The sequence below is a fragment of the Sarcophilus harrisii genome, chromosome 1 (genome assembly GCF_902635505.1).
Source record: "Sarcophilus harrisii chromosome 1, mSarHar1.11, whole genome shotgun sequence".
Lineage (NCBI taxonomy): Eukaryota > Metazoa > Chordata > Mammalia > Dasyuromorphia > Dasyuridae > Sarcophilus > Sarcophilus harrisii.
This window is the reverse complement of record NC_045426.1, coordinates 264,317,385-264,825,812: the sequence shown is the minus strand read 5'-3', so window position 1 is coordinate 264,825,812 and position 508,428 is coordinate 264,317,385. Positions and strand designations below refer to the sequence as shown.

Here is a 508,428-nt window from a genome sequence, read left to right as displayed (position 1 = left end):
AGGAAAATTGGAGTTTGGAATTTTCTTTCTGAAAATTGGGGTTTCTTGGGTGAAGAGGGAAAGATCTTTTTATTATTATTATTATTATTCAGCACGAAGATTACAAATTGCTACTGAATAAAAGGAGGAATTTATTGGAGGACAGAGGTTTATGTGGCAAAGGTTATATGCCAATAAAAGGCACAAAGCGTTTTGCTCTGGATGCAAATGAAATGACTGGTCTAGAGCTAGCAGGAGAGACCGGAGCAGCTCCAGGGATTAGTTCCTCTCAAAAAGCCAGAACTCCATTTGGATCCTTGAAAGCACCCAGGATGCATTTTATGCTCCTAACATGTAGCAACACGCCAATTTCCCCATAATTAAGGTGAGTCAGATGCTATAAATAGGTCTACTATGGGAAGTCAGCCCATCAGAACGATGACTATTATATCCCCAAGTTTCCCAGCAGAGTCTCCAAAGGGGGAAGGGAAGAAGTAGCTTGCAAAAACTCTGACATGGCATTAACTATGATAGATTTTGAGAAGAAAAAGGAGAGGAAACATAAAGAAGAGGTTGTGGTATCTATATTAAAATTTGGGGTACACAATTAGGGTAGAGATGAAAAAATATAACCATAAACTTATTGGATATCTGTAACATCTAGGGAGCTTGGAGCCTGGGATTTCCAGCAAGAGGCCAATTTTCTGCTTTAAAAAGCCATTTCTAGTCAGAGAGGTCAAGAAAGAGAAGATTCTGAACAATTTGTAATGACCAGATACAACATTTTTCCTTTATCTTTGGACAAGTATTTCTTAGTTCTGGACAATTAATGGGAAAGTAGCCTTTGGTTCACTTGGTAAACAGCTCCTTGAAGATCAAAAGTGCTTTCTCCAAGTGTTAATTATGCTATCATTATTGGTCTTATCAGCAATGTGGATCATGACTTTCCAGTTAGTGTCTCCCCCAGAAGTGGAGATAACTAAGTGGGGAAGTCGCCTCTGGAGCTAGAAGGGAGCAGGAATTGTTTCAGAAGGTGCAAGAGGGCAAAGGCTTTCCTTTCGAGGGGAAGACTAGGCGGCTGGGTAGGAGACGGGGAGTCAAGGAGGGCCTCCATAGTTGAGCTTCAGTTCCCACAAGCGGGAATACTTGGAGGAGGGGGTGAGAAAGGACCAACCAGAGCAGGCCATTCTCTTTAACACCCTCTGGTGAAAACAGGTTTCTCTCCCACACCCCCTTTCTCTTCCCCTGGGCAAACTTCACAATTGCTCAGGCTGGCCCCACCTTCCCCTCACCACCCTAAAATAAACCTTTACACCTAATGAAAATAAGTTCCAAATGAAAACTGGTGTTGTATTCATCTGAATATTCACCCCCACCCCTAACAACATTCTTAGTCTTTCTCTGCCCATTCCAGAGCAGAGCTCTCCAGAACATAGATAAACTGCACCAGATGACCTGGCCTGTGACCTTGTGCAAATTATTCAGACTATTTCTGCAAAAGGGAGAAAGGGCCTGTGAGAGGACTATCTTGTAGGAATATTCATTGTGTGTACTTCTCACTTCCAGGTCTTAAAATCTCTAGCTTTTACAAACTTTAGGTCAAGTGCCACTTCATATATGAAGCCTTTCTTGATTCCCCTAGTCTTCCGACTCTTCCCCCCCCCCCAAAAAAAAAAAAGTTAGTTTTTACTTACTACATATTCTGTATATACTTATGTATATCTGTTATTTGTCCACTCCAAGATTATAAATTTGAGGGCAGGAGTTGTTTTGCTTTTGGTCTTTTTTGTTTGTCCGAATTCATAATATCCATCCTGGCACTTAGTAAGAGTGATACTTGTTGAGACTTATGCTTTGCTAAACATTTAAAGAAATGCAAGGAAGCTCCAGACTTGAACACTGCTCTTAACAACCTTACAATCTATTTGGGGACCTAATGTACCCTCTATACATACAAGTAGCAGGTCTATGCTGTCTTGTTTTGTGCCACAGTGTTAAACCTTTAATTAGTACTAGAGTACTAAAGAGTACTAGAGGATTAATACTAGAGAGAAGATAATTCTAGGTAGGAAAGGATTTGTGAGGATAAAACAATGATTTTGATCAGGACTTTGCAGGTTGGATAGGACTTGCATAGCTGAATAAAGAAGGGAAGATATTGCAGATGGCAAAAATTCTAGAATGGATATGAAAAAGTCTTGAATACTTTGAGAAATGAAGATCTTCATTCAAGGTTTGTTACTTAACCTAAAGCCCCCTGACTAAGAAAAGTAACACTTAGTCATCCTGTGGTTTGGGGTCCAGGTGGTAGGAAATAGACACACCACAACAGGAATCATTATAAAAACAAGCTATCAAATGAATGATATGACTATCCCTTCTAGTTTAACAGATTTTTAATATATCTTAAAAGTAAAATAATTCCACATTGTTCAATGCCAATGTAAAACTCCAATCAAATCAAATCTAAGCATGTAATATAGAAATGGGAAGGAAAATTATTTTTATTCCTGGAGGAGAGGTGAAAAGGATAAAAAAAAGGGAGACAGTGGCACATGGCAGTTATACCAATATTCAGGATTGGGGGAAGGAATCAGGCTATCCAAGTTATGTGCTATCTTGACACTCTGTCAATAGAATCCAAAAACATTAGAATCCACAGTAATGTAACCTACCTCCTCTTTCTATTTTATAGTTGAGAAAACAGAATAAAAAAGATATATATACAGTAGAAAGAGTAATGGATTTGGAGTCACAGCACAGGATTTCAAATCTTAGCTCTTTCCCTTGCCTTCTGTGTGATCTTAGACAAGTCACTTCAGTTTTCTTATTTGTAAAATGAATGCCGGGTGATCTTAGAAGTGATCACCTCTAAACCTATGAAACAGGCTCTGTAAGTCATTACCATAAATTCATCAAAAGATTTTGTAAATCTCTAAAATTCCTCTCTAAATGAACAGTAGGAATATGGTCTTTAGGTCCACCTTGTTCTTATTTAGGAGAGGTGTACATTTCATCTTCAGATTTTCTAGTTTTGATTAGAGATTAGTTCTCTGACTACAAGGAGCAATCACTGAACTAGCAGCTTTACAAAAAGTCTTTCCTGGGCCACTGATTATCCTGCTCTATATCTGGCCACTCTATCCAGATGGCCTTGGAGGGAAAATTGAGACAGGTGACCTTGCATAGCCCTCCTTCACTTAAATCCAATTCACTTACATGTCACAGTATTACCTCCGTGATGTCAGGGTCCTCTTCAAACAACCAACAACAGCAATTGAAAAAACAAAAGTTTATTTAAGAAAAATATTCTGAGATCTAGGTGGCCCATTCCTGTAATCTCTACTGGTAAGGAAGCCAAGGCTGGCAAATCACTTGAAATCAAAAATTCTGAACTACAATAAGGCCAAAATCAATTGAATGTCTACAACAAATATGTTGAGCCTCCAGGAGAGGGTCACCAGTGGTTACCTAAGAAAGAGTGAGTTGTCCCAAGGTAGAAAAAAAAAGCATCTGGTTAAAGTATCCACACCAATCAGTACTGGGATTGGGGTATAAGGCGACTGTATTTCCAGTCTGAGTGAGCTAGGGAAAGGAAAGGAAAGGAAAGGAAAGGAAAGGAAAGGAAAGGAAAGGAAAGGAAAGGAAAGGAAAGAAAGAAAGAAAGAAAGAAAGAAAGAGAGAAAGAAAGAAAGAAAGAAAGAAAGAAAGAAAGAAAGAGAGAAAGAGAGAAAGAAAGAAAGAAAGAAAGAGAGAAAGAGAGAAAGAAAGAAAGAGAGAAAGAGAGAAAGAAAGAAAAAAGAGAGAAAGAAAGAAAAAGAAAGAAAGAAAGAAAGAGAGAAAGAAAGAAAGAAAGAAGAAAATATGCAAATATGCTGAGGTCAGATGCAAGACCAGAAGGACAAAAATTTTTTTTAAATCTATTTTAAGTCTCATCTGTAAAATGGGAAGAGGAGGTGGATTATATCTCCTTCCGACTCTAATGCTCTTTGGTTCTATGATTCATCTCTTCCTGGGACACAATGATAATTTGAGAAGGACAGATGTGTTAAGGAAAGATACAGCCATCCTACTTTTTTTTTTTCCTGGTTGGTAAGGGAACTGTCCATTCTACCTTCTCCATGACATATGGGTATTTCCTAGTTCTTGTTTCCAGAAGCCAAGTGGGGTCTCCTGGCCTGAAAGTTGATGTAAGGAAATTACATTCCTCTTAAATAAGCACTTTGGCCCAAAATATAACCTGTTCCCAGCCTGGGTTTGAAGCCAGCATGTTTATGGTGATGGATTGCTGCTTCCTTAATGGGTTTGTAATCAGCAGTTGTTGCCCAGTAGCCTTCCACAGGATGGGGGAAAAAAGTTTGAGATCCACACAAATTCATTGCAGAGAGAGACAGAGACAGAAACAGGGAAAGAAAGAGCCAAACAATACCAGATTAAATCAGGATGATAAATTATGTCTTCTCAAACACACCTGATCAGTGAAAACTCTGGAAATGAGTGCCATTATTAAACTGATTAGAGTATTGAGATCAAACATTTATTGAATATCTACAAAGTATAAGATTTAAAGTTAGGGAATTTGGGAGATAGGGGATATGGTTAGTCATGGTTACCACCCTGCTATAGCATGAAATCTAGCTGGACAGTGCTGGATAGCAAAGGTGGCACATATGTGGTACTAAGACTGTCAAACAAAGTGTAAAAAGTGCCAGAGTAATACCAATCTTAAGAACTCTGTGAGTTCGGCTGAAAGAGAGATTAGATGGAGTGATCAGGAGGGACTTCCTCCCCCACCTCTCAATAAGTTGTAGTTTCCTAGGGGAATCCAGGGAATTACAATGTCCAAACTCCCCTCAATTTAGAGAAAACAGATATAGTGAGTAACTTATCTAGCCTCACATAGGAAGTTTTTGAAAGAAACCTATGTCTTCTGATTCCAAATTTTCCTACTATTAATACACTGCTCCTTCAAAACTATGAAAGGAACTGAGATGTGGTGCATATGGAATGTACACTTGACTCTGCTCATAATCTCTCTATGGAGAGGCTTGGAGAGACTTACATGAACTGATGCTAAGTGAAATGAGCAGAACCAGGAGATCATTATATACCTCAACAACGATACTGTATGAGGATGTATTCTGATGGAAGTGGATTTCTTCGACAACGAGAAGATCTAACTCAATTTCACTTGATCAATGATGGACAGAAGCAGCTAGAACCAAAGAAAGAACACTGGGAAATGAATGTAAACTGTTTGCATTTTTGTTTTTCTTCCCGGGTTATTTTCACCTTCTGAATCCAATTCTTCCTGTGGCACAAGAGAACTGTTGGTTCTGCACACATATATTGTATCTAGGAAATACTGTGACATATTTAACATGTATAGGAATGCTTGCCACTTGGGGGAGGGAGTAGAGGGAAGGAGGGGGAAAGTCGGAACAGAAGTGAGTGCAAGGGATAATGTTGTAAAGAAATTTTTTTTCAAAATAAAAAAAAAATGAATTTAATTAAAAATAAATAAATCCATTCTGACAGTATGGCAATCTCATGAAACATCAGAGGATATACTGCCTAATTCTTATTTTTGTTTGCCTTTGAAAATGTGAACATAGTTTTACTTTCACTTAGAATAAAAATCCTACCTTTGAAAAAAAAATAACAGCCTCTCTATGGGATCCTGTATGAATGCCATTTTTGCTGTTGCTGTTGATTGGGGTCTAGAGATATGGACTTATGAGTTCATTCATGTGGAATACTCGTGATGAGGAAAGTCTCTTCACCTCTGAAGATCTGGCAACTTTTCTGCAACCTACACAGTTCCTAGGGGCACTGAAAAGTTGTCATCACCTCAACATTATCACTTATCATCATCACTAGCATTGACATAGTACTTTAATGTTTGCCAAGCAGCCAGAGTGACCTGGATAATATGTGACAAAGGGGAAACTTGAATCCAGGGTTTCCTCATTCCAAAGTCAGCTCTGTATTCACTATACCAATGGATAAAGCTCCAGATGTGGAGTCAGGAAGACTTGAGTTCAGCTGTGGCCTCAGATACTTACTAGTTGTGGGACCCAAGCAAATCAATTTACTTCTGATTGTCTCAGTTTTCTCAGTGTAAAATGGAAATCTTAATAGTTTATTTAAGAAAAATATTCTGAGATCTAGGTGGCCCATTCCTGTAATCTCTACTGGTAAGGAAGTCAAGGCTGGCAAATCACTTGAAATCAAAAATTCTGAACTACAATAAGGCCAAAATCAATTGAATGTCTACAACAAATATGTTGAGCCTCCAGGAGAGGGTCACCAGTGGTTACCTAAGAAAGAGTGAGTTGTTGGAAGGTTGTTGGAGGTTTGTCTTGAGGTGCAAATGAAATAATATTTATCAAATACTTGGCACATATTAGGTACTATATAAGTACCTATATATACTGTATATAAGTATATAAATAAGCTTATTTCCTTAACTGTTTGGACATGTATACTTGTATTTAATTTATACTTGAACATATTTAACATGTATTGGTCAACCTGCCATCTGGAGGAGGGGATGGGAGGAAGGAGGGGAAAATTTGGAACAAAAGGTTTGGCAATTGTCAATGCTGAAAAATTACCCATGCATATATCTTGTAAATAAAAAGCTATAATTTAAAAAATGCTTATTTCTTGATATCCCTTTCTTTGGAATGTTGAATTTGGTTACATTATGCAAAATCTCATCTATTCCTTATTGTAGAATGAAGGCCAATTCTAAACTTTTCCCAATTTCTGAGGCAGTGTTATATGAAATCAAGTGTCTCTCACCCATATCTTCTTTGTACCAGACAGCTTAGTCTCAACTCTGACTCAACCTAGTCTCAATCTCCATTTTCAAGTTGAGTTAGTAAGAGTTGGCCACTTTAACAATAACAATAGGTAATATATATGTTTGAAAGCAGACATACAAATGATTTTGTTCAGACAACGAACAGAACGTTCAGAACAACCTCATGAGGCAGTTTCTAGTGTTATCCCTATTTTATGGATGAGAAAACTAATGTTCACTATGGTTATAGCACTTACCCAGGGTCATACTTCTCTTTTCTAGGCTAAATTTCAAAACAATCCTTTCTGACTCCCAAGTCCAGGTTTCTATTTGCTATGCAACATCATATAAATAGGAAAGGCAAGAAAGAATATGTCATTTAGAAAATTGCAAAAATATCCATAATATCAGACAAGGTCTCCAAAGGTTTGGAGCTATTGCTCTCTTGCTACAGAAGGAAAAAAAATGCATATTTCTTCAGCAGCCAATGAGTCACATTGTCCTCTCATTGTTTTATATTCCCACCCTTGTGTCCATTCCTTCTAAGACTCATATATAACTGTCTTATCTTTCTTTGTCTGTAAAATAGGAATAATATTTAGCTCTCTTATAAGGAATAATATCAGCTACAAGTAGGAAATAATAGACAAACTTAAAACCACAATAATAAAAAATTGGCAGGAATTTTAGACAGATAATATTTAACTATAGTGGCAGAAGGAAGAACTATGAATTTGGCCTAAAAAACAGAATTTAAACCACAACGGGACATTGCCTGGCAGCTTCTAATCCCTTTGAGATTATATCAAAAGTCAGAAAACCTGATTCTAATCCTGGCTTGACCTCCAACAGGCTATGTTACCTTGATTTCTTCTGTCTCTCTGTCTCTGGACTCTCACTTTCCTTTTCTATAAAATGATCAAGATGAATTAACCATACCTTTTCTAAGATAGCATTTCGTTCTAAGTTTATGAATGTCTTGTGTGGTCATTTTTCAGTCATTTCCGATTCATCATGATCTCATTCGGGGTTTTCTTGACAAAGATACTGGAGTGGTTTGTCATGTCCTTCTCCATCTCATTTTACAGAAGAGGAAACTGAGGCAAACAGAATGAAGTGACTTGACCAGGATCCCACAACTAGTACAAATTAGACTAGATTTGAACCCAGGAAGATGAATCTTTTTAACTGTAAACCCAGAACTCTACCCAATGTGACAAAACTAAGGGACCTGAGTTCCAATTTTGCCTCTGATGTTTATTGCTATTGTGACCTTGGCCAAATCATTTGACCTTTACAGGCCTCATTGTCTTTATCTTTGAAATGAGAGAGTTATATTAGATGGCCTGAGTTCCCATCTAGCTTGAGAGAGCTATAATCCTATCCTTCATTAGCCTTATCCTTCATTAACCAACTATATTTTGCAATCACTAATATTTCTCCAGAGATAAAGTCCCTTGAGTTTTACAAACAAATCTTTTGTCATTAATGAGAATCTATTCCATCATCCCATATAACAAATAAATTTCTCTTACAGGGAACTATGGCAAATATAACAGAAGAAGCAACCAAAATCTGAAATTTATCATGATGTTGTCAAAGCTCATGATGCCAGAGAATAGTCAATGTTAATTTAGGTCAATCAATGAATAAAGTGCCTACTATGTGTGTAATCTGACTTTGTGTCCATTTCAAAAGAAACACATTGATATCTAAATAGGGTAGTTAGGTGGCCCAGTGGATAAAAGGGTCAGATACTCCCTGTATGACCTTGGGCAAGTCACTTACTCCTGCTTGCCTCAGTTTGCCCAATTGTAAAAGGCTTTGGAGAAGGAAATGGAAAATCACTCCAGTATCTTTGCCAAGAAAATCCCAAATAGGGTCATCAAGATCAGTCAAGACTGAAAAACAATATCTAAATATAGGACAACATAAGGGATACAAAGAAGTCAATGGCATGGTCCCTGCCCTTTTGTAGCTTACATTCTGGTGGGGGAGACAGCAAATATATGGGCACATACATGTTAATGGAATTTGATTTTACCTAATACTGCTTCAGAAGCTGGATATGGCCTAGGCTTCTCCAGGTAAAAACCCTAAGATTTTATGGTCACAAAAACATAATAAATATTCCCTTCCCTTGCTTCTTTTGGGATGCTAAATTTGGTTACATTATGCAAAACTATTAAGATTTTTCACATAGGTAACTAAATTCAGTACCCAAGATGAAAAGCCACCTTTAGATACAATGGAGTTGATTCAAAGGACAATTCTGAATTGTAATTCTAGTTTTACTACCAGTACCAGACAGTGCTAGGCTCATTGCCAAATAACAAGGAAAGATAAGTCATTACGGATTAGTGTGACCAGATAAGTCTTCAAAAATGACTCCAATTTGCCCCATTTTCTCAAGTTACATAAATTAATATTTGTCCTCATGCCTATGGTTTCTTATTCTACTTTAGACGCTGATCCTCATTTATTCATTCAACAACCTTTTTCTCAAGCAACTACTATGTACAAAGAACATAATATCAAGTGAAAAAGAGAAAAATAAAATGTTCCTGTCCTTATGGAACCTACGCCTATCATAGAGCAAACAAATGTGCTAATACTCTGAAGATAATAGAAAGTGTTACATGAATGAGAAAGAGAATTTCTCTCTTAGAGTCAGTCTGGACTACTGTTTCCTCTCTGTTCATCTTCTGTATCTTCTTGCCTTTGCAATGTGATCACTGTTAGGGATGAGAGTCATCTACCCCCTTGAAATTGTTTTCAAATAGCTCTTGTCAATATGTTGCTTTTGTTGTTGTTCAGTCCCATTTTACTCTTCATGACCATTTTGTCCATGGGTTTTCTTGGCAAAGATACCGGAATGCTTTGTCATTTCCTCCTCCAGTGGATTAAGGCAAATAGCGATTAAATACTTTGCCCAGTGTTGTCACATAGATAATAAATGTTTGAGGTTTCATTTGAATGCAAGTTTCTCTAACTCCAGGCCCAACTTTATATACACTGAGCATTCTAGTCATATCCTCAATATATTGCTATTGTGCATTATATTACTTGGTTTATACTTTCTATCAGGGTTTCTTAAACTTTTTCTGCTCTCAGAAAACCCCTTTTTACCAGATAATTTTGGGTTTTGCATTTTTTTCCTTATTAGTGTTTCATTTTCCCAAACACAATAAAGATAGTTTTCAACACTCATTTTTGGTAAGGCTTTATATATTGCCATTTTTTTCTTTCTCCCTCCCTCACCTCCCCCTTCCCCAAGACCTCAAGCAATGTGATATTATTGAGGTCAGGAACCAAATGTTGAGGTGTAGACCACATGTTGAGGTCCACATTTGGGGTACCTAAATGAAATTAAGGTTTAGTTAAGGTCTAGTGGCAGGTTTGGGGTACAGGGAGTCAAACAGAGTTCCCCTGCAACCCCCTTAGATTCGGCGCAAGGATACGGCGGTATATGAGGTCTAGAAGCGGGGCGGACCCCCAATAAAAGCATTTATTGGCCCAGAGAGCTAGATTAATAAAAGAGGTTTATTATTGAGTTTAGAAGTAGGAGATAGGTGAAGGTAGAGATAAGGAGGGCACTGGACAGAAGGTCCAGTGGACAGAGGGTCCTCACATGGCGACCATGTTTGGAATCTCTGCAAAGAGGGGTTCCCAGTGTGGTCCTTTTAAGTCAGAGACTTAGCTCAAGGGGCTTTGGGGTGTAGCCCCAAAGTTGGCTCAGGTCCGGGTGGGGCTGGGACAGGTCCAGACCTTCTATTGGAATTCAAAGGGACCAGGATTTGTGAGTCAAAGGGTTATTTACATTAGCTAGGGGGGTTGGGAATCAAAGATTGGAATCTTTCCCGCATCAATATAGGTTATATGTGTACAATAATCTTAAACATATTTCCATATTAGTGATATTATGAAAGAAAAATCTGGCCCAAAGAAGAAAAAACATAAGAAAAAGCAAATAAACAAAAAAGAAAAAATATTATGCTTAAATCCAGATCCACATTCAGTCTCCATAGTTCTCTCTTTGTCAGAGAAATTTTTACATGACCTTAAGTATATAGATATATAAAACAGACATGCAAATCAAACATTTACTGAAAGTAAATCATAATTTTACAACCCCCACATTCAGTTACAAGATCCCATATGGGGCTGTGAACCACAGTTTAAGAAGCTGGATTTTATATGATTAAATAAAACATTTATTAAGTATAGCTAAACCACCAAGCTGGAAGTCAGGAAGACCTGAGTTCAAAGTCAATTTTTGACATTTATTACTTGTTTGTTGACGCTGAACAAGTCACTTCACCCTGTTTGCCTCAGTTTCCTCATCTGTAAAATGAGCTGGAGAAGAAAATTGCAAATCCAAGAAAACCCCCAAAGGGTTAGCTGACTGATATACAGAACAGCAGCAAATCATTTGTTAAATAAAGCATTTATTGAGCTTGGTTAATTAAGTTCAAAATACAGTGCTAAGCACTGGAAATATGAATTGAAAAGTAAGATAATTCCAATTCTCAAGAGGTTCTTATTCAAATGGAAACATAGAAGGTTTAGCTGTAAATCAGATGGAAATGAGGAAATGATAGAGATAAGACCTTAGGGTAGAGTGGCAAAGTAAATGCTAATACCTTTTAAAATGTCATTATATTGACCTCTCTGCATACTTGCTACCTTCTCTTTCTCCCTTTCCCTCCAGCTGTTCTTGAAATTAAGGACTATTTTGGTTTTGTATTTGTTTTTCTAGAATCGGGTATGATGCCTCACTTAATAGGTTCTTATTGGATAGAGGGTTGTTTAATTGAATTTTCACTTGGGGCTGGAGAATCAGGAAAGACTTCATTCATGGCATTTGAAATAATCACCTGATGATTGGTTCACAAGACCATAGATGTCAATAAGTCCATACCCTCCTTTTATAAATGAGGAAACTGAGGCTCCGAGAGATTGAGAGATTAAAGTGATTTGCTTAGGGTCACACAGCTGGTAGGTATATAAGGTTTCTATATAGGATCTTCTTGACTCCAAGCCCAGAACCCTATTCACAATACTATCCCATCTCTCAGAATTCAAATTGTTTATTTTAAAAATCCTCTTTAATCTCCTCTATGATATATTCAAGAGGAAGACTTTTTTTTTCTAATACAAACTCAAGTTTTGAGTTATATTTGCCAGAAACATTGGATATTGAATATTGTTGCTTTGAGGAGTAATCAGTCTAACCTCAGTTCCTTAATCCGTTATCAAGTTTTTTAACACTAGAATAAGGATTCCTTTTTTCCTCAATAGTATTTTATTTTTCCAATTACAGTAAAGATAGTTTTCATTTTCTAAAAATTTAATTAATTTATTTATTTTAACACGCATTGCTTTATGAATCATGTTGGGAGAGAAAAATCAGAGTAAAAAGGAAAAACTATGGAAGAAATATTTTTTAAAATAGAAAAAAGTGAATATAGCATATATTGATTTATATTCAGTCTCCTTAGTTCTTTTTCTGGATGCAGATGGAATTTTATGTCCAAAAATTTTTGCTTTGAATCACTGAACCACTGAGAAGAACCAAGTCTTTCATAGTTTGTCATTACACATTCTTGCTGTTATTGTGTATGTGTATTTCTGATTCTGTCTGTTTCACTCAGCATTAATTCATGTAAATTTTTCCAGGTATTTCTAAAAGAAAAATGATGTTGTTCATCATTTTTTATAGAACAATGATATTCTATTACCTTCATATACCACAACTTATTCAGCCATTCCCCAATTGATGGGCAGCTACTCACTTTCCATTTCTTTGCTACCACAAAAAGAGTTGCTACAAACATTTTTGTACATGTGGGTCTCCCTCCTTTACAATTTTCTTGGGATACAGATCCAGTAATGCCACTGCTGGGTCAAAGGGTATGCACAGTTTTATAGACCTTTGGGCATAGTTTCAGATTACTCTCCAGAATGTTGGATCATTTCACAATTCCACTAACAATGTATTAGTATCCCAGTTTTCCCATGCCCCCTCCAACATTTATAAAGATAGTTTTCAACATTCATCCCTATAAGATTTTGTGCTTCAAATTTTTTTCTTCCTCCATCCCTTACCTTCCCCCTCCCTAAGACACCAAACAATCTGATATAGGTCATTCATGTACAATCATTCTAAAGATTTTTGTAATAGTCATGTTGTAAAAGAAAAATAAGAACAAAAGAAAAAAAACACAAAAAAGAAAAAATAACTTTTTAAAGGTGAAATAGTATACTCCCACACACAGTTAGTCTCCACTATTCTCCATTTTCCATCCCAAGTCTATTGGAATTGTCTTGGATCCCTTTATTACTGACAAGAGCTAAGTCTATCTTCATTGATCATCACATGATTTTGCTATTACTGTGTACAATGCTCCCCTATTCTGTTCTGCTAACTTCACTTGACATCAATTTATTTAAGTCTCTGTGGCCTTTTCTTAAATCAGCCTGCCCAGCATTTGTTATAGAACAGTAAAATTCCACATATTCATATACCATAACTTATTCAGCCATTTCACAATTGATGGAAATCCACTTGATTTCCAATTCCTTGCCATTACAAAAAGAACTTATACAAATATTTGTGTACATGTGGCTTTTTCCCTTCTTTTGTGATGTCTTTAGGATACTGACCCAGTAGTGGCATTGCTAAATCAAGAATATTCTAAAAAATAACTCATTTATATAGTTCTATATAAGCAAAGCACTTTTTAAAAATGCCATGTTAAAACTCAATAGTGCAAGTATCTCCACTTTCTAGATATGAGAAAACAATTTTAGAAAAGCTAAAATACTTGTCCTATCCAGCCCAATCCAACAAGCATTTAAGAGTTTAATATATCCAAAGGACTGAGATGGGTTTTTCCACATTGAAAAACAAAATAAAACACAGTCACTGTTCTTAAGGACTTTATATTCTACAGTCACTCAGATAGCAAATGGCAGAGTCAAGATTTGAACTCAGGTTCCTTCCAAAACTTCCAGGTTTTTTTCACTTCAGGAACAGAAATGATAGCAATCAGAGCCAGATGATTTGGAATACATGCTGCCAATCAAGATTTGTACTAAAAGATGATTCTAAGTGTCCTTTGCAGGAGCCAGCTCTTAACCAAATTCTGTAGGCTAGCATCATCTTAGGCTGCTTCTTATCATCCCAAACAATACCCTTTTCTCTGGTGCCTCCCATCTCCTGAGGCACCTTTCCTACTCCCCAAACTTTCTCTCTTTTGGCAATCAGCTAACCCAGAGAAATGAATGATTCTCCTTTGCTCACTCCTAAGGGTATGTATATTTTAAAAGATATTCTTTTATTCTTAAAGACAGAAGACCTAACTTTCCTCTACCATTACCCCACCCTTCTTTCATCTGTAAAAGAACAAAGAAAGACTTGGCTAGCAGACTGAAAAGTTGCCAACCTCTAGTTTAGACTTTCACTGGCCTGAAGGCAGGGGACTACCCAAATGGTTTTCCCAGATTGCCTCCAGTTATACAATTCTGTAGTTCTTTGGCGTGTTACTCTTAAAGAACTTTGCAATCATAGTGTTTCAATCATATTATTACATTGTTATGAAACAAGGTCTTTGCATACCAAAATGAGCCAAACCCTAGTTCCTCTTCATACTATATGACCTTGGACAAGTCAGTCTCTGGGTTTTAAGAATCTTCTTTTCCAACCCTCTCATTTTACCCATGAGGAAGCTCAGATCTGTTCTCATCTTAACATTCTGTGGTTCTAAGGGTGTCGATTTTAGCCACAGCCATTCCAAATTTAGCACTCAGTCACTTTTTAGTGTGATACCGGGCTAATAAATCCAGCTATTGACCCCTGGCAGAGAGCTGCTCTCCATTGAAATCAATGGAAGAATCAATACCCGGATATAGTCTTCAAAGTGGAGTCTGCTTTTTATTGACGTTTGATTCCTCTAGTGTAGAACTGAGTGCTCTTCCTAAAAAGCCAGTCATCCCTGGCAGGCAACAAATTATAAATAATTCTGTGCTCAAAGCTGGGCTCTCACCCATCACTGATGGAGATATAAAAAATGTTTGTAATCCAAACCCATAGAGAGCACACCACTATTCAATCCTAGGGAGGAGAGGGAAAAAACTTTCCATTAGTAAACATTAGGTTTTAGTCCTGCTCTGGACAAATGTTCATAATTCCTTTTAACACTAGAAGGACGTGGGTAATCATAATTATAAAAATAATAATCACATTTGTACAGTACTTTGCTGTAGAGAGAAGAAGGCCTGATTCTAATATTTCAAAACAACAGTAGATCTTTGCTTTTAAACAAGGATAGTTTTGCTGTTATTTCTAGATAGAAGAGAATTCCCTCCAGTAGCTTCCAGAGAGTTCTTTGAGGGCAGGGATTGTTTTCATTTTTTGCTGGGGGTGGGATGGGGGATGGAGTGGTGAGGTTCCACTTCATTCTCAATTTACTCTCCAAGACTGCTCTACCTCCCTTTCCCTCTAAGCCCTACTTTTTAGCTCTCTTTAATGCTTTGTCTTCTATTAAAATGTCAAGGCTGGTAGGTGGTAGAGTGGATAGAGCCCCAAAGCCTGGAATTAAGAAAACTCATCCTCCTGAGTTCAACTCTGGTCTCAGATACTAACTAGCTATAAGACAAGTCACTTAACTTTGTTTGCCTCAGTTTCCTAACCTGTAAAATAAGCTGGGGAGAAAATGGCTAACTACTCAAGTATCTTTCCCAAGAAAAGCAATGAGATCATGAAGAGTGCAATAAGACTGAAAAACTATGAACTATGACAATCAAGATATAAGTTCCTTGAAAGTAGGGATCCTTTTATTCTCTTGTACTTGTGTCCCTAGCATTTAGTATAGTGCCTGATACATAATAAGTGCCTAATATATGTTATCTATTTGCCTAGACATCTATCTCTCTGCAATACCTAATATAGTTGCTGTTGGGTCACTTCAGTCATGTCCAGCTTTCCAAGACTCCTTTTGATGTTTTTTCTTGGAAGATATACTAGAATGTTTGCCACTTCCTTCTCTAGCTTGCTTTGCAGATAAGGAAACTGAGACAAACAGGGTTAAGTGACTTGTCTATGGTCACACAGCTAATAAGTGTCTGAAACCAGAATTGAACTCAGAAGAATGAATCTTCCTAACTATAGGCCTGGTGTTCTATACACTTTGACACCTAGCTGCCCTACTTAAGTAGTTTGAGACAATAAATTCTTAATATATTGAGTAGAATCAGATAGTTTTTGAACATCTTTTTTGGTAGGATCTTCGATTTCACCTTTCCATAAAAGAAATTCCCTCTGCCAACAGCACCCACTACTTATAATTTTAGAGAGTTACCTGGGCCACTGAAAAACTAATGAACATATTAGGAAATCCATCCAGGATGAATCAGATATAGACTTGATCCAAGGACTTAATGATTTTGAAGCTGGCCAGTTAGCCACTATACTACATGACTGCTCTCATCTTTGAGCCTTTTATCAGGTCACTAGTAGGCCCCTCTTCAACCCAGATTTGTAAACTTCTTTCACTTATAGACAGAGATTTGCCTGCATCTGGCTCTAAACTGTCTATGAGTACATTGCTAAATTTTCAATGTGATATATAATCCATATCCTATTCCTTGCCTTCATAAGACAAAGGTGAAAGAGACAGAGAAAATTTGAAACCCAATATTTTTTTTTAATGAGCATTAAAAAATTTTACAGGTAATTGGGAAATATTTAATGAAATAAATAAAAATATATTTAATAAATACAAAAACTTTCAATGTGAGCATTTATACTTCAGAAATAACTAATTGGTACAAATAAGGCCTTGATTTGTTGTTTTATTGTGATATAGACTTTAAAGAGGTCAATAATTAATTTAAATTGATTAATTTAATTTTATTAAATTAAACTCAAAAACTCAATAGTTAATAAAATAAAATAATACTCATTAAATAAACTCAAAAGTTTGGACATACATTTTTCCTAAAAACCTGAGTGATTGAATATTTGCCAATATGTCCCTGCTTACCTGGACCCCCAAATATGGACTTCACTTAATGATTTTATCTATCTTTTTCTATTTTTATTTTTTGCTTGTCTTTGTATCCCAGTGTTTATCATATTGTCTGACACATAGTAAGAGTTTAATAAATGCTTCATCATCCTTTCTTTTTTTTTCAAACAGGGTGAAGTGACTTGCCCTGTGTCACATAGCTGGTAAGTATCTGAGGCCAGATTTGAACTCAGTAGAAGTAAAATTTCTCCAATGTATTTGAAAACACAACAAAGTAATCCTTTAAGTCGGTAGGAAATAAGTTTTAAGTTTTTTATTTTTAAAACATATGCACAGATAATTTGATAACATTGATCCTTGCATAGCCTTGTGTTTCCGATTTTCTCCTCCTTCCCCTCACTCCTTCCCCTAGATGGCAAGCAATTCAATATATGTTAAACATGTTAAAATATATGTTAAATCCAATATGTGTAAGCATATTTATACAATTCTCTTGCTGCACACAAAAAAATCAGATTAAAAAAGAAAGTAAATGAGTAAGAAAACAAAATGCAAGTGAACAACAACAAAAAGAGTGAGAATGTTATATTGTGATCCACATTCAGTTCCCACAGTCCTCTCTCTGGGTGTAGATGGCTCTCTTCATCACAGGGTCATTGGAACTGGCCTGAATCATCTTGTGATTGGAAAGAGTCACGTTCATCAGCATTGATCATCCTATAATATTAATGGTGTCATGTACAATGATCTCCTGGTTCTGCTCATTTCACTAAGTCTCTCCAGGACTCTCTGAAATCATCCCATTGATCATTTCTTACAGAACAATAATATTCCATAACATTCATATGCCATAATTTATTCAGCCATTCTCCAGTTGATGAGCATCCACTCAGTTTCCAGTTTCTGGCCACTACGAAAAGGGTTGCCACAAACATTTTTGCACATGTGGGTCCCTTTCCCTCCTTTTTGATCTCTTTGGGATATAATCTCAGTAGAAACATTGCTGGATCAAAGGGTGTGCACAGTTTGATAACTCTTTGGGCATGGTTCCAAACTGTTTTTCAGAATGGTTGGATCAGTTCACAACTCTACCAACAATGTATCAATGTCCCAGTTTTCCCACATCCCCTGCAACATTTGTCATTATCTTTTTCTGTCATCTTAGCCAATCTGAGAGGTGTAGAGAGGTATTTCAGAGTTGTTGAAATAAGATTATTTTTTTAATTTTAAGTATTTTTAAAATTACATAGATTTTATAAACAAAGTTACTTTGTAGAGTAAGCAATAGCCACAAAAAAAAAAAAGTTCTTAAAAAACATTGTACATAGTAACAAGATTATGTGATGATCAACTGTAATGGACTAGGTTCTTAACAATGCCACAATTCAAGACAATTCCAATAGACTCAAAATGGAAAATATCATCCCCATCCAGAGAGAGAACTATGAAGACTGAATATGAATGGAATTTTTAATATTTTCACCTTTTTAATTTGCTTGCTTTTTTTCTTTCTTGTGTTTTTTTTAATCTGATTTTATGAAATATATTTAAAAGAATTGTACATATTTAACCTATATCAGATTGCTTGCTGTCTTGGGGAGGGGGAAGGTAAGGAAAGGAGGGAGAAAATTTTGGAGCACAAAGTCTTACAAAAATGAATGTTGAAAGCTATCTTTACATGTTTTTAGAAAATAAAATACTACTAAAAATTTTTTTAATGTTCTAGATAGCTGAATCAGACCATCTAATGGGTAAGTAACAGAGATGACTGTCCAAGTTGTGGTTCAATGAAAGGAGTAAATTAATTTAGCCTGAGAGGTTAGAAATGTTTGTGTTTTGTTTGTTTATTTGTTTTAAAAACATATGTAAAAGCTTGCAAAACATTTTTTCACGCTTTCCTGCACAAGTGTACAACATAAGAGAGGTAATCTAAGTAGGGGCAAATTCATGACTTGATCAAGGTCACACAGGATTTTAAACCAGATTTCTTGGCCAAAAAGCTCAGGGTTCTTTCTTCTATAATTTGCTATATCATACAAAATAAAAACAAAAAAATAAAACAGCCTTAGCGGCTTACTGTTTTAAAGATTCTTCTGAAATTCAGAACTCATCTGACCCAAAATAATGAAAAATAATATAACAGAATCAGAAGGTATCTCAGATACTGATCTTTTCATTTTCTAAACATAGTCACACTAACTGCTATAATAGATAAGAAGTATAGATCATTAGAAAAATATGGGTAGCTCTGTTTCATTTCAGATCTATTTGTTGATCTTTCTATTTCATCCATAAATATTCTTGGGATAATATGCTATTTTTTTTTCTCATACCAAATTTTCTGCAGGCTATTTTTTTCTCTACTGCTTTTCAGTATAATATTTGGCAAGGGAACTTACGTTGAAAATTGGAATGGTTCTTGCCTTCTTTGTCTTTCCATTTGGCAGACTGATAAAATGTTGGCTGATCAAGTAGATTTCTTGGAGCTCTTTGGGCCTTCTAATTATGATGCCTGATTTATGTTGGATTGGAGGTACATCTAAAGGCATACAGGGTGCTGCTTCTCTGTAATTTGTTTATCTGGGTTGCCCAGTAAAAGGGTTGACCTGTATAATTCATCATAAGGCCAGGAGGCAACCAGTCCAAGTCACCAATCAAAAGTGTCCAAATTAGAATAAAATCTGAATATCTAACCTGGAAGGTACCAAAATGTCAGTTAATCTAAACCCTTCACATTTTATAGCTTAGCTTTCTGAGGCCTAGGGAAATTAAAAGATTCAGCCAAAGTCATACAATCAGTGGCAAAACTGGCAAAAACCTGCAGGCAGCAACAAATGGTGATTACAGATGATATAAACCAAGAACCAAGTCAATGTTTTCATTTTGGAGCACTGTTGAATAAAAACTGTGGAGACACATTCATACTAAGAGATGTATTTTTAAAATGAATATGTAATACATTGATATTCTGCCTCAGGCAAGACCCAGTGGAAAGCTGACTCCTCTTCTAGTATCCCCTTCCCACCAAACCCCCTTCCCTATTCTGACCTTCCTTCTACCCTTACCCCCATCACCCAAAATACATCTTTGTCAGTTGCCACTTGTTACCCTAAACTACTCTGAAGCTTGCCCCCTTCACAGAAGATGTAGACAGGAGACATCATTCAACCCACAAGGCCCAAGCAGTCTTAATGTATATTTTGAAAATCTTCCAGAGGGCGAGTTAGAGAAAACTGACCTTGGACTTCCTCCCCCACTGGTTGCGTCCTTCCAAGACTTTTTGCATCTTATTCTATATTCATGGGACCATCCTGATTTCCTAGAATCAGCATCTATTCTGTTTAAACTGTATCTCTTATCTACATTGTTTCCAGCTTCTTGAATTCAGAGAGGAGGGGTGAATTCATTGCTGCCCATCTTTGGGTCCTTTACAAATCGATCATTTGTGGAAAAATTTTGACCTGTCCACACAATTTTTTCTTAGCAGTTAACATATTTCAGGACCCCCTTTTGCCAGTTGGTCAGTTGGCATCAGAGAATATATGCACATTTTCTTGATGTAAACTGCCTTTGTCCAGTAGTGAGAATAATTATTTTTTGACGCTGAATGTGATAGTCTGTCTCAGGGATTAAACAACCATTCCAAAACATGTTCTAAGGTTATGTCTAAGATTCTCATTTGCTGGTGATGGAGCATATTATACTGACTCATGGGATAAGGAAAGATGGGATGGGATGCCATGTTGGCTCTAGGGTAAGGAAGAGACAAAGCAGACAGCAGTGCTCAACATTAGTAAAGCAAATGCACCATTCTATTTGCTATTCCTTTAACAACATTCCATTGCCCTCTCCTTTTTTTGCCTTTGTCCTGGTTATCCCTCTTGAGTGAGGAGGAGAACCCCTCTTCAGTCATATATCTTCTATGCCCAGATTTTCTTCAGGATTCACTTCAATTCATATCTTCTTCAGGAAATGTTTCCTGATTTTGCCAGCAGTTAATGCCTTCTTCTGAAGTTTCCAACCACCTTAGATAGAAAGATACAGATATAAAAATCTCTCCCTCTCCCTGTGTCTCTGTCTCACTCTTTTTCTCTCTCTCTATCTCTCTTCCTCTCTCTGTTTCGGTCTCTCCCCATCTCTTTTTCCTTCCATCCCTCACTACCTCCCTCCTCCCCTCTTTCTTATGTATATTGGCACACGTATGTGTGTGTGTATGTGTGTGACAAGATCTATATGTATAAATCTTATATGTGTATAGATCACATATATGTACATGATGTCTTGTACACACATATATACATATATACACACAGAGGAAATATGTATGTGCACACACACATATATATACATACACACATACATTTTTATGTATGTTTCACCTATGGGAATCTATCTGTATGTATGCATATATATGTATATTCTGTATATATATATATCTTGAATGTACTTAGTTAAAGTTGTATTTTAATATATTTAACATCTACTGGTCATCCTGCCATTTAGGGGAGGGGGTGGGGGGGGGGTAAGAGGTGAAAAATTGGAACAAGAGGTTTGGCAATTGTTAATGCTGTAAAGTTACCCATGTATATATCCTGTAAATAAAAGGCTATTAAAAAAAAAAAAAAAGAATGTACTTAGTTATTTACAAATTGTCTTTCCCATTAAAATATAAAATATGAGTCCTTGAGGGTCAAGGACTGTTTCTTTCTTTGTATAGCTCCAACTTAGCACAATGCTTGACACTTAGTAAGCAATAAATAAATTCATGTTGACTGACAACATAAAATAGTGAATAATGAATAATAAAGAAATTTGAGAACGTTTATATGGATTGATGCTGAGAAAAGTAAACAGACTCACACTGTATGCAATGATTATAGTAATATAAAGAATAGGGGAAAAGAAACCCACAAAAATGTAACTAACTTTGACATTTATTGCTGTGACTGTATTCAATCCCAGAAGACAGACAATTAAGATGTCAAATGTGCTTGAGGAAGACAAATACAGTTGCTATATTATCGTCAATTTTGTTTCACTATTTTTCATTAAATGATAAATATTTATTAAGTAAGCACCTACTATGTGCCAGACCCTGTACTAGAGGGTTCATAGAAAGCAGGAAGACCTTTCTTCCATAAAAAGCAGGAATCACTTTCTGATTTAGATCCCAGTTTGGTCTCTTTCATGGTCTTCATATTTCTATTTTCTTGAATTCTTACTCTCTTAGCAGTCATTACCCATCACTTAGGACACTGAAATGAAATAAAAATGAAACTTATTATAAGTCAATGTAATCTTTCAAAAAATCAATTTCCCAATTATAGAAAAGGCATGGCTGCCAGACAGTAGATTATATGAAAATGGCCTTGTTAAGTTTTCCTTGACACAAATTCAATAGGAATAAATGGTGTCCTCTACCTGATACCTCAGCAACAACACAAAGGTAAGAGCTGCTTTAGAAATGGAAGTTCATCTTTGAGGTCATGTAGTCATATGATCACAGATGTATGATTGGATAAATGCCATCTTGTCCAAACTCTTCATTTTACAGATAAGAAAACTGAGGCCTGGAAATTTAAGTGGATCTTTCATTTATGGTCCCAATAAGGGCAAAAATCACTTAATTTCATTATCCCCTGTAATATGTTTTTCCCTTTTGGAAAAGACACATAAAAGAGTGATAGATGAAGGCAGCTTTGCAATGATTAGTGAAAACCATAGTATTTTATCAGGATCAATGCTTCCTCCATTGACAAGAATTTAAGGCCCTCCTTATGTATTGTAAGTAAAGTTTTCTAAGATATTTGTTAGAGATAGTTAGTGAATAGAGAGCTAGATCATAGATCAGGAAGAAATGAGTTCAAATTCAACCTCTTATTAGTCACTTATTAGTAAAAGTGTGACCCCCTACTAATTAAGTAATAAATGGACTCACTATCTGAGTCACTTAACCACTGTCAACTTCAGTTTGCTCACCCATGATAAATAATATGAGCATAATAAGACCTCCTACTTCCCAGGGATATAAGAGAAATTCCACTTCACACAAGTCAAGACATCATACTCGTGATGTCATTGGTCCTCTCTAAAAATCAATGTGATTCAAGCTAATTGTACAATATTTCAGAGTCTGATTCTTTTTGTACAGCAAAATAATGTTTTGATCATGTATACTTATTGTGTATCTAATTTATATTTTAATGTATTTAACATCTACTGGCCATCCTGCCATCTGGGGGAGGGGGTGAGGGGGGTAAGAGGTGAAAAATTGGAACAAGACATTTGGCAATTGTTAATGCTGTAAAGTTACCCATGCATATAACCTGTAAATAAAAGGCTATTAAATTAAAAAAAAAATAAAAATCAATGTGATTCCCATTTTACAGTTAAGGAAACTGAGGCAGAGAAATGATGGAAGAAATTTGGGTGCTGGACATAATATATAACTAAGTGACGTTTACTGAGTGAAAATCAATCTGATGTAGAACTTGTTGAAATTGTTCTTCTGCCCCCAAAAACAGTGACCTCTTTCAGTGCTATTGTACTATCTCTTATTTTACTTTATATTATATTATTATTATATTATATATTATATATAATATATATTATATATATATATATATATTATATTATATTATTATTATATATATTTATATTATATTATTATATTATATTTACTTTATATTAAGAGAATTGAATATTTGTTCTGTATTGTTCCACAGGACAGAACTTGATCAAGAGGCAGATTTAGGCACAATAACAGGCAGAAAGAGAGAGCTGTCCAATAGTGGACATCTGCTAGTCCAGGTTTGACCTTGAGATGAAATGAGGAACTAGAAAGTCCTTGAGCTATTAACAAAAGGAGGGTTACTTTGCCCTAACTCAGCAAAGATATGCTGTATGACCCCGTGCAAGTCATTTAATCCTATTTGCCTCAGTATCCTCATCTGTAAAAATAAATTAGAAAAAAAAAGGAAAATCACCCTAAGATTTCTGCCAAGAAAATTCCATTAAAAAATATTGATATTCTATGGCCCATAGGGTCAAGAAAAATTGGCTGTAACTGAATGACTGAATAATAATGGCTTTAAATGTCAAACAGAGGTGTTTGTATTTGATTCTAGAGGTAATGGGGAGCCACCAGAGTTCACTGAGCAGGGGAGAGGCATGGTCAGACATGAACTTTAAGGAAAATTCTATTAATCTAGAAAGACCTATTCAATGACCTTAATTCTTCCCATTTCAGCTCCTACAAACTGGGGGAATAGGATAAGTTTCTCAGACTATGATCTGCTAGAGAATTAATGTTGATAATGTGATGGTTGTCTATTTTTTTTTAAGTTCATTCTGGCAAGAATGAGCTATTGACTTATGGTATTTAATAAAAACCAGATGCCTTCCTGAATCCTTGCCATTCAGTCTGGGGGAGGTCTTGTTGATAATAGCCTTCATTTTTAAAGCTCTTTACATTTACAAAGTGTTTTCTACGCATTCTCACATTAGATCCCACCAGAGCCCTGCCTAGTAGGAAAAGGAATAAGCACTTACTTAATATACCTACTACAAGTTGTATAAGCACCTATTATTCACACAGGAAAAGTAGATCCAAAGTCTTTGGTCCTGCTGAAGTTCACAGACTGAGTTTGAGAACCACTGGCTTAAGAGATGCTCTATTTATGAGATGAGACCTAACTCACAGACTTCCTCTTCCTTAGTCTTCCCACCACTACTGACTCCACCCATCTTATGTCAAACTTCGGTCTTCCCCTCTGACTTGTCCCACCCAAGCTGGTGCTGTCTCATCCCCCTGGAACTCAGACTTTCAATTCCTTTTTCTTAACCAATGCTTCACTTCCTGTCCTTTAGTTTCCTTTGGGAACTCTTTTGGCAAAATCATTTGCCTGGCCCTGTTGACTGATTGTCCCTTGGGACTTGAAGGACTCTGTTCTGAGAATTAGAGAAATTTTCAAATGGGTTAAAATGAAATTCAAGGGCCATGGATTTATTCTCTGGTTTATTTATTTTTTGGATTTCTGACCAATTTGAAAATCATTTTACTAAAGGTCCTGGGAGTGTCTGAGACCTGGTAGGGGGGGCTGGTAGAAAAGAATAGAAAAATTAGAGGATTTTGGATGTGGCCTCCACATTTTGCTTTAACTCAGCCATTTACAGGTTGAGAAACTGAGGTCTAGGATAGTCAAATGACTTCTCCAAAGTCACACTGGTAGTAAACTTCAGGAGCATAATTTGAACCTAGATTCTTTGACTCCAGAGCCAGCATTTTTTTTTAAAAATTATTACATAATATCTTTCAACAAGCCAATTCCAAAATTGTCCATGGCATTTCACCTTTGCCCCTGGGTTGGAGAAATAAGAAAGGAAGAAGAGTGTTTCAAATGTTTATTATCAAAAATCTCCAGTTATCCCATTCCCAAACTTGAATACATCAAAGGATGAATGTCAGACCCAATTGGAATTAGGAAAACCTGAATTCAAATCCTATTGTCCATATATCCTCACCAAAGCACCTATGTCTATCTCAGTTTCCTCACTGTAAAATGGGGATAATAATATCACTTTCCTCCCAGGCGTGTAGTAATAAAGGAAGATAATCTATGTAAAGTGCTTTAGACATCTTAAAACACCCAATAAATATTAGTTGTTGTTCTTGTTCTTGTCTTTTCAAAGACTCTGATGATTCCTTGAAACCCCATGTTGCTGCTTTGGTAAGCAGAAGAAGAGTATATGGTAGGAGTTGAAGACAGGAAGTATGGCATTCCAGGGGAAACTGCCTGCTCAATTCATAAAATAATCTCCCTTCCTCTCTTTCCTATTGCATTCTTGCCCATGCTTTAGAGTCCATACCAAATGCTGCTTCTTCCACAAAGTCTTCTCTAATCCTTCCCCCTCCCCTCTCAGCAATGATCTTCAATCAATCAATCAATAATTGTTTATTACACACCTAAAATGTGGCAGTCACTATGCTAAGCAAAGAGGCTGCAAAAAAAGAGGCAAAAGACAGTCCCTGCCCTCGGGGAACTTACAGTCTACCAACAAAGATATACAAAGCAAGTTATATACAGAATAATTTGGAAATACTTAACAGAGGGAAGGCAGGAGAATTAGTAGAGGTTAGAGAAGGCTTCCTGTACAAGTTGGGATTTTTGTTGGGATTTAAAGAAAGTCTAGGAGGTCAGTAATCTGAATGGAGGAGGGAGAGCATTCCAAGCTTGGGGAGACAGAGAAAATGCCTGGAGCTGAGACAGAGTGTCTTGTTCATGGAACTTCCAGGAGGGTGTCATTGGATCAAAGAACGCTCATCTGAGAGTGAGTTATAAAACTGGAAAGGTAGGAAGGGGTTAGATTACAAAGGATTTTGCATGCCAAACAAGGAATTTTGTAGTTGATCCTGGAGGCAATAAGGAACCGCTAGTTTGTTGAGTGTGGTTAGGAATGTAATAGGCCAAGAGGGGAAGGAAGAAGATTCCAGGCAGGGAACAGGTGGGCTTAATCCTGAAATGTCCCTTATCTACCTTCCACCCCCACCATCCAATCCTGCTTACCAAAGCAGCCACATGAGAGTTGGCTTTGGAGGGGGACGATCAGTGCCTTGGAGTAGACATGAACAAGAATAAGAAACTGTGGCCAGAGTTGGAGATGAAAGGACTGCAGATTTTTTGGTGAGGAACAAAACATTCCTTTTCCTCTTCTCTTCCCCTTCTCTCACCCTGGTGCAATGGTGACTCAATAATCTGACTATGATTTGGATATTCTAGATCAGTGATCTCCAAATATTTTCAATCACACAATCCTTATCAAAAACATTTTGAGTATGCAGTCCCAGTTTGTTTATATTTCATTATTGATCACACACATATGCATGCAGGGGACTCCATTGGCCATACACACACACACACACATATATATATATATAATATGCATATGTGTTATATATTTATCTCATTTTAATTTTATTTTTATATAAATTGTGGAATGTACATAATTATTAGTATAGTTCAATGTTGGAAGAAGAGGTATCTGACTAATGAAATTTCAGTTCTTAGATCATGTGAAACTCCCATACACATGTATGTATATTTTTATCCTAATAATAATTACATACATTATACAATTTATGCAAAATAGAATTTTTAAATGAGACATAGATGAAATAATATTGCCAAACCTTCATATATGCATATATGTATACTACTATATGATTAACTACATACATTATACAATTTACATTGAATAGAATTTTTTTGATGAGATAAAAATGAAATAATGTTTGATTCTGGAATCAATAGTGGGCCACTAGATTTCATTGAATAGGGGAATACATTGCCAGATCTGTGCTTTGGTTGGATCAATTCACAACTCCACCAACAATGTGTTACTGTGACATAATCTTGAAGGGAAAAAAAAAAAAAGATTGGGCAATTGATTAGACTGATTAGATTATGTGAATGTGAGATGAAGGAAACTGAATAGTTAGAAAATATTTCCAAGGCTGTGAAAGCCCTGGTGACTGGAAGGTTAGTGGAATCCTAGGGAGGAAAGAAGGTTGGAAAACACATGGGTTTGGGTTGGGGGTAGTGTTAGGGAAGATAACGTAATGATATCTGCACTACAGATCACAATTGCCTCCAGCCAGCTAGTCCTGTACAATGCATTCTGTTCCATCCAAAATGAGAAGACACAGGTGAGACTTTTATTTACGGGTCACTGTATCCAAGCACAGAGCACAACTTCTGACAAGCTAGTGTTGCAGCAGCAAAGGTGGGTGACTTGGTAGAGAGAAGGGAGTATCCTAATATTTTCCCCCAATTGCTACAAGTAGCAGTTAGTTTAAGTCATAAATACCCTCAGGAATGACACTGGACTTAGAAGGAAAGAGATTGGGAGCCAGTGCGGTGGAGGGACAGACTGTTATGTTTGGAGTGCTGGAGGATGTGCAATTGTTGGATAAAAGCCTCAGGATTGGCTTTTGCTGCAACAGGGTGGGACACAACCTATCTTCCTACCCTCTGATTGGTAAACACACACACACACACACACACACACACACACACACTCATTTATAACTTATCCATCATTGATCTTTCTAGGGTTTTGTTGATGAAAATGTCATTAGCCTAAACTGTGCAGATCAAAGTTATATTTCCTTGTCCCTCTAACTTACTGTTGGTTCATTCAAGTGAATACTGAGTTCCTGATAAGTAACTAATACTTTGGAAAATACAATTCTCCCCAATTAGATTGTGAGCTTCCTGAGGTCAGAAATCAGCACCTGTGAAACAGTATTAAATAATACAGGACAGAATAAAATTAAGGACCAGAAAGTATAAAATGCTATACAAAATTTAAAATACTTTACCATACATAAAATGTTTCCCCAGAGGTCTTCCTTTACATTCAACACACATTTATTACTAGACCATGCAGAATAGATTCTTTATGAAGAGGAAGCACCAGGTATGATTTAGGAGGAAAAAAAAAAACCTTAAAATTGGTGACAAATAATGACGTGTCAACTTATCTGAGTATCACAACACTCCTCTGGGGTAGTGCAGGTATTATAAGTATTGTTACCCCTGTTTACCAGATAGGGCATTGAAAGGTTAAGAAACTTATTTAAGATCACACAGCCAGCATCAGAGACAGGATTTAAACTTAAGCTATCCTGACTATAGGTTCAACATTTTATCTACTATCTGTAACAAGGTTTCTCCCTCAAGATACCTTTTCAGAATGAAAAGCCCAGAATTCTGCTTTCCTCTGTGATCCCAACAGAAAATATGGACCCCAGATAAAATCTGTTTCCGCCCAAAGAACCTTGTTAACAATGTCCCTAGGGGGCAACCAGAAGGTTTCCTGGATGTCAGCCAAGATCACTCCCTTTCTGGGATGCTAAATCAGAGACACAAATGGAAGAGAAACCAACCCTAATGTTGGCTTTCTAGATTGCTCTAGAAAGCAGCTGGTCCATCAAGCTTCAGGTGAATTTTCTTTCATTAGATTTGGTTGTTTCTCCCCTCCCTGAGCAGCAGTCCCTTACCAGGTTATATAGTTTCCTGGGGCTGTGCAAAGTTAAGTTACTTGTCAGATCATTCTGTTAATACCTATTGAAAGTGGGACTGAAACCCTCTTCTTCTTGACTACAAGATTATCTAATCTACTATCCTATATTGTCTAATAGTAACACTAAGAATTTGAATTTCTATAGCATTTTAAAGTTTGCAAAGCATTTTTCTGGCAACAATCCTTTGAAATAAGAATTTTTAACTATATCTCCATTTTACAAATGAGTATACTGAGTCTCCAATAAGTTAAATCACTTGCCTGTGATCACACAGTATTATCTTGGGCAGATTTCAAATGTTGCTCTCTTGATGCCAGGTTCTGCATGCCTATCTACTGTGCCATAAGAACATTCATTTTTAAAATCTACATAATCTACATAAAGCAGGGATCACTAATTTCTTGTTTGTTTTGATTTGTTTTTGTTTAGGTAATTGGAGTTAATCAACTTGCTCAGGATCACATAGCTAGTAGGTAGTAAAAGTCTGAGGTTGGATTTGAACTCACATTCTCCTGACTCCATGGCTGGTGTTCTATCCACTGTATTATCAAATTGCTCCATCATTAGTTTCTTTAGATTCCTCTGGGAACTAATACTGAGAGAGGGTAGTTGGTTAACTAAATTAACCAAATTGTTAGTGGTGGAATAAAGAACTGGAACCTAAATTTCCTGCCTCTTAATCCTGAATTCCACTTCCTAGATATGTGACCATAGGCAAGTCAATTAACCCTGTTTGCCTCAGTTTCCTCATCTGTAAAATGAGTTGGAAACAGAAATGGCAAACTATTGAGTATCTTTGCCAAGAAAACCCCAAATGGGATCTCAGAGTGAGGCACAATTGAAAAACACCAACACCAAATCCTGGGCTCTTTATCTCCATCAAGCTTTACAATTTAACATGTCAGCATCTAAAAAGGAAAGGGTCATCCCTCAAACTTTTATTTCCGTTATTAAATCTTGGAGAAGGTTGTTTGTTCTATGTCCTTATATATCTGTTCCCCATTCTTTTGATGTGGTACCATCAGGATGCTAGAAGATGACTGTTTTGCTCTTTCTCTTTTAGGTCATTTATTCAGAATAAATATAGCAGAGGTCTTAGTACTGACCCTTCCTTTCCTCCCAGTAGGGCATAGTCTTGCTGCTCTCACACATCCTCCCTGTTTTCTATTTTCAAACATTCATGAGGATGGTGGAGGTGGGGGTGGGGGAGCAGTGTTTTTTCTTAATCATTCCCATGTACTGCCCTAGATCTTACCAAAGCATACCAAATGCTTTAGGCCAGTTAGAATCAAAATCAATTATGCTTTGTGCTTTCTTTTTTATTTATTTAAAATTTTTTCTCGTCTACATTTTGAATTCCAAGTTGTTTCTCTCCCTTCCAATCCTACACTAGGGAAACTAACATTTAATATAAATATATGCATGGAACTATCCAATACATTCTTCCACATATCAGTTCTTTCTCTGCAAGTTAATAGCATTTTCCTTCATAGGTCTTTGTAGTTTATTTGAATTTACATATTACTCAGAATAGCTTAGTCATTCACAGTTAATCTTCAAAAAATATTGTTATTACTGCATACAGATTATCTTGGTTCTGCTTGTTTCAGGCAAATATTTCTTTTTACAAAAAATTTAAATGGGATTCCAAATACATGCAAAGATGGTTTTCAACATTCACCTTTGCAAAGCCTGGTGTTCCAAATTTCTCTCCCTCTCTCTCTTCTTCCTCCCTTCTCAGACAGCAAACAATCCAATATAGGTTGAACATGTTCAATTCTTTGATACATATTTCCATATTCATCATGCTGAGCAAGAAAAATCAGAAAAAAGGCGGGGGGGGGGGGAAAGCAGAAGAAAGAAAAAAAAAAAAAACAAGCAAACAAACACTACCACCGCCAAAAAAGGTGAAAATACTATCCTTTGATCCACATTCACTCTTCATAGTTTTCTCTCTGGATTCAAATGGCACTTTCCATCACAACCTATTGTAATTTCAGGCAAATCTTTCCATGGCTTTCTAAAAACAACCTTTTGTTATTTCTTACAGCATTTCTTCTCAACCTCATATACCATGACTTATTCAATCATTTCCCCAATTGATGGGCAGTCCCTCAATTTCCAGTGCATTTCTTTCTTCCTCTTTTTTTTTTTTTAAATGCAGGAACGATTTATTTTACATTCTTGCAAGCATGGGTGCCTAGGTTAGTAGACACATCTTTGAAACTCCAAAAGGCAGCATTTTATTTCCTATCTGAAGGGCAAGTCCCTCCCCTAATTTCCCATTAATTAGATGCTACAGAACTTATAAAACTTGAATCTCCATTCCTTGTTCTAGAGCATTTCTTTTATTTGACTTCCCTGGAACCTCCTTCTAAGAGGCTCCTCTCTTCTCCTCCCCACCCCCCAATTCTCTTCATTTCTCCCTCCTCCCCAACTATTTTAGGACTGGAACATTAGAGGGCAGTGTGGAGGCTTTGGCCAAAGGGCAGCTGAGAACTATGCTCCTTTTTTAGAATGTGGGTGACTGCCAAGTTTCCCAAATGAGAAATCTTTCTTCCTTAGATAGTTGTTTTTATTATTATAATTAGAACAATTCTTATTATTAAGGTCTGTGAACATCAGCACAGTTCCATTTAAATTAATTCCCATTTACTTTTCCTAGGAAGAGGGGCAATGTGGTAGAGTGTAGAGTACTGAAGTTGGAAGTTAGGAAGTAGAGTTGGGAGAGGACCTGCCTTGAAGTAAAGAAGACCTGGTTTGGTGAGCTCTTCATAGCTGTATGATCGTGGTTAGGTCATAACCTCTCCATTATAATGGAGCTATATGACTCTAGGTTACATATCTCTCCATCAAGCTTTACAGTTTAATAGGGCAGCATATAAACGGGGAAGGGTCATTTTTCAAACTTTTATTTCAGTGACTAAATTTGAGAAGATTATTTTTATAATTGGTTAGGTAAATGTAGAGATAATATTAATACCTACCTCCTAAAGTTTCCGAGTGCTATTTTTTTCACTTATTTATTTCTTCATCCATTCATTTAAGAAGCTGTTAAACATCTGTTTTGAGCAATGCAATGTGTTATGCTTAATTCAGTAAGATGCTTTTGGCCATTAGAATTTGAGTCTTCTGCATTTTGTGTGTAGATCAAGATATTGACCCTAGATTACCTGTCCTTAAATCCTCCAGTATAGACCATCCAGTGTTAGAACCAAGAAGATTGAGAGACCACCTAGTCTCTTTCATTTTACAGTTGTGGTAATTCAATTTAATTCAAAACATATTTACGAGGCATCTACTATGTGTGAGTCACAGTGTTATATCTTAGATGAGGTACTCCAAACCCAAGGAAGCATAGAACCAAAACATTAATAAAATTAAAAAAAAAAAAAAAGATTGTGGCATTGTCGTGGAGACAAATGGATATTGTTCATTTTTGTATCTTGGGATACGTACACTGGAAGCACTTAATAATCCTTGATTCTTTCTCAATTCAATCAACAAAAATTTCAATAAAATCACAATCAAAACAGAGGGAGAATAACAACAGCTTATATTTTCAGTGGGTCTTAAGTCTTTCAAAGCACTGCCCTGTACCCCTCTCAACATATAATAACTTTTTGAATATGCATATGTATATAAACATATTTATTTCCAATTTTTATATGAAGATAGTGGACTTTGAGTGTTTAGTTTTGTTTTGTTTTCTGTGGGGGAGAATGGCCCCCAAATGTTTCCTTCAAGAATAATACTAATAAACAAAAAGAATAATACCTAATGATTCCTAATTCACCTGTTTGCCTGCCATCTGCTACCTGAGCCACCCTGGAGACCAATCAGAAAAAGTCTTTGGTTTCTTCACTGAATTTAGCTTACTTTGTGTTGATCTGAACTGTGCAGTTAAAAGACTAAAGGGGGAACTAAAAGATAGTCATGTTCCAGAGATGCCAATAGCTATCAGAGATAAAAACAGATTCAGGAAACAGGCTATGGAATTAAACTAGGAGTGAGTTACTCTATAAACAAAGGTGGCTTATCTTTTTTCATTATTATTGGCAAGGAAAAATAAAAAAACAATGTGGTGGGGTTAGAAGCAGCCACTTGATTGCAAGAAATGGAAGTCACAAAAAATTTTAATTAAAAAAACAAAACAGGGAATTTCATTTCAGGGAAAAGTAGAAGATCTTTGTGTTTAGAATGTAACCCTTTATTCAAATTCTGATGCTTCTACTTATAGCCTCTGGGCAAGTCATTAACTTTTCTAGATTTGTGTTTCCTTATTTATCAAATCAAAGAATTGACAAGGACAAGTTAAAACTATCCCTAAAGGGCTATAAAACTGAGAATACTTTTTGATCCAGCAATGTCACTACTATATATATATATTTTGGTGAGGCAATTGGGGTAATACTCTGTATCACAAAAAAATCATAAAACAAGGGAAGGGTCCCCCATATGCAAAAATGTTTGTCTTTTTGTGGTGGCAAAGAATTGGAAAATTAGTAGATGCCCATAAAATTAGGGAATGGCTGAACAAGTTATGGTATATCAAAGTAATGATTATTATTCTATAAAAAAATGATGATCAGGCTGGTGTTAGAAAGGCCTGGAAATATTTACATGAAATAATGCTGAGTGAAACAAGCAAAACTAGGAAAATATTGTACACAGCAATAGCAAGATTCTGTGATGATCAATTATTATAGACTTGGTTCTTCTCAGTGGTTCAGTGATCCAAGACAATCCCAATAATCTTTGAATAGAAAATACCATCCTGCATCCAGAGAGAAAACTATGGAGACTTAATGTTGTGTTCACTTTTTTTCTTTCTGTTTATTTTTTCTCATGGTTTCTAATATAGATTTTCCAGCCTAAAGTTGTCTGATATTTCAGATAATCACTAGTTAATTCTGATACTTCTAGACCACTATGATAAAGAGTTATTGATTCATCTTCTTTTAAGCCAGCAAAACCTAGAGAAAAGTAATATTTGTTATAGGGAAGGAGGGAGAGAGGTCAGTTCATAGGTGTGTGTGACTTGAACAGTTATGAAAGGACTCTTTTTTCTGGAACATTAGATTCTCCAACATACATATACACTGACATATATGTATACACTCGTACAACATGTATGAAGACTACGATCATGAGAGAATGGATTTCACCATTTGTTGGGATCTGTATCTACAGAAAGGCCCTTTTTGTCTGAATCCACAGAACAAAGCAAAATGGAAGTTTGTAATTTCCAAGGTCTTTTTGGCTACGCAACAGCCAATTCAAGTTATCTGTACCAAAATAGCCAACTTTGGGAATCTGAATTCTCATTTTCTTTTTTTTAATGTTGTCTGCAGTTATTTTGTTTTTCTATTTTTAAAATAATAAAAGCTTTTTATTTTTCAAAATACATGCAAAGATATTTTTAACATTCATATTTGCAAAACCTTGTGTTCTAAATTTTTCTCCCTTCTTCACCACTTCCCCCTCTTCTGGACAGCAAGTAATCCAATATAGGTTAACATGTGCAGTTCTTCTAAACATATTTCCACATTTATCATGATGCACAAGAAAAATCAGATCAAAAGGGGAAAAATGAGAAAAAACAAGCAAACAACAACAAGAAGCTACTAGGCTGTGATCCATATTCAGTCTCCATAGCTGTCTCTCTGGATGCAGATGGCTCTTTCCATCACAGATCTATAGGAATTGCCTTGGATCACCTCATAGATGAAAAGATCCAAGTCCATCTCAGTTGATCACCAGATAATCTTGTTGTTGCCATGTGCAATATTCTCTCAGTTTTAGTCATCTCATTTAGTATATTAGTGTATATAAGTGCAAAGATATTTGTCAGCATTCACCTTTGGAAAACTTTGGGTTCCAAATTGTTCTCCCTCTCTTCCTGCCTCTCCCCTCCCCAAGACAATAAGCAATCTGATCTGAATTCTCATTTCCAACTCAATAAAATTTCTAGCTTCATCTTTATGCAGGGTAGGCCCTGTTTCAAAATGATCTTCAAAATTTTGGAGGAGGGAAAAATGGAATCAACCAATCAATTAGAGAGCATTTATCAGATAGCTACAATATATATATCAATGTTGATGAATTACACACTAGGAATACAAAGATAAAAATGAAAGCCCCTGCCTTCAAGGTGGATGTTTTATAGAGATAGGAAGGAAACCATGTATACCTATGAATTGATGTAAAATATACAGAATAAGGGACAGTTAGATGGCATAGTAGATAGAATATGAGTCCTGAAGTCAGAAGGATGTGAGTTCAAATTCGACCTCAGACACTTAACACTTCCTAGCTGTATGACCTTAGATAAGTCACTTTATCCAAATTTCCTCAAATAAATGTATATACATATATAAAATAAATATATTACAGATATTTATAAGATAAATATAAATGATATATGTCATGTATAAATATATATTTCCTCATATCTATATACATACACATAGAGTAAATACAAGGCAATTTTGAGGTGGGAGGAATCATTAATGGATAACTAGGGGATGCAGTGGTTAGAGCAGTGGGCCTTGAGTAAAGCAAACCTGAGTTCAAATCCAGTCTCAGACACTTAGGAGTTGTATGACACTGGGCAAGTCACTGAACCTTGTTTGCCTCAGTTTCCTCACCTGTAAAATCAGCTGGAGAGAAAAATGGCAAACCTCTCCAGTATTTCTGTCGAGAAAACCCCAAATAGAGTCACTATGAGTCAGTCATTACTAAAATGACTGAACAACAACAAAGGAGTTATGACCAATTGGTAAGAATCAGGAAAGGCCTTTTGTAGATGGTGATCTGAACAAGGCTTTGAAGGAAAGGATGGCTCAAGTGCTATCTTTGACACATACTGAATGTGTAACCCTTGTCAAGTCCTATTGCTCATTTTTATTATTATTAAAGATAGCAATAATGGGAATAGGAATAGCTCATATCTATAATCACTTTGCATTTTGTTTTTCTCACAACAATGCTTTGAGACAGATAGTTAAAGAGATCATCCCATGGGAAAGTCACTTTTGGCTGACACTTCTCTTCATTGCTCATCCTATTTCAGAATCGTTAGATTCTGAAATAACTAAGAGGTAAACCCTGGGAAAAATCTGTTTTCTCAGGCAAAATCCACTCATCTTGGACTGCAGACTGAGGGCAATTCTGTCCTTTGAGGGTGGGATTTTTTAAAAACAACCAAGTCTGGTGAATAGCTTTTTCAGATTCACTAATCTCATTTGACATTCACAAGAATCCAGCAAAATAGACAGGGAAGGTATCCTTCCCACCTTCAAGATGAAAAAAATGAGTCCCAGAGAACCAAAGCAAAAATCCATAGTCACATAACTAGTTTGTGGCAGAATCATTGCTAAAAGGCAGTCTACTGACTTCCAGTCCTGTGTTCTTTCCCAGAATCAGAAGGAATCACAGAATTTGGATGGACCTACTCTAACCTGATAAAAGAATCGCCGCTATGACATACTTGACAAGTGGTCATCTGACCTCTGATTGAAGACTCTAGTAGGATCCCATATTAGTTCCCATATCCCAAAATAGTCTATTTCACTTTTGAACCATTTTTCTTTATTATTATTATTATTTTAAAACTTATTTATTAATTTTCAACATTTACTTTTCTAAGGTTTTGATTTCCATTTTCTTCTTGCCTCTCCTCATCCTTCCCCAAAAGGACAATGAATCTGATGTAGGTTATATATATCTAATCATATTAAACATATTTCCATATTAGTCATATTGTGAAAGAAGAATCAGTGCAAAAAAACACAAGAAAGAAAAAAACAAAAACAAAAAAAAAGTAAAAATAGTATGCTTTAATCTGTATTCAGCCTCCAAAGTTCTTTCTCTAGGATGTGGATATCATTTTCTGTTTGAATCTTTACAAACTGTTAAGCCATTGGAGTTGATTTGATCTCAGAAAGAGATATTTTGGGCCAGAATTTGAAACAAGGTACTAAGTGGAACTGATAGAAACAATGGTTAAATCTAGTTTAGCACTGATTTAATCCTACAACAAATAATGGTTTCCCAGTGATATAATGATGGGTGTGTACTCAGTGCATAGCATATAAGCAAGAAGCTCTCAGGACCAGAGGAGACTCTGGAAGAAAGCCTACAAGCCCTATCTTCGAGGCAAGAGAGATTCATCGTATCTTCTACCTTGGTGCTGGCTGGAGGCTGAAGAAAGCAGAGGCAGAAGCTAAGGACAAAGCTGCAAGAGCTCAAGCAGAGAGTTAGGCCTCAACTAACCGGGCTAATTTAGAAGGAGAAATAAACGTTTGAATTTTTACCAGCTGGCTGCATTTTGGAGTAATTATTTATTTCAACTGAGACTAAGGCTGCCTCCGGAAAACCTTCACAATTGTCCATGATGAGTCTTTTAGAATTATCTTGAGAAGAGCAAAGTCTATCAAAATTGATCATCTGTACAATGTTGCTGTTACTGTGTACAGTGTTCCATGAGTTCTGCTCACTTCACTCAGCATCAGCATCAGTCATCTACCAGCAAATTGGTTTTGTATTTGAATGGATAGATGTCTAGCTGGATGGATGGATGGATGGATGGATAGACCTGTGGATAACTCAATTGGAGGAAATTCCTTGTTCTTCCCTTGTGACCCAGAAAGTTCATTGGGATGTCACAGATTGAAAAAGATTAGGAAACAATGGACAAGATCATTGTCATCAGGAAGCAGGTGGAAAATTAGGTGAACAGACCCAAGCCAGGATTCCTCTGATTGGTTTTTGTTATTTTCATAATTCTTATCTGAGGCCATGAACTTCCTTGAGTTGTAAGTAAGCAGGTCCATGACCAGTGATATTTTCTTTTCTTTTCTTTTTTTAAAGGACAGTCTTTATTTCACAGAAAATCACAAATGAAGCAGAGTACTCATTGGAATCCATAGAGAAATAAAGACAACACACAAAGTGCTCATTAGGTATTAGGCAGCTGGGGAGGGAAGAGGGTACCTAGTTGACAAGAGTTCTGAACCTAGAATTGTGAAAACCTGAATTCACATCCTGGGTAAGAAATTGCCTTAGTTTTTTCAGCTATAAAATAAGGATAATTATAGTACCTACTTCCCAATCTTACAGAGTGGTGTTTTCCTCATTCATTTATTTCTTCATCCATTCATTCAAAAAGCTGTTAGTAAGCATTTACTTTGAGCAATGCAATGTGTTATGCTTACCCTATAAGCTGCTTTTTGAGAGGCTGAGAGACCACCTGGTCTCTTTTATTTGAGGAAATTCAACTTAATTCAACAACACGTGCTAGGCATCTACTATGTGCAATTCACAGTTTTAGAGTTTGGAAGAAAAAATTTATGCCAATAAATATTCATTGAATCTGAGGCACAAACTCATGAATGTGTATTTTAGTATTAGTATTTTATGAGTATTAATAATAATAATTAATATTACTATTAATTAGTATTAATATATTAGTATTTTTCCTTGATAATATTTTATTTTTCCACATACATGTAAAGATAGTTTTCAGTACTCATTTTTGTGAGATTTTGTGTTCCAAATTTTTATCCCTCCCTATATTACTTCCTCCCTCCCCAAGGCAGTAAGCATTCATATATAGATTATACATATACAATCATTTTAAACATTTTCATATTTGTCATGATGTGCAAGAAAAATCAGACCAAAAGAAAAAAAACACAAGAAAGAAAAAGCAAACAAAGAAACAAAGGTGAAAATACTATGCTTTGATCTACATTCAGTTTCCATAGTTTTCTCTCGATGAAGATAGATCCCACAAGAAATGGACTTAATGGCTTGCCCAAGATCACACAACTGTGTAACAACAAAGCTGGGAGTAGAACCCAGGACTTCAGACTTAGGATCCAGTTCTTCTTGATCTTGTCAACAATATATTTCCTTTTCTGGTGATTAGTTTTTGTTTCACTTTAAATAAATTATTTTAGGTATTTACTTATCCCTCTATACATACTGTAAGCACTTTTGAGAGTTGAGTGTTTTTTTTTTTCTCTTGATTCCTACCTAACAAAGTCCCATGCAAATCTTTTTATTATTCAGTTGTGTCCAACTCTGTGATCTCATTTGCAGTTTTCTTGGTAAAGATACTTGAATGATTTGCCATTTGTTTCTCTAGCTCATTTTAACAGATGAGGAAACTGAGGCAAACAAGTGAATTTTGAATGAATTTTTCAGGATCATGCTGATTTGAACTCAGGAAGATGAGTCTTCCTGACTAGGTCCATATCTCTATCCACTTTTTCCCAATAGTATATTATTTTTTCCAGATACATACAAAAATAGTTTTCAACATTCACCTTTGCAAAATCTTGTATTCCAAATTTTCCTCCCTCCCTCTCCCACTTCTTTCTCCCTCAAACAGCAAGCAATTCAATATAGATTAAACATGTCCATTTCTTCTAAACTTATTTCCATATTCATTAGGCTGCACAGGTAAAATCAGATCAAAAGGGAAAAAAATATGAGAAAAAAAAAAAAAAACAAAGGATCAACAACAACAAAAAGTGAAAATGTTATGCCTGGCTATTATCATTGTTATCTTTATTATTAGGGTAGTGAATAGACCGTTTTGACCAAACCATAAAATATGGGGAGTAACCTGAGTTAAGGCTGGAAAAGCAGTATACATGGCTAGATTATGGCAGATCTCAAATGTCAGGGGAAGAAATTTGAACTTTACTTGAGTTCAACAATTGCAAATCACTGAATGCACTGAACTGCACAAAAGAATAAGGAATCTTAATTTGGCAATACTGTGAATGAATGCAGGAAGGAGAGAGAGACTTGCTAAAGACTCATATTAGGCCAGACAAGTGATCAAGTGGATTTGTCCTAGATTATCTAAGGCAAATAAGAGATTCAGAGTCAGAGCAGTTGACTTGAAATGGTAAGGACTTGATAAACAATTAAATGAAAGAGGTTGAGGGAGAGAGCAGAATCAAAGTGATGTTCTTTCCATTAATAGTGATAATAGTCAAGTCAAAAGGAAGAGTAGTTATGGGGAAAAACTTACTTGACACAGTGGATGTGAATGGGGTTGCCAAGGGAGAGAACATATATAGAAAAAAGCAATATAAGTAGCAGAAATCATGCTGGACATAGAGCTGGATAGTCCTAAATTTAAATGCTGTACCAAACATTCATTAGCTGTGTGACTTCCAACAAATCATTGGAATGCTTTTTTTTTTTTTTGGTCATTGGAACACTTGAGCCTCAGTTTCCTTATTTGTAAATGATGAAATCTTCAGTACTTATCTCAAAAGGTAGTTGTTAGGATCACAAGGTTGTTAGAATGAGAGACAGTGAATGTAAAATGCTTCCCCAAACTTTAGACATTACTTAAACATTAGTTGTTATTATTGTTCAAGAGAAAGGATCTGAGAACAGAACCCAAGAGAATATGCCTTTAAATGTTAAGAAAATGACCAAAAACCCAGTGGGGCCCAAGAAAGAACAGTTAGACAGACTGGAGGAGGATCATAAGGGTGTGGTGTCTCAAAAGCCAAAGAAGGAATAGTATCCAGAAGAAAGGAACAGACAACAGTGGCCATTGGGCACTGCTGTCCAGGAAGATGCAGACTGAAAATAAAAGATCTTTAGTTTGGTGAACTGGTTATTACAGATCTTTGGAAGAGTAGTCGGAGCAGAAGCCAGATTTTAAAGGTATAGAGAGCTTTTTTGGTTGCCATTTTTGCTTTTTGTTTTCCCTAGAAGACTAGAATGAAAGGGAGAAGGAAATTGAATAGCTGAAATTTGAATGGCTATGTCTCAGAGCCACTGTTTCTGCTTTCCTGTTGAGAGCCACATAATTGATCTTTAACTTTGTTTGGCCTGCCAGTCCATTTAACAATGTTGCTTACAGAAAAAGGTTCCAAATGTCCCCTTCTCCACTCCACCCTCCTCCCATCCCCAACTGGCCCTGGTTCCCCAGACATGAAGTCATTTATGACCAGGATGAAAGTATGGGCTAAAACAATTCTCCTCACCACTCACAGCAAAAGTGGGGAAGGAGATGATATCAAAGTGAATCACCAGCTCTGTCTGATTCAGATGCCCCAGACTTTGACAGGAGATGAATACAAGACGTGGTAACCACATTAGAGGTCATGTCCCCAGCAGTCCAAGGGAATACATACCCACTAGCCAACCTGGCTGACAATGGATGGACACATAACACGGCCAAGGCAGGAAGCCCAATTTAGTAGAAAGGACATTGACTGGAGTCTAAAGAAAATACCTCATATCTGACACAACTGCGTTACTTTGGGCAAGCCATTTATGCCCCAGAGACTCAATCTTCTCATCTGTAGAATTAAGGGATTGGACTAGAATTCAGGGCTTCTTAAATTTTTTCCACTCTTGACCCCTTTTTACCCTAGAAATTTTTACATGACTTTGGGTACATAATATACAAATCAAATATTTACTGATAAGAAATCATAGTTTTATGACTCCCACATTCAGTTATGAGATCCCATATGGGGTCATGAATAACAGTTTAAGAAGCTGAGGACTAGAGACATCTTCCAGCTTTATACAACCTCTGTTTGTTGTGGTTGTTCAGTTGTGTCTTTGTGACTGTGAATGGGGTTTTTGTGACCCTATTTGGGGTTGTTTTGGCAAAGATACTGGAGTGGTTTGCCCTTTCCTTCTACACCTCATTTGCAGATAGGGAAACTGAAGCAACCAGGGTGAAGTGACTTGCCCAGGATCACAGCTAGTAAGTGTCTGAGATCGGATTTGAACTGAAGAAGATGAGTCTTTCTGACTCCAGGCTGCATCCTCTATTAATATATTATATATAGCCATAATTTATCTAATGGCCCTCTTAAAGAAAGGACGACATTTCTTCTGTAATCTGTCTCAACAACAAGACTCTGCACATCCTTAGCAATGCTCTTTGTAGTCAATACAGCTTGGTTTTTAGTAACTAGAGAGATATAATATAGCAAAATTCTTGTTCAAATGTAGGTTGGATTATATGGCCTCCAAGATCACTTCCAACTCTGAGGTCCTGGAATCTGGACTTATGGGAGTCTCCTGGAACTACCATGACTATCTTTTCAAAAAGCATACAGGAGTAATTGGAAATGGAAAATATTGTGGAGTATACAGAAATATATGGAATATATAGGGTATTTGTAAAGAGTAAATGAGATATAAGTAAAATACTTTGATAATCTTAAAGTGCCTCAAATTAAAACAATCTTTAAAAACCTATAAAATACAATATAAATGCCAGCTATTTGTACTTTGTTGTTATTTTATTATCATTTCCACCACCCCCCTTCTATCCCTATACCAGCAGTGTATGCAATTCAGAAATAAAACCAGTATGCAAAGGGCTATCAAACTGTGCATATCTTTTGATCCAGTAGTGTCACTACTAGGCCTGTATCATAAAAGAAGAAAAAGGCCCCACGTGTGCAAAAATGTTTGTGGCAGCCCTTTTTGTAGTGGCAAGGAACTGAAAACTGAGTGGGTGCCCATTAATTGGGGAATGGCTGAATAAGCTATGGTATGTGAATATTATAGAATATTATTGTTTTGTAAGAAATGACCAGCAGGATGAATACAGAGAAGCCTGGAAAGACTTAGACAAAATGATGCTAAGTGAGGTGAGTAGAACCAAGAGAACATCATACACAATAACAACAAGATTGTGTGATGATTAATTCCAATAGACTATAATAGAGAGAGCTATCTGCATCCAGAGAGAAGACTAAGAAGACTGAATGTGGATCACAGCATAGGATTTTTACCTTTTGTTGTTGTTGTTTGTTTGCTTGTATTTTCTTTCTTTCTCACTTTTCCCCTTTTGATCAGATTTTTCTTGCTTAGCATGATAAATGTGGAAATATGTTTAGAAGAATTACACATATTTAACCTATATTGGATTACGTGCTAAACAAGGGAGAGAAGAAAGGGAGAAGGAGAAAAATTTGGAACACAAGGTTTTGCAAGAGTATATGTTGAAAACTATCTTACATGTATTTTGAAAAATAAAAAGCTATTATTATTATTAAAAATAAATTTTTTAAAATCTAAAAAAATGACTGGGTTTAATTAGATCCATCTCTAAATCTACAAGCCAGTAAGGCAGGGGAAAACATCACTAGCAAAGGAAAGAGAATTGTTCTTATTATCAATTCAACACCAGCAATGAATGACAAGAACCAGTGACAAGGATTCAATGACAAGGGGAAAGAATGGAAAACAAGCCTAATCCTCAAAGAGTTTATAATCTATAAACAAATAAGTTATTATACTTATACTTAGTCATCTGATGAGGAAGAAACTATTGAGGTAGAATACTGGATTGAATGTTAGGAATTGAATCATGAAAGATATGAGTTCAAATATTACCTTAGATACTTAATTAGTTATGTAATCTTGAATACCTCATTGCATTGAACATCTGTTTCCTTATCTGTAAAAAAGCTATGAAAGTGACTTTAAAATTCATTCCAGCTCTAAAGTCATTGTCTTTTGAGAGGGCTTCAAACATTGATGGGAAAATCAAGAAAGGTTGTTCATAGAAAGGGATAATTGAAACATATATTGGGTTACTTGCTATCTAGGAGAGGAGGTCAGGGAAAAGAAGGAGAAAATTTTGGAATATAAGATTTTGCAAGGGCAAATGTTGAAAATTATCTTTGCATGTATTTTGAATATTAAAAAAACTATTTTTAAAAAAGGTGGGGAAAAGGGGATAACTGAGCTGGAAGCACATCAGATAGAATGCCAGGCCTGGAGTTAGGAAGACATCTTCCTGAGTTCAAATCTGACCTCAGATGTTACTAGCTGTGTGACCCTGGAAAAGTCACTTCACCCTGTTTGCCTCAATCTCCTCATCTGTTAAAAATGTTTTGGTGAAGGAAAAAAGCAAACCACTCTAGTATCTTTGCCAAGAAAACCCCAAATGAGATCATGAAGAGTTGGACATTACCAAACAATTACACATTGAACTAACGTTAAGGATTATAAAAAGAGGAAATAAAAGGGAAATACATTTTAGGTATGGCACATGTGCAGAAATTTGGGAGGCAAGAGATGAAATGGGGGAATAGCCCCAACTCCTCTAAGGCCTGATTTTTTATTAACCAACTCCTTTTTGCTTTCAAAGCATCATTAAAAAGCATAGTTATCCCACACACATACACATTTCTTATAGCCTTCCCTTACCACAGCAGTTTATCTCCCAGTCCTAAGATGCTTATCCTAAAGCTACATAATTTAACACTTTAATTATGTCAGTTCTGTAGAGTTGGCTGGTATCTCATTCCTTATCTCTCCAAGTAGATAGCAGACCCTAGGAGGGCAGGTAAGGTGTCATACTTTTTCAGCTCTTCTCTTAGTAGTCCAGATCTGGCCCAGACTGCCTGGAGGCAGAAGGGGCTGGGGGGGAGGGGGAGGGAAGAAGAGGGGAGTAGGAGGCTGATAAGGACTAGCTACATCCACAACCAGAGAAGGGTCTATAAGATTCCTTTTAGAGCCCAAGTAATTGGGACGAAGACTACTATAATCACAAATCTCTTACCACTTTGGGTCTAGAATCTGACCCAAATCTCTCAATATAATAGCTTTTTCAATGAGAATGGGGTGTGGAGTGGACAGTCTATGAAGAGAGTATACCAGAGAGGAGATAGGTATATGAATTTCTAGTCTTCCTCCAACTGTAGAAATAATGCATACCCAGTAACCTTATGGCACCCAACTCAAAAAATGCCACCCTTGGTCTTGAGCTCCCTCTGGTGCTATGCTTCTGAAACCACTGAGGCAGCACTGGGGGAAGAAAGCCTGGCAAAAGGAGAGGAGACTGAAGATTTTCTATCTCACCCAATGATAACAATCCCTTTCTCCTGTACAGTGTTTATATTTCCCAGAGTTCTTTCTATTCACAAAGGAGTTGACTTTCATTGAAGTTTATGATACCTCTTTCACAGAAGAGAAAACTGAGGTTCAGAGTTTGGAGTAATTTCCCCAAAGTCACTCAGCTATTGAACTCAGCTATCTAAATAGACCCAGGAACTATATGAATAAAGCCACAAAAACTTTATACACAAAATAAATCAAATATGGACAACTGGAGAAACACTAATTGTTCATGGGTAGACAGGGCCATCATAATGAAAATGACAATTTTACCAGAATTAATCTATAGATACAATGCTACCCCAATTAAAACACCAAAAATTATTTTATGGGTCTAGAAAAAATAATAACAAAATTCATCTGGAAAGGAAGGAGGTTTAGCAGTACCATACTTTAAACTATATTGAAGGCAGTAATTATCAAAATTATTTAGTACTTGCTAAGAAATAGAAAGGTAGCTCAGTAGAACAGAGTAGATATACAATTTACAGTAGTGAACAAATATAATTATCTAATATTTGACAAGTATAAAGTCTTTAGAATAAAAATACATTATTTGGTAAAAATTGTTGGGAAAGCTGGAAGTCAGTCTGGCAGAAATTGGGCATAGATCAATATCTTACACCATTTACCAAAATAAAAGTCAAAATGGATGCATGACCTAGATATAAAGGGAGATATTATAAGAAAATTTGAAGAACATGGAACATATTACCTATTAGACTTATGGAGAGGTGAACAATTTGTTTTAATAGGATTTGGGCGGGGGGGGAGGTGAAGCAATTCGAGTTAAGTGACTTGCCAAAATCATATAGCTAGTACATGTTAAGTGTCTGAGGTTGGATTTCAACTTGGGTCCTCTTAACTCTAGGGGTAGTACTCTATACACTGGATCATATAGTTGCTCCTAGGTGAACAATTTATGAACAAACAAGCATTAGAGTATTCTGAGGTGTAAAATAATTTTGATTACATTAAATTTAAAATATTTTGTACAAATAAAACCAATGTGACTAAAATCAGAGGGAAAGCAGAAAACTGTTTTGGGGGGATTTTTATAGACAGTTTCTCTATAGATAAAGATTTTATATCTCAAATATATAAAGAACTTTATTAAATCTATGAGAATGCAAATCATTATCCAATTGGTAAATGGTTAAAGGACACAGGCAGTTTTCAGATGAAATCAAAACAATTTATAGCCAGGTGAAAAAAATGCTCTAAATCATTATTGGTTTAAAAATGCCAATTAATAAAACCTTGAAATATCATTTTATACCTCTCAGATTGGCTAAAATAGTAGAAAGGGAAGAAGATAGGGAAAAATGGGGCCTTAATTCATTATTTGTGGATTTGATTCAACCATTTTGGAGAAAGATTTGGAATTATGCCCAAAGAGTTTTTAAATTGCCTATAAACTTTGATTCAGTAATACCACTACTAGGTCTGTTTCCCAAGATGATTAGGGAAAATGGAAAAGAACCTATATGTTCTTAAATATTTATAGCAGTTCTCTTTGTCTCAAAAAAGAACTGGACATTGCAAATATGCCCATCAATTGGGGAATGGCTAAACAAAAAATATGTTCATGATAGAACTTACTCTGCTATAAGAAATGATGAGTTCAATGATTTCAGAAAAGCGTGGAGAGACCTCCATGAAATAATGAAGAGTGCAATAAGCAGAATCAAGAGAACAACAGCAGCAGTATTGTTTTAAGCACAGCATTGAGAAATCAAGTCATTTTGACTATTATAAATACTCAAAATTAACTTCAGAGATCCTATGAAAAAACATGCTATTTGAATTCACTACATGCTGTAGTGTAGGAAATGATGAGCAAACTGATTTAGAAAAGCATAGAAAGACTTGGAATTATGAAGGATGCTATCTACCCTTCAGAGACATATGATAGGAGGCATAGTATGGTGTTACATCTATATGTATGTGTATGTATGTATATGTGTATATATTTTATAGATATCTGTGTGTGTGTGTGTGTGTGTGTGTGTGTGTGTGTATCATGCTAATTGTAGCCTTCTTTAAGGTGGGAATGAGGGACAGTAAAATAAAATAAAAAGTCAACAGCAGAAAACAAAAGAAAAGCAAAAAAGCAAAGAAAAATCTTGCAACTTTGAACGATGCATGCATATTATTTATTAGATAGGTTTTCTTGAAATGAAAACTTTTATATTGAATCCTGTGTTATGATCTGCTGTGTACATGGCAATTTTTTTTCTTTATATACTTTGTATTTGAGTGTAAAGTTAATTTTTTTTTTTTAATTGAGTGGCTACATGGCACAGTGGATAGAATGTTATACAGAAGTTGGAAGTTAGGAAGACCTAAGTTCAAATTCAGTCTTAGATATTTATTCACTATATGACCTTGGGCAAGTCACTAACCCTATTTGCCTCAGCTTCTTCATTTGTAAAATGAACCAGAGAAGGAAATGGTAAGCCACTCCAATATCTTTGCCAAAGAAAACCCCAAATGGAGTCACAGAAACTGAGCAACAACAACATAGGAAATTAGTATTGTGCATGGGTTTGGAGGGAAAAAAATTTTAAGAGCTTGGATGTGAATTCTGGCTTTGACACTTATCTGTGTGACCTTTGTTGCCTTTTTTGTAAAATAGGGGGGTTGGAACTAGATGACCTAAAAAAGTCATTTTCAGCTCTAAATCTTTGACTCTGTTTGAAACGAGCCAAAACTGGCTCTTAAAATCCCTCAGAATCCTTCAAGGCTCAGCTTGTGTTACCTTTTACACAAAAACTGCCCTGAATCCTTTCACTCTTATTGGTATTTACCTGCTATATATTTTGTATTTACTGATCCATATATATTTATATATCTCCATACTGAATATTATAATGGAAAAATTTATCATTATTATTCTATTTTATAATTGATTAGAATTACTATTATTTTTATAGCTAGCAGTTCTTTTTTTTTAAACTAAAAATATTTCTACATTAGTCATGTTGTCAAAGAAGAATCAGAACAAAAGGGAGCGAACACAAGGGAAAAAACAACCAAAAAGTGAAAATAGTATCCCTCAATCTACATTCAGATTCCCTTCCTAAATGTGGACAGCACCCTTCATCATGAGTCCCTTAGAACAGTCCTAGATCATTGTATTACTAAAAAGAGCAAAGTCCATTAAAGCTAATTATCTGCATAGTATGATGTTCTCCTGGTCCTGTTCACTTCACTCAGCAGCAATTCATGTAAGTTTTTCCAGGTTTTTCTGAAATCTTCCTGCTCCTCATTTTTTTTTTTTTTTTTTTTTTTTTTTTGGCGGGGGGAGAATGTTTCTTTGTTTTGTAAGGCAGTTGAGTTTAAGTGACTTGCCCACCCAATATCACACAGCTAGTAAGTGCCAAGTGTCAGTGGCCTAATTAGAGCTTGGGTCCTCCTGACTCCAAGCCCGGTGCTCTATCCACTGTGCCATCTAGCTGCCCCCGTTCATCATTCTTAAAGAACAATAGTATTCATTCATATATCCTAACTTGTACAGCCATTCCTCAATTGATGGGCATCCACTCAATTTCCAGTTTTTTACTACCACAAAGAGAGCTGAATAGCTGGCATTTTCTATAGTGCCTACTATGTGCCAGGCATTATGCTAAGCAATTTTAAAATATCATCTCATTTGATCCTCATAACCATCCTGAGAGGTAAATACTATCATTATATCCATTTTACAGATGAAGAAACAGGCAAATGGAGGTTAAATGATTCACTTAAGGTCAGATAACCAGTGACTAACCTTAGGTTTCCTGACTCCAAGCCTAGCACTCTGTGTACTATGAGCAAAACAGAATTGCACTAGCTTAAAAGAAATGTGAGATGAACAAATGCAGAGACATCTCCATCCAAATATTCATGTGGATTACTTGTGTACCCAACCTGTGGTGGAGCCTTCCAAGCTTTTATTGGTTTGCTTAGCCCCGGTCAGGCACACTGTACTTTGAGCCCAATGTAATGATGTCATTTTGGTCCTTTTCAAGAACAAAGGACAATAACCAATCCCCTGTCACCTAGCCAAGTGCTGGTGCAGATTAAACATCAAACACTTGTTGAATGTTGACTGTATGACATGGTGACACTGGTATAGGACCGCATGGCGTGCCCTCGTCAGAGAAGATGCTGTGAGTAAAGCAGAACTGAATTGGCCCAGAAGAAACACGAGATGCACAACATTAGAGAATTCTCTCCACATGTTCATAGCAACTGTTTGTGTCCGCCCTGTGGCAGAGCCTTCCAGGCTCATATTGGTCTGATCAGCCACAGCCAGGCACACTGTAACTGGAGTTTAACATAATGATATCATTTTGAATCTCTTCCAGAACAAGGACAACAACCAACTAATCAACCAATGGTAATAAGAACTAATATGGATATAGGACTTATAAAGTGCTTTGCAATTTTTATCTCATTTGATAATTACAACCACCTAGTGAGGCAGGTCTTAATCCTTAATCCTTGCTTCATTATTTTACAGATGAGGAGAATGGGGCCCAGAGAGGTTAAATAACTTGCTCAACGTGACACAATTAGGGAATTATCTGAAGCAGCATTTGAACTCATGCCTTCCTGACTCTAAGGTCTAAGGCTCTAAGACTCTAGCTGCGTAATGATGGACGGATGAATGAATGAATGAATGAATGAACCCTCTCCATTTCTCCATTCTGTAATATTTCTGAGTTGCTCCCCACTGGACAACTTCTCTCCCTCTTTTATGGTCACCTTTTTTTCTGATCCAGTTTGTCCTGTCATTCCACGGGGAAGACCCTTGTGTGGATGTCAGAGCTATTTATGTCTAGAAGGTCTTGTGTTACCAAATCCAAGGAAATGTCAAGAAAAGCCATTGTTACAAATATCAATAAGAGTTAATCTTATCATAATCCAGGGTAAACATTGATATACATTGCAGTAGTGGTTGGCTATATTTACAGGCTAAGTCACTGGATGTGGGATTCAACTGAGATTAGTTCTCTAATCTGCTTTAAAAGCAGATGAACATGAATTTTCCCAGGTTGAAACATATTATCCTCTATAATATCTCTCAATTCATTCTGAGTTGATTCCAGTGGAAACGATCCACCAGGAGTTTGTGACGTTAGCTTTTCAATCTTCTGGTCTTCAGATGCCTTTAACTTTAAGGGTGCCTTGGAAGGTACAGGGGTCCTCAAACTTTTTAAATAGGGGGCCAGTTCATTGTCCCTCAGACTGTTGGAGGGCCAGATTATAGTAAAAATAAAAACTTTGTTTTGTGGGTCTTTAAATAAACTTCATAGCCCTAGGTGAGGGGGATAATCGTCCTCAGCTGCTGCATCTGGCCTGCGACTGTAGTTTGAGGACCCCTGAATAGACTTTCTTTTTTCTAGGACCTGACAGGTCCATGCCCAAGACAAAACTGACAAAAGAGCACAAGATTATTTCTCACAGAAATACTGAATGTGACCTCTCTTTTCTCTCCCTTGGTCTTTTCCTAGAACATTACTAGGGAGGCAATGTAAGATAAATAATGCAAAGAGCAATGGTTTAGGTACAGGGTCCTCAAACTACGGCCAGTGGGCCAGATGCAGCAGCTGAGGACGTTTATCCCCCTCACCCAGGGCTATGAAGTTTCTTTATTTAAAAGCCCACAAAACAAAGTTTTTGTTTTTACTATAGTCCGGTCTTCCAACAGTCTGAGGGTCAGTGAATTGGCCCCCTATTTAAAAAGTTTGAGGACCCCTGGACGGAGTTAGGAAAGCTGGATATTAGTCCCAAGCTTGGCCAGGATTAAGCAGCATGGACCACTCTCTAGTTTGTTTAGAAACACCTGTAAAGTTTTTTGCCCTTAACCCTCCTCTGTTGCCTTCCCCCTTCTAGAATATAAAGTCCTTTGGGGCCAGGGATGGAGATTCATGTAGTATAACTTCTGTAACATCCAATTAATGGGGAATCAGAGGAGGGACTTGTGCTTCAGGATAGGAAATAAAATGCTGTCTTTGGAGTTTCAAAGGTATGTCTACTCACCTAGGTTCCCATTCATGCAAGAATGTAAAATCTTAGCTGTATTCAAAAAAAGAAGCATCTGTAAATGAGGTGGTTAAACAAGAGGACCTCTAAAACCTCTGCTACTGCTAAAAATGTTATGACTTAGACAGAAGTTGGGTTGTTATATGCAATGACTCCTCTTTCTTTGAAAGCGTTTAGGAGGAGAGAAATTAGAGTGAGAATTTAGATATACAGATTTTATTAACACACATCTGTAATTCCTACTACTGGAGACATAAAGGCTGGTTGTTTTCTTGAGCTCAAGAGTTCTAAGCTGCAGTAAGATTAAAGCCAATCCAAATTAAGTCTAGCCTTGCCCTCATTGGAGACCACCAGGCTGCCTAAGGAGGGGGGAGAGTTAGCCCAGGTCAGAAACAAAGCAGATCAAAATTTCCCTGTTGATCTATTCATACTGAGATCAGTCATTTCCAGACTAGGTGATATAAGGAGAGACAGATTCAAAAAAAAAAGAAAGAAGAGAAGAGAAGAAAGGAAACAAAAGATCAAGAAAAGAAGGAAGGAAGAAGAGAGAGATGGAGAGAAGAAAGAAGTATTGTTCATCCTCGAAGAGGACCAATGACATCAACAGAGTGATGTTGTAACTTGCAAGAGAATTGAAGTCATTCACTGTTTTGATAGCCTGGTAAAGGCAGAAGGGAGCCCTTCTCAGAAGTACATTTTTAAATGCATAAAATACATAAGATAAAAAATATGAAAATATACTTATAAAAATTTAAGTTCATAGATCTCATATTAAGAACCCTTGCCCTAAGAGGTCTGAGAGCAAGACAAACTCCGAAAAATATGAATTTTTTTTTTGTGTTAATCGTTTTCAGTCACATCTGACTATGACCCCATTTGGGGTTTTCTTGGCAAAGATACTGGAGTAATTTGCCATTGCAGATTCATTTTATAGATGAGGATACTGAGACAGAGTTAAGTGATTTGCCCAAAGTCACACAGCTAGTAAATGTCAAAGGCTTCATTAATGTTCAGAACCTCCTGACTTCAGGCAGGTTACTGTAACTACCTTGGCACTTAGTTGCCTCATAATATGAAATAAGGAGTATGAGAGAGGCCTGGATTAAATAAGGTGATTCTGATTCTGATTCACCAGGGTTGCATTTGGAAGCTACATTCCATATCAAAGCTCAACTCCAGCATTTCATAGACAAGTTTTGCTTTTGCTAAGGATATTGAAAAAAATAATGTTTTTTAATGAGGATTCTTTGTAACTAACAGGGATTTTGAGGAGGAAAATTGGGAAAGACAGGAGCCCAGGAAGGACTACAGATTTCAAAATTTATTTACTTCTTTTCTTCTTCACTTCCATCCTCCTTCTTTCTCCTTCACCCATTCAACTCAATAATATACTCATAAACTGAATATGCTACTGCTGCTATTATCCTTATAAGGGATACTTTTTTAACTTGAGAAAAAGCATAGAGAATTCATTATGCTTCTGCCCAACTAGCTTTCTACAGACAAAACCATTAGGTTTTTTTTTTTTATGAATCAATAAGCATTTATTAAACACTTACTATGTGCAAAAAAGAAAGTCCTTGCTCTCAAGGAGTTCACATTCTAATGAAGGAGACACCACATATATGTCAGCTGCAAGTTAGATAGAAAGGTCCCATGATCCTTAGGGTACAATGGCAAAACAGATGGTTATGTATCTTCTTTTAATCATTTTTTCTGATAAAATCATATTGATATGATTCATGTAAGAAGTGTTTCCTACAAATTGTCACTTAAAGTATAATGGAAAAAGTACTGTATCTGGAGTCACTTACTATATGTGTGACCTTTCATAAATATTTTAATTTCTCTGTACCTCAGTTTCCTCATTTGTTAATCTATGTTCATCTCCACAGGAATCTTTGCCCAACAGTAAGGTACCTGGTACTTTCTGATTCTGTTTTTCCCTGACAGAGCTGAAAAGGACTTGAGAAGATATTCAATATAAATCTCTCATTTAACAGAGAAAGAAATTGAGACTTAGTTAAGGTAAAGTAGTTTGCCCAAGATCACATCATCATTTCATGGCAGTCAACTATAAAACTCAGGCTTCATAATTCTTAATCCTTTGGACAGCCAAAGGGGTCACAGATTTTGCCCAAGGCTACACAGCTAGGACCAGAAATCAGCTTTTAATCCAGACCAGCCTTCTTTCTTCCACACAAGAAGAAACTTTGAAAATCTCACAGATAAATAATCTTATCCCAACTGCAAAAAAACCTAAAACAACAATCAAAAAAACAAACAAACAAACAAACCCCAAAACTATTCATCATTCCACAGACAAGAGGTTTGAGAGAAAAATAGACAGGAATCATAGGTCCCCAGAGTGGGCTTCCTTCTGGGTACAGTTGATGAGGTCCTGAATTATGAGAAGGGGTTAGTAGGGAAAGCTTGAAGTACTGATACTTACTCTTTGAGGCAAGCAAGAAAGGGCACTGAAGGGGATCTATTCAACTTTACAATCCTACCCTCTGGAGATCTTGGGTAATCCTACCTTCTGATTATCCAATTAGAAAATCAAATGATGTCAAGATTAAATTTCCTCTATAAATTTGTTCATGTCTCACACCATCTTTGTTGAATCTTTTTGGGTTAGCCCACCATGGTGTTCTGCCTCATGGATGTCTTTCTTTTCACCCCTTCCCCATTCCCTGTGGTTTCTTTCTCCTTCTTATAACTAACTAACTTTAGGGTGCTAAATTCCTCTACTGATTTAGCCTACCAGTCAATGGCATATTCCTACCTCATGGAGTATTATTTCCTTTCTTCCGGTTAATTGTGAATTCTACTAAGGAACTTGTCTTTTCCACATTAATTGTTGTATGCTTTCCCAAATCTATTTCATATTTACCATTCCTAGTGCCTATTTTACTGTTTCATTTTGTCTGTAATCTCTTCTCCTAAATAAATGTTCCTTTTGGTAAAGAAAATGGCTGTTGCGAATCCTTTATACAACTGAACCCCAACATTTGGTGCTTACATCAGTCTCATCATTTGGTGCTGAACCCCAAACACACCACAGTTATGATAACTCTCCCTGCCTTCCAGCCTCACCCCCACACATTTCTTCCATTTATCATATTCTTGAAGTACAAATCATTTTATCTCTCAATGGGAATCTATGTGCAAACAGCAGTGAACACTGAGGCTTGGCCAGCATCTGGTTGTCATCATGCCAGATTCAGAGTTTATTCTACTTTTTGTCCTGGAGCTACAATTATGCCTTTAAGAATGGGAGCACTTAATATTTTATTCAATCATCGCATTATATTTTCAGTGTGTACATCTGCTCTACTGTGGATGCCCAACTGAGGCTCACAGATTCTATGAGCAGGAAGGGAACCTTCGAGAACAACTAATCTAATCCCTTCTTTAAATGGAAGAGGAGAAGAAGGAAACAGAGACCAAGTGATTTGGCTAAGATCACCCAGGGTGTTAGTGCAGAACCAATTAAAACCTAGTTTTTCTAACTTCCAAATACTAGGAAGAAATGCATGAAATACCCAGGCTTCTTCCACTGAAAAGAGGATTTGCCCCAATCTGGGTGTGTCACAAAATCCTGGGACATCTAGGAGCTGGGAAGAAGTGGGTGAAGTACCTGGCCTTATTCCACTGAAAAAGAGGGTTTGTTCTAATCTGTGGAGCCACGCAATCCTAGACACCTGGGGGTTGGAAGAAGTGGATGAAGTACCTGGTCTTATTCTATTGAAAAAGGGGGGTTACCTATCTGGACAATTTTAGGACATTTGGGGGCTGGGGAGATGTGAGTGAAACACCTGGCCTTATTCCACCAAACAAGTGGTTGCTCCAGTCTGAGAATCCAGGCAATCCTGGAATATCTGAGGGTTTGGAAGAAATGGGTAAAGTACCTGACTGTATTCCAGTGAATAAGGGGGTTTGCCCCAGTCTGGGGAGCCATGCACCTTGGGGCACCTTGGGGCTGAGAAATGAAAGAGAAACCTTGTGATAGCCAAAGAGTCATCACTTCAGAAAAGATTACTGATGCTTTTTTAAAACAACAGCCACTTCCCAATTAATTTCCCTTCATTCCAGAACAGAACCTTCTTGTAACAAAGAAGCACAAATAAGTCAACAAATAAACTCATTGACCATGTCTGACAGAATATACTATATTCCATTTTTACCTATAGTTATCCATCTTTCTAGCAAGAGAAAGAATATGTGTTTTATCATCAATTCTCTGGTGTTCATGATCTTTATGTTTATTTCTTGTTCATTTCAGTCCACAGAAGTTCATATTAAGTATTCCCAAGTTTCTTTGAATGTTTCATATTCATTGCCCATAATTTTTTATTATGTTCATATGCCACAATCTGGTCAGCCATTTCCCAATAAATAGGGAAATTTTCTGTTTTTTGCTACCACAAAGAGTGATGCTATATGTGTGTGTATATATACCCTTCTGTCTACCATTGGTCACTTTGAGGCATATTCCTAATAGAGAAATTGCCAGGCTAAAAGGTGTAAACAGTTTAGTGATTTCTCTGATAATTCAAAGATGTTTTCTTTCTTTTAAAATATATTGATGTTATTTTTTCAGTCACTTCCACTTCTCAATGACTCTAATCCCACCTCCGTCAAAGTGCTGACCATAACAATCATCCATAGCTTATTTCCCCAATCTTACCTTACAATATCCAGAGTGCTTTCCAGAATGGCTGAACCAATTCACAGCTCCATCAACAGTGTATTATCAATAACTTTCCAAAGCCATTCATATATATATAATTGGTATTTTAATACATGAACTTTTAAACTATTGGACAATGAAAATCATCATATCAGCCATAGCAAATCAAGGAACCAATTCTCTGTGACTATTCTGCAGAGAAGACAGAAAACAGCAGTCGAGTGGACAGGCAGAGGGAAAAAGCCTTCCTAGATGAATTTTCTGTCTGGCTTTGCAAAGTGCTGGGGACCAGTACCGTGCATTGTATTTCACGGCTATGCACCATGATGTGTTAGGACCAAACAATCGTAGGACTTGTAGTCTAAAAGCAATACAAGAGTGCTTTCAAAATCATAACAATACATTTTCTGTACAAATTAAAAAAAAAACAGGGATGGGAATGGCTACTTCCCCAGAATGGTATTCAGTTTGCTTTCCTAAGGGTAGTAGCCGGAGTGTCCTCCAAAGCAGTAACAGCAGGCGTCGGGTGGCGATTTCCCGTTGCCACACCATCTCTACTCTTGCCTTTCCCAGCTGGCCTGAGAGAAAAATTCTTGCCAAAACTAGGCCAGACCATAAGTAATCCCCAAGGTAAGTTCTTTTGGGCAACATAATATATACAGGAAAGAGAACTAGGTTTGTGGTAAAGGAGACTAGGAGCTAAATTCTGATTCCAACACTTACCACCTGAGTGCTCTGGGCAAGCCTCAGTTTCTTCATCTGCAAAATTTCACTGTCCACATGCAAATTTATTGTAAAGAAGAGAGCTTTGTAATCTCAAATGTGCTGTAGAAATCTGCGCTTTTATTATCACCATCACTTATCTTGTTTTCTTTTCTTTTCTTTTTCTTAGGTTCACAGATTACTTTATTCACCAAAACATGTAAGGTAGGTATTACTATTGTCGTAGAAAAAATTGTGACATAGAGAGGTTGAGGTTCATTAAGGTCACAGTCACATAGTCAGTAGCAGATCATAAAGAGAATCATGGAGTTTAAGTAGGAAGGCAACACAGGAGTTATCCAATTTGACAACTCCCCTACCTAAAACCAAATCGATAGATGAGAAAACTGTGGCTTCAGGAGACCAAGTGAAATGCCCAAAGTCAGATGAATGACCTGAGAAGGAGAATTGGAACCTAGATTTTCTGCCTCCAGAAAAATATCTTATTTTATTTTCCTACTGCCTCAGTAAGTAAGGTTATCCTTCCATATGAAGCAAAGAATGTTTTTATTCTTGTCTTTTTGATGAGGTTTCAAAAAAATGATCTGAAAACAAGCTGTAGTCCTAATGCTCTTTAATATTTAATGTTTTGTGAACTTATTATAGGAAAAAATTCCCATCTAATTCAATGAAGGGACAAGTCCTGGGACAAGTCAGTAGCCTGCTATATCATTCCTTTATATATTCCATGAACTCTCATTGTTAGTGCTATCATTGTTAGTGCTATCATTGTTAACATCTCATGAACTAAAGGTTAAATACACAGAGAATTCTTTGGAGCATAGATTTTCTTCTTCAAAGTGTCCCTACACCAGTGGTGGAAGACAAATTTGAAAAGCTAGAGTGGGATTGAAGGGTGAAAAGCTTGAAGATGGGAAAGAGGAACTTGGTGCATCCCTTAAGAGTCTATGCTAATGGTATCTGTCTGCTGGGAGGAAGAAGAGAAAGGGGGGGCGGGGAACCTGGTTAAGGCCCCAAGTCAGGAGCCAACTTCCAACAATCTGTTTGCTTTAGGTCAGAAATATCTTACGGAGGGTTAGGTGGCACGGTGAATAGAGTACCAACTATGAAGTCAGGAGGACCTGAGTTCAAATCTGGTCTCAGACACTTAACATTTACTAGCTGTGAGACCCTGGGCTTACCCCCAACTGCCGTCACTTACCCCCAACTGCCTCAACAACAACAACAACAAAAAAGAAAGAAAGAAAAGAAAAGAAAAAAGAAATATCTTATGGAGAGAGAGAACTAAGGAGACTGAAAGTGGATGGAAGCATAGTATTTTCACCTTTGTTTGCTTGCTTTTTCCTTCTCTTTTTTCCCCTTCTGGTCTTATTTTTCTTCTTCATTTTTAATAGCATTTTATTTTTGCAACTATATGCAAATATAGTTTTCAGCATTCATTTTTATAATATTTGTGTTACGAAATTTTCTTCCACCTTCTCTTACCTCTCCCCTTTCCAAGATAGCAAGCAATCACACATAGGTTAATTGGGCTGATCTTTCTTGTACAACATGACAAATATGGAAATATGTTTTAAAGGATTGTATATATTTAACCTATATCAGATTGTTGAAAACCATCTTTAAAAAAAATATAGAAAACTATCTTTACATGTATTTGGAAAAATAAAATACTAATAAGAAAAAGAAATAAAATAAACATTAAGGCACTCAAAAAAGAAAAAAAGAAAGAAATTCTTATCTGGTCAGATGAAGACATTATTTATTCCAAGTGGAACTGCAAATATCTCTAGAAGAAGATATAAAACTAATCCCTCCTAAATTGTTAACTGAAGTGAGAAGATTGGCCCAGATGATTGCTGCTGCCCTTAGAAACTTTTCTGTCTCTAGATTCTATATATGCTGCAAGACCATTCAAGATACCCTGGACCTTAGATGAGCCTCTTAGTAGTTTTTTTTTAAAGCTCTTCTGATTGGAGGAGGGGAAGATATCATAGACCCTATCTTACATCAGACTATCTCTTCTCTAAACTTACTCCTTCTGCCTGTCATCCTTTTTCCTGAAATTGCGAATGTTCACAAACTTTCATATTCTTTACAATCTCACTCATTGTGGTGCCTCCCTGGCTATGACATCAGGGTCAGAAAACCAATGGAACAACCTGAGTAAGATCCTGTACCCTTCATGAAACATTTAGTCTACTAGCTTGGTGAATTTCTGTTCCAGTGACTGGGACATCTTTCCCCCTTTTTTTTTTTTTTTTTTTTTTTTGTATTGCCATCATCATCATCATCATCATTTTCATCAAGGAGCATTTATTAAGTGCTTACTAGATACTCAATTATGGGATGCAAAGAAAGACAAATATATGCTCCTTGACCTCAAGGAGCTCACATTCTAATAGGGACAGTGACAGTATTTGAATAACTATGTATATTAAAGAATTAATCATAGGGTAAATGGGAGGTAATCCGAGAAGGAAGATATTAATGGTTAGTAATGGAGGGGAAACAAGAAAGACCTCATATAAAATATTCAGTCGTAGTATGGCATGAAATCAACCCATTGCTCCAGTTCTGAAAGTGTGGGCCTCTAAACCCAAGACTGATATAGGAGGGTGCTGGAGGCAGTTAGGGTAGCCAGTGTGCTACTCTAGGAAAAATAAAATATCAGCTCTTTCTCATACTGATTAGGAATCATAGCTGGAGACATTAACCTAGGATCCCAGTCCAGTGAGCAGTCGTTTCATAGAATATTGTTATATTTCCCTTCTTCTTCCTTTCACAATCCTAAAATTCCTCTATCTCTTTCTCCTTCATCTCTGAGTGTTTGCTTAAGTCTCAAGCTTTTCCCTGAGCTAAAATGCACCAAATCAATATTGATTACTCTATACATTCACTGACTTTCTGGTTCTTCTTTAAAAAGTCCATTAAATATATTTGAACATGTATTTAACATGTATTGGACTACCTGCCATCTAAGGGGAAGGAGGGAAAATTTTGGAATAGAAAATTATGCAAGAGTCAATGTTGAAAAGTTACCCATGCATGTTTTGTAAATAAAAAGCTTTAATAAAAAAAGAAACAAAAAGTCCGTTAAGTCTGAAAGCAGATGCCATGGCCTGGCTAGCATCTCTTACAACCTCAACTCAAGAAAGAAACAGAATTTTTTAAAAAGACTAATTTTGTATTACAAAGACATCATAAAAGAAGGAAAAGAACTCATTTGGGCAAAAAATGTTTGTAGCATCTCTTTTTGTAGTGGCAAGGAACTGGAAATTGTTTGATGACCATGAATTGGGGAATAGCTGAATAAATTAGCTGAGTAATGAAATATTATTGTTTATAGGAAATTATGAGCAGATTGATTTCAGAAAAGCCTGAAAAGACTTATATGAATTGGTGCTAAATGGAATGAATAGAACCAAGAGAATATGTTACACAGTAACAGCAAGATTATGTGATGATCAATTGTGATGGACTTGACTCTTTTTAGCAGTGCAACGATTCAAGGCAGTTCTAATAGATTTGGAATTGAAAATGCCATCCACATCTAGACAGAGAGCTATGGAGATTGAATGTGCCTCAAATTATTTTCATCTTTTTTTTCTTTCTCATGTTTTTTTTTCCTTTTTAGTCTGATTTTTCTTGTACAACATGAAAATGTATAAATATGTTTAAAAGGATTGCATATATTTAACCTATAACAAATTGTTTTTGGGGGAGGGAAGACATAAGGGAGGGAGGGAAAAAATTTGGAACCACAAAATCTTACAAGGATGAATGTTGAAAACTATCTTCAAATATTTAAAATATATATAAAATAAAAATAAAAAAATAATACTTGTGCATTGTGTACTTTAATTTTTATTTATATTCTGAATTTAAAAACAGATTGGGTACCAGTATACACCTGTCAGACTGGCTAGAATGACAGGGAAAGATAATGAGGAATGTTGGAGGGGATGTGGAAAAACAGGGACACTGATATATTTTTGGTGGAATTGTGAATACATCCAGCCATTCTGGAGAGCAATTTGGAACTATGCTCAAAAAGTTATCAAACTGTGCATACCCTTTAACCCAGCAGTGTTACTACTGGGCTTATATCCCAAAGAGATTTTAAAAAAGGGAAAGGGACCTGTATGTGCAAGAATGTTTGTGGCAGGCCTCTTTGTGGTGGCCAGAAAATGGAAACTGAGTAGATGCCCATCAGTTGGAGACTGGCTGAATAAATTGTGGTATATGAATATTATGGAATATTATTGATCGGTAAGAAATGACCAACAGGATGATTTTCAGAAAGGTCTGGGAGAGATTTACACGAACTGATGCTAAGTGAAATGAGCAGGACCAGGAGATCATTATATACTTCAACAACAATACTATATGATGATCAATTCTGATGGACCTGGCCATCTTCAGCAATGAGATGAACCAAATTAGTTCTAATGGAGTAGTAATGAACTGAACCAGCTACACCCAGTGAAAGAACTCTGGGAGATGACTAAGAACCATTACATTGAATTCCCAATCCCTATATTTTTGTCCACCTGCATTTTTTGATTTCCTTCACAGGCTAACTGTACAATATTTCAGAGTCCAATTCTTTTTGTACAGCAAAATAACAGTTTGGACATGTATACTTATTTTGTATTTAATTTATACTTTAATATATTTAACATGTATTGGTCATCCTGTCATCTACGGGAGGGGGTGGGGGGAAAGAAGGGAAAAATTGGAACAAAAGGTTTGGCAGTTGTCAATGTTGTAAAATTACCCATGCATATAACTTGTAAATAAAAAGCTATTAAAACTTAAAAAAAAAAAAAAACAGATTGGGCATTTGCATATAAATAATAGAACAGAAAACTTGAAACTATACATCTCTATTAAGTTCAGCTTGCTTTTCTTTTAAGAATATAATGAGATAAATTTGTAGATATTAAAGCAGTCCTGTTTTTCTGCCTTTCTTTCTGATGCTCTTTCTGTTCTTGTCTCTTAATTAAGAGAACACTCTTAATGGTGTTCTTTTTCTTTCTTTCTTCTCTTTTTCCTCCTTCTTTCTTGCTTTTGTTCTCTCTCCCTCCATTTCTCTCTCCCTCCCTCCCTTCCTCCTTCCTTCCTTCCTTCTTTCCTTCCTTCCTTCCTTTCTTCCTTCCTTCCTCACTTCCTCCTTCCCTCCCTCCCTCCATCCCTTTCTTCCTTCCTTCCTTCCTTTCTTTCTCTCTCTCTTTCTCTTTCTTTCTCTCTTTCTCTCTTTCTATCCCTAGTTCATCCTTGTCCTCCCATCCACCTGCATTGGAAAAAAGAAAAAGAAAAGAGAAAAAAGCTCACATAACACATAGAAATAGGAAAGCAAAACATATTCCTGCAGTAACTATATCTGAAAATGTATGTCTCATTCTGCATCTTGAAGCTAAACTCCATGTATTCCCCATCAATATTCTGGAATCATGACTGGTCATTTTATTGATCAAAATTCTCAAGTCTTTCAAAGTTATTTTTCTTTGTGATTTCATTATTATTGTATCTATTATTCTCTTCTGCTTACTTTACTCTGATTCAGTTCTTAGCAGTCTTTTCAGAGTTCTCTAAAACCATTTATTTCATCATTTGAAAAGGTTTAACTCTTCAAAATATAGCAAGTTCAGAAGAAGGTCATGCCTAAACAAGACAGTAAAAGATTTCCAGGAAATGGTGGCAATGAAAAAAAAAGCCATGACCCAATACAAGTAGGCAGAAGTCATAGTTGAAACCTATCTGAGGCAAGAACAGGGGAACCACAGTCCTGGCAAAACTAAACTCCTCTTTTGGGGGGAAAAAAAAAAAAGCAAGTCACTTGGAGGAGGAGTGGAAGCAAAAGGCCAAGAACAAGGATAAGAACAGGTCACTTGAACTGGCCCTGGGATCTGTAATAGCAACAGCAACAACAGCAAAAGCTGTTGATAACTGATACCTCATTTCTCATGGCTATGAGCTAAACTGTGGGAGGAAGACCAGAATTTTCAGTCTGAAAAGTATCATCTATAAACTTCTCTATTTCCCATTTCCTATATATCTTGGAAGGAGGTTTCTTTTCCTTCAAATACCTTGGTTGCCCCACATGGCTACAAATGAAAGGTGTCTACTTCTAGAAGAGAGTAAAAAGCATGAACTTTAGATGTTCCCAGAAAAAAAAAAAACCTTAGAGGAGGGCACTAGCCAAAGAGCATAATTTTTGAGAAGCTTCCAAGACACAAAGTCAGGTATATATGAGTACTGAGTTGTTTAGACCATGGAATACAATTCTATATAATTATTATGCTAAGATAGTGGTTAATAATGCCTCAATGTATCAAATAGCATCTATTAAGTGACAGTCAAAAGTTAAGCCTCAAAATTGAGTCAAATTTATAAGAACACAACATTTAGTTGATAAATGGTTGAAAAATATAAACAATGTTCAGATGAAGAAATTAAAGCCATTTCTAGTCATGTGAAAAATGCTCTAACTCACTATTGATTAGGAAAATGCAAATTAAGACTACTCTGAGGTACCACTACACACTTCTCACATTGGCTAAAATGATAGGAAGAAATGCTGATAAATGTTGGAGGGGATGTGGAATAACTAGGACACTAATACATTGTTGGTGGAGTTGTGAACTGACCCAACCATTCTGGAGAACAGTTTGGAATTATGCCCAAAGGGCTATAAAAACTGTTTATATCCTTTGATCCAGGAGTATCTCTACTGAGGCTATATCCCAAAAAGATCATAAAAAAGGGAAAATGACCTACATGCAAAAAATGTTTGTAGCAACCATTTTTGTAGTGGCAAGTGTTTGGAAACTGAGTGGATGCCCATCAGTTGGAGAATGACTAAATAAGTTATGATATATGGTACCATATGGTATATGGTAATGACTAAATAAGGTATGGATGTAATGGAATATTATGGTTCTATTAAAAATGATCAGTACCAGCCCTGAAGTCAGGAGGACTTGAGTTCAAATCTGGTCTCAGTCACTTAATACTTCATAGCTGTGTGACCCTAGGCAAGTCACTTACTCCAATTGCCTCAAGGAAAAAAAAAAGATCAGCAGGATGATTTCAGAAAGGTCTGGAGAGACTTACATGAACTGATATAAAGTTCAGTAAGTAGAACTAAGATTGTACATGCATCAAGAAGATTATATAATGATGGACTTGACTCTTTTCAACAAGGTAACTCAGGATAATTCCAATAGTTTTAAAAATATGTGATGGAGACAGCCATCTGCATCCAGAGAGAGGACTATGGAGACTGAATGTGGATAACAACATAGTATTTTCACTTTTTTGTGTTTTTTGTTTGCTTTTTTTCTTTCTCATTTTTTCCTTTTTTGATCTGATTTTTCTTGCGCAATATGATAAATGGGGAAATATGTTTATGAGAATTGCACATATTTAACCTATATTGGATTACTTGCTGTCTAGTAGAGAGGGTGGAGAGAAGGGAGGGAGAAAAAAATTGGAACACAAGGTTTTGCAAGGGCAAATGCTGAAAACTATCTTTGCATGTATTTTGAAAATAAAAAGCTATTTTTTTTTTAAAAGAGTGAAGCCTCAAAAGGATAGAGAAAGGCTGCCTTCCAGTCAGTCAATCAATAAACATTTATTAAGTACCTACCAAGTGCCAGTATTAGACTAAGCTCTAGAGATACAAAGAAACTCCTTGCCTTCAAGGAGTTCATATTCTAATGGGGGAGAAAGCATGAAAATTACTATGGATCTGCAATGTATGTACAATGTCAACTGAAGGTAATATCAGAGATAAGGCATTCCAGGATGGGAAGACATTGAGCCTGGAAAAAAGCCTCTTGCAACTAAGTCTTGAAGGAGGTCAGGGAAGCCAAGAAGTAAAGATGAGAATGGTCCAGGCATGGGACTAACCAGTGAAAAGATAACAAAATGGGAATCCTAGGAATAGCAAGTAGACCTGAGCAGACAGATTGTGGAGTACATGGAGGTAAATCAAATGTAAGAATATTGGAAGGCAGGAAAGGAACAAATTGTAAAATTTTTAAATGCCAAACAAAGAATTTTGCATTTTATTCTGGAGGGAATAAGGAGTCACTCCATCCCCCATCCCAAGTTTATTGAGTAGTGAAAGGTGACAGGGTCAGATCTGTGTTTTAGAAAGACTACTTTGTTTCCTGGGTTTTTTAAAATTCAGTTTTATTTTATTTTCAGTTGCAAAATTCCCCTTCTAACCTTCTGCTTCTTTCCCTATTGAGAAAACAGGAAAAACAAAATCTATTCCAAATAAAGCAAGTGAAAGAAATTCTTACATTACCATGTTCAAATATATGCATACATGTATGTATGTAAACACATTGAAACAAACACATATATGTGTATACTTCTATTTTTATTCTTTGAATGTCAGTTCTATCCAGAAATAGATAACATTTCATCATAAGTCCTTCAGAACTATGGTTGGTTCCATTATGTTAATGAAAATTCTTAAGTCTTTAGGAGTTGTTTATCTTTATAATATTGCTCTTATTATATAAATTCTTCTCTTGGGTCTTCTCATTTCATTTTGCATTAATTAATATATCCCAAGTTTTTCTAAAACCATCCCCTTTGGATAAACTGGAACCATTCCCAATAAGATCAGGAGTGAAACAAGGCTGCCCTCTATCATCATTACTATTCAATATTGTATTAGAAATGCTAGCTTTGGCAATAAGAGCTGAGAAAGAAATTAAAGGAATTAGAGTAGGTAATGAGAAAACCAAATTATCACTCTTTGCTGATGATATGATGGTATACTTAGAGAACCCCAGAGATTCTACTAAAAAGCTATTAGAAATAATGCACACCTTTAGCAAAGTTGCAGGATACAAAATAAACCCACATAAGTCATCAGCATTCTTATATATCACTAACAAAATCCAACAGTTAGAGTTACAAAGAGAGATTCCATTTAAAGTAACTACTGACAGTATAAAATATTTAGGAATCTATCTGCCAAGGGAAAATCAGAAACTGTATGAGCAAAACTACAAAACTCTTTCCACACAAATAAAGTCAGATCTAACCAATTGGAAAAACATCAAATGCTCTTGCATAGGACAAGCAAATATAATAAAGATGACAATACTACCTAAACTAATCTATTTATTTAGCGCTATACCAATCAGACTCCCAAAAAACTATTTTAATGACCTAAAAAAAATAACAACAAAGTTCTTATGGAAAAACAAAAGGTCAAGAATTTCAAGGGAATTAATGAAAAAAAAAATCAAATCAAGGTGGCTTAGCTGTACCAGATCTAAAATTATATTATAAAGCAGCGGTTACCAAAACCATTTGGTATTGGCTAAGAAATAGACTAGTTGATCAGTGGAATAGGTTAGGTTCAAAGGACAAAAGAGCCAATAACTATATAATTTAGTGTTTGACAAACCCAAAGATCCCAGCTTTTGGGATAAGAAGTCAATGTTTGACAAAAATTGCTGGGAAAATTGGAAATTAGTATGACACAAACTAGGCATTGACCCACACTTAACACCTTACACCAAGATAAGGTCAAAATGGGTTCATGATATAAACATAAAGAATGAGATTATAAATAAATTGGAAGAGCATAGCTTAGTTTACCTCTCAGACCTGTGGAAGAGGAAGGAATTTATGACCAAAGAAGAACTAGAGATCATTATTGATCACAAAATATAAAAATTTGATTATATCAAATTGAAAAGGTTTTGTACAAACAAAACTAATATAGACAAGATTAGAGGGGAAGCAATAAACTGGGAAAACATTTTTACAGCCAAAGGTTCTGATAAAGTCCTCATTTCCAAAATATATAGAGAATTGACTCAAATTTATAAGAAATCAAGCCATTCTCCAATTGATAAATGGTCAAAAGATATGAACAGACAATTCTCAGATGAAGAAATTGAAATTATTTCTAGCCATATGAAAAGATGCTCCAAGTCATTATTAATCAGAGAAATGCAAATTAAGACAACTCTGAGATACCACTACACCCCCGTCAGATTGGTTAGAATGACAGGGAAAGATAATATGGAATGCTGGAGGGGATGTGGGAAAACTGGGACACTGATACATTGTTGGTAGAATTGTGAATACATCCAGCCATTCTAGAGAGCAATTTGGAACTGTGCTCAAAAAGCTATCAATCTGTGTATACCCTTTGACCCAGCAGTGTTACTACTGGGCTTATATCCCAAAGAGATTTTAAAGAAGGGAAAGCGACCTGTATGTGCAAGAATGTTTCTGGCAGCCCTCTTTGTAGTGGCCAGAAACTGGAAACTGTACCATCAGTTGGAGACTGGCTGAATAAATTGTGGTATATGAATATTATGGAATATTATTGTTCTGTAAGAAATGACCAGCAGGATGATTTCAGAAAGGCCTGGAGAGACTTATATGAACGAATGCTGAGTGAAATGAGCAGGACCAGAAGATCATTATATACTTCAACAACAATACTATATGATGATCAATTGTGATGAACATGGCCCTCTTCAACAATGAAGATGAACCAAATCAGTTCCAATAGAGCGGTAATGAACTGAACCAGCCACACTCAGGGAAAGAACTCTGGGAGATGACTATGAACCACTACATAGAATTCCCAATCCCCCTATTTTTGTCCACCTGCATTTTTTATTTCCTTCACAGGCTAATTGTACACTATTTCAAAGTCTGACTCTTTTTGTACAGCAAATTAACTGTTTGGATATGTATACATATATTGTATTTGACTTATACTTTAACATTTAACATGTATTGGTCAACCTGCCATCTGGAGGAAGGGATGGGGGGATGGAGGGAAAAAGTTGGAACAAAAGGATTTGCAACCATCAATGCTGAAAAATTACCTATGCATATATCTTGTAAATAAAAAGCTATAATAAAAAACTAAAAAAAAATAAATTTGAATCAGTGCAAAAAAAATTTTAAAAAAAAACAAAACCATCCTCTTCATCTTTCTTATGATCCAATAGCATTCCATCAAATACATATAACCATAACTTATTCAGACATTCTCCAATTGATGGACACTCCCTGTTTCTAATGCTTTTCTATTATGAAAACAACTGCTATAAATGTTTGTACATATAGGTCCTTTTCTTTTTTTTTTTTTTTTTTTTTTTTTTTTTTTTTTTGGTCTATAGACATAACAGTGGTAACATTGGTTTAAAATAATTTGAATGACTGTTACAATGAAAATACTTCTTATTTTAGCTAAATGAGATATTAATAGCTAAAAGTAGCTATTGTTAGCTAAAATAGTTTAATGGCTTAGGGGCCATAGTTCCAAATTATTTTTCAGAATGGTTGAACTAGTTCACACTTTAACCAACAATGTATTAATGTACATTTTCCCCAATAGCCCCTACAGCATTTGACATTTTCCTTCTTTTGCCAATCTGATGGATGTGTAGTGTGCATCAAAGTTGTTTTCATTTATATTTTTCTATTAGTGATTTAGAATATTTTTTCTTCCCCTGAAACATGTATTTCTTCCCCTGAAGATTATTTATTCATATCTTTTGATCATTTATCAACTGGGGAATGACTCTTACTTATGCTTATAAATTTGAATCGGTTCCCTATACATCTTAGAAATGAGACTTTTATCAAAAATATTTGCTGCAAAGATTTTTCCCCAATTCCCACTTGTCTTCTATTTTAAAAACTTTCTTAAAGATATTTTATTTTTCCAAATATATACAAAGATAGTGTTGAACATTCACCTTTTCAAAACCTTGTGTTCCAAATTTTTCTCCCTCTCTCTCCCCAAGATAGCAACCAATCTGATATAGGATAAACATGTGCAATTCTCTAAACATATTTCCATATCCATCATGCTGAGCAGGACAAATCATAAGAAGGGGAAAAAAATAACAATAAAGAAAAAAAACAGGCAAACAAACAACAACAAAGGTGAAAATAGGGAGTTTTGGAAGTCAGAAATTCTTTCCCTAACCATTGAGTTGACAGTAATTTCCTCCATGACTTTCTAATTTGCTTATGATGTTACTCTTTATGTCTAAATCATGTACCCATTTGAAGCTCATCTAGGTTTATGCTATGACGTGTTGGTCTATACCTAGTTTCTACCAGACTCTTCCTCTCTCTCTCAACATCTTAAGATTACTTTGACAGCAGAGTGAAAGATAGGAAGAGACCTAGAGGAGGGAGCATGACTAGAAGGCTATCGCAATTCAGGAATGAGGGGATAAGTGTATGCATTTGGGTGATGGCTGTGTCAGATGAAATAAAAGCACATTTATGAGAGATGCTATGAAAATAAAAATGAAAAGTTGTATCAACATGTTAAATATGTAGGACTAGTATGAGTGATGAGACCAAGTTTCTGAGCCTGGGTGAATGGAATAATGAAATGGAAGAATGGTAATGCCCTCAACAGAAAGAGGAAATCTGGGGACAAGGCAGGTTCAAGGGAAGAATAAGGAAGGTTTGAAGAGAGAGGGTAATGAGTTCTATTTTGGACATGTTGAGTTTGAGATTCATTTGAAATGTCCACAAGATAGTTGGAGATATAGCTCTTGAGCTCCAGAGATAGACTAGGGCTATATATGTAGATCTGGGAATCATCTGCCTAGAATTTATTCCAGTTTATCTTATAGAAACAACATACCCTGGATCTGTACTCAGAGTATCTGTGTTTGAATTATACTTTTTCTCCTTTTGTAACTTTGTACAAGTCATATCACCTCTCTGAACCCCAGTGTCCTCATCTTTAAAATGAAGTAGGGAGATTAAATGATCTCTGAGTCCCTTCCAGATGTAGGTTAATGAATCATGATTCCATAATCCAGCCTTATCTCATTTCCTCCTTTCCAAGAACACTATTCTCTGCTCTCTTTTCCCAAATATGCCCCATGCCATAATTCTCTGGCATCCATGCCTTTGCTATTGTCCATCTTTGAAATATCCTTTCCCTTTTCTTGCTCCTGAGTGGAATCCCTGAAAAGTTATTTTCTCATGTAATTGAGAAAATAAAATACTATTAAGTCTAAAAAATAAATTTTAAAAAATTGTAAAAGAGGGGAAAGAATTTGGATGCAATACCAAAAAAGGATAGTTTTCAACATTTATTTTTGTAAACTTTTACAAAACTTTCTCCCTTACTCCCTTCTTTCCCCCTCCCCAAGACAGCAAGCAATCTGATATAAATTACATATGTACAAACAGTTTAAATATATTTCCATATTAATCATATTGTGAAAGAAGAATTAGAATAAAAGGGAAGAATTATGAGAAAGGAAAAAAACCAAAAAAAGTGAAAATAATATGCTTTGATCTGCATTCAGACTCCTTAGTTTTTATTCTGGCTATGGATAACATTTTCTTTTTCTTTTTTTTTTTTTTAAATAATAATAGCTTTTTACTTTTCAAAACATAGGCAAAGATAATTTTCAACATTCACCCTTGCAAAACATTATGTTTCAAATTTTTCTCCTTCCTTTCCTCTCTTCTCTCTCCCCAGACAACAAGTAATCCAATATAGGTTAAATATGTGCAATTCTTCTAAACATATTTCCACATTTGTCATACTGCTCAAGAGAAATCAGATCAAAAGGGAAAAAATGAGAAAGAAAAAACAAACAAACAACAACAAAGGTGAAAATACCATGTTGTAGTTCACATGCAGTCCCCATAGTCCTCTCTCTGGAGGTAGATGGTTCTCTCCATCATAAAACTTTCAGAATTGCTTTGAATCATTGAAAAGCATGAAGTTCATCACAGTTGATCATCACATAATCTTGTTGTTGCTGTGTATAATGTTCTCTTGATTCTGTTCACTTTACTAAGAATAAGTTCATGTAAGTCTTTCCAGGTTTTTCTGAAATCAGTCTGCTCATTATTTCTTGAAGAACAATATTATTCCATTATATCTTATACCACAACTTATTCAGACATTCCTCATTTGATGAGCATCCTTTCAATTTCCAATTCTTTGTCAGATCCACTTTAGAAAACCTGTTTGAATTTTTATTTGGATTACATTAATATGAAATCAAGTTAAATATACTCTTCCTAGATATCAAAGGTGTTTCAAGCTATGATAAATTCTGCAAGGTGAGATGGCATGTAAAAAATTCTGTCTAGTCACTTTGCACACTTTTTCTTTAAACAAATTTATTGATATCTTTTGCTTTCACAAAAGAGTCATTTCTGCATGTATCAGCTGTACTACCACCCCGCCTTTTTTAAAGGGAGCTTTTCCATTGTAATAAAGAAAAACAGCTAAACAAAACCAAATAGTGTTATGATGGTCACATCTTGCACCTGTAAATCCCCTACTTTTTCAAGAAGAAGGGACATGCTTCTCCAGGGTGGAGATGGGTTACCACTTTTCTTTGTGGAGTTGAGGGACTTGAACATTTACTGAACAGCAAGTAGAAACTTGATCCTATAATAATAAAGAAAGAGGAAGAAACCCACAGATTTAACTTCTTTTAAAAATGACCACATTCTCATTATAGCATCATTGTTAGCTAGCTGTGTGACCTTTCTTATTTCCATGCCCCTCCACCTTCCACTTTCTTCCTCTCTAAAATAATGCCTACCATTTATATAGCACCTACTCTGGGGCAGGTACTGTGCTAAGAACATTACAAATGTTATCTTCATTTGATCCTCACAACAACTCTGAGAGGTAAGCACTATTTTATTCCCATTTACAGAAGAGAAAATCAAGGCAAACATTAAGTGACTTGCCCAGAGTCACATAGCTAAAATAGTCACATAGTCTGAAGCTGCATTTGACTTAGTATTTTCTGATTCCAAGGCCAGCGTTTTACCCATTGTGCTAACTAGTGGCCTTTATTCCCTAAAATGAGGAATTGGTGTAGATGCCCCCTTAAGAACTCTTCAAGCTCGAACATTCTCAGGATTTCTATGATCATTTTGAGTAGCTGGAATGCATCGGAATTCATGTGGCATATATAAATTGAAACCCTCCAGTGCCAAGAGAGTTTCTGGGAAGGCAAAGTTGAGTGTCTGGTGTTAGAATAACAGAACAACACAGTCTGATGACCGTGTTTCTTTGGCCAACAGGAAAACATACTTCCACATTCATTGGACAGCAGCAGTGTTTGATGATGCTGAATATATCAGCAGACTCTCCACCACTGTTGCCTGTCTCCAAACTTTTAAGTATCTTCCCATTCACTGACCTATCCATGCAAACAAGAAAAGCAGAACTGGTTCCTGATTCATTCAATCGGTCAATAAATACTAATTGCCTTTAAGGAGCTCACAGATTAATGGGGTAGAACACAAGCAAATAAATATTTACAAGCAACATATATACGAGATAAATTGGAAATAATTAACAGAAGAAAGCTTCTGGAATTAGAAGAATTTGGGAAACTTCCCTGTAAAAGATGAGATTTGGAACTTAAAAGATACCAGGGAAACCAGTAGATGAAGAGAAGGAAAAACATTCTAGGCATGGGGAACAGCCAGAGAAAATGTCCATAGCTTAGAGATGAATGTCTTGTTTGTGAAACAGCGATGCTGATTGAGAGACCATTTACCTATATCCACTGACAAAGTGGTTATGTGTATTGTAGCCTTGCTTGCTTGGGAGTGGTGGGGCATGGGGAAAGGATGTCTCTCCTTACTCCACCCTTGGAGCCATTGTGGTATGGCAGAAAGTAAATCTGGGATAGGATCCATGAGTTCTTGGTTTCTAAAATAAATTGTCACTAACTCAGGCCTGGGCTTCAGTCTTCTCATCTCTATAATGGTTCTAAAAATCTCTTTCCTAAATGCAGAGCCGTAGTTAGAGAACACAGTGGATAGAGTGTTTGGCCCGCAGTCAGGAAGACCTAACTTCAAATGCAGTCTCACACACTTAGTAGCTTGTCCTGGATAAGTCACTCAACCCTGTTTATCAGTTTCCTTATTTGAAAATTGAGCAGGAGAAGGAAATAGCAATTGCTGAAATGATTCAACAGCAACAACAAGATGTACATTCCTCCCTTCCTCACAAAAGTGGGGAAGGATAATGAGTATAAAACATTGTACAAAGCCCTTTTAGTAGTGGCAAGAAACTGGAAACTGAGTGGATGCCCATCAGTTGGAGAATGGCTGAATAAATTATGGTATATGAACGTTATGGAATATTATTGTTCTATAAGAAATGACCAGCAAGATGATTTCAGAGAGGCCTGGAGAGACTTATATGAACTGATGCTAAGTGAAATGAGCAGAACCAGGAGACCATTGTATATGACAACATTAATATTATACAACAATCAATTCTGTTGAACATGACTCCTTCCAACAATGAGATGATTCAGACCAGTTCCAATGATCTTGTGATGAAGAGAGCCATTTGCACCCAGAAAGAGGACTATGGGGACTGAATGTGGATCACAACATAACATTCTCACTTTTTGTTGTTCACTTGCATTTTGTTTTCCTACTCATTTACTTTCTTTTTTTGATCTAATTTCTCTTGTGAAGCAAGAGAATTGTATAAATATGTTTACACATATTGGATTTAACATATATTTTAACATGTTTAATATATATTGGATTGCTTGCCATCTAGAGGAAAGGGTGAGGGGAAGGAGAAGAAAATCTGAAACACAAGGCTATGCAAAGGTCAGTGTTGTCAAATTATCTGTGCATATGTTTTGCAAATAAAAAGCTTAAAAAAAAAGAATTTAAATAAATAAATATACAAAGCTATACTGGGGGAAACAAACAAATAATAAATAACATTGCACAAACTGTCAGACTCAATTGTTCCAACTTCTCACCTTTATCTTGTCTAGAATCAAGTTTCTAGGTCTTCCCAACCACCACTTCTAAATTGCTTCAAAATAATCCCCTCCCTTTCTAGCCCACTGCTCACACTATGTTTCTTCTCCTATTAATTAGAATATAAGTTCCTCCAGGGCAGGAATTGTCCTGATTGCTTATATGTGTATCTCCAGAATTTGGCATAGTCTAACATACAGTGAATGCTTAATAAATGCCTTTATCTACTTATCTAATGCTGATTAGCAGATCTTGTTTTTTATTTTTCTCCATTCTTTCTTTGTTTTACAAAGAGATGGTTCTCTAAGGAGAGGTTAGGGGAAAAAAGGATATTTTTTTAAATAGTATTTTATTTTTTCAAAATATGTGTAAAGATAATTTTCAACATTCAATCTTTAAAAAATTTTCAATAATGTTTTGTTTTCCAAATACAGGTAAAGATAGTTTTTAACATTCTTTTTGTAAGACTTTGTGTTCAGAATTCTTCTCCCTCTCTCCCTTGCCTCCCCTCTCTCCAAGACAGCAAGCAATCTGATGTAGGTAAAATTTTTTCACATGTGGGTCCCTCTCCCTCCTTTATGATTTCTTCAGGATACAAGATCAGTAGAAACACTGCTGGATCAAAGGATATGCACAATTTTGTAGCTCTTTGGGCATAGTTCCAAATAGCTCTCCAGAATGGTTGAATCAATTCACAACTCTACCAACAATGAAAATACTATGCTTTGATCAACATTCAGTCTCCATAGTTCTCTCCCTAGATACAGATGGCACTTTCCACCTCAAGTCTTTTGGAATCGCCTTGAAATACTGCCTTGCTGAAAATAAAGGCTCAATGCTTAATAGTGTGTGTGTGTGTGTGTGTATATGTGTGTGTGTGTGTGTGTGTGTGTGTGTGTGAAAAATATAGCATCCTACAAGCATTAAAGTGATAGGTTGTTGTTCGGTCATTTTTCAATCATGTATAACTCTTCCTGATCCCATTTAGGTTTTCTGGGAAAATTTACTAAATTGATTTGACATTTCCTTCTCCAGCTCATTTTACAGTTGAGGAAACTGAGGCAAACCAGGTAAAGTGACATGCCCAGGGTCACACAGCTAATGAGTATCTCAGGCTAGATTTGAATTCAGGAAGGGAAGATGAATATTCTTGACTCCAGACCTAGACCTGTATCCACTGTGCCACCTAGCTACCCCTAACATGACACATATATGACAGCTATTATTATATCATAGTTAAAGAAGCATTTTAAAAGCATAAGTTATAAAGCAAACTCCATGAAGACCTGTGTTACACCATAATTGTATAATAGGCAGACGTGGCCTTGTTCCATGCTCCTTCTCATCCTTGTAGGATGAAGGCTCCATGTGGTACTTAAATGTTTAATTGGGATTTCAACAATGATCAGTATGTGAGGTCATCTGAGGGCTAAGTAGCAGCACACTCTCCCTCCTTCTCTCCCTATCACACAAACATACACATATCCATATCCTGCTCTCCTTCCCCTCCCCCGTCCATTCTGTCTCCATCTCCCAGACTTATAAGGAAGCAGACAAATAGCCACAGGTGTTGGCTCCAGGGTGGCCTGATGGCTTGTAGACTAAGGGAAAGGGCCTGGCTCTCCTGTGCCTCTCAAGTCTGATTGAGATGTGGGAGGTGGGAATTCACATAGTAGAAGTTTAAGAAATTCTAGTTAACTAAGAAAAGAGGAACTGAGAGGTGTTACAGAGAAAGCTTGGGGAAATTACTGTGACACCAGGTTATCAGGCACATCTCTCAGGATGCCCTGTTGTAATTGTCATATTCCCAGTTGACAAGCTAATAAGGCAATGGCCTTTGGGGCCTTTTACAGGAGATGTACTCTGCCCTGTGACCAAAAATAAAAACGGCTGTTTGAAGAAGCAAAAAGAGAAGTAAGAGGAAAGAGGGAGACAGAGACAGAAAAAGGCCCAGAGAAAGGAAAGGAAATTGAGACAGAGAGATCAGAGGAAAAGAGACAAATGTACAAAGAGACAGATAAGAAGAGAAGGGAAAGAAGCTTGGGGAAGAAAGGGAGGGAAAGGATGGAGAAAGGAAGGAAGGAAGGGAAAGAAAGAATGAGAGGAAGAGGGAAATTAACAGATTGGGAAAAGAAAAGAAAAAAGATGGAGGAAAGAGGGAGATAAAAAGGAAGGAAAATAAGAGAGGAGACAGAAAGGAAGAAGGGTGGTATGGTACATACCATATGGTGTGGTACAGAGGAAGAGAGAAAGAAAAGGGGAGAGACAAAGAGAAAAGTAGGAAGGGGAAAAACAAATATGTATGTTTAAGGAATTATATCTCTTCTTAATAAGGGGTAAAAGAGGGGAGGATCAGAAATCACTTCCCTCCTTGTTCTCTGCTTATTTTACTATAGCAAAGAGTTGATCCCAACTGATAGTGAGACTACTCAGGATTCCAAAAATCTGATTTTTGTCTCCCTATACTCAACTCTCCTACCTCATGGAAAGTTCTTTAGTTCACAGGAATGTAAATATCTCCTGCTAATTGCTTTTCTTTAGCCTCTTCCTTTCTAAACTGAGGCATTCTATGGCCCAGATAAACTTGTTTTTGTTGGTGGTGGTGGTCCTTCCTTGAACATCAAGAGGGTAATGTCTTGACTCGCTAGTGAATTGGACTTAAGTAAGGGGCTCCTCCTTTCACCTCCTACAAGTCTTTCCTGTTACCCCAGCTGCTAATGCCTCCTCCCACCCAAATTACCGTATATTTCTGTTTATCTCAGTGATTTTACCTGCAAAAAGAGAAGGAAATGACAAACCACTTCAGTGTCTTTGCCAAGAAAACCCCAAAATGGAGACATGAAGAGGACAACAGAACAATAATTCTGGATAGTTTAGTTTTAGGAACACAGGTTCTGAACTAGAAAAGGATGTTAGTGGCCATTTAATCCAATTTCCCTCGTTTTGTTTTATTTTATTATATCAGTTATTTTATTTTTGTATAAAAATAGCTTTATTTTTCAAAATGCATGCAAAGATAGTTTCCACTATTGCAAAACCTTTTGTTCCAAATTTTTCTCCTTCCCTCCCTATTTTCCCCCTCCCCTAGACAGAAAGTAATCTGATATAGATTAAACATGCAATTCTAAACATATTTTTACATTTATCATGCTGCATAAGAAAAAATAGTTCATACTGGGTTTATATCCTAAAGAGATACTAAAGAAGGGAAAGGGACCTGCATGTGCAAGAATGTTTGTGGCAGCCCTTTTTGTAGTGGCTAGAAACTGGAAACTGAATGGATGCCCATCAGTTGGAGAATGGCTGAATAAATTGTGATATATGAATATTATGGAATATTACTGTTCTGTAAGAAATGACCAACAGGATGATTTCAGAAAGGCCTGGAGAGACTTACACGAACTGATGCTGAGTGAAATGAGCAGGACCAGGAGATCATTATATACTTCAACAACAATACTAGATGATGACCAGTTCTGATGGACCAGGCCATCCTCAGCAGCGAGATCAACCAAATCATTTCTAATGGAGCAGTAATGAACTGAACTAGCTATGCCCAGAAAAAGAACTCTGGGAGATGACTAGGAACCATTACATTGAATTCCCAATCCCTATATTTATGCACACCTGCATTTTTGATTTCCTTCACAAGCTAATTGTACAATATTTCAGAGTCTGATTCTTTTTGTACAGCAAAATAATGGTTTGGTCATGTATACTTATTGTGTATCTAATTTATATTTTAATATATTTAACATCTACTGGTCATCCTGCCATCTGGGGGAGGGGGTTGGGGATAAGAGGTGAAAAATTGGAACAAGAGGTTTGGCAATTGTTAATGCTGTAAAGTTACCCATGCATATAACCTGTAAATAAAAGGCTATTAAATATAAAAAAAAAAAAAAGAAAGAAAAAAAGAAAAAATAGTTCAAAAGGGGAATAAATAAGAAAGAAAAAAAAAGACAAGCAAGCAAACAGCAACAACAAAAAAGGTGAAAATACTATATTGTGATCCACATTCAGTCCCCATAGTCCTCTCTCTGGATGCAGATGACTCTCTCCATCATAAGACTATTAGAATTGCTCCGAATCATCTCATTGTTGAAAAGAGCCAAGTCCACCAAATCAGTTCCAACAGAGCAGTAACGAATTGAACCAGAGAAAGAACTCTGGGGGATGAGTATGAACTACTACATAGAATTCCCAATCCCTCTATTTTTGTTTGCCTGCATTTTTTATTTCTTTCACAGGCTAATTGTACACTATTTCAAAGTCCGACTCTTTTTATATAGCAAAATAACTGTTTGGACATGTATACATATATTGTATTTAACTTATACTTTAACATATTTAACATGTATTGGTCAACCTGCCATCTGGAAGAAGGGGTGAGGGAAGGAGAGAAAAAGTTGGAATAAAAGGAGTTGCAATTGTCAATGCTGAAAAATTACCTATGCATATATCTTATAAATAAAAAACTATAATAATAAAAAATAATTTCCTGAAAAAAAAAAGAAAAGAGCCAAGTCTATCCCAGTTGATCATCACATAATCTTGTTGTTGCTGTGTACAGTGTTCTCTTGGTTCTACTTACTTCACTTAGCATCATTTCATGTAAGGCTTTCCAAGCTTTTTTGAAATCAGCCTGCTTGTCATATTTTATAGAACAATAATAATTCATTACCTTCATATACCATAATGTATTCAGTCTCTGACTGATGGGCATCTACTCATCCACTCAGTTTCCAGTTCCCTGCCACTACAAAAAGGGATGCCACAAACATTTTTGCACAGATGGGTCCCTTTCCCTTTTTTATGACTCTTTGGGATACAGGCCCAGTAGAGACACTGCTGGATCAAAGGGTCTACACAGTTTTATATTTCTTTGGGTATAGTTCCAAATTGGTCTCCAGAATAGTTGGATCAGTTCATAACTCCACCAACAATGTATTAGTATTCCCATTTTCCTATATCCCCTTCAACATTTATCATTATCTTTTCCTGTCATCTTTGCAGATCTAAGAGACGTGAAGTGGTATCTCAGAGTTGTTTTAATTTGCATTTCTCTAATCAACAGTGATTTAAAGCATTTCTTCATATGACATCTGGAAATTTTCTGTTCATATCCTTTGACCATTTATCAACTGGAGCAATTACCTTCATTTTAGAGAGGAGTAGAGTCCAAGAAAGGTGATCTGATTTGCCTAAGCTCACAAATAATAAGTGGCAGTTTTAGGATCTGGACCCAGGATTTCTGATTCATCTGTAAAAGAGGAGTGATAAGTGTACTCCTTCACTAAGGAGATGCCTCATGGCAGAGTAATGATAACCATAAATTCTCAAGGTTTATGTTAGATAAGTGCAAGATTCATCAGGCTTCATCAGGCTAGAGAGAATTGATTATAAATTAAGGAGACCTGGCCTGGATCCTGGATTTGAATCCTGGCTCTTCCCATTATGATCAGTGCAGTCTTGGGCAGGTCACTTTCTTTTTCTTCATCTATAAAACTGGAATGTTGGACTAACCAGTCTCTAAAGTCCTTTCCAATTCTAAGTTGGAAGCAGAAACTCCCACTAAGGACTGTATATCTGTCCAAAGATCAGCCTAGTGGAAGGTGGGGAAACTCATAAGCTGAAGCTTGACTAACAAGCAATAATGTAGTTTTTTGTTTGTTCGTTTTTTGTTTTCAAATAAGCAACTCACTTTGCTACTCATCAAGGCTTTGACCTGGCATCTCCATTGACTGAGAAAGTACTGGATGAAACCTAAGATCCTTGTCACCTTGAAGGAGGAATATTTGTGCTATCTACCTCATAGGGCTCTTTTGAAGAGTTTTGCCAGTTGTGAAGTGCTAAAACAATCTATTAGTATCAGTTGATTGGTTAATAAAACATTTATTAAGTACCTACTATGTGCCAGGTATTGTGCCTATTAGCCCTGAGGATAAAAAGAAAGTTCTCTTCAGGAACTCACAGTCTAATGGGTAAACAATATACAAACAACCATGTACAAAGAATAAATTGGAGAAGAAAGGTATTAGAAATTAAGGGAGAATAGGTAAAGCTTCCTGTAGGAGGGAATATCTTAGCTGGAACTTGAAGTAAAACTAAGGAAGCCAGAAGGCAGAGATGAGGAAAAACATCCCAAGCATGGAAGATGGCCAATGAAAAAATCTAGAGTGGAGATATAGAGTGACTTGATGGATGAACAGAAAGGAGGCCATTATAACAAAGACATCATTGTCCCTAAGTTATAAAGTAAGTGGGAGGAGGGGGGAGGTGTTAAAAGACTGAAAAACTAGGCTGGGGCTGGATAAAAGGCTTTGAAAGCTAAACAGAGACTTTATAGTGGATCCTGAAGGTGGTAAAGAAGGTGATAAAGCACTGGAGTTTGTTGAGAGGGGTAGGCAAAGATGTGATATGGCTCGAGTCTATTGGTTTGGTGTAGACTAGATGGAAATTATTTTGGCACTAAAATCACGTGTGACCTTGAGGTACTAGTAATTTCAAGTGACCAGTTGAGGGAGAAACCAGAGAAAATAAGCAGGAATAGATGACCTATCCCATTTCCTAGGTAACCCTGAAGTTGATACGTCAGTGAGAAGGTGGGGAAGGTGTCAGAGCCTAGACTCCCACTACACCTCTGACTGGTGATGGGAAGCATGGAAATGGTGGTATCCCACAGCTCTTGTAGTCAAGTCAGCAAGGGCTGATTCTATTGTGAATAGGAATTGGTCCAGTGCCAAAGCGGGTTATTACATTTCACTACTACAACTTCCCATGGCTTCAGTTTTCAAGAAGATCAGCATCTTCTTTCATTCCACTGTGCTGTCCTAGGTTATTAAAATAGGTACCGACTTCTCCTCCACCTCACTTCATAACAGCTCTGATTGGTCCATTGTAGGATAAAATGATTTTTTATTGGGTTGGTTTTGGTATAGGATCTGTAATTTTATAGGTACAGTAAACTCCGAATTAAGAAATTCTTTCAATTAATGATCATGTCAATTATTGTCCAAATCTCATTGTTAAGAGTGTTGCCTAAGGCCACTAAGAAGTTAAATGACTTGTTCAGGGTCAAATAGACTATTTGAATTTTGAACCTGGGCCTGGACTCCATGGCAGGCTCTGGATCCTCTACCCAGAGTCAGCAGACTTCTGCCTCCCAGCTTATAATAGCAGGCAGAGGGCCAAATTTGTCTCTATGGCTAAAGTCTGTCAGCTCCTGCTCTTAAATCCTGCTGCATGTATGTGCTGGTTATTGTTTAACAACTGGCTCTTCAGAAAAAGAAAAAATATGACACACTTTTAAGTTTAATCTACAGTATCATCAGTTTCTTTTTTGATTAGTTGTTTTCAGTTATGCCTAATTCTTCATGACCCCATTTAGAGTTTTCTTGGCAAAGATACTGGAGTGTTTTGCCATTTTGCCATTTCCTTCTCCAGATCATTTTACAGATAAATTAACAAGCAAACAGGGTAAAGTGACTTTCCCAGGGTCATATAGTATCTGAGGCCAGATTTTACATCAGGAAGAGTCTTCTGGTTCCCAGCCCAATGTTCTGTCCACGTTGTACCCAGCTGAACCAATCACTTTCTTAAGTCTAGACAATAACACACACACACACACACACACACACACACACACGTCAAACCTTGATTTGAAGCTTTTGCTGATTTTTATATAAATAATAATAGCTTTTTATTTTGCCAAATTCATGCAAAAATGGTTTTCAACATTCACCCTTGCAAAGCCTTGGTTCCCCAATTTTTCTCCTTCCTCCTTCTCACTCCCTCCTATAGACAGCAAGCAATCCAATATAGGTTAAAAATGTGCAATTCTTCTAAAGATATTTCTACATATATCATACTGCACAAAAAAAATCATCTCAAATTGGGAGGGAGGAGGGAATATAAAGAAAAAAAAACAACAATAAAGGTGAAAATATTAGGTTGTGCTCTACATTCAGTCTCCATAATTCTCTCTCTAGATATAGATGACTCTTTCCATCACAAGTCTATTGGAATTGTCTTGAATTACCTCACTGTTGAAAAGAGCCAAGTCCATCAACTTTTGCTCATTTCTGAAGTGTAAATGCTCATCCTGAAAATTTAACAGTAGATTCCCCCAAGTGACTTTGAATGGTTCTAGCCTGCCATGTCCTTTTGATAGTTCAGTGAGATTTGATAACTCTTTTCACTCAGCATATCTTATATAAAGTTACCCCTCTCCCAACTAGAAGGGAATTCAAAAATCATCTATACTTCAACCTCTCTATTTTGCAAAGAAAGAAAAAGACATAAGGGGAAGGAATTTGCCCAAGCTCTAAGGCTGGAAACACTCTTATTCATAATGTCAGAACTTCACCCAGAAGAATTACTTGATTTATTGTGTTTGTATCTCTAGCCCCACATCTGAAAAATAGGAGGTACTTAATATTTCCTGATTTAATTTTCCACTCTTTCCCTAACCAACAAAGTTTCAAAATGGCAACATTAATACATTATGAGGAAACCACATTTAAAGCTCTGCTATGACATCATTCAGAGTCAAGCTACATTGTTTCATCCAACAGGGCTACTTTGGAACTAATTCACCATGTTAAGCAGGGCAGTCTGCAGAGACCTGAGTAAGTCATAGGTCTTACCCTGTAGGTGGGAAGTGTAACTATCATGCCTATTTTTTTTATTAAAGCTTTTTCTTTTCAAAACATATGCAGATAATTTTTCAACATTGACCCTCGCAAAATGTTCCAACTTCACCCTCCCCTAGATGGCAGGTAGTCTAACACATTAAATATGTTAAAATATATGTTAAATCCAATATATGTATACATATTTATACAATTATCTTGCTCATGCCTATATCATAAATGAAGAATGGAGGTTCAGAGAGTTGTAATCTGTCCAAGGCCACGTAGATATCTCATTGCTGGGAGTTAGAGTCAGAAAATCGAAATTCATAAGGAGAATTCTTTCTATTATTTCTGTAGCCTTTTACTTAGGGAGGAAAGAAGGAAGGAAGGAAGGAAGGAAGGAAGGAAGGAAGGAAGGAAGGAAGGAAGGAAGGAAGGAAGGAAGGAAGGAAGGAAGGAAGGGAGGGAGGGAGGAAGAGAAGAAGGGAGAGAGGAAGGGAGGGAGGAAGGGAGGAAAAAAGGAAGAAAAACTGCTAGGATTGAGCCTTCCTGAGTTCAAACACCTAATAGAAACAGAAGCTGTAGGCTGGTGCTGATCTGAGTAGTCTCTGAATAGGAGAGTAAAAGGCTCCAGGACTGGTTGCTCTCACCAGCTGTCCAGAATGGGGTTCACTTGTCCAGTTTTGTATCTTTACCTGTTAAATAAGGGCCAGGCTGGACTATCTGATCTCTGAGGACTGGGTAGCTAAGATTCTGTGCTCACATGCTACCAAAATGATCCCCCCAACAGCTGTCTGGCCCAAGAGTAATGAATCTCTTAAAAAACATCAGTGTAGCTCAAGGCTGCTTAGCTTTTTTTTTTTTTTTTTTTTAAATCATGAACCATTTTGACAGCCTGAAGAAGCCTAGGTACATCTCAAAATGATTTAATTGAAATGCATTTTAAAGACCTTGTGGCTTAACTCAGGCATGGAGGGAGGAGAAAACAGGGGCAAAAAGGAAAAGCTTATCAAAGAAGCATTCACTCCCAAACTGGGACAGCAGTTGACTCCAAAATTAGGCCCCCTCAACAAAACCACCTTCCACCTATAGGACTTCCACCCATGCATTTGCACAGATTATCCCCAATGCCTTTAAATATACACTTCACAAGCTCCTAGTCAGAATCCTTATGTTCAAGGTTCTAATAATCCTCCCAGCTTTTCCTAAGTCATCTGAAAATATTATCTCCTCTAATCTCCTTTGACTTATATCACTGCATATATTGTATTATTCTTACTTGTTTTGTTATGCCACAATTCTTTTATTGTCCTGACTCAGTTTCCCTAATTGTCCTGCCTTGGTTTCCCTAATTGTTCTGCCTCAGTTTATAATTGTTTTGCTCAATCCTGCAAAACCACCCCTCCCTCTTAATCAGAATATTTGATAAGAATAAAAGATCTTACATTTTAGAATATCAAAATGCCTCTCCCCATTCCAAGCTATCAGAATATCAGATACTGTTTTATCAAGATGCCTCTCCCCATGTCAGGGGTGCTTCCCCCCATTATGTCATCACCATTTCTGTTGGCTCGCCCCACCCTGTCAGAGTCCCATTCCCGCTCTCAGCATCCTGATTCTGCCCCTGCCTCAGTCTACCCACTGTGGCTGAGCCATGTGTATTTATGTCATTGAGAACTCACATTGTTTGTTGGATTCTTGAAGACGATAGTCTCATTCAGCCCTGGGACCAAAGCATGGATCCATTTGGTCCCAGTAAATCTCTCCCTTTCAAATAAATTATTAAATACTCTTTAATCTCTAGCTTGCCTCAGTTTCTTCAGCATTACAGTTTAGATATCATATTCTCTCTAATAGAATATAAGCTTCTTGAGGGCAAGGATTGTTTCAATTTTCTTTGTATCACCAATGCCTAACAGTGCCTTGTACATCATAGGTATTTAATATATGTAAGTTGAGCTGAATTGTTGATCAATTAGTTTCAAGGGCACTTTTCAGCACTGAGTAATGGATATCACTTTTGTATATGATGTTATTTTTAAGAACCTTTGTAACCATAATTCATATATTTTATATAATGAGAAAGGAAGAAATTGGACCTGTTAGTATTTTTTTTTAATTTTATTGATGCCTTTGATTTTTCATATCACAGTAATTTCCTGGTAGATATCTCTGCCCCCTCCATAGAATCCTCCTTATTATAACAAAGAAAAACACATAAGCAAAATCAACCAGCACAGTGAACACTTCTGACAAGTATATGCAACATTTCACATCTGTATTAATAATGGGTGACCTGGGAATGGCTGGGATAACCCAGTTATGAGACTCTCAACTTGATTCAGGGAAAGGAGATTCTGGGAGGAGAAATTCAAACTCTGGTCCCTGGGCAAAAGCTGGCCACAGTACAAATATTTCTAAAAGGATAAGATGATTTTTAAGCACCATCATTTTTGTTCATAGGGAGTTGCCAATTGTGTTTAAATTATGTCTCAACTCTTTCTCACCAGCCAATCAAATAATCACAACTATTTTGAAAAGGTAACAAAATGTTAAATAGATCAAAGAATGACCAGTTGCATATGGCACTTTTACAATTTTTTCCCCATCCCACAAGAGTTTTAAATGTAGTTTTTGCCTCTTTATGAAGAATTCATGGTAAAGGATGGTTTTAGCATTAAATTGACAAGGGAAATGAACATTTAGGATTAGGCATTTTCATTCTGTAAATGTTTCCTGCACCAAATATGTATGAATATCATCTTTAAGCCAACAGTCATCAAAATGAAATAGGAAAGAGTGATTGGGTTCTTTGAATACTAATCTGAATTATGCCAATTTTAAATTGCAATCCATCTACCAAAACCTGAATAAAAAGTGAGAGTACCACAATCACAATGAAGCAAATGAATCTATACATAACATTTATATGCAGGGTTTTTGTCTATGATAAGTTTCTGTCTTCAAATTGCAAGTTAGAGAGAATAGCTCCAGCTGTTTATATTTAATCATGCATGCAGTATTGTGAACATCATTATCAATCAACATAGCTTATTAGACCACAGACATATACATGCTGAAATCATTTGAACACCTTGAGATGACTAAGATCGTGTTTGGAGAGAATACTGAAAAGTAGATTCGAATTTTCCCTTTATTTTTATTTTTGGGGGGATGTTGTCCAATTTAAGTAGGATTTATGTGACTTTTTTTCACCTTGGTTGATGAAAAGAAAGTTCTCACTTATTCATTCATGAATGTAATTAGGTGAATTGAATTATTACATTTGTATTTTCATGTCACCCACATGGCACTTTGAAAAGTCCCCAGGAATATTTCAGAATGGTATCTATAAAACAATTTAACACCTACTCTATAGGACCAGTTTGTTGAAAAATCAAGAAATTCATATATACAAGAGTATTATTAGGTTTCAAAATTTGTGACTATAAAGTGAGGCCTTAGAGAGGAAAAAAAAAAGAAATATTTATTATTCTCAAAAGGAAGGGATTTTTTGTTTGGTTTGGTTTTTCTGGAGATTATGGTTTTGTTTAGTTCTGTGATGCAACAGTGCAGGGAGCTTCTGTAATGAAAACTCCCTTCACTGATGCTAATCAAACATTTTCAACAAATGGTGTCTTTAGGCACGGATCCCTATTTGAATTTCATTTCCCATAATCACAGATTTTAGGTGTTTCTAGAAGAATAGTACTAAAATGTTCTTTTGTTAAAAATTCCAAATGTTTGAATCTTAGTCAAGATTCTAAATATCATGATTATTTGGCTTAGAAGCACTTATCTTTCCAATCAAATGGATATGGTCGAGCCATAACATATTTTAAATTGACCTCAATTCAGTGAGATGGTAAATTAATTGTTCTCATGTGCACTAAAAGGGAGAAGGAAATTAGACTAGATGACCTCTGAAATCTTTCCCAACTCTAGCATTCTGTGATTCCATGAGATATGTTTTTTCAAGTCAAGCTAGGAAAATCCAATTATTTAATTAAATATTTGAACATTTTTTTTAGGGCAGCCAAATATTCTAAAGGTATCTTGTCACCTACAAAAGATGAACAGAGAGGTTACAATAAAGAGAGAGACCAAGTTTCCGTAGTTTTGAGCTGTTAATTTCCAGTTTCTATCTCTTCAGGGCTGAGCAATACCTGGTCCACCTTTTTGACTCTGGCCACACACAGAGACCCCCCCTGCCCTTTCTATTTTCTGCTCCTCTTACCTCACTCATTTAAACATTTACTAGTTCTAGAAAGGTCTCCATTACAATAACTATACACTACCTCAAAAAAAATCAACAATTCCTTTTAACTAACATAGATTACAGCCCCTTGGCTACAAACAAAACAAACCTTGTTCCCAGCCCTCTGATGATGAAATTCTATGAACTTAGCCAGGCAGATTCTAAGATGACAAATACAGAGCTCTATATATACTTTCCAGCTTAGTAAGACTTACTGGAGTTTTTCACCTCTGCTGATATGCTTTGTGAGCTTAGGGCTCACTTCCATGCTACAAAGAGGTAATGAAAAGGTTTAGGTGGGCATTAAATAACTCAAAATCTCTCCAATTAGAATAGGAATTCTGTAATGACAAGGACTCCTTCTTTGCCTTTCTTTATATCCCCAATGTTTTGAACATTGGCAAATACTAAGCACTTTAAACATGCTTATTGATTTCATGGAGTTTGGGGCTGTATAGCTCAAAATGCAGCTTCCAGATGATTTCCTGACTTCTATTAAGTATCTGAGTTCTTGGGATTTAAGTCCAATAGAAATGGGGGGAGGGATCAAGGAAAGAGGGAAATTTTATGTATTATTCTTTCATTTGTAATGGTTTGTCCAGACTAGATGGTAAATTCCTAGAAAGCAGGACAAAGCCTTCCCACCTATAGATTATGGCATCCAAAGAACAGCATGATAATCTAATTCAAGAATTCTATCCACTAAAACGGTTAACTCTTGATAGAGTTAAAAACAGAAAAGCTAAAGCATTTATTATTATTAGTATTTTCCATCCTTCCCTCCTCCCATCTTTTAATGTTAAGGAGGCCCACCCAGTTCAGACACCATAACCTACATAATACTGTCCACAAAACAACAAACCCATCCTTTCAAGTCTTCATTTGCAAACCAGAGTTAGAAAGCAGACTGCCTGTTTAAATAACAAACAGAATGACCTAGGGTTCAACATTGGAGAGTTCTGGAATGCTGTAGCCTTTCTCACTGCCTCCCGAGTGAAAAACCTAGGAGACAGCTTCTCTCATTATTAGGTTGGAGAAATACCTATTCTTGATCAACTTAGCTAAAAGAAAAGATTGTTCTTTCTTTGGTAGTCTGGTAGAGTGGGAAAAGCAATGAGTTAGTGAAAAACCTGGGTTCAAATCCAGACTGTCATTTCCTTGGACCAGGACAAGAGTAAATATTCTTGCTAACCTTCAGTTTCCTTGCCTGTAAAATGGGACAATAATATATGAATTTCCTATCTCATAGGATTGTTCTAAGGAATATATAAACGTTTTTTTTAGGGGGGATGCGCTTAAAACAAATGAACAAAATTCACAAGGTGAGTATTTTATTCCCAGATTTGTGAGCCACAAATCTTAGAATTCATCCAAGGTGCCAAAAAGAGAGTCTCATCCAAATCTGTTGTCTTCCCTGACACAAAACATGGTCAATTCTCTCCAGTGCATCAGACAGAAACATAAAGAGTCACCAAAAACCACATGACTTGGTAAAGCTATGAAATGGCCCAGGTCAAACCCATGAGTCACAAAGTTAACATTTAAAGGCAGGCAGATATTGGAGGGGGTTAGTAAGATGGAAGGACTCCCTTAAACGGTAAGGGAGATGAAGCTGTTGTATCTCTGAATGTTTCTCTTCAGGATTTCTGAGCAAGGACCAAGTACTCGCTCAAAACGAGGACGATCAAGTTTCACACACTTCAGAGGTCCACGGGCCACAACAGTGGCTGCCCGAGGCCGATTGAGCAGCAGTGCTATCTCTCCTGCAAAGAAGAGAAAAAAGATGATCATGGAATTTGAATTTCTTTCCTTTCAAAAGCAAGCCACAAAAGGTTTCATGTGTATACACATACATATGGGTACATGTATATACACATGTGTATGTGTATGGATACATTTGTGTATGTGTAGAAAACAAATGGATAGATAGACAGACAGACAGACAGCAATTATGGACCCAAAGGGGACTGAAGGATAGATGTCGGGCACTAAATCTGCATATTCTTATAGAGGCTTTGCATGATGAAATTATTTAAAAGGATTCTATGAGTATTTGTCTCACTTTAAGGCCATTTTTACTGATTAAAAAAAGGGAAAGGAAACATATTTAGGAGGTAGGGTGGGGGGGGGGGGGAAATGCCTTTAAATCAATAAAGAATACAAATTGCCATGCATTTGTGCTTGAAAAAGAATTTAGTAATCTCACCGAAATAATCTGACGGCCCAAGTCTTCCAACCTCCACATACTCCTCATTATCAGACCTGCGCTGAAGGACAGAAGCTGTGCCCTAGGAAATAATAAGAGGCAAAGGGGGAAAAAACAAAATAAGTTAAATGTTTCCTTTTTTATACTTTTAAAGCATAGTACCCCAGTGAACCAATTAATGCTATGTTCTTCTTCCTCTTCGGAGACACTTGGGATTGGGAGAAATAAAAGCTATTCAGGGGCATGATCCAATTGGCTGGATGTAGCTTTCTATATGCTGCTGTTTCTCTAGTCATCAAGCTTCCATTTTTGTTTCTGGGAACCCATGGACAGTGTATTGCAACTGGAAACTTACAAAGTAACACATTTGCCAGGGCCCCCGAACTTATACAGCAAGTTGGAAAATTTTCAGAAAAAAAAAAAATTTCTTTCCTTCTGAAGGGGAGTATGTATCTCTTGTCATTAAAACAGCTCTTTTTTCAGTTGACCTTGTTCTAATTCCCAAGGACTGGGAAACCTTCCAGTACCCTCTGGGTCCTCCCAGTATACAGTAGCAGTAGCATGTTTTCAGGGACATATCATCAACTGACTGATCTGACTTCCCCCCACCATGATCCTCTGAAAAGGGCGGGGGGAGTAGGGGAGATATTTTTACTGTTAAATTATTAACACTAAGACCGTGGGCTGAATTGACATGGCAGAATAACAATTAAGAAATGCCTTATAAAGCCACCACAAAATACATTACACATTAAAAGGACAACCTTTAGACCCATGCAACCTAGAAAATAGAGCTGATCAAGATATTTTTATTGCTCTCTGGCCCGTCTCTAAAATGGCGCCAACCTTATTAACACCAGCTCTGAAATAATATGTGTGGTCAGATGCAACTCCTCTAGGCTCATCACCTAGAACTTCTGGTACAGATTTATATACTCACAAGCTGGAAGAGACTTCAGTCTTTTATAGAGAAGGAAACTAGGGCTCAGAGAGAGTAATAAATTGCCCAATTTTACTGGCAGGACCAGAACTGGACCCCCCAATATAGTGCCATAGAAAATACAATGCCTTGTGAGTCTAAAAATCATACTACATTTTCTACCCAGAAATTAGGTTTTAAAAAATGACCATCTGATAGTGGGATAAATCTTTTTTGCTCAGTTCTGCATGTGCCCTATAAAGGAATGAGGGGACAATAGTATTTGGATTGCTGAAAGAGATAACTTCCAAAACTCATTCCAAATAAAAAATTTAATTTTTTTTTAGTGTGTCCTTGTGAGACACACTAAGATGTAACAGTTATCAAGGAAAAAGATAATATGCTACAAAGAAGAAAGAACAGTTGAAATAGCCAGATATTCATGGATGACAAATCTAAGGAAGGAAATGGTAATAAACTCATGACCTCAAATGTGTATGTACAGATACTCAACATTTAGGCAACAAACAAGTAGAACTTGGAATCCTAAGGGTTTGGAGATACATTTGATTTCACAGGTGTCACTGAGACATGGCAGGATGAAACTTTTGACTGGAACATGGCTCTAGATGGGCATACCTTATTCCAGTGCTTCTTAAATTTTTTTCTACTCACAATCTCATTTCTCCTGAGAATTTTTACATGACCCTGGTTATATAGGTATATAAAATATGTATACAAATCAAACATTTACTGAAAATCATAATTTTGCAACCTTCATATTTAATTATGAGATTCCATATGGGGTTACAAACCACAGTTTAAGAAGCTGGGCTTTATGCAAAAGAAACACTATGAGTTAAAGGAAGAAGTGACAGGGAAAGCACTACTCTGTATTAACAAGGTCTACTCCTGAGGGGAAATGAAAATATGGAGGGAAAAGTAAACATGATAGGGATAAATTGAATAAAGATCAATGGAGAGATAAACAGAAATTACTTTATCATTAGCGTGCAGAAGCCTGACAGAAAGAGAAATAGATGAGAATTTTAGGAAATATTACCAGACAAGCACACAAACCTAGAATGATATAGTCTGTCAATAAGCTAGCATTAATTAAGTGCCTATTATTTCCCAGTCACTATAGGAAGTGCTGAAAGCACAGAAAATGGCAAACAAACAAAAACCCCACAACAAGAACAAAACAATTCCTGTGCTTAAGGAGCTTACAATCTATAAGTAGTGATAGAGTATTTCCATTATCAATTATCCAGATGTTTGCTGGAAATCTATCTGCCAAAAGCAGTGCAACAGGTAATACCTTTTTGCTCTGCCTTAGCAATAAATTTCACCCTTCAAAAAATGGAGGAACCAACCAAAAAAACTTGTATTCTGGACCTGATTCTCACTAAGAAGGGAGAATTGGGGTGGGATCAAATCAAATAAACATTTAAGAAGTGCCTACTCTGTATCAGGAAATCCACTAAGCTCTTATAGATTAAAAGAAGAAGAAGAAGCAAAAAAGGATGTAAGTTCTAGGAGAAATTGTTTACTCCCTCATTTTCATAGATGACCATAAGATTGGAGAAAACAGATTTCAAAGGTTTCAGATTAAAAATAGGTAGGGTTTCACAGACTAAAATGTTACACAGCAAGTCCAGCTGAGAAGAGAAGGGAGATGCTTAAGAATGAAATTACGAAGACACAAAAGGAAGCAATTCCAATAGGGAAAGAAAGAAAGACTTTTCTGAAGATGCCCATATGGATGTACAGGAAACTCACCAATCTACTTAGATTTTAAAAGATGAAAGAACAACAAAAATAAAAGATGAACTTCAGGACATAATGTGGTCCTATAAAATGGAAAGAAACAAACATTTATTAAGAAAGAGTTTACTATCTGCTAATCATGTGGGATACTTTACAAGCAAAAAGACAATCCCTTTAGTACAGGAGTTTATACTCCATTATGGGTAAGACAATACACAAAAGAAAGCTTCAATTGATGAATGGGGAATGAAAATATCCAGCTTTGAATATTCAGGAAAAGGGCCAGGAGATAAATGAAGGCAAGCTTGGGCTACTGCTCCTTGGGCTCCTCCAGAGTCCTCAGGAGGAACTCACTAATGGGAAAAGGAGGCAAAAGACCTTAGAGAGGGATATTCCAGGTTGAAAAGGGCACCAAGATAGTTGAATTTTCCAAGGCAAATACTCCAGGCCCCTTCACAAATAGAAGGGCCTCAGAAGGAATTCATCAGTCAGGAATGCTAAAACTCAGAGTAAGCTGAGGATGACAAGGGAAGGTAAGAACAACAAAGGGATTGTTTTTATTTCTCTTTAGGTTCTATCTGAAAAAAAGAGGGTTGAAAGAAGAGATAGGACTCCTAAAAGAAGGGATAGGACTTCTCCTTGAAGTCTATGGAATGGTGATAATGGACAACAGAAAGAAAGCAGAAGTGCTCGATTCTATTTTCTCTTGTTTTCTTGACCAAGGAGAACATCTCTTGTACTAGAGATAGCACAACAAAATTACTAATAAGGGGTTGATACTCAAGATAAGAAAGGAAGGAAAGAAGGAAGGAATGAGAAAGGTAAGGAGGAAAGGGAGGAAAAGGGAAGAGAAGAAAGTACCCAAACTAGCAGCCACTGAGCTTTATACTTTGATTTCTGGGAAAATTCTAAAACAGATAACTGAAAATCAAGTGATGGTTGACAAATATTTGGAAAGAGTAGCAGAGATTACAAAGAACCAGAACATGTCATAGTGACAATATAAATGGAAAGAATGTCCATATACATAGATACATACATGCAAAATTATATAGAACATTCCTGGAATGAAGAGATATGAAAGTAAGCCACACCTTCATGGAAGTGGGAGAAAGACAGGCATTACACATTTTGTATATTGGATGTACTAGTTGCTTGTATTAACATTTTCCCCTTTTCTTTTTTCTTTTTGTCTTTAAAAATATTATTTGTAATATGAGGCTTTTAAGATGGGAATGAGGAGATACTGCAGAAAATTATAATGTAAAAAACAAAAGACAGGAATATAGACTTATTAAAAAAAAAACAAAGCAGGTCATGCCAGGTGAATTTCAAGTCCTTTTTTGACGAGATCATTGAACAGAGATATGATCGGGCGTTGTGGATAATGTTATCTATATTTTAATAACATTTAAAGTATCTTATACTATTTTGTGTAGAAGACGGAGTTTATGCATAGATCAGAGAATGTAATTAGATCAATTCAGGTGCTAGCCTCAGTATAGTTATTAATGGTTCTGCTCCTGAAAGATCTCATCTACAGTTCTGGGCAATGTGATTTAAGGAATACATAGATAAACTGAAGAATATCTTAGAGGAGGACAACTAGGAGAGTGATGAGACTTGAGTCCATCTTACTTTAGAAGGGGAGACTCAGTAGGAGCAGGAGAGCTGACTTCAAGCATGTGAAGGATTTGTCATGGGGAGGAAGGAATAGACTTTTTCTGCTTGACCCCAGAAAGTAGAACAAGAAGAAATATTTGGAAGTTGTAAAGAGATCAACTTAGATTCAATGTAAGGAAAAGGCCCTTTAAAATTTGTTGTTCAGTCCAACTCTTATTATCTCCATTTGGGTTTTTTTTGGCAAAGATATTGGAGTGGTTTGCCATTTTGCACCAGCTCATTTTATAGATGAGGGAAAAGAGGCAAACAGGGTAGAATGATTTGCCCAGGATCACATAATTATGAAGTGTGGATCTGAACTCATGATGATGAGTCTTCTGATTCCATGCCCAGCACCCCTTGCACTATGGTGTCACTTAGCTTCCACTTCCCTTGGAGGTCTTCAAACATCAGCTGCTGATCACTTTTTCAGTACACTATCATGCAGATTCATATTTAGATGGCTGTTGATTATCCCCTTCAACAACCAAATTTTGTGATCCAGTGATTAAAACTTTCTTGTTAATATAGTATCTAAACTCCAACACACTGCTTTAACACTTTCAAGGAATTAGACTACCATTTGTTAAACTATCTTTAAAGAAGGTTTCTGAATGACACCCAGGTGCCCTTTAAGAGCTATTTGCTGAGTACTTTACTCTCAAGGTATATTTGGCTCACTCACCCTGGCTCACCCAAGATTCAGACTTGTGAAACGCTAGGCTATTCCTGAGGTTAATTTATAATCCTAACCTCTAAACAGTCCAAAGCATACATAAGTCAGAAGACCCATCTGTTGCCAACCAGCTGAGGAATCTGCAAATTGTTGGTAAACGGTGACATTTTCTCAATCCCTATGTCCTCACTGTTTATCTGCACTTGGTCATGTTTATAAAACTAGTATGACTGATGGCTGGCACAGTTTCTTCTGGTAACTTCATATAGTATCTATCTTATCTCCAGAAATATTGTTCTTGCCTAAGGCTCTGGTGGGACTACCTAAATGGAAAGCCTAAAATGTTAACTACAACAATGGTAGAAGAGAAAGCTGAAAGGATATAGATTTGGAATCAGATCTGTTTTTAAAATCCTGGCTCTGTCCTTTATTACCTCAAAGTAGTGAATTTCTCAAGACCTCGGCTTCCACATCTATAAAAATGAGGGGCTTCTAAGGTCCCTTCTACCACCAAATCCATGATCCTATGATTTGGTCAACTCCTTCCTTTTAATAGATGAGAAAACTGGGGGTCGGGGAGTTACACAACAGAGGAGCTTGTAGTAGAATCTGTCTGTCCATGTCTCTTGCAGCACCTGGAAATATAATAATTCTTACTCTCAATAATTCTCATCACTAACAATATGCAAATTACTATGTACAAGCAAGCTATATGCCAGATAAATTAGGGAAAATCTCAGAGGTAAAGCAACAAAATTAAGGAGGACTGGGAAAGTCTTTTTGTGGAAGGTAATACGTTAGCTGAGATTTGAAGGAACCCAAGGATGCCAAGAGATGAACAAGGAGTGAATCCCAGACACGGGGGACAGCTGGTAAAATGGCTCACAATTGGAAGGTTGGGGGCTCTATGAGAGATATAGCAATTAGGCAAGTTTACTGGATCACAGAAGGAAATGAGATTCAAGAAGACTTGAAGAAGTCAAGCTTATGATTTTATGACAATAACAGGGAGGCACTAGAGTTTACTAAATAAGGCCGTGGAAGCTCATTGTTAATGAGAAGGGGACCTCAGAGAACACCTAGTCCAACTTTATCTGATTAAAAAATCCTTGCTATATCATCTCCCATCAGTGGGAACCTCTACTTGAAGATTTCCAGTGGGGATGGAATACAGCTGCCTTCCAACACAGCTCATTCTACTTTTCTAATCTTCTCATCTAATTCTTAGGAAGTCCTTCCTCAAGTCTAATTGTCTAATTCTGTACATCCCCAAATTGCTTCTGGTTCTTCAGGGCCAACTACAATCCCATTATAGAGAGTTACTCTAGTCCCCATACATTATTTATTTATTTTTTTTTACTCTCCAAATTAAACCTCTTCAATCCTTTGATTGTTTTATATAGAGTGATCTTTATATAGAATGATACCACTGTCTTTTAGATATTTTCTATTTTTACCATATCCTTCCTAAAAATGAACACAATGGCCTAGATATGATCCAGCCTGAGTTGATCACTGTGGGACTCTGGCTCTTTTAGGGAAATCTAGGATGAAAATGAGCTTTGGGGCTACCACAACACAGTGTTGACTCTGATAGGAGTCGCCACCTAGTCACAGATTCACTATCCTAAATGTGTGAAGTTGATTCTTTAAACACAAGAGTAGACTTTACTTTTATCCTTATTCAAATTTATCTTACACACTTTAGATAAGCATTCTAATTCAGTTGAAATCCTTTTGCATTAAGATTCTCATCCTGTGTGTCAACTATATCTCCTAGCTTCAAGTCATCTGATAATTTGACAAGCATGAATTCTATGACTTTATTCAAGTTATTACACACACACAGCACACAGAAAAGATTGCTGAAGCCCCCTCACCTGAGATTTTTTAGGTGCAGGGAAAGAGATTTCCTATATCTGTGAAATTATGCCATAAAGGTAGTCTTTGTGTTTAGATAACAAGTACACTCTGCATACACCTATTCCCTAGCCTAGCACTCTTTCTACAAATTTTTGTTCCTATCTTTCATTTTCACAACATCTTTTCAATCTATTTTTTCCTTCTTCTCTTATCCAGTAAACCATCCCTTTTCATAAGAAGTGAAAAGAAAAGAAGAAGGGGAAAGCAGTTTGGGAAAAGCAGTTCAGGAAAAGAAGCACATCAACCAAGACTAATGATATATAGGTAATATTCAATACCTATAGTCTCCCATATCTGCAGAGAAAAGGAGGTGCATTTTCTCCTTTGTTCAGGGATAAACTTGATAATTATAACCACAGTGTTAAAGTTTGTTGTTGTTGTTCTTTTCAATATTTGTGTTATAAGCTCTCCCCCTCCCTTTTTTTTTAGTTTATTTTAAGATATGATTTTTTTGGTCTTTAACTTCATCGACATTACTTTACCATTACCCACTATATCCCTCACCTCAACTAGAAAACCATTCCTTGTGACACAGAACAAAAAATAAAGGGAAAAACAATTCAACAAAATTAATTTATACATCAACCAAGTCTGATGGTCTATGCAATATTCTACTTCCATAGTTCTCCACCTGTACAAAGCATGATGTGGGTAAAGCACTATTTCATAAATTCATTTTCAGTTTTGACATATTTAGTCTTAAAATTCCCTTGTCAAACTCAGTCTGCAAGTAACTATTCTGCCCTAAATTTTAGCAAGATTTCAATGAAAATGAAAGCCTACTTGAAGACTTTGGAATCATCATTTAACTTAGTATACAAATTTAGAAAGCTAGGCCTGAACAAAGGCTGAGTTCTTTTTTTCCCTAATTCCAATTTTTGTCAACTTGCTCCTTGTAAGATAGAAAACAAACTGACAGGGCTTTCAAGCACCAACACAGATCCATTTTTGGTGACAGATCAGCACAAAAAGGATGCCATTTTTCAAAATCAAGGAAGACATTCAGTAATCATGCAATTTAGTCTCACAGAGGCATCTGACTTCACGTTCGATCCTGTTTGGAGAACCAGTGGATCGGAATATTGGTTCCTACTCCAGAGGGATGGGGGGAGGGATGGAAGAAAAGAAAAAATTTCTTTTGACTTTGATTCTACAATTAATCCTGACGCAGCCGATAGTACAGGGTTCCCAGGACAGAGATGTCTGAGTTTCACAATAAATGCTAAGTTTGGCAGAAGTGATTGATACTTATTCCAGATACATCTTTTTCCATTCTCGGGTTAAGCATTGTAAACTCTTCCTGCCACTGAGTAAGACCAGAACTACCATTAAGTCAACTACTTCTGACAGCCAAACTCTAGGTTTAAATACACAAGCCCTAATTTTAATCCTTATCCCAAGTGTGGCATATTTCATGAGATATTCATGGGATGCCAGCAGACAAAACTCTCAAAATATTTCTGGACCACTAGACATTGAGGAAAAAAAATCAATCAAAAATCACCTATGAGCTCCTTTATGATAAGAAAATATTACTATTAGTCCTACAAGCATTCCTTTATGAACAACTCAAACTCAAAACTAGTTATTTTATTGGTCCTTATAGATGGACACTCCATTTCCCAATTGCATGCCTTTGCATTGGCTGTCCCCTCTGCATGGAATGAGCTTCCTTCTCACCTCCACCTCTAAGAATCCTAAGTATCCTCAATGAGTATCACATTAGTACACAATAGATTAATAAATGCTTGTTGATTAACAATATAGAATAAATTATACCTGTGAAATTTTTCTATAATGTAAATTTCTGCTAAATGAATACTATTTCCCCCACTGTATTCAGTTATAAAATAAGGATAAGATCTCTTTGGAAAAAAAAAAAATGGAAGCATATCTCTTTGAAATGTCAAATGACCCACAGCATTTTTATTAAAAGGAAAAAATGTTTTGTTATATTTTGATATATTGATATATTTCATAATACTCAAAATATGAATAATAATACAAGGTCATATACAAATTTATTAAAATAATACCACTACAAGATAAAATAGAATCCAGTGCCAGTTATTTCATTCTTTCATTCAACAAACATGTATCATTTAATGGGTCCAGGTCCTGAAGAATATAGGAGTTTTGGATGAAATAGTCCCTGATTTTACCATAGGATCCTTACACAGTCTCTTTTAGTAGGATTGATCATAGGATTGTAGAACTATAGATCTGAAGTTGGAAGGGAAGGGACGGGAAGAGAAAGAACTAGAAAATGATTCTGGGAGTAGCAGACATGTAGTATATCTTTCAGTTCAATTAAAAGAACATTCAGTCTCATTCAAGGGAGCGACAGGTCCTTCACAATCTGTCAACCTACTTCACCTTCCTTATTTAACATGCCTGCCTTTTTATACATCCTATGTTCCAGTAAAACTTAATACTGAAGGTTCAACATTATCTTCTTGAATTTGTACCATCTTCCATGTCTGATTGTACCTCTTTCTCATTTTTCCCCATCAGAATCCTTATCTTCCTTCAAGCTCAGGTACCCTATCTTCAACGAAGCCATCCTTGATTCACTGTTCTCTCGCTGCATCTGTTTTTCTCTCTGCTCTGTCTCTCTGGTTGTGGGTTTCCTCCTCCCTATCCCACTCAGTTATCTACTAGGGATTAGATCTTATAATATATTGATTCTCTCCATTTTAAAAATTTCAGTTTGTCTTTCAGTTAACAAGCATTTATTTTCTTTTCCTCTCACCCACACCCAATTTAAAAGAAAAGAAAAATCTTTGTAATAAATCTGTATAGGCAAATAAACAAATTCCCACACTGTTCAAGTTATTAAAAAAAAATCTGACCAATGAAATTATTTGTTTTACTTGACTATATAAATTTGTTACAATGATTTTGTTTTCCTTTCATTTTCAATGTGGAGAAAAAAAGAAGTAAGAGAAGATTGGGAAGGGGGGCGCAATCTAGATGGTGCAGTGGATAGAGCACTAATCCTGAAGTCAGGAGGACCTAAGTTCAAGTCTGGCCTCAGACACTTAACACTTCCTAGCTGTGTAACCCTGGGCAAGTCACTTAACCCCAATTGTCTGGGGAGGGTAGAGGGAGAAGAGAGAGGGAGAAGGAAAGGGAGGGAAAGAGGGAAGGAGAGAGGGAGTGAGGGAGGGAGGGAGGAAGAGAGGATAGGTTTAGCTTATTCTGAAGTTTTAATATCAATTTTCTCTAAATCTTAGATGTCAGCCTTTTATCTTAGATCTTAGACTTAAAGATTTTTTTTCCACCTAAGTACATGTGGTATCCCAGCAATGGAAGGTAAGCTCCTTGAAAGTAGGGAAATTCCTTTTTCTTTTCAGATTTAGAGCATCAACACTCAGCATTCCTTGTATGTAGTGGGTATTTACTAAAGATATGTTGGTTACCATAAAGGTTTCAAAATGGGAGACAGGTGAAGAAAGTAACCAGTGATAGAAACAATCAAACCAAAATGAGGAACAGGTTTAGGGAAAAAGATAAGTTTAATTGCTAGTTAACAACAATGAGGCAGACATATTTTCCACATAGTTTTGGAATATAGGCTTAAGTTTGGAAGAGAGGTGAGGGCTGAAGATAAGGACCTGGGAGTTATCTCTGTACAGAAGTAGTAAATGAAGTGTGGAAAGGATTAAGATTGCCATGGAGTTACAATCTATTTGGAAGTAGAGAAGATAAAAGAAAAAAAAAACTAGAGCAATTTGAGGCTGATAAAAAAAAATACAGAAAGTGAATAAAGAACCAAGAAAAGCAACAATTAATACTATAGAAAATATTACCTGTATAAAAGGATAACTTTAAGAGCTGGGTCAGAGCATATAGTTCAGGTATATATTGGCAAATGTTTATCAGTTCCTCCCCCCCCCCAAAAAAAAATACACATAACACTTTTAAACGTAATCTTCATTATCATTTTCTCCATTATTTTCTTAAATCTGGACAGTCAACAAAATAATAAATCAAATCCAGATTTTCAGTGCTGCTGATTTAGAAAGTATAAATGTTCACATTGAAAATTTAACCATTTGCTCTCTCAAGTCAGTACAAGTTATCTCCACCTAAGCAATCCTCCTGCCAAAGTTATGCATCTTGTACTAATTTTATATGTTCTATAATAATTATTTTATTCTTTTATCCTCCCTATTCCCCATCCAATTCCCATTAACTTAGCTCCTGGTTTCTTTCCTAATATTGTTGCTCACATATATTAGTACAGTTTGCTAAAATATCCTTGGATGGGACATTAAAATTCTCAACTTTTGCTTGATTATGAGAGTTCACCCATTATGTTTGCTAAGACATGTCTTTGGAAACAAATGTTAGAAAAGAAATCACAAAATGAGGAGGATGTTCCTCTATTTATCACTCTGTTCCTAAAGACAACTTCCTTTAAAATTCAATTGTTGGTTTTGTTTTTATTTGGAGCCATCAGATTGTCAAGATATTGGTTGAATCTGGCAAAGTACTAATAATCTTTATTAGAAATTGTATCACAACATAGCATTTTGGATCACAACATAGTATTTTGGATCACAACATAGCATTTTCACTCTTTTTGTTGTGATTTATTTGAATTTTATTTTCTTTCTCATTTTTCCCCTTTTTGATCTGATTTTTCTTGTGCAGCAAGATAATTGTATAAATATGTATTCCTATATTGGATTTAACATATAGTTTTGCCATCTTTAACATATATTGTATTACACAAGGTTTTTCAAGGGTCAGTGTTGAAAAATTATTTTTGTATATGTTTTGAAAATAAACTTTAATTGAAAAAAAAAAAGAAACTACTTTGTCCAAATAGTTAATAAAATATAGAGAAGCATCAACTAGAGTATCAAGGGCAATCCATAGACTGTAATACAAAATCCTAATTTCTATAAATTGAAAGGATAATAGGACTCATTAGAATGAATCTGTAAATTAATCCATGACATCCTTTATTTTATAATTCCATTAAATGAATTTTTGTTGAATGAAGGATCACTATTCTAATAGGCAAGGAAGGAGCTGTAAATCCTATTATTCAGATAGGGAATGAGGTTATGTGATGTACATGGAATCAACTGTAATCTGGAAATAGGACCCCAGAATGCCCACTTTGTGGTATGTGGCATTATTTAGCTTCATTGACATTTACATACTCAATTCACATTCATTTGAATCTCTTTTTCAGCAAGGTGCTGTAATTTTATAATTTTAAGGTAATCCATTTGAGCTCACGAGTCATCAATAAATATGACAAACTCAAATATACTGAGTCTTCTTTATCTAGATTCCATTGCCAGGTATGGACAAACAGGTTCTAATAGAAGAATCATTAACTAAGTCTGTCCGATAGATATCTCTTAAAGGCACTAAGAGAGTTCCTTGTTAGATGCAGAAAAGCAGGTCCTTTTGCCAGAGGAAGTAAAAGAGTCAAACATTTAATCTGTAATGGACTTGGGAATTTTCTCCCACAAACCAAGGCAATGAAAGGTCTCTATCTTCTCATCACCGTTATCATTAATCTCCCCTCCCAGTAAATTTAGGTGTAACCTTACAAAAACAACAAATGCAATAGCACTAAAAGCTACCTGCCCAGGCCACCTATTCATCATTCTTACCCCACACTCTTATTTCCTTTGGAATAAGTGTTCAGACTCTACTGTGAAGATGCAACCTACATACTAATGCATACACTAGTGCATACTAGAGTAACTCTCCAGAGTTACTCTTCAATGATCTCTATCAAAGTAGAGGTTTCTTTTTGGTGGGAGGATGAGATCAGACAATGAAATGGCATCTCAATTTCCTTTTTTGGAGAATCTTAGGACCTGTAAGTGACCTTCATTCAATAAGCATTTATTAAGCACTTAAATGTGTAACAGGCTTTGGGATGAGGGGGAGACACAAAGACTAGTGAGTCTCTAACCTCAGTTATCACTATCATCTATATAATGCTTCAAGGTTTGCAAAGTGCTTTACAAATATTGTCTCATTTTATCCCCTTAACAATCCTGGGTGGTAGGTGATACTATCTCCATTTTACAGATAAGGAAACTCTTAGGCAGATAGAACTGAAGTAATTTGCCCAGCTTTTAAGTACAAGAATCTGGATTTGAACTCAGTTCTTGATTCAGGTCCAATGCTCCATCCACAGTACCATCTAAAGAAGCAAATATTCTATAATAGAGACAAGTATACATATATATAACCACATATGGAATATATGTTAAATAAATACAAAATAATTTTGTGAGGGTAGTCTTTAGGAACTGGGGAGAGCAAGAAGGGATTCACTGAAGAGGTTTTGCTTGAGCCTCAGTTTCAAAAGAAACTAGGAGAGTAGAGGAAAGAAAGGGGATTTCAGGCATGGAAAAGTCAGTATAACAATTAGGAAATGGAATGTCATGAGGAGAAAGAGTAAGAAATGTCAGTTTGGCAGAATGGCAGAATGCAGAAAAGGGATTAATACTTAAGATTAGAAATGTAGGTTGGGGTTAGTTTGTGAGGGCCTTTAAATGACAGACAAAAAAGCTTATATTTAGCTCAGGAATTTGTATTTAGTTTAGTAGATAACAATGGGCCTGGCATCAGGAAAACCTGAGTTAAAAATTCAGTCTCAGTTTCTAGTTGTGTTTCCTTGAGAATTAATTTCTGTCTACCTCAGTTTTCTAAACATAAATGGGTATAATAATAAGACCTATTTCACAGAGTTGTGAGAAACAAATGAGATAATATTTGTAAAATGCTGAGAACACTGACTGGAACATGGTAGATGCTTAATAAATGCTTGTTTCCTTTTCTCTCATTTCCATTTGATAATACCTAAAGGGCTATCATATCTATGATTTTCTAAAATTCTACTTAGGTTTTTCTTTTCTTTTTTTGTTAGATTTGTTTAAGTCTGAGAGATCTCTATTAAGGTCTCTCATTTTTATGCTTTTATTGTCTATTTCTCCCTATAACTCCCTCTAAGTATTTAAATGTAATTTCACTTGATGTATTTTCTATGGTATTTTGGTAATACATCTTTTGCCTATTGGAATTTCATATTCCAAGCTCTCTGCTTCCATAAGTCGTGGATGCTAAATCTTGTAGGAACCTTACTATACTCCTTGATATTTAAAAAATTTTTTTCTTCTTTCTTCCTCTGACATGGAGGCTCTAAATTTTGGATATAATATTCCTGGAAGTTTTCTTCTGGGAATTTTTCTCTGGAGCTGAGTAGTGGATTCTTTCTACTTTCATTTTACCTTATGGTTCCAAGAAATAGGGGCAATTTTCTTCCATGGTTTCTTGAAATGGGATATGTAGTTATTTGGTTATGGTTTTCAGTTAATCCAATAGTTCTTAAATTAGCTTTCCTAATTCAGTTTTCCAAGTCAGTTGTTTTTGCTGAGTTACCTTACACTCTCTTCAACTTTTTTTTAACTTTGTTTTAATATTTGTTATTGTCCTATGGGATCATTAACTTATATTTGACCAAATCCAACTTTCAGAGAGGTTTTTTCTTGAAAAAGGTTTTATATCACTTGTTCCAAGTTTTTAATTTTCTTTCTAAATCTTTCTTCCATAGCTCGTTTCTTTTTCCACTTTCCCCCTAGCATTTTCATTTAGTTTTAGATGATTTTTAGCACTTAAAACTTCTTGTTTCATTTTCCCCAGGATTTCTGACTGAAAACTTGTGTCCAAGCTATGTTTCTTTTGAGGTTTTGCTAGTAGATATTTTATAGTCAAATCTGAGCATCCTTGCTACCAAAATAGTACCAAAATGGAATTTGTTTTTTGTTTGCTCATTATTAGAACCTCCTTTCTGACTTTAGATTTTATATCAGGGCTAGATATAAACACTTCTAAAGGCAACATCTGGGATGAGCTTGTCTTTTCTTGGATCCTTCTGCTGCTTCCTTGGAATAATAATATAAGTATTGTTGTCTACGATTTCAATGATAGCTTAGGCAGGGAGTTTGGAGACCTATAAACTTTCAGTGGGGTGAGAGGGAGGAAAATAAGCATTCATAATGTGTGCCAGGCACAATGCTAAGCATTTATTTACACATATTACTTCATTTGATCCTCACAACAACCCTGTGAGGTAGGTGCTGTTATTATCTTCAGTTACAATTGAGAAAACTGAGGTAAACAAAGGTTAAGTAATCTGCCTGAAGTCACATAGCTAATAGTATTTGAGGACAGATTTGAACTCAGGTCTTCTTGAGTCCAAGTCTTGTGTTCTGTTCACTTTCCCACTTAGCTTTTTTTTAAAATTTATTTTATTATAGTTTTTTATTTACAAAACATATGCATGGGTAATTTTTCAACATTCACCCTTGCAAAACCTTCTGTTCCAAATTTTCCCCTCTTTCCTCCCACCTCCTACTCTAGATGGCAGGTAGTCCAATACATGTTAAATATGTTAAAATGTATGTTAAATTCAATGTATGTATACATATTTATAAAGTTATCTTGCTGCACAAGAAAAATTGGATCTAGGAAGAAAAAAAAAAAAAACCTGAGAAGGAAAACAAAAAAATGCAAGCAAACAATAACAAAAAGAGTGAAAATGCTATGTTGTCCCACTTAGCTTTCAGTGCTCAAGTGGTCTGATTCAGGGCATAGTCTAATCATTGTCTTCTTAGTCTGATTCTCCAAATTAGCAACTGGATTTAGATCTGAACAAGGTAACACTTGCTGGAGTTCTGGTAGAGTGTCCTTACATTCAGTCACTATCAACCAGTTGAAAATCTCCACAGGTTCAAAAGAGAACCACAGTTTCCCTGTTGGCATGGGATTCATGTCCTGGGGACTAGAACTTACATGTCATTCTGTTCTTAGCATTCAAATCACATAGCTGCAGTTTGCTTTTCAATTTGCTCTGGATCAATACTTGTCCTAGGGACAGTGATTGTCACTCTGCAATCTCATCCAGAGACCCAGGTACCCTTCTTAGTTCAACCTTTATGTGTGTATCAAAAATGCTGACTGACACCTTTTCCATCTCCCTCACTAAGTTAAGCCCCTTAGTATGGGTATGGGACCTCTTTTTAAACAGTACACAGCCTTAGTCATTTTTCAGCTGCTACAGTGGCTAAGCATGGATCTCAGTGTCCACAGACCTTTCTGTCTGTTTGCTCACCCAGGTTGGAAAAATGATTCACTGTGATTTTTCCTCAGAGTTCCTGATAGGATCTGGTACATTCTCTTGGTCTTAGTGGAGATATAGACATACACACATACAATACAAATTGCTTAGTCACTCTCCAAATGAAGGACACTATCTTAATTTTTAGTTATTTGCCATTATGAAAAAAAAATGCTATAAATATCCTTATACACTTTCTCTTTCTTTGATCTTTTTAAAACAATTAATTTGTTATATAAAATCAGTGGTTCTCAAACTTTTGTTTTCAGTATCTTTATCCTATTAAAAATTATTGATGATCTCTCCAAAGCGTTTTTATCTGGGTTATATTTATAGACATTTACCATATTGGAAATAAAAACTGTTTTTGAATTTGTAGACCCTCTAAAAGGGTTTCAGAGATCCCCAGGATTCTCCAGAGCATTCTTTGAGAACCACTGTATTAAATGATTGTGAATCAATCAATTAATCCATAATATGTATGAAATTATATGCATTAAGCATTATCTTGCTACATAGTAATGTGCTGTATACTATAACTGATACAAAAAGGATGGGAAGATCACTAGCTCATTTGTATATTTGGGTTTTTCCCACCTCTTAGTTTTGTTTACTTTCTCTGGACTTCAGTTCCCTTTTCTGTAAAAAAAACAAAAACAAAACAAAACAAAACAAAAAAAAAAAAACACTTTGGGATAATAATCCTTGCACTCCCTAGCTTCTTTGTCCTTTAGTATTGTTGCTTTTTGGGGTTTGAGTGTTTTTTAGTAATATTTTATTTTTCCAAGCACATGCAAAGATAGTTTTTATTCACCTTTGCAAAACCTTGTGTTCCACTCTTTTCTCCTTTTATGCCCTCCCCCAAGACAGCAAAGCACACTCTGATATAGATTACACAATGCAGTTCTTCTAAACATATTTCTATATTTGTCATGCTGCACAAGAAAAATCAGATCAAAAGAGAAAAAAACATAAGAAAAATGTATTGTTTTTTAAACACAATATAGAAATGCTATTCCTTAAAAAACAAAACAAACAAATAATACACAAAAAAACAAGGTTATTGTCTGAAGGAACATAAAGTTCATGAGAACATAAGGAGACGAAAAGTCAAGTGAAACATTTTTTCCCCACTGACTTGTATAATTTATTAACACTCATTTTTTCTTGGACTTTCAGGTTTATTTCATATTATAAACTGTAAATTAAATAATTCATTTTAATTATTTTCATTCAGTTGGACTGTCTTTCCTCTCATTATGACAAATTAGAATGTTCTATTACCTTTTTTAATATCCTTCTGATGTTATACATGGGTCATAGTCCTAGATGAATGATTTGGGGATGGCCCTTTACCCTTTCCAGTTTTTAATTTTCTTATCTTAGACATACTAGCTAGCACTTATTTAGTACTACTATGTGTTAAGTACTGGACTAAGCACTTTATAAATATTATCTCATTTGATCTTCACAATAACCCTGGGCATAAATACTATTATAATCCCCATTTTATAGTTGAGGAGACTAAAACAAACTAAATGAAGTGATTTGTCTCAAGTCACAGAGTTCCAAGATTCTGAGAGTAGATTTGAACTCAAGGGTATCTGATTCTAGGCCCACTGTTCTAGTCATTGCACAACTTAGGTGCCTATCTTAAACTTGATTTAATGTGTGAAATAGGAACACATATTAAAGGTAAAGGACATAAGAAGAACACTAAGGTGGCCTTCCTGTAACAATGGGAGTGCTCTGCTGCTTGTCCCAACAGCATTAGGCTTAGAAAGGACCATACTGTTATTGCTACAATTACACTTATATTTTGGCAATGTAACAATATTAATGTATGGTACTCTTATTGACACAATGTACTAGGGGATACTTTGTTTTTCAGTATTCCTATGGGCTTTTAACATGTATCAATGCTTAAGTGGTAAGTGCAGATGACATTGATACTCCATGAATGTCTGCTACAAGCCTATATGTGGGATCAGTGTCTACTTCCAGGACATTATATCAAGCAGTTTTGTCTAAGCTGGTTACTGGCTGCTTCGATATTCATATTTCAGATAGTCTTTCTTTCTCTCTCCTCTCTCTCTCTCTGTCTCTCTGTCTCTCTGTCTCTCTCTCTCTCTTTCTTCCTTTTTTTTTTCCTTTTGCTGAGGCAATTGGGTTTAAGGGACTTGCCTAGAGTCACAGAACTAAGAAGTGTTATTGTCTGAGACCAGATTTGAATTCAGGTTCTCCTGACCTCAGGGCGGGTGCTCTATCCACTGCGCCACTTAGCTGCCCCTCAGATAGTAGTATTTTTGAAAATATTTAACAACCAGCTCTTCAGGGGAGAAAAACATTCATTTGCATTAACATTTGCTCCATTTTTTTCTTATGTCTAGATCATCATCAAAAGAAAAGAAGAAAAAAAAAACAGTCCTAATTTGTAGCATTTGCTGATTTCTGTTATGTAAATTCAACCTCAGTTTTTGCATCTGGAAAAATGAATTACAACAATAATAGATAATAGGAATAATAGCATCTACTTCACAAGGATAAAATAATATTTGTAAAATATTTTGTAAACATCAGAGCTCTATATAAATGCTGGCTACTACTCCTACTATTATTATTAGGCTTATAAAAGAAAAAACAATGATGCATGCAGTTATTAACTAATTAAACTCAATCAATTTGCCTACTCAGTTGCTTTCTTCAACAAAACCTGATTCAGATACTAGTATTTTTGTAGTACCTTGAGGTATGAAAAATTCTTTTTACATATTATTTCAAACTCTGACATTGGTTTCAGGGATACACTAGCAAATGTTTAACAACCAGCTCTCCACAGGGAAAAAAGCATCCACTTGCATTAATATTTGCTCCATTATCCATCCCCTCATGATAAGCCCAGATTGCTTTCTATCTACTCTATTGTTGCCAGTTGTATGTGATGCTGTTGCTCTTTAGTTCACAATTCAACCTAGCTACTTCTAATATCTCTACAGCAAGTGGTGTTTGTCCTTGCTATTTTGTGGGAATTTCTAATAAAGAAAAACATACCTATACAAATCAGACATTCTTGAGTTAATTTAAATATTTGATCCTGATTGTTCTTTATTAAATATTCATTTCCAGGATCAAATAATTAAAGTTAGAAATTCCACCTGTACATTCCCTTAATTTTAGAGAATTTAGTTATCTTAACCTTATGGCTGTACTTTTAAATGCACATTAAAAACAGTTATCCATTTTATGTTTCTATATAGAAGTACAACTAAATACACATATAGATGTAGTGGTATAAAAACTAACTTAAAATAAGTAAAATAACTCAATTTACGATAGGCTTTACAACTTCTTATAATAAAAAAAAAACTTGTAATGTACAAATATGTCCTCCTTGTACTTTTAATAATTTGCTTCACACAATTTCGAATAGTGTTTCCAAGAATTTGACATATTCTTGAATTTTTCATCATACAGTCACACTTTAATCAAAACTTTAACTTAATGGATATTAAACATACCTTTATCAATTAGTTTTTTTTTTTTCCAAATTAGGACTGACATAGAGCAAATGGATTTTCAGAGTTTATATCAGACAAGTCCCCATTCACTGAAACATGTTTATCTCCATTTCTTGGAAAATTTTTCTTAACCTTTCTTTATCTATGGCATAATATGAGAGCATACTGCCATATTATATCTCTATTTTGGAATTCATACTATATCAATATATTCACTGGAGTTCATAATGCCTTCAAATGGGATCATGATTTCCAAGAGTACTGATATACAAGTTCCCCAAAACATTTCTGAGGTGGATATTGTATAGTCTGATGAAGATGCCCAGTTATTACAGATTCACCTGGACTCACATAGCAATTTGACTTATGACGTGGGCCAAACAATAGTTTTGTCATAACCTTAAATGAAAAAGTCAGTTTCATATGTAAAAATGACCTTTATTGAATCTTTAGTACTCTAGTCTCTTCATATTATATTTCATGATAAGTTTTTCTTCTTAGCAATGATTAGCAGGGTTTTTCTACTAGTTGTCTGGCTATCTTTCCAAGTTCAAGAAATCTCTATTGAACAATTCAGGAATCATTAACAACCCCTATAATTTTCAAAGTCCCACAGAGGTTCTTTTCTTGTTTTCTGAAGAATAAGATCTTGATTTTATCAAGTCAAGGTCAAAGATTCTGAGTCATCCTGGTGTCAGCAAAAACACACATAAATGACCACTAATGTTACATAATGAAACAATATCAAAAGTATTGCTCATCTCAAGTAATTCATATGTTTCTGTGTGTGCATACCCATATGTAAGAGATAGAGAGAAGAGAGACAGCAAATACCATCTACAAAGTTTTATTTCAATGCCTAATTATGATAAAGAAGTAATGCTAGGTCCGCCAACTCTGTGCCAGTTAAATACAAGCTCTAACAGATCTTATAATATTAAAAAGGATTAAGATATAGTTCTAGCAACAAACTATGTCTAGCTAAGTATGGAGAAGGCCATTACCAGGAGCTCACAATCTGATGAATTCTTTGAGTATGGAAATGTAGGAAATAAAGACAAAATATTCCTCAATCTTGTACATTCCTCATTCAGCTTCAGCAGTGATGGTGGTAGATTAGTTGGAATGGGCACTAAAATGAACACTATTTTTAGATTACCAATAAACTTTAACTTAGCTGCTGATACTCTGAAGATGTTATTTTCATTCAATTATCAATAAATTGATATATTACTACAGAAACTGACTTCTCATAACCTTGCCATTCTTACTAAAAATGAAACCAGAAGACTAAAGGAAGTTGCAGATAAAACAGAAGAATGACTGTCAAGTTTTCTTTGTGAAAATAAATATAAATGCTACCAGAGTGAGTGATTTCATATGCAAAAAGAAATATCATTTCATGGGACATCCAGTCATCTTGTATTGTAACACTTATAATAAATATTTTCAAAAAGACTGCCACAAAAAGACTTCCCACCTGGGAAAACTTATGTGAACTGATGCAAACAGAAATAAGCAGCATCAGGAAAACATTGTACACAATAACAGCAACATAGTATGGATGATCAACTTTGAAGGACAATGATCCAAGACAATTCCAAAGGATGAATGAAAGAAAATGTTATCCCACTTTCAGAGAGAAAACTGATGAACTCAAGTGCAGATTGAAGCATACTTTTTAAAAACATTTTGTTTTTCTTACTTTCCATGTTTTCTTTTACAAATAATATGGAAATATTTTGTCTTTTCAAAGAGAAGGGAGGAGTGAGAGGGAGGCAGAGAATTTGGAACTCAAATTTTTTTAAACGTTAAATTTTTTTTTTTTACATAAATTGGAAAATATTTAATGAAATAAAGTAAAGCGGGGAAGAGGAGATCATCATTTAAATAACTGCAACTTTGATTTCACAGGTATTGTTGATATAGTATTGTTTGTCTTCCCACTAGGTAGAGGGAAACCTAGGAGGCAGTTTAAAACTCAAAATTTTAAAAGAATGCTAATAAATAAACAGTGAATTTTAAAAGAAGAAATAACAACAGAAACTTATTCATCAGTATCTATTTCAAAGGATGAAAAGGAAGAAAAATTCTAAAAAACTTCAGATCTTCCAAATCAAAGCAACATGTACTTTGATATTCAGGGACTTCAGTGTAAATGTGGACAGAGGTGAAGACAGAAAAAAAAAAAGTTGGAAGACTTATTTCAGGATAATGAAAAAGGCTAAAAGATTTGTAGATTACAAAGAGATCTCATACATCATTAATATTCCATTTGAGAAAAGAATAAGAAAGCTCTGAACATGGCAAACACAAATAAATCAGGGGGGAAATGAAATTGATTTTATTTTAACTGAGAAGAAATGACTTGTTACTCATTTAAGAGACATTCCTAAATCAACTTCCTGTATATTGGCAGATGACTGCTAGTTAGAGCAAAGATAAAAATTAATATGAAACTAGGAGAATAAAAATGAGAAAAAGATGTGGTATATAATTAGCACAACTCCAAGTGGGTCTATTTAAACAAGCTGACACCAAAAAATGAGAGATGGAGAAAAGGACACTGGCATTGATTAAAATGGGTTTCATACATACATTAATGAAAATCAATTGCCACAATGAGAAGACCAAAAGAACCTAAACATTACCTTCATCAGAAAATATGCAATGATAATGGCAGTCCAGGGAAATGCCAATGTAAAATATAAACTTTAGAATATTAAAAACCTTATAGAGAAAAATAAAGAAAGATTATATAGTAAATGAGAGGAAGAAATACTGGGGGAAAGCTTAGTATGGCAAAAGATCTAAATAAAGTCATCTTGAAGGAAGTTAAAAATAAAAATGGAAGGAGTAGATAAAAGATGGAAAATGACAATAGAATTTGTATATAAGTAAATATATATTTGGGTAGACATTATAGAGATTTTAATCCATGTGAAACCTGCCCTAGGTAATAATATAATAGCCTCTAAATGAATATATGGTACATAAAGACATTCTTATATAAAGTGATTCCACATTTTGTCCACAATTATCCCTTATATGGAACATATTTCCACACACTTTATTAAACTTTTTAAAATTCAAATCTATTTTTTGCCCTTTCATGCAAATAACTTACACAAGAGCTCTGTAATTAGCTACATGTTCTAGATTAAAAAAACTTTTTTTCCATCTCCAAAACATTTGGGATAAATGTGTCTATACCAGTTATCTGTGAAAACTTTCTCTCCTCTCTCTCCCTCCTTCTCCTCTCTCTCTCCCTCTCTTTCTGCCTTTCCATCTCCCTTTCTTTCTCCCTCTCCCTCTCCCTCTTCTCCCCAGCCCTTCATCTTTCTAACATGCACCAACACATTGATACATTGCCTTTCAAATTATACACCTTGAGTTTTGAGCTGTCCTCTTAACAATATAAAAACCCGTTTCAGTAGGTGAGTTCCATAGATTGATTTCTTTGTGCCAACTTTTAATGAATCATCTTAAAGATACTTGGCCTTGGCTAAGGAACAAATCAGTAGCTTCTGTGGGAAAACAACTGAATTAACATGCATTCTGATGCCAGATTTTCAAGAAAGTCTGTGCCAAATTCTGGGGATTATTGCCAACAATGTACTGTTTTCCTCCTTCATACATATCAATGTATAAGGCAATAAAAATTACAAAGGAGAGGAAATTATTGCATTTTGAGCATTCTTTCTACAAAGCTAAGCATTATCTTAGTTCTCTCTGAAGCCAGGAAATGTCCACTGGGTCAACTTAAAAGTGACTCTTTAATGGATTAGTCATTGACTGCTCATATTTGTGATTGACCTTAACAGTTATCATGTCTCAAGACAAGATAGCATATAGAATGGGACCACCTACATTAGATAGGATATTGAATGCAAAGGATAGAAAACAAATGGGAAAAGGTGGGGCAGGAAGAAGGAACACTTTTCTGGTGAAAACCAGTTTTCGTTGTAAATGTCGTTTTCACAGCCCAATTACTCCTACCACCATCTGTTACTTTGTGAAAACATTCTGCAGATACGAAAGTAACCAGACCAAGCAAAAGTCTGAGACAGACATCGTGATTAAAGTCTCATAACTAATGCAACAATGGGAAAGGGGTAAGGCATGCATCCCAATAATGAGAGAGCCAAGTTTCTCATTAATGAACCCTCAGGTATTCCACAATGCTGTTATCAGCAAAAAGTGGGTTTTAGACCACTCATCTATTTTGTTTTTGAGAAAATGTGGGTTGACTTTTTTTTTAAATAGTATTTTAATTTATTCTTTTTAGGGTTGACTTCTCAAATACAAATAAGCTGAGTAGAGAGAAAGTGATGCTATAAGCTATAAAACAAACCCATGCAGTGAAAATGCATACCTAAAGTTGTCAATATTCAGGTAAGCTGAAGAAAACTGTTATGCTAAGCCAGAGAATGTACCAGGGTAAACAAATGTGCTTTCAGCTCAAACCCAGTAGAATTCTTAATGCTGTTGACTAAATAGTTTGACTCATGGCATGTGAGAAATAGCTTTAATCCCCTAAAGGCTTTAGATATATCCTGGGAACTTACAGAAAACCTCAGAGACTACTCAGATTTTTTGTGACACTGCACTTAAGGGGAGCTGGGTTTGCATCTGTTAAAGTCCCTGAGTAACACAGTAAACATAGAGAGACTCACATAGTGGGCATTTAAAATCTCCTTAACAGGAAAAAAAAAAAAAGCATATAGGCAAGCTAGAAATGATGGCAGGTGCAGGAATGAAATCAGTGGTAACGTCAGACTGATATCTGAGTTTCCCATACATTCCTCCCAGCATTTAAAGTAGGGGAGGCACCTGGTGGAACTAGCATGGTTGAGGGTGGGTACCACTCCCAGGATAAACCCTAATTTTCAGGGGGTTTATAAATCAGCTGTTTCAAATTACATCTGAATGAGACTTGAAAAATTATATACAAGCTGTCACTCCAGATGTGAACTATTTTACCAAGAGGAAAACGGAAATAAAGAGAAACTCTCACAATTGAAGCCACTTTGTTGTCTGTTTATGGACCACCCAGGACCCCAAAGAAATTTTAAAAGACACTTTAAAGCAAACTATTGTTTGTTGTGTTCTCCATAAAGAACAAAAGTCTTTAATTCAAGAAAGGGTTTTCCTGATAATTGGTTAAATCTTTATATGACTATTATTTGGTTAAAAAACAAAAACAAAAAAAAAGATATAAAATTACAAAAGTCTAGCATACAGTTTTTCTCTATGGTTGATAGAGTTAAATTGGGAGGCAGAAAAAGCTGGGTTCAAGTCCCATTTTGAACAATTACTAGATGAATGACCCTGAGCAAGTCACTTAATCTGGTTACCTCAGTCTCTTCATCAACAAAATGAGAGAGATAGCAACTAAGGTGGATCTAAAAGATTCTATTATTTTAATTCTGACTTCCATATTTAAAAAAAATACTTTATTGGCCTTTTATTTGAAGCTTCATTCCTTTAAAAATGCTTCTTGATGATAATAAAAAAAATAATAGCTTGCATATAGCTTTTAGGTTTGCAAAGTGCTTTAAAAATATTATCCCATTTGATCCTCACAGCAATCCTGTGATAGTAGGTCCTCATTTATCATACCCATTTTACAGAAGAGAAAACAGTCAGACAGATTGAATGACTTGTTAATTAGTGTTTGAGGTCATATTTGTTCTCAAGGTTTTCTGACTTCAGGTCCTGGATTTTATCCGCTATGCCACTTCACTACCTCATGATACAGATGAAGCTGCTGCAGCTATTAGTAATAGGTAAATAATATGGAAGGACACATTGTATACTAAGTCCTAAGCATCAGAAATCTAATTTCCCTGGTCCAATCACACAAATATTTTTTAAGCATTTATTAAATGTTAGGCACAGTGCTGGGCATTGAAAATACAAAGATGGAGAGGGGGGAAAGAAAGGGAAAGGTAGTTCCTGTATTCATAAAGTTTCTATTTTGCTGGAGGAATAACATCCAAATAAAAACAAAATAATTCCAAATGAGAATACCAATAACTGGGAGGATGGTATGGGGGGAATTAGTTAAGTTACACTGATAGGTTTCCCTCTCCTTCCCCCTAAAAGATAAAATGACTTTCAGATTTTCCTGTATCTAAATTTGTACTGTTACCAATGGTATTTGTGAAGTGGACTAGTATATCTATACTGAGAAATATTTCCACTGGATGCTTTGTGTCTGGCTGGTCTCATAAGAGTATTGACATGCTTGGACCCTAATAAGTAAGATGAGTGCATAGTTAGGGCTCCTGGTCCCCACTGAGTACACTTTCCCATCATTTGAGCATCAGATAGTGACAGAGATTTTCTTAGTTTCAGCTTAGGTTTCTTTTGGGAGTAACAGAAACCCAGACAAAAACCAAAGGAGTGCAGATCGCTGCCTTTGAAACCCAATTTCTAGACAACATTTGTCTTTCCAATTAATAATTAATCATGGGGTGGTTTTTTTTTTTTTTTTTTTTTTTTTTAAGAGATTATCCCAGGTGATAGCAGAGTATGCCTAAGGCAGGGACTTCTTTCAAACAGGCTGGAAAGGTTTACTTTGTAGTTCTTCTGCTTGGTGCAGGGAAACCAAAGGGGATTTTTTTTTCAGGTTAAAGTCAAAATGTAACCATTTGATGAAGAGAATTCAGCAGCACATTCCCACCCCACCACTCAAATGATGTTTTACAGACCATTCATCTTCAGAGGCAAGCTTTATTTGGCCTCTGGTCCAATATTCTTTATTGCAAAGCCAAAAAGAAATTAATAAAAGCAAGCAAATAGCTTCATGATAACAAGCCCAGTTTTCAATCACCCCTTCATTACTGGCCGAGATGAACATTTGGGTAATTAGTACTTCACACCCAAGGCCAAATCAAGGATTTAGACACTTTTGATACTGTTCTTTTTTCCTTTCCCATCCTGAGAAAGTTTAGTAAGAATTTATCTGTAAAGGAACCATATGCAGATGTTCTAAATATATATGTATTTTTTAAAATCAAAGCCATCAGCATAAAACATAGCAATCTCAACTAATGTGGAGAGTCAACCCGGATGCAGAGGTAAAGGAAAGTAACAAGACTGGAGGCCTAGGACCTGATTTCAAATCCCTTTAGTTTAAACTCTCTTAGCCTTATTGTTTTCATGTGTAAAAGGAGGCTGTTGATCTGAATGACCTTTGAAGTCCTTTCTAGATATATATTTATGATTCTATAACTGGGGAGTAAAGGGGGAAGGGAATTACTATTTAGAATCCAATTAATCATTTTAGAATTTCCCCCAGGACCACACACTTAAGCCCAGGGTTAAACCTCAATAAAAGAAGATGTCAATGGACAGTTTCCCGGTGGCTTGCGATTCACTCTTTAGTATCTTTATTTGGGGGTGGAGAGGAGAGGAGGAGGATGAGGTTAGGGAAGGATCAAGCAACAATGGATGGCCAGAACCTACGGAAACTCTTGGTCTAACATCCAGGGGATTTCCTCTGTCTCCAGTGCAGGGGTCATTTCTTTGATCCCAATATGGGTATAAAGCAGAAGGTTGAATTTTAAGTATTTGGAAGTCAAAAGAAAATTCCCCTTGCCTTAACACTTGCACAGACAGGTTTTTCCCCTTTGTCTTTTATCTTCTTACAATTGGTTAGGTCAAAGGGTGAGATTCTGTGGAAATCTGTCCTGGCCTTTCCAATCCATTTCCCCTTTTAAAACTAGACTACACCTGGCCCCAGAGGTTTGAGAGAGGCAGAAAACAGAGAGATGTTCCCATACATGGCTACAGTCTGGCATGACTCAAGCTGCTTTTTTTGGATCAGGTTGCTTTTTGTCTTGGGTGGGGTGTGCACTTGTGTTTGGACAATCCCTACTCATGAGAATCCAGGGCCAGAGTCCTCCTGCCATTGAGCCCCTGGGACACCTCTGAATATACCTGACATCAGAGGACATACTCACCGGCATGAATAGAGTCAGCCTAACTCCAGCAAGCCTTATATGGAGCTAGTCTTAAGTAGACACAAAGGCTCTAATATAGAGAACGGTAGTCAGGCTGGCACAGAGTTCCCTAGCATTGGGCCCTAGCAATTCCTGGCAGCTGAATCAGATAGACACCTTGTGGCCAAGACTTGGGCTCAATTTAGAATACATGAGAACAACTTCCTCTCCTACTACTATTGTTTGTGAGCTGTGTCATCACCCTGATTTGTATTAGCGGACATCCATAACAGTACTTTCCCCTTGATAGCAATAGAATAACACGATTCATGTTATTATGCTGGTGTACGGGGACTGGGGGAAGGGGAGTTTCCTTAACTTAACAAGCCACTCAAATAAGCAATCCATCAGAGAATGGGACAAAATTTTTTTTTTCTAAATTCTCCTTCATGGCTTCTAAAGTCAGATCAATCCAGGATCTTTGTTGTGGAGGCTCTTCAATGGAGAGGTTTAACACCACTGAAAATTTATTTGTTAAAAAATTGTACATCTGTTATGATTTTCCCTGGCCAAAATATCATTCTTTATGGCAACAATCATTGCATGGTGCTTAAAGCTTTTCACCTCGGTGCCAGGAATCTCATATGGGATAATCCCATGACCTTGGAATCCAGCAGATACATTCCACATCTGTCTCGTCTGGGAAAGCCTGAACTGTTGGTTAATTTTCAGACATTTCCAGATCTTGTTTCCCACTCAGCTCCTCAAACAACAACAAAACAAAACAAAGACCCTAAAATTCTTCCTTTCTTTTGGTCATATGACGTGTTTTTTTAAAAATGTGTTTTTATTTTGGAGAGTAACTCTATGAGGGGGAAAAATATCCCACTACACCAGGACTCAGGAGACCTGGGTTCAAATCCTGGCTTTGTTTTCAATTAGCTATGTGTCTTTGGGGTAAAATAAAACAAGATTTTTAAAAATTCTAAACTTGTTAATTTCTATGTGCTTATCCTATAAATTATATGTGTTTATCCTATAAACATCTGTCAAAAAATGAGAATTATCATGTTTGCCTTACCATATTCCTACTGTTTTGAGGATTAAATGAGATTGAAGATGTGAAAATTCATTGAAAAATTCTCAAGAAACTACATTTCTATATAATCATGTATAAATCCATTTAATTTTCATAATGTTTATTAGTTTTATAATGGTGAGCAAGTCATTTAGTCTCCTTAAACCTGTTTCCTCAAGGGCAATAGTAAATAGGAAAATTGTAAATGGGAAAGTATTCTTTAAGTGAATTATGATTACTAATATTATTCAGGGATACTTATTTCACTTATCTGAATTTGTTACACTTTTTTGAAGTTTTTTTTTTTTATTCTGAACTTACCACCAAATGAAAGCATCTCTTCCATAAGAATACATTAAACAGAAAAAAGATGATTGCACATGAAATTACAAATTTCTTTTAAGTATAGCTCACTTTTTAAAAAGTGTATAGTAAATTTAATATATAACTTTCAAAGACATCCTGTTTTTTCTGTAACTCTTTCTGGTCTTCCCTCTGTTCTTTTTTGTTTTTTAATTCTTCAATGACCCTTCCCCCCCCTTTTTGTTGGGGAGGGGGGCAATCCTACCTCTAAGCTCCCTCTTCATATGCCCTCCCTCATTTATATTTATTTTTATGGTAAAGATTCTCACATCTAAGATAAATTATACCAACAGTAATAATCATCAGCAATAATTTTAAAGTGTTAGAATTACAACTCAGAAAGCTATTTTAATTTAAACACCAAGAATATTGTCATTCTTCATAGGTAATAATTCATTCAATAAGCATTTTTAAGTGCTAAATGTGATAGTGATATGATAGGTATTAAAAGAGATATAACATTGAGATAAGATATGGTACCTGCCCTCATGAAACTTATTCTAGAAGGAGGATAAAGCACAAATTAAGAGAATTACAATCCCCAACATTACAGGTTAAGTACTTTATAGATTTGCAAAAGTATGTGTAATGTAAGCCACAAAGAGGACAGTCATATCTGATTAAAGGGATGTGGGAGGATCTGGAGAAACTAACATTTGAGTCAATTTTTAAAGGATACATAGGAATACAATAGATGAAGAAAGAAAAAGATGACAATTTGAATACAGTGATAATGGAGGAAGAGTTGGAAGAATATCACATGTAACAATGTCCCTAGAGAATGAAACAGTTTATATTTAAAGAATAAAGGAGAGTAATGAGATTAAACTGATTTTAAGGTTACTAATTCATTATCACTAATACTTTGATTTTTCCCCCCCAGGGAAGAGGGAGAAAATTTGGTTTTGCATTTTCTCTCAAGGATCCTACTTATGGCACACATTTTTGGTAGGTCAGGCTAGATTGTAGAAAGAGTAGAAGACAATGAACTAGTTCCATTGGTTACAACTATGTAGCTAATGAAGAAAAGGAAATGGGTTCAGTTAATGGTAGCTCCAACCAACTACTGATAATATCAAGAAACAAAAAAAGTCAAGGATTTTATTAGCCTTTATATTCACCAGATTGAATTAAAGGTTTCTTTTTCTTTAGTCCAATTAAGGACAGTGGGGTGGAGTAGATTTGGAGAGAAGGCCTGCTAGGTTGCCTGAAGGTCTAAATCAGCACAAGCTGAAAATGGAGTAGGTCAAAGCTCCCATGTTGATTAGTGAGCTACTGCACATCCTAGAGTTACCTGGGATGACTCCAAAAGACATATTAAACTATGACATCTTTATTTGAAAGACTTCCAACTAACAAGCCACATGCTGCTCCCTCTGGAAAAAGAAATCATCAATTCATAGAATTTTATAACTAGAAGACCCCTCGAAGATCATCTAGTCCAACCCCTTACTTTCCAGAGGAGGAAACTGAGGCCCTAAAAAGTCATTATAATGTACATTGGGAAACTATTAATTCTTATTTCTTTAATAATGCATTTAAAGTGCAGCTAGGTGGCAAAGTGCATAGATCCCTAGCCCTGAAGTCAGATGGACCTGAGTTCAAATCTAACCTCAGACATTTAACACTTCCTAGCTGTATGAGCCTGGGCAAGTCACTTTATGCCAATTACCTCAGCAAAAAAAGTAAATAAATAAAAATAATAATGCATTTAAAGTCTTATTAGCCAAAAAACCTGGTCAGTCTGTCCTAATTTGTTGTTGTTGGGATAGCCATGAATGTAAGCAGTTTCAACTGAAGAGAGGGAAATTATTTGAAGATGACCAAATCATCTTGATTTTGTTCGAGTTCAGGCTATAAATCCTGCTTGCCACAGGATATGTTGAATACAAAAGAAAAAAGAAAAAAAATGAGAAAGGAAAGAAAATGAAAAGTCACTCATGAAGTTTACAACTGGGAGATTTTTATACCTTTTCAATTGAGAAAGCATAGGAAGAATACTAACAATAAGTATAATTCTCAAGTGTGGTCTGAGTTTTCTCTACCTTTCCTTACCTCAGGTTTCCTACAAATACATTTGGCTTTGGAAATATTATACTTCCCCCATTATACAAAAAAAGCTCAAAAGACACATTTATCAGCAGCATTTAAAATTATAGCACCACTTACCACTAGGGAAGAGTAAAGCAAAAGTTCTGGCAAGCCAGAAAGTGCTTTGAAATGACTTGTTTTGATGTCACTTTGGAATATGGATGTTCACAAAATTAATTTGCAAGAAAAGGAGATAAATCCAATCTAGCATCACCAAGGCAACACAGTGCTTAGCCATGGTATGTGGAAGCTATCAATGTGGGAATGGATTTGAAAATTTCACTCCAGATCCATGGGAAAACGTCTCAATTTTATGGATAACCTGCTTCCAGTAATCCAGCTGCCACCAGTCCTGATCAGGACTGGAACTTTCTCATGAAGAAGGAAATTCATAGAAAAGCAGAGCTTGAATGAAAAGTTGCAGAGAGACAATATTAAGGCCAATAAAGGGATAGAATGTCTATGAATAGGAGACTTTGTTTCTGAAACTTTAGCACTAAGCAACACATTTCCTTCAGCTCAAAATTCCTCTCTACTATCTTCTACTCCAAATCCTCTATCACTTTCCTGGACAGCACAATCAGTAAAGATAGATATTCTGACAAGGTTATGTAACATCTGGACAGTGAATGTTGGTTACAGGAACTGACTCAGTGGGCTTGGCAAATTCCTCCTGTTCAGACAATAACTATATATATATATATATATATATATATATATATATATATATATACACACACACACATACACACACACACACACACATATAAAAGATAATCCACACCCTGAATTAGGTAAATAAGTTCTCTTTTTAATCAGATGTCACCTCATGCCTTTAATCTGTCTGATCAAGCCTTGGAACTTAAGTTTGCACCTGCTGCTCACTTTAAAGAACTACACTAAGATATACCAAGCGGAAAGTCAGTCAACTAGCATTCCTATGCACCTACTGTGTTTTGAATGCTGAGGATAGAGAGGGAAAAACAGAGTTTCTGCTCTCAAGATGCTCAAAAGTCTATGTAAACAACTATGTACAGGATAAATTGAGGGGAGTCTGTGAATGAAGATATTAAGATTAAGGAGGACAAGGAAGATTTTTTTGCAGAAGGTGGGACTTAGGCTGAGAATGAAGGAAGCCAGGAAGGCCAGGGAATGGAGATGAGAAAAGAGTTTCCAGTTTGGAATGAAAATTCTCAGTCAGGATATGGAGTGTTACATGGAAAAGCAGCAAGGAGGACAGTGTCATTGGGTTGCAGAACGAAGGGAAATAAGATATAAGAGGACTGGAAAGGTAGGAAGGGACTAGGTTATGAAGGAAGAACATTAGAATTGAAGTTGAAAGGCAAGAGGCCAATTCTAGGTTCTAATTAAGAAACCATGGTCAATCAAGACATTCTCCAATTGATAAATGGTCAAAGGATATGAACAGACAATTTTCAGATGAAGAAATTGAAACTATTTCTAGCCATATGAAAAGATGATCCAAATCATTATTAATCAGAGAAATGCAAATTAAGACAACTCTGTGATACCACTACACCCCCGTCAGATTGGTCAGAATGACAGGGAAAGATAATGTGGAATGTTGGAGGGGATGCGGGAAAATAGGGACACTAATACACTGTTGGTGGAATTGTTGAATACATCCAGCCATTCTGGAGAGTAATTTGGAACTATGCTCAAAAAGTTATCAAACTGTGCATACCCTTTGATCCAGCAGTGTTACCACTGGGCTTATACCCCAAAGAGATACTAAAGAAGGGAAAGGGACCTGTATGTGCCAAAATGTTTGTGGCAGCCCTGTTTGTAGTGGCCAGAAACTGGAAAATGAATGGATGCCCATCAATTGGAGAATGGTTGGGTAAATTGTGGTATATGAATGTTATGGAATATGATTGTTCTGTAAGAAATGACCAGCAGGATGAATACAGAGAGGCTTGGAGAGACTTACATGAACTGATGCTAAGTAAAATGAGCAGAACCAGGAGATCATTATATACATCAACAACGATACTGTATGAGAATGTATTCTGATGGAAGTGGATTTCTTTGACAAAGAGAAGATCTAACTCAGTTTCAATTGATCAATAATGGACAGAAGCAGCTACACCCAAAGAAAAAACACTGGGAAATGAATGCAAACTATTTGCGTTTTTGTTTTTCTTCTCGGGTTATTTTTACCTTCTGAATCCAATTCTTCCTATGCAACAAGAGAATTGTTCGGTTCTGCACACATATATTTTATCTAGGAAATACTGTGACATATTTAGCATGTATAGGACTGCTTGCCATCTGGGGAAGGGGGTGGAGGGAGGGGAAAAGTCAGAACAGAAGTGAGTGCAAGGGATAATGTTGTAAAAAATTACCCAGTCATGGGTTGTCAATAAAAAGTTAAAATTATGAAAAAAAAAAAAAAAAACTATGGTCAAATCATAGTTTTCCTGGCTATGAAATGGGCATACAACTATCTTTCACAATTGGCTGTTGCAAGAAGAGTGATTTTTTAATCTTAAAGCATAATAGAAATGGATTGTCAGGCTTAAATTTTTTTTTTCTTACCAAACAATTATAAATGCCATGGGTATTGATCTAAATGCCTTCAAAGCTTATGCGTTTTGCAAGCCAGAGGAAAAGACCTTTGACAGACACTGGCCAATTCTCTCTACATAGGTAGGGTCTTACTGGAGGTAGATACCACGCAAAGAGAAAAATACTAATTCTTGTGAGACAGCACAGCTGTTATGAACATCATTGACTTTCTAACCATGTGGTATTTCTATTCCTCTTTCTCCTTGGACTCCTAATAACAAGCATCAGGCCAGGAAAAGGGGTGCTTCTGCTCTGGCCTGCCAAGCATACTTTCCAAGACCTTTGGGGATTAGGTTTCAGAAGGATTGGCAAATCGTGAACAGTTTCAAAGACAGCTGGTGTTAACCAACAGAAAGAGGCTTACTCTACAGCTTCTTCCCCTAGAAGGGAACATGTCCTATAGGAAGGATCTCAGGTCATGGTATTGGAACCCCAAAACAGAGCATGCATCTATCTTATATCCTCTCTTCTTTGGGCTTACATTTCCTTTTAAGGTATCTCCTTTTTACTAGCCTTCCTTTCTAAATTACTCAAAAAGAAGATTTGAACATAGAAACAATAGCATAAATTCTGATTGGATATATGGCATTAATGATTTGGAAAATTTCTAAATTTCCACAACCATTATCTGTAAGGTAGAGATGCTGAGTCACTGTGATTCTTTATTCTTATTCAAGTTCTTATTTGTTCTTATTCAAGAATTAAACCAAACATGATGAAGAATAAAATCTGAAAAGCAGTAAGAATAAAAAGATATCTGGAAGGCCTTCCTCTCTAGAGTCTATAAGTATTATTTCATGGCTGAGAGACAGCCTAGAATATGGATAAAACCTGGGCCTCAGAGTTAGGAAGATGTGAGTTTGAGTTCCTTCACTGACACATATCAGCTATAAAATCCTAGGCAAGTCACTGAACCTCTTAATTTCCCCTGAACCATTCTAAAAGACTAGAAGTTGTTGGGCAATAACTGATCTGATTTAATACAGGGGTTTTCCTCATCACTTCCCTTATATTAATCAAATTACAGGTCTGAAACAAAAAGACAAATTTCATACTTACCACCCTTAATCCCTGGATTTACATGTTGGGGGTGGGGGGGAGAGAATGGAGGGAAGGATAAAATTTGAAATTCAAAACTTAAAACAAAGAATGTTTAAAAAAAACTAATGGAGAAAAATATTTTTTTTTTAAATTCTTGGATCTAGCTCAAAAGTCAATTGATCACCAGCCAGAAGAGATGAAAGATAGGATTTAAAAGGTGCAAAGGATATATACAAAAGTAATTATAGCAGCTTTTCTGTAGTGGTAAAATATTGGAAACTAACTGCGTGCCCATCAAATGGGGATTGGCCAAACATGTTATGGCACATGAATATAATAAAATGTTATGCTATGAGAAATGATGAAAGGGACAATTTCAGAGAAACATGGGGAAACACATGAACTGCTGTAGAGTGGTAGATAGAACCAAGAAAATTTATGAAATAACATCAAAGTAAAAAGAAACAACTTTGAAAACCTAAATAGATCTGATCAGTGTAATTCCTTGATTCAAAAGGATCAAAGTTAAAGAATGCTATCCTTTTCCTGACAGAGAAGTGACAGAGTTAAGATAAAGAATAGAACATATGATTTTGGACACAATCGGTGTGGGAATTTGTTTTGTTTTACTAATGCATATTCACCACAAGATTTTGTTTTTCCTTTTTTTCCCAATTGGAGGAAGTACGAGAGAAAAAATAAACTTTACTTAACTGAAAAAAAAATTAATTAAAAAAAAAGATACAAAGGAAAGAGGAGCAAAAGAACAAGAAAGAGATTAAAGAGATGACATGTTAAAAGGCTTATCTAAGTTGGCTGGACCTATAAATATTTTAGTGAAGAACCTTTTTTGTTCCCTGAAGAGTCACTAGTAGAGAAAGAAATATTTAACAAAACAATTTATTATAAAAACATATAATCATACATCAGTATAATGTATTGTATAATCATAACTAAGCAAACATATCAACTGCTCATGAAAAAAGTCATGACAAGATCTTGCCAGTGCATTAGTATTAGAAAGCCAGAAAATTAAAAGATGATGATGATGAAGTTTGTTAAGTATACTGTGCAACTACAATAAAACAAATAAAAAAGCTTTTTTAAGTATTGAAATAGCGTATTGAGATTTTTTTTTAAAGTACTGAAATAAAGCTGGACCAAACCGGTCAGATAGAAGCAGCCCTTATACATTTTGTCATTTTAAAAGGCTTGAATCCTACAAATGGAATGATTGCAATAAGATAATTTGCATGCTATTACAGGGACAATATTGTACACACCATTTCTCCAAATTCTTTGGCCATGGACATTACAAAAGTCATAGAATGATAGGATCATAGATTTAGAGCTGCAAAAGGATCTTGTAAAAGGCATCAAGTGCAATACTTTTATTTTACAGATGAGAAAACTGAAGTTGGGATAAGTAAAGGACTAAGTCACACAGCTATTAAGTGTCCAAAGCAAGAGTATAACTCAGGGCCTTCAGACCTGAAGTTCAGCATTCTAGCCATTAAGCCACCTCTTATTGCTACTACTAGAGCTATAAAGAATTCAGCTCCATATATACACTTTCCCCCAAGGAAATGGAAAAGAAAGATGCATTGGAATTTCAATGGCCTGCATTCCAATGGGTATCAGTTCTAATCATCAACAGTTATTCCAACAGCAGGATAAGCCTGCATAATCAGAAAATATTTGACTAACTGGAGTTATTTTCTACCTTAGCATAATCTATATGGATTAGTAAAATCTATTTTGGAAGTGAAATATTTTTAATTGGAAGCTAAATGACAACTTTAAAAAATCCAAATGCAGAAAGTATAAAAATTAACAGTCCAGGCTTAATACAATGTTTGTTTTTGAAGGGTTTTATTTTTTCCTCTTTCCTTATTAAAGGAAAGGCATAAAGTATATAAAGACAAAAATACCATCTTTTATTAAATTACAGATTCACAAAAAAATTGTATCTAACTTTACCAATGTCCGATAAATGACATAACTGTGTATTTTTGCATTGATGATTCCTCAGCCCTAGAACGGTCTTGCTCCTCATGATGGCACCTCTCAAAATCCCTGGCTTCCTTTAAAACTTAAAACTTAGTTCAAAATCCCGCTTCTATGTGAAGCTTTACCTCATCTTTCCTACTTTCTAGTCCCTCATTATCAATACCCTTTTTCTCATTTGAATAGCTTACATATGTATGGATATATATATATATATATATATATATATATATATATATATGTCTCTCTATATGTCTCCTGCCCTAGACTGTAAGGTTCTCAAAAGCAGAGATTATTTCATTTTTATCTTTGTATTCCCAGGGCCTAAAAGAGCCCAATAATGGTTGTTAATGAATGAATGAATAAAATCCCTAAAAAGAATAATTCATGAGTCAAACTTCTCACCTTTATTCAGTTCTGTTTTTTAGTATACACAGGCTTCCCTTAACCCTGAAAACATTGTAAGAACACCTATAGGAAACAAATCTGCTAAACTGGAGACCACAATAGAGGCAGCCACTTCGTGGCAGTCACCTGAATTGCAGGTATAGTATCTGATAGATGAGAAATGTCTCATATATAAAACCTATAAAGTCATAGAAATATCACAGTTCAAAACACCTGTTTGAAACCCAGTAATGAGGAGTTTGGAGCTATATTTGCTTTCACAGAGTCAATGATATTTTTAGTAACCACTAATAAAACAGTTTTCAAAGAAACTAATTTCTGTGAACTACAGTAGTGTGACCGTGACTTTTTAAATTTGGTTGATCATAGAATAAAGAGGGGAAATATGCATTTTCAAGGGGACTAAACTGTATTTGAAGTAAAGGTATAGCTTTTAGTTGTGCCATAAAATATATTAGGTTACATTCCAACTGTAGAAATAATGAGTGTGAACTATTTGCTTTTTCAGGGGTTACCATGTCTGTTTGCATACATACCAGTGGTGAGTAGACATTTAAGCCAAAAATTCAAAAGATTTTAGAAAAATATTGCAATCGAACTACTTTTGCTTAGAGGTCTTTTATAATAATGATAACTTTTTATTACCACCTCTATGCCTTATCTGGTCTTACTATTAACTTCAGGACAATCTCCTCTGCTGCCCTCCCAATTTCACTAGCATGGTAGAAAGACTTGGAGCTGATACTCTTTCCAGCCTGGATTTTCTGACTCTCCCTAAAACTAAACGCCTTAGGCAATGTTTTAACCTCTCTGAGCATCAGTTTCTTTATCTGTCAAATGGCAATGATACCACCACCAAGTCTACCCTCTGGGATTGTTGGGAGGAGTAGGTAATAGATATTTGTGAATCGTGCTTTGAAAACTAGAAAATGTTACACAAAATACACTGAAGTCCTGCCTCTGACACATATTAGACCAATGAAATTATAGATGTGTTTTTTTTAATTACTTTAGCATAGTAGGCCATTGGCCTAGCTGAGAGAGAGTTATTTATATTCTTTTATTGAAAATATAGAATCTCTGAGTGGTTTTATGTCATTTAATTTTAAGATTCACTCAAAGAAGCCTATGCCTTTCATTGTAATTTTCTATTCTCTGGGTAATATTTCATGAGAAGAATGATGGTTTCATTCTATGTAATTGTATTCTGAGCCTTCCAATATGATGTCTGACACATAGTAGGTGTTTAATTAATGCTTCTTAACTGATGAATTAACACCATTTATTTGCTATTTGAATGTCTTAACAAAGCATTTTGTATACATTATTTCATGTGATCTTCACAACCACTCTAAGTCACAGCTTTTTTCACTGCTGTCAGTGAGAGGCTGGGTCAAAGAATTTTGACTCTGAGTCATAGTTCAGCCAAGAAGTTCACTTCCAGCAAAGATGATGAGGGGGGAAGATGAGGAAGATGAGTCAAATGGAAATGGTACTCTGGGATTTAGTTTGTAGATGGAGGGAGAAATACTCTACAATCATTTATCAATTTACAAGGCTGTAGTCAAAGAGCCAAAGAAAATATAACATAATTGGAGGAAATTGTGGAGTAGCAGAAATTTTTAAAAGTGATTGCCTAAAGATTGCTAGGACCTGTGTGTTTTTCAAATTGGCCTTCCCCATTCAGCTTGATCAGTCTAAACTATTACTAATTCCTGATTGATATTAGAAAAGCAAATATTATTAACCTCATTTGACACATTAAAGAGAAAGGGCTCAGGAAGACTATGTTACTTGTCCAAAGTTACAAAGAAATAGATGGCAAAGTCTGCACAATAATCAGCATTGTCTTATCCTTTCTATTCTAACACATTATTGTTATTGTTTTGTCCTTCATTCTCTAAAAGGACTATGACAAGGAAGTGATGCCATAATGTGCAAGTAAATTGCACTGAAGTAAGGAAGGACTGTGCAAAAATCACCTGCCTCACTTTCTCCTCCAGAGTCATTATCAAAATACATAAAAGAGTGTAGACAATAATTAGATGACAATGATAAAATAATGAACAATGATATCTGAGTGACTAAAGTTACTTAATTCACAAATTTATTCAATAAATTCATTCCTAATATAGTGCCTTGCACTTTTTTCTTTTGGAGGAGTTAGGGGAGTGGTATAGGGAAGTTGAGGGGAGGGGAAATAGAACTGATTCCATTGGTATACATATACATATAGACACACACAATCTATGGCTATGTGAATGTATCTACCTTATATATATCTACTACCTGTCTATCTATCTCTCTGAAACTCCTAGTTAGAAATCTTTCTGCCAATGCAGGTTGTCATTTATTCTCAATTTATACAGTTAGAAAGTTGCTGAGGGCACTCACATACTTGAGAAATTGTGACTTGTGAAAGGTTACCCAGTATAAATCTATCAGAGGTGAGCCTGAATCCAGGTCTTTCTGATCCCAAGTCTGGCAATCTATGCACTATGCCATCTTACATTTAGTACTTTGGATGCAGTAGATGTTTATACTATGTATATGTTTATTATGTAAATGTAAAAGGTAATATGTTTATTAAATAAATGCTCATTGAATTGAATGGAATTTATCTAATACCTAAAAATCTGTTGGTTTTTCTGGTTTTTAATTAAGTCTGCACAATTCATCAACCTACTCTTTCTCTTTTGTTGATGAAAGTGTTAGGTGATAGAAATATCCCCCAAAGAATTATTTTGGCTGTATTCCCCAAATTTTTGATACTAAATACCTACTATATATAAGAAACAATACTGGAAGCCATAGAGGACATAAAGAATAATGTGTCAAAGTCCCTACCCTCACAGAACTTATAGTCTAATGGCAGGGGGGCAGGGGGGAAAGGGGGAAGGATAATATACACACAAAATTAATTACAGAAAAAAAAAACAGAATGAGAACATGCAAAAAGAAATATGAAGCATGTGTTCTGACATTAATTATTGTCAAATATTGTGGTAGTGTCTACACACAGCCAGGGTTCATGATTTGGCTACATGTACCATTTGAAGAAAGGAATCAATGCTATGCAGTCTGTAAAGGGCAAAGAAAATGGTTTCCTTGGGAAATGTCTTCAAATGGCTATGTAGACACACCCTTCAAGAGACTATTTCCTAGCTTTATAAAAATATTTTGTGAGATAAAAATACAAGTCCCTTAAAAATCTAGAATAAAAACTTCAGAAATATTCAAAGTTAAATCATGGCTTTCTCCCTAAGTAGCAATTACAAAAACCCTGCCTTTCCCATAGTCTCTCCACAAGATTATTATATTTTTGGAAGAAATTCAAGGCATCAGCTTTCTGAGTTAACTCATTTCATATCCTTGCTGAAAGGTGAGAAAAAACAAAACACATTTTTTTTTCTTCTCTAATTCTTACTTCACCTAGAAGAGAGGAACAAGTTTTTCATTTTTGAACATACATAATTCTAATGAGAACTGTAATATTCCTAAACTGATTTTTTTTCTTTCTTCTCCCTCTCACAGGACATATTACCCCATCAAAATAATTATAATAATAATTAAACTTATTTGTGCTAAATGAATATCCAAACCAAAGGACATATATATTTCTCAAGATTTTTCATGCTATATTTGCCCCCCCCCCCCAATTCAAGCTTCTGGTGGGCAGGAATACACAATTTTTAAAATCCTTGTAGCTCCATTACCTAGCACCATATAGGTCCTTAATGAACATTTGTGCAATATATGTGGAATCTCTCTTTTCCTTCTTTCCTTCTTTCCTTCTCCCAGAATTCATTTAATCTTTTATTTTTTAAGCAGCTATTTTTAGACGATTCTTTTAAGTTTAAATTAATGTACTCTCCATGCATCCTCACCTCCCTCTCACTTCCAGATCATTCTATTCCATATAATAGCCATTTCAAAATGTCTGCATATATCTAGTCAGGAAGTATAATCATTTGCAGCTGGCCCTAGATCATTCAGGAGCTAATGATCTAATATGGGGATTATACAAGCCATTGTCCCCTTTTTCTTCTCTTCTTTCATCCTTTTAGGTATTTCACTCCTCATTAACACCATCAATTAGAGGGGAAGTAATGGAAGAAAAAAAGAGAGAAAACTCCAATCTCCTCATGGTAGCATGCTTTAGCATCCAGGAGGAAAGGTAAAACAAAAGCAAATTTTTTTTGGATATGCACACATACATAAATGTATGTATGTATGTATACATAGATACATGTAATAATGTTTTCTAGCCAATGTTTTCAAATGAAACTCAAAAGGTTAGGTATGCTGGATTCTTCAAATATCTGTCATTTTTCTTTCTTCTCCAAGAATATTGGTGCTGAATTTGGTTTTATTAGCCAAATCTCACATTAGGGTTACTGATATTTTTGGTTTTCATGCATTTGTTTTCATCCATATTGAACCACCATTTTCAAAGTGCTTACTGTATACAAAGTACTATGCTAGATTAAGGAAACTATAAAATCTAGATAAGATAATTTTTTTTAAAAAATAGCTTTTTATTTACAAGATATATGCATGGATAATTTTTCAGCATTGATAACTGCAAAACCTTTTGTTCCAATTTTTCCTCTCTTTCCCCCCACCTCTTCCCCCAGATGGCAGGTTGACCAATACATGTAAAATATGTTAAAGTATAAGTTAAATACAATATATGTATACATGTCCATACAATTATTTTGCTGTACAAAAAGAATAGGACTTTGAAATAGTGTACACTTAATCTGTGAAGGAAATCAAAAATGCAGGTGGACAAAAATAGAAGGATTGGGAATTCTATGTAATGGTTCATAGTCATCTCCCAAAGTTCTTTCACTGGGTGTAGCTGGTTCAATTCATTACTGCTCTATTGGAACTGATTTGGTTCATCACATTGTTGAAGAGGGCCATATCCAGATAAGATAGTTCTTATTCATATGAAAATTACAGATTTTGTGCAATGTAGTAGAAACAACATAGTTACAAAACAAAACATAATGTGATATAGAACCAGCTCAGGTACCTTTCATAGCTGTGTCTTAAAGGGAGAATTTTTAATCAAAAAATTAAAGGTACTCATGCCAAAATAAATAAATAAATCCATGAAATTATAAAGTTTTTACATGAACAAAATCAATGCAACGAAGATAAATAAGAAGGGGAGCTGTTGATTAGAAAAAATCTTTGAATTAATATGTTATGAGAAGACAACCATATGAGAGGGACATTTAAATTGGTCTTTAAAGGATGACTAGGTATTCGTCAGATGAAGAAGACGTCATTAGCAGCAAAAGCAAGAAGATGAAAAAATACAAGAGTATTATTGGGGATTAAAAAGTAGTTCAGTTTGACTAAAGTATAGCACAATATAGTAGGAAAGCTAGAAATATACCAGATGTAGAAGACCTTTGAATGTCAGACTAAGGTATATGATTTTGACTCTATAGGCAGTATAAAACCCTAGAAAATTTTTGAGGGAAAAAAGTGACATGACCATATCTATGCACAAGAAAAATGCTTCTAAACTAATTAAATATTGATAACTTTATATAATATGATTTTATTTTCCATTATTGAATCTGTACTCAAGCATATTTCAATAGGAAATAAAAGAATTTTGATTGCAGGAATTGGAAAAGCTTCATACTTACACTTTCATCTGAAGGAGAAAAAATTTTTAGGATTGCTTAAGGTCAAAGGTACAATGTGAATGAACATAAGATTGTTTTTAATCTTTAAAAAACATAGGAAATAAGAACTATAGGGATATTAACATATTTTAGATACTATATGATTATGAAAATTGGCCAAATATTCAAAGTTTAAGATAGCTTATTTCTCTTCCTTTTCTCCTCAGTAATCACCTTCCCACCTCAAAGAAACTTCTGCTCATCAGTTCTATTCTCTGCCTGAATATAAGACTACTACTTAAAGAGATACCCTAGCCATATTTTGCTTCCCTCATAATTTGACTCTTGAGATGACTTTTCTTCCTCAAAACCACCTTCCCTCCCACAGTCTTCTCTTCTTCTCTTTATACACACACACACACACACACACACACACACACACACACACACATTCTCTCCTTTTCTCTTTACTCTCTCTCCTTGTATCTCTCCTCTCCCCATTTTCCTCTCCCCCCTCTCTCTCTCTCTCTCTCTCTCTCTCTCTCTCTCTTTTCTTTATTCCTCTTCTTCTTGTCCTTCTCTGTTTCTCTCCTCTCCCTCTCCCCATCTCTGTCTTTGTCTCTCTTCTCTCTTTTCTCTCTAGCTGTCTCTTGCTCTTTGTTTCTCTCTCTTTTCTCATTTCCCTTTCTCTCTTTTTGTCACTCTCTGCCTCTATCTCACTCCTTTCTCTATTCTCTCTCTCCCTATCTCTTTCCTTTTTGTTTCTTTCTCTCCATCTCTGTCTCTCTCTGTCTCTGTATCTCCCTCCATCCCTCTCCCTTTCCCACTCTCAAAGAATACATATAAACCTGAAGCATAACACTTTGGAAGAACAAGAGTTTATTCCAAATGCCTTTAATTACTCTTTCATCTATTAGATACAAAATAACTAGTTACTAAATGGTTTTCATTTTTTCCTACAGAAAGTCTCAAGCACCTCTTAAAGAGAAAAATGGGATTTTCGTATCCATCAAATCCAGTATGGAAAATTGGCAAGACATACAAACAGTTACCAAAGGTTTCTTTCCCTTCTCCTGCCCCCTTTTCAGGACAGCTGCTGAGGCTTGGACTGATGGCAAGATATGGACTTGATACATCATTCTTTTAAGAAGTCACGTACTTTGCTTTAACAACAACAACAACAACAACAACCTGTTCCTGTATCTTTGACAAGTATGAGTGTGTGGTATAGAGGACAAATATTGGATTAGAGAAAGACCTGGGTTCAAAGTTCAGTTCTTCTATTTACTAACTAACTATCTGACCATAGGCAAATCTTTTTTTCCACTTTGGATGCCAGTTTCTTCATCTGTAATGGGGCAGTTAGATGGCACCATACTGGATAGAGCGCCAGACCTGGAGTCAGGAAATCTCTCTTCCTGAGTTCAAATATGTCCTCAGACACTTAAATAGCTCAGTGACTGTGTGCAAGTAAAAGGATTAACCCTTTTTGCCTCAGTTTCTTTCATTGTAAAATGAGCTAGGAAATGGTGTTTGATTAGGTGATCATTAACATCCCTTGCATTTCTAGATCCTATAAGTTGCAAAGTTTTGCAGAGAGGGAGGATAGAGGTTCAGAGCCATGATTTCACTAGTACAGAGAACTTCCAGGGAGGAAACACTTCATCAACACAAATCACTACTGCTGTGTATCTTACAGGCTTAGAGGGATACCTTGGAATAAAAAAGAGCTTAGATGACTTGTTCAAGACCATACAATCAAAGGTAGGACTTGAATTCAGGTGTTTTTGACTTAGGACTGGCTTCTCTTATCACATTCTATCTCTATTCTTTATCTTCTTCTATACCACACTTCCTTCCCATGTTTTATTTTTTCACCTAAGATACTTAAGTTTGCCCAAGAATGAAAGAAATCTCTCTCTCTCTCTCTCTCTCTCTCTCTCTCTCTCTCTCTCTCTCTATATATATATATATATATATATATATATATATATATATAAACAAGTAAGCCTCTGGGGATGGATTTGAACTAAGATCCTCCTGACTCTAGAACTAGTGATTCTATCTACTGCACTATCTAGATGCCCCTTTATTTGGAATTGAGTCTACTAGTAATGTCCACAATTGTCCATTATTCCTTCCATACTATGTTTATGGGAGAAAGATTTGTTTCTATTGCTTGTAAGAAAACCTCCTAAATGCAACCATCAAGCAAAGGACTTACCTCAGTAATGATGAAAAAGTCATCCCCTGGTTGTCCCTGAACCACAATTTTTTCTCCATCTTCAAACTGGACAGGCTCCAATGCATCAGCCACTGTCAGTCGTTCCCACTTATCCAGTGATTCTGAAGATTTAGAGACAATAAAACTTTCATGATGGAAATATCTGATTTGCTATGGAATTCAGTCACTAGGGATAATGGCAAAATGCTTCTTTTATAACTTTCAGCAGTTGCAAAACTCAAAGGCAGACTTTTTTTTTCCGCCTTTTTTTCTCAGAACATTCTTGGAAAACATGAAGAACATTAGCTCTGCAATGATTAATCTTTACAGGGAGGAAAAAGTGAATAAAGCTCAAGGATGCAAAAAGTGAATTTTCCAATTCTTTTGTACTCTTAAGGCCTAGACATTTTTTAATTAACTTGGTTAGTTGAAGCAAAGGGTTGAAACTTAGTATTTAACAGGTAGATATGGTTTAAAAACAGGTAACTATTCTCAAGGATGAAATTAATTTTACTCACATATTAAAAATGAAGATGGAATCTGTACAACATTAAGTCAGTTCAGGAAAAAAATGCTACTTTTCTTATCTTCAAAGGAAAAGGGCAGCATAAACATTTACATGCAATGAAATTGCATCCAATTACTGTAGCTGCTGAATTTATTTGATTCCATTATTGAAGCAAATTTCTTAATTCCATTAATTTTATAATTAATTTAATTTCTGTAGTAGTGTCATATGCATTTTTTTTTTTAATCCAGACTTGTGATTTCATCAGTGTTGGAGTATTCCTTCTCAGTGTAGAAATTTCTTCCACCAATTGAGATGGACAACTCATCTATAATTTATATTCTTATAGAGTGAGGTTTAAGTGATCCACAGTTATGCAACTAATATGTACTAGAGACAGATTTTGAACCCAAATCTTCCTGAATTCAAGACTGGCTCTCTATCCACTGCTGCTCAGGCTGCCTTTCCAAATAGTAGCTATATTTTTAACCCTTTAAAGTCAAAACATTTGGCTGTACTAATTTTAATCTTCTGGCAATGCTTTTAAAAATTCAGGATTATTTCTCCACTCCCCACCCCTTCTCAACAAATTACCTCTCCTTACACTTTATACATTCCCTTTTCCTCCATCATTAAACCTACATCCCCTACAACTCTATGGAATGAATACAATCTACTGTTTTATAAGAAAAGAATAAATGCTTGATTAATTATCTAGTTTTCCTTTGAGGGCAAAGAAATTTTTATTCAACTCTGGCCTGTACTTATCTGATATCATTTATTTAGAGCAGCTGCTAAAAATAAAAGGTAAAGAAATATATTTAGAATTGGGTTAATGGGGGAATCTCTTCTTGCACTATTGAGAGCTGGTAAAGAGCTTTCAAAAACCATACCATGGTACATACAAGGAAAAAATGAACAGCTGGTTTCTATTCAAGAATCTAAACAATTTTGTAGTTGTTGTGCAAATGAGCAATGTCATTTCAATCAGGATTATTTTTTTAATGGGGGAGGGGGTAGCTACTTACCAATTTGCTTCTGTTGTGTACAAACAGTATCAGTAATTCTGAATGCTGAAGTACTCAAATCTTTCCCAAATTATGCAAGAACACCTTGAGAAAGATGTTCATTCAAAAGACATTTGAATTATTTAATTGCAAACTACCGTCTGTGTTTTTAGGGAAAGGACTTAAAAGAAAATTAACAAATCTGCTATTTTAGTGCAAAACTGTCTTATTTACCCTTAAAATTAAATAGCCATTTCTATGTTTGTAAAGATCCAAGCAGCTACACAGTTGTAATGTTTATTTTTCAGTGTCAGAATTAACAGGTCTCAATTGCATAGAAAAGTCAGATAGAAAACAAATGTGGAATCAGAGAACTTTATCACTTCCCAAATAAATCTTAGTATCAGAGATTGGTGTGATGAAATTACAAAAAAAGGAGAAGGTCTCATCAAATTTATTTAGTTGAATTTCTGAAATGTCAAATTAATCTGAGGTTATTCTTTAAACATAGAGCTGTCAGGTGGGGTCTTTTTTTTTTTTTTTTTCAACAAAAGTCAGAAAGACACTTCCAAATGTTCCAGTGTTGTAAAGATCAACAATCTGCTATATTTAGGAATCTCAGGACTAGATCATAGCCAATAATCTGAGACTAAAGAAAATTAAATTTTTAATGAACATTTAAAAAAATACATTTTCAACATTTCAGCAATGAGGTGATACATAATAAAGGTAGGTATAGCTTAGTTAAGAAAAATTCCTTGGCATAATTTAGCCTAATTGGCACTCTGTGTTTTGGAAGGCAAATTGTGCTCAAGTCTAAAGGAAGCCAAGGATGGAAGTGGGGAGGGAGGGGAAAAAGCACTTATATTTGGCTTGAAATGATGCATTAGTAAATTATTAATTTAATATGAAATTCAGCACATTCACAAGTCACATAATTGCTGATTTCCCAAAGAGGGACAGCCAGAAGTTCAATTATACTTCCAAGTTCCTTTTCTTCTCAGGGAGAGGGATTATTAATCTTTATAACAACAAAAAAGCAAATTTTCTTTTTGTGACTGTTCAATCAAAACTTTAGAAGCAAAATGTATAAAATTAAGCATTTCAGAGTAAATCTTGAGTGTATATGATCTGAAATATGATCAAAATGCCCCTCACACAGAAGAGGCTTTCTTTTTATTGTTCAACACTGTCCACTTAATGGTCGGGCTTTTGTTCTCTCAAAGGTGATTGATCAGGGAAGGATTAGGAATTTGTTGTTTTTCCTACTAAAGGTCATCAGGGACACATTCATATTTTGTGACTATCACATTAATCAGAGAAAAAACAAAATCCCAAGATGTGAAGTTGAACAGATGTTTTAAGAATGTGTGACAGGAGTATAAAAGCTAAAAGACTTTAAAAAGAAATAAAAAGGTGGGGCTTCTGCCCATTTGGGATTTGAGTATTCACTAGTTTATTGCATAAATGTATTCAGAGAGGACATAGTTGGTACAGTGGAAAGGGTTACATGTCCTGGAGTCAAGAGTGGCTGGATTCAAATCCCACTTCTTTGGGGCAGCTAGATCATACAGTGGATAGAAAACTGACATTAAAGTCAGGAGTACCTGAATTCAAATGAGGTTTCAGACACTTAATACTTACTAGTTGTTATGACCCTGGGTAAATTAATCCCAATTGCCTCACATAAATAAAACAAACCCCAACTCTTCTATTTATGTGCTGTGACCTTAAGTCATTTCACCAATTGGAGCCTCAATTTCCTCATTTGTAAAATGAAGGGGATGGAGAAGATGAGATTCCTTCTACTTCTAGATCTATGACCCTCATCGAAGAAGGCTCTCCCTTTTCACTTGTAAGAACCTAGGAAGCTGAAAACAATACTCTGTAATTGCTACATTTAACCATCTTTCTAAAAGCCTCTTATTGCAAAGCAATTTGCTGTGACAAATGCTCAGTTAATGAAGGTGGAAAATTTTTTAGTTAAAGGAAAAGCTCTCTTTTGGTCTAAGCAACCATCTCAAAAGCAGATGGAACATTAGAATAATGAGGAAATGGCTTGGTAGTGCAAAACATCTGTTTATTGCAGAAACATAGGATCAATGTGGTAGGCTGGGTTTCCACTTTGCATGAAATTTTATTTAGAATTTTAAAATCGGAAACCTCTTTGCAGATCATCTAGATCAATGGGGTCAGACTCAAAATAGAAAGGACACTGAATATTAATTTCAAAACCACAAATTAACATTTTCTATGTTATATATTTTTATTTATTTTGTTAAACATTTCCTATTTCCATTTTAATCTGGTTTCAGGTTTATCTGGCCTCTTTTAAGTTTGATACCTCTGGTTTAAATAGCAACAATGTACTCTCATTTAGAGTCTGGATTTATTCTCTCCCCCAAACTCTCACTACCAAAAATTTTTGACACCCCTGGAGTCAATAAATAGGAAACAGATACATAGGAAAGTATCAACTATATTAGATCATTAAAGCTAACATACTGAAGTATACTTCGCTAACAATGTAATTACTACATAATACTATATGAAAAGGTGTCAGGATCACAGATGTTAGGAGTCTGCGAAGTTATCTCGTCCAGTTTTATAATTAAGGAAACTGAAGTCTGGAGAACATGTGACTTTTCAAGGTCACATAGGTAAAAATAAGTGACAGAAATAAGATCTGAACCTACATTCTCTGACTCTCCATCCAATCATTTTTCACTACACCACATTAAGGGAAGGAAAAATGATAGATATGAGAGTACAAATAGATAAAAATGAAAAGAATTGAAAAACTATCATCAGAGCAAATCAGAAACCATTTGGAGGAAGAAGAATCCTCTCTCATTTGCAAGCCAAAAAGCAAATTACTTTCAAATTATGATACCTAGACTCATAATCAAATAATCCTTTGAAACTTCTTTTTGAACAGTCAAGTGAACAAAAATGGCAGCCAGATGAAGATACAAGGAATGATTTAGTCATCTAAAGATGAAACTCAGCTTCATCTCAACTCAAGTGACTACACATGACAGAGATTGAAATAAAAAAAGGCAACTGACCCAAGATGGAGACTTTGCTCAGGAATTCTTCATACATCTTCCGTTTTCTTAGAGTGCTGCCCTGTTTAAGAGAAAAGGAAACACAGAGATCTAAAGAGACAGGTCTTAGTATCCAAAATTTTGTAACTAATTAAAACAACATTTTTTGACTTTTTGCTCTTTTTTGCATAGACAGTGAAAAGCAGCCTAGGCTCAGTTCTCCCTGATCAAATTATAATCCTTTCACAATGAATTTTAAGCACCACTTAAAAGAGTATCACAAATTTTAATGCACAGAGTTTAGAATGTAAAGTTCCTTGAGGATAGGGACCATTTCATTTTTGCTTTTGAAACTCCAGCACTTACTGAATTAAGTGATTCAGTTTTGTTAGAAATTTAAAAGTATCATCATTCCCAAAAGAAAGGCAAAATATTTTCACAAACAAATCAGGAATTTGGATACTAGGCTCCATTTTACCAATGAGCATGATTTTGGACCAGTCCTTTACCATAGTTTTTTCCTTCTATACAAAAGAAAGAACTAAGGACTAGCTTCTCAAAGTCATAAAACATTGCTGATTATATGACATAGCCTTACATCAGTAGTGCTCAACTGTTTTAACATGAAGATTCTTTTGTTAACAATAACAAAAAAAATTTCACCAATCTTCCCATGATTGCAGTTCATTACAAGTATCTATTATTTGAGAAAATATCCAAGGACAAATCTGACTCTGAATTCAAGAATGCTTTTAAAGGAATTTATATTTTCCTAATCATAACAGCATCCACATACATTTTAAAACTAGTCATGTACATATATATATATATATATATATATATATATATGTGTGAGACATATTATTTGTTCAGTCTGCAGAAGGTGTGTTTCCTTATTTATTATCTGGAGTCACACTGCATATTTTGTAAGTGCTAAATAAAGATCAAAATAACAAAATGACAATGTTTAGTTTACATATGGATTTGAGGACCTTTAGCAATAACTCAGTCCATATTAGCAACAACTCAACTGCCTTATATAAATATTATTTTCTTACGTAAAAGTGCCCCTTTACTCTTTTTTGATCCACTTAACTATTAGTGCCCCATTCCTTAAATTACCTCATTTATTTTGTGTTCATTCAGTATATGATTATATGTGTACATGTTGTCTTCCCTAGTATAATAAAAGCTCTTGGAATGCAGGGATTATTTCATTTCTGTCTTTGTATCCCCAGTGCCTATCACACATTTAGTAAATGCTTATTGATTGACAATAATAAAGGAAAGAGATTTTCAAATCTACCTCTCCTATCCCAGTCTCTCTGCTGCCCTCCAACTTCATTTCAGACATCTTGAACTGGATAGCCAGTAGATATTTTAAACTTATTATGTCCAAAACAGAATTCATTTTCTTTCTCCCTCCATCTCCTACTTTTCCCTGTTACAACCTAGAATTCCTGGCTTCCTATCTCTTACCTCCTATTGCCAAGGCCTTCAATTGCACCTATGCAACATCTCTCAAATGTGTCCCTTTCTCTCTTCAGTCAAAGGCATCATCTCACTCCTTGATTACAGCAATATCCTCCCAGTGGATCTTCCTGCCTCAAGTCTTTCCTCACAAAAAAAAAAAATTGATAAATGTTGGGGAATAAGTTGGAGAACTGGGACACTGATGCATTGTTGATAGAGTTGTGAAATGATCCAACCATTCTGAAGAGCAATTTGGAACTATGCCCAATGGGCTATAAAACTGTGCATACCTTTTGATCCAGAAATGTCTCTATGTCTATGTCTCTGTATCCCTAAAGGATCATAAAAAAGGGAAAAAGACCCATATGTGCAAAAATGTTTTTAGCAGCCCTTTTTGTGGTGGCAAGGAACTGGGAATTGAGAATACACACGCATACACACATATACATATATATGATGATTGAGTATATAAAATGTAATGGAATATTATTATAAGAAATGATCAACAGGCCGATTTCAGAAAAGCCTGGAAATGCTTACATGAACTGATGCTAAGTGGAGTGAAAAGAACCAAGAAAACATTGTGCACTGGACTTAGTTCTCTTCATAAATGAGATAATTCAAGGTAATTCCAGGAGACTTGGGATGGAAAGTGCCATCTGTATGCAGAGAGAGAACTATGGAGACTGAATGGATGAAAGCATAATATTTTCACCTTCTTTTGTTGTTTGCTTGATTTTTTTTTCCTTTCTCATAGGTTTTTCCCTTTTGATCTGATTTTTCTTGCACAGCATTACAAATATGGAAATATGTTTAGAAGAATTGCACACACACAAAAAGAAGAATTGCACATGTTTAATCCGTATTAAATTGCTTGCTGTCTTGAGGAAGGGGAAATGGGAAGAGAGGGAGAAAAATTTGGAAACCAAGGTTTTTAAAGGTGAATGTTGAAAACAATCTTTGCATGTATTTGGAAAAATAAAATATTATAATAAAAAAAAAATAGAAACATACCAAGGAAAAAAAAGTCTTTCCTTCCAATCCATCATCCATTCAGCTACTAGTGATTTTCCTAAAGCAGAGGCACAACTATGTCATATCTTCTCAAGAAGCTCTAGTGGCTCCTAACTTCCTCCAGGATCAAAGACAAAATCCTGTTTGATATTCAAAGCCTTTTATAATCTTGTCTCCTTACCTTTCCAGTTTTCAAATACCTTATTCCTCACCACATTCTCTTTGATCCCGTAACACTGGCCTCTAGGCTGTCCTACAAACTAGACACTATCTCTTGACTTTGGGAATTTTCTCTGGTTGAATCCCATGCTTAGTGTATTCTTCCTTCTCCTCTCCACCTACTGATTTCCTTGGATCCCTTTGAATTCCAACAAAAATTCCATCTTCCATCCTTTTAATTCCATGGTTTTTCTCTCATTAGTTTGTTTGTACCGTTATCACTTCCACATCTCAACTTTCCCCACTGTGGTTTCAATATATTGCTGGTCAGCAAAAGAAATTAAATGAGGATTTTTTGAGAGTTTTATAGAAGAGGCAGAGTGCACCAAAAAAAATTTAGAAACTCAGAAATGCATAAAATATAGGCATACAATCATGATATCTTTAATATCATAAATATACACAATTGCTTTTTTAAATCAAAATAAATAAAAAGTTAAAGTTTCATATTTTTAAATTTATTTTTCATACAGTATTTTTTACTTAACATTGACCTGCATATAGCCTGTGACCAAATTTTTAGCCCAAATTTTACAGTCAGGTACTGTAACCATCCCATATAAGAAAAACAAACAAACAAACAAACAAAATCAAACTTCTCTGATATGAAGAGAAGATCAAAAATTTATACATGGATTTTCCAGATTGTGAGGGTATAGTGCCTCTAACCCTACAATGTGGAAAGGATCATTATACACATCTGTGTGCTTCTCGTTTCCCCTTTTGATTGTAAAATACACTGATATCTAGAGAAAGGAGAGATCTCTGGAGTAATTGGAGAAAGTTTCATGGAAGAGATGAGATCTGAAGGATGGATAGGTTTTGATAAGTAAAAAGAAAAAAAATCTTCTAGGTAAGGGGAACTTTGAACTCCCTTCAAAATGTTTTAAGAATTTTTTTTACCTTTAATTATATACACAATATATTAGGGAAAGTATCCCCCAAAAGAGACCAAGAACCAACACAAAACAATTCTAGTTTTTTTAAAGTACTTACAGAATTTTAAATTTTTATTTTTTTTTGGCAATCTTATTAATCCTAATAACTATTAACAAATATTATATATTCTGACTCTTGATTTCTCCTAGCCTTGATTGTAACTAATTCATCCTTAATATTCCTTACAGTTTCTTCTGTACCTCTTCTGAGACTTCAGGCTAATTTGATCCCCAAAATCTCTGTATTATTTCCCCTGATAGTCTTATGTTCTCTGAGAGAGGCAGAGTGTAAATGTGAATAGATTTCTGGACTCCAAGTCAGGAAGGCTTGAATTTAAAATCCTGCCTCAAACATCTACTAAACTTCTCTAAAAACCTGTTTACTCATTCTATAAAATAAGCATCATAGTAGCTAGCCTTTACATAGCTAAGTTTGCCTACATTATCTCATTTGATCCTCATTAAGACTCTGCCAACAGCATCTCTTTTGTGATGGCAAAGAACTGAAAAATAAGTGAATGCCCATCAATTAGGGAATGGCTGAATAAGTTATAGCATATGAAAACAATGGAATATTATTATTCTATAAGAAATGATGAACAGGCTGATTTTAGAAAATCCTGGAAAGATTTACATAAACTGATATCGATTGACATAAGCAAAATCAGGAAAACATTGTACACAGCAACAGCAAAATTGTGTGATGATCAACTATGATAGACTTTTCTCAGCAATTCAGTGATCCAAGACAATTCCAATCAGCTTTGAATGGGAAATGCCATCTGCATCCAAAAAGAGAACTAGGAAGAGATCAAAGCATACTATTTTCCCTTTTGCCTTTTTGTATTTTTTTCTCAAAGTTTTTCCAAAAATGAATATTCATGTATAACCTAAAAAAATTAATTAAAATTTTAAAAATGACTCTGACTGATAGGTACTATTATTATTATCCTCACTTTACAGAAAAGGAAATTGAGTCTGAAAGATATGACTTGCTCAGTTATACAGCTAATCTTTGATATGTCAGAATTCAAACAATTCTAACAGAAGTCTCCTTCATGACTTCAAGTCTTACCCTTTACCCACTACATTATCTGTCTCAAAAATAGTAACAAACACCTTAGAGAGTTTTAAGAAGAAAAAAAAAAGAAAAAAGAAAAAAAAATCTAATGCTACATTACCATCAGGTATCATTATGATTCTTTATATTATAGCCACTAAGTGATCTGGTTATCCAGTTTGCCAATTAACAAATAATTTCATTATTTCCTAGGGATGCTGCTCTGCTTTTACTTTTTTTTTTGTATTGTTCTATCTATTTTGTTGTTCTTGAGTTATTTTAGTCACGTCCAACTTTTCATGATCCTATCTAGGGTTTTCTTAGCACAAATACTATAGCAGTTTGTCATTTCCTTCACCAGCTCATTTTATAGAAGAGAAAACTAAGGCAAACAGGGTTAAATGATTTGCCTAAAGTCACATAGCTAGTAAGTGTCTAAGGCCAGATTTGAACTCATGAATCTTCCTGATTCCAAGTCAGTTCTTTATCCATGGAGTCCTCATTAGTCTATACAGTTACATATTTCAGTTTCTTTAATTGAAATATAATTCTCTGCACCTGCCTGATCACCTTTTCTCCAATCAGGAAAAAAAAAAATTCTCAAATTGTTGACTCCTTTTCATTCCATAAATGCATGCATGCGCACACACACATACACACACACACACACACACACACCCCTCTGCCCTGACTTTTTTTTTTAAGGGAAGCTTTGACAAATTTACACATTATCCAGATAAGCTATTGATTAGATTTACAACCTGTTGTTTCCATAGGAACCACTGCACCCAAGATGAGTTATAAAACATTTTTCTGAAAGATCTTGAAGTTATAAAAGCTAGTTCCTTCCACAGAATAAGATTCTACATTCCAAACTTTTTAAAATTTTCTGGCTCCTTATCCTTTTCTTAACCCTTTGTTATTGTCCAGTCTTTATAATCCCATTTGGGGTTTTCTTGATCAAGACATTTTGCCATTTTCTTCTCTAGCTTTTACAGATGAGGAAATGAGGCAAACAGAGTTAAGTGACTTACCCAGGATCACAGAGCTATTAAGTGGCTGAAGCCCAATTTGAACTCAGGCTTTTCCTGACTCTCATCCTAGCATTCCATTTACTTTTTTTTCTTTTAAAAATAATTTTTTTTTCTTTCTCCTTTTTTCCCCTTCTCTCTTCTTTTTTCTTCTTGCCTCCTTCCATTTTTCCTTTTTCTCTTTTCTTCCTTTATTTTCCTTTTTTATCTTTCTTCTTCTTTTTATTTTCTTCCCTCCCTCTCCTTTTTCTTTCTTCCTTCTTTCCTTCCTTTCTTTCCTCCCTCCTCTTTCTTCCTTATTCTTCTCTCCCTTTCTTTCTCTGCTTTTCTTTCCTTCTTTCTTTTTTCTTTCTTTCTTTCTCTCATCAATCACCATAAGCTCCTATGTTCTTAACTTTGAGGTTCTTATAGAGTCAATTACTAATTCCATCTCCTGCCGCATCTCTTGTATTTCTCTTCTTTCCTCTATCTTTACTGTTACCAACCTAGCATAAGCTCTCATTACCACTTATTTGAGCTTTAGTGCAGTAGACTCTTGATATATTTAAATATTAAATATATGTAATATACAATAATATATTTAATATACTTTAATGTTGTTTGTTACATGTTTCCTTATGTATAATATGACATTTCTATTCTCTCCTCACCTCTAACTCAACCTTCCTATCACTGCCAAAATATTCTACATTATTCATAAATCTGATTGTGCATACACTCCTCTGCTCAAAACTATTCCATGTCAAAAATTTATGATAAAAAATTCTCTCTACCTCCAGATAGAGAACTGATAAATTTTGAGTGTTGATTGAAACATTTTTCCCTTCATTTTTCTTTCTTTTTTTTGGTCTCAACATGGTTTATGTAGAAAGATGTTTTCCATAACTTCTTATATATAATGGATATATATATATATATATATATATATATATATATATTTTTTTTTTGCCTTTTCAATGGGCAGAGGATGGAGGAAGAGAAAGAATTTGGAACTGAAAATAAAATAAAAAGAAAATTCAGTTGCTACTGATTACCTACCAAATAAAATTGCCCCTTCTCTGCCTGGCATTCATGGCTTTCAGCAAGATGGCACCATCATATCTTCCCAGTCTTATCTTCCATTTCTTGATCTATGCCATCTATGTCTCTATACTTCAACTAGATTGGACAATTATCTGTTCCCTTGCCATGGAATGTATCCTCAGGCCTCTGCTGTTTCTCCTTAGGCTGAGCCCTCTAGGTGAACATGTTCTTTTTGCATCCTTTACAATACAATGAAAATATTACTTTCTCCATGAAACTTTTCTTGATTTTCAAGACAGGAACAATCGTTTTACCTTTTTTCTGCTAGCACAATAGCCTGATCTGGAGTCATTGCTTAATAAATGTTTATTAATTATTACTACTCTTGTATATGATAGCTACATGCATTGAAGTCTATCCCTGGATTAGAGTTAAGCTCCATAAAGGCAGGGATTGTGTCTAAAATCTAAACATTACCTTATCTTTAAAAAAAAAAATCTTTTATTTATTACAATTTATTTATTTAAAATTTAAATACAAAATAAGAAAAAAACAAAATAGAAAAAGAAGAAAAAAATTCCATGTTCCCAGCAGAACACCAAGGAAGTGTCAAAACATGTAACAATAAATGTCAATTTCAAGAAAGTATAAGACGTTATATTCATAACTAATTTTTCTTTATGTTCCTATAGGGTTTTTTGTTTGTTTGTTTTCTGCTATGGACATTACCTTATCTAAATATATCTCCTGTCCTCTCAACTAATATTAAATATTTCTTATTATTTGATGAGCTTTGAAATCAAGATGACCTCAGATACATAGTGGCTGTCAGCATGTCAGTTGAGCCTTTGGCCAGCTCTAAGCTGCTAACTCACAGCAAAGGTGCCAGCCTGTAGTGGTAGAGGAAGTTACCTCATCTGGGAATTCTGTATACCACTGAACTCACAGGTCTACTCCCCTATTCTCTTAAGTTTTGCTTAAATATATTTTAATGTTGTTTGTTACATGAGTTTCCTTATCTGTAACATGACAGGGTTGGGGTTGATGACTTGGTAGATCGTTTTAGGTATCCTATGATCTTGAATTTTTAAAAAATCATTATTAAATAGCCTATGAAATTATAACAGTAGTACTTTTAAAAGATGGCTAAGAAGGCCCACCTAGTCTTGCTGAGTTGTAAGAACAGACTAGCCACATGAAAGCAACATGTTGAACACTTTGAGGAATGGGAACTACAGGCTGCATCTCTCACAGTTTGACTAGCTATTTCTGGAAGGGGGGGAAGTGTGTTTGGTACAAAACTCCCTTTGTCTTGTTCTTCCCAGCAAGGGAATGCCAATGGGTGTGGAAAGGATAAAGTAAGGAAGAGAAACCAGAGGCAAAAAGGGAAAAAAGGTCTGAAAGACTAATACCACAGGCTTTTTGTGGGGGATTTTAAACGCCTGTCCCTAGAAAACTATGACAAAAATTTGAAAAGAAATAAAGTAGAGAATGGAATGACTTTGAGTACCCAGAAAGCAATAACTTACATGGGGGCAAAATGCAAGATTTTTACATAGTTATTTCCTCTGGCATTCATAGTAGTATCACTGACCTTTCTCTAGCCCTACCTTATACATAGGCAAATCAAGTACTTCCCAAATCTACCTACCATCTCTTGTTTATCTTTCTGTTTTTCAGTTCTACCCAAACTTCAGTATCAACTCTCTTTTCATACCTGCCTGTATCTTGGTTTTCTCAGGAATTTATCATCAATAGAATGGATCATTCAGATTATATTCAAATACCAGGAATTTCCAGCCTTTTTCAGAATCTTGAAAAGATCGCTGGACTGAATTCTGAAGCCTGAATTCTGATCCTAGTTCTATCACTAAGTAGTCTTATTTCCTCCATTGAGTGTTTAATTCTTTACCAGTGAAAGCAGAGAATTGAACCAAAATAATCTCCAGAGTCCTGGCTATAATTTTTGCTTCTCTTTTTAATTCCCCCTATCTTCCTGTGACTTGCTTCTCTTTTCAGTGTCAATATTTCTACCTTCTTTTGAAGAATCATTGCTCTCCTTTCTATGAAGAAGTAGGAAGGCAAAGCAAAGCAATCTTAGAATATCTGCTCCATAACTTTACACCCCCATCACCCAATCAGACTGACCTCCCAACTCAAGGGTTACCCTGTGATTGAAAAATAAAATCGTAAGTCACTTCTATTCACCCGACACATATTTTTATTCGCCTGGAGGAGTAGGCAAGTAGCTAATTGTAAGGTTAGTTTTAAGATTTCTAAATTTAAAGAGTTTGGTGTTTAACAGACTCTGCAGCTGACAAAATATAAAAACTGTGCCCATGTGATGCCAGTCACCTGGATATGTGGAAATGTTTGGAAGAGTGAGTGTATTTTTCAGTTTTCATTTGGATGTTTGGCATCAAATAGATGTTGCTTAAATGTAACTCTAACCTATCTATCTGTCTCACTTTGAAAATCTAAAGTTAAAAATGTCTGTAGGTTCCGAGTTCTTAAAGACAGGGGAAAAGGGAGTTTTCTTTGCAAAAGTTTTTTTTTTTTTTAATTTTACAGAATGTTGGCTTTAAATAGTAAGTTTCCTTTAGTACATTCTTTTTAGAAATAGAACTTCACAAGTACACAAGTATTACATAAAGTAAAACAAAATAAAGTCTTCCATTTTCCAAAATAATGGTCAGTTTTCTCTGGAATTATTAGTGAGGTACCCCAATGGAAGTTTTCTTGTCCATTCTACTGTACATACCCCTATACCAATAATACATCCAAATTTGTAACCATGGAACAGAGAGCCACTATTGAAGTTTATTTTTGTTCGAGAAATTCATATTCTTTGATCTTTTGTCTTTGAAGGAGTCATACATTTGTGTCAAGTACACAAAGAATTTAGATATCAAACTTTGATAGAAAAGTTAAATACATAAGACTTTTTTCCTAGCCCATATATTTTCTTTTAACTTTGTTAAAAGTGCTTTGGTTTTATTTCATGCAAAAGCTTTTAAATTTTATATAACTGAAATTATTTGTCTTGTTTCTTTTTATAATTTCCTTTATCGCCTACCTAGTTGTAAAATTTCCCCTTATCCATAGTTGTGAAAGATATTGCCTTCTATTTTCTAATTTTTAAAAATGTATGACTGCATATTTAGATCATTTTATTAGTTGGGATTTGTTATGGTATACAAGATTCTGGCCAAAGTCTACTTTTCTTCCCAAACTGCTTTCAAGTTTTGCATCACTTCTTGTCAAAAAAGAGTGCCTTTCCCAGTATTCTGTGTTCTTGCAGTTATTGAACATTATATCTCTCACTCTTCTTAGGAAAGAAAAAAAACTTAGGATATATTTAAAAGGTTCCTTTCTTACACTCCTGAAACTTCTTAAGAAACTGCTAACTATATCAATTGAACAATCACCATATACTATGTTAATTGCAATTAATTCTTATTTAACATTTCATTAGGAGAAACCTAAAGATCTTATTTTTAGAATAAGGCCTTTTTGTTAGCCTATCTCAAGATCTTACGGGTAACTGGAAGTAACAAAACTGGTATCTTTTTTCTTAAATTATCTATAATTCATAAATAGTTGGAAGGAACCTCACCGACCAACTAATCTATGTCTTCCTTTTCCATAAGGAAGTTAAATAATTTGGCCCAGGTCACAGAGTTAGTAAGTGACCAAGGCAGGATTCAAATCTAGGTCCTCTGATCTTTAAAGTCCAATTCATTTTCTACTGACTGATTTTTCTTCCAGATAAGGCAAATGAGCAAAATTTTATCCCCTTGATATTCAATATATACTGCATTCAACTTACAGCTGAAAATGAATGATATAGCAAGGCCATATTATTTGTACCAGTCAAGTTGGACTTCAAAGGGTATCAGACCCAATTTTTTAAAAGATGCTATAGAAAAGAGGCTTCTATGGGGAACAAGAAAACAAATTAGGTTCTTTATTCCCAACTAAGTCCTTGAGTTTAATACTGTTTTCACCCCAGAATTAAAAAATATGAGTGGTTGTAGCAAAAATTGTTCACAATGTTCATGTAGAAATCCTAAGACGCAAACGTACATTTGAAGGGTCTTTGTATTTTGTTGGTGTGGATGCTCCCATTATCATAACAGATTACAAATCTTCCACATCTTAGTAGGTGGCTTTCGTGCATTGAGGCAGCCAGTAGCTAAGTCTCTGCTGTTGAGCCTTTTCAAACTTAGCTAAACTTATCCTCTCATGAGGCAGGAAAGGAGATCTTTATTATTTCCATTTTGTAGATCAATTTCACAAGTAGTCATTAGTCTCTAACAGACCTGTTTAAAATCATATAAGTAATGGGCAAAATTGGGGCTAGAACTTCAGTTTTGTTGCCCAATGCTATTTCCATTATAACCAGCCTTCTACCACACAAGAGTCTGACACAGAAGCAAGTTTATCATGGTGACTGGAAGACTTCTTTCACATATCCTTCCTTTCAGTCACTCCATATTTCCAAATGTTACTTCTTATTTCTTTTTTACTTTCCCCCTCTTCTCTCTTCCTCAACTCCTCTTCCTCGTCTCTCTTTCTTCTTTGTTCACTTTATATAGACTTTGGGAAAAAATGGCCCCACCCCCTCTGGTTTCATGTTCAAGGCTAGATTTCTGCAGTTTAATTTACTCAAACAAATTGCAAGAGGTCTCATATTACTAATAAGAGCTAAGCTGGCAAGACCTCTTCTGCAATGGAGTTCAGATTGTTCCAGCTCACTCACTCCCTATGTAAACCCAATACCAAACCATGTTTAGAATGTACATTATCAGGTATGATTTTATTTTAAAAGTTCCAAACAAATTCCTGCCCATGAAAACATACTACTCTTTGGACTTGGGGGGGGTCCCCAATCTTTTGTTGTTTTCATTTAATGGAAACTTGAAATCATAAATGGACTGGAAACAAGTAAAAGTTCTTGAAAGTGAAGTCCAAGAACAAGGTGGAAAGAAGGGATGAGTGTTGGAAATAAAGTCCCTGGGAAGAACAGAGAGGGGAGAGAAAACTCTGCCAGCTATGCTGACCTCCCTTCTGGGAATCTTGGCAACCTGAATTCAAAAGAGAATGGTGTGTCAGAGAGAGGAGATTAGGTGAAGAGGGAGTGGGAAGTCATAGGGCAATGCAGGAGTAGTCAGCTTAGAGATCTACCTCATAAAGGTTCAAATTCTATTGGTAAGTATCAATCCACCTGCTAGAAACTCTTGTTATGCTTCCCAAATCAGTATACATTTGGCAATTCCATTTTTAAAAAAAATCCTTGAATTAGAGACAAGATTTTTAGTATGGCAATAAAACTAATGATGAACCAAAAAAGACTGAGATGGAGGCAGTAATCTCTATGAAGTATTCAATAACACTTCCCGGTATGAGGACCTTACAATGGTACGTGGATGAACAAAATAGATGGTTCTGACTTGAAGAGAGACAATGAATCAGACAAAGAAGATAGGACTAACTATGGAAATGTAAGAAACATGAAGGCTTTGATTTGGCAAGTAAAAATGTTTGAACAGAAGAAGAATTGGGAAAAATAATGAAGGAAGGAAGAATCAGAAGAATAAAAGAAATAAGTCTTATTGAGTAATTAAAGGCCAGTTTAGGACTCTGGGAAAGGAAGGAATCAAGTATTTAATAAATAATTATTATATGCCAGGTACTGTGCTAAGAACTTTAAAAACATTATCTCACTTGACCTTTACAACAACTCTAGGAAGTAGATGCTTTTATAATCCCCATTTTATAGTGGAGGCAACTGAGGCAAACACAGAGGGTTAAGTGACTTGCCCAGGATCACATGGTTGTTAAGTGTCTGAGGCTGTATTTGAAGTTGGGTCTTCCTTATCCCAGAACCACTGTACCACCTAGCTACCTACTTTTTGGAGGGAGACACTATTAAAAGCCCCAAGAAATCTAGAATTGTACAGCCTAAAACAAAAATATAGTCACCTTTGTCTAGTGTACAATTCACATTTTACAGAGTTGTCTGGAAAAAAACAAACAAACATTATTCTGTAACTGTAACAGTCTTGGTTTTTTTTACAATGCAATTTTATTTCTAGGAAATATGTGGCTAAGGATATAAAGGTAAAGTAACAAAAATAAAATGTGGAGAATAGAGCATAAGATAGAAGCAGACAGATCCTGCATGACTGGGGCTTTCGGATGTCCATATTTTAACCTTCCTACTCAACCTTTATTTCCCTCCAGGAAGTTACCCAAACACTAGGTTACTTTCCAGACAGAAACCATATGGTCTCCTTATTCAACGTTAGAGGAAAGGGGGCAAATTGTTATATCTGGGGCTGGACGGAACCTCAAAGATTATCCAATTCAATCCCCTCATTTTACAAATATACAAATAAAGAATCTAGAGATTAAGTGACTCTCCCATAATCATAGAAATAGAAAGCATCAGAGGTGATATTCTTTCCATAACATCATTCTTCCTCCTGTACTGTCGTTGCTGTGTAATATAGTGGTATAAGAGTATACTGCAAAACTAATCCACAGTCTGTGGAAAAGTGTAAAAAGCTCTAACAACATAACTGTTTTTCATGAGCCACATGTCTCATGTTCTAGTGTACCTGATAAAAATCTTGTAAGCCAAGTTGTATCCGAAACTAAAATTTTATGATCAGTTAAATACGCACTGGAAAAATAAAGAATGATAATGGAAATACTGACAGACCATTAACCATAACAGCTCTAAAGAGTTTCACTAGTATGATAGATCATAAAAAAGACTGCATTAAAAATGACCAGTTTTAAGATTAATTTGTTATGGTGTAAAAGAAGCATATAACCCTAATCCTTAAAAATACAGCTATCTTTCTTGCAATTGACTAAAAGAATTCCACTTTCATTAAGGCACTTTAAAATGCAGACATCATAAAAAAGTTGAATTAATGCTAAGCACTTAAGGTTTGAGGCACTAAAGCAAAGTGGTGGAAAATAAAAGTGGTTCTTCTGTTTTGAAATAAGTACTATTTTCATGCTCTTTTAAATATGATTTCAGTGGGTTGCCAAATAACATTTATGGTCATCTATTATCAATGGTAGGTGAAGGCATGGAGAAAAGGGATGTGGCCGAAGGAATGAAGACTAATCAGAAGAAGGAAGCAGTACTAGCTATGAAATTCCCCCTGGAGAAATGGAAATGTAAGAAAAATAAAGGTTTTGATTTAGTGAGTAAATGTGTCTAAACTGGGCAAATAGAATGGGGGAAAGCAAGGAAAAAAGAAGATGAAAGGCGATAGGTTCCAAAACTAGGACAGAGATTATCTAAGCTATAAATGAAGTTGAAGCCCAGAAATTTTAAGGGACTCACACAGATAGTAAAAAGCAGATTCAGACCTAGGATCTCTAACAGCAAAGATCCCAAGTGTTTTCTCCTTTTCATTTATCGAAAGATTACATATAAGGACCATTTTTTAATATTTGCATTGTAAGTCCTAGATTGTATAATACAGGATTAAACACCCAGTAAGTGAAGAGATACTTCTCAGTAATCTGAACTAGTCCATGAATCAATCATCTAAGACTTCTAGATGCTCCCATGAAAAAAGAAGAATGTATCTAAGAATTCCTCCATGATAGATTGACTATGACCAGAAAAGATGAGCCCTAACAACTGGGCTATTTGCTTTCCTAGTGTTTACAAAACCAAGTATCTTTACAGTCATACCCACAAGTATTCATAGTACAAAGGATTCTAAATTAAAGAAAGGAAGCATAAACTCCCTTTGTGGTTTTGAAATTGACTTGGATGCAAGGTTCCAGCAATATAAAAACCCACATCCAGAAGCTATACAGTGGGTGAGAGGAAAGAAAAGGGGGAGGGAAGAGAAAAGGAGGAGAAAAAAAGGAAAGAGAAAGGGGGGGGGGAGACAAAGAAAGAGGAAGAAAGGAGAAAAGGGGGATAATGAAAGGGGGAAGAAGGGGAAGGAAGAGGAGAGAAGAATAAAGAGAAAGGGAGAAGCAGAAGGAAAAGGGAAAAGGAAAGGAGAAGAAGGGGGAAAGAGAAGGGAAGGGAAAATGAGAGAGGGAGAGAGAAAAGGGAATAGGAAAAAGGAAAAATGAGAGGCAGGACAGAGGAAGGGACAGAGATAAGGGAAGAGGGAATAAGGAAAGGAAAAGAGAATAGAGAGAAGTGGAGAAGAAAAGGGAATGAGAAAAAAAGAGAAAGGAGGAGGGAGAAAAAGGAAAAGGTACAAAAGAGAGAGAAGGAAGGGGAAATAGAAAAAGGGAAAGAAGGAAAGGAAAAGAGGGAGAAGTAGGAGGAGAGGGAGGGAGACGAGGGAAAAGAGAAAGGAAAAGGAAAGGAGATTAAGAAAAGGAGGAAGAAAGGGGGAAAGGAAAAGGAGAGAAAGGAAGAAGGGAGATTGCAAAAAGGAGAGAAGGAAAGATGAAGAGAGGGAGGAAAAAAGAAAAGAAAGGGGAAGGAAAAGAAAGGGATATAGCAGAAAGGGAAAATGAGGAAAAGGAAAAAAGAAAAGGAGAAAAGGAAAAAAGAGAAGAGGAAAATGGGGAGCGAAATAGAGAAAGAAAAGATGGAGAAAGGGAAAGGGGAGGAAAGAGCCTGAGGAGCAAAATGAAGTCCAGAAAATGTCTTTTTCCTTTGAGCTATTTGAGAATCACTTCCTGTTCATCCTGAATGAGAAAGCTTTAAAGAAGCTCCCCTATATTGAAGGCTCTGTCAATGAGCAGTATAATAGGAACCAGTGAAAAAATACTTTATGAGGCATGTTAATAAAGGTTGAAAAAAGCCTGTGTTACTGTGAGATTCATGAAGATTGCTGGCCTTACTTCTCTTTGAACCTTGACCAAGGCTGATCTTACATGGATAGAGAAAATAGTAGCCCAGTTGTGTATTGTCAGTAGCATCAAGAAAACTTTCTGGACTCCTCAACACTTCCTAAAAATCAGTTATCAACTGCCCAAATGGGAGGAAACAAGGATTTGAACCTAGACCTTTGGAATCCAAATCTGGCCCTTTTCCCACATGAATGTTATAATTTTCTCATTTAGAAATGTAAGCTTCTTGGTTAAGAATATAAGCATCCTTATATTTTCATGTTTAACATGTATGAGACTGCCTGCCATCTAGGCCAGGGGGTGGAGGGAAGGAAGGGAAAAGTTGGAACAGAAGTGTTTGCAAGGGTCAATGTTGAAAAATTACCCATGCATATGTTCTGTCAATAAAAAGCTATATTAAAAAAAAAAAAGAATATAAGCATCTTAAGGACAAAAACTGTTTCACTTTTCAGCTCTTTATTCCAAGTTCCTGGCATACAGTAAATGCTTAATAAATCTTAAATTTTGGAATGTGCCAAGTTTAGCCAGCACTCCAAGTATAGAGATCTTTCCTCTACTCCATATTGGCTATTGAAGACGAGAGCAAAATAATAAACTCAGAAAAAAAAATTTCCTTTTCTGACTGGGCTTTACTTAATCAGTGATCTCAAAAATTTGATCAGGACCACAGGGAGGTGTCTATCTAAAAATCAGGGTTTCAGGGCAGCTAGGTGGTGCAGTGGCTAGAGCACCATCCCTAAAGGCAGGAGAATCTGAGTTCAAATCTGGCCTCAGACACTTAACACTTCCTAGTTGTGTGACCCTGGTCAAGTCACTTAACCCCAATTGCCTCATTTAAAAAAAAAATCAAGGTTTTAAGGGAAATGGTTACACAAAGTAACTGCCTATAAAAAATACAACAGAATTAGGTTGTCTGTTGAGTTGACAATCACACATCTACCTAGAGAAGCAGGTCCCTAAAAGTGACCCATAGGCAGTACTACTACAGCCTCATAACTGAACCCAATTTGCTGGTTTTAATCCCTGGAAACCAAAAGAACTTCTTATTGGTCTATGAAGGTCACTGGGAAATTAGAATAGAATAGGATAGAAGCCAATGGCATTCAAGTTATGCTGTTATCATCTTCCTTCCAGAACAAAGAATTCTTGAAATTATGTTCCTCTTTAGAGGAATTGCCGCTGGCAAGAGAGATATTCATCAAATGACTAGCTTCGGCAAGCTATCAAATAGAGATGGACATCTGTTCCTCAGTTCTGGATAATCAGGTCTGACTAGTTCCTACAGTTGGATATGAATCCTTACAATAAAGATAATTAAAAAAAAAAAAAACATGCATTGAGGCCACTAAAATTTCTTAAGTGTACCAATGTGCTCATGCCCGATGTCTTGGAGGAAAGAATGGAACAGGATATAGGCAGGAAATCATTTTTTCTGCTCTAGATCAATCTCAGGCACAGTAGTCCAGGGGCACATCAGGCCTGCTTTATTGTTTAGCAGGAATTGAATGTCCTCATTATGAAATCGGCTTGTTTACTAGGCTATTCCCCCATCTGCTCCAAACCGAAAGATGACTTGATTGAATTTCTCTTGCTACAGAGGTCCTTGTTAGAAACTATCATTTATTAAAACCTCACTATATGCAGAAGCTGCTGCATCATGGCATATTGTGACCTCAGGATCAAGAAGGATTGGACCCAAATTCTATCTTGGACCCATGTTGACTGTGTGATCTTGGGCAACTAAACATCTCAGGGCATCCCAAGCAACTAAAAGTTAAATATTTGCAAAGCAATTGCTGATCTACTTTGATTTTCTTCTTTTGGAGCTATCCATATTAAGGAAATCATAGGTTTGGTCCTCCCAAAATATACAGAAGCATTATGGCATAATGAACAGAGTGCTGGACCCCGAGTTGGAGCTCATTCCTGGGTTCAAATCCAATATCTGACATTTATTATTTGTCACTAAAGCTTTGTGAGCCAAAGCAGGGGCTAAGATTATATTACAGATTGCACTAGTGAAGGAAGTTTTAGCACTAAAGAAATCATAGCTATTTGAAGTGCTGATCAGCTACAGAAAGTTAAAAGATTCTGGGAGCAATCTGAGCTCAAGAGACTGAGAGACACCAAAAAGGGAGATGTGAGCTCACCAAAAGTGTTTACCAATGGATTATGGGAGATCTCAAATAGAAGAGGGATTCCTTACCTAAAGGAAAAAACTCTCTAGATGTTGCTGTTTGTGGAAACTAAAATACGTTTACAACTTGGAACAGTATTATATAAAAAATACTCTATGCATAAAATGAATAAAAATTGAGCCTGGCTTTCACTGACTCTAACAGGCAAATATCATATATCATAGTTTGCTGTTCATTTTTTTAAGGTGCTTTTTTTTTTTTTTAATATTTCTCCCAATTAGATAGAAAGTACTGTGCAAAATCTGATGAGTAAAGTATCCTCAGAGATTTAGTTATATTAATTCTACTGTGCAAATAGAACCATACCAATAAGATCAAAAGCGATACAGTCTCTCATTTCTATAAGACATCTCTTGAGAATCACCAGCATCCTCAAAGGAAAAAAAAAAGATTAACAGGAAACCTCCAGGATAGCATCCCAATACCAGGCCTCCATTGCTCCTGTCCCTGACTTGCCCTCCTCCGGATTCATCAAGGGAAGAGAAAATAGGAAAGTCACTGACATTGCCACTTGTCCAACCACATTTCTTCCTTTCTCCTGGAAAGGTCAGGTCTTGTTTCACTGCTGTAACATTTCTCTTCTCCACCCTCCCCCCAACCCCATAACATGTGTCTGATGCTAAAGGACAAAGGAATCTTAAAGTCTCAGGGATTTGCAGGATGTGTGTCAAGTACTGTTTTTCTAAAAAGGGGATTTAGTGCTCATGGAAAGTATTATTTTCCAGATAGAGCGCAGTTAAAAAGAATGGCTAACAGATGGGGAGTCTAGTGCTGTCAGAGGAATGACTGAATGAGGAAGAGTTATCAGATGAGGTCCCATGAGGTGGGACCAGATTATGGCCATGAGGCAGTTCTGTTGTTTTCCTCTGTTCTATCCAAAACATCAAGAGAAGAAATTAACTGGAACCTACTGAAGTGATATAGTGGACAGCCTATGGAACACCTCTCAGCAAACATTAAGAGGAGAGATCTAATAGCAACATGGGGAAATGAGTATCTAGATACAGCTTAATTCTCATCGTATTTTAATTATTTCATAAATTTTGGCCACATTAAGAATTATGCACAGCCTTTAACTTGTAAAATGAAACTAAGATGAATTTAATTTACGCCCTGTGTATCCTTTTATGAGGATATTTTGCTACAGAGTGTTGCATTTACATGGCAATGGCAAGAATAGTAGTTTTGGAGTCAGGACACTCAACAAATTCTTCCTCAGACACTAGTTGTGTGATCCTGGTCTATCTACCTCAATTTCCTCATCTGTATAAGGGGATAAATAATAGTACCTCCCTTAGAGGATTGTTGTAAAGATCAGACAAGATGATATTTGGTATTTTTTTAAGCTCTTTATTTTCAAAACATATGCGTGGATAATTTTTCAACATTAACCCTTGCATAACTTTGTGTTTCCGACTTTACCCTCCTTCCCCCTACCACTTCTCACCTAGATGGAAAGCAATCCAATAGATGTTATACATGTTAAAATATATGGTAAATCAAATATGTATAAACATCTTTATACAATTCTCTTGCTGCACAAGAAAAATCAGATCAAAAAGGAAAGTAAATGAGTTAAGAAAACAAAAAACAAGCAAACAACAACAAAAAGAGTGAAAATGCTATGTTGTGATCCATCCTCAGTCCCCACAATCCTCTCTCTGGGTGTAGATGGCTCTCTTCATCACAAGATCATTGGAACTGGTATCAGTCATCTCATTGTTCAGAGTCACATGCATCAGAATTGATCATCATATAATATTGATGTTGCTGTGTGCAATGATCTCCTGGTTCTATTCATTTCACTTAGTATCAGTTTACGTAAGTCTGAGATGACTGAGTTCACACTGGAACACAGTAGGTGTTGCAGAAATGCTAGCTATTATTAATAATGCAGATAATTCTTACCCATGATACTGCTTCTATATCCAGGGAAGTAACTGAAGTTTGTGAAATGCTTATACTTTACCATTTTGGAAGCTGAGTTCCAAATACAGCAACCTTGGCCTAATGAGGTATGGTTTACAAGAGGACTCACCATCAAAATGCGCCTGTAGCTATCCCGATCAATGCCCCAGAGTTTGAGGTCAGTCTTGGCTTTGACAGTGGCAGCTCTTGGTGTTCCATAGATCAGGGCAAGTTCTCCAAAACTGCCTCCTTCTCCAATGTTGGTCACCCATTCCATGTTCACATAGACCTATAGAAAATAAACAGAAATGAAAATATGTTTTAAAGGACTGTACATGTTTAACCCATATCAGAATGCTTGCTGTCTTGGAGAAAGGAAAGGGAAGGGAAGAGGGAGAAAACTTTGAAACACAAAGTCTTACAAAACTTTACATATATTTGAAAAAACAAAATGCTATTAAGAAAAAAGAAAAAGAAAAAGAGCAGAGAAAGAAGGGAAGACAAATTACAGCATTTCACTATTACTTTCCCTGGCACTTAACCTAAAAAGTCAATAATCCTTCCTCCTCTTCTCCTCTCTTTCTTACACTCCAACAAAATTTAAAATAGAAGCAAAGAGGTCTTCAAGGTTGTTGTTGTTGTTGTTGTTGTTGTTGTTCCGTTGCAAAGGAATGATAAACAGCTATTGACAGAATTTCAAATCCTCTACCTGGAAGATACCAATTTTCCTTCCTCCCTCCCTACTCCCTCTCTTCCTTCCTTCTTTCCTTTCTTTTTTCCTCCCTCCTCCATCCCTTTCTTGCTTGCTTGCTTCCTTCCTTCCTATTACTGGTTTCAAGCTTCTCTTTCTGGTCTTCTAACACAGAATCAACAAGTCAGATTGGCACGACTTTAGTCTTTCAGTAGCAATGTCAAACCTCAAAGATGAGTTGATAATTTTAATGGGATTGAGAAGTATGAAGAAGAACTGGGAGCTTAAGAATAAAACAAAACAAAAAAGGGAAACATTTTCTGCCATGGTCACCTGACTCCTGACTAATTTTAATGATTAAATTAATTCAAAGGATTACTGGAGTTGTGCCAAAGCTCAGTTCCTCAAATTATTGCTCAAGACTTTGGTCACCTCATCATTTTGTTTGAATTTTTAAAAAATGTTTTATTGATTCTCTTTTAAAAAATTGCTATCACTTCCTAATTCATCTTCCAAAGTACAGATAACTATTGTGCAATAAAACAAATCGATATGTTAACCAGTCTTAAAATGTATTACTTGGTGCAGCTAGGTGGCACAGTTGATAGAGTACCAGCCCTGATGTCAGAAAGATCTAAGTTCAAATCCAACCTTAAACACTTGATATTTAGTAGCTGTGCCACTCTGGGCAAATCACTTAACCCCAATTGTCTCATGAGGAGGGCTGGAAAAAGAAAATATAAGACTCATTCCATTCCTTTAGTTCATAAGCTCTCTGGAGCAATGGAGGAGGGAAAGGAAGAGGGAGAATCACTGATCGTCAGTTTGCTTTTGAGTTAATTTCCCATCTAGTTGAATTCTTCCCATCTAAGTTGATGGAAGATGACTCCTCCATCATGATCTTAGGAATCTCATTCTCCTGCAAGATCACATCAACCTTGGAACTCACATCTCATCAGTACCCACTGTCTCTAGAACCCCTCTGACTGAAGGGTGGAACACGGAAGGGTGTTTGGGGAAGAACTCCTTCCAAAAATTTTATTTAAGAAGGGCACTTAAACCAGTCGTCTCTTCATTTCCCACCTAGCTGTACTCCTTTGGATTTCTTCATCATGCCCTCAACAGTAGGTATCTTCCCATCATCTCCCTCCTACCTTTATAGTTTCCTTACGTGTATTGTCTCCCCCCATTAGATTATAAGCTCCTTGAAGGTAGACACTGTGTTTCTTTTTTCCTCATAGCTTTAACACAGTCCTTAATAGGTGCTTGAAAAATGTTTATTGACTAATTAAAAAATCATGAATGTCACTGTATTGATCACAAAGAACTGAAATTTTTCAATGTTATTTTCTTTTACATTATTGGGGTCATTGTGTAAATCATTACCCGAGTCTGTTTACTTCCACCTTTATCAATTCACAGAAGTCTTTTTGAATCTCTCTGAATTCATGTTTTTCATTTTTAAGACATAACAATATTCTATTACATCAATATATGACATTTTAACCAATCATTTCAGTTCTTTACTATATGTGGTGCTCTAAATATTTCTGAATATATAGAACCTTTCCCTTTTTCTTTGCTCCTCATCAATCCCTCCTTTTATAAGAGTAGAATGTAGTCCAAAGAGATTTTCAGAAATTACCTTCCAGCTCTGAAAATTCACAATCACCGACTCCTAGAATATGAAAGATGGACTTTCTTCCAATCTTCATCTTTCATTTAAGAAATATTTATTTAGCACCTACTATAAGTTGGGCATCATTTTAGACAATGGACTTATAAAAATGATGAAGAAGAATGAGAATGAAAACAAGAAGTAGAAGAAAGAACAACAACAACCCAACCTAGTCAATGTCCTCAAAGAGCTTACAAACAAGCTAGACACAAATCAGTCATGTTCAAATGTGGTAAGTGCTTAGGAAAGTACAAATTAATGATTGGAAAGAACTTACTTTCACTCTTTTCCTGTCCCTCAATCCACTATTCATTTATCACTACCACCCACACCCATACCCATAATATTCTATCCACCTATCGACTCCTTGGATTTTTTTTTCCTAGTCCCACCAGCTCCTGAATGAATTCTGATGCTCTTTTGGAAAACACTAATATTGATGTCTTTTCTCTTATTAACAACAAGCTCTAGAGTGCTTTGGGTCTCAGGGATGAATGGAATCACTATGACTTTGCTACTTCTGCTAAGCTGTATCAGACCAGAGGTCCCTTTGGACAAGATTCTCTTTCAACCTATGTGGGTTGACGTACTATGCATTGACTGTGCAATTCGAATTCAATCTAAGAATAGCACCAATTGTTTATTATGCCACTATTATGCAGCTTCAGTTACTATAAATTTACACAATGAATTCTTTATTCTCTCAGTGTATCAATGAGCTCAAAGAATAGTACCCATTAGCAAAATGGGTGTATATGCAGAAGAGAGAATGTATTCCAAAGGATTGTGGAAGCTGTTGTGATTGAAACCAATGAAGGATTATCTTTGTAATAACTGAAAAACACTACTAGTAGTACATATTTTTAAAGTGATAGCTTGGTGGAGGTTTGTGGGCTCCCTTCCCCCAATTAGCCCAAGGATTGGGCCAATGTCCTTCATTTAAAAATTAATTTAAAGAGTTGTGTCTGTTCAAGAAAAGCTTCAATAGATTTAATAACTTCGAAAAGTATTTCACCTCCCAGGCTGAGCTGTTTAGTCCAAGTTTCATAACATCCAATTCCTGTTCATTCCATCCAGGGCACACAGAGAGAGCAAGGATGGGGCACTTCTAATTAGATGGCCAGTATGAATAAACAGACTGCATTAACTGAACTCCCACACAACTGGCAAGAAGTTAGAAGTAAGCTGATATTCGGAGAGGAAAGACCCTATTCCAGGTTAGGCAGCTCCATAAATCTGAATGCAATTGCATTCTTAAAAGGGTAGACTGAAAAAGTTAGGAGGAGGAAAGATTTTATACTTCTCAATTTCTCAAGAATAACAAGACAGAGACCTTGTGTTGGGGAGGGGAGAAGGGAACTTCTTTGGTTGAGATCTTTAAAATTCAAAAATCTCTTTTACCAATTTAAGTGTTTTTTTTTTTTTCTAAAACTGGAAAAATCTTCAGACATCACCTAATCTAACTCCCTCACTTTGGGTCTGTTTTCTTTCACAAAATAAACTGACTGGACCAGGATCACAGAGTAGTAGAGACAATACCAGACCTAGTCTTTTGACTCTCAACCAAATGACTAAATACTCCCAGCACACATACACTTTCACTCCTCCCATATTGATTGTTCTCCTTTTTTAAACAATTATCTACCAGATAAGCATGACATCTGACGGAAAACGTAGTCTCAGGAAAAACTGTAAAGTCAGTCTTAAACTTCATCATAAATTTGTTCCTCTCTTACTCAATTCTGAAAGCCATTTTTAAAAAATAGATTTTCATAGATATCTTTTTTTAATTGCCTAGATTTCCCTCTATATCCTTTTCCTCCAACATTCCAGAGAGCTACCCTTTATAATCCCCTTATAATCAATAATGTGATTGTATATGTTTAACAACTGGATCTTGGGGAGGGGGGAAGATTATGTATGTAACACATACATAAGCTTAAATTTTATCAACATTTTCTCTATTACTTTCTTAAGATTAGACAATCAACAAAACAATAAATCAAGTCCAGATTTGTAGTATTTGCCGATTTCTGAGGTATAAAAGCTCATACTGAAAATTTAACAATTGAATCTCTCAAGTCAGTAGCAGATTGTTCCAGAACATGCTTATTTATTAGATTTCTTTTTTTATCAAAGAGAGGAAAAATTCAGAAAAAAATGGAGTAATATGTTACTGACATATGTAATATTCCATACCTGGAGATGCCCCCTCCCCCCACTTCTGCAGAAGAGTTAGGAGAAATCTTCTTATATCTCCCATGACGCCACTGGTAATAACCAATCTGTGATCAATGTCTTATACTATAGAGTAATGTATTTGCAATCGGGATTCTCAGGAGGCAATATGTGACCCAGAAGGAATAAATGAAATAGTAAAAATATCAGGCACATTTTAGGCATGAGTGCCCATTAGTGTGCTTCAAAAGCAAATCAATTAGCAAAATGAGCCCAGCTAATCACTGACTCCAGTTGTCTATTAAGAGCCTTTTCATGGAAAAGTTCTACTGTGAGATCACTAAAAAATGGCCCTCATCCCTATGCTCAGCTCTACAGTGATTTGAATCTTCCCTACCAGTAACCAAATATCTACTCCCCCTATCTCTTGATTCCTCTTGAACAATTTGTATTTTTCTTCTGTGCCCCATTTCTCCCTGGTTTCAAATACACTTCTTATATTAAAATACAATGACCTATATTCTGTCTGTCTTGCTACTTCCCCTAACTATGTCTCTCTTCCACTTTCCCCAGGCTTGACACATTCAGTCCCTGGATTTTCAAACATTCTTCTTTCTGTTTCCTAATAAAGCTAAATAACTCATTTTTTAAAAACATTCTAATTTGTTTTGTTTATTTATTTTAAACATTCTTTTCTTTTTAAATTCTGGGTTCCAAATTCTTTCCCTGCTACCCTCTCACACCTATTGAGAAGACAAACAATAGAGTATCAATTATATAAGTGAAATCATGCAAAACATATTTCTATACTGAAACTAGATAACTTTACAGGTTGTCTGTTTTCTTAGGGATCTAGAGGAGGAAAGGTTCTGGCTGCGAAGCTTATCCCTTCTAAAGCAGTCATCGATATCCCTACTTGAAGACACTGTTTCTTGGTCCTGATTTGAATATATAGGTCCTTAAATAGCAATAAATAATAAACTTGTATTTACATAATACTTTATTTTGTAAAGTACATACAAATGTACTTTGTATGTACTTTATATACTTTACAAATTTGTAAAGTAAATACAAATACTTGTATTTACATAATACTTTATAATAACATACATAATACTTTAAGTATGTTATCTCATTTAAACCTCAGTGCTGGATCAGGCTTCAGTGGAATATAATAATAATTATTATAGTCAATAATAACAAAAGGTAGCATTTATATAGTTCCTTAAGGTTTGCAAAGAGTTTTATAAATGAAATCTCATTTGATAACCTGGGAGTATTATTATCATTCATCAATGGGGAAACTGAGGCAGGTAGTAATTAGCTGACTTGCCTTGGGTCACACAGCTAGAAGTGCCTGAGAATGAATCTGAACTTAGGTATTCCTGACTTTAGTCCAAACTTATACCACCTCGCCGCTTCCAGAAAAGGTATGTACACAGGCATAGTTCAGAAATATTGTGGGTTCTGCTCTAGACCACTGAAATAAGGCAAACACTACAATAAAGCAAGTCACATGAATTTTTTTGGTTTCTCAGTGTATATAAAAGATATACTTACATTCTATTGTGGTCTATTAAGTATGCAATAATATTATGTCTAAAAAATAGTATAAATTTTAATTTAAAAATTATTACTTAAAAAAAAAAACAATGTTAGCTATAATCTGAATCTTCAATGAGTTGTAATCTTTTTGCTCGTAGAGGGTCTTGCCTCAATGCTGATAGCTGCTGACTGATCAATATGATGGTCAACTTTCAGCCTATTTTGGCTTTCAAAACAAGCTTAATCATTTCAAGCTTTTGATTAAAGTCAGAAACAAGCTACCCTTCCTTTTACTTGAAAATTCTTAGAGGCCATTGCAGGGTTATTAATTGGCTTAATTTCAAAATTGTGTCTCAGGGAATAAGGAGGCCTAAGGAGAAGAATGGCTGATCAGTGGAACATTCACAACACATACAAAGTTTATCAACTAAAATATATGGATGCAGGTCATGGCATCCCAAAACAATTACAATAGTTCCATTTAAGATCACTGATGACAGATCACCATCATAGATACAATAATATGTAAAAGTCTCAAATATTGTGAGAATCACCAAAATTTGACATCCAGAAACATGAAGTGAATACATGCTATTGGGAAAAAATGATGCTGATAGACTTGCTTGATGAAAGACTGCCACAGATCTTCAAGTTGTAAAGAAAGCAATATTAGCAAAAAGCAATAAAACAAAGTGCAATAAAATGGATATGCCAGTAACTGAATCTCTGCCTTCAAGGAGCTTACAATCTTGTCTAAGAAATAGACTTATATTGCTTTCTAAATGCTTCATGTTTATTGCTTTCAATGAGATTATGATGATATTCTAAATGAAATATAAGCTGGCCTAAAGATAAGCAATAGGTAGGGATTGACATAGAGAAAGATATACGTCAACTGTCTCCTTGGTAATCTTCATGGAAGAGGTAGGACCTGAGATGGTCTTTGGATGATCTCCTTATTTGCAGTAGTCACTGGAGCCACTTGAACTGATCTATTAGCTGAAGCATACAGGTGGTAAAATAGTTATTTCTGTAACATTCAAAGGTCTCTTTCAACTTTTTTTTTAACAATGAGAAAACTATGATTTCAGAGATACAAAGTTATGAGATCAACAGAATAGATTGATCTCCTGAGTCCTATTTATATTCAGACTTAGAAATATTCTCAAGATGTTGGATTTCATCTGAAAAATGTTGGTGGGTGCTAGCAGAAGGTGTTAGCAGAAGGGGAGTATTTACTCTAAATCTGAGGCAAGTCATTGCTTCTCTCAGTAACTAAGTCTTTTCTTGATTCAAATGAATAACTATTTACTAGGCCTACTATGTTCAGGTGCTGATCAATCAGCAGTTATCAACATTGAGGCAAGACCCTCTACCAGCAAAAAGAGTTTTAGAGACTCTAGAGACAAAATGAAAACATTTGCCATCCTCAAGGAATTTATATTGGAATAGAAGTTTTTTACCCCAATGAGGGTGACTTTAGAACTTCACATTAGGAATATCACTGTTTTCCCATCTACTAGACAGCTAGGTGATGCAATAGATAACTCTATCCACTAGATCTGGAGTCAAGAATATCATTGTTCAAACCCAGCCTTTGGCACTTTCCAGGAGTGTGACTTTCATCAGTCACTTAATGTCTGTTTGTATCATTTTCCTCATCTGCAAAACAGGGATAAAAATAGTAACCTCCTCTCAGAGTTGTTGTGAGGATAAAATGAAATAATAATTACAAACAATGTGTACAGTATATAGTAAAGTTACATAAATGTTCAATAGTATACATCTACAATTTTCCCCATCTGTACAGTAGAGAATAATAATAATAGCACCCACTTCCTGGGATTGTTGTGAGGATCAAATGAAATAATAATTGTAAATTATGTGCCTAATACATAGTAAAGTTACAAAAAATGTTAGATAGTATTGTAACTGCCATACACAATAGCATTCCCCTTCACTGATATCTTTTTGAAATTCAATACATCCTTCAAGATTTAACTCAAATGACTAAATGAACAAAAAACTACTATTAAGTGCTATCCTAAGTATCAAACACAGTGCTGAGAGATGAGGATACAGATGAAAAACATAAAGGTGATCCCTGCCCTCAAAAATTTTATATTCTAATGGAGGCGATTACACAAAATGGGGAATGGTACTTTGGTCCAGGAAGTTACTGAACTATTGACTGGATCACAAGGAGTAAACTGACCTACTCCACCAAGGAACAATGGCAAAAAAGCTTATATATAGTTCATGATTTCAAAACCAGAGGGAAGGCAGAAAGGAAGAAAAGGTAAATAGATAAGGCTGTTGGCTAGGAGGAAGAGATGGCCAAGGATAAGGAGATCAGAAGTTAATGAGTGAAGTGAAGCATCATTGGGGATTTTCCTGAAAATAGTGGTCAGGATAGGTAGTCAGGAATACAAGATTTTCCAGAATGAAGTAGATGTTGGCAAGGAGAATGAAACACGTAACATCGTCCATGAAATCTTCCTTGATTTCCCTTCTTCTCAACTCTAAGTTTCATAGGGATAATTGTAATAACAATCTAACCTGTCTTTCTGCCTTCAGTCTTTTCTCTCTTTAAACCACTTTTTACACAAATACTAAATAATCTTTCTAATATAGAGAGCTGATCATGTCATTTCCTCACTCACAAAAGTTACATGCACTACTAGATTCATAAGAAAATTGATTTTTTTTTTCAAAAGGAAATCTAGCAAGAGGCCAGAGTGATCTTAATCCAATATTTGGACCACTGTGGTATTTTTGTGGAAAATTCAGTCTTTTTCCTGCTGTTATTGAATATGATGTTGTTAGGGGCAGCAGAAACACACCATATAATGGCTATTTAGCAGGAGAATTGGCTTTTGATTGGGACATTTCACATTTTGAGACAGCACTGTGTATGTACACAGCCTTGTATGAGCCGTAACAAAAGGAAAGTATTTCCAGCAGAGACAATGGAATTCAGCAGAAGAGTTGCTCCCACTCAATGTACCCTCCTTCAGAGTCCATACATACAAAAAAGCTACCACTAGGGAATTCCACATCAGGGGAATTTATGGAATTAGGAACTCAAATAAAATTTCTTTAGGGTGGGTTCTTTTCTTCCAGCAATTAGTTTCCCCTGCCCCCTCCCCAAAGGCAATGTCCTCCAAACCAAAACACAAGAACAACTCACTGTACAACAAGAGAAAAGCCACTGTGGAGGAAAAAAGAAAGCTTCAGAATGAGCCCAAGTAAACAGTGAAAACAGAAGTGCTTTCTCTAGCACACTAAATGCCACTCCTCTTCCTCTAGCAACTCTGCTAGCCTCAACTATACCAGCAGGTTAGAAGAAAACTGATTTCCACCATGGAAAAATGCTCAGAGACAGGGTGTTTCTATACAATTGCCTTCCCATCCTTGTAAAAATTTCTGAACCCTTACGTTTTGTTTAAGAACTTGTCTCAAAATGAGACAATACAGGGAGCTATAAACACCCATCTGCAGCAAGAATAAAGAATTGAGGAGAGAGAACCTATTGACCTTAGGGATTAGGAAGACCATCTCTCACATACCGACCATGTGATCTCTCAGCAAATAGTTTAACCTCTCAATCTCTATAAGCTAAGTGACCCAATGGATAGAACAATGGGTCTTGAGTCAAGAAAACTTGAATTCAAATTTTACCTCAGACACTTACTAGCTGTGAGACCCTGGTCAAGTCACTCAATTTCTGTTTGCCTCAATTCATTCCATTGTAAAATGAGAATTAAAATAGACCTCACAAGGTCATTCTGAGGAATAAACAGAACAATATATGTAAAGCGTCTAGTATAGTGCTTCCCCCCCACCCCACCCCGAAAAGTCACTAAGACTGTAAATTACATAGGAGGTACTGCTCTGTATTGGTAGATGTTTCCTCACTGAAAGTTCACTACACCAGTGAGATCATATATGTAGAAAGAGAAAAAGAGATAGACAGACATGCACACGCACACACACGCACACACAGCAACAAAGAGAGAAACAGAAAGAAGAGATATAGAAACACAGAGACACACAGAGAGAGACAGAAAGAAACAATGAGAGAGAAAAAGGATAAAATGCTCTGCTTGGCTTGTAAAGAGAGGTGAGAGAGAGAGAGAGAGAGACTGACAGACAGAGACAGAGAGAGAGAGAGAGAGCGACAGAGAGAGAGACAGAGACAGAGAGAGCGACAGAGACAGAGAGAGCGACAAAGAGAGCAACAGAGCGACAGAGAGAGAGAGCAACAGAGAGAGAGAGAATATCCTTTGAAATTAGCTAGAGAAACCTGGTTTTAATTCTCAGCTCAGTTCTGATACTTACTGCTACGTAAGTCACTTAAATTCTGAAGCCTCATCTGTAACATGAGGATAATAAAACCTGAACTCTGTTCTCACCTCACAGGACTCCTATGCTGAAAGCACTCTGAAGATTATAAAATGTTATAAAAACTTGAGTCATCATTACCACTGAGAGGCAGGATGATATAGTGGATAAAGAAGGGAGACCTGGGTTCCAATGTAGAACTCTGACATATATTTACTAAGGGACTCTGAGAGTTCTCTATAAAAATGAAATCCTAGGTTCAGTGTTTTAAAAATTCTTCTTGCCAGACAGACATGATGGTGAAGGTCTATAATCTCTTCCCTGGGGAGAGTGAGGTCAGCAGATTGCTGGAGCTTAGGAATTCTGAGCAGAAGAGGAGTAAAGGCTATCAGGATCTGCAATAAGTTGAGCCTCAATATGGTAAGCCCCCATATTACAAGATACCAGGATTTATAAAGAATAGGCAAACCAATCCAGTTCAGAAATGGAGAAAGTCAAAGAGCTCTTATGACAATCAATGATAAGATTTGGCCTTTAACTAGTTGTTGTATTACTAGCCTGGAAAAGATAGAGAGATACAGTCTTTCACTCATCTAATTATTAGAAGAGAACAATAGTTTAGGCAGCATACAGGTAAAAAGACAAATTTGTAAACGGATCATAGGATGTAGCTGAAAGTAAAGCAATGGCAGAAACTCAGGGCAACATCAAATAGAAAGCACCTTGGGTAAACTTCTGATGGTTTTCACCGCTACTGCCCAAGGGAATTTGGGGGTGGAGTGTGGTGAGAAGGTTCCACTTTAGACTATGACCTTATACCACCTTTTCTGAGTCATCAGCACATCACACACTCAATCAGCTATTTAAAAGACAAAATCTATTCTGCTACCAGTTTGGAGAATTAAGGAATAAAAGTTTAACTTTCCTAAATTACACTCAGTTTAGTGACAGCATTCTGCTTAACACAACTGGCTTCTACACTTTCAACCAGGCATGGGGTTTTAGACTTCAGTATAGGACTTTGGATCAGGGCTTTGAGTTCCCTCAAGAATCAGGTCTTTGAGTTCTATAGACTAAGAGGAGGAAACTGGTTTCTTTTAAGATACCAGAACTCTGACATAAGCTGCTACACTGGATTCTATATCTAAAGATTATTCAATGAGTTATCTCCTTAAGTTAGGAACCAAATCATCCTAGATTAATTATCAGATTCAGAAAGAAGGAATTTGAATCCAGCCACAGTTACTTACTAGCTGTATGATTTGGGCAAGATAATTTATCTCTAATTGCTTTAGTTTCAATATACATAAAATGAGGGCTCAATGACACCGCCGCCCCCCCCATGTCCCTTCTAATTCTAAATATATAGTTCTATGATCTCTCCTACCTGAAATCTCTAAATTCTTTTTAGGAAGATGAGGAAATGAACAGGCACTCCCAGCAATCCATGGCATAGAGAATTTCATCTTTAGCTAGTTCCACTTATTAGCACTAACAACTGTATTGTCAGCTAATTTAGCTTTTTAAATAAATAAATTTTAAAATAAAATCTATCTTCCTTCTCTTGGCAATCTTCTACTGTTGATCTCCTAAGGGCCGCTAGATGGACAATAGATAGAGTGCTGAATCAGGGTAATAACATCTGGCTTCAGATACTTGTAGCTGTGTGATCCTGAGCAAGTCACTTCATTCCATTTGCCTCAGTTTCCTCATCTGTAAAATGAGCTAGACAAGGAAAAAACAGACCACTCTTGTATTTTCGCTAAGAAAACCCCAAATGGGGTCACCAAGTGTCACAAACAACAAAAACAACTGAATAACAAAAGCCAACCTTCCTGAATTACTTTCCTTTCCCACCTGGTCGTGGCTAAAGGTAAGGACAAAGGCAAGACTCATGGTGTGTGACCTACTAAAGCTATCATAAGACATGTGGTACTGTGGGTCTGACACCAGCTGACTAATGGCAGGTTTAAGAAGCAAGAGATGGAGCCAAGAGCTCAGCATCAGGTCAATGAAAATAAGAACCTGAAAGTGTCAGAAAACAAAGTATATGACTATTTTATATAGTATAATAATTGCGCCACCAGGCAATAATGCAATCCTAGGACAGGGATAGTCTTTATGTCAAGAGCCAAAGAACTAAACCATTTTGATCTGGGGGGGAAACAAAGCACAGAATCATAGAGAGAACACTGGATGTGTAGTTTAGAGCCCTAAGATTAAATAATGATTGATTTGACCTAATGACTGTTCTATGATAAGCAGGTGACTTTAGGCATCTTCTGTGTCTAAATTTCTTCGTCTATAAAAAGGAGGAATAAAACTAAATAAGCTCAAAGGCTCCATTTCCCCATTTGTAAAATGATCTGGAGAGGGAAATGGCAAACGACTCCAGTATCTTAATCAAAAAAACTCCAAAAGGGATCACAATGAGTAGAATGTGAAGAGAAGGACATAGAACAACAACAAAAAGTCTTCTTTCATATTTAAACTCTAGGATCCTATGGAACCACAGTGTTAGATCAAAATAGGCCAAAGCTAAATTAGCTAACAATACAGTTTTTAAGCTAACGGGTAGATTTAGCTAAAAATGGAATTCTCCTTTATACCATGAATTGCTGTGAGTTCCTGTTCATCTCCTCATCCTCCTGAAAAGAAGTACTGACATCAGTTGTACACTACTGCCTTGAATATCTCTTCTCTTTGTTCAATTTGCTTTTCTGATTATAAGTTTTTTTTCCTTAACAAAGTTCTTTATGTCTCTCCACACTCTATAATCAATCCTCTTCATTCTATCATTTATTATATTTTTATGTTATATATTATATAATTCATCCTCTTCATTCTGCTTCTAAAACATGAAATATATCTAGGTTAACCCTTTAAAATATAACCAAATTTAAATTGTGATTCACCGTAAATCAGTATTTGGACATCTTATTTCTTCCAACAGAATCTATGTGTAATTTGGGAAGCTAGTCAATTCATTTATTCAGTAGTCAACAAATATATCTAAATCTTTAATATAGACAAAGACATCACCTTCTAATGACATAATTTTATGTCTTGACTTGTGTATTAACCTGTAACAATAACAATAATAGCTAGCTAGATGGCAAAGTGAATAGACAGAAAGATTTTCCAGGAGTCAGGAAGCCTTATCTGGCCTCAGACACTTACTAGCTGTTGTGATCCTGGAGATCCGTATGCCTGTTTTCTCACCTGTAAATTGAGCTGGATAAGGAAATAGCAAGCCACTCCAATACTTTTGCCAAGAAAAATCCCAAATGGGATCACAAAGAGTTGGAAACAAATATCTGAAAGCATTTACACAGTGCTTTAAGATTTACAAAGTCCTATATTACTTCATTTTATTCTTATAACAACTTGGGGAGGTGAAAGTTATTATAATTCTCTTTTTTTAATTTTAGATGAGAAAGTACAGCAGAATCACACAGGTAGTAAGTAGTCTGAGGATGAATTTGATCTCAGATCTTTCTTACTCCAATACCTATGGCCACCTATTTGCTGCTTCCAAGTTTCCTTGGGGTGAGAAAATGATTTTATTGAGCTCAGTTTGACATCATTGATACAATTCTAAACATGGAGTCAAGGAAGGGAGCTCTTGGTTGTGTTTCAATGTCCTTCAAATATTAAGATAATAATGATTCATCTCAATTTCCTCATCTACAAATGAGGATAATGATCAATGCCCCTCAGGATTGTTGTGAAAAAAGCCTTTTACCAAACCTAAAGTACTATATAAATATGAGCTGTTATTACTGCAATGTATTGTATCACGTGTTAAGGAGGACAAAGAACTTTTAGAGATCAGAGGAAAGAGAGAAGACTTTAATTTAACAAGTACTTATTAAACTCCTGCTAAATATATTATATTTATAAGTATAAATATAATTAAGTGCTTACGAGTCAAAATTGGTGGGTTTGGTTTTTTTGTTTTTTTGTTTTTTTTTTTTAAACACAATCCCTTCTTTCAAAGAGCTTGTAAACTAAGCATGGTGAAGATACACCATATAGAGAAGGAAATATGATGTGAAGTAGAATGTAATAGACATAACAAAGGAGAGAACCACATAAAATTCTCTAGGAAAACTGAAAAAGAGATGAAGTAAATCAGGGCAATTAAACAGGGCTGAGATGCTAACTCAGAGGTCCTCAAACTTTTTAAATAGGGGGCCAGTTCACTGTCCCTCAGACTGTCGGACTATAGTAAAAACAAAAACTTTGTTCTGTGGGCCTTTAAATAAAGAAACTTCATAGCCCTGGGTGAGGGGGATAATCGTCCTCAGCTGCCACATCTGGCTCTCGGGCGTAGTTTGAGGACCCCTGTGCTAACTGAACTATTTTGAGATCTTGAAGGATTTCAGTAAATGGAGATGAAAAAGAGTGTATTTAAGGCATGAGGGATACCTTTCATAGACACATGAAGGTGGGAGAAGGCAAAATGGAAAGAAACAACAGTTTGCCTAGTATTTGCTATACTAACTGTTTGCAATTTATTTGATCAGATTGCTCCAACTTTGCAACTTTGCTACTGGCCATTCTTCAGTATGGAAACAGAGATAGGAATAATCAATCAATAAACACCTATTAAGCAAGTAAAATATGTCAAGCATAATATTAAGTGTTAAAGATACAAAAAAGGCAAAAGACAGTTCCTGTCCTTACAATCAAATGTGGGAAGCCACATGCAAACAAATGTATACAAAATAAGCTATACACAAGATAAATAGGAATTAATTAATAGAAGGAAGTTGCTAGAAATAAAAGGAATATAAAAGGTAGGATCAGTTGTGACTTGAAGGCAGGGATTAGACTTGTGATTTCATTGTATGAGGAACTTCTAGATGAAGGAACTCTCTCCACCAAAGCAGAATGGGACTTTTCTGCAATTGATAAGTCTTAGAGAATTGCCAGGAAAATTGAGGATTAAGTGACTTGCCCATATAGACAATATGTGTCAGAAGCAAAATTTGTATCTAGGTCTTCCTGACATCTGTGATGAATTTTGTAAATGCAAAAAAAAACAAAAAAAACAAACAAACAAAAAAAAAGATATATATGACTCCTATAACAGAAACTACTTTTCCTTGGGTTCTGCTGAGGACCTCAAGTATGACACAATATGTCTGCAAAAGCCCTGAGGCTGAAAAAGTTATAGATCACTCTCTTCTTGCTATAAATAAAAGTGTTTATTACATAACTACCTTTCCTATGGTAATAAGTTGTGTGTGTTTTATTTCATAAAATGTGGTCTTGTATTTTCAAGTAAAAATAGTTCATTGAACAAAGTAAAAAAACAAACAAAAATAAACAAAAACATTAGGAAGGTAGGCTGCAGTTAGATGGTAGAGGTCTTTAAAAGTCAAGCCAAGGACTTAATATTTTATCCTGTCAGCCACTCAAGTAACTGAATAAGACAGTCAAATCTATACATTTGTGAGATTCTTTTGGCTGGTGTGTGAAAGATGAATTAGAGATGGTGACAGACTTGAGAGGGAGACCACCTAGGAAGCTATCAAAGCAATGATCCAAGTAAGACTTCTAGCTGGGGAGCATAAGGTCAAGAAAGAATTCACAAAAGAGGTACCATTTGAAGTAAGCCATGAAGGATGAAATTTCAATTTGAGGTAGAAGGCAGAGAATGAGGAGGACAATGGAGACTGAAAGAAGAGCTGGGGTAAAGGTATAGAGAAGCAATAAAACAAAGAACCTGGAGAGTATTAAATACCACACTAAGAAATTTGGATTTTAATCTTCCTAAGAAGAGTCAGACATAATTGAAAGCAAAATAAAAATAGTACATGGCTCTGACCACATGACCCTGCTCAAAATCCTTCAATGGTTCCCCAATACCTACTGAATAATCTGGTAGCCAATATGTAAAATAGATTGAGAAAAGGAAGAAGTAACAGAGATTCTTGGGAAAGAAGGTGGGCATATCAGTAGGCTAAGGGGACAGTCTAGTTGAAAAATAACAAAGGGCCTGAAGTGGGGGAAAGCATTAAGAATGAAAAGGGGGGGAGGAGGATAGATAGAAATGATAATAAGGAAGATAAATGATTGATAAAAGCACAAACTACATCCTGACACTTCTGGAAAGACTTTTACCTTCAGAAACTGTTTTGTTACATTTCCTCTGTGACCAACATTAAAGCCTCTTGTCAACAAGAAAAATGGAAAGAGGCAGCTGAGTAGTACATGCATAGAAAATCAACTTTGAAATTAGGAGAACCTGACTTAAAATCCAGTCTCAGGCAGTTGGCACTTAAATATCTGTGTGATTTTTAGCAAGTCACTTAACCCCAATTGCCTTGCCTCCCCCCAAAAAAGAAATGGAAAACTGAGGCAATTGTCTAGGTAATGGAAATATCTAGCTAATTCAGGGAAATGTAGGTTGTTTTATTTTGTTTTGCATTAAATTATACCCTAATTTTCTCTTTTATCCCACATTTACAGACAAGAAAATAACTGAAGCATAGTCAATTGCTATGTGCACCTTTTTTCTTCCATAAGATGGTGAGGGAGAAAAAAGAACAAATAAATTAGTGTCCTTTCTATTCAGGATCTTAAGGAAGGAAAAATCCAAACTCATTCTCACAGCAGATTCACCAGGAATGGAATGTATTTTACTTTCAGGCTATGGGAGCTGTAGTCTGCAGTAGCCTCAAGAAGAGTACATTATGTTCCACTTTTTAAAGGTAAACAGTAATATCCCTGCTGACTGTTCCATCAGCTTTATAGTTAGAGCTGCTCCAGTTGGTTTGGTTTTAGATTCAAGCAATCTGTTATCTTCTGTGACAAATGCTGGTTTCCCTCCTGCTAAGGTGATAGAGACACTGGAGTGTACTAGATAGGGTGCTGGGCATAAAATGGAGGAGACCTAAATACAAATTCTTTCTCTAACACTTAGCAGCTCACTATGATAGAGTACTGGGCCTGGAGTCAGAGGACCCAAAATTCAATAAAAGGGTATGAGCTCTGTATGGCTCTGAGCAAGTCATTTAACCCTTCCTCATCTGTAAAATGATCTGGAGAAGGAAATGACAACTACTTAAGTATTTTTGGCTAGGAAAATACCAAATGGGATCATGAAGAGTTGGACATGACTGAAAAGGTGGAATAATAAATCTAGTAAATCACTTGACCCCCTGGGATTTCAGGCAACAACCTGAGACACATGCAAGTCAATAATATGCCAAGGAACTCCTTAGTTCCAGTTGAAGGAGGCAGTTAGTTAAACATAGTCAATAGAAAGTTAGCCTTGGAAGATATAGGTTCAAGTATCCCTCTGAGACCTACTGGCTGGGTATGGTGAGAGTCCCCAAGCAAAAACTATTCAATGCAGAATAGTAGTCAATCTGCAGCAATAGAGCATTTTTTTAACCTCCAAGTTCCTATAGCAATCAAGTCACAGATTTGTGCCCTTTTACCTCTCAAAAAAGTTCTGATCTCTCTAGAACAAATAAAAATCACTAGAAGACAATTCACTGACCTACTGTTCTTTTGCTTTCTAACAGCACAAGACATCTCAATTTTTAAAAAAAAAAATTCTCTACTGACTTCTTCCCTGCTCCTACACACATTCACAAGACTCCCCAAGTCTGAAAAACTTCTAACTAAACATTACCTGTCATTTCTTTTCTTTTCTTTTTAAAGCAAGGCAATTAAAATGAACTCACTTGCCCAGGATCACACAGCCAATAAGTGTGAAGTGTCTGAGATCACATTTGAACTCAGGTCCTGCTGATTCCAGGACCAGCGCTGAATCCAATAGACCATCTAGCTGCTCCTTTCTTTACTGTCTTAACTAAACTCCTAGAAAATTTTGCCTACTCTTCTCCACATGCAAACCTCTCCCTCACTTTTTAACTATTTTTTGATATAGTTATCTTCTTATCTCATCACTCAGTTGCAGCTGTTCTCTCCAAAGCCATCAGAAATCTCCAGTGCCAAATCTAATGACTTTTTCTCAGTCCTTACTCAAACTGCTCAAACTCACTGCAGCTTCTGCCTACTAATTATCCTCTTCACTAGCATACTCTCTCACCTGTGGATTTTCCTAAAATTGTTCTCTTTTACTGGTTTGAAGGCACCTTTCTTAATCTCCTTTGTTCACTTTCACCACATCCCTAATTGTGGATGTCTCCATTTCCATTCTCTGTTCTCTAAACTCACTGGTTTTGTGACCTCCTCAGGTCCCAATGGGCTTAATTATTGTCTCTATTAAGATGACTCCCAGATCTATAGAACCAGCCCTAATCTCTCTGGATCTCCAGTCACAAATCTCCACCTGCCTATTGAATATTTCAAGTTAGAGGTCTCTAGGCACCTCCAATTTAATATGTCCAAAATTGAGATCCTCTCTCTCCATCAAAAAATGTTCCCTGCTTCTGAATTTTTCTTTTTCTGTTAAAATAACCACTAACCTTCTTGTCACCCAGTTGTACAACCCTGGCATTATCCTTCAGTCCTGAATCTCTTGAATCCCCACATATCCAATCAATCAACAAATAATGTCTGTCAAATCCATCTCGTCTCTGTCCAAAAGGTTGCCACCACAGATCAGCTCCTTATTTTTGCTTAAGCACAATGCCTGGCACATAGTAGGTCTTTAACAAAAGCTTACTTCCTTTCTTCCTTCCTATGGATATGTTGTCTTTCATGATAGAATGTAAGTTTCTTGAGGATAGACCTTATTTCATTTGTGTTTGTGCTTCCAGCACTTAGCATAGTGGTAACTGTGCTTTTTAATTGGCTCTCTTGGAATAGCTCATAGTTTCATAGCATTTTTAAAGTCTGAAGATATATTCTTCACAGCACTTCTATAAGGGAGGCAGCACGAGTTTTACTATGCCCATTTTACACTATGCCCATTTTATAGAGGTTTAGAGAAGCTGAATGACTGATCTACAGTCACAAAAAGAGAGCTATGGAGACTGAATGTGGATCAAAGCATAATATATTTTTTCTGTTATTGTTGTTTATTTGTTTGTTTTTCTTTTTGTGTTTTTTCCCCTTTTGATCTGATTTTTCTTGCATAGCATGATGAATATGGAAATATGTTTAGAAGAATTTCACATGTTTAACTATATTGAATTACTTGCTATCTAGCAGAGGGGGCAGGGAAGAAAGAGGGAGAATAATTTGGACCACAAGATTTTGCAAAGATGAATGTTGAAAACTCTCTTTGGATGTATTTGAAAAAATAAAATGCCACAAATAAATAAGAATCCTACAAATTAATACTTTTAAATGATAAATGTTTATATTATAAATAAATGTCTATTTTTTTTGTCTAAAAGACAAAATCATTAAATCATTTTAAACCTTGAGGGGAAAAAATGCTGGGTATGGAGCTTCATGATATATAAACGCTTCCAGAATATTTCATAATCAGTTGAAAGATATAATATGTCAAAGGTAGAAACATTTTCAAATCAATAAATCACTACATGCTGTGTCTAATAATAGCAAATAATATTTATATAGCACTTTGAAGGTTTACGAGGCACTTAACATTATCTCATGTGATCCTCTCAATGAAATTATGAGGTAGATGCTAGTATTATCACCATTTTGCAGAAAAAGGAAATCAAGGAAGAAAGTGTTAAATGACTTGTAGGGTCACACATCTCGATAGAGCACTGGGTCTGGAATCAGGATAACCTAACTTCAAATACAATATCAGATACTTACTAGCTGTGTGACCTTGGGCAAGTCACTTCACCCTGTTTTTCTCAGTTTCCTTATCTGTAAAATGAGCTGCAGAAGGAAATGGCAAACCATTGCAATATCTCTTCCAAGAAAATCCCAAGTGAGATTACAAAGAGTTGGACACAGCTCAATAGCAAAATACTTATATATTATTGTTGGCAACTTCTTGATTGAGTGACTAATATTTTAATATAAATCAACAAATATATAAATCCATAAAAATACCTAACTTTATGTTATGTGATCTACACTACTAGATGCCAGGTCATCAAGCACACTGAAGAATAGGTGTTTATCTTGTTATTGATAGAAAACCAAGTAGAGAAATTCTCTTTGCCAGTTATTTCCTGGAAAACTGGGATATAGGGGGAGGAGAAGAACATTGAAGCAAAGGATCTAGAGAAAAACATCTTCCTTGCCTTGTCATGCCTATCAATGACTTTAACTTGTACCCTGAAAGCAATTAAAGTTCAGAAGAGTCCTAAATAGAGGACTTGAGTTTAAAGTGCATTTCTACCACTTATTACCTATTGACCCTATCTAAATTGTTTGACATCTTTGCATTTCAGTTTCTCTTTCATGAATTGAAAAGGTTGGACTAGAATTGAGATATTAAACTCTGGCCAATAGGGTTACAAAATTCCCTGATGCAATTTGAACCAGATTAAAATATAATTGGGCAAAGTTGAACAACAACAAAAATTTAAAGCAATATAACAATTTGTGTTTTTTCTAAGCCAATATGCCACTGAGTTTAATATCACTACACTAGATGGCCTCTAAGGTCCTTGGCTTGTTCTGAAGCTTTGAATTGATGAATTTTTCCTGTTTCTAGGATCTTTACTTTTAGGACATCTCACTCTATCTTTTGCCTTCTTACACCAAGGCAAAGCTGGTGCCACAGAAAATTTTTATAAATAACAAAGGCCTGAAAACAATTAAAGAAAGAATTAGACCTCTAAGAGGGCACTAAACAAACTGATTTTTTTTTTAAACCCATAAAAATTGGTGGATGGGAGCAACCTTTTAAGGAGGAATGCTCTGTTCCATGAATAAAACAAATAGAAAGATTTCTTTATATTTAGAAAAATGGATTATAGCTCTTGGCAACACGCACTTCTCAGCAGGCATTTCTAATGTCTTTCTCAAAAACCAGAATTTAAACTTAAAACTAGTGGTTTTTTGGCATTAGTTCACCTGTGGTTCTGGTCAGCTTAGGAGTTTGCACAAGTGGGCTCCCTCCCTTTTAGTGACCCATTTTGAGGATACATTTACGAAAGAAATGTTCTCCTGCTAGGAAAGGTACTGTCCCCACCCCCAACATCCATGAAGGAAAATAGACCATTATTCTTCTTAAGACCCAAAGGTAACCAGTGAGGGGAAGGTAAGTCTTTTTTATTAGATGCAATTATGCAGATGCCAAGCTTCTTCCCTCCCACTACCCACAATAAAAATGAGAATCATCAATGTCATAAAATGCCATTCTAGGGAACCTCCCATATTGCATATGAAAGCCTCTACTGGAAATGCTGCTGGCTAGCTGTTCCCATCAATCTGGGTTACGTGTTTAGGGGTTATTTTATTTTACTGCAGACACTGAAAAGAAAAAGTAAATTTACAGAAAGAAATAAACAAAAGAAACTATGTAAGACCCAGGAGGTGAAATGTGGAGGTTAGATAATCCTGCTCAGGCAATTTCATGTCTATGAGCAGTAATAACAGTAATTATTATAATATATATCCTCATAACTCAAATAGACTACCCAGGATCCCATTTATTTCATCCCAAGTTCCATATTGAGTATCCAAAGAACCTTTTGATTCCTTCAATGTGGCATTTGCCCGCACTCTTACTTTATAACTTACTCATTTACACATACCTTCCTATTTATATATTGAAAATTAAGTTCATCCCACATCAGTAAGAAGCCTCTAAATATGGTTCCTTCAGAGGGCCACACCCAGAGCCCTACCCTACATTCAGTACATCACATAGCTAGCTGGAAAATGTGATTAGATTGATGGAAGCCAGAAAAGTTAATGCATTCATTCTGGAACTCCAAAATGGCTCAGGTTGCCAGACTTCCCATAGACATGGGATTGTCCCCTTTGGATGCATAATGGTCCTCTAGCCTGGAGATCAGAATACACTACTGGCATACAGGATAGGTTCCATTCCCTTCCTGTCTCCTCCCCTTCTGCTCCCATTGATGATGCTGGAAAGTTAATGATCAGTAAGTAATGCAAGGACGGAACTTCTTTGAAGTTAACCAAACTATTATGGGTAGACAGGTACAAAAGCAACTTAGTATAGGGATGGAGGGAGGATGATTGAATCTGCCAAGACAATATATTTGGAGAACTCCAGTTACTGGAAAGTGACCTAATTTTTTCCCTTCATGAAATTGCCTCCACATGTCCCCACTCTTGGAGACAAGCCAGCTGTAACACATTTATGCAAGAAAAGGGGAACCCAAGAATAGGTAGTTAGCTGAAAGAAGGGGCTGTGAAACCATTTTCATGACTTGGGCATCTTCCCCAACATCAGGGAGGATTAGAAGTGGTCAAACTAGCCCTAGGTGCCGATTTTTTTCAAAAAAGAAAAACAAAGACAAAACAAAGCAAAAACATTACTTGCAACTCTCCTACTTGAAAAAAACTTGGGAGATATCTCTGAATGGTCAAGCATATTCCCAAAATAGTGTGTTTCCCTGGACTAGAAACCATCTAGGTTAATTTCTATTCAGATGAGATTCAAAATAACCTTAATGCTGTAGGATGCAAATCAGCAAGCATTAATTGATTACCATGGGCATTATATGCCTACTAAAGGGTAACTATGTAGGACAGTGGATAGAATGCTTGATCTAGAGTCAGGATACTCATCTTCCTTACTTCAAGTCAACACATATTAGCTGCATGACCTTGGGCAAGTCATTTTACTCTATTTGACTCAGTTTCCTTATTTGTAAAATCAGCTAGAGGAAAGAAATGGCAAAACACTCTAGTACCTTTGCCAAGGAAACTCCAAATAGAGTTACAGAGTCAGACATGACTGGAAAATGACTGAACAACAACAATGAGGATAGAAATACAAAAATAAAACACAGCCCTGCCCACAGGGAGCTCACATTCCAAAGAATGTGTAGGCAGAGAAATCAACTTAAAAAATATATATAGAATAGTTTTAAAAGGAACACTAACTGGGAGGAAGCAAAAACGTTCTTGTGTGGGAGGTGAAATTAAAATAACCTTGTAGAAATCCTGCCTCCCAAGTCAGTAACCAAGTATTACGGCCAGTAACCATAATGATTCATTATTTTCTCTTTAACAAGATAGGAAATATAAGCGGGTACATTGGAGTTGAGAGATTAAGGGTGAAGAGATTTGTGGGGAGATCAACTGATTTAAAAAATTCCTGGATTGGGAACAAGGATGATCCTTTTCTAAGAACTTTTTAAATGTTTCATTCTTTTAGTGGAGAAAAATTTTAAGAGCCAAAGTGTTTAAGAATCCTCCAAAAAGTCCTATTTAGATGTTTCTTCAAAGGGTAAAGATAACTTAGGATCCTTAAAGCTTATCAGAGGAAACAAGCTCTGGCACTTACACCACACTTGAAAATCTTTCTAAAGTCTTTCTTCCAAAGAGGAGTCCAGCTAATTGCAGAAATACCTATCACCAAAAAGATGGATATTGCATAATAGAATTCTTAACAACTCATAGTCATTTAATGAGATGTTGTAGGATCTGAGAGTTGCACTGGTGGAGGGAATGCCCACTTGGATGAAGTACATATGTAGTTGTGGTTGTAATAATAGTAGTAGTAGTAGTAATTATAACTCTGTAGTACAAAAATAGGAAACTAATCATTTCATTTTTTTAATAGAAAAAATGTAGAGAGGAAGATATCTTTAGGGAAAGAATATAGGACCCATCAGATTTATTCTAGAATCTTTCTAAAGGGAAGAGTATGAACTCATTTATCAAGGAAGGGCTCCAATTATTGGTGTTGATAATATGAGCTTTTTGAGTATCTTACACATATAGCAGGGACTTAAATGGTTTATATGATAGGATCACTATTTATCTAAATCATATCCTCCCTCCCCCTTTTTGCCCACACATAGATTAGTCTTAATTTTTCTCTATAAAGTCACAGAGCTGTCCTTGGGACTTGACTGACCCAAGATTCAAGCTAAGTTCATTAATACAACTTCCCTGTAGCCTCAGGTCAAATAGACATGGCTTGCTCACTACTTAAGGTCATAAAAAGGTCTCCCCAAATGACATTTGTCCCAAAGCCAGGCCACATCAAATTCTATTGACTAGACATATTTCCATAGGGAGATGAGTTTTGGGATGAGAGAAACTTATCAACCCTCAGTTAAGTTCTGGTATATGCTTTTTGAATATCCTTATGGTTAATATACTATGGCTAAGTAAACCTCCTTTTGTTAATATGAATAATCTGCGAGTGACTCATGTCATTCCTCTGAGTCAAACTTTCTCCAAACAGATTGAATTGGATAGGATTGAGCTAGAATAAATAACAATAGATTTTGCAAAGCAACTCATTAAAAGTAGCATTATTCCCATTGTACAAATAAGACAATTGCAGTTCAGAGAGATCCAGGATCTCATCCATTAACCCACAGCTAAAAAAGGTCAGAGATAAAATTGGTAGGGAATCTTATCTTAGGAGGCATTAAGTTCAAACTGTCATGAATCATAATGTCCTCTGCAACATTCCTAGCAGTAGGTGGTTATCTAGCTTTTGCTTGAAGACCCCACCACCATCACCTCACCCTACCTCATGACAGGGAAATGGCATTGGGGTGGCACGGGGCATTGAACCTGGGGTCAAGAAGACTCAAGTTACTTACTAGCTGTACATCTCACCTGGTCTGCCTCAGGTCCTTGCTATAGTCTAGCCCACATTTCTCCATTTTGTGCATACAGATTGCAAGAGTTATCTCCAGCTTAACCTATTTATATCTTGTTTATATGCTATTGATCCCATTAGAATGCAAGATTCTTGGATATGTTAGCCTATATCAGATTGCTTGCTCTCATGGAGAGTAGAGGGGGAGGAGAGGAGAAAAATTTGGAAGACAAAATCTTACAGAAATGATTGTTGAAAATCATTCTATATGTATTTGGGGGGAAAATACTATTGAGAAAAATAAATAAATAAGCAAATAAGAATGTGATATCCTTGAGAGTCAGGACTTTTCCCCGCCCCCCCCCCCCCTTTTTTGCCTTTCTTTTTTTTTACCAAAGCTTAGTACAGCACTGGGCACATAGTAAGCACTTAAATATTTATTGACTGTGGGCTGACTACTTCTTATTTGACTGTGGTAGGCAACTTCCAGTGAAAAAATTTTTACCAATGCTGAGTAATATCTTCTCTGGATGATATAAGTATTAAAGAATTGCCTGGGGAATTAAGAGATTAAAAACGACTTGTTCAGAATCAGTGTACATATGAGGGAGGGAGGATTTCAATCCAGATCCTCCTGAACCTAAGGTCAACTTTTTAACCACATCATGCTGCCTCAGCTTCCCTTTCTAAATTCTCCCAAAGCATCCCTTTTAATGACTTGCTAAGAAATCAAAGAATTTGAATCCAAATTTCTCTACCCAGGTTCAGTGTTCTTTCTGCTATCCCCACTAGCAACTGAATCATGAGAAAGCAGAAGTTCATGACTTGGAAATCATTTCCTCCATGAAATCCTTTCTAATGGTGGCTGCCCTCCCTGATCACCTTCCTCTGAAATTCCTATATCATTTTGCAACTTACTCACAATTCATCATTCAACAAAATTCTGCCTTTAGTTCTTCCATCATTTCATACACATATTCTTTCCAAATAAATTTTAAGATTCTTAAGGGAAAAAATCTTTAAGGAAATGAACTTTAAAGAAGATGAACTATTTTTTTTACTTCTGTATCTTCTACAACATCAAGTCCCATAAGAAGGTCCCATTCTTAAACCTTGAGGGAGAAGATTGTTCCCATTCTCATGAATCAAATAACCAGCTTAATATTTGTACTTGTCCATGTCTGTACTTTCCACTGGTCATTCTATTTATCTTGTTTTTTCAAAAAAAAAAAAAAATGCCTTACCAGCAGGAGATGAATAAGTGGTCAAATGGTTTGAGCATAGGACAAGAAATCAGGATGCCTTCTAATCCTAGCTCTACCACAGACTTCCTTTGTGGTTATACTCAATGAGCAAGTTTTTTCATGCCTCAGTTTCTTGCTAAGACAGATCCAAAACCCAGTGCTGACATTTTTTCAGATTTTTAGTATAAAAAAACCTGCATCAGAAATCTCAAAGCTAATAAACTGATGCTTTCTTAAATGGAAATGCTCAATAAAAGGAGGGAAAGAGCTTTACCTTTTAATTTTCTGATGCAACAATCTTTTTGTGTAGTGGACTTAACAAGGACATTTTGCCAGCAAGATAGGAACAATGAGTCAGAAGGATTTCCTGTGTAAGTAGTACACTTCCAGAGACAGAGTATAAGTAAGGTTTTTTCAGTTCTCAGAAAGACTACAATTAGACGGTCAATTTGACATGAACAAACTTCTAAAAAAGTTGGGATTTTTTTTAATGTAATAACTTTCACTAAAATAGCTGCAAACTGCTGCCTGAGGTTCAGTAAGAAGAAAAAAGCCTTTAAATAGTCTAGAGACAACTTCACTAGGTGACATGCAGTCTTACAGTGCCATTCATAGAGAGGGAATGCAGCCCATCGAGTCTGACAACTGTATTCTAGCATTTGGGACTGCATAATGGTTCAGTACCTAGGCAAACCACAGAATCGGCCAGCTTTGTGGCACCAGCTGTGGCAAAACTGGAAAGAAGTGTATACTATAACAAAAAAGAAATTCTTTTGACAGTTTTCTGTGATTTGCCAGGAAAATCATAGGTGGATATTTATTGTGAAAATGACATATTAGGGGAATAACTGACCTCTCAGTATAGCTTGTTTGTTTGTTTTGTTCTCTATTTATTTCAAGAAGCATTTAATAAAAATTAGAATGTACAAAAGTCATCGTGCTTGATGTTTGGCATAAAAAAGCAAAAGTGAAATGTTCTTCCCTCAAGTATTCAACATACACACAAATAGTTATTATGCAAGAAAAAAATGGAGGAGAAAGAATTGTAAGAATAGTAGGGGATTAGGTGGGTCCAGAGTTGAACCTTCAAGGAGGGCAAGAATTCTGAGAGTAGAGACAAGATGGGAATACATCCCATGAGTAATTCCTTGTGCAAATTCATAGAAATGGAAAAAATAGGGTTCAACGAAGAAGTAGTAATGTAGTTTGGTTGGAACAAAAAGTCCATGCAAGGGAATGCTATGAAATAATAATAGGGTTAATATAATATATTATATTTAATATATATATTACATATATATTAATATTTAATATGATATATTAAATAATAATAGGGTTAGAAAGAGAGATGATTGGTACAAAACTATACAAATTGGTACTAATTGTAATGATGACTGATGTGTAGAGATACTTAAATGCCAGTCTAAGGAGTTTGTCTATATGCAATAAGGAACCACTAAAGGTTGTTGAGCAAGGGAGTGTCATGCTGAGAAAGGTGCATTACAAAGTTGATTTTGGCAGCTTGAAGAAGGATTGAAAGGGGAATAGACTGGAAGCTAGGACTCTACTTTGGAAACTACTATAGTAGTACAGGAAAGAGGTGCTGAGGGTTGGGCCCAGATCAGCACTTGCATGAGTGGAGAGGTGGAGACAGTATGAAACGTTGTAGAGGACAATCAATCATTTGCAGTTGATTCTGTGAGATAAAGAACCAAGAATGAGTTTCAGATCATGAAACTCTGTAATTGGGAAGGTAATGAGTGGTGCTCTCAACAGAAATAGAGAAAGAGAGAGCTTGTGAGTTCCATTTTATGCATGCTGAGTCAAAGAGGTGTGCAAAGAAAAAGAAAAAAAAAAACTTCCAGGACAAAAGCCTTGAGAAAAATCCATTTTAAGGGAATAGGAGATGGATGGTGATTTGATAAAGAAGACTGAGAAAGAGAGGTCAGATAGATAGGAGAACCAGTAGAGAAAAGCATCATGGAAGGTAAGAAAGGAGAGAATATTCCAAAACAAGAAGGGTCAACAGTATTAGAAACTACAGATCAAGGAAAATGAAATCTCAGAAAAGATTTCTGGATTTAACGATTAAGAGAATGTTGATAACCTTGAAAAGAGTAGCTTTGGATGAATGGTGGGGTCAAAAGGCAGATTGCAAATGATTGAGAAATAAGTGGGTGATAAGAAAGTGGAAGCTATCAGTGTTGACAATCTTTCCAGGAGTCTGGCAGAGAAAGGGAGAAGAGATATAGGACAATAGTTTGAGGGGATGGCAGGGTCATAGTAAAGTTTTTAAGGAAGGGTTAAATCTGAGTATATTTGTAGGCACTGTAGAAAGAGCCAATAGATAAAGAGAGGAGAAAATGATTGAAAAGAATGATTGATGAGGCAAGGCTTAAAGAAGATGGAATTATCAGTGCAGAGAGAAAAGATATCCATGGAAAGAAAGGACATCTCTTCCTCAAAGATAGGCCTAAGGAAGGAGAGGTTGGATAGAAAAGGAGTGAGGATTTTAAGATACGAAATAAGGGACAAAAAAGTTTATGCTAGATCGCTTCTATTTTATTAATAAACTAGGAGTCTGAGAAAGGATGTGATTGGGAAAAAACACTGAAAATTTGAGGGAAGAAAGAAAGGTTTGGAACCATCATGGAGAGGATTTCTCAGAGGCAATTAGTGGCAATTTGATTTATATTAAGATTTCTATTCTTAAGATCTTGCCACATAGGAAGGAGGGAAAGCAAACAATAGGTCTTTCTGATTAGGGATTACATATTTATTTGAGATTTTATTACAATGGTCATAAGACCTAGATCAAAAGCTAGGAGAGACATTAGGGGCCATCTAGTCCAATTTTTTTTTTTCATTTTTAAATTTGAAGAAACCAAGGCCCAGGGAGATTAATCAAGACTTCTGAAAATAGGAACGATAAAAGAAAACAGTAATATTAATCTAAATGATTTAAGCTCTATAGAAACTGTAGTGCGTATCTATAAAAATTTTACCCATAAAATTATGATAACTATACCACACAAGCAGAGTTTTCTAAGAGCTAAGCTGGTGCCAGCAATGAGATTTGATAAGTGAAGTTAGAGTCATTGAAAAGCATAAACAAAAAAAGTTAATATTTTTCTGAGATTAATATAAAATACTTACATCAACTTCTCCTTGATCAATGACATAGAAATTATCACCTTCATCTCCTAGAGAAGGAAAAAAAAATATTTTAAAGATAATATATAGAGTACTGAGAAAGTTAAAAATATGTAAATTATATACACCTTGTCAAAGAGCATTTTCTTTTTCTTTCTCTCTCACTTTTCCTTTCTTTCCTCTTTCCTTCTCTTCTTTATTCCCTCATTCCTTCTTTCCTTTTTCCCTCTCTTTCTCCTTTTTCTTCCCTTCCTCTTTCCTTTTTTGTTTTTCTCTCTTCACTGAGTCTCCATAAAATTCAGGGGCTATTCACATGCCAACCCTACTACTGATCAGCACAGCATTTCCCAGCTCTGTTTGTGAATTATGGTGGTTTGTCTCTCACATAATAAACTTTATCACATTGGCACTATTGGCTTAGCTCACTAAAGCCCAGAACTTTTAATTTCAACTAAAACTCAAGAATCAGCATCTACTAGTACCTTTAAGTAAAAGCATGAATCATTGTGCCCAGATAAATTGCATGATTAAAATTGCTTCTCATATCATTTAAAAGTAATATTCTGAATCTTATCAATATGGAATTCCTAGTGGATAGGGAAAATTACTAACAGCATTATAACAGTTTGCTAAGAGTACTCTTCTTAGATTACATTGGATAAATTCTATAATACACAAATGATTTTCTTCTAATATTTCTATTCAAATGGAATTAGGTAGTAAAATTCCTATAGATATTGTCTCTTATTCAGGTAAAGTACAGGAGGAAAGTTACCTTGCAGTATGACTGTTTCTCCAGCGATATGAGTGACAGGAAACATGGCATCAAATATGTCACTAAAAAAAATATATATATATATATATTTGAGTTGCAGTTACATGCATACTTTAGAAATTATACGTCTTTACATTTTAAAGTAAAAGGTCAATACACTGTTTTATTGGCCATTATTCATTAATGAATTGGCAGTGAATAGCCAATTTAATTGGCTATTAATTGGTTTTTAATTAAAACAAAACAAAACAAAATTTATTCAGCTTAAACCCAACACTGGTAGGAGCAAACTTGAATATGCCTAATAACGATATATTAAATTCAGAACTCTTGAAGCTGAGATTAAATGTTGAAATATATGAAATGCTTAACATGCTGATTCAACCCACTGACAATTTACTATAGTTAATATGAACAAGGCACATGAAATGAAAACACTGTGCAAATTAAGCAGCCTGTATGTCGTATTTTCTAAATTTACATGTGAAATTGGCTGTACAAACTGGACACAAATTGAATTGCACAGGCTCTAAATTCGTTCAACAATGAGTTGGCAAAAGTAGAATCAAAGTTGGTAGGGAGATGTTTGTTGAGCTATGAAATTAGATGAATAAATATACATCTCCTAAGGAGTCACAGATGCCCATTGATTAGGGAATGACTGATCAAATCATAGCATATGAATGTAATGAAATAATACTGTTCCATAAGAAAAAAAAAAAAAAAATCCAGAGAACCAAGGAGAGGATTGATGCAGAGAGAAGGAGGCAGAGCCAAAACAAGTTACACAATGATTACAATAATGCAAGGAAAATAGCACTGAAAAACATAAGTATTTAAATTAAATGCACTGACCAATCTAAGTTCCAGAGTACTGTTGATGAAAAACACCTTACCTCTGCCCACCCTAGTCCAATTCAGCAGAGATAATGAAAAAAGAAATGTTGCATGTGCTATAAGACAAAATAGTTTTGTTGAATGTGTTTTTTACTTAACTACATTTCTCTGTTCTAAGGTAGGATTCTATGGAAATGACTATGTTGTTACAAACAAAAATCACCAAGAAACATTTTTTTGGGAGGAAGGGGAGGTTGAGTGGTTTCTATTCCACTATTATATAAGATAAACAACTATAGGATATGAGATTTAAGGAATCTTGAAGATTATCTAAGACCCAACAAGCACTTATTAAGCTACTATTGTGTGTCACTGTGCTAAAAGCTGAGGGCAAAAATACAATAAATGAAATAATTACTATTCTCAATAAAAGGACCTTACATTCTTTAGGAGGGAGGAGAAAACAAGGACATGTGTCCATAGACATAGAACAAATATAAAGAAAATAAAAACAAAGTAAAATATAAGGTAGTTGGATTATAGAAGATAGTAACAATTGAGAGGAATAGGAAAGATTGCATATAGAAAGTGATGCTTGAAAAGCATCCTGAAGAAAGACAGGGATTCTAGGAGACTGAGTTGAAGGAGGAGCACATTCCAGGTATAGAGGATAACCAATGCAAAGGCAGGAAGAAGGGAAATGGAGTATACCAAGAGGAGCATAGAAAAGGTCACATGGCTACTTGTCACATCTTGCTAGGTTTATAGAAACAGAATGGGTCGCAAATTCCTTTCCTTTACAAATATATGGAAATAAGCAAAGCCTTTAAAAGGATAAGGACTGTTGTTTTTGTATGACTACATGAGTCATGCAAAAGGAGAGTCACTAAATCATTGCAAAGACCACTGAGCTTTTGATAGCTGTTAAAATCCTTAGGTGGGAAGTACATGCTATAAAACTCTAAGGTTAGCTTATTTCCTGTCCTAACTGGTTTAAAAAAATAATTCTTCGAAACATGCATTCACCAGTTAAAAGCTGAGACTCTTCAAGAGAACAAACTACATTAATTGACCTGAGATGCCAACTGACGCAGAGAAGTTAGAACCAAGAAACGTCACAGTACAATTTTTTACACAGTGAACTCTTTTTGATTTTGCTTTCTATGATCAAATGTTTTGCTTTTTTCACTATCCTGTTCACAATCTATAATATTCATTTCTCTCTTTTCCTTTGGGTTTTGGTCATGACCCAGATGCTTTTAAGCTGTATGACCCTGAGTAAATCACTCTGTGGGCTTCTGTTTCTTCTTTCAAACATGCAACCTTTATTGTCATCCCCATCTCTAATATTCAATGACCTTATAATTTTAATAATAAAATAATATTTATTGTTATAATACTATAATAATACTTAATTTCTATCAAATTGTTTGCTGTCTTGGTGGGGGGAGGTAAGGAAGGAAGGGAGAAAAATTTAGGACACAAAGTCTTACAAAAATGAATGTTGAAACTTATCTTTATATATATTTGAGTTTATTTTATTTTACTTTATTTTATTTTGGTGAGGCAATAAGGGTTAAATGACTTGCCCAGGATACATAGCATTAAATGTATGAAACTGGATTTGAACTCAGGTCCTCCTGACTTCAGGGTTTGTGCTCTATCCATTACAATATCTATCTGCTCCCTCTTCATATGTACTTGGAAAAATAAAATACTATTGGGAAAAAAATATAATAATATAATAACAAAATGAAAAGTATGTTTGCTGGCTAAAAATTTATAGAAAATATTTGTATTGTGGTTCCTTAAATAAGTTACTTACAATTTTGCATTATTTTTTTTAATGAAACTGTTTATAAAAGACACATAATCTTATTTAAATAAAAGTTTTGGTGAATGTAATTGAAATACACTGGTAAATGTTTAACAACCAGTTGGAGAGGAGGGAGAAAGGTAGGTATGACACACTTTTAAGCTTACTCTACCTTGAACAACATTTTCTCCACTTTCTTAAGTCTAGACTTAACAAAAGAATAAATTGAGCCCTAATTTATAGAATTTTCCAACTTTCAAAATAGTCACACTGAAAATGTAATAATCAGATCTCTTGAATTGCCTCCAGCATAATGTATTATTGTTATATTATATACATTAATAAAAATTACTAATAAACAACAATATTACTATCATTATGTAGTATGACTTGCCAAATATGAGGAATTTGAAGAAATATTAGAAAATTAAAACTGATAAAGAGAGAATTAAATGGATCCAGGAGAATAATATTTACAACCATCATAATATTAAAAGAAATATATCTCTGAATAATAGTGAAGACCATTCTTAGTCCCAAAAAACAGGTAAGAAAATGCACCAGAGAAGCAAAGGCTAATGGGGACAGAATGTTGCACATGTCACCATTGTATTAGTTGTTTTTGCCTAATTTTTTTCATTATTGTAAGGTGGAATGAGGAATATATCAAAAAAGTTGATATAAAAACATAATGATGTCGTTCCCCTTCATTCCCCTCCCCCAAGGAAATAAATTATATTTTAACTCCTCCCTCCCTCCAGTTTTTCCCTACTCTCCCCTGAATTTGGGTTGGACAACTTGGATTTGTATATCAGCTAAGACAATGTTCTTAACTTTTTGTATGTGTCATGGATCCATCTAGCAATATAATAGACCTATGGAACCTTTCTCAGAATAGTTTTTTTTTTTTTTTTTAATTCATGATCAAAGGATATGTTAATTTCAGCTAGAATCAATCAATCAGTCAGGAAGCATATAATGACTGCTACATATGAGGCACTGAGCTAAGGTGCTAGAGAGAGAAAGGAAAGAAGCAGTCCCAGCTTCAAAGAGTTCCTATTTTAATAGGGGGGACAATATGAAAAATTAAGATGTAAATTTTTTTTTCTCATCCACGTTTACAGGTCCCCTGAAACATAATCACAGGATCCCAAGGGGTCCATGGACCCATGTTAGAAATCCTCTGACCTAAGAGCTGCCCCGCCATGCTTTCATACTCTCTTCAAAGATAAAATTAAGTAAGTGGACTCCTTCTTTTGAAAGACTGAGCTCCCTCCACATTTTTCAATCTAATACAGAGTTTAAAAAAAAATTATAACTCTTGATCTGGCTCCATACTATGCCAAGCACTCTATAAAGTAAGTTAAAAAGGCACAGCACTCTTGTCCTCTAGAAGTTTCTTAATGACTCAATTTGGCTTCCTTTCCTGATTGAATTATCTCAAGGATTTTTCTTCTTCCTAATTCACTCTGCCTACACAGACACAGCCTAAAACAGAGAGTGAATGAACAGCAGAGAAATTACAGCTTGTACCATAAATGACAAAAGCCTTTTCTTTTAACACAGGTAATGCCCTTTGACAGCCTCATTTAAAGGAAACGCCTGTTAGACCCATTTTTCCCAGAGATGAAACTATAATGCACCAGATGCCCCCACAACTAGTAACTGTGAAAGAAATAAGCCAGCAAGAATTTAGAGTTCTAGCCCATCAAAAGTAAATTAAAACATGTTCTATCAGCCAACTCTCCTGATTTTTTCTTCAGCTGAATAACTATTTTTCCACTTTCCACATCCTTTTAAACAAAACCCAATCCCTTCCTATTTCTCAGGAATTTAATGGCATTAAAAGGCACTGGTCCTTTCTGTCTTTTCTAATGCTGGCATGTACAATAAATTGACCTGCAGGAATAAAAACATTTTTCAAGTTGGATCTAGCAATAATCTCTTGGGGATTTTAATGCAATCAGTAGCACATGTCTTTAAAAACTCTCAAATAATTGTCTCCCAACCCTCTTATTATCTCTACCATATATTTGACATTTGACTCTATCCAACTCTACCAAGCACTTTATTAAATATTAACTTGAATTCTTCTCTAATTGGTCTGTATGCATGTCTGATCTCCCCAACCAGAGAATAAACCCTTTGAAGGTAGGCAACAAATCATGTTTTTTGTCCTTCAAATACAAATAATACATAGACTGAACTCAGTCACAGAAAAGCAAACTAAATAGTTCTAAACAAGTATTAATCACACTCCCATAAATTATGAATAGTAGATTTTCCTCCTCAGATATATTTGATTTGTTTTTTTTTAATATTTACTATTAAGAATTTATTTTTTCTAAATCCCACTCCCCCACACAGCCACACACTGAAAAAATAGAAACAAAAAATCCAGATTTTAACAAATACTCAAGTAAAATACATTGCCATATTGGTCATGTCCGAAAATGTGTGTTTCATTCAACATATTTAGTCTATTGCCTCTCTGTTGGGAGATGGACAGCATCCTTCATCATCAATTCTCTTTTCTCAGATGTTGTAAACAAATATTAGTTATCTTCAGGCCTCTTGGTACTATTCAGCAACAATTTTTTTTTTTTTTTTTTAAATAATGCCTTGTACACTAAAGAAATTAATTTGTTCTGGATACCACAAAACCAGTCTCTTGTGGAGGTCAATGAATTATTCTATACTTTTTTGTCTTTTCCCTGTTTGAATAGCTCTAGTGTCCTCCTTCCCTAAACTACCTCCCATTTGTCTTGTGTTTATTCTATATAAATTCTCATATATGTACATCTTGTCTTCACTAATAGAATGTAAATTCCTCAAGCCTACAGATTGTTCTGTATTTGTTTCTACATTCCCAGAGCCTGTTATGTAGTTGTACAAAAGTAATTGTTGATTATCTGCTATGATATCCTCAGAAGAAAAGGATGAAGGTTTAAATCCCATTTCTCATACTTTCTAGCCTAATGGCAATAGGCAGGTCTTTCTGTTTGTCTGTGTGTGTGTGTGTTTGTGTGTGTGTGTGTTTGTGTGTGTGTGTGTGTATATTGTATTATGTTGTTTTGTGTTGTGTTCAGTCATTTGTAATCATCTATGATTCTTCATAACCCCATTTGGAGAAGCAACCAGATGGCACAGTGGACAGAACACCAGTGCTGGAGTCAGGGGACCTGAATTCAAATCCAGCCTCAGACATTTAAAATACTTATTAAAATCACCTAATTCCAACTGCCTCATTAAAAAAAAAAAATTAGAAAATAACTTCATGTTGGGTTTTCTAAGTAATGCTATTAAGGTGGCTTGCCATTTCCTTCTCCAGCTCATTTTGCAGATGAGGAACTGAGGCAAATAAGGGTGAGAGACTCGTCCAGGATCACACAACTAGTTAGAATCTGAGGCAGGTTTTGAACTCACAAAATGAGTTTTTCTGACTCCAGGCCCAGCACTTTAACCAACTGGGCTTAGAATGTTTTTCTTTTTTCATTTTTTTTCTTTTATCTTTGGGTCCCCAATTCCTGACACAATGCTCAGCACATAGGAGGCACTACTCATACTTACTGAGGTTTAGATCTGCTATTAGACAACTGGACTTTTGGAGAGAATCTCAACTTCTCCTAATAGACTACAGGTGTACCACATTTAATGTTTTTAATGGGTTTCACAAAAACATATTTTTTAAAAATGTCAAATAGTTGGTTGTAAAAGGCCAAATCAGAAAGAGACCGAGCCAGAAGTTAATAAATTGGCTATTGTGGAAAGACACAACTTCTAAATCTACAGGGTACATTCTTCCATTCTGGATTATAAACAAATAGCCCCAAAATCATTTTTCTAACTTCTCTGTAGGAGGGCAAGACTGTATTGAGAGGTTACAGCTAAACTGGCATTTTAGAGGGAAGGTCACAAAGTGACATTTGAGATATTCACAACAGGTGTCCCAAATCACACTATGCAACTACAAAACAGGCTTTTAGGATTAAAATCATCACGAATTAGAATACATAGTTCAAGAAGGGGAATGGTACAGTGGAAAGAGTTGGAACTAAGAGTTACAGCTGATTTTCAGTTCTGGTTCTGCAAATGGTAACATTAACTATGCTTGACATTCATGCGGCACTTTAAAGTTTACAAAAGGCTTTACAAACATGAGTTTTAGTTAGTTCATGAGTGGCCTTAGATAAATTACTTTCTTGTTTGAGGCAGGAAGGAAGGGAGGAGAGAGGGAAGAAGGAAGGAGAGAAGGAAGGAAGGGAGGGAGGGAGGGAGGAAGAGAGGAAGGAAGGAGAAAAGGAGAGAAGGAGGGAAGGAGGGAAGGAAGGAAGGAGGGACAGCCTGGCCAGCTTTTTGTAGTTTATTCATCAGTTAAGAATAAGAGTGATAATTTTTTTGTTCCCACAATTTTCAGCATAGTGCACAGAATGCTAGGTCTAAAATCAATGAAGACCTGAGTTCAAATCCAGCCTTAGATTTATTCACTTTGTGATAGGGCAATTAAGTGGCCCAGTGGATAAAGTACCTCAATTATAAAATGGAGTAATTAGATTAAATGGCCTGGAAACTCCTTTTCATCTCCAACTCTGACCAGATAGATCTAAGAAGAAGTCCTATAATATAGTGGCAAGGCACTAACAAGTTTTTTTTAATTCCATCTCTGCTATGTTAATTAGTTTTGTGACTGAGCAAGTCATCTAAACTATAGTTTGCTCATCTGTGAAATGGGGCTAATAATATCATTGCATCCTATCTCATGAGGTTGTTGAGGAAAAAAAAGCATTTTGTCATATATTAAGCACTAGATTAATGTGAATGTTTATGATGGGTCTGTGGTGTTATCTGTGAGAAGGCTGTGTGTGTTTTCTAAGGAGTAGACAACTGAGGTATTATTGTCCTATGTTATATTCATTTCTAGAAACATTGCCTCTCCTTTTTCTTTCCTTTCTTCACTCTTTTACTAGCATAGAAAAACAGTTAAGGATAAGCAATTAACAAACCAATCATCTGAGCATCCAACAATGTATATAACATTGTGTTCTTTAGGGACTTAGGGATACAAGGAAACTTGAGAGCTGTCCACCCTCGGGCAACAGAATAATACAAAAGTAGACAGCTGCTACAGACAATCAATCAATTAAAAAATTAAGTAAATATTAACATTAAAGCACTAACTACAGCAGCCCCTGAAAACTTTGAGGCAAGGCCAGTCTTTGGTGGATTTGCCCACAGTACCAACAGAAGTCAGAAATGGAGTGAACTATTTAAAAGGCAGGTCTGTGTGACAGAGGGTGGTACGACTAGGTGGTGCCATAGTGCATAGAGCACTAGCCTTGGAGTTAGGAAGCCAAGTTCAAAGCCAGCTTCAGACACTTCCTACCTGTGTGACTCTGGGAAAGTCACTTCGCCTCAGTTTCCTCATCTGTAAAATGAGCTGGAGAAGGAAATGGCAAAATATTTCACTATCTTTGCCAATTAAATCTCAAATAGGGTCACAAATGAAACAACTGAACAGCAACAATACACATAAAATGGGAAGTCACATCATGGGCGGCATATAGTCTATTCTGTGATAGGGCAGGAGTCGGGGAGAAAAGCAGATGCTTATATTAGAATTTTCATGATGAAAGATTTTACCAAATTCATGGTTGGGTTCCCCTCATCCCAATTCCCCCCACATCAAAATACATCAAATCAGTGCACACAATAATAAACTTAGAAGTAGAAGGGAACTTAAGAGTTCATCAATCCCATCCTTTCGCTTTATGAGGGAAGAAGCAGGAGCAGAGATTGTTTTAGCCAGGATCACTCACGTAACAATCGAGAATTCAAACTCAGGTCTCCTGAATCCAAATTCTTACCACAGTGCTCTAACCACAGCACACTATCTCTCCAAAGGAAGTAAAAATGTTTGGCCTTAGAAATATGTTCATTTAAAAAATTTATAGGAGGATACATCTGGAGAAAAAACAGGAATATATTGCCTATGGCTGGGCTAAAGAGAATGACTGTCAGGAGCTAGGAGTAGATAGAGCACTAGCCCTGAAGTCAGGAGGACCTGAGTTCAAATCTGACCTCCGGCACTTAACACTTCCTGGCTATGTGACCCTGGACAAGTCACTTGACTTTAACAGCCTCTGCAAATAAAATAACTGTAATTAATACATGTTTATTGACTGATTGATCAGACAGCAGGTTAACTTGTACAAGCCAACTTTTAGTAACTGTGCCCAAATTTTGATGGCCATTTGGGGCAGCTATAAATTTCAATGGTGACAGAATTTTGCAAGGCAGCTAAATCTCTGCGTAAACTCTCTTTTCTTAGTTCATTTATTTAATCACTAGACGACAGTATAAATGAGTGCCTTACAGGGCACAGCCTTAGGTAATTACCTTTCTCAATAGTTGGTACTGATCAATTAGAGTCTTTCTACTTATAAAATTTGAAACAGACTAGATACTTATTACCTGGCTGGTGGTTAGTTCTACAATCTATGATGCCAGAGGGAAGGAGGAGACTAGCTTTGGTTTCCCATCTCTATAAAAAGCCAAGATTACCACGTAGGAACAGCTTTCCTGGGGTGGATGGAGGTAGGTGATCAAGGGTCCATCCACAGACTAGAGGGAATGATGGAAGGTTGTAATGAGCAGACTATCTCAAGATGACAATAGTGAATGTCCCTCCATCCCTTCCTCTTCCTCCTATATCCTGATGGATCTTTGTACCAAAAGTCCAATAACTCCTAGGTGGTACAGTGGAGAGAGTGCTGGTCTTGGAATCTTTGAATTCTCCCAAGTTCAAATGCAACCTCAGACCCTTAGTAGCTGTAATGTGATCCTGAGCCAGTTATTTCACTGTATAAACTCTTGGTTTAATCACTTTGAGGTTTAATCTCCCCCAGCACCAAAAGAGGGAATTGGGAGAAAAGGCTTCTAAGACATCTAGCTATTCTGAAAAAAAGAATACATTCTCTTTTCAGTGAGATGTAATTATATTGGATAATTTAAAAAGTTCTCTAAATGAACTCTAAATGGATGATCCCACATAATATTTCAGGTATTGAGCTTTTAGTATGAGTAAACATGCCTATTGCTCTGAACATTTCTGGCCAATCTGGTTCCTGTGAAAACCTTTAAAAAAAACAACAACAACAACTGGCACAGACTGAGGATGGTTAGATCTGGCCAAGACAATTCCCAGGACACTAGAGCCACTGGGTAAAATTTCCCAGGACTCAGGTTCCTCTTATTTCCCATTTAGAAAAAAGTTTTGTTTTCTTTAAGAGTTTTTTTTTTTTTAATGTTTCCCCATAGACACTGAGGAAATATACAAGTAGCCTCTGAGAAAATCCAGTGCTCCTACCAATTTTATGTAAGTTCAATTCTAGCTTATATTAAAATGACTTATGTTTCAATGCAAAGTATAATTTTGTCATCCAAAGCACATGATTCTACATTAAAGAATTAGATCACCTATTTAATTTTACTCTAAGACTTTATATTGGTTGATTGGTTTCCATGATGGAATCAATAAATATTTGTACATCAAAATGCTATGGTGAAGACAAAAGCATTGTGATATATGCTCCTACCTTCAGAGTTTATAATTGAAATGAGAAGACCAATGTGGGGAGAAAAATTAAGAGAATAATACAATGCACATTAGGTTCCATTATCAAAAAGGAGTTGAGAATTTTAAAAATGTTTTTACATATAATGAAACAAAATAAAATAAAAATTTAAATTTTTTCAATTTTAAAAGATTTTTACAAAAATAAGTTTTCGAATTTTTATATAAAATTAAAAATAAAATGTTATTCAAAAATGCAAAGTAAATAAAATATAATAAAACATAGATAAGGTTAAAAAATAAAATGTATTGTCATCTCCTGCAAATGTGAGAAATGGATAGGCATTTTGGTTTCCACAGTTATGAAAATCAAATTGGAGAAATGAAACTTAAAATTAGAAATCTGAAACCCACGAGGATATCAAGGAATAATCAAAGGTGGAGTTTATCTTCTCCCAGAAGAATGTAAACTCGTTGGAGGCAGGGACTGATTTTTGTAATCAGGGGTGGTGGCCTGAGATTTGAAAAAAATCTTTTGCTCTTTGCCCTTAACCCTCCTCTGTTACCTTCCCCCTTCTAGAAGATAAGCTCCCCTGAGAACAGGGACTGGCTATGTAATGTGGAATGGAGATTCATGTATTATAACTTCTGTAATATCCAATTAGTGGAGTATCAGGGAAGGGATCTATGCTTCAGGATAGGAAATAAAATACTGCCTTTGGAGTTTCAAAGGTGTGCCTACTCACCTAGGCATCCATTCTTGCAAGAATGTAAAATAAATCTTTCCTCCATTCATCAGTGAGTCAGTGGAATTCTGTTTTTGTTTGTTTCTTACAAAATTCAAATAAAAAGAAAAAGAAATCGAGATGGCCAGACAAGTCCTACACAAAACTTTAGAGTTCCACTGAGACACCATGACAGCTATTTGAGGTGAAACTAATAGTTTTGGTACTTGTAGCTTAAACCATGGGTGTGACTAATTCTTCATAGCAGGGAGAAATTACTTAATAAATGCTTATTTAAAAAAATTAGTCAGTAGTAGATAACTCACTTTTTACTCATATTTTCTAATTAGAACAAGTCTTTTTTTGTTTTTAAATCTTAAGTCTTTAAATTACCTTCTCACAGTTCTTCAACTTCCTCCAGACTAAAAGGTGTTTTTTTTCTTCCACCTATAGACGGCCTCAGGCCATTACCATAATTTCTGCCCCATTGGTTCCTGTTTAAATTCACTGCTTTTTAAAGATACAAGGGCTAATTAGCTCTTTTACACTTTTCTACAGCTCCCATCCCAATTCACCCCAAACATAAAATTCCCTCAAGCCATAATTAATTTTCTCCCAGCCTAAGCCGATTCCCCAGCCATCCAAATTTCTAAGCCTCAGAATTCTACTTTTTGTCCAGGGCTTCAGAAATGCCTTTTAAAGAAAGAGCAGACACATCATAGAAGAGCTAGTATTTATAGAGCACTCTAAAGTTTACAAGGTATTTTACACACATTATCTCATTTGACACCCCACCACCCACCCCCAAACTACCATGTGTGTGGTAAAGGAGACCTATCTTACAATTCAAGAAAATGGCTCTCAAAGAAGTACCCATGGTCAAACAGCCAGTTTCAGTGGTAGAGATTCAAACCAATTTTTCCTTACTCTAAATAGCTGCAATATAATATCTTTGGATTGTTTCTAACTGAATTTTCAATAGAAGAATAAAACAAAAATTACATTAAACAAACTTAAAACAGAACTCTTCAAAATTGGATAGATCGTAAGCATTCTTGGGGAAAAAAAGAATTTTTTTTTTCATTTCCAGTGCTACTTCAAAATTTTATCTATACAATTGTAGTTTTTTAAATTAATGTAAAATGCTAAAAAATATAGATAAATATGTAAAACGCAGTTAGGTGGCCTAGTAGATAGTGTCGGGCTTGGAGTGAAGAAGACCAGAGTTCAAATTCAGCCTGAGGCACTTAATTGCAGCAGCAGTACGATCTGGATCAAGTCATTTAATCTGGTTTGCCTTTGTTCCCTCATTTGTAAAATGAACTGGAAAAGAAAATGGCAAACTACTCCAATATCTCTGTAAGAAAACTCTATGGACAATATTGATATGCTGGATCACACCATAGGATGATAAAGTGTTGCAAATAATTGAACAATAACAACTGAAAAATATGTTTAGTACTTTTAATTCCACTTGAGAGTTGTGGACTCTTCCAAGAAAGTTTAATAATTTTAAAGAACAGCTGGAGGTTCAAAGAAGTTAAGTGATTTGCCTCTGGTCACATAGCTAGGACAGGATTAGAATTCAGGATTTTCCATAGCCCCATCCAGTTTTAAGACAAGACTCCACGAATATTTCTGCAATTCAAATCTATATGCCTAAATAAGGGTATGGGAGAAAAATCAATTAAGGACCCCTCCTCCAAACAAATGAATTAAAATAAAATGACATGACAAACTTTATGAAATTACATTTGGAAAGTTAATTGACAAAGCCAGACTGAGTTGTGCACCAGCAGCAAACTTGGTAACAATGAACACAGCCTGGTAAACCCCATATATCTGTTCAGACGTGAAAGGTATTACAACCTCTATCTATTCCATCTGAAAAATGCTATCTGTCTTCTAAGAAAATATCCAAATTTCCTTTTCTTTCTTTTTCTTTTTTTTTTTTTCTAAATGGCTAAGGAGCTCATGAGCTTACACACAGGCCACAACATGCAGCAAGTTTCTTCATGTATGAATGAAGGCTTGAGAGGGAGACCAAGCAAGGTCAGTCTTAAAAACAAAATTAAAAAAAAAAAAAAAACAAAAAAACTTGGATTTATTTCTCATTCATTTTCCCTTGTGATCTGGACAGAACTAAAACAGCCTAGTCACAAGATGTCAAAAAAGCAACAGAAAGCAAGGCTAGGAGAGAATCAAGAAATACGGTATCTTCTTCACGGTGGATGATACAGAACAAACGGCAAAAGACTTGTTTATTCCCTTCGTCACCTGACATGGAAACTATTTGAAATCCTTGTTCTCTAGCTTTGTTTTAACAAGTACAGAACACTTACAATTTATTAGTTTCAGGGGGAAATGATGTCTTTTCATGTTTTGATGTTATGTGAAAGTAGAGCATGAGCAAAAAGGAGAGCCAAAAACAAATGCACTGTTAGACACCTTTTTGATACAAATTGAAAATCCCTCTTGCCCCTTCAGGTTATAATTTGTCAAACTTCAGTCAGGATTATTTTATCACCGGAACAGAAAAAGCATTCCATTCATGTGTGCTACAGATGCTGCCGTCCCTATATGACTTACCAAGTCATACCAATGACTTACCAAGTACTAATTGAAAAAAAATCCCTCCAATTATTACAATATTAATAATAATAACTAAATTTTTACATAGTACCTCTTATAGAGAACCCTTATAACAAATTCCCATGTTGTTGTTGTTGTTATTCAATAGCGTTCAACTCTTTATGACACCATTTGGGATTTTCAAGACAAAGATACTGGAGCAGTTTGCCATTTCCTTCTGCCCATTATACAAATGAGGAAACTGAGGTAAACAGGATTAAGTGACTTGCCCAGGATCTTGCAACTAGGAAGTATTTATTTGAGGTTATATTCGAATTCAGGCATCCAGACTCTAGATCTAACATTTTATTTACTGCATCACCTGGCATATTTGCCAAGTCCAAAAGTAGATATATAATTTTGCATAATAATATATCATTTCTCTTTATCAGAATGAGTAGGGACAGGGAGAGAATAAGCATTTTGTGCTTCATAAATATTATCTCATACGATCCTCACAACTTTGGAAATAGGTTTTATTATTACTTTCCCAGGATCATACAGCTCATCCATATCAGAGACCAGATTTGAACTCAGGTCTTCCTAAGTCCAGCTGTATACACTGCTTCATGCTTCATATAGCAACCTATTAAACTACATGATTAGACTGCTCTATGATGATGGAAGATAATAAAAAAATCTGGAATACTATGGGGGTGGAGGAGAATTCTGGAGAGTAATTTCCGAAAGTACTATGCTGATCTTTCTCCTAGCAGATATCAGATGGTTTGGTGAACAAAAGTTGTAGAGGAAAGCCTCCATTCCAGGATTCTTTGGCACAAATTGCTGCCCATTTTTCAGTTACAAGATTTTCATGCATCAGTAGACTTTCTTCCTCCACCTTCATCTCCAATGCATGAAATGGTTCTGCCACATCAGAATCTTTCCTAGGGATTTGGCTGAATCATGAAGCCAAATCTCACTTCCAGGACAAAATCCTCTGAATCACAAGCAATCAGAGAAGATGCACGATTATAGATTTAGGCTTCAAACTGTTCTACAAAAAGGCAAACTGATGCCTAAGGCAGTTAATTGAGTTGCCCATGGTCATCCATAGAGTAAATGATAGACTTGGAATTTAAAAACCAAGATCCTTCTCATTCCTGATCCAGCATTCTTACCACTGGCCTATGCAGCCAAATGTGTCTAAACTCCCATTTCATATATGAGTTCTCACTATGTCACATGCCACATCTTATGAATAAAACAACAAAATTCACTCATCTAAAAAAGGGGAAACTTCAAAGGTTCCTTATCACCTCTCAAGAAAAATTATGGACTCCTCCATCTGCTGTGTAAGGTCTATTGCAACCTGGCTTCAACTTCTCATGCCAGCTTTATTTTCCATTATTCCTCATAATGAATTTGACATTTACTGAGTTGGAAGACTGTTTCCTGACCTCAACACTGTGTCATAAGACATTTCCCCATTCCTGGAATATAGTCCTTCCTTATCTTTACCTCTAAATACATTTATTTTAAAGCTTTGCTCAGGGATTACCTTCTTCATGAAACCTGTCCAGTTCTCCCTCTTTTTAATGCTATCATAAAGGTCACAGTCCTAGAGTGAGAAAGGACCTTAGTCTAACTTATTCATTTTCCAGACAAGAGCACTGTAGCCAAGAGAGTTTAAACGACTTCCCAAGGTCAATGAGGGACTGCAATTCAGGTCCTTGAACTTCTCACCCAACACTTTTCCCACTATACCATGCTATTCTCTCCTTCAAATCATGCTGTTTATTTTACTATCTAGAAATATGTTATACCTTCTCAACCCTCACTCCTTACCTGGAGAATGAAAGTTCCATCTACCATCTATGTTTGCACACCCAATGCCTACAAAAGTGCTTGTACAGTTTTTTAACCAGATCAATGGTAATTATGTATGGAATCCCCAGTGAGTAAAGTCCCTCTCTGACAATGCAGATTAGCCCCTTTGTTCTACAAATTTTATTTGTAGAATATAACAACAATTATATAGAGTTGACTTGTACACTAAAATGTTAAGGTTGCTTACCCAGGGACACACAGCCAATACTAGTGACCCAGAAACTTGAACCCAGGTCTTCCTTCCTACCTCTCAATTCATTATATAATAGCACTTTTTATCTTGCACTAACAGTAGAAGGTGGTAAATTTTTGTTGAACTGAATTTTCTTTGGTGCTTCCAGGAATCTCATCTATTAATGAGAGATTTGAACTAAATATTATTATTTCAGTACTTCAAAAACCCATGAATTTATCCATTTATGAACTCCTTCCCACAGGGATCTACTCACTCTGCCTCGATAGACAGCTTAATGAGTTGCTGTGTTCAAAAAGAAAACTAATACATGTCACTCATTGTGATGAGGCTTTCCAAACTTAGCTGAGGCAACAGACACACTCATAGCTTTTCTGCTTTGGTCAGAGCTGGCAGTTTGTTTTGTGCTAAGAAAGTCTTCCAGAATCCAAGGTCACTCTTAGACCAAATGAGACATGATAATAAGAATAGCCAGCATTTATATAATGCTTTAAGGTTTTCAAAGAATCTTACAAATATTTCAGTGGTTCTCAAAGTCTGGTCCAGAGCATCCTGGGAATCTCTGAAATCCTTTCAGAGAGTCTACAAATTCATAATTAGTTTTTATTTTTAATGCGATCAATATCTATAACTATAAACCATATAAACAAAAACTCTTTGGACAGATGCATCATTTTTAATAGGATAAAGATATTGAGAACAAAAGTTTGAGGACCACTGTATTATTTTATCCTTACAAACACCTTGAGAAATAGATGATTATTATTATTGTTCCTATTTTACAGGTGAAGAAACTAAAGTAGATAATGATTAAGTATCTGAAGCTAGATTTGAACTCAAGTCTTCCTGAATTGGGGTACAATATTCTATCCATTATGCCACTTACCTGTCTAAAATAAAAGTAATACTTGCATCTGAAAATAATATCAATATAATGATAAATCACATTTCTAAAGTACTTAACCAGACTTGAGGTATGTTAAACTTAAGGTCTAAAGAAACCTCCAACCAAAAAATGTCTTCTACAACATCCTTCAGAAGAGAACATTCAGTATTCATTTGAAGATCTTAAGCGGTTGGGATTAGCGTGCTTTCTGGGCCAATTCTGGACCGACATTAATTTTTAAGGTCTTCTTTACATTCAATCTAAGACTCCCTCCTCTTAAGCTTTTACCCTCTTTTGCCTTCTGAAGCTTAAAAAACCCAAGTCTATTATCTGGAGAGATCCATATTGTGTCCTCTTAGTCTTCTCTTCTCCAGGATAAACATTACTAATTCTTTTAGTCCATTCTTGTTTTACATAGTCACTAGTTTTCTCATAAGCCTGCTTGTCCTTTTTGGATGCTCTCCTGCTTATCAAGATCCTTTCTCTAATGTGTTTTATAGAATTGAATAAAGTACTCCAGATGTGGTCTATAAACATGACAGAATACAATCAGACCACTCCCTCCTATGTTTTGGATACTAGGACTGTAACCTAGAAAGCACTCTATATAGTTACATTTGATCTTTTTTTAAAAAATATTTTAAAATTGTTAATCAAACACAAGCACTTCATAGACAAAAGGAAAAAAGGGATTGTATGTTAAAGTATGACTTTCTATCATGTATTTGTGATTTTTTTTAAGTATAAAAGGAGATTATGAAATTGCCCTGTTTTATTTCCAACATCTTTTGCATTCCTTTTTTATTTCTTCTGCTTATTTTTCGATATTTCATTAATGCTAAGTATTTGTAATTAATTGTTCTTTTTTGTTCTTTTTTTTTCTTTTTTGGTAAGGCAATTGAGGTTAAATGACTTACCCAGGGTCACACACTAAGTGTTAAGTGTCTGAAGTCAAATTTGAACTCAGGATCTATTAACTCCAGAGATGGTGCTTTATCCACTGTGCCATTTAGCTGCCCCCAAATAGTTACCAATTTTTTTTGGAAGCCTGGAACGTTTTTCCTCTTCATTTCTCTCAGTTTCCTTTACTTCTTTAAAATCTCAGTTAAATTCTTATCTTCTACAAACAGTTTTTCTTGGTATTCCTTAATCTTAATGCCTTCCCTCTGAGACTTCCCATAATTCATATGATATCTTGTTTCTACATAGTTGTTTACATGTTGTATCCCTCATTAGTCTGTGAGATACTTGAGAGAAAGAACTATTTTTTTTTCCTTCCTTTGCATCTCCAACTCTTAGCATAGTCTCTGGTCCATAGCAGGCTTGTAATAGATGCTAGTTGATTAATAAATGATCATTGACTGAATATTTTGTCATTTAATCTTGACAATAACCCTATGAGGTAGGCAGTGATTACAGTTATAATCTCCATTTTGCAAAAAACTTAACCATCAAAATATTACATGATTTCCTCAAGCTAATAAGAGAAAGATCTCAAAGTCAATTCTTCCAAACTGAACAAGTCTAATATCAAATATTTGAAGATAATTTTCATGTTCCTGTAAATCTTCTCTTTTTGGCTTAAATATATCTAGTTCCTTCAAATGATCCTTGCAAGATACTCACTAGATTCATAAATTTGGTTGCCCTTCTCTGGCTATTCATATGAACATGTTGTTTCTCCCAATGAAATATAAACTTCTTGAGGGTAGGGAGTTTCAATTTTGTCTTTCTATTATCCCCATACTATCTAGAACATAGTAGAGCTTAATACTTGGTGATTAATTTTATCTTTATTCTCTAGCATTTTAGAAGAGCCATGGGTTTGGAAAAATCACTCCTCTCCATAGAGAATGACTTGACAGGACTATAATGCTTTACTTGCTAAATGAGCATAGTTGCCCAATAATTTATAGGGCATCTAGGTGGTGCAGTGGATAAAGTGATCAGCCTGAAGTTTTATCTTCCTGAGTTCAGATCTGACCTCAGATACTTAGTAATTGTTTGACCCTGGTCAAGTCACTTAACCCTGTTTGACTCAGTTTACTAATCTGTAAAATGAGCTGTAAAAGAAAATAGCAAATCACCAGTCTCTTTGCAAAGAAAGCACCAAATGGACTCAAAAAGAGTCAGACATGACTCAAGAACAACAACAAATTTATATAAACCAAAGCATACATGTATACAAAAAAGGAGGAAATATGCTCTCTTAAAAATATTTTCTAATCCTATAATGTCTTCAAATTGCTCTGAAACTGTCTTTCAATGAAGCCTAAAGATAAGATAATTTCTGAGTCAGATAATACAGGATGATATGCTTGGTAATAAAATGAAATGTACCTAGTCTTAGAGACATGCTTTGTGGACAGGATCTTACTGCCAAACTGATTTGAACTATGACTATTAGCATGAATGTCCCTGTCAGCACATGCTTGAAGTCCTCAGCTTTTAAAACCCTAGATGGTCAACCAACAACAGACTGTTCAGGGTGGGGGGAGCGGAAAGAGTGACTTGGAGAGGAGAGAGAAGGGAACCTTGCTGAGTTGAAAACAGTTACTGAATTCAGGCATCTGAATAAGTAAAGAACAAAAAGGGAATGGGATCAATGAATTTTCTTGCTTGTTTGCTTTTTTTTCTTTTGCACAGGAGGAAATCAAATTGGAAACACTTTAGGAGATATCACAAGAATATTTTACACTTATGTTCAATGTGTAATCATTCCATAGCTTTTATTGGGTGAAATGGCAAAATGAATGTGCGCTATCGACACATGAAGGTATTATAAGAAAACCAAAATCTGTTTCCATCTAGGTATCATGCAATGCTAAATGAATGATTAATGATGGTACTTTGATTTTCCTACTATCATTTACTCAAAACTAATTCATTTGGCATTCACTATGTGAAAGGAGATCTCATTGTTTTAAGGAACTATCAGGTAAGGAGACTCCCTCAACTCTAAATGTCCTATAACTGATAGTCTTAGATCACTGATTAGATAACTAATAGTCTAAGTGACCTCTCCAGGGTCACCATAAGACCCTACCAAACATATATGGTTAGAGGTAGCTTAACATCATGGATAAAATGTTGGGCTCAAAGTACCCTGAGTACAAATCTCGTCTTTCATCTGTATTAGCTGCTATTACAGCTGGATGAATCAACGAACTCCTTTGTGCCTCAGGCACACAAAGTGGAGTCAGAATATCCTTCCTATATGCACTAAGGCATTGGACCAGATGAGTAGGATACAGCCCTTGTAATTAAGGAACTTAGAATTTTGTAGAGGAGATAGGATAGGGACCTAGATGATTAAAATACTTATTAAGAGTATGTACTGTGCACTATACTTCAAATTGGTTTGAAAACTCATAAGACATTTTTTTCTTTTTTATGCATTTCTGAATCTTCAGAAGTAGAATAAAATCTGGATTTTTACTTATCCCCTTCCTTCAAAATTCTACAATTCCCCTCAACATTCCTCAAAATGTTCTCTTATGAATAATATATTTAGATATGAGAAGCTCCTCACCTCTGAAGGATATTTGGCCATATCTATACAACACTGAATCATCCTTTCCCATGAAAAGTGAAAATTCCAGGCCATCAATCAATGAGATATTTTGCCCAAATAATGCCAAACATCCAGATGTTTGGGCAGAGTCTGATGTTTGACTGCATTGTTGACATCGTTCGATTTGATATTTGACACTGTGCAGACAGATTTAGATGAAATCAAAAGCAAAATAAAATCTCTTCACTCTATTGAGTGAAAAGGAAATTACAAAATATTAATAATAATAATTGCATTTTGATCCTTTAAAACATATCTTTCACCAATACTAATCAGCTCATAGGAGGTAACAATTAGAATAGTTATGACAATCAAGACAATATCTTTTTTCTCGTTGTATCCAAGGTGATTCTATAATCCTCAACTTAATTCTAAGCTCCTATACTTTAGTTTCAGAAGTCATTGACTCAGAATATAATCAAAACTCAGTGGACAAAAATTGCCCAAAACTGTTACAGGAGGCCCTCCAAGTCTCAGTTTTCTTATCTGCAAAATGGGGATAATAATCACATGTACCTCACAGAGCCATTTGTGAGGATCAAATGGGGCAATATATGTAAACTGCTTTGTTGACCTTAGCTATAAAAACGTCAACTGTGTAAAAGCAAAAGAATTTCAGGTTGACTAATGAGTGTCCATTAGTTGAGTATCTTAGGGATTTAAAATTCAAAATGTAGTTTCTATCTTCACTAAAAGAATTTTCAACAAATAAAAAAAAAATTCCCTCTATGTCACAGGTATTTTAAAATAACTTGCCTTTCCTATAGACATTACATTTATATTTATTTCTGCTCAAGTGGCAAAGCAAAATTTAGACTCTGCCTACCCTTGATTGTTTTTGTTATTACAATCCAAGGTGATTGTTTGGATGGAAATTTTCTGTATAATTTGTGTGTCTTTTAACTATGAAAGAAATGCAGTTAGACTGCCAAAGGTTCTCCTCTTTAGCATATAATGAAGCTCCTGTTTGTAAAGTCTATTCTCTGATGAAATATTTTCCCATACTTTTTGAGCCCATAAACAATATTTCAAAATTATTTCAGGCCCCAAACTAATTGATACTTTGAGTACCATTTAAGAGAAGTTAACTGTTCCTGGGCTGAAAATTTTGTTGGTGCATCAGTATCAATTTCATGCTTCTTGTTCTTTCCATCTACATGCTGGGTAATTACAAAAGCAGTTTTATTTTCCTTAGACTTTATCTTTTTAACTATCCAAAGAGGAATATGTTTGGGCATGTGTGTATACATACATACATAATATGCATATATCTGAAAAAAATCAATTCCATTAAAAATATAAAACGCAGGCTCACATTTGGCCCCTTGAAAATAAAATGTCACACCTCAAAACGTCAACTTAGAATATTTCTGTGTTGAAATTAGGCAAAAGGATAACTATCTTTTATATTTTTTTAAAAATGCAAGTGACATTGCAGCTTACACATGAACCAATTAGTCAACAACAACAACAGCAACAGCAACATTTATTAAGGACTTAATATGTGTCAAACATTGGGTTAACTTGGATTTGCAAACACAAGCAAACATAGTCATTGCCCTAAAGGAGCTTACATTCAAATGGAGAAAAGCTTTTAAAAAATATGTTCATAAGTCTATTTTTATGGGAAAATGTTTTCTGATTTTTACTATTATAAGTGATGTTTGAGTCCCAAACCAATCCACAAACCCCATAGTAAAACTGAAATAGCACCAAAAGTTCTCTACTTCTAGAGAATATGGTGGATACATGCCATGACAAGAAGAGAATGCGGTGCTACTATAAACATGTCTCTCCCTCTCCCTTCAAAACATAATCCACAATGAAGTTAATAGAACTAAAGAATGGAAGAAAAGTTCACAGCAAAAAGAGAATCTTTCAATCTTTGTATCTCTTTGCGGCCAGTTCTAAGCAAAGTTGGTTGGCCATTCATACATTTAATCAGAGTTCTTAAGTCTTTTGTGGTTGTTGTTCCTTATTATGTTATTATTATATAAGTTGTTCTGTTTATACAAATCTTAACAGATTCATGGAAACCATTTCTTTCATCCCACTTCATCTTTCTGGGCCTCAGGGATATACAGAGAAGCAAATTAAGACTCCCAGCTAATTTTAACATCCATTTATTCTACAATTTGTTCTTATGATAGAGAATGCATACCTTTAGCCTTTCATTAACATGATATGGCAACAGCCACATAACAAACATTATCTAGAGCCCCATCTGCACTGAGATAAATAAGGATAGAAGGGAAAATAAAAGAATTTTCACTGCTGGCAAAATACCAGATCCATACAACTCGTATCAAGTAAATACTGAGTTCTCTGTTGTCACCCTGAAATTCTATAGCCCCTTCCTTCAAATTTACCCTACCCAGACACCTATCCCTATTCCCCTGAGGGGTGATTGCCATTAAAAAAAAACACCATGCTAGCTGAATGAGAAATCCTGAGGCAGACAGTGTCTATGTCAGTGGAGTGAATGCCTCAGCTGCCATTGATATGCCATAGCCATGTGCCTTTTACTCCACCACCAGGCAGAGACCATAAATGCTCAAGCCAGATCTCATTTTACACAAAGACTTTCTATCCTATATGTTTCAGTCTCTCTCTTGATAACTACGACTTATCTATATCTCTCTGTCTTTGTCTCTGTCTCTCTTTCTTCTCCTCCCTCCCTTCTTCCTCCTCACTCCTCTTCCTCCTCTTCTCTTTCTCTGCCTCTGTCTCTTTCCCTCCCTTCCTCCCTCCCTTTTTCCTCCTTCTCCTCTTTTTCCTTCTTTTTTTACTTCTTCTCTTTATCACTGTCTCTGTCTTTTCTTTCTTCCTTCCTTCCCCCTCTCCCATATACAATCACAGACAGCAAAGCCAAAAACCCAAGTGGCCTCTTTCATCAAGAGATATTCATTCGCAGTTTGAGAGAAGCAGCTAGCTTAGGAAAGATAATGCCCAATGTGAGCCTGACCTTACTTGTGAAGCAAGTGTTTTTTAGAAACTCTGCATTTGGAATGTCATGCATTTGCTCATTTAAAGACTCCAAATCCCCTTTTCTCTCCATTCCTTCTCTCCCCCACCCCACAAATCCTAAGTTAAGCCTCTCTGTCCCCTTATATCCAGTTTTTTGGCAATTATGCAGACTCTACATGAACTAGTCTACAATCTTCTTTGGCCTTTCCTTTTATCTACAAGCTTCTCCAATATACAAGAATTGGAGGCGTGCACAGACATTGAAAACAGTGGGTGAGAGGGGAAGAGATCTTTCCTGTGCATGCAATTTGCCTCCGGCCTGGAATAGCTGACACTCACCAAACCTTTCTGCATGGTAACATGCAAAAACACATTTCCAACAGCCTCTCTAAATGAGACTTCTACACTCAGTCTCTGAAACTAATCTGAGCCAATAATAGGCTTTTTTTTTTTTTTTTTTTTTTGCATGGGATAGGAAAAAAGAAAGAAGGGGAGGTGGTGAAATGATGGCAGAACAGAGAAGAAACAAGATTCTTAGGTAAGAAGATTCTCAGAAATATATATGCATATTCCCCCATTTTATTTAAAAGGGCATTGTGGAGAAAGAATTGCTGCCCTACTTATAAAATGCATATATATATTACATGATTAGAGGCTCATTTTAGGATATTTTCAACCTCTTCCCTGTTACTTCTAATCCCTTCTAAAATATATAAATACAAAATATCTCTGAACATCCAATAATAAATCTGAAAGTATTGCTTGAGACCTATAACTTTAGATCACTATTTTAACATTCCATTTTATTGCTTATTTAACATTTTACTGGTTTGTATTTCAATTCACCATAAAAGTCATTGCAAAATCTAAGTCCAAGAGAAAATATAAAATGTGATCACCCTAAAAGACCTGCTGAATAAAACAGGTTGAACTAGTTCTCCAATAGAAAATCCATATTCTCCATATTTTCCCTTAAATCTACTTTTAACCATGAAGTCTTTTAATCAAAAGGGGGAAAAGGGGGCATCTAGCAAAAATAAAACATCCTGAAAAAAAGTGAACTTTTTTGAGCCATAAAGTAGAAGCCTAATTAATCAGATGTATATAGTGAACACTTAGGAAGAATTCAAGTATCCTGATTACAACAGGAAGAAACCAGCTAAGTGACTGTCTTCCTATTTAATTCAACTAGTTCAGAATCTTGCTATTTTCCAAGATCTTGTAGAATCAAATACAAACTCCTCTGTTTGGCATTAAAAGTCCTTTAATCCTGGCTTCAATCTCCCTTTCCAGATTTATTATATATTACCCTCCTTTATGTTCCAGCAAAATTAGCCTTCTTGCTTTTCCCTACACACATGGCATTTCATCTCCTTGTCTCCATAACTTCATACATGCTCTCCCCTTGGAATGTACTACTCCTACATCTCTTACAGTCCCTGTTTTCCTTCAAAGATCAGTTCAAATACTACTTCCTACATGAACTTTTCATGTACTACTGCCCTGGGGTACTAGTGCCTCCTTCCCATTCCTAATTGCTTCATATTTGATTTGTGCATATTTTTATGTTTTCTCTCAAATATAATGTAAGCTTATTGAGGACAGGGATTGATTGATCATAAAATTTTATAGCTGGAAAGGTCCCTATAGATAATCCATTTCAACAACTAACAGTTTTATCACTACCTAACTATATAGAATTAAAAAGAAAAAGGTAATAATCTTTGCTTAATTTTTTTTATTTTAGCTTTTTACTTACAAGATATATGCATGGGTAATTTATCAGCATTGACAATTGCAAAACCTTTTGTTCCAATTTTCGCCTAGATGGTAGACAGTATGTTAAAGTATATGTTAAATACAACATTTGTATACATGTCCATACAGTTGTAATCTTTGTTAACTAAATTGTGTAGAACAGCCTCAGAAAAGATTGTAAGAGGAACACCATTAAAGAGCCTAAATATGAATGGAATTCTCCAAAATGGTGACCAGATCCAAAAATTAATAGCATATTTGCTCCTCAAGGTGAAAAATAGAGAAATGGTAGTCTGAATTAGACTTTCTTCCTAAGTGACTTGAGATAAAGAATATCTGTCTGGTCTGCCTTGAATTATGAGTGCTAAAGGTATGATATTATCCTCTTAACAATTTCAACAATATTATATTCCAAGCATAGCCAAGTTTCTGCAAACTTTCATTGGCTCTCCCCCTCGCCCCCAAATGAAAATAACTAACTCAAGTATTTCTGAAAAGTGGTTAGGAAAGAATGGGACATAAGAAAATAAAACTGCTCCTGCTCCCAAAGGAAAATATACATATAGATTCCCCACTAGACCAGTTTTTGCATTGTGTCATGGTTTTGAACAGAGGTAGGAAGAAAGTGTTGGAGGAAAATGGGGATGATGTGGGGAACTCCTACTGTGGAAATTGATGCACTCATTTGTGATCTCCAGTCTTAAAGAGTTATTTAGGACACTGAGATATTAAGTGACTTGTCCAGTGACTAGTATATTTTAGAGTCAGAACTCAAAGCTATCAACCTTTCACCTTAGTCTTAGGAGAGTAGTAGTTCTTGGTTAAAATATCCTGAGGCAAGAGCTGTGATTAAATGAATCAAACCATTGACATATATGGGAACATTTTGCATGAGTTTCATTTCTATTTATAACTGTACATGTTAAAATATAAGTGCCCTGATGGAAAATAAACTACATGAAGACAAGGGCCATTCCATTTTTGCCTTTGTATCCTTAGTACCTGGAACAGTGCTTGGCACATAATATGCATTTAATAAATACTTGCTTATTGTATGATTTTTTTAAACTATAGAAATATAACAAAATAAATTCTTTTTCTTTTAAAAAATTTTAATTAAATGTTTTCTTAAAAACAATGTTGAACAATACAACCATCTAAACTGCAATGAAGTAAATTGAAAACTTTATTTTTTTTATTGACTTCTAGTTTTGAAAAAGAAGTTATTAGCCCTTTTCTCTAAAAGCATTTTATAGGTATGTCCCATCTAAATGAAACATAGTAGTTTGCTTTTATACCACTAGTACCTGGCATGTCCTTCTTCAGTACTCAAGTTTCTCATTTATAAAATGGAAGAGGGTAATCTAAATCACTTCTAAGATTCTTTTCAACTCTAAAGCTAAGCTTCTATGATTAGGCTTCAGTTCCTATGAAGAACTGGGTTGATGTGACCATCCTCCAAGTTAAACCTTTTAACATATCTCTCTACCCATATGAGGTTTTAACAAAGCTACTTTGTTCAACATTCATTTATTATAGAATGTATATTGGCTTTCATGTGGTTAGTAGATTATCAACAATTTGCCAAACACATCAAATTTTGTTTAATCCAGTAAGAGCCTAGAAAAAATAATAAAATATGATCACATCCATTGGGTAAACTAGGGAAAAACTATCATAGAATATATATTGTTCTATCTCCTCACCTGACTCAATATCCTTTCCCAACCCCCTCCCCACCAAAAAAAAAAAAAAATTGGTTCACAGAGTTCTGTTTAACTTGGCCTCTGGCATGACAGAAAGGAATTCTTTCCCCATTTTACACAACTCTATGAATCAAAAGTTGACAACCATAAGCTGCTCTCTGCCTTCAGGGTAAGTGTCACACACAAAATGAGCAAGAACACTGCTTATCCTATCAAGACTCATATATAAACTAGCTATAACATGGACTGTGGGCGAACAAATCTTTTTAAAGTTCAACAATGGTAGGAGTTAGAGGTTAGGGGGTGGGAAGTAATCAGCTTTACAGTTCCTTACCTAAAAAACTTTTTAAAAATTTTAAGCCAAATCCCTTACCCCATTTCTAAAGGTCTGACCCATATTTTTAAAGATTCGGAGTCTGAAACTATCATGAATGACTCCTAAATGCATGCCTTGGATGAAGACCAAGTGTTTAAAATCAGTTTTGTTGTGGGGAAGGATCTTCCTCAAGTAGTAGTAATCTAAGCCATTTTAGTTATTATTTGGTGAAAAGGTCAAATCCTGTAAAAGAGTGTGCAAGTGTTGCAAAAAAGCCAAGCCACTCAGAGAATGTAAGCTACACATGGGCAGGAGTTATTTCACTTTTTATATTTATATTTCTAGAATGTAGCACAGTTCTTGGCACACATAGTCACTTAATAAATGCTGGGTGGTCCAACTGGAGTACTTCCCTCAAACTCAGAAAGCCCAGTTAATTGAACAAAGTAAATAGAACCAAAGTCAAGAAAACCTAAGCTAAATTCTGCCTCTTAAAATTTACTTTCTTTGTGATACTAGAAAAGTAGTTTAATTTCTATAAATTTCAGCTTCCTCATCTATAAAACAGGGCACAACTGAAAAGCTTGGAAATATTTAAATGAACTGATGCTAAGTGAAATAAGCAGAACCAAAACAACATTGTGTTAATTGTGATGATCAATGGTGGTAGACTTGGCTCTTCTCAACAATGAGGTGATTCAAGGTAATTCCAATAATTTAGGGATGGAAAATGCCAACCACATTCAGAGAGAGCACTATGGAGACTGAATATGAATCAAAGCATAATATCCCCCTCCCCTTTTTTTTTTTGTTTGTCTTCTTTTTCATGTTTTTTTTTTTCCTTTTGGTCTGATTTTTTTTAATACACATGACAAATATGGAAACATGTTTAAAAGAATTGCACATATTTAATCTAAAAAAGAAAAAGAAATAGAGCTTGTAATGTATCATCTACCTCACAGGCTTGTTGTGAGGAACAAATGAGATAACATATGTAAAGTTCTTTTCAATTTTTTAAAAAATAAACTTACATTTTTCTTCGTATTTTGAGTTCTGAATTCTCTCTCCTTCTAACCTTCCCCTATTCATTGAGAACCAAGAAGTGTGTTATTAATTATATCATGCAAAACACATTTCCATATCAGTCACATCTTACAAATGTTAAAACATGATATGAATGCTAGTTACTGACAATTATTATTTGTATTTAATTATATTTATATATTTTTAAGGAACAAGAGCTATTGTCAAGTCCTTACATATTCATATTTGGGGAAATAATCTAGGGAGAGAAGCAAGGTGAATCTAGTTGACTCTGAATCATAATCAATAAAGCAGAAGCAATTCATAGTCAGTAGTGAATTCTTTTCACTCCCTTTTGTATAACAATTTTATATATATATATATATATATATATATATATATATATATATATTCATGTAACAATTATAACTTTTATATAGCAATTTAAAATCTGCAAAGTGTTTTATAGATGTTATCTCATTTGATCCTCACCTAGGAGATAGGTGCTACTATTTTCCCCATTTAATAGATGAGGAAACTGAAGCAGAAATCAAGTGACTGCCCATGGTCATACAACTAACAACCCTGTGAGGTTGATGATTTTATTATCTCCATTTTACAAATGCGGAAACTGAAGCTAAAAGATTAAGTGACTTGTTGTGGTTCAACTAGTTAGTACATCTCTCTGAAAGAAGATTCAAACGTGGGTCTTCCTGATTCCAAGTTCAGCATTCTATCCACAAGGTCACCTGAATGCCTAGTTGTCAAAAGTACTGACAAACATTGTCCATGAACTAGACTTATTTCAGCAAATGGGAAATGTTAGAATATTTAAAGTAAAGGGACCATCCAGATGAATGAAAAGTCAACTAAAAACAGTTAAAAGTATTCCTATTTTACCTTGTTTTCCATATTTTCTGTTCAGATTTAGTCCATCCCAAACATTCAGTGCTTATGATTGATTATTTCTGCTTATGATTGATTCCCTCTTGCCTATAGTTTTCTACCTGTCATTTTCTGAGATACTTCTCTTTATTTTGAAATCAGATGCCTAGTGTTTTCTTGCCCAATGCCTTCTAATAAATTAAGCACAGGAATTGGGAAATAATCCTTGCACAGTATAATTTGCTTTCTTTTGATTTTTTTTCAATATAGGAACTCCCAATGTGAAAAAATCCATTCACTGATGCAGATAGTACCCGCAGTCAAATAATTTGGCTGGGGCACTGAAAGGTTACAGATAATGTGTGTCATAAGTCATATTTGAATCCAGATCTCCTTGATTCTGAGGTCAACTCAGAACCCACTATGCCATGAGTACCTCTATAATAATAATAATAATAATAGCATTTATATAGCATCTATTATGTGCCAGGGACTAGTGCCAAGTATTCTATAACTGTTATCTCATTCAATCTTTGCAACAGCTTTGGAAGTACATATTATTATTATCTTCATTTTCCTCATGAGGAAACTGAGGCACAGAGAGGTTAAATGGCTTGCTCTGGACCACATAGTTAGTAAGTGTAAGTGTCCAAGATGATATATGAACTCATGACTTCCTAATTCCATGACTGCTTTTCTATTAAACCTAGTCACCTCTTTAAAGTTTAAGAATAAGAATTTTTTTAAAAAGAAAATTTTCTGAGCTTAATTGTCAGGGCACTAAGCAGTTATACAATAATGTTCTTGGAACTAGAGTATTCTGTTAAGTCTGTGTGACAAGACAGTAAAACAAAACAGCTGTAATTGCCTGAGACTTGGTTTGTCCTTGAGACTTGGTTTGTCCTCCATTAGAAAGGGCAGCTCTCGTAGACATGAGGTTCCCAGAGAAGTCTGGACTGTGACTGAATTTTTCCAAGTGAAATATGTTTCTGTTGGAGAACTTCGTCACCAAATTGCTAGAGTTTATGGAGAAAAGGTTACAGCTGACAAAGTGTATCAAAATGGCGGGCAAAATTCCAAGAGAGAAGACAGAACACCGGGGATGCTGCAGGAAATACTGACCCTATATTTTACTCCCTGGATTTTGAAAAGCTTGTACTGGCTTTGTATTATTTGTGCAAATAGTAGAAATGTTTAAATCCTTTAAAACAACGAAGCTATCTAAACAACTTCTTTAACAAATTGATTCTTATTATAAAGTCACTATGTTTCTTTTTTAAAAGTGTTAAATAAAATTTAAATACACAAAATACAAGTTAGCTGGAGTTCAATCTGGCCTCAGAAACTTGCTAGTTGTGTTACCCTAGGCCTGCCTCAATTTCCTCAACTGTAAAATGGGTACAATCAATCATAGCATCTCTCTCACAGAGTTGTTTTGATATATCTATAAAATATTTTGCAAACCTTAAAGACAGTATGTAAGTGTTGGTTACTATTATTATTATTTCCCAAGACATTTACTTGTATTAAATTCTGGGTCACTGATGTACAGGTAATCTAAAAATCATTTCTATTTTACTTGGTTGGGTGGCTTGATACTTATGTTTAGAAATGCGTGACTATCTCATGTTTTAAGAATAACAAAGATGAATTTCAAAGGAGAAGTGAAGAAGAGCAATCTGCTTCCTCATGATGAGGCTTAACTCTGCCCTTTCTATCCATTCCCAACATGGACTGGAAAACATCATCTTTCTGGCTAGTAAAAAACAACTTACAAAAGAGCTAACCTCCCATTCTAAACTTGATGATTTGTAGAGCAAAGATCTAATTTATTTTGCAAGAAGATGGCAGAAGTTGAGATTACAAAGAAATCTATCTTCTCTATGATGGGGAGGAAAGAAGGAAGGAAGGAAAGAAGGAAGGGAGGGAGAGAAGGAGGGAAAGAAGGAAGAAGGGAGGAATGCACAAATGAACTTACCTAGCAAATGTCTATATGGAGATACCCATCTTCCCAGCATTCCTCGACCACAGAGACCCAGAGTTTCTGCTGCTTTTGTTTTTCTCAGTTTCAAGTACCAATAGTAATCCCCACTAGAACATATTTATTAAGTGCCTACTATATGTTAGGCACTGTGCTGAAAAGCATTTGGCCAATATTATCTCATTTTATCATCTTAACAACCTTGGGAGGTAGATGCTTATTTTATACTTGAGGTAGGCAGCAGCTCAATGACTTTCCCAGAGCCATACAACTACTAAGTATCTAGAGTCAAATTTGAATCCAGCCCTTTCAGATTCCAGGCCCAGAGCTAGCAAACAAAAACAACAAAAAGAAGCAAACTGACTTTTTTTAAATACTAAGAAAAACAAGGGGGAAAACAGCTTATACACTATAAGAAAATATTACAGATTTTTTAAAAGAGGTAGAAACAACTTAAGAGATCTTAATGCACTTGGTGACTTAGACCACCCCTGAGAGAGGGTGATTGGGCTTAAAAAGGATTCTTTTCTAGTTCCTGCTGGGTTAAAAGGAATGTGGTACAGTGGAAAGATCAAAGAACAAAGTTAGCCTTGAGAGGTAGCTCAATGGAATAGAGGACATAGCACTAGCCTTAAAGTTAAGTAGACCTGTATGATAATCTTGTTGAGACACTTATTGCTAAGCAATCCAAAGCAAGTCACTTAACTTCTCTATCTCTAAATCCTCCCAAGTCTAAATTTATAATACTCTGAGTCTTGGTTCTACTACATATAAGCTCCCTGGGTTTGTGCAAATCATGACACCTCTGGTTTCTTAGGTTTCTTTATCATTTTTTAAAAGGATGGAGGGAGTACAGAGTGAGAGATAGGAATGATAAAGTATCAGCCATGGTGAAAAAGGGGGTGGGAAGGGAAAAAGAGGGAAGAAAAGGGAAGGGAAGGGGAAGGGAACAGGAAAGGAAAGGAAAAGAAAGAAAAAAGAGAGGAGAAAGGGAAACTGGAAGGGAAGAGAAAGAGAAATTGGAAGGGAAGGGGAAAATGGAAGGGAAGAGAAAAGAGAAGGGAAAGAAGGGAAGGGAGAAAAGAAAAGGAAGGGAAGGGGAAAATGGAAGGGAAGAGGAAAGAGAAGGGAAAGAAGAGAAGGGAGAAAAGAAAAGGAAGGGAAGGGAACACAGTGAGAAGCGAAAGGAAGGAACTAGTCTCATAGAGGGCCAAGATTTCTTCAACAAACACCTTTCTTAAAGAAGAAAGTAATATCAATGTGACCGGGGAGCTAGATGATTGGAGTCATGTCATCAAGTAGGGCCAAGAAATATGGAACTTGTCAATTCTCCCCACTATGGTGATCAGTTGCTCAGGCAATATAGGCTCATTCTGAAAAGGAATAGAACACTAATTCAGCAGCAACCAAAATATGTTTGCCTTGGGATCAATCTAATAGATTAAAATTTAAGCTTCTTAAATTTCTTTGAAAAGATTCTACTTAAGCCACAATGGGATATATAGGTGAAATGGATAGAACCTTAGGCCCGGAATCAGGAAAACCTAAGTTCAAATCTATTCTCAGACATTCATCAGCTCTGTAATCCTTAAGGCAAGATACTTAGTCCTATTTGCCTTAGTTTCCTCATCTGTAAAATGAACTATAGAAGGAAAAGGCAAACCACTCCAGTATCTTTGTCAAGAAGTCCCACCCCCAAAAAAGAATGGTTAAGAAGATTTGACCACAACTGAAAATGTCTGAACAACACATTAATTTCCATGGAAAAAAATTAAAGAGGAAGATTTTTTCCCTATAACTAAATATTTTTGAAGCTATTAAAACATAGAAAACAAATCTAATTTGAAGGCAGATATTGACTTCTGCTGAGGCAAGTAAGGGTTTTATGACTCAAAAGAGAAATAATGGCCCAGACAGTGCAGACGTTGCTATTCACCAAGAAGAAGAATAAATCTTTATGCTCACTGACACAAGAAGTCAATATACAGTGACAATAATCTATACTCACAAATAAAATCAGCATAGCTACAAGTATTCTTTCTTGATGAAAATGTCCAGAATCATCTTCCTAAGCTTGACTGCATGCAGTATTTAGCAAATGAATCTATGCCTTTGCTAAATGAAAGATGAGCTAATGGTTTGCATTATAAACTGATCAAAGGAGTAGTTCTCTCTACAAACACATCATTAAAGGGCTGGTTTGTAAGCACTTAGAAAGGGAAACAGTGACCATTAAGCTCCAGCTGGGTTCATCAAGAACAAATCATGCCAGACAAAATTCCCTTTTGTTAAGAATCAGGAATGCCAGAGTTAGAAGCAAACTCAGAGATCATCTAATTCAAAGATACCCAAACAAAATTGCCCTTTATAAGACAACTAATGATCATCTAACTTTTGCTTGATGATCTCCAGTGATGGAGAATTTCTGGCCTCCTGAGTCAGTGTATTCTGTTTTTTTCATTTCATTTCCTTAAGAAAGTTTTCTGAAAATCAGATCAAAATTGAGTGCTCTACTATATGTCACCATACTCCTCCAGGGACCAAGAAGAAGGCTAATTTTTCTTCACCAAAACTGCCCTCAAATTCTTGAATACAATGACAGATTCTCCCTAAATATTTTCTTTCAACATCTCCAGTTGCTGGATGTGATCTTCTCCAAAAAAATTCTACTCAGTGTAAATAGATGTCATGATCTATTAGATATCTTCCAACTTTAGTGATAGACTTTTAGAATTAGGAACAAATTTAGGATTAGAAATCAATTTAGGATTAGAATTTAGAGTCAGTACAAATTTAGGTTTAGACACAAATTAAGGGTTAGAAACAAAATTAAACAAGGAGAGTTCAAAATCACCAGGAGTTGTGGATTAGTCCCCAGATGGTTAATCTAGGGAGTGAATTTAGTTGAAAATCCGATCCTGGATGTTTGTGATAGAGTCAGGAGTGGAGTATAAAGTATGTAGGGAAAAATAGAGTCTCTATCTTAGAATGAGTAGTCGTCCAGATTAGAGAAAGAACAATTAATTGGCATGAGTAAACCAAGTCAATATGTGAATAGGAAAATGGGTATGCAGGTTATGAATACTTTTGAAAGTTCTTTCTGGGCTTTGGGTATATAATCAGGATGACCGCTATACAAAAATGCTACTTTGAAGTAAGAGAGAATGAGAATGGAAGAAATCCAAAGAAGTAGGTACTCCCAGTTAACGAAAAAAGTAATTAGTCCTGCTGCTACAAATCTTTAAGGAGTCTAGCATCTGGGGACATTGATGACAAGCTTTAGCAAGTGTTTTAGTTGATTGACAGTTCTAACAAACCCCAGTGGTCTCCTAAGGGGAAAAGATAGCACTAGGAGACATTAGACATTGGGAGACTCAGAGTCTGATTGTATAAGTGTGTGTGTGTGTGTGTGTGTGTGTGTGTGTGTGTGAAAGACTCCTTGTCACTGAAGTTCTATGACTATCTAACATTCTTGACCTTCTATTTAGCTCATTATATCTCATGATAATATTACTATGTCAATAAGAATTATAGAAATATCTATTTAGGGAAGGGTTTCCTAATCAAGAGTTTATGAGCCTTAAGAAAATATTTTAATAATTCTATTTCTAGTTTCCTTTCTAATTCTGCTTTATTGATGCATTTAAAAATAACATAAAATAACTGCAATTTTTATTTTAAAAAGAAAAACAAATTAAAAACAATTATAATAATAGGCAGCATTTACATGGTGTTTTAAATTTTGCAAAGCATTGTAAATATGCTTTCTCGTAGAATCCTCACAACAGCTCTGTGAGGTAGGTACCATCATTATGAATATTTTTACTGTCTGTTTTGCTGCTGTACACCAAGTACCATGGGATCCTTCCATCTGACTTGATCCTGAAATCTTCAGGCATTTGTCTACCCCATTTAAAATATGAGTTACTTGAGGGCAACGATTGTCCTGCTTTACTATCCTCAGCACTTTATATATTATAATCATTGCTTTATAATGCTTTTTTTTTCATTCATTCATTCAGAGTCCTGATAGTTATAATTCCCCTACATATTGGTTCAATCTTTTGCTATTGCTTCAGTTCTCAAGTCACACTTACAATCGCTTTTCTTCAGGAAACTCATTCTTCCAAAAACTCATCCTTCTGTCTGGAACCAGGAATTCTCAAATGTGGGATTCCTGAACTCTCCAAAAATTTGACACTGTCCCAGGAAAAGACCTTTCCTCTATACAGGAGAGTGCGTAGGTGGTTCCATACTCTTGAGAGTTTCAACACAGGCTCTCCCTACCATTACAGGCTCCTGGGGCTGGAGAGATGCATAGGCTCCCATTTCCCTCATCCACACCCAGGCCCCAGGTTAGTGTTAATCACTAATTTTTTTGTTCTTTCTGGAAGGACTTTTTCACCTCTCACCTTCCCCTTAAGCTCCTTTTTGGAGGCTTAACACAAGAGTTATTTCTCTGATTCATCCTCAATCCTTGAGACTAAAAGAATTACAGATTTTGAAAGTTGGGAAAGTTCTCAAGAGTAAATTAGTTCAAATCACAGATGAAAATAATTCCCACTATAACATATCAAAGAAGTTGTCATCTGGCCTTTGGAAAGAGAGACCATAGAAGATATAGCACTAAGTATGAAGTCAGGAAGTCCTGAGTTCAAATACAGCCTCACACACTTTAGCTGTAAGGACCCAGGCAGGTCACTTAAGTTCAAGTTCCTCAACAATACAAGGAGAATAATAGTTCCTACCACTCAGGTTTGTTGCAGGACTCAAATAGGATTATATTTGTAAAGCACATAATTGTCATCATTGTTTAGTCGATTAGTTATGTCTGACTCTTTGTGATCCCATTTGGAGTTTTCTTGGCAAAGACACTGACGAGGCTTACCATTTCCTTCTCCAGCTCATTTTACAGATGAGGAAACTGAGGCAAATGGGATTAAGTGATTTCCCCATGGTCACACAGCTTGTAAATGTCTGAAGCCAAATTTGAACGCAGGTCCCTCCTGACTCCAGCATTCTATCCCCTGAGCCACTAGCTTCCTTATTAGCAGGAACTTATTAAATGCTTGTTTCTTATCTTCTCCTCCAAGAACCTCCAACAATAAAGAACTCACCACTATTCAAGGCAGTCCCACTTTTGGACAGCTCTAAATATTAGGAAGTTTTTTTTTTTTCCTTACCTCAAACCTAAATTTGATTCTTGCATCTTTTCTATTGCTCCTCATTGAACTGGTCCTTCACCAGATAGTTCTCAGAATACTTGAAGACTGCTGCCATGTTTGCCTTGAGTCTTCTATTCTCTAGGTAAAATGTTTTCACTTCCTTCAACTGATCTTCATATGGGAAACACTCATTTTATAAACACTCTACAAGTTCAAAGCTCTAGCATTTCAGGCTCCTTTAGAGTCCTCACACTGTCATCTAAGGAGCTGTCCTCAGTCCTCTCAATGGAACACCTTCAACAGTGAGATTTCTAGCAAACTATTTTTCTCCTTCCCTTCATATCTTCTTTTCTCCTGTTTGTGCAATTTATTCATTTGTCTATTTATTTATTTTTATGTCTATCTATCTAGTTTATTTTGAAAAAACTGAGTTTCTTTATCTTGCCCAGGCTAAAAATGCATCAACCAACACTATTCTTTCATTACCCGTTTATTTGTTTGATTGTTCCCTTCTTCAATTCTAGAGTCATGACGTTCTGGGAAGACGAGGCATCTCTATCTTTCCCATGCTAAAATTCTATTGACAATTCACCAGTTCCACTGCACTCCACTGCTGATCAATACTGACATGACCTGGCCAGGTTTGTCCTTCTATAAACAGTCTATTGACTCATTACTATACCTCCCTGGGTCTGATTCTTCATATTGATGGTAGACTTGAGAACATTTGATCAGATTTAACTCTCCCACAGGTCAGAACTCTCCCACTCATGTGATCAACAGCTCTCAGCTTTCCCTACGATTCATGGATTACAGATGTGTACTATCATTTCTAGAGATTGTTATCATTATAAACCATGTTTTTAGTACTATTGTGGGACAGAATTCTAGATGGTCTCTTGTTTTAATTAAATTATCTCATGAGAACATATATTTCATACCAGATTACACTTCTTTAAAATTAAGGTTGAATCACTCAATTCTGGAACCCACATAACTAGCTACCCCTCCTTATTTGTAAAATGAGTGTTGGAATAGATGACCTTTAAGGTTCCTTTCTGGCTACTGCTCCATGAGTCTATGAATTAAGCTTTTACCATAGTCTGGTGGAAATCTACTAGGAAATACCAATCTCAAAACTAAGGCTCAATGGAGATAAAATATTAAATTATTGATTAACCTTGAGTGGAAATTCTTATAAAGCCATTTCTAAGCAGAGAATGGGAACTAACTTCTCCAAGAATTTGCTACATATAATATATATAATCATAATCATTTCTGACAACACTCTGGCCTTCACCAAGGAGTGGTGGTAAAGGGTTGAGGGGAAAAGAAAGCTGGAGTTTATCTGATGCTGAGTCCTCTGTTAATCAGAACAGTTCTGAAAACTAAACTTTTTAATAAAAAATTAACACTATTACATGCTAAAGTCTCAACATAATTTAAGCCAGTTCGAAAATAATTTTTTTTCTTTAAGCTTTGTTAAAGTCTATCCTTTGATATAAAACAGGCATATTTTTTAGAGCTATAGCACCCTTCCCAAGAAGTGGCAAAAAAAGAGAGAACATAGAATTTGGTGCAATGACTCACCAGTAGAAAAAGGAGGAAAAAATAACACTGCAAGGTGGAAAAAAAGACGGAAGGGAGGACAAATAACTTTAGATTCTTATGTATGATAACCATGACTCAACAAGTATTTCCATTCAATGTCATTCAAAAGCAGCAGTAATATGTCCATGTAAGATGCAGTTGTAAAGAAGATGCTTATGGTAGGTGGAAGACTGAAAGAGATGACCACTAAAGTCCACTCCTTGAAAAGATTCTATGGTCAAGTGAATAGCCTTCAGTCACCTTGGAGTTACAGCAGACTATAGTATTCATGATGATTTTGGGTACAACACCAGATTTGAACACCACTCCCTTGGACAAATCAAGTAACCTCTCTTGGTTTTGATTCTTCATCTGAAAAATGAGAGAATTGTTCTAAATGACTTTTAAGGACTCTTCTTAACTCTAAGTGTATGGTCATATTGAAGGAAGTAGTAAACAGAGCAATATAAAAATGATCATGGATTGTTCTACTACTTAGGACCAATCATAAGGGATGCTGGAGCTAGGAGTTTAGGGATAATCTAATTCAATCCCTTCATTTTGAAGATGACAAAACAGCCTAGAGGGGGTACATCAATTTTGATCACAGTCTCACAATTTATCAATCGGCATAATAAGCACTAGAACTCAGATCTCCTACTTCTCAGACATTGTGCTTAAATTTCTTTTCAAATAAAACCAGTTCTGGGCATCTTGAGATAGTAATGGAGAAGGGATTCTAGCTTTTCATTTGCAAACTTTTTCCAGATAGCCTTTTCCTTATGTCTCTCATCTTTTTTCCCCTTCCTTTTCTATCCTTCCCCTCTTCCCATTCTTTCTTAACCACCCAAACAATAAAATAGGAGAGTAGAAAATGGATTAAAAGTTATGTCCAGGGAGAGTGTTTAGGGGAAAAAAATTCAAATTCCATTTCCTTTTTTTCCCTCTACACTTCAATCTCTGAATAAGCCCCAATTGAAGAAAGTTGAATAGTATTTTTCAAAAATAGTAAGGGTGAATTTTGTTTATCCAGCACATTTGTACAGGGGGAAGATGGACAGGAATGAAAGCTACATACATGCTCAAGATGAAATTAGAGGAAACCTCATTTCTTAATTTTTTTTCCTAATTGTAAACAAAATGTTTCTTAACTTAATAGCCAGAAGACAAAGCGTAAGATGTGTATGAAAGTCTACCCAATTAAATCCTAACTTCCCACACAATGTAATTGAGACCAGCACTGGAAACCTCATCAGATTCACTCGGCTTTAGAAATTTTAAAGAGAGATTTGGTGGGGCCAAAAAGCCAATGAAAGGAGGCCCATGCTGTGGTCTGGACCAGGGTTAACTAATTGGATTGAATATAAAAACAAATGCCTTTGAACTGGTTCATCAGAGGTCAGACAGGTTTTACCTCCAAGTCTATCTCCCAGAAGCACTGTACTTTGGCTATTTTACTGAGTTATTTTTATTCCTGGAAAAAGAAGAGAGGTTAGACTGCTTGTTGCAAAACTTGCCTACTTGCTAACAATACTTATTCCCTCCTGGATTGGAAGGCAACATCTTGGGTCACAAGTAGGAAAGAATACAGACAAGTCAGATTCTTTTTCATGGATATGCCTGCTCAACTGTCCAAAACATCCACCAGGTTGCTCAATTTTGTTTCATTTTTCTTTCTAGTGAAGAACTCTGATCATTTTGTAGTCAGAAGTGAAAATGACAGGAACCTACAGCTATGAATAAACCTAGAGATGTGAATCCATGGTAATAAGATTCTCCCTTCCATTCAAGAATTTAACTCCTTAAGACAACTACTACTTAATCTTATCTATAAGTGGTTTCTGGAGGCAGTAGTAGCTAAAGAGACTGGTAGATCTCTTAGCTTTTTTCCCTTAATTACTTTTACTTTTCAGGGATAAAGAGATTTCCTTCCAGTTCTGAATCCTATGATCTTATGAGACAGTTTAGATGGTAGGAAGTCACCTTGCTTATTCTAAAGTAGGATCTTGTGATCTCAATGTGACATTACTTAAAAGGCTTTGCTCCTTTTATAATAATCAGAACTCAGTCTCCAAATGTGTAGGCTGTTAAAATACATAAACAGCAATTCTACAAAAATACCCATCTCCAACAGTTTGGTATTTGGGTTATTTTTGTGTTCTGTGTGTGGTTCTGGTTTTTTTCCATAGCTGTTAAACAAATCAATAGTTTTAAGTAATGCTTCAAAGGGCAAGGCTCTGACATTGTATTAGCAGAGATGTTTTAGTCACAAATACTGAGACTCATCTCATGATCCCCATTAAAGACTTTAAATGTAGTATTCTCAAAGAATGATTCAGGGGTCCATATGAGTGAGGGGGAGGGATTTGGGAACTGGTATAGAAATTATAGCTGCTGTAGGAGAGGCTTTTTCGGAGGAAAGTTGGAGGTTTATAACAGGTAGAAAGAAAGGAAATAAGAATGAGTAAAAGTCATTGGATACATCAAGGGCTAGATTCAAAGTCAAGAAGTCCTATGTTCAAGTTTTTTTTTTCCTCTCAGATACTATCTGCATGATTTCTGGACAAGTAACTTCAGCTCTCAGTCCCCTAAGCAATTCTCTTAAAGAAGCTATAAGTTGAAAAAGAATTGTCATTCTATATTAATAGAGGGAATTTCCTTATCTTCAGAAGTTCCATATGGAAGTGGAATGAGAAGTACAAAAACAAGAATAAAAAGAATGTTCTTGAAGAAAAAGGTGAAAATCACATAAAGTTATCTTAGGGGAAAAGATTGTGTAAACAATGGGACTAGCCAGGGAACCAGAAATACTACCAAGAGCACTATAGAAACATAGTTGAAACAAGACTATGTGATGATCAATTCTGATGGACATGATTCTTTTCAACAATGAGGTGATTCAGGTCAATTCTAAAAGACTTGTGATGGAAAGAGCCATCTGCATCCAGAGAGAGGACTATGGGAATTGAATGTGGATCACAACATAGTATTTTCACCTTTTTGTTGTTTGCTTGCTTTTCTTTTCTTTCTCATTTTTTTCCTTTTTTGAGCTGATTTTCTTGTGCAGCACGATAAATGTGGAGATTTTATGTATAGAAGAATTACATGTGTTTAACATATATTGGATTGGATACTTGCTGTCTAGGAGAAAGGGTAGGAGGAAGGGAAGGAGAAAAATTTGGAACACAATATTTTGCAAAGGTGAATGTTGAAAATTATCTTTGCATATTTTGAAAAGATTTTTAAAAGTTGTTATTGAAAAAAAAAGAAACAATTGAAGGACACACAGGAGTGCTTGGTCAAATGTCAAAAAGAAACCTTGGCAGAAAATATTTAACTATTTTTTTTATACCATCCTACCCTACCATAAAGTAATGGAAGTACACAAAGAATTCTAAACTCCTTGAGGAAAATTAACATAATTTATGACATTAATTTAATGAGTATGCCAATAGAATCATTGGACTTAATCCCTCATGGATCATTGCCTTTTGTGGTAGAAGGACTTGTGTAGCTCAATGAAAATCTACGTTAGGCAGAGTTAACCAAGATAGACATGTCATAGTGGAGAATTTTGGCAAAACGTGATCCACTGGAGAAAAAAAATGGCAAATCACAACCAGTATTTTTGCCAAGAAAACCTCATGAAAAGATATGACACTGGAAGATGAACCATTCAGGTTGGAAGATACACTGCTGAGAAAGAGCAGAAGACTGTATATTTTTAAGTCTTTAATGATTATCTAAGTGTACTAACCATTGCAGCTAAGTAGCTCAGTCCTGTAAAGCAGAAGACTTGAGTTTAAATCCAACCTAAGATAACTTGTCACTTGAACTTTGTTTGTCTCAGTTTCTTCATCTGTAAAAACTTAACTGAACATGTCAGCATCCTACTCCAGTGGTTTCCTATTGCCTTCAGGAGTAAATTCAAAATGTTCTCTTTGGCATTCAAAGCCTTCATAAATCTCATCCCTTCCTACTTTTCAGTCTTATGATACCTTACTCTCCCCTTCCCCCCCAATATATATTCTTCAGTGTGCTTCAATTCTTCAAAAGTGCTTAGCTTAGTACCTGAAATGTTGTAGCTGCTCAATAAATACTTTTCCTCTTCTCTTGCCCCCTTGTCCACTTTCCTCATTTTATTGATAAAGACACAAGATCCAGGGAATTAAATAACTTTCCTAAGATCCTACAGATCAGAATTTAAACTCAGGTACTGATTCTTGATCCAGTAATCACTAGTCAGCACTAAAAACAAATCAGACAAATAAAATAAATCATTTTCCTAAGACTTCAAGATGATGTTCTAGGTCCAAATAAGTATATATGGGAACTAGAGAACCATGATATCACCAAGACACCACCAAAAAAAAGTGGGTTCCATGTCCTTCACTGCTCAATATCTAATGTTTGAAAAAATACATAATATTGCAATTGGAGAAAAATGTTTATTTCTTAATTTCATAAGAATTTAAAGTAACATTCCATGAAGTTATAAAAACTACTTAATATTTATAAGCACTATATAAGAAGATTAAAGTTGGGGTAATTTTGTGAATTTAAATATTTATCAAAGAGGCATCACAGATTACTAAATGAGAGAGCTAGCTTTAGAATAAAGACCACCTAAATTCAAGACCTGTCTCTAATTCATAATGTGCTGTATGAACCTGGGCAAGTCAGCCTCTAGTGTCATCAAGCAACTGTAACTCTAACATGAAAATCTAGATTGATAAAGAGTGTTTCCTATACCAATGAAATCACAGGTCCGATTAAAAAAATGAAAGAAAGAAGGTTATTACAAGGATTCAAGTGTACTTAAGATCCACAGCAATCAGTGTGGTGATAATGGGTGATTCTTTAGGTACCTTTCTACTTCTAATTTTAAGCATCTTTTCTAGTTCCCTCCTCCTGATCCTCATGGAAAATATATGTATGTGTGTACATACATAGATATAAATGTGAATATATCATGAGCCAAATAAATTAAAGGTATCAGTCTCAGTACCCACAACTATCCTAAAGATGACCCATTCTCTAAAAATATAATGTGCATAAACTAATGAAATTTATTCTAGTAAGAACTCACACTGGTCTAATTAGATTACAGTTATACCCTTATAAATATACACCATAGCCATTCCTTTTCTTCATTCAGCTATGACAAAAGAATCTAAAAATTTAAATGATGACTATAATTATATTCCTAAGAGACTGATAGAATGTGTTCAAATAAAATCCACTGATAATCTCCCCCAGCCTCCATCTCAATGTTAAGTCTTTGAGACTTCTTTTAGAAATTAAGGTTTAAGAGTGGAAAAGACTAAATTTAAATATCTGACAATTTGACTTCTGTTTGCTGGAGTTTAAAGAAAAAGCTATTGAACAGTGAGTACCATGATTTCAAGTATTCTGTTCCACTGTTCCCATAAAACATACTGGAAATATTTTGGCAAGGATTAACTGAATTCAGCAAATCAGTTAATATTACACTAAATTATATATGTCACAAAAGAGTGATACTCACATAAGATAGGAAAATCACTGTAGTAAGATAAAAACTGGCTCATATTATATACATCTGTAACTATATACTCAGGGGATGCCAGTTTCATGGTTTGCCTATGAAGTTTTCTCATCCCCATGTCTGCTACTGGAGTCCCTTTGCACCACTAGAAAGTATCCTTTGGTATACATCCAAAATCACTTCCTGAAATTTTATTGTTTTCAAAAACAGTCATATGCTAAAATACATGACTATATTGATTTAGCAGTCCATAGAATGCAGGTCTTTGAGAAAGGAATATATGAGTTCAAATCCAGCTTAAAATTAATTAACTAACTGTTTAACTCTGGGCAAGTCACTTAAACCTGTTTGCATGATTCCTCACCTTTAAATTGAGATAATAGCATCATCTACCTCTCAAGAGTTGTTTTGAGGATCAAATTAAATATTTGGAAAATACTTAGCATAGCGACAAGCACAATAACAGTTCTTGTATTATGTAAACACAAATGTTTATTTCCTTTCTCAAAATAATTTAATTTTTATAAGATTTAAATTTTTTATTACATTAATTTTATAAGCCTATAATTTTTGTAAGACTTTTCATAGAAATAAGTTCACTAATCAGAAAAAAAAAATTCTTTTTTGGAGCAAGTGTCCCTCCCACTCTTTAATTCAGAGAACATGGCAGCTATACCAATGAAATGACTAAAAGATAGGGAAATCAGAGGAAAGTGTAAAAGTCTTCCACAATTACATAATTGATAAGCTGTCTAACCCAAGGATTTCTTATCCTCACTTTTTCTTTACTCATTAAAACATTAGATTTGTGATGGAGAGAGCTATCTGCAACCAGAAAGAGAACTACAGGGACTGAATGTGGATCACAACATAGTTTTTCCATTCTTTTTTGTTGTTTACTTGCTTTTTGTTTTCTTTCTCATTTTCCCCCTTTTGATCTGATTTTTCTTGTGCAGCATGATAAATATAAAAATATGTATAGAAGAACTGTAAATGTTTCACATATAATGAATTACTTGCTTTCTAGAGGAGGGGATGGGTGGAAAGGAGGAAGAAAAAATTGGAATACAAAGTTTTGCAAGGGTGAATGTTGGAAATTAGCTTAGCATGTATTTGGAAAATAAAAAGTTATCGTTTAAAAAAAAAGAATTGATCAGAGAAATAGAGACTGTCAGTGGAAAAAGATTTGAGGAGTATTAGGAAGGGACCTCCAGTCTCCTAACAAGCAGAAGTTTCTAGTTACTGATTCATTCAGCATTTTAACAGGATGCCATAGGGCCTTAGGCTAGTAAAAGGGCTAACATTAAGGCTGAACTTGAATGTGTTTAAAGTTCCTTCCAGTCCTTAACACTCTCTGGCTTTTAGTTCTTTCTAATTTCCAATCTTCCCTCAGTCATTCAACATCTATTTATCAAGCCTCAAGGTGTGCAAGGTAATATATTAAGCCATTATCAGCCATTAACATCTTAGCTCAAATTAATTTACCAGGTTAGCCAGAGGAAAAGGCAGCCTTGTGGGAATATGACTGAGAAACATAATTTAGACTTAAGAGAAAAGGACAAAAACAGAAAGAAAGGGCCTTAACATGAGGATATTTCAAGAAGATAGTCAGGAAAGGGTCAGCATGAAAGTCATGGGTGCTAAAAGAGAAGGGGATTAAAAAGAGAAAAAAGAGATACTGCCCTATTTTACCTTCCATTATTATGTAGGTAAAATAGTTTGGGATTTTTTAGGGAAAATTAGGAATTTTTTTCAAAAGAAATTAATTTTTATGGAATGACGTTGGTTATGACCATATAAAATGAGATTTTACTACACTTATTTCATAGAATTAATGTAGAAAGTCAGCATAGAAGGGAATCTATTCTACATGTAAAACAATGTAACTTCATGAAAACTGTATCTAGAAAATGTATTCAGTTCCATCAATTAGCTACCACTCCTTTTTTTTCCACACTAACCAACTGTATTCCACGGTCTTGTACAAAAGACATTACTGAGATGGTACCATTAATGGGGCTAGACTGTTTATAGGAAATGCCACATAATATAGATGGAAAATATCTCTAAATAGCAATAAATAATCTTCTCATTGAAAAATAAATAAATAAAAGAGAAGGGGAGAAATTGCAGATAAATTTCACCATCTTCCCATCTTTGGCCTGAGACAAGCCTCCAAATCTCAGACTTGTCATTTCTTCATTTTATACTGCACTGGTCTCTTATCTATTTCCCTTTTGCCCTAGTACCCTGACATACAAAGCTACATTGTCTGGACTTTTTGAAGAATCTATGAGCCCAAAGAGCACTGGCAGTCGGTCAGTGATTGGTCCTCCAGCCAGCAGTTGTAGTTTCTGTTTGTTTGAAAAACCACTTGTTATGTGCCTTGTCACCTCTGAAGCAGTGGATCAAAATGAACCTATGCCCTCTCCCCACCCACCACCATTCCTGAACTCAGAGGTCCACTGAACTATTTCCCCGTTGTTCCTCCAGTAATAAATGGCTCCTCTGCTACATTTTTGTTTTTCACTCACTTTTCATTCATGTACTTTATTGTGTACCCCCCCTATTTAGAGGTTTCTTGGCAGAGATACTGAAGCAGTTTGTTATTTCCTTCTTCAGCACATTTTGCAGATGAGACAACTGAGGCAAACAGGGTGAAGTGACTTGCCCGGGATCACACAGTTAAGTGTCTAAGGCCACATTTGAGTTCAGGAATTTGAGTCTTTCTGACTACAATAGGCAACAATAGTTGCCTCTCACTACCACTAGCTACCATAATTATTCTCTCACAATACTTGAAACCTTTTCTACAAACTTTCTTCTCTCATTCCATAGCAACTAGTAGAAACTAATGGGAGTCATACAAAAATGCCTGTGTCCATATGTACACAAAGCTGTCCATAGAGTGGGGAAGGAGCTAGAGTGAGAAAACCATTGGTGGAGTCCAACCATCAACTAGAAACCCACTCAGAATTACTGTTTTAACCAATATGGGGTAATTCAACTAGGTTGTTTTTTTCTCCTGTGTTTTTATGGAGGCCCGTTTAAACTCTTTACTGTCCCTTCTTTCTCAAATTCAGGACCTAGCTGGTCCCCTCATCTTCTTCAGATGATCTATCTTAATGATGAGCAGACCCGCTCAATTGATATCGTTTCCTCCTACTACTTGGCCTTCACTTGATTTTCATATTTCCAATGCAAGAGCTGTTTCATATTAAGGCAACGTGACAAATATTTTCTGGCACGTGCAGTTCACTAACTTGATTCAAAATATATTTATTTGATCCAACCATTCTGGAGAGCAACGTGGAACTATGCCCAAAGGGCTATCAAATTATGCATACCCTTTGATCTAGCAGTGACACTACTAGGTTTATATCCCAAAGAAATCTTAAAAGAGAGAAAAGGACCCACATGTGCAAAAATGTTTTCAGCAGACCTTTTTGTGGTGGCAAAGAACTGCAAATTGAGTGGATGCCCATTAGTTGGGGAATGGCTGAATAAGTTATAATACATGAATGTGACAGAATATTATTGTTCTCTAAGAAAAGATGAGCAGACTGATTTCAGAAAAGCCTGGAAAAATTTATATGAACTGATGCCAAATGAAGTGAACAGAACCAGGAGAAAATTGTACAAAGTAACAAGAAGATTATATGATGATCAACTCTGATGGACTTGACTCTTCTCAGAAATGTGGTGATTCAAGGCAATTCCAATAGATTTATGATGGAAAATCCATTTGCATCCAAAGGGAGAACTATGGAGATTGAATGTGGAACAAAACATATTATTTTCACCTTTTTGTTGTTAATTTTTCTTTCTCATGTTTTTTTTTTTCCTTTCCAAGCTGATTTTTCTTGTGCAGCATGAGAAATATGGAAATATGTTAAAAGAATTGCACATGTTTAATCTATTGTTTGCTGTCTTGGGGAAGGGAGGAGGAAAGGAGAAAAATTTGGAACACAAGATGAATGTTGAAAACTATCTTTGCATATATTTGGAAAAATTAAATACTATTAAAAAGTTTTTAAAGTTAAAAAGAAAGTATATTTATTGAGTACCATTTTATGTGCCTAGAACTTTGCTAGTCACTAAGAAAGACACAAAAGATAAATCTGCCATATTTCTCAAGGAGTTAGATAAAACAACTAATATGCAAGTGTTGTGATTACATATATGTGCAGATAATAAAGGCTGAAATTTCAAAAATATTAATCATCATAGCTGACATTTTGTGGTTCAGTTTTATCTAAATCTTTGTGATTCCATTTGGGCTTTTTTTGGGCAAAGAAGTTAGAGTGATTTACCATTTCCTCCTCCAGCTCCTTTTACAAATGAGAATCTGAGACAAACAGGATTAGGTGACTTGCCCAGAGTCACATAGCTAGTTAGTATCTGAAGCCAGGTTTGAACTCAGAATATGGATCTTCCAGGTTCCAGACCTGGCACTCCGTACACTATAGTGCCACCTAGCTGCTCAGTTAAAATTTACATATCACTTACTTATTTGCCAGACACTGTGCTAAGGATTTTATAATTATTATCTCAATTTATCCTCATAACTCAGGGAAATAGGTACTATTATTATCACTGTTTTACAGTTGAAGAAACCAAGGCAAATAAAGGTTAAGTGACTTGTCCAGCCAATAAATATCTAAAGCTAAATTTGAATACAAATATTCCAAACTCCATGCCCCATTCCCTATCCGCCTCCTCTCCCTATCTCAGAGCTCTATTCATTGTGTCATTTAATTTCCCAAACCAGAATAAATATAGTCGAAATATGTAGATACAGTTAGAAAAAAATAAGAGTTGGAAATAGGGATTGGGTTGTATGGGATAAACATTAAATAGTGTTTACATTTGGGAGAAGGAATAACAAAACTATGTATTATGGAGAACTCCTGGTGTGGAAACTCCCTCTATCAATGCAGACTGCTGATTCATCAGCAATCTGTTCAATGGCTGTCCCCCAGGCCTATTTTCTCTCTCCCGGCTTGAATTCCTGGTTTCTTTGCCTTCCTTCACGTCTCAACAAGAATCTTTTCCTGTTTCCCCTGAATACTATTGCATTCCCTCAGAGACTATGTCCAATTTATCTTGATTCTATCTTCTTTTTACACAGCTGTTTGCATGTTTTTTTCCCTATTAGACTGTGAATTCCATTTTTTCTTTCTTTGTATCCTGCTGTAGAATAGGTGCTTAATAAACATTCACTGGTTTGTTGAAACATCCATTAAGTATGTGTTATATGCTAGGCACAGTAATACTTGGGGATGGAAAAAAGGGTGGAATATTGTGTTTAGCAACAGCAGCTAAGCCAATTTGGCTGGAACACAGAAAGAGAGATGGGGAGTAATACGAAATCAGTCTGAAAAGATAGGTTAGAACCAGATTGTGAAGGATTTTAAATGCCAAACAAAATTTGTATTTTATTCTAGAGGCAAAGAGAAACACTGATGTTCTTTAAACAAGAAAGGAACACAGACTTTAGGAATAACAATCTGATGGCTATTAAGAAGACTGATTGCATAGCGGAAGGGATTGAAAGCAGAGGGACCAATGAGAAGGCTATTACCTTCCAGAGAGAAATGATGAGGGCCTCAGTAGAGTGGAAACTGGGATTAGAGGAAGGAGGATGGATACAAGAGATGTTTTATGGAAAGAGATGTGGCAATTGATTAGGTATGCAAGATGACAAAGATGAATTGAAGATGAAATAGAGAAGTAACAAAGAGGGATAGATTTGAGTAAGTTCCATTTCAGATATCTAAGTATACATCCAGACTTGGAACCTCAAAGGTCCTCCAACCCAAATGTCTTATTTTACAGATGAGGAAATTGGGGTCCAGGGAGGAAGAAATTACCACAGGCAGAATTTGAACCCACATCCTCTTACTCAACAATCAGGGTTTTTTCCTCCAAGTACCATGCTACCTCTAGAAAGTTGTGTGATATCTTTCTGAGATACTCAGTTAGCAGGGCAAAAATGGGGGCCAGAATTCAGAAGAAGTGAGATCTGGGTCTAGTAATTCAAGAGTCATCTGCATAGAAATGATGACAAAACAAATAGAAGCCAATGAAATGACCTATAACAGGGGTTCTTACCTCTTTTGTGTGTGTTTTGGACAGCTTTGGCAATTCAATGAAATATATGGACCCCTTTCTCAGAATATTTCAAATACATAAAATACTTAAATTACAAAGAAATCCAATTAAATTGTAATACTTCGTGTTTTTTTTTTTAAATCAAATTCACAGACCTCTTGCTCTTCTGCCCCCCCCCCCCCACCACCATTCCAGGATTCTTTAATTCCTAGCTTCTCTGCCTTCCTTCAAGTCTCAGCAAGAATCCTTTTCCTGTTCTCCCTTAATGCTAGTAATGGGGAGTGCAGAGATTGAAGACAAGAGTTAGAGTTGCCTTAAATGTCTTTCTTGTGCTTCTATGGCTGGGTTAGAGACAGAGCCCATGGCTCAGGTCTACTTGTTTCCAAAGGCCGACCTTCTCTCCAATTGTACCATACTAATCCCTCCTGCTTACTAATATGGCCCTAAAATTCAGTGCCCTTCACATTTTCATAAGTCTTATTTACTTCTTTTAAAATATGGGAAGGAAGCAGACTAGAGAAGGAAGCAGTGAATGCAGAGAAACAAACAAGAAAACAACAAAAGCAGCAGAAATGAGAAATCCAGATTCTTATTTTTAGATGGCTGCCTAGCTATGATATATACCTGCTCATAACACATTAAGCTTGCAAAGCCAGAATTGAGCTAGTTTCAGCTCTTGGGCGGGGAGGGGGGGGGGGGGAAGGAAGGGTGGAGTGAAAAATTTTGGAAAAACTCTTTGTGCTATTTTAAACAGGATCTTGCTATCATCAGTCATTTTATCAAAGACATTCAATATGATACTCAGCTGCAGCATATCCAATATTTGCTGGTTTTTCCTAATCTGAAGAATATGCAAGTGGAAAACAATGTGTTCTGAAGTTGATATTCCCTCAGGATGCTCAAAAAGCAAATGATGCTATCAATCTGATCCAGTTATCTTTGTCAAAATCCATATTATCTACCTAATCTTGGCACAATTTGACTAGTTATAGTAGCAGGGTATGTTCTAGATTGGAGTGAGGTGAGAATGGAAATCAGGCTGCCCACCACATGCCCCAACATGAGAAAATCTGACATGCTAAAGAACTAAGATAGTTCTTTATCAATTCAATTAAATTCAAGAAGCATTTTTTCATTTCCTGATAATGTTCAAGGCACTATACTAAGTACAAGCATAAAAAAGCAATTAAAAAACAACAACAACAACAACAAACTTGCATTCTATTTGGGGGTGGAGGGGAGGGAGCAGCCTGAACAACCTGAACAAAGAAGCAAAAACTGAAAAACTGCAAAGTAATTGCAGGATTCTTACAAATAGGGCAATCAGGAAAGTCTCCTCTAGTCACATAGGAAATGATCCTTAATGCTGAATGTTGAATGATGATAGACCTTTCAAGAGGCAGGTAAGGAAAACACATATGTGAATAGTGACCAAATACTCTGAACACAAAATTGGGACATATTTATGTCAAAATTACCATGCACATTTTAAAATTTTATTAGAGGTTATTTTCCAACAGTTTTTATTACAGCTGACTAATAGTTTATTTGCTTGACCAATTTATACACAGGTATGTATAGATAAGTCAGGGTAGGTAGGTGGTGCAGTGGACAGAGTAATAGGTCTGATATCAGTAAAACTCATCTTCCTGAGTTCAAATGTGACCTTAGATACTAGCTATGAGCCTGGGCAATTCACTTAACCTTGTTTGCCTCCATTTCCTTATCTGTAAAATCAGCTGAAAGAGGAAATGATAAACTAAACTATCTTCACCAGGAAAATCAAATGGGGGCATCAAGAGTATAACTAAAAAACAAGAATACAGACAGGTCCCCCAACTTTGTGAGTAAGACTGATGTAAAACATCAAGGTCAAGAATAATCCATCATAGCTCCTCCCCCTCCCCAAAAAAATGATGGAGAAGAATAGTCCATCATAAAGTGCCATCCTCATCCAGAAAGAGAACTATGGAAACTGAATGTGAATCAAAGCATAATATTTTCATCATCTTGTTGTTTTTGTTGTCTGTTTGCTTGGTTTTTTCCCCTTTTGACCTGATTTTTCTTGCACAAGATGACAAATATGGAAATATGCAGAAAGAACTGCACATTTAACCTATATCAGATTGCTTATTATCTTGGGGAGGAAATAGGAGAGGAGAGGAAAAAAAATTGGAACATAAGGTTTTGCAAAGGTGAATTTGAAAATTGTCTTTTCATGTATTTGCAAAAATAAAATATATTGGAATAGTTCATCATTCTCATTCTTTGGTAACCTTCAATCTTGTATTACTTACTTATATATTTATCATAATAAAAACTAAATTTAATTCATTAAGTTACTAAATGCTCAAATATAAACTTTATGGGAAGCACATGACAGACAAAATGAAATCAGGACAATGGAGTCACTATTTTTGCTCCCCAACATCATAGGTCCTAACGTGCTACATGAAGAAGTAGAAATAGCACTAAAAATAAGCAAACAACAAAAAAAGGTGTGCTGGAACTACTGAACACAAGACAGTTCTGAGGACACTGAGAGATCAATTCTCAAGATAAGTGAAAGAAGTTAAGTCAAAGAATTAGGAAAATCATGGATTCTATAATTGGGACCAAAAAAGAACAAGCTAGAAAATATCAGTAACTTTTCCATTGCTACAAATTTTTCATGAGAAAATATATGTGTATACATACACATATATACATATACACACATATATATATCTTTAGTCAAAATATGAAGAGGAAACATGAAACTTCAACAAATGATATGGTACAGCAGATCTCATTTTTATATTCACTAAACCGTCTAAAAGGCACACAGGAAATATTTCCAATGTGATTATTATTTGTTGGCTTTAAAAAAGGAACCTGATTTAGTGAGCAGAATTCAGATCTAAGAGACTCTGCTCCCAATATGTATCTTCCATAAATATGTCAAGAATTTTCCTTCCTATTAAGGAAAAGTCTTTTTAGGATTAAAGTCCTATTAGGACTTTTCAATAAATGGAATAAAATAACTTTGATGATTATAAAATGAAGTACAAAACAAGAAGATGAGTGCTAGTCAAAGGTGTTTGCACTGTCATGAAAGATATTCAGGGCAGAATCTAAATGAAAAAAAATTCCTTATCGATGGAAAGGTATCCCAGATGCTCCTATTCACCTGTGATGTGCTGATGGTATCAAGGTTCAAAACACTGCTGAAACTCCAAAATGAAATTCACAACTTCAAAGAATTCTACCTAACAATGCACAGGCAAATAAACAAGTGGAAAAAGATCTATTGTTCAGACTGGGATGTATAGTTTGACAAATAGCTCATGGAGGTAATCCATCAGTATATATCTAGATCTACAACTACATCTGTGTTATAGCTATTTAATTTTTCTGTGTTGTTCAGTTGCTTCATATACGTCTGATTCTTTGTGACCCCATTTGGGTTTTCTTGGCAAAGATAATGGAGTGTCTTGCCATTTCCTTCTTCAGCTCATTTTATAGATGAGAAAACTGAAGCTGACAGAAGCACGATGACTTGCCTAGGATCACACAACTACATTTGTCCTAGGGTAAATTACAACCCAGACCTTCCTGACTGCGGTTCAGGGTTTTATCCACTGTGCTGATTCCTTGCCCCCATAATGAGCCACAAGCCATCCTAATCCCCAGTCTTAATCCCAAAGAAAAGAAGGTGAGAGGATCTACTTCCCTCCTTTCCTTGTAGAGGTAGAGGATGAGTACAAGACCCAAAATAGAGTGATAAACTTTGTTTCTGTGTTGGGTGTTGACTTGCTTTGCTGAAGAATTTTTTTCCTTTGTTTTTAAATTCTCTATTATGATTGCTTATCATATCAGGAAGAGAGGGAGGGAAGGGAAAGATAGAATTTGGAAATCAAAACTTTAAGAAATGAAAGATATAAGATAAAGATAAAAGAATTAAGAAATAAAACTGTTAAAATTGGTTTTATACTAATACATTACATGTGTAGGTGTGAAATAATCTAATCAGTCTGGAGAGAAATTTTGTATTCTCCCAAAAGGCTATAAAATTATAATATTCTTTGATCTACCAGTCTCACTACTGGATCTATATTCCAAAAAAAGAGAAAAGGACTCATATGTGAAAAATATTTGTAGCAGCCCTTTTTGTAGTGACAAGGAACTGGAAAGTGAGTAGATAACCATCAGTTGGAGAATGGCTAAGTTACAGTATATGAATATAATGTAATATTATTATTCTTTAAGAAATAATGAGCAGGCTTATTTCAGAAAAGCATAGAAAGACTTACATGAACTGGTGCTAATTGAAGAAAGAATCAGGAGAATATTGTATACAGTAACAACAAAAGATTATGTAATGATCAACTATGATGGACTTAACTCTTTTCAACAGTGAGGTAATTCAAGGTAATCCTAATAAACTTGTGATGGAAAGTATCCATCACATCCAGAGAGAGAACTATGGAGACTAAAATCTATGGAGATTTTCCTTTTGGTCTGATTTTTCTTCCACAACATGACAAATATAGAGATATGTTTAGAAGAACTGCACATTTTTAACCTATATCAGATTACTTGCTGTTTTAGGGAGAAGGAAGGTGGGGTATGAGAGGGAGAAAAACTTAGGTCACAAGGTTTTGCAAAAGTAAATATTAAAACCATCTTTACACGTATTTAAAAATTAAAATGCTATTAAAAGTAAAATAAAAATACAAATAGGAGCCATTAAACTGTATATAAGGTCCTTATAGTCTATACATTCTTAGAAAACCACATGTTTGTGTATTTCTGTTTTCATCAGTACATTGAAACATTAAAATCAGTTAAAATTACAGAAATGTTTTACATATAATTGGGGAAATTTTAAATATTTTTTAAAAAGAAAAGAAAATATCACTTTATTAAAAAAAAAAAAAAAACAATTAAATTCTCTGTTAAAAGGAATGTTAGAAGGGCTAGGAGGAAGAATCCAGTAATAAATATAGGCATATAAAAACAAACAAAAAACCCAATAAAATTATTTTAATGTCATAGAAGAAAACGGTATCATCCAGTTATCAAATGCTGCTAAAGAAACTGATTAGTAAGGCCTAAGAAGTTGGAAAACCAGCTTGGCTTCAAATCCTAGCTTGCTCTTCTACTTAATTGGGTGACCTTGGGCTATCAAAGTGATTTTCCTAAACATAAGTCTGACTATTTAAGCCTCAATATCTCCCTCTTACCTCATTTCTTAGGGCTCATTTATCCCATCTACAAAAGGAGGGGGCTGGAACCGATCATTTCTAAGGTTTCTTTTAACACTAAATCCTCTGATATCAATACCATGATGTCCATGATGTCTAGGAAGATTCCACTGCATCTTCAAGCATCTGTTTACTCCAATAACTAGAATCCTTTCTGAATGTGGCTTGGTGTAAATAAATATGACATTAAGCTGGAAAGCAGCTGCTCTCACAGAGGAGCTAAATGCAATTCTGAGAAGCCCACACCTATTAGGACTAAGGGGCTTTCAAACACTAAGGTGTCAGCTTTCAACACTCACAATCTGAATGCTCTGAATGCTAAGCTCTGGAGAACTAAACTGTTTAAAGTGTGAAAGAAAAAATGAAAAAGCCTCGTGTCCTACAATACCTAGGGCCACCCTGTGGCCATTCAAGCAAAAAATATTACATAAGCCCCGGACTCATGGGCCAGCAAGCAAATTCTCCAAGATCTAGTCAGATGGCAATAATGGACTTTGTGAAAGGTGCAGGGTTCAAATGACATGTTAATTCCATTTCCTCTTCCCTTCTTCCCATGGCTTTCATACATTAACATTTAAAGTATTTCATAGTTTAGACTTTCATACATTAACATAAGTATTTCATAGTTTAGAGGATCTTAATTTTCTCAGTCTACTGGAATTTACATATGAATTCCTAGTCAGAGACTCTGCATGTTCTGATGTCAATGGAAACAGAGTGAATTTTTTGTTTCTTTCTTTGTTTACTTGATTTCTTTCTCATATATATTTTTTCCTTGTGGTCTGATTTTTCACCAAAATCTTCTGGAGAGTTGCCTAAATGTTCCACTTTGCCTAGCCATAAACAGTTTAAAGCAATTGGATTCTCTAAAAATTGAGGTTTGGTCCTTTTTCTGAGGATTTCATGCCCGCTAACATCATTTTAACCAACTAGATTACAAATGAAAAGTCGGTGGAAATTAGCTAAATCAAATTGAGGCCTTCAAAGTCTTTCATTTCTATGTCTCAGATTACAGAGCTTAATCTCTCTTTCCCAGCCTATTTTGTCTTTACAGAACCATCTCTCCTACTCTACAGAATTCCTCACTCCACTTCCTTTTACATGAACTACTCACTCTTTCTTGACCATTCCTCCAAATACCCCCCCAGCCAACCATGAAATAAAGATAGTCTTCAGTCATACCTCTACAGCCTCCCACAAACAAGTGGAGGTGATCATTTTGGGAACTGGCAGTGCAAGGGGAATGAACTCATGTTACATAACAGAAATTCCAAAGCTTATAAAAATGTCAATTTTTATTATTAATCACCTTGTTTTTGTGGCTTAACTTTATCTCTCTCTTTTTGGGGGAGGCATATGTGCCTTTGTTGGTAAGAGATAGCTGGGAATTGTTCAGCGCTATCTGCACCAATGTCACCTGCCTTAAAATATTGGAACCCTTCCCACCTCCTTGTGTATTTTGTATAATACTGAGCTAGCATAATGCCATATAAATATATGGACACTGATGAAAGGATGTTTTATTATTTTTTTTAAAAAATCAATCCAACTTTCAGAAAGTAATTTGAGTGTGTTCAGAGTAGAACAGCTGAATTTGGCAAAGTCTTAGGTTTTAGAATGTTTTTTCTGGTTAAGGTTTTGTTATTTTTTTATTAATTAGAAAATTCAGTTGTCAAGCTTTGAAGCTCTTACATAGAACACTTTATGCTTACAAAGCACTTGCTTCAGAATAATCTTTTGAAATAGGTGCTTTGAGCATTATCCTCTTTTTTTTTTTTTTGGTGAGATATCTAAGGCTCAATCAAAGCTCAGGATGGAAGCTTATTTGAGTGTCAAAGCTAAGTCTCAAACCCTCTCCTGTTACATGTTCAAAGAATAAGTTGTTTCATTTACTTCATTCTCCTACATCACAACAAAATAATTGATGATATACACATTTATGTTACACACAAGAATTCTACAGTTCTTGAATGGAATTTTACCCCACTCAGTGGAATTCTATCCCACTCTAATCTGTCTGACATTCAGCTATCAAAATGGTTTTCTAAATGTAGGTCTGACCAGTATCTCTTTCTTATAGCCCATATCAAACATAAAATTCTCTTTGGCTTTTAAAGACCTTTATAACCCAGTCCTTTTCTATCTTTCGGATATTCTTACACCATTCCCCTTCCACTGAATCTATGGCACGTGCCACTACCCTTCTTCTTGTTCCATACTCCATTACCCAACTCTGGACATTTCCACTGGCTGACCCTATTGAATCTCTCCTCATAACTGTTCCCTGGCTTCCCTGGTTAAGTTCCAACCAAAATTCTACCTGTTACAACAAGCCTTCCTTATTCCCCATTTAACATTAATGTCTTCCCTTTGATATTATATCTAATTTATACTTTATCTCTTTTTTTACATTTGTTCACTGTTGTTCAGTCGTTTACGTTGCATATTACTCTGTGACCCTATTTAAGGTTTTCTGGTCAAGGATATTGGAGTGGTTTGCTATTTCATTCTCCAGCTCATTTTTACAGATGAGGAAACTGAGGCAGAGTACAATGACTTGCCCAGGATCACAGAACTTAGTTAAATGTCTGAGATGAATTTGAAGTCAGGAAGATGAGTCTTTTTGATTCCTGACTTGGCACTCTATTTATTTTACCACATTGCTGCCCTCAATTTAACATAGTTATTTGCATGTTATTTGCCACATTTGATTGTAACCCTTTTTAAAAATATCTATTTCTTGAATGTAAACTGCTTGCATTTTTGTTCTTCTTCCCAGGTTATTTATACCTTCTAAATCCAATTCTCCATGAGCAACAAGAAAACTGTTCGGTTCTGCACACATATATTGTATCCAAGATCTACTGTAATCTATTTAACATGTATAGGACTGCTTGCCATCTTGGGGAGAGGGTGGAGGGAGGGAGGGGAAAAATCGGAACAGAAGTAAGTGCAAGGGATAATGTTGTAAAAAATTACCCTGGCATGGGTTTGGTCAATAAAAAAGTTATTTAATTAAAAAAAAAAAATATATATATATATATATATATATATATACATCTATTTCTCCTTTTGCGTGTAGGAGGAAAAAGGAGTGAGTTGTACAAATTTTCATGACCCCAAACTTCTTAAGAAGTCTGTTCAGCAGTTCAGTAGAATGCTATGTCCCTCAAGGACTGTGCCTAGAATGATGCCTTAAACACAGCAGGTAAATCTTTTTAAAATCAGATTGCCAAATTGGTCAGCCACTGAACCTTTTTTTCCCATTCTCCTCCTTCCCTTCACTTTCACACCTTTCTCTGATGAGTGTTAATGAACCCATGAGAAAAATCATTTCTTATCTTCTGGGAGAGTCCAATCCTGGCACAGAATAGAAATAAGTTCTCCTGTGCCAGACTCACTTCCCTGGATTTTCATCCCTCTAACTAGAGCTATGCCAGCAAACTGTATTGCAAAAGAGTGGCTAAACAATGAATTCCTCACAGGTACATCTGGCCAGGTCTGGGCCAGATCTGGAACTGAAATACTTTCTGAAACTGTAGAACATATAAAAACGAACATCTCTACTCCCAAGAACTCTTCCTTTGTAGCAATGGCACAAATAAATACTGTGTGCTCTTGAGCAATAGTTCACCAGCCTCAATTGGGAGAAGGGGTAGGTGGGTGGGTAAAGCAAAAAAAAAAGGGGGGGACAAATGAGGAAAAGCCAAGTTTCATACACAGTTTACAGTGCCTTTTCCCCTCTTCTCTTTCTTATTAAAGTTTATCTATGTGCTTTGTATATAGTCAGTACTTAATAAACATTTAGTTAATCATAACACTATGTACCCAACACTGTGTTGAGCTCTGGGGATGCAAAGTCAAAAGACAGGGACAGACAAAATACAACCATGTATAAATAAGCTATATTCAACATAAAATGGAAATTATCAACAGAGGGAAGGCACTAGAATTAAGGGGGATCTGAAAGATGATGTCAACTAAATTGATTTCCAGGCCAAACTCAAGTCTTACCCATTCCACCAACTTATATTTCTTATTTATTTCCCCTATTCTAAACTGCACACTTTGAATCACAAGTTTAGAGCTAGAAGGGATGTTGAAAAGTCATATAATCCAACTTTCAAATTTTACCATAAAAATGTAAACTTTGCCCCCACCACAGAAATATAAATTCCTTGAGGGTGTTTTGTTTTATGTCTTAGTATCTACAAAGATTTAAAAAGTGCCAGGAACAAATAGGTATTTAATAAATGCCTGTTGAATACTTAAATTACATGAATAAAAAATGAGAAATTGAATCATGGAAAGGTTCATTGATTTACCCATATTTCACAGAGAATAATCATCCAAAGACCACTTTTGAATCCAGGTTATCTGACTTTAGATTTAGCACTTTTCCCATTGAACTATCTAGGTCTTCTATGCCAGTTCCAGTAATTAAGGAGATTAAGTAATTTGCATAAAGCAGGATGTAAACAAAAGAGGCAAAATTAGAACTAAAATCATCCAACTTAATTCAGTTCTCTCTCTGCTTATACCATCCTTGTTCTTTGCTCAGAAGTGAGTGTTAACATTTGAGAACAATCCAAAGCAAGAATTGACTTTTGCATCAGTAAATGCCAACTAAATTGGGAGTTCTTTGAAAATATGAATCATGTTTTATACCGTTTTTTTTTTTTTGTTGTTGTTGTTGTTGTTGCTTATACTCCACAGAGCTGAAGAGCCAAAGAGGAGACCTCCCCAATCAAGATTTGTTGATTTTATTTAAATGACGGGATTTTAACTATTTGAGGAGCTAGCCTCTGAAAAAATTTACTATAATTATGTTCTTGGCCCCAGTGGGCAAAACTAGGGAAACGGGGGTGAAAACTACAAAAGAGAAAATTTTAAGTCTGATGTCAGGAAAATCCTTCTAATAATAAGTAAGAGCTGTTTTAAAGTGGTGGATTTTCCTTGGCATGCTATTTGATCTATAGTGTCTCTACTGAGTCTATATCCCAAAGAGATCATAAAAGAGAGGCAAAAATGTTTGTAGTAGCCCTTTTGTAGTGGCAAGAAACCAGAAATTGAATGGATGCCCATCTGCTAGAAAATGGCAGAATAAGCTATGTATATGAAGATGATGGAATATTATTATTCTATAAGAAATGATGAGCAGGCTGATTTCAGAAAAGCCTGAATTAACTTGAACTGATGCTGAATGAAGGGAGCAGAACCAAGAGAACATTATACACAACAACAATAAAATTATGTGATGATTAACTGTGATCAAATTGGCTCTTCTCAGCAATGATTCAAGGCAATTCCAATAAAGTTGAGATGGAAAATGCCATCCACACCCAAAAGAGAATTATGGAAACTGAATGTAAATAAAAGCATAGTATTTTCATCCTTTGTTTGCTTTCTTTCTTTCTCATGTCCCGCCCCCCCCCCCCTTTTTGGTCTGATTTTTCTTGCATAATGACAAATTATGGAAATATGTTTAAAAGAATTGCATATATATCAGAATAGCTATCCACTACATTGGATACCATTGAAGTCAGAAGGACTCGAGTTCAAAGAGGTCTCAGACACTTAGCACTTACTAACTGTGTGACCCTGGGCAAGTCACTTAACCCCAATTGTCTCAAAAAATTTGCACATATTTAATATAGATCACATTATTTGCTTTCTTGGGAAGGGGGGGAGGTAAGGAAGGGAGAAAATTTTGGAAGACAAAGTCTTACAAAAAATGGACACTGAAAACTATCTTTACATTTATTTGGAAAAATAAAATACTATTGAAAAATTTTTAAAAATTTTTTAAAAGGTAGGTTTCTCCTCATATTGGAGATCTTCATGTAGAAGTTGAATGACCATTCATCCTGTATATCATAATGGGGTTTCCTTTTAGGTATGGTTCAGACAAGATTAAACAAGATGGATATTGATCTCTTCTCACTCTTCAATTCTGAGAGTTTATGAATTACCTCCAAAAGTTTCCTTATAAATGAATGCTCAGCCCTAATAGCAGAGGGTCTCAGAGAAGAAAGATGCCAATACTTACTTCTTTATAGTTGAAAAGCAACTCATTTTAGTTCCAAAAGTGCTAAGCCCAAATTCAAGAGACCTGGGCTCTAGATCCAGCTCTTCAGATTTACATTATTGATACTAAACAATCATAATATAATAATAATAATAGCAGCTAGCATTTTAAAAGTATCTACTAAGTGCCAGGCACTTTACAAATATCTCATTTTATTTTTACAACTACCTTGGGAGGAAGGTGCTATTATTATCCCCATTTTATAGCTGAGGAAACTGAAGCAGATAAAGTTTAAGTGGCTTGATCAAGGTCACATAGTAAGTGGCTGAGGCTGGATTTGAACTCAAGCCTTTCTCTCTCCAGGTTTAAGCACTTAGCTACCTGCTACAACTAAATAAGTGACTTCCCCTCTTTTGTTTCCTTATTTAAAAATCAGGAAGGTTGGATTGGAATATCTCTTTAAATTCCTTGCAGCTCTAAAATTCTGTGATCTTATAACATCCAAGGTTCCCCTCTCAATGAATTTCAAAGCTTTATGTGACAGATATGGCAGGACCCACTTATAGCTTTCCCATAACTCTAGATAATTCTGGTATTTGAATATAAGAGTATGCTTTGGAGAGGGAGGAAGAAGATAATCCTGTCTTCCAGCCTAAGTATATAATAAACCATGAGCACAATGGTCTCGAAATTATGCACAACACACATTATCTACTGCATATTTACATAATGGATTACAAATGTGTGCAGATTCAGCTTGTAAAGTAGATTTTTCTTATGCTAATTTATTCACTGAATTCATAGAATTAGAAAGAATGTATCTCCACATAAAATCAAATGAATACTTCACAAATGAACAAGTCAAACTGGACACCATGCAAGTTTTCCACTTAGAATCAGGATATAGTCAGCAACTAAAAGTGTTTTCCTGGGTTTTTTTTCCCCCTGGTTCTTTTGTCTACTTATCTCTCTCATCTTGATAATCTTGGGCACAGTGACCCCAGGTGGCGGGTACTCTGATGGTCATCACAATCATGTTTTACATGTACTTTCCTCCTCATTTCTAGTTAACACCCAAAAAGTTTTCATCTCATACAAACTCTACAGACTGCTGCCCTCACAGTAAATGAAACTTCTCACTATTGCTGACAAACAAAAATCACTGTCCCCTACAAAGAAAGTGGAATTAGTATGGAATCCTTCCTTCTGAAAATAAGTTGTGGGGAATAAGTTGATATCTTCATCAGAAATTTACCCCAGCTGACAGAAAACCAATCATTGAACAAAGCATTTATTAAATGCCTACTCTGCACCAGGCACTTAGGTAGGTTCTGGGTCAACTAGGACAAAAATGAAAAAGTCCTTGCTCTCAAGGAACTTGCATTCCAAAGAAATGAAATATTAAGGTTGTTCAGAGACAATACTAGTAGAAAAATGTATGGAGGAACCTTAAACATATAGTGGGTCCACATGAGGAATTAATCCATTTGAATGACGTAAAGAAAACATATCCCATACAAAAAATAATTCTTGGAGATCATGGTCATTGGAACAGAGACCAATATATTATGGTTTCTCTGCTTTTAATACAAACAAAAGAAATTCCACAAAATATTTCATTCTGATTAATTCTGTGATAATATATGTATATGTGTGTATGTATGGTATAAATACATTTGTACATACATATAAAAACACACACACACACATAAATAAGTGAGGCAGATGGCTGTCTCTGGAATCAGAGCACCTTGGCTCAAAGGCAGACCTTTGTGACCTTAGGGAAATAAATTAAGCTCTCATCTACAGATGAGGGGTGAGGGGTGATGCTCTGATAACCTCCAAGGATCATTTGGACTCCAGAACCATAATCCTTTGATCACTCAAGGTCTCTTCTGGGGGTCTAAGCAGTAAGAATTAGGTATGTCTTTTGGGCCTCAAGTAAAGTTTCTTCATTAATAAAAAAAAAAAGAAAAAAAAAAAAAGAAGGAACCGGACTAAATGAACTGTAAATTTTTTTCCAACCCTGTATCTGGGATCCTAATGATCTATGCATAGAAGAGCACCAATTATTTTAGACATGTAAATGGAAGAAAGAAAAGTATAATTGTCCCTGGGATGATTGATTAACAAATATTTATCAAGTAATTTACTGGATACTGGGCATTATGAGAAGGGAGTGCAGACAGGGGGCTAAAAAGACAAAAGTGAAACAATCTACACCAATAAGATGACCACATTTAATGGGAAAGTCAAGTGTCTAAATAACTTAAGTCTACACTTGATATATACAACATGGAAGGCAATCAGAGAGGAAGGCATCAGTAGCAGGGAGGATTCAGGAAAGGTTTCATATAGGCAACCATCTCTTAAACTGAACCCTAAAGAAAACTAGGGTTTCCATCAGAGGAAATCCACCAGAACTAGGATAAGCCCACTTATTTCTTTCCTTTGGACATCCAGAGTAGGAGAAATTAGTCCTCATATCCACTCATTCAACTCACCAGTACAGTCACACTATGGACCTCCTTATCACTCATCAATACTTATTGCCAACTTCCTATTCCTGCCCTTCAACCACAGCTCACTAACCTATTAATAACCAATAATAAAAGCTAGAATTTGAATAGTATCTGAAAGTTGACAAAGCACTTATATGTATTATCTCTTTTGATTTTCACAGCAATTCTGCAAGGTAGGGAAACTGAGACAGAATGAGATTAAGCAACTTGTCAGAATCATAAAAATAACTCTAGGTCAAGAGCGCTAACCACTGAAATGCCTAGTAACTATGATATGTCCATTCCTTCCCCTCTTCTCTCCATCCCCACAAGATCGTTCCCTGCCTTCACTGGAAATCTAGTCAATTTAATCCCTATTTTGTCATTTGCCCCCTCAGTGAATGAGCATTTTATTAAACTCTTTCCTTGTGCCAGTCATTGTGCTAAGAATTAGGAATATGAAGGGTAAAAGCAGTCCTAGTCCTCAAATTCTAATGGGAGAGAGAAATGTAAATGTCTAAATACATAAACAGTATATACAGAGTAGATGGATGGCAATATGAGAGCAGAAAATATTAATAGCTGGGAGTAAGAGGGAAAGGATTACTTCAGAAGATAAGAAATTGAGCCAAGTCTTGAAGGAATCCAAGAAAACAATTTTCCTTCGATTCAACCTCATAATAATGATAAGTTGCAAAAATGATATCCTTGCCATTAACTAGAATTAGATTATTTTCTGATCTTCTGTCTTATCCTCTTTGACATTTTCTAACCCTAGGTCACCCCCACAATCTGTTATTTGTGGTTCTGTTGTCATAGCACTGTCAAATGAAAATGAACAACAGGGTACTACAGATTCATGTTATTTAACTTTACCTGGGTCCTCACTGTTGCTTAGCAACCCTTTCATTCATCTCTCACCCACTCTCCAGTACACCCTTCTTAATGACAATTTTACCCACTTGAACCCTAACAATACTCATCACCACCCACACCTCAGGGAAATGAGCATAATTACTTACTGAGACATTTTGAAGAACTATGATCCCATTACTATGAGTACTCTCTACTGATGCAAATCACACATATCCTTCTATTCTTTTTTAATCCTTTGGGCTTCTCATTTTCTGCATAAATTCTCTATGGAGCATTTCTTGGTGCCTTCAATGTGTCACAGGCCATCTATTTGCTACCCCTCACTCATTATTAACTGATCTTTCCTTTTCAGACTAAAAACACTAAAGCAATCCATAATAAGCCCTTCACCTATGCTCTTCATCTTAATGTATATGTGTCATTCTACCTTTCTCTATAATCCTAGAAAAAAGGTGACTTTTCATAAATGTACTTGACAATGGAATGATAATACATCTATTTCTTTACCTCTCATTTTTATTAACTCTCTCCAATCTGACTTCCATCCTCATCATTCAACTAAAACTGCTTTCTGCAAAATTGCCAATGATCTAAATGCCAAACTGGCCTTTTCTCAGTCCTCATCCTCCTTGACCCCTCTGAACTGAATGCTATTGATCATCTTCCCCTTGATACTCTCTTCTCTCTAGTTTTTTAGGACACTACTCTCCCTTGATTGTCCTACGTATCTGATGGCTCCTTTTCAGTGCCTTCCTGTGTATCTCATCCAGGTCATGCCCAATAATCATGGGTAACCCACAGGGTTCTGTCCCTGGTCCTCTTCTCTTTCCCTATTATTGTTTTACTTGGTAATCTCATCAGTTCCCATGGATTTAATTTTTAACCATCTGCTAATTATTCTCAAATCTATTTTATCAGTCAAACTCTCTGCTTGACCTCTAGTCGCACATCTGAAACTGCTACTATCCAAACAAAGTGCTAGACAAACTATTGAACTTCAGATGAAATTTAAGAAAAGTCAGGAGTGGAAATCATGATTTCACAAAAAATAGATCTAATTAAAGGAAATAAACAGGGAAACTAGATCTTACTATATTAATAGAGAATGAATTTATATTAATACTGAATATAAGTGCACCAAATAGCACAGGAATTAAAAGAATAACTTACATGAATTACAGAAGGCAATAGTCATTAAAAGTATACTAGTGGAAGGCCTTGTTGGATTGAGATAAATTTAACCATAAACAAAAAAGAAGTTAAGGAGATGAACTGAATTTTAGAAAAGGTATATAATGATAGAACACTGAAGAATACTGAATAGGAATAGAAAAGTATACCTATTCTGAAATATCATGGCACTTTCACAAAAGTCAAACATGGATAGCACATAAAATCTCACAAATAAAATGCATCTTTTTCTGACCATAATTTAATAAAACTTTTATTCAGTAAAGGTCTTTGAAGCATAAGTTAAAAATTAATTGGAAACTAAATAACTTAATTCTAAAGAATGTATGAAATCCAAGAACAAATCATACAAGAAACAATAATTTCATTAAAGATGATAACAAGAAGAAAACTTGTTGTCTATTACAATAGTAATAAATAGAGTTTTTCTTAAACTTGATTTAAGATAAGTCATATGTATTGCAAATCAAGACCAAGAATTATCTGTAATGGGGATAAGCTAAAGTCTTTCTAATAAGATCAAATGTGAAGCAACGAGGTCCATTATTACCAATAATCAATATGTAGTAGAAATGCTGGCTATAGTAATAAAATAAGAAAAAAGATATTAAAGAAATAAACACAGACAATGAGGAAACAAAATTATGACTTTTGTACATGATTTAATGTTTTGCTTAGAGAATCCTAGAGATTCAACTAAAAACTATTTGAAACAATAAATTTTAACAAAGTTGCAGAACATATAGTAAACTCACACTAATCAGATCTTCATATATTACCAACAAAACCCAGCAGGAAGATAAGAAGAGAAATGGCACTTAATATAACTATCAACAGCATAAAAAAACTGTGTGTCTATCTGCCAAAACACACACTGGAGCTATATAAATGCAATTACAAAACACTCCATACAAATAAAGACAAATCAAAACAATTGGAGAAATATTAAATGCTCATAGATAAGAGTCAATACAATAAAAAATATGACTATACTATTTAAATCAGTTTACTTATTCAGTGCTATATCAATACAATAATTAAAGAATGACTTTATATAGCTAGAAAAAATCATAACAAAATTCATCTGGATCAATAAAAGGTCAAGAATTAATGGGGGAGGGGAGTGGAAATGGAAATGAAGGTCAATTAGTAGTACCAAACATCAAACTATATAACAAAATTTTAAACATCAAAATAATTTGATACTAGGTACGAAATAAAAATATTGATCAGTGAACAGATTAAGTTTATAATGCAAATGATCACAGCAATCTAGTGCTTGATAAGCTCAAAGATCCCAGGTATTGAGCCAAGAAGAATTCACTATTTGACAAAAATTAAGAAACTAGAAAGTAGTCTGGCAGAAACTAGGCATAGACCAATATCTTAGATTGTATATCAAGACAGGCTTAAAATGAGTACATCATTTACATATAAAGGGTGATCTCATAAGCAAATTAATTGAGCATAGAAGTTATCTGTTGGATAAAAAGCTCAAACAACAGATGCAAAAGAATCATGAGAAGTAAAATGGATTGTTTTAACCATACAAAGTTAAAAAGATTTTACAAACAAAATCAATGCAGCTAACATTAGAAAAAGAAGCAAGAAATTGGAGAGAAAAAAAATCTTTGCATCAAGTTTCCCTTTAAAAAAAGGTATCATTCTCTAACTCAGTTCCAACTGATCAATGATGGACAGAAGCAGCTACACCCAGAGAAGAAACACTGGGAAATGAGTGTAAACTGTTTGCATTTTTATTTTTCTTCCCAGGTTATTTTTACCTTCTGAATCCAATTCTCCCTGTGTAACAAGAGAACTGTTCGGTTCTAAATATATATATTTTATCTAGGATATACCATAACATATTTAACATGTATAAGATTGCTTGCCATCTAAGGGAGAGGGTGGAGGGAGGGAAGGAAAAAGTTGGAACAGAAGTGAATGCAAGGGATAATGTTGTAAAAAAAATTACCAAGGCAAATGTTCTGTCAATAAAAAGTTATAATTTTTTTTAAAAAAGGTATCATTCTGAAAATATAAAAAGAACCAAGTCAAATATATAAGAATAAGAAATATTCCCTAACTGGCAAATGGTCAAAGAATATGAATAGTCAGTTTTCAAAGGAAGCTATCCATAGCCTTGAAAAATGTTTTAAATAACAAATAATTAGAAAAATTAAAACAAGTCTGGGAGCCAGCTCATACTCATCAGATTGGCTAAGATGATCAAAAAAGGGAAATTACATATTCTGGAAGTGATGTAAAAAAAAATAATGCATTGATGTACTATTGGTAGAATTACAAACTAATCCAACTAAAAAAAAAATTCTAAACTGTACATAACCATCAGCTAGTCATACCACTACTAGGTCTATATCCTAAAAAGATCACACACACACAAAAAGAAAAATAGTCCATGTGAACAAAAATATTTATAACAACTCTTTTTGTGAGAGGAAAGAATTGAAAACTGAAAGATTTGTTTGAACTAATACAAAGTGAAGTGAGCAGAACCAGGAAAACAATCTATGTCATAATAGCAACATTGTAAAGATAACCAACTCTCAAAGACTTAGTAACTCTAATCAATGCAATGATTAATCACAATTCAAAGGATTCATGATGAAACATGCTATCTGCTTCCAGAAAGAGAACTGATAGATTCAGAATGAAAATAAAAGCATATTTTCTATTTCTTTCCTTTTCTTGCCTTTTTTTTTTCTTGGAACATGGATATAATAAGGAATTTTTTTTTTTTGCATGACTGTTTGTAACTGGCTTTATATTTCTTGACTTCTCAAATCAGGGAGATAGGGACAAAGAAGAGAATTTGGAACAGCAAATAAAACAGATTTTTTTCTTTCAAAAAGGATACCAACATCTTACCAATCCCCTAAGTTCATAACCTAAGCATTAGCAAATATAACTGATTTTTTTTCTTTCAAAAAGGACACCAACATCTTATCAATCCCCCAAGTTCATAACCTAAGCATTTGCCTTGACTAATGCTTGACATGCTTGACTTCATATTATCTCTTATCCTTTATATCCAATCTGTTGCCAAGATCTGTCAATATTACTTTTGTAACAGCTCTTAAAAATACCTCCTTTCCTCTGATATTCCCTTCACTCAGGTACAGGTCCTTATCACCTCGTACCTGACCTACTGTAATGGTCTGGGATTGATCTTACTGCCACAAGTCTCTCCCCACTCTGGTCCATCCTCCATTCAATCACTAAAGTGATTTTCCCAAAGTGCAGATTCAACCATGTCATCATGAATCACCCACCACACATACATATTTCAAAAACTATAATGGCTCCCTGTCACCTCAAGATTGAATGCAAAATCCTCTGGTGTTCAAAGACCTTCATGACCTAGCCATTCCCCACCACTTTTCCAGTCATTTTGTACTTTACACCCTCTGTGTACTCTTAGATCCAGTGATGCTGGTGTCCTTGATACTCCATTTCTTGGTTTGCATTTTCTTTGATTTCCCTCTATAACTAAGATCTTCTCTTTCTTCATCTCCACCTCCCTAGCTTCCTTAAGGTTTCAACTAAAATTTGATCTTTTACAGGAAGATTTTTTTTAATCCCTCTTAATTTTTGACTTCTTTCTGATGATTATTTCCTTTTTATTCTGTATATAACATGTAATTAATATAACATATTAATATTATCTCTTCTATTACATTGTAAGACAGGAACTCACTGTATTGATTGTTGGTATATTCATTTATTTATTATTAGTTTATTTGGCACTAGAGTACATAGTGTTTCATGTGTTCCCCAATTGTTTTACAAACATTCCTCTCACTTTTGAAAATAAATAATGAAAATCCTAGGGAATTCTATATTCTACAGGATGCTTCTTTTGTATATCCAGTGCAGTGCCTCCAAGCATTCAGTAGGTATTCAATAAATATGTTTAAAGTCAATAACATGAATAAAGGAACAAAATTTCTTCAGAATATTCCTGAGGAGCAACTTTCTAGACTTAATATATTTTAATTTAAATTTCAACAACACCCCCCCACACACACAAGAAGAAGTCTTAATGCTTAGTGGTAAAAATAGCTTTATCCCCTAAGTAGTCCCAAAGGGATTTTTTTCTGGAAGTAAGTTAACATATAGGTCTCACATAATTAAAAACAGAGATCTGAATCTATTTCCTCAATTGAAGAAAATACAGCAAGATCACAAATTCTGTGTGACCACTTGTGTAGATGGCTTCAAAAAACTTGAGTAACAAGAAAAGTACTGCTTGGGCAAGATTGAAAGTTTTTATCTACTTTATATTGAAGTATTGAAAATCTGTCCACCTTTGCAAACTTTTTACCAGCTTTCCATCACCAAGGAAGGCATTCTTTTCTATTCAGACAACATAAATTATATGGTTGCACCCTTGGCAAATAGGTAAGTGATTATTTCCAAGCTGAGGCAATTAAACACCTCATCATTCAACATTAAGTGAGTTCTCACCACAATGGGCTAGGTTCCTTACAAACAGCATAATCAAATCTACCAAAGATATAACTCTAGGTCTCATGGACAATACCTAACTCAAATCCAATCTACATTATAACCCATAGTTTTCAAAAAACACTAATCATTCATTAAAAGAAAAATCCACCAAGTTGGACATTAAAACTACATTAAATGGCTTTTTACAGCACAATAAATTCCTCATTAACTGGAATTGAACAGAGATCATAAATTAAGTGTATTTCTTAGGAGGGAGTTGCATTTATTTAATTTATTTTAGGAAGATGAAGCATGGTATTGTAATAATAATAACTCACATTTATATATCACCTTAAGATACCTGGTGTGAAGTATGCAGCACATGTTTTTTGAGCCCCACTTTGAAAATAAGGAAACCAAGGTTTGGGTAAGTTAAGTGGCTTCTGCATTTATTCAAACAAGCATTTGTTAACCATTAATTATGTGCTACATGATGGAAACACAATAAAACAAAATAGTCCCTGCCCGCAAAGAACATTCTATGGGAAGGGGTAAATAACATGTACACAGAAAATATTTTGTGCAAATTAGATACAAATAATAGCAGGGGCAAGGCACTAGCAATTGAGTGGATCAGGAGAACTTCCTATGGGAAATGACCCTTGAAATGATCTACGAAGGGAAAATGGGGGGAATATAAAGAGGAAACCCATTCCAGGACTGTGGGCTGTCTAAACAAAGACAAAGAGTTGGGAAATATAATACTCTATCTAAGGTATAGCAAGAAGTACAGTTTTATTGAAACAAATAATAGATAAATGCACAAGAAGCTTGGGAAAATATGTTAGACTATAAAAGGCAAAAAAAAAAAAAAAAAAAAAAAGCCAAAGAGAGGAGCTTGTATTTTATAATAAAAGTCAAGAGGAAGTTATTGGGGCTTCATGAGTGGGAAAGTGTCACAGTCAGACTGGTGCTCTGGAAATAACAATTTGGCAGCTACATGGAGAACAGATTTCAAGGAACACTAATTAGAAGATTTTTATTCTACCAGTCCAAGTGAGATGAGCCACATAACAGTGGCTAAGTAGAGAAAAGAAAGATGTGAGAGATACTATGAGGACAGAATCAACAAGACTTGGCAACAGATACAAGTGGGAAGACAGAAAGGGAAAAGTCAGGAAAGTCTGAGGTTGTAAACCTGGATGACTGGAAGGATGGGACCTGAACTTCCTGACTTCAAATTGAGTCTATATACATATATGTATGTGTATATACATACATACACATGTTTATATGTATAATCCTGAAGAACACTGAAATGAGAGTTGAGACACCAGTGTTCTTATTTCAGACCTAATCATTAAGAAGTTTTTACTTTTATTGAACAAAAATCTGTTTCCCTCCAATTTCTGATCATTTATCCTAGTTCTATTCTCTATGACTAAATAGAATAACTTTAATTCTTCTTTCATGTGAAACCCTTTATACACTTGCAGACTCCTTTTTCTCCCTAAGTCTTCCTTTCTCCAGGTTAAACATTTCATGTCCCTTCAACCAATGTTTAATTTCAAGGTTCATTACCAAATCATGATGGAATTGAGAAATAAAAGAAAGGAAGCAGCAGACTAACTATATCTGTTTTCTAAGTTTCTGGTAAATTTCCCTAAGTACATGTGGGTGGATTTTTTCTGTGGGAGGCAGGGGAAGGGGCCACAGAGCACTATTATTGAAAGAGTACTCTTCATTTAGTCTAATAAAATGGGGAACAGGCATTTGCTGGGAGTGCCTTCCACCAATGAAAAGAGAATCCTAGACCAAAAAGAAATTTAAAAGGGGGAAAACTAAGTGAACCAGTTTAGGCAATGTCAATTATAGGCATATATAGATGTGTGTGTGTGTGTGTGTGTGTGTGTGTGTGTGTGTGTATAGACATATAGACAGACAGATACATAGATAGAAAAGAAGGTCCATGTGCATACACTTTGACCCAGCACTACCACTACTAGTTTTAAGTCCCAAAGAGATGAAAGGAAAAGGAAAAGTTCTACATATACAAAAATATTTGCAGCAGTTCCTTTAATGGTAGCAAAGAATCAGAAACTAAAAGGGTAATTATCAATTGGGGAATGGATGAACAAATTATTGTAGATAAAAATGATGGAATGCTATTGTCCTGTTGGAAATGATGGGGACAATTACAGAGGAACCTGAGGTGATTTATATGAACATATATGAACATAAATGATGCATAATGAGGTGAGTAAAATATGAAAATAATTAATACAATAACAATAATATTGTAAAAACGATTCTGAAAAACTTGGGAGTCCTGACCATCACAAAGATTAACAACAATCCCACAAAAGAGCAGATGAACAAAAAATATAAATTGAGGCATTGAGGGAAATTGAGAAGACATGGATAATACAAAAATTTGTTTTATTTGATTACACATGTTTTTAACATGTTTTATTCTTCTTGCTTTCTCAATAGTTGGGTAAAAAGGAGGTAAAAGGGAGGTAAAAGGGAGAGAATGATCTGAAAATATCTAAAAATTTTAAAAAACTGAATTTTTTAACACATGACCTATGGAGTGCCTTTCAAATCTGAAAAAAAAAAAAAAAAAGAAAACCCACTGACATATTTATCAGTGTTCCTCTAATTTCAGTTTAAATTAATAAAGCCTCATTAATATCTGAGATAGTTTAATATGTGAATTATATTAACCTTCTAATCCTCCAATCAAATGCAGTTTTATTACATGTATAGTAAGTAAAATTAGTCTAAGGAAGTGTTATCCTTAGTAGAAGTTCTTAACTTTAATAAATAAATAGACATGAATGACTGGCAATTAGGATAACAAATATTTATATGTTCATGTGTTTTCTGAAGTGCCTGAAGGTGCTTAAAAGCTATTCTCTCAAATAGTTTAAATATTCTCCCTGCAATATCATTTACTTTACCCAGCAAGTCTTTTCCATTCAGATAGGTAAAGGTAAACTTCAGTCTGAGTTATCAAGTCGTGTCCAAGTTTCCCACAAATTCAAAACTGAGAGACAGAAAGAAAGACAGAGAGATGCACATAAAGAGAGGAGAGAAAAAGAGACACACAGAGACAGAAAGAGAGCAGAAAAAGAACTAAGACAGAGAGAGGGGGAGTGAAACAGAGAGACAGAGATAAAAAAACAGAAAAGAAAGTGAAAAAGAGAGAGAAAGAGAGACAGAAAGAGAAAGAGAGGTGCAACCTACTGGATCTTTGACAAAATCATCATTATTTCCACACAATTAAACTTTGTTTCCCCTGAAATCATTATTTCAAAATTATTCAGTTCTTTCTCACTCTGTCTTCTGAATCCACAATGCCTAACATAAAACTGATTTACTAGAATGCTATTATGAAGCTTAAGGTTCATAACATGGTGCCATTATGGCACAGGTAATTAAGAATAAGCCATGTTAAACAAACTAAATTAAAAACTAAGATTTAAATGCTTAAATTGGCCACCATCCCAAGCCATAACAGGAAGCAAGTTCCAAATCCAAGAAGTACATTAACGAAAATCTCCCAGCATAGTCATGGCCCAGGAGCATGAAAAGGACAGGAAGGTATGCTCTAGGCAGGGGACAGAATTAAATGACTTCAAATTTCAGGTGCTGCCATTGGCAGGACTGAAAATATTACCCTCAGCAGAGCAGGCCCTTTCTTCCTGGAAATTACAGGATGTGGATCAAAGAACTTTAGAGGTAGATGGGGCTTTCTCTCAAAATATCTGATTCAAATTCTTCTTCTGATCCAAACTAATATTGGAGGAAACTAGGACTCACAGAAAGGCAACTAAGGCAAACAGAGGTGAAAGTGACTTGCTCGAAGTTACACAGCTAATAAATGTCTGAGGACACATTTGAATCCACATCTTCCTGACTCTATCCACAGAGTCATCTAGCTCTGAAACATGTTATCAGGATCCCAAAGAAATTTTTGAAAAAGACTGACAACTACAAAGTAATAACTAGAACCATCTTAGAAAGCAAAGATGGAAATGTTTATCCAAAATAATGAGATGTTTTATTAGAGAACTCCACAAATTTATATAAAGATTGCAATCTATTCCCATGACTGGGAATGAAAGGCAGTAGACAAAAAAAAATTTTTTATGTTCAATACTTGGATTGGAGTCAATCTAGTATTATCATGATGTGTTGCATCAAAACATGATAAGGTAAGGCATCATGTATCTCAATTTAAAATATAAAATATTTAAATTTTTTATTATAAATTATAAATAATTTATTTAAATTTTATATGAAAAGATTTTTTTTAATACCCATCATTAACATTTTTTAAGCTCCCACTATGTGCAGGGCCTGGAGTCAAGTAGACTCATCTTCCTGAGTTCAAATCCAGTCTCAGACACTCACTAACTATGTGACCCTAAGCAAGTTATGTGACCCTGTTAGTCTCATTTTTCTTAACTGTAAAATGTGCTGGAAAAGGAAATGGCAAACCACTGAATATCTTTGCCAAGAAAAGTACAAATGGAGTTACAAAGAGTGAGATACAACTGAATACCACCACCACTACCAAATCCTGGGTTCTTTACTGACTATCAAGCTTTACCGTTTAATATGACAGCACCTAAAAGGGGAAAAGTCCTTCTTCGAACTTTTATTTCAGCTATTAAATCTTAGAGAAGGTTACTTGTTCTGTGTTCTAATACATAGTTGTATAACATTTACAAGCACATTGTTGAATACAATGTTAAATATATAATCCAGTTCAACATTTATTTATTGAGCACCCAAGATATTACAAAGCTGTCTTTGAATTTACAATCTAATAAGACAGTTATAATGCTTGCATATGCTTTATACATAAGTTCATTGAAGAAAAAGAAAATAATTATAGCATACAATAAGTGCACAAGAAAGGAAGGCAAGGACAGCTTTACCTGGGATATGATTAGAGAAGGCTTCACGAAAAAAGGCACTTCAGCTGGGCCCTGAAAAATGGGTGGTGTTCCAATGGACTAACATGAGTGAGAAGTGTATTCCAAAAACAGGAACTGGTGTGAGCAAAGGTTCATAGCAAAAGAAGAAGCAGGAAAGTGTGAGTAGTCCAATGTGCTTCTTAGTCAGCTACTGGTAGAAATGAACTAAAAATGTCATCCAAAACACTGAGCTTAAATATTCAAAATTTCAAAGCACATTCAAGTGAGGGCAGATGAGAAATAGAATAAAAAGCATTCAGAGATGCATAACATCTTGAATGCTTCCTACTATCTTTCAGTAGAAAGCCAATTATCCATTTCTAAAAAAACTAAAAAAAAAATCTGTTGAAAAGGGATATTGTCAAAATTATCCAATCTGCCTACTTTAATCACATTATCTAGATAAATGCTCACTTCTAAATTTAATTATAGTCATTATCAAACGGTCCCACAACCCTAACATACCAACATATTCATTACCATTTTTTAAATGATAAATAGTTTGATAATCTATAATGATCACATTATCTAGATAAATGCTCACCTCTATACTTAAATTGAATTACATGGAGTCATTATCTAAAAGTTCCAGGACCCTAATACAAAAAAGATATTTGTAGTATCACTTTTTAAATGACAAAGAAAAGCAAAATGAATCCCAACAATTGGGAAGTGGTTGAATAGACTGTGATATATGAATACAACAGAATACATACAAATATGAGTTCAGAAAAATCTAATATTTATATTAACTGATGTTGAATGTAATAAGCAGAACTAGAGAAAAATATAAACAATGATTACAATCATATAAATGAAAACAATGCTAAGGGAGGTCAAACCAATGACCACTCCTCAATCTAGAGAAGAAAACTACCTGCCTCCTCTACCAAAGAATGAGGGGAACTACAGGAGTAGAATGTTGCATACATTGTTGAGACAATCTCTTTACTGTTTTCATTTAATCATTTTCCTGTTTTTACAAGGGGGAGGAGTTTGATGAAGAAAAGTGGGAAAATTAGGAATGACTTAGAAGTAAAAATCAAAAAACCAAAAGGCATTTTAAAAAGCATTTAAAGCCACAGGGCCAATAAAGAAATTAAAATGTAGGCAAGAGCTATACAATAAATGCTTTTATATATCTGATAAAACATAGTACCCACAAATTATTTTGCTATTTAATGTGGTTTCCCTGGAATGAGGTAATCATTTTTCATACTATAATTTTTCCACATGAAAGAAAATAGTATAGAGCTGGGAGTTGAGACTTAACTTCAGTCCTAGCTCTGACATTAAATAGCTGTGTGACTTTTAATCTCAGGTGTATTTGAGCCTCAGTTTCTCACATATATAATGGGATAATAATAATACTTGTCCTGTCTATTTCATAGGATTATGATGAAAAGAGGGAGGAAAGAAATGTATATGGAAATGCTTTAAAAATTCCCAAATGCCAAAAAAATTTTAAGTGTTACTTTTAATTGTCATCCTTAGGCCCCATGGCCTTCACTCCATATAGACCAAATGCTTTACTCCTCAATTGTGCCACTGGTTGTGCTGTGGAGTGGTTTTTTCCCCCTCATGTATTTATTTGATCTGATAAAAGGAACCTAGATCTCAGTTTATGTTTATGATTCAAAGAACAAATAAACAGAGCCCTGTGTTTATCATAAATTTAAGTTCCAAAAATGGCCTTGAGTTTCTTGGAAAGAACTGATTTGTTAAGTTTTGTTCAACTTTGCAAACATAGAAGAATGGTTTATTATTTCTTTCTCCAGTGTGTCTTCATTTTACAGATGAGGAACCTAAACAAATCAGGGTTAAGTGACTTTCCTAGGGTCTCACACCTAATAAATGTTTGTTTTAAGGCAGATTTGAACTAAGAACCTTAACCCTGAAATCAGGAAGACCTATCTACTATACTACCTAGATGCCCTGAGAACTGTCTAGTAGTAATCAAGTCACTGAATCAATCAGCCTGATATTCTTTCTATCAAAGATAAGTATTAACATTTCTTCCATTAGTCCCCTTTTGAGATTTTTCTCACCAGGTAGCTACCAAGAAACCAAACAAAAGACAGTGGTGGGAAGGAAGAAAAAGAAAAGGGAGTTATGCCCCTCTAGCCTCAGTCACAAGGCAATCATTGAATCCAAGACCTCTCCCTTAACCATACCCCTTTAAGGAAAGCAGATGCTAAGGTCCCTTCCTCACTCTTTCTGGGGAGTGAGGAATCAATTTTTCTTCTCCTCACTCTGAATAAAGGTGGAGAACTAATTTCAATGAAGGCAGACCCTTTCATTTAGGGGTCTGCAAAGGAATAGGGGAGACTCAGCAAATGCACCTGTGTATTCATGCTTATCTTAGACTTCACTTCTATTGGGAAGGAGCTAAAAAGGGAGCATTTCTCTCAAGTTTAAAAAAAAAAAAGGTGAGGAAAGGGAGAAAGTAACCCAGTGGCGCCAAAGGGTTAAAGTATTTTGTTTCAGGCAGTCTGAATATCTGAATTTAGCAGCTGACAGTACATGGTGTGTCAGTCTCTTACAGCTGTTCCAGTTGATTCAAAGACCATCTTTGTTTCTCCAGTTCTTAGCAACTGTTACTTTTTTTTTGAAGGACAATGATAGACCAGCTGTTACCTCACAAGATGTAATGTAGTTCGGGTCAAAATCTTTAGTAACCAACTTGTAAAATAAGAAGGAAGTCATTGTTTGGGTTTGGGAGAGTATTTTTCTTTCCCCAGTCTCTGCATCCTAACACTCCAATGAATTGCCTTTGCTGGTTCCCAGCAGTACCCTGAAGTGAAAGAAAAAGTCCATATGGACCTTAAAGCGGATCTTTAGTTTATGAACGCCATCTACATGTGAGCAGATGTTAAACTTGATATTCAAAGCCATGTTTTAGAAATTTAAAAAATATGGCATACATTTATGGACATGAATGAGATATAAAAGGAAACTAGTATAACTTCCTCTCGGTGCCTAAATATCAGATGAGTTAGTAAACCAAGCAATTGGACTTAAAAGTTAATAAGTTACAGACATTTCAACCCCCCCCCAAAAAAAAATCATTTAAAAGCTTTTAATAATAGCATGTGAATTAAACAGCCATCGCTGGCAGAGAAAAACAATAGCCACTCAGATTAGTTCCCTTTCTGAACTCCCAGAGCACTTTGTTCATGAATTTCTAATAGCCTTTAACCATTATAGAAGATAGCATGCTAACATTTGTGCACATGTCTAATTTGCCCTTACTAGAGTGTAAATGTTTTTATATCTTAGACCCTGCCTTATTCACTTTTTAGTTTTCCCTAGCACAAATCAGATCTAAGTGTTTAGTATACATTTCAGTCACTGAAACTACTTACTACATATTTTCTAATTTCTTATTTGAACATTTATTGTATCCCTCCATACACACAAAATGATAGCCCCTGGAATATAAAGATAGGGCCTTATATATGAAAAGGATTTACTTCATGTTTGTTGACTTGAATCATTCCTTCAACTAATAAATGTCAAACAGGCATTTAAAATAAGACAATTCTAACAACAACAATAATAATGGTGATAATAGCTGGCATTTACAAAGAATCTTAAAAATTTACAAAGATCTCTCTATATATATTCTTGCTGTAGTTTGATTGTTTCAGATATGTCCTACTCTTCAACTTCGTGACTTCATTTGGGATTTTCCAAGCAAAGATACTGAAGTGGTTTGCCATTTCTTTTTCCAGTTCATTTTACAGATGAGAATACAAGCAAACAGTGTGAAATGGCTTGTCCAAGAGTCACACAAGTAGCACTATTTGTTATTAGCTAAAAGATGAGATTTAATTTTAAAAAAAAATTGGCCAAATCTCACTAGTGAGAAAGGAATAAATCCATGCACTGAAAAAATAATAATAATAATGAACAAATTTCTTTTAAAGTACAAGAGTCCTGTGAACAAATAACCTTTCCTAAAATATTAAGTTGTACTGCACTGCACTGCACAGTATGCTATGGCTGGAAAGGACAAGTGCACTTCCATAGAGAAGCAATAAATTCTTTTTTAAGTAATGAATCAATCTGTGTTCAATCTGGGACTTTCCCCAAGATTCCTATTGCCAGCTAATGATCTGAAATGCCCCAAGGCCAAGAAGCATTCTATGAACTACTTTGAAATGATCCCTAAAGTTTCCTGATGTCTTAATAATTCCACCCTCCCCATTGCAAAAGATTACCTCTTCCTCAAGAATTTTTAAAAAGAGAGTCATCAAAGGCTATTAAGCAGGCTGATAAAACAGCTTCCATGTAACAGGATGTAGACCTCTCTTTTTTTTCTTTTTGGTCTGGATCTATAATTTTACCAATGTAAAGAATTCTCAGTGTAGAAATAGAAATGCTCTCTATCAATAAAGACAAACAACTCATCTGTAATTTATTTTCTTAGAGAGTTGTCTACAGTATCTGGAGATTTTATTGTTTGCCTCTTGTCTAAGAGCTGGTATGTGTCATAGGATGGACTTGAACTGGTCTTTCCTGTCTTCACAACAAGCCTGACTGCTTATCATGATAATGCTTTCTTGTTCTACCAGAATTAGGGTCTTTAAACCCAGAAAACTGTGGTCTTTTACCTTCAATATACCATTACAAGAGAGGTGGCTGTGGCAGAGTGAATAGAGAAATGAGGTGGATTGGGAGTCAGGTGTAGGTTCAAGCTCATATTCTGGGATCCTAGACAATCACTTCAATTTTCTAAAAGGATAAATTGTAGAGTGAGTAACAGTCAACATTGTTAGAGGGAGTTTTCTCATTAGGATTCCCTGTATCTTAGAGAACCCCAGAGATTCTACTAAAAAGTTATTAGAAATAATCCACAATTTTAGCAAAGTTGCTGGTTATAAAATAAACCCACATAAGTCATCAGCATTCTTATATATCACTAACAAAATCCAACAGTCAGAGTTACAAAGAGAAATCCCATTTAAAGTAACTACTGATAGTATAAAATATTTAGGAATCTATCTGCCAAGGGAAAATCAGAAACTTTATGAGCAAAACTACAAAACACTTGCCACACAAATTGAGTCTGATCTAACCAACTGGAAAAATATCAAATGCTCTTGGACTGGAAAAATATCAAATGCTCTTGGATTGGGCGAGCAAATATAATAAAGAGGATTCCCTGTATCCCTGAAACTGTACTTCTGATTTAAAAAAAATATATGTTTCAAATCCAAGATTTCCAATGCATTTGCCCAATATTAATAGTGGTAGAAATTCTTTATGCACATATTCATCGACCTCTGGAGTGGAAGTATAGAGTATTAATGGTTCACAGGAATATAGGAATGCAACATGGGCTTGGATCTATGGCTCATCCAGCCCAGGGTCCTGTTAACCACAAATACTATAGCTGCTAACTAGTGAAGTGGACCTGGAGTTACAAAGTTTATGTCTTATAAATAAAATGTTAGAACCTGTTAAAAATCACTATAGAGATTTCCATTACCATCTGGGTTACTTTAAAATTTAATTCTTCTTTGTTACAGTGTTTTGCAATTCACAATCACATAAGTATCACTAGAAGGACGCTGAGTGAGTGTTAAAGAGAAAGACTTTCACAGCAACTAGCAATTTAGGAACAATGTGCTACACAGTTTCCCAAATGTAAATCCACCCCAAGGTCCACCTTTTCTACTCAATATTGGATACTGCTCTATTTGCTGTATATATTCACAATATACATTCTAAGGGACAAATTCAAAGACGTCACTCTCTAACTACAGAATAAAATAAACTCTTTTGTTTGTGATTTAAGTTCTTCACAATCCACCTTTGTAGATTTAATCTGCATTACTCCTCTAGATAATCTCTGAGGTCCCTTCAAGCTCTAACACTAGCTTTTATGATCCTTAATTCATTCAGAGTGGATTCATATTGTTCCTCACATCCATAGCATTTCACCTTCCATTCCCATGTTTTTGCTCAGCTTGTCCAGGGAATACAGTCTTTTCTCACCTCCACCTCCTAAAATCATTAGTTTCTTTCAAATCTCTGCTCAACCACTTATCCTTCATGTACCCTTTCCTTATCAGACCAACTGCTCCCCTTCCCCTTGCCTTGTATTTATTTTGCATCAATCATGCATATAGCTATATATATATATATATATATATATATATATAGTGTATATACACACACACACACACACACACACACACACATAGTATCTCCTCCAGTAGACTACAAAGTTATTTGAGGGCAGGGGTTGTTTGAAATTTTGTCTTTGTATCCTCAGCTTACAAAATGTTGCATAATATAAACCCTTGCTCGCTTGCTTGAATGAATGAATGAATAAATGACATTTGACAGGCACAAGATGGAACTGTGGTCTTAAGAACTTCCTTCTGGGGCAGCTAGAGGGCGTAATGGACAGACCACTAAGACTGGTCAAAAAGTTTCAGTTTAGCTATTCTTCAGGTCATGTCTGATTTTGTGACCTTTATGGGATTTCATGACAAAGATACTGGAGTGCTTTGCCATTTCCTGCTCCAACTCATTTTACAGATAAGGAAACTGAGGCAACCAGAATTAAGTAACCCACCCAAGGACACAAAACTATAAAATACCTGAGGCCAGATTTTATATATGTATATAAAATATGTATTACATATTTATTTAATAACATATATATACACACACACATATAGAGAATCATTCAGATTCTTGATTACTACTATTATCAGTCAATAGTTGATATCTTTTCAAATACCTTCTTTCAATAAAAATACTATTCCTCACAATAAAATTCCTATTCATGATCTTTTTCCTTCTTTGAAGTCATCTTCCCATTGAGATATATTGAGTTTTAATTCCTGGATGTCTTTGAAACTGTCATATACAGTACAGATTTCTCTAATAGGTACTTTGTCAAATTTAGCTGTTCTTGATTACATTTCCTAAATGCCATTAGTGTTTATTTCCACAATAATGTCTAATGCTCAAGTGAAAGAGTATAAATATGGAAGTTATATTATTATTGCTGATGAGACTAAATTATTGAATACATGCTAACAAATATGTTTCATTTCACATCTTTTTTTTTTGTCCTCTCTTGAATAATTTGGGCACCAAGGTGCAGTAAATAGAGCACTAGGCACAGTCAGGAAGATCTGCATTCAAATATGACAATTTACCTAATCTAGTTTGTGATGATCATTGTACCTTGCCTAAATTATGTCTTTGACATATCCGAGAGTCACACCAATTAATAAATTTAACTAATTAAATCAAATTAATCAATTAATAAGCACCTACTATGTAAGTACCAGGTACTATGCTAAGTGCAAGAGATAAAAGAATAAAAGCAAAACAATTTCTATCACCAAAGAACTTACATTCTAAGTAAGAACACAATATGTATATATACTAAATAAAGACAGTGTGGTTGTTGTTGTTTGTCCTAACTGGCCCTAATCAGTAGTTGAGTATTGCCTTAGCCAAACCGAAACACGTTAAAAACTTTAACCTAAAAATGTCACTGCATCCAGAGCCATCTCCAGTCATCCTAATCTGTATCTTTTCACTGGATCCAGATGGCTCTAAAGGAGTGAGACTGGTAATGTTGCCCAGCCCTCCCTTACTTCAATCCAACTCACTTGCATGCCATAGCATCATCTCTCTGATGTAATGCTCTTCTTTCAGAATAAAGGACAAACAACAACTTTCATGAGTAGATCTATCTCACTGGGGAACCCAATTGAACTAGTTCAATTGGGCAACATAGATCTTCTTTCTTTCTCTCCTCCCTCCCTCCCTTTCTTCCATTCTATATTTCTTTCCACATAAGATATTATACCTTCATCTGTGGGTACTCTGCCCAAGGAAATAAAATTATTCTTTTTTTGGTCAAGACAAGCTTGAGGTTTATCTGCTAGATTTTTCTTATAGACCATGCTGTAAAACCAAATCACTTTGGTTCTCATTGATTGGCAAACAGTGGGGTCAAGCCCCAATTAATCATTGTTTGAGCTCAGATTGACTTAAAGTGAATGTAAATAGCAATTGTTTCTGTTTTAGACAGAAGGCCTTCCCTCCCCCGACTAGAACTGGGTAAGGGAAAGAAAGCAGTCTTCATATAAGAGGTGGTGCTTGAGATGAGCTTTGAAGGAAACCAGGAATCCAAAAAGAAGGAGAGGCAACATAATCCAGGTATGGGGAATGGAAGATGAAATACTGCATTTAAGGAATAGTAGAAAGAGTAGACTGGCTGAATTGAAGAATGAATAAAGGGAAATCATGTGTAATAGAACTGAGGGTAGATTTGGAGCCAAGATGTAGAGGGTTTAAGATATCAAATTGAAGAGTGTGTATTGATCCTTGTTCTATTGCAGTAGTGACAGGTGACATCCACCAAATTGGTTTTAAGAATAGGAAAAGCCTTTGACACTTCCCTGTGAAACTTCCTCCTATTAATCTCTCCCTGCAATACTTGTTTTGATTTGCCTGTATCTCCCTCCTTATTCTCCACTCTTTCGCTAAACTTTTTATCTTGTTTCTGTCCCCCAAATGTCAATCATGCCTTCAGACCATACCACCACTTTGCCTCCTCTTCATCAAAGGCATGCCAGCCAGGAAAACATTCATATTCACCAGCTGAAAGACAGCTAGCTGGCTATTTTAGTGACACAGAGGTTGTCAACAGGACCAAGCCAGGGTTGGAGGGAATAGGTGTCTGATACTGATGCTCACCTCTGATTCCACCCAAAGTTCATTGGAAGAAGGATGCAATGTATCAGATTCCACTAGGGGAGAGCATGGAGTGAGCTTCCTTTTAAGAACTATTTTGCTGTCTTTGAGGAAGTAACTCAAATAGTATGTCAGTGGAAAGGGTGCTAGATTTGAAATCAACAGAAACAAGTTTGACTCCTCTCCTACCTTATTTCCTTTTACTCCTTTCTACTCTTGTCTAGATTATTTCATCAGCCTTCTAATTGGTCTCCCTGTCTCAAGTCTCTGCCCACTCCAGTTTACTTTATGTTCTACTGCCAAATAATCTTCCTTTAGCATAGATCTGACCAATGTGACTCTCCTCTTCAATCAATTTTAGTAGCCACTTATTGTCTTTAGGACAAAATCTTAACATTGTTTAGCTTTTGTATTCCCACAAAACTTGAAGATATCCCATCTTTCCAGCCTTAATGGACATTTTGCCCATTTCCACTGTCCTGTCAAACATGCCTTCTCTCTCCAGACCTTCTCTCCATGACTGGTTGTTCCACAGGTCTAGGATGCATTATCTCCTCACCTTCACTTCACTGAATCACTTCTCTTTTTTAAGGTGAAGCTCAGACATTACCTGCTAGATGAAATTTTCTCTGATTTTCCCAACTGCTAGTATTTCCTTCTCAAACAATTTCGTTGTTAAACTATTCCATGTTTGTTTGTATTTATTCATCAAATATTTATTATGTTTTCTCCTTCCCTCTCATGAGAGTATAAGCTCCTTGATGATAATAATAATATTGGATTAGTTGCTGAGTAGGAGAAGGGATAGAGGGAAGGAAGGGAGAAAATTTTGGAACACAAGTTTTGCAAGGGTAAATAAATGTTGAAAACTATCTTTGTATATATTTTGAAAATAAAATGCTATTTTTTTAAAAAATAAGAATTATTTCATTCTTTGTATTTGTATCAACCAGTGTCTAACAGGGGTCCTCAAACTTTTTAAATAGGGGACCAATTCACTGTCCCTCAGACTGTTGGAGGACCGGACTATAGTAAAAACAAAAACTTTGTTTTGTGGGCCTGTAAATAAAGAAACATTGTAGCCCTGGGTGAGGGGGATAAATGTCCTCAGCTGATGCATCTGTCCCCAAGGCCGTAGTTTGAGGATCCCTGGACTCTAGTACATTGCCTAGTGTAATAGGTACTTAATAAAAACTTTTGATTCACTGATTGATTTATCTCTAACAGTGCCTAAAGATCATAGGTAAATCATGTTATCTACACAAGCTTCAATTTCATCATTTGTAAAATGGGTATAAAAATAATTACTATAGTACCTACTGGAATATTATCAGGAATGAAAAAGATGAGGCACTTTAAAGCTTTATACAGATACCAGCTATTATCATTACTTCAGCAATCTAGGCTTCAGTCCCACCTAAAACAAAAAATAATAAATAACAGCTAGCTATCAATGAATAGAGAGCTGGACTTGGAATTAGAAAGACCAAGAATTAAATCTTGCTTCAGGAAGTTACAGCTGTGTGTGTGACCCAAGCAAGTCACTTAGCCTGTCTCAGCCCCCCTCATTAAAACAGGAATAATAATAGCACTAAAATGCTGAAATGTAAGGATTAAATTGTATTGCTATAGATACATAATGCATGTGTGTGTGTGTAAAATATTTTGTAATCCTTAAAGTGCAAAAGGATTGCAGCAGCAGCAATATGTTTACAAGCATTCAGGTAATAGATATGCAAGCATATTGAATAAAAGTTGTTACAGAAATAACACCACATTGTAGTTATATAGTTCTTTCATTTTCTGTGTGGAATTCTTTAGTAATGACATACAGTAAAATTTTCTGGGATTATTCAAATTTCTATTTATTCATTAAATAAAGTGAAAAAATAAATTAATTAAGTGATTATTATATAGAATAAACTGTGCTAGACACTAAAGACAACTAACTGCCATCCAGATTGCAAACTATAATCCTAATTCTAAAATTATCTTAGAATTTTAAGTCTAGAAAAATGCTTGAATGGATGCATTATGAAGACCAATTTTTCCTCTTTAAAAATAGGTTTTCATACTTCTCAGAGCATTGACATATTACAGAAACTTCAAAATTCATTGGACTAGTTATTTTTTATTTCAGAAAGAACTAAACAGGAGAGATATGGTGTGGTTCAGGGGAAAAAGCTCCATTTCTGCAGTCAGAGGACCTGGTTTATATCTTGGTTTTGACACTAAGTATATAACTTTAGACAATTCATTTAATCTCTTTGGGACTTAGTTTTCTCATCTGTAAAATAAGGGGTTAAACCAGATTGTATCTAAAGTACTAATAGTTCTAACCCTATGAACCTATAAAAGTTAGACATTAAAAAGGCAACTAAGCATGTCACCTTCTGTGAATAGTTGTGCAAAATCTGATTTCAAACAGCAAATAAGTTGGTTCTTAAAATAGGTAAGTTCCAGAACAATTACTTTTACAAAATGGTTAATATACTTCACAACTGGCCTATCAAAGTACAAAGGGAAAGCAAATCTTAGAAGAGTTATGAACCAAAAGCAGCATGAGCAAAGCCAAAAGGAGAATCAGGAGTCTAAAATTTACATCCCTCTTGGATTGTATTTTGAATTCAGCAGCTGCAATGTGTTTTTTCAATCACCTGAGAATATGGGCCAACTCCTGGAAAAACAAGACTATAAAGATAGAGGGGTGAGAGGAAAAGAAGAGACACAGATAACAAAGGACAGCTGCAGAAGACTAGACTTTTGCCTCTTTCAGAACCAAAATCTTCTCTGTTTTAATTAGCATTGCAGATATGTGACTGTCTGCAGAGAGAAAACTTGCTTTAAAATGCCTGGGACAAAATTTTTTTTTTGCTTATCATGTTCATTAATAAAATCCCAGCTGAAGGGCCACAAGGAATATTTGCTTCCATATATAAACATATGCATATGGTTGAATCTTAATTATCCAATCTTTCAAGTTTTCCAATGATCACAAGAAAATGCTCACATGTCCCCAGACAGACGTGCTTGGTATTACTAGCATCTCCTTACCACTATCTGGGGAATAAAGCAGCCATCACTCAAATACAAATAGTATAATTGTCTTCCTTGAGACTGAGCTCATCATAAATCAGCAGAATCTCAGCCATTTCGCCACAATCACTGGGGCACAAAGCAGGGACCATTTTCTTTTCTTTTCTTTTCTTTTTTTTTTTTTTTTGCTAAGGCAATTGGGGTTAAGTGACTTGCCTAGGGTCACACAGCTAGGAAGTGTTAAGTGCCTGAGCCCAGATTTGAACTCAGGTCCTCCTGACTTCAGGGCTGGTGCTCTATCCACTGTGTCACCTAGATGCCCCAGTAGGAGCCATTTTCAAAAACCATTCCAAACATTTGGTTCTATCTCTAAATCTCACTACCTAACTTAAGTAGCTGGATGTCAATGGTGGTGAACAAACAAGATTTGGTTTCTCCTAGATTTTGTGTCATTCTCACTACCTGGCATCCGAGTTATTATGTCCTCATCTAGAAAATGAATTTATTAAATTAATTGAAACCTAATGGTCCTTCCAGCTCTATACAGCATGCTCTCAAAAATCATTTTTGCATAAAATAACTAGCCCAATGCAATAAAGAATAGCAGGAAGGAAACTGGAGAAATTATCCTACTTTAAAGAGCAAGAGCAGGGTTCATTTCATAAATATCTGTTCCTGAGCAACAGGACCATTAGGATGGCAAAAGCTGAGTCTTCTAATAAAGGACTATTTATAGAGATGCATTAGCACTTTGGGTTGCTTTTCAAGCCTTATCTGTATCCATTTTTAAAAGGTGCCAACTGAAGAATGCCATTCTAACACCCAGGCACTGCCCAGAACATTCAACACAGTGTCACAAGTACAAAACTACAATGATGCCAACATTTGTTGAGTTGAATTGAATCTCTTGTACACATAAAAAAGTCTCCATCAAAAACACCCAAGAAATACAATCCTGGAGCCCATTCTTACACAATTATATTCTCTATGTCTCCTTTTCATATCCACATAAAAACAAACCACTGCTATCTTCTTTTAGTTTCCTAAGATCACAAGGAAATTCACTAACTCATAAAATTTTAAATTTAGATGGGATTTCTTACTGTCCATCTAGTCAGCCTTATACCCAAGAGGAAATTTTCACTCTGACACACTGAACAAACTGCCATTCAATTTTCTCTTGAAATGTCCAATAAGGCAGCTAGATGGTGCAGTGGATTGAGTGCTAGGTTTAGAATCAGAAAAATAAGAATTCAAATCTGATCTCTAATACTTACTAGTTGTGACATCAGTCACAACCTCTATTTGCCTCAGTTTGCTCAACTATAAAATGGAAATCAAAACAAAGCACCCACCTTGCAAGATGGTTGTGAGAATCAAATGATATTTGTAAAACTAGCACATAGTAGGTACTATAAAAATGTTTATTTTAGCTCCTTTCCAATGAAGGGCATCTCATTCCACTTTTGTACTACTTTAATTGTTTAGAATTCTCAAGAGTGGCTTCACCAATAAATCTGACAAAGTTATCAAGGTGACCCTTGATAACACATGTAGAATTAGAAAGTAACTTTTAGGGATTATTTGGTCCAATTTGCTTAATATATAGATGAAGAAACTTAAGCCTAGACAAGTGAAACATTTTGCCCAGAGACCCACAGATAATAAGCAGGGCTAATATTTGGTAGTCTGGCCTTAAATCAAATGTTCACTTTTCTCTGCCATGCTTATAATCTCCTTAATCCAGAAAGAAAAAAAAATTCTAGGTTTATTCCAGGTTTACTCAGGTGTCATTTGTTTCACACACAAAGGATTATATTGCTAGAATGTAGAAGAGTGCAAACTGGTATAGTCAAGTTGGTCCCTTTGAGCTATTTTCTAACTCAGTGCTTAGAATTGTAAACAGTCTAATTTTCTTTCCGGCACCTAATCCAGAGAAATTCTTTCATTTTCTCCCAGGTCTCCTTTGTCCTCTCCTATGATTCAGTGTTCTGAGATCACATAACTAGGTAATCAGAAGATGGCTACAGAAGTAGGGACTTTTGCTTGCAACAGAAGAACTATTAAAAGCATAGCACTGCCTCCAGAAAATAAAAAATAAAAATGGATAAGCAAGAAGTTAAGAGATAGGATTATATTTTAAATCTGTTCTTTCCCAACCAATTAAGGAAAATCCCTAGCCACCTTCCAGAAATCCTATGTCCACTAATTAATAATTAATCATAGAATGTTCTAGTGCTAAATATACAATCGGTCCAAATCAAAGGATTCAGTGTTCATCTGTGGACTAACATCAAAATTAATTTAGAAACTTTCATCAAATGGTGCTTAAATCAACATCTCACAAAAGTAGAATCAATGCATTGTTCTTGGTGCTTGGAAATGTACCAATGGATGACATAGAGACAGGGAAATAATGTTTTGGTATTATTGTTTGAGAAAAGAAGCCCAAGCCTGTCATTAATATCACTTTGATACTAATTCATGTTTAACAGCCATTTTCAAAAGGTAGCTCACACAGCATGTGTATAGCAACAAATAGTCAATTTAAAAAACTTAAAGGCCCTTCTATTAGAACTATTTTATATTATATTCTTTTAATTAAAGAAACTTAAGCATAGTTATTGCTCTTTTCTGAAGTACTATCCCTACCCAGCTCTTCTTTTTCTCAGTTCTGAGTATGCTTACCCTTAAAAATACCCTTAAAATATGCTTTTAAAATACCTTTAAGTACCCCTTAATAAAGAGGCCCCATTATTATTGAAGAAAGTGAAATCATTTAGTTGTCAATGGCAGTTGACTTATTTTAAACCAATATTTAAAAGAGGCCATTAGGTCAAAGAGTGTGCTTCTTCTACAAATGAGTTCCTTTCAATTTATTCATTTTTTTTAAAAAATAGGAGTGAAGAGAATTTAAAGGATATATTCCAGCATAGCAAATGGTGAATGCGCCAGACACTCAGCAAACTTGGAAAGGGTTCCTCTAAACTAGCCAAACCACAGATGAACAGACACAAAGCTGTTAAACCCAGCTTCTAGTAAACCAGGGGGAAAAAAAGCAAAATATTTGTGTAATGCATTGGGGAGCCCACATGTGAAAGGTTAAAAGAAGATGCCTTCCCTGTCTCCTCCTGTTCAAGTAGTTTCTCCCACATCATCAAGTTGCTTCTTTAGAGGCCCTGGGCCAGGAATGTGGGCCCTTTAGTGTTGAAATAAATGCAGAAAATGAGTTTTCCTGCTAGCAAAACAAAAGAACCTGATTCACACACACAGCCTCTCTGTGAAAAGTTTTTTTTCTTTCCAAATCAGCCATGAAAATAGGAATTTTTAACATGACCATCTGCTTCCTCTCCTTGTCATCAACCTGGCTCTCTAAGACAAATCAAGGCCAACAATCAAAGCATGGGCAAGAGATAAGTTAGGGGTTTTGCTATGGAAGATTCCCCTCTTCCCTTCCCCCTCCCTCCCACCCTCATTCTCTCAAAGTCAGGATTCACAGTATGTGATATCAAGACAACATTTATGAGTGTCCAGCACAGAACAAATCTGATTACAGATGTGGGAGATATCTACCCATGTCTCTTTGAAAATAATCATCCTAGGAATTCTGAAAAAGATGGCATTTTCTGATCCATAAGTAGTATTTATAAGAAAAATAAACTTTCTTTCCAAGGTGGAATGACAAAATCATAAATTTTTAGAGTTAAAAGGGATCTATTCATTTTACAGAAGAGGAAATTGAGACCCAAGAAAGGCAAAATTAACTTTCCCAATGTCACACATTAATTTAAATGCCCAGTGGGACCATCATGGAGGTTTCCAAATTCCTAGCACTGGCTTACTTACTGTCCCTGAAATACTGGAAACATAAAATAAATGTCAAATTAAACAGACATTACACAAAAATCTTTCAGTTGTTCTAATTAGCCTAGTGAAAGGGACAGAATTCTTTTAAACAGAGAGCACTCAAGTCACAGATATCAACTAATGATATTTCTTCTGTGACGTCCAAACTCAGCTGAAGTTTCATTAAGTAGTTGATTATGTTTTCAGCAGCCTAATTTATAATTCACTTCAAGAAACAAGTACCAGTATCAGAGAGGAATAAATAGGACTTTGTGGTTTAAAGATGACAATCAAATTGGAAGTACAATCTTCTCACTGCTTTTCTTATTCAGAACTCCCATAATATGATTTTTTAAAAATTTTGCGTAAATTAAGGTGATATGGGCCATATAAAGGAAATGTTCTGAAGACAGAAACAAAATATGGCAATAGATGGACGTGTGAGTTATGTTCAATCAGAACTCTTCAGAATTCTTTTTGCTTAATTCCTCTTAAGGAAGGTCTTTCTGTATTCAAAAAAAATACATTTAGATACTACACACACACACACACACACACACATACACACACAATCAAAAGCGAATGTTGGAAAAATTATTTTAAAAAGTGTTGCATGTTGCACATATTTTCAGACTTTTCCAATTTATTGATCAGTTCTGCTGATTTTTTTCCTCCTTTTTTGTCTTAAAAATATTTGTTATATAGGGATATCTTTCCAAGAGGAAGAGGAACACAGAGGAAAATTAAAAAACAAAATGCATCAGAGAAAACATTTTTTTTAAATATAATTAGGCAAATAGGATCATAGCCTGAGACGTAGAAAGGACCTTAGAATCTATTGAGTCCAACCTCCTCATTTTATAGAGGAGGAGACAGCTCAGAAAGAGATTGCTGAGAAATCCTACTCATTCTTCAAGGTCCAAATGAAATCCTGTCTCCTATAATGAAGCTTTTCTTCAACACCTTAATATATAAGTATCTCTCCCTCCCTTTGAACTTCTATAGCATAATTATCTTTACCCTCTCATTTGGCACTAACATTACTTTATTTTTCTATTAAAGCTTTTATTAATTATTTCCATAGCTCCATTATTATTATTATTATTATTTTGCTGAGGCAATTGGGGTTAAGTGACTTGCCCAGGATCACACAGCTAGAAAGTGTTAAGGGTCTGAGGCCAGATTTGAACTCAGGTCCTCCTGACTTCAGGGTTGGTACTCTATCCACTGCACCCCGTAGCTGCCCCATCCATAATTAAATTTTAAGTTGCCTGAGGACAAGTCATATTTCTTTGTACGGGGAGTAGGGTACACAGGATCTTTCCCATTATAACCATCAGCAAGTACGGTTAATAGTGACATGCTACACATTAAAATAAATATCAGCCAAAATAATTAAGACTCAAAATTAAGTACTAAATATTAAAATATTAAAAAATATTAAAGCACTAGATAGCTTGACAATAATAGGGACATGTCTGCTTGATGCTAAAATAAGTGATCAATTTCATATCTGTAAAATAGCTGCTCAATTTGGGTAAGGGACACAATGGACACGTTGCAGGAATCAAGATAATTTGACTGGTTGGTTATTCGATGGAAGCAGCCAAATCAGTCAGCCCTGTAACATTTGTCAACAAAGCCTTTGCTATTGTTTGGCTGTAATTATACTTGTAATACTTTTAAGTGAATGGAAATGGAAATTCAGCTTTTCCCTCTCCAAAGAATCTTTGGGAAAATACACATTTTCTACCTTTTTGTAATAAGCTGCAGATGTCTCCTCTTTTGATAGTCTCTTCTTTAATAAAAAAAATCCAAAAATATAGAAAGTTTGGCTTTTTGTCAAAGTATGTATTGTCTGTTAAAGAGCAATGCTTTGTGATGCCAACATGTGTGTTACAACTTTTTACTTGGTTCGGTATTTGAAGAACATTTTGTTTTATAAGGGTAGGGGGCAGAGAGGAATCTGTATCCTATATTTAAAGACTATATATGATAAAAGATAAGTGCATCAAATGGCAAAATAATGAAATATATGTGTGTAGTGGAATATTATACATTGTAAAAAGTAATAACTAATAGAAAATGTATATAACATAGGAAAATTTATAAGAAATGATGCAAAATTAAGTCTTCAGGACAGAATAATATATACAATGATCACAAGAACATGAACAAAAATGTTGAAAATTACCTTTACATGAATTGAACAATATAAAATATAAATGTTTTAAATTAATTTTTTTTAAAAAGAAACAATATAAACAAAAACAACACTAAAAGGCAATTCAACTCTTCATTAATTACACTGACCAATTTTAGTCCCAGAGATGAAAAAATTGAACGTGCCTTTCTTCTCTTAATAGACACAAGTGAGTATAGGACATCATTTATGCTCTTAGCAAAGTCAGTGTCAGATATTTGCTTTTTGTTATTCTTTTAAAAAAAAAAATTTCAAATATGTTTAGAAGAACTGCATATGTTTAACCTATATTGGATTATTACTGTCTAGAGGAGGAGAGTAGAGAGTTAGGAAGGGAGGGAGAAAAATTAGGAATACAAGATTTTGCAAGAGTGGATACTGAAAACTATCATTGCATGTATTTTGAAAAATAAAATAAAAATAAAAAGTCTAGATGGAGGTGTGAATTGTGTTCAATCAGAACTCTTCAGAATTCTTTTTGCTTAATTCCTCTTAAGGAAGATCCTTCTGTATTAAAAAAAATACAGTTAGATACTACACACACACACACACACACACACACACACACATATACACACACACACACACAATCAAAAGTGAATATTTTGGTCTCAAAACTTTTGGTCTCAGAACCTCCTTTACAATCTTAAAATTATCCAGGACTGTCCAAACATTTTTTGTTTACATGGATTGTATCTATCAATGTTTGCTGTATTGGAAATTAAAACATCTCAGTTTTGTTATTAAAAATAGTTTTGCCTTGAAAGACCCCCTTGGGGATCTCTCAGGATCCCAAGACCAAATTTTGAAAAACATAAGTCCAGGAAGCTCCAAGGGCAGATGCTTCCCCAGACAGTTAGTTGCACATCAGTAATTATTCTACATTGTATTATTTTTGAAAGCTATCAAGTACACAGAAATTCACTGACTTTACCAGTAAGCCAGGCTGTTTATGTCAGTTGGTTTTGCTGAACAGTTTTTCTTTGTTATCAGGAAGGGTTTGATGTGTGTGCTGGTGGGATAGGGATGAGAATGGATAGGAATGTACAGAGAAGAAGGAGTATATACTGTGAAAGATATGTTGTCAATTCAAAAGGCATCAATAAACCTATCACCGGTGGTTTCATATCACAAGTCACTACTAGCACACTTACCTTCAAACTAACCCAGTATATGAAAATATGGATTTTAAAAAGCAGATAAAAGGAAACATGCCTCATTTTTCACAGCACAGAGGACCGAGACCATTAAGAAGAAATGTTACAAATTGATGTCAGGCACGGTCCTTGTATAGCATGATTCTGCATAACTTTCTTACCATGGAGGGTTCATTCTGAAGATAAGAGAGCCTGTGAATTTTTTTTCTGCTTTTGAGACGAGGCTTTCCAATCTTTTTCAGGCTGGAATATCTATGGATCCCAATACTGATTAAGCACAAGAGCTTTTTTTTTTTATTGTTGTGTTTCATTCTTCTTTTGTTAAACATTAACCAACCACATTAAAGATAGTGGGCCTTACTGAAAATATTATCCTGCAGGCCCCACATTTGATATCTCTGTGTTAGAATAAGGACCTGAGTTCAAATTCAGTCTCTGATTTTATCATCTCTATGGACATGGACAGAAATTTAACCTTCTTAGATCTCAATTTCTTCATTTATAAAGAGGATTGTCAAAGAATCTATTGCTACATTGCAGGTAGATGGCATGGTGGATAGAGCATTGCACTCAGAGTTCAGATTTGACCTCAGACACGTGCTAGCTAGACAAATTACTTGACTTTTTGTCTCATTTTCCTCATCTGTAAAATGGGAATAATACTGTCTACTTCTCAGAATTGCTATGAGGATCATATGCAGTAATAATTGTAAAGCACTTAGAGTAAGTACTATATAAATCATAACTATTCTTTCCCCAACTTGGGCTAGTTTGACTCAAATCATCACAGTGATGTCCAAACCCCATTGTTTAACAAATAAAGAAATTGAGGAGCAAAGAAGCAGGACTGAAATGATTGAGGATTGGTTTTTTTGTTATATAAAGTGAGAACATAATGTTGTACCTTATAAAAAAGTTCATCATAATTTAAAGGAAAATTCCACTGGTACATTTAAAAATATGATTTGTTTCTTTGCAAATCTTTTGAATCTAGCATTCTCAGGGAACAATGATACTCTGGGTCCTTAAGATAAAAACTGGCATCATGGGTGGACGAATATAGAGGGGGAAAAGGAGTGAATACTTTATAGACATAAGAAATTAATGTCATTCTTTGAGTACCCATGTTTTCTAAATTGGAAAATTAGAAAATCTTCCCCAAGCCTTTTCATTCCAGTGCATTCCTTCTGTTAATTATTTCCTATTAATCTTGTATAAACCTTACTATTCATATATTTGTTTGCATGTTATTAATCCCATCAGATTGAAAGCTTCTTCAGGGCAGGGATTGTCTTTTGCCTCTTCTTGTATCCCAGTGTTTAGTACAGTGTCTTGAACTGAGTGGGCACTTGAATAAATAACGACTCATTGACTGAAGTCCTAATGTTACCAGGTTGGTTGCTTTTTGCTTTTGTTTTGTTTTGTTTTAAGGAAATATGTTTGAGAAAAACTACTTATAGCCTTAGCCCAATCACTGGGAGGATCAATGAACTAAATCATACCTCCTCTCATTGTCATCAAGGTGAGCGAAGAGCACATTCTTAGAGATGGCCTTTGCCAAGGCAGTCATAGTTTTGTAGTCTTTTGGAATCACCTGGAAAAAGAAAAGCAAAGATTATCATTCTTCCTGAAAAGAAAGTATGGTTCACTATGGGTCAATACCAAGTAGGAAGAAGAGTAATGGTTCATGAAGTGATTCCTAAAGTTTTAGAGCAAGGAACATTGAGCAATAATTTTTTCTCCCTTTAAAAAAAAATCATTAAATCTTCATTTCTCTCTAATAAATGATTTACCTGATTGTGTCATTCTTGCAACATTTCTTCTATAAGTAGATAATCACGAGGTAATAATTGTTTTTGTATTACATGGCAATTTTCATTTGAGGTTTCACCATAAACTGATACATTATTCTTATGAACCAAATGCAGAATAAGCAATCTATACCAATACTATTAAGAAAAAAATTTTTTAAAGGAATTTTTATACACAGGCATGGTTAGAAAACCATTCCTATAATAAATAAATTTTTAATCACAAATGAATGGGCAATGGGTAATGAGTAAAGAAGGGAAGAGACAGAAAGAATTTAAAACAAAATTTTTTCTAGGAAAAATGTTTAAAATAATTTTAAAAAATAAAGATCAAATAAATAAATAAAAATTTAAAAAACAAAGGCCATTTCTGTTTTTGTGCGTGTATGTGTGTGCGTGCACGCGTGCGCAGTACAATGAATATGGAAATACATTTAGAAGAACTGCCCATGTTTAACCTGTATCAAATTGCTTGCTGTCTTGGGGAGGGTGGAGAGAGGGAAAAAAAATTGGAATATAAGGCTTTGCAAAGGTAATTGTTTAAAACTATCTTTGCATGCATTTGGAAAAATTAAATATTATTAAAAATTAAATTAAAAATAACTAAATTTAGAACTTTTATTTTCTTTAAAAAATTTTTAAAATAAAGATCATTAAAACAAAAAGAACTACCAATGGGTAAAAAATGAGGAAGATTTCATGGCATTAAATGTACATATTTATTAAAATAGGTATATATGTATATACATTTGTATAAGTGTCCCCAATGCAAGCTTATATTCCTGCGTATCCCTGTGCATTTTACCATGGTTAGCTGCTTTGCCCCATACTTCAGTGAAATAGATATTCATTTGATATTGAATTTTATCCTGTTGTAGATTATAGTAACCATTAGATAAGTGATATGACCAGTGTTTTTCCCTCAGCTATATGTGATCTTCTCTGAATCCTAAAGCAAATGACTCCTAGTAATGAGTTCACTGTTCTCTAAGCACTGAACTAAAAAATTCAATACCAATCCATTGTCTGTAAAGTGCCTTGAAAAATTAAAAAGTATTCTTTTAAGGGAGATATGAAATGCCTTGGGCCAACTAACACTACTCCCATCCCTGTCAAGTAAAAGCTTTTAAACCAGCCTGCTAAAGAAGACAATGACAGAGGCAATTAGGTGGTGCAGTGGATAAAGCACGGGCCCTGAGATCAGGAGTATCCAAGTTCAAATCTAGTCTTAGATACTTAATACTTCCTAGCTGTGTGATCCTGGGCATGTCAATTAATCCCAGTTGCCTCAGGGGAATAAAAAGAACACAATGCCATTGTTATAGACAGTATTTCTCTGAACACTTATTACTAGACTAGAGAAGTACTTTTCACATACAATATTATATGTAATAAAGCTACCATTTATGTATATTTGTACACTTCCTTCGTTATCCTATAGATTCTATATATTATACATGCGTTATATGTATATTATATATAAGTATATATTATATTATATATATAGTGTGTATATATGTAGTATATATAGTGTTTTACCTTAAAGTGCTATTTAAATATTAACTGTTTTTAATATAAATTTATACATAAGATTATAATTATGCTGACATGTAATTACATATGATAAACATATACATATAAAATCTACTGGATCCTCACAACTCTGTGAAGTGGGTACTACTATAATTCCTTTTTTAAAATATGAGGAAACCAGGGAATACAAAACTTAAATGACTTATCCAGTGTCACAAGTTGTTAAGTGTCTGCGGATGGATTGCAAATTCAGGTCTTCCTGACTCCACATTTACTGTATCCATTTTATAAAAGTGAAAATAGAATCAGAGATATAAAGTAATGATCACACTTAGAAAGCTTCAGAGGCAGGACTGGAAACCACATCTTCCAGACTCTAATTCCACTAGAATTCCATTCTTTTATTCATTTTGCCAGAGATCTTTGGCACACATAGGGAACTTTGTGCTACAAATCTCAAGAGGCCCCCAGTAACTCTGTTAAGCAGAGAGTAGAGAAAAATTGTTGGCCATCTTTCCTTCTGCCTTATCTTCTTTTTCCTATTGCAACAGATCAGACTGGGGAGGACACAGGGAAAAACTAGCTAAAGTCATTTTAAAGTTGCTTTACAGAGTCAGGAGATCCAAATCCTAGTCTCAAATGTGTGGATAGGGATAAGACCTATGATTTCACTAGAATAGAATATTCCCAGATGAGGAAATTCCTTCTCCCCATATAAAATAACACCTTATTTCATAGGCATCATGATAACAAAATAGATAGAGTATTGCTCATGAAATCAGGAAGACTTGAGTTCAAATTCCAATCAATTATGTCGGGTTTAAGAAAATTTAAACATCATAAATTTTTGTAATGCAATAAAAGGTTCAAATACAGTCCTTTAAAAATCAAAGAAACAAACAAGAAAGCAAGGTAGGGAGTGAGGGAGGAAAGGAGGAGGGAAAGGAAAGAAGGAAAAAGGAAGGAAGAAGGATGGAAATAAAGGTCAGGAAGGAAGGAAGGAAGAGAAGCTAGGTAACTAGTTCAGGGTCACACTATCACATATCACAGATGGAACTTGAATCACAGTCCTCCTGTTTTCAAGGTTGGGTATCTATCCAGCAAGCCATATTTCATCTCCCCAGACATGGGACCCAAAGTAAATCACTCTTTGGGCTGAGTCTCATCCTCTGTCAAAGAAGAATAATGGCAGTCTCACAGGGCTGTAGAGAAGATCAGATGAAATTATAGGTGTGAAAACATTTTGCATGGATATTATTATGTAATTGTTCACTCTTCTTTCATTCAAAATATTTCAGAAGATCTGAGCCTAGCAGGAAGAGAAAACAAAAAGAGTTACTGGGATTTTACCAATTCCCTAAAATAGTCTAATATATTGGATTAAATGGTCTGGTGCTTCCAAAGTCCTCTTCATTTTTTCCACCAGAAATATGACTTGCTAAACTTTCCACTCATATGCTCTAAGACAAACTGACTCCTAATAAATCACCTTTCTCACGTAGGAGACAGCATCTTCTTCAGTGTACACTTCAGCACTCACACCACCTCGTCTGCAACGTGCCTTCACAACAGGATTGGGAGGAGGAGGAGAAATCTCATCGTCATGGGAGTCTGACTGGGAACTCAACTTCTGACGGGCCAAGATTTGCTTGCATTCCTCCTGGAAGAGAAGAAAATAAACCAGATACTTAATGGAAGTTGCCCTGTTGAAGTTCATACAATGGTACAAATGAAATGCTTGAAAAAACAATTAACCTAATGATAAAATAAATAACCTTAAGCTTATTTTAGTTATTTTAACTCTTAAAATAGAGATGGGTCTTTTTTTAAACTAACCTGGTCAAAAGAAGAATATAAAGCCATGCAAGCAAGGAAAAAAATCATTCCCTGCCCAGGACCAACAAGAAGGCAAAATTTTGAAATTGGCCATTTGATTTCAATGTCTCTCTGATATCCCATGGTACCCCTACCATTTGTCTCCTAAGGACCAAGCATATTCACAATTCCTAAAATCCTTGGATTCTATAGTTTATTCAATCATATCCAATCAGTGCCTCATTTTCCAACTTAATCTTTTATTTCTTCCCTATTTTTAATAGGCTTATGTGAAAACTCCCATTTCTGCAGGCTGGGATCTCTACAAGGTATTAGAAAAATGACAGACTGAATCAAGCTTCATTCATCTCTGACTGACTGATTACTTGTTTAGTAGCTAGCACTCTTAGGAATATTTACATTTTAAAAGAAAATGCAGTAAAATCACAAGAATAAATATTTTATTTTATGGTAGAGAACTATTTCTATGGAAGACCGTTAATCTTTAGAAGAAAAAATAAATCAATATAAGGCTTTGTCCAAAAATTTGATATAAATTAGATTGAAAAATACAAAAGCTTTACTTACCTTTTTTAAATTAAAAGCAAAGATTATAAAAAAAATTACTGAATAAAATCAGTCAATAATAAATACGCATTTCAGTTCTGTATTATCTCCAGCTAATGAAGTGGAGAGAAAAAAAAGAGATGAGAAAAATTAAAACCAGAAAATCGGAAGGGCAAAGAAAAAGAAAAAGAAAAAAGGAGACGGAAAAAGGGGTAACAACAAGTTTAGAGGTATTACTCAAAGTACACAGCAAATGTTTTGCCCAAGGCAGGCCAAGAATATTCTCACTTATAATCTATTGATGACTGAATGCTAATTGGCAGACTATCCATTGCTCACAGTTCTTCACCTGTTCCAACCTTTAAATCTTTAGAAATTCTTCTCTGAATGGGTTAATTGTATTGTTGACTAGAGTAGAAATGATTCTCTGAAAGGGTAGCAGTAGTTACCATAGCAAATTTATACCAATGGTCATATAAAATCAAGTCAAGCTGTGGATCTCCATCACTGTTTTAATTGGTAGAGTTTCAGGCAGCATTAACAAGACATTTTAGAAGGAAAGAATAGGAAAACAAGCTCCAGATTTAAAAATTAAGAGAATTGAACTTCCAAATTCAGCTCAGTGAAGTTGGTAGGATTACTTCACTTCTCAGTCTCTGTTTCCTCATTTCTCACTAGAAGTGTTGGATTTCTAGCTCCTCAATGTACCACAAAGAAGCCTTAATAAATTAGAAGTAATTCTCCTAAATCTTTAAAAAACTTTATTAGCTTAGAACTGCACCATGACTTTTGGGACAGTCTCTATATACCAGTGGGAGCTGACCCTTTGTTTAGGAGGGAAAGAGAGATCTGTTGAGTGCTAGATTCTGACTAAGGCTTTAACTAATTTCTCCAGCAATTGTCATTTGCTTATCCAATGACACTAACAAGAGCAGCCAGATCTAAAAAGTGGATCTTTCCAATGCAGTAGGAAGAAAACACAAGCCTAATTCAATAAAGAGAGAGACAGTGAAATCACAGCCTATAGAGGAAATGCATAAGGCACCAGTGGGTATACTCCAGCTCCCCCCAGAGACTATAACTGTTTTTTCCATCTTTGGCCTTCCAAACTAATTACTGTTTCCCACATGTTGATAGACTGAATCCCTAGTGCAACATTCATTTCTCAAACAGTTATTTTAACCATTCTGTTTTACTGAAAGAGGAAATGAGTGAGAGTTAATTCATCAGGAATGAAAGCACAAATGAATATCTTGCATTATTGGTGTGCATCCACTATTTTAAAGGCTTAGAACAAAAAACAAATGATTAATCAATGACTTGCCACTGATCGCTGTGAATGTCTGGCAAATCCAACCAAATCTCTTATCCTTAAAATTATCTTCTCTCATCTTTTCTCACCCTGCTCTTTGAAACTCTCTGGAATGGTTTTTTTTAAATGTTGTCAAGATGTCTGGAATGTCTTCCTAACTCCTGCCCATCAAAGCACCTCTTTTCCTTTTACTGAAAATTCACTAAATTTCTTAACTTCTGGGGAGCTTTCTTTAATTCTATGGTTTGGCAAAAAGGGAATTTACCTTTATGCAACAGATTTCATAATCATCTTTTTGCAGTTTCATTGTAAGATATAAAAATAGGGAAAGAAACACTTGCCTGCCTCCTCTCTTTCCCATACAAATCCCTACAAAAAGGAACAGTGACTTTCTTTGTCTTAAAATATTAAGTAGGTTGTGGACATTCAAAAACTATAAAATCAACTGAATCAAAAAAAAAAAAAAAATTGGAAGGGACCTGCCTCATCAAAATAGCACTTTTCTATCTTTCTTTTGTTGATAATAGAAAACATGGCTGGCCATTTCTCCAGGACTGATTACTCCAACTCCTTACTACTAGTGCTCTGATAATTTTGACGCACTAATATTTATCAGACCTCTTCTTATATAGCCTCACTAGACAAATAATTCAGACTGTGAACAAAAAAGAATTAGACAAGATATTTGGGGGGGAAATTCAAATTTTTAATGACTTTTGCCTAAGATAATTCCACCAGATTTTCAAAACTCAAGTCAGAGGCCAAAACTATATGTGCTCCATTCTTTTTCCTTCCAAACTGTTCACTACCATATCATCAAAGGGAAATTCCTTTCTGAATGCTGTGATTATGCCACAATCTAAAGGAGAAGGTATTCTTAGAACAGAAAGCGATTTCCCTCAGGTATTTGCCAAAGTCTCATCTGTGAATCTTAAATATGCAATATACGACTACCTGCCTCTCTAATATAGACTCCAGTTCCTGAGAATTAATGAGGTCTCCATTTGTATAAATTATGTAAATTAGCTGGCACTAACACCAAGAATACTCCCCTGGATCAAAAAAAAAAATCTTCTACCCTGTAAGATAGTTGCATGGGAATGAGAATTATTTAATTTTAAATTGGATTAGATCTTAGACATCATCAAAACAGACCAACCTCTTCACTAGAAAATGAGAAAAGTGAGATCTAAGGAGATTATTTATAACTTGCTAAAGGTCACAAAAGAGTAAAAAGCCAAATCAGGATTTGAACTGAGATCTTCTTATTCTAAATCAGGTACTCTCCCCCATATCACGCTGCTTCACTAAAGAGAGTAAATTTTTAATTTAATTAAATCCTTAAGACTGGTGACTCACCAAACACCTCACCTTATATCCCTAGGCAGTGAAATACACTGACTTGAAATAATAGGTTCTGGTGTAATATTTCATAGCTCAATTCCCTTGTTAAGTAACAAATTTCTTATTGAATGCATTAGTTCTTAAATGAAGACATGGTTCATTTTTTCGGAAATCATTCATTTGGCTTTATGTAGAAATGAGCTCTGTTAAATTATCTTTAAAAAAAAAAAAGAAAAGAAAAGAAACCCAAATCAAAAAATAATGCCTTCTCCTATTAATCATATACATGTAATCAGTTTCTTTGATGGAAAAAGATAACTTATCAAACATCTGAAGCCTCAAGATGAAATGCTGCCCAAAAACTAAAAATATGTCATATTTTGAATAGTTGTTAATAAAGTTACATTAAACTGATGAATTTAAATATAATACTTTGTCATTTATATATTTTGTAATCTTCACTAGGATTCAGTGTTATATATTTTGATTCTAGAAATCAATAAACTTTGCTTCTTCAGAAATATTCTATCCCAGAATTAGACTATCTCTCAGACAAAACTAAAAAAGTTTAGCTATGAGCTATGACTAAGGAAAAACATATTTGGGTATCAGGAACTATCTGATAACAGAAGCAATTTCCCCCTTGAAATGACTCATTTTCAAATACTCTTCTACTAGCCTGCTATCAGGAACTGCTATCAGTTTGTAGCAATGTATTCCATCTTGTGAAGAATTGGAATTTACTTTAATATTAAATGATAAAAGATAGAATATCCTTTTTAAAAAATCCTTTAGGAGGAAAATCAGATTGAGAAATGCTACAATCAGTGGTTGTCACCCTTCCACAAAATCTATGTGACTTAAGAAAAATTAGACTAAATAAAAATAGAAGTTACCCAGCAATTCATTTAGACAAGTCTTCTCCACTATATACCATCTTCATGGCTATAGAGCAAAGGTGAAGAGATCATTCTGACATATGCTGCAATTTGTAAGACTTCTGCTATTAGTCTCAGGCCTCTCAGAAAACTAAAATTTATGCAGTCCCATAACTAGAGCTCTTGGTGGAATTTTTGAAGCAGCATTAGCTTAGCAGATTAGCTAAAGAGCAATTCTGCAAACACCAATGACCACCCATCACTTGTGACAATTTCCCATAAAGAACACATTTCCAAGTAAACACCTCACTGTTCTGTTACCATGACAATGAACATTTCATCCCCTCTGTGGATGGCATAAAAATTATGCTTATGCAGAAAACAACATCTTAAATTCCTGCTAGTTATTTTTAAAAAGACTTATCTTCACATGTGGTTTCTTAATTGATGGGAATAAGAGAACCTACAACTCAAAAATATTAAAAACAAAGGAAAAACAGTTAAGCAAAAATACCAGTTAGAAGGAGCATTTTTGAAAATGTATAAAATATAATAATCATGCAATCTCCTCCACCCCTAACATCCTTGAAAAGCAGAGGTTATCTTTTGCCTTTCTTTATATCCCAGAGTCCAGCACAATGTCTGGCATCTTGTGGATGATGCTTAACAAATGTTTATTGACTGACTACCAGAAGGAAGCATGTTTCATTATGTGTTTTCTATGACCATTATTAATCTCTTAAATGTTTGGAGTTCAGCTTCTTTTTACTGACCTTTTTATTTACTGTTACAGTCATTTTGTGTACCAATCATTCAGTTCATTTATTTCAGTCTGAATCAATTATTCCCAATCTCCCACATGTCCCTGAATTCCTCATATTTGTCATTTCTTACTGCACAATAATATTACATTGCATTCATATACCATACTTTTCTGATCTTTTCTCAAATGATAAGCCCTTACTATGTTTCTAACTGATCAAAAACTGCTGCTAGGAATATTTTGGCATATATTACATTTCTGTTTCTGCCTTTAATCGTCTAGGGCATTAAGGACATCAGCTGGATGACTGGGTGAGAGAGTATGAACATTTTGGTCACTTTTTTGCATAATTCTAAATGGATAACCAAGATGTTCTGACTAATTCTGCCTTTCTTCTCTGAATAAATGATCATTATCCTCATTCAGACCCTCCCTATTTCTAAGACATCTATAATAGCATCCTAACTGATATCCCTGTCTTAGTCCATTCCCCCTCTGATACTTCCCACACACAGCTGCCAAAGGCATATACTTAAAGGAAAAGTCCAACATGACACTCCTCTTCTCAGAAAGCTCCAGTAGCTCCCTGTGGCTTTTAGAATCAAATAAAGACTCCTCTAGTTGATATATGAAGTCTTTCATGTTGTGATTTCAACCTACCTTGCCTGGCTCACTGTACATTATTTCCGCTCTATGAATTCTTTAGTCCAGTCAAAAAGGACAGCTTGTGGTTTGCCATGGGTATCTCTTCATCTCCAGTCCCTGTACTGACTGCACCCCATAACTGCAATGCTCTCCCCTTTCACCTCCACCTTATAGAATCTCTGTTATTGTGCAATTATGACCGATTCTTTGTGACTCCATAGTTTTGTCCATGGAATTTTCTTAGCAAAGATACCGGAATGGTTTGCCATTTTCTTCTCCAGTGTATCCCTATTTTACAGATGAAGAACTAAGGCAAATAGGGGTTAAGGGACTTGTCTAAGGTCACACAAATAATAAATGTCTGAGGCCGGATTACAACTCAGGTTTTCCTGACTCCAGTCTCAGTACTCTGTCCATAGCATCAACCATCTGTTCTTAGTTACTTTCAAATCTCATCTCAAATGGTAGCTCCAATATATGAGGCCTTTCCTATTTCTACCAACTTCTAGTACTCTCCTTATGAAATAATTTTCTCTTTACTTTGTATATATTTTACATTTACTTATATGTGTGTATTGTTTTCATTCAAAAGAATGTAAGCTGCTTTTTTGGGGTTTTGTCTTTGTGTCTTCAGCACCTTGAACAGTGAATAGAATAGCAAAGAATGGGCATTCAAAAAATGTTTTGGGGGTTAAATGATGATTGCCTTTCTTCCCATAGCTCCTCCAAAACTAACTAATCCTATTTTTGGTCATTTTTGCCAATTTTTTAAACTTGTATTTTTCTAACTACATGCATTAGGGATTTTGAATATGTTCATATGATCATTAACAGTTTATAATTCTTCTTTGGGGAGCTATTTATATCCTTTGACCCACATAACTATTGATTATGGTAATTGGTCTATTTTTGTGTCAAATTATGTGTATATGTCAATTTCTCTTCTATCTCATTGACTTAACTGATATAAAAGCATTTTAACTTTTTGAAATGAAAATGATTTACTTTAAATTAAGACAACTCTGAGATACTACTACACACCTCTCAGATTGGCTAAGATAACAGGAAAAGATAATGACGAATGTGGGAAAACTAGGACACTGAGACATTGTTGGTGGAACTGTGAATGGATCCAACCATTCTGAAGAGCGATTTGGGACTATGCTCAAAAAGTTATCAAACTGTGCTTTACCCTTTGACTCAGCAGTGTCTCTACTGGGCTTATAACCCAAAGAGATCTTAAAGGAGGGAAAGGGACTCACATGTGCAAAAATGTTTGTGGCAGCCCTCTTTGTAGTGGCCAGAAACTGGAAACTGAATGGATGAATCATTTGGAGAATGGCTGAATAAACTATGGTATGTGAATATTATGGAATATTATTGTTCTGTAAGAAATGACCAGCAGGATGAATACAGAGAGGCTTGGAGAGACTTACATGAATTGATGCTAAGTGAAATAAGCAGAACCAAGAGATCATTATACACAGCAACAAAAAGACTATATGATGATCAATTCTGATGGATGTGGCTCTCTTCAACAATGAATTGATTCAGACAAGTTCCAATTGTTCAGTAATGAAAAGAGCCATCTATACCCAGGGAGAGGACCATGGCAACTGAGTGTGGACCACAATTTAGCATTTTCACTCTTTCTGTTGCTGTTTGCTTGCATTGTTGTTTTTCTTCTCAGTTTTTTTTTTCTTTCTAGATCTGATTTTTCTTGTGCAGCAAGATAAATGTATGGCTATGTGTACATAAAATTCTATTTAATCATCATAAATAGCATTTCTAGAAAAATCTTATTAGTGGAACAGGGAGAATCCCAGCTTTGATTTTTGTATTAAGAAAGCTTTTAACGTTTCTCATTTCAGTTAAGTTTACCATGATTTCACATTGGAGATTTTTATCATATTAAAAGATTTTTAATACCTCTGATTTTGGGGGATTCTTGATATAAATTAATATTAAATTTTATCAAAGACTTTTTCAGCTTCTATTAAAATTGTTGAATTTCTGGTTTTGTTATTTATATGATTAATTATGCTAAGTTTCTTTTTTTTTTTTTGAACCATGTCTTCTTTATTTCAAGATCATCAGTGTATCCATGAAAAGGCAATTTCCCTTTCATAAACAAAATAAAACTGCTAAAAACCAAAGGATCCTGGGATTGTGAATTTAGAGTTAGAAGGGAGCTCAAAGATCATTTAGTCTGATCCTTTTATTCCTCTGGGGACAAAATTGAAGCCAATGGGATGATATGACTTCCTGCAGGTCAAACAAATAGTTAAGTGGCAAAGATAAGATTTGGTATAGATAATCTGTAAGATTTCTTATAGTTCCACATCCAGCAGTTCTTTTTTTTTTTTTTTTAATTTAATAGCCTTTTATTTATAGGTTATATGTATGAGTAACTTTACAGCATTAACAATTGCCAAACCTCTTGTTCCAATTTTTCACCTCTTACCCCCCCCCCCAGATGGCAGGATGACCAGTAGATGTTAAATATATTAAAATATAAATTAGATACACAATAAGTATACATGACCAAAACGTTATTTTGCTGTACAAAAAGAATCAGACTCTGAAATATTGTACAATTAGCTTGTGAAGGAAATCAAAAATGCAGGTGAAATCTGTGAAATGTGAATATCTATGAGTTTCCTCAGCAAATTGCTATAATTCTCAAGAGAGACGATGTATATATAGGACTCTGACAATTGTAAAACATTATACAAGTGCTAGTTATTACTGAGGCAATTGGGTAGCACAATGGATAGAACTTTGGACTTGGAGTCAGGAAGACTAAATTCAAAACTTCCCTAGCCAAGTACAATCTGTGTGACTTGGGAAAGTCACTTTACCTCTGCTTATTCCAGTTTCTTCATCTGTAAAATGTTAAAAAAAAAAAAAAAAAAAAAAAAGTAACATCTATAATAAATAAAATAAAGGTAATAATAACACACTTCCCAGAGTTACCATAAAGATCAAATGAAATAATCTTTGCAAACCTTAAAGTGCAAAATAAATGTTAGTTATTATTATTACAGCAATATATATTTGCTTCTAAACTACCATTTCCCCCATTTAATAGTATTTTGTTTTTTCCAATTACATATAAACATAGCTTGCAACACTCACTTTTATAGGATTTTGAGTTCTAATTTTTTCTCCCTTTCTCCCTCCCTCCCCTCTTCTATATACAAGACAGCAAGCAATCTGATATAGATTATATTACAATTATGTTAAACATATTTCCACATTAGTCATGTTGTGAAATAAGAATCAGAACAAAGAGGAAAAACCACAAGAAAGCAAAAACCAAAAAGAAAAAATAGTATGCTTCAATCTACATTCAGAGTTCATAGTTCTTTCTTTGGATGTGGATAGCATTTTCCAACACAAGTCTTTGGGAATTGTTTTGAATCATTATGTTGCTGAGAAGAACTAAGACTATGATAGTTGATCACTGCACAATGTTGCTATTATTGCATACAATGTTCTGGTGCTTCTCACTTCACTCAGCATTAGCTAAACTACCTTGACATTCTGTCATTTACCATTACTTTGCCCACCACCATCTTTTTTCCTACTTGTATAACCTGACTTGCAGGTAAGGTCAAGAGATTAATTTTGTTTCTTACAGAAATGACCAACAGGATAATTTCAGAAAGGCCTGGAGAGACTTACACGAACTGATGCTGAGTGAAATGAGCAGGACCAGGAGATCATTATATACTTCAACAACAATACTATATGATGACCAGTTCTGATGGACCAGGCCATCCTCAGCAACGAGATCAACCAAATCATTTCCAATGGAGCAGTAATGAACTGAACCAACTATGCCCAGAAAAAGAACTCTGGGAGATGACTAAAAACCATTACATTGAATTCCCAATCCCTATATTTATGCACACCTGCATTTTTGATTTCCTTCACAAGCTAATTGTACAATATTTCAGAGTCTGATTCTTTTTGTACAGCAAAATAACGTTTTGGTCATGTATACTTATTGTGTATCTAATTTATATTTTAATATATTTAACATCTACTGGTCATCCTGCCATCTAGGGGAGGGGGTGGGGGGGTAAGAGGTGAAAAATTGGAACAAGAGGTTTGGCAATTGTTAATGCTGTAAAGTTACCCATGCATATATCCTGTAAATAAAAGGCTATTAAATAAAAAAATAAAAAAAAAAATTTGTTTCTTACAACCTAAATGGTTTTTATTCATTCTATAAATAATATAAAAAGAGTTCCATATATACCTTTCAGAGCCTCATGGATCATCCCATTGTCTCACTATTTCTGTGAGGCTGATTTCAGCCTCCACAGCATCATACCCTATCAAATTTTCTCCAGTATCCAGAAAGAACCAGGCTAGGTGCCAGGGAAAAGAGAATTTCTTGTTGTAAGCTGGATGCCAATAACCTTTTAAGCTGATGTGATCAGAGCTAGCTATGCTTTCCTTATCATCCAGATCATTTTGGAAGGTTCTGAGTTAATTTGATACTTTAATGAAGCTATACTTTAAAGTATATTATGCTCTATTCATAATATATACTCATGAAGCTTCCATAAAGTAAATAACCCTTTATCCACCCTTGTTTCTTATTCCTCAACTATTTTCTTTTCTAGCAGAGTCTCAATGCCTCAATGGCTGATGTTAATGCTTTGACATTCACAAATGCTTTTTGTTACCTAAAAACCTCCACTACTTTTTTATTATGGGTTACACTCCTATCCCTGGGCTAACCTATGGACCAGTTCTTTTTTTTTTTTTTTAACTTTGAGTTCCATACTATTTCCTTCTCTTTAGCCTTTCCTCCTCCTACTGAGAAAGCAAACTCATTGTACATGTGAAGTCATACAAAACATATTTCTACGTTAGTCATATCACCAAAAAAGTGAAAAACAATATGCTTAAATCTGCATTGAAAGTTTGTCAGCTTTATCTCTGAAGGTGGATATGATTTTTCATCATGAGTCTTTCAGGATTGTCTTGAATCATTGTATTGATCAGAATAGTTAAATTTTTCATAGTTGGTTACCATTAAAATATTGTTATTGCTGAGTACAATGTATTCCAGGTTATGCTTACTTTACTTTATATCAGTTCATATAAATCTCTTCAGTTTTTTCTGATCCATCTTTTCTCATCATTTTCAAATTTTTTCTCCCTCCTTCTTTTACCTTGGAACACAAAAACTTACAAAAATGAATGCTGAAAACTATTTATATATGTATTTGGAAAAGTAAAATACTGTTGAGGAAAAAAAATTTTAAAAATTTAAAAATAGAAAGAAAAAATGGGAGCCAAGTTAGACTTTTAAGAATATTTTGAAATTATAAAGGACAAGCCTGACTTTAAAGAAGAGATACGAGAAGACAACAACTATAACACTGTAAAGGATAACAACCTTGAAAAATTCAAGAACTGTGATTGATGCAATGCTTCCTCCCCACCCCCATCCCAACATGCACATTCATACATACATACATACACACACACACACACACACCACACCCCTCTACAATCCAGTGGCACAAGCTTCTTTGTTATTTATTGAATAAGAGACTCCATTTTCAGACTCTCAGTATCACTAGCTGTCCCCTGTGCCTGTTTTCTCCCCTCCCCCCAACCTCATTTCTACATCTTGGCTTCCTTCAAACCCCAGGTAAAATTCCATCTTTTACAGGAAGTTTTTTCCATTCCCCCTTAATTCTAGTACCTTCTCTTTGTGATTATTTGCAATTTATTCCATATGTAGCTTGTTTGTAAATACTTGTTTGCATGTTATACTTCCTTTTAGATATAAACTTCTTGAGAACAAGACTTTCTTTTAGATTTATTTATGGTTTGAGGGCTTAGCACAATGCCTGACACATAATACTTACTGACAGTAAGTAAACATTACTGACTGCTAATTTTGTAGCCTTGATGATGCCACTAGATTAAATTAAATAGTTTATCATTAAATTGACTACAAAAGAAAGTATGAAAAATTTAATTACAATAGACTTTTTAGCTCATTTTAATAGTTTTATTTATTTGTAAAATTAGAACATTAGAATTGCCAAAGACTTTAAAGATCATCTAATCTAGCATCTCACTTCATAGGAATCAAGAACCCAGAGATATTACATGATCACAAAGCCAAAATGAATTCGTATATATATATATCCTGATTCCCATGTCTGGAGAATTACAGAAAAAAAATTTTCCACCACTAAGTTATAGTTAGGGCAGAAATCTTTCAGTGACAAAAAAAAATGTTGCTTTGTTTAAAAAGTCATTTTTTTCCCTTTACTGGCAGGAAACATTCAAAATTATTCAGGATACAAATGACAGAAAGAATGAATCTTTGGACCTCTGGTAACCTTAGAGAACCGTACAACCAGTCAATTTCTTGATACCTATTGTATTCTGGTTATCAGTCGAGAAGCCATAAGGTGATGATGCTGGATAACCTTTGACAAAGAGCTTCCTTTAATAACACAAAACTTTTTTTTAAAAAAGTACCGTCTCTTTCCTTTCTCCTCTAGGAATTCCAGGAAGAATCCCATTTTCAGAAACTCCCTTTCCTGTCCGTTTTCATGCTTACTCAGTGTCTGAAGGACTCTGGACACTAAAGTTCAACAGGTCATAAGTCTCCAAAGGGCAAGGCATCTTCAAAACAAGTCTGGGAATGCATTTTCCAAAAAGCATATTTTCACAAAAGCACAAAAGCCAGAAATTACCATTTAAACATGCAATATATCCCAAGAGAGGTTATCCTAGTGCAATTCAGAAGGTCCAATTAATTCATTGTATTTTAAAACGAAATTCAAGACAAAATTCTGACCAAGGATTTTCCCCTCGTCAGAAGGAGGAAATGAACTCCAGACTTAGAACTTCCATGTTAAGAATGTGAACTATCCTGAGTCCCAGAGGGCAATATCTCCTACTGAGGGTCTAAGGAATGTAAGATTTTCTTGCCTTCTGTTGTGGACCTATAACCCTTGAGGGAGATTGGAGCTAATTCATACCTCCTGCTCAATTCTACCTTTCATTTTAATTTTCTCATGTAGACATTAACTTGTTTTTTCTAAGAAATCATATTTGAAATGGAAATAGAGCTTGACTTCCTTTCTTTCAGCTATGACTGATAATGGACCCAAGACTGAAGACTTTCAGCAAGAGTGTCTAGACTTCTGCAGGAATAAATAAAGAATAATTTGAAAAGACATATGCAATTTTGATTCCATACAAGACAGTCTATTCCCTCCACTGTTGCCCTGTTCCATTACAGAGAAATTTTTTCTATAATTGCATTCAGTTGTGCTTTTATGGGTCAAAGATTAAATTAACCTAAACTCTAAAATAACTATAAAAACAAGCCATTTCTACTTCCCACTCCCTCATCTCCTATATTAGACATCTTCAGGAGATGAGTTGTACAGGAAAGATATATTTAAGAATATCTGTAAGTTAAGTGGGTTTTTTTTTTTCTGTTTTTGTCTGCTTGCTTGTTTTGAGACTAGATCTCCCTATTCTTTTTAATCTGATCATATAATGGCCACTGAGTCTGATCTCACTATTCACTGGCACAGAAACTTTGACCCATTCTGTTTCTGACCCACCATAGAAATCACAGTCAATGCAGACCTTCAAACAATTTTATCCTAACTAATTTTTATAGGACTATGTATTCCTCTTATATTTACTCTATTACTGCTTCATCTTCACTCTACTTCTTTTTAAAATTTAGGTTGACTATTGAGTTCCCTATGCATCCACACTATTATTGTCAGACAAAATTCCATTTTCCTTTTAATTGAACTATTTTCTTTCTTGGGCTGGCTTTTGAACTTTCTGACCATTTTTTTCTGACCAGTTTCCCTTCGTTAGGAAGTCCACTCCCAAAGGCCTATCATTATTGGTCACAGGCAATACAGACCCTCAATATCTTTAGCCTGACTACAACTCAGAACTTCCAGACTCAGAGATTCACCAATTTCAACCACCCCGGTTACAGGAATCATACCCAATTGCCACCAAACTTGGTTTTATCTGTGTTTTTTCTTAAGTACTATGCTTTAAACCAAAACCACACTTATTCTCATTAATTGTCCACCAATAGGTCCCAGGTCAAGCCTCATTTGGTCATTGTTTGGGTCCTGATTAATTCAGACTGAATGTACATAGCAATCATTTCTGCTTTGGTCAGAAACCCAGAGGATTTATTTACTCATTTAGATTTTTTTTAACTAGATGAAAGAGGAGAATCTTTGCCTAAATTGCTACCTGACCTTAATCACTGAATGGGTACGACCTCAATTAAATGAAGATCTGTTGAAGACCTTAGCTTAAAAGGGCCAATTGCATCCAGGGCCATTTCCAGTCATCCTGATCTGTATCTGGCCATTGGACCCAAATGGCTTTGGAGGAGAAAGTGAGGAAGGTAACCTTGCACAGTCCTCCCTCACTTAAATCCAATTCACTTACATGTCAGAGCATCACCTCCTTAAGGTCATGGTCCTCTTCATGAACAAAGTTCAAATAACAACAACAAAAGCTGCCTCCTCTTTTTTTTTCCCCCATAGGAACAAACAACAACAAAAGCTGTCTTCTCCCACTTTCTTTATCCGTAGCTTGTTCTCATAGACAGAAGTAAACCACAGGAAAATGAGTTTAATGTCCTGTCCCTTCCTTTTGTAATTTTTAAGAATAACATGTATGAGGATTCTGGGAAGATGGCAGAGTAGGCCAAAAATTTTTTCTGCTCTCCAAATTTCCTCTACAGAAAAAAAAAAAAAAAGAACATTGCCTCAGAGAGAAAGTAAAGAAGCTAAAATAAACAGAAGTGAAAGGAAAGCAGTTGTTCTCTTAAGATAACCAAAGAATACCATAGGAAAAACCTGACCTCCAGGGGCAGAAGTTCTGCCTGAGTAGTATGCAAACCCCTCGACCAACTCTGCAGAATCAACAAACAGCAAGCTCTGGGGACAGCTGGAACTGGGAGACAGCCTCAGCCTGTGAGTTGTAGTGCCAATAGAATACTGAAGGATCTTCCACTAACAAGATGTATCCAAGACTGGACTGCTGCTGCTGGGGAGAAGTAGGTACCACACATCTGGTGAGTACAGTAGTTGGGGGTGGGGGTGGAGGGAAGGTGGGAGATTCTGTTGGCTGTGGGCACCAGCCGAAGAGCAGAGTCCCTGGTTTCAGTTCCAAGGAAGAAAAGACAGCTGTCTGCAGCCACCAGAGGGACCTCAGGCAAGATAAGTATCACTAGTGACTCTATTTGTGATTTAGAAGTGGAGCATCCATGATGGAGACCTAGAATAAACCTCAGAAAATAACATTAAGAAAGATCTAAGATTTGGAGCATTATTTCTCATATCTATGGAATGTGGTCAAATGTGATCACACTAATTAAGCTACTAAAATAAGACACAACACACACACACACACACACACACACACACACACAACAAAAGAGAAAGAACCCAACCAAAGATAGCTACTCTTAGGATAGAGAAGATCAAGGTTCATATTCAGAGGAATGAAATGGAACTAAAAAAGCCACTCCTTTTTCAATGGAAAATAATAAAAGGTCCCAAGTCCAAAAAAAATTTCTTAGAAGAATTTTAAAAGATCTTTAAAAATCAAATAGAAATTGAGAGAAAACTAGGGGTAAAAAATTCAAGATAACAAAGAAAATTATGAAAAGAAAGTCAATTTGAAATAAAATAGCAATTATCTTAAGGAAGAAAATAAGTCACTGAAAAAATATCATAGCCAAGAAAAGCTCCCAAATAAAGGAGAAAATATTGGAAACAAAAAGAAAAATGTAAGTTATAGTGGAGCTACAATAAAGATTAAACTAGATCTAGTATTTACTACATGGAAAGACCATAGGTCTTGGAAAACTATAATTCACAATACAAAGAAACTGGGGTTCTGACCAAGGGTAACTTAACCCAACAAAATTAACTATAATCCTGAATGGAAAAAAAAAATGGACATTTAGTGATTTGAAAGATATTAAAGTTTTGTTACAAAAACAGCAGAACTTAAGGGAAATTTTGATACATAATATTCAGGAGAAATATAATTAAGGACCAATTATAAGGGACTCAATAAGGTCAAATCATTTACTTCTTATATGTGAAAACACCAGTTCTTTTATGACTGTCATTTTTACTTGAAAGGCTTGAACTAAGTTAAATGTGATAGGATTATTAAAAAAATAAAATAAAATTGTGCAGGGAGAAATAATAAAAGAGTAATTATCTCATACAATTAGGCAGCAAAAGAAAAAAACTGGTACAGAAGAAGTTAGTAGGGGGAGGGCAGGGAGTGTTAAAACTTTCCTCTCATCAGGAACAGATTAAGAGAAAATAACATATATATGAGGGTATAAAAAAATCTTCTAAATTGTGGAAGAAATAGGAGGGCAAAGGGATAAAATGGGGGAAGAGAATAAGGGAGGGATTCTTGGAAGATGGATAGATTAAGGAATATAAGGATAAAGTAGAGGAGTGAGGAGGGGTAAGAACAAGTTGAGAAGGATAGTGAAGAAAAGCCTTAAATGTGAATGGGATGACTTTATCCATAAAATGGAAATTGACAGCGGATTAAAAATTTTATGGGAAGGAGAGTGAGGAAAATAGGAAGAAGGAAAATAAACAATATGCAATTACAGCTTAGAAAATAAATTGGAAACAGTAGATTAAAAATTCAAATCCAACTATCCGTGTTAGAATTCTTACAAGGTACTAAGTAAGTGGAATTGAGGAGACAATGGTTCAATCTAGTTTAGCATTGATTTAATCCTACAACAAATAATGGTTTCCTAGTGATACAATGATTGGTGTATACTCAGTGTGGGATATATAAAGAGGAGCTGATTATTGAACTGAACTGAAACTAAGGCTGCCTCCAGAAGCTCCCCAAGAAACCTGCTCCCAGAGAACACTATATTTTAGAGAAGAATATTACAGATATGCTTTCAGGAAATGTTATAAAAATGAGAGATACACATAAAAATATTATGTAAAAAAATCAGGGGATAGTAATCATGATCTCAAGCAAAGTTAAAGCTAAAATAGATTTAACCAAAAGAGAAAACAGAAATTATACTATATATCAGCCATATTAATCATTGTTGTTTAAAATAATTAGAAAATGTAAATTTGTAATACTGCTGTGGTTGTGGAAATGATAAGGTAATACATTGAGAAAATGTGAAAAGACTTGGACTCATAAAGGAAAATGCTATCCACCTTAAGGGGAAAAAAAGGATAACTGGAAATAAGCATAATATAACCTTACATATAAGCATATGAATGTATGTGTACATATGTGCTTGATTACAGATATTTATGTATATATGTGTATATATGTGTGTGTATATGTATACATATATCTTCAATTAATAATAACCTTCTTGGGAGAAGAAACAAAAAAGTGCACAGCAGAGAACAAAAGAAAGCCTACAAGGAAGTAAAGAAAAGATAAATAGTTCTGAATACAATGTGTAGTATTTATTATATAGGCTTTCTTGAAATAGAAATTTATTGCTTCCCATCATTCTGGTTCACTTTTCTGGAGTTACTCAAACCTGCTTCTAGCTTTCCAGAAAGGGAGAGGAGGAGCACTAAAAGCGAACAATGCATTCCAGTTTTGGTATGATTTGAGCAGGATACAGCAGATACTGTATCTTTTTTCTTTTACTCTGCCTAAATATTATTAGCCATTCTGGCTGCCATATCACAGTTGGTCCAGATGAATTTCAATTGAAACAACTGGAAGAGGTGTTTAATGAGCTCCTCTTAGAGCTAGGGAAAATGGGGAAAGTAGGACAAGATTAAAGGAAGCCAAAGGTGATCTGTTCTTGGAGAAAAAAAGGAAGAAAACAGAATGTGAAGCCCATGGGTCTTTCTTTCAACTCTTGAGAAAATTCTCAAATGGACAATTAAAGAGATGATTGACTGGCAAGCATCTAAAATAAGGAAGTTGGAATTACAAAGAGCCAGCATAGCTTAATCAAGAATAAGTCATGCCCAACTCTGAGATACCACTACACACCTGTCAGATTGGCTAGAATGACAGGGAAAGATAACGTGGAATGTTGGAGGGGATGTGGGAAAACAGGGACACTGATACATTGTTGGTGGAGTTGTGAACATATCCAGCCATTCTGGAGAGCAATTTGGAACTATGCTCAAAAAGTTATCAAACTGTGCATACCCTTTGATCCAGCAGTGTTACCACTGGGCTTATATCCCAAAGAGATACTAAAGAAGGGAAAGGGCCCTGTATGTGCCAAAATGTTTGTGGCAGCCCTGTTTGTAGTGTCTAGAAACTGGAAAATGAATGGATGCCCATCAATTGGAGAATGGTTAGGTAAATTGTGGTATATGAATGTTATTGTTCTGTAAGAAATGACCAGCAGGATGAATACAGACAGGCTTGGAGAGACTTACGTGAACTGATACTAAGTGAAATGAGCAGAACCAGGAGATCATCATATACGTCAACAACGATACTGTATGAGGATGTATTCTGATGGAAGTGGATTTTTTCAACAAAGAGAAGGTCTAACTCAGTTTCAATTGATCAAGGATGGACAGAAGCAGCTACACCCAAAGAAAGAACACTGGGAAATGAATGTAAACTGTTTGCATTTTTGTTTTTCTTCCTAGGTTATTTTTACCTTCTGAATCCAATTATCCCTGTGCAACAAGAGTACTGTTCGGTTCTGCACACATATATTGTATCTAGGATACACTGTGACATATTTAACTTGTATAGGACTGCTAACCTTCTGGGGGAGGAGGTGAAGGGAGGGAGGGGAAAAGTCAGAACAGAAGTGAGTGCAAGGGATAATGTTGTTAAAAAAAAAAAAATAGAAAAAAAAGAATGACAAGATGGGAATTATAAAAAAAAAAAAAAAAAAAAAAAGAATAAGTCATGCCAGCTTAAACTCATTTCCTTTTTTGATGGGATTACTAAAGTAAATCAGGGAATTGCTGAGAATATAATACTTGAAGTTTAGCAAAGCTTTTGATAAAATAACTCATAGTATTCATTAGAACAGGAAGAGACATATTAGATGAGAATTTTAGATGGGTGATTTAAAGAATAATTAATGTTTAAATGGCAATGTTGCAAATCTTTAGAAAAGTACAGTGATCTGGACTTGTTATTCTGTTTAACACTTTTATCAAAGAAACCTGAAAAGTCCTCCATGAACTCAAAGTAAAATGTACTATACAAAGTAACAGTAATGTGAGATGATAAGCCACAAATAACTATGTTATTCTCAGCAAAACAATGATCCAAGACTACACTGTAAGATTTAGATGAAAAATGCTATCCGTACCCAAAGAAAAAAACTGATTGTGTCTGAATACAGAATGAAGTATACTTTTTTTTCTTGAAGGCTTTTTTGGGGGGGAAAGGGAGATCTGTTTTCTTTTGCAATATGACTTTTATGGAAATGCTTTACATAACTTCACATGTGCCTATTCAGTGCAGTGGGAGGGAATTAGGGAAGATGAAGGGAAAGAATCTGGAGCTCAAAGTTTTAAAAACAAATGTAAAGAACTGTTCTACATTTAACTGGGGAAAACAAAAATAAAAAACTAAAATAAATTTTATCAGTGACTTACATAAAAGCAGAGATGGCATGCATAGCAAACCAGAGAGGAAACGCTAACATAATGGATAGGTAAGGACAGCAGCTACAGCACAAAGGCCAAATCCTACTCCTCACTTGTTTTCTGTAAGTCTGGCAAGTTAAGAGTGGTTTTTACATTTTAAAATACAATAAATATTTTAAAATGCAAAAGTTTATTCCTATTTGTAAGGATCAAATATGAAAGACTTGGTTCATCTCAGTGGTTCAGTGATACAAAGCAATCCCTATAGACTGTGAACAGAAAATGCCCCCTGCATCCAGAAAAAGAATTATGGAGATTGAATGTAAATCACTACATGCTATGCTAACTTCTTTTTTTCTGGGTTTTTTTTTAATCTCAGCCAAGGTTTTTCCTTTTGCTCTGATTTTTCTCTCCCAACAAGATTCATAAAAACAATATGTAGAAACACATAATATACAAAATACAAAAATAAATATTTTTAAAAGCTAGTCTTAGCTCATCAGTAATAAAATCACAGGAGGTAAGCAAGGCAATGTTATGCCACAGTTCTTTTATTGTCCTGACTGTTTCCCCAATTATCCTGACTCAGTCCTGCCTCGGTTTACCTGTTTTTCAGTTCTGCAAAACCTCCCCTCCCTCTTTATCAGAATACTTGATAAGGATAAAAGACCTTATAATTTAGAATATCAGAATGCCTTTTCCCATCCCAAGCTATGGGAATGTCAGATTCTATCTTATCAAGATGCCTCTCCCCAAGTCCAGGGTACCTCTCCCTGATTATGTCATCCCATCTTTGATGGCTTACACCACACTGTCAGAATCCCATTCCCGCACCCAATACCCTGACTCCACGCCTGCCTCAGTCTACCCTCTGTGTCTGAGCCACCTGTATATATCATTGAGAACTCTGATTGTTTGCTGGATTCTTGGAGACTCATTCAGTCTTGGGACCAAACATGGATCCATATCTCTCTATTTAATAAATTATTAAATACTCTCTAGTCTCTATCTTGCTGTTTCTCCAACATTACAGGGAGACCCCTGTAACACTGAAAATAAAGACCAGATCCAAAAGACCCTTGACAATCTAACTAACAATTGAACTGAATAGAATAAGATGAAATTCAGTATGGATAAATATAGACTCTAATACTGAGGTACAAAAAAACCACCTTATAAGCGTAAGATGAGGGAGGTATGAATAGGGAAAGTCTGAAAAAGATCTGGCAATTTTAACTTATCACAAGCTTAAAATGAGTTTAATATGATTGTGGCAGGTAAAAAACCTCAGGCTACTTTAAGAAGGGAATTGTTTTCAGTAATATGGAAGCAATAGTCCCACTGGACCCTGCCCTCCTTAGACTCTTCTAAATTATTGTGTTCAGTTCTGGACACCAGAATGAAAAGTCCAATGGAGGGCAACCAAAATGAAAGACCTTGAATTCATGCAATATGAGAATTAGTTGAAGAAACTAGACATTTTGGTCTGGAGGAGACTGACAGGGGCCATACATGATAGTGGCCTTCAAATATTGAAGGGCCGTTAAGAGGAGACAGGATTAGACTGTTCTATTTTAGCCTTGGAGGGGTTAACGTATGAGTTAATTTAATATTGATGTAAGGAGAAATTTCCTAACAATTAGAGCTGTCCTAAACTAGAATGGGTGAGTTCAACCTTTTTTTTGAAACCTTCCTCTTCCTCAAAAAAAAATAAAATTAATTAATTAATTTGAAGAAAAAACAAAAACAAAAACCTGTCATTTAAGCACTGTTGGTGGAGTTGTGAACTGATCCAGCCATTCTGGAGAGCAATTTGGAAGAATACCCAAAAGGTTATAAAAATTATGCATACAGCAATGTCACTGCTAGATCTGTATCCCAAAGAAGTCATAAAAGAGAAAAGGACTCATTTGTGCAAAAATGTTTGTAGCAGCTCTTTTTTGTGGTGACAAGAAACTGGAAATTGAGTGGATGCCCATCAGTTGGGAAATGACCGAATAAATTATGGTATATGATGGTATATGAATGCAATGGTATAGTATTACTCTCTAAGAAATGATGAGAAGGCTGATTTCAGAAAAGTCTAAAAAGATTTACATAAACCGATGCTGAACAAAATGCGGAAAACCAGGAGAACATTGCACACAGTAACAGCAAGATTATGTGATGATTTACCATGATGTGCTCTCTTCTCAACAATACAGTGATCCAAAACAATTCCCACAGACTTGATCTACAAAATGTCATCTGCATTCAGAGAAAGAACAATGGGGAGTGAATGTGAATCAAAGCACGCTATTTTTATCTTTGTTTTTTCTTTTGTTTTTCCCTTTTTGTTTTGATTTTTCTTTCACAACATGAATATGGAAATATGTTTAAAATGCTTGTACATGTATAACCTATATCAGATTGCTTGCTGTCTTGGGAGAGGGGAGATAAAGAAGGGAAGGAGAAAAAATTTTGAAACTCAAAATCTTACAAAAATAAATGTTTAAAAAAACAAAATACAAAAACAAAACAAAAAACCCTGTCAGCTATGTTACAACAGGAATAAGTAATGGAGGCAGGAGTGGAAAGAAAATCTCCCAAGTCAATGTCCAAAATTTGTAAGTGCATGACAGCCCAGTGGGGAATTTTTTTTTTTTTTTTTTTACAGAAAGGATTTTCTGCTGCTTTTAAATCACACCATTTAGATGACTACTTTCTCTGCTAAGAAGTCCTATCAAAATACAGGATAGCTCTTGAGGAAAACTTGTCCCTTGCTAAGCCCCAACAAAGAAGATAACTATCATCCTCCCTCAAGTAAAGGGAGACTTGAGTTAAACATTTTTCCGCTTAAAACAATCCACCAAGTGGGGTTTTTTTTAATATAAACTATTATTTCATAACCAAGTCATGAAAAGTTCACATCAGCTTCACAACTTGACCTTAAAGAGATAATTATCGCTTTTAAAACTAGATCAGAAGAAATCATTGTTATGCTTTTACAGCAACATCTGGGAATTGGAATTTTTAGGCTGCCAGAATTATAAGCCTTATCATGCTAAAATTCACAGCTGTTTGCTTGAGATGTTGGCAAAAACAAGATTCTGTCTCTCATACTAAACAAGAGGACAAGACCTTGGAATCTAGCATGGGCAGCACAAATTTTTAAATCATCCACGTCCTGTGACATGCCACTCTTGCCCAACAATTTTCTTCCACTTCCAATTTTGCAAGCTTTCAGAAAATTAGGAGGTGTGATTCCATCCCACTGGGGAAGCTCAAAATCCCAATACATTCCAGACAAACCCCAGGTGCAGAGCTGTCTGCAGATTTTTTTTTAATACTGGAACCCAGACATAATTTTAAGGCATATAAAAATGTAAATAGGGAATACTAATTGCCTCCCCCATTTTTTTCACTGTCTGAGTTTTCAAAAGAAAAATTAAGCCAGCTTGATCAATTAATAAATTGACAATTTAGCCAGTCAGGTCTAACAATATATTGTGGTCCTCTCCTAGCTACCCATCAATCTAAATGAGTCTCAGATAAAGTCTGAGAAGACTTAATCAATTCTAATTCTATACCTTTAAGAACAATCTCACACCTGTGAAACCATATACATCCTGTACTGGAGCTGACCTAACTCCCCTAATTAACCTCATATAACCCATCCATTTCTTAAGGATTCTCTGGGCTGGGGATGAACGAGGGTCTCAGGATGAAATTCCAAAGGCAGTTTAAGGCCTGACCTTAAGAGAAGGAAGAAAAAAGACAATATTTGTTAAAATATTCATGCCTCTGCATGTATTTAATTGTTACAAAGTCCATTTTCAGGATACAAGGCTGCCCCTTTATTCCTAGTTCCAAGAGTCTCAGGTATCAAACTGGAAAATATTTCTATGGCCCAAAGCTGATTTTATGTGCAAACAAGAGAAGAGAAGAGGAGGTGGAGAGGGTAAGGAAAAGAAAGAGGAAAAAAAGGGAGAAAGGCGAAGAGACAGAGACAGAGAAAGAGAGACAGGAGAGAGACAGAGATAGAGACAAGAAAGAGACAGACAGGAAGAAGAGGGGAGAGCAAAATAGAGACAGAGATAGAGAACTATGATGTCTTAAAAGTACAAAGAACTGAAGCCTATAATTATTTTTCCTCCCTAACCACTAAAGGAAGCAAGCCTTTCTATTATAGTTTATAGGATCATAAATTCTGAGCCAGACAAGACCTTAAAGAAAATCTAGTCCACTCCCTTATTTTAGAGATGAATATTTTTCAGTCCAAAGATATGAATTGGCAGAGCTGGGATGTGAACCTTACCCTTTGACTCCAAATCAAGTATTCTTTCCATTGCCCCACACTGCCTCCTACATGGCAATTATGAGATATCTTAGTGTGGATCTCCCAGGCTAGGGATAATTATGCTTAATTTCATTTATTAAGGATAAACAAAATGCATTTTATAAATAAGTCTCTGAATCTTAGTCACCTTGGTACCTGACACATTTTATATATATATATATAATTTTTTAAGTAGCATTTTATTGTTCCAAATGCATGCAAAGATATTTTTCAACATTTCCCTTTGCAAAGCTTTGTATTCCAAATTTCTCTCTCCCTTCTCCACCACCCCCCTTCCCAATACAGCAAGCAATCTGATATGGGTTAAATATGTCCAATTCTTCTAAACATATTTCCATGCACGGTATATTTTTTAACAGGTTTGGTAGGACATATGGATTCCTATGTGCAATTAGGTGATTGAATCCTAAATCAATAACAAAATATTAAAGCTAGAAGCAACTCAATGATTGTGTTCTACTTCTGGTTTTTGTTTGGAGAGAGTTGTGGGAGAAGGATTTGGAGCATCTTCATTTCTTTTCAGGTTATATTCCTCAGGACTTCTCTATCATTCCCTAGAAATCTCTTCATCCTGGGTACTTATTCCGGACCTAGACTTGACCCGGCAGAATTACTCTCCATCCTTGCAACACCCACTTTGATTGAATGGCTCCTTCCAGAATCTGCATTTAAGGAACCTAGCAATCTCCCTAAGATGAAATCCAGACTTCCCTATCATTAGCCCCACATAATACACCTTCCTCTCACCCCACTCTCAGTTTTCTTTTATGTGTGTCTTCCCCTATTAGACTGTAACCTCCCTAAAAACTGGAATTATCTTTTTGCTTATATTTGTATTAAGCACTTAGCCACAATGCTTGATACCTAGCAGATATTTAATGCTTGTTGACTGACAGAAAAGAGAAAGAATTAAGTTTAATATGGCAAAAGACATTTTGAAGATGGTTTAGACTTATAAAGGAGGCCAGAGGTTGAATGCAGGAAAGGAAAATTAGGAATATTTGGGAGAAATTTAGGAAAATTTAAAGAAAAACAATCTCCATGTCCAGATTTTATTTCCAGTTCTGTGAGGGAAAGTAGGAAAAGAAGCAACATTAGGAATCAGTGTGTAGAGTAAGGTAAAAATTTATAATTACTTGCACTGGATAATCTTTGTTTTGTTTGTTTTTATTTAAGTCAGGGTCAAATGAACATCAAGAGATTAAAAGGAAATAAGAGCAAATGTTCTAATTTTCAAAAATGGAAGAAAATAAAATTTGTAAAATTTGTAAAATTTTTGGGAGCTTGACTTTGATTCCTGGGGAAAATCTAATACATATTCATTAAAGAAATGGTTAATGAACATGTCTAGAAAAAAAGAAATGGTGATTACAAAAACCAGCATAGCTTCATAAAAAACAGGTGATGCAGAACTTATTTTCCCTTTTTTTTAAAACAGGATTACTAGTCAACTAGTATATCACTGTAATGTGTAGATATAGTTTACCAAAATCTTAACAAAGCACTTGGTAAAGTATCTCATATAACTGCAATAGAAATATATTGACTGGAAAATATTGATTGGATGATCATTCATTTAAATGGATTTGAAACTGGTAAAAGGATGAAACTCAAAGAACAGTTAAATGGTTCAATATCAACTTGGCATTGTGGAACGTCCCAAAGCTTGATCCTGTGCTATTAACATTTTTATCAGTGACTCAGATACAGACCTAGATGGCACACATCAAATTGGCAGATGGAACAGCACTAGGAGGCATAAGTAACATACTGGATGTCAGAAATAGAATTCAAAAAGCTCCTGACAAGGCTGTAAGATATAAACCATTGGGCTAAATCTAACAAGATGAAAATCAATTGGGATAAATGAAAAGTCCTACACCAGGGCTCAAAAAAATCAACTTCACAAGTACAGGCTGGGAAAGGTACCATTAGACAGTTTATTTGAAAAGTGCTGGGGATTTTAATAGGCTATAGAATCATTATGAAAGATCAGTAAAGATGATAGGATAAAAGGAAGAAGTATAGCCTGGCTGTTCCTCACAACTATTCTAAAAAAGATCGAGGAAGAGCACCAGATCCATTGCAACATAAGAAGCCCACAGTGGGCCATTTTTCCAGGCCAGCACAGAATGAGAGCTATAGGGCAGTGGACATTAAGGAGAGAGCCCATAAAAAGGCCCGAGGATGAACCTTCCAAGAGAATAACTGGTCTGAGGCCTAAAGCTATATACCAGGACAAGATGTGGTCACCGATCCAGAGAGGACTTAGTCACTCTCACCCAGCAGCTGGGTCATGGATCTGTTACAGATGGGCCTGAATCAGTGTAGAGTAAGAAGCAGAAACAGAAATAATTAAGCTGGCATCTGTATGTACTCTGACCCCAGAGCAGAAACTTGGATTCAGCCCATAGACCTGAGTTGAGGTTTGAAGCTAAATAACTAACGCAGAAAGATCAGACCAGACAGTAATGAGACAGCAGTTCTGTCCCTTTAAATCTGCAGAGCCTTCCATCTTGCAGTTAGAGCCAGTCCACTGTAAAATCAATGTGAATCAGCAAGGTGATATGGCGATTAAGGGGGACTTTGTAATCTTGTGGGGACTGAGTGTGGATCACAACATTCTATTTTCATTTTTTCTGAATGGTTGCTTGAATTTTGTTTTCTTTCTCATTTTTTTTTTCCATGTTTGATGTGACTTTTCTTGATAAATACCTATTCAAACCTTACCCATATTTCAAAGCTTACTTACTTTCTCTAATCATTAGTCCCAGATCATCTTATTCACTGCTGAATTAGCCAATTTCAGATCTGAGAGATAAACTGGTCCAACCACATCATTTTATAGATGAGCACCCTATTGAAGATTAAGTGACTTGTCCAATATCACATGGTAGTCAACAGAGGTAGGATTCATGCCAAGGATCTCTGAATTTGGGGTTCTTTTCACTGTATCAACTATAAATACTTCTTACCTATACTACTCAGTAGGCACTTAGCAGACAGTCATAAAATTTCAGAATCAAATTATACTGCCTAGGTTGCCAGTTTTCCTTTTATAAGAAACTATCTTGTCCTGATAGCTTCCTGGCTTCCTGAAAGCAGCAACCATATAATTATGAGGCTGTAGAATATTACCACTGAACAATTTTACCAAAGAAGTAAAAAATATCATCTGAGAAATTTATGAAAAGGAGGTGATTCATCTGAACAAGAGTAGATGGATGGATAACCTATTTCCTCCACTGGAATTCACAAAACATCAAGAGACCCACACCTCATCAGAACAGAGTGGTCTCTTTATGGAGAATTTATGGGAAGACACGGATAAGTTGAATGGGAGAAGGTAAAAGTGAGTTGCAATCAGTACTCTTGGAAATAACATCCATATCCATGAGTTTATAGATTCATCAAGTTGTTGAAACATTAATATGCCAAGCAAAATTCTGGATATTTAGTATGCACTTAATAAATATTGATGGAATAATTCATTGACTGGCACTATGCTTTTCTCATTAGATTGCCTTCAGGATTTCTCTGTCTTGACCCAGAAACCTTTTTATTCTGAAAGATCACTTCAGTCCTAGAATTCATAGCTTGAAAGTATCCTTCACCCTTTAACCTCTCTTACTACTTCCACTTCCACTTAAGGAAGTACCCTAGCTAAACTACTCCTCATTTTTCACCAAGCTATGCTTGGGATTTCTTCATCAGCCCCTTCATCCTCTCCAGAAGGTCTCTTTATCCCTACCCTACTCCCATCTTTTTTCAGATTCTTTTTACTCTTCTTACTCAACTTTTAGAATTTCTCTTTAAGAAATCTTCTTGACTGAATATAAATCAACACATGCTGTGTTCACTATTTTTTTCCTTCTTATTGTTTTTTTCTCTCCCAGCATGATTCATAAGGAAATATGGTTTTTTTAAAAATAAATATACATGTATAACCAAGAACATTTTTTAAAGATTTTTTTTTAAAAAGAAATCTCCTTAAGGAAATTTTTTTGGGAGAAGAGGGGCTTTCATTTGCATTTCCAGCATTTAATACAGTGCCTGGCACATAGTAAATGCTTAATAAATGCTTGTTGACAATAAATTGGGAAAATATTTTTACAGTCAAAGGTTCTGATAAAGACCTCATTTCCAAAATATATAGAGAATTAACTCTAATTTATAAAAAATCAAGCCATTCTCCAATTGAAAAATGGTCAAAGGATATGAACAGACAATTCTCAGATGAAGAAATTGAAACTATTTCTAGTCATATGAAAAGATGCTCCAAGTCATTATTAATCAGAGAAATGCAAATTAAGACAACTCTAAGATACCACTACACACCTGTCAGATTGGCTAAGATGACAGGAAAAAATGATGATTGTTGGAGGGGATGCGGGAAAACTGGGACATTGATGCATTGTTGGTGGAGTTGTGAACGAATCCAACCATTTTGGAGAGTAGTTTGGAACTATGCTCAAAAAGTTATCAAACTGTGCATACCCTTTGATCCAGCAGTGTTACTACTGGGATTATATCCCAAAGAGATTATAAAGAAGGGAAAGGGACCTGTATGTTCACGAATGTTTGTGGCAGCCCTTTTTGTAGTGGCTAAAAACTGGAAACTGAATGGATGTCCATCAGTTGGAGAATGGCTGAATAAATTGTGGTATATGAAAATTATGGAATATTACTGTTCTGTAAGAAATGACCAACAGGATGATTTCAGAAAGGCCTGGAGAGACTTACACGAACTGATGCTGAGTGAAATGAGCAGGACCAGGAGATCATTATATACTTCAACAACAATACTAGATGATGACCAGTTCTGATGGATCAGGCCATCCTCAGCAACGAGATCAACCAAATCATTTCTAATGGAGCAGTAATGAACTGAACTAGCTATGCCCAGAAAAAGAACTCTGGGAGATGACTAAAAACCATTACATTGAATTCCCAATCCCTATATTTATGCACACCTGCATTTTTGATTTCCTTCACAAGCTAATTGTACAATATTTCAGAGTCTGATTCTTTTTGTACAGCAAAATGACGTTTTGGTCATGTATACTTATTGTGTATCTAAGTTATATTTTAATATATTTAACATCTACTGGTCATCCTGCCATCTAGGGGAGGGGGTGGGGGGTAAGAGGTGAAAAATTGGAACAAGAGGTTTGGCAATTGTTAATGCTGTAAAGTTACCCATGTATATATCCTGTAAATAAAAGGCTATTAAATAAAAAAAAAAAATTAAAAAAAATTAAAAAAAAAAATAAATGCTTGTTGACTGACTAACAACTGATCCAAAATACTAAAGGCAAAAACAATAACAAAAAATTGGGTAAGGAAAACTTCTAAGAAAACAACTCAGATAAAATAAAAATCAATATGAATATGGAGTTCATTTGAAATCCAACTTAGATTTTATTGTTAATGAAATACCCTAATCATCTACTCATTAGTCACTTTAAATTTCCATTGGCTATGAAGGAGCCACTTTCCACAAAACTGATCTGACTAGACATTGTTTTCCTTCAGCTAAGCTTTCATATACAGCATAAGGAAAAGGTGTTAGTACTAAAGAGATAACATAAAAGGAATACCTCTTTACTTTTCATAAACCATCTTAGATAATAGTATATTAAGATATTAAATGATCTGAAAAAATGTAGTTTCATATGGCACAGAATCACTGCCAGATGGGCTGTAACAAATTTCAGTAACTAGAAGAAGTATTTAAAAAAAAAAAAAAAAAAAAAAAGCTATGTAAGCCTTCCAGTTAAGCTAATATCATTCACCTGAGTTAATGGAACACAAAAGGGTAAGAGAGAAGAACACAGCAGATTTAGGCTGATTCCTGATCCACACAGATCTCCAATCCAGGAAATAAGGCAGTCACCTTTGGAAATCACCTGAAATGTTTACTATACAATTAGTGTCTTTTGATTTATAGCCTCTCTTAGGAAGTGTTCAAACCAAACAATACCCCAGGTACTTGATTAAATCAGTAAAACAGATTGTTTAGATTAATAACAAACTCAGTTCCCAGATTGATTATAATCAAAGACTAATGGTCAAAGGAACAAAAATAAACGTCATATCTCATAAGCTATGAGTAACTAGTACTTGGGAGACTGAATAAATAAATATCTGTCTTCTGTCTGAGCAATTAAACTCTCACAGAGAGTATGATGGAGCTCTTCAAACCTATGAGCTAAATTATTAAATTTTCAATGCAAGCATTTATACCTTGGAAATCAGCAAACAATACAAATTAGGAATTGATTTTGTTTTGTTGATTGCCTAAACTCAAGAAAGTGATGAAGAAAATGTTGTTTGTAAATTAAGCTCAAAAATATATTGGAGAACAAATTGTCTAATATTTGTCAACATATTCTGACCTTTGAGGCTTTTGGCCCTTAAGTGTCCTGGTATGATGAAAAAGGAGCAGTTAAGTGGCCTCAGTAGCTGTATGACCTTAGGCAAGTCATATAAACCTGTTTGCCTCAGTTTCATCTGTAAAATGAACTAGAGAGTGAAATGGCAAATCATTTCAATATCTCTGTCAAGGAAGCCCCAAATGGGGTCATGGAGAGTTGGACATGAACAAAATATGTCTAAACATCAAAAATGATGGTGATGATGGAAAGAATACTGGTTCTAGAGCCAAATTCTGGGTTCAAATTCTTCTGATGCTTATTACCTATAGCAAGATATTTGTACCTGTAATGTCCCCAGACTTCAAAGTCCTTATCTTTAAAATAAAGTTCTATTTTAAATAGATCTAAGTTCAAATCCGGCCCCAGACACTTACATTGGAGAAGAAAAGAGCAAACTACTCCCCCTACCACCAACTTTAGTTTCCTCGTCTTTAAAATAAAGAGGTTCTACAGATAGAATAAAATAGATTTGAATTCAAATCCAGCCTAAATATGCTTACTGTGTGGTCCTGGGCAAATCATTTAATCCCTATTTTCTTCAGTTCTTCATCTGTAAAATGGGGGTACATTGAAGGTCAAAATGGCAATCTACTATACTATCTTTGCCAAAACTTTTATCGAGGAGGTCACAAAGTCAGAAATAACTCATCAACAACTACATGCCTCCCAAAGTTCCTTCCAGCTCCAGAGCTGGATCCCATTAAACCGACAGATACAGATTATGGAATATGGGGGATTAACACATGATTCACCAGTTTACCATTCATTAAAAAGGAAAAAAAAAATCCTATTTTCTCATGTCCAATCATGGGACAATGTCTTTAATAGTACTTAGTATAATTAGTATTTAATATTTAGGATTTTAGTCTTGTTTGGCTTCTATTTATTTACTGAATTATTATTTATGAATTATTCTGTTCATTTATATTATACCTACATAAATCCAATCTTAGCAATAATTCATTTAGAGCTGTCATAAACTCTGCTCTAACTTTTTTTTAAGCTACAGACCTTGTAAATGATGAAGGCTATCTAAAGTTCACATGTTATAACAGTCCATATAATTTATAACCATCTACCCTTCCCACAAGTTTGGAGTTTTCTTTTTTTTTTGGGGGGGGGAATTATTGGGTTTTTTAAATCTTTATTTAATACAAATCATTCAGTTCCAAAAACAGCCTTTACATTTTAAGTTAATATGCTGCCAAATCACTCTCTCTGAAGCCAGACAATAAATAAAGAGTCCTAAGACATGTGAACCTGATTCATGAATCTTGTTGAAATCTTAGCCCTGGAATAGGCACCAGACATTGTCAAGTCTGGGTGAGGAAGGCGCCCTGTTTAAAGACTTTATGTTTTGTTTTGTTTTAAAGGACCCTAAGTAAAAACCAAGTGAAAATTATGTCCAATCAGTAGATTCTCCCAATAAGAACTTCAAATTTTAGACTGATTTGAATTCTCAGGAACCAATTTAAACTGTTGCAATTTGGTCATTTAGGGAAATCTGACTTTCCCATCAGCAGACAAGAGCAAGTTTTCTATTCTTAGCTTTGCCATTGAGTGACTGTGTGATTTTGGGCAAGCATCTGTGGGTCTCATTTTCCTCATCTGTAAAGTGAAAGAACTAGACCAAATGATCTCTATGATGCTTTCTAACTCTTTGTATCTATTCAGATTAGCAAAGAGTTGAGAAGACTGAGAATATAAAATACAATCCACATACCAGAACTTCTTAAACTTTTCCCACTCGATCCTTTTCACCTAAGAAATTTTTATGTGACTCCAGATTTATAAATATATAAAGCAGGTATAGAAATCAAACACTGATAATAAATCATAATTTCATGATCCCCACATTCAGTTATAAGACCCCACATAGAGTCACAAACCAATTTAAGAAGCTGGGCTATATTCACATGAAAATTTATTCTTTTAAAATTGAGAAGAAAAAGGCTTCAGTTTTGTAGTCTCATTAGAATTCACATTTATATAGTACTCTGATCTTTTTATGAGGCCTTTTATATATACTTGCATTTAATCCTCACAATAACCTTTAAAGGTAAGTAATTCAATTTTTTTAAAAAATGTGGACTTTACCTGTAATTCCATTCTTGTAGGCCATGAATGAGGAAATGTGTTTTACCAATGGAGTTCCAAGCTGAGACTGCCCTATACAACTAATAGTCTTAAAATAATTGTCTGGGGCACTAAGGCTAAATTATTTGCAAGTATGAGCCAGAGGCAGCTCTTTAACCTTTATGTTGAGGCTGACTCTGTACCTCTCCAATACAAATTAATATCCATTAGCACATATTTAACCTGTATCAGATTGCTTGCTGTCTTTAGAGAGGGGAAGTAAGGGAGGAAGGGAGAAAAATTAGAACACTGAGTTTTACAAAAATTAAATGTTGAAAACTATCTTTATGTCTATTTGGAAAAATAAAATACTACTGAAGAAAAAAACAAATTAATATCCTTATTAGCTCTCTGGTTGAAGGGTTTGGCCCAAGGCAAGGTATAGTATACATAAGTATAAGTAGCTGACCTCACTGGGTTTTCTGTCTCCAAATATAGTGATCTTTCTGCCAAACCACAATGGCAAACACATGATATTACCCCCAAAATAGGCTCCTCTGCCTCCATTTCAGGTGGGGAATTCCAAATACTTTGATCTGAGCCCACAAAGTTCCCACTCAGGAGGTCCTCCTGAGGACCATTTTAAACAACCAAAATGTGAGTTCCTGAAAAAAGATGAAGAGGGTCAGTCCAAATAGGTCTTCTTAACCATAATCATACCATGAACAAGCATAAAGCATAACTGAAAAAGACACAAGGGAAAAGTTGCCTGTGATATCAGTTAGACAAAAAGATGCTCATTCTGTCCATTTTCTTTAAATTAAAAGAATAGGAAGTTAGTTTTCCCGTGAAGAATAGAACTTAGAGATCATTTTGTCTAATTCCCTCCTTTCACAGGTGAGGAAAATGAGCTACGAAATGCATTAAATGGCTTAAACATAGCCGAGTCTGGACTAGGATTTGGATTTTTTGATTCCTAATCCAATGTTCTTTCAACCAAACTGATTCAAGCTTTCTTCACTTTCCCCCTTCTCTCCTCCCTTCCCTGCCTCTACTTGGTTTAAAATCCAGAGAGGAAAAAAGAAATACCTTTTTTTATAATTCAAACCTCCTAATACTGTATATCACCTTTTTTTTTTTTTAATTTAGTCGCTAGAATGGGAAAATGTAGGATGTCCACTTCCCTGTTTAGCTTTTCTTCCTTTCTACACACACACACACACACACACACACACACACACACAAACACACAAAACCAGAAAAAAACAAGATCATTATCTTCCCAGCAGGGACAAAGTGAGACAAATAAGCAAAAGCAGCATTCTCCACTATTTGACGTCATTCCATACGCACATTGGATGAATGTGAGCAGCTGTTGCCTAGGCTACGGGACCTGTGGTTCATTCTCTAGATAAGGGCATCTATCCAATCTAAGCCTCCTGGGACAATTGAAAGACAGTAGCACTAAATATTCATGTCTGATCATCCTGCATTGCTGGGAGGATTTTAAAAAGGAGGCTGAAAACTGGGGCCAAAAGGTTTCTTTTTTCAGCCTATTAACACCACCAAATACAGATCAGTATATGTCAAGATTTGAGGATTAAAGGGTTTGCAACCAATCAGAAGAGGATGAAATGTATGTACAAAACAAATTTTCTGGCATAAAAATGAAGCTCAGTTTGGAACAAATGGCAGGGGAAAACAAGCCTGTTAGGTACATTCTTACTCATCGCTGCAATAATCATAAAATTGAGAAGACACAGTCACAGGTTTCTGAATAATCCCGGAAGGGTTTTTGTAAAGTTAAATTAAAATCTCTAAAGTGGATTAGTCCTACCACAGTTGTTTTTCACTCCCCAAAGGCCTGCTTAAATGCCAATTTAAAGATAAGGTGAAACTAGCAGACCCTCTTCAAGTTAAACTGATTCTCCCTTTCTCAATTAAAAGAAAGAAAAAAAAAAAAAAAAAAAAAAAAACTATAGAAGTTAACCATACCAAATCACACGATTTGGAAAAGAAGGAAAGATTAGAAAATTGGAAGGACAGGAGCAAACTTGAAAAGAGTGAGAAGAGGGGTGGTCCCAAAGCACTGACATTTAAAAGGCAGTAAAAATTTAATATATCCACCCTTTCAAATCATGTAATTTCAGGTCCAAGTGAGCAAAAGTAATTAGTTTAAACGGAAGCCACCAGATCAAATGTTCTTGCTTAAATACCCATAAGTGAACCACAGCGCTAACTAATCCTTCCTCCTACTCAATTGAATTTGTCACAATCACCTTGCATTATTTTCCCAAAGATGTTTTGAAGAGACCTACCAGCTAGCGCCCAGGCACATTTTGTGCTATCCTCCAGCTGCCAAAATTACTAATTACAGCTCTAGATCAGGGATGGCACATTTACTTCCTTGAGGGGAGAGACTAGCTTTTGCCTATTTGTATCCCCAAAGCTAAGCACAGTATCAAGCACATAATAGATGTTTAATAAATGTTTATCTATTGCCAGGCAAAAACATTCATGTATTTTTTCCAGATAATTTATACAGTATCTTTCTCTATAGAGCCTATGATTCTTTTCACCTAGTCATTATACAAAAAATATTAAAGAGTTCATCAATTTGCCTTGCACACAAAAATGGTGGTTTCTCAGATAAAAATTACATCAGCTTCTTTTCGAGTCCCTTCACATTTTAGAAATGGTCAATGGATTAAAAGCGTGATACATTTGCTTTGCTTAAAAAAGGGAGGCTAAGAGGAAATTAGAGTTGTCAAGGGCAAAAGCAAATAATTAATAAGCTCCTGGGAACAGAGAGTACATTAGCTACAAAATGAAGACTAAAAATCAGTTTACTATTTTTTTAAAAAAAGCTTCTGGACTACTCCTACATTCCTACATCTTTAATGAAAAGGGGCTATCAAAGTTTTGCAATGTGAAAAAGGTCAATATGGGGGGGGGGGGAATGATTATTTTTTATGTGGTAAATTTAACTTTTTGAGATTCTTATAGATCAAGTTCTCCTAATGTTTTTTGTTGTCATGAACCCCTTCGGAAGATGCTGGATTGCTTTCTTAAAATAATGTTAAAGGCACAGACAGAGGGGACATTTAATCACAAATGAAAGAAATACTAAATTTCAGTTAGAGGTTACTAAAAATAAAGATCTAATTTTTTTCCCATTAAAATTCATGGACCCTTTGAAATCTATCCAGAGACTCCAAATTAAAAACCTCTATTGTAGTGTTTTCTTATATCATTTTATAAAGATCTTGGGAAAAACTAAAATATAAAGAAAACTATAATAAAATACTTAGGGATACTCCATATCCTTGTATTCTAAAAACTCTCTGATTTTTTTGGTGCTGTCCCCTATTAAAGCTAGTTCTCTCTCTCCGTTCTAGCCAACCCTTCTTATATATAACCTTTTTTAATAATTGCTGGAAGCTTCCACATTTACACAGGGAGGCCACCCAATCTCTGTGCCTATGACATCATGAAAAACCAATCAGATTGTGCTTGGGCTAGAACTATGTAGTCCTTTTCCTCCTCAAACAACCCTGACTGAATATGCATATTCTGGTTCTGGTGTTGGAGATCTGCTAATATCCTCCCTAGTTGTTTCTATTCCTCTGTTCCTGCTCCTGAATATATACATTCCAACCTTTAAGTTTTCCCTTATGAAAATTATGATAGACCCCTAATAAAACCTATTGCTTTAATCATTTAAAGGTCTAACCAGTTCTTTTGCAAAACTTTAAAATGTCTAAAAATGGTTGGAAGAGGATATAATTTCTTCTTTTTTAATTAGTTTTTTTTTGAGGATATAATTTCTTGATGGAAGAGATTATCTCTTATAGTCTTAGAGGGTTGCCTAGAACGTTGCAAGTTTAAATGACTTCCCTAGTCAGAAAGTCAGTCTTCATGAGAGGCTTTCCTGATAATAGATCAGGATAATAGATCTATGCACCTACACCACAAAAGCCTTAAATTCTCATTGGCATCTACTTCAAGAAATCATGATAATATATACCCCTTCCTTTGTCAATAAACCTTCGTCTAATCATGACTTTTTTTGGAGGCTTTTCAATTCTCTTTCCTTTTCTGGTTCCACATCAATTTTCATTAAGAATTAACGTATAAATGTTCTCTTTTGACTTTTCAGGAAATTTCAACCTTTTGTCAATTTTTCATCCAAAAATTCCTTTTGCTGACCATGTATCTATTAAAACAAATCTTAATATAGAACTCAATATAGGTCCCAGAAGAAGAAGGAAATCTAAATATAGCCTTTGGCCCAAGACTTAAACTAAATATCTCCTGAATGGCACCAAGAACATTTTCAAAACTCCTTTTATGATGTAGCTTGTGTAGAAGCAAGCTGAAAAAGGGGGAGGAAGAATAATGACCTACCCAACCAACTAAATAAGAGGAATCTCCTCTCCAACTTGAATAAATCCTCATGAAAATTTTTCTAAAGATTCATTTCTTTGGAAAGATCATTTCTCTACTATATGTAAAATGCTGACCAGCTGTGTAATGTATGGCACAAGAAGAATATGGGGAGATCCTAAAGGAAGTTCAATTTAATATCTCCATGTTTCACACAATAATAACTAGCATTTATATAGCACTTGAAGGTTTGTATAGCATTGTACACATGTTCCTATGAAATATTATTAGGTGCTATTATTATCCCCATTTTACAAATGAGGAAACTGAGGTTGAGAAAAGTTAAGAAATTTGTTACACTGAATCTTGAATTCATTACCACACTGTCACAATGTAGATAGGTAGTATGCTTCATCTTTAGTCCTTTGTCATCATAATTAGTTATAAAAATTGATCATCGTTCCTAGCCCCTTTAAAGTTGATTTGTGTGTCTCCAATAGATTGTTTTTTAAATCCTCCCACAGAAATCTTCCAGACTTCAAAGTCAGTATTCTTAACAATTCAGCCATCTAGCTAAATAGCATCTCAAATTTTCCATAAAATTAAGATTTTTGTCTTTTTGGAAAACTGATATTAGCATAAGAGTCCATCATGAAGGAAATGAGTAATTATGGAGATATAGCTACAGTTGATAGAAAGAGTTACAAATAAAAAAAGTGGTAGACCAATAAGATGTGAAAACAAGGGATATAGTCAGAAGGCTATACTGTATCTATAAATTTTTAGGGAAAAGACTTAATAGAAGGCTTTGAGAATACCGGACAGATCTGTGAAAACTCAAGGGGAGCCACAATCAACTTTTAAAGGCTTAGGAACTCTGATCACTATAACCCATCATGATGCTAAAGGACATGATGAATCATACTAGCTACCATCTTCTAACAGAGCAGTGATAGATTCAAGATGCAAAACAAAGCATGATTGATGAGAGAATCTGTTTTTTTTTTTGACTATGCATATTTGTTAGAAAGATTTTGTTTATTTTTTCTCAATGGGAGGGGAGTAGGAGATAGAGAAAATAAATGTTTGCTAAATGCTTGTTAATGAAAAGAATTTTTTTAATCTGTGGGAAAATATGGATAAGTATCAATTACACAAAATGAGAAGGCATAGATGAATTGTCATCTATCCAAATGGAGAGAATATACAAATCAATGTGATCAGAGACCAATAGCAATGAAGAAAAATTAGTTAATTCATCAACCAACTTATACACAGTTATAATAGTAATTTTTCCTTTAGTAAATGAATTGGTTCTAATTAGAAATTAGTTACCATCAGTGAAGTGACCTTCTCCAAGAATATGCTTACCTGAGTGGAAAACAGACAACCAAAAACTCTTCTTTATTAAAAAAAAAAAAAAAAAAAAAAGCAAAATCATTTTCCTATGGATTAGTTAGGGTAGGGTATAGTAAATTATCCAACATAATTTGTCATTTTCTGTCTTTTGAAAAAGCATATTCAACATTAACAATCATTAGAAAACCCACACATTCAATTCTTGCCATCAAAATGGGATAGTGGTCCATGCTTAACCAATACCCTTTAGAAATGGCCTTGGTTCTCTGAATGATATTGTATTTTTATAAAAATCTGTCTATGAAATATGGAGTTACACTTTATTGATATGGTTGCAATCAGGCATACTCATGACACAAAGTCAACTGTCATGCAACTGATCAGGTTGGAAAATCACAATGAAACAAAGAACTAAGGAAATGATATTTACAATCTTCTGAAAAACAAATCTCAGTAGGAAAAATTGCCTTTGTCCCTAGTGATGTTATTAGTTTCCAACAAATGAGTAATACAACAGTCTTAAATATTTTCTAATAAGAAGACTAGCTAATAACTAATTATCTTGATCTAGCTTCAGCTTATATAGATTTCCCAGAACTGAGATGTTCCAACTGAGTCTTCTGAAGGAAGATTATACCCTATTGTACCTTCTACCTTGGTTTCACAAGCAGTAATCTAGTCTCCACAGAAAAACAAAAAACAAAAAATTCCTGATTTGCCCTGTTGTCTGCTACTGCCCCACCATAATATATGCTAAATAGTTTTATAAACCTTAACTCTTACCATTACGGTCCTTCTTAAGAAGTCTTCTTCACGGCAGTCAGAGTATTACTGATAAGACTACTCTACTCTGCTATGGTTACATGCCTTACTCATGAAACCTGACACCTTCTCTAAAATGAACTTGAAAGTAGGTAACCTTTTCCTGGTTCTAATACAGCAAATGTTTCATATATATACTTTAGACTATAGTACGGAGATTTTGGTATGTAAATAATAGAATTCTGCAAGAACCAGAATGGTCTCCCAGTTCAAGCCATGCAGTGAATATAGAATAGAACATTATGCAGAGCTAATTAACTAATGTTGGGGTATATGCATAAATCAGTTTAATTAACTTCAGTCTCTATCCTATTGTGATTTGAGATGGAAAATGGCCAATGATGATAGTCCTGTAACATTACCTACCTGTCTCTTCCTTTCTGGTTCTGCAGGACATAACATACTCTACAAAAACCTAAAGTGGAAAAACACGTTCTTCTATTTCCCTTCTTGATTGGATTTCAGAAGAGAGTCTTTGAGCCACAACTAGCCCCATATATGCAGCTACTCACAGATTGCTTTAAATATAAGCAGTCACTTACCTGGTGTGATTTACAAGGTCATTGGAAAGCCCTCCCACCCCCATTCAAAAATATCTCCTCCAATAAGTCACCAAAAAGGCTGAAATTTTTTCATTCTTCATTTGGTGTCTAGAGACAAAAAAATGCAAATGCTTCCAAAATGTAAATGACCTCCAATGACAGCTAGACTTGGATTTATTTATCAGATAGACTAGAAAGACTTCTGAGGTTCTCAGTGCATGACACTCAGGATAAATTTTGATGGTTGGACATAAAGGAAAAAAGGAATTTTGGAGCATGGGCACTGCCTGGGGAAAGATTTGGGACTGCAGTAGGGAACCTGGAAAGCTACATGTAGACGCTGAGACGTGAGGGAAGGGGTACCAAAAGTAAGAAAGAACAAAAAAGGGAATGATGAGGCCTCACTACCTATCATCATACTTTTCAGTGAAGAGTATATAAGTGATTGAATAAATAAGTTGAAGGCATATTCTTCATTCCCTGAAAGAATGTCTAGGGATATGTAGTTGCTTCATCACTCCCCATCCCCTATGAATTGAGGGAGCAGGATCCTCATTATCCTTGAGAAAGAGAGAACTGCTGGGAGGGTTCAAGTAGAGTATAAACCTTGAGAGATTTATATACACTCTTAATTTCCACTGCGTATATATTGCAGGAGATTCAATTCACTATGCATTTATTAGCCAATTGCTGTGTGCAAACAAAATAGATAATAGGATAAGGCATAAATACAATAATAAGTATGTAATATGTATTCTGAAAGATCTCATTTTTAAAATATCAATTTTAAATGTTTAATTATGAATTACTTTCTTCTATGTGTTTATGCAAACCTTGAATTAATGGAGACTCAGTTCTATGTACCTAAAATCATATTTATAACTGAGGAACAGGAAAAAGGATAGTCATGAATGCCTAAAGGTTTGAAATGTGGTCATTTTGGCCTAATACAACATACTTGGATAAAATACCACTGGTCTCTGAAAATGGCTTAAGGAAAAAAATCTAAAGTTAATTAACCAAATAATGGTCTATTCAATAGCTATTCTGGCCATTGTTTTAAAATACATGATGGCTTGTCAAATTCTGCATTTAATTGTACAGATTCCTCATGGAACCACTGAAAATTCACAAGACAAAAAAAAAAAAAAAACTTTGAGCTTTTTAAGGTAAATGAAAAAAAGGAATTGCAAACTAGAAAGAAATATTTTATATGAGTACATTTATAAATGGAAAATAACAGTTATTTCAGGCTACTGACCTTTTCTAATTTTTCAAAATGCTCCCGAAGAAATTTCATGGGACGGTCAGGTTTGGAGATGCAAAGATTTACAATGCACTCTTTCAAAAGCTGTTGAATATTATGCTTCTGGACATAGAGTTCACATCCTTTCAGGCTCTCATCTTCTTCTAGGTTATAGGAGGAAGAAGAAGCCATCTTCAAACCTTAATGAAAGAAAGAAAAAAAAGAAGGGAGAGAGGTAGGAAAGAAGAAAATGAAGGAGGGAGGGAAAGAAAGAGGAAAGGAGGCAGTGAGGGGGAGGAGAAGGGAGGAAGAGAGGGAGGGAAGAAAGGAGGGAATAATGGAGAAACAAAAAAGGAGGAAAAGAGAAAAAGAGCAGGACAACATATGGAAGAGGGAAGGAAGAGAAAAAAGGAAAGAAAAAAGAGAGAAAGGAAGAGAGGGAACCAATAAGGAAGGAGAGAAAGGGAGGGAAGGAAGAAAGGAAAAAGAGGAAAAGAAATGGTACAAAATATGCTTTTGAATTTTCTACTTGGGGACTTCACACTACATTTTAAAAATTTAAAACAATTTTAACAGTTGTGGCTATTTGAAATGAATATCAAAATCAAACAGCATTTTCTTCCAAATAATTTAGCATTTAGCAATTCCCAGGAGATTAATATGAATAACTTGTTTTTTTTTTTTAACTTCTGATACCCATGGAAAGACAAGAGATTTTTATATTTTCATTTTTCCTAAATCAAATAAATAGAAGGGGTATTCTTTTGAACCAAAAACAAAATGCTGAGATTTAGGTAGAAGAAAGCAGTGATGCCTCCACTGGACTATGGCAGACGCAGCTAAAATCACACAAATACTTGCTCTGCACATATGCAACCCTGAGTTTTTAAAAGGACTGTTGTGTGAGATGATTAAATATAGTCACAACCCACATCTTATTGTATCAAGCTGCGACAACTCTAAAGAGGAGAAAAGAGAAGGTCTGGGAAGATTTTTGTTTTTTAATTTTTTAATGCTGAACAGTAACCTATGGAATAAACAGAAGAATTTTCTTTGTGTAATAATGTACATTATATATACAACATGAAGAGTGAGGACAAAGAAGGAATCTTCGGAGTTCATCGTATCCATCCCCCTGCCTAAAGACAGGAAGAAATTTAAATTTTTCTTGACAGATTAAGACTTTATTTTATTTTTCAAAGGTTCCAGAATTCTATTTAACAAGCTCCCATTCTAATGCTTAATAACTCTGCCTGAGGTTTCAGAAAATTCCAGTCTCCCACCAATACAGATTCATGTTATGAAGGCTGAGAGAAATTTGGCTCCCTATGGGATTAAACCTTAATGCTGCAAGAATTCCCAGGGAAAAATCATTTCCATTTCCATCCTTTTCAACACCAAGACCAGTTCCCTACATTCCTTACATTATCCACAAGGGAAGGGAGGGAGAGAGAGCAAAAGACACTCTCATTAAGAACTATATAGTAGCTCACTTCCTCCCCGAGGGACAAAATGGGGAAAGCCTTCAGTGGCCTTTAGGTCCCACAAGGATTGCAATATTCTTTTCAATGTCTCGTCCCCTGAGTGTGTGAGGTGGGAGTGGGGTGGAAGGTATGTTTTCATATGTCAACCACAGACCTCCAGAATTTTAAAATCTCCTATATTTGGGGAGAGGGCAAAAGAAGGGCTCTTTTTGTGGCCTGGCGCAAACTGAATTCCCCACCCCTTAAGGCATCCCTCATACTGGAAGTGGCGGAGGGAGTGAGGTATGAGGCTCTGTCCAGTGTGGGGAGGCGTCTGGGGCAGCAGCTCCCCAAGCCGGGGAGGGAAAGGGGGGTGGGGAGGACAGCTGCCGGGTAAGGACTGCGGTTTCTGTCCGAATCCAACGTCCTATCCGCAGTGGTGAGGCTGGGATTGGGGGCGGGGAGGGGGGTGCAGTGGGCGGTGGTGGGAAGACAAGCAGAAGAGATGGGAATTGGGGGTTGGGGGATCAGATTCCCCAGCTTTGATGGGCAGCCGTGGGGCGGAGGGGCAAAAATCCGGGTTAAGGGGCTGTCAGAGGGACAAGGGGAGCAGCCCCAGGGGAAATACCTGGATGAGATGAAGCGACAGAGCGAGCTCCGCGGCGACAGCAACCAGAGAAGCAACAGCAGAGGCAGCGACGGCAGCGGCAGCAGCGACGGCAGCAGCTCCTGAGCTTCGGGTCTCCGCACTGCAGCCGGCTTCCAGCCCCTCCTCCCTACAGCCGCAGAGGTTGTACGGCGGACAGCAGGGCGGGCTCCAGCAGACTGTCCGCAATGGGAGGCCCCCTCTCTCGCTCCCTCCCCGCCCACGGCCCCCACCCCCGCTCCGCCCCTCCCCTCCTGGCTGCAGGTTAGCGGCCTCTGCGACGTACCCCAATCATCCCCCCAAAAATATTTGCTCCTTAAGTCTCCGGCCTGTCATTCACAGGGACCAACCCCCTTTTCAATGTTCCCCCTTTTCTTCGCAGCCATTTCGATATCACCCACCCACTCAGAAAATGTCGCATCCAATTATTCCCCTTTTTCTCTGCTTCTTAACCAAAGAATCCTGCTGAAGCCATTTCTATCGACATTGAGAGAGACTGATGACCGGGATCAGGCATAGAATCTAGGGCTTTGTTTTGGTTGTCACTGAACCTCTAACACATCTTTTAGATACACACCTGTGGCCTGCTTAGGCCAAATTCGTCCATTCTCTTCCTCCCAGACACATCGTGGTCAAGATTACCGAAAGAGTACTAGGAGGTGAATTGAGAAGCCAAGAATCTAGACCTGGGTTCAACATTAATTACCAAGTCTTTGGAACTCTCTGGTTCTCTATTTCCTCAACTTTTAAAGGAGGAAGTGAGACTAGAAGATCCCTAAGACCCTTTGCAACTTCAGCATTCTAGGAGTCTTGAGTTGTTCACCCTAGCTAGGTCTTCCCTCCTACTCCACCCTTACACCCACACTACTCCATTTCCTTTAACAGGAGACGGAATTAAAATTGTAAAGTACAAAACCTAAATGACATCAAAATACCTTTATCTACACAAATGTTGGCCCTCGGCAACAGAAAACTACAGATTCTTCTTTTAAGCATCCCTCCCTGTCCACACATATGCTGTCTAGATGTCTTCTGTCATAAAAGTTAATCTCATAAATTAATCGTACATAAGGTGTAATGAAAAGAATTTCACTGTGAAGACGTGAGAGATCTGGCTTCAAAGACCATCTCGGAAACTTACTATGTATCTACAGGCAAGCCACAGGGGAAAAAATTTATAACTAGCATTTATATAACACTTTAAGATTTGGAAAATACAAATATTTCTATTTCATTTCATCTTCACAACCACCTTAGGAAGTAGATGTTATTATTAACTTCCCTTTGTTGTTTGTCCTTCATTCTCAAAGACTGCTATGGCATTAAGGAGGTGATGGTATGACAGGTGAATGAATTGGATTTGAGGGATGGAAGGCTGTACAAAGTCACAAGCCTCATTTTCTCCTCCTGAACTATCTGGGTCCAGATATAAATGAGGATGACTGGAGATGGCTCTTTTCAGATAAGAAGGAAAACTGGTTTAAGGTTTCCTCAGGGACATATAGCTGGCAAATGTCCAAAGTCAAATTTGAACTCAGGACTTCCTGGTTCAGCATTCTCTCCATTATACTGCCTAGCTGCCTCAGAATTTTCAAGGTTGAAGGGATGTCCATGGTCACCTAGTCCCTATACAATACCTGAAAAATGATAGCCCAATCTCTGCTTGAAAACCTCAGGTGAAAAGGAATCCACTGCTCCTAATTTCCTTATCTGCAAAATAAGAAAAATAATATCACAAGGGTTGTTGATGGTAGTGGTCCTTCATTCTCAACTAAGACCATGACATCAGGGAGATGATGCTATGACATGCAAGTGAGTTGAATTTAAATGAGAGAGAGCTGTGTAAGGTCACCTGCCTCACTTTCTCCTCTGAGAGTCACAAACTCCCTTCTAGTCACATCCCCAGATACTAATGCCTTCCTCTTTCAAATTAGGCTCCCTACTAACTTTCTGTCTACTTATTTTCCTATAGTCTCTCCTTTTAGAATATATACTTCATGAGGAAAGGAGGCTAGTTTTTTTCCTTTCTTTGATATCCCCAATGCTTAGTACAGTGCCTGGAAAATGTTTTTGTTATTTAGTCATATTTTCAGTACTGTCCAATTCTTCATGTCTCCATTTGGAGTCAAAATCCTGGGGAAAATCCTGGAGTGGTTTCTTATTTCCTCCTCCAGTTAATTTTACAGATGAGAAAACTGAAGTAAACTGGTTGAAGTGTTTTGCCCAGGGTCACATAGCTAGCTAGTCTGAGGCCAGATTTGAACCCAGGAAGATAAGTCTTCTGATTCCAGGCCCAGCAGTCTATCTAGCTGCCTGGCACATAGTAAGTGATTTCACAGGCAGCATGTCTGAAAGCTTAGATCGTCATACAATATCAATGAAACTACTTAGATTTCAATCCAACACACAATTCTTTTGGGGTAAATTTCCTCAAAAACCCCTAACACTTACTGTGGATTATAAAGAATGTGACTTTGTCCTTCCTTATTTATGTTCTTTCAATGTTTCTTATTCAAGGACGAAAAAAATCCCTGAACTGGTTACATATATCAGAGATGTCTGTCTTAGCTTGTTAACCCCTAGTGAGCAGGTATTCAATTCAGCATTTATTGAGGCCTCCTCCCTGATTAAAAATACAATGTTAAGCCCTCAAAGAGAGGGTGATGAGTAAATTCTTGTCCTTGAGAATCTTCTGAAAACTGCCATCTCAGATGGCTCCTTTTGATGACTAAGCGAGATCCTTGTATAGGCCATGGGACCCTAAATATAAAATAAATATTTCCCTGATGTCTCCCCAATAGGATGTGAGTTCCCTCATCTCAGAAGCTATTTATGTCTTTCTTTGTATCCCCACAGTTGATACAATCCCTATAAGTGATCAATAAATTATTTAACATAGAAAGGAGTTTAGAGGTCATCTAATTTTTTTTATTATAGCTTTTTATTTACAAGATATATGCATGGGTAATTTTTCAGCATTGACAATTGCAAAACCTCCTTCCCCTCTCCCCCTCCCCTAGATGGCAGATTGGCCAATATATGCTAAATATGTTAAAGTATATGTTAAATACAATCTATGTATACATGTCCATACAGTTATTTTGCTGTACAAAAAAAAATCAGACTTTGAAATAGTGTACAATTAGCCTGTGAAGGAAATAAAAAATGCAGGTGGGAAAAATAGAGGGATTGGGAATTTTATGTAGTGGTTCCTATAGAGGTCATCTAATCAAAACCCTCATCCAACAAATGAGAAATTATTCTCATTATTTGTTGGTCCAAGGCCATGTATATAAGTAATGATAAAGCCTGGATATGAAGCTGGATCCATTGCCCCAAAGCCAGCAGCATTTTTTTTTTTCTTCTAAACATACTTCCAAATTTGTCATGTTGCACAAGAAAAACCAGATCAAAGTAGGGAAAAATGAGAAAGAAAAAAAAAAAAAAAAGATGAAAAGACTATGCTTTGATCCACATTCAGTCTTCATAGTTCTTTCTCTGGATGCAAATGGCTCTTTCCATCAAGTCTATTGAAATTGCCTTGAATCATCTGATTTTTGATAAGAGCCAAAGTCCATCACAGTTAGTCATCACATAATCTTGTTATTGCAGTGAACAATGTTCTCCTGGTTCTACTCACGTCACTCAGCATCAGTTCATGCTAGTCTTTCCAGACTTTTTTGAAATCAGCCTGCTCTTCATTTCTTATAGAATAATAATATTCTATTATCTTCATACATACCATAATTTATTCAGTCAATCCCCAATTGATGGGCATCCACAATTAAAAGTAATTCTTAATAAATTTTTTTTTCTGCCAAAACAATTGGGATTAAGTGACTTGCCCAGGGTCACACAGCTAAGAAGTGTTAAGTGTCTGAGATCAGATTTGAACTTAGGTCCTCCCTACTTCAGAGCTGGTGCTCTATCCATTATACCAACTAGTTGCCCTCTTAATAAATATTTGAAGAAGCAATTATGATTAGGATCATAACCGCCAAATTCTTTTGGAAGCAGTCAGATCGTACAGGAGTTAGAATGCTGGAGTTGGAGTAAAGAAGATCTGCATTCAAATCAGGCACTTAAAAGTTGTGTGAACTTGAGCAAGTCACTCAACTCTCTAGTTTCTCAAATTTAAAAGGATTTGCCATTTCCTTCTCCAATTCATTTTGCTTATGAGGAAACTAAGCCAAACAAGATTAAGTAGTTTGCCCAGGGTCACATATCTAGTAATTGTCTGAAATTGGAAGACTCTTTTTAATGTAAAATTACCCTTGTCATATTGCTTGCCTTCATAATTGGGGGAAGCTGTCAGAAGGGAAATCATTTGGAACTCAAAATATTAAAAAATGAATGTTAAAAAAAAAATCTGAGATCAGATACTGCTAAGCCACTTTCCTTCTCAATATGTGTGTATGTTCATTTTAAGAATTACAAAGAGCTTTACTCATAATAGTCTTATGAATCAAATGGTGTGAATATTAACACTACATGAGGAAAACAAATTTTAACAGTTAAAAAAAAATAGAATTGCCCTAGAATAGGCACTGAAATTCGGGTTGAGGAAGGGAGAGGATGCGTGGAAAAAACTGACTCTCGCCTTGAATTTGTCATTAACTAGCTATATGACCTTGGTCAGGTTACTTCAATCAATCAACATTTGTTTATTAAATACTTAACCTTGGGAATTCAAAATAAAAAATGAAAATAATCTTTGACATCAAGGTGCTTAAATTTTAATGTAGGAGATAGCCTATACATAAATGAGCATTTACATGATACTTATATGTAACAACTTTACTCATTTAGTGATTAGCATCCAAAAGCTTTAATGCCATAAAATGACTAATATGGAAATTTATGCTTTGTATTTTTACACTTGTATAATCTATTTCAAAGAGTTTGCCTTCTCAAAGAGGAGGAAAAGAAGGAAGAGAGGAAGGGAATTTGGAACTCAAAAATTATAAAAACAAATGTCTAAAACTTTTTTACATAAAATTAGAAAAACAAAATAAAAACATTATTTATTTTTTTAAAAAAGATGTGAGGTCCTATGAATCCTGATTTTTAAATGAATTCTGAACCCTGATATTGAGTAGGAGAGTGGGAGGAAAGATTATTTCAGTTTGCCAGAGAAATACTCCATGAAAAAAGAGTAAAGGAGCAGATTAAAAAGAATCAAGACACAGATTTTTGAATAGAGAGATGGAGCCCCACACACAGTGGGAACCAGTCTCCAATTATGTCCCTTAACTTCCAATGCCTGCAGCCCAAGAGATTACTGAGAGTATCTCCCCTTCGCAAAATCATTGTTTTCTTCTGATTTGAGCTGAGATCTTATTTTGCTTTGAGCTTAAGAGCTCATTTACTCTTGTATATTTTTTAGTTTACTCAAATGTATAAATAACTTCTCTGATTTCTGCTTGCTGCTTTCTTTTGTAAAAAGGTACATCAACTATTCATAATGATCTTTTGTGTAACAAGCATTTGGTGGAAAGGAACTAAGCTGGCAAGTATATCACAAGGAAGGGAGTTGGAATGAGAGGTGGAAAGGGTATATATCCTCTCTGTGTACATGTTCAGGGAAACAGCTTTGTTCTGAACCCTTTAGAGCCATGCAGATTCTAAGCATGGAGAAGTAGCAAGCAGATAATAATTCTGACTGAATATCACTCTAGGAGACAGAAGGAAAGATTATCCTACCTGTTCCTCCCTTACAGCTAGGCTGCTGGAGATTACTGCACAGCACATCTTATTCTTTGCAAATGTAGGCTAGATCCTGTAAACAACCACAGATAGTGGGGGAACTCTGGATGAGCTATAAGACCCTTCAGCCCAGAGGGAAACTGCCCACAATGTCTCGAGTGGCTCCCTATCTCCCTTAAGGGCTCTTAGCCTTTTTGAGAAGTCAAGGGGTGGTGACAACCTGTGTTGTGACTAAAATAGAGTGATCCCAAATAGCAAAGAGATATCTACATACAATAGCAAGTTGTTTATGTGGTCCTGCATGCTGCAGTGTTGCTTTGATTATGTAAGGGTATTAGGATATATAAGGCTGAGAGAATTTGGAATAAATGGACTCTATTTTTGACCATCTACATGAGTCCCACCTTTTAACTCCTCTTCTAAGATCAAGGACTTGGGCTAGTACTGAGGTTCTTCAAAGTGCTAGCCTGGACACAACATTTGGTGTTTAAATGTGGCCCTAAACATGTGGCCCTAGAAAATAAGGTACATAGCATCTTGACCGACACAATTGGCGAATTTAGCAGAGGAATCCTTAGGAATAATGTAAGTATAAAAATAGGCAAGTGGGAGGAATAGGTAAGGACTAATCTAGTCACTTTTGTTTTTCAGACAAAATGGGGCAAGTGCTAACAAAAGAACCTCCTTACCCAGGGAAGTGTGAAGAAGACTTAGTTAGGTTAATAGAGAAACAAGGTTTGTTGGTAACTCAGAAGTAGATCAATGAGTTCTCAGATGTTGTAGAGAAGAAGTTGGAGCCAGAGATGTGGAAGGTAGTGGGACAACAACTAGCTGAATACAATGGGATAAAATTGATTTTAAGAAATCCCACATACAAGAAAAAGAAAAGGGTGTCAAACAAGTTAGTAAGAGAAGAAAAACAAGCAGAGGGTTGGTGCCTGTAGCTGTGGAAGGTACAACAGGTGGGACAGAGCTAAGAAAGTCTTTTTTAGTATTTTGTGCATTTATATTGTATACTGGGCTGGAAAGTTAGAGGGACATGGAGAGTTGGGCAATAAGGGAGATAAGGACTGCCCTGGAAAGTTTGAGAGACATGGCACTTCTCCATATCCTAGCCCTCCTTCACTTCTGTCTAAACCTGCCCATGTGTGCCCTTGGACTATCCTCTGCTTCCTGATCCTCCTCCCTCAACTCTGCCTCCATGGGCAGGAGAAGAAGGAGTGGGAGGGGCAGTGACACCATCAGCCCTCCAGCACAATTTTATCTTCCTATGTCCCAAGGCAAGGGAAAGGAGAAGAGACATGTTAGTGCAATAAGGATTACTATATTACTATATTACTTTGGCTTTTGAATCAGGGTTGCTGTAGAAGGCCTGCCAGCATTCTCATCTGTTCCCATTCAATGGAATACTGATATACCAGTATGGGGGGAACAGTGGCCCTTAACCAGTGAAAAAATTCAGACCTTATTAGATATGTTAGTACAGGAGCAACTTGACCAAGAACGCTTACAACCTTCTCTAAGTCCTCGGAATTCCCCTGTATTTATTGTAAAAAAAGGAAATCTGGAAAATGGAGGATGTTGACTGATTTGAGAAAAGTTAATGAAGAGATGGAAACTATGGAAACTCTTTAGCTTGGGCTTCCATCTCCTACTAAACCTAAAGAATGGCTTCTTTGGGTTATAGGCATTAAAAATTGTTTCTATTCTATCCCTCTGGATAAGGAGGATATGAAAAGATTTGCCTTTTCAGTACCCAGCTGAGCCTTATAAAAAATATGAATAGACAGTTTTGCCACAGAGAATGATAAATAGCCCTACTATGTGTCAAATGTATGTTGCTGCTGCTCTTACTCCAGTAAGAAAAGCCTTTCCAAAAGTAATGTTATTACAAGGATGATATATTGGGGTGTGCATCTGAGGAGCTAATGTTAGAAGCATGTCTACAAAAGAGCATAGAAACACTAAGGAACTATAAATTGCATATAGCTCTAGAAAAAAAATTCAGACATGCTCCTTTTCAATATTTAGGATATGAAGTATATCCTAAGGTGCTTACAGTACAAAAACTTTCTTTAAGAACAGAGAAGTTGAACACCTTAAATGACTTTCAGAAATTGATAGGAGATAGCCAATGGACATATTCAGTGTTAGGCTTAACTCCCTATCAATTACAGCCATGGTATGGCATTTTAAAGGAAGATACTTCTTTAGACTCACCCTACCAGCTTACGAAAGAAGCTCAAGAGACTCTAAGAAGGGTTGAACTGAGTTCATCCAATGTGGTTAAAAGAGTCACTCAAAAACCCTTAAAAATATCAGTTTTTGCTATAAAAGAGGCATCGACATCAGTCCTTCATGAAGGACACAGTGTGATTGAATGGACAAACACAATCAGACCAAAGTCTTATTCCTTCCTCAGTGCTTGTGTCTAGAATCTTTTTAAAAGTCATTAAAGGGGTAATACAATTATCTGGAATAAGACCTGACAAGATATACACCTTTTATATCAATGCATATATAATGTGAAACCATCCCAGAGTGGCAAATTTTATTGGCCATAAATCCAAATTTTACACATGGGTCTCCTTAAAGATAACCCATCTATTACATAATTGGCCATGGATTTTTGAAGAAAAGGTTTCTAAGGTTCCTCTTAAAAGACCAACAATCTTTACAGATGCATCCAAACATAACATTTATGCTGTATACTCTCATGACTTAACTATAAAAAGAGTAGTCAGAAATTCCTTTGAGTCCACTCAGCAGAATGAGTTGTACGCGTTCATTCTAGCTCTTACTTATTATCCAGGAGATGTAAACATAATATTTGATTCAGCCTATTCAGTAGGTGTGGTACAAAGAATTTCCACAGCCCAAATAAAATTTGTAGCATCTAACATATATCAGCTCTTTAAGGAACTTCAAGAGCAAGTGAGAAAATGTCCAGGTTAAGTATTATATTTTTTCATGTCTTCTCTCATACAGGACTGTCAGGTCCTATTTTTTATGGAAACTCAAAGGCAGATAGCTTTCTAACCATATTAGTCAACACTCCTTTATTTCAGGCAGGCCAAGAATCTCATTTTAAATATCATCAGACTGCTCAAGCTTTACGTTTACAATTTGGAATAACAAGAGGGAAAGCTAGGAGCATAGTAAAAGCCTGTATGCTCCTACATTGCCTCCAGAGAAGAACCCTCGTGGTTTGAGACACAATGAAATTTGGCAAATGGATGTGACCCATTATAAATCTTTTAGTCGCCTGTCGTTTATTCTCATTGTGGTAGACACTTTTCAGGATTCACTTTTGTAATACCAACAGCAAAAGAGACAGGCTGAGTAGTCACTGAATTCCTCATACAAGCATTTGAAATTATGGGTGTGCCACAAGCAATAAAAACAGATAATGGACCTGCATATATTTCTAAATGTTTTGCACATTTTTGTGCAGTATAAGATTTTACACACCACTGGCATACCCTTTAATCATCAAGGACAGGAAATAGTAGAGAAAAGAAACAGAGATATCAAGATGCTCCACCAAAAACAAAAAAAAAAAAAAGGAAAAGCCACAGGTAATCCTGGAGAACTTCTAAACTTAACTTTTTATACTATTAATTTTTTTATTTTTGACAAAGATGCACTGCCTTCAGCAGACAGATTATGAAATCTGCACTGGAAGGGCAGTGTCCTGTGGTGTTCTCTTCTTTAAAATATAATGGTTCTCTCTGGGAGCAGGTTTCTTGGGAAGGTTTTCTGGAGGCAGCCTTAGTTTCGGTTCAGATTAATAATCACTTCAAATACAGCCAGCTAATAAAATCCAAGCATTTATTTCTCATCTCTTTCCTTGGGCTCTATTAGCATTCTTAGAGACCTATCTCTCTGCTTGGTTCCAAGAGCTCTTGCAGCTTTGTCCTTTGCTTCTGCCTCTGCTTTCTTCAGCCTCCAACCAGCACAAAAGTGGAAGATGGAATGAATCTGACTCCTCCTCCAAGAGTGGGCTTGTGGGCTTCCTCCCAGAGTGCTCCTTGGCCCTAAGAGTTTCTTGATTATATGCTGTTCACTGAGTACACACCAATCATTATATCATTGGGAAACCATTATTTGTTGTAGGATTAAATCAATGCTAAACTAGATTTAAACATTGTCTCCTCAATTCCACTTAGTACCTTGTTTCAATTTCTGGCCCATATTATCTCCTTGTAGGATCAGATCATTCATACTGAACCATGCTAAATTAGATAATTATTGTCTCTATCAACTCTAATGAATTAACACTTTGTAAGGATTCCAACAGTGTCCAGTGCGAGCAGCTCCACTATCTTTAGATAATTGCCAGGTGATGTGAAGAGATCCAGAAAGCGGTGAATGGAAGGGACCTGATAAGTTAACTGCTTAGGGGAAAGGGTTTGCTTGTATCTCCACAGATGGAGAAGGAATCAGATGGGTGCCAACGAGCTGTATCCACCTTGTCTATCAGAGAGAGAATGAAAAAGAAAAGATCCTTGAAACAAAGGAGAAGACCTGGGAAACATCTGGTGGTTCCATTGCTGACTACATCCACCACTGAAAGAGCTTGGCAATTGTGTATGTGTATGGCAATTGACTTATGAACATTACCATGATCATAAAAATAATTGTTAATGAGACTGATGGAGGACTTCAAAATCTGCAGGAATTATTGAATTCCCTGACACATGAAGTGATGGACAATAGATTGGCTTTGAACTATATCTTGGCTGCTGAAGGAGGTATATGTGTAATTGTGAATTAATAAGTTTTTCTATACCATCTTTTTGGGACTCGGGAAATCTTGTATAGTATCTTGTTTATTCATACTGTTTGTTATATTACTACTTGACTGTGTGATTACTCCCATGCTGATGGATTTAACCACTGATATATAACTGCTTCAATTAAAAAAAAAAGGGGGGGGAGATAGAGGGCCACAGATAGTGGGAAACTCTGGGGGAGGTATAAGACTCTTCAGCCCAGAGGGAACTTGCTGACAATATCTGGTTCGGTTCCCCATCTCCCCCAAAGGCTCTCGGCCTTCCAGTGTTGTGATTAAAGCAGAGTGATACCAAGTGGCAAAGAGATATCTACACACAATAGTAAGTTGTTTATGTGGTCCCCCATGCACAGGATGTAGTTAGTGCCATGCAGTGTTGCTATAGTTATATAAGGGTATTAGGGTATATAAGGCTGAGAGAATTTGGAATAAACGGACTCTATGTTTGGCCAACCATGTGAGTCCTGCCTCTTCAATCCTCTTCTAAGACCAAGGATTCAGGTTGGTAACAAGATCCTCCAGAGAACTAATCTGGATACAATAAGATCCCAGATCATATTTATCCATGTCATTCAGGCATGTATGTATATAACCTTTCACACAGAATAAATGAAAGATAATCTTTAATGAAAAGACACTAATAAAGAGAAGTCCTAGGAAAGCGTTTCTGCAGAAAATGGCATTTGAGATGAATCTTGGAGAAAGTCAAGGATTGTAAGAGGTGGAAGTAAGAATGGAAAGCATTCAAGGAATGAATAGCCCATGCAAAGCAACAAAAACAGGAAATGGAGTATCATGTATATATGTGCACATGTAAATATTGCATATGTGCTCATGTAGACACATATTGCATGTTGCATAATGATGTATGTGTATATATAATCCATTAAAGCCTTTCTCTGTATTGTTGTATAAGAAATAATGAGCAAGCAGATTTCAGAAAAACCTGAAAAGACATACAGGAACTGATGCAGAGTGAACTGAGAAGAACCAGGAGAAACACTGGACATGGCAACAACATCGTTCAATGATTATCTTTGAACACTTTGCTCTTCTCAGCAATGATTTAGAACAATTCCAAGACTCATGATAGAAAATGTTATCCATAACCAGAGAGAGAACTGCAGAGTCAAAATGCAAATAGAAGCATACCATTTTCACTTTTTTGTTTTTGTTTTTCCTTTCTCATGGTTTTCTTGTTTGTTCTGATGCTTTTTTTTTCAAAATATGATTAATGTGGAAATATTCTTAATATTATTATACATGTATAACTTAGATCAGATTACTGTTGGTGGTAGAAGAGACAATAAGAGGGGGAAAAGGAAAATCAAAACATAATAAATGTTAAAAACTAATAAATATTTTTAAGTGCAAAAAAAAAGTCTTACTCTGATGTCGCATCTAGGTTGATGAAGACCAAGTACCAAGAGCTAAGTATGAGGTTCTGACACATCCTGGAATTCTCAAAAGGCTTTAAAAGTAAACCCAATGACAAACTGTATATCTGTTGCCTGTGGATCAGTTCAGGATAAGACCAATTGACTACACAGTAATGGTTGTTTTGGCCAGAGCACTTCTCAGAGACCACCCACCAAAGTGAACAGAAATTTTGCTCTGCATCTGAAGAAGCAGAACCCACCAATAGGAAATTACAGATCCTTAAAGAATCAAAGCAAATTCAGAGAGATATAAATTTACATATATAATTAGATTTAGAGAAAGATATAAATTAACATAGAATGTCCCAAAATTTTGGGCTTAATTTTTAAATCTATTAAAGCTTAAAAGTACACTTAAAAGCATACTAAGACTTAAGGACTTACTGTATATGTGGATATATGTATTTTTTCATATATATGTAATAATATATATATATATAGTTTTATAATTATATATGTACATATTTAATATATTCCTAAAATAAAAATGTTTTATTTTTGGCCTTTGTCATTCTGATATGATAAAAGCTTAGATTTAGACCTAGAAAAAAATCTTAGAGGCCATCTAGTCCATTTCCCCTACTTTACAGATGAGGAAACAGGCCCAGAAACTTGAAATGATTTTTCCAAGCTTGGATAAATAGAAAGGGACATAGACAGGATTCAAATCTAGGTTTCAAACATCTGCTTCCAAATGCATGGCCACTATCCAGTATACCACTCAACCATCTCTCAGCACACAGAATTTTTTACTTGAATATCTGGCAGATAAATTGCATTTTAAGGCTCTTAAAGTTCCTTTATGTACATTATTTGATGTGATCCTCTCATAAATCCTTAGGGTAGCCTATAGCTATTATTATCCTTATGTTACAAATAGAGAAACTAAGGTTAAGACAGGGAAGGTTAGAGTGACCCAGCTATTAAGTATCACAGACAGTATTCAAATTCAAATTTTCTTCATTCCAAGAGTAGAGTTCCTTCTACTAACCCACGCTTCCTCTTATGAATTACTTATTTATAACTTAATTATTCTTGTGGAGAAATCAAAAGTAGATCACTTCAATTAAAGCTATTACTATGTCTACTGTGAATAATACTATATTTTATTTTAAGAAACTATATAGTACTTTTGCCCCTTTCAAGATTCTACATAAGGTGGGACAGCTAGGTAGTATAATGATTAGAATACATGGCATGGAGTTAGGAGGACCTGAGGTCAAATCTGACCTCAGATACTTACCAGCTATGTGACACTGGTTAAATTAACCCCAATTGCTTTACAAGAAAAAAAAAAATGCCATTTAAGGTCTAGCCATGACTTCTCAAAATACATATCTACTATTATCAGCAGCTTAATGGATTAAAATTTCTAGATCCTTGAAAACTGTGCTATGTGGGGCTACAAAGTTTTTTTTTTTTTAAACAAAGATCCAATTTAAATATTTATAAAAAAATAAACATGCCTCTTCTCTGTACCTCTGTACATCCATACTTACATTCCTACATGAAAGGAGTAAACTTTTTCCCATTTCTACCTTTCATAGTTCTCTTTCTTTGGTCTCAGTTCTGGGACTACCAAATCTAATAAGCTTTCTCTAATATCCTCCTCCTTTCCATTATAAAAGTATCTTTTCTCCTCTTCCTTTATTCTTAAAACATTGCATGGGATCTTTTCTTGGCCCTCATTAACCCCTACCTTACATCTATCTATCTATCTATCTATCTATCCATCCATCCATCTTCCTCTCTATATTTCTATCCATCTATCTATAGCCTTACAAATACAATAGCAGCTCCTTAAGGTCAAGGCCTGTTATTGCCATGTTTCATCTTTGTATCCCTAGTGACTAGTACATTGGCCTTTATATAGTAGTATTTAATAAATATTAAATAAATTTACTTTAATTTTTTAGTGTGATGGAAATATTCCTGGATTTGAAATCTGAAGATCTAGGTTGGCATCTTGGCAGTGTAATTCTGAGCAAGTTATTGAATCTTTCTGAACTTCTGCCTCCTAATCCATAAATCAATGATAATAATAATGGATGTAAGAGTGTACCTCATTTTGTTATTATTATTATTCAGTCTTTTCAAGTAGTGTCCAACTCTTTGAGACCCTATTTGAAATTTTCTAAGCAAAGATACTGGAGTCATTTGCCATTTCCTTCTCCAGCTCATTTTTACAGATAAAGAAATCAGGCTAACAGGTTTAAGTGATTTGCCTAGGATCACACAGCTAGTAAGTGTCTGAGAGCAGATTTGAAGATGAGTCTTCTAGACTCCAAGTCTAGCACTCCATCCATTGCAACACCTAGATAGAGGAAAGTTGAAATCTATAAGGGGCCAAAACACAAAACTTTGAAAAAAGGTGATGCCTTTTGAGGTGTAAAATGAAATATTTCACATCTTGGAAAGGGTTTGACTTTGAAGAGATTATTTGCTTATAAGAAGTTCAGCAGAAACAATGAACTTGCATATGGAGTACAAATTGTCTCATTCCCTTTGTCTCTCAATCAATTCCCAATTTATGTATATAACCATGATATAATACCAAGCTGTTCACTCTAAGTAAGAGTAGGATCTCTTAAGAAAATTTGACTCCTAATCAGGAATAAGAGACAGAGAGAGAGAAAGAGAGGGAAGGAGAAAGAGAGAGAAAGGGAGGGAAGAGAGAGGGAGGGAGGGAGAGAGAGAGAGAGATGGTACTTCTATTAGAGGATAGCTGGGTGGCAAGATGGATAGACATCTGAGTTCAAATCTGATTTCATATACTTATTAGCTGTGTGACACTGGGCAAGTCACTTAACCCTAATTGCCTCAGCAAAAAAAGAAAAAAGAAAAGAAAATCATTATAGAAAAACCAAAAGAATGGAGACATGGTTAAGCTCTTTTCTCTTTTCCTACCTTAAAGGAGGGTGTGGGGGGAGGAGAGGAGAGTGAGAAGCTCCTACTTTTAAGTAGGAAAATTAATTAAGTAAAATTACAAAAAAAAATTATAAAGAATATGGAAGAAGAATCTCCAAAAAAGAGAATAATACTGCTATAACTATGATCATGCAGTTGGGGTGAGAAGGGTTAGACTGAAGTACTACCTATATAGCTAAGCCCCTTCCAACCATCGGGGTGCTAACTCCTTCCTAAAGTGCACTTGGGACTCATAAGAAACTCATAAGTACAAGATGTTTGGTGCATGCCTCTTCCCCAGTTCAAATGTAGCCTCAGACACTCATTAGCTGTGTGACTGTGGGCAAATCAGTTAACCCCAATTGCTTCAGTTCCCTCTTCTATAAAATGAGCTGGAGAAGGAAATTGCAAGTGGCTCCAATGTCTTTGCTAAGAAAACCTCAAATGGGGTCACAAAGAGCCAGATAGGACTAAACACCAACAACAAACTGGAGGCAGGAAGACTAGTTGAAAAACTTTTACAGTTATCTAAGTGAGAAGAGATGAGGACCTGAATGTGACTGATTACAGAGAGGAGAAAAGACAGTACATTCTGTACTTTAAAAAAAATTTAAGCTGTGCAACAGATTTGCATTTCATACACAATCATCATTTTTTCCTATTCTACTTACAGATAGCTAGGTGATCTAATAAAAAGAGCAATGAATTAGAATGAGGAAGATCTGAGAATTCATAATCTGACTCAGGTACTTAACAGCTGTAAAAAGGTCAAGTCCCTTGTACTCTCTTGCCCTCAATTTCTTCATCTGTAAAATGGAGATAATAAGAACACTACTTCATAGAGTTGTTGTGAGAATCAAATGAGGTAACATTCATTAAGTAAACACATATACATGCACATATAATGTTGTTATTCAGTCATTTCAGTCATGTCCAATTCTTCTTGATCTCAATGGGGTTTTTCTTAGTAAGGATACTAGAGTGATTTGCCATTCCCTCTTCAACTTATTTTACACATGAAGAAACTGAAGTAAAAAGGGTGAAATAACCTGCCCAGAATCACACAGGTATTAAGTATTTGAGGCCAGGTTTGAACTCAGGAAGATGAGTCTTCTTGACTCCAGGCCCATCCACTCACTGTGTTATTTAGCTGCCCGTATACATATGTAATAATTATTATTATTTCTTCCTATATGGAAATGTACATTTTACTTAGGGCTTGTTAAGTTAAGAATTTTTTTTTAGAGAGAGAGAAGAAGCAAGAGATATTGTTAAAGTGGAATCAATACACCTAGGCCATTGATCAATTACAGGGAGAGAGGGAAAGAAAAAAGTCAGAAATGACTCAAGGTTTTTTAACCAGTATGACTGGAAAGATGATGATTTGAATAGGAATAGAAAAGTTAGAAGGAAGAGAAAGTTTGGGAGGGAAAGGTGAATAATTTGGCTTGAATCTGCAGAATTTATAGTGCTGGGAAGATTTCCAGGTGGAAATAATGTAGTAGACAGTAGAGAAAACAAGACCAACACTCTAAGGAGCAGTTGTGGTAGAGGGACAGATATGGAAGCCTTCTGTAGAGAAGCACTAATTGAAGCTGTGGGAATGGATGAGATCACCAAGGGAAAATAGGCAAGAAGAGGGCCATCAATGGGACTGCTGGGAAATACCTAGAAAGTCAAATCAGCTTTGTTGTTCAAGAATTCCTTCATTAAGCCTGGATCTTGAGAGGCAACCATGATATAATGTAGAGGTGTCAAACACTGGCTGTACTGGAACCTGTATCATTCCCCAATGCATATTGAACTAGATTAAAATGTAATTGTACAATACTTAACAAAATAAATAAAAATACAAAAGGACATAATGTTCAAAGAACATTATATTCATGTGTGGTTTTCTAAGCCAATAATGTATTCTCAGGGAGCCTTACATACAATTTCCTTTTATTTGAATTTGACATGACTTAAACAATGAAGGTTTTGTTACCAGGAAAACCCAGGCTTAAATCTTGCCTGAAATACACAGGATTGTAGATTTGGAGGTTGAACTGTGTTCTTCTTATCAAATTTTAAGGTTGCTTTTGCTTTCCAAGACTCAGAAATGTTTCCAAGGTGGTTCTCAAATGAAAACAATGGGGTTCTGCTGGGATAATATCTGTATTACAAATTACATATTCTTCCTGAAAACATTTTTAGATGACATTTTAAAAAGTTATTTCCTGAAAATATAAGCAAGCTCAGTTCAAGCCTTGCCCTTCTTACCCTCATCTCCTTAGCCCACTCCAATAATATCACCAAAGCCAGCTAACCGCAAGGAGAAAGTGAGCAGGTAAAATACTTTTAAAAAAAAATCTTTATTTTTCTTGAGAGTATTTTTTTTGTCTGTGTTTTTATTCACAATATGACTATTATGGAAATGTTTTGCATGACTATTCATAAACTATATTGAATCAGTTGTATTCTCAATGAGGGGAGTGGCATGGAGGAGGAAGGACAAGAAAGAATCTAGAATCCAAAGTTTTAAAAACAAATATTAATGACAGATATAGAAATATGTTTAAAAGAATTACACATTTAATTCATACCAGATTGTTTGCTGTCTTGGGGAAAGGGGAGGCAAGGGAAAGAGGGGAAAAGTTTAGAACACCAAGTTTTTATTTAAAAAATAAAAACAAAAACAAAAATGAATATTAAAATTGTTTTTACATGTAACCAGAGAAATAAAATACTAAATTAAAAGAAAAGAAAAGGAGCAGCTGAAAGGAAGAAGTCAAAGCTGACCAATCGTTTTGAATGCCACCAAAACCAAAGAACTTGTCCTTGGCCTTAGAGTTAGACAACTAGAGTCATTTATTTGCCAAATGTCCCCCTTCCCCCCCCCCCGAAACACACACACACACACCCCTCCTTAAAGATAGTGTTTTTCAGATAGAGAGATATAATTTGCTCCATAGCTCCTTCACAAGAAGACAGATACTCTGCATATAAACAAAAATTCCATGACAAATATAAACAAATCACAACCAGGCTTACAGAAGATGTTTATTCTGCTATTTTCCCTTTATGCTTGACCTGATTCTTGGAGATTACAATTGACTACTCTGCAAGAAAAAAATTGAGGTAGAGCTCTGAGTCTATGGCACTTGATTAAAGGGTCCATAGTCCCCTCCTATAAAGTGGACCTTCCCCATAATCTGAGATGTCCCTTTCTTCCATGGTTTAATTTTTATAAGGTTTAATACCAGATTAGATACTTAACATTCTAGAGGGACTACACAATAATATACAATCCCATTGGTTGATAGAGCCTGCTTTGAGAGCCAAAAAAGGATACATCAGCTAAAAATATGTCAGCAGGAGGATCTCAGATTGGGCAAAGCATGGGGCATCTCTACTAACTAAGTGGTTATAAGATGATACAATGGTCACTTGCTCATGTTGGACAAGAGAGAATAGTCCAGGGGCAGTTAAATGGTCACTTACTAGCTATGTGATCCTGGGCAAGTCTCAATTCCAATTGCCTCACCAAAAATAAACACCCAATAATAATAATAATAACAAAATGATGATGATGATGATGATAGTTTGAAGGTAGAAAAATAAGTAAGAATACTTTCTAGAGAATAAAGGCATCTCCACTAACTAAGTAGTTATAAGATGATACAATAGTCACTTGCTCATGTTGGACAAGAAAGAATAGTCCAGGAGCAGCTAAATGGTGACTTACTAGCTATGTGATCCTGGGTCTCACCAAATAATCATAATAATAATAGTCTCAAGGTAGAAAACTAATTAAGGATACTTTATAGAGAATCAATGCATACCATCCATGCTAAGTTTGGACATGGAATTTGATTTTTTAAAAAGTTGGAAATTTCTTTGTCATCATTGTACAAATGAACTTCATAACTGATAAATAAGAATTAAACATTACATTACAAAGGCCTATTATAAGAACCTGCCTTATCTAATTATCCCTATATGATTTATGTAAAATACCAAATTGATTAATAATAATTGGAATAGAGTAGGAGGAATCATTTCTCACAACTCCAAACTATAATATTATAATTCTGCCATGGAATAACTATTTCTTTCAGATAACAACAATCCCTCCATGCTGTAGTTTCTTCACTTATGAAAATTAAAGTATGGAATTAGGTAACTTCTTTTCCAGCTCTAGAATTCTATTGGTTGATGAAAGAACCTCTAGACCAGGGGTTATTTTCTTTTTTTACTGTGCTAAACTTATTTTGCACTTTAAAAAAACCTAAGCCATACATATTAGAGATTTGTGGTTTTCATACACTTTTTTTTCACTTAATAGTACTTTATTTTTTCCAATTACATGGAAAGATATTCTTCAACATTCATTTTATAAGATTTTGAATTCCAAATTTTTCTCTCTCCCTGCCTTCCCTCACCCTTCCCCAAGACAGCAAGTGATCTGATATAAGTTATACATTAAATGACCAGGAATTCTTAAAGTTTTTAATTATCATAGATCTTTTTTGGCAATCTGCTAAAGACTGTAGATCTCGTTTCAGGATGATATTTTTAAATATTTAAGACAAATTAAAGAGATTTACAAAGGAAGCCAATTATATATTTTTTAATGTTTTAATAATATGTAATATTTGGGCTAGTTTTCTGGAGATCCTTCGGATGGGTCTTGGTTTCAGCAGGATAGACACCACAAGAATGGTCAAGAATAAAGTTTAGATTCTTTATTCTGGCCCAGTCTTGATCTTAGAGCAGGAGGCATGAGAGCCACCATGAGGCTGGTCAAAGATAGAATGTCTATCTTCCAGTCCTTCTTAGCTGTTATATACCTTATTGTAATTACAGCATTACAGCATACTGAATATGTGTGAACTAGAGAGAACCGTTACATCACCATACTAAGTACTAAGTATATATGTGAATTAGAGAACCAGTATCTCATCACTTCCACAGAGTTAACACCTTGTTTCAAGTATATTTCTCCAGAGTTCTGCTCTCTACAATAATAGCTTTTTATTTTCAAAGTACATGCAAAGATAGTTTTCAACATTCACCCTTGTAAAGCCTTATGTTCCAATTTTTTATCCCTCCCTTCTCCCTAATAAGCCAATATGGATTAAACATGTGCAATTCTTCTAAACATATTTCCACATTTATCCTGTTGCACAAGAAAAATCAGATCAAAAAGGAAAAAAAAGAGAGAAAAAAAACAAGCAAAAAACAACAAAAAGGTGAAAATACTATTCTGTGATCCACATTCAGTCCCCATAGACCTCTTTGGATGCAGATGGCTCTCTCCATCACAAATTTATTGAAGTTGACCTGTATCACCTCATTGTTAAAAAGGGCCATGTTCATCACAGTTGATCATTACATAATCTTGTTGCACACAGTTACAATGTTCTCTTGATTCTACTCACTTCACTCAGTATCAGTTCATGTTAAGTTTCTTCAAGCCTTTCTGAAATCATCCTGCTGATCATTTCTTATAGAACAATAATATTCCATTACATTCATATACCACAATTTATTCAATTATTCCTCAGCAGAAAGACTTCCACTCAGTTTCCAGTTCCTTGTCACTACAAAAAGGGCTGCCACAAACCTTTTTGCACACGTAAGTCCTTTTCTCTTTTTAATGATCTCTTTGGAATATATACCCAGTAGAGACATTGTGTAAAGGTTATGCACAAATTAATTATATTGAAATATAGGTATGAAAATATTTTTAAGAGAGATCCCACACAAAGAATTACTGCTACAGACAACAAATACCTGTTTTCATGCAAAGGTGGCTCACTAGGTTAATGATTTTGGCTTTATTAATCTATCTAAATTGCATTTCTTCTGTCTACTGCCTCCCCCAATCTGCCTTCTCTTCCATCACTTCCCACTTACCCACCTATCCATTTATTTAAACTCCTTCCTTCTTACTTCCTTGTCAGTTAAAATAGATTTCTATATTCAACTGGTTCTCTTTGGTCCAATACTTATGAGGGTATGATTCATCCATTTCCCACCCTCTCATTTTCCCCTCTATTATAATGAGTTTTTCACATCTCTTCATGTGAAATAATTTACCCTGTTCTAGTTCTCCTTTTATTCTTCACCCAGTAGATTCCTCTTTCTCATCCTTTATTTTTTATGTTATTCCTTCTAATTCACCTTATACTCATACCCTTTATGTAATTTCTTCTGGTTGTACTATTTGTACTACAATTTTTTTTTTAAGGTAATTGGGATTAAATGATTTGACCAGAGTCACACAGCTAATGAATGTTGTGTCTGAGTTCATATTTGAACTTAGGTCCTTCTGACTCAAGGATCTGGTTTTCTATCCACTATGCTATCTACCTGCCCCATAGTGGTACAATTTTTAAGAAATACATGTATTGTCTTCCTATGTGGGCCAGTGAATGGATACAACCATTCTGGAAAGCAATTTGGAATTATACCAAAAAAAGTTACTAAACTGTGCATCCCTTTTGATCCAGTTAGACCATTCCTAGGCCTATACCCAAAAGAGATAAAAGAAAAAGGAAATGGTTATATAGAGTGACAAAAAACTGGAAACTAAGGGGATGGCAATCAAGAAATGTGTAAATAAGCTGTGAAACTGATAAAGTATTATTGTATTGTTAAAAATGAGGAAATAATTGATTTCAAAATGGCATTGTACAGAACTGATAAAGAATTAAGTGAGCAGAACAAAAATATATAAAAAATAAGGTTGTTGTCTTTCTTGCTTGAAGAGGACTAAAATAACATCACTATGTCAAGGTCAAGATGTGTCCAAATGAAGTTGATCAGACCAATAAAAGCTTGGTTGGCTCTATCATAGGTCAGACAAATAGTTCATCTTAACACTTGAAATGGAGCTATCTTTAGGTTTGTGCATCTAACATTTCTTTTGAGCTACTACAATTCTGCTTTGATATAGAACACAGCACCTTCTTTGATGTGAGCACACTCTGTGGGCAGGACTATGCTAGTGTCTCCTGTCTCACAATGAATTCCAAAGTTCTTCAGAGAGACTTTGAATGTCCCTGTATCACTTCTGACCAACAAGTGAATGATTGCCTTGTTTGAGTTCTTTGTAAAATAGTCTTTTAGGCAAATGTATATTTGGCATTTGAATAACGTGGCTCTCTCTTCCAGAGTCATTGGCTCTAGTGCTCAAAAGTCAAAATGACTGGTGATGGCCCCAGGTACAGTGGAAGACTTTAGATTTTTGATGTCTAACTAGGTTCTAAGTGCTACACATTGCCCACTTCAGCCACCTTCATGGCCCTTAGATCAAATTGTTCTCATCTGCCCGTTTTTCCAGGGGGAGGTTTTCATATGATTTGGGCAGATATCTTTCTATGTCATTCTTAGATATGAGATCCCTCACTTACCTGCCCCTTGGTTGAGTCTTCTGAGAAAATGGTGTGTGACTACTAGACATGTTCCATTTTCTTAGAGCCCCAGGTGAGAGTTGGGTGGCAGGTAGACACTAAAGGTAAATGAGTAGCCCTGAAAAGAACTCAGTGAATCCTCTTACTAAAAGTGCTAGTCCTTGAACTTGAACATCCAAACCCCCTGCATATAATATACATGATATAAAATAATGTAACATCAATATTATATAAATAAATATTTTTGAGGACTTTTATAACTGGTGAAAAATAAAATGAACAGGATGAGGAGAACAATTTATATAATAACCACTAAAATGTAAAAAGAAAAATCTTAAAACTGTAATATAATAAATAGATGCTAGCTAGGTTGCTTAGTGGATAGAGCTCTGGATCTCAAGTCTGGAAAACCTGAGTTCAAATCACAATTTTATGAGTTGTATCATACTGAGCAAATCACTTAACCTCTGTGTATGCATTAATCCACTGAAGAAGAAATGACAAATCATTACAGTATTTCTGCCATGGAAGTATGGGTCTATACTGAGTCACAAAAAATCAGACATGACTGAACAACAATGAATAAAAATTATGATAAATACAATGACTAATCATGATTCCAGGGGACCAATGATGAAACAGGTTACTCATTACAAGGGGTAAGAGATTTAAGGTGTAAAATAAAACAAAATGTGATTTTGTATACAGTCTTTGAGTAAATTTGTTTTGCTTGACTATGCATATTTGCATTAAGAAATTTGTTTTTCTTATATTGCAGCAGTTACCAAAACAGTTTGGTATTGGCTAAGAAATAGATTAGTTGATCAGTGGAATAGGTTAGGTTCACAGGACAAAATAGTCAATAACTATAGCAATCTAGTGTTTTAACAAACCCAAAGATCCCAACTTTTGGGATAAGAATTCATTATTTGACAAAAACTGCTGGGAAAACTGGAAATTAGTATGGCCAAAATTAGGTATGGACCCACACTAAACACTGTACACCAAGATAAGATCAAAATGGGTCCCTGATTTAGGCATAAAGAATGAGATTATAAATAAATTAAAGGATCATAGGATAGTTTACCTCTTGGGCTTGTGGAGGAGGAAGGAACTCATGATCAAAGAAGAACTAGAGATCACTATTGATCACAAAATAGAAAATGTTGTTTATATCAAATCAAAAAGCCTTTGTACAAACAAAACTAAAGCAAACAAGATTGTAAGGAAAGCAACAAACTGGGACAACATTTTTACAGTTACAAGTTCTGATAAAGGCCTCATTTTCAAAATATATAGAGAATTGACTCTAATTTATAAGAAATCAAGCCATTCTCCAATTGATAAATGGTCAAAGGATATGAAAAGACACAGATGATGAAATTGAAACTATTTCCACTCATATGAAAGAATGTTCCAAATCACTATTGATCAGAGAAATACAAATTAAGACAACTCTGAGATACCCCTACACACCTGTCAGATTGGCTAAGATGACAGGAAAAAATAATGATGAATATCGGGGGGGGGTGGGGATGCGGGAAAACTGGGACATTGATGCATTGTTGGTCGAGTTGTGAACGAATTCAACCATTCTGGAGAGCAATCTGGAATTATGCCCAAAAAGTTATCAAACTGTGCATACCCTTTGATCCAGCAGTGCTACTACTGGGCTTATATCCCAAAGAGATACTAAAGAAGGGAAAGGGACCTGTATGTGCCAAAATGTTTGTGGCAGCCTTGTTTGTAGTGGCTAGAAACTGGAAAATGAATGGATGCTCATCAATTGGAGAATGGTTATGTAAATTGTGGTATATAAATGTTATTGAATATTATTGTTCTGTAAGAAATGACCAGCAGGATGATTACAGAGAGGCTTGGAGAGATTTACATGAATTGATGCTTAGTGAAATGAGCAGAACCAGATCATTATATACATCAACAACAATACTGTATGAGGATGTATTCTGATGGAAATGGTTATCTTTGACAAAGAGAAGATCTAATTCAGTTCCAATTGATCAATGATGGACAAAAGCAACTACACCCAGAGAAGGAACACTGGGAAATGAATGTAAACTGTTTGCATTTTTGTTTTTCTTCTCACATTATTTTTACCTTCTGAATCCAATTCTTCCTGTGCAACAAGAGAACTGTTTGGCTCTGCACACATACATTGTATCTAGGATATATACTATAACATATTTAACATGTATAAGACTTCCTGCCGTCTAGGGGAGGGGGTGGAGGGAGGGAAGGGAAAAGTCGGAACAGAAGTGAGTGCAAGGGATAATGTTGTAAAATATTACCCATGCATATGTACTGTCAATAAAAAGTTATAAAAACAACAAAAAATTTTTGTTTTTCTTTTTTGCCTATGGAGTTGGGAATGAAAGGGAGAAAAAATAGAAATTTTTTTTTAAAAATAGAGAATTAGTGAAATGTTATCAATTTGAAATGTTATATGTCCTTTCAGACAAAGTCATAGCACTATTAGTTTTACTTAACTGTTACATTGTTAAATAAAGTGAATAATTTATAAATATTTATAATATAAAAGCAAAATGCATCAATCAATTTTTTAAACCCCAAAAATTCAGTTTTTGGTTTCTAGAAGATGACAAAAAATGGTCAATGAGTTGATTGCTTTGCTTAGTTGTGTTCTTTCTTACAAATGAAAGTTGTAATTGGAGGTAAAATGAGAAGAATCATGGTGAAATAATAGCAATGTTTTTAAAAGGCATCAAAAATTTGTTTTATTTTAAAGAAGACATACATTATGTTGTAAATATAGTATATATTCTCTTATCATAGGAGCTATGTTGCTACTTGAAGGTGAAACGTTTTACTCTCTGTTTTCCTTTTCAAAGGACTGCTATTTAGTAATTCCTGCTTCCTTTTGTTGATATATTTATAACATTGTCACTGTGGTCAGGGTAAAAATAAGTCTGCCTTTCCTGAATATTACTGGAAGATTTCCCAATTTCTTTGAAGCAATGAAAATTTTTGAATAAAAACTTCATTTTGTTGGACTTTTCAAATTAAAAGTCTACAGAATACTTGGTAAATAATGCTTCATATCCACAAAACCTACTAAAAATAGGTTATTATGAAATTATAATAGAAAAATACTATCTATAAGGTTCATGCTAAAATTATAGTCATAAATATTACAAATAAGTTAATTGACATTGTAGCATATTACATAATATATAATGAATATGTCATTATGTGTTTGTTGTCATTCAGTTGTTTTTGACTCTGTGAACTCATTTAGGATTTTCTTGGCAAAGACACTGGAGTGGTTTATTATTTCCTTCTCCAGCTTTATTTTACAGTAGAGGAAGATAAGACAAACAAGATTAAGTGACTTGCTCAGGATTGCCCAACTAATTGGTATCTAAGGCGAGATTTGAACTCAGGAAGATGTCTTCCTGACTCCAAGTCAGTCACTCTGTGCACTATAGCGCCACCTAGTTGCCCTGATATGTGTCCTGGCACACATTAAAGCACTTTTAATAAATCTTTGTTGACTGACTTTGTTGAGAGTCTGCCAAGACATCCCATTCTGCTTTTGATTATCTCTAATTGTTAGGAATCTTCTCCTTACATGGAAATGAAACTTCCATCTATTACTCTCAGTTTTACCCTTTATGGTCAAACAGAGCAATTCAGATCCTTGTTCCACATGAGAATCTTTCAAAGACAATAATCATGTTCTCCTCATCCCCACCTCCCAAGTCTTTTCTTTTTTCAGATCAAACAGCTGAGGATCTTCTGACCACATGGTGTGATTTTGAGGCCCTTAGCTAGCCGACTTTCATTCCTCTGGATTCTCTCCAACTTATCCTTTCTGTGTGCCCTCAAAAGTCACTAATCTGCATATTTTTGACCCTGAAAGAAATTGTTTTTTGTCCTTAGTTCTCAAAAAATACCATAACATCACAGAAGTGATACTATGACATGCAACTGAATTGGATTTAAGTGAGGGAGGGCTGTATAAGGTCACCTGCCTCACTTTCCCCTCTAAAGCTATCTGGGTCTGGTGGCCAGATATAAATCACAACTGAAGATGACCCTGGATAAATTGGGAATAGGCTACTAACTAGACATAAACCCAAAGTGTACAAAGAAACAGATTTATGTATCAAAAAATACTTAAGACTCTTTTTGAAGTGGCAAAGAATTAAAAATTAGGGGGATGTCTTCTTATTGAGAATGGCTGAACAAATTATGATATATAGATGTAAATGGAATATTCTTATATGTGAAAAATAACTTCAGAGGGAACTGGAAAGACTGAACTGATACAGAGTAAAGTGAGCAGAATTTTTAAAAACTATGCAAAGATAATATCATTATAAAGAAAAACAACTGAAAATTTTTAGAATTCTGATCAATGATGAACCACAGTTCTATAGGACTAAAGAAGAAGCACTCTACTCATTTCCTGGAAAGGAACCGATATTTTTGAATATGACCAATGAGGGCATTGGCTTTGCTCAACTATATTGCTAAAACATTTTCTTTCCTTTCCTTTTTTCCCTTTCTTCCTTCCTTTTCCTTCTTTCTTTTTTTCTCTTTTTCCTGTCTTCCTACTTTTCTTTTTATTCTTTCTTTCCTTTTTTTTGGTTCAGCTATGGGAGGGGAAGAAGAGAAATAAATGCCTGTTAATTTAAAAAAATGCATTTTTAAAAAAACACTTTTTTTGAGAGGTTTTATTTATTTGTGTGTTTGTTTATTATAGCTTTTTATTTACAAAACATATGCATGGGTAATTTTTCAACATTGACTTGTGCAAAATCTTCTGTTCCAACTTTTCCCCTCCTTCCCCCCACTCTCTCCCCTAAATGGCAGGTAGTCCAATACATGTTAAATACAATATATGTATACATATTTATAGTTTTATCTTGCTTCATGAGAAAGATTGGACCTAGAAAGAAGGTAAAAAAAAAAAAAAAAAAAAAAAAAACAACCTGAGAAAGAAAACAAAAATGCAAGCAAACAATAACAGAAAGCTTGGAAATGCTATATTGTAGTACACAGTCATTTCCCATGGTTCTCTCCGGGTGTAGCTGATTCTCTTCATTACTGAACAATTGGAACTGGTTTGGATCATCTTAATGTTGAAGAAAGCCACGTCCATCAGAATTGATCATCATATAGTATTGTTGTTGAAGTGTATAATAATCTCCTAGTTCTGTTCATTTCACTTAGCATCAGTTTAAATCTGAGAGGTTATATTTAACACTGAATACAATACTCTAAAAACAGGTTCTTAACCTGGGGTCTAAACTTTTTTTTCAATATTGTGGTAACAGTTTCAATATCACTGATTTTTTAAAAAATTCTACGTCTTTTATTTTATGAATTTAAAAATACTCTTCTGAGAAAGGATCCATAGGCTTCACAAGACTTACCATGAGGTCCATGACATACACAAAATTAAGAAGTGAATCAGTCAATATACATTTATTAAGCATTTACTATGTGTCAAGCACTGTTCTAAGCACTAGGAACACAAAAAGAGGCAAAAAGCAATCTCTGCCATCAGAGAGCTCACAATTCAATGGAAGGAGACTACAAGCAAATAACTTTATACAAACAAGCTATTATATGGGAAATAATTAAATAAAAAGCACTCAAATGAAAAAAGGTTGAGGAAAATTTCTGGTAGAAAATGAGAAATTCTGGAGATCTTCTAGATGTAGTCTGACCAAGGAAGTATATAGTGGAACTATTATCTACCTCCTTCCGGATACTATGCAAACTAAGACTGTACTATAATATCGATGATTCATACTTAAGTTGAAGTCCATTCAGACCTCCAGATCTATTTCTGACACATTCTATCTACTGTACTGTGTGATATTTTTTTGGAAACCAAACATCAAGGTCTGTTTCTGGGACTAAAGAGTTTTATTGAAGAATTCGATGAATTGTCAAAGCTGAAGGCAATAGGTTTGTTTTCTTTAGTATGTTTAATTGAAGACCACAAACTGAAGGCATTTGAGAGAGGGAAGGAAGAGAAGAGAGGCAAACCAAGAGCCTGCCAACTCTATTAACAGTAATTAGAAGTGACATATTCAAATTGAAGCAGGACAAAATAGTTAGCATTTTATATCGTCTATAAGGTTTGAATAGTGCTTTACATAATACTTCATTTAATGCTCACAACAACTCTACAAGATAGGTACTATTATTGTCCCCATTTCAGAGAAGAAGAAACTGAAAGAATCATCCAGGATCACATAGTGACAAGTGTGTCTGACTGGATTTGAACACAGGTCCTTTGGAATCCATGCCCAGTGTTCTATCTACTGTTCCATCCCACTGCCTAATCCCTTCACATGCCTGAACTGGCATCCAAAATAGGACCAAAAAAGAGCAGAGTACTTTGGACAAGATGAACATCAAACCTCTGTAGGAATAGGGGGTCCACAAAAGTCTTGTAATCCTGGATGACTCTTACCACCTTTTTTCTTTTCTTTTTTTTTAATTGAAGTTTTTTTTTTTCCAAACCTTATGCAAGGATAATTTTTCACACTGACCCTTGAAAAACTGTGTGCTCCCATTTCCCCTCGTTCCCCCACCCTCTTCCCTAGATGGCATGTAATTCAATATATGTTAAACATGGTAAAAATATATGTTAAATGCAATATAGGCATATATATTTACACAATTATCTTGCTGCACAAGAAAAATCAGATCAAAAAGTAAAAAAAAAAAAAAAATGAGAAAGAAAATAAAATTCAAGCAAACCACAACAAAAGAATGAAATGCTATGTTGTGATCCACCCTCAGTTCCACAGTCCTCTCTATGGGTATAGATGGATCTCTTCATCAGACAACCATTGGAATTTCTTAACTTCTTTTTTTTTTAATAGCTTTTTATTTACAAGTTATATGTATGGGTAATTTTACAGCATTGACAATTGCCAAACCTTTTGTTCCAATTTTTCCCCTTCTTACCCCCAGCCCCTCCCCTAGATGGCAGGATGACCAATACATGTTAAATATATTAGAGTATAAATTAAATACAAAATAAGTATACATGTCCAAACCATTGTTTTGCTGTACAAAAAGAATCGGACTCCGAAATATTGTACAGTTAGCCTGTGAAGGAAATTCAAAATGCAGGCAGGCAAAAATATAGGAATTGGGAATTCAATGTAAGTAAGTCATCTCCCAGAGTTCTTTTGCTGGGTGTAGCTGGTTCAGTTCATTACTGCTCCATTAGAACTGATTTGGTTCATTTTATTGCTGAAGATGGCCATGTCCATCAGAATTGATCATCATATAGTATTGTTGTTGAATTATATAATGATCTCCTGGTCCTGTTCATTTCACTCAGCATCAGTTCATGTAAGTCTCTACCGGCCTTTCTGAAATCATCCTGCTGGTCATTTCCTACAGAACAATAATATTCCATATTATTCATATACCACAATTTATTCAGCCATTCTCCAATTGATGGGCATCTACTCAGTTTCCAGTTTCTGACCACTACAAAAAGGGCTGCCACAAACATTCTTACACATACAGATCCCTTTACCTTCTTTATGATCTCTTTGGGATATAAGCCCAGTAGTAACACTGCTGGGTCAAAGGGGATGCACAGTTTGAATAACTTTTTTGATCATAGTTCCAAATTGCTCTCCAGAGTGGCTGGATATATTCACAATTCCACCAACAATGTATCAGTGTCCCTGTTTTCCCACATCCCCTCCAACATTCCGCATTATTTTTCCCTGTCATTCTCTTACCACCTTTTTTCATGGCAGCTGATATAGCTCCTGCCTCAGGAGAACTTACATATCAGGGAAATTGATGTGTTTTATTTAGAGGTTAGGGAAGTCACAGGTTTCCTCATCCCAACAGGTTACAATTTAAGGAGACAGTAATTAGATAGGAAAGGAAAATTTTCTAGCAAAGATCAAACTCTCCTAGATATGGGGGTTCCAGAGAAAACTCAGGGCAAAAAGAAGCAGGTACCAAGAAAGAAAAAAGTTTGGATAAGACATAAGTAGCTTGTTGTACAAGACTAAACCTAATAAACCAGAAATTTTTCTGAATTAAGTGTAAGAATTTTATATATATGTATGTATACACACACATTAATTCTTATTCAATTTGACTCAATGTCCTACATTCTTGTGACTTTTTTTGGCTCTTAATTCTATCATGTAACATGTTATCTGTATTGACTAGCTTTTGATCACCTACAAATTTGAGAAGTTTCCATCTATACTTTTATCCAAGTCATGCTTGAAAATGTTAAGCAGCACAGACTCCCCTGGAACACTCCTATTTGAGATTTCTTTCCAAATTCATCTAGAATTCTTTAGATTTGACCAATCAACCAGCTCTAATTCATCTCATTGTACTTTATCTGATCCATATCTATTTCTTTTGCCTGTAAGAATAGCATGAAAGACATGTTAAGTGCCTGACTAAAAATATTTATATAAACTGTTAAAGCATCCTCTGATCTACTAAGTCATGGAATGATAAGATTAGTTAAAAGAAATTAGAATAGGGATGGAGCCAAGATGGTGGAGAAGGCACACAGGACTTTCTAAGCTCCTCTCATACCCTCATTACCAATTTTTTAAATCAGCCTCAAAAATAGCGCTTGACTGGTAAAATTCACGAAGATTGGAAGTTCAACAGCTTACCAGTCAAAAACAATTTGGAAGATTGCCAGAAAAGGTTTGTCCTGAGCGGTGGGAACAGACCAGTACAGAGGGATCAAATCAGGAGCAGAGGTAGCCTCCGTGGTTGGAAGCTTTACAGAGAACTTTCTGCCATAGGCTGACTGATTTGCTTTGGTTGCGATGTAGTGGACCAGCAGAGAAATTAGAGCCCAGAGTAGAGGGTACTCAGAAGGATGCCAGAGCCTAATAGGATCTGGCTGTGCCCACCCAGAATCAGAAGTGACTCAGTGAAGACCAAAACACAGCTCTGCAGTGGCATTCTGCAGCAGGGGCTTTCAAATCTGCATGGCAGGGGGTATAGTCTGGGGTAGTCTCTAATCTGCACAGTGGGGAGCTTGGCCTAGAGCAGTGGAATTTCCCCAGCTCAACTATGCAGAGACACTTCCGGCGCCATGAAGGATAGGACAACTGCTAATACTCAAAGCTTTTGTGGGGGGCAGTGAAACTTTTGCTGCTCAGCCTCTAGCCCCAACGCAGTCACTAATCCTCATAACGGGGCTCCTCACAGGGCACTTCTACAGCTTGGCTGTGATACTCAGGCTTAGTCACTTCCTGTATGGAGCTCTTCCCAGAGTACTCCCGCAGCTTGGCCACTCTTTGCAGTTCATTGACAGGATAGCTACCTATCCCTGCTCTGTAAAAGAAGCTGATAACTTCCTTGCCCTGAAGGCAGACCCTAAAGGTTTAAAAAAAAATGAGTAAAAAAATCAAAAGGATAACTTCTATACAGAAAGAGAGCAGGTTTTCAACCCCGAGGAGACTAATAGCAGACAGTATGCAGACAATATCCCAAAGGGGGATGTAATTTGGTCCCCAACACAAAAGGCTCTCCTAGAAGAAACTATTAAAAAAATCTTAAAAGAGAACTAGAAGAAAAATGGGGAAAGGAAAGAGAAGCTATGCAAGAGAGCAACAACTTCCTTAAATGTGAATTAGAAAAGGTAAAGAACTCCCAGGAAGTGGAGGGAAACAGAATTCGTCAATTGGAAAAGGTAAAGGACTCCCAAGAAAGTAGAATTTGTGAACTGGAAAAAGAAAATAACTCAGTTAAAAAAAAAAAAAATTAGTGAAATGGAAAAAAATTCCATAGAGCAAAACAACTCATTTAAAAACTCAATTGGGATAAATGGTCAAAGGATATGAATAGACAATTCTCAGACGAAGAAATTGAAACTGTTTCTAGCCATATGAAAAGATGCTCAAGTCATTATTAATCAGAAAAATGCAAATTAAGACAACTCTGAGATACCACTACATACCTATCAGATTGGCTAGAATGACAGGGAAAGGTAATGTGGAATGTTGAAGGGGATATGGGAAAACAGGGACACAAATACATTGTTGATGGAATTGTGAATACATCCAGCCCTTCTGGAGAGCAATTTGGAACTATGTTCAAAAAGTTATCAAACTGTGCATCCCCTTTGATCCAGCAGTGTTACTACTGGGCTTATATCCCAAAGAGATCTTAAAGAAGAGAAAGGACCTGTATGTGCAAGAATGTTTGTGGCAGCCCTCTTTGTAGTGGCCAGAAACTGGAAACTGAGTAGATGCCCATCAATTGGAGAATGGCTAAATAAATTGTGGTATATGAATATTATGGAATATTATTGTTTGGTAAGACATGACCAACAGGATACAATATTTGTACAATTAGCCTGTGAAGGAAATAAAAAATGCAGGTGGGCAAAAATATAGGGATTGGGAATTCAGTGTAATGGTTCTTAGTCATCTCCCAGAGTTCTTTCGCTGGGTGTAGCTGATTCAGTTCATTACTGCTCCATTGGAACTGATCTGGTTCTCATTGCTGAAGATGGCCAGGTCCGTCAGAATTGATCATCATATAGTTTGTTGAAGTATAAAATGATCTCCAGGCTCCTGCTCATTTCACTCAACATCAGTTCGTGTAAGTCTCTTCAGGCCTTTCTGAAATCATTCTGCTGGAAAAGATAAAGGACTCCCAAGAAAGTAGGATTTGTGAACTGGAAAAAGAAAATAACTCAGTAAAAAAAAAATAGTGAAATGAAAAAAAATTCCATAGACCAAAACAACTCATTTAAAAACTCAATTAGGATAAATGGTCAAAGGATACGAACAGACAATTCTCAGGCGAAGAAATTGAAACTATTTCTGGCCATATGAAAAGATGCTCCAAGTCATTATTAATCAGAGAAATGCAAATTAAGACAACTCTGAGATACCACTACATACCTGTCAGATTGGCTAGAATGACAGGGAAAGATAATGCGGAATGTTGAAGGGGATGTGGGAAAACAGGGACACAAATACGTTGTTGGTGGAATTGTGAATACATCCAGCCCTTCTGGAGAGCAATTTGGAACTATGCTCAAAAAGTTATCAAACTGTGCATCCCCTTTGATCCAGCAGTGTTACTATTGAGCTTATATCCCAAAGAGATACTAAAGAAGGGAAAAGGACCTGTATGTGCAAGAATGTTTGTGGCAGTTCTCTTTGTGGTGGCTGAAAACTGAAAACTGAGTAGATCAATCAATTAGAGAATGGCTAAATAAATTGTGGTATATGAATATTATGAAATATTATTATTCTGTAGGAGATGACCAGCAGGATGACTTCAGAAAGGCCTGTAGAGACTTACATGAACTGATGCTGATTGAAAAGAGCAAAACCAGAAGATCATTATATACTTCAACAACAATACTATATGATAATCAATTCTGATGGACGTGGCCCTCTTCAACAATGAGATCAACCAAATCAATTCCAATAGAGCAGTAATGAATTGAACCAGCTACTCTGAAGGAACTATGAGAGATGACTATGAACCACTACATAGAATTCCCAATCTCTTTATTTTCGTTCACCTGCATTTTTTATTTCCTTCACAGGCTAATTGTACACTATTTCAAAGTCCGATTCTTTTTGTACAGCAAAATAACTGTATGGACGTGTGTGTGTATATATATATATATATATATATATATATATATATTATATTTAACTTATACTTTGACATATTTATCATTTATTGGTCAACCTGCCATCTGGGGGAAGGAGTGGGGGGAAGGAGGGGAAAAGTTGGAACAAAAGATTTTGCAATTGTCAATGCTGAAAAATTACCCATGCATATATCTTGTAAATAAAAAAGCTATAATAATAAAAAAAAAGAAAAAAAAGAAATTAGAATAGTCTGGATGACCTATTATTTATTATCATTTTACATTATTTAATAAGTTATCTTATTAAATATTAATATTTATTAAATATTGTCATTATTAGTATTAATTGCTTTGTTCAATATTAATGTTATCATTACTATGATTTCTTATTACTACTACTAATTAGTCTAATTAATGAAGAACAATGAATATAATATATTTGTTGTATGGATTTTTACACAGCCATAGAAAAACCCCAAAATGAAGATTATACATGAAAATCTCTATATGGATTGCTTTTCTTTTTTAAGGATATAATGAAATTGATCTCTAGTTTTTAGCCTCTTCTGCTTGTTGGGTTCTCCTTCTATTATTTTTTCTACAGTTAAAAAAATAAAAATATTTCACAATGATGCTCTTTTTTTTTTTTTGCTACCTTATCTCTATTCCCCTTGATTTCCCACCCTACTCATTTAAAAAGAAAGAGAAAAATGAAGTTTCTGTACTAATTGTACTCCCATAAATGCACCTTCTATAATTTACTACTGTATTAATAAATAGTTTAAGTAATAAAACAGAGAAATTAAAGGTTGACACAAAGATGAAATAAATTATATTTTAACGATTTCATTTACTAATGATACAAATACTTTTTGGCTTCACTAAAATGTTGACAATAATTTTTTAATGAAAGAAAAGTGAATGAATATGATTTTTTTAATCCTGGTGTTTGTCCTAGAGGATAGCATAGATTTGTAAATAATTGTTTGTTAGTTAATTATTCAGTCAAATTGATAAATGTCTTTAGCCAAGCATGTTAATTCCCCTTTTAAAATTACTTTTAAAATCAAGACAGATAATGAAATAGCCAAATAACTTGTCATAACAATCAGTGAACATAACAGCTTTTCAGAATGAGTCATGTTTTCTCTCAGTGTAAATACTCACCAAATTTCTGAAAAACAACAAGGAAGAAATGTTAGATCTCAATTCAGCAGTAGTTTTCTTCCTTTAAAAAAAATTTTAATATTAATTTATTTTTCCAAATATTTGCAAAGATGGTTTTCAACATTCACCTTTGCAAAACCTTGTGTTCCAAATTTTTCTACCTTTCTCCCTCCCTCTCCCTTCCCCTAAACATATTTCCACATTTGTCATGCTGCACAAGAAAAATCAGATCAAAAAGGGGGAAAAAAGAAAGAAAAGAACAAGCAAGCAAACAACAACAACAACAAAAATGAAAATACTATGTTATATCCACATTCAGTTCTCTTTCTGGATGTAGATGGCTCTCTCTATCATGTCTATTGGAGTTGGCCTGCACCACCTCACTGTTGAAAAAAGCCATCAGAATTGATCAGCATATAATCTTGTTTTTATTTTGCACAATGTTCTCTTAGTTCTACTCACTTCACTTAGGATCAGTTCACATAAGTCTCTCCAGGCCTTTGTGAAATCATCCTGCTGATCATTTCTTATAGAACAATTATATTCCATTTCATTCATATGCAATAACTTATTCAGCCATTACCCAACTGAGGAGCATCGACTCAGTTTCCAGTTCCTTGTTACTTCAAAAAGGGTTGCTATAAACTTTTTTGCATGTATAGCTCCTTTTCCCTCTTTTATGATCCCTTTGAGATACAGCCCCAGTACAGACACTGCTGGATCAAAGGGTGTAAACAGTGGGATATTCTTTTGGACATAGTTCTCTCTTGAATGGTTGGATCAGTTCACAACTCCACCAACAATGTATTAGTGTTCCAGTTTTCCCATATCCTCTCCAATATTAATCATTATCTTTTCCTGTCATCTTAGTTAATTTGAGTCATATGAACTGGAACCTCAGAGTTGTTTTAATTTGCATTTTTCTAATTAATATCAACATTCACCTTTGCAAAACTTTGTGTTCCAAATTTTTCTCCCTCTCCTCACCCCCTTCCTAAGATAGGAAGCAATCAGATATAGATTAAACATTTGCAATTCTTCTAAACATATTTCCATATTTGACATGCTGAGCAAAAAAAAAAAATCAGATCAAAAGGGGAAAATATGAGAAAGAAAAAAAAAACAAGTGAACAAAGAATAAAAACAATACAAAAGGTGAAAATATTATGCTTTGATCCACATTCAGTTTCCATAGTTGTCTTTCTAGATGCAAATGCCCTTTTCATCACAAGTCTATTGGAATTGCCTTAAATCATCTCATTGTTGAAAAGAGCCAAGTCCATCACAGTTGATTATAACATAATCTTATTGTTGCTGTGTATAATGTTCTCTTCATTCTGCTCACTTTCATATAAGTCTTTCCAGGCCTTTCTGAAATCATCCTGCTAATAATTTCTTGTAGAATAAAAATATACCATTACATTCATGTACCATAACTTATTCAGCCATTCCCTAAACTGAAGGGCATCCACTCAATTTCCAGTTCCTTGTCACTATAAAAAGGGCTGCTTTTTTTTTTTTTTTTGCACATATAGCTTTTCCCCCCACTTTTGTGATCTTTTGGGGATATAGATTCAATAGAAACACTATTGTAGTAAAGGGTATACACAACTTTGTATCCTTTAGGGAATAGTTTCAAACTGCTCTCCAGAATGATAGAATTAGTTTACAACTCCACCAACAATGCATTAGTGTCCCAGTTTTCCCATATCCCCTACAACATTTATCATTATCTTTTTCTGTCATCTTAGCCAGTTTGAGAGGTGTGAAATGGCACTGCAAAGTTGTCTTAATTTGCATTTCTCTAATTAATCATGATTAAGAGCATTTTTTCATATGACTAGAAATGATTTTAATTTCTTCATCTGAAAATTGTCTGTTTATATCCTTATACCATTTATCAATTGGGGAATGGCCTACATTTTTAAAATTTTGAGTCATTTTTTTTTTAAATAAATGAGGTCTTTATCAATGGATGTAAATGCTTTCCTCCAGTTTTCTTCTTCCCTTCTAATCTTGACTGCATTGGTTTTGTTTGTGCAAAAGCTTATCAATTTAATGTAATTAGAATTATCCATTTTTATATTTCATGATGCTCTCTAGTTCTTCTATGGCCATAAATTCTTCCCTTCTTCACAGATTTAAGAGTTAGACTAACCCTTGTTCTCCTAAATTACTTACAGTATCACCCTTTATGTCTAAATCATGAAGCCAGTTCTACCTTATCTTGGTATAGGGTATTAGATGTTAGTCAATACCTAGTATCTCAGCAGAGGTTTTCAATAGAGATTTCTTCTTCTTTCCTCCTTTGCTTAATTGACAGTATTATAACTTAATTTCCTATTCATGTTTGGATACTTTGATTTGGTGAAATATGAGAATCAGTAGGAAGGTCAGTTTGTCTGGATCAAGAGAGTAAAATATAACAAGATAGAAAGGTAGTTTGGACCCAGGTTGTTAAGACCTTTAAATGTCAAAGAGATTTTTATACTTGATTCTCTAGTTCTAGAGAGCTATTAGACTTTTTTGAGTAGGGATTACATTCATGCTGCAAAGTTAAAACTTTACAGGTGTTTATAGTTTATACATTGGAGCAGAGAGAGAAATGAGGCAGGGAGAGCAATCAGAAATAATCTGAAGGATACTAAAGTGGGGGGAGGCTCCCAAAAATATTTCCATAGGTGCTAAAGCTTGTAAAGACCTTCCCTTCCATCCAAGATAAGAGGAGAACAATTTGTTCCAACAGCGAGCTAAAGAAGGCACTTTGGAACACTTAGAGGTTAGGCAATATCAAGACCCAAATGTCATTCATTGTCTCCTGGGCCATCATCACTCAGCTTGACTTTTGTCCTGCTACTGGGCTTTGATGATTCTGGAAGAGAGACTGAGGCTTTTACTGTGCAACTCTGTCTCACTTAAATCCAATCACATAGAAGTCAAGACATCACACCACAATGTCATTAATTCACACTGAAAACAAAGGACAAACAACAGGGTTAGAACTATTGAAGAGATAATAATCTCACAAGAAGTGGGGAGTTTAGGAATATAGACAATTAAAAAGGAATCTTGAAGGATAATGGGTGCCGGAGTTAAGAGTGGTTTTTTTGGGAGATAAGCTTGTGGGCTATTACAAAAAGATTCTTCTTGTGCAGCATGACAAATATGAAAATATCTTTTTTATAATAGCTTTTTATTTTCAAAATATATACAGATAGTTTTCAATTTTCACCCTTACAAAAACTTGTGTTCCATATTTTTCTCCCTCCCTCCTCATCTCCCCTGTTCCCTGGACAACAAGTGATCCAGTATAGATTAAACATGTGTAAATTTCTAAACTTATGTCCACATTTATCATGCTGCCTAAGAAAAATAAGATCAAAAAGGAAAAAGATGAGAGGGGAAAAAAAACAAGCAAGCAAACAACAACAACAATAACAACAAAGGAAAAAATACTATGTTGTGATCCACATTCAGTTCCCAAGTTCACATAGTCCTGTCTCTGGATGCAGATGGCTCTCTCCATCACAAGTCTATTTAATTGGCCTGAATCACTGAATTGTTGAAAAGAGCCATATTAATATGAAAATATCTTTAAAAGAATTGTGCATGTTATATTGGATTATCTGGTATCTAGGGGAGAGGGGAGAGAGAAGGGAGAGAGAGAAAAAAATTGGAACACAAGATTTTGCAAGGGTGAATGTTGAAAATTATCTATTCAAATGTTTTGAAAATAAGAAGCTTTAAAAAAAGAATTACACATGTTAAACCTATATTGGATTGCTTGCTATCTAGGAGAAGTGGGGAAAAGAATTTGGAACACAAGATTTTGCAAAGGTGAATGTTGAAAACTATCTTTGCATGTATTTGGAAAAATAAAAAGCTATTTAAAAAAATAATCAAATTCAAGAGAATGAAATAATAAGAGAAAATGTGAAACATCTCTTTCAAAAATAACTGACCTGGAAAATAGATCTAGTAGAGAGAATTTATCAACTCCCAGGAATATTATAGCCAAATTCTATACTTTTCAGATAAAGAAGGAAATACTAAAAGCAGCCAAAAAAGAAACAATTCAAATATTGGGGAGTCAATCACGATAACAAAAGATTTAGCAGTTTCTACATTAAAGAATTGAAATATTTGGAATATGGTATTCTGAAGGGCAAAAGAGCCAGAATTATAACCAAGATTCACCTACCCAGCAAAGTTAAGCATTATCTTTCAAAGATTCATTGATTTTCAATGAAATTGAGAATTTTCAAACATTCCTGATGAAAAGACCAGAACAAAATAGAAAATTTAACTTCAAAATACAAGATGCAAAGGAATCATAAAAAGGCAAACAGGAAAGAGAAATCCTAAGGGAATTGATAAGGTTAAACTATTTCTATTCCTACATGGAAAATTATATTTATAACTTCTAAAAATTTTCTCATTATTAGGGCAATTAGAAGTATGCATAAATAGAAAGCAAAGGTATAAGTTGAATGTGATGGTATAATTTTCTAAAAAAATAAAATTAAAATATGAGAAAGACTAATGCATTGGGAGAAAGAAAAAGGAGAGGAAGAATGAGAGATTATTTTAAATAAAAGACTTCTGAAAGAGATTGATTTTCTGTGGAGGGGGGAAAGAGGGAACAACAGGAAATTTATTCTCATCAGAATTAGCTCAAAAAGGAAATAAAACTTAATTATTTAGGTGTAAAAATCTATCTTAATATGCAAGTAAGTAGGAAGGGAAGGAGATGAGAGAAGGGGTTGGGAGGGGATGGAGAGTATTAGAACTAATAGAAGGGCAGGCAGTTTGAGAGAGGTAAAAGTGAGAAACAAAAGACTTGAGAAAGGACAGAATAAAAGGAGAGAGAGTAGGATGAACAAGAAAAACAGGATGGAAGGAAATATATAACTGGTAATCATCACTGTGGGAAAAATTGGGTGACAGCTAGATGACACAATAGATGGAGCAGCAGCTCTGAAGTCAGAAGGACTTGAGTTCATAATTTGACCTGAAACATTTAACACTGGCTGGCCAAAAAAAAAAAAAAAAAAAAAATTACAGTGAGTTTCTCTGATAAAGACAATTTCTCAAATATATAGAAAATATAGTCAAACCAAAGAATATAAACAGCCATTTTCAGACAAATTAATCAAAGGTATCTATAGTTATATGAAAAAAATGCTCTAAATCATTAGTGATAAGAGAAATGCAAATTAAAACAACTCTGAGCTACTACCTCACATGTATCAGATTGGCTAAAATGATAGAAAAGGAAAATCACAAATGTTGGAAGGGATGTGGGAAAATGAAAACACTATGTACCATTGGTGAATGTAGAATGATTCAGCCATTCTGGAGAACAATTTGGCACTATGTCCAAAGGACTATACCTTTTGACCTACAATGCCACTATTAGGTCTCTGTCCTAAAGAGATTTTTTAAAAAATGAAAAGGATTTATGTGAACAAAAATATTTATAGCACCTCTTTTGGTGGTGGCAAAGAACTGGAAATTGAGGGAATATCTATCAATTGGGGAATGGCTGAACTAGTTGATGTATATGATTATGATGGAATACTATTGTGCTTTAAGAAATTATGAGCAGGATGTTATCAGAAAAACATGAAAAGATCAATGTGAAATGATATTTAGTGAAATGAGTAGAACCAAGAAACCTTGTATACAGTAACAACAATATTGTATAATGATCTACCAGGAATAACAATTATTCTCAGCAATACAATGATCCAAGATAATTCTATAGGACATATGATTAAAGGTCCTGTCAATCTCCAGAGAAAAGATATTTTTCTTTATTTTCTTTATTTTTCTTGGGGTTTTGTGTTTTCTTTCACAGAATGATTTACATGGAAATGTGTTTTGCATGACTACACATGTATAACATGTCAAATTGTTTGTCTTCTCAATGTGGGGGGAAAAGAGGAATGGAGAAAATTTTGAATATAAAATTTGGGGGGACTGTCAAAATTGTTTTTACATGTAATTGAGAAAAACTATTAAATAAGATTTTAAAAATAATCAATATGCAAATAGAATAGATAAACAGAAAAAATGTAATAAATTGAAAATATGCAATAATTTGAGCTCAGAAAATATAGTGGCAACTACCTACTGGGAAAAATTAATGCTAGTGAATCCCTTTAGTTTGGAATTTTGGACCTGCAGTAAGGCAAAAGCCCTATAGGTGTTGTTACTAAACACAATATAAATATAGTAAGCCTCAGAAGCTTAAGATCATCAAACCATCTAAGGATAGTTGAACCAGCCTAAATCAAAAAATTGAAGATTAAAATTTTCTTTTCTTTTTTTTTTTTATTTAATAGCCTTTTATTTACAGGTTATATGGATGGGTAACTTTACAGCATTAACAATTGCCAAACCTCTTGTACCAATTTTTCACCTCTTACCCCCCCACCCCCTCCCCTAGATGGCAGGATGACTAGTAGATGTTAAATACATTAAAATATAAATTAGATACACAATAAGTATACATGACCAAAACGTTATTTTGCTGTACAAAAGAATCAGACTTTGAAATATTGTACAATTAGCTTGTGAAGGAAATCAAAAATGCAGGTGGGCATAAATATAGGGATTGGGAATTCAATGTAATGGTTTTTAGTCAGGAGATTAAAATTTTCATACAGTATATAGAGTACTGGTTCTGGAGTCCAGAAGACCTGAATTCAAAAGTATCTCAGACATGACTAATTGTGTGACCCCTCAAGGGAGGAAAAAACCCTTTTTGATGCTATCCGTATGGAGAAATAAGGAATACTATCCATTTTTTCCCACCTGGGCATTTAGAATTTGGTTTATGAGTGACTGCTGCATTTCCAGTGTGGGTAAAATAGGGAGACCTAGTCTCAAAAAAAAAGAAAAAATTATGGGAAAATCTTAAGGTTTTTAAGGATAGAATATTATTCCAAAATGTCATATATTTTAAATGAATTAAATTAATTTTCATAATGAATTTTGATAGCTCTATATCCAAATTCCACACACAGGTTTGTTTAAATAGGATTCATCAAAAAGGTCTTAGAGGAGTGAATGAGTATAGCTAGAACATAGCTGATGTTTTTCCCTTTATTTAATAGATTTGGAGCACTATTCATTTGCTAATTCACTGAAGAAACTCTACCTCCTGTAGAATGAGAATGTGATTTTTAGCAGCAGCTTGGCAGATGATTAAGGCACTGATGTATGTTCTTTTCGCATATGAGCCAATCAGCTTCATTCTGTTCAATACCCCATCTATACACCTAATCCCCATCAACCTTTGAAAAGGCTGGATAAAAAATCATGCTTGCGTCAGTGCAAATCCACTCCTGGAAAAATGACTCAAATTCAATTTAACAAATATTTATTAAGGATGTACTAAAACCTTGTGCTGGGGCTGGAACGATGAAATAAGACACAGTCCTTGCTTAAATCTAATAAAAGGGGGTTAGATATGTACGTACATATTGCATGAAATGCTGAAAGCAGATGCTATTGTCTGATGCAAAAAGGATAAAGGAATAAGAAAATATAACAAATTGCTTGCCATGTCAGGATGGGAGAAGAGGGAGGAAAGGACAGGATTTAGAACTCAAAACTTTAAAAAAAATTGAACTTTAAAAATGTTTTACATGTAATTAAGGGAAATATTTTTAAATGGTTTATAAAATATAATTTTATTTTATGCTACTTGACTGTCACATAAGGGATCATCTTTTCATAAAGCTTTTTGGGGGAACTACAATCAATGATTAGCTACATACAATAGTGGTCCAAACTTTCTAAGTAACCATTACTGGACAAAGGTGACACCCTCTTATATGTGCACAAATCTGCATGGAAAAGTACCAAAAATGTTAGACTTTGACTCATGTATTTTATTGATTTCCCCCATTCTAATGTATTAAGAAATGACAATGACATGCACTTTATTTTGCCAAAAAGCAACATTTGTATTCTGGTAATTACTTTTTTTACATAGTAAAATGGACACCAAAACTACAAAGGTAGGAGTGTGAGTGAACTTTTATTGAGAGGGAAATTGTCAAATGAAATAGCAGCAACTGAAGAGTAAGAAAACTTTGTGCTGTTACAGGACTTATTTTACAGTAGTAATCATATTTCAGCTTATGATCCCTAGCTCAAAAATACCAAATTATTTCCATTTGACCCAACACTTCCAGATTCCTCCTTAAAAAAGACTATATAAGAAGAACATGTGAAGGTTGTTTGCTGAAAGAAAAACCCTGAAAAATAAAGTGGAAATATGGGGATGGGTGGGAAAAACTATATAAAACACTTGAGGTGTATTTAACTACATTTTCATATCTTCACTGTAATATAAAACACAGTCACTTGCAAATCTGTTTCAGATTTTTAAATATCAGATACTCTTTAGTCCTCTACATAAGTATTTGGAAGTTACTTATGTTTATATAAAGTAAAATTATTAATACTTTATAGCAATAATCACACACCAGGAAGGTCACAACAAACACAAATCAAGAAATAGAGTTTTCCCAAAGTTGCAGTGTGAAAAGACTATAAACAATTGATTTTCCTACACAAGGATGGGTTCTCTTTGCTATAGGAAATCCAAGTGGAGCTATAAGGAATGGAGACATGTAAAAAAAGTTTTTGAGAGAAAGGAAGGCGATACACTGTATGAATTTTAATTTTCTGTGCTTTCTACAGTATTATATTCTTCTTCACTGTCTGACGTCTATCATATTAAGTTGTCTCTAAGCAACTGCCCACTCAATGGTAAAGGCTAGGTAGGAAATGAGGCAAAGGATGACCTCCTTTACTTAATGAAAAAAAAAAAAAAAGAATGTTATCAAATACTATTGTTCTATTAGAAATGATGAGAAGGCAGATTTCAGGAAAATCTGGAAAGACTTACATGAACTGATGCTGAGTGAAATAAGGAGAACCAAGAGAACATTTTATACATTAACAGCAACATTGTGTGATGATCAATTATGATAGATAGCTCTTCTCAGCAATGCAATGATTCAAGATAATTCCAATTCCAAAATTCAGGAAGGAAAATGTTATCCACATCCAGAGAAAGAAATATGAAGTCTGAATGCAGATCAAAGTATACAATTTTTACTTTTTTTGTTTTTCTTTCTTTCTTGTGGATTTTATCCTTTTGTTATGATTCTTCTTTCACAATATGACTAATGCAGAATATATGTTTAACATATATAAACTATATCAGATTGCTTGCTGTCCTGGAGAGAGGGAAGAGAGGTATAAAAAATTAGAACTCAAAATCTTATAAAGATAGGGCAGCCATATAGGGGAAGGGGCGAGGGGAAGGAGGGGAAAATTTGGAACAGAAGGTTTTGCAAGTGTCAATGTTGAAAAAATTACCTATGCATATGTTTTGTAATTATAAAGCTATAATAATAATTAAAAATTAAAGAAATAAAATAAAGTTACAATGGAGAAACCAAGAACAACAACAACAACAACAACAACAACAACAAATAAATAAAGATAGGGCAGCAAGATGGTACAGTGGATAAAGTGCTGGCCCTGGAGTCAGGATGACCTGAGTTCTAATCTGCTTCAGATTACTTAACACCAGCTGTGTGATCCTGGATAAGTCACTTTCCCCCCTGCCCCCCCAAAAAACTTTACAAAGATGAATGCTGAACACTATCTTTACATTTAATTGCGGGGGGTATTTAAGTGTGAAACAGAAGTTCAAGAAACATTCTTTGAAAATTTTTAGGAGAGAAATCATTTCAAATTGGGAGAATCAGGAAAAACAGAATAAAGGATCTGTCTTCTTCTTAAGGATTTCTTTATTGTTTTTTGCATCCCAGTCATGTATGAATCTAAAATAGCAGATAGAAGGCTGACCTCAGAGTCAAAAAAAAAAAAAATGAATTGGATTTAAGAGAGGATTTAAGACTATGCAAAGCTACCAGTCTCATTCTCTCCTCTGGAGCCATCTTGGTCCATGACAAGATAGAGATTAGGATAACTAAAGATGGCTCCAGATGTAGTGGAATATCTTGGCCTTCCCATGTCTCAGTTCAATGATTAAGGCTAGGTAAAATGAGGCCAAATGGCCTCTTTTACCTAGTTAAAAAGAAAATCAATTTAAGAGGGAAAGGTGCTCAGGGTTTCTGGACAAAACAGAAATAACTGCTATTTATGCTCACTTTGAGGCAGCAGAACATGGAAAAATGATCAAGTGAAGTTTCAGAAGGTATCTATTGTTGGCTAATCATTGAGAGTCAGAATAATTTAGGTTTAAGGCATGGAGTTTTTTGTGTGTTTCTTTGTTTAATGCTAGAATAAATAAATAGGGAAGAGGAGGAAAAAAAGAAATCTACTCCCCAAAGATGTCATATTAGGTTTCAATGAATTTTTGTACATAGTACAAAGTGTACTATTGTACACTTGTACATAGTATGTGCTTTTAAAAATTATTGAGTAAAATCTTGAAGAAAGGAAGAGATTTTAACCACTGGTAAGATACTGAAAATCCAAACTAGCATTAGATTTATATGATTTATAAAAGAATCAGCATTATCATCCTAAGTAATGATACACAAAAAGTAATAAGTTAGAATAGACAATAGTTAGAACTATATATTAAGGCTAACTAAAGAAAGTATTCAGGAATTTTACTAAATAACTCAATAATAATGTATAAAAGTATTATTGAATCCTACAACCAGTTGTGTGAAGATGAGTCTCAAGAAATTCAGTTGAATTATGTCATTTTCTATTGGATGAAGGTAACAAAGGAACACAGGAACCTTTTAGTCATTAGTTGAGAAGATTAGCCACCTCACTTATGACCTAGACAAAATGCAAATTAGCTCCTCTCTAAGTAAGTCAGCTCTACAGAAAACACTCAGTTTTTGAGTTTGCTCTTCATCTTTCCCCTTATACCTAATAGTAGAAAGGATTTTTTTCCCCTTCTCTCCCCCTAGTGGTGATGAGGTCTTGAAGTAGAAATACATGGCAATATCAAATGGAGCAAGGAATTCACCTGAAGTATAGAACTGGAGAGAGGAAATGAGAAGCCAGTACCTATTGGATTCTGTGTGGAAGATGACATGATAAAAAGCCCAGACTCCTGCTAGTCCTGGGATATAGCATTTTTTTTTTTGCAAGATCTGTACCCAAGGTAAAGATTTCAACTGGCCCCAATGCTAGAGATGATAGAAATTATAGCCAAGCATCAGAACCATATTCCTTATTCAGTTAGCAGTCCAATTAGAGCTACTAACTCAGTAGAGACTTACAAGAAATAACTATTAAGAGAATACTTTGTAATAGAGAGGAGTAGTGCCAACCTTCACACTAATGTATTTGTACCAAGGAATCCCAGATTCATTGTGAAGAAGTTTTGTTTTTATTCCTCTAACTATATCATTTTAATATATGCCTTTACTTTGAGCTAATTCTATTCTCCAGCTCAATAGTGTCACATTCAAATAGAAGTGTATCTCTTCAGTTGCTTATTGAATCAGAAAACCACAAATTAACATTATCTATATTATATTGAATTTTTGTTTATTTTGTTAAACCCATATATAAATGCAGAAAACACTCGGAATGTACACAAGTAAGCAGTGCAAAACATTTCCTTCTCTAATGGGTCTCACTTTTCCACAGAATCTTAGAGTCCTCCATCTTCAGTACAAAATCTATAGTTGGGCTTTCCCCAAAGAAAAACACATTTTGGATATATTTCCCATCAAATTGTATTGTTGAAATAATTAACAGAAACCGAGGCATTTTCTTCTCCTATATTGTAGTTTTAATCCCTTAGTGATTTTCCAGCAATATGTGGACAGCTATAGGACAGAATATGGTGTTGTCATATAAATGAGACTTTTTTAAAAGAAGTAATTGGTTCAGGAAATTCCACTTTTCTCTATAGAAATCTGGCTTTCCGAACTTTCAAACTTGAGGTTATTCATAAAGTAATCCATTGAAATAACCAAGACTGGTGTAGCTCAAGAAATTCCTTTTCTCTGGTTTAGCAGGCTAGATTCCAGGACTATGCTATTTCGCAAATTCCCCTCCTCTGATTAGGAAGCAAGGAGGCAGAGATGAGCTAAGGGCAAGCACAGATAAGTGCTTCTCTAAAATATTCTATGACTAATCTGGCTACTGCCAGGTCTAGGGCTGGGAAAACTGAATCTTGGGCTTCTGGTCTATAGCCTGACAACAACAGGAAAAGCAGTTAAGGGGTGGAGGGCTAAAAGGTATCCAGGAATTCTTTTAGTTTATGGGGACTTTAACAAACATATGAGCCTTCCTGTGCTTATACCCCAAGGCTCCTGGGAGTAGAGGTATGACTTTTATGGCTCTTAGGAGAGCAGATTTCTTCTCTGCTTCTTCCTGTTCCCTCATCTCCAAGAAAAAAAAAAAGATGGAAGAAAAAGGGGAAAGGAGGCACAATATTTACAGAATGCTTTTAGAGACAAACATTTTAGGATGATTCCTCTGACCAGGGTCAATTTTCCCAAGTCTTTCCAGGAGTCAATTCATCTGGGTCATTAAGGATCAATTGAGGATCTCAACTCATACTTTACCAAAAGAACTGAGACCACTTACCAAGAGCTTCCTCTTCTCCCTTTACTTACTGGGGAGATTTAAAAGGTATAAGAGACAAAGTTTCTGGGTAATTTAGTCACTTTATTAATGAGGTCAGCATATTATTAATAACAGATGGTCACTTGGCCCACTCTTTTAGACCAAAGACAAGAATTCTTGCCTTGAATCACACAGCTATCAAGCATATGAAACAACATTTGAATTCAGGTCTTCATTACTCCAAGACCAGTATTCTATTCAATTGCCTCAACTAATGTAAAATCCTTCAACATGTAGCCTTGACCTCACTCCTCTCTTCAGACTGCTCCACATCATCCCCACTTTCTCTCTTCAATCTCTATCTTCTGGTTCTTTCCCCTATTACCTCCACACACTCATATCTCTCCCATTCTTAAAAACAACAACAACAATAATAACTCTACTTGATCTTACCATCCCTAATACATTTTCTTCTCCATCTCTTTTCCCTTTCTCAGCTAAACTTCTTGAGAAATCTGACAAGACTAGCAGTCTTCACTTCCTCAGTTCTCAATTGCTTTTAAAGTTCTGTCATCTGGCTTTCAAACTCATCATTAAACTGAAATTGTCCTCTCCAAAATTATCAGTGTTTTCTTAATTGTCACATCCTTTTTTGGCCTATTCATCACCCTCTCCTGGATAATCTTTTCTAAGTTTTTGTGGTACTACTTTCTTTTGATTCTCCCTCTATCTGACTGTTCTTTTTTCAATCTCCTTTGCTGGTTTTTTATCTGGGTCACACCTACTAAGCATGAATATTCCTAAAGGGAATATTGAGTCCTTTGAGGGATTTAATAATAAAAAAATTTTTTTTAAATAAAAAAATCTATCTTTTGCCTTCTTTTTTTCTTCTTTTATGTTAACGTAATTGGTGAGCTTATCATCTTCCATAGGTTCAATCATCATCTCTATGAAGATGATTCTTAGATTTATATGTCCAATTCTAGTCCCCTTCTTAAGTTCTAGACCTACATTTGCTTTCTGGATATCTCAAACTAGGTATCATATAGATATCTAAAATTCAACACACCCAAAACAAAATCTACTATATTTCCCCCAAAATTCTCCCCCAATGGATAGTTTACCTCTGAGATATGCGGAGGAATTTATGGTCTGTAGAGGGCTAGAACTATGCAGTGAGGTCGGGATTGCTGAGCGCTTGAGGCTAACTTCTGATTGGACAATACTCTATGGAAATATGCTTGGAAAATGGTCCTTTCCACTATCCATGCTGGCTCAATGATTGGTGTATAGAGGATTGTAGGAGAAACTAGGGGGTGGAGTAAGACTAGCCAGAGACACACTCTCAGCCAGAGACGAGGAAAAGGCAGTTGTGGAGATTCTGCTTCCATCCTGTTCTATCCTGAGTCTAAGACCAAGAATGAAGACAGACTTTTGCTTATCCTGACTCTGGCTGATTCTGAGGTATCCTGGGTGCGCTAGCGGTCATTAAATTGGTCAAAGAAGAACTAGAGAACATCATGAAATGCAAAATGGATGTTTTTGATTATATTAAATTAAAAAGGGTTTGTACAAATAAAAATGGATTAGAAGGGAAGCAGAAAATTGGATGGCTTAATTGACTCAAATTTCTAAGAATATAAGCCACTCCCCAATTCACTGGTCTAAGGATATGAAAAGACAATTTTCAGATTAAAAAAAAAAAAAACTAAAGCCATTTCTAGTCATGTAAAAAAAATGCTCTAAATCACTCTTGATTGGAGAAATGCAAAATAAGTTAGTTCTGTGGTACCACTTCACACCTCTCAGACTGGTTAAGATGATAGGAAAAGATAATGATAAATATTGGAGGGCATGTGAGAAAACTGGGACACCAATACATTGTTGGTGGAGTTAGGAATTGATTCAACTATTCTGGAGAGCAATTTGGAATTATGCCCAAAGGACTATCAAACTTGCATACACTTTGATCCAGCAGTGTCTCTACTGGGGCTGTATTCCAAAGAGATCATAAGAAAGGGAAAGGTATCCCCATGTGCAAACATGTTTGTTTATAGCAGCTCTTTTTGTAAAGGCAAGGAATTGGAAACTGAGTGGATGCCCAATGATGGTCAGGGCATTAAACGATGAGATTAGTGGCAGGTTCAGGGTTCAGGGAACCAAATGAAGAAGTTTGGTTCCCCTAAATCCCCCTAGGATTTGGCACAGGGTAGAGAAGTTGTGGGAACCCCCTTCTGGCGGTACAGAGGTCCTTTGTAAAGGAATTTACAGACATGAAAAGCTAGACTGGTAAAAGAGGTTTATTATTGGCATTGGGAAGTCAGCCTTTGCTATCCATGAATAAAAAGACTGAATTCCTTGGTATCAAGGTAAAGTTTCTAGTGGAGGAATCCTGACATAAAGATATAAAGTTTCTAGCAGAGAAATCCCAACAGAGAGGTATAAAATCTTGTTAAGAATATAGTTGAGGAAGATAAAGAGAGAGTAACGCTGAAAAGAAATATCTTTTCAGTGGGCAGAGGTTGCTGCTATGCCAGGGAGAGGTTCCTTGGCATATTAGGTTCTCTGCAAGGACTGAATTTAAAATTGCCATTTTTATAAGGAAATATGAGATAGCAGTATTAAACAAATGAGATTCCCTCAATGCTGTCTCTGCTCCCAGGCCTAGATGAGACCACTTACTGGGAATGGTTTTGAGCCAACAATAAAGGTCAATAAAAATCTACATCTCCAGTTAAATGAGATTACTTCAACTAGTACCACCAAGATAAACCACTTTTATCTTGATTCCTTGGGGTGGGTCTCACAGAGGCAGGGTTCAAGGAGAATTTCTCCTTGAAGGAGTTTTTAGAGAGTTTCAGGGTCCCCCCCTTCAGTTTCAGGCTCCCCTTGTCACCATCAGTTGGGGAATGGATGAATAAGTTAAGGTATATGAATGTAATGGAATATTATTGTTCTATAAGAAATGATGAGCAGATGATTTCAGAAAGGCCTGGAGAAACTTATATGAACTTGATGGGATGTATGGGGTGCAAATATAGCAGCAATCCTTAAGTCTCCCAGCCTTAACAATATAATAATATAGTTACATATATTTCTTTTTTTAGATTTTAGAGTACAGCAGTAATCCTGAGGCCCTCTGACCTTAGGAGTGTTATTGTTGCAACAATCTGTCTCTCAAAGATTCTAAAGACTCCTGGCCTTAAGGAATACTATAATATAGTCCTATAAACATTGCTGACTGTCAAATAAACAATCTGTTGTTCAGTGATAATCAAGTTCCTGAGACAATAGTGAATAGATCACCCCTCAAACCTATCTGTAAGCCATAAAATTAGCAAATAGTAAAATGAAGCACTGGTCTCTCTAATTTTGTCCTATAAATATATATCTTCTGGCTCCTGGTTCTTTGCCAAATCCTTTTGGAACTTAGCCCGCTTCAATTGGTGTAACAATTGTAATAAACTTTTTCTCTTGACTTGGAGATGGGTTCAAGTCTGCAAATTCTTTTGAGACATTTCACAACACTCTCCGCATTGAGAGAGAAGACTAATATAATATAATATATTATAATATATCACATATACTATGTAATATATACTAATATATCACAACAATATTTTCACCTTTGTCACTGTTGTTTGCTTGCTTCTTTTTTTCTTTCTAATTTTTTTTCCCTTTGGATTTTATTTTTCTTGTGCAGCATGACAAATGTTTACAACAATTCCACATGTTTAACCTGTATTAGATTACTTGCTATCTAGGGAAGGGGAAAAGTGTGAAAGGAGAGAGAAAAGTTTGGAACACAAAGTTTTGCAAAGGTAAATGTTGAAAACTATCATTGCAAGTATTTTGAAAAATAAAAAGCTATTATTATTATTTTTTGCTCATATAGCTCCTGACTTTCCCTTGGCATATAGATCCCAAATATTTTATACTATCAACAGTTATTTTAAATGGAATTTATTTTTGTATCTCTTGCTGTTGGATTTTGTTAGTGATGTATAAAAATGCTGATGATTTACGTGGATTTATTTTGTATCCTGCAACTTTGCTAAAGTTGTGGGTAATTTGTAATTTGTCTTCCCTATTTATTAAAAAAAAACATTCTCCTCACTTTCCCACTACTATCAATGACATCATTCTTCCAGTCATCCAGGCTCATAACCCAAATATTACCTTTGACTCTTCAATTACACTCATCCAACAAAAGCAATCTGTTACCAAATCTTTGTCATTCTTACTTTTGAGAGAATTTTCTAAGCATCCTGACTAATCATTAAATTCAGACATAGAAAAACTATAGTTTATTCCCTTAGACTTGCAGGGGTCCTCAAACTTTTTAAATAGGGGGCCAGTTCACTATCCCTCATACTGTTGGAGGGCCGGACGATAGTAAAAACAAAAACTTTGTTTTGTGGGCCTTTAAATAAAGAAACTTCATAGCCCTGGGTGAGGGGGATAAACGTCCTCAGCTGCTGCATCTGGCCCACGAGCCATAGTTTGAGGACCCCTGGTAGAGAGTGACAAATTCCACCAAAAAAGATGGGATATCTATATGTGACAATTTGCAGGTTTCGTTTACAAATTCTCCCCTCCAAAACTACTGAGCCAGAGAGGATAAAGTAAAGAGTAGTTGTGCTTATCACAACAAAAGATGATGCTTACTGTGTTGCACAGCCATTCACATTAAACCAAGGAATCACTTTCTTTATAAATCAATCAATAAGCATTTGTTGAGTGACTTCTATGTGCTTTATTAGATAAAGGGAACAACTTTCTTGAACTATCAAAGTTTTAAGAACCCTTTTTTATAGTCATAAAGCATATTAAGAGGGATATACTAAAAGAGACAGGGCAGTTAGGTGATACAATGGATATATAGTGCTGGGCCTGGAGTCAGGAAGACTCAACTTCAAGAAACCAAATCTGGCCTCAAATACTTACTAATTGTATGACCCTGGGTAAATCACTTAACTTTGTTTCCTCAGTTAACGTATATGTAAAATAAGCTAGAGAAGAAAATAGCAGACTATTCCAGGATCTCCGCTAAGAAAATCTAAATGGGCTCATGAAGTAGAAACATGGCTGAAAAACAACTCAACAACAATTGAAAGATACAGTTCACTTTGTATAAAAAAATGGGCAAATATAGGACATAATGGAGTCAGTTATGTCAACTTTCAATATACCACTTTTAGCTCTTCAAAAAAATCTTTCACTACTATTTTCACAACATTTATATATTTCTTTCTTTCTACTGATGCAGTTTCCATCCTCATGCACACTTTCATTACAGCCTTTTGGATGGTCTCTCCTTTCTTCAAGACTTTTCTCACTTCAATGCATTCTCCATTCTGCTGCCAAAGTAATTTTCTTAAAGCCCAATTTTGACTGGTCATCTCCCCCTATTCATTAAATTCCAGTGGTTCCCTATTATGTTCATTGTAAAATGTAAAATGCTCTATCCGGCACTTAAAATTTTACAGCCTGGCTCCTTCCTGCCTTTTTAGTCTTCTTATATTACTTCCCTCCAAATACTCACAATTCAGCTAAGCCAGTATATTTGCTATTCATCACAACTTTGAAATCCCTGCCTTTCACTTGCTGATTCACCCTGCCTGAAATGTTCCACCTTTTCACTTTTGCCTGCTGGCTTTCTTTGAGATTCAGCTTTACTTGAGGTAACTGGATGTTGTAGTGGATAGAGCATCAACCCTGACATCAGGAGGACCTGAGTTCAAATCTGACCTCAAACACTTGATACTTCCTAGCTTTGTGACCCTGGGCAAGTCATTTAACCCCAATTGAATCAGAGGAAAAAAAAAAAAAAGATTCAGTTCATGGTCCACCTAAACATTTGGTCTTTAACAAAGGTGTCTTATTCACCACATCACTATTCCACCTCAGGGTCTTTCCTCTTAGATTAACTGCCTTTTATTCGGTATATATTTTATGTGTATATGGCTATTTGCATTTTATCTTCTTTATTAGAATGTAAGATGCCTGAGAGCATCATGAAGCTTGATTTAATGTTTTTTTCTTTTTCTTTTTAATTTCCTGTTTTTATTTATCACAGAGTAAACATTTAAATGCTTGTTGATTGACTAACTTGGCTAGCCTTTTGTTCTCTTAATTAACGATCTGATAAGTATATCATTCACAAAATCCATTACTTGTAAAATTCAAGTGACTGGGGATACTCCTATGATCAACTTGATAGGTCCTAGCCCTTATTGCCAGAATTTCCTTTCCCCAAAAGACAGAAAGGGAGGAGATGATGGGTCAGAGCTCAGGATCTACTCAAAAGTGCATAAAAGGAATATAGAGCAATAAAATCTGTGACTCCTTTTTTGTCTCCTGTAAAAACTCCATCCTTCTTTGTTATTTGTCTGTTGGTAAAAGCTACATCCTGACTTCCTTACTTCATCCTGTCTCCTTCTCTAAATAACAATACCTTGCTAAAAGATATCCTGATGCCTTCCTTATCTCTTATACATTTTACAACCTTGTAAACTATTAGCCTACTGAGTGAAGTCCCAGACTTTCAGTATATAAAACTCTCCCAAACTTCCTCTAATTGCTAGACTCTTAGAGACTAGTCCTTCAATTATAGCGTTAAAGTGTTTTATGACTAAAAGAGAATTTCTTTGAATTCTTTCAAACTATGAACCATGACTCTAACTTCAACGTTCTTACATTTAAGAATAAATCTGAGTTTTCATCAAGATAAAAAGTACACTTAAATATAAAATTTAGAATTATATGATCAGTTGGAATTAAACATTTTTTTAATATGAAGTTATCATAGGACTGTTATATGACAGAGGTATATAAATGTTTTGGCCCTGGAGTCAGGAAGACTCATCTTCATATGGATTTTGAAACCAGCTTATTAAATGTTATAAGGAAGCTAGTTTTCCCAGACCATCTTGTTTGTATAGAATCATAGGAGGCCTTAATCAACCTCATTTGTCTCAAATATGTGAGATGACACTCCTAAATTAGGCCTCTATTGTCTCAATTATGTGAGTGGAAACTCTTTAAAAGCTTCCTCTGTCTCAATTCTCTCTGACATTATCTTCATTAGCATATCTTTAGTCAGTTCTAGAACCTGGTCAGTCAGATAGATTCCACCTGGCTATTATTTTGTCCCTCCCTCTGAGCTACCAAATTCCTCTCTGATTCCTCCTCTTTCTTCACAGATCTTGCTTCTGCTCTCCTGAGATTTTAAAAGTTATGTACTCTGAAATGCAAACTGCTCATTCATTTATGCCTCTGCACTATGATTGCTTGAGCCCATAAAGCTATTTTCTTTGCTGACTCCTTTACAGGACTAAGCCTGTGCAGTGAGGTATCCTCTTTCACCTCGAAGTGTTTTCCCTTTAATGGCTTCTTCCTCTGGTTAATTGTGAGTTCCATTAGAGAACTTATCCTTCCCCTTGTTATTTCACATAATAACAAAATTTAGTAATCTGTGATAGATATCTTATCATAATTGTTCCATGTCACAAACTTTTATGTAACATTTTTTTTTAATGTATTGCTCTCCTTAACATATGTCTATTCCCCTTGTTACTTCACATAATAAATAACAAAATTTGGTAATCTGTGATAGATATCTTATCATGATTGTTCCATATCACAAACTTTTGTTATGCCAAAGTTCCCTTTTTATGGCGTGACCAGTTCCTCCAATTGTCCTGTTTCGCAATTCTGCCTTAGGTTATAACCATCCCCCCTTAATGGTTGAGATAAAGGTTTTATAGACATTCCTTAATGTCATTAGAATATCAGTAACCTCCCTCTATCCCCACCTAGTACCTCCATTATGTCATTATTCTTGTTATTCCATAAAAGGCTCGGTGCCCAGATACTCGGGGCTAGACTCTTTGAGATGATATCTCGTCTAGCCCTGGAATCAACATGGATGCATTGGTCCCAGTATTTCTCTCCATTTAATAAAGTATTGAATTGGTCTCTAATCTCTGTCTTGCTCAGTTTCTTCGGTATTACACTTTTATATAACATTTTTTTTCAATGTATTGCTCTCCTTAACATATGTCTATTCCCCTTGTTACTTCACATAATAAATAACAAAATTTGGTAATCTGTGATAGATATCTTATCATGATTGTTCCATGTCACAAACTTTTATATAACATTGTTGTTTTTTTTTCAATGTATTGCTCTCCTTAACATATGTCTATTTACCACTCCTGGGGTCTGTTTCACATCATCACATAGACATTCAGTAAATATTTTTGAAGAAGGATAATTTTATAGCTTAGAGGTAAAATTGAGGAGTGGTGGAATTCATTATTGAATTTTATGGCTTAGAGGTAGATCTGAGGAGTGGTCTTAGAGGTGTAATTGGGGAGTATCTTAGAGTTGGAGTTGAACCCCACTATTGAATTCTCAGGAACTTTGTTATGACTGACCAATAGATTACTATCTGACAGTCAGCATTGTTTGTAGCACTCCCAAAGCTTGTCTTAGGGTTATTGCTACATCCTCTCTAGGAGATATAGCATATTACCCATCATTTTCATTGTTTGATCTGAGAGGTAGGTACAATAAAACATGAAAACTTTAGCTAGAAGAAACAACTAGACTAAACTTCAGGTGAAATGCCAAAACAAAACAGTGGAAAGTGGACATTTAATAAGCACTGGTGATGAGGTCAGGGTAGCAATTCAAACTCAAAATAAACGTGTGAAAAATTCTTAATGGTCATTCTTTTTGCCAAAAGCTTGGCTTATTTAAGACAAGAGGTTACCGTCAAAATAAGAGATAAAATAGTCACCAGAAGTGACAAATATGAAATAAAGTTGGAGAGCAATCGGGTTATCAAGGAAAGAAGTTTTGAAAAATCCATTAAAGAAATATGTCATGAAGCCTGAGTATGCCATTGACTGGCAGGTTAGATTCTAGAGGAATTTAACAGAGTAACCAAAATTAGCTATAGTAAAGAGAAAGACACCACTAGAGGGAATACACTATGAGGGGGAGGGAAAGAGTATCTCATATTGGGTTTAGTCCTGGAAAGAGCTTAGCAAAGATCTTCACCAGAAGCAGTCTCTTATGGGGAAAATACAGCCTTAATAGTTTTTCAGGGAAACCAAAGAAATAAAGGTAGGAATCCAAAATGTGTGGGACGAATGCTAGACCTTCTTTCCCAATTAACTAATCAGAGACATCTTCAGGTAGAGAAAAGCATTTATTTAATCCCTGCAGGGAGAGGCCCAGACACACCTGGGAGCCATCCCAACTCTTCCATGTGCTCCTGGAACCTGACCAGTTTCTGCTTTGTTCAGGACTTAAAAGCAAAAGAACTGAGCTTTCTCATTGGATAGACTAAAAGAACATAACCATCTTTGACCAATGGTCACCGATGTTGGCTGCCAAACACAGGTCACATCACTTCCTGCAAGTTCACTAACTTCCTGTATCCCAGGGTTCAAAATTCAAAATTCATCCCTCCAGAGATCATATCATCACCCCCCAGGGTCCCAGCTCTGGGAACAGAGATCATGTGACTTAATATTGAGAAATACTTCATCCAATCAGTCCCATTCAAAAAGGAGAGATCAAGAAGTCAAATGGAATATACCTGGCAGAGCAGGTCCAAGACCTGCTAATCAATATCTTTAAGGTTATTTAAAGATATTCCTAGTTTAGGGGATAGACAATGAAGGTGGATAAAGAGTTTTATCCTCAAAATCACTCTATACAAACCAGAGAATATGGGAATTGCTTTTATCTGATAGAAACCAGATGGGCTTCTTCCTGACTGGGGAAGAGAATAAGTCCACATCACTGGTTTTGGGTGAGTTCTTTTACCTCTTTGGGTTTAAGTTTCCTCCTTTATAAAATTGGGGGATTTGATTATAAATACAATCTCTAAAATTGCTTCCAGCTCTCTTAGTACAAGTCACATTCCTGAGTCAGTCAACTAGCATTTATTTAAAGTACCTATTAAGTGTCAGGCATTTTATTACAAGTATAGGAGATACAAAGAAAGGACAAACCAAAAAACAGATAGTGCTCTCAAGAAGCTCACAAGAATGTTATAGGCTAGCTAATGCTTTAATTATCTATTCTGAGATACCTCTGAATCCAAGGTACTTCTTCCCTTATGTGCATGAGATGCCATGCTTATATTTCATTTCCATTTACTACTAATCAATCAAAAAGCATTTATTAAACATCACTTAAATATATTGTGCTAAGTACTTAAGAGCCAAAAATGAAAATTTCCATCTTTTAGAAACTTACATCATAACTAGCATTGCTTGTCAAGAGAGGCTTTTTCCTTAAGGTGTATTGGACAAACAAAACTTCCTTATGATATTTTACCAGAAGTCTTGGAACAGAGATTCTTACCTTCTTTTTTCTTATGTCAAAAACCTTTTTGACAGTTTTGATGGGGATGAACCTTGAAATTGTGTCCCCTTTTAGTCTGTAAAAGAATAGTGATTCGGGGTCTCAGGCTCTCCCTTGGGAAAAGCCTGCAAAACCCCCAAGTGGTTTCATTCACTCGGAGGTCTTGGTCAAATCACCCTCCATTGAAACTGAGATCTTTTGGGGGTGGCCTGGCTCCCCTTCAGGGAATTCCCAGACTTTAAGAAAAGCCTTCAGACTTCCAGTTAGATGATTTTATTCAGTTGGAGATCTCAACCTGAGTGGCTTGAAAACTCCAAGATTAGCAATCTTTTTTTCAATCAGAGATCTAAGCCCCAGACGTTGACAACATTAAAGGAATCTCATTCAATTTTGAATGGAAGTCCAAGCCTCAGACTGCTAATAAAATAAATAAATAAATAAATAAATAAATAAAAAGATAACTCTGAATCCCAAATCTTTGCAGAAGTCTGAAATAGGATTATGTAATGTACCAGAATTCTGGAGAAAGGTGTTAACTTAAGGCATGATGGCAAGCCAAGGTTACACCCAGAGAGTCTTTAGATGTTCAGGACTCTTTTATGATCAATAGGCAAAGAAGTAATCAGATGAAAGAAAGGGATTACAATGGGGGAGAATGTAGGCTTTTTAACCCAACAGAAGGGTAGTGTCCAGTGTGAGCAGCTTCAATATAATCACCAGGTGATGTGGAGAGATCCAGAAAGTGGTGAATAGAAGGGACCAGATAGGTTAACTGCCTGGGGCTGGACTAGCTTTCTGGAGGCCCTGCAGACAGGCCTCGGTCTTAGTGGGGGAAGCAGATAAGGCAGCCACAAGGTGGTGTGAGATGTAATGAATGTCTCTTGTCCAGTCCTTGTTAGCTTTTATATACTCTATTATAATTACATCATCGTAGGTGTGAATCTTGTAGAACTATATTAAGTACTAAGTACATGTACTGAACTAGAGAACTATTAATCACTATGCTAAACTAGATAACCATTGTCTTATAAATTCCACTGAGTTAACACCTTTCTCCAGAATTCTAGTACATTACATAATTACATCATTATGCTTTGCCAAGGAAGCTCTCCTCTTGGCAAAGCTGCCTGCCGGGTCTCTTGCCTACTGTGAAGATATCCTCTTCTCAGTGTTAACCTTCAGTTATTTTGCTGACAGGACCTTACCCACTGAGAAGTCTGCCTTCTAGCAAAGCTGACTTCTCAGTGCCAACAATAAATCTCTTTTGTCATACAGACTTTTCAAGTTTGCGAATTCTTTTGCATTGTTCTTGCTCCTAACCTCCTCAGTCTGGTAATGAAGGAGTATAGCTTCTAAGGGAAACAGCAGTAAGGAGGTCCCCCAACCTTAGAGTGCTACTGTTCCGGTTTAGGCATATAATAATCTTTCTTCTTAGACTTTAGGGAAGATATATTAGTGATCCTAAGACTCTCTAACCTTACAGTGCTATTGTTTTGATAATCTGTCAATTATTCTAAAGTCTTCTGGTTTTAGGATAATCCTAGATCTACTGGTCCGTGATAAACAAAATCCTGAGACCACTCCTCAATTCCACCTCTAGGCCATAAAATTAGCATATCAACGAAATGAAGAACTGTTTAAATTTGTCTCCTCTCTCTTGGTCCTTTCTTAAATCCTTTTGAAACTCAGCCCACTTCAATTGGCATTACAATTACAATAAACTTTGCCCCTTGTCTTGAAAATGGGTTCAAGTCTGCAAATTCTTTTGAGACATGTTGTGAGACCTGTCTGTTACCCCAACCTCAACAGTACAATGCAATACAATAAACATTTATTAAGTGCCTACTAGATACCAGGTCAATCCTTGGGATACAAGGGGAAAAAAAGGCAAGACAATCCCTACCCTCAAGGAGCTCACAATCCAAGGTGTATATTTTGTGATAATTTGCAAATGAGATATACGTATATATATATATATTCTCTACTTCAAAGTTTCAGAGTCAGAGAGAATAACTGAAAAGAAGCTGTTCTTACTGTAATGCTGGAAAAACTGAGCAAGATAGAGATTAGAGAGTATTTAATAATTTATTAAATGGAGAGATATACTGAGACCAAATGGATCAATGTTTGGTGCCAGGGCTGAAGGAGACTATGGTCTCCAAGAATCCAGCAAAAAAACCAGAGTTCTCAATGACATATATACATGTGGCTCAAACTCAGAGGGTAGACAGGCAGGGGTGGAGTCAGGGTGCTGAAAGGGGGAAAGGGACTCTGACAGGGTGGGGTGAGCAACTGGAGATGGGATGACATAATCAGGGGGAGGCACCCTGGACATGGGGAGAGGCATCTTGATAAGACAGTATCTGACATTCCCATAGCTTGGGATGGAGAGAGGCATTCTGATACTCTAAAATATAAGATCTTTTATCCTTATCAAGTATTCTAATAAAGAGGGAGGGAAGGTTTTGCAGAATTGAGAAGCAGGGAAACCAAGGCAGGACAGTCAGGATAATTAGGGAAACTAAGTCAGGACAATAAAAGAGAACTGTGGCATAACATTACCACAACCAGAGATGCTTACCACTAGTTGCATAGCTATTCACACTAGAACTAAGAACCATCTTCTTTATAAGTCAATCAATAAGCATTTGTTAATTACCTACTAAGTGCCTCATGGGATCTAGGGGACTACTTTATCAAGGTATCAAAGTCCTAAGAATTCTCTTTTGTAGTCTTAAAGGGGAGGAGGATAACCTGCAAATAAAATATATATAAAGTAAGCTTCATAAGTCAAATAGGAAATAGCTAACCGAAGAGAAGATCATTGGAACTAAGAGGGACTGGGGAATATATAGTTTTAGGTGAGATTTGAAGGAAGCCAGGTAGGTCAGCCGTCAGATTAGAGGATTGAGAGCATTCCAGGCATGGGGAACAGCAGGAGAGAATGCCCAAAGCTGAGAAATGGTGTGCCTTGTTCATAGAACAGCCAGGAGACAATGTCACTGGCATGTGTGTGAAGGATCTGATAAAGCCTATGAACCTCCTCTCAAAAGAATGTTTTTAAATGCATAGAATAAAATGTTTGGGATTACAAAGAAAACCAATTAGATTGAAATAAATGATTTTTGTCCCCAGTTTCACATCACTCATTTCTCCAAATCTATCACCCATGAAACCCTTTCTTGCCTCTCCCTTTTAATCCTTGTGTGGACAGCGACCCTTATTCAAATTAAAATCAGAGACTCTAAAAGTGAAAAGCAAAAAAGGATTTAATATGATCTAGAGGAAAAGGGCAACTCTCAACAGACAAGGTGCCAGTAGAGGAGTACAAAACACAAGCTGCCAACATAGGATTATATAGATCTTAAGAAAGAAATGCCCTCACCCCCTTCTGATCTGTTCTCCTGATATAATATGACTTTGTGGTTCCCTGATTTTAGGGGGGTTTCTGTTAAGTCAATAATTCTAAATCTTTTGACTTTGGAGTATGCCTCAAGAAACTCCCACGCCCAGTCTGTCTGATTCTGAATAGACCATTCCTCAGTCAGATAGCTTCTGGCCTTAGGATAGTCCCACAAATCAAACTCCCCAGACAATAGTGAATAGACCCCTTCTCAGTTCATTGCTGACTATCAAACAGATAATCTGTTGGTCAGTGAGTGATAAACAAATTCCTCTGGGACTATTCCTCTGGGTCATAGAATTAGCATGTCAATGATAGAAAGCTGGATAAAGGGGTCCCCTCTCTCTTAGGACTTTGCTGATTTCTTTTAGAACTTAGCCCACTTGTAATGGCACTATAATCACAATAAACTTTGCCCCTTGCCTAGGAGATGGGTTCAAGCCTACAAATTCTTTTGAGACACTTCATGACCCTGGTCTATGACTTCAAACTTTTGGGGCCTCCTTCTCAACCCCAACAGTCCCATTGGCTAGGGAGTTCTAATGTACCCAGAGACTAAATATGTACCCCCCCAAACAAAGAATATTAGCCAATAACACACTCTACGATGTTAGGTACTTAATGATAATAAAAAAGGGGGGGGGGGAGGGAAACAGGAGGGAAATATTTAAGATAAAGGAAGAGCTGCAGCTTTTAGGTATAGATCAACTTTTTTTTATTTTTTTAAATTTAATAGCCTTTTATTTTCAGGTTTTATGCATGGGTAACTTTACAGCATTGACAATTGCCAAACCTCTTGTTCCAATTTTTCACCTCTTACCCCCCCCCACCCCCTCCCCTAGATGGCAGGATGACCAGTAGATGTTAAATATATTAAAATATAAATTAGATACACAATAAGTATTCATGACCAAACCGTTATTTTGCTGTAGAAAAAGAATCAGACTCTGAATTATTGTACAATTAGCTTGTGAAGGAAATAAAAAATGCAGGCAGGCAAAAATATAGGGATTGGGAATTCAATGTAATGGTTTTTAGTCATCTCCCAGAGTTCTTTCTCTGGGCGTAGCTGGGTCAGTTCATTACTGCTCCATTGGAAATGATTTGGTTGTAGATCAGCTTGTTATTGCAAAGTCTCAGGTAACAATTAGGGGGAGTCACTTAACCCCAATTGCCTCAGCAAAAAAACAAAAAACAAAAACAAAAAACTTTGTCTCTTTCTCTTCATATTTTTCACTCAGTTTATCCCATTCATCTCCTTCCAGATTAAGAAAGGAGAAAGAAGGGGAAAAGGAGAAAGAGGGGGAGGAGAAGTGGTTCTATCTCTATGCCGTTTTATGGTTTTGTAAAACACGGCACAAGTGTGATCTCATGTGCTACCACAGTCAGCGTACTATCGCTCTCCCTTGAGAGAGAGCTAGGTTCCAATGGAGAAACAGCAGCATCACCTCTTTGTTCTGTCCTTTTCCAATACGAACTCAATAAAGTTTTTTTTGTTCTTGTGTACATATGGAGTTTTTTTCCCCTCGTGACTACCCGTATTGCCGTAATCCGTCCTGCGACCGTCGTAAAAGTTTGGTTTCTCCTTAGTAACGAACAACGCAGAAGTCATGGCGGCGCTGGTGACGGAGGCTCGTGTGCCCGAAGGTCCGGGCGCCGCCGGAGATGGGCGCCCGACCCAGGAGCTGAGCCAAGCAGTGAGTCGCTTGCTTCCAGGCTTGGAAGCCGATAGCAAGCTAAGCCGGCGCCGGGCCCTGGAGGGCCTTCAGCGGGAACTGGAGGAAGGGGCCCCGCTGCCTCCCAGTGCCGACTTCCAGGAGCTCTTCGGGCGCCTGCTCCTGGCCCGGCTGCTGCGCTGCCTGGGAGACCCGGCCGAGAAGTGCCGGGCCCTGGCCGTGCAGCTGCTCCGCCTGGGCCTGAGCCGCGGAGCGCGGCCGCAAGACGCGCTGCCGCAGCTCCTGCCGGCCCTCACTCAGCGCTTGGCCGGCGTGGGCGCCGGGCCGCTGGCGGAGCCGTGCGAGGAGCTGCGTCTGGCCCTCGTGGAGCTGCTGAGCCTCGTGGTCCAGCTGTGCGGCCGCAGCCTGGCCCCCTACCTGGAGGAGATGGTGCGCATCCTCCGGAGGACCATCGTGGACCCTTTCCCCGACGTCAAGCGGGAGAGCTGCAAGCTGGCGGGGAACTACGCGCGGAGCATCCCAGGTAACGGGCGGCCCCGGCAGGCTTCCTCGGAGAGGGGCAAAGGCTCCCGCTCCAAAGCTTTCTCTCCTTTTCTCCGCAGATCATTTCCATATGCAGTCGGAGTCCTTAATCGCCCCTCTCATGCAAACCATTTCACACCAACACTCCAAGGTCCGAGTGGCCGTGATTCAGGCCACAGGGCTGGTCATACAGTTTGGCAATGCCAAGTCCGTGGATGACGTTATTTCTCACTTTGCGCAGAGGCTGTTCGATGATGTCTCCCAGGTAACTTTGAGCTCTTGTTTTCCTTCTTTATTTGAGATTTCGTTTCCTTTCCTATTTATTTGAGACTTCCGTTTCTTTTCCTATTTATTTGAGACTTCGCTTCTTTTCCTATTTATTTGAGACTTCGCTTCTTTTCCTATTTATTTGAGACTTCTGTTTCCTTTCCTATTTATTTGAGATTTCACTTCTTTTCCTATTTATTTGAGACTTCTGTTTCCTTTCCTATTTATTTGAGACTTCGCTTCTTTTCCTATTTATTTGAGACTTCGCTTCTTTTCCTATTTATTTGAGACTTCTGTTTCCTTTCCTATTTATTTGAGATTTCACTTCTTTTCCTATTTATTTGAGACTTCTGTTTCCTTTCCTATTTATTTGAGACTTCGCTTCTTTTCCTATTTATTTGAGACTTCGTTTCTTTTCCTATTTATTTGAAACTTCCTTCTTTTCCTATTTATTTGAGACTTCTGTTTCCTTCCCTATTTATTTGAGACTTCATTTCTTTTCCTATTTATTTGAGACTTCGCTTCTTTTCCTATTTATTTGAGACTTCCGTTTCTTTTCCTATTTATTTGAGACTTCGTTTCCTTTCCTATTTATTTGAGACTTCGTTTCTTTTCCTATTTATTTGAGACTTCGTTTCTTTTCCTATTTATTTGAGATTCTTTTTCCTATTTATTTGAGACTTCCGTTTTTTTTTCCTATTTATTTGAGACTTCGTTTCTTTTCCTATTTATTTGAGACTTCGTTTCTTTTCCTATTTATTTGAGACTTCCGTTTCTTTTCCTATTTATTTGAGACTTCGTTTCTTTTCCTATTTATTTGAGACTTCGTTTCTTTTCCTATTTATTTGAGACTTCTGTTTCCTTTCCTATTTATTTGAGACTTCGTTTCTTTTCCTATTTATTTGAGACTTCCGTTTCTTTTCCTATTTATTTGAGACTTCATTTCTTTTCCTATTTATTTGAGACTTCGTTTCTTTTCCTATTTATTTGAGACTTCCTTCTTTTCCTATTTATTTGAGACTTCTGTTTCCTTCCCTATTTATTTGAGACTTCGTTTCTTTTCCTATTTATTTGAGACTTCGTTTCTTTTCCTATTTATTTGAGACTTCGTTTCCTTTCCTATTTATTTGAGACTTCGTTTCTTTTCCTATTTATTTGAGACTTCATTTCTTTTCCTATTTATTTGAGACTTCGCTTCTTTTCCTATTTATTTGAGACTTCTGTTTCCTTTCCTATTTATTTGAGATTTCACTTCTTTTCCTATTTATTTGAGACTTCTGTTTCCTTTCCTATTTATTTGAGACTTCGCTTCTTTTCCTATTTATTTGAGACTTCGTTTCTTTTCCTATTTATTTGAAACTTCCTTCTTTTCCTATTTATTTGAGACTTCTGTTTCCTTCCCTATTTATTTGAGACTTCATTTCTTTTCCTATTTATTTGAGACTTCGCTTCTTTTCCTATTTATTTGAGACTCCGTTTCTTTTCCTATTTATTTGAGACTTCGTTTCCTTTCCTATTTATTTGAGACTTCCGTTTCTTTTCCTATTTATTTGAGACTTCGTTTCCTTTCCTATTTATTTGAGACTTCCGTTTTTTTTTCCTATTTATTTGAGACTTCGTTTCTTTTCCTATTTATTTGAGCCTCCGTTTCCTTTCCTATTTATTTGAGACTTCCATTTCTTTTCCTATTTATTTGAGACTTCGTTTCCTTTCCTATTTATTTGAGACTTCCGTTTTTTTTCCTATTTATTTGAGACTTCCGTTTCTTTTCCTATTTATTTGAGACTTCGTTTCTTTTCCTATTTATTTGAGACTTCCGTTTCTTTTCCTATTTGAGACTTCATTTCTTTTCCTATTTATTTGAGACTTCCGTTTCTTTTCCTATTTTTTTGAGACTCCGTTTCCTTTCCTATTTATTTGAGACTTCTGTTTCCTTTCCTGTTTATTTGAGCCTCCGTTTCTTTTCCTATTTATTTGAGACTCCGTTTCTTTTCCTTTTTATTTGAGACTCCATTTCTTTTCCTATTTATTTGAGACTTCGTTTCTTTTCTTATTTATTTGAGACTTCATTTCCTTTACTATCAGCACATGCTTCAGTGGTGGTAATAGCTCATTTTAATGGAAAGGAACATCCTATTACATCGTTTTGAATTATGTTGACAGTTACATTTTTAAAAAAATCTTTATTTTTCTGAGGCAATTGGGGTTAAGTGACTTGCCCAGGGTCACACAGCTAGGAAGTGTTAAGTATCTGAGACCACATTTGAACTCGGGTTCTCTTGACTTAAGGGCAGGTGCTGTTGACAATTACATTACTCTCATTGGCAAGATACAGAAACTTCAATAAAATGGGAAAAGATGGACGATTACTGTTCTTCAGAATCTTTAGGACTATAGAACAGAAGTTCTTCACTTTTTTTATATTATGGATCCCTTTGACAGTGGAAGATGGTAGGTTGGGGGGAATGACACACTGAGTTTGAGCTGCTTGTTAGATGCCAGTGTTCAGTACATTGTTCAACAACCTGTGAGTAAAAGCAGAAGCAGCAAATGGGAAGGGTAATCCAAGACTGGGATTTAGTGAAGCATGATTGATGACAAGATCAGGAGGTCAAGGGATTCAAGGGTAGAGAGTGAAGTATGCTGAACTGAATTAGTTAACTATAAGATCAGTATTAGGAAGGGAGGAAAGTGAAATATGAGTAAGGAATACAGTGGACAATGAACTAGAAGTCATTGCTTTAACTTCAATGCTATGAGGTTTGGGAAAAAGTAATTGGCAGTTGCTTTTAATAACTTTTTATTGACAGAACCCATGCTAGGGTAATTTTTTACAACATTATCCCTTGCACTCACTTCTGTGCCGATTTTTCCCCTCCCTCCCTCCACCCCCTTCCCAGATGACAAGCAGTCCTATACATGTTAAATAGGTTACAGTAGATCTTGGATACGATATATGTGTGCAGAACCAAACAGTTCTCTTGTTGCACAGGAAGCATTGGATTCAGAAGGTATAAATAAACCGGGAAGAAGAACAAAAATGCAAGCAGTTTACATTCATTTCCTAGTGTTCTTTCTTTGGGTGTAGCTGCTTCTGTCCATCCTTGATCAATTGAAACTGAGTTAGATCTTCTCTTTGTCAAAGAAATCCACTTCCATCAGAATACATCTTCATACAGTATCGTTGTTGAGGTATATAATGATCTGGTTCTGCTCATTTCACTCAGCATCAGTTCATGTAAGTCTCTCCAAGCCTCTCTGTATTCATCCTGCTGGTCATTTATAGAACAATAATATTCCATAACATTCATATACCACATTTTACTCAACCATTCTCCAATTGATGGGCATCCATTCATTTTCCAGTTTCTGGCCACTACAAATAGGGCTGCCACAAACATTTTGGCACATACAAGTCCCTTTCCTTTAGTATCTTTTTGGGATATAAACCCAGTAGAAACACTGCTGGATCAAAAGGGTATGCATAGTTTGATAACTTTTTGAGCATAGTTCCAAACTACTCTCCAGAATGACTGGATGTGGCACTTGTTTCTTAATATACACATTGTAACAAACTGGTGGTGGGAGGTCTCTTTTAAATAAAAACTATTTTTTAATTTTATTGCTTTGGAACTCTTCCACATTTCCTTGACAGAAAGTACCAAATCAGAATTTGAAAGAAAGGTAAAACTGTCATAAAAAGGAATGAGTTTTGGTCTTTCTTCATCTCCCTGGCCCATCTTCCCATTTCCATTTCATTATAGAGGAAGGTAAATGAATTAGAGAAAGAATAAAAAACTCTAATCAGATTTTCAGATTTGAAAACTCTGTGTATGTGTGTAGGGGGAGAAGAGACAGACAAGAGTAATCTTCTCCCCCACCCCCACTCCCACCCCCACCCCCACCCAGGCTATTGGAGTTAAGTGACTTGCCCAGAGTCACACAGCTAGGAAATGTTAAGTGTCTGAGGCCAGATTTGACAGGTTCTCCTGACTTCAGGGCTGGTGTGCTATCCACTGCATCAACTAGCTGCCCCAAGAGTAATCTTTAGGTACAATATGGTGATATTATTACTGAAAACCAAGTTATATAATGTAAATGCTAAAAATAAGAATTTCTGACATTGCTTCCTATTATCTATTTTGGAATAGATATTAAAGGAGATAAACAGAAATAGAAAGAACATTCTGGAAGGTATAGTAGATTCTACCAGAAGAGATTAGTGTAATAGTACATATGAAAATAACCTAGTTCATGAAACTAAAGCTTATTTGTTATATATTGATTTATATTCTCTAGGATTAACAGGCATGTGAAGAAAATTGAATTTATTTTGTGGTCAAAATTAAATGAATTTGCTCCTTATAATACTTCTATGTAATTTAATAAGTTCACAGTGGATAGAATTGAAAATGACTTTCTATTTAACCATATTTATCCCATGTATAGCTAGTCTCTATATATTTACACATATCTTAAATTCTCACCTCTCCATTTAACAGAGGAGGAAGCCAAAGTCTGGGGCAGGGGTTAGCTGACCTATTCACTCTTTCATTTGTTAAATAAAAATTAGATATTTTCTTACTACCACAAATCCATATATCTGGGGGAGAAACAAAAATAAATAAGATACAATTAATAATTAATAACTTTATACCACAAACTTAGTAAATTTCACTGACTCACTATCAACAAGATCAGGTATTCAATAACTTGCCCCTTACTCTCTACCCTCACCCCCACTTTCCCATGTATTCTGTGATCCAGTAATGCTGGCTTCCTGGATGTTTCTTAAACAGATCACTCTATCTACTCACTTTGTCCCAGTCCTTAATGCCAGGAATGTTTTCTCTTATAATCTCCATGTTTTGACTTCCCTGGCTTCCTTAAAGTCCCAGCTAAAATTCCAGTTTTCTGCAACAAACCTTTCTCTATCCTTCTAATTATACTGAAGTGCCTTCCCTCTGTTGATTATTTTCAATTCATCCTGTTTAAATCTTATTTGTACATAGTCATATGTTGCCTTCCCTGTTAAAACTATAATCTTCTTGAGAATAGGAACTGTCTTTTACCTTTCTTTGTATCTCCAGTTCTTAACACGTGCCTGGCACCTTATTAAGTGTTTTTTGACTGACTGACTCACAAGGAGAAGTTCATTAGAGTAAGAGAAGTTGGAGATAATAGCAAGAAATTTTGAGATGAGAAGGGGGAAAGGGATCAGCAAATGATCTCTATTTTCTCAAAAAAGCAATGAAAAGATCTTGCTCAACTCCCGCCACATTTTTCATCGATTGGGGCAATCTTCTGGAGAAGATTGTGTGATGAAAAGATGTACAAAGAGCTTGAAAATAGTGGAAAAGATTTGGATTAGCCTCAGTAAGTATTGGGAAAGAGAATTTGTTAGAGAAAAGTAAAAACTATATTGCTTCTGAAGATCCAGGAGATTAAATCACGAGAATTGGAAAGGAAGGAACAGTTTTGACCATAGGAATACGTTTGGATCAGTAGTTAAAAGTGGCCAAAGGCATTATTGCATTTTCTAAGATTAAAGATTCATACTTCCTGGAAGCAGTTGCTTATTTTGAAAGACTCACTAATCCTGGAACAGGCTAATTAGAGAGTAAAAGGCCAACACTCCAATTTTTTATCAGCCAAGATACAGAAAGATGAAATAATTGAATATAAGATATCTGTAAAATATACAACTTTCTTTTTAAAACATAATTGTTTGATTCTCTATTTCAACAGAACCAGACTACTGGTGTTGTAGAGATATAAAACCCATAAAAGCAACAAGAATGAATATTTATGATTTTAGGAATTCATACTACCATTTAGATTTTAATTACCTCTTCTTGATTGTACTGCTTCTGTTATTATCCACACACACACATGTTCTTTCCAAAATTCAATTCAGTTACTTTCAAGTAAGAATGTTTTGTGTTTTTCCCTGAGCTGGACCATTTCTAAATTAGGGGATTCCTGAACTCTGTTTTTAATAAGGCACCCTTCACTTTTCTAGTTTCTCTCTGTTCCTCTATTTTAAAATTATGATGAAAATGTTTTTAATTAGGCCATTTTCTATAAATTATATTTCATTTTAAGTTACTTAACATGATCTTGCCTGAGCTTGGAAATTATAGAATTGGGCCTGTTTGGTCCTGGAATGAGTGATTCCCTAGGATGCACAATATTGTACAGGCTTTGGCTTTTAGAGAGTATGGCAGACAGTTGTTCTGTATCTCTCTTCCTTAGAAGCAGCTTATTTTAGTGGTTAGAGTGCTTAACTTATGAGCTGGAAGAATTGGGTTCAAATTCACTGATGCCACTGAAAATTGTGTGACTTTTTGGTGAACTAGACCTTTGTTTCCTGTTATGTAAAATCAAGGGGTTGGACTTGGTAATCTCCAAGTCCTCCTTTGAGCAGTCAAGTGGCATAGGAGAGATGGAGTACCAGACTGATATCAGGAAGACCTGAGTTCAAATGTGACTTCTGACACTTATTAGCTGGGCAAAGTCCTTTACCTCTGTTTACCTCAATTTCCTCACCTGTAAAATGAGTTGGAGAAGGAAACCAAAAACCACTCCAGTAACTTTGCCAAGAAAACTCCAAAAGAAGTTACAAAGAATAGGACATGACAGAACAACAACAAAAGACCCTTTTCAGATCTGAATCTATAATTATGCTGTGTTGCTTCTGGGGCCAGAATGTATTTCCAATACCAGCAGAAGGAAGAGTTTGAGGTGTTGTGATACAATGAAGAAAAAAGTGAGGATACTTGGTGGCCAGGGTTTCATATTGAGCCCATATCCTTTGAGATTGAGGGGGTTCAAGAAGAACCCCCTACAGTGAGTCAGACCCCAAACTCTTAATTTGAGTCCACTGCTGCTAGGTCTCATATAAATGGGAGGTTGCTCATATTGTGAAGCTGGGGGGGAAAAAAGAGACAGAGAGAATAAAGAACAGAAGAGTTTAATGTGCCCTAAAAGTCTGCAACTGCTTTGAGACTTTTGGAAGTAGTAGTCATGGTAGCGGTCATAGTTGTGGTCACAATTGTAGTCATGGTCATGGTCATAGTTGAGCATCTCCTTTTAGGTAGAAGGTTGCTTTCTAAACCACAAGGGATATCAAAGTGGTTATGTTGTAATAGTCTGAAAATGGAAATGTTTCTGTATAATGAAGGGATACAATTTATATTTTTTTATTATTGCTTATCTAAAGCAGATACTTGAGGTGTTCACTGCATTTGAAATAATACCTATATTTGGAAGAAGGGGAAAGTGTAACATAAAAAAAGAAAGTTATTGCTAGTTTCAAAGCAGTAACATATGACAAGGCAGGAGCTCCTTTGCCAATTTTCTGTGTCTGTTTGAATTCATTATAAGAAATTTAAAATTACATTTGACAAATTTGTAGGTTATTGTTGACATTTGATGAATCTTTTTATAAAGAGGTTTTGCTGAGAACTGATTGGGATGTTGGAAAGTGTTTAGACTCTAAGCAACACAAGGTTCACAAACTGAAGAGCTACTAAAGTGATTGATCATTTTAAAGGGAAAGAAAAGGAATAAGCATTTAAAATTTTTTTTATTTTTATATTTTATTTTAAAAATTTCTCCAACTACATATAAAGATTTTTTTCAAAGATTTTGAGTTGCCCATTTTTCCCCCTTTCCTCCTTCCCCAAGGCAGTAAGCAGTACATTTTGTTTTCTTTCCCTTTTTGATTTAATTTTTCCTGTGCTGCATGATAGTTGTAGAAATATGTATAGAAGAATTGCACGTTTCACATATATTGGCTTATTTGCTTTCTAGGGGAGGTGGTGGGAAGAAGGGAGGGCGAAAAAAATTTGGAACACGAGGTTTTGCAAGGGTGAATGTTATAAACTATCTATGCGTATGTTTTTTGGGTTTCTGCTTTTTTTTTTTTTTAAAGCTTTTTATTTGCAAACATATACATGGGTAATTTTTCAACACTGACCTTTGCAAAGCCTTTGTTCCAAATTATCCCCTTCTTCCCCCCACCTCTTTCCCTAGATGGCAAGTAGTCCAATATGTGTTTTAAGTATATTAAAATATGTTAAATCCAATATATACATATTTATATCTTTATCTTGCTTATGCATATGTTTTGAAAATAAAAAACTTGAAAAAAGATAATAAGCAATCCATTATTCCAAATATATTTCTTTACCAGCCATGTTGTATCAGAATAAAAAGGAAAAAGCAAGAGAAAGAAAAAGGATGAAAATACTCTCCTTTGATCCACATTCAGTCTCCATACTTCTTCCTCTGGATGTGGATGTTATTTTCTATCTCAGGTCTATTGGAATTGTCTTGGATCAATGTATTACCGAGAAGAGCCAAGTTATCAGTTGGTCATCACATCATCTTTTTATTACCATATATAATGTTTTGGTTCTGCTCACTTAACATCAATTCGTGTAAATCTTTGCAGCCTTTTCTGAAATCAGCCTGCTCATCATTTCTTATAGAATAATAATGTTCCATTACAGGAAATAAGCATTTGTAGAACACTTCCCATGTGCCAAAAACTATGCTAAACATTTCTTAACAGATAACTCATTTGATCCTTTCAAAGATCCTGCAAGGCAGGTGCTATTAGTTAAGGAAACTGAGGCCAACATTCTCTGACTTCCCCCGAGACCCACTTCTTCTCCAGTGTCTGAGGCTGGATTGAACTTGAATCTTTCTGACTCCAGGCCCAATTCTCTGTCCACTGCTTTCCCAAACTGCTCTAAAATTATTCATATAGAGGGGTTGTGTATAAATACCTTACCAAAACAGGATGGCACTTTAAAAAAAGGATTGGTTCTTATTCCTTACTTCCTCTTTGACCTTGGACAGGGTATATGACCTCTCAGAACCTTAGTCTCTCATCCCTGAAATGAAGCTTTTGGATTGGATGACCCAGGCTCTCTTCTAACCCTAATTTTATGATTTTAAAAACATGTACTTGATGAGTATATCAATTATGAATTTACCATATCCATTCATGTCAGCAAAAGAAAATGTTATAATGGACTGCTGGCCAGAATGAGAATAGCCTTGTTGACATGGAATTGAATATTTTACTGATACTGTTACAATAGAATTCTAGTTTTCCAGGACTTCTTTCTTTCAGAATGACTTTTATCTAAAAAGAAGACCTGAAATAACAATTTCTTTTCATGTACATATATCATTAATATTCTTTTTAGATTGACTTTTTACTTTTTTGTATCTGTCCCTCACCCCATCTTGAAATTTGGGGGAAATTTGGTCAGTAACATGAAAGATAAATAGATTTCTGTTTTGATCCACTTTGGTAAGTTGAGTTTTGATTTTTTTTAATTGAAATTTTAAAAATTGTTTTCTACTTAGTAAAACTGTTACCTGGAAGCAGAGTATTTATATCATATAAGCAAAAAGAAATCGAATAAATACCTTTTCACTAAGTTGAAATTGTAAGATTCTTTAGCACACTGACAAGAAATAGATAGAAAAAATTATCTAGGCTCTCATTAAGAGAGATAGGGGAGGTCAAATACCTAAAATCATCCTTCCACCTTTTTTATTTTTTTTCTTCCTAGCTTTCAGTTTATAAAGTGAGAAATTTAAAATTTGCTTTTTACAAATAGTTCCATTCTTTCTTGTTTCTAGATCTGAATGCCCATTGTATAGGTACTGACTGCCTTGTACCTGGACAGCTGTGCCAGATGTCACAATCAAAGTAAAGGCAGAAGCAGAGCACCAAGACTTGTTCTAGCAAGTTTATTCAGTATTCTTGAATATTGGCCTCAGGGAGGGTTTTTTAAAATTATAAAACCCTAAAAAACATATTTAAACCCTGCCAGATTGGCACAGCATAAGTTTCTAATTATTCTTCTGAATGCCTTTGCTGTCATATTTATGAAGGTACTGTACATTCTTACATATGTTTTGGCACTACCTGTGTTGGATTTGGGATTTTTTTTTTTTTTTGGCATATAGTCTTTGACTGACAGACTTTCTAGTATTATCAGCAAGTAGTACTGACTAAACTTAATGTTTGCATTGTGTTTTAAATAATGTTGTCATAAATGAGAATATAAGTTAGTGCCTTTTAGTTCTATTCAGTTCCAACAGTTCTATTTGTATCACTATATCGCTCTGAATATCACTATATCTCTATGATCTGCCTACTGTTGTATGTAAAAATGAAATTAAAAGTAAATTTTATAATGGTTATATAATTATAGATTTAGAATGTACTTGGAGGCATTTTGGATTCCTTTTGGCTTTCATCTAGATATAATGCATTCTTTCTATTAAGAAAAATGTTTTTTAAAAAAAGTTTTCTTAAGTAATAAAAAAAATTATTTCTTTTCAATAATCTCTCTCCACTTAGGGGCTTGTTCTATAACATAAAACAAAATAATATATAAACAATGTATACTATTATATGCTTTTTTCTATTCCTAGAATTTGCTATCTTTCTACTAAGGAAGAAGGCATGTTTCACCATGTGGAATCAAGATTCCACTGCAATGATAATTTTGATGCTTTTTGGTTTTAGTTTTTTTTTTTTTGTTTGTTTGTTTTTGTTATTTTGATCAGTATGAAACATTTTTCCTTAGGTTTTTGATTATTAGATTATTAGAAACAGAGTCCTGTATCGTTTCTATTTTTTCACTATATGACTTCTTATTTTAGGAGGCATTTGGCTATTGAAACTACTAAAGACTAGGAAAACATGATAGCTATTTGTTTTGTCATTAGAAAGTAAACTCTTTGAAATCAAAGACTTCATTTTTGTCTTTGTATCCCCAGCGTTCAGTATATAGTAAGCCCTGGATAAAACGCTTGTTGATTATTTCTTCATTACAAAAAATTACTAATTAATTGTTTAGATTGTGCTTAAATCTAAAAAACCCCAAGAAACATTCAAATTCTTTACCAAAAAGAAAGTAGGGTAGCTAGGGACAGTTAACTTCTTTGGTCTCCTAGGATTACGTTTATACTTACTAATACTTCAGAATGGTCTAGTATTTAAAACCAGGATTTTACATGCTATTAAGAAGTGAAGCCTGTGAAGCACAGTGTCTGTAAGTCAGTGTTTCAGAAAATGTAATAGTCTATTCAGTTACCTGTTTTGATATGTATCATCTGAAAAGGGATATAGGTTCTAGCATACATGGTGAAAACAGTACAGTTCATGTTGACAGATGATCAAGAAGCAAAGCTGTTTACTTAGCTTAATTTCTTTTTTTTTTTAATTGAGAACTGACCACATGAAAAGTAGAAGAACTATGAATATGATTATAGAACCAGAAATCCTTACATGGGAGGGAGGTCTATCTTTGCCTAGTACTACATTTTAGGGCATTCACATTAGTGTATCTGTGTATTAATTGAGGCTACAATTCACATTCAGGACTGTTGGGAGGGATTGTAAGGGAGTGACTGAAGATTTTAAAAATAATAGTATAAAATTTACTTTGTGCATTCTTTCTGCAAAATAATAAAACTTATTTTCTTTTATAAATAGGTTCGACATGCTGTGACTTCTGTTGTTGGAAACTGGCTGTTACATTTGAGAGACAGATATTCATTCTTTCATAAGCTAATTCCTTTGTTATTGAGCAGCTTTGATGATGAAATCCCTGAAGTCACGTAAGCAGAATATAATATTGATGTTTAATGTAAAAATACCCTTTTTCTTAATTAAAAACAATTTATTCCTGTTCTGTGCTCCCCTCTTTACTTCCCTTTCCATGCTACCCCTTCCCACCCATCAGCCCACAGCAATCCCCTGGAATAAAAGAGAAAGAAAAATTAGCTATCAAATCAGTCAGGATATGCAGTATTACATGCTTTTGTATGTAATACATGTTCAAGAATGAGGAAAGAAATATGAAATGACCTTATTTTCAGTATGCTTTCTTGATGTAAATGTGAAACAACCTATAAAATTCTTAATATAAGTAATTTTTGCTATTGGGTATGATATTTTTTCCTGGAGTTTGGCTGTTTCTTTCTTAAAAATTGTAAAATTTTGCAGCTCAGTGGGTATCTCCCCTGGACTTGCACTGGCTTAGTTTTTAAGAATTCAAGATCATTTCCATACCATGATAGTATTGAATATAAAATATAACTATATCTCTAAAATACTCTCTCTCTTTATATATATATATATATATATATAGTAGTTTTAGTGGTATAGTTATGTTTTATATATTGCAGTTTATATAATTTATATATAGTATTTTTTATATGAGCTATATATAGCATATTATTATATGTAATATGTATCTTATTATATATTATGTATAATATATATTTTTAAAACTTCTATTTTATTTTCTACTTTAAAAATTATTTTATAAATATGCCTTTACTTCAGGTTCACTTATAAGAGCCTCCAACTGGTTCATTGGATTTCGATTGTTAGAAATTAGGTAGAATATAAATTTTCTTTAACTTCATTCTTTCAAGATTTATTGTCAAAATATCAGGCAAATATGTGTTTACACATATTACAAGAAATCAGTTCTTAGATTTTCACTCAACTGTGGTCAAAAATTCAAAAGTTCAAATTGTTTTCTTTCAATGTTTTGAGAAAGCTTACAGTTTTATTTCTAAATCAGATAAATACAAACTATCCAAATAACATTCATTCATACAGATTCAGTTTAAATCAATAAGAATTGATTTTCATATCTTCCAACGCAACTCTTTCCTATCATGAATGTGTAGTTGGCATTTAAAAAATTTTTTTTTTCTGTTTATTTTGTAGGGAATTGGCTGTCAGCCTCTGGGAGAAGATAGGTCTACAGTGGCAAAAAGAAAATGAAGATGATCTGAAGGATAAGCTTGATTTTGCTTCTCCTCCACCATTCCATTACCCTAAAGGAGGTAAATATTATGAAATAGTAATTAGCCAAATTTCCAAAAGGCAATCCAAAATTAATAGTGATCTTCATAGGATGACAAGTAGAGGAAGGCAGTAAATATTTATGTTGTGTCTACTGTGTACCAGGCAGTACACTAAACATTTTACAAGTATTATCTCATTTGACCCTCATAACAACTTTTCAGGGTAATTGTTTTTCTTATCACTATTTTACAGATGAGGAAACTGAGACAAATGGAGTTTAAGTGACTTCTCCTGACACACAGTATCTGAGGCTGGATTTGGCCTCAGATCTTCCATATACCAGGCTCAGCTTTCTAGTTACTGCTCCGCCTAACTGTCTAAATAATGGGTTAGACAAGAGAACAATTGTTCAGGAAAGGGATTCTGAGGTTAAAGGAAAGTCCTTCAGTTCCTAGAATTATATAACTGTCTGAATTTAATTTGGAAAGCAACATTATGTATCTATCTGTGTCTTAAAAAGAATTGTTCTTTCTTTTGTTAAATTGAAAATCTTACTCTCGTATAGAAATGGGTATAACATGTATCAGCCAAATAGATTTTCATAGTATTTGAGAAGAGACAATATAACCACCAAATTGAAGTTAAGGAGAAAAATAATCTCTGCTAAAGAAATCCTAGGACACTGCCTCTCAAATCAGTCTTAAATGTCTTCATTTTTTGTTTTAGACATGGCAGTTATGGTTCAAGTAATATGAATATGATTAGATGTTGGACACACAAATTATTCTTTACAGCAAATTTCTTGGGAATTCCTAATTCTATCTTCTTTTATATTTCTTGACTTAGGTGTTAGGAAAATATTTACAGTAGATATCTATATGAAGATGACTCTTAAACCACAAGTCAGATAGTAATCTTATATTTAATGATATTCCTGTGTCTTTGAGTTGACATTAAAATCAATTTCCTATTTCTCTCATGAATTTTTTGGCCCGTTAACAGATTATGAAAATATTTTATTTACTTTTTCATTGTAACTAAATATTTTGTTTCTTAAAATAATATCATATGCATTGGCAAAGGGAAAAAAAGTACATACTATAACCTGAATCAAACAAGTATATAGTAAATGTGTGGGAAATTTACAATCTATTACTGTAGCACTTCTCATGCTTGAGTCTTTGATGTTAAATTATTTTAAAGCTCAAGGACAATGTTGCTAACCTATGAAATACAGCATTGCAATAAATTACTGTCTTTTGTATAATGTTTGATGATAGATTATCAAATTGAGATATTCCTCATCAGAATCATTACATCAAATAATGAATTTTTTTCCTTTTCAATGATTATATCTTATACACATAGCTCAGTATCCAATATTTATAAAGAGCAATAAATCTAGTGTAAAATAAATATGCATGTTTTAAAAGGCATGAATCAGAGTTGTAGTTTTAATATTTCAAGGATCAGTGATTTCATTTATATCGATACTCCTCCCATCAATGCAGATAGCAATCTCTCTCTGTTTGAGTTACTTTTTCAAATTAATTCTGGCCTTAAATTTCATTACCCAACCTAATGGTTATTTTCTCCAAAATTGGATAGATTTGTCCATGGATTATAGACATGTAAAGTCATCCACCAATCTGTATTTAAAACTTACTATAGTTTAAGCTTCTGTGGCATAATCTTTTTTTGAACCTCAGGGTACTAATAAGATATTAGAATGGATCTTTGGTAAAGGAAGAAACAGAAGTTAAGAAAATTAGAAGCAGTAATTTTTTTATCCTGATTGACAAAACAAATTTGAAAAGGAATTCTTTCCTTGGGGGGAAAAAAGTTAAAATTCATAGAAAAATATAAAGAATACTTAGGTTTATTTTAAAAATTATTTCTGGAGCAGCTAGATGGTGCAGTGAATAAGGCAGCAGCCCTAGAATCAGGAGGATCCGAGTTTAAATCCAAGCTCAGACACTTAAAAAACATTTCCTATCTGTATGATCTTGGGCAAGTCTCTTGATTCCAATGCCTTACAACAACAACAACAAAAAAGAAATTTATTTCCGGGACAGCTAAATGTGTAGTGGAAAGGACAGCAACCCTGGAGTCAAGAAGACCTGAGTTCAAATATGGCCTCAGACACTTAATACGAATTGTGTGACCCTGTTCAAGTTACTTAACTCCAACTGCCTCTGAAACACAAAAATTATTATTTTCTCTTTTCTATGGGACTTTTTGAAGACGTTTTCCTCCCTTCAAACCTGAGTGATTTTTTTTCTCTTAATTGGTATTTAAAAATTAACATTTGTGCTGTTTAACACTGGCATAGTAGACATTTAGGACATATAATGTGACAGAATTATCTTGGTTTTGAATATTGTTAGATGATTTTAAACTTTATAAATTCTTTGTAGAATATACTGGTTTTGTATGTAACACCTTTTTACAGATTCTTAATACTGTAGTTTATCTTTATACTCTTATTACACCATTCAACAAATACTTGAGCATCTTCTGCAATAAAGATACTATGCTAAGTAGGCCCTGGATGCAAATAACTGTCCTTACTTGCCATATATAAATATGGGTATTGGGATAAATCAGATACATAAAAATTGAGGTAATTGGATTGGATCAGTTTTTTTGTAGCATAGCTTATATTGCTATACAATGTCTATTTCAAATCAAATGGCTTTCTGCAGTTCAAAGGTTTGTCCCAGAGTTTTCTGTCTGATCTTATTACTTCTTTTTTTTTAATTTTTTTTTAATTAATAGCTTTTTATTTACAAAACATACATGGGTAATTTTTCAACACTTTGCACAGTACCTAGTACACAGCAGTCAACAATGCTTATTCCTTCTCTTTGTGGTTTTCCCCTTCCTCTCTACTTGTGGGATTTCAGATGTCTTTCTAGAACTCCTAGTTCTCCATCCTATCATGTGAATTCTGTTCCAAATTTTTCCCTAATTTCCCCTTTCCCTTAGATGGCAGGTATCCAATACGTGTTAAAATATATGCTAAATCCAATATATGTATACATATGCATACTTATCTTGCTGCACAAGAAAAATCAGATCTAGAAAGGAAAAAACAAAACAAAACCTGAGAAGGAAAACAAATATGCACGCAAACAACAACAGAAGGAGTGAAAATGCTATATTGTGGTCACACTTAGTTCCCATAGTCCTCTCCCTGGGTGTAGATGGCTCTCTTCATTATGGAACAATTGGAACTGGCCTGAATCAATTCATTTTTGAAGAGAGCCACATCCATCACAATTGATCATCATATATAGTCTTGTTGTTTCCATGTACAATGATCTGGTTCTGCTCATTTCACTCAGCATCAGTTCATGTAAGTCTCTCCAGCACTCTCTGAAATCATCCTGCTGGTCATGTCTTACAGAACAATAATATTCCATAACATTCATATGCCATGATGAGCCATTCTCCAATTGATGGGCATCCATTCAGTTTCCATTTTCTAGCCACTATGAAAAGGGGCTGCCACAAAAAAGGTTGAAGGGCATATCTTGTGAAGGAGTAACCATGATGTTTTTTGATTTGGGTTTTTAAGCTTCTAGGCTTAAAGAAGTCAGAACTTTTTAGCAATAAAAGGGTTGTGAGCTGCTATGTTGTTTCTAATCCACAATTGGGAAAGTGAGTGCTTATCATGAGTTCAGCAGTGCTTGAATTTAAAGATCTTTATGATCCCTCTCAGCTCTAATGATCTGTTGTTAGTCAGTCCTTTCAGTCACATTTGACTTTTTGTGATCTGATTTAGGGTTTCTTGGTAAAGAAAATGGTTTGCCATTTCCTTTTTCAGCTTATTTTACAGATGAGAAAATAGGGCAAATAGAGTTCAGTGACTTACCAGGATCACATACCTAAGTGGTTGAACTCACATTTGAATTCAGATCTTTCTGATTCCAGGATTCTATACACTTGTTACCAAGCTGCCCTGATGCTACTTAGCTTATAAAAAAGGAAATCTATTAAGTACTTAGTAAGGAGGGTTCCATGCCTTTTTGTCAGCAGGAATGCAGATTTTTTTTTTTGAGGCAATTGTCATTAACAGATAAATATTTTTAAAAGAAAAAATTTATTTCCCCAGTGAAACAAACCAGTCTAGAATAAACTAAAAAAATTAATTTTGTTTGATGCTCCTTTCAGAGTCTGACAGGAATATAAGTTCTTCCAGTCAGAGCATGAAGTAAAAACTGTTGGAAACAGAAGTAATGTTTATAACCATTAAAATTAGTTATATGGATGTAATTAGGACTAACATTTTCTTGCAGCAGTATATTTATTCCAACCATGACTTCATAGTTGAATTGAGTTAATTTAGTTTTGTACAACATCCTGTCTCTCTATCTTTTTGTATGAGCAATTCAAAAATGAAATCACCTATTGTGAAATGCTTCTAGCCACGACAATGTTAAGTTATGTTTTAAAAGGGGGTAGGGGAAATGGAGGGAGGGTTGTGATTTCAGTGCTTGGGAACCTTTGCTTTTGTATTTACAAAATCTAAACTTTATTAGATTTTCAACATTTTTTTCCTGGAATTAATTTTCTGTTCTTAGGCTATAAATCTGCATTTAAAAATCTTTTTTGTGACTTGTTCTTTACAGTTTCTTTACAATATTCAAATCTATATTGAACCTTATGGAAATGAACCTTAAGTCACTATTTCAAAACATTGTGCTCATATGTAATTAATAGCCTTTCAAATGAAGGTATAGAAGGTATGCCCAGACTTAGAAGTTTAGACAGTGTTAGAATTGTAATTTTAGTTATTTTTATAGAAAAGGAAAGGTAAAAAGCACAACCAAATCTGTTGAACATATTGTTTCTAGATAGCTCCTTAATTCTGCAAGTTTTTTATTTTATACTATACTGTTATCTTTGAAGCATTAAAGCCACAATGAGCCCTTGCAACGATTGGAAGAGGGTCATTTATAGTCTTCAAGACAGCTATTTACCAGAGCAAAATGCTCTTACCCTGCAAAAGAGCAAGTTCACGCTTGACATGAATCTGACGATCACATTCAGGAATCCCCAGCAGTAAGATTGTATTGTGACAGTGAATTCCGGAGATGTCCTTTGAAATTATTTTTCTGTTAAAATTGCTTTCCTTTCCAATGCTTGAGTGAAAAAGGAAGCACTTCTTCATAATGATGAGTGACCTACCAGGTCTATTTCATGTAAGAGAATAGAATCAAATTGTTACTTTTACTCTCTTTGGAATACAAGGAGAATCTCCTTTTAATGAATATCTGTAATGTTATTGACAGCCCAGACTACCATCACTTTTTGGATGTATATTAATTTCATCTTTGGAAAAGAGGAAGTTTTGAACACAAAGTGTGATATATCTTAAACTGCAGAAAGTAAAGGAGTGTCAGATTGGAGTTTTAAATAGACTGCCAAGTGCTCTTGACTGCTTTTGAGTCTTGGTCAATGAGGGAGATTGGAACTATTAATGAAGAAAGGGATAAAAAGGCTGTATCCCATCCCTAACTTGACTTCAAATGATTTCCTGTTGCTGGGTCACTCTTAAGATGTTTATTCATGTGCCCTTGCTTTGGAATCTTTTATGCACTTCCTTTAAATTCTTACTCTTCTGCCCACTTGTTAATGTTTGTGACTATGAAAAGATCTCATATGTAGGAACAATATATATTTTTAAAGTTATTCATCTTAGACAGTGCTTCAGTCCATAACAATGTTGAACAGTGTTTAAGAAAATAATTGATTTCAGTGTTCAGGGACCTGTGTGTCTCATACTATTACTGATTTCTAATGATTAGTTGCCATCTCAAGGAGAAAGAAAACTGCAAGAATCATGTTAAAAGTTAAAGAATCTCATCTTTACATACAAAACTGAGTCTTAATAGCCTTCAACTTTAAACATTACTAAATTGAATTGTAATGTTGGTATTCCTCAGTGTGGTGGTTTTCCTGGGAAGGCAGCCTTAGTCTCAGTTGCAATAAATAATTACTTCGAAATCGCAGCCCCCTGCTAAAAATGCAAACGTTTATTTCTCCTTACAAAATAGCCCGGTTAGTTGAGGCCTATCTCTCTGCCTGGCTCCAAGAGATCTTGTAGCTTTGTCCTTGGCTTCTGCCTCTGCTTTCTTCAGCCTCCAGCCAGCTCCGACTTGTGGCTTCTCAAACTCCAGTCTGTGGCGAGTAGTCTTTTCTTCCAGAGTGTTCTTGTCTCAGAGCCCTGTTGATGTTCCAGACAAATTCTCCTAGCTCCAAGAACTTCCTTCATTTATGTGATCTCCCAAAGGTTAACTCCGCCTTCTGGAGGGAGAGGGATTCTGGGTTATCTCCCAGAGTGCTCTCTGGTCCTAAGGGAGGTGTGAATTCAGCTCTCATACTAGCCCTGAACTCTCATGTGAACTCCATTGAGTACTTAGATACTTGAGCTCTCTAAAGGTGTGAACACAAGCATTGTTCAATCCGGTCCATTTAGTATCTTGTTTCAAGTTCTGGCCCAAAATAATTCTTTCTAAGATTAAATTAACTCCAATGTCTTAACACTTTGTAAAGATTCCAACACCTCAGCATGACACTAATAAAATAACAAAGTATTTGGAAAGTAAACATTTCTTGAGAACGTGACATTATAAAACTACAGTAAATGATCAGAATATGTAATATTTTTTAGTGCAGCTGAGGTGGTATGTACATAATAGGTGTGAATAAATACTAGTTGTTTGGATAACTGTAGTAAAGTTGCAATTTATATCAAACTGTACATACCCTTTGACTCAGCCGTGTTTCTACTGGGCTTATATCCCAAAGAGATGTTAAAGAAGGGAAAGGAACCCACATATGCAAAAATATTTGTGGCAGCCTTCTTTGTAGTGGCTAGAAACTGGAAATTGAATGGATGCCCATCAGTTGGAGAATGGCTGAATAAACTGTGGGATATGAATTTTATGGAATATTATTGTTCTGTAAGAAATGACCAGCAGGATGATTTCAGAGAGGCCTGGAGAGACTTACATGAACTGATGCTAAGTGAAATAAGCAGAACCAGGAGATTATTATGCATGGCAACAAGATTATACAATGATCAACTCTGAGGGATGTGGCTCTCTTTAACAGTGAGATAATTCAAACCAGTTCAAATTGTTCAGTAGAAGAGAATCAGCCACACCCAGAGAGAGAACTATGGGAAATGAGTATGGACCACAACATAGCCTTTCCACTCTTTCTGTTATTGTGTGCTTGCATTTTTGTTTTCCTTCTCAGGGTTTTTTTTTCCCATTTTAGATTCCAATTTTTCTTGTGTAGCAAGATAACTGTATAAATAAGTATACATGTATTGGACTACCTGCCATCTAGGGGAAGGTGTGGGGAAAGAAGGGAAAAGTTGGAACAGAGGGTTTTGCAAGGGTCAATATTGAAAAATTGCCCATGCATATATTTTGTAAATAAAAAGCTATAATTAAAAAAAAATAAAATAAAGTTGCAACTTATCTGAAAAATACTAGTTGTCTATAAGAAGAAAAATTTTATCAGTCATGAAATTAAATAACAGAACAATTATTCCACTAAAGTGTTTGACATAAAGAAGTCTTTTATATAGTAGGGATGTCCTGTATTATATTGTCTTAAAATATTAAGTGAAAAGGTATGAAATGGGATAGAAAGAGGAGTAAAAGAGAGTCAGTTCCATTAAAAACAATGTTGTAAGTGGTTGTTTGACCAAATGATATTGTAGCAAGTTTCATAAAAGACTTTAAGGTAGTTTTTGTGGTTATTCAATTGTCTCCAACTCTTGGTGACCCCATTTGAGATTGTCTTGGCAAAGATACTGGAGTGGTTTTTTGTTTCCTGCTCTAGCTCATTTTACCAATGAGGAAACTGAGGCAACAAGTGATCTGTCTGCTCAGAGTCACACAATTAGTGGGTATCTGAGGTTCCATTTGATTATGGAAGCCCCCTGCTAGTACCTGCTGGGGATCTAATTCTGACCAGCAGAATAGATCCTTTCACGTAAGAGGAGGATAATTATACAAGGAGAGTGAAAGGCAATTGCATTCTCTAACCTCTCTCCTCTTCCCTCTTGCCTCGATTTTATTCCCAATCCACAAGCAGTATCTGCTGTCTGTAAAGGTTGATTTGCAGTTCCTTCAAGTGTATTATAATTCACAGCTGGACTTGCGCAATTTGGTGTGGTCCTTAACACCATTTGAATTCAGGTCTTCCTGATTTCAGGCCTGGCACTCTGTGCACTATGGGACCATCTAGCTGTTAAGATGGTTTTTAGTTATACTATATTATTGTTATATTGAAGATGTATAATGATTTGATTGACCTTATTTAGATATTTGTATACAACATATTTTGGAAGAATTTTTAGACATATTTTTGATAATCTCTTGTATTTTTGATTTTACAGTTGTTAATTATATCTCTATGCATTTATTGTCCCTATTGTATAGTAAAGAAATTGAAGCATGGGGAAGCCATTCTCCCAAAGGTACACTGAGTCATTTTAGAGGAATGACTATGATTTTGAGTTTCTATAATGTTCAATTCAGTTTAGCAACCATGAGTTTCTACTTAGTTGGAAGTATTAATGTCTTAAATTATTAACTTTGATTCTGAGATTCCACTATCATTAAGTTGGGGAGGAAAAGAGATTGTCTCACAATTCTTTATAATTTTTAATCAAAATTTGTGGTCATTTTGTGATGAGAAAAAGCAGGGACTAGGAATAGAAAAGTAAATTCATTTTTGCTTTTGTCTTGAGCCAAAATTTGAATTTTGATCTTCAGGACTGAGAGGTAATACCATTTTATTGCTTATTAACATTGTTTTCTTCTCCCACCTATATTAGGTTTTAGTTTATAGTTAAGAGATGAACGTTGACGTGACACTCTTTGGTTCCCTTTTGAATATCCCATTTTTTCAACTTTGAGCCTCAATTATGTTTTGTGTCAAGCATTGCCTTTGTAACATCAATTATTTCTCCTACTTATCATACACTTTTAGAAGTTAAGCTGTTAACCATTTTATTTTGATTCTGTAGCAAAAATAAACCATAGGTGTTAACTTTATAAATATTTGCATCACTCTTATCTCGTTACTTAAGGTTGAATAAATCTTTTAATGTAATTGTCAATTGTATTCCTTAAAAGCTTAACCAGTACCATTGTTCCCTTTGTACAATTTTGCCGACTTTTGCCTCCTTAAATTGCCTTTTTTTTTTTAAAATGCATTTTGCTTGCTAAAGTACTGCAATTATGTTTTCAAAGAAAAGATTAATAGGTGATTGCTGAGCTTTCTGGGCACCTGACCTGGTAGTTTTGGACTATAGTCCCAAGAAGTTAATAATTGCTTTAGACCTGAGGGTAGATTCATATTGTTTACCTTTCCTGCCAAATTGCATCCGACTTTTTTTTAAAGCTACTATGTAATAATGAAAAGGCCTGAACTTAAGGTTCTTTTCCCATAATTTAAAAAAAGAGAACAATAGTCTTATTCTCTCTAAAACTGAAATAAATTCAGTTCCTCTTCTTTATATAATGGACCCCAAAAGATTTTGCCTCCCTATCTTTTCCTACTTGAAAACTAATGAACTGAACAGCGCAACCACCTTGTGCTTTGATCTCCTAATGACAGCCATAACAGGTCACTAGAAAAGTGAAGACTGATGAATGTTCACTGCCTACAGAACAATTGAATGACTTTCCATTGAGCAACAACAATCATTGCCTTAGGATACAGGTGCAGACAGTTTATTGTAGAAAGAAAAACAATTTTGACAGTAGGTAGCTAGAGGGGTAAAATGTCTGAATTTAAACATCTGAAATGAAGGAACTATTGAAAGGGAGGGGTCTAAAAGAATCCTTTATAAATTTATGCCTGTGGTCACATAGGATTCCACTCCATATTTATCTTTGTAGAAAGGTTTTTTTTAATGGTCTTTTGCCATTTGTTGTTACTTTTTTATAGTTCTAAATGGTTTTCTTCTGCAAATTAAAATTGGACCATGATTTAGTATAGAGAATTTTTAAGTTTCTTATATAGATTTTGTAGTTCCAAAACTATATTTAAGATATGTGTGACAGTATAGCATTTTCACTCTTTTTGTTATTTTGCTTGCATATTGTTCATTATCAGTTTTTTTCCTTTTGATCTGATTTTTCTTGTGTAGCAAGAAAATCACATAAATATATATATACATATATCGGATTTAACATATTTTTAACATGTTTAACATATATTGCATTATTGGTCCCTAGAAGAAAGGGGGGGAGGGGAGGAAATTTGGAGCCCGAGGTTCTGCAAGAGTCAATGTTGAAAAATTATTCGTGCTCTTTTGAAAGTAAAAAGCTTTAATAACTTAAAAAATTATATGTGTGAGTATCTGTATGTGTGTACAGACATTTACATAAGATAGTTTGGGACAGATAGAGAAATGAAATAGGTTACATCGAGTCAAATTGGTTTTCAAAAAAAAATCACTTGTAAACTTTTTTTTAAAAAATTCAATCTGCTGTCTTTTGTTATCTAAGCACAGGTTGATACTTCTTGTTGGGCAAAGGCAAATAGTGGATTAAAAAATGGCAATAAATTTATTTAAACAATAAATAAAATATGTCATTCCAAAGAAATTACATTATTGTAAGAATAAATAGTAAAAGTAGGAAGGGGGAAATCATTAGGAAATGTTGCTTTTTAAGAGAACATGCTCCTTAAAAGTTAATGGTTTATTGTTATAGTTACCATTTAAAAAAAATGCTTGGTTTTTTATGACATTGAAAGGCAACTTGTATGTTCAGCACCATATTAATTAATATATCTTTATAATCTTACTTAAAATCATCAGGAAAAAATTGCATATATTCCTCTTAAAGCAAAATTTGTCCTTTTGAATTGGTCATACATAATTATAAGGAAACCCATTAATGAGGACATACAAGTTAAGACAGAATTTTTCTTGTTTTCATCATTTCCATTAGTTTTTAATTATCCTGTTCAAGTACTCACTATCCATGTTTCTAAAAGTTGTGATTTTTCTTTATTGAGAAGCAACAAATATCAGACAACAAGCATTTGCTGTGTTCCAGGCACTATACTAGATTTTAGCATAAGATGATTAAAGAAGAAGTGGCATTGCCTATAAATCTTATTTCCTATATTGTAAATCTTAAAAAACTATTGTATTGTTTTCCCTGAATTTAGTTTGTGAACAAAGTTTTTTTAATTACAGGGTTTTTTTGTTTTTTTGTTTTGTTTTCTTTTTTCCTCCAGTGATTCGCCCAGGATTGGGATGTCGAGAACTTGTTTTCAGAAACCTCTCCAAAATTCTCCCAGCCATCTGTAATGATATAACAGACTGGGTTGTGGGAAATAGAGTAAAATCAGCTCAGCTTCTGGCTGTCTTGTTACTCCATGCAGAAGATCATATTACACAGCACTTAGAAATAGTGCTCAGAACCCTTTACCAGGCATGCTCAGATGACGAAAAGTCTGTGGTTAGCAATGTAAGTTAAATTTTTTAACATACTTTTACTTAAACATAAAAATAAATTTGATCCCTCTAATCAATTATTTTTTAGAATGTGTTTATTTTAGCTATTTACTAATATTCTTTTTTTTAAGACAACATTTATTGACAGTGATTATAAACCAATTATCTGATAAGACGAATCTGTATCCAGTCATTGTTCTACATGGAATTTGAGACAGTGAAGATTAATTCAAAGCACATCACAGTTTCACAATTAAAATTAACTTAAGTATATATTAACAATGATTATTTTCCCTCCCTTCTCCTGTGCTTTCAACAGTTTCATCTGGTAATTAGTACATAATTTTGTGAGTCTGAAAGATAAAAGTGAACCCCAAATGAGACAGTTTTCTTTCTTGATAAACCATTTTGGTAGAGTACTTAGTAAAGTTGAACATTGGAGTACTATATGGATTTCAACTATGCATTATATTTCTGTCCTCCTTTTCCAGTATTTTTTTTAGTATTTCTAAAGTTGATAATATTAATGGAGTCCTGCCTATGATAGTTTTGAAACATCTGTCATATAAGAAAATTTATAAAAACTACAATTTAAATTATTGACTGTAGTTTAGCTGTCACTATACATTATATCATCTAACCTAAAACCATGTTCTCTATACTGGGGTTTCTGACCTTATAGTTGAACATTTAGAACCAGTTAGCTCAATTAGAACAGTGTACTGATGGGGACTTATGGACCAGTTGGTTTTTCCTCCATTCATAGTCATAGTTAGCCTCTGACTTTGGCTAGCCAATTTACAAATTTGTACAGTTGTTTTTTTAAAAAATATCGGATATTAAAAAAAAATAGCAACATGACATTATAAATGAATTAGTAAAAATCTATCAATTACAGGGAGAAAATAGCATAATATTATGCTATGCTAATAATTAGTTAGCAAAATGTCTGTTAAATGCCCACCATGTGCCTTTTGCTATATGTTGGGGATACAAAAAAACAAAGAACAGTTCATATCCTCAAGGAGCTCACTATTTAATGGGGAAGTGCAATTAAAATGAAATTATTATTATTATTTTTTATTTAATAGCCTTTTATTTACAGGTTATATGCATGGGTAACTTTACAGCATTAACAATTGCCAAACCTCTTGTTCCAATTTTTCACCTCTTACCCCCCACCCCCTCCCTTAGATGGCAGGATGACGAGTAGATGTTAAATACATTAAAATATAAATTAGATACACAATAAGTATACATGACCAAAACGTTATTTTGCTGTATAAAAAGAATCAGACTCTGAAATGTTGTACAATTACCTTGTAAAGGAAATCAAAAATGCAGGTGGGCATAAATATAGGGATTGGGAATTCAATGTAATGGTTTTTAGTCATCTCCCAGAGTTCTTTCTCTGGGCGTAGCTGGTTCAGTTCATTACGGCTCCACTGGAAATGATTTGGTTGATCTTGTTGCTGAGGATGGCCAGGTCCATCAGAACTGGTCATTATATAGTATTGTTGTTGAAGTATATAATGATCTCCTGGTCCTGCTCATAAAATGAAAATTATTTGATTTTACTTCATCTCTAGTTTATATCAGTAAATGCATATTTCTAAGTACACAGATCAGTAGCTATCTTTAAAGTGGCGTTAATGCAGTTCAAAAGATGTTCTTGTAACTTAGCATTTAAAGTTTTCTAGAGAATTGATATAGTACGTGACATGCTCATGTTCATGCATCTAGTATGTCAGAGACAAGAATCAAAAATAGATCTTCTTGACTCCAAAGTTAACCTTCTATCTACTGTGCTGTGTAACCTTCCCATATCTCATGGGATATAACATGCTTATATAATAATATAAAGTACAATATGATGTAATCAAAGTAGAGAACCAGACAGAATCCCAAGGAAGATTTGAAGGAGAGAATATTTTCAGCTGAGATCTGAAGTAAAAGATAAAGGACTTGAGCCAAACCATGAAGGAGAAAAAGTATTTAAAAAGGTAGAATAATAGAGTGCCATATATATATTCTTGATCACTTATGCAAGGGCAACTTTAGGGAAGATAGATTATAGTTTAACTGATAGTACAAGTACAAGTACAACTGACAAGAAATAGAAGAAGGGGAAATAAGAGTCTTAAAGAAGTTGCTCAAGACTTTTACACTTTATTAAGAAAATTGAAGCTATTTATCATGGGCTTTCTTTTTTTCATCTCAGAATCCTTTGACATCCTGGTTTCTCTCCTTTTTTCCAATCTCTGATAATGCAGAGAACCTCCTTGACAAGGCCAAACTCTATACATTTGTTTTTAATCCTATATTCCAACAGATTGCCTTATCAATTATCTCTTTTCCCTATCTATTTGCTTGTTTCCTAATACCTTTAAACATGCCTAGGTTTGTTTTTGGTTTTGGTTTTTTAATCACATCCCTTAGGCCCTACCATTCTTTCAAATTATCATGCTATGTTTTTCTTACCTTCTTTCAGCAAAAAATATCATTTATTTCTTATAATGTCACTCCTCAGACCTTTATCAAATGATAAAGGCTTCTTAGCTCATCATTCAACTCAAACTTTTTTCAAAATTACCTTTTAAGGTTGCCAATCTAGTCATCTTTTCTGAGTCTTTATTCATCTTGACCTTTTGGCTTCAATTGACACTTTTATTTTTCATTCAGCAAAAAAAACAACTTCTCATGTTCCTACCTCCTCCTGTACAATAATTTAGAAGAAAAACAAAACTTAATGCAAAACATAGTCAAAACAAATTTTCTCATTAACCATGTCCAAGAAAACTTGTTTCATTTTTCAATCCAAAGTTTATCATCTTCCTATGAGGAAGCAGGTTGCTTGTCATTGAACTGATGAGAGAGTTCCTAATTTTTTTAGTTTTTTTTCCAACTCTATTGTCATTATATAAATTTTCCACCTGATTATATTCACTTTATTCTGCATCAGTTTGTACAAGGCTTCCCAAAATCTCAGAATCCTCCTCCATCATTTCTTACCACACAGTATTGTTCAGTTACATTTATATACCACAACTTGTTCATCTCTTTCCCAATTGGTGGACACCACCTCAGATTCTCTTTCATTACCATCTGAATCAAAATGTCCATTCATCGCTGGTCTTTTCATCGTGAATGTTTGAAAATCATCTTTCATTCAATGTCTGCAAATAATCAATTTTGCTGGGTACATGATTTTTGTTGTATTCCTAACTCCTTTGCTCTCTGGAATATCATGTTCTAAGCCCTCAGGTCCTTTAATATAGAAGCTGCTAAATCTTGTTATCCTGACTGTGGCGCTTCCCTAGTGTCTCTAGGTGAAGAGGTCTAGAAGCCAACAGTACCACTGCTAACACTGGGACCAGGGTCGGAGCCAGCATAGCTTGTACTGGAATTGTGCTGGGGCTCCCACCCTGACCTTTTCTGCTGACTTTCCAAGTCCTTTTTGATGTCTTGGTGCTGAGAGGTCTGGAAGTTACCAATATTGCCTCTGATTCAGAGGTCAGTGCTGCTTTGTTAGAGCTGGGTCAGGGATTATGCTGGTGCAACCTGCAGGGACTGTATGCTGGACACCCACCCTGATAACTGTTTTTGAGATTCCAAATTGCCTTCAGCTGGAAAATGTTCTACTCCTTCTTTTGGGATATTCTGGGGAGAGTTTGGGTGAGTTCCTGCCTTTACTCCACCATGTTGGCTCTGCTTCCTGTCTCTCCTATTTTTGTATATTAATTGACTTTTCTTAGAACCAATTCCTCACTTAGTTCCTTCCCTCTGAATCCCACTCCCCCACTTCTCCCATTTCCTAGCACCTCTGATATTTTTATGAGGAATGCTTGGAAGACTTGTATTTTTTTAAAAGTCTATTGATAATCATTTGTGCTAGATAAATTCTTCTTCCTGGTAAGCCTGTATCATTTGCCTTCTAGAATTTAGTATCCCAAGATACTTGGAATGTATCCTTGAGAGTGATCACTGCTTAATTTTTACTGTTTAGTTCCAACTGTGACTCCTCACTTATTTAAATTCCTTTTTTCCTAACATTTGCAGTACTTAATTTTTTCCTGTACAAAGAAGCTCTGCGTTTGGTCATGATGTTCCTGGAAATTTTCATGTTGGTTTGTTTCAGGAAATGATTATTGGATTCTTGTTATTTCTTCTTTGCCCTCTGAGAGTTCTAAGATATTTGGGTAGGTTTTTTTCCAAGATTTCTTGAAATAAGATACCTGAACTCTTTTTTTCCCTTTATCTTGGTATGCAGAAATTTTTTTCTCTATGATCTTTTTTTCCAGGTCAATTGCTTTTGCTATCATTTATCTTAAATTTTCTTTGTTTTTAATATTTCTTGTAGTCTCTTGGAATCATTAGTTTCTATTTGGTTCATTTTAATTTTCAGGCTTCTTGTTTGTACCAAGCTGTTAATTTTCTTTCCAGTTCTTCCATAGTTTTCATTTATTTTTCAATTTTGTTTCTCAAGTGCTCTCATTCCACTTATAAAAACTTTTTTTTTAAACTCTTCATCTCTTGTTTCATCTCCTCCAAGACTTCTAGTTGAGTTTGGGCTCAGGCTGTGTTTTTCCTGAGACTTTGCTTATAGAAGTTTTGGAGTCATTCTCCTATGGATTTGTGTCTTGAGGTTTCTTGCCATCATAATAGCTCTTTTTTATGGATTTCTTTTTGTTTGCACATTCTTCCACCCTATTTCATGACTTTTGACTTGATGTTAGAATTGGACTCTACTATATTTCTAGAGGGAATGTTTAGGTTGGTCCTGTTCTTTTTTGAGGTATTTATTGAGTGTTATGTTAGTCCAGGATCTCAGTGACTGACTGGGGAATCTGCAAGATATCAAGACTCCTGAAGTAGTCTCATTCAGAACAAGACTGCTCCCCTTCTGGTCTTAGCTCTACAGGTTCCCCATCTAGGCTTTGGTCTGGACAGTCGTATATTATTACTGCTGTATTCCTTCTTCTATCAATCAGCTGGAAAGCTCTGTTGGTTTAGAGAGACAGATTCATAGGCTTCTCTTGGGTCTGAGATTTCTACCCTCGTTATTCCTCTGCAGTCTGGGCTATATCTTGGACAGACATCCTGCTTTGCTCCTAGGATTTGAGCTATATCCCTGTTACTTGTTTGAGAATTTCCTTCTTTCTCAGTACATGGGTTCCCTACCTAGGAACATCATCCTGTGTTTAAGTTTTCATATATTTTATTCATTCATTTCATTAAAAAAATTTTTTTTTGTTTCAATTTCCCTTGCTTCCTGCTTTCCCTTTCACACTCTCTTCCTGCCTTCCCTCCATCCATTGAGAAGATAAGCAATGTGATATCAATTATACATGTGAAGTAATGCAAAATGTATTTCCATATTAGCCTTGTTGTAAAACAGTAAAAAGCAAGAAATATAAAGTGAAAAAAGTGTTCTTTAATCTGTATTCAGAGTTCATTAATTCTCGAGGTAAGATAGCATTTTTCATTATGGGTCCTATGGAATTATTGTAGATCATGTTGATCAGAGTAGCTGTTTTTTTACATTTGATAGTCATTACGATATTGCTTTTACCATGTACAGTGTTCTTTTCATACTGCTGATTTCATTTTGTATCAGTTCATATGTCTTTCCAGTTTTTTCTGATGCAATCATGCTCAGTAATATCCCTTCACAGCCATATACGACAACTTGTTCAGCCTTTTCCCAGTTGATGGACAGCCCCTCAATTTTCAACTCTTTACCACTGGGTCCCCTTCTTTATTCTCTTGTCTTTGATTGGAAACTGATTAGTAGGGCAACTGAGCTACTAGGTGGCATCTGTCCCCACTGCAGTACCCCATTATGGATCTGATGGTGTTTTCACCATCAGGTGGTATAGGTCTGAGACCTCCTTTTATTCTGTTGTACAACCTCTCCCTAGGAATTGAAGGACTCCCGATGCCAGTTGGATTCTTGTCCAACTATAGCTTTAGTAGCCACAGGGTTGTGCTGATCTGGGCTGGAAAAATGACTCACTATAATGTTTTCTGGATTTTCGTATTCAGTCTGGTACATTTTCTAGGTTTGTTTGAAACAAACTCAGCTGTACTATTTCCTACTATTCCACCTTCTTGACCCCACCTTCTCTTTGGTTTTTCATATAACTCTCTTGATTTTCCTTCTATCTGTTTTCATTCATTTTTCTTTGCTATTTTATCATCTGTATCATGCCTTCTAACTGTAAATGTTCTGTAAGATTTCGTCTTAGCCCTTTTCTTTCTTTCTTTCTCTTCTTTCCTTTCTGCCTTCCTCCCTTTTTCCTTCTTCCTTTCCTTCCTTTCTTCCATCCATCTATCTGTCTTTCTGTTTATCTGTCTTTACTTTTTTCTTGTTTCCCCTCCCACCCCTTAGGTCTTTTTTCTGTCCTTATGGTCTCTTTCGTGGTAATCTCATCAGCTCCCATGGCTTTGATTATCCTAGTGTATTTATTAATAGCTTACTTATATGCCAAGTGCTGGAGTAGGAAGTAAGGATTAAAAAACAAAAGCACACTAGTTTGTAGCCTTACGCTATTTATATTCTAATGGTGAAAATAACATGTACATAGGGATGTAAAAAACAAAGCAAATGCTAGGTAACCTTGGAGAAGAGATACTAAAAGAGGAGGGAAACAGGAAAAGTTTCATACAAAAGGAAGCTCTGGAGCAGAATCCTGAAGGAAATCGGGGAGAACATTCCAAAATTAGGGAATACAGTACAAAGGCATGTAAATGGGAAATGGAATGACATAGTTGAGTAACAAATAGGTCAGTGTGGCTAGATCATAGTGTGCATGGAGTAATGTATAAGAAGACTGGGAACAGAAGATGGTGGAAGGGTGTGAAAAACTTTAAATTTCACATAGGAACATTTCTTTAGCAGCTGTATAGAAGATGAAGTAGAGGAAGGAGAGACTTGATTGAAGGAGAGCAACTATGACTTATTGCAATGAGATGGTTCCTTTGAGAGATAATGAAGGCCTGAACTACGCTATAATGGCTCTCTGAGTAGAGGAAAAAAGGATATAATAAAATGAGAGATATTTGGAGTCAAAAACATCAAGTTTCCGTAATTAATTGGATATGTGAAGTAATGAAGAATCAAGGATAATATCAAAGCTGTGAACTTTGGTGACTAGATGGGTGATAGTCCACTGGATAGTTACCAGAAAGTTCAGAAGAGGGTTGGAGAAAAAGTTAATAAGCTTTTTTTTGGACACGAAGAGTTTGAGTTGCTTATAGGATGTTCAGTTTGAAATGCCCACTAGATAACTGTTGGTTCAGGACTGGAACCAGAGGGAAAGACTAGGGGTAGATAGATAAATCTATAAAAAAACAGAATAGAGATGAAGAATTGAACTTATGAAGTGAGGGAGTTAGAAAGAGAAGGGAAAAGAGATCTTGGGACAGAATGTTGAGAAACCCCCCTCAGTTAAATGTGCTTGGCATGGATTATAGCCTGATTCTGCAAGGTTTTTTTGTTTTGTTTTGTTTTGTTTTGTTTTTTCCTAGTAAAAATAGTTAACTTTCTATTAAGATTATATATATATATATATATATATATATACACACTCCATTTATTATCTTTTTTCTGAAAAATTCTGATAGATGACCATTCATTATGTGAAAATTTTTGTTTCTTTTCTGGTATAATTTCCTGTTTTTTTAGCAGGAATATTGGTCTTTATTCTCTCTAGTTTAATTTGTTTTCTAAAAGACTGAGTATGCTTTTGGTATTCAGTAAGTCTTAACTGTTAGGTTATGCAGCTTGGAAAGGAGTTCCATTTGCATCATTTCCATGTGAAGCAAGTGAATCAAGACCTCCCAAAAGTCATAGGAGAAAACTACTACAACACTAATTCTTGGTTATTATTTTTTAATCTCAGTTATGCTCACCAAGAGACAATGTGTTTTACCATGCTACCAAAGGTTTCATTTGGAATTCTAATTAAAAAACTATCTTGACAGCAATACAAAGATAAGAGAAAAATTGGGTGATTATAAAATAAGCTGTTTCTAGTCATTCACATATTACTTCAAAAGTTGAAGGGAAGAAGAGAAATAAACTCTAAATCCAGGACATATAATTTAGATTTATACTACCCTAAAAATTATATATTTTATTGCTATGAATTAAACTTTTTGTAAAAATTATCTGATGTTGAGAAAAAACTTACTTGTCTTGTGAGCTTTATATTTGCGTGACAGAAAGATTTTTTTTTTTGTATATATGTATATTATCAGTACTTGATGAGTAGAAACAGTAGAAGGCAATTGGTTTAGCATTTCAAATGTGCAGGATTAAAGCAGACAGAAATCATTCAAGAGCAGGAAAGGAAAACCCATGGATATGTTATTTGTTCTTTGTGTTTTCAAAATAATCCTTTTAGTTTTTACATATTTGGTTTCTCTTACAGTGTATAAAATCAGCAGAGTTGATTGGAACATTTGTCAACCCTGAAGTCTTTCTGAAATTAATCTTGCCAGCACTGAAAAAATCACTTCGTCCATCTTGTTTGATGGTCCTGGCTGCAGTTATTAGAGGCTGTTCAAGACAATCCCTTAAACCTCATCTAAATAGCATTGCCAGCTACTTGTCACAGACACAGATTTGTCAAGGATCTGAAGATGTAAGAATATTTACAAAATGGGAATATTCAGAGTTAAGCATTTGGCGAGAAGCATTTGGTGTTGCTATACATTTTGTCAATATCAAACTATGACTATTGGAATATTTTGGTATTCACAATGCATCTATATTAGGCCATCAATTCTCTGATGTTATTGAGCTTTTCATTGTCATGAGATACTTTTTCACCAGAGACAGAGTGGTATCTTAGACAAAACAACAGATTTGAAGTTAGATCTGGTTTTTGAATTTATAGTTTTGATTAGTATTGCCCAGTGATCATAGACAAATCACTTTTCTAAAACTCATTTTCTGCACCTATTAAAGGGGGTACTAATTCTTGTACCACCTATCTTACCAAATTGTTGGGGAGAATCCTTATTAAAAAAAAAATATATATATATATATATATATATAGTTATTAAAATGTGACCTACTTTTATTGATATATTGAAAATTCCATATCAGTTTAAAATCTATTCTGATTTTAAACTGATTTCTTCAACATAAAATCTAATTCTCTCTCATAAGAATCTATGTGGTACATATACAAGAACTGAAGATTTGTAATCAGAATCTGGGTTTGAATCCTGACTCTGTTACTCTCAGTATTATTTGGGACATTATCTTTCTTATCCTTTAGTTTTCTTGTTTAAATCACTATAGTAGGCACTGGGATCCAGAGATAAAACTAAGGTAGTCTCTGCTCTTAATGAGCAACTCCTTTATCTCCACAAAATCAATATGAAAGAGTTAGGGATTTACTTCTTTATTTACAATCTACAGATGAAAAAACTTATACCAAAAAAATCTCAAAATTACATAGCACCATAGCCATAACTAAACTCTAATTTGGACCATTGCTGTAAACTTAGATAACAGATCTTTCCTCTATTCCAAATTGTCATTCCAAATTGTATTTAATGTAAGTTAACCAATTAACTAATACTTTTGCATTTTTCATTATCTGATTTAAGATGCCACCCTAATGAAGTGTTTAAAATGATCAAGCCTGACAAATTAATCTTTTGTTATAAAATTTGCATGTGTTATGATCTGGTTAATTTTAAATTATATCATTAATATATTATAACCAGAGTTAAAACAATTTAGGTCATAGGTAATTTTTAGTTGCTTTTAATTGGAAAAATTGCTGTTTTTGTTACAGAATGATACACTTATTACCTGAAAATATATGCGTAGGATCAGTTTTATAATATGCCTTGGCCATGTCAATTTACAGTATGACTCATCAGCTTATCCCTTATATGTTAAGATTATGCCATAAGAATTTGGCATTTGCACCTGATTAGAAATCCAGTGTTGTTTTGAGACTTTGTTGACAGCTGCTGGATAAAAAGTAGGCATTAAATAATTCAAGGTACCATAGTAGGAGACAAATTCTTGCTGATTTTGTCATTAGATGATGGCCACCAAATCTGTTAACCATTATCAATTTCTGAAACGTTAATACTAGAATACATTTTTAACATTTTTGTTAAACATGGAAAAGATTCTATTTCAGCTATGTAATGCTATTGTATGAATTATTAATTTTTCAATTTTTCTCAGACAGCTTGGCCTGAACATAGTCTAAGTACGCCCAGAAAAATCACATGATCTCACTTTATTGTTTGTGGATTGTTTATATTGTTTGTTTGGTTGGTTTTAATCCTTTGATTCTCTTGCCTACAAACTCTTGCCCTTTATAAAATATTCTGAAAGCATACAATTTATAAGTCTCCCAGGCATCAAAAAGATACATATGCCTTGCATACAAAAAACTTTTTATCAGGAAAAATGTACTTTCTATGTGTTGGTCCCCACCAGATTTAATCACTTACTCAGAAATAATAATCCTCAGAGTTAGAGAGCATGTTCTGTCTTCAAATCTAATGGTTTTTCCACAAAAAAAAAAATTTTCCAGACATTTTTTCTCTTTTTAAAATTTTTTTTTCCACTTAGAAGTATTTTATTTCTTCCAGTAATTTTAGAGACCTTTCAAAAAGTGCTCATTCAAAAAATGCAGTTGTTTAAAGTTAACTCCTCAGAATTACTTTGATTTTGTCACTTTATTGTGAAATTTGTTTTTGATAACATGCTCCCAAGAAACATTAAGGAGACTAGGGGGCTCTTACCATAGACAGATTTCTAATGCATTTAAATGAAATTTAATATTTTAAATGGAAAAAAAAGAAGACAGTTCAAATCTCTACCTTGATCCAAAGCAGTACTGATTCAAAACTAGAGCAAAGGCCCAAGCATTTTATAATGAGTTTGATTTTTTTTTTTTTAATGAAAACAGTGCTGCTAAAAAGTTAATTTAATTATTTCATAAAAGTGAAGAAAAATGTTTTAGATAAAACTGAAAATAACTCACATATAAAAACATAATTCATAGAGGTACAATTTAAATTGAGTGCTCATTTAAAGGGGAATACCTCCTTTATTGTTGGCTGCAAGTCTTAAGTTTTAGTAAAAAAGCAGTTTCCCAAGGGTCTTGAGCCAAGTCCTGCACCTGGAGCTTAACTGAAAGAAAGGAACTTGATCCTTTTCTTTGCAATGTTTGTTTAGTAACAGGTAAGTGAAATAAGGAAATATGTATGATAACTTAAATGTCTATTCCATTTTTCCATTACTCCATAAACAAATAGGGTTTGTTTTTTCTTTTTAAAATATTTACCATTACTATATTGTTAAAATCTCTTCCTATGTACACAGATATCAAATGTACAAGTTTAAGATAATTTTGTATATATCATATAATCAATATATAGGGTAGTATTCCTCTTATAATTTTTTTCCTTGAAAGATATTAAAAATTCCCTGACTAAAATTTTATTACAACTAAGAAAAACTATAATTTTATTTTAAAATCTATAATCATTTTTACCCAAAAGATTTTACTATATCAGTTTCATTTTCATATGTTCACCTGTTGAAATCTCACATATATTTTTATTTGTGTGTGTACATGTATCATAATAGACATAGTATATGTGTGTATATGTATTTCATAAACCTTGATTTTTGTATATGTAATTAGGCAATATAACTAGAGTAATACAGGCTTCTACTTTGAAAAAAATTGGATTTATTAACTCTTGTTTATAATTTGATACCCATTCAAGTAAGTACTTATGTCTGGACCTCAAAATCATTATTCTGAGATGAAAGGAAACCAGGCAAAGTATTTGTAGGCAAATCATAACTCAAATAAAAGGAGGAAAATAAAATTTTAAATAAAGAACAAAAGCATGCTCACATGCTTGGGTCTTTGGCTGGTAGATCCAGATCCAAACCTACAGCCAGCCTCAGAGTTCCCTGTTCCATCCATCCAGGTCTGTTTTATTGATTGTTTAAGGTTGATATTCCATCCAGACCCTGGCCCAGTTGTTGTGTATAGCAGTAATTTGATGTGGGCTGTCAGCAATGATTTATTAGTGTTTAATGTGGGATGCTTTCAAGGAAAGAAATGGACAAAGCAAATTTTTGTGCCCTACTAGATTTTTAAATTTAATCATCATGATTATTATTGTTATTTTGAAAGCAGATAAGCAGCATAGTAGATAGAATACCAGATATTAAATCAAAAAGTTTGAATCCTGCTTCAGACACTTACTAGCCATGTGACTTCTGGCAAGCTACCTTCTATCAGCTTTAGTTTCTTTATCTGAGTATATTATAGCATCTACTTCACAATACTGTTGGGTGGATCAAATCAAATGAGATAATATATTTAAAAAGCTTTTTGAACCTTAAAGCACTATATACATGGCAGCGATTAAAATTTTTAAAATAGAATTCTAGAGCAAACTCTTATTACCTAGTCTCATTTTATGGAGGAAAAAAATGGTCCTTCATAAACTTTAGTAATTTACTCAAAGATAAAAAGCTGAAACTTAGAATCCAGACATCCCAAATCTTAGCTCAGGAGTTTTTCCACCCCACTGTTCTGTATTGCCCTTCAATTAATCAATAGCATTTTTTGAACCATAATAATAATAATAATAATGATAATCCTAAAGTCATAGGATTTTAAACTGGAAAGGGACCTTTCAACTGATATAATTTCCTCATTTTACTGATGATTGTGATTTGTACAAAATCATATAGCTTAAACTAATCTGTCATAAAATTTTAAATGATTAATTGTATTACTTGCACATTTTCTATAGAGCCATTATATGGAGCAATTGCTTTGTTGTGTACAAGCATTAATTCAGGTGGGTCAGGAAGATTGCAAAGAATCAAGTTTGCAACTCATGGAAGTTTTGGTGACAGTTATGGCAGTCGCAGGTGCCGCAGGCCTTCATGATAAGGTGAGTTTAATTGAGAACTCCCTTCTTCCTTCTTGACAAGATGAAGCTTACTACTAGAAAGATGATTATTTCTCCAAATGAAATGGAACTATCTTCTATAAATCTTTCCTGATCTTGAGTTTCAAGCCTCAGGCACACATGACTCAAACTGACTAGCAAACATTAAAGAATTTAGAACATTTGGAATGAGTCACTCACGATGTGGCCTTAGGGTATACATAGAATTTTATATAGCCTCCAACTGCCAATTTATTTTAGTATCTAAGAGTGAAGACAAAATTAAATTGGAGTCTTAATTTTGGAATCTTTGGCAAAAGAAGCATGCAAAAAAATCTGCTATAAACTTTATTCTGTGCATTTAAATTTTCATTAAAGAAAAAGTACTTACATTTGTGGCTAAATGTCAAGAGTGGAAAAATGATACTATTATTTTCCTACTCAATTGTGATCCAATTTTACTAAGTAATTTTTTCTCCATTGTTTATATGGATGCATAGATATACACACACACACTCACTAACCTCTGAACTTCCTCCAGACTTTCACTTCTGTCAGAATTGAAAGGATTTACTGGAATAATATGTCATTTTCCCTGTTTTAATCATATGCTGTTTTCAGGCTGAAAAGAATGTTTTCTTTGCTGTTTTCTCTATTTCCTGATTGACCTTAGGCAATTTTTCTCTGAAATTTAGTTCTGCTATTAGCATGACAAAGTGAGCACCTTCTCAAAGACTTTAGAAGCCCTGGTGTGCCTTACCTGAAGCTTTGTATTTTAGGAATCTCATTGCATCCTCTCACCTGTTTGGTACCTGTTTAAACTTTGGTTCATTTCTGTTTTTACAAACACTCTTCCTAAAGGGCATATATCTTAGGAGACAGGTTGTCACTGATAGGGCCATAAATACTGGCAAAAGATAGGCCCTTGAAATATATGGTGCCTAGCAGCAATAGAAAAGGAAGTTGAACCGCCGTCAAATTAAGAAGCAGGTTTTGAAAAACAGACTGGGAGAGGCCACCAAGGAGTTATCATAAGAATGACTTGAATACTTCCTAATATTTTTAAGCCCTGAGGAAAAAGAGGAAAAGGTACAAGTTAAAAGGAGGCCTATTTTATCAACTGGACATCTTTAATTCATTGCCCTTGGCTTTAGAAACTGGTTAAAGTCCTTTATTACTTTAGAGTCCAGGAAGAGGTGAAAGAACTGAATAAAGGAAAAAAAATCAATTTGGTGAATCTGTTGTTTAATGTTACTCAGGTGAAGAATTTTTAATATATGGTATGGGTCGTTTGGTTTCAAGCTTTTTTTAGTGGTGGGAAGAAGTTTGTGCCCACATCCTTCAAAAATGATAATTTCTTTTCTGTAGTTCTATGTTCCAAATTCCGAGTGACAATGCTGCATTATACAGTACTGTCCCACAAAGTATTTTGAATTTGTGTAGAATTACCTTCTTGACTTTTTTATTCTTTCTTGAAACAGGAAAAACATTTCAGGCATCATTATTTCTAGTCTTTCCTTTTCCCCACTTTCTAGTTAATCAAGAAAAAGAAAGAATGAATTAAATAAGTCTTTTATAACAAATAAGCATATTAAGGGACACAAAATTTGCATGGTGGCCATGAACCAAAATAATTATCTTTCTGCTCCTTGTGTCCATCATAAGAGGTAAAGGGTTCATTGTGGTTGTTCTGAACAAATGTTCTTGAGTTTTTCAAAGGTGTTTGTCTTTATGATGTCATTGTCTTTGTATATATTGTTCTGGTTCTGCTGTCTTCATTCTGTGTCAGTTCATACACTACCCAGAATTCTTTGAAATTGTGTCTTCATTTCTTCTGATAAGTTCATATTCATCATTCACATTCGTATTCCACAGTTTATTTAACTATTGCCCTGTGGTCTAAGAGGCAATCCAAAGCACAATGTTAGATTTTAATTCTTTGCTTTTCTTCTCTATACCCTATCCTTCCTCCCCCTTTTAATCTTCTCTTCAGGATCAGAAAGTTTGTTTTCCTTGAGACCATTCTATTATGTGACTTTATTATGTTTCTTGGCTATCCACCCTCTTACTATCCCTGCTTGTTTCTCTGTTTAGTTTAATATATTTCTACACCAAACTTTTGTGTACATTTGTGTGTGTGCAGTCTTTCTTGTCCTTTTCAGATAAAAGGTATGCTTGATCTCCCCACTTTTTCTTCCATACTTACACCTTTTTTTCACATATCCCAGTTGTGAGAAATACTAAATTCCATTTCATTTGTCTTTGTTTCTATACTAGTCCATTTCCCCTTAAAAGAGAATGAATCCACCACCTAAAACCTCCATTTTTCTTATTTAATTCTCTCAGTACCTTTCAACGACATCAAAATTCTAAAGGGGATACATTTTTAACTCTCCCTTTAAGATTATTAGCACCAGTTCATCATATAGTTCTTTCCAGTTACTCAAATTTACCTTTCTAGAATTCTCTTGTGTTTATATCCCAAAATTCCTACTCAAGTTTGATCTTCTCATCAGAAATGTTGGAAAAATCCTTCCCCCCTCCCTCCCATGTTGGATTATTTTCAGCTTTACAGAGTGAGTTTTCTTTGTTGCAAGCCTGTATCTTTTTCCTTTTGTAATATTGCATTCCAAGACTTCTCATGTATAGTAGAAGTTGCCAGGACTTGTATGATCCTGCATGTAGTTCCTTGGCACTTGAAGTGCTTCTTTCTGGTTGTTAGCAATATTTTTTGTTTTATATAGGACTCAGTATTTTGGCTCTGAAATCTTTCCTTTTGGAGTTTCTTTTAGGTAGTAATTGGTGGACTCTTCCTATTTTTATTTTGTTCTCTGGTTTAATAGATCTAGGCAGTTTTTGTTTATTATTTATTAAATTTTTTTCCTTATAATTTTCAGGGAGTTAAGTGATTTTTAAATGATCTCTCTTTGACCTGCTCTTTAGGTCACCTGTTTTTGATATTCATTTCCTTCTGTTTTTTTCCTTATCTTTTAATTTTCTTCTAATATTTTTTTCTGTTTCATGAAGTCATTGATTTGTTCTGGTTTTCAGGGACTTTATTATTTTTTTTATTTGCATTTCTTTAATCAGTAATTATTATGTGTTTTTTTAAATAATAGCTTTTTATTTTCAAAATTTTCATCTTGCAAAACTTTGTGTTCCAAATTTTTCTTTCTCTTCCCCACACCTCTTCCCCTGGAAAAGAAGTAATACAATATATGTTAAACATGTACAATTCTTGTATACATATTTCCACATTTATCATGCTACACAAGAAAATCAGATCAAAAAGGGAAAAAAAAAAACAAGAAAGAAAAGAAAAAGTAAGCAGAAAACAAAAAGGGTGAACATACTATGCTGTAATCCACATTCAGTCCCCACAGCCCTATCTCTGGGTGCAGATGGCTCGCTCCATTACAAGCTTTTTGGAATTGGCCTGAATCACCTCCCTGTTGAAAAGAGCCATGTCCATCACAATTGATCATCACAAAACCTTGTTGTTGCAGTGTACAATGTTCTCTTAGTTTTATTCACTTCACTTAGCATCAATTCATGTAAGTCTCCCCAGGCTTCTCTGAATCATCCTACAGCATTGACAATTGCCAAACCTCTTGTTCCAATTTTTCCCCTCTTACCCCCCACCCCCTCCCCCAGATGGCAAGATGACCAGTAGATGTTAAATATATTAAAATATAAATTAGATACACAATAAGTATTCATGACCAAACCGTTATTTTGCTGTACAAATAGAATCAGACTCTGAAATATTGTACAATTAGCCTGTGAAGGAAATCAAAAATGCAGGTGGGCAAAAATATAGGGATTGGGAATTCAATGTAATGATTTTTAGTCATCTCCCAGAGTTCTTTCTCTGGGCGTAGCTGGTTCAGTTCATTACGACTCCATTGGAAATGATTTGGTTGATCTCATTGCTGAGGATGGCCAGGTCCATCAGAACTGGTCATCTTCTAGTATTATTGTTGAAGTATATAATGATCTCTTGGCCCTGCTCGTTTCACTCTCAGCATCAGTTCGTGCAAGTCTCTCCAGGCCTTTCTGAAATCATCCTGTTGGTCATTGCTAACAGAACAATAATATTCCATAATATTCATATACCACAATTTATTCAGCCATTCTCCAACTGATGGGCATCCACTCAGTTTCCAGTTTCTAGCCACTACAAAAAGGGCTGCCACAAACATTCGTGCACATACAGGTCCCTTTCCCTTCTTTATGATCTCTTTGGGATATAAGCCTAGTAGTAACACTGCTGGATCAAAAGGTATGCACAGCTGCTGATTGTTTCTTACAGAACAATAATATTCCATAACATTCACATACCACAACTTATTCAGCCATTGGCCAGCTGATGGGCATCAACCAGGGGTTCATTTCATGGATAAAGTTGACCACTTTCTCTGTTTATTCTCCTTTCTATTCTTTCCTCCAGAGATTTATTTCATTTTTTTACCTCTTAATTTCTATTAGATATTCATTTAGTCCTTGTGGAAAATGCTTTTTTCCCTCCTTTTTTTCTGTATTTGCAGTTGTGGAGCTACTTGTTTTTTTCTTTTGGGGAATTCTCTATTTGCAACTTTGTACTGGTCTTTGATTTATTCATCTCTCCAGCTTTAGTTCCTGACTTAGATTTATTTTTATTTTTTGCCAGAGCTAGGCTTTATCCTCTGTTGTTGAGTGAGGTGATTGGCTCTGCTTGGTTTTTGCCCTGGATCCCCTAAGTTCCTGCACTGACCTCTCTACCTATGGGGTATCTTCCCTCCTCCTAGTTTCCCTCCTTGTTAAACTTTTATTGCTATCTTTTTTTTTTTTAATCACTTAAATTACCCTGTGTATTCATTCCTTTCTTCCCCTTCCAGGAGACCCATCCTATATAACAAATAATCTTTTTTTCTTTCTCTCTCCCTCCTTTCCTCCCTCTCTCCCTCCTTCCTCCCTTCCTTCCTTCCTTCCTTTCTTCCTAAGAAAAAAGAAAAAAAGAGGAGGGAGAAAATGAGTAAAACCAGTCAGTACCTCAGAAAAATTATGCCATGTTCCACTGCTGTGGACCTCACATCTTTGAAGAGGAATAGGAAAAAGTCTCTTCTTCAGAGTCAGACTTTTTCTTCAGAGTTTTTATAATTTTGCATTTTTAACTTTTTTGTTGCGCTGGTTTTTCCATTTCCATATACATGTGTATATTGTTTTCTTGTCTCTGTTTGCTTCATTGTATCAATTCCTATCTTTCCATGCTTCTCTAGTCATATGTTATTTCTTTTCTTCTTGTTGCTTCTTACAACAGTAATATTTCACTACATCTGTGTACAAAAATGTGTTTAGCTATTCTCCAACCATGGGATCTACTTTGTTTCCATTTATTTGCTACCACAAAAAGTACTGCTATAAATATTTTGGGATTTATAATGCCTTTCTGTCAATGACATCCTTGGGATATGTGTCCAGCAGTAGATGAGAATGACTATTCCTGAGAAGCCTCTTGGTTAACTGAATGGGGTATAAGACTTAGTGTCAGAAAAACCTGGTTTCAAATCCTGCCCCAGACACTTAGCAGCTGTTTGATCCTGCTCAAATCACTTAAGCTCTCTGAGCTTCATTCTGTTAAGTGAAGAAATTGGACTTGATGGCCTCTCAGAGCCCCTTAGTAGTTTCTTGTAAAAATGTAAATTTTAATATATTGTAATCTATGTAAATGTAAATAGTCTCACAAGTTTAATAAAGATGTAACACTGGAATATTCCTTAAAAGGACTAGTCCAAGATTTTATATTTCACAGGTTCAGGAGACAATGAACTTACTAGCTCTGATGCAGAAATATGATGGAACCCTGGATCTCTATCAGCAGCATATAGACCAGCTTATGGAATGGCTCACTTTATCACATCAGAATTGGAACTGTCATTCAATTGAACTACTACAATTTGAAGTAGTCGTCACTCAGTCAGGTAAGCACCCCCTCAAAGGATTATTTTATAATGTAGGTAAGAATATATAATATTAGCAGCACCTTAAATTATTATCACTATTAAGAAAAGTTTTCTTGTTATACTTTATTAACATTATAGGCATAATTTATGTGAATTTCTCAAGAAAAATACATGTAACTTTCTGCTTGTGATGATTAACCATTTTGTCAGATGAAAGTGTGATTTGTTCTTTTAAAAATATTCATTGGCTCATGCTGAAGTTTTTTTCCTGTATTCTGAAAAAGATGAAGAATGGAATAAATTTCATGTACTTTTTTCTATCATCATTTATGCCATAGATATATTTTTAATGTTAAATCTTGAGAATATGATAATCTTTTACCTTATTTAACTATTATCTTAAACATCTATATAACTTAAAATCCCCAACAAAATTGAATTTATCAGCCCATTAAATTTTTTATGTAAATAAGTAATTTTAGGAATGTTTTTTTCTCTGTTGCCTTAAATTTCTGTTCTGTTATAATTCAGCTCTGAAATTTTAGAAATATTTCCCAGAAATATATATTTTTATAATATTTTCATTGCAATATTTAAAGTAAACACTCCAAAATTTAGAATTCTGTGATGTCATAGTATAGCTTGTACGTGATTTTCTGCATATGATATATATGTGTGTGTGTATATATATTTGAATTTTTAAGAAATATATGTCCAATTTAATTAAAATTTCATCTCCTTTTAAACTGATTTTTCCATAAAGCTTTCCTCACCACCCCATTTCACCCAAGTAATTTTCCTAACAATTTTTCTAATTTTCAAAGACATTGATGCTAACTATAGGAAAACACATGAAATAGCATAATTTATATATATTGATCATTTATTTTTAGATAATATGTGAATTTATCATTTATTTAGAAAATCTCTTTTGTAAAGAGGAAAACTGCCATATAATATTTAATGAGGTTCAATCTCACATATTATTCAAAGAGCTAGAAATAGAATTCACCTGCATTCCAGAATTAATTAGACTTGCAATTTCCTAAATTTATTCCTTTTTAAACATTAGTTATATATGTTTGAAGGAAAAGACATTTGCCATTCAGAAAAGAAAGCCCATGATCAAAGCTCTGCTCTCCAGGTTTTTCCAGTCTTGGTGTAGATTGGGGAGGATGAAGGGAGGTGAGTTGGGAAGAGAAGGGGAGAAGTAATAAAACTATTTTCAATCTCTGCAAAATTAAAAATCAAAGAACAAAACAAAGAGAATTCTTAATGGGGAACTTTAAAAATATGATAGATGATATCTACATAAGTTTTCTTATAGATGTTGAATGCTTCAAAATAAAGACAAGCAAGTGCAGTTTGTAGAAAGGAAGAGGAAAGGTCACTATTATCTATAATTCCTAGGAAGGATTTCTTGGAAGAGGTAGTTAGTATCTGGTGCAGTCCTTGAAGGCTTGGTAGTACTTCCATAAATGAATCAGTCAGACAACAAGCAGTTCTTAAATTCTGCCTATGGGCCACTGTGCTCATTTGAGGGATAAAAAGACAAAAATGAGTTAATAAAAGTAGAAAAAAAATATGTGCAACATAGTTAGATATCTTATATGTTGGAGAGAAAAATCTACATAGATTGACATGATTAAAATCTAAATGGAGAAAGAAAATAGGGAAATTTCATCATTACTAGATAGCAGGTTAAATTTCTGTGTTATAGAATCACTGTAAAACTTATTTTATCAGGAAATAGTTTGATCCTTGATTATAAATGTCAGAAACTTTTGTTTTATTTTGTTTTGTTTTTTTCTGAAGCAATTGGGGTCAAGTGACTTGCCCAGGGTCATACAGCTAAAAAGTGTTGTGTCTCAGGTCATATTTAAACTCAAGTCCTCCTGACTTCAGAGCTTGTGCCCAATGTCAGACTTTTAAAGAGCAACTTTAAAACTTAATTAGCAGTAACAAACTTTTAGTGATACTGTTTTGTTTTAGTTCTTTGCTTTTAAACTTTTGGCATCTCTTTCTTTGTGTTATTACAATAACAATGTTTCATACTCTAACTAAAACTAAAACACAACTTAAAGTTGATTCCAGTGTCCAAAAAGGATCAATTGCTGGATCCAGAATGTCTTTTCTATAGTATGACTCCTTAGAAAATAGTAAATAACGGCTGACTCTGAATTTGCTTCTTATCTAAGAAGCAAATTCTATACCAGCAAACCAGTGTGAGAAGAAAAAAAGTAATTAATTCAGTTGAGGGTATATTGAAACTTGGTACAATTCAATTAACTGTCTCTAAACAGTCCATCTTCGGAATGTTATTATCTATGTGTTTTGCCTTTTTTTAGTTAAAACTGATTTTTGTTTATAGCTGGGCTTCTTACTTTGAGTTAGTAAAATTTAAGTGGAAAAGAACACTATTTAAATCTTGGAGTAGAATGTATCTTTTTTTTTAATTTTCCATGTAACTTAAAATGTTATATATACAGTCAAAAGGTCTCTGCTTATATTAATTCTATTTAAGATCTTATAGTCATCAGTGCTTGACATATAGTAGGTGTTTAATAAATGCTTGTATTATTGGATTTAGATTTAGAGGATTTAGAAGTATTTTTATAAGCAATCTACAAAAGACTCTTTTAATGAAGTAAATTTTTCTTTTTTACCTTGACAATTTTATAGATTATGAAAAGTTTCAGTAGCTTATCTAATTGAATACAAGGAGCCAAAACAACCCATTCTATTTGATCTTTTTCCCCTAATGGACAGAATTAAATGTAGCACACACACACACATATTCATATATATATTATGATGAAGTATATTTTACTTCTGTATTAATGTCACTTCTGGAGATTTTAAGCAATTTAAAATTAATGTTAATCTACTTGAAGTTATAATTTATCATTGTAATTACTAATCAATTTTTTAAATATTTGCTTAAAATTTTTTTTATCAATTCCATAGGATAAAGATAAAAGTCCAATTTTTATTTTATTCCATTGCATAAAGTTTGTTTAGAACAGACATTAAAATATACATGAAGTTTTTGCATAAATAGCTACATGAATAGAATCTAATGATAATAACTTACATTTATATGAACTTTAAGGGTTTACAAAGCACTTTGCTTAAGTGGAGGGGAAGAGAAGAAGGTGACATTTACAGAAACACATTTGTCTCTAGTTCTATGTATTACCCTTTTTTATTTTGTGTTGACTTTTCATTGTAAAGAAAACTCTTCAGTAAGCATTGAGAGAATGATATTGTCTGATATACTCTTCCTCTGAGTGAAGAATTTCAAGAAGTTGATATGTATTGCTGAAAGAAAATAAATCATCAAAGTTCTGAGCAAACACTTGGCATTCACTCAGGCAGATTGATAGTTTTTTCTTTGTTTTTTGGTTTGTTGGTTACAACTCCTTTTTAACATAATTCTCATTTTCTTTTCATTCCTATATATAGCATCTTGTTTAATTATGCTACTACTTCCTAGTGCCTCCATTTTTCATTTTGAAGGATTTTGATTTTTTTTTTTTTAATGACATAATCGGGGTTAAGTAACTTGGTCACAGTCACAATGGTTAGGTTAGGTCCTTCTGATTCCAGGGCCAGTGCTCAGTCCATTAGGCCACCTAGCTGCCTCAACTTTAATGTTTTGAGACATGGGGTCTTCAAAAAGATAAAGGTGTGTAGACTCCTTTGCTTAGAAGCTCCAAACTCACTTTAATATGAGTAAACCTTTTGTTCTTAAATTTAAAACTTTATTGGCACAGTGTATAGCAAAGAAAACATTTTATAGTTTGTTTTGTTGTGCAGTACACATATACAGCACAATATGGTTTGTGTTGTATTCTTGCAATACAAGTTTAGACACCAGAAATTATTTTGACAGTGAATTTCCAGATAGTATTATTATTTAGAATCCCAATAGCTTACAACATTTTAAATTATCATTAGCATCATTACATCTTGAGAAATGTTTGGGCAGTTGTAGGTAAATTAAAACCTAGTTAGATTGTTCATTTAACTATTGTTTGAAATTTTCTTATTAATTTACTCTTCCAGAAAAATGCTTAAAAGCAAAAAATCATTTAATTAAATGTATGAGTACAACATTCTGTTTTAAATTGTCTTTAGCTGGTTTTGTTGGGAAAATATTCCTGCATCCCCAAAGTAAGGAATTAATATAAATTTAAAATTAAATTTAGTCAGAGACAAAATATTCATACTCTTAACTTTTCTGGTTTAATCACCTTTTTCATTTAAGCCCCTTATGTGCATAAATCATGGAAAACAATCCTTCTAGATATTTTTACAATTTTGGTCACAAATAAGAATAAGCAAAATTTATAACAACATTTTCTGAACTCAAATCTTTTGGGTGATAGGAAGTATATAAATAATATATAAATAATATAATATAATGTATATATATAATATATAATATAATAAATTATAAATATATAAATAATATATAAATATAGAAATAAACTACCAAGCTACTAGAACAATTTTTCAATTTGTTTTGCAGGTCCTGTATTAGGTAAAGCTCTTAATTACTTTATTCCTATCCTTAAGACTTGTCTTCAACCAACCAAAGATCCACAAATGCGCCTAAAGTTCTTCACAATTTTATCACAAGTACTTTTAAAAGCAAGCAGTACTGTGGATTCTCAACAGTAAGTAGTCTCACTCAAGTTAATATATAAATGTTTGAAAAATGATTATAAAGTACTTATTGTCATATAGGTAAAGTCAGGCACTAGACATAGGATTATAATTAATCAGAAAAGATACACATCCTTCGAGGAACTCACATTCTAACGGGGGAAGACAACCTAGAGGTGGGGCAGAAGGAGTAGAGTGCAGCATTTTTAGAAATGGCCAGGAAATGATGTTGAGGTCTAATAGCAGACAAGGTAAATCAGAAGTAGCAAAGCCTAGCATTAAATGTGAGAGACCAGGATTTTTGGGGGAGGGAAGATGAGAAGAATGAGGTGATTGACCATAGAATAGGCAGCATGAGTTGGAAACAGCAGGTAATTCTCATCCACATTATATGTCCTTATGATTTATATAAGCTGAAATGAACTTCAAAAAAAAAAAAATTTGCTAGTTATTTAATGTTGGATGAAAGTGAACAAGGAAATTGTTAGAGGTGAATAAACTTATTTTAAATAATGAGTCAGAGAAATGTTAAATTATTCACAATAAGTGAAACATTTTTATAATGTATTCATTTTGATGATGTATCTATTAATCCTCATTTTGTATTGACCTTGTGGTACATTTGCAAACAAATTAAATAATTGGTATTGTTTTAATTGTCCTCTATTATTGTCAGTGTATTGACATCTTTTAATATGATGCTAAAAATGACTTTAAAGTTATTTTAAACGTTGATTTTAAGAATTTTCTTAAAATATGTTTCTATTGATAGGAAGCATTAAAACATGGAAAAAAATAAGTAATACAATAACAAAAAGGGAAATGAGAAAGAAATGGGTTTAAAATATCAAGGTGGATCAGTCAGGGACAATCTAAATATAAAATTATAATCAAATAGAATTTGGAACTATTTTCCTATAGGTTGATTTGATATGGGTTATATAACCTCGTAAGTAGTATCCATAATTATTCAAGAGTTCAAACAATATTGTTTTTCTGACCATTCAGCAAAGAAATAATAGTCTTTTAAATTGTGCCATTTTAAGGAATTCCACTTGAAAACACCTAACTTCTGCAAAGTACTCAGTTTTTATATTGAGATAGCTTTCTACAAGATGGCTTTTATGACAATTTCTTTTGATAAGGATTTATCATAGAATTTTGAATAATTTGAATTATTGAATAATTATATTATATATTATATAATATAACATTATATAATAATATTATAATAATTATTGAATAATTTATTTTAGAGAAAATTTCAGTTATATTTGAATACAGGAAAGAAAAGTTTAAAGTGAATTTTATTTTGACTTTTAATATAACAGAAATATAAATACAAAATTAGATGCCTAAGAATGAATTAGAAATTAGTAAAACTTCTTTTGGAAAGTACTCTGGCAGTAAACTATTGAAGTTTTGAATATAATATCCTTTGACCTAGTTATTGTGAACATCCCCTGAGGTTATTAAACTCAGGAGGCAAGTAAGCCTTTATTAAATGTTTGTTGTATGCTATTTAGAATTGTAAAGGACACAAGGTCATGAAAATGGGCCTGGCTTCACATTCTGCTGTAGAATATAAAGATATTCTCTTGAAGGAAGTGAGGCAAAAGTGAGGAGAAAGTACATTGTGGGTCCAGGGATCAGACTCATGTGAAGACGTAGAGATGGAAAATAGAAGATCACATTCAAGGAGCATACACTAATCTAATTGAATCATCTGTTGCATGAAAAGGAGTCACTTGAAATATCTGGAATTGTAATGTCATGTCTGGAATTATAGATATCAAATTATAAAGGGATCTAGATGCCAAATTGAAGAGTGTGTATTTCTCCAAAAGATAGTTAAGGTGACACAAGATTTGGAATAGAAGTCCTTTGTGTTTATACTGTAGTTATGTAATTCTGTGCTTTAGAAATAACATCTCATTCTAGAATTATGGAATGCTAGAGAAGGTAAGGGAACTTAGAGATCATCTAGTTTAAACCTGTAATTTTACAGATGAGCAAATTGGGGTACAAAAAGGGAAGTGACTTTGCTCCAAGGTCATACACTCTTATGTAGTAACAGAACTGGGATTTAATCCTGGAACTCCTAATCCATTGTTTTTCTGCTACTTTAGAGGACACATTTTGCTCTTTTAAAAAATAAAACAAAAACAAACAAAAATATGGAAGGAACTGGTCAAGAAAAATGCTGCAGGGGCAGCTAGGTGACTCAGTGGATAGAGCACAAGCACAGGCCCTGAAGTTAGGAGGACCTGAGTTCAAATTTGGCCTCAGACACTTAACACTTCCTAGCTATGTGACCTTGGGCAAATCACTTAACCCGATTTGCTTCAGCAAAAAAAAGAAAGAAAAATGATGCAAGGATTTTCTTCATTGGTTTTTCCTTCTCAAATGTCTAGGAGTAATTGATTAGGGAGCTGGGGATTGTCACAATCAGTCTTGCGTCTTATATTATCAAAAATAAAGAATTCTATTCAGAAATAATAATATTTATAATTCAAAAACAATAATATTCAGCAGTTGTAAATGGACAAAAATGTGCCAAGTTAATATTGTAGAATACTATAATCTGATTAAGTAGGAAGAATTAAAAACATTTGAAGAGACCTTAATAATATAATGCAAAGCAAAGAAGGCCCAGTCAAGAAGGAGCACTCATTTAACTAGGTTATATAAAAGAAAACAAATGTGGTTAAAAAACAAACAAAAGGCAATTTAAGAAGATTCAAACCAAGTGACTAACAACTTGTTCATCAATGTTACGTGTAGAAATTTTTATCAGTATGTAAAAAATAAGTTGAATTGGTTTTGTTGAGATTTAACTAACTGATAAGAACATCATATCTCTTTAAAAAACTATCATCCTCTAAAGGGAGCTTATTTTATTTTATTTTTTGTTTGTTTTTAATCCAGTTCTCCAATTCTTGGGTATTACAACAATGGCACAACAGGATCATTACTCCCTTGGTAGTGCTTTCTAGCACATAGACAATAACAAAATAAAATGGCTAAGAGATGTTCAGCATGCTGACTATTGGCCATTTTAACATGATGTGTATATATATATATATATATATATATATATATATATATATATATATATATATAATTGTAAAAAAAAAAAAAAAAAAAAATCCCTTGAAGTCAGTATTCTTTCTTCTGCTTTCCTGCAATTGCACAGATTCTCATACTTAGGATTGGGTCTACTTTTGCTCTTTAGAAGCTTTCATCAAGACTCAGCCCTGGTGCTCCTTCATGAAGTCTTTCCTCATCCCCCTAGTTATTAGCTAAGAGTGGTAGAAAATTTTACTCAGCATTCTTTTTCATTTTAGAGTGGGCCAGAGATATTCTAGAGTCACTAATTTGTGAACAGTTGTACGTTTTTCTGTACACAATAGAATTCATTATTTAAAAGAAAGTTGTATTTATTTTCCTTTTCCATGTTTTAGCCCTTCACATTGACAGGTTCTGATTTGCCTTATTAAAACAGGTTTTTTGTGGCCCATTAGTTTTATTTTTCTAATGGTTTTTCATGTTAGTTGGCTTATTGATTTGACTTACTGATATTAAATATTAGGTATTTAGAAAAAATGATTCCAAGAGCATGTCATGACAAAAAACTTTCATATTATATTGTCATTAAACTTTGATACATTTCTTCAGAATCACTTTATGTAGACCACTTTACAAAAGTAAATTTGTAAGCATTTAAAATTTTTTTTTCTTTAAATTTTTCTATAGAAAATGACAATTAAAATTTACTGAAAAACTTAATTGAAAATCTGGAAATCATGTTAAACCAAAAATTCATTTTCAAAAGTTTTCTGTGTTTTCATTATTGACTCTGAAATGCCATCTGCTGGAGAAGAGATTAAAATCAAGAAAAGAAAGCAATTTATTAATTATATGTGTTTTTAAATGTGGCAAATGAAGAAGTAGGTTAATTCATTTTCATTTGATAAATCTAGAACATTTCTATAGATTTACATATGTAAATCAGTGATTTCTGAAATTTTTTCTGTTTATATTTTAAATCTTAAGAGAGCATCTAGTTCATTATTGGGGAAGGGAGTAAGGAAGGAATCTATGTGATAGAATTAACTTGGCAGTTTATTATAGTTATTGAATGTATTTCATATGGAGAAATTCTGACAATGTTAAGGGACATATTTTTTCATTAAAGAGTATTTGAAAAGTATATGTGGTTTTGAACTTGGGGGGTTGAATTTAATGGTGTATGGAGTACATTGATTTATCAATATTTATCAACTAATTGAAAATTGAACAGCTTTTTTAGAAACGCTTATGTCATCAAGTATTTATTTCAACTAAATTAACCATCCTATTATCTATACTTGTATACTTTATATATTTGCACTTTGGATTCCTCAGAGCCCCTTTTGCTTATTAGCAATCTGGTGATTATGTAGTCCCTTTTTTTATGCTAATGTTTTAAGGTAGAATCTGTGCAAGTTTCTTCCCTTTTTTTTTTTGTTTCTTTGTTTTTTTCTCAAACTTATATACAAATTTATATTGTTTGTATCTAAGAGTTTTCTTTTGTTTAAAGTAAGAACAATTTTGACGAGAAAATATTTTATTATTGTGATGTAATCATTAATAAATTCCTCAGTTTATTGGGAGTTAGGATTGGGGCTAATTTCCTATGAGCCTGCTTTGATTCTCCAACAATACCTGAAAAGCAGCCATCTGTTGATTTAAAGCCACTTTCCCTAATTGCCCCAGGCCAATTGGTTCTTGGGTCCTTCTACAGACCAAATTAAGTCTAGATTTAATATGTCTCCTTCCTTGCACTGGTCACCACCTCTTTTGAATGGTTAGGCATATGAATGGATAGGCAAAGAGTAGTCTACTACAGAGGAATAGGATTAGTTTCCTTTCTGTACATCTGGACAATATAATATTAAGAATTGTATTTATTCCTTTTTTGCTTTTGTTGAGTATGTTTTTTAAATTAGATTTTTTTCCCTTTATAAAACAACTGTTTACCTCATTTATTTAATTTCTCATTTGGTTTTAGACAGTTTCATGGCCACCTTGAGACAGTGATAAAAGATATATTGGTTCCTAATCTTCAGTGGCATGCTGGAAGAACAGCCGCTGCCATTCGCACTACAGCTGTATCATGCCTTTGGGCTCTTATTCACAGTGAGATACTTTCATCAAAACAGGTACAATTTTCATATTCATTTATAAAGCATATGTTAAAAAATATCATAGTGCAAAAATTTTTTTTCCAAACAAAATTCAGAGGAAAATCTTTGAACAGATTTTTTTTCTTATTGTAAAATGTTTTGATGTGGAAAAAAATGTTCAGAGGGGGAAAAATAATTGTAAGCTTATAGCTCTTGTTGAGAGTAAGAAAAAAACTTGATACAAAGCTATAACAAAAAAATGTAATAGAAAAGTTCTTCTCAGTGAAATTTACAAGGACTTCATAAATATATATTCTCATTGTCTTGATAATCACAGGTAAGATTTACAAAAAATTAGTCTATTTTTGTTAAAAGATTGCTTTTGTAATAAAAGTTTAACCATAGTGTATTTGGTATCCTAGACTTTCATAGACATGCATTGTTGGGAAAATGTCTAATTAGTCATTAGTTGGGAAAATAAATAGTTATTAAAAATAGATAGTTTTTGTTATTGCTTTGAGTTCATAGCTTCTGTAGAATTAACAACACTTAAGGAGTTTAAAAAAAAAAAAGGTGATTTCAAAATAGCCATATGGTATATGAGCACCATCTAGTGGTACACTAAAGAAGTGATTATTTCCAAATGAAAGTATTACTGAAATGCAAATTGGAAGGGAAAAAATACATTCCCCCATGAATCCTTTTCATGCTACATGATTTTTTTTTATAGAAAAGGAGTAAAATGCATTAGGGACAATAATTACCTAGATTCAACAAAAATAACTTAAAATTACATAAACATTTGCTTCATGGGAAAGAATGTTAAAAATGAAAGTATTCATTACATTTTATATTTTAAAAATCTCATTTTATTTTCATAAACGCACATAATATATGCCAGATCTTTTAGATAAATTCATATTAATTCAGTTCACATTTTGAATCAGAAATTAATCTTAAAATGTCTTATTTTTTCTTATTAATTGCAGATAATAGAAATACAAGAACTATTGATGCCTCAAATTATTAACACACTGGAAGAAGATTCTAAAATGACTCGATTAATGTCATGCCGTATTATTAACATATTTTTAAAGTACTGTACTGACATAGCTGATGCAGATAAATTCATCAAGATTTATCCTGGTAGGAATTATTTCCTTGTACTACATTCATGTTGCAGTTGATCACATTTCTATTGAATTGTAAAGAAAATGTTAACCAATTTTAAGTTATATTGTTACTTTTTTGCTTCTAATATAACTCCTAAATTTCCAATAGTCTCTTCCCCCCATCTCACTTACACACAGAGTCCTCTCGTAACAAATAAAATTAACTAGTTAAGCAAAAACTATCACAGTGACCACATTATTCTATATGATTACATACATCTATCAAGAAGACAAAAGTGTGTTTCATTATCAGTCTTCTGGAACCACATTTAGTCATTATATTTAATTTGAATTCCAGTAACTAAAAAATGTTTTTATTTATGTGTCCTTAGATCTTCTTATCTCACTTTATCATTTCATATGTTTATTCTTAACATTTAAAATATACCTTGAAGCAAAATTTTAGAAGTGAAATGAACCTTAAAGACCAGTTAGTTCACATCTCTCCATTTATTGATGCCCAGAGGATCGATAATCAAGACAATATTAAGCATCTATTCTGTGCCAAGTACTGTGCTAGACAAAAACAAAAAAAAAATCATCTCTGCTTTTAAAGATCTTATATCCTATTGGGGAAAATATGTATCAGAGAGAAAGATTAGATAGACAGACCAAAAGAAAGAAAGAGAGCAGTAATCATGGCAGCAGGATCATCCCCAATTTTTATCATTACTATTATTATCATTGTCATCATCATTATTTAGAGAATCTAGAAAGGCTTTGGGTAGAACAGAAATTCTTAATTTTGGAGGGACCATGCACCCCTTTGTCACTCTGAGGAAATCTATATACTCTCAGAATAATGGTTTGGGTTTTTTCATTTATTTATTTACTTTCATGGTAGCTTTTTGTTTATCCAAATATAAGCAAAGATAGTTTTCAACATTCACTTTTACAAAACTTTTTGTTCCACATTTTTCTCCCTCTTTCCCCTTTCTCCTAGACAACAACCTACTATAACTTAAACATGCACAATTCTTTTAAACATATTTCTATGAGAACAATGTTTTTAAAAGCATAAAATAAAATATATGGGATTGCAAAGTAAATCAATTATATTTTTAAAAAGTTTAATGGAGCCCCAGGAGTCTATCCATAAATCCCTTTTGGTTGACCAAGGTTAGAAATTCTAGGTGCAGAAGGAAATGAGGGATTCTCTGAAGTGAAAGGAAGAAAGGACATATCAAGAATGATTGTCCTTTCCTGCAAAGGTGGGAAGATTGGATGCACTCGAGAGCAGAAACCCAGATTAGCATTATCAGAAGAGAAGTAATGTATCATGAGGTTGAAAAGATAGGATGGGACCAATTGAAGGCTTTAAAAGTCAAACAGGTTAAATTTTTTACATTTGTTTAAGGTCACATAAGTTAGTTGAAGAACCTCTTAAGACTAGCACCTATATCTCCTGGATCCTGAGCTGGGTTTATTTATTTATTCATTCATTTATTTGTTTATTTATTTGTTTTCTGGGCTTTGAAAATGCTGTATAAATAAATAAAAGGAACTTTTCTATATAAAATAGCAAAACAGAAAGGGGATACATACATGAAAATACAAGTATGTACTATGGACAACTTGGCTTTTATTTTTCTTTTTAAATATATAACATATTTAACCTGTAGGGTTTTTTTTATTATTATTTTGTTTTTGTTTTTTTGCAATGCAATTGGCCTTAAGTAAGTCTGAGGCTAGATTTGAACTCAGGTTCTCCTGACTCTAGGCACAGTACTCTATATACTGTGCCATCTAGCTGCTCTCAACTTGTAGTTTTAAAATTATTCTGTTTATCTGTGATTATATATGTACTTGCTTTTTAATGCTTAAATGTCCTTTTCTTTGTTTTATTCTTTGTTTTATGTGGCTTCTCTTTCTCTTCCCCCTCTCTCTTGCATTCTACCATTAGGACAAAAATAAAAACAGTTCTTAAAAATATGTGTAGTCAACCAAAATAAATTCCCACTTTGGTTGTATCTGAAAGGCTTTATACCTTATTAGGCATTTTTAGTCTATCATTTCTCTGTCAGGAATTGGGTAATATAAAGTCCTCCAGAAGCAGGCTGGGAACTGCATTGGTTAAAGTTTTCAAAATTTTTAAAGTTTTTTTTTTTGGAGGCAATTGGAGTTAAGTGACTTGCCTAGGGTCACATAGCTAGGAAGTATAGATAGTATAGTAGGTTGCTGTCTAGGAGAAAAGGAAAGAAGGGAGAAAATGTGGAACAAAAAGTTTTACTGAGAAGAGCTAGGTCTGGCATAGCTAATCGTCAGTGAATCTTGTTATTACTATATACAATGAATTAGAGCTTTTCTAATGGTTATTTGTATAGATTAACTACTTGATTCTAAGGTATATACAACTTATTTCATTGCCTGGCCACCAGAGGGCAAATAAATCTTAGAATTCTTTTCTAAGACTTCATTCCACTTTCCTTGGCCAGTTAGGTCATATATTAAAGAATGATGCTGAACGCACAAAATTCATTGCTTTGATACATTTGACTTAATACAGAAGAAAAAAAAAATATTTCAAATCCATAGTCACATGTGTGATCTCACAGTCACTGATAATCCTAACCTATTTTATCCTTTGTAATCACCTCTAAAGCCATTGTTAAGAATTCTCTACCTAATCTTAGTTATAAAGAGTCTGATCTGATACTTTTCTAATTTTCAACTTATTCTAATCATGTGATTAATGTGGAAATACATGATTGTATATGTATAAACTATATCAGATTGTACTTGTCATTCAGTTCTAGTGAACTACTTTTTTTTTTTAATTATTACCAAATGTTATGATTATGCTTTATAATTTAATTTGAAGTGTAAAGTGAATTATATTCATAGATTTTATTGTTGTTCAGGCAATTGGGATTAAGTGACTTGCCAGGATCACATATCTGGTTAATGTCTTCAAGGATCTGAGGCCATATTGGAATTCAGTTCCTCCTGACTCCAGGACCACTCCCTAATTCATGGAAATTTAAAAAACAAAGCACTAAGAAGAAGCCAAAGTCCTGTGGGTGATCTTAATTGCAAAGATCATATCCACAAATATAGCCCCCCTTTTCCCAGCAGATATTACATGATAGAAAACAACACATCCTATCATATTTTGATACTCCTGCTCATTTTTACCTAAAGGCTGAATTGTGTTTAGTGCTAGATAGGGAGAAGATACTATCTGGAGATAGCTGTGATGTAAAAACAAAAAGAATGAATAAAAATATGTCTTCAGTTGCCATAGGAAATAATTTAGTCCAATCTTTGTAATATGAGATCCCTTAGAATGTTTAAACTGGTGTATCTTAGAAAAAAATAAGGTTATAAAAGTTATATTTCTTGTAAATTAAGACAATTCTGAAATACTACTATATACCTCAGATTGGCTAAGATGACAGGAAAACATAATGACAAATGTTGGAGGGGATGTGGGGAAACTGGGACACTAATACATTGTTGGTGGAATTGTGAACGGATCCAGCCATTCTGAAGAGCAGTTTGGAACTATGCTCAAAAAGTCATCAAATTGTATATATACCCTTTGATCCAGCAGTGTTTCTATTGGGCCTATATCCCAAAGAGATCTTAAAGGAGGGAAAGGGATCTACATGTGCAAAAATTTTCGGGGCAGCCCTCACTGTAGAGGCAAGAAACTGGAACTGAGTCGATGCCCATCAGTTGGAGAATGGCTGAATGAAATGGAGAATGGTATATAAATGTTATGGAATATTATTATTCTGTGAGAAACAATCAGCAGGATGATTTCAGAGAAGCCTGGAGAGACTTACATGAACCTGAGGCTAAGTGAAATGAACAGAAGTAAGAGATTATACAGGGCAACATCAATATTATACAATGATCAGTTCTGATGGACGTGGCTCTCTTCAACAATGAGACTATTCAAATTAGTTCCAATTATTGAGTGATGAAGAGAGCCATCTACCCCCTGAGAGAGGACTGTGGGAACTGAGTGGTTCACAACCTAGCATTTTCACTTTTTGTTGTTGCTTGCTTTCATTTTATTTTGCTTATCTTTTTTTTTTCTGGTTTGATTTGATTTTTCTTGTATGGCAAGATAATTATATAAATATGTATGCATATATTGGATTTAACCTATTTCTACCATAATGTTTAACATATATTGTACTACTTGCCATTTAGGGGAGGGCATGGGAGAAGGGAGGGGAAATTGGAACACAAGATTTTGCAAGGGCTAGTGTTGAAGAATTCCATGCATGTTTTGAAAAATAAAATGATTTAATGCAGGGGGGAAATAAATGAGTTATATTTCCCTAAAAGTTGAAAATAAATTTAGTCATCTTTTCCCATTGTCTTCAGATATCTTTGAAATAATTGTCTCCATTTAAAATTTTTTTAAAAAATTATTTCCCCCTCCAAAAAAAAATCGTTCTTTAAGTTGTTTCTACCACGTTTTGTTTTGTTTTTTTCTATCAATTATTTCTGTCAGGTATTCAATACTTTATAAAGCTATCCATTGGAAAACTTGCCAAGATATAGAAGTTATTAGTAAAATTCCCAGTCTCCTGACAACCTGTCTAGAATTCTGCCTTTTGGTCTTTCCATTTTTCTTACAATTTTCTTACATAAATCTTAGCTAAACTATTCCTGAACATGCTTTATGCTTTCCCCATCTCTCACATCTACTTAACTCCTACTTCTTATTTATTTATTTTATTTTATTTTTGGCTGAGGCAATGGAGGTTAAGTGACTTGCCCAGGGTCACACAGCTAGGAAGTGTTAAGTGTCTGAGATCAGATTTGAACTCAGGTCCTCCTGACTTCAGGACTGGTGCTCTATCCACTTTCCCACCTAGCTGTCCTTCTCTTACTTCTTTTTTATGGACCATATTAAATTCTATCTTCTGTTTGGGGAGATCAGGTCCTACATGTATATAATATATGTACACACAGATGAGTATATGTGTATTTTTTTCTGGTTTCCATGAATCTTTTCAGTGATTTTAACATAGTAGATATTAAATAAGTAGGTGGAATAATTAATTTTGATGATTTCAAATAAATACTGGCTTTAAATTTTCATTCTTTCTTTTAGAACTCTTGAAACGCCTGGATGATGCTTCAAATGAAGTACGAATAGCAGCTACAAGTTCTTTAATTAGCTGGCTTAAGTGTATCAGAAATGATGATGATAAAAAATCCTTCTATAAAGGCAACATACAATATCTTTACAAAGAGTTGTTGGTTCACCTTGATGATCCAGACAATACAATTCAGGATGCAGTATTAGGTAAGATTTTTTTCAATTAAATATAATCTTAGAGGGTTATAATTGCTAAGAGAAAATTAGTCAACAACTGAGGAGATACCACTCTTAGTAAAATCAGTTAGGTCCCAGAGAATCAGAATGACAAAGTTCATATTGAGATCATCTGCATTTGTGTGGTCCCAGGCCATGTGATATATAGAAAATGATTTTTAATATATATAAGTCTAGATAGTATTTCAACTGAATGCATGAATTTAAAATGATGTAGTAATGAAATAATAACATTCACATTCTAGATATAGTAATAAATAAAATAATCTAATAATTTTGATATTCTTGAAATTTTCAATGACAGTTTTTATATTTTCCCATTTCTATTCTTATTGCTTGTTTCTTTTAAATAATATGTTAAAGAATCTCAACATTAAGTTAGACATTAATATCAATTTTTTGACAATTTGTGTCTTTGTCTCTGTGGCTGAGTAAAAACAATAGAATTTAAGCCTTTTATTATTATCTTCTGACATAAATAAAAGTCACTAGGTCACAATTTGTAAGAATACAGAACTGCAATGGTTTCATCAGCATTTGCTTAATCTTTTAATTCCTGATGGAGCTCTTGAGCCAGGGCAATCAGCAGTAATCAAAGTAGTCCACTTATTCAGACAAATTAATATATCAGTAGGTAAAATCTGTTCTTTATTCTTTTTCCTCTCACATTCTCCTCTTTCCTACCCTGTACATTCCCAACCAAAGAGATTTTTCAGTTGCCAGAAGATCTCTATAACAACTTTTTTATTTTTTTAATTTTATTTCAAGGCTAGTAGTAACTTGGTTGGTTGTCATGACTTTTTAATAAGATTTTCTCTATCATTGTTATGGTGAAATAGATATAATAAATGAGTAAATAATAATTCTGAAAAATATTTTCTTATCAGTATAAATGCATATAGCTCATGTTTATAAAGGAAGCCAATAACTTCAGATTGAAGAGATGTCATAGTTTGTGTTCATTAATGATTTCTGGCTTTTCTTTTTAAACAGCATTTTTCTTTTTTTTATAGGGGTTTTAAAGGAAGGAAGTATTCTATTTCCTGACTTACTGGTGGAAGAAATTGAGGCTGTTAAATACAAACATCGATCTTTAGTTTATTGTGAACAGCTTTTGCAGCACATCCAGTCAACTAGAGGTATCCTCTAATAGCAAGATTCAGGAAATAGTCAATTTATTGTGATTTTTGGAGTTCTAATCTAGTATCAGAAGTCTATCCTTTTTTTTGGACAGTAGTTGATGGTACTTCTACAAGCAGAGATTTTTTTTTTAAATTAACAACTCAAAGCAAGAAATTAATATAGTGAAAAAAAAGTTCTCTTTTTAATGCATATACAGTAGTCTAGGAAAATATGTTCTCTTGTGAACTAATAATTTTTAAAAACAATATTAATGTCCATTAAATGGATTCTCTATTCATGTCTAATTTATATAATTCCTTTTTTTGGATTAATGAGTTACTGATATTATATTGATTAGATACAAAGTGGCGAGGATTCTAATTATAATTAATTAATTTCTTTTTCAGTAATTTTTAAACGTAGAAAAAAATGAGAAGATATTTATCTATTGCTTGAGTTCTGTGTGATATAACTAAATAGGTAAGGCAGCAAACTTAAAAATAATTTTGTTTTGAAGAATTGTCACAAGTCAGATGTTCACCATTCTTGACAAATTATAATCTAATATAATAGTCATTCTTGAAGAAAAAAATATTTAGATTGATAGTGCTGAAATCTAAATAAAGAATTGGATATAATTTTCGTTGTTTTCTTAATAAAAGAAAAGAGACATTTTTTTAAATTTTTAAAGCTGTCAGATGTTTCACAATGATTATTTCTCAGCACCTTCTTTTCCAGCGTGCCTTATAGACTTAAATTTTCAAGTATATATTGTCCCTATAGGGCAACATTTATATTAACCCAAGGAAAAGGTAGCACATTTATTTCTGTTTTGAAATGATTGATTATATGTCACTTAAAATTTGGCATTTTATGTTTGAAAATGTAATTAAAATTTTCTGTTTTATAATACTGGATGAATGTGTATTTTTTTTTTTTAATACTTTGCAGAAATGTTTAGATGCCATTTTTTCTATTTTTCCTTTTTAAAGACTTGAAAACAAAGGACTTGATCTTTATTTCTTATCTAGGTATAACTTTAATAGTAATAACTTACCATTACATATAGCTTTCAGATTTACAAAGCATTTCATCTGTGTTGTCTCATGTCATCTTCATGGCAATCCTATGAGGAAAAGAATGATGTTCCAGTTTTATAGAAGAGCCAGCTAAGGCTCTACTTTGGAACTTGGCTGTATTAATCTAGGTCAGGTTCATATCACGCGACTCCTGCTTTCATGTTCTTCCCACTACTTTTGAATGCATCCACATTCAAATTGCCTTCACTTACTAGAACAGATATTAACATTTTAGCACAATTAATTGCAAATCATTAATTCCTGATCATCTCTATTGAATACCATTATTGAAAAATAGCAGTGGTTTGAATCATATTTCTGAGGACTTAAAAATCAGTTCTCACAGCATAATTATTTTTTGAATGCAAAAGAAAAGCCTGGGAGAAAGAAGAGACTTGTTCCTGTTTGGTTTACCATTAAATTGTACATTTAAAAATATGTAAATAATCTTAAATGAGAGACTATCTCAAGTTTCTAAAAATTTTTTTTAATAACTTAGCATTTTTCTGCCTCCCCCTCTGTTACTTATAAAGAAATTATCAAGTTTTTTATAGCTGGCATTGCTGCAAGGTCTATACATGTTCTTTTGTTAGTTTTGGCATTTTATGGCTTGGGAAAATACTAAAAATTGTAAGCTACAATAATTTTGGTTAGTCAACAAGCATTTATTAAAGGTTTATTGTCTACCAGGTGCTGAACTAAGTGCTGGAGATAAAGGCAAAAAACATTATCCTGCCCTCAAGGGGCTCACAATTCTAATGAAACAACATCTAAATTAACCTTGTACATACAATATTTAGATCGAAAATCTTTCCAAAAGAAGGGATGATGAGAAAACTTCCAGCAGAAGATGGGGGTTTGAGCATAATCCTGAAGGAAGAAAAATATTGATTTAGTATTTTATATTTTATCCCATTCTCTAATTGGTTGTGTTCTATAACTGCCAGAACCATGTGTTTGTCATCAATTGAGGAGTTCAGGTGTCTAGAAGTTCAGTTTTCCTCTCAGAGTTAAGTTGAAAAGTTTTTTCCTTATAGATCACTTGCATTGAAAGAAAACTGTTCTCTCTGTCCCACTTGCCATTGTTGTACAATTAGAAGAAATCTTTTATCCTTGAAAGTTTAAGATGGATGCCAGGGAATCCATCTGCTATCTCTGAAATATTGGCTATCTTTCAAGAAAGTATAATCTGCTCTTTTTGTAACATTAACTAACCGTGCAGGGGGACACCCACAATGAGCTTTTCACAGCATCAAGTTTTCAGGAGGAGTTGTTGTTAGTCCTGCATTCTTGACTTCCATCTAGTCATATTATTTTCCATCATCTGTGACACTTCTGATTTTGTAACCAATCATATTGTTTTCATCTGTGATGAATCCTTTTCTTTGTTCTCTACTTCCCAAAATTATGAGAAGTCCAGTAAGCTTCACTTCATGGTCTTTTGGCTGACTGAAAAGCTGAAAGAAACATTTTATTGGTAATTGGTAATCTTAGAGGTCAATCTAACGTTCTCAAAACTCTGTGCCTCAGTTTACCTTAATTTCATTTATGACAGAAGGAAGCCAAAGAACCTGACAGTGAGGTGAGAACATTCCCAAACATAGAATATAACCAAATAGAAAGGCATGGATTTTGGCAATGAATGATGTTCAAGGAACAGGAAGGAACTAAATTGTGAGATCACAGATGAAAGAGCATAACAAGTAGGAAGACAAGGAAAAAAGGAATGGGTCAGGTTGTGAAGAGCTTTAAATAGCAAATAAGGGACTTCTGTCCTGGGAGGTAAAAAGGAGCCTTTGGAGCTTATTGGGCAGGTGAAGAGTTAGGGTGGGAAGAAGACATGCTGAGAAGTATACTTTAAGAACTATACTCCTCTTTGGAGTAGACTTGAGAGGAAAATATCAGTTAGAAGACTTTCAGTAATACAATGGTGGCCATATGAGTGGAGAGAGAGGAAAGGGGCATAAATGAGAAATGTGAAGACAGACATGATGAGATTTGACAATAGGTTCAATATTGTGAGTATGAGTAAATAATTGAGGGTGACACTTAAGATTTTGTCCCTAAGTGACTAGGGGGATGTTGACACCCTAACGTAATAGGAAAGTTGGAATGAGTAAAGAGTTTAGGAAAGGTATTAAGTTTTGTTCTGGATGTACCTGGTTTGGGATACCATCACAGGATATCAAATTGAGATCATGACAGACATAGAGGACAAATTTGTTACTAGCTATGTGGTATGGAAAGTATTACAAAAGACAATAGATAATTTTGATTGTGTAAAATAAACAGCTTTAGCATAAGTAAAATCAGCACAGCTGAGATAAAAGGAAAGGACTTGGAAAGGAACATTTTTTGCATTTAACATTTCCCATGAAAAATCTGTGATTTAAAATCTATAAGGCATTAACATAATTCTATAACAATGGACATTCTCCAGTTTAAAAAAAAAAAAAAAGTTTTCAAGAAAAGAAGTAAAACTGTAATCAACTACAAAAAATTAGAAATGTTTTTTTACAATCAGAAACATGAAAATTCTATCAGTTTAAAACCATTAAATTCACAAAGTTGCCAAAACATGGAAAAAGTCAGTGTTCCATTATTAGGCATTAACAGCTTATCTAATCAGGTTAGTGTGGAATAGACTTTGTTGGCTAGTTCATCTTCATTCTAATAAGTAGGCAATGGACAGTTCCCAACTGATAACAAATCATTTTATATGTGTTAGGTTATAATTATTTCATTTTTTTGTAATGTTATTTGATATTTATGTTCAGCTTTTCTCATCTCTTTAACTTTTTTATTCTGAGCGCTTACAAAAAGGCTTTTCCAAATAGCAGAATTACTTCATATCTAATTAATACAAAACAAAAAGAAATATATCATTTCTTTGTTAGTATAAATTTGTCTTCTCAAAGAGTAGTTGGAAGAGGAGTGGAAAGAAGAGAATTTAGGTTTTTTAAAAAACAGCACAATAGAAAATTCTGTGTGAAACTGAGTCTGTTTTGTTGAGGTTCAGAAGGAACCCCAAAAGGTGGGAGTCCTAGACTGGTGTCACGAAATATCTCAAAAGAATTTACAGACTTGAACCCATATCCAAATCAAGGGACAAAGTTTATTGTAACGCCAATTGAAGTGGGCCAAGTTCCAAAAGAATTTAGCAAAGAAACAGAGCTGGGAGAAAATTTTTCCAGTTCTTCGTGTCAGGCATGCTCATTTTATGGCCTAGAAGTAGAACTGAGGAGTGGTCTCAGGTTTGGCTATCACTGACCTCCAGATCTAGGATTGTCCTAAGGCCAGAAGACTTTAGAATCATTGACAGAGATCATCAGAAAAATAACACTCTCACTACTGTATCTTTCCTAAAGTCTAAGGGAAGAAATATATTCCTAGGCCAGAAGACTTTTACAGTCATGGACGGACAGATTGTTAGCACAATAGCACTCTAAGTTTGGGGGCACCTCAGAATCATTGATTCTAAAACCAGAAGACTTTAGAATCATTGACATGTTGTTAGAACAGAAGCACCTCAAGGTCATGGGGACCTCCCTACTGCTTGCTCCCCTAGAAACTTTATTCCATCATTTTCAAATAGCTTGTGTTTAAAAAAAAAAAATCCTACATGTTACTTTCAAAAACTGTACTGTTTTCACTTCCTTCTGTTCTCTTTTGTAACTTAAAAAAAGTTACAATGTATTACTTTTCTTTTATGACACTGCAGAATATACTCTTTAAAGTGCTTTGGGAGAAAGTTTTAAAACAAATTGTTTTATAGATATTTTGAAAATTTCCCATATACCTTGAGATCATTGATGACTTAGTATCATCTTTGCGGGGGGAAAAACAAATCTGGATAGATATTGATATATGCCATGGATTAAAATACTAATAGTCTATCAAGTGTTTTGATGCAGACCTAGAAATAGCCTTGGAAGTCACATTTCCAGAATATAAGGTTTTTACAATAACAATAGTCAACAATGATTTATATCAAGCACTTACTTTACCAGGCACTTTTTTTGTAAAGGAAGATTAAAAACAGTCCCTGCCTTCAAGAAGTTTACATTTTAATAAAGGATTTAGAATCTAAATTTGTACATGTGATATGTATACAATGCAAATGGAAGTTAATCTCAGAGGGAAGTCACTAAGTGAGGATAGCAGGTGGAAAATATAAAAGACCTTGCAGAATGTGAAATTGGAAACTTGAAGGAGTCTTGAAGGAGACCAGAGAAGTTGAAAGAGGTGGGATCGGGACAGCCTATGAAATGGCATTTAATGGAGAAAGAAGAATGTAATGTGCAAAGAACTGGTGGACCATGTAGTTGGATCAGCTTATGTAATGAAAGTAACAGCCTCACCATACAGAGAGACTTGAGGATTTAGCCACCCACACAAGGCAGCAAATTAAATTAGCAAATAAAGCAGATTCTTTATCCTTCTTTGTCTATAATGAGCTTTTTCATTTCCTGCTCATCCCTAAAATCCTATAAAAAAAAAGCAATAGAAAGGTCCAATAGAAAATAGACTTGTACTTCCCATAACTTCTGTGCACACATTAAAATGGTTCCTTTGCTGTGGAAACAGATTAAAAATTGATCTGAAAATAATTCTAAGGAATGAGTGAGTAAAAGAACAAATTATGAAAACAATAATTTCATTATAAAGAGAATGACGCCAATGAGACAAAATACCAAAATATATGAATTGCCTTAAGTAGAACTTAAGGGAAATTGTATATTCTAAATGTAATAAAGAGCTGATCAGTAAATTGGGAAATATATATATATATATATATATATATATATATATATATATATATATATTACACACACACACACATATATATATATAAATATTTAAAAATCCCTAATTAAACACCAAATAGGAAAATACTGAAAAATCAAAGGAGAAATTAATAAAATTGAATGTAAGAAAACCATCGAATTGATAAATAAAAGTAGGAGCTGGTTCTGTGGAAAAACCAATAAAGTACATAAATCATTGGTTAATTTGACTTTTTAAATAAAAAAAGCAAATTGACAGTATCAAAAATGCAAAGGGTGAATTCACCACTAATGAAATTAAAGCAATTATTAGGAGCTATTTTGCCCAATTATATGCTAATAAATCTGACAATTTCAACAAAATGGATGAATATTTACAAAAATGTAAATAATCCCCCAAATTGGAAGATGAAATCTTAGGGAAAAAAATTGAACAAACCATAAATGGACTTCCTAATAAAAAATCCCCAATACCAAGTAGATTCACAAGGGAATTCTATCAAACATTTAAAACAATTATAATACTATTGTAAACTATTTAGAAAAATATATAAAGGAGTCTTACCACATTACTTTTATAAGACAAACAAGAAGTTGATACCTAAACTAGGAAGAGCAGAGTCAGAGAAAGAAAACAACATATCATTTTTAAGAGCATATTGATGCAAAAGTTTTAAGTAATATAAAGGAAATTATAGCAATATATCACAAAAATCATACACTACAACCAGTTGGAATTTATACAAAAATAAGGGACTAGTTTATTATTAGGAACACTATCAGCACAATTGACCATTTGAATAATAAAAACAAGATGCAGAAAAGACTAGAAGAAACTCATTTAATAATAAATGGATAAATGAATAAAAGCTTTCCTTTAAATTAGCAAGCATTATCTATAATAGGGATAAGCTAGAGGCCTTCCCAATAAGATCAGGAATCAAAAAAGGACATCTATTATCACGACTATTCAGTATTGTACTAGAAAAACTAGTTATAGCAATTAGAGAAGAAAAAAAATTAAAGGAATTAGAACAGGCAATGAAGAAACAAAACTTTCTTTGCAGATAATATGATGGTATAGTTAGAGAGTTAACTAAAAAATAGTTGAAATAATGATTTTAGCATAGTAGCAGGATATAAAGTAAATCCACATGAATCATCAGCTTTTCTATATATTACAAAGTCCAGCAGGAGATAAAGAAATTCCATTTAAAATAACTGTAGACAATATAAAAAAATGTGGCAGTCTGTTACCAAAACAAACTCAGAAACTGAATAGAATTATAAAGCACTTTACACAAAGAAAATCAGATCTAAACAATTAGAAAAATATTAATTGCTCATGGGTAAACCAAGCCAATATAATCAAAATAACAATTCTACCAAAGTTAATTTACTTATTCAGAGCCATATCAAGCTATGAAAAAAATCAATTTATAGAGCTAGAAAAAAATATCAAAATTCATCTAGAAGAACAAAAGATCAAGAATACCAAGGAAATCAATGAGAAAAAAATGGGAAGGAAGGTAGTCTATCAGTTCCAGATTTCAAACTGTATTATAATGGAATAGATTAGATACACAAGACATAGTAGTAAATGACCATAGTAATCTAGTGTTTGATAAATGCAAAGATCCAAGCTTTTGGGATAATTGCTCACTGTCTGACAAAACATTCCTGGGAAAACTAGAGAGCAATTTGGTTATACTAAAATAAGGTCAAAATGGATAGATGATTTAGATATAAAGAGCGACATAAGCAAATTAGGGGAACATGGATTATCTTAACTGTCACATCTTTGATAAGGGAAGAATTATGGGAAAAAAAACAAGAAAGAAAGCAGTAAAATGGATAATTGATTAAATTTTTAAAGTGTTGCACAAAAAATCCAATGAAGCCAATATTAGCAGAAAATTAGGTGAATTTTTAAAAATAGGTTTCTGTGTTAAAAGCCCCATTTCTCACCTACATAGAGAACTGAGTCAAATATATGAGAATACTAGTCATTCTCCAGTTAATAAATGGTCAAAGGATATGAATATCTAGCTATTGTTATATGAAAAAAAAAGTTCTAAATCACTATTTGATTAAGAAATGGAAATTAAAAGTACTCTGAGCTATCACTTGACATCTATCAGACTGGCTAATATGACAAAGTTGGAGGTGATGTAGAAAAATTAGTATACTAATATACTGTTTTGAACTGATACAACCATACTGGAGAGCAAGTTGGAACTATGCCCAAAAGGATATAAACCTGCATGCCCTTTGGTTCAAGTAATGTCACTACTAAGTGTATTCCAAAGAGATTTAAACAAAAAGAGAAAGAAAAAAGAAAAGGAGCTATATATATATATATATTTGTTTTTCTTTTGTTATACATATACATGTAAATACACACAAAATTATTATAACAGCTCTTTGTGGTGACAAAGAATTAGAAATTTATGAGGGGACACCCATCAGTTGGGAAATAGCTGAACAATTTGTAGTATAGGATTGTGATGGAGTCCTATGAAATAAGTAAAATGGTTTCAGAAAAACCTCTGAAGACTTATATAAACTGATGCATAATGAAGTGAGTAGAATCAAGAAAACTTTGAACACAGTAATAGCAATATTGTATAATTAACTGTGAATGACTTAGCTATTCTCAGCAATACAGTGATCCAAGACCATTCCGAAAGACATATGAAACCACCTCCAGGGGAAGAACTGATGGTGGAGATTAAAGCATCCTTTTAAAAATGTTTTTTGTGATCTGTGTTTTGTTTCACAACATGGCTAATATGAAAATGTATTTTGCATGACTTTACATGTATAAATGTTACATAAAATTGCTTGTTTTCTGAAGGAGAGGGGTGGGAAGGAGGGAGAAATTTTTTTAATGTTAAAAACTGGTTTTACATATAATTGGAAATAGCAAATTTTTTCAAAATCCTTTTGTTGCTTTTAAAATATTTATTTCTACTAGTTTTTTTTCTAAAAAAAAAAATAAACTTCTTAATGATTCTGCTTCATTCCATCCCCAACCCTAAGAGAAATTCTGTTATAGCAAAGTCATACAAAATGAATAAATATGGCCATTAAAAAAAAATGTACACTGTACCTCATACAGTAGTATCTGGCATGCTCTGAACTCAAAATTGGTCACCACATTAATTAGAGTTTGGAAATACCTGATTGTTTTTCCATATATTATTGTCATCACCATGAAAAGCTGTACAGAAGGATGGATAGAGATGGACTCATAATCCAGAACCCTTGCATTTGATACCTACTGGCTGTTGAAATTGAGTAAAATTACTTAACCTCTCAGTACCTTCAGGAAACTATCTCATACCATTATTGGCTAATCTGCAGTGGTGAAAGTAATATCCTAATTTAGAAACTCCGAACCAATAAAATCATAGGTCAAAAAAACTCAGAACTGTAAATTGTTCTAGTTCTTTCTTCATTCTGCATCAGTTCACATATCTTGTTTCTCTAAATTCTTCATATTTATCATTTCTTATAGCAAACTGTTTCATTACATTCATATAATTTATTCAGTGATTCCCTAAACAAAGAGGAATCCAATTCTTTGGCTCTATTTAAAAAAAAAAAAAAGTTATATAGGGCAGCTAGGTGGTGACGTGGATAGAGCACCAGCGGAGAAGTCAGGAGTTCAAATGTAACCTTAGACACTTAACACTTCCTAGCTGTGTGACCCTGGGCAAGTCACTTAGCCCTAATTGCCTAAGGAAAAAAAAAGTTAAAAGCAATTAGGTGATACAATATGTTCTGACTTTGAATCTTGCCTCAGACACTAGTTTTGTAACCCTAGTTTATCTGTAAAATTAAGCTAATAGTACATAAACAGTTATTGTGAGGATTAAATAAGGGCAAAATTAGTGTTTTTTACTCTCTGTAAATTCAACTTATGATCAAACATATAGCACAAAGACAAAGAACTATAGCATAATGGTGGTATCCCTGATTCAAATGACATTCTCTTTGATTGTAGAGAGCCAGCAGTAGGTGCATGAACTGGAGGAATCCGGTTCAGGTATTGTTAGGACCGGCTCTCTGAGGCTCTGTGAGGTCTCTGCTGGAGACATTGGCATACTATCTCCTTAACGAGTGAAAGACATACTCTAGATAAATTTAGAATAATCTTGATGGAGAATGCATGTGGCAGGAACAAGGTAATACAGCTATGCTATTTACAACTCTGTTTTGACAAGTACCTTGCTATTGATAATCTCTATTATTTACAACCCTGTGATGATAGATAATCTTGTTATTGCTAGTTAAGATGAATTGAAATGTCAATGTATGGTCTACGCATTAACCCTGGAAGATATATAGAGTCACCTGGATGTAGCTGTTGTTAATGTAACACTAGTTTAAAGAGTATTTAAACCCTGGCATTCAGATGAATAAATGGAAATTATAAAGCACATCTTCTGTCTGGCCTGGGATATTCATTCACATTCTCTGTATTCACTGGACCTGGACTCCAACATTTGATGATTTTTCTAATCTATCGTAGATAGATGGACAGATAGATATTTAAATGGATGGATGGATGGTTAAATGTTTATTTAGATGGGCAGAACTATATACATGTAAAGTAGCCTATAGAGTTCTACACATTTAATATTTAGAATACATTAGAGAGCTAGGAAAATGATTTCCCCTTTGGGGGTATAGGCATAGACAGGTATGGATATACATCTGAAATTTGTAAATGGATTTTCACATGTAGAGGAAGTAGAAGTTCCCATCTGTTAGGAAAGCTCCTGATTTATAAAAGACAAATTGGATGGAATTTCATCTTTAATATGCCCACACTGCAAAGGGGAATGCCATGTATAATAAGGATGATCCTTACCAGAATAATGCATATAATGGCTTCTCTTACTAGATTTTTGGGGATGATGAAGATGATGATGATAACAATTTGTAGGTCTTTCATGGGCTCCATGAGACTAACCACTTTAGCCTTTCCTGAGAAAGAAAAATATTCCTATGTTTTTAAGGGCAAAAGCCTCTTCCCAATTATATTGGTTGCCAAATAATTATATTCCTAGAAGGTGCTAGTAGCCATCAGTTTTCTTTTATATAAATGATAACAATACACAAGGAAGCAAAGAAACCAATTGGAGAACGGTTATTTTGGAATGCCAATTGTTTGAGCCTGTAGTGGGTAGGGAACAGGATGGGAGTCTCATTGCTCCTTCTCCTCTCTAGCCAGGAGGAAGCAGGGAATGGTAGAACATAAATATGAATAGTCTGGACAGTTACAAAAATGGGGATCCAACCAGGGAAAAGGAGGGGAAACAAAGCTATCATGTGCCTCGTCTGGATGGCTCACTAGCCTACTCAAATGAGTTCTCTCTTTTTTCACTGCTCCACTTGTTTATCTCTCCACAGTCTTATCTGGCTCCATCTCACAGGTACTGGTCAATATTGTCATCAACAATAATCCTCAGGACTCCCAGAGACAGAAGCTGGTCATCCAGGGATAGCACATTACTCTGACTCTCACTCTGCCCCTAGTACTCCACCTGGCTGGGCTAAAAGAAATACTTCTTACTCTCTTTGCCATCCTCCTCTTCCAGTGCTTACTTTAAATGCCATGGATCCTTTGGAACACTGACTAAAAGTGTGCTGTTACCATAGTAGCTTCCAGCATCTTGATTCTCCCTGACAGCAAGCCCTAGACTGGAAATCTGGGAGAGGCTACTACATTCCTCATTCGGGCCAGAAATGTTGCAGTCTCTTGCAAAAATTAGCTGAGGAATACTTGAAATCTGTAAACATAGATCCCAAACACAAAAGCTACATCACTACTATAAAATCAAAGGTGATTATCCCTGTCCTAGGGTAATCATCCTATGACATGTACACACAAAATATAAATCAATAGTACATGATGCAGATGTTGAGGTTGGGAAAGGGGACCCCAAAAGTTTAGGGTCTCAAAAGAATTTGCAGTCTTCAACCCATCTCCTTAGCCAAGGGGCAAAGCTTGCAATATTAACGCCATTATAAAAACAGGCTTGAATTCTAAGAGAATCCAGCAGAGAAACAGAAGCAAGGAGATATATTTATTTAACTTTCAATCATAGATATGCTAATTTTATGGCTCGTAGGTAGGAAGGAATGGTCTCCAGAAGGAGTGGTTCTCTTGACCATATTATTACTGACATGATTATCAGTCAGCAATGAATTGAGGAGTGGTCTTATTCCCTATTGTTTCAGGGGTTTGATCTGTGGGAGTTTCCTGAGGCCAGGAGCTATCTGACTAAGGAGTGGTCAGACATTGGGTGTAGGGATTTCCTGAGGCAGACTCCAAAGCCAGAAGATTTAGGACTACTGACTTATTGTTAGAACAGAAGCCCCCCAAGGTCAGGGGACCACAAAATCATATTACATCATAGACATGATACAAAGCATTGCTTTACCAACTGCTTTAGTGATCAGATGCCTTAATGACATGAAAAACAATGTACATGCATATCCATAATACAAAATCAAATAATTTAGATAGCAAAATAAAGCTAATGATAGCTGTAGCATATGAAAGAACAAAACATGCATAGTTTTTAGCATATACACAAACATTAAGCAGCAAAATAGCGTGTAGCTAATAAAGAAGTGTTGCTACCCTACATTAATAACACTAGCACTGATAAACAAAATAGCAAAATAAGCATGAATTAATTTTACAATAACTTATATCAATTAGCATGCAGTTCCATGTAAGGCAGTGGTTTTAAAACAAATAGATCTCTGCTGGCTGAATATTGCCTTAGAAAACAACAAATTAAAATCTATGTTGTATTTTTATTCATTTTGTTAAATATTTCCCAATTAAATGTTAATCTAGTTCCAGGAGTGGAGTTTTGCTGCTTCCTGCACTTCTGTTGTAATATATCACTTGAGCAAATTTCAGTATTGTTATTCAGCCAAGTGTGTAACTATCTCTCCATTTTCATCTATAATATCATGTTAGTCTGTTCACAGGTTGAATGAATCTAGATCTTTTGTAAGCTGCTGACCTTTCTAACTACTGAACTTTCTAACCTGAGTTGGTTTTGCTTATTTTCCCACATTCCCTCCAATATTTAACTCTTCTATCTTTTGTCATCTTTGTCCATCTAGTGGATGTAAGTCAATAATTTGCATTTATCCTATTACCAATTATTTGGTTATTCTTTCAAGTGATTATGATAGATAGCTTGTGTTTTTTTTTAAAAAAAAAAAACTTCCTGTTTTTATCCTTTAGCCACTTATCCATGAGGGAGGGAATGGCTCTTGTTCTTATATATTTGATTCTCTCTACATTTTTAATGTCCAACTACTATAAAAAAATTCATCATGAAGATTTTTTCCCAATTAACCATCTCTTCTTGGTGAAACATTAATTTTGTGTTTTTCACATTTTTTTATGTCAATCCTGTCCCTTATTTTAGTTAAGAATTTCCTCCTTTTCTCTCAGAAAAACCTGGAAAAACTTAATATAAACTGATGCAAAGTGAAAGAGCATGACTAGGAAAACATTGTACAAAGTAATAACAATATTATACAATAATAATCTGTAAATTATTTAGCTCTTCTCTGCATTACAGTGATCCAAGATAATTCTGAAGGACTTATGATGAAAAATACTATCACCTAGGTGTAAAGATATGTATGGAGAAATTGTATATGGTTACCATGTATTGCATTGCTTGCTGTTTGGGGGAGATGGGGAGGACAGAGAGGAGGGTTTGGAGCATGGGGTTTTACAGGGGTGGGTGTTGGAGATTATCTTTGCATGAATTTTTAAAATAAAAAGCTATTATTTAAGGGGGAAAAAAAGAAAAATACTATCACCAGGGAAATAACTGATGGAGTCTGGAATGCATACTTAAATTTTTTTTTCTTGTTCTGTTTTGTTCAATCTGTTTTCTTTCACAATATGACTAATATGGAAATATATTTTGTACAATGGCACACAAAAACATATATCAAATTGCTTGCCTTGTCAATGAAGAGGGAGTGATAATTTAGTATTCAAAAATTTTCAAAACATGCTAAATTGATTTTACATGCAAATGGAGAAAAAAGATTAAATTAAAATAATTTTCTCCTGCTTCCTAGCCATAGTTATACAAGGATAATTCCTTCCATACTCCTCTATTTTAAAAAAAGGACAATTACATTATTTCAATTTTTAAAATTTAGGTTGAAGATCCAATTAAAGTTTATTGTGGCATATGCTATAAATATTTTTTATCTAAACCTAATTTTTTGCAAGTGATTTTCTAGTTGTCTCCACAAATTCCTGTCTCATACGGAATCCTTAATCCTAGTAATGGATGTTTTTGGAGGAGAAAAGTTCCTTTGACTAAAGCTTATCTTCAGAGATGAGTAGCTGGTCAAATTAATAATAATAATAATATACAATAGTATATGAATGTGATAGAATATCATTACACCATATAATTAATGAATAAAAATATGAAGCAACTTGAGAATACATATGAACTATAGCAGGCTAAAGTAAGCAGAATGAACCACCATTGAAATGAAAGTAACACAAAAACAAAGTTGAAAATTAAATAATTACAATAACTAGTTTTGAGTCCAAAGACAAGATGAAAAAAATGTACCTCCTTTGTTAGAACAGAACAATAGGAGACCAGGAGTGCAGATTGTTATATTCATTGTCAGACATAGTTACTGTGTCAACCAACCATGTGAGCATTTATCCTATGTATACAAAAACAAATACAAAATAATCCCTGTCCTCATGGAAGTTATATCTTAAAGAAGACACTTTATTTATTTGCTACAAAGACTCATTGAGTAGGTTGGAAGTTATATCATCAATAACTGTACTATTTAGTAAGACTTCAGTAAAACTTTTAAAAAACCTATTATTAAATAAAACTACTGGGCACACATTGTCATTGGGTTATATCAGTCATGTCCAATTTTCTGTGATCCATACGGGGTTTTCTTGGCAAAGATACTGAATGACTTGCCATTTTCTTCTCTAGTTCATTTTACACATCAGCAACTGATGGCAGAGTTAAGTGACTTGCCCAGAGTCTGTCTGAAGTGGGATTTGAACTCAAGTTCTCCTGACTCCTGAGCTAGTGCTCTATCCTTTCTGCCATCTAGAGGGAAGAGCCTCATTTATTTCAAAATATTCTTAGCATTTATTATTGTTGCAAAAACAAAACAGAAATAAAGTAGGTGCTAATCATTTGGGGGAATGGCTAAATTTAAAAAGTTATATTTTTATGATTTACTATCATTGTGACAAAGTAGAAAACAAATATAAAGAATTCAGAGAATTAGGAAGATTTTTGTCAACTGATAAAATGAAATAAGCAGAACTAGGGAAATAATAAATACCGTGATTATAATTAATGTAAAGGAAGATAATATAAAAGGTTATTATGATTCAGATCAGTGGACTAACTAAACCTGAGTCCAGAGAATTGATGATAAACATACCTACCTCTTCTAGAGGGCAAAGAATATGGATTGCAGGTGAGGGATGAGGCATATACTATCAGACATTATTACTGTCTTGTTTTATTGAAAATACATCTGGAAAAAGAAAATACATCTATCATATAATGAAGACTTGGCAGAGAGTGAAAAAAAGAAAAATGACAATAATGTGATCAAAACTTTTTTATAAATCAAACTTTGTTAGAAAAAAATAAGGAAACTGAGCTACAAGTAGCTTGACACCAAAATATAATTCTCTTAATTAGCTACTTAAGAACCAAATTAAATAGTTTGATTAAATCTGCATGTTTTCCTACCTGAGGTAGTTTCTTAAATGGTTACCATTCAACATCTGTGATATTTTTGTAATGTGTATCTCCAGATGTGACTTGTTTGTGTTAAACAGTATTTCCCCTAAACTTACAGGCAAATTCTAATTTAACCCATACCCCCAAAAAATCTATTTGCTTCATTCTGGATGAATGTTAATTTTCATAAGTGTATTGGCTGTGTGCTTTTAGAAAATGGCACACAATAAAGTTCTTGATTTAGGTAGACATAGTTTGTTATTAGCAGCTTTCTGTCTTTACAAAGCCTTTTATGTGTCTCATTAACATTCTGGCAGACTCACCCTTGGCAAGCATCAGGTCACGGCTCCTTGCCAAGCACAAACAGAAGTAGGCAGCTAGCTACTCATCTTTCCATTCCAACTGTTTTCCTATGCCTTGCCTGTTTGTTGACAACAGTTGCCTTCATGCTGTCACATTAAAAATAACAAGTCAGTGAAAGCATGAGTGAGTAGAGAAATGGAGCTATGAAAGCCTGAGCTATCAGTGTAGGTAATTGACTTCCCTGACCTCGGACAAGCCATTGACTCCCGATTCAATTTTGCCATTTGTTCCTTGTACTGACACTCATTTAGGCAGGCAGTAGATTAACTATTATAAATGTTCCCAAAATGCTATAAATTATCTTGTGTTTAATATTAACAGAATACAATACTTTCCCAAATAACCACTGTCTCTAAGAGTAAATGCCTTAAATTTCACAAACCCACACAGAAAAAGATGGGGAAAGAGAAAAAAAAATAAGGCCAGGTTAATATTGATAAAGGGAGGTTGATAAATGAAGTAGTTATTGAGGTAATAAAAATAGATCATTAAGGTACAAAATGTGAAACTATTAGCATTACTCACAGCACTTTCCTCCCTATATCTAGACAGTTCACCTAGTTCACCTATCTGGAATAAAAAGAAAAATAATGGAATGGCAAAAGGGAGTATTATATTTTTATTACTAAAATAAGATGAGAGGATATAAAGTTAAAATAATGAAAGCCAATCAACACCTTATTTGGGTAGTTGCCATCAGATGAAAGAGGATGCTTATTTAAAGTAACAGGTTTACAGGTAAACATTTCACATGTTCGATAATTGAGAAAAGCAATAACAAAACATATCATGTACTTGTACTATTTCTACAAATAAATAATTCTTAATGTTTAGAACCAGCATAATGCTCCATTTAGAAGGGTTAAACAAAAAACAAATCCTTAAGCACAAATTAAGTACCCATGGCATGACTTAACTGCTATAAGCTTAGTTTATTTAGCTATTTTTTAAACCTAAAGGAAGTAATTTTTTTCTCATTTCCAGGATTATCCTTTATTCGTTTTGGCCTTGTTTATTCTTAGTTCTTGGCTGCTATTCAAAGGAAAGGTGTTAATTACCTCTTTACCACATCTCTTTTTCCTCTGAGAGGAGTAACTGTTCTTAACTTCTGTCCAAATAAATCTCTCTTTAGCTTTTTTTATTTTTTTAGCTCATTCAACAACCCTTCCTCTTGGTGAATGGTTTCTTCATTTTCTAGCCTGATTTCTTAAAGAAGATAGACTTCTTTTAAAAATAAATAATAATCATATTAAATAAATGCTTTTTTTTCTTAATAAACATTTCCCAAATGAATAATTTCTCCATTAGCTCCACAGAGAGCAAGACCATATGGTGGTTGTTGTTATTAAGTCTTTTTTCAATTGTGTCTGTCTATTCATGAACCTATTTGGGTTTCTTGGCAGAGACACTTTAGTGCATCGCCACTGAGGAATTGAGGCAAACAGGGGCATGGCAGATTTGAACTTAGGAAAAAGAGTGTGTCTGATTTCAGGTTCAGCACTCTCCATTGCACCTTACAAGTCCGTAGAAAAAAGAAGGAAAAAAAATCAACAAAATTAATGTGTATAGAAATATACAGAGCATATATAAATATGTATATATGCATATATGTGTAATATGTCTAGTATTATATGCATTTTCCCACACCTATATTATCCCTTATCTGAAAAGGAGAAAAGGTAAAGTGCCTGCTTTGGTTATTATAAGTTTACATTCAACTCCATTTTTTTTTTTTTTTGGTTATTTTCTCCATTGGCATTTATCCGAGATAATTGTTTATGTTCTTTATCTAGTTCTGCTTACTTCACTTTGTACAGTGCAGATGTCTCCCATGTTTTTTGTATTCATCATATGTATTGTTTTTTTATTGCATAGTCATATATTCCATTCCATTTATAAGCCACAAGTCAACAAGCATTGACTTTGTTTGCAATTTCTTGCTAGTACAAATTGTGTTGCTGTAAATATTTTGCTGCATATAGGGCCTTTCTTTTTGCCATTGATATCCTTAGTATATATACCTAACAGTGGAATCTCTAGGCCAAAATTTTAGTCACTGTATTTGCATAATTCCAAATGGCTGTCAAGAATGGGACTCATCTTTTGAACACAAAAATTCACTAGCTAAAACAGAAAATGTTTTGGGAAAGGTTAAAGATGATGGATTTTATAACTGAAAATGAATTGCTCATTTTTAAAGTGACAGTCCCATTCTAGATCAGCTGCCCTGCTGTGTTGAATTTCTGTGTTCATATTTCACTCAGAAATTTTAAAGATAGAACCAACAATTTGGTGTCCACAGTGCAGTCTTGCCCAGGTAAGTCCTCTGAAACTAGCTTCAGTGTGGGTTAGATTGCCATTGTACAACCAAGGCACTTGGTGGCCTGCAGTTCTGGAGGCTTATCTTACTGATGCTGAATTTTTGTGCAGCTACCCATCAACTGCATCCCAGAACTCCCAAACTCAAAAGATCTGCCAGCCTCAACCTCCCTGATCACTGGGGGGATTATAGGTGCAGGGGTGTGCGAATGGTTAACAATCAGCCCTTCAGGGAAAAAGAAATATACCCACCACATTTTTTTAAGCTTATTCAGGGAACTTTATTTGATGAAATGTTACAAAAGTCACACATTGAACATTTTTAAATTTAATTGGCATTATTAGCATTTTCACTATCATTTTCTTGTGGACAATCCACAAAACAATCAAATCTTATTTGTAGTATTTAACAGTTTGTCTCAAGAGAAGGTTAGAGCTGTCTTCACCACACTCCTGTCTATGTGCTGCCTTCTTTTAAAAGGCTCCCTTTAGTTGTGCCCCCATTTATTTTATTTTTTACATAAAAACGTTATTCTGAGATAACTCAAAAGCCCATGACACAAAATGGTTGTAATCTCTTGACCTAGTGTTAGTAGTTGTGGGGAAAGGTACCTGAATTGGGAAAGGTGGGCAGGAGGTTAAGTGACCAGTTTCCTCAGCAGGAATAATAGGTAAGACAGTAGTTTTCAATTATATGCTTATAAGAATATAGTTTTTAAGCTGTGCACGCCTATATGCCCGATATATCCAAAGAAATTATTAGCATAGTGCATAGAAAAATGGTGTCAAAATCAAGAAAATCTGATGTTGTAGGCCAGGATACTATGAAGCAGACATTGAGAATCTTGAATTAACTGATCTTCAATGTGAGTTCTCAAGCCCACCATACTTATTGGATTTGGGCTTCTCAGACAATGTGGAACTTGTATATGTGCTGCTTTGGGAGAATGAAGGATGGTCCCCAAGTATATTTACTGGTAGACTACAGAGAGCTAGGGCAACTAAGTAATGCAATGATTAAAACAATACTTCTTAAATTGTGGAACCCCATATGGGGTCATCTAGCTGAATGTGGGAATAAGGAAATTAGATTTATCATAAATGTTTGATGTGTATACCTATTTTATAAACCTATATGCCCAGAGTTGAGTAAAAAATTTTCTGGGAAAAAGGAGTCAGGAGTGGAAAAAGGTTGACAAGCCCTGAGATAGAGCACTGGGATTGAAGTCAGGAAGACTCATCTTATTAATAAGTTCAGAAGGTAAACTGTTTGCATTTTTGTTTTTCTTCCCGGGTTATTTACACCTTCTGAATCCAATTCTCCCTGAGCAACAAGAGAACTGTTTGGTTCTGCACACATATATTGTATCTAAGATATACTGTAACCTATTTAACATGTATAGGACTGCTTGCCATCTGGGGGAGGGGGTAGAGGAAGGGAGGGGAAAAATCGGAACAGAAGTGAGTGCAAGGGATAATGTTGTAAAAAATTACCCTGGCATGGGTTCTGTCAATAAAGTTATTTTAAAAAAAAAAGAGAGAGGAAAAATATTTTAAAAATATAAAAAATTATTAATAAGTTCAAATTCAGCCTCAGACACTTATTAGCTGTGTGACCCTGGGCAAGTCACTTAACCCTGTTTGCCTCAGTTTCTCATCTATAAAATGATCTTGGAAAAATTATAAGTATCACTCCAGTATCTTTGCTAAGAAAACCCCAAATGGGGTCATGAAGAGTGGTTTGCATGAAGACTGAACAACAACAAAGACACTGTCCTCAGCTGTTCTGTTTAGTAAAGTAATTGTTTACCTGAACAGTTAAAAAAAAAAAAAAAAAAAAAAAAGGCCCCCTGGGTCTTCAACTCATCCAGCTGAGCAGCCAGTTTAGAGACTCACACATCACTTATGGTTAGAACTTTTCTTCCCCTTTTCCCCACCAATGTGGCAAGATTCCAGAGTGAACTGGAAGCTGGCAGAGAATACTTAACTTGTTTGTGCAATCTAGCAGCAGGGCAAATCTAAGCATGTTCCATGACCCTGTTCCAGTTACAACCATAGAGGAAAGCTGTCCAAATTCAGACGTCCTGTTACCATATAATAGCAGGATGTTTCTCTATGCAAAGCTAACTGCTCCCAATAGGCATAGGAAAGGGGGTAGAAATAAGGACAAGGAATGATAGGGATAGGGATAAGGCATTTTCATTTGCCCCAAACTGAAATTAAATTGCTCATCTTAGACTCATCAGCACCAGGTTCTGATCAATGGACCCAGCTAATAATCCTGGTAACTCAGTTTTAGAGAGAACTCAAAATTTATTATTCCTTCTATATTTCAGGGACTGTTTCTCAGCCATGTAGATTTAGAAAGCCCAGAGCCCATCAAGAACAAGTCAATTAGGCTGACACTTTTTTTTTAAGGTTATGGAGGTCTTTTTTAATAGCTTTTTATTTTCCAAATACATGCAAAGATACTTTTCAATATTCACCTCTGGAAAACCTTATGTTCCAAATTTTTCTCCCTCCCTCTCTCCCACCCCCTCCTATAGATAGCAAGCAATCTAAGTTAAATATGGGCAATTCTTCTAAATATATATCCATATTTGTCATGCTGCACAAGAAAAATCAGATTAAAAAGTGAAAAAAAATACGAGAGAAAAAAAGTAAAGAACAACAACAACAAAAGTGAAAATTCTATTCTTTGATCCATATTCAGTCTCCATAGTTCTCTCTCTGGGTTCAGATGGCTCTTTCCATCACAAGTCAATTAGAAGTGCCTTGTATCATCTCATTATTGAAAAGAGTCAAATCCATCACAATTGGTTATCACATAATCTTCTTGTTGCTGTATACAATATTCTCTTGGTTCTATTTACTTCACTTAGTATTAGTTCATGCAAGTCTGTCCCAGCTTTTCTGAAATCAACCTGTACGTTATTTCCTACAGAACAATAATTTTCCATTACATTCATATCCCACAACTTATTCAACCATTCCTCAACTGATAGATATAATGACACTATGAGTTGGTAAGTTAGTCTGATTTCAAGGAATAGAAAACACAGCTGCAAACTCCTAAAATCTAGCCCTACAGAATACAATGATATAATAGACAAGCCACCAGTAATACACAGAAAAGAAAAAATAAAGATCCAAGACTACACACATATGCCAGTCTGTGCTGTTGGCTGCTCAATTGGCTACCCAGTTTCTCAGCTGTCTCGAGAGTCAGAACAGTCTCAGTTGGCCCCTAAAAAGGCAAAGTAGAACACATTCTACTTAGTTCCTGGAATAGCCCTGTTCAGTGCTTAAGAGGAAGTTTAAGTAACAACACTTATGGACAGCATCATTTTATTCAGAAAGGCAAAAGGAGCCTGCTCTTCCAAATGCACTAGCAGATAAACAAATTGATAGATGTTAGTAGAATTTCTTCTGTCTTTCAGTCTCTCCCTCTTCCCTAACCCTCTAAATACTGTTCTTCCCCAAGATCAACTTCCAGTTACTTTTCCCTTTTCCCAGATGCAATACTTTGTTCTGCCCTTTTTCCTCCTTTCAAAATCCCAAGCTACAGTTTACCCACTCAGCTTCACCTTTACATTCTACCCTGGTTCCTTGCCCTTTTCACAGCTTGCCCTTGCCAAACTGCAGCCTTAGATAACCCTGCCTACTTCTACTCCTACTCATGTGCTGAATGAGGAAATCACTCAACTATGCTGGGGGTGTGCACTACAAATTTATCTAATCTCAACTGACTGCTCATTGTTCACCACAATTCTTCTACTCTTCCCTATAATCATCCACAGCTCAAATGGATCTATGATCCTAGTGATTTGGGAGTTCCCTTCAAGCATGCAAACCTCAACCTTTTCATGCCTTTCTGTCCATTGTGATCTATTCCATGTTTTCCCCAGAGAAAATAGAAGGGGAAGAGATAATGGAAGAGGAAATTTACTTACTATAAGCTAGATACTAGGCTAAGTGCCTGCCTATGTAGTGCGACTCTAACCCACAGTTTCCCAAAAGAACATGACAGGGGAGGTAGAGGGTGGTGAGAATGTTGGAAGAGATTTACTTACTATGTGCAGACACTGGGCTAAATACCTGCTTATCCAACATGACCATAACCTATGTTCTCCCCAAAGAACATGGTGGGAAGTGGGAGTGATGGTGAAAATGATGAGAAGGGAGATTCATTGAATGTCCTGGAATCTTTCCTTGCTTTCTCCCAATATCATAAAGGCTCCAGTACTCCAATCGTCCTCCTGTCATCTCCCATTTTTGCCATGAAATCTGATCTTCTCTCCTTTTCATATAATTCCTTGATGATAATCATTCTCTACTCCTGTTCTTTGGATTTCATTATATGTTTTAGCCTTCTCACATGTACTAGAGCAAGGGTGTGGAATCTTTTTTCTGCCAAGGACCATTTGGTATTTATAACATCATTCGCGGGCCATACAAAATTATCAATTTAAAAACTCAAGCTGTGGGAGGTTGTTGTACCTAACTTTCAGCTTGTCATTTCTTGTGATTGCCTGGGCAGGGCCAGATCAAATGATTTCACAGGCCTTTTACATCCCACAGACCGGACATACCCCACCCCTGCACTGGAAGTTTCAAATACGCAGCCCCTTTCAACATAGTTTGATAGAATCAGATCAAAATGAAATGTTGGTCTGGTTTGATCGAGGAAATAGTATTGATTAGGACATATTTATTTTATTTTATTTTTTTTTAAATTTAATAGCCTTTTATTTACAGGATATATACATGGGTAACTTTACAGCATTAACAATTGCCAAACCTCTTGTTCCAATTTTTCACCTCTTACCCCCACCCCCTCCCCTAGATGGCAGGATGACCAGTAGATGTTAAATATATTAAAATATAAATTAGATACACAATAAGTATACATGACCAAAACATTATTTTGCTGTACAAAAAGAATCAGACTCTGAATTATTGTACAATTAGCTTGTGAAGGAAATCAAAAATGCAGGTGTGCATAAATATAGGGATTGGGAATTCAATGTAATGGTTTTTAGTCATCTCCCAGAGTTCTTTTTCTGGGTATAGCTAGTTCAGTTCATTACTGCTCCATTAGAAATGATTTGGTTGATCTCGTTGCTGAGGATGGCCTGATCCATCAGAACTGGTCATCATCTAGTATTGTTGTTGAAGTATATAATGATCTCCTGGTCCTGCTCATTTCACTCAGCATCAGTTCGTGTAAGTCTCTCCAGGCCTTTCTGAAATCATCCTGTTGGTCATTTCTTACAGAACAGTAATATTGATTAGGACATATTTAGCAAAATCAATAAAAATTCAATAGAATATAGATAATAGGTTTTCAATCTGTGACTCAAAAAGACCTTTTTATATTTCTATTCTCTGCTTCTATTAGACTTTGATACCGCTGCTTTGCTAGTTTAAATTCATTGTTTCCTTACCTTTACATTACACTCACTTCTCATTCTCTTGTAATCAAGTTTCCAGTCCTCCAACTCAACAAACTGCTCTCCTCAATGGATCTTCAGGGAAATGTTCAACAAGCAATGATAATCTAACAGTGGATAGAGCCCTGGGCTGGGAGTCAGAAAAAATTGAGTTCAAATTTGACTTCAAAACACTTGCTAGTTGTATGACCTGGGCAAATCACAACTTTTGTCCTCCTCAATTTCCTCACTTGTAAAATGGGGATAAAAACAACATCTACCTTCCAGGGTTATAGGAATCAAAACAAAAGAGATAATATTTGTTAAATACAGAGTTCCTGGCACAAAGTAGGTATTTAAATAAATGTTTGTTTCCTTCCCTCTCCTATAGCAAGTCACCCCTCTAAAGCAGAGTGGCTTCTTCTTCTTTTTTTTTTTTTTTTTAAATTATATATATGTTTGTGGTTTTTTGGCTAAGGCAATTGAGGTTAAGTGACTTGCCCAGAGTCACACAACTAGGAAATTTTAAGTGTCTGAGATCAGATTTGAACTCAGGTCAGGGCTGGTGCTCTATCCACTGCACCACCAACTGCCCCCAGCTATATATTTCTAAAATATATGCAAAAGTAGTTTTCAACATTCACCCTTGCAAAACCTTGTCTTTCAAATTTTTCTCCTTCGCTCTCTCACCTCTTCCCCTAGATGGCAAATAATCCAATATATGTTAAACATGTACAATTCTTTTATACATATTTCCACATCTATCATGCCACACAAGAAAAACTAAATCAAACAGACCGCATTAAAAAAAAAAAAAAAAAAGCAAAGAGCAAGCAAACAACAAAAAATTATGTTGTGATCCACATAGTCTTCTCTCTGGATGCAGATGACTCTCTTCATCACAAATCTATTGAGGGGCAGTATCTTAACCTCTATTGCCTCAGAAAAAAAATTTATTGGAATTGGACTGAATCACATCATTGTTAAAATGAGTCATGGCCATTAGAATTGATTATCTTGTTGCCATGTAAAATGATCTGCTGGTTCTGCTCAGTTCACTTAGCATCAGTTTCTCCAGCCCTCTCTGAAATCATCCTCCTGATCGTTTCTTATAGAACAATAATATTCCATAGCTTTCATATACCATAACTTATTCAGCCATTCTCCAAATGATGGGTAGCCACTTAGTTTCCAGTTTGTTGCCAGTACAAAAAGGGCTACTACAAATATTTTTGCATATATGTATCCTTTTCCCCCCACCTTTTTTTTTTTTTTTTTAACTCTATAGACCCAGTAGAGACTCTGTAAATCAGGGCTTCTTAAACCCTTTCCATTAACTACCCCTTTTTGCATAAGAAATTTTTATATAATCCCAGGTATAGGTATATAAAATAGGTATATGAATCAAACATTTACTGATAATAAATCATAATTTCATGACTCCCCAAATTCAGTTAATGTGACTTCATATGGAGTTGTAACCCACAGCTTAAGAATCTTTGCTCTTCAGCCCTTTTTGTAGTGGCAAGTAACCGGAAACTGAACGGATGCCCATCAGTTGAGAAATGACTAAATAAGTTATGGTATATGTATTTAATGGAATATTATTGTTCAATGAGGAATGTTCTATAAGAAATCATTTCAGAAGAGCATAAAGAGACTTATATGAATTGATGCTAAGTGAAGTGAGCAGAACCAAGAGAGCATTGTACATAGCAACAAAATTATGTGGGGACAGTTAAATGGGTGCAGTAGATAATCCCTGGAGTCAGAAAGATCTGACTTCAAATCTCTCCTCAGACATTTAATACTAACTAGCTATGTGACCTTTGGAAAGTCACTTAACCCCGATTGCCTTGCCAAAAAAAAATATAAATAAAATATTATATGATGACCAACTGTGATGGACCTGGCTATTTTCAACAACGAGGTGATTCAAGGCAATTTCAATATACTTGTGATGAAAAAAGCCATCTAAATCCAGAGAGTTCAAAGCATAGTATTTTCTCCTTTTGTTGTTGTTGATGATGTTGTTTGCTTGTTTTTTTCTTTTTTGCTTCTTTTTCTTTTTTTCTTTTTTTGTGGTTTTTTTTCCCTTTTGGTCTGATTTTTCTTGTACAGCATGACAAATATGGAAATGTTTAGAAGAATTGCACACGTTTAACCTGTATAGAATTGCTTGCTGTCTTGGGAAGGAGGAAGAGAGGAAGGAGGGAGAAAAAATTGGAAAACAAATAAAAAGTGAATGTTGAAAACTATCTTTTCATGTATTTGGAAAAACAAAATACTATTTTAAAAGAAGAATCTACTCTAAAGAACTAAGCTATATTGTCTATATAGCCCTTTGATAGAGGCTCTTACATGAAATAATGGACCTGAGAATTTGTATTTTTCAGCTCATTACTCCCATTTCCAGTATAACCTTGGAAATTCATTCTCTGACATGACCCACTGTGTTGTCACCAACTGTCTTTACAAGCAAGCATATGTTCCCAGGGCTCAAAGAATGAATAGGATTGTTTATAACTCAATAAAAGGAACTCATCAAAGGTAATAATGACACCTGTTTCTGAGTAAGGCTTTCTGAGAAGCCTCTTGTCTCAGTCCCAGTAATTGTCTTAAAAAGAGCTTCCAGTGGATACTCCTTGTGGTACAGAGGTTCTTAAACTTAATTGTCTTGAGATCCCTTAGGTCCATGGACAGATTTCATGCTTTTAGCTAATTAAAATTTTTATAAATTGCTTGTCTTCTCAAGATGGTGGTAGGGAAGGAAGGGAAGAAGAGGATTTGGAATTCAAAGTTTTAAAAAAACTAATATTAAAAATTTGTTTTTATATATAATTGGAAAAATGAAAATTTTTGTAAAATATTTTGATAACTATTTTAATATAATTTTTTATGATTCTATACCATTTATAATCCATAGTTTCCAGTCCACATACAGTACAGGCATCATGAACTAAACCAATGGGAGAGGAAGGACTTCCTTCCCGTTCTCCCTTTTATTCTGTCTTCTAGAAATGAGCTTGGGGATGTTTATTTCAGTTCTCTATTTTTTGTCCTTCTCAGTTTCAAGTGCCAGAAGCGATCCCTTTGGAACTTAAAGTCCAAACCATTACAACCTTGAAGTTAGGATTATAAGAAGAATGGTGTAGTCAGCAGCCTTGCCTGAAGCCTCAGGAACCCAGGGTGCCTGGGACTTGATTTCAAGGAGAATTTGGATCTAGAACTGGTATCTTCATCCTTTGGATCAAACAAGAAAAAGCAGCAAGGAAAAAAAAGGTGGCTGAAAAGAACAACAGAAAAGTGATAGGAAAAAGTGACTAAAAGAAAGTGACCAGCTTAGTCTTGCCAGATGCACACAACCCAAAAGAGACTCATAAGAGAGGATGAAGAGACCTTCATGTTAGACAATCTGAATACAAGCAGCTAATCAAAAGGGGCTTCTCCCCATCCCTCACCATGTGATAGGGGATATAGACGCCTACAAAATTAGGCAATTTGGACATGCTCTAATGACTCTGCAAGGACCCCTCTATGTCAGACAAACTAGGCAAGGCCAAATAAACCTTGCTGTTTTTATTGTTCAGCATATGTGCAATTCTTACTGACTCCCATTTTGGGTTTTCGTGGCAAAGATACATACTAGAGTGGTTCTTCATTTCTTTCTCTAACTCATTTTACAGATAAGGAAACTGAGGCAAAAAATAAAGTGACTTGCTTAGGGTCATGCAGCTAGAATTATCTGAAGCCTGGTTTGAATTCAGGTCTCTTTACTTCCAGCATTCTATACACATCTATCATTTCACTTCCCCACTAATAATGTGTTACCAATTCTTGGTTACCCATTTTTTCTAAGAGGGGCTGTCCACAGGCTTCATGGTTTAAAAGATAAGAATCCCTGCTCTATTGTGATTCCTCAGTGCAATCATAATCGCTTCCTGCCAGGGTTCCAAACCATGAGTTCTCTAAATTTAATTCTATCTGCCTGTAGTTCTCCATACCTCCTACTCAATAGTTCAGGGCCTTTTCCATCAGTCAGCTTGGTACTATCACTCTGACTGCAATTCTTTACAGCTCCCAGCAGATAGTATCTGCTCTTGTCTTTCTCAAGGAACTGGATCACCATTCCAACATTGATTTTGATCATGGTAGAGTTTTATGTTCTTTCTCTCCTTATATGGAGTCTTTTCCATTTATGTCAGCACTTCCTACAGTTATAAGTAGTCAGCACAACTTTTAGTGTTTTCATTCTCCTTTCAACTGTACTCTTTAAGCTTCTCTGTCCCTCTATAATCAACTAGATGGAGTTGTTCTAATTACTTAATCTCCTATATTTAAAATCAAAACGCCCCTCCTTTTGATTTCTTTGGCTCCACCTAATTTTAATTAGCTTTAGCTAATCAGGTGGTTCAGTGGATAGAGTTCAGGGTCTTCAGTTGCGTTAGACCTGAGTTCAAATTTGGCCTCAAACAATTACTAGCTGTATGACTCTGACAAAGCGTCTTGTTTGCCTCAGTTTCCTCATGTGTAAAATGAGCTGGAGAAGGAAATGGCAAACATTCCAGTGTCTCTGCCAAGAAAATTCCAAATGGGGTCATAAAGAGTTGGACATGATACAACAATAACAAATTTCTTTTTAAAATATTCCAAACACATGCAAAGATAGTTTTCAGCATTCATCTTGGCAAAACCTTGTATTCCAAATTTTTCTCCCTTCCTCTCCCTTACCCTTCCCATAGACAGCAAGCAATCTGATATAGGTTAAACACGTGCAAGTCTTCTAACTTTATTTCCATATTTGTCATGCTACACAAAAAAAAATCATCAAAAAGAGAAAAAACATGAGAAAGAAAAAAGCAAACAAATGACAACAATAAAAAAAGGGTGAAAATACTATATTTTGATCCACATTGAGTTTCCATAGTTCTCACTCTGAATGCAGATGGCACTTTCCATCTATTGGAATTGCCTTGAATCACCTCATTGTTGAAAAGAGTCAAATCTATCACAGTTGATCATCACTTAATCTTGTTGTTGACACCAGTGTTCTCTTGAATAACAAATTTCAACACACATTTATTTCTCTTTTGCAACTTCTGGACCCTTTTCCCAATGCACTTATTCATATGTTGCCATTTCAGTGTGCCTCCAGGTTTTGGGCTGGTTATAATTTAGATTGGCTGTATAGTAATTCGTGGAAAGGTCAGAAACTGGATTTAAAATCCTGTTTCAGCCACTTACTATGTGAATTCAAACATATTACTTACTTTCTCTGGAACACAGTCAGTTGATCAGTCAATAAACATGTATTAAGCACTTATTATGCACTGTGCTACATATAGATTCTTCATTTGTAAAAATGGAGTGTTTGGCTTAGAGCATCTATAGGATTCTTTCCAACTCTAAATTCTATATTCTGATTCCTGTTTGGGGCAAGATAGAATGCTGGGCCTGGAGTCAGGAAAACTATTTTTGAGTTCAAATCTGACTTTAGATACTAACCAGCTGTGTGACCCCAGGGTAAATCACCTAATCTTGTTTTCTTCAATAAACAAAGAAATAGCAAACCACTCCAGTATCTCTGCCAAGAAAACCCCAAAAAGAGGACACAAAAAGTCTAACACAACTGTACAACAATTTTTGTTTTTATTTTATGTAATTTGATTTTTCTCTTTTTTAAAGTTTATCAGGTTATTTGCCTTTCATGGGCCTCTGAGCAGTCATTTCTACTTCATATTTTAATTCCATTCAATTCTATCAGCTTTTTCTAAGCACCTAAATACTTTGCCTTTTGTGCTAGTTACTGGGTTTAAGAAGACAAAAACATGGAAAATAGGAGTTTACATTCTAGTCATAGACCCAGATCATATTAAAAACAAGAAAAATAAGAAAAAACAAATTCTAAATTCTGATTGGAATAGAATAAGAAAAAGGGGAGGTCTCAGAGAGGAGGGAACATATTAGAAAAATATTTAGTGGTCTTCAATAGAATTTTCTGGCTGGAACCAAAGTAAGCAAAACTTACTTAATTCTTTATGAGTTAAGAGTTAGTCCCAGTAAAGAAAACCATTTTGCATGACTTGCCTTGGTATGAATTTAAAGGTGAAAGAAAAATGGCATTTATTCCAGAGAGACAAAAAAGGCTTTTGATATTTTTCTGATATGAAATGATTCACCCATAAAACTGAGACAACAAACAAGATGATTTAGTAGCTAATTATGCGATGAGTAACACAAAATAATGGTTGAGAGACAGCTTTTTTTTTGTGAACTTTTTTATTGAGGACTGAAAAAGTTATTATTAAAAAAAAAGATTTTAAATAATTTGACAAAACAAAATAAAAGCTGTAAAATAATGCTACCATTACGTGGATACTCGATCAGTATCATTTGAGGCCATTAAATGTCTAAGAGGATATACCTGGAATCAAGAAGACCAGAGTTCAAATCCACCCTTAGACACTAACTAGCTATGTGACCCTATGTTGTTGTTGTTGTTCCTTATTCTTGAAGAGGACCAGTGACTTAGGGCAATGATGTTTTGACTTGCGAGTGAACTGGATTTAAGTGATGCAGAGCTGTGCAAAGTTATCAGTCTCTCCTCCAAAGTTACCCAAGTCCAGCGGCAAGACATAAGTCAAGATAACTGGTAATAGTCCAGTGTGCGACCATAAGCAAGTTATTCAACCACTGCCTGCTTCAGTTTACTCGTCTGTAAAATGTGAACCATACCAACACCTACCTACTATTATGAGATTATATGAGATAATATTTGCAAAGCACTTGGCAAAGCTTAATGGGGCAGCTGGGTGGATCAGTGAATAAAGGGCTGGGTCTGAAGACAGGAAGAAGCATCTTCCTAAATTCATATCTAGTCTCAGACATTTCCTAGCTGTGTAACAAGTTACTTTACTTAGTTTCTTCATCTGTAAAATGAACCAAAGAAGAAAATGACAATATCTTTACCACTGTACCACCTAGCTACTGCTAGTACTTCAAGTTTTACAAAACCTGAAAAAGCTTTGTGAGGTAAGTGAGGCAGATGTTATTCCCACTTTATTGATGAGGAAACTGAGACTCCATATTAAATAACTCACTCAAGTGAGTGCCAGAATCAGGGTCCAAAATCCAGGTATCTGTTGAGCTTTTTCCCCACCAATATTACAGCTTGCCTTTTAAAAAAATTCTTTGTTTTCCCCCAAATGGGATCACACAGTAACATTGGATATGACTGAAACAAATGGCAAAACTTAAAGGTTTTATTCAGTGATGGAATTTTACTTCTTGGGTCATCTAGGAGTTGGATTCTGAAGATGGAGGCCTGTAAGTCAGAGCCAAAACCCCCTGCTTCCCTTTACCATGAGAATGAATGGGTTACACAGATGCCATTATGTCTGAAAAGCTAGTCTCTCTCTCTCTCTCTCATACTGGGGATAGATGAGAGGCCATAAGAGAGCAAGGGATGAGGCAGCCACAGATTATCACAAGTGTACAGGCAGCAGAGACACTAAGACAAAGGTTACAACAGAGCTATTCAGAAATCAGACGGAGAGTAGAGGGAAGCATTACTGTTTCTGAGAACAGAATTGGCAATCCCTTCCTTTCTAATCCCTTAAATTATCCTGATTCCCATACCCTTCTTCTTCTTCTTTTTTTTTAATAGCTTTTTATTTACAACTTATATGCATGGGTAATTTTACAGCATTGACAAGTGCAAACCTTTTGTTCCAATTCCCATACCCTTCTAAAAAAGTATAGCGCCTGAATCCCTGACCCTTCTGTACCAGGATTTGATTTTGTTTTCTATTTTTCCATTTACTTAAATCATTTTTTCCCTTTTTTTTTGGATTTGATTTATTTCATATTTTCCCCAATTACGTTCAAAACACATTTTTTAACATTTATTTTTAAATTTTTTGAATTCTGGGTTCTCTCCCTTATCCCCATCCACAATTAAGAAGCCATATTTGAAGTTATGTAAAACATTTCCATAAAAGTCAAGTTGTGAAAGAAAACATAGATCTCCCACCCTAATAAAAATAAAAACCCTCAAGAAAAATTAAGTGTTAAAAAAAGAGAGAACGCTTAATCTGTATTCAGACACAATCAGTTCCTTCTCTGGGTAGGAGGAGTTTTCATAACTCCTTTGGAGTAGTTGTGGATGATTATACCTCTGAGAATAGCAAACTCATTTACAGCTGGTCATCCCAGAATATTGCTATTACTTTGTATTTCACTTTGCTTGAGTTCATGAAGGACTTTCCAGGTGTTTGTTTGTTTTTTCCTGAGAATATTTTACTAATTTCCCAAAGAACAATAATATTCCATCACAAACATATACCATAGTTTATTGAGCCATTTTCTAATTGATGGGCATTCCCCCAATTTCCAATTTTTTGCCCTGAGAAGTAAGTTGCTATGAATATTTTTTGCAATGTAGGTCATCTTTCTTTTTTTCTTTTTTTAAATCTCTTTTGGTATTCATGCCTAGTAGTAGTGCTGTTGGGTCAAAGGATATGCATAAATGAAAAACCCTTTGGGTACAGATCATATTTTTTGATCATTTATCAATTGGGGCATGGCTCTTATTTTTTATAAATTTGACTCTGTTCCCTCTATGTTTGAAAAATGAGGCCTTCTCAGAGAAACTTGCTTTGAAACAAAGAAATCATTTTTGCTAGATAACATAGTAATTAATTTCATTACTGATTTGTGTATGTCCTTCAACACAGAAGTACTAGGTAGTAAAGAAGTCATAGGAGGGAAGAGATTTTCATAACTGCTAGGTTTTCCCAGCAGGAGGTTTGAGCTGAATAAAAGAGAATTATTCATTCACATTTTTATAGTCTCCCCAAAATAAGGAACAAGGAGACCTGTATTCTTCCAGGCAAAACAGTCAGTACTCCTGGTGGAGGAAAAGTTTGTAAGTGAGATGGAGTTATGATTTTCCAGAGGCAGTTTACCTCAGGCACCTTCTATTTCTATTATTAAAGTGTTGTTTTTCTTATTCAGGTATTTTTCAGTCATATGTGACCCCTCTTGGGGTTTTCTTTGCAAAGATATTGGAATGGTTTGCCATTTCCTTCTCCAGTTCATTTTACAGATGAGAAAACTGAGGCAAAGTTAAATAACTTTATAAGCATAAGTAAGTGACTTGCCCAGGGTGATACAGCCAATGTGTCTGAGACCAGATTTGAACTCAGGAAGATGTCTTCTTAACTATAGGTCAATCTCCACTGTTCCATCTAGCTGTCCTTTAAAAAATAATTTTTTTTTTCTTTCTCAGTTTTTTCCCTTTTGATCTGATTTTTCTTGTGCAGCATGATAAATTTGAATATATGTTTAGAATAATTGCATATGTTTAACCTACATTGTTTGTAACCTATATTGTTTAACCTATATTGTGTAACCTATATTGTAGGAGAGGGGAAAGGGAGGAAGAAAAATTTGGAACATAAGGTTTTGCAAGAGTGAATGTTGAAAACTATTTTTTACATGTATTTTGAAAAATAAAAAGATTTTTTTTTTGAAAAATAGAATCCTCATAAGAAAAATGACAGATCTAAATCAATGAAAGAAAATATAAGAATAATTGGACTGCCAGAAAGTTCTGACCAAAAAAGAGAACCTTGACATAAGAATGTAGAAAATAATCCAAGAAAATTGTCCTGGAGTGATAGAACATGAGGGGAAAGTAGAAATAGAAAAAAAAATCCACTTGTCACTACTTCAAAGAGATGCTGTGTGGAAAATACACAGGAATATTATTGCAAAATTTTGAAACTCCTAAATAAGAGAGAAAAATTTACAAGAAACAAGAAAAAAATAATTCAAATATGCTGGAGCTACAATTAGAACTGTACAAGACTTATCAGGAGCCACACTAAGAGACCACAAGTCCTAGAATAATATCTACCAACAATCAAACTAGGCCTGCAGACAAAAATATCATATCCAGCAAAATTATCTATAATCCTAAATAAAGAAAAATGGACAATCAAAGACTTTGCAGATTTTCAGGACTTTCTATCAACCAAATCCAAATTTTAAAAATTTAACATATAAGAGCCAATACGAAAGATCAGTTTTAAGAAACTCAACATGGACAAAAAAAAATGGACAAATTATTTAGTTTTTAAAAAATATATGTATATATATATATATATATGATTCACATTAACAATAAGGTAGTTCAAAAGAAAGATTGGCAAAGTTATGGTAAAAATAGCAATCATTATAAAAATGAGGTGCAGAGGAAGAATAGACACAGAGGCATTAGAGGGAGAAGGATGTAGTTCTAAAAACCTACTCACATCGGGAATGGGTTCAATAGGTAACAGTATATATATATACCATAAAAGGCATAGCACCCTCCAAAATCTAAAGAAACAAAGGGAGAGGGATGGGTGGATGGGGAAGCACAAGGTGAGGAAAGAAGACAAAAGAGGGATACTTGGGTGGGAAGAGGTTAAGTAATAGCAAAGCAAGTTATAGAGCAGAATTTAATTAAAGCAATAGCAAAGATAGGAAAGATATGTGTACATGTGGGGTAGGTATGGATGTAATTATGTGTATATATCTATAAATCTATATATGTATACATAAATATATCTTTTCTTAAATGTAGCTTGCTTGGGAGTGATGGGGAAAGGGAAGGAAAAAAAGAATAAAGTAAATAAGGTAAGTAGAAGAGAACCAAAGAACATTTTACAAGGAAATAAAGAAAAAATTGGCCATTCATGAATATAATTTCTTCTACTAATGTATATATATTTCTTGACCTGATAATTTGTTGTTATATATTTTGAATCCTCCCTGATGTTCTGCTGAGCACATGGCAATGTTCTATTTTGTTTTGCATTTCTTTTCTGTTTTCCTTTTTTTCTTACTGTTTTTTTTAAATAAAAAAATTAAAAAGGAAAAGAAATTTTAAAAAGAAAGAAAAAATGGAATATTTCTTTTCTGTGTTAAAAGATTTTTACAATGCAAAAATAATGCTTGAAATCATGTACCAAAAATATCATTGAATAGAAGGTGGCTTATCTTACTGGAATATATATATATATATATATATATATCAAGTCAGACTGGAAAAGGTTAACTTTCCTTTGAAATATTTGATGGCAAAGAACAATGCAGAAGGATTCTGGTGGAAATTTACCAGAAATTAAACCCTTAGTCTTACACAATTTACCTGATGACTTGTCAACTTTACATGTTTCCTATTAACAAAATGAGGCCTCAGAAGCCTTCTTTGCATGCGTTCTGCAATCCTTTCAGAAAGTGCCTTTCCAATAGTAGGCCATACTAAGATAGTAATCTCACTTACTAAAGAAGCATCAAAAGATTCTATGAGAGGAGGAGAACTCTCCTGTTTTAATTCTTTCCAATATTCCAGTATTTTTTTAATGTTAAAAAAGCGACTTGTAGAATTTGTTTTTCCAATACATAAAGATAGTTTTCAACATTCACCTTGGCAAAAACTTTGTGTTCCAAATTTTTGTCCCTCCTTCTCTTACTTCCCCCTCCTTAAGACAGCAAGCAATCTGATATAAGTTAAACAAATTCAATTCTTCTAAATATATTTCCATAATTGTCATGTTGCACAAGAAAAATCAGATCAAAAGAGAAAAATGATTATTTTATATTCTGCCACAGTTTTAACATACAGATGGGGATAGGTATTAATAATTACTCATAATCCTTCAGAATAGGATTTCTGTAAATTAAAAAAAATATTTTGCTACCTATTTTAATATAATTGGTTTGCTTTGTAATCCTAATACATTTTATTTTCTGTATTGAAAACCATTAGCTTTGAGATGGGGTCCATAGTCTTCATGAAACTGCCAATGGGGTCCATGACACAAAGAAGATTAAGAATCTTTGGTTTAGGGGCAGCTAAGTAGCACAGTATATAGAGCATTGTCCTTGAGATCAGGAGGACCCGAGTTCAAGTTCAGCCTTAGATACTTACTAGCTGTGTGATCCCAGCAAATCATTTTCTTTTTCTTTTTTCTTTTTAATTGCTAAAGCTTTTTATTTTCAAAGCATATGAACAGATAATTTTCAACATTCATCTTAGTAAAATCTTATATAACAATTTTTCCCTCCCTTCCCCCAATCCCTCTCCTAGACAGCAAATAATCCAATATGTTAAATATATGCAATTCTTCTATACACACTTCTACAATTATCATGCTGCACAAGAAAAGTCAGATAAAAAAGGAAAAAAACAAACAAAATGGAAGCAAACAACAAAAAAAAGTGAAAATACTATGTTGTGATCCACACTCAGTCCCCATAGTCCTCTCTACCGGTGCAGATGGCTCTCTCCATCACAAGACCATTGGAACTGGTCTAAATCATCTCATTGTTGAAAAGAACCATGTCTGTCAGAATTGACTATTTTATAATCTTGCTGTTTCTATGTACAAAGGTCTCCTGGTTCTGCCCATTTCACTTAGCATCAGTTCATGTAAGTCTCTCCAGGCCTCCCTGAAATCATCCTGTTGATCATTTCTTATAGAACAATAATATTCCATAGCATTCATATACCATAACTTATTCAGCTATTCTCCAATTAATGGACATCCACTCAGTTAAATTTTAAAGTTAGTTATCTAGTACTTCAATTTTTTTTCTTTTTTGCAAGGCAATTGGAGTTAAGTGACTTACCCAGGATCACACAACTAATCAGTGTTAAATATCTGAGGTCAGATTTGAATATGGGTCCTCCTGACTTGAAAGCTGATAGTCTATCCACTGTGTTACTATGCCACCTAATCAACTCTTATGGGATGCTTTTAGGTTGTTTGTCTCAATTTCCTTTTCTGCAAAATAGGGATAATAATAACACCTACATTGTAAGGATCAAATGAGATAATAATCATAAAATGCTTAGCACAGTACCTGGCACATAGTAATAAATGTTAGTGATTATTATTACATTAATTTAAAGTTTAAAAAGTTTTCTTTCCCACTATAATTTGAAGTAATCTATGACTTGGGCTCTTTTCCTAAGTATACTGAGATCCTTACCCAAAAGAGATCAGTTTTTCTCTTTGATTGATGCTTCCACCTCTGACATTCCAGGGGACTCTCCTAAATACAACTTACATTTCACAAAATTTGGGCAATAGAATTATCATCTCCCACATAAGTATTTGATGTACAGTATAGCTATAAAATGTGAGAGAGCATTTATTTCACTTGTCACAGAAAATGCATAAGCTGCAAAGTATTCATTGAAAAACCACAGAACATGCAAAAAAGCCTATTAGTCTCATTAGATAGCTCCCTCTGCCAGAATCTTAGACACTTTTCAGGTCTGCTGAACCAATTTTTCTCATTCACCTTCTATCTGCACTTGTCCAAATAACTCTCAGCAATATTCTAGAAGGGATTAGTCCCCCATGCTGTAGTCTCTCTACTAAAGATCATCCCTTTTTTCTCCAAGCTAGCATTTAAGGTTTGCAAAGTGCTTTATATATATTATCACATTTGAGAAATGTGCTAAAAAGGAAATCTCTGCATGGGAGTCTAGTGTCTAACTCTTGATTTCCAGATTACTTATGGGTTAACTACAAGGCTAGAAACATACACTTTAAGGATCATTAGTCTCTATCCAAGCTTAGAAAAGGGAACATTGGCAGAAGAAGTAGCCAGATCCAGAAACTCCTCTCTTACTCTCAGTGAGTTAGCTCAATGAGTTAAGCACTCCTAGTGCTTAAACAAAAGGCAGACTGACCATGGGCTTCTCTTGCAGGTCACCATTTTCTTTTTCTGGCAAAATTGGGGGAAATAAATTCTCTTTCTTCTCCTTTCCTCCCTTGTTATGCTCTGGTCTGGAAGTCCAAGGTGGAGATAGCAGGAGGAAAATAAAAAAAAAAAATTGAGTAACAGAAGTGTCATAAGGGATAGAATCTGGGACTTGGAGTAAGTTCACATTCTACCTCAGATATTTAATAATCATGTAACTGTAACAAGGTAATTAATCTCTCCAGCTCAGTTTTCTCATCCATACAATGAACTCAGTGTCCTTAAGATCTCTTCCTATTTTATATCTATGATCCAATAGGATTCTTGATCCTAGATTACTGATCATGGTGTAAGGGTGGAGGTGGGAGACCAACGAGAGTCCAAACTCTTGAGTCTCAATCACCAGATGTCAGGCCCAAGTTCTGAAGCTCAAACAAGGCAATACTCTTCAGAAGCTTAGGGCAAAACTGGCACCTTGTAACCTCATCAAGTTGATTGGGAGCAGAGAAGAACTCATTAAATTGATCAGCAAACTCCCCTGATCATAGGTGATGTAGGTAGACTAGACAGAAAAGTAAAATTTCCTCATTTTACTCTTGAAGAGAGTAGGCTCAGGGCAGTTAAGGGGCTTATGTCCTATAGGTAGTAAATATCAGAGTTAGGAGTTAAGCTCAAGCATCCTGAATCTCCCCCCCCCCCACATCCACATCTCAGGGATTAGGGACATGGTGTCCCCGTGATTTGGAAGATCCGTGTAAAATTTTTTGGTCCTCCTTTCATACCAGAGAGGAAATCTAAATTATTATGGTATTAAAAGATAAAATATATTGATATTATATAATACTGCACATATATTTTATGCAGTTCTGAGTTTCTAAATTTTTTCTATGTCATATGCTAGTCTTCATGTGTCTGTCTGAAGCTTCCAAAAACCCCCCAAATCCCCATTTAATTTCTTATGCCGAGTTCCTATATGTTGAAACTGTATTGAAAATAGAACTTAATAACTGTACAATACTTCTAAGATCTCAAAGGCCATCTCATCCGACCCCTTCCCTTCATTTATTTCAAAACACTACTCTGTCCCAGTAAATATTGAATTGGTTCTTTGGTTATTTTATTCATTATTCAGTGGGTTGCAAGTTTGAGGAGGACTAGCATATCTGGTATGAGGACTGCTGAACCCTTTTCAGGTCTGTTCATCCACATTTGGTGTCCACTTAATTCATCCAACTCTCATCTGTATCTTCAAGAAGTTATAGCATGCACTGCGGTCACATTTCAAGAAACTATCTATCCTTGATGAGTTAGGGGGGATGTCTACCCCAACAAGTGAAGATTTTGGTCATCGGAATGGGTGAATGAGAGCAATTTGTTCCAATGGTCATGAGGGCAGTTGATGCAGGTATTGTGGAGTGCTTAGAACTTTTAAGATGCCAAAGTAATCCACTAGATCCTGAGTTATTGTCAGTCATTCTGACTTTTATCTTACCACTGGACTTTGATGACCCAGAAAGAAATTGAGGCTGATGACTTTGTGCAACTCAGCCCCATTAAATTCAATTCACACATGAGTCAAGACATTACCCCATGATGTTATTGATTCTTTTCTAAAACAAAAGACAAATAATAACATTACTCAATGTTCTCTCTAAGTTGATTTAGGTACGTTTTTAAGTTTGATTTTTGTTGTTTGATTTGGAGAGAAGTGATTAGTCTCAATTCATTAATTTTAATGGCATTTAAATTACTTTTAAAATCTTGAATGATAGCAGTTGTTAAAGCATGTCATAGCAATTTTAGAGAAAGATGACTTTTTAGAGATTTCTAAGGCAACCATGCAGCCTAAGTACAGTGGCTTTGTTGGAGCTATCTTACCTCATATTATCTTGGATTTTCTTATCTGTATAAACCTTGTATTTCCAATAACCCCACTCTAAAACTTAAATACAATATACGCTCTTTCGAGGCCAAAGACCGCTTGTTATTTTGTCTTTCTATCCCTAGCATCTAGTACAATGACCTGTATGTGCTATAATACATGCTTGTTAAGCTTATTTATTTATCTAGCAGATTGGATATTCAAGTATAATGGAGAGAGATTACCTCTCTTCTAGTTAAGCTCTTCTTAGTACCTGTTACAAAAGGGAAAGCAAGGTCAATTTATAAGGTCAAAGCCTAAATTCTGTTAATTGTCATATACAGGTTCAGAGAAAAATAGAAAATGTCTTATGTTTATAAAGCACCCTCCTCTTTGATATTCAACATAGTTTGCTCTTATTTAATTCATCCTCCCCAACATTTCTGTTATCTATGGAGTATCCATTGACATCATTGCCATTTAATTTATAATGAAATGGAGAAAGAGACTATTTAAATGGTTTTGATGAATTAATTTTTTCTCTTTTAAAATCTATTTTGTACCATTCACCTCCTGGCAGAGATTTTTTTTGGTAATGGTTCCCTTGTTTTTCAGTGATTCTTCAAGACCCCATTTGCAGGTCACATATCACCTTGACAGAAGTGGGATGGAAAGTATCAGAAGTAGCAAGGGGAAATAATGGATAAAGTGCTGAGCCTAGAATCAGGGAGACCTAACTTCAAATCTTACCCCAGATATTTACTGGCTATATAATCCTGGGTTAGTCACTTAACTGACATTGCCTCAATTTCCCCAATAATACACCTATTTTACAAGGTTGTCCTCTGGATCAAGTGAGACAATAATATTTGAAATACATTTAGCACAGTGCCTGGCACATAGTAGACATTTAATAAATGCTCACAGAAAAACATGAGAAGACAAAAGAACTGAGGCAGAATAAGCATTACTCAGAAAAACAATATACATAATAGTAAAAGTGAGAGAAACAGAATAAAAAGTAGATGTGGTGATTGGTTTTGATGAATTAATTTTTTCCCTTTTAAAATCTATTTTGTACCATTCACCTCCTGGCAGAGAGTTTTTTTGGTAGTGGTTCACTTATTTTTCAGTGATTCTTCAAGACCCCATTTGCAATCTTTTTTGGCAAATGTACTGGAGTGGTTTGCTATTTCCTTCACCAACTCATTTTACAGATAAGGAAACTGAGGCAAACAAACTGAGGTAAAGTGACTTGCTCAGAGTCACAAAATTAGGTAGTTTCTGAGGTTAGATTTTTGAATTCATCTTCCTGACTACAGGCTAGACATTCTATCTGCTCTGCCACCTAGCTTACCTCAGAGAGAGGTGATGAACTTAAATGTCCAAAGAGACAAATTTTGGGGATGTGGTTAATGTGGGAATTTGCTCCATATAGGAAAGTGGGAGAGACAGATCAATTCTTAAAAAGAAAAACTTGTTTGAAAATTAAAATAATAAACTATTTTAAAATATGTCATAAAATTTGACTGGCTGGGTCAAAGCCCAGGGAGGGCTATATTTGGAAATGAAGATGACAGGAAAATAAAAGATATAAGTAAAAGCAAGATTTTTTAAAAAGGAGACTGAGAATGGAATTTTAATTAGTAAATATCCTCTTCTCTCTCTTCTTTACTATGGAGAGCTCTGTCTTTCAGGTCAAGCTGGGCAAAATAAAGAAGAAAGAATATTTTCTTCCAAGAGGTACTACTGTTTTCTTAGTGAGTTCACTCTTAAGATTTGGCTAGCAGATTCCCTTTCTCAATTGTAAACAGCTACTTGACTCCTGAGCAAGGAATAGTAAGACTAGCTTAGAAATAGTATACTCCATTCTTTGTATATCAAGATCAGCAAAACTGGATCAAGACCATAAGGCTAAGGATTCTATCTATAGTGTCAGGTTAACAAAAATGAACTGGACTCTGTTTGCCTTAGGCCTAGAAACCACCTTTTCTCAATGAAACAATATTACAGTTCTAAATGATGAAAAATCATCTAGTACTTTATTGTGATTCTGCTTTAAAATACCATTTGAAATCGTAGTGTTTTGCTGCCAACTGTAGTAACTTGTGGTCAAATGAGGATGCTTTTAAAAGGATGTCTGCGGTTTTGTGCAGAGTGAATGCTTCTTGGGAAATGCTTGGACAGCTGACACACCAAAGAAATTGTTTAAAATTAAATCAAGGCAACTAGTGGGAAGAATCAGAAACACTTTTGGTCAAAACTTGACAAGACTTTTTTTTGTCAAGTTTTCCAAAATCTTGATTAAGCACCAAAATAATGTATTTATATATATTTACATTTTTAATTCTGAAATTGTCAAACACCAAAGGATATGAGCATTTTCATATAGAAAGCAAAACAGAAAAACAGGATTGTACATGAAACTGCAGATTACCACCACATACAGCTCACTCTCCCTTTAAAAGAACATAACAAATTCATATAATTTTTTATTATATCATATAGCTTTTCTTCCCCAAACATTTATTAAATGCATACTAGTTGAGCAAATAGGTGGTATGGTAGATAAAGTGCTGGATCTAGTCAGGAAGATTCAACTTCCTGGACTCAAATCCAAATTCAGACATTTACTATGAGATGCTGAGCAAGTCACTTAATCCTGTTTGCCTTCATTTCCTTTTCTGTAAAATGGTCTGGAGAAGAAAATAGCAAACTACTTTGTGACCAATGGGGTTACAAAGAGAGTTGGACATAACTGAAAAACACAACACATACCAGTTATTGAAGATACAAAGGGAAAAAAAGAGTTCTTGCCTTCAAGGAGTTTATGGTCTATTGGAAACTATTAGATATATGGTATGTTAGAAAAAACACTGGATTTAGAGTCTGAGGACTTGGTTCAGATAAAGATTCTGCTACTTAAACAATTACATTATTTTAGAAAAATCATTTTAATTTTCTGGGCTTTGATTTCCTTATATATAAAATGAGGAAGGTGAGACCAAATAACACATTTTTTCTCAGCTCTAAAATTAAGAATGTTATGAATGAACTAAATTAATGTGGGTTGGGTTGGATTTTTTTTATGGGGGGGGAATAACATTTCAACATGTAACTTTCAAAACTGCTTCCTATTTACATTATCCTCTTGCCTTCACCTTCTCTTCTATACATTTAAAAAAGTGCTTCAATGGTGCCTCCTTCCTTCCTTCCTTCCTTCCTTCCTTCCTTCCTTCCTTCCTTCCTTCCTTCCTTCCTTCCTTCTTTCCTTTCTCTCTCCCTCCTTCTTTCCTTTCTTCCTCCTTCTCTTCCTCCTTCCTTCCCTTCTTTACTCCCTCCCTCCCTCCCTCCCTTCCTTTCTTCCTTTCTCTTTTTCTTTCCCTCCCTCTCTTCTTTCCTTCTTTCCCTTTGTCTTTCCAAACCCTTCATCTGTTCTACCTCTCTATCCCAATCCCACTCTGCCAATAATATTTTTTATAAATAACAAAAATTCTCATCTTTGCCACAAATATGCACAGTTAAGTAAAACAAAATTCCCACCCTGACAATGTTTAAAAACATTTCCTGAATTTTGAATCTTTATTCTATCACCTCTCTAACAGGAGGTGGGACAGGGAATGCTTAATTATCAATCCTCTGGGATCTTGGTTGCTCTTTGCATTGATTAGTTTCTTGAGTTTTTCAAAATTGAAAAATTATTTGCTTTAAAGGTACTTGACAATATTATTGTCACACCATGCCTCAGTGTATTGTACTATAGAAAATAGTAATTGACCCATAAAATGGAAAGGGATAGCAGAATGGATTAAAAGCCAAAATCCTATAATATCTTGTTTATAAGAAATACATTTGAAGTGGAGAGATACATATAGAATAAAAGTAAAAAGCTGGAGCAGAATCTATTATGCTTCAGATGAAGTTTAAAAAAAAAAAAAAAAAGCAGGGGTAGCCATCCTGATCTTGGATCAAGCAAAAACAAAAATAAATCTAATTAGAAGAGAGAAGGAAGGAAACTACATCCTACTTGAAGCTACCATAGATATTAAAGCAATATCAATACTAAACATATATGCACCAAGTGGTATAGCATCCATATTCCTAGAGGAGAAGTCAAGAGACTGCAAGAAAAATTAGACAGCAAAACTATACTGGTGGGCATATCAACCTTGCTCTCTGAGAACAAAATAAATTGAACCAAAAAAATAAATAAGAAATAAGTGAAGGCGGTAAATAGAATTTTAGAAACGTTAGATGTGATAGATCTTTTGAGAAAATTGAATGGAGAAAGAAGAGTATACTTTTTTCTTGGTGTTTCATAGAACCTACACAAAAATTGACCATGTATTAGGACATTAAAACCTCAAAGTAAATAGAATTTTAGAAAAGTTTAAAAAAAGTTTGGAGAAAATTGAATGGGGACAGAAATGAAAATTTTTTTCTCAGTAGTTCATGGAACTTACACAAAAATTAATCATAGATTAGGGATAAAAATGCAGATGCAGAAATCAGATGCAGAAAAGCAGAAATAGTAAATACATCCTTTTCAGATCATGATGCATGTAATTAAGGGTCATGGAAAAATAGACCAGAAATTAATTGGAAACTAAATAATCTAATCCTAAAGAATGAGTGGGTAAAACAACAAACCATAGAAACAATTAAAAATTTCATCCAAAAGAAGGACAATAATGAAACAACATACCAAAATTTATAGGATACAGCCAAAGCAGTTCTTACAGGAAATTTTACATCTCTAGATGCTTACAAAAATAAAATAGAGAAAGAAAAGATAAATGAATTGGACATGCAGCTAAAAAAGCTAGAAGTACAAATTAAAATTCCCCAATTAAACTCCACATTAGAAATTTTAAAAATCAAAGGAGAGATTAATAAAATGAAAGTAAGAAAACTATTGAATTAATAACAAAACTAAGAGTTGATTTTATGAAAAAAACCCAACAAAATAAATAAACCTTTAATTAATTTGATTAGAAAAAGGAAAAAAGAAAACCAAATTATCACTGTCAAAAATGAAAAGGGTGAACTTACCACCAATCAGGTGTTGATTAAAGCAATAATTAGGGGCTATTTTGCCCATTTGCCAATAAATCTGATAATCTAAGTGAAATGGATGAATAATTAACAAAAATACAGGTTGCCTGGATTGATAGAGGAAAAAATAAATTACTTAAATAGTCCATTTTAGAAAAAAAGAAATTGAACAAACTATTAATGAATTCCCTAAGAAAAAATCTCTAGGGCCAGGTGGATTTACATATAAATTCTACCAACATATGTAAAGAACAATTAATTCCAATATTATACAAACTATTTGGAAAAATAGGGGAAGGAGGAGTCCTACCAAATTCCTTTTATAATATAGATATAGTGTTGATGCCTAAATCAGGAAGGGTCAACTATTTAAAATAACTGTAGATAGTATAAATACCTGCCAAGACAAAGCCAGGAATTATAAGAACACAACTATAAAACACCTTTTCACACAAATAAAGTCAGATCTAAACAATTGGAAGAATATGAAGTGCTCATAGGTAGGCCAAGGTAATATAATAAAAATGACAATTCTACCTAAATAATCTACTTATTCAGTGCCATATTAATCAAACTGCCAAGAAATTACTTTATAGAGCTAGAAAAAATAACAAAATTCCTCTGGAAGAACAAAAAGTCAAGAATTTGAAGGGAATTAATGAAAAAAAATGCAAAGGTAGCCCAGCTGTTTTAGACCTAAAACTATATTGTAAAGCAGTAGTCATCAAAACTGGCTAAGAAATAAAATGGTAGATCAGTGCAATATGTTAGGTTCACAAGACACATCAATCAATGACTTCAGTAATCTAGTGTTTGATAAACCCAAAGACTCCAGTTTCTGGAATAAGAATTCACTATTTGACAAAAATTGCTGGGAAAATTAGTAAATAGTGTAGCAGAAACTAATTATTGACCAATACCTAAGACCATATACTAAGATAAGGTCGAAATGGGTTCATGATTAAGACATAAAAAGTGAAACTAGAAGCAAATTAGGAGAACAAGGAAAAGTCTACCTCTCAGATCTGTGGAGAAGGAAGGAATTTATGCCCAAAAAAGAACTAGAGAACGCTATGAAATGCAAAATGGATAATTTTGGTTATATTAAATTAAAAAGATTTTTTACAAACAAAACCAAAAAAGTCAAGATTAGAAGAGAAACAGAAAAAATGGGAAAAAAATTTTTACATCTTGTGTTTCTGATAAAGGCCTCATTTCTAAAACATATGATTGGCTGAAATTTATAAGAATATAAGCTGTTGGGGCAGCTAGGTGGTGCAGTGGATAGAGCACCAGCCCTGAAATCAGTAGGACTTGAGTTCAAACCTGATCTCAGACACTTAACAAGGCCTATCTGTGTGATCCTGGGCAAGTCACTTAACCCAATTGCCTCAGCAAAAAAAAAAAAAAAAAAAATTACAAGCTGTTCTCCAATTGATAAATGTTCGAAGGATATGAAAGACAATTTTCAGAGGAAGAAATTAAAGCCAGTTCTAATCATGAAAAATGCCTTAAACCACTATTGATTAGAGAAATGCAAATTAAGGCAACTTCACATCTCTCAGATTGGCTAAAATAACAAAAGAAGATAATGACAAATGTTGGAAGGGATGTAAGAAAACTGGGACATTAATGCATTGTTGGCAAAGTTATGAAATGATTCAACCATTCTGGAGAGCAATTTGGAACTTATGCCCAAAGGGCTATAAAACTGTGCAACCCTTTGATCTATCAGTGTCTCTACTGGGCTTATATGTCAAAGAGTTCATAAAGGAGGGAAAGGGACCCACATGTGCAAAAATGTTTGTGGCAGCCCTTTTTGTTGTGGCAAGAAATTGGAAACTAAGTGGATGCCCATCAGTTGGAGAATGATTGAATAAGTTGTGGTATATGAATGAAATGGAATATTATTGTTCTGTAAGAAACGATCAGCAGGCTGATTTCAGAGAGCCCTGGAGAGACCTACATAAACTGTAATAATCTATTCCTCAATTGATGGACATCTACTCAGTTTCCAATTTCTTGCCACTACAGAAAGGGCTGCCACAAATATTTTTGCACATGTGGGTCCCTTTCCCTCCTTTATAATCTCTTTGGGATACAGACCCAGTAGTGACACTACTGGATCAAAGGTTATGCACAGTTTTATAGCCTTTTGGGTAGAATTCCAAATGCCTGCAGGGATTCTTAGGTATAGTTATTGGCCTTTTTCTATTTGCATTTGATACTACTGGTGTCAAACCACTACTGAAATAATCTATTAAAGTTGAAGAGAGTGGGTATATTATCAGTCATTCTATTTAGCTTCTTGCATTAAGAATCTTCAGTGGTTGAAATGGATATGTAACTATTTTTTTGTTGAATTTATTAATAGTAAGAAAAATAAAACAAACCCCAAAGTCCAATGATCTATTCTGTGCTCTATTCTGCTCAACCTTGTCATCTCTGTGATCTATCTAACTAAATTTTCATCTTCAACAGGTTTCTACAAGAAGCCTTTCCCTTTGATTGATTATTTCCTATTTATCCTGTATATAGCTTGTTTGTATGCATGTTTGCATATTGTTTTCCTCATTGGATTGTGATTTTCTCTGGGACATAATCTTTTGCCTTTTTTGTATCCCTAATAGTTAGCATAGTACTTGGCACATAATAGGCTCATAATTAATGTTTACAGATTGACTGATTCATCTAGCTTTCAGTTTCAATAAGTATTACGGCACAGTGGATAGCATTCTGGACTCAAACTCAGGTTCAAATCCTGCCACATGGGGCAGCTAGATAGTGTAGTGGTTAGAGCACCTGAAATCAGGAGAACCTAAATTCAAATCTGACCTCAGACACTTAACACTTCTTGGCTGTGTGATCCTGGGCAAGTCACTTAACCCCAATTGCCTCAGCAAAACAAATAAATATCTCAAATTATTTCTTCCTAGGTTCTTTTGTTGGATCATTATCTAGCTCATGCTTACTAGGCATGGTGGCCACTGAAGGCTCAATCCTCAGATCTCTTCTATTCTTCCTCTGTTCCACTATCTTACTTGATAACCTAATGCCCTATATCAAGATAAGGTCGAAATGGGTACATGATTTAGACATAAAGGATGATTCTACAAGCAAACTAGGATTATAAGGGAGATATTACCTCTCAGATCTATGGAGAAGGAAGGAATTTATGGCCAAATAAGAGCTAGAGTACATTATGGAATGCAAAATGGATAATTTTGATTATATTAAGTTAAAAAGTTTTTGTACAAACAAAACCATTGCAGATAGGATTAGAAGGGGAGCAGTAAACTGGGAAAAAATTGTACATCCAAGGGTTCTAATAAAGGCCTTATTTCTAAAATAAGAATACAAACTATTCTCCAATTGACAAATGGTCAAAGGATATGAACAGATGATTTTCAGATGAAGAAATTAAAACTATTTCATCATGTGAAAAAATGCTCTAAACTACTACTGTTCAGAGAAATGCAAATTAAGACAACTCTGAGGTACTACTATATACCTCTCAGATTGGCTAAAATGACAAGAAAAGATAATGATGAATGTTGGAAGGGATGTGGGAAAACTGGGACACTGATGCATTGTTGGTGGAATTGTGAACTGATTAAATCATTTTGGAGAGCAATATGGAACTATGCCCAAAGGGCTATCAAACTGTGCATACCCTTTGATCCAACAGTGTCTCTATTGGGCCTATATCTCAATAAGATCATAGAAAAGGGAAAAGGATCCACATGTGCAAAAATATCTGTAGCAGCCCTTTTGTAGTGGCAAAGAACTAGAAACTGAGTGGATGCCTATTAATTGGAGAATGGCTGAATAAGTTATGGTATAGGAATGTTATGGAATATTATTGTTTTATAAGAAATGATCAGCATTTTAGAAAGACCTTGAAAAACTTACATGAACTGATGTAAAGGGAAGTGAGCAGAACCAGGAGAACTTTGTCCACAGCAACAACATTGTGGGATGATCAATTCTGATGAACCTGGTTCTTTTGTACTTGCTGTAATCAACATCAAGATAATTAAGGTCAGTTCCACTGGTCTTGTGATGGAGAGAGACATCTGTACTTGAAAGAGGATTGTGAAGACTGAGTGTCGATCACAATATAATATTTTCACTTTTTTGTTGTTATTTGCTTGCATTTTGTTTTCTTTCTCATTCTTTCCCTTTTTGATATGATTTTTCTTGTGCAGCATGATAATTGTGCAAATATGTATAGGAGATTGCACATGTTTAATATATATTAGATTTCTTGATGTTTAGGAGAAGGGATGAGGGAAAGGAGGGAGAAAAAAATTTGGAGCACAAGGTTTTGCAAGGGTGAAGGTTGAAACTACCTTTGCATATGTTTTGAAAATAAAAGGTTTTAATAAAAAAAATTTACTTGTGCCCTCTTCTCCCACCTTCTCCTATTTCCCCTTCTTCCCCACCAATTCTATACATCTAGACTTACTTCCCTATTAGTTGAACAAGACTCTCTTGACTGGACATTTTCTTTGTCACTCACTTCTAGACTGTTCTTCTTCTTTACCTCAGCCACGTGATTTCTTTTAAGATTCAGTTCAAGTATTGGATTATCTAGGGGAGGGGGGAGGAGAAAGGAGGGGAAAATTTGGAACACAAGGGTTTGCAGGGGTCATTGTTGAAAAATTACCCATGCATATGTTTTGTAAATAAAAAGATTTAATTTAAAAAAAAAAAGTAAAAAAAAAAAAAAAAAAAGATTCAACTCAAGTCTTAGAAGGCCTTTTCCAACATTCTTTTGTACCTCCCGTACACCAGAAACTGTTCCAAGATGACCTTCTTTTGGGTAGTATATGGCAGGGAGATGTCCTAGAGATATAATGGAGTGTAATGGGTTTGGAGACTGGTGTCACAAATTCAAAAGAATTTGTAGGCTTATAAGATCTCCAAATCAAGAGGCAAAGATGCTATTACACTGTTGGTAGCAGGCTAAGTTCCAAAGATGAGTTTTTGCAAATAAGTGCAGAAAAGCAAGGGCTAACTTCCCTAGAGGAACTCAGTAGCAGAACAAAGTGGACCAAAAGGAAAGCTAAGTTCCTAAAGAATTAATAATTAGCAAGGTGGAGGAGGGGGAAAGGAGAAAAGTATGCCTTATATAGTCAAGGAATAACCTCAGGAGTTGCAAAGCAAGGAATTCAACAAGGGCCACTTAAGGATCTTAAGAGCCACTGGAACTATGGCCCAAGAAAGGACAACAAAGGTCCACTTTAAGGACAAAATAATCCTGTCAATGCCTCTCCCTATTTTTCTTCTTCCTCTCCCTCTACCCAAATAAGTATCTAGTCTATTTGCTGAGATCTTATTCATTCCATCAGGTAGAGTACAGGGTCTGGAGTCAGGAAAACAACTTCTTGAATTCAAATTTGGCTTCAGACATTTACTAATTGTTTGATCTTGGATGTCACTTCACCCTATTTGCCTCAGTTTCCTTCTCTGTAAAATGAGCTGGAAAGGGAAATGGCAAACCACACCAACATCTTTGCCAAGAAAACCCCAAAGGGCTCAGCAAGTTAGACACAACTGGACAACAATACTCTGTTTAAATTGCCTAAGGTATATAGTTATTTGTATTCTTTCTCCAATAGAATATGAATTTTATTCAGTCAGGGACTATGTTTTTTGCCTTTTCTTGTAAGTATTTCCAGTTTAACATAGTGTTTGATACCTAATAATCACTTAATAAAAGAGTTTAGGAGAATCTTGAAGCTCTATTCCAATCTCTCTCTCTCTCTCTCTCTCTCTCTCTCTCTCTCTCTATATATATATATATATATATATATATACATAAAGGATATATATATATATATATATACTTTAATCAATCATTAAGTAATTATAAAGAATTTACAATGTTAAGGGCTTATTAAGAGTACTATCTATACCCAGGCACTTAGGGATACACATTTTAAAAAAGAGAAGTGCTCTGCCTTTAAGGACTTTTTTCCTTATCAATCAATAAAAGTTTATTAAGGATCTACTTTATAACAAATAGATCTGGGGATAAAAGAAAAAGGTCGGAGGGGGGCACAATTCCTATCCTCAAGAAGCTTACAATCTAATGAGATAGACAACATGCAAACAAATATACATAGAGAAAACTAAATAGGAAATAATCAACTGAATGAAAGCACTAAAATTAAAAGGTGTTGAAGAAGGCTTTCAGGACAAGAAGGGATTTTAGTTAGAACTTTAAAAAGTCATGGAGATTAATAGTCAGGGCAGAAAAGGGAGAATGCCTCAGGTATTTGAAATGGCCAGAGAAAATGTCCAGAACAGAGAGATGGAGTGTCTTGTACAGTCAAAGAATATGTTATAGGAAATAAGCTGTAAGATTGAAAAGGTACATCAGGTAGAGCTTTTTTTTTTTTTTTTTAAATAAAGCTTTTTATTTTCAAAACATATGCATAAAGAGTTTTCAACATTCACCCTTGTAAAATCTTGTGTTCCAAATTTTTCTCTCCCTCTATTCCCCCCCTCCTCTCCCCTAGAAGGCAAGTAATCCAATATATGTTAAACATGTGTAATTCTTCTATACATAGTTCTACAATTATCATGCTGTGCAAAAATATCCGATCAAAAAGAAAAAAAAAGAGAAAGAAAACAAAATGCAAGCAAACCACAACAAAAAAGTGAAAATATTAGGTGTGATCCATGCCCCATCCCCACAGTCCTCTCTTTGGGTACAGATGGCTCTCTCCATCACAAGACCATTGGAACTCATCTCACTGTTGAAAAGAGCCACGTCCAGTAGAACTGATCATTGTGTAATCTTGTTGCTGTGTACAAAGTTCTCTTGGTGAAGCAGAGATTTCTTTATTTGATTCTAGAGTCAACAGAGGACAACTGGAATTTGAGTAGGGAGGAAGATAAGTGCTTTAGAAAAATTGCCTTAGTGGCTGAATGGAGGATGGACCGAAGCAGGGACAGACTTGAGGCAAGCAGACCCACCAGCAGGATATTACAGTAAGTCAGGTGTGAAATGATGAGAGCAGTCACTACTGTTAAACATGAGCTGTATACAAAAATGTTTTATAAGGGAAGAATTTGAGGCCTAGACTACTTCAGGCTTCCCCAATTATCCAGGTAATGCTTGAGCTCCCCAGTTATCCAGGTAACCAACAATAGGTGATGAAGACTGGTTATATTAAACTAAGATTCAAAGTAGCTTGACAATTCTTTGCCAGAGCCAGCTGTCTGCAGAAAATCCACAACTCTGGATTCATTAAAGCTCATACCTGTCTTGAAGCAGACCCTGAGTTATTTGATGATTTATGGACCTTCTGGAGTCATTCTTATCTTCAGAGACTCCCTTAATGGTTGTTTATGGGACACTGACACATTTTGCTTTCTGGTTTTGGGGAGCACCCTTTTATCTTATTGTTTATACTCAAATCTTGAACCATCAGGATTGCTCATCCCAAGAATTTTACTTTCTTGCTTAAGAAAAATTTTCTTTAATTTCATAGTCATCCTCTTCCTCTGATTTTGTTCCCTTTAAGGCAAAGGGAGATTTGGATATCAAGGATTGACATCCTTTGTCTTTAGGGTATCTTCCCCCCTTTAGGGAGGGAAAAGGGAAATCCAAATTTCTTAGGAAGAGAGTCTGCCTAGGTTTACAAGACAAAGGAAGTCCCTTGCCTGAGGTCACATCCCTTTCTTTGAGCAGTAAACAATAGTAAATATAGTCACAAGAATTCAATGCATAGTCAATCTTAGGTTAATTGCAATTAATTACACCTCTCACCTCTCCAAGTTCTGAGGGAGAAACCACATCAAAACTCTACAGTAATAATCCTTCCATCTCTCCAGTATTAAGTGACAAGGTTCCCCTGCCTTCTCCCACCCCTATCCTACCCCACCCCACCCTACCCCAACTGGAAAATCCACGTAAAATTTTTTGGCCCTAGGGAAGGAATCTGAATTTTTTCTTTTTATATTATGGGGTGTTTAGTACCTTATTGTAAAATTTGGTTGATATCACATAGTGCTATAAAGGTATTTTGTGCATTTCGGAGTTTCTAAACATATTCTGTGTCATCTGCTGGCTTGAAGTGTCACCTAGGCTTCTGAAAAACTCTTCAAACATTTCCATGTAATTTTTCATGTTGACCCAGGATATATTGAAAACGAGATGGGGAAAAATCTCAATGTGGAAGGGATAATTATGTCCAGTAATATGCTGTATTATATAATGTACCTTCCCTGCCAACCCTTCTCCACTGGGCGATGAATAGTTCTCAAAGCCTTTTATGTTCTATATTATCACATTTGATTTTCACAGCAATCCCCTGAGGTAGGTCTTTATTATAAGTTCCATTTTATTCATTCAATAAACATTTACTAAGTCCCTGTTATGTGCCAGGCATTGTGCTAAGTATTGGAGATATAATAAAAGGTCAAAGACAACTTCTGCCCTCAGAGTATTAAAAATTGAATGGGAAAGACAATATTCAAACAAATATATACAAATTATATATAGGATAAATTGGAAATAATTTTTTCCAAATTTTAAAAAACATTTTAATTTAAATTTTTGAGGGCAAAATTCTATCCTTTCTTTTCTCCTTTCCCTCACCCCTCCCTGAGGAACATAGTTGTACATATATAACAAGCTATCAGATATGTTATATCTATGTAACTATGCAAAACATTTCCATGTTAGTCATTTTGTAGAAGACTTGAGCGAAGGAAAAAATGAAAGTGAAAAATAGCAATATCAGTTCTTTCTCTGGAGGTAGATAGCATGTTTCATCATTAATCCTTTGGGATTGTCTTGGATCACTATATTGCTGAGAATACCTAAATCATTCATAACTCTTAATTAAACAATATTGCTATTACTATAGAATAGTTCTGATTCTGTTCACTTCACTATGCATCAGTTCATGTCTTTCCTTTTCATCATCCTGCTTGTCATTTCTTTTAGCACAATAATATTCCATTACAAACCACAGCTTGTTTAACCATACCCCAGTTGATTGCCATCCCTTTGATTTCCAATTTTTAGCCATTAGTAAAGAACTGCCATAAATATTTTTGTAAAATAGGTCCTTTTCCCTTTTGAAGGGGACATCTCACCAGAAATTGTCGGATTAGTTCACAGCACCACTAAGTATATTAGTAGTTTTCCCACATCTCCTTCAATATCTATCATTTTCTTTTTGTGTCATGTTATATGCACTCAGCTAGATGTGAGGTGGTGCCTCAGAGTTATTTTAATTTGTATTTTTCTGATCAATATTTGGAACATGTTTTCGACAGCTTTGATTCCTTTGAAAACTGTCTGAGCATATCCTGTGATCGTTTATTTGGAGAATGACTTGTATTTTTATAAATTTCACTCAGTTTTCTATATATTTGAGAAATAAGGCCTTTGTCAGAGATAATTGCTACAAAAATCCACCCTACCCAGTTAGCTGCCTTCCTTATAATTTTGGCTCCATTGATTTTATCGTGCAAAAACCTTAATTTTATAAAATCAAAAGTTATCTATTTTATACTTTATAATGCTTTCTATATCTTCTTTGATCATAAATTCTTCCCTTATTCATAAATTTGACAGATAATCTATTTCATACTCTCTTCATTTGCTTAAGAGTATCATATCACCCTTTATATGTAAATTATGTACTCATTTTGACCATATCTTGGTCAAATAGGAAACAATTAGCAAGGAGGGCACCGGAATTAAGAGGGGCCAAGAAAGACTTTCTGTTAGAGATAGTTAGGATTTTAAAAAATAAGAAAAAGGAGACTGGCGGAGAGAAGGTAACTAATTTATTGGAGGGAGTGCAGGAGGGAAGGAAGACCCTAACTCCGGTTTTAGTCTCCAAGGGCAGGGCTCTAACTTCAGCGCCAGTCGTCTAACAGCCCCAGGGTTCGGGGTTTAAGGCTCTCCCAAGAAAAGCGACCGCGGCGCGTTTCCCGATTGGCCCCATCCAGGCCCCGCCCCCTCAGGTAGGACGATTTTGAATTGATGCCGAGCGGTCCGTGTGGGGTTTCAGGGAGCGATCCCCGGGACGATCCCTGAGCGTTTCCCCACGGCCCAGAGATTGGCCCGCGCCCGCGGCATAGCTTCTGGGCGAGCCCGATTGGTCTGGAGGTGGGAGACGGAAGGATGGGAAGGTGCCAGAGAGAGAGGAGGGGGCGGGGAAGAGTGTAGGTGACGTTGCCAGGGGCGCGTGCTGGGCGTGACGGCATCTGCACGAGCCTCCAGGGGAGGCGGAGGCTCAGACCGGGGCGGCGGCGGCGGCGGCGGCGGCGCGAGAGCAGGTGAGTGCCCAGTGGGCGCGCGCGAGCGCGGGGCCCATCTTCTTCCCCCTGATTCCCCCACCTTCCGCCGGACCCCTAGGACAGAGACGAGGCTGAGGTTCCTCCGGGGCCTACGGCTTTCTTCGCCTCCTCCCGGGAAGGGCGAGGCCCCACCGCTGGCTCGTCCCTGGCTCCTGGGTCCCTCTCTCAGCGAGGATAGAGCAGGTTTTTCCCCTCCTCCACTCTCCCGGGTGGGGAGGGACACGAGCAGGCCGGCTCGGGGCGGGGCTGGGCCCGGGCGCCGCCCCCGCCGCTAACACCCGCCGGCTTGGCGCCACCGGCGGGTCCCC

The 508,428-nt window shown here is 35.1% G+C and overlaps 2 protein-coding genes across 3 annotated transcripts; one reads left to right on the top strand and one right to left on the bottom strand.

The window, feature by feature from the left end:
* Positions 1-83,818: 83,818 nt before the first annotated feature.
* Positions 83,819-328,903, bottom strand: PRKAR1B (protein kinase cAMP-dependent type I regulatory subunit beta). Of its 2 annotated transcripts, XM_003761498.4 has the most exons (11): positions 328,700-328,903; positions 326,624-326,808; positions 285,915-286,085; positions 282,584-282,675; positions 187,710-187,771; positions 186,938-186,984; positions 157,612-157,770; positions 137,786-137,846; positions 133,203-133,324; positions 88,177-88,258; positions 83,819-87,733 (listed from the first exon to the last, which is right to left on the bottom strand). In XM_003761498.4, the coding sequence occupies exons 2-11, from the start codon at positions 326,798-326,800 to the stop codon at positions 87,561-87,563; spliced, it is 1,146 nt and encodes a 381-aa protein (XP_003761546.1). In that variant the 5' UTR covers positions 326,801-326,808; positions 328,700-328,903; the 3' UTR covers positions 83,819-87,560. The 2 variants fall into 2 exon arrangements, with proteins under 2 accessions (XP_003761546.1, XP_012398256.1); XM_012542802.3 differs by lacking the exons at positions 326,624-326,808; positions 328,700-328,903 and adding an exon at positions 291,765-291,910.
* Positions 328,904-391,720: 62,817 nt separating this feature from the next.
* DNAAF5 (dynein axonemal assembly factor 5) lies at positions 391,721-454,236 on the top strand. The gene is made up of 13 exons (XM_031941555.1): positions 391,721-392,351; positions 392,431-392,615; positions 404,148-404,272; positions 405,396-405,514; positions 416,760-416,992; positions 425,415-425,627; positions 429,805-429,948; positions 435,737-435,905; positions 440,422-440,569; positions 445,612-445,762; positions 446,716-446,872; positions 451,973-452,167; positions 453,211-454,236. Exons 1-13 carry the CDS (start codon positions 391,763-391,765, stop codon positions 453,345-453,347), a joined length of 2,565 nt encoding a protein of 854 aa, XP_031797415.1. The 5' UTR covers positions 391,721-391,762; the 3' UTR covers positions 453,348-454,236.
* Positions 454,237-508,428: the final 54,192 nt, after the last annotated feature.

Excerpts from the sequence above, each read along its gene's own strand:
- PRKAR1B (XM_003761498.4), bottom strand. The coding sequence starts at position 326,800 with ATGGCTTCTTCTTCCTCCTATAACCTAGAAGAAGATGAGAGCCTGAAA. Across the intron at positions 157,771-186,937 it reads TTGATCAAGGAGAAGTTGAT|GTCTATGTGAACATGGAATG; the intron begins GTAAGTATTTTA and ends TATTTTCTATAG. Across the intron at positions 87,734-88,176 it reads TGGGCCGTCAGATTATTTCG|GAGAGATAGCACTGCTGCTC; the intron begins GTGAGATTACTA and ends TCTTCTTTGCAG.
- DNAAF5 (XM_031941555.1), top strand. The coding sequence starts at position 391,763 with ATGGCGGCGCTGGTGACGGAGGCTCGTGTGCCCGAAGGTCCGGGCGCC. Across the intron at positions 416,993-425,414 it reads AAAAGTCTGTGGTTAGCAAT|TGTATAAAATCAGCAGAGTT; the intron begins GTAAGTTAAATT and ends TTTCTCTTACAG. Across the intron at positions 429,949-435,736 it reads CCGCAGGCCTTCATGATAAG|GTTCAGGAGACAATGAACTT; the intron begins GTGAGTTTAATT and ends TATATTTCACAG.